The 513,982-nt window shown below is 41.9% G+C and overlaps 7 protein-coding genes and 4 long non-coding RNA genes across 19 annotated transcripts; 8 read left to right on the plus strand and 3 right to left on the minus strand.

The window, feature by feature from the left end:
- The first annotated feature begins 104,833 nt into the window (after nt 1–104,833).
- Nucleotides 104,834–163,854, plus strand: CCDC180 (coiled-coil domain containing 180). The gene is made up of 44 exons (XM_039730356.1): nt 104,834–105,025; nt 117,281–117,438; nt 121,143–121,231; nt 122,916–123,044; nt 126,232–126,389; nt 126,805–126,967; nt 127,871–128,915; nt 132,955–133,080; nt 133,577–133,806; nt 134,622–134,704; nt 135,915–136,024; nt 136,113–136,241; nt 136,393–136,503; nt 137,585–137,680; nt 137,927–138,090; nt 138,267–138,386; nt 139,067–139,146; nt 139,981–140,069; nt 140,540–140,659; nt 141,303–141,476; nt 141,965–142,080; nt 143,313–143,439; nt 143,871–143,934; nt 144,580–144,809; nt 145,634–145,851; nt 146,364–146,539; nt 147,631–147,811; nt 148,333–148,479; nt 148,736–148,880; nt 149,091–149,207; nt 149,620–149,742; nt 150,651–150,764; nt 151,439–151,677; nt 152,272–152,324; nt 153,107–153,188; nt 154,184–154,255; nt 155,232–155,298; nt 155,494–155,638; nt 156,157–156,317; nt 157,132–157,269; nt 158,267–158,378; nt 158,620–158,725; nt 159,240–159,378; nt 160,969–163,854. The coding sequence occupies exons 9-44, from the start codon at nt 133,712–133,714 to the stop codon at nt 161,098–161,100; spliced, it is 4,575 nt and encodes a 1,524-aa protein (XP_039586290.1). The 5' UTR covers nt 104,834–105,025; nt 117,281–117,438; nt 121,143–121,231; nt 122,916–123,044; nt 126,232–126,389; nt 126,805–126,967; nt 127,871–128,915; nt 132,955–133,080; nt 133,577–133,711; the 3' UTR covers nt 161,101–163,854.
- Nucleotides 163,855–165,871: 2,017 nt separating this feature from the next.
- RABGAP1L (RAB GTPase activating protein 1 like) lies at nt 165,872–390,323 on the plus strand. 7 transcript variants are annotated; one of them, XM_039730176.1, is made up of 26 exons: nt 165,872–165,974; nt 185,526–185,693; nt 186,851–187,040; nt 188,399–188,609; nt 190,501–190,675; nt 191,449–191,609; nt 192,084–192,194; nt 195,891–195,957; nt 197,210–197,312; nt 198,182–198,348; nt 202,105–202,249; nt 214,080–214,173; nt 218,636–218,786; nt 287,376–287,489; nt 297,982–298,056; nt 301,460–301,585; nt 302,929–303,072; nt 315,988–316,029; nt 334,354–334,482; nt 371,713–371,805; nt 379,196–379,306; nt 381,056–381,160; nt 382,323–382,406; nt 382,902–382,973; nt 384,071–384,268; nt 384,578–390,323. In XM_039730176.1, the coding sequence occupies exons 2-26, from the start codon at nt 185,559–185,561 to the stop codon at nt 384,725–384,727; spliced, it is 3,153 nt and encodes a 1,050-aa protein (XP_039586110.1). In that variant the 5' UTR covers nt 165,872–165,974; nt 185,526–185,558; the 3' UTR covers nt 384,728–390,323. The 7 variants fall into 7 exon arrangements, 6 of the variants coding, with proteins under 6 accessions (XP_039586110.1, XP_039586111.1, XP_039586112.1 ...); XM_039730177.1 differs by lacking the exon at nt 165,872–165,974 and adding an exon at nt 167,145–167,224 and having other exon boundaries at nt 384,578–384,727; XR_005629957.1 differs by lacking the exons at nt 379,196–379,306; nt 381,056–381,160; nt 382,323–382,406; ... (1 more) ...; nt 384,071–384,268; nt 384,578–390,323 and adding exons at nt 372,075–373,791; nt 373,889–374,940.
- On the plus strand, nt 238,690–245,367 carry GPR52 (G protein-coupled receptor 52). 2 transcript variants are annotated; one of them, XM_039730182.1, is made up of 2 exons: nt 238,690–239,605; nt 240,478–245,367. In XM_039730182.1, exon 2 carries the CDS (start codon nt 240,670–240,672, stop codon nt 241,753–241,755), a length of 1,086 nt encoding a protein of 361 aa, XP_039586116.1. In that variant the 5' UTR covers nt 238,690–239,605; nt 240,478–240,669; the 3' UTR covers nt 241,756–245,367. The 2 variants fall into 2 exon arrangements, with proteins under 2 accessions (XP_039586116.1, XP_039586117.1); XM_039730183.1 differs by having other exon boundaries at nt 238,709–238,801.
- A 3,025-nt stretch (nt 390,324–393,348) lies between the features above and the next one.
- Nucleotides 393,349–398,605, plus strand: LOC120512222 (calcyclin binding protein). The gene is made up of 6 exons (XM_039730276.1): nt 393,349–393,497; nt 394,029–394,221; nt 394,895–394,991; nt 395,491–395,590; nt 396,914–397,008; nt 398,286–398,605. The coding sequence occupies exons 1-6, from the start codon at nt 393,477–393,479 to the stop codon at nt 398,443–398,445; spliced, it is 666 nt and encodes a 221-aa protein (XP_039586210.1). The 5' UTR covers nt 393,349–393,476; the 3' UTR covers nt 398,446–398,605.
- A 1,202-nt stretch (nt 398,606–399,807) lies between these two features.
- Nucleotides 399,808–402,403, minus strand: MRPS14 (mitochondrial ribosomal protein S14). The gene is made up of 3 exons (XM_039730275.1): nt 402,273–402,403; nt 401,409–401,567; nt 399,808–400,306 (listed from the first exon to the last, which is right to left on the minus strand). The coding sequence occupies exons 1-3, from the start codon at nt 402,315–402,317 to the stop codon at nt 400,124–400,126; spliced, it is 387 nt and encodes a 128-aa protein (XP_039586209.1). The 5' UTR covers nt 402,318–402,403; the 3' UTR covers nt 399,808–400,123.
- A 6,794-nt stretch (nt 402,404–409,197) lies between these two features.
- On the plus strand, nt 409,198–419,360 carry LOC120512208. Its single transcript, XR_005629959.1, has 4 exons — nt 409,198–413,222; nt 415,168–415,328; nt 415,887–416,037; nt 417,033–419,360. It is a non-coding gene; the product is annotated as an uncharacterized LOC120512208 (long non-coding RNA).
- Nucleotides 419,361–419,979: 619 nt separating this feature from the next.
- On the minus strand, nt 419,980–429,055 carry KIAA0040 (KIAA0040 ortholog). Its single transcript, XM_039730252.1, has 2 exons — nt 428,963–429,055; nt 419,980–423,328 (listed from the first exon to the last, which is right to left on the minus strand). Exon 2 carries the CDS (start codon nt 423,214–423,216, stop codon nt 422,881–422,883), a length of 336 nt encoding a protein of 111 aa, XP_039586186.1. The 5' UTR covers nt 423,217–423,328; nt 428,963–429,055; the 3' UTR covers nt 419,980–422,880.
- LOC120512209 lies at nt 423,285–427,790 on the plus strand. Its single transcript, XR_005629960.1, has 2 exons — nt 423,285–423,418; nt 426,910–427,790. It is a non-coding gene; the product is annotated as an uncharacterized LOC120512209 (long non-coding RNA).
- An 8,858-nt stretch (nt 429,056–437,913) lies between the features above and the next one.
- On the minus strand, nt 437,914–471,394 carry TNR (tenascin R). Of its 2 annotated transcripts, XM_039730251.1 has the most exons (22): nt 470,933–471,394; nt 470,704–470,797; nt 467,491–467,967; nt 466,258–466,521; nt 465,352–465,467; nt 462,850–463,000; nt 460,047–460,316; nt 457,877–458,062; nt 455,040–455,129; nt 454,664–454,927; nt 453,750–454,019; nt 453,520–453,639; nt 452,865–453,008; nt 452,115–452,234; nt 451,729–451,872; nt 450,986–451,116; nt 449,879–450,011; nt 446,731–446,882; nt 445,723–445,819; nt 444,714–444,875; nt 443,103–443,266; nt 437,914–442,689 (listed from the first exon to the last, which is right to left on the minus strand). In XM_039730251.1, exons 1-22 carry the CDS (start codon nt 471,188–471,190, stop codon nt 442,570–442,572), a joined length of 3,927 nt encoding a protein of 1,308 aa, XP_039586185.1. In that variant the 5' UTR covers nt 471,191–471,394; the 3' UTR covers nt 437,914–442,569. The 2 variants fall into 2 exon arrangements, with proteins under 2 accessions (XP_039586185.1, XP_039586183.1); XM_039730249.1 differs by having other exon boundaries at nt 470,704–471,394.
- LOC120512210 lies at nt 444,757–451,435 on the plus strand. The gene is made up of 4 exons (XR_005629961.1): nt 444,757–445,011; nt 445,745–445,897; nt 448,775–448,983; nt 451,043–451,435. It is a non-coding gene; the product is annotated as an uncharacterized LOC120512210 (long non-coding RNA).
- On the plus strand, nt 461,789–464,796 carry LOC120512211. Its single transcript, XR_005629962.1, has 3 exons — nt 461,789–462,403; nt 462,712–462,834; nt 463,691–464,796. It is a non-coding gene; the product is annotated as an uncharacterized LOC120512211 (long non-coding RNA).
- Nucleotides 471,395–513,982: the final 42,588 nt, after the last annotated feature.

Here is a 513,982-nt window from a genome sequence, read left to right on the forward strand (position 1 = left end):
CAGTTTAAAATCAGGTTTTGGTATTCCCATTGTTTGTGTGTCTTTGTGAGACTGGGGCTTCTGATTTACTGGGGGAATTCAGCCTGAATTCCTGAATTACTCATATTTTCCATACTACAGGGCTATTGGTAGGTAAGAGGGATATCCTGCAGGGAATCCAAGCCCTAATGGACTTCTGTGCATGTGTAATGAATCTGAGAGCTTACAGGTACTTCCAGAGCAGTCAACAGGAGCCAGTGGCCTCATCCTTCATGGTTTCCATTCAATATTCCCTGTGGAACTGGGACATTTGAAGTTTTGAATCCCAGTTATTTTACTGTGAAAAGAGAGCATCTTTGCTCCTTGTTCTGGGGGAAACAGAGTACAAGAGCACTGAGAGGAAGCATAAATAAAATAGCGGAAAATCTAAGAGTGCAGTTTTCCTGTATTTCAGGTTATTCACTTGCAATTACATTGGCCCATGATCCATGGATATAATTCACAACTGAACATCTTTCACAGAATCTGTTTTAGCTTGTTTTTAAAAGACACGATATTTTAAAAATTAAATTAATAATAAAGAAAAATAAAAAAATAAATTAAAAAAACAAACAAACAACAAACAAACAAAAAAGAAAACAACAGAGCCATTCTTCCACTGGTTTCTTTGGTTGATTGGTTTATTAGTTTTTTTCAGCAACATCTTGCTTGTTTCATGCCTGTGCCCAAAAGAATACATAACAACCATGGAGTTTCTCCTGCATAGGAGTTAGTACAAATTCTAGGATTAAAATTATGACAAAGCAGGTGAACAGTGGAAGAACCCAATAAACATGTCATGGAAGATAGTGTAACTGTGAGGGAAGTTTATGGAACAAGTTATAGTACATAATAAAGAAAAATAAACCTGAATTCATGAAAAGTAGAACATGAGAAAAAAGACTGAATCCATTAAACTGTACAAGACAATAGGAAAATGTCACCTAGATCAATGATACTCTGTACGAAAAAACAACAGCAATTACACCAGAAAAGTTGGAAAGATTATCAGTTTGGGGACATTTCTGGGGACAAAATAAAAAAGACCTGACGTGAGACTGGTCACATTCTAAATGAGAGCACTGAATATGACAGGAGAGGTGAGTAACAAAAATAAACACAATCTTCTGTGAAAACTACAATAAAACATAATGATAAGGGTACTCTTGTTTCTACTGTTGTGAACTGTAAAGACTATTCTGCTGGAAAAAATGTTGAGATCATCACTCAAGGATCTACCAGAAAAATAGAACCACTACTGCTTTATCAGGTTTTAACAATGTATTATAATACTTTTTTCCTTGAGAATATCTTCAGACACAAATATTAAAAACTCATTACATTTCCAAATACACCTAACATTAAGGAAACAAAAAGAAATTTCAGCATTTACATGAAAAACTTAGTGTTTTGATAGAACAATTGGTGAGTTAATGACTAATGAATAATTAAACATCTCTGACAACGTATTAATGGTCCATGACTTTGCCGTAGGCCACACTTCAGTCCTGGATTGCAAATGATTTAGAGGTGCTGATCTAATATTATTAATTTCTTCAAACTTCTTAAGGCACAGATGTTCTTGGGAACTCTTGCTGTATAAAACATTCTACAGGAAAATTAACAGTTGTAATTCATGATGTGCTTGACATTCCTGAGTTTTGAGGAAAGTCTGACTTAGCAAAGGGTTGAACATAACTTTTCCTCTTTAATACAGTGAGGTCCTGGCACAGAGAAGCTGTGACTGCCCCTGGATCCCTGGAAGTGTCCAAGGCCAGGTTGGATGGGGCTTGGAGCAGCCTGGGATGGTGGAAGGTGTCCCTGCCATGGCAGGGTGTGGCACTGGGTGGACTTTGAGGTCCCTTCCAGTCCAGACCATTCTGGGATTCAATGACTCTAGTAATATGAATTAGATCACAGACTTTTTGAAACAGTTTGTTCAAATTACATCATTGTTTTTCTAATCTGGTTGCTGAAATTGTGGTTTAAATTCTAATGTCAGGACTTGCAAGACATCATCTGACAGTAAGCATGTCCACACCAATAAAATCCAAGCAAACAAAATCCCAAACCATTCCCCTAAAATAGTAATTTTCTAAATTAATAGATAAAGGTCACTGTCTTTTGAGGACATGCTTTTCATCTGTTCACTACTTTAAGTTTCTTATAGTGTAGCCCTGTGTTTCATCTAAAAGTCTGATTTTTAATTCTCCAGTTCTCTGTAGCTGCAGTATAGATTGTGTCTTCCACCATTAAGGATTAAATAAAATGTTGGTTATTAAATAGCTGCTTTATATTCTAATTTTGATCCAAATAATCCATACCAGTTTTCAAGGATGAACATGTGAGGGAATAAAGGACATACCTAAGAATGAATTTACAAATTCTTATTGTTTAAGAGTCTCCTAAAATGGTTGCCAAAATATTTGTTTAGGACTGTAGGTTTATACAGAAAAAGAATGTATGTAATTCTCTGTCAAAACTTGTTAGTCAGCCTGATCCTCTAATTGCATAAATAAGAAGAGGAACAAAACAGCAGAGTATTTACATTCCAATGTGTACATATCTGAAATGATTACTTGATTTTCTGTGAGCATCCTGTGAAAATTAAAGCACAGCTGTTGCATGATGAGAATTACAGACAAAAAAAATATTTCCTTCAGTGGGAGCTGAAATCAGTCATTATTTGACAGAAAGAATTCATTGCCTCACTGATTTGTTCCCCTACACTTAATAGCACCCTTCTAACTTAAATCACTTCCAAGCAATAAATTTATGGATTGAATCCCAGCTCTGTGCAAACTGAGTTGGTTCTTCTGAATTCAAAGATTTTTAAGTTTATGCAAATAGAAAATCAGATTGTGATTCATCAGTTTAGTTTACATATGCAGGATGTACCCTCTTTCATCCCTCATAACAAGTTCAAGCCTTTTACGTAATTTATAACTTTTCAAAGGTGGCTGATCTTTGAAATAATTTCTTAATCAGCATTCAGCTACGAGGAGGAGGCAGACTGCACGTTCTCCAAGTGGCAATTCCCAGCTGCAAAGTGGGAAAACTTTAAAGACCACAAAATCAGACAAAGTTTCATGAACATATCCTGCCTGTCGTGTCTCTTACAATTTACAGCAATCCATACAGTCAGTGCACACAGCTGAATAACAGATAAATGATACAGTTTACCCTGGGGAGGGAAATAGAATATAAAAGAGAGAGTAACCTGTAATTTTGGTATCATTGCATCTACAGTCAAATAGCCCTGTCTCACACTTCACTCAGTGAGGAAAACAGGCCAGCTGAAGTAAGAATAATCAGGCAGAAAATGCTAGAAGGAGGAAAAAATCCAATCCAAGCTTCTGTTGGCTCAAGTCTTTAGGAAGAAATTGCACAGCTCATAAAGTTTCACAGGGATTCAATTAACAAATCAAGAAGCGAAGGAAATAAAATCCCACTGAAGGGGAAAAAAAAAAAGGATCTTCTTGGCTTTTATTTCTTTTCAGGCTTTGTGTTATTCTTTAATAAAGACCTGAGATTCAGAATTTTATAGGGTTTCTGAGAGAGGAGAACTCAGCCTTGGGAACAAATCACTAAAGTTGTACAACTGTGATAATCTCCTCCTGCTCTCAGCAACCTCTGGGGAAAATCATAGAAGGACAGAAAAAATAACCATCTCTCTTCTATTCTTAGTTTCCATGCTTTTTGGTCTTGCTTTCCACCAGATCTCTTTTAACAAGCTCTACATTTTGGCTAAGCTTTTATTGGAATGCACTTTTGATATTATTGTAGACTTAATCGAATCTTTTTTCAATTATAATTTTCACAGTGAACTCGTCATTTGTTCAAACACCTGTTGCAACTAGATGCCTCTTTTGTTAATAACTTTGGTAGGTTTTGATTAAGGATTTTGGGGAATAGGGAGGACAATAAAATTAGGGATTTAGCCTGAGCTGCAGTTCTGTGAAATCAGGATGTCCTCTAAACATTCCAACAAGGAGAGAGGATTAAGCTCAATTTTAGTTGCAGAAGAGCATTGCATTTCTACTTTGGTAGGTTTTGCTTAGGCAAAACAGAAACTGGCTGAATGATCATTGACAGAAAATAGTTTTGATTTATATGAATAATAATGTCACACCTTAAAAATGTTAGAATAATTTATGCATGGAATAACATCAAATCCATGGAAAGCCATACACAGAATATTTGGAAAATGCAGTGTGTAGTTTCTTTAATTCAACATCTATAGAATGAAATTATTATTTCTCATTTAAAATCAGTTTTTTCACAAACTAGAGTGTAAATTCAGTATGAGTTCCTCCTGCAGGTTAAGTCAATTCTGATAGATTTGTGATGTTTACATTAAAATGATGGAGATCAAATCCATCCAGACAACAGTGAACTCATCTACTACCTCACAGAACATTCAAGTGAAATGTGAACCTTGGCTGAGTTATGTTCTCTCTCATTTTCTAGCAGTGTGGAATACATGGGAAATTGCAGAAATCCCCAGGACAGAGTAGAAAGGGGATCTTTCCTATCCCAAAAGTCAGATTTTTTCCATTCTGCAGAAAATGCAATGTACTAAACAAACAAAGCATATAAATACACATCTTTAATAAAATTTATAAAATCTTACATTTTATAAATACATAATGAAAATAAATGCCAATGTAACATATAATAATATAATTCCAATATGACATATAATAATAATGTAATAAAGTATAAATATACTATATAAAGAAAATAGCTGTATGCGTATATATAATATTTAGATATATAAAATATCTAAAGACCAATATAGCATATAATAATATCATTCCAGTACTATATATTATAATATAATAATATTATCTGTAATATAATAATATAAAATATAAATATACTATATAAAGAAAATAGCTATATGCATATATATATAAAATATCTAAAGAAAAATTCTAAATATACATAATACTAAAAAAAATCCTGAAAATCCTTGGAGATGTAAGGAACACATTCATGCATGATGGCTAGATACATACTGTGGGTGAAAGAGATATGGCAGAACAATAAAAAAAGAGCTAACAGACTTCTGTACTTGGTAAAATGAAAATTCCTACCTCCTCTCATAACCAGTTCTTGGGATACATTTTTGCAATTATATTTTTCCTTCAAAAGTCAAGCTTTTTATATCCTGAAGCTCTAAACCAGCACTGGGAATATAACTTGAAATAATAACAAGGGGTTAAAAATTCAGATTTTAATATAATTTGACATAATTATAACATTTATTATAATATCATGTAATGTGTAAAAAATTATAATTTATGATTTAATAATTTTTATTGAAGTAATGGATGGAATAATATCCTTCCCAGATATTGCTTTAGTGCAACAATTATATATTCCTTTTAATATGCTGTTCTGTACCTCTAAAATATTAGAAAGAATGGATCAGAGACCACAGAGAAAATTGATCATGCAAATAAGATAATGACTTGAGTGAGGCAGACAGAGGGAGGTGGAGACTTTAATTTGGCTTAAGTGGATATAAATGAATAAATGATCGGGACATGAGTGATTACTGTGCATAGAGTATATATATAAGAATATAAAAATATAAAAATATAAAAATACAAAAATATAAAAATACAAAAATACAAAAATAAATATAAAATATATATAAATATATACGCGTCTGTGTGTTGCTACCATTCAGTGTGAAGGTTTTGAGTTCAGGCTGCTGCCATCACTTCTGTTTCTGCTCTCTGTTTCAAAGCCCAGCCTTTGAAGTGAAGTCAGTTCCTTCTTTTGGTTCAGGACAGCTCCTGTGACTGACATCCCTGGCAGCATCTCTCTGATTTTCATGGCACTGGAACCCCTCCATCTCAGGAGACTTGGCTCCAGTACTTCCCACTGCTTGTTCATTCATTAAAAAGGATGTGTACAACTTCAAATTCAAGGAAGCTTGCATTAGCAATTAATGGAAAAAAATCAATGAGATTTTAGGTAAATTAAAAGTCTAAAAGCCCATGGAATGACGTGCTTGGATTAATCATTATTAATAAAAGAGCTGTGTTTGTGTTATCAGTTTGTGGTAATGTGATCTCGTTATGAAGTTAAAAACAAATTGTAACAATGGGCCCTGTTCCATCATTGGACAATAAATGTTTGGTTTTTTCACATGAATGCTGGAAAAATATTCAGAAAAAAACCTAATAAATTACATACTCATTTAAATTATGCATTTTTCCTTTTTAAAGTATGTATAAGGAGACTATAATTTGTCTGCTGTTGTGGAATGAAGCTGAAACCTTCTGAACCCTTTAGAAAGCAATTATCTACAGTTCTTGAAATTTTCAGTTTTAGGAAGAGCTACATAAATGGGGGATAAGGACTCACCTTCAAAATTCAAATGTCTGCATAATGCAGGATGGGATATTTGTATGGAAACTGAAACTCAAGCTTATCAGAGTCATATTTTCCTACTAAGCAATTCTATCCTCCTTGGTAGTATCGTGTTCTGTGTTCAAAGAAGGATGCTCAGCCTTCTTGATAGCCCTGTAATGATCACAATAGGATTGGTATTGATCACAATACCTGCAGGAATGACCAAAAGTTAGAGTAAATTATTGAGGAGACTGCCCAAATGTCTCTTAAAAACTGAGAGATTTGGAGTAACAGCAATATTATTTGGAGTATAATACAACAATAATTGGAGTGTCCTCTTTTGGAAGCCTGTTCCAGTGTTTGACCACAATCTTGGTGATCTCTCTCTAGTCCTTTTCAGCTGACACCATCCTGTGATTCCGTGGGGCAGATGTCCCTGTCCATGTGGGGAGAGGTGGACAAGTTGGAATCGGAGATCTTTGAAGGTTGCTGCCAACTGGAAGCACAGTGTGCATTTTGGCAGGTGTTTATGCTGACACCTAGAATCTTTGCATATATGCAATGAAGTTATTAAGAAATAATTGCGTTTGGGTTACTTTTCCTGCTGGCAAAAGGCAGCAGCATCTACCACCAGGTCAAGGATATATCAGTCTTTGGTTCCAGGTATCTTTATCTGAATGAACCCAGTGTAAGGGATTTTGAGTAGAGAGGATGTTGGACTTCTTATTTGCTTCCATGGTAATGAATTTAGTAAACACAACACTTTAAGAAAAATTACATGTTGTGATTTTGGAATAAACATTGACATCTACTTTATTTCAAAATTATACTCTATAAGCTCTAAGATTAAACTGTATTTGCAGTGAAACTGATTTGAACATATGTGGAAGAGTAAGCTTTCTTTTAAAAAAGGAAAAATGGACATTTTTGTATGTCCTAAAGGCACCTAAACAGTTCATGGAACAACACAAGACTGAGAGCAAGGCAATAAGTTTTCATGGGAACTGGTTCTTTGTCATGCTGTTTCTGAAAATACCTACACTGCAAGCACTGGAAGTTATATTTTGGTGGCTTCCCTCCCCACCATAACTGTGCTTATGTCTTAAAAAATGTGATTTACATCAGAAATGTCTAAACCATCTTCTTGAAACTGCTTGTCAAAGAAATCTGACAACACCTTATGGGCTTTTATTAAATCAAGAAATTTTGTGGGAAATAAAACTAGTGTTTCATTAAAATTTCTTTCTGACAGTGATTTGCAAGGTTTTGATATTTTTTAAGTAGTCTGTCTTCTTGTCATGGTTTAAACCCAAGTGGAAATTAAGCACCACTCAGCTCAACCCTCCTTCTCTCCCTCCCTGCCCCAGTGGAAGGGGGAGGAGAATCTCCCTCCCAGTTTTCTTTGTGAACCTCCTCAGTGGCAGAGCAGGAGACAAGAAAAAAAGTCTTTGGCTTAGGATAAACAGGACTTGGCAAAAACTGAGTTATCAGCACCACTCTCATTCTGAATCCAAACCACAGCACTGTAACAGCTACTGAGAAGAAATTAACTCTACCCCAGCTGCATCCAGGACACTCCTACAGAAACATGTACAAGTCAGTGATTGACTGATTCTGCCTGGAGTTCTCAGTAATCACATTAATTCCCAACAAGCTTTAGACCTTCTTCGAGACCACTTTTGAAGAGAAGCCCTTCAACTGGACTTTTATAGAATCATGCAATCGTTAAGGTTGGAAAAGGTCTTTAAGATTATCAATACCAACCACCAACCTAGCACCACCACCATGACCAGCACTAAACCATATCCTCAAGTGCCACATCCACACCTTTCTTGAATATTTCCAGGGATGGTGTCTCCACCACTGCCCTGGACCATGTGTTTCAAAGCTTTAAAACCCTTTCTGTGAAATATTTTTCCTAATATCCAAACTAAATCTCCCCTGGCCCAGCTTGAGGCCGTTCCCTCTGCTCCTGTCCCTGTTCCCTGGCAGCACAACCCGACCTCTCCGGCTGTCCCCTCCTGTCAGGAGTTGTGCAGAGCCACAAGGTCCCCCTGAGCCTCCTTTTCTCCAGGCTGAGCCCCTTCCCCAGCTCCATTCCCTTCCTTGGACACACTCCAGCCCCTCAAGGTCTTCCTTGTCATGAGGTCTCAAAACCGAACATGGAATTTGAGGTGCAAATCTCTGGGACCTGCACAAGCGTGGGACAGACAGACTGCTGTGAGTTGCTGCTTGAGCAATATTTTTTGAAGTTTGGAGTTTTTTTCTTAACATACTCTTCATCTCAAAATTTGAAACTAAATGAGTAATTAGTGGTGAGATATATATATATATATGACATATGTCTGTAGACATGTATGTATTAGGATTTGGTGTAAAATGACTGCATGCAGAGCTCTGAAATAAAACTGCCATCCTAAGAACAATGTCTGGATTCAATTTAATTCTAAATACAAAAATTTTTCCTGACTCCTCAAAGTTGGTGCCACTAAGTCTGTTTATTTCTTATGCAATTGTTAGCTTAGCTTTTTAAAGCCATAAATGAGAGGTCCAACTACCTAGCTGTCTAATTCACACTTACACACACAAAAAGAAAGAATAATTACACTCTTTCTTCCTGGTAGTAGAATTCAGAAACTATTTTCAAAGCCAGAAATATATCTTTTAACAATACCTATACTTATTTTTCTCTTTTGTGTCAAAAAAACATAGGTTGGAGGAGTGAATTAATCTAGGTATTTTTTTACATTTTATATTCAAGATAGTGTTCATCAAAAAGCTTGTAGGAGAAAAATCCACTCCTCACTTATCATTAGAAGATTTTATGCATGTCATATCTAACTTAAATCTTGCACCTTCTTCATTCTTTGTTACTATTCATCCCAGATACCTCAAATTTGATTTATTCCATCATTTTAAAGCACTGATATGTTGTATATCTATATCAAGATTGTTTGCCTTTGATCAATCCTTATCTGAAGCAACTACTTTCAATTTCTTCTAATAAGAGGGCACTCTTACAGCATTTTAAATTGTAGAAGGATAAATACAACAGCCAGAAAGCGCCCAGGGTTTACCTGTTTCAGTGTAGTGTGCCTAAAGCACATTGAGTTTGTTAAAAATTTAATGTGCAGGTGCTCTGCCTCCTTGGTGCCCTGTTGGTCAAATTACTGTGTCATGTTGGCCTTGCTTTGGCAAGATCACTCTGCATTTTCCTTGGGGCTACTTTGGAATAGCAGCAATGGAAATAAATGCATAAGTTAGGTTTGTTTCTTACTCAGATTTTAGCCAGATTCTGCAATATTTGGTTTTGGTTCCCCAGCTATTCTGTAGTTGCCTCAAATCCATGTAAAACCCTTAATACATGGCATTTTTTATGATGAAATGTTACTTTACTTATTTTTACATTAAGATATTGGTTATGAAACGCTACCTAAAAATCAGAGGCTCAAAGCCAAGGCATTGTTCCTGAAAGTGGGTTCAACTGTCCTGAAATTGCTATTCCTGTATTAGTGGGGTTATAAATAGTATAATTAATTATAAATGGCCAGAAATCTTCAGTGACCTTGCTCTATGCATTTGACAGAGAATGATAAAGAGATAAAAGGAAACTTCCTACAACAGCAATTAGCCCAAACTTGTCAATGCTGACTTGCAGGAAAACAGCTAAAGCTCATAAAAATCAGTTGATCAGCACAATTTCACCACCAGGCTATGGGTTTTCCTGGGATGCTGAAGATAGGGGAACAAACAAACACAAATCTTTCAATCCAAACTTATACTGAAAGGCAATTTGGTTTTCTTTTCAGAATATCTCAGGCTTCACCACATATGAGGTTACATATTCAGAATCACTTTGGCTGCTGTACCCAGCCATTCAGTGAGGCAGAAGCCCAGCTCTGACAAAAATCATGCTGGAAATAAGACATGGAGGATTTAGTTTGAAGTAAGAAGGGGTACAAGAAAGAATTAGAGTTGCAGGGCAGTATTGTAGATGTTCATTGTCTTTTTCAAAGACATGTGTAGTCTTTTTTATTATAATAATTTTTGAATTACTTCTCTGATCAAACTTACATGGAGCTCTAAAGAAATACAGTCCTTATTGGTCTTTAACTAAGTTTTACCTCTCCTTTTCTGCCACAAGCTCAACCTTACAGAAAGCAAAAGCTTCTATTATTCAGTCCTTACAGCCATTTATAGAGAGCTATTGCATAACTGGATTGTTCCTCCATAAATACATATATTTGTCTCGAAACTCATAAGGAGGATTTAACACCTTAGCAGTATTTTCAAGTAAATAGTCCTTTGAGAGCAATGGCAGGGAAAGGATTGTCAAATTTGACTAATAGGAAATATGAAAAGTGAGCCTGCATTTGATGGATTTCCAAGGGGTAAAAAGTACAGACCTTTTCTGTGTCACAGTGAAATGTTGCAGCAATAGAGCTGAATGAGCTGGTGATAAGGAGATAATGTAATAATCCTTGCAGGCTGTGCTCAGCTCTGTCCAGAAATGTAAGTAGCAAGGTGATAAGATCCCAGGCTGAAAGAACTGGCTTGTGAACAACAACCTGAGAGACTGCTGGAGATGGTAGATCCAAATAACCTGGCTCCCTAAAATCTTCATTGAGCTAGGACCCAGCTATATGTGAACACCTAAGTCTGACTTTCAAATGTGCAGATCCAAATAACCTGGCTCCCTAAAACTTCATTGAGCTAGGACCCAACGACATGTGAACACCTAAGTCTGACTTTCAAATGTGGATAATTAAAAAAAAATTAATTACCAGGCATAAACTTAAAATATATATGGCATTAATGATACAAGCAGAAGATCTGAAGTCCTTGCTGGACATTCAGGACTTTTCACGTGGCCTAAGGGTTCTGTCAGCTAAAGAAAACTCAACACTTATTTAGATCACTGTACAAAGAGATGAATGCATTTCAGAAAGATATTTTCTTTTAAAGCTCTGTCTTTTTTTGCTGACATTCTACTTCTGTTCTCACTTCATGTTTTAGCCAATATTTGACAACATCAAACAGAGCCTTTGGCTCCTATCTGTATCATGGCCATTGTTATGTAAAATTGTCTGTACAAAAGATGTTTTACTTTTTGCCCTCAAAAAAATGTACTTTAACATTTTTATTTTTCTTTTGAATTCTACCCTTAAAAAAAAAAATCAGAGAGCAGATAAAATACTTGAACAATTACCTTTCCTACTGTGTCTTTGAAGCCTTAGTTATAATTTGAATACATTTTCCTTGTAAATCTACCTTCTTCTTGCCAATGGATCTAATGAATAGAACATCAAAGTAAATTTTATCATTCCCAAGGTGGTTGGTGTTTGGATTCATATAGGTCTGCATGTGTAAATTTCTGTATGATGTTTTATGCCAGAACTAATATAAATACAGGCCTTTTTTCAGAAATAAAACTTTTTTTTCTGTGATGTTATGGCCTCTGAGCTGCTAGATATTTTGAAAGTGCTACACAAACTTGAAATTATCTTGAGGTACTAAAGAGAAATTCACCTTCCTGTTACTGTGCTGTATCTACTGTCTGCAGATCAATTTATGTCTAATAGATTTCATCGTTTTAATTGCCTTAACCCAGATTATCAGGTTTGACTGTGCCCTTATGCATCAGTAAAATGTTTTGGAGGTCACAAGGATATATTCAGTTCCTTTTTCATTTTTTAACAGGAAGTAATAAAAGTTTTGCAAGTCTAGTCCTCAAATCCACGACTTGTCGTGGCCTTGTGTCACCAAACACTCACTTGAGGGAATTTATTGACTGCAAATTGAGATTAAATTTAAAAGAAGCCTGCCACTCTTGTGCAGTGTCCCTTGATGGGAATTTTCCATAGCTGTGATTTCTTGGAGAGCCATATTGCACTAAATCTTGATTTGATATAAAAAGATATAAATATTTTTCTTCTTAAACATTAGTTGTGGGCTGTCCTTTATCTTCCTGGGGCGTCTTGTTCAAGTATGAGCTACAAAACATATAGAATTTTGTCTTTTCTGTCTGTTCAATGCTTTAGAACTAAATTATTATGCACAACAATAAAAATGCAATGGCAAGCTGTGTCATAGAAGGCACAACAATTCTCAGTGTTGCTTCAATTTGCACCTTATGGCTAGGTTAAAAATTAAAATAAAGCTAAACTAAGATTGTAATGCAAAAAAGTCAGTTGAATATTTACTTTTATTTAACACCAGGAAGACGCTCTCTTCTAAATTAAAATTTTGTTTCTAAACAGTAAACTTTGCAGACCAGTATGAAAGGGAGCTTATACAATCTGTGATTTGATTAATTACAAGATATCTAAGCAGTTTTAAGTGGCTTTCCACCTTTGTGGAGGGTATTGTATCTTAAAACTGATTTGTATTGACTCTAATAAAAGACCTACCAGAAGTCAATATAACATAATACAAAAAATACAGCCCAAAATCAAGGGATTTGGTTAATGACCCTTCCTAAACACAACCATTTTTTCCTGACAGAAATATTCAGAATATACACAGTGAAAAAGCAGAATTTATATTTATAGGCAGAAAAAAGTCAGAAGACATAAATTTAGCATTTAAACAGATATGCTTCCAAAAGTGCACAGTTCTGGAGAATCTAACAAAGAGTGATGCTGTGGAGAGATTTAAAGAACTGTTGGGCTTTATTTCTATGAATCTCCTGGGAAATTGTCAATTGTGGTTCCAAGTACCAATATAAGTAACTGTCTTGACATGTTTAAAATTTTTGGAGATACCTCATACTGATAAATTGCACATCCAAAGATTTAACTGTATGCTGTTCTCCAGATCTCCTTTCAGTTCTGGCTCACAGCACCTGCTTTAGATTTCTACCATCTGATATTTCTGATATTTCTGCATATCTGATGATGTGCAAGTCATTTAAGCTGAAATCTGACACTACCAGTTGAAGAAAATCTCAGCTAAATTTGACCCTATCAACTGATGATTCAATGTCCTCACACAGATTACAGCCACTAAAATGTTTGAGTAAATTGTTCACTAAATGAACCATTTTAAATGAAACATTTTACTTTTGCTATTACTTTAATGCATCTTTTTATACCTAGCCAGGGTTATATATTACTAATTGCTTGACCCAACACTGCCAACTATATTATTATATACTGGAAGCATATAGCTTTCCTTAATTCTTTCCAATTATTTATAATAAATGATCTGTGATAAAAATCCCTAAAAGGCAAATCTCAATGAAAATTTTAAGACAGTAATTTGGGCAATTCTGAAATTAATCTCTGGAGGTGTTTTTCTGCCTAAGATATCTCCTAAAACCACCATCAAGTCAGCCTGGACAGAAATTTTGCCTCAAGAAAACGTAGATGAATAGAGTTTGGAATATAAGATTAACATTCAGTATATATTCACATTAATGTAACACCTAATTAAAATTCCAGTAGGTCCAGCATGAGCCACAGTACCATAAAAGACAGGAAAGAAGAGAGCAGCAGTCTGAACTGAAAGGAAAGAAGGTCTCTGGGTAAAATAACTCTGCTGCTCAGTAACACACAGAACTCGATGTAAAATTCTCTTCATGCTGGGGAGCTGCACAGTTGGCACAGCTTTAGTCTCACTTTATAAAGCATGTTGGACACAATGAAGTAGCTCAGTGTGGACTGTCATTGCTTACCTAATTTCTAAAGAAAAGATCAGATGTCATAGTAGATAACGGGTAAATTATGCATGTATTTTTAATTTTCTCTGACTTCAGCTCTGTGACAGTGAATTTCACTGTGACCATGCCACACCTTTCCTCTCAGAGATTTTTCTTCTTGGGAGAAACTGCATTTTCATCACACATCTGGCATTATCTCTCAGATATGTCCATGTAGCATTTATGATTCTGCTTATTTATTAAAATAGTTCCAGAGTGCGTGTTAAACCAGTATTGTTACTACTTGTGTTTTACACCACAATACAAAAAAAAAAAATAAAATTGGCTGCACCCAGGATGAACCAAAACGGTCACAAAATGCACAACTGGTCATGGGGGCTCTCGCTTTTATAACTTCTGCTCCATTTGCATATTGGAGTTAATTGTCCAGTTACAGCTTTAGCCCATCAAGTCTCATCCATCTGTTTTTCTCTTATCAGCCCACGTAGTTTCTGCTCTTGGGCCTGAGATTTGGATCATTTGTCCTTGGTCCCCAGCTAGAGAAGGAATTGTTGTCTCCCTACTCTGTGCAGAGAGCTCACCGTCCCTTAATATGAAGCCCAGACCCACACACTAAAGCAGAACGTAATCGGAAAAATATAAAAGCTAAAACCTGAGGCATCATCACGAGATGAGCTTTAAAATCCCTTCCAACCCAAAGCATCCTGTGATGCTCTGGCTCTGCAAAGTGACAGGAGATATGTGTTTTCTACCCCAGGAGCAAGATGTCTGACACAAGTTAATTCCAGTTACATGTTTCCACTCAGGTCAGTCCTTTGTGAGCCAGGACAGCAGCACTGGTCTCCCCAGACTGGCTGTGCAGACACCACAGGACCCCATGAACACCTTGTGCAGGGACATCCCTGTGCATCTGAGCTGGGGCTGCCTCTGGGAAACAACATTGATGCAGAAACAAAAATGCTGTTCTGTTCAGCATCTGGATTTGTGCCCAGCCCAGGTAGCAGCCAAATAACTCTGGTCACGCAGGGTAGTGCTTAAGCTGTCAAGATAATTATGCACTGCAAAAAAAACCATCAAATCACAGAAAGGTTTGAGTTGGAAAGGAGCTTAAAGATCATCTCTTTCAACACACAATCAACAATTTAAATTGAAATCAAACCTTCTTGTAGTGCTCCAGCAGCAGGCATGGAATTTGATATAGATTTGAGGTTGCCATTTATCCCTGAGGGCTCAAGAAACCAGAATTTCATCCATCTTGGCCAGTTTTTCAACCCCTGGCCAAAGAAGGGACTCCAAAATGCCTTTCCTCTTTTCTCTCATGCATTAGCTTGCCCTAGTTCCCAGAGATTTTTACTGCAAGAACGTAATCTGTGAGGTCTTCTGCTCGTTAGAGCTGTGTCTCACATGGACCAGCAGTGCACTGTTCCTTTTTTCTCCTGCTTTAAAACCCCTGCAGCCTCAGAAGCTGGTGTTCATGGAATTGCTGCAGGGGCATCACACAGGAGCCTCACTGGGGGCTGGGCGAGACAAAAGTCTCTTGATTATTTTTTTCTGAGTGATGGAAGAGAGGAACACAGGCCCTTTTCTTAAAGCAGAGACCTGGGGTGAGAAGAAAAATTTCAGCAAAATAGAGAAAAGTTTCATCCCTGGATGAAAGACTGGAGATACACTAAGGAAAAGTTCCATCAGACAAACCAGGTTACCTTGTAGTTATTTCCTACCTTATTATTTTTTATTTTGACATGAAACTCTGCCTTGGAGTCCTGTTGCAATGTGTTCACACATAATGTGTGAAAGAAGAGCCCTTTTTGATAAGTTTCACAGCTCAGAACTTTCTCATCCAGAAGTTTAGGGTACTTTGTGTCCTGCAGGATGTTGGAGCAGATGTGTGTCAACACTTTGATGTGCCAAGCACCCACTTTCTAGATTTGTTTTGCATGTAAATAGAGAAGGGAAATTTTTTGAATGGAAAATTGAATAGATTTTTATCAGCAATGCTTCATAAATAGCTAATTAGGGATATTTTTTATAGTATGATTAATTAACAATGCAAATCAAGAAATTAACCCAGCTGAGGCATGGATGACTGAAGCAGTTGCAAAACCCTATATATTGAGTTTTCTTGACTAATTTTTCTTCCACTGGAGTTAAATTCAATTATGGAGCTAATGCAAAAGTAGTGCACCACTTAAATCCTGAAAATAAGACTTAAATGTGCAAAGGAGCCTTCTTGGTAATTTGATACAAGATTTCACACACCTTATGCAATATTGTGCAACATCAGGTTATTTGAAGGACATCTACTTATTAATTAAAAAAAAATAAAGGAAAAATATAAAAATAAAATTTAGCTGTTAAGAAAGTGAAAGTCTTTGTGGATATAAACCCCATTCACACAGTTTGAAAATAGATGTAACATATTTATGAGCACAAGCTACCAAAATCCAGAAACTGTGAAATTGGCTACTCTGTTTTGTGAGTTCATGTTGTGGTGAATTTCTGACTGTTCCATAAGTTCCTTCAGCCACAACAAGCCAGTACAGAAACACTGAGACCCCAACTGTAGAAACTTCAATACAAAGACAGTACCAGAAATTGATGATATTAAAGCTCATTTGATGAGAAGGATATTGAAAATAGCAAGTGTTTTGTAATAGTATGTTTTGTGTTATCATGCATGCTCTGCCTATTACTTCAGCAGGGCAATCTTCTTTTTCTTCTTCTGGAAGATGCTACAATTTTTTTTTCTAATAGTCCCTTCCTCAAGCTACAGAGATTAATTAGAGTATTTCATTTAGTATTTATCCAATTTATTTTACAACCATGATAATGGAGTCTAAGCAAGAAACCTCTTGTGGTCTGTCACCTCAAACAAACACCAAAAGACTTCAGGTTCCTGAAAGGAGTTTCTTATAGAATTAGAAATGCCAAAAAACAAATTAAAGGGTTTGTCCCCCTTTCAGTCCTTGAACCAGAGTCCCTGCTGTGCTTTTTGCTCTCTCCCATGAGATTCACAGCAGCTGGACAGGTAATTCATCCCATTACCATCCCCTTCTCCTGCCAGTAGAAGAAGTGCTCATTAACTGGAAGTGATAATAGCAGTCTGGGAGGACTCTCCACCATTAAAAAAAAAATTATTTTATTTATATTCTTTCAATCTTATTGCCAAGGAAAGAAGTATGCCCAAAATGTGGTAAGATGGAGCACTTAAGTGGCATTCAGAATTATTTAGAGGAAGATCTATGAAATAACTGCACAGTTCATCAAGAAGATGAATATAAATAGTAGTTCCAATGTTTTAAGTTGGCATAAAACTAACAAAAGGTGTCAAAAACAGCTGAGTTAAGAAAGAAATAATGCAAACATCATTCTAAGTTGGAATTACAGTGGCTGTGGAATTCTTAAATTGTTCCTCTGTGAGCAAAACATTGAAGATGCCAATTCATTAGAAAGTAACAGTTTCTAGAAACAACATCAAAGCTGAAACAAACAACAAAAAAAATTGCTGTTTGAAATGGATGGAGGTGGGAGATTTTCTTTTTTATAATTACAATATTTGCAGTGTGTAAATGTTAAACTCTTCTTGAAAAAAATTTAACTTTTTATTTTATTCTGCTCTGGGAAAAACTTGTTTTGAAAACATGCACCAGAAGCTGGAAGGAACCTCTTTATGCCTTTTTCATGGTTTTCAGTTCTTTAGAATAAATGGAACCATAAAATCATCATGGAATCATGGAAAGCCCTTTATTGGAGCAGACATTAAAGATCATCTAGTTCCACCTACCTGACACAGGCAGAGATTTTTTGTGAATAAAAAGGAATCAAAAAAATATGTGACAGCTTGAGGAAATGCTGATTTTTCACTGGTCTGAAGTCAGGTTTTGCAGAATGTGGATTTCCATTGCATAAGGTTTTTTTACTTCCACATGGTGCTTGTGGAATAAAGATTCTTTATCATTTTGGCTAAGTTTGGGAGGGTGAGTAATTATTCGCTTTTCTGTTTGGCTTTAATTCTTAGCAGGAAGTGCAGGTGCAGATGTGAATTAACACACAGAATGTATATTTGATGACTGTGTATATGAGGTTTCAAAAGACAAAGCCATTCTTAGACATGGTCAAAAAATAGGAAAGTTATTTTAAATATTGTTTTCATACTGCTTTATGAGTCATTTATGTCTTTATGTATCAATGGAGGATAAAAAATTCCAGACCTGTCCAACCCGGTCATGAAGAATTCCAGGGATTCTGACTCTATGAATTGGGTGTAAAATTACCTGTGCCTTCCTTATCTAAGAGCCATCAGTAAATTTTGGTGCTGTGCTGCTGAATTCATGAAATGGTTTCAGGAAAACATTTGTATTTTCCCTGCTTTAAAGTAGTGAGGTAGGAAATATGAGAAGCAAGACAAAATCTAACGTCAGCAAAAATAATAATATATTTTTATCTAGAAGGAACCTCCCTGCTGAAGCATTTAAAAATAGAACACAGGTGTATCTGTAGCATTAAAAAACAAGAGTTTTATCAGAATGGGGTGGTAGGGTGGTCTTAATTCCATGGCACTTGGATAAAAAAGCATCACTAGGAAGATGAGGCCTCCCACAACTACAGATGTAAAAGTTTGTACCCCTCAGACCTTACAGAATTAAATTACACAGACAATTTCAAGCCCAGTAAGATATGTATGTTGATGCATTCAGAATAAGCCAGGGAATTTAGATATTTCTCATTCATTTTGGCTGCTAAATACACATCTGCTACACAAATTTCTTTGAAAATCTCACAGTTCTTTTTCAAACATGTGATAATATCTATTTAATGCTGATGAAAAACTAAAACTGATTCAATAGCTTAAAGAGATGATAAAGAAGAAACATAAAAAAGAACAGTCTAAGACTGTGACTTTAAAAACTATTCTATTGTAGATGATAATTTGATCTTTTCATGCCAATATTTAAAGTACTTTATCTATATTTTTAAAGTTTTCCTTTAAATGACATATGGTTTTTTTGATAATTGCAACACTTTTTGCTTTTAATAAAAATAATTTTAAAAATTGAAGCATTTATCTGACTTGTAGTATATTGCTTTTTGAAATTTGAATATTTCTGTTAATTTTACTGTATTTCCTAGAATCGTAGCAATTTTTGGGTTGGAAGAAATTTTAAAGCCCATTCCATTCCAGTCTCTAGTTAGGAGTGTCTGATGGCAGCTCCAGCTCTCATATAAACAGAAAACATCTGCATGCTCATGGTAGTGGCAGTCTCTGTCTCCATACAAATTTTTTTGGTTTAATAACGTGCTTGTCACTAAATCTTAGATTGTCAAATTCTAAGCTAAAGGGCAAAATAAATTTAAATTGTACTTCTGCAAATAGAGGACATGGCAAGTGCAGCATTTTAGGGGGTAGTGGAAAGGAGACTCCACTGCTACCTGAAATGCTCCACATGCACTTTGCTCTTTTTGCCTTGCTAGGGCGAGAAATATGGAGAATGTGTGGTTTTGACACACATTCCCTATATTTCATTTGGCATTTCATCTCCATATTTCCATTTGACAGTGGTATTTACCCATTTCAGAACAGAAACAGGTACAGGCAAAACTCTCCTTTGGTGATTGAGTAATTTGAGACAATACTGAAATCCTTTTTCTTTTCCTGCTAGTAGGAGAATACTTCTGCTTTTGTCCTTCTGCTCATAAGTGTTCCTCAGAGGAAGGAGCTCCTCTCTCCTCAGATCTCCTCCTTGCAAGCAGCAGCGAAACCAGTGTTGTACACCTGTACACCTGCTCTCTCCTCCTCTGGCTCCAAGATCCTTGATTTTGCAAATTTCCATCCCTGGGGATTTAAAAGCCACGTAGATGTGGCACTTGGGGATGTGGGTTAGTGGTGGCCTTGGCAGGGCTGGGGGAATGGTTGGACTTGATGGTATTAGAGGTCTTTGCCAGCCTAAATGGTTCTGTGATTCCACTGAATATCTGGTTACATTGCACAAGTCTTTCTCTAATGTTTCCTTCATTTCTTTATTAAGGGCAAAATCATCCACTCTGAACTCCATTACAAATTTTTTTCCTATTCACCATGTCTTCACTTTATATTTTATATGTATTTCATGCAAGGAAATTCAAGTGAATTGATGAGGTGAGAGTGCACAAAAGTTTTTTTTTCACTCCTGACACCAAGTCTGAAATCAGTTCCGACTTTAACAGATTAATTAAAAGTAAGAAAAAGAAAAAGCAGTAAAACAAAATCCTTTGTCACCAGGACAAGGTCACCAAGCAATTAATTCTCTGCTGCATATTTGACCAACTTCAACTTTTGCTCATCTAAATTTCTCACACTTTCCGTTGTAAGGGCAGACTTTCAGATTAGCAGTAAGCAAGAAATCATTTCTGAAAAGTAAGCACTTGCAGTAACTTACCAGCCCTGATTAAGGACCTACGATTTTTCTAGCTGGAAAATACTTCATAGCCCCTTGATTACACCACAGGTTATGGGCTGAGCATGACCAGTCTCTAAATAAGAGAAAAAGAGTGGAGAGACCATAATTCTATAGATTTAAAGAGGGAGATAAAACCCCTGTATTTCCACAATCCATAATTTCCCTATTTGGGGCTTTTTAAAGACATATCTTGTAAACAATGCTGATCTGACAGTGCAGGGACTCAAGGCTTGTCAGCATCATTTAGCTTTCACTTTTGTCCAGTGGTCAATTAAGAATTGTCTGACTCACTTTAGCTGTCTCAACAGCAGATGGTGGTAAGAGTCTGACAAACCTGCTAAATCTGGTGGAACCAAGAACAGACTCTGGTGTCAAATGCTGCTGGGGGAGGCAGGCATGCATGAAATTTAAGTTTAAACAGGGGGAAAGACATGGATAAGGAATACCCAGCACACACCAGGGTGTGAGCAGCTTGCAAGCCAGCATGGCAGAGAAATCTCTGAGCTGGGCATCATAAGCTGCCAGTGTAACTGGGTGTCAAATAAGCCATCGTTGGTGTCCAGGGCCCGGTGGCCCGAAGTGGCCGGCTGCCTGCTGAAATTCCGAACGGATCAGGATGCCTCCCAGATGCAAGGTGCCGCCAGAGGGTTTGACAGTGCCAAGTGCCTCCTGCAAACTGACATCAGGAACCTGGCCTGGTGACTTTTGTTTCTCTGGGGAAAGGCCATCGTTGGTGTCCAGGGCCCGGTGGCCCGGAGTGGCCGGCTGCCTGCTGAAATTCCGAACGGATCAGGATGCCTCCCAGATGCAAGGTGCCCCCCAAGGCAACTGTGGCTGGTTTGACAGTGCCAAGTGCCTCCTGCAAACTGACATCAGGAACTATGTCCAAAATCCCAGGCTGCTCTAGGAAGAACATTTCTTCCTCTCAGGTTCCCACTGGAGGGCTGTGTCCAGGTCTGTGCTCCCCCACAGAGCTCCTGGAGAGAGGCTGGCACAGGGCCATAAAGGTGACTAGGGGACCGGAGGACATCCACAGAGGTGAGTTTTCCATCCTCACTTCCATGAGGAAATGGGATGGAAAACCCCCCTCTGTCTTGTCACTTTGGATACATGAGCTTGGAGGAAGAGCAAGCACCCCAGGACATTCTTCAGGGATAAATCTTCTCCAGTTTCCAGTGGGCACAGCCTCAGACAGAATCAGAGGCTGGTCTTACTTCCTATCCTCTCAAAGGGATGTGCCAGTTTAAAAACCCAGCTGGAAAATAAACTCCACTCAAGCTGCTCCCTCCCATCTCACCCTCCTCTGCTACTTTCAAATAACTGCAGGGATCTGAATGCCAACAGTCACAGCCAAGTTCAATAGGACACTTTAGACATTTATTTGTATTATTTTTTTTTCTTAATTTGTACCTTTTTTACACTTCCCTGTATACTTGAGAGTACTTGGGACGCCATTTGTTCAAGAGGTGCTTTAGCAGCTGACTTGGATGTAGGGACAGTAAAAGAGAAAAAGCCTTCCTTTTATTTTTTTCTTTCACAAAAGCAGATTCTGAGAAATCATTCAAACAGGAATATTTATTTTGCAAGCTCTATCATCTCAGTCTCAGACTGTATGGATTTGAGTGTCTTAAAATACTTTGTCAATGAAAAACTACTCACTTTTTTCAGGGAATATGTTTGATATTAAATCAAATGAATGCTTAAAGATAATTTCTGATTTACATTAATATTTAAGATCTACAAAAATCTTATGGTTACAGCTATGCACCAGGGGAATTTGAGGGATTCTGCTAAATGAATTCTATTAAAACAGATCTTCCTCACAAGAAAACCATGCTTGAGTGTATTCATCGATAATATTTTGCTCTTTAAGCATTTTCTTGTAAATATGATTTTTTTTTGTGCAAGAATGTTATGCTCTAGCTATATTACAGAAAAGTTCAACTGTGACAGAAGGGACTTTTCAAAGGCCAAAACATGAATACCTATAAAGTCATAGTGTTGATATTCCACACACCTCCCCTCTGGGCATGCTGCCCAGAAACTCTTGCCAGATGATGTCATTTTGACAGCCTGACAATTTTTCATTGGGAAATAAAATCCTGGGGCAGAGCGAAGAGAGGGAAAACCAATTTTTAGGTTTTTATGCATATACATGTTTATTAATTGAAGCAAAACTACTGTTTTTATGAGCTACAGAGGTGGGAATATTCAGAGCAACTGGGAAAAAATAGGTTGAGGTTGCTTCTTTGAGAGAAGTCTGAGACAGAGGAAGTGGGATACAAGAGCAGCAAAACAAAGGGACTTAAAAAACCAAACCAAATAAAAGCACTTCAGCAGAAGACAGAAAAAGGGATAATAAGGCATTCAGATGATGCACAGAGCTATTTGTGGTTACTTACAGGCAGCCTTGCCCTTGACCACTGCAGGTCAAAACAGGGCAATGAGCCATTGGTCACAAGATGGATTTACACAAATTAGAGGGAAAGAGCGACCAGAAAATGCCATGGTTTCTTTGAAATTGAGGATTCTTCAAAAACTGAAGGGAATGGGGTTGACTGAGAGTGCTGAGATTTTTTGTTTTTTCTTTAGACAGAAGAAATTTAAGATTTGGTTATTTTGAAGTTTATTCTGGAAGGAAGTAATGGCATGGTGGGACACTTTTCTTTGGGTTCAAAAAGTAAAGTTCAAAAATGTATAAGCAGAACTCTGCTGACGTCTCCAAACAATAGATAGGCACATATAGATCAAAAATCTGAAGTTAATATAGAATTTGCCTGGTTGTAGAAATGGCAGCAATCAGAAAATTAAAGGGATCTATATTGGCCAAAAGACAAGGAGACTTGGGATTTTAATTTGTTAAAATTTTTTCAAAGCCTACTGTTTTTTTCTTTATTGGTCTGTAAATATCCTGACAATCAGTAATGTTCCTGAATGCTGAAGACAGCTTCATGTGTTCTAACAAAAAAGTAGTCCTCACAGAGAATGGCTCCACTTGATTTAATTTCTGAAGAAATCATTGAAATTATACTAAGAATTGATGGGTAGTAAAAGTATTTTTCATTTATGATTGTAGTGTGAATTAAAGAACTAAGAATTAATTAATTAAAGAACCTGCCCTTCAAGTGTTTGTTTTTCAGATCCATGGACAGTAGGAAGATTCTCTCATGGTATGAATAGTCAGGCTCAGGATTCATATCAAGCTGTGTTTTTTCCATTTGTGTCTAAGTGGGTTTACAGAAATTGCTTAGGGACAAGCTTGCACACACAGATAGGCTTTGAAGGACATTGGGGGTGTAAAATGCCAGTGACATGGCTCAAGATGCTGGGCAACCACAGAAATTTGTGGTTTATCCCTGAGATTATGATGACAATTCCAAAACTCTGTCACCCAGTGCAAGAGATATTTTACATTTAATCAAATTACTTGGCCTCTGAACCATGGCTACTTTCAGTCTTTTACAGCATTTCTTGACTATGGTAAAATTAATGTCTTGCCTGCCTTTTCCAAGACATGAATGCTTCATTCATAGAAAATCCCTGCAGGATAATGTAATGACTCTTCCCATTGTGTGAGGATGAATGGAGACATCAACACTGGGAACCTGTTTGTAATGTTTATTCCTTACTCACTGCGTGCTCTAAAGGGCATTTGGCATCAATTGGCATCTACATTTCAAGCTGATGTCAGGTGCAGCTTTCAGCTATGCAGCATTTGGAAACCTGACAGGTTTGTTTCAAGGATTGATGAGCAATGTCTTCACAAGCTTTGCTGAACTTTCCTCTTAAGAATCTGTCTCTTCTGTGACCCAGAGACTTCATACCTGACAGAAGAACTAACTCCAGCAAAACTGGAACATTTCCATGTGCTTTTTTCCACACTTTAACTCCATCCAGGAGCACAGACATTTACACACATTGCTGAATCACAGGGTGTGACCAAGGAGATCCATTCAATCCCTCCATCAGAAATATGCAAACCCTGTAATTTGATGGTGTCACACCCAATATTTATAGGCACTGTGCTTGGAGTTGCTTAGAATTTCCTAACTTGCAAATGTAACAAATCTCAATCCTACTCTTTTGAGATTTGTACTCTTTTTACTGCGTTTCACTTATCACTTGTTTGGTTTGTCTGTGTTCTCCCAGGAGTGGAACTGGGTGCGGGTGGCATCATTTCAGCAGCTGGGGAGCTGCAGGGTGATTTCTGCATGTTGGGAAAATTAACCCACAAACACCAGAGGTTTATGTCCAAAAAGGAGACAGAGCAGTCTTTTTTGTCTTTATTTGAATAAAGGGAGAGGCTATGGGGCATTCCCCTGGGATATCTCAAATTTTTGGAGGACGCAGCCTCCTTTTTATCCCAATTTCCTCACCACATTTCCTTTCTCTGTTTCCCCATTGGCTGAGGTACTTGAGAGGTGGGTCTCCTCCCCTTCACTGTGGAGGAAAGGAAAGGAAAGGAAAGGAAAGGAAAGGAAAGGAAAGGAATCTCCTCCCCTTCATTGTGAAGGAAACAGATGAAAGGAAAGGGAAAGAACAAAACAAGGAACAAGGAGTGACAGAGAAAAACCATGGTGCACTGAGCCCAGCCATGGCCCCAGGAGGGATAGAGAGTGACCTGTGTCTGTACAGAGTGGAGGCAGGGAGGGGAAGGAGAGTCTGCTGCAATGTGGAGCCTGGGAAAAGGAGCAGAAAGGAAAGGAAAGGAAAGGAAAGGAAAGGAAAGGAAAGGAAAGGAAAGGAAAGGCCAGCTGAAGAACAAAACAAGGAACAAGGAGTGACAGAGAAAAACCATGGTGCACTGAGCCCAGCCATGGCCCCAGGAGGGATAGAGAGTGACCTGTGTCTGTACAGAGTGGAGGCAGGGAGGGGAAGGAGAGTCTGCTGCAATGTGGAGCCTGGGAAAAGGAGCACAAAGTCATTTCCCCTCTTGTGTTTAAATGTTTGACTTCTTTGCTTCACAACACCCAAATCAGTAATTGAATGGTTATGTTAATTGGCAATAAATTAAACTAAATTCCCCAGTCAAGTGTGTTTTGCCTGGAACAGTGCTACAGATAATTCACAGGAAATTGAAAAAAAACTCCACCATTTTTAGTTTAACTTATGGACAAGATGCCTGTGTTAAAGTGGCTTCTACATATTTCTGTCAGGTCTCACAACGAAAGGCAGGAAATCCAGGCTGGTAGTTTTACTTTGTGTTAATGTTGTTTTAGATGTACGCTATATATAAATCTAGAAGAACTGTAGAAAAACAGTGAAGATAAAGGAGGAAAAAGAAACTACAAGGGATTTTGCAATCACAGAAATAGACTAGACTGTGTTTTGCTGGAGATTAATCTGAAATAAATTACCTGATTTCCAGATTGGAGGTTAATTAAGTATTTTAGGAAGAAAAGAAACCAGCACAGAAGAGGTAAAATCAGAGATCTCACAGGCAGAAGTTGTGTGTAGCAGAAAAATTACATAGGCACTTGTCCCTTTCGTTCACACTGTGAATTACTTTTCTAGCAGTGAAAAGAAAAGTTATTTGTGTGTTAGCAACATTTATTTTTGTATTTTTCCACCCTTTTGCATGCATTCAGAGGCTGGACTTTTGGTTTGATAGTTAAAAGCCTTTATCCAAAACATAGTGATTTTTTGGAAAAGTACAGTTCTCAGCATTTGCTAGAAAACAGATACTGATCCTTTCATTTGTCTACAAATTGTCTACACTTTGCCAGCATTTTTTTTCCTATTAGTAAATGTCATGCTCTGATTTATCCCATCAGAGTAGGTTTTTCTGATTTGTTATTTTTACCTAAGGGGTGATTCAAATGCATTGGAATATATATATTTAGACCTGATAAAATACTTCTCAGGTTTGTGGAAGGGCTTTTAGTATTATTTTGGTTGATGTTTTAAACGTTACACATGTCCAGCAGTTCCACAGGCTTTAGATAGCTGGATATTTCTAAAAAGTTGTTCTGTATAGTCCTGCCAGATTTCTAGAACAGGAAATTAGTAATATCTGTATTGTGATAGGCTGTAATGGTTTCCATCTGTTTTTGACATCAGACAAAGTTTTGTCTTCTGCATGCTAAAAAGACACAGCTACTGAAACTTTAGCTTCCATCTGCTCTCACACCTAAACATAAGCTTGTCTTTACACAAACCCAAGAGTTTCAGAACAACCCAGGGTAAACAATGAGTGCAATGATTACAAACAGTGGCAGCACATCCCCTTCTGGTGCTTGGTGGGTATTTTCAGGTTATAGCCTGTGTCCTTGCTTCACGCACATCATTCCATACAATGCTGAGAAACGTCTCTGCAGTGATTGCTGCACATTAATCAAACTAAATGGCATCACTGGGACAGAAACTTTTATGACTACACCTCATAAAGGCCATCAGAGAGTTAAACAAGTGTCTGTCACTGGTTCAGTTGGAAAGGGCTAGGAACTGTTAATGGATTGCACAGAGGAAATTGCAGCTGTTGAGAACGCTGTTTAAAGAATGCAGTGCTGAAAAGCTTGGTTTTAAATCTCATTAAAATTGTAGCACAAACTGACAGAACCAGAAAACTCAAAGCTGAGGTCATCACCCTGTTGTTAATGAAAGCTACTTCTGTGAAACCAAATAGCAGGAGTGTCACGACCTTAATGTGATGAATTCTGATTTAAGTGCATTTGAAGAAATATATATTAATCAAAAGACTGCATATGAGCAATATAATTCAGTTTAACAAGTTATTGGAATGACAATACTTAGTTGAGTTGAGGGATTTCTATAATTGTTGAACCTGATGTGACCATTTTGATTAATTTTACATCATGATGTAAGGCACTGCACCAGAGTGGCACCAGCCATAAGAAAGAAGGAAAGAAGAAAATTTGACCATTTCCTACCCATTCATATACAGACATAAAATTATAAAAGCAGAAAAAGGATACAAGAGATAAACTTTTTATGCTTTCCATTTTTTTACAAAGCAGTTGTTATTTATTTGCAAAGTAACCTATAATATTAGCAGTTGACAGTATGGTTAATCTCACATTTCAGCTGACTGCCAGATGACAGAATTATTCATGACTGAAAACTCCATTTGGAAGACTAAATTTGAGCAAGGGTACCAATACACAGCATGGAAACTGAACATGTAATAGCTCTGTTGTAATTTAAAACAGACTTGGCAGAACACTTAAATCAATGTTTCTCTCAGGTTTTTGTCCCTATTGCCTTCTCCTTGTCTTCCTACACACAGACAAAATTAAAAATATCTTGTACATTTGCATAGGTTTTTGATACTAGTTTACAATTATCATAAAAGCTTTCTAGATCTGCAGAAGGCATTGCAAATTTGTCATCCAAAAATAACATCCTGTCTTGGAAACGCTCTCAGTTCTTTGTGTTCATGTTTATGATGGCTGCTGAGAATTCTGTGTGTAATATTGATGAAGATGTGCCAGGCAATTTATAAATGCTGAAGGAAATCAAGAACAGCTGTCTCTCACTTTGTGCTGTCTGTCTGGAAAGGCAGCTCTGCTCAAGTTCTCTTTTAATGTGAACTTAGAGAATCAGGGGACAAAGATCAGGTTTAAGTCATTAGAAAATGTTTTCACTCAGGTCTTGTGCTGAAGCTGGAATATGGAATGTGGTTGAGAAACACCACCTCTTCAGCAAAAACTTACTTATTTTTTCAAACAAGATATGGTCTCCCCACCCCAAATAAAAACAGAAAGGTAAATTATTCATGGTAACATGGCAGTCATATTACCCAGCCTTTACAGGCACAAATTGTACCTAATTTTCTGGGAACCAAGAGGTTTATACACACTTGCCTGTAGGATATGCTCCAGTGTATGCTGGGCACATTATGAGGTGGAAAGGTTCTTCTTCTGTGCAACTTTACTTTTATTTCTTTTTCATATTCCTAAAGCACTTCCAACCCATTCTCCTGCTGATATATCCCTTTTAATGATCTATTTTCTCTTTCCAAGTAACAGAAAGTGCTGACCTACAAAGCAGATAACTCCAAATTAATTTTTGTCCTTTGATTAGAACTTGTGTAAGTAGAATTGAAGAAACTTTGGTGACTGCAAAGGAAGTGGGTAACATCTTTGAATCTTGCATGCTTTTGTCACTCTAAAGGCTTCATCAGGTTCCTGTGTGTCTGCCTTTGTCTACCTCTTTTGCTTAATAATTTTCCCTAGGTTAATGTAGGAATTGTCAGAAATTTTAGGGGGCCAATCAAGGAAAAAATGTGATTCATGTATGTGAGTCATATTTTAAACTTAGAGGATAAATGGATGGAATAGGATGTATTTGATGCTGCACTTGAAAAAAATTTACAGCAGCCATGCTGTATAATTGGCTCCAATCTTATTTCTTTAAGAAATATCCTTTTGTGTTAGTAAGAATTCTTTCAAAGCTTTTCTTACTATTAGATACTCAATATGTTGTGTACATATAAAAGTGAAAAAGGCCAGTTTCAGCTTCATTACAATAAAATTCAAATGCAAAGAGTTCCTGACATGAAGAAAGCACAGACGGATTTGCATATAAAAATGTGAAAGAATTTGGCAATTCCTAAATGAAAATTTAATTCAGCACAGCTCTTCTAGGACTGGATTTTTTAATGCTTTAAAAAGGAATTACAATCAGTAACATTGACATCCAGCAGAAAATATCTGATACTCTCTACTGAAGTTTGGGCTTAGATAGAATTTTATGTTTTCTTTATATTTTTTCTTTTTTTCCAGAAGAAAAGCTGCATGCAACACATAAAAAGGTACCATGGTGTTTTTGTGGGATGACCACTGGCTCATATCTAGGAAAATTGTTATGGGTAAACTTTCAGTCTGCTTAAATACAGCTGCAGTGGTCTGTTAGTGCTAAACCTTTATTTTACTCTGTTAATGTATCTGAGTTTTACTCAGATAGCCTCAGATGGCACCTGAGATCTAAGAGAAAATAGATTATATTCTCTGAATTGTTCTGTTTTGGTTTCAGGGAGGTTTTTTAAGTTTGATTTTTCTAATGGTAAATAGCTGCAAGAATTTGTGTCTGCACTAGAAACTGCCCCAGGCATCTGTGCCATCTCATTTATGGTTTAACTATCAGAAACCCTCAGAATCTTTAAATCTCAGGGTTTTTCACATGGACTTTCACATCTCAGGGACTCAGATCTCAAATCTCAGGGACTTTCACAGTCTTTTACATTTTTCAGTGTTCATTGGTGTTCCTTTTGAAGCAAACAACAAATGAGTCAGAAGGTACCAACCACGTGCATCACATGTTGCACATACTCACATGGAGTGGGCTCTCCGTGGTCAGCAGCACCACTCCTGCCACTCCCACTGGGATGGAGGAGAGATTTGGAACAGCAAAGGTGAGAAAACCCGTGAGCTGAGATAAAGATAGTTTAATAAGCAAATAAAAGAGGGAAAGGGGAGGAGGGGAGAACCCACACACAAGTGATGACAGTGATGCAATCATTTGCACGTTCTGGAAGTCACTGAGCAATGTTTGCCTGCCCTAAATCTCCCTCTCTGTGGCAGTCTTCCACAGTTTCTTCCCTGCCACTTTCTTGCCCATCCCCAGCCTACTTGCTGCAGTGACAGAGTGGGAAAAAGAGACCCTCTTGATGTTTTAGAAGTTCTGCTCAGCAATGCCCAGACTGCTGTGTTAGCAGCACTGCTTTAGTCCCAAACCCAAAAGGGGCACTCTATGGACTGCTAGGATTAAAGGCATTTATACCTCAGACAGACCCATCCCATTAAAAGAAAGCAGACATCAGTGTTGACTGAGTACCTTGCAGATTTATGAAATACTAAGTAATTTTTCAAACTATTAGTCCAAGTCCTTCAGGTTTGACTTGGAGCAAGTCTTAGGATCAGAGCTTGACTAATGTTTCTGAGATACTGGAGAGAAAAGAAGACAAGGTGTCTAACTCTTATTACAAATCACAGAATCAGAGAATCACTGGTGGGAATCAAGGCTGGAAAAGACTTTCAAGATCATCAAGTCCCACCTCTGGTGTTTATAACTACATGCCAGTCTCAGGGATGATTGAAATCTCCTAGAACCCAACAATGATTCCAACTGAAAACACAGTTTGACTCTATCCAGGATTCAGTTCTGGGTGAAGATTTGAGTAATTTCACAAACTATTTGTATTTTCATGTAAAACAGTTTATCAGAAAGTACAAGACAAGCAAACCAAACACATCAGCTGTATAAGATTGTTTGTACTTGCTTTCAGCAGCAGCTGTTTCAGAAATGCAAGCTGATTAGCACTTGGAGACAGGAACCAAATAAATTGATTTCAGACTGCACTAGAAATCTGACAGGTGGAATACAGTTGTCAGAACTGACATTTAGCTCATGCCACTCATTTGACTGTTTCTTCTGAGCTGAAACAACATGATTCCATGAAAAAACAACCTGTACTTCAGGGGACAGTTTATTAAGAAATCACAGAGTCATTTCTCCACATGCTGGGATACCAGCTGACATTAGCAGGCCAGATGACCACCTCTTGTTGAGGGCTGTGAATGACCTTTGAATATGTGCCTGTCAATGTTTTACCCACAAAAACTTAAGAATTAATATTTTTCCTCCTAAATATTTCCATGGTACTCAAACCAAGAAACCAGTCCCACAACTTCTTTTTATTGGTTCTTATGCTTTTAGCATGGAATTTTTAAAAGCCTGGCCACTGTCCAGAGGTAAGGGGCTCAAAATGCATTTCCAACAGAGACTTGAATTATTAAGGAAGCATCTCTACAAACTCAGCTTCTTTTCATGACTCACAATGTTAGCACACCTTTTGTGGTTCAAGTCTGCCTACACAAAACAACCAAATGAAGCTTGTGAGGACATTGACTCTCCTCATTAATATGGCTACAACCTGTGGATAGATAGAAGGTAGGAGACTAGAGATAGAGGTGAAGGTAATCTCACCCCTACAGAGTTACAGCTGTGCCAATTATCAAGCATTAAGAACAAGCCTGCCCTTAATAGGCCACAGCTGGATCCAGTTAAGAGGGAAGTTATAAAAGAGCAGGTTGGCTGGTCAAGAGGAGAGTTGGAGTTTGTTGGCTGTGCTGAGAAGAAGGAGTCAGTGCTGTGAGGAGCTGCCCCTGAGAAACCACCGAGAAGGTATGAAACCTTTGCAGCAAGATGGCAACAACAACCATTAGACATTTTAACAATTAAAAAAATTATCTTGAGTACCTCTGTTAAATTGCTACATATTTTCTTTTGTCACAGACAAATATATTCTTATTCAAACAAAGCAAGGGTTTTACCTATTGCTTTGCAAAAACCATATGCACCAAACTCAAGAATATATCTGCAGAATAATGTAGGATTGGTCTAGAAACCCAAGCAGTTAAAAAATGGCTGTATTTTGAGTAGCAAAATAATAATTATTTTTCCATTATTTTTTAAGATGCAGCTGTGTATAAAGATTTAGCTCCTAAAATGTTTATCAGAAGAAATGTAGAGCATAAATCCAACCCACACAGAGCTTCGTGGTAATTGCAGGCTTGCTGACCTTTCATATGGAGATCTTTACATTGGTTTTGACTCACTACATCTGCTAGTATGGAAAATTTGGAGAAACTGCTTCAGAAAGTGCAAAGTTGTCTTGAGGGTTTGTTTTTGCCACAACCTGTCTGCAAAAAAATTGCTCTGAGATTTGAATGTTTTGAATGCTGGCCAGACTCGTTCTTGTTTTCTTTTCTTGGCAAAACTGCTGTTCTTTTCAAAAGACATAACACATTGTCACTTGTGAAACTCGCCTGAGGGGCATGACAGGGCTCTGGGTGTGAGCTGTGCTCTGTCTGACTGCTGCTACACAGCAAATTGCAAATACTAACTGGCATTAGTAACAACAGGATAAAAAATTTGTTGTAACACAAAGAGATTTCTAGGGTTTTTTTTTAAGACTACAATGCTAATATTCTGGCTGGCAATACACACAGAACTGAATCTGACATTTCTTCCCTGCCTTCATTATATCAGCTAGAAAGATTATGGCTCACTCTGGTGTATGCTGCAGTTGCAATGTGGGTAAAAAAACCCAAGGAATCAAAGGCAACAGTGGCACATACAGAAGGTCCGTAAAAGAAAAAGGCTCCCGAGCAAAAGAACATTTTTTGCTGTGAGGAATTGACCTTGACATGCTGCTGGTTCCCACCCAGCTGCTCTCCTCAGCAGGACAGGCAGACAATAGAAGCCAAAAAAAATGTTGTGGGTCAAAATAAAGACAGGGACATCATTTACAAATATGATCATGGTCTAAACAGACCTGATCTGGGAAAAACTAACCAATATCATTAAAACCCTGGCTCTGACACCTGGAGCACCTCCTGCATTCTTTTCTCACCTTGGCGTTGTCTTTTAAATTTTTTTTCCATTTTCTCTCCATTCCTGAGCACAGTTTTGCTTGTGGAGCCAGGAGGAAGCAGCTGGGAGTGGCTGCCACTGTCTATGTCCTTCCCAAGGGTGTCCCTGGCATTTCTGCACAAATCTCTCCCCTCACACACCTCCCCTGCTGCCATAACCTTGCCACCTACACCCAGTACATTTGCTTTCTTGATCTGTTGTAAATATTGCAAAAGATATAATTAACATTCTCAGTAAAGCAGTCTTCTCATTTGTTCCCACATTTTATTTGCTGATACACATTTTAACCTTTTAATAATTTTCTTGCAAAAAACCCACAAATTATGGAAATAGAAGCTCCTAGACCTTTTCAAAGAATTCTACAAAAAGGAGCATATCTGCCAAAATGACTTAAAAGAGTCAGATTCCCAGGTGTAGTGTAAACTTTTGAAAATGTTTACAGATACTGACAGTTTTCCAATCTTGGATAAGTGTCTAATCCTTCTGTGGAACAGCTTGTCCTAGTTTTCATTATTTCTGGCATAGTGGAGGGTAAATTGCATGCAAGATTCATCATTTCCTCCTGCTGTCTAAAATCACTTTCTTTGAAAAATAATCTATGGAAATTACTTTCCACTCACAGCCACCCTTAAACCTGTTCAGGTTGAAAGCAGTCCAGTAAAACAGCAGCTGGAAAAGGGATAAATGGGTTTTTTTTCTCTTTTACTGATGCTTTTTCCAGTGCAGTTACCTGTACCACCAAAAAGTGCCATTCCAGTGGCAATACCAGTCAGGAGTGATGCCAGAAGGTGGAAAAATGAGGGAGTTCAAGGGAAAGAAATTCTGTCTCTGTGATGCTGGAGGTTTATGAACTGAGTGCAGATTGAATTCCCTCTGCTTTCCTAGGGCTGGATGAATGAGTAATTTAAGGCCAGCAGGAGGAAAGGTCTGTTACATGTCAGCAGATGGAACAGGGTTAAGCCTGAAATACTGGAGACAAAGTTTTGATTTATGGTTTTGTGAAACACAAAGCTGTGTTTCATGTCAGGTACATACAGGCAACATGTGTATTTGTGATTGTGGTATGTGTGGAAACCAATCATGGGACAGTTATAAAGATGAATTCTAATAAATAACTGAGGAAGTAAAGCATGGTAGAAGGCCTTTGAACCTATCCTTTGTTCACAATTAACCTTTATAAGTCTTAAGTTAATTTAGGAGCATTCGAATTAAAGCTTTAAGGATGTTGCTGTTTGACAGGAACTTTCTGCTTGTAGCTAAGACTTAGAGTTTTGCAATAATAACCTTTTGAAGTATAATTTTAGAATATTGCTTGTAGTAAAGGTCTTTGAAACTATAGAATATATAAAAAGGAAACATGCTTATCTCAATGCCTTAAAAAACAGTGAAAAGCAGCTTGAGAAAGGAAGATGAACATCAACTCCAGGATTGATAGTTTTGACCAAGGGGAGCTGAACATCACTGTTATGAGATTTATAGTCCTTGCAATTAAAAAGTGGACCCACATCTGGAATCTGGACCTCACCAGCTGGGAGACTTTCTTCTTTCGGAAGCTGGACCCCACCATCTGGGGGATACTCTTTTCTGGGATACATCCTGAGAAAAACTAAATCACAATAGTGTATAGAATTCTGATGTAAAAATTGGGAATAGAAATTGATGAGAGAGCTTGAGTACCCCTTATAAATACCTGTGAGCCCCAACTATTGGTGTGCAGTTGGAGGGAAAACTTCCCCCACTGTACCCAGCGCTATATTGCTCATACTTTACCATATTAATTAATAAACTGATTGCTGCTTGAATATTGGCCTAGTCAAGCTTCTAATTTATAACAGTTTCAAATGTTTTCATGTCTACACCTTTCATATTTTTAAAAGGGCCCTCACCTGTTAGCCAACATCTGTTCTGGAAATTGGCTATTTCCAATTTGGAAGGGGTGATTTCCACGTCTTTCTTAGAAGTCCTTCAAGCTGTCCCTTTGTCCACTGTTTCCTTGCCTCTTGGAATAAAGGGACGTCTCTGACTTCATTCACCTGTATTTTACACAATGCTTACAGTGCACACAGTCTCCTGCATGCTCAGGGAGCATTCACACAGCCTTTCTGTCTTTGTGCACTTTACCTTCACACCCTTCATATGGGCAGCAGGAAAACAGAAAGAGAGAGAGAGAGAAAATGTCTTGCTCTTCCCTGGCCCACGCTTCTGAACTGAGCCAGGGTGTCAGCAGGGAAGCAGAGAAATGCCACTTCATTGTGCTTGGATTCCTCTAAAAAGCTCTGTTGCAAGGAATAGTAGCTGCTTAATTAAATTACTCAAAGATAATACTATGAAATGTGCTCCAAGGTCCCAAAGCCATCTGGGGTCTTCCCAGCTACTGAGGCTGTTATTGTACTGAAATAATTGCTGAATGCTGTTTAAATCCTTCAAAAATTAGGTTTTTCATTTGTGGATGCCTACATGTCTCTGTGACTTTTTGACAAGCTGTCCAATAAAAATATGTCAATTAGCATGAAACACAGACCTCAAATTTGTTGCTTTTGAGTGGTCATCCATGCATCTGACGGCTTGAGATTTTATCTGCCTTTCCATGTAAATCACTGTCCATTGCAGCCCACAGTTCAAGTAATTATTTTCCTGTTTATTAGGTTATTGTCTGAAATGTGATATGTTTTCAGTTTCAGAAACTACATGTTTTCTGCTTCTGTGCTGCAGCTTTTAAGCTGAATGCTCTCAATAATGCCAGTAAATAAACCTGATTTTCCCACAATTTATGCTATAAAAAGTTGGAAGAATAAAAGCTACAAAATGGCCAGTGTTCTTGCAAAAGAATTCATCTCCTTTTCCTTTACTTATGGCAAACAATCCATCTGGATACTTCTTGCCAACTGACGGTATTCAGCAGGTATAAAATAAATTTATTTTGATGGCATTTGGTTCTTAACTTGCAGAAATGCAGGTGGTGAGTGCTCACTATAACTAATATTAGTTACCAAACACACCTATTCACATTGGTAATAGAGATGCAGTACTTGTGTATGTTTAAACTGGCTGAAGTGCCTGTTTTACACCACTCCAAAGCCAGGAATCAGTATCTAAAAGATAGATGTGCCATAAACAGTGCTGGCTCAAAAAAGGAGTTTCAAACTCTTTGCTCACATGCTATTTACAGAAAAGAGTATGTGGACTGTTGAAAGGTTTTAGTATTCCTGCATTTTTCCATGTTATTTTTGGGAAATATAGGAATTTACCTTTTTTGCCAAAATTGTTTTGTTGATGATTTCCTGATTGAGTTTTAACACTGCATAATCATTTATTGTGTTCTGCTTTATTTTAAATTGATTTTTGAAAATATTAAGTGTAAATCATCATTAAGTTACCTTCTGTCTCCATCTGTGCAATTCTGTAGATAATCTCCAGGAACAGGATTAGTATGATTTAGTTTTGTTGAGGATTCCAAGGCTACTCAGCTGCTTTAAGCAAGATGCTCTTTTGTGTTTGTCTTGGTTTGAAAAGACAGGTGTCTGCTAAGGAAGGCAGGAGCCTCCCCTGAAATGGAAAATAAAAACCTCCTCCCTACAAATTGTTATAATTTTGAAATTAAGGGGCTCTCAGGCAAAGATGTGGGAGTAGGAATAACAGTTCTTTATTAGGAAAAAATAAAAATAAGATAAAAATGCAGTAATACAAAACAACCACTGCCAGAATCAGAACATTCCCTGGCCCCCTGTGGGTCAGGATAATTAATGGCCCATGAACAGCAGAGATCTCCTGGAGGGAGGATTGGTCATGAGAGAGGTAAAGAAACCTGCCCCATGAACAGAGGATAGCTGTCCCACCTCTGGCAGATGGGATAGGTTGCATTTGCAACCTGAGAGAGTGTTCTTGCTCGGAGAGACATCTTTTAACACAGACTGGTGACACTGAAGTATCACACTGCTCCATGATAAAGAGGGAATTTTTACATTGAATGCCCTTCAGTTTAGCCTGGTGCAGGTTAAGAGGTGTGGGCGGATTGCAGTGAGCCCTAGTGCCAAGTTATTGTGGCACTGACAGTGAATTTGGAGTTCACATTACATCAAGGAACTTTGGATGAGAAGATGGGGGTGAACTTGAATTTTGGGTTTGTTTCTTCCCTGTGGGTCAGGGTGGTGGCACAGTCCCATCCCAGGGTGGCTCAGTCCTCCTGCAGTGCCAGCTGTGCTTCTGCTGGAGCAGGGATCCTGCATAAGGGGGGAGTTTTCCTCTGCAGCTCCAGGGCTGCTGGAGATGGGCCTGCTCTTCCTCTGGGAATGCAGGGCAGGAGAAAGCTGCTCCTCTGGGAATGCAGGGGGCAAAGGCTGCTGGGGTGTTCCAGGCTCAGATTGTATCCAGGTAGGAATGCTTGGCTCCTCCCCTGGGTGGAGCATCTCCTCATGGGATGATGGAATTTTATCAGCCATGCAGGGACACTCACTGGCCATGAACAGAAGATAATTAATAATTAATGGCCCATGAACAGCAGAGATCTCCTGGAGGGAGGATTGGTTATGAGAGAGGTAAAGAAACCTGCCCCATGAACGGAGGATAGCTGTCCCACCTCTGGCAGGTGGGAATAGGTTGCGTTTGCAACCTGAGAGAGTGTTCTTGCTCGGAGAGACATCTTTTAACACAGACTGGTGACACTGAAGTATCACACTGCTCCATGATAAAGAGGGAATTTTTACATTGAATGCCCTTCAGTTTAGCCTGGTGCAGGTTAAGAGGTGTGGGCGGATTGCAGTGAGCCCTAGTGCCAAGTTATTGTGGCACTGACAGTGAATTTGGAGTTCACATTACATCAAGGAACTTTGGATGAGAAGATGGGGGTGAACTTGAATTTTGGGTTTGTTTCTTTTGCTTTGTTTTAGCTTTGCCTTTTTTTGCATTGGTTGGTTTTGGTGGGGTTTTTTTTAAAGTCTCTTATTTAAGGTGTACTATAATTATTTTGTATAAAATAATCTGATTATGTGGCACTAGATGGAGAAATATTCTCTCTGAATTGCAAAGTCAATATTTTTACAACATAAAGGTCTCAAATAGGTAGTGGATAAATATGTGATTGAGATAAAAAAATAGCTCAGTGATAAAAATTAAAATGTGTCTTAGCATGGCATGTAATAGAATTTTGTAGAAAGTGAAGCTTTCAACAATTTCTGTAACATATTGATTGTATTATCTATTTGTTTGGTTTTTTTTTGAAAACACACACCTGAAGAATTTCTCAGTTCTCAAAAATATACTTTTTAAGAGTGGCCAAAGTGGAAAAGGTTCTGACAACAAATATTATTTAAAAGCACATGTGAAATTATATAGTGTCATTTTCTAGTAATCCACACCTATATTGCTAAGTACTGTTTCTTGACAAGCTATAAATAAATATTGCAGATCTTCAAATGCACACATATAAAGACTAAAATTAATTTTTCATTCTTTTTCTATCAAATAAATTATAGGCAATGTTTCTATCAGTAACAGAATTAATATTGATTTTAGTGGATGTCAGAAGCAGCTAAAATTGAAGAAAATTGAAAATTCTTTTAAACCAGTTTCATGACCAGCAAATCTCAAGATCATGAGATTATTTGCAATCCAGGGTGAAAGTGTAATGCATAAACTGATGGTATTTTTGGCATATAGACTATAAGCAGCATGGTTATCCTTAGCCAGGATTTTGAGTCTTTGATCATGATTTTCACACAAATTTCTCCCAAATAGTCTGAATTATAAGTATTTGTAATATGTACCTAGAGAGAGAGTTCTTATAAATGCTCAAAAACAGCCTGAGGATGAGTTTTAAGAAAAAAGTATTATTTTAAGGCATGAAAAAAAAGGGAATCCAATCTTTCATAGAAATAAAATACATCATTCCGTTCAAGTATGTGATCCAGATAAATTTTTAAGATTAATGTGAAAAATCAGTCTAGATTTACATGCTATTGATAGATATTTAGGGCTGAAGGAGACTTAGGTCCTTTTTCTCCCTCTTAAGCAGGACTTAACCCTGTTGAAATTACATAATTTGTTATTGTAAGTTCCACTGGCTGTAACTCACTTTGTGTATCACTGGGGATTGATGATCACCATTGTTAGAACAGTTCTCTAACCTTTAATTTAATCTTTTCTGGTGGCAGCTCCCCCAGGGTGGAACGCAGGGCTTGGGGCACCAATCAGCCTCTCCGTGGAAATTTCATCTCCCAGGGAGGCTGGGAGGGAACCAGAGACTGCAGAGGCACAGCCAGGGTGGGGAATAAACATTTCACTTCCAAAACCATGAAGCTGTAACGTTTTTAACACCAGTCCATCAGCTGAATGAAGACACTTTGGTCACCCAGCAGAAATCTGGCTGGATTTAATGAGCAGGGTCCATTTCAAACACCTGTTAAGCATAAAATGTGGTCATTTGGAGACAACATCAAGTCCTCAATTTCCTCAATTTTTTTGTTGCTTAGCTACCATGGTTCTGTCTGCACTAAAAATATCATATTGGGTGATGGACTAATCTGAGGAATAGCTGTAACAAATTACAAAATTCACTGCAAATGATGGCAAAATTACAAAATGGTGCCACAGTAGGTACAGAATTGAAAGTAGTCATAAAAGATGGAAATTGTTTCTTCACAGTTATTCCTTTATGCAGGTTTATATTTCCATACCTGGAAGTCTGGTTAAAGAAACAGATCATGATTATCTATCTAATAGATAATATGACAGCAGCATTTCATCTGGGGTCCACCTGCACCTGCAATTAATATTGCAGTCAAGTTGCTGTGTTCATTCATCACTTAGTTTACAGTATCTTTCATCTGATATAGTCGAGGGAAAATGTTTACCTGGGAAATTCCATGCTATATTTTATACTGTCTATCATTGCAATCAATATAATTTATCTATTTAAATAGAATTTAAATGGAACACTTCCAGGGATGGGGCAGCCAAAACTTCTCTGGGCAAAGATCTTGATAGTTTCTTGAAATGTTGTGCTGTCTCTCAGGTTAGGAAGACAGACAAAATTCTAAACTTATGGGTATTTTGGCCAATTCTTGCTTGCAGCAATGGAATTTTTACTGTAATTAAAATTTCCCTGTAATTCATGGGAAAGTTCTACTCATGCTTTCATAATCTATTCTCATCCTTTTTTATGTCCCATATGGAAGTAGTACTTTTCAGAACATAATTAACATCCTCATTCTGAAGCCCTCAGTATTAACTGAACAGGTTTTGAAATTATTTTATGCCTTTTTTACCTTCTCATCCTTTTTTATGTCCTATATGGAAGTAGTAGTTTTCAGAACATAATTAACATCCTCATTCTGAAGCCCTCAGTATTAACTGAACAGGTTTTGAGATTATTTTATGCCTTTTTTATGGATGTTGTTACCCTGGACTTCCTTTTACCACGTGAGAGAGTGATCATTAATAAACAGACACAGGAATTAACATTTCCAGATTAGACAGTGCTCTCCAGCTGAGGGTGCCCAACAGCTGCATTTGCCAGACCTTGTCACTGCTTTGCACAGCACCCATTGGACATTTATAACTGTGTTATTTTAATGTGATATTTTTCCTCTGTCTTAAGCATCATCAGTTCCTTCAGGCTCCCATACTTCTTGCAAAGTCAACTTTCAGACTTAAAGGAAAAGTCAATAAACTAAGATCATATACTGGAAAGTTTTGCAGCACATAAAGGTTCATTGAAATATTGAATATTTAGAAAAATCTATCAGTGTGGGAAGTTGGGGCTCCTCTTATCATGGAAACACTGTAAACTTGTAAAACTATCTGTAAACCTGATTTGTACTGTAAAATCTGTGTTTGATGGCAAACAAAATACTAGCAGACATTTCTCCTTTGCTCAGTCTACAGCATTTGAACCTGCTATGTTCCAGCCACTAACTGACTTTGCTGCAAAATTGAATTATTAAAGACAGAAAATCTTGTGAGGCTTTTGATGTCTCCTTCTTGTCATTGCTGTCCATATTCATGAAGCAATCTGAATATTTATTCTCATTTGTGGGTACATCCTTTTTATTTTTATCCTGGTGACTGATCTCAAAAAGCCAAGCATGCGAGATGGTAACATGAAAACCAGAATTAAATATTTGTGTTTCACTCTGTGAAGATAAAGACCTTAATCCATTTCCTTGCCAGAATTGAAATGAGAGGATTTGCCCTTGTGTGACCAAGTAATATCCTCATTGACTCCAGGTAACAAATGTTTGGTGTAATCTTGTTTTTCTAGCAAGTCAGGAGTGTCACATTCATATTTTCTGAAAAATTTCTTCACTAGGATTTTTCTCCTGGGAAGACGAGAGGCCTCAGAGAAAAAGGAAAACAATATTATCTCATTTGCTTCTCCTGTGTTTTGCTCATGTGGAATGTGTTTGGGGATTGTTTACCCACAGGAGATTGTTTCATTGGTTTAATGTGAATTGTTTTGACTCTTTGGCCAATCAGGGTCAAGCTGTGGGGAGAATCACGAGTTTTCATTATTATCTTTTTAGCATTCTGTAAGGATCCTTTCTGTATTCTTTAGTATAGTTTAATTTAGTATTCTTTAATATAATATAGTATCATAAAATAATAAATGTGCCTTTTGAGAACATGGAGTCAGATTTATCACTCCTCCCTGCCACGAGGGTCCCTGCAAATACAATACAGAGGATGTAAAAAAATGTTAATTCCAGGCAAGATGAGGCCTAAACTTTCCAAATTCTGGGCATAAACAGCCCAGAATTGCTGGCTACATTCAGCATTTGGGATCAGAATTCCTCTAGAGAGGAGGGGGGGTATGCTGGCAACTCCCCGAGTGCTGCTTTGGAATTTGCTTTGGATGCCCTTAATTCCAGCTCATTTTTCCAGTTGCCCTTCTAGGGGGGGAAACAGGAGGGCACTGAGCTTGAGATTACATGAGAGAACAGGAGCTCTTCCAGAGGGCTACTGGGACTGGATCTGTACTTAGCTATTGGCTTATTAAAGTCTTGCAGAGTCATTAAAGCCATCCTGCACTCTTGGATTTTTTTTTTTTTAATGTATGGTTGTTATAGATGCATATTATAATATTGGATTTTTGTAAATATTAAAATACTATATGTATTGTGTTGGAAAGTTATGTTGTATTAATTTTTTTAAGTAGTTTTGTATTAATTTCTTTTAAGTAGTGTGGTAAATATAGTTTTTAAGTTATAACATAATATAAAATAGAAACTATGTAATGTATAACACACCTCCATCTCCTGTTTACACAAGTGTTGCAGATTCCCAGTGCCAAAGCAGGTGCAGTACCTGAGGTTTTTAATAGGATATTGCCAGGTTTGAACTGAATCCAGGGGGAAAAGCCACACTGTACCACAGAACTCCTCTTATTCCCACACAAGCAGCAGAGTTTTTCTTATCCAACATAAGGATAAGAAAAACTTCCAGGAATCTGCTATTTAACTCAGGTAAATTCTGTATAATATGACCTACACCACCTTAATCCTCATCTCAGGCAGTGCCAAGCATGTCCTTCAAAGGCTGTGGAGATCATAAAACTTCTTCTAACATATAGATTTTATGAAATACACATAAATACACATTTTATAAATTACAAATTTTAAAAAATATACAAAAAATCCCCTGCTTTCACTCATCTTTTTAAAAGCCCTGGTGTTCTTCAAACATTCAATTTTCTGACTGCTGAAATGTATTAAATGCATGAAAATAAATACAGTGAAGCAGAGAAAGAAGCAAAAATTAATAGTTTTCATTACCATTAAAATCAATTTAAAGAAATTTCCTAATAGGTCACCAGCCAAGTTGTCAAAAACCTGGTTGATCAGGAAGCAGTCAGTAAGAAGTAGCTAAGTGCTGCCCAGAGGGTATGTATTTTTCTAACATTTATTCTATTTATTCTAAAGGCTAAAATAGGTTTTAAATTGTACATAAGGTGTGTCTTTAATTTAAACATGAAACACTTGCAGTTAATGTAAACTTGAAATACTAACCTTGGCACTTACAATAGGAAAATCAAAGTAAAATATGTGCAATGAGTACATCCACAAAAAAGCTGCAAAAGGCATAATTAGCAATTGGAATAACTTTTTTTTTTAACCAAAATAAGAATTTAGTTAATGGAATCCATATCAAAAGAGTCATTACCATTTTCCAGCTGTGCTTCACAAGGGAAAAAGTGAGTAATTTACTCTAGTTCTTCAAAATGGCTGTGAAAGTCTCATTATAGGAGACCTGACTACATAAAAATCTTTGAACTTGGAACACAGTTTGTCAAGGTGACAGTCCTAAGTGGAGATTTTAAAAGCCTCCTTGAGCAAATGATGTCTGATTCTCATTCATTTCTCTGAAGTGCTATTGTCCTTTGCACATGTACCTTATACAGGGTCTTTTTTTTGCAAGGAAATGTTCATTTTTTCCTTGATTGCAATCTAAAGCAGAGTGATCAGAAAAGATGAGTATCAATGTGAGCCTGAAAAATCTTTTGAAGAATTTAAAAATGGAAACACAAAGCCGCCTGTGGAAATGTTTTAAAATTGGTGTCACAGGGAATAAGGATCAGGGTGAGACTCCTTGAAATAAGATTGCAACTGTTTTTTACAGTCATAAGTCAATTCCTGCACATATTCATGTCATCCTGTGTTTCTATGGGTAATTCTCCACCCATTTTTGCAAGCCAGATATAAACAAAGTTGACCTTGTGCCTCTCTAAATAAAAACACTGCACTAGATTGATTCAGACTGTTTAGCATTCTCAATAATTAATCCTGCACAAATTTCCTTGGGTTTTTTTCCCCTTTTTTCTTCTCTTACCCTCTAAATGAGATTTTTACCTTTTTAATTTGGTTTCATCTTTGGTATAACTTTTAGAAAATACAGAAATGGAAAGAAGTATATTAGATTTCCTAAATTAAATTTTTAAGTTGATCATTTCTACAGTGTGAACATTCTGGAACTTTCAAATTCAAGTTTGGACTCTTGAATAATCCATTTTTCATCTCTCTCACTCTGATTTTGTTATAGAATTTTTCATCAACAGGGTAATATGAACATGGGTTTGAAAAAAACATAATCGTTATTTTCATTATACTTTTTATGATCAAATATTTCAGATTTAAAAAAAAGAGTAAGCAGAGAATAAACACTTCAAAAGGTCAAAAGAATGTAAAAAGAAAAAAAGGTAACGAAAACACCTTTAAATATTACCACCAATGTCATATTGCCACTAGGGCTTTTTTTAATCATTAAAGAACCAGACAGATTAGATAAGGAAAAAAGAAACAGCATTGATATCAATAACTGGCTGCCATTTTCTTGGGTGCAGAATTTCATCCTTTTCCTTCAATGCAAGCGTGGTCTGGATGTCTTGGTTGGGTATTTGTCATCTCCAGTACTACACAAGCTTCAGATCTCACTTTCACCAATATTACATTGTGTGAAATAAAAATGTTACAGTTGGTCAAGTATGTCAGAATTTGGGCTTCCATGAGGATGTTGAAGTCCAGGTTCTGATATAACCCAGGTAACTGAATTTCTTTGCAAAAGTTAGTTTAGTTTGATAAGTAAGATGACATCTGAGACCTTGTTTTATGCTCATGCTGTCTTTGACACTGATTTGAAACAGATCTGTTATAAATCAGATCTGTTTTATAATGTGGATTTCATAAGAGGGAATTTAAATTTTATTTTTCTCTTTTTCTTGTGTCCTTCCTCCATTTAAAGAAATTGAGTGGGAAGACAAGCCAGATATGGATTTCATCAGATTCAAAATAATTGGTGACAGCAAAAATGGAAGTTTTCCCTTTTGCTACAATGTTCAGTCCACTGGCCATCAATGGCATGTGCAAATAAACAATCAAGTGAAATTAGATTTTGAACCCAAAATGCTGGGAGGGAAGAAATTATTGTGGTATGAATTTCCATGCTCATTCTTCAGTGTTTTTCACTTTCAGGCTTGACAAATACACTGGAAACTCAAGATGTTCAGAAGTTTAGGATGATCTTTTTCTCAAGCCCCTCTCGGAGCATGGATATCTTGTAGCAGGGTGAGAAGGAAGGAACAAGTTGCTGATAAAACCCTGCACCTTAAAAACCTAACAATTCCTAAATGAAGACAGGTGAATATGCATTGGAGCTGTATTCATTGCATGACATTGACTGTGGCACCTTCAGTCATAAATTTTGTGTCATGCCAAATTTAAGATGTTTGTAAATGCAATACGAAGGCCAGAATGCAAGTACTCCAAACACCATTTTGAGGTTTTACTGGAAATGAAGGCAAAGCTGTTAATATTTATGAAAATGTATAATTTTTTATTGTTTTTTGAGGTGGTGTACTTCATTAAAATAAAACAATGAAGTCATTACACCCTTGCCTCCACTCACTAAGCAGGAAGTGAGCTGGCTGGAAAGTCAGTCTTTACAAAATTAAATCTATTTGTGTGAGTTCACATTTGGATGTGGAAATGAAAAACCCTGTAAGACATTTTAGTAGTGTCTTGAAAGACTAACAAAAAAATACTATAGCAATGATGATCTTGATGCTTTTAATGTCTTCTAAATGAAAGTGGCCTTTTAGTGAACATATGAACATCTGGAATGGAGTAAAATTTCTGCATATTCAGGATACAAGAAATACCTGAGGTTTCCTTTAAATAGATATTAAATGTTGTTTTCTCAAATACTATGAGGGTAAAATAATAATTTAATTATACAAAACAGAGCTTCTCCTGCATATAAGGCACTTGGAAGTACTCTGTGCTGAGAAAAATAATTATTAAATTATGATCTCATTGATCATATTAAAAAACTATTTTTGAAAATCCAGTGTAGTTGGAATTTGCTCCTGGAAGTAACAGTTTTCAGAGGAATGTTTCAAGTCCCTGTGAAGAAGTTCCAAATTCTATATCAGCATTTTCTGCACTATGTACAGGTTTGCAAATGTCATTGAGGAAGGACAATTCACCTTCATGGAATTATTCCTAAAACAATACTGGCTACCAAATATAAGAAAGGTGTTTGTAACTTTTGTATTAGTTCTGTGTCTTTGCTGGGAGAAACAAGAAATCCTCTTATTATTCAAGAATCATCCTGAGATTTGTTACATAGGAAAATCCTGGCTTGAAGACAGAATTCAACAAATAGAGTACAAGTGAAAGACAAACTCTTGAAAACAAAATGCCTGTAGCAGGGATTTGTAAAACTCTAAAGACAATTTGCATTATAACACCTTTTTTTCCCCTCCTACTTCCTGCAGAGGGATCTCCCAGAACAATCCCACCTCTCTGAGCTCACCACTTCAGCTTTCAAAAGTCCTGTTCCAAGCTGCACTGATGAATCCCTCAGAAAAGGAATTTCACAGCAGCTGATGCCTGCTGCCTGCAACAAATGATACACTTCTCATCCCAGGATGTGAAGGAAGTTTTGGTGGAAGTTACTTGGCAAATACTGGCTCAGAGACTGTTCTGCACATTATTAACTTGTGCATAATTTATTCTAATGGGAGAAGTTTGATGTTGTTGGAGATGTATTGTTTCAATCAGTCCCCCTTGCCGTAACGTTCACATTTTATCAAAAAATTTCAGCTCGTTTAGGCTCAGGGAATGGCTGCTGGGGAATTGTTCTCAAAGCTTTACCTGAAGCCATGAGAACCTGAGTAATTAATGTTTTACTGTGAAAGTCACACCTAACATGTGGATTCTTGTCCTAAGATACATTGCTGAAGAATATTCTGCATTTAGTTACCTGCCTGACACGTCGTGTATTTAGCAGGAAAAAGTCACTCTGACTGTGATTGATGGTGCAGCTCTGCTTCTGCAGTGATAGGGAAAATAAGCTGAGTCAAAGCAGATCTGACTACAGCACAGCACTTCTCTCTTTGCTGTTGCTTCCTCATTTCTCTTCATTTGGATAAGAAGCCTTTGCTTTGAACACACTTATTCCCTATCTACCACCTTCTGTTCTCATTCCTTTCTTCTTTTTTACTTTGAAATTGCTTTAGATACATTACTCTGTACTGACCAACATTAAAGAAAAGCGGGGTTTAATAATTTATTTTTTTTTAAACTGTTATGTGCCCTTCAGTTCAAGCACAAAGCTTTAAAAATTAGAGCCCCTGGTGGGCACTGAGTAGTGTCATTCACCCTCCAGCTTCACTTTGTGTGTTGTGACATTTTGTTTCAAGCTCTGTTTTTCCTGTGCTGATTTCTCTGGCATTTGGGCACCTGTCAAAGCATCACAGAGAGACCACGGGCACATTGAGGAAGCACAACATTTGAGCTCTATAGTTTAAACATATTTGACAATGTGACTTTTGGACCAAAGGGGCACAGACACACACCTAGGAGCTCACTCCCTGCCTAGAAGGTTTATGGGGTACACCTGCATGGCCATCACTGCCTGATAAGGAATTCCACAGCTGATTTTCACCTGTCAGTCTGGCAGGGAAAAGGATGAGCTTACAAGGAATCCAGCAATGCAATCCATTCAGTCACAAGGGCTCTAAAGAAAAGATATTAAGGCACCTGCTGGTAGAAGAGGGAAAATTTGTATTTAAAATTAATATATTTCAGAACTTGGTCTGCAGTTTATCTGACATTTCCATGAAAGCATAATATACAGAAGACCCTGAGTTTATGTCAATATAATCACATGGCCATCTCATCTGTTCTTTCATTTTGGTGGAAGTTTGAGACAAGCCAAATACCAAATTTAGAGGCTTAAAAAGTATCACATCTATTTTCATACCATTCCTATAGATGCCAACATATCAGAGAACACACAACTTCATCCTGCCTTCTTACCCCAGGCACCCCTAAATGTCTGCATTTACTGGAAACTGGATCATTGCTCTAGATGAAGAGGTGCATTTGAGAAATAAGAAAGAGTTCCTAAAAAATGGGTGTTTATTGTCTGGGAACAGCTGCCACTTTGGTTTTGTCCCTGTGGGCCAGGTGACATCTTTTGGTGGTGAATAATCTTTCTATGGGCAAACCATTCTTTCTCTTATACAATTTTTCATTAATATCATCGTGTTTATTGCAATTTCTTCAGTAAATTGCAACTCCAACTCGTAATCTCTCCTGGTATTTTTCTTCCACTATCAAAATGGTGCAGTTTGAGCAGGCTTAATTTTCCTGATGAGTTTTAAAAAACCCAGCACACTTATAAATTATCTTGTTTGTGTTTCCCTCTGGGGCAAACATTGGCTGACAGTATTATCCTGAAGCTTTTGGCTTTAGGGAAAATTTTGCTTTGCAGACGAAAAGAATTGTGCATGAGCAAACTGCTATATTTTTATCTTCTTAAGCTGGAAAAGTTTAATAAAGAAAGCAAGTAGAAATTGCCTAAGCCTGCTTTCTTTTGCATTTTTATAATTGCAGCAGAGTCTTCAGAGCTTAATAATGTCATCCAACTATGAAAACTTTGGATAATGTGGGATCAAAAATAATAAAGCCACACATGAGTATTTGTGAGCCAGTTGCTGTGCTATTTAAATATTAATGAAGAACTTTGCATCCTTGAGAGTTTGTGGTCATCAAAACATTGTGCTGGACAGGTTGTCTCCCAGTGATTCAGAAGTACCACAGTTATATATATTTCACTGTTTTGCCAGGGCTTCTGGTATTTTAAAAAGACATCCCCACATTAATTTCCTCTGGTCTACAATGAACCTCCAAATACAAAGGACATTATGGGGGACTTGACTAAAATTTTTCTGTCTTTTAAAAATTGCAGTGCTACTTGGCAACCAGGTGAAGGAACAATATTACTAGGGAATATCTGTATTCATTACATGTAGAAATAATTAAATTGTATGTTTCCTTTCTGGTGAGAAATGATTGCTGTTATGTGATTTGGAAATGGGACAACCCTTGTTGAGAAATTCCCCTTTCTAAAGGGAAAGTGAAAGGGGCCTGTCCAGGCCCCTTTTCAGTTTGACAAAGAAACATAACACACAGCATTCCTACACATTTCCATTCCTAGATGTGAAAGGAATTACCAAAAAAATCTAAATAAACAGGTTTTCAGAAGCAAAATGTGAATTCCAGGAAATGACACTCAGGTGCTGAAAAGTGTGCTGGCAATGCAGTGAGGCTGCCCATCAATACCCATCACAAATCATGGTTAAAGGTTCACTTTTCCCTTGGTTCCTTTGGCACAGCATTCACTGGAGGGTTTCAGTTTATTCTCCCTGCTGACCTGTCCCTTCAGTGAGCAAGGTTTCAATACTGTCTTAGAAACAGACCCAAGGTACCATCTTTAAATTCCCTAATGCATCAAGGGCTTTTAAAAAAGTTGAGGTAGAGAGAAGCTGTAGATGAAGTCTCCCATTTTCCTCCTTTTTTGGAACACAATCTGGACTCTTCTCTCTTTTGGTGGCAAAACACATGGCAGATATACATCATGATCCTACAGTTCTACAAAATCATATGGAAAGGTTAGAAGGAACAGGAGTTGAGTAAGGAAAGATACAGGCAGATGGGCAATGAGAGAAGATGAAGAAATAGGAAATTTAAAAGGTTAAAAAAAAATTGAAACATTTTTTCATGCTAAAGTATTTAATCTGCTTAAGATAACATTACCTAATGCTGAAGAGTTAACAGTTATTTTAATTATATCTGTTTTCTCTTCAGGATTTCTCAGACACCTACAGATTTATTCTAATATTGTTCTGATACCATTATCCACTGTCTTCTATCTCACTGGGATACTTGGCTCTGTGTGTGAAGTTTTTCTAAGTAATTAAATATTACCATAATCAAACATTTCCATCAATTAGAGCATTCACATCATGAAGAAAATGAGAGAACTTAAGAAGGCTGACTTCTTTGTTTTTAAATGCCAGAACACTGTGATATTTTCCTGGTTTGTAATGATTTCACTTGCATTTTTTACATTACCAGTTAGTATTGTAAGACCAGATAAAAGAGGAATCATGAACAAAGAAAAATTATAATCACCCTGAAAATGTAAATGCTTACAGAGAGTGCTGGTATTTTCAACAATAGAAATGAAACTCAGGTCTCTCCATATATAAAGGATGTAAAGAACTATGAAGAATATAAAGAATTTTCACAAATTATCTTGGAAGATTACCAAAACTGCTTGAGCAACTTCCATGCAAAGAGAGAATAAATAAGCGAGATTTCTTTATTTTGGAATACATCTCTGGACAACCAGGACTCCCTTCCCTGGCAAAACATACTCTTGAAAATAATTCATAGTTATATAATAAACTAGTGAAAAAACAACTAATAGAAGTAACTATGCAGAAGAATTTTGTACAGGCAATAGTTATTATGTCCAAGAAAAGAAGCATAAATATACTTGTGCCTCATCTACTTTTAAAATACCCAAGCCTGCTGGCAATTTTTGAACTGGAACTTCTGTCACTTGCAACAGCTGTTAAGTAAAGACAGAAAGATGGTGAGTGGGGTGAAGAGGAGGTATTTTTGGATCTCCATACAAATAGCTTGAATCAACAGAGGAGATAGTTTGGAAGTACTTGACACGAATCATAATTGTATACTTCAGTCTGTCGATAACAAGGAATAAGTTAACAAGCTCAACTTGCTCATTTGAACTCGAGAACACTTCACTGAGCAGAACAGCAGTCACCCTTCCCCTGACAACTTCTCAAATGGGAAAATTATTTCCCCTTCCCAATGAAAGGAAGAAAGAGGAGAAAAAACTTTAGTTGGTACTTGCTGTAATGAAAATCAGTGTATATGGTGCATGATGTGCTTGATTCACAGCATTTCCAAAGCTTTTAAGAAGCTTACATTGTGGCCTTTGAAAGGGTCCCCAGGATGAGGGAAGAGATGAATCTAACTCCATGTTCTCAGGAGGCTGATTTATTATATTATGATATGATATGATATGATATTTATTATAATTATTAAAGAATACTATACTAAAACTATACTAAAAAATAGAGAAAGTATACATCAGAAGGCTTAACAAGAATGAATAACAAAAACTCGTGACTGACTCCTCAGAGTCTGACCCAGCTGATGGTGATTGGTCATTAAGTCAACACAATTCACATGGAACCAATCAAACATGCACCTGTTGGTGAACGATCTCCAGGCCCCATTCCAAAGCAGCAAAACACAGGAGCAGCAATCAGATAATTATTGTTTTCATTCCTCTCTGAGGCCTCTCAGCTTCCCAGGAGAAGAAATCCAGGCAAAGGGATTTTTCAGAAAATATCACGCTGACGTCACATGGTTTTGTGCTGCCTTTTGCAAGATGCAAAGGAAACAGGTAATTCCAACGTTATTTTCAAGTTCCTAAATTCAGATGTGTGATATTGCATTGTTCTGAACAGTATAGCATTTCAGGGCACTGCTAAGTTCTAGAAAATTAAGTAAATGGGTGTGTTACATTTGCTGCAGAGCATGTTATAGAATTAAGATCTTAGTCAAGTAAACTTTAGGTTTCTATCTGCATGTTTATGGAGTATATCTCCAAATCTAACAAATCCCTAGAATCATCATTATTGGAAGTATAAATATGGACCCACCTCCATCTTTATTTCTAAGCTGTTTGAAAAGTAATCAAAGAAATTAAACAAAATCTAGCTATAGTTTAAAAGTTATCCTTGTACTGACATCCTTGTCAAAATGTACATTTGGCTGTTAATCATGGCCTAGAATAAATATCTGACTAAAACCTGTCAATCAATGTCTCTCTTGTTTAATTTTGTCACATCAACACTGTTTGGGTAATTTATCATGTTCCCAGTAATTTTATTTTTACTCAATATTATTCTGTTTTCCATTAGTCTCTGCTCTTGTAGAACACGCAGCAGAGCTGTAAACTAATTTACACACAGGAATAGATATGCCTGTAATTATGCTTGAGAAGGCAAATCACTGCCATGTCTGATTCTGTTTCCATATTAGTTGTAAAGAGAGAAAACACAGTGGAGAATATAGAGGTCTATAGTAGCAATGAAATGTGATTTAAATGCTTGTTTCCTTTGGGAAAGAATAACTTGGAGTGTGGGCCCCACACTCCTGTTAGTGCTAGAGCAATCTCCCTTTTGTGGTCTTTTCTTGTTCTTCTGCTACATCAATTCACCTGAAACTTGCCAGATAGAGGGCCTAAAATATTTATATGAATCTCTCAAGCTGGGAAACACTCAGCTTGTCCTAATTAATTTTAAAATGTGCATTTGCTACTTTTGGAGAGAGATACTGAGAATTGTTTGTTTTCCTTTAAGCCCTGTACACAACAAGCTGCTTTATTAGGGATAGGGAGTAGCAGGATCCCTCATGAACATCAGCTGGGCCTGGGGTGCTCAGCCCTTCTGCTCAGCAGCTATAATTATCCCAAAGAATTAGGGATAATTCCCCGACACATATTCTTCATATATCACTATCTCTTGCTGCTTTGTTTATTCATATTCAGTGATTCTCCTCCATTTCTGTTTTCTACTGGAGTTGCTCTTTAGGAACTGTCATGCTGTTTTATGTTAGTCTTTCTTGACACAGATGAAAACATTGGTTAGTCTGTGTTTTGTCAAACTAAATGTTGTTTAGGAGCAATACCCATCCATAAAGCTTCTTTTTCCTAATGCCTGGGGACAAGTGAACCTCATGCTCTGATGCAAATGTTGGCTCCCAACACTGGATGTAGAGAGAGCCTGAAAGAGTTAAGCAAATGAGAGTTTCTCCCCCACCTTTTTATTTCATTTACTTGAACTATTAAATTTTTAACATTTTTTAAAACTCCCAGCTTGCACTGGGTACATCCGCTGCTACTGGAAAATTAGCATTTCATTAACCATTTTGAACAGTCTCTTCTGTGCCTTCATATAAAACAATCATCATATGCTTTTAGAAATTGCTGTGCACTTGCTCAAAGCTGTATTAGATGCCAGAAAACACATACAAAAATAAGACAACAAATTATTTGAATAACACTTTGGTCAATATAAAGAGTGTATCTGAGCTGAATAGCTTTGTCTTGCAGTGGTTGGTCAAATCTCATCCTCAGAGAAAGGCATTGCTATTTTGCCTTTTCAGAATATTGTAGAATAATCATTAAGAGTAGCAGTGATGCTCATACAATGCATTGTGTGTTTCTCTGTCTGATTGAAATTCATTACTTATTGTATATCAAATTAATACTTCCTATTTCTGTATGAAATTGTTTAGTGCAAGAAATGCGTAACAATAAAATATATGAGTTGCATACAGCTATCCAATATGTGGTTTGAACAAGGCTGTAAAGTCACTAAAATTGCAGACAATTTCCCTGAAGTGGTGTAGAATGAGTACTCCTTATGACAAAGGTGTATTAAAATAGGACCTTTGATTGTGGACTTCTGCAAAACCCTTCTGCAAGCTGGTGAGAGACATGGAAACCCAATGGATATTGGGGAAGTTGGTACTTCATGGCAGAAATACTGACTGTGATGGTGGGTTGGCTTTAAACGTTTGGGAATTTTGGAAGATTAAAGTAAGACACGGTGCTGAAAGCTTTCTGCTTTTGAAGAAGGAACATGAAGCTGAAATGAGCACCAACAGGGTTTAGAGTGGACAAAAGAAACCTTCTGGCAATCAATCAATGCAGAGATTGATGCATCTTTGAGACACAGTGAGTTAACAGAAAAAAAACTGGCAAAGGAAAGCCTTGATTTGTATGGACTAAGTTCACAGGGAAAAAAACAACTATTTATAAGCCCTTCTCATTGGTGTCCTTTCTTGCCTAATGCCTGTGAGTTTCTCCTGTAAGCTTCAAATTGTTCGACTTGGTTTCCATAAGTGAAAAAGAATTTTAGTCACCTTTGAGGAAGAAGTTATAGAAAATGTTCTGGGAAGATTCCCCACAGTAATATAGTTTAGGTCCCAATACAATAATGGTGAAAATTAACAGTCTCTGTACTGTTACTGTTGGATTTGCAGTCTGATTTTATCAGTGACTAATTCATCTGTTACGTGATGCTATTTTATTCAAATGCAGAGTTTTCTGGGTGACCATAAGCAGTATCAGTCACAGTCCAGTTTCAAATTTTAAAAATTGTCAATCTTGAACTACATACTTCACTATTTATATATGCAACCACCTTGGAGTTGGGGCAGAGTGTCCATCATGTCTGCAAATGGCTGGTGATCCCTGTCAAAATGCAGGGAAATCATGCCTTTGGAAATGGCAGTGGCAATGCAAATTATATGAGATTTCAGGCCCTTCCAAAAAGTTCTGTAGAAGTTGAGATTCTATACCTTGTTTTAGTTCCTGGTTGAAACTATTCTTTGGTCACCTGGAGAATTATTTCTGTATTCTTGGCCAGGAAGTCTGGAGATTATCCTTTGCAATCTGTCACCTCATTAAATTCCTTTTTGGCAGAAACATTATTCCCCAGAAACATGATCTTGCTGAGGCTTAGTCTTAGGATATTGTGGTGTTATCTGTATTGCCTCTTCCCTAACAACACAGTAAGAAGTAAATAATGCAGCAGCCCTCAGAGAGGCCATATAGCTCCTGACACTTATTGAGAGAGAATTCAAAATAAATATCTGTAAATTATGTTTTTCCCAGCTTAAAAACTTCAGATGTGAAGAGAGAGTTGCTTTCAGAGTTGTTACTTGGTGACCTTGGTGTCCTGTGTTTCAGTATTTTGTGTGAATTATGCCTGCATGTTTTCCAGCATCAATATGAAAACGATGTTTTGCACAGACTGATGTTTCATCCTGCTCCTTTCATTATTCAGCCAGTTACTTCACGTCCCTATTCACCTCTGAATGCTAGGCATGAGGGAAAGAGAATAATAGTAATTCCCCACAAGTATTTGGATCAATAGTTCATATTTTTCAGAATCATGGCAATTTGGCAATGTCTGCAATTTCCACATAATGTTCAACGTCCCTTACCAAATTACATTAATTTTTTCCCTTTTACAATTTTTTCCCCACAAGAGTAGGATGGTTTTTTTCATCATTTTCCCTGATTTTCTTATTCTTAACAGTGGAAGCAGACTGTACACTGTTCAATTCTGTTTTATTATAGTTAAGGTACAAATAGTGATCAAAGGGGTCTCATTTTCTGCCTTAGTAACCTAAGTGTTTCAAAGTGAATTCAGCTTTTCTGTTGCACTCCAAGAAGCCCTACTTAGTACTTCACTTTCCTGGAAACTAATTCTACCTGTTTCCTGATAATACGGTTCTTCACTTAACAAATACCTCAGGGGGAAAAAGATGATGACAGTGGTTGAATTCAACACGGTATTACTAACACAAAACACAAAAGCTGGTGTGTTCTTTCTTCCTCACATGCATCTGGTGATTTATTTGCAAGAAGGAAAAACTGTATGATCAGGTCAGCAATCCCTATGTCTCAGGTTGCTGTTGCACCTCCCAGATACTGTGCTATCATTTAGAAGGCTGGTTGTGGACTATTTCTGTGTTGAAGGAAGTAATTTTTGATAAAGCTGGTCAGTCTGGGGGTATAAGTCTCCCCTACATGCCTATTTTAAGTGCTCTTAAATAGAATTAACACCTGGTTGTATCTCTTTGACTGAATGGAAATTTATGCCTCCAACATCTTATCAACAGTGCCCAAGTTTTCTCACAGAGGTGGTGGCAGTGCCCTCTCTGTGCAAATAATGCATATTCTATCTGCTAAAATATCTTTCAACTTGCTGCAAGTTCCTGTCTGCCATCTACTCACTCTTGTTTGTGTTACAGTATTTTAAATCCACAGACATGAACATCTGTAATCTCTATTCAGTTCTTGACAGGAGCTGTATTTTTAAAAATCCATGCCTGGATTTTAGTCTTAATCTTATTTTGCAACCAAAACTAAGATTTCTCAAAGATTGTTAAAGCAACAAAATAAAAAAAAATTAAAAAAACCCAGAGAAATTGGAAAATGAATGTGTATACTCATCCATCCATACTGAAACACTGGCTACACCATCATCAAGTCTTAGCATCATTCAGAAACAGTTAAAGTTGGAAAAGGCCTCTAGGGCCATTGAGCCCAAGCAGAAAGTCTTTTATGCCACCAGCATACAAAATCCTTGCTCAGACTAATTCTGGGTAGGGAGTGAGGTGTCACCTGTCACAGCTCAGGCGAGTGCTGTTCACAGCACCATTGCTGACACAGGGCCATGCTTGGGTTTCTACTTCCAACAGGAAATTCCACCCTAGAAAGTAAATTCTCTTGCAGAAAATCTTGACTGCTTCAGGAGAAAATAGTGCCCAAAATCTCTTGAAGAAGTAATATATACCTTACTGTAAAATAGCAAACATTTTCTGAACTTTAACTTGACTTTCCTGTGTGAAGCATTTCTGGAACAAGCTCTCATTTTGTAGAGAGTAGGCAAATAAGTATTAGCTCATATGTTTTCACAGTGATAAACTGTGAAATGAGATTATTCTCCTGAGTGTTTAAACAACTTCCCAAAAAAAGTTGTGGTTCATTCTGGAAGTGTAAGTTTTGAGAGTTACAGGATATTCAGCTCTGCAGATGACATCTGGGAGAAGTGGCACATCCTGCCCACAACACCTTTATAAATAAATATCTACAAGTGAGGACACTTCAGAAACAAAAAAACCTGACAAAATGAAATTTGTGTGGAACCTCTTCTCTTCCATGCTGTACTTCTTAATTTGCCTAATGGCCTGATGTGCTAGCACAGAAACCTGTAAGAAACTGGAAGGAATGAAAAGCCCTTTAGAAACATTGGATTATTTATTCAGTGTAATTTTGGCTGGTGCTTCATATTTGAAGAACAGCTGGGAGGCAGAACACTCAAAATGCAGATAATTTCTGGAAATTTCTTATGCAGTGTGTCATCTAACATGTTGCTTTTTCCTTACTTCATCTATTGTCCTTTAAGAAATACAATCTGAGTGAACCTCTTGGCAAAATGTTTGAATTTAAATTTTCAATATATAGTCATATTATAGACATGCATGCATTAAATTAGAATGTCTGTTGGAGAACCAATCATTCATACATAATGGAAACTATTTCATTTTCTATGCTCTTCATTCAATTATTTACATCCCAAGATAGGAGCTTGCTCATAAAACTTGTCCATCTTTATTTTCCACTCCCCAAGAAGTGAAATTCATGAGTTTAGGAGGTAGTTCAAGAATTGTGATAACAAAACTTCCTTAAATTTCAATGCAATCATTTAAAATGTCTAATCCTTAAATGAACTGAGGACAAGACATAGCTCTTGCAGTTCAGTTTAAGAGCTGAATGTCAGATGCACTGCAGGAACTAGGAAATCCCTGGGAAATTTCAGAGAATGATAGTTTTAACTTACAGAGTTTATTTAGAGCAGAAATTTGGAAACATCAAGATGGGTCCAGGAAGGTATCAAAGAAAGAGGAATTTGGTGAAATTAGCCCATGCAGGAACGATACAGAATCAAAATGGCTCAGGACACCTAGAGCTGCACAGCACAATGTCCAGGTGGTTTTGGAATATCTCTGAGGAAAAAGGCCCCACAAGGTCTTGGGGGAACTGTGCCAGTGTTTACCTCCACAGTAAAAACAGGTTTCTGTGTTCCTGATGTTTGACAGAATAATCTCTGTTTGTGTGTGCCCATTGCCTTTATCCTTTCACTGAACACCACTGGAAAGAGCCTGGCTCCACCTTTGCACCTGTCTTTAAAAGTTCACGCACCTTAGCAGATAATCCCCAGGTTGCCCAGTCCCAGTTTGATTTTAGGAAGCATTTCTTTACAGCAAGAAGGGTTAAATACAGTAACAGACTTCCTAGGGAGGTGGGCAGTGCCCCAAGCCAGCAGGTCTGGATGTAAATCCAGGACTTCATCACCCCAGGTGCCAAATCTGCCATTTGTACTTGTTGGATTTCGTAGTCAGTGGTTGCCCAGTATTCTAATTTATGACAATCTCTCTGTAAGGCCTCTCTATCATTAAGGGAATCAATTGTTTCTCTTCATTTACTCAACAAAGTTAGTTTCACTCGATTCCCATTGCCCAGGTTTGGTAAGAACATTGAAGAGAAACTAAGGTACTATAATTTCAACCTCTACTGGTTTCTCCTATGACAAATAAAATATAAGAAGGAGTAGAGGAAGATGAAAATACTCAAAAAACCTCTGCCATTAATGTTCACTCTGGTGCATAAGAAACAAGGCTGAATTCCTGTCTCCAAATCCTTGCATAGTTACAGTCCTTGATCCCACAAAATTTTACTTTACCTTTTCCTCTCCATCTTTTAATTACTCTTTCACCCAACCTTACTGAAAGCTTTCAAGTACTGAAGATTACCTTCTGCAAAACTGATGTTCAGTTCAGTTTAGTTGATACTCAACTACATTTAGTGCATCACATCCCATATAATTCCTGTTCCAGAGTGATAACTTCCCCTTTCTTTTTACTACTTAGGAGGAGAAATACTTAAATATAGTACAATTTCTGAATACACAATAAAGCCCTAACTGAAGAATATTTCTTCAGTGAGAGTGTTCTTGATTCTTTTGTTTCCTGAGGCTGGGGAGTAGTACATAAAATGTATGAACTGCCAGGAAAACCCTGCAGATATGAGCTTATTTTTAATCTGGAGGATGGCCATTTCATTGTTTATGCATTTCAGACAAAGGCTTTAAACTACTGCTCAGGAAAGCTTTTCACATTTTCAAGGCTTCTCTTCCATTTGCAATTTTTTAGTCTTCATCTTCCCATAAAAAAAAAAAAAACATGCAGGACATAAAGTATGTTATATTCACAAGATTACAAGCAGTGTGCTTTGGTCCCTATTCCACCCTATGCCATAACCTTTTCTCAGGCACCAGCACTCAGTGCAAAGCAAAATCTTCACCCAAATCTTCACCCACAATGGGGGTGCAGAAAACCAAAGGGGAACCAAAATCACCTTCCAAGACTTGGCAAATTTGGCTTGTGAAATATGCACTCAATCACCATTTGGCTTCTTAGACCAAGGAAGAAAAACTGAAACAGTCTGAGATATTTCTCTCCTTGTCCCAGATATGGTGATCAGTAAAATACAAGAAAAGCTGTAAGAAGCCATCTCTAAAAACAGCAGAATGTGTTTAAAATACTGAGGGCCTTGTCATATGAAAGCACAAATTATAAAGAACCATCACACCTTGCAATTATCAGTATACGAAGATTAAACAGCTCAGTTCCTTTCTTTCCTTTCCACAACTGAGTTCATCTTCATTCTCACAGCAGACACAAAACAAGACTGGCAGGTTTCAAAGGCAAATGGAACAGTTTTAGGTTTCATCATTAATGTTATTTGATTGTTTTATCATTTTTGCTCCTTATCCCTCATTTGGCAAACAAAATTTTCACATATAATAAATAGAAATTAATAAGATCTCTCTTAGAGAAGTGAAATAAAGTGGAGGGGGGTTATTATCTAAGAAACTAGAAATTTTGCTCTTTAGATTTTCTAAACATTTAATACTGACAATGAAAATGATGAAAAAGTAGTAACAGATTAGCTGGTTTTGAACAGTTTCAGTAATAGTTTTTTTCCCTTTTTATAGCACATGCTTTCATACTTGTTGACCTTTAATTTGAGTAGTTGGGACTGAACATATTGTATTTAATGCTATAAAAGTAGTGGTGTCTCCTTTCAATTAGATTGCAGTTATAACAATAATCTCAGTTCTTCTAGAGATGAGCACAATTTATACCTTTCATTTATTTTCTAACAGATGGTTGCAATCTTTTTAATGACCTGCTGTTAAGCTGCAGGTAAGCTTCCTGTGTGCCCTGCTCATCTTTCATTCCAATATTATACTTAATTGAGTAGCTGTAAATATGATAGTGGCATTGTTGTGATAGTCAGTGAAAGCAAACACTCATACCTAAACAATAGTAGCAAAAAATCCTACAAATTTTTGCTGGAGCACATAAATTTACACCCAAAATGCCCATATTATAAATGATTGCCTGAACTTTTAGTTCTTCCCCAGGCAATTAATGTCTTTTGCACTCACAGGGAACTTTTTCTGGCTTTAGGTGCTGATTAACTGATGATGAGCTGATAGCCCAGTACAATTAAGGGTCCTGTTATTTTAGATCTTATTTCAACTTGCTGCTTTTAAAAGTTACAGTTTACCCAGAAACATCTATCCTGCCCTTTGGCCAAGGATAGATGTTTGTGGGTAAATTGTAACTTTTAAAAGCAGCAAGGTGAAATAAGATCTAAAACAGGATGGCCCTTCCCATTTCCATATGGGCAGGATGTCACTCCATCATCTGAGATGTCACGTAGGGCAGGCTCACTGCTGGCATATCCTCAGGTGCTGAGGAATCCTCACCCTGGCAGAGGATAGGAAATGTGTTAAGCAGCATGCTGCTGCCTCTGGTAGCTCCTGCTGAAAATGGTGTTTACCCCACGCCCAACACACTGCTGAATTCCCAAGGAATGATTGGCTCTGGCTTTGGGGCTGCTGAGCCCACAGCACCTTCAAGCTGCCTGGTGCTGATCCCTTTGGCCCCTCATTTCTCTCTCTCTGAGACAGTGCTACAAAACCAGTGGGCAGGTGTTGTTATTGTCATCACTTGTAATGAAGGGATGGGACTATTTTTGGGCTAAGAGCAGTTTATTGCTCAGATAAACATCAGTCTCAGAGGCTGTGAGATTTTAGAGGAGCAAGCCGTCAGCCATAGCTCAAGAGCAGTCACAAGTTTCTTTGTTACAAGGCAATATATAACTTTCTAACCCAATCAACAGGTTTATTTTCTTTTTCTAACCTATCACCTTTACTTACTTCTGCTGTGGATACTTTTGTCCAGTGGCTTCTGTCTCACATGCACACAGATGCTTCTATTATAACTTCTATATTCTCAGCTTATTCCATACAACCCCACCCCTTATAAACCCTTTACCATCGTATCAATGCAGTTTCTCACTCACTTATTCTTACTTACAACTATAGAAAGCTAAGTTCATCATTTTTCTGCTTAATGTCTGTGTATTGTATTTTTACATCAACCCAAGCTTCTCCCAAGGCTGCAAATGAAACCCTTCTGTGTCTGTGGGAGTTTGTATTTTTCTGATTCCCACAGCAGGCATCAGGAGCTGGATGGAGATCCACTCCTGCCCCTGAGCTGGGGGACACTGGGTAAGAGCAGATACCAATCCTGAATTGCAATCTCTTTCCCAGCTTTGCTGACAGTAATTGAGCAGATACCTTGGTCAATGTTGTCACCTTGGCACCATGTTCTACATTTGTTGTTGCTGCAGGTAACTGAATTGATAGTTTTATTTGGAGAAAGGAAAGAATTCAAGTAGTAGGACTCCTAGCTAATATAAAATTGCATTGATGCCACTGGGGATATGCTGATCTTCCTAGCTAAAAATTTATTTTTCAGTGTCATTGTGGGATCACCAGCTTTCCTGGTGTACATATAAAAGGAGGTTTTAACTAATAGACCATAACAAAATTGGAACTGACTTCTTATAAAGAACCAATTTATGCCTCCGTGTGAATACCTTTGTAAATTATCCACAAAAATCAAAGATTTATTCTGAATTCTTAACTCTTTCCCTAGCTGGTAAATGGTTCCTGTGACATTCTAGCCCAAGACTCAGATTCTTGTATACACTGCAGTGCATTTGATTTCTAAATTGTGACTTGGAATCTAATTTCTCACTGATCTCAGGCTCTGAAGTCCATACAAGTAAAAAAAAATTAAACTGAAAAATAAGTCAAAATATCTTTCAGCTCATCATCTTGACACCACCTTAGGCTCTCTTACATTTCTTCTCTCATTAGCTGGGATAGTATCTCTGATTTAGTTCTTCCAGAAGATAACTGGATATAGCTGCCCAGAAACAGCTGATATTTGTATCTTTAAGAGATGCATCTCCAGCCTCTCTGACACCATTTCTTGCCCTGACCTTCACAAACAGTGTATTTTTTATGTCCTTGTGTGCCTCTGGGGAAGGTCACAGTGCAAGATGGTTTGTAGCCAAGTGTTTACCTAACTTGTAACATGGGTTGAAGAGTCACAGCTAACAAACCTTGTTTTGTAGTAAAGCTCGCCTGTTTTGTTTTACATTTGTTCTGTTTTCTCAGGGTGTCCTCAGCTCCCATCTCCCCTCTAAGAATGAGTTGTGTTATTCAGGTGTGTGATTGAATTGGGGTCACCAGGTCTCATGTGAAAAGGATGGATTATGAACAGGAGGAACTGCAAGAACCACATTTGAGTTGGAAATGAGAAAAAAGTAAAGTCTATCTTTGCTTCTGATGAAGGATCCTCTTTGTGTTGAGCTGGAAATTCTAGACGCATAAGAAAAAAATTAATCCAGCGGAATAATCAATTCTTGGAAAAAAAAATTCTAAATCCTTTGGAGATGCCTAGGCAACCTGAGCACCTGATACATACAGAAAGATGCTGTGGTTTTCAAAAGTAAAGAGTCTCCTCTCTGAAATGTAATGTAGCATTTCCAGAAAAAAAAAAAATAGCTGCAGATTGATCCATGAAGCTCATCTGTAAAAAACAATAACTCAGAAATAATTTTTGTAGATTTTGCCTTGAAGCCCATTCCTATTCTATTCTGGTTGTAAAATCAGCAATTACTTTTTCAAACAATCTCTCCAATTAGCTAGAAAAGGGCAACTGAACTGTTAGCTGAACTTCAGTGAGCAGATTTTCCTGTAGTAACCTTCATTGAGCAGGTTTTCCTGTAGTAACCTTTACTTTCCATTTCGTGTGCCCTTACTACCTGATTATTCAGTATTTGAAGAAAAGAAGGGAAATGACATTTGCTATTAAGGAATTGCAAGTCCAGTGCCATGTATTCCAGTAGATAATTAGAATTACTCCTTGCACAGTAATAGTAGAACAGTTAGTTAATCTTCCAACAACACAAGTCCAATTTTGACCCACTCTAAAAGTCATAGTTTAATTTTTCTTGGAAACATTGTCAGAAGAAATAAGTACCAGCTACACCTAGAAAGAAAAATAATCTTTGTAGATTTTTATATCATTAGCCTTTATGAGCTTTTCAAAGACAAACATAGTTTCTCAACAGTGGGTTTGTACTTTCTTTGCTGGGATTAATAAAATCTATCACCTTTTATTTGGCTTTTATAGTTGCAATACTTAAAAATTCTCATGTCTCTACCAAAGATTACCTTAGGCTGTGAACACAACTGCTGTTTGTCTTCAAAACCTGACAAAAATTAATTTATTTCTTCTTTAACTCTTACAGATGTGGTTCCTCTATCACAATATTTAATCAATATGTTTACTAGACTGTGTATGCCCAAGAGACTGACACATGGAAAAGCTGCAATGTGGCTCCCTTGGAAAAGAATTAATACACTCCTGAGAATGACCAATGTGTCATCATCTCTTTAGGAGTCTTGGAGTGTGTTATTCAATGCAAATATTTTCCAAAACCCTAGGCTGTGTGGGTAAATATGTCCTAAAATCTAAGAGGATGTTATTTGTACATTTGAATAGGTAGAACTTCATTGATCCTGGCCATCAACTTTAAAAAACTTTACATCTTGAACAAAATGTATTTCCATCAGCTCTAATCCACCTGCAGTGTGTTAATTATTTTTGTCCTAGAATGTTTTTGTAATGTTGGAATAACAGATATCATCATTCATTTATTTCTTACAAACTATTCCATTAGAAGAGAGGCATAAAGATATATCATGCAACTCATTTGCAGGGGGATAAATATCAACACAACATGGATGACTGATTATGCTCCATGTTAAAATAGTTTAATGTGCATCATCAAATGTATTCCATAGCAGGAGTTATCCCTCTGCACCGAGTGAGATTCAAACTGGCCATGACACCAAATACAGAAGGCAATACTTCCCAGGTTTCTATTAGGAATTTTAGAAAATTATGAGGATGTAAAAGTAGGAGCAGGAAACATTGATTGTATATATATTGTTTGTATTTCACTATTCCACAGTCTGCAAATCAATTTGATAGTATCTATTGCTGAATTTCTGTTTCAAGACTTATGCTTTTGTTTTCCTCAGTTACTTTATTAATTCTTTACATTAGCTGGCCAATAACTTCAGTTTTAAAGCATCTTTTCCTTTTTTTTCTAAATTACTTTTTTCTCTTCTTCAAAACCCCTTAGTCTTCCTTAGGTAGGAAACGAAACTGAACTTTTAAAGAATTGTCATTTGCTTTTTCTTCACTGACAGATTTATCTCATTTCTATATACTATTTATTTTTTAAAAGTTAGGAATCTCAAAGCATGTCCCATGAAGCTGCATGTCACCTGTTCAAGGTACAGGTACACTGAGGTATAAATAAGAAAGCACTGCCAGAAGCAGGTACTTACTCCACATGACATTAAATATTCATTGGTGTCTTGCAAACTGTGAGGCTCCAGAATTTTACAGGTTTTACTGAGGTAAGTATACATCCAAAGCCTGTTTCTTTTGATATAGACAGAAATTCTGCCTGCAATCCATACTGATGAGCATTTTTTACATCTTCAAAAACATAATTTTGCATGTTTGCTCACTGGCTGTCCTGTTACAGAGACGTAATAAATGTATGTAGTAGTGGGAAGAAATTGTGTTTTGATAAAAGTTGAGTCAGATTTACATTAGGTAGCATACTGCGCCTTTCTCTTTTTCCAGGACTAAATCAATAAATGAGGACAATTGTGTGCAAATGGTGTTTAAATTGACTTGGTCTGAGTGGAAAGGAATGAATCAAAGCCTGTGTCTCTGTATGTGGGGGCAGAATGTGGGTGAGAGTTTATTAATGGGATTTGAGGCTGACAGTGGATGATGAAAAGGAAACTATTCTCCTGCTACAGTAAGTAACACTAAGAAATGAAGGGATGGGAAGTTCTGTTGCAAGCCTCAAAAGTTTTTCAGGACAAGGTAATTCAAAAGATTCCTAAAAACTGATTTAGATGAGTGGTGTGCCTTTGTGACCTTCAGTTTATCTTTCTTATTGACTAATTCCAACATATTAAGAAAATCTATTGGATATTTCTCAAGGAAAGAGGTCTCTAAGAAAGTATCCAAGGCTCTTTTAACTCGCTGAAGGAGTCAGGATAATGTAAAATGAGGATTATATGACAAAGCATTTTAATAGCTACCTTCTGTATAGCATGACAGTGTTTTCCTAGAAAAGCTTTGAAAAGGTGAGAGATACAGGATAGCTTTCAAATCCATGAAAGTAATTTCACCTTGCAATGTTTAACCTTTTTGGTTTTGCTTGTCACATGTTTGCCTCTTTTCCACTAGTGAGAAAGGTCTTCTCTTCCCCAGCCTGAAGGTGCCTGGTTCATAAATACTCACTCATGTCATCACACATATGATGCAATTAGCCATTCCTGACAATTGGCATCTTCAGGTTTGACTTCCAAAGAGAAAACGTATCTATTAAATACTTCTTTTAAAGTTAAGTATGCCTTAACTGTGATAGTTTTAGTATTTCCTTTGCATTTCATCAAGAGTTTAAAATGTTAATCTTGTAATTAATTGTGTTTTAGCCTTTTACATGTTATAAGCTCTCATTTTTAAGCATAGATAATAAATAGAAAAAATAGATTCCAGGGATCTAAGTGAAATGCCTTACATAGTGTATAACAACCTAATTTATATGGTCATTTGGGCAGATAATTTCATGTTCAATATTTGAGTAAAGGCTAAGAAAATACACAAATAGGAATCTCACACAAAACAAAGAATTATACATGCTTCTCAGGCATTGTCCCTTCCATCTCATGCTAGTTTTATTTACATCAATAGCTGTAAGGGTCACTGAGTAAAGGCTTTTCAGCAGGCTTAAGCATGGTGCCAAATCTGGTGTTCACAAAATATTGCCAAAAGCTTGATTTTGGCCAACTTTCTACTAATTTTAATAAGAATTGTGTGATACTTGGCTGTCTTATTTCCCTTTTTTCTTTGTCTAAACCACAACTGCCTACTTCTTCAGATTATAATTAATAATTTTTTCAACATTTCACAGATTTGGGTGCACACTAAGTGTGATTTTTAGGAAATTTCTGAAAATTTCTTTGGAAATTTCTTTTTTTAAGATTGTAAAAGGATATCCTCTCTGCAGTTTCCCCTATGGATTAATGGTGAACTGTGTAGCTTGTACAAAACAGGAAGATCAATCCCCTATTTTATAAACTGAATGGTTATAATGTGTTTTAAGAGCAATAAGAAATTCTCATAGCTCCATTTGTTAGTCTTCCTATTTCTTCTCAGTTGGGAGAAGACTTCAACAAAACACATTTGGAATGTTATGCACTCTTTTGCTTCATTTCTATTCCCATTTGCTAGTGTCTTTCATCACCTTTATAAAGACTGCATTTTATTTTTTGCCTTAGGCTGATGAGAAGTATGTAGCAGAGTCTGGAGAAATTAGGAAAATTTGAAAGTGGTCTATCATAATCAATCTTTCATTTTTGATGTCTTCTCCCTGTGCTCATAAATCACATTTTGCACTTCAGAAGGGTTAAAGAAGTTGTGAGCTGAATTCAAAGACTGCCCTTCTGTGTTGCAAGGAATGCCTTTTACATTCTACAAAGTGGAAAAGAGCACAAATATTTGGTGGTTCAGCACACATTCACTGTCTTGCCCTGCGCTGAAACAGTTCATGACTCTTGCTCCCTGCTAAGTGTAGTGTGAGGGTGCAATCACTTGAGATATCTGTGATTGAGCTCAGCATGGAGAGCTCCAAAGCACTGAAGAGGAAAGCATTTTTCTCCTTAAAATATATGTCACACAAATGCCACAGCACTTTCCATAGCAGGCAACCATAAAATGGCTCGCTCTTGACCCATGACTAAAATGTTAGGGTACTTTCTGAAATCCTGTCAAACAAGATGTAATGGATGGGCTCCCTTGGGTGACTGTGGGAAATATTGTGAGTATGTTGTGTCCTACCTCCCCAGTGACACTGAATCTAAGGGCAGGGGCTTGCAACAAGATGAGCTTCAAGATCCCTTCCAAACCAAACCATTCCTGATTCTCTAAGTTCTGTAGTGATGAGAAGTGCTAATTTATAAATATACTCTAAGTTTTATTTTTTATTCATGGTAGAGATAATTTTTTTCCCTTTCATAAGTGTAGAATTTGTTTTGTACATGTATGAATGATTTCAAAATGGAGTTGTTAACATATGCTTTAGCCTCACATATTGCTGAGGTTTTCTTCAGAGATTCTCTTTTGGAATTGTTATTCTGTACTATTAAGTTTGGGGAGCAATTCAAAGGCATATCCCACTATATGAATCAATCCCTGCTGGATCAAGTTAGTCCCTTATAAAATATTGCTAACCATCTGTTCTCTTAGTAGATGAGTTGTGTTGGTTTGTGTTTTATTAGAGCAGCAGTGGGAAATGAATTCTGTAATTGGAATGCCTCAGACAACAACTTTACACCCCAAAATATTCAATGGAAAGGACCATTCAACCATACCACTGTAAATTTCAATTCCTAGGTTTCTTCATGAGGACAGAGGACACTAAATTCTTGTTAGATATCATAACCTCTGAAAATACATAGCAGTTTGTGCATCTCATATGCACTGAATTCTGAAAATGTTGGCCATTTTGGCCAATTTGTGCCTTGGTGACTGCTGTGCCTTTCAGATCTCCTTCAGAGTGAAAACATTCACCTGTCTTCTGGTAAATGGGACAAATCAAGAAAACCCAGCTTCAGATAACTTGTCTTAGGCAAAGTCTTGCTGATAGCTGATTTGACATCTTCCCAGGAGTACTTCTAGGTGGCATGTAAACATGGGGATCATATATCAGGTTATTCTTAATTAATGTAGTCCTGATCCTGGTAAAATGAGTTTAATCTTCAGGCTACATATTTGCTTAAATTTACTCTTCCACTCTTGGTGGCATGTAACAACTTCTGCAGTGCTCCCCTGCCCTCATCTACTTGTTACTGGTGTCCACTGCCCCAAAAAAGATTGTTTTATTAATATATATATTTTTTCCCCCCTCTTAGATTTTTAACCCAGCTTCAGATAGCTTGTGTTAGGCAAAGTCTTACTGATTTGACATTTTACTTCCCAGGAGTACTTCTAGGTGGCATGTAAACATGGGGATCATATATCAGGTTATTCTTAATTAATGTAGTCCTGATCCTGGTAAAATGAGTTTAATCTTCAGGCTACATATTTGCTTAAATTTACTCTTCCTTGCTTAAATTTATTCTTCCACTCTTGGTGGCATGTAATAACTTCTGCAGTGTTCCCCTGCCCTCATCTACTTGTTACTGTCCTCAGGTGTCCACTGCCCCAAAAAAGATTGCATTATTGATTTTTTTTTTTTCCATTCTTAGATTTCACTCTTGGTGGCATGTAACAACTTCTGCAGTGCTCCCCTGCCCTCATCTACTTGTTACTGGTGTCCACTGCCCCAAAAAAGATTGTTTTATTAATATATATATTTTTTCCCCCCTCTTAGATTTCCTTACCTGGAACTGACCACTCTAAAACCAGCTGGGTTCTTTAGTCTGACAGTCTGGAGCTGCTTTCTCTGGTTCAGTAAGTGCTGTAAAGCTGCCCTGTTACAACAGAGGAGATATTTGTGGGTAAGAAGGGACTGGAGTGGAGCCACAGCATTTAGGATGGAAGGCTCCAAAGAAATGAAAGGGAGGTTGCAGCCAATAGCAAGAAAGTTTTAAAAACCAAGATGGAAAGGATGAACACTTTTTTTATTTCAACCAAGATGAAGTTCTTGATACATCTGACAGTAAGATTTCACGGGGATTGCAGAAACCAAATTTTCCCAAGTTCTCCATGATCAAAAGTAGATGTATTAATGAACTCCAGTTAATTGTTTTTCAAAAATACTTTAAAATTACCATCTTTCATAAACTTTTATGGTGGATTGGCTCACAAATGTGTTAAATCATTCACTATGTCATGTTTGGAGAAATGATCAGAAATAACTCGCCTGATAAAACTTCCTATGAAAATATGCTGCCTTTTCAGAGGGTGTTTTTTCTTTCGGCTGAAATGCTTTTATTAAGTAAATTCTTCTAAACAAAAAGAATCAGTTTTCCAATTAGGAATGCATGTAATGAGCTTGTAAAAATAACTACTCTGCTTTAAACTTCTGTGTCAGTGCAATTGAAGTCCTGTGTTGGCATCAGCAATTTCATACATGAGCATTGCGTGAATGCATTCTTATTTCTCATTTAACTCTTAACTTTTACTGCCAGTTTTGGCTGCAATACAACATTTTTTGAAAGACACTGACCTACAGAATCTTGCACTACAGTGCATAAGTGAATAAGTGAAGTTTGATGAAGGTTGGGTGGTGGATTGACCTTGATCTGGCCCTCACCCAGCCAGTCTCTCACTTCCCCTCCTCAACGGGAGAGAAGAGAAAATAAAATGAAAAATCTCGTGGGTCAAGACAAAAGACCATAAAATCATTTACTGATTATTCTCATGGGCAAAACTTGGCACTCGGGAAAATTAATTCAATTTATTCCCATTTGAAAGAGACTTGGAGGAACAAAAGACAAAAATGGAATCTCCCCATGCCATAAGTTTCTCTCTGCTCCTCCTCCCTTCTCCCTTCTATGCCCTGCTCCATGCCAGGTCATTTCATGTAGTCCTTCACATGAAGTCCTTCACAAGCCATTCCAGCAAGGAATCTTCCCCAGACTGCAGTTCTCCAAGATAAATCTGCTCTTGTGTGGGCTCCCTGTGGGTCACAGCTCCTACAGGAAACATTCCTCTTCTCCCACATTTTGTTTTTCAGCCTCTCAATATTTTAGCTTGGTTTTAGCAGATGATTATGATATCATCTGTTTATCATTTTGTATATTCCACAGCAAAAAAAGTAAAATATAACTATAAAGCTCATTGTCAGTATCAGAACACAATGCTCCTTTCAGAACATGTCTGGGAAGAGATTCTACTGCAACAGGTGAAATTCCGTCTTTAAACCAGAAGTACATTTGTCCAGTTGAATGTAACAAAAATTTGTTGCTGTGCGATGTCACATCTTTTTCTGAATAAAAGTGTTAATACAGATATTCTTGAAACTCCATTCTTAAAGTGAGTGTGCTGATTTCCGTACTGCCAACTGCTCAAGTTTAGGTACAAAGCAAATGCAAAACAATTTTTTGATCCAAGTTCTGTTCACTTGATGTTTGTTCTATTCTTATATTCATTCCCAGACATTACCTTTTGGACATCATGTGAAGAAATTGCTGGAGCTCACCCAGTTTGACCATTCTGAATATCATTATAAATATAAATATAGGAAACATAAATATTTCCTATTCCTTTTCAAACATAATAATCTTTATATTAATCTCTTAAGCATACTCTAAGTTTTTTATTTGTACTGAAAGTTAAGAAATTATTTCCTAGAAGATCATCAGAAGATTATTGAAAGTAGTCAAACCTTTCTAAAGTTTTCAGAAGCTGGTGATGAAAAGCATATCTAAAAAAGCTAATTGCACTATATTAAAAAAACATGCCTTTTGAATTCTTGCTGCTGTTCCTCTGAGTTCCTCTGGGGTTTTTTTATGTCAAGAAGTAGAAAGTACCATAGTTTTTTGTGGTTACTTCATATTTTTACAGAGATTTTCTTAGGAATAACAGATGATTCATATACCAGATTTTCCTGCTATAAAATTGAGCAATAGCTGTTCACTGTCAGATGTGAGGACACACTATGGAAGCTCAGCAGGCACAGCAGATTAATGAACTTCTTGTTAGTAGTCAAAATGCTGTCCTAACGATACCAACTGGATGTCTGCTGGAATCAATTCCAGTCCTGTTGCTGAGCTGAAGTTCAGTGACTGATTGGTGTCCTCTGCAGGAACCTTTAAAGAGGGTGATTAATCAGCTGCATCAGGTGATTGGTTAGTTTTTATTGCATAGTTTTGTTAGGTCAGAAACTTAGATAGTAAAGGCAGAAGACTTAGGTAATAAATGGTTTAAAACTTCATTGAAATGAAAATAGGTTTCTAGGCTTTTTATTTCACCTAATAAACAATGCCCCTGACAATCTTCTTCCTTGTTCTGCATAAATTGTAGTCCTATATAATTTCATCAAATCAAATCCACAGGCATAGGGTCATTTATGCAACAACTCATTCTTCTGTTTCCTAGGTAACAGACTCATCAAGAGATGAAATATGGCCACCCACTTTCTTATCCTCTGTTATTTTTTCTCATGTTAATCTGTATAATTCATTAGTTTCTATCTCCTCCTCATATTTCCCCATTTACACTTGGTTGCTTTGTTTGGTTGGATGTTGAACATTTTTTTACTCCATCATTTGTACACAAAATAGAACAAGTATTTAGATAATTTAAAACTCAACAAATTAACATACTAAAGAGTGCAGGTATCCTACAGGTGGACCTTTTTGCTCTGAGGGAAGGAAGAAACATCTTTGCAAACTTGTACAGCTCTGCAGGTAAATTGAGCAAAACAAGAAGGTTGAAAATGTGGTGGATTTTTTTTTTTAATTTCTTCATCTTTTACATCAATATGTAGAATTTAGAATTTTTTTTTTCTATAAGCAAATTTCAATTAATGTTTGCTTTTGAAAATAATAGTAAACTAAATTCGGCAGTCACATTCTGTGTCAAGTCCAAATATTTCTATTGCACGGAAAAATTATTCATCCCTCACATCTAGATAAAGACACATTTGCTATGGTCTAGCAAAAAAGTGTAACTGTCAAATCTACTGTATTCTGTCACTGGGTGTCGACATTTTTGAACAAGAAGATGCTATCTATATTTTAGAAATATCCTTAAAGGTTCTCATTTGTTTGTTCCTGACCAGCACCAAGCAGTGAACACCAACTCGTTGTCATTTCATGGCTCTTATTCTCAGTCTCTGATTCATTTCCTTTTGGCTGACTTCACCAGGCCATGGCAATTGCTCCATGACAAAATCTGCTAAAAGCTCTAAAGCTCTATGACAAAGCCTGGATCATGGTTGTTGTGCATCCTCTCCTCAGAATTCATAGTAACAATAGTTGCAATTGATCACAAAATTATACCAATTTCAGCTCTGTTCAGGGTTCCTTTGGGATATTTTCTTACCACTTCAGTGCTGGAGAATGAGGTGCAGCTACACCAGCAATGAGGCCATTTGGTTTCCTCTGCTTTCTCAAGTCTTTTCAGCTTGGGGTGTAATCCAATTATTTTAAATGTAAGCACATTGATTGCAAGTACAAAAAGCCCAAATGGTGTTCTCTAAACCTCTTTGAAGAGAGTGACTCACCCAAATTACATTCAGCTTTAGAAGAGCAAAGATGTTCAGAACATTTGCTCATACTGCTTTTGATAAATACAGTTAATTACACAATTCTGCTGGGCATTGAAACACCTTCATTGAAACCCAGGAAGCAGAAGAGAACAGTCAAAGAAACCATCCTCTCCCAAAGACTTATTTGTAATATAAATATTCTTTCAGAATGAATGAGGACTGAAACCAGAAGTTTCAAAGAGTACAAAAGGACTGCATCAAGACTTCCCCAAAAGAGAAACCAAAGTTTGATTATGAGATATGATTTTATCTCTAAGTGCCTATGAAAATAATTTCTACTTCATTGCATCATATTTACATGTAATCCAAACCACGCTTACAGACATTTAATTTATCACCCACATTTAGTATTTCTCCCCCTTGAAATAAAACAAGGGTTGTAAATTTTTCTCTATCTTCTCTGAAACATGAGAATTTGTCTTAGGAAGACACAAGTAGCAGTGTCAGGACAATACCTGGTTTAAATGACATCTTGAATATCCTTGGGAGCTGTTTAGTGTGACTGTCTTGCAGAGTCAGCGTTCAAAATCCACACGTTTTGATCAGTGTGTGACAGTTTGTCACACATTAGAGACTTTTATTTGTCCTAATTAAGAGTTTATAATGTATTCTCAAAACTGTTCTTCTCCTAGTTCTCCATCTTTGCAAGGTTTGTGTTTGCTCAAAAGTAAAAGACATAAACTTTATATGCAAGATGGAAAATGCAAATGTCAAGATTTTTCTCTCATCTTTTCTGGAATATGAATGCCAGCTGCTCCTTCGGAATTTTCTTAAGCCTCCCAAGCATCAGCAGTTTCTGCATCCTTCTTTTGAATAATTAAAGTTTTAGCTATTTGTAGTGTCAAAACTTTGTACTCTTTTGTCCTAGGTCTTAGGATTCCATCTGTGTGACTATCAACCCTTGCAGTTGTTAGAAGTTCTCTTTGTATCATTGATGAAACCTTCTGTAACCTAGATAGGAAAGCCTTTCCAAACTGTACATTGATCTTTAATACTAATATACCTGTATATATCACCTAATAAATTAACTAATTATCTAATATATTAATATTACAATAGCTAAGAATACTAAATGTTGAGTCAGAATTCAAAAAAAATTCTATATGGCCACCTTTTTTCTTGCCTTTTTTAACCATTTTGAGCCGGTCTCTCATTTCAGTCAGGAGAGAGCAAACTGGCTTTTGATGCCCTGAATGCAACACCCACATCTGGCCTGTTAAAAATAATTAGCAGCTTAAAAGTAAAATAGGATGAGTGAAACTATATGAATGTGCTGACACAGGAAGAACGTCACAATTCTCTTTCTTAAGAAGGTGAAGGGAAACCAAAAATGAAAATCCATAGGGACAGAGTAAAAATAGACTCCACTGCTTAAATGCTCTGAGGATCCTCACAGGTCTGCAGAGAAAGTGAGAGTTGAAGTGAAAAATATTTTGTTTAAAAATCTTCACTCATGAGTGACGCTTTCAGCATCACAGAGGATTTTTCTTCCCTGCTTTGCCTGGGGAGGCATTCTCTAAACCTGACAGGCTTTTTGGTGTTGCAGATATGTGCTTAGGAGTGTGGAGAAATTTTTTGACTTTTTGACTCATGATGTTTTCTGGGAGGTGACTTTCACCTGGGAACAGTCTTACCCCAGATGTGGCAGTGGAGGCATCCTTCAAAGAGCATTGAGGGGTTCTGCCTGTGTGCAAAGGGAAGTTGCCAGTAGAGCAGGGAGAAGGAGCTGACATCTTGAGAAAGGAAATGACAAGGAAATGAGGCTTTGGATGCATCCTTGGGAGCTTCCTTACACTGTGCTCTGCAAATTTAGCAGGGTGAGTGTGGTCCTGTACTGGTGCAAACCACAACAGGTATTAATGAAAAAAAAAATCATTTGGTTCAAAACCTCTCTTTTCAGTTTTTTTAATTATTGATGGTTGTTTGTTATTGTTGTTGGTTTTTTTTATTATTTTCCTGTAGGTCCTTCAAGGCTTCTCTAAAGGATTGCCTGCTACCTTGTACCATTTCCTCCCCATTTTTCCTTTTTTCCTTCTGTATTCATTGTGTCAGTTTTTTAACTACTCAGCTCTAGAAATGAGTTGTGAATTAGCAGTGTTGAGAGAGAATAGGGACTATTTAGTGAACAGTTAGGTAGAATTGGAGCTAGCAGTGTGATTGGCTATTTTTAAGGGCACAGACATTTGTTTGCCTGAAAAAAATATAACATATCCAGAAGTTAGTGAAATTATTTCCACTGTGTCTCTGCTGTTGCTCATGTTCTTTAAGCATGTACTCAGTATTGCTAAGCTTACATCAGTTATGTTTTTTCACTTGCCAGTTTTTGTGTGTGCAGCAACTTCCCTATTTGAGCCCCCCTCACTTCTGTCTCAGAGAGTGCAAGTGCCATGGGTTTTGTTACTGAAGTTGCTGAAACTCCGTGTAACAGTGAAAATATAGTCCAGCCTCCTGCCTCCTAAACTTCTATGATGTAATTATTACCAGAATAATAGTACTTAGAATACAGCCAATGAACTATCATCATGCTCTCTACTGCAGGTAACAGCTTAAATTCATTTCAGACTGACAGAATAACTAATAACAGCCATACCACTTTTTGTAATAAATATACTTACTTTCCCGGAGAAGATTGTACATTTGTTGTAGCTGCTATTTGCCTTAGCATAACAAAGCACAGTTGTATTTGTATCCCCTGATGTCTTTCATGTGCTTTTCCACTGTTCCTTTGACATGATGCAAACTTTTCTTTCATCAGGGAGGTCCATGGACTAACCACATACTGCACGAAGCATAAACTGTTATTTGTTAGAAAATTGACTTTTGCTCCAGAAGATACTTAACAGTTCAATGAAAGCCTCACAATGTAATTGCAAAGGTTGCAATTTTATGATTTTTACTCCAGGCACTATTTGAAACCCACATTTGATAATATTTCATGTGGGTTTAATACCATACAATCTTAGATGGTAATGGAAGCAATTGCACTGACATCACTGAAACTGAACACTACCCAAACTGCAATTACTTCTGACAAGTCCAAAATACATACAGCCAAAATTCTGTTTGTTTAACACTGCATAAATTCCTTGTCAGGGTTTGTGATTAGAGTAATCTGATGTCAGATGAAATGAAAAAGATCTCAAGGATTTCACAGTAACTATAAGTTGCTTTTGAAACTGTGACAATGGAGTGCTGGAGCAATGGAGCAGAGAGGAGTCCCTAGGAACAAAATAACAAAAATCCTTATTTTATTGACATTTAATTGTTCAAAGATATTCAAGAAGAAACTGTAAAAGAGTATAAGGTAAAATAATAATTTGATGGTTGCTGATAGGATGAAAATATTACCTTGTTTATTCTAATGCTAAAAAACACAAGCCCAGGGACATTTGCATATGTAAATGTTAGTATAATGAACTTGACCAAGACCTCAACATGTACATTAGTCTTGTTATATATGTGTCAGTGACCACTCACCTGTTTCTGCATCATTCTTTCATTCTTATCTTTTTATATAAAAGCCTGGACGTATTTCCCAAAAAGTATGCCAGTTTGGCACTATGATCTGCAGGATGGGAAGAAAATAAATATCTTGACTGAGTGTGTTGATTAGCTCTTGCATATTGGGTGAAAGAACTTTGTTTTAGGGATGAGTCCGTCCTCCGTTCATCAGTAATTAGAGTTGCAAGAAGGAGAGAAGTGGCCAGAGCAGAGGCAGTGGAGGAGGTTGGATGCAGGTACTGATAGACCAAGTTCTGATATTTTTGGTGTAGCTACAGAATTTTTGGTGTAGCCAGCCAGAATCTCACTTGGCAATGGCTACCAATGGAATAAACAGGTTCTCTGAAAAGGAGAACCTCGCTTTCAGGTGAGGGGCAGCCTCACCTCGAGCACTGGGGGCAGTTTTGGGTTCCATAATATAAGATCTAAAGCTGTTAGAGAGACTCCAGAGGAGGGATAAGAAGGTGGTGGAGACTTTGAGGGACCAGGGAATAGGCTCAGCCCCAAGGCTGCCAGAGCTCCAGGAGAGTTTGGACAACGCTCCCAGGTACAGGGGGGATGGTTGGGCTGTCTGTGCAGGGCCAGGGGTTGGACTGGATCATCCTGGTGGGTCCCTTCCCACTCAGGATATCCTATCCTATGATTTTTTTAAAGTGCAGATTTCTAATGTTACCCTCATTTATGTGTGATAAGGTACTTGTACATGGTACAATGATGAAACAGATTTCTTGCCTCATGATGATGATGCAAATTTCTTGCTTAACCAGATGGCAGTGTGGAATGCCCCTGGATCTGAGAAGTAATAACATTACTTCTGTTAATCTCACATGTTCAGCCTGCAAGCCCTCTTCTGTCTGCAGATCCACTCTGTAGTTCTTTGATGAGCTGTTTGTGACAGAATTCATTATGTGCCCTTATATCAATAAGTTATGTCCCAAGAATCAAAATTGCTCTCTTTGCAAAGACATTCACATGTACAGCAGGTAAAATTTCATAGATCTTTCTGCCCCTTCTGACAGGCTGAAACTGCCATTTAGAGGGATACAACCTCTTCACATCTGTCTTGGGAAAATATTCACTCTGAGCAACTTGAAATAATGTCCAAATTACATTTACCAAGACAGCTGATTCACTCTTGGTGTAGCAGGTGAAGAATTTCTCTTTTATAAGAATAGATAGTGCTGTTTTCATCTGATTCTGGGTGGAAAGCTGCACTTTTATGCTCACCTTTACTCTCCTAGTTTGTGTCAGGTGTAGCTGCCTCTCTGAACAAAATCTGCATAAATAAACCACAGCTTTTAGGGAGCACAAAAAGAGATGGCTCTGTGCTAATTATTGGTTCTAGCCATCACATGTTTGTTTAAGACCCAGAGACTCAGCTACCAAACCAAATCAGGGCCAGAAAAAAAGACTTAAAAAGTCAATTGCCTTGCCTTAGGAAGGCCTAGAATCACAGAGTGTTTCTCAATATTAGGTACTAAAACTTCAGCCTTAGTGGCTATTTTAAGGGAAGATCATTAATCTAGAGAAAGACAATTCTGCCATTTATCTTTGGTAAAGCTTAAGCAGTAATTTGAAAAATAAGTCTAAAAGAGAATTACGTCGTTTATGTAAGTAGCACTGCAAAAACAACTTAGAGACCTTTTTTCTTGGCCAGGGTCTTTTCCTGTACAACCACTGATAACATCAGAATGGCTAGAAGGATAACCAAGGAGAAAAGACAAATAAAATTAAGATAGCAATATTAAAACCAAACATTGTTTGTGAGAGTAAGAGGGCAAGGTTGTGGCCTTATTTTTTTGATCTTCTTCTGCCTTAAATTACCTATCCAAGACAATAGACATATTGATACATTAGATTTCTTTCTAATTGCAATGTTTCCTACCAGGGACTTATGAAGAAGCTGAATGGGAACGGTAGTCTGTATTTGTTTATCTGTAAGTTGGGTAAAAAATAGGAATAAATTAATTACTCTGGAGTTAATGATATAGATATTTCTGGTGTGTTTCAGAAAATGTGGAAATGTTCAATAAATGCCTGTATTACTATCACAGCAATATGCTTGGACTCCCTCTGTGAACACAGCATACAATTTAATTTTATATATATATATATATATATATATATATATATATGCTGTTAGAGCAAGAATGGAAACAGACCAACAGCTTTTTTTATACTGCAGTGAGAAGATTGAAATTAGAGATTCCAGCTGGCACTTCACTCATAGGAAAATACCCCAAGAAATCAATGTTCTTACACAAGACAGGAGTTCTGTAATGGATGAATAGAGAAGATATTTTCTATAAGATAGATGTTGTTTATCCTTTCTTCCCTGGTTTGTAATAAATTTGTGCCTTATCACTTTCAGTGTTAATTCTGATCCTTGAACTTGAACTGATAACATTACAAAGGGGAAAAAAAGAAGCCAGAGTAGAGGAGGTGAGGGATACAGTTTGTGTGTGCATGCCTTGGACATGGAAACACAAATGGAGAATATGACAGAGCTGTAGACTGATAGAGAGGAATTTCAAGTGTCCTGTATATGGAGGGGTCTTAAATATCCCAGCTGGGGTAGAGGACCTTTTCCAGACAGGTCACAAAGGTCTTCCCTGTACTACAAATATTTTTTTTTTTTTTCAATGAAAGCAGTGCAGCATCTTCCCTGTACTACAAATCTTTTTTATTTTCAATGAAAGCAGTGCAGCATTTTTGTTGGCTGCATTCAGTGTGCAACTATTCTGAGCAATTGACAGACCTAAATTAGGATGTTAGTTAGAGGTACCCTTGATCTTCAGAAAGATATAGTTTAATTAGGAAAGATTATTTTCATGCAGCTATAGAAAAATTTATAGATTTTTCTTTCTCATCAGCTGAAAACACACACTATAAATTGCACAATCATTAGTTTTTACTTATCTTTGAGGAATTCCTCAACTCTTTCCACAGCTGCAGGTGACATTGCAATTGAATTGTGTGCCTTTATTTGTATACAGATTATAAATGTGAAGGTCAAAGATCAAAATATCAGCTGTAAGGAAACATCAACTTTAACATTAATAAATCCATATGTTTGCTTCATTCAGCAGCTATTTCTTTAGGAATTTTTTCCCTACTACAACTTGATATATATGTCTCACCTTAAAATTATGAGGAAGTAGTTTCACGCTGCTTATTCCAGCTTTGAAAAATACTGAGGAATTCAATTCTACCCCCCCAAAAAAATAATAAAAGCAAGCAAACAATAAAAAAAATAAATTAAAAAAAAATAAAAAAAACCAAACCAGGGACATAAATATAGATAATGATTAGGTGAACATTTTCAAATACAAGGAAATAAAAAATTTTAAACTTTTCCAATATTGTCATGTTTTACAGGACATAATGATTGCAAAACTTGTCATGGCTTGCTCACAAACATACATTTCTAGTTGTTTTCTCATTCAAGTGCACTCCACAGGATTTCCCCACTCTGATAATTCATTCTGCGTGCAACACCAGCATTTGTGTGATTGGGATATTTGGTGACTGTGACACAATTTCCATGTGCTGCTACTCATGATGCCTGCACAAGCACATTGATATTCTGGAACATGTTCTATGTCTAGAAAATATTTATTCAGATTATGTAAAGTAGCCAAAGTTCATGCAGCACTTTTCTTTAACAATGATTGTATTTTGTAAAGGATACTTGAGAGACAGAGCTTATTTAAACCAAGCTTTTGTTGCTGTGGATTTGTACACAAAGAATCTCAGTGAAATAGCTTATCAGATAAACTTCTCTCTGATGTATATAATTGCCAACACAACATTTTTCTACAGCATCAAAAATTAAATAAGCATAAAGAAAAGATTATTAAAAAGTTCTATAAATAAAAGATAACATTATTAGTCATAACAAAAATAAAACTAAATGAAAAATAAAATTAATATTTATTGCTAATAACAGTCGTTTAAATTACATGGTGCTTTTCATTTTTAGTTCTAAGTTGACATTCTAAAAAACCTCATTTTTACTGTCCTTTGGAAAACAGAGTACAGCAAGATCAAATCCATTTAATTCAAGCAAACCAGAGAAGATCCAAAATAGAAATTTAGTTTACTCAGTCCTCTGTGGTGCCTTGTATCACTGAACAGAGTTCTGTCACCACTATTTACAAGGAAGGAAGGAAGGAAGGAAGGAAGGAAGGAAGGAAGGAAGGAAGGAAGGAAGGAAGGAAGGAAGGAAGGAAGGAAGGAAGGAAGCTGTATCTACAAACTGTGATAAAGACATGAGGAAAACATAAATATAAAAATGACAAAAGCTAATGTTTACTTCAGATGGAAGGAAAATAACAGAAATAAAGGAAAAGGTGGAAGAGAATTATTAGGGATCCAACCTAAACATGGAGTCAAGCAGTATTATGGAAAAGATGGGTGAAATTTTGACTTTTTAACGGGCTTGAATTTTTACCACTTCTATATGTCCTTAATGATTTGTGCACTGTATTAACTGCAGCCTAATAAGTACAGGGTTTTGTCATTCCTAGACTGCAGAAAAATGAGCAGAACAACAGAAGACAGGAATTGGCATCAGGGATTTTCTGGTTAACAGTTCTTGAGCTCTAGAACTGTGTCAGCTTTGTTGCTGGGACCACTTCCCTATCCCAAGGAAACAACTCAGTATCAAGAACAACATCTGGAATTGTAAACTGTTAAAACTGTTTAAAACATTTTAAACTGTTAAATCAGTTGAGTTTTCATAGGTTTTTTAGCTCTGTTGTAATCGATTTTCCCACATTTCCCCTTCATTCAACTTTTGAGCATAGAGTAATATAAAATTGTGCCAATAAAAAAAGAAGAGATCCTGTTTTAAATAATGCACCTACTTAACAACTGTAATGGCAAATTAATAATTTTTCTCTATTACAAGGTGACACTTCCAGTCTGTTTGGGCCTCGAGGTGTACCTACAGTGCTCAGCAACAGGTAATTGTTCAAAAACTCCTTTGTTCTGAGCAGGGTGAATCCAAGCTTCCCCCAGGCTGTAGGCTGAGCACAATTTAATTGAATGGTACATGCATAGACCAGAACTGAATATGAATTTCTATTTGAAAGAAAACATTTTAGTCTGGTATTTACCCATAGGTTAACAATTGGATTGTGTGCATGTATAGCCAGAGATATTTTATTTTCCCTCTTTGAGTGATTAATGAAGAGTATTCCAAAATTAACAAAAAGTGAAAGCAGAAGCAACATGCATTTATTACATGTTTGCATATTTAGAATCTGTATTTGGAATATGTTCACCCACTTTGCAAAACAAAAAATCCTTCTCTTCAAGGAACAACTTACAGATTTACATAAATGTGCTGGATTTATGAAAATCCATATTTTAAGCTATTTATTTTACCCTGCAAAGATAAATTTTAAATTTTAATGTATTTTTTCTTTAAATATGCATGGAAATCTATGTTAATTAGTTAATTTCAATGTCTGGAAAATTCAAATGTGCCAATACTTGCCATCATACAAAGACAATGGAAGTGGGTTGTTATGGAAATGTATTCTATTCTGTAATTAAAACAAGTTTCTATAGAAACACTGGTGTTGAATGCATGTCAGTGTTTTCAGTGGAGAGTTTTTTTCATTTTGTAAGCCAAATAACCTCCAGCTAGAACTTGGGTGACAGACTCTCAGCTGTCATGAAGTTTACGTAATATGAAGTCAAAATAGCAATTAAATTCATTTATATACGCAATTTGTAAGGAGTCTGTAGGGCCATGCTCACTTGTTTGTGAGACCTGAAGGCACCTGGGGAGGCAAATTGCTTTGAAAATTCTTCTAATTGAGAATTGTTTCTATAGATCTGTTTTTTTCTTGCCAGAAACTGACTTGCTGTAATAATACCTTGTAGCAGTTGCTTGGTAAATACATGTTTTGAAGTCCAGGTTTTGACAGTCCAGCGATATTACAGTAAGGAGAAATTGTACTACAGCTCTAGGGCACTATTTTAGAGCTGAAATCATGTTTCAGGTTCATAATGCAATCAATATTTGCTATAAATTAAAAAGACATCTTTAATTAAAGAGAAATCTTTACCCCGACACAGCCTTATTTGGAACACTGGAAAAGATGTGGAATGCTTCAAAGGGAAGGGCCTAGTCAATGATTTATCTTTTTTAATTCTGTCCATTCAAGGATTCTTTAATAAAAATCTTAAAATCAGATATTTGACTTAAAAATATTTTGGTCACAACATGCTGATCTAAACTTTTGCAATGTGACCTTTTCTATTTTTTTTTTTTAGACACAGGATAATGAACCTTAGACATGGTTGTGAGCTACTTTGAAGGAAAATACCTACATGAGCTGTAACTTTATAGTGTCAGTTAGAATTACTGGATTATACAGGATTCCCAAGGCCTTGAATTATATCAGTTAAGTTAAAAAAAACACCTTTGGACATGGTGTTTTGCTTAAATACAGTTTTTCAGAGAGATTATGTCTTTATAGTGATTATTAAATACTTTAAAGCAAATTTAGATACCTACATTCATTCAGGAAATTTTAAAATACTACTTTGGCTATGGATCTTTTCCTGCTATGTGTGATCAATGCAACTGAAAAATACACGATCCCTGCAGAACATCTCATACCCACATCTTAGGCTTCTTAAAAGTGTTCTGTTGTGAATGACAGCACTACATCTCATTTCTACCACTAGCTCCTGCCATGGGACAATGGAAAATGGAAATTATTTGGAGGCAACATAATGAGGCTGCTGTTCAGGTTATGTTGTTTCTCTTTTTCAGTTTAAGCTGAAAAGTGCATCCAAACCTTCTCTCAAGGATAAGGTGTTTGAGGCCAACAAGAACAGAACATCATTTATAACTACTATTTCTTTTATTTCTGTAGGCACCTAATTATGTATTCAAAACCTTCATTTTGCATCACCTGTTCAGAAATATTTGTCTGTGGGATTATAAATAACAGAACTGAGGAACAGAAATGCAAACTTGTAAATAAGTTTTTTAAAATCCTTCCACAACATTAAAAAATACTGTAAATTTGTATGGTGTAGAATTGGTTTGCACTGGCATCATTTGAAGCACATGAATATTTGGGGAAGTATTCCCAATGGTACCTGATTTGGCTGCATGTTAATTGGATGGAAACAGAAAAGGATATATTGCAGTATCAGTTGCAGAAAATAGGGAAACAGGTTATTATATTTAGACCATAACATTCAGAGTTTGACCATGCAGCCAGTTCCATATCCAGTGGGAGATCCATCTGTCAAATCCACGTGTCTCAAGTTCAGAGACAAGTTATGTCATGTGAAACTGTGCCAAATGCTTTGCAAAATCCAGTCAGTTGATGGTTCAAGCCCTGTACAAAACAAGGCACATTTGTGATGCCATGGCCTTTTGCTGAGTAGATTATTTATATCACTGTGTGATAAAAGAGATTGATGTCAGGGTGGTGGTGGGTAGTGGTTTCTCTTTCTCTAATGGATCACCCTCCTCCCCTGCTCTAAATAATGCAACTAGGACAAGCTATGGAATTTGCAAAGCTCAGCAGCAACCCTCACCCATTACATGAAAATCTGGTGTGCCCAGCTGTATAATTTTATGTTTTTTCAGACCAGTGCTTAGGGAGGGAGGATAAATTAACTATAGCCATAGGAAAAAGAGAAGGTGCAAATGAAATTTATTCCATTCACAAGAAACTAATGGCAATGTATCAAGAACATAACAGGCCTGGTGATTCATCCAGGATAACTGTTCTCTATTTTCTTGAACTTTAAGACTATTTTTTAAATCTCCTTTTCTTTTTCAGTTTTCAAAAATGGCCTTTAAATTATCTGAGAAAACTCAGAGATATACATGATGACACAAGTGGTAAAATTAAAACACTTTTTAGTCTTCTTCTGACTTAAATAGTTCCTCAGAGAGAAAGAAAAATATGGTTGTCCTTCATAGTTTTTAGCTTGTACAGTGGCATATAAACATATGTATTATGCTATTCTTTTTCTACTGTATTAAAAATGACTGCAGGGTGAACCTCAATGTTTCCTCCACAGAAGAAATCCCACCTGTTGGCCACAATCCTTCTGTTCCTTGCAGTTTCATCCTTGTTTCTCCACACACCATCCAAACTGGATATCAGTCCTTCAGACACACTAAATCCCAAGGACTGGTGGTGGTGGGAAAACACAAAATGGTTGCAGGCAGGCATGTCATTTCCTTTGCCACTCTCTTCTGTCTTTTACCAAAATCTGACAGCACAGTCTTGTTACCAGAAGCCAGTAAAAACACAAGCTCTTTAACTCCAAGGTAGCATTAAGAAGCAGGCATTCTTCATTTAGCCAGATTCAGGCTTGGAAAGCTTTTTTTCCCTTCAAGCCTTCTTAAGCCTAACTTAACTTCCTTGCTAACCTCGCATAAATTCCTCACCTATGCAGCTTAAAGCATAATAATGGCAGTTATTAGAATAGTTACAATCACACTTTGCAAAAACTCAACTAGTCAGAGAATATCTAAGTTCTTCCAGTGTTTTATTTAACCATCCATTTTCTAATCCTGTTCTTAATTCTCTACTAGATACAGCCACAGCTTTTAATCTCTCTTTCTGATTATCCAATTTAGCAGTTACATTTGAAACATGAACACAAGTGTTGTTTAAATTCAAATAACCACACACTCTATTTTTATATAACAACAATAAATCTAATGCAAATCTTTTTCCTAGGCTCATTTTAGTAGTCACTTGCAGTTGCTCATTTTTTTCAACAAATCCTAATTGAGTTCTGTTGGCTAAAGTTTCCATTTGTCCATGTATCCATCATAAGGAATAATTTCCTTGTACTCCTTTCAAATTTACATAGGTGTTATTTCCCTCCCATGTGTGTTCCTTTTTTTTTTGTCACATCACTGACTCAGACTCCCCATGGAACTGGATTTTCTACTGAGGTTGGTATTGGCAAGCAAGCTGTCTCAGAACTGTAATCAAAAATACCAGTAATACAAATGCTCCCCACAAGAAATAAAATAGAAAACAGACTTGTTTCCTTCATATTTTCATGCATAAAGGATTATCCTCTAGTTCACAGTGACAGGGGATTGCTGGTTTAACCCATGTGGGATGAAGCAAAGGCGGTGATGAACCTGTCCCCACAGGGAAGGATTTCTTCCTGATGTCTAATCTAAATCTCCTTCACCTTAAAGATAATGGAAAGGAAGATAAAGTCGAAATCTGAAAAACAGGGATTTAGAGGTAGTTCAGTAGCATGTAAAAGTACAGTTCAGGTGCTGCTTTGAAATATTTTATAAAATAACGGTGATAATCCCAGGCTCTGAACAACCTGCACCAGTGCTTAAACTCCAGCGTTCTCAAAGGAAATTGCAAAGTTTGAAGCACGTTAAACAGTGCTGGAATTAACATAAATTCCTGTCTCAGTAAATTTTTGCCCTAAGAATGCCTTCTAACCACCTGCTGAACAAAATTATATTGCAGTTCAAGGGATAGTTTATGATTGCTGCTAAATTACTGTGTTAAATTACTTAACATCTGTATCATCTATATTTGATCTGATATATAGATTTACAAATGTTAGGGTGAAGCATATAAGGGTTTAAAAATTAAGTACCCTATTGATGTTTATGGTCATAAAAGAAATGTTCAAATATTGTACTATACTAAGAATATGTTAAATGTTATGCTGTAATAATATATAATTCTCAGAAGGTTTCTTTTTTTTCCAGCAACTAAGACTAATCTAGATTGTTTTTTTTCCCTTGAAGGCTTACATTATTTTGATGAAGCCTGGCAGATATGTCCATGTATAAAATAGTTTTTCTGGACAAATGCTACTATTAGAGGACTTAGATGAAATACATAGCAATGTCCTTTTACACTGAAGCATGAACATGGAAATCAAATAAGTATATTTGCAAGTGTGTTTAGTAATATCAAACACATTCAATTTTCCTCCTTCATGTCCACGGTATAAAAAAACAACCAAATAAAAATGATAGACAACCTTGGCAATAAATGTCTAATTTGGAAAATATGTAATATATTTTTACTTGCAATTTTTACTTTTACTTTAAAACATTAAAAGGAATTATTTTGCCATTTTCTACCAGTATCTAAAAATAATGAGGTAAAATTTATACATAATATGGGTGTTAGAGACATCTTCCAAAATATGGGATTAAATTAATAAATAAAGAATTTGATATCCCATCTCTAGTAAGAAAAAGCATAAGGAAGTGTGAAATAGGCAACAGCTCTGTGCCTTTGGAGGGGAGAGTGAAAAAACTAAATTAAATTAAAAGTTTTAAATCAAATTGAATTAATTAAACATAAGAACTATTCTTATTTCAAATCACTTTAATGACTTTATTTTGGAACTTGCTGGTTTGGGGTTTCCTTTGCCTTTTTTTTCTTGGTGGTACCTCTGAAGTTCATAAACCTTTACACTTAAATGGAACATATTGTTGAAATTGAAGGGAAATCTCCTCTGGAGAAATAGAGGCGGAAATACCACTGTAATTAATTAATTAAATTTGAATTTCTCCAGTTATTTATGTGTGTCAAGAAAGCACAGTGACGACCTGATTTAGTTCTGTTTGTAATTCAAATGAGCAATGTGATAGTCTTAATTTGTTACTGACCAATACCAGGGAAAATACTCTTCCAATTGATCTCTTTCCTGGTTGTAACAAAAGCACTTCTTACCATGGATGAAATTTTCCCTCTAGAACAAATATAAGATAATTTCAGCAGCCAGAGTAGCAGAAAAAGAGAAAAGAAATTCTTTATTCCAGAGATTAATAAGTGAAATTTACTGTTATCACTCATAGGAAGCAGCTTCTTTATTTGCATAAAATTCTCACATCTAAAAAACTATCCAAATGTTCATGAGGCTGCAATTATTTGCCACTTTTCCCTTATATTCAAGCCAAGTTTCTGAAATGTTTGCCTTAGTGAACTCCATTCACCTAGGCATGCAGAACTAATTAATAGTATAGCTGAACTCCAGAGAGATTCCTGAATTGGAAATCTTACCTAGTAAGTAAGATTTCTTACTAAGAAAAGAAAGATTTCTTTCTAAGAAATCTTACTAAGTAACTCATCTTTCTTTGGATCCTTTTCCCAGAACAGGAAAAGCTTTCTAGTTACTAATATTTGGAAATAGATATATGTACCCTTTGGGAAATATTTAACATCAGTACTCTGCATTTATGCTTTATTTTACCAATTAAAAGGACAGGAATAATTCCTTCCTTCAGTAGCTTTTTGGGAAAATCTGTAGGAAAGATCATCTTAGAACATTTGGCCAGGTTTTTCATGCAGGAATCCATTCTTCTAGAAGTAAAGACACATTTAAAAAAGGGAAAAAATTGGAAGGACAGATAAGATGTGAATGTTATGGTTTTCTGCCTTTTCTCTGACATCACAGTGACTCCTGACAGGGCAACCTCAGCTCACTCATTCCCTAAGTCCACAGTCCTGCAGGTTGTGTTGATGCAAGCTTGTAATAAACACAGTGAAAGGATATCTACAAAATATAGGAATATCTCCAGAACAGAATATCTGTCAGAGCTGAATGAAGCCCACTCCTAAATACTGAATCATGTGCCTGCATGCAAGTAGCCAGACCTGTCACCCAGCTTGGGCATGTCAGCATTGGAAAGAGAATGATATCTCTATTAAAAATCTCTTTTAAGCCTGTTGGACATTTTGTTTGCTCAGGTAACACATCCATACCTGCTCTTAAACATGCCAGGTCCCCATGGCACTGCAGCTGAAATGGAGACATCCTCACAGTTTATTAATTTGTCCTAGTTTATTAAAGACTGATTATTAGCCATGCATTCCAAACTGTGAGCAGCAATTACCAAAAGTAATGATGTTGTATTACTCGTACAAGTACCAGCATGCCAATGTAAGTGGTCCAGTACATGCTCTTCATCAGACCAAATATTCAAACATGATTCATGGTGTTTGTAAGCTAGTCAATTTTACAGAGTCCTAGCCAAGCAGTGTTGCTAATTTAATACACCTATAATGAGCTGACCATCTTTCATTTTCTCTGAAGTTGTTTATTACTGTAATAGGGCCTCTTACTCATTAAATCTTGTCAACATGACTGATGCTTAACACAGTAGCTAAAATATTATTAAGAAAAATGGCTATCAAGAACATGATGGAATGAATAAACCCTTCTGTTGAAGGTGTCTTTTGGGGAAGAATCTCATTTCAATACCTTGTGAAAATTTGGTTAATTGTTGCCACCCGAGTACAAGATTCCCAGAAGACACCAACAAAAGGAAATCAAGAGATTGAATGAAATGTGAGCAGCATAAAAATAACACTATAAAGTTTGCAAAAAGCGTAAGGAGAGTGAAATTATTTCAGAAAGATAAATTGAAAGTACTGAGTAGGTACATCAAGTAGGTCTGCTCCAAAAAACGGGGTTTGTAGGCAGCAAGTGCCACAGGTCTCCTGAATGCCCCTCTGCTCACATCTTAACTCCACAAGGGCAGAAGACACTGGTTAAGTGAATCTCTGCATCCCTGTGGATCCCATGGGCTGGGGGTGGATCTCTGCATCCCTGTGGATCCCCAGGGGCTGGGGGTGGATCTCTGCATCCCTGTGGATCCCCATGGGCTGGGGGTGGATCTGTGCATCCCCCATGGATCCCCATGGGCTGGGGGTGGATCTCTGCATCCCTGTGGATCCCCATGGGATGGGGGTGGATCTCTGCATCCCTGTGGATCCCCATGGGATGGGGGTGGATCTCTGCATCCCTGTGGATCCCCATGGGATGGGGATGGATCTCTGCATCCCCGTGGATCCCCAGGGGCTGGGGGTGGATCTCTGCATCCCCGTGGATCCCCATGGGCTGGGGGTGGATCTCTGCATCCCCCGTGGATCCCCATGGGATGGGGGTGGATCTCTGCATCCCCGTGGATCCCCATGGGATGGGGGTGGATCTCTGCATTCCCCATGAAGGGGCTCAGGTGCTTCACCCTGGTCTCACCATGGCTGCAGAGGAATCTCAGCTCTGGCCCCTGGAGCACCTCCTGCCCCTCCTTCTCCACTGCTCTTGGTGTCTCCATGTTGTTTCCCTCACATGTTCTCACCTCCTCCTCTTCTCTAGCTGGAAAATTACAATTTTGTTCTTATTTTCTTCTGAAATCCGTCATCCCAGAGGCGTTACCAGCCTCTCTCACTGGCCCAGCCTGGGCCAGCAGCATGTCCCTCTCCAGAGCCATCAGGGATTGGCTCTGCTGGACATGGTGGAAGCTTCCAGCAGCTTCCCACAGGAGCCACCTCTGCAGTGCCCTGCTACCAAAACCCAGGCTGTGCAAAACCAACACAACAGTATACAGCAAAAGTAATTTAGGTTCCTTTCCTATCAGTCTTCCTAATTTTTGAATTCACCTAGCTGATTAATAGTCAAGGTATCATTATTAGCCCCACTACCATCATTCATGTTGTGTGAGGCTTACATTTCTGAGTGTTCAATATAAGGTGACTTCAACAAAGGCTCACAGTTATTTTAATGCTGACAGTATAATCAGTATAATTGTGATTTATTAGGATAGTTCACTGTTCACTGCATTTTAATAACCTTTTTTAATCAGAATCAGGAATTGGGCTAATATCCTATCTAAAGGATGTTACTTAAGGGTATGATCTGAGGAATGGTATAGGTTAGATTCTCATCTGCTTTAGTTTGGGTTACAGTCAGAGAGTAATGTCAAATTATTTGAACTGAGCAACTGGCACACAATTAGAAAATGTGCTCTGGATTTATGGATCTGGAAGCACAATAGGACCTAATTTCTCTCAGAAGTTTCAGAAGTGATTCATTTTGCTGGATTCATTAGCTACTATTGTGATCTCAATGATAGATTTTTTTCAGCACTCATGTTCTCTTTGAGGCATCCTGCTGCTGTTTATGAACAATATTAAATCTCCACAGAGATGGTGCTTAGTTCACCCTGTGCTATCTATTTTTCTGAGCACCTGTAAGTTAAAGCTCCTGTTATGGACCAATTAGCAACAGTGCTCAGCCATCAGAGGATTTGTTTGCTCTCCCAAGGTAAAGGAGATACCGAGAGCTGCCCTGAGTGGGTTTTGTGTCTGTATTGTCTGACAGACTGAACTGTGCTGTCCCAGAGCAGCCTGTGGCACTCCTGTAACACACCCAATCCTGACCTGTTTTCCATGCAGACACCTGGCACTGTCAGGACAATGTGCAGAAAGACCAAACATAGACTGGGGCAAAGGAGAGGAAAGAGGGAAGGAAGAGTTTCCTCAACACCCACTGCAATCTTCCTAAAGATTCTCTTCTTGAGTCTCCTGGTGCAGGAGCCAGAGGTGAAGATGGCACCTGCAGAGGTCTGGTTTTTATAATGTGAGTTCCCTGATGGTTCTGGGCTCCCCCATACACCTCTTTGCCACCAAAATATTGCTGGATGTTTATGGACAGGAGCTGCAGCAGCGTTTGGAGCACTGAGAGCTATTTTCTTGGCATGACAAGAGCTGAGCTGCCCTAAATTAATGATGTTCTTCTTTGTGTCTAGGTGCACTAAACACTACATTATTGCCCCAACCCTCCTGTCCAGGTCATCTATATCCAAGGCCAAATTATGCACATTTAGGTAGGAAGCTGCAGAGTGGATTATTTCCCTTTAGGCTGTGTTTCAAGAAGGGTTTGTCTGACATATTTCCTTGTAGAAATGCTGTCAAGATGTTTTGAACACTGACTCAGAATCTTCTGGCATACGAAACTGCAATAGCAGAAAACTTCTTAGCTCATTATCAGTAACAATTATACATTTAAGATTCTTATTGAAGATCTGTTTCTGATTAATTTGGTTATATTTTTAAATCTTGTGTCTGTACTGGTGATATTTATAAGGCAATCCTAAATATAGTCTGGCAATTTCTTTTGTCAGTCTCAGTCTTTTTTCTCATTCCTTTCCAGTGGCTGTTTGTGAAATGAGCTCTCATTGATGAAATCCTGGCAGACTGAAACACTCTATAGGCAGATCATCACTGTTTTATGGCTGAAGAGGGTCAGTAAAAAGCAGTATATGCTTGGGTGTAGAAGTTAGCAAGAACTACATTAAACAGACTTCCAATATGCTTCAAGTAGTGCTAGAAGCATTTAAAAAGTGATTTGTGGAAGATATAAAAATGCAAATAGGTGTATTCTAAACATAAACAAAAAAAAAATAAAACAAATAAATAAAATAAAATAAAATAAAATAAAATAAAATAAAATAAAATAAAATAAAATAAAATAAAATAAAATAAAATAAAATAAAAAGCTTCCAAAAGCCCTCTAGCACAGCTGTGCTAGGAGAGCAGATCGCTTGGTAGTGTTGTTGCCATTCAGTTTGGATTGTTGCTCACTTTCACAGGTTGTCCCAGAACATTAAGTTTCTAGACCAACATGTCAATCTGATGGCACTGTAGATAGCATTTGAATCATGCACTGGAAGCTGAGAAGCTGGCTTTGCCTCTTTCTTGTTTTGTGTCCCTTGCTGGAGCATCCTGCACACAGAAATAACCCCACAAGCCCCATCACTGCTGAACCTCTGAGGTGTCAGTGCCTAGTGTACAACAGCCATTTTAAAGTGAGGAGGGGATAAATAAAAGGCAGATATCCTGGGACAAGTGAAGTAAAGAAAACATAAGACTGGCCGGGAATTATCAAGCACATTTTCAGAAGCAAGGTGTCACTGTGCTGAAATCATACTCTGGTGAGCTCATAGAATCACAGAAACAGAGAATCACAGAACCCCAGAATGGTTTGTGTTGGGAGGGACCTCAAAGCCCATCCAGTGGCACCCCTGCCATGGGCAGGGACACCTTCCACTGTCCCAGGGTGCTCCAAGCCCTGTCCAGCCTGGCCTTGGGCACTTCCAGGGGCAGCCACAGCTTCTCTGGGCACCCTGTGCCAGGGTCTGCCCACCCTCACAGGGAACAATTCCCTGCCAGTATCTAACCTAAATCTATCCTCTGTCAGCTTAAAGACATTAGAAAGGAAGGTGGAGTTTGAAAGCCGAAAAATGGGGATTTAGAGTCATTTCCATTTCAGTAACATGCAGAAGTACAGTTCAGGTGCTGTTTAGAACTGTCCTATGAAATAATTTGTGATATAAAGAGGTCCAGTTTTATGTAATATTTTTATTTTTTTTAAATTAAATTCTCACCACCTCTCCAAGAGAAAATTTTTATGAGTATTTACAGTATGAGCATACTCTGAACTTGTAAGATAGAAAAATGATACTGGCTCACTATGACAAAAAAAAAGCAAACTGCTTTGAAAAGCTAAACTTGTGGGACACAGGCAAGAAAAAGATCATTTGCACATTCTTCACTCTCTCTTTTGATTTCCATTTCTTTTTACCTACTTTAGTCTATACATCATTATAAATCATTTATTGCTTTATGTTTTTCTAGTTAAAATTATATTAACCAAAATTGTATTTTCCTTACATTGGTTAATTTTCAAATTTCAAGTGGTTATTATTATTTAATTCAAATTTTCATATGTTGATTTGAAACATGGAGGAAAATTCATGTGGTTTTCTCCAGAAATAGCAAAGGTAACTATTGGCAGCTTGGTTTATGTGTCTCTCTACCTCGACAGTTACAATGACAAAGTTAATTCAAAAAGCATCAATTTATTGATATTGTCACAATTAATGTTCTCGTTATTTGAACTTTACATTTTTATTGCACTGGCACATTGATGCAATGAACTCATTTTAATTTGCAGGATCAAAGCCTTTAAGACACTCTAGGAAGAAAAGTGTTCAAGTACATTGAACCATAAATCTGCAATGTTTAAAGCAGCCCTATTAGTGCTAGTGACAAAAATGCCACCAATTTTTAAAAAGTTAGGGATGTCCTCTCTATAGCAAGCAGCAGGTCTGACATTCCAAGAGCAGGTATCAATAATTAGCTTTTGAATCCATGAGTGTCGTTGTGGTGGATTTAGGTGTCCAGGTTTTGGTAGTGGTTTCTCTGTTAGAAGAAATCAGGGGCTGCCCTGTTCTGCTCACAGACAGTTCCAGCTTATTTCAGACAGCTTCACATGCACAACAGAGCAACCCCTGGATAAAGCTTAGCCCCATTAGAAAACTGCAGGAATGTTTAAGAAAAGGCAAATGCTACACAGGAAATGACAAAAAGAGAATTGAGGAAAGGCAGACAATAACAGAAAAACAAACGAAAAAATAAGATTGAGGAAAAAACACCCCAAATAAACAGTTACTGAGGCATTTTAGAGAAACACCTTTCCCTCCCCTCCTGCAGACTTCAGAGACAGGAATCTTTCCTGTCCCCTTTGCAGCCTCAGTTTTCTGTGGTTTTGCTAAATATGCTGGTTTCTTTGGTGAGGCAAAAAGTGGTGCAGAAGGCTGGAATCAGCTTGCAAGAGAAACTTTTTTCCCTCCACTCCTGCAGACTTCAGAGACAGGAACCTTTCCTGCCCCCTTTGTAGTTTTGCTAAATGTCCTGGTTTCTTTGGTGAGGCAAAAAGTGGTGCAGAAGGCTGGAATCAGCTTGCAATGTTTCTTTACTGCCATATTTTGTTGACCTCATTTTCCTCCACTAACCCTTACTTCTCACTGGTTTCCTTTCGTTCAGCACGAGTCTCTGCCTGCAGCCTTTGAGACGTGCACTCCTGGCACTCAGGGGAATGCAGTTCTCCAGGAAGAGCTGGATGTGGGAACTCCACAGGTCCCAGACATTGTCCTGTGGCTGCCACATCCTGTGTGCCCTGCAGCAGGACGAGAGGCCGGAGGCAGAAACTGATGTCAAGGAAGTTCCACCTTAATATGAGGGAGAACTTTTTTCCTGTGCAGTGACTGAACACTGGAACTGGATTTACTAAGGGGATGTAGAGCCTCCTGTCATGGTCATATTTTCTGAAAAATCCCTTCACCCAGGATTTTTCTCCTGGGAAGCTGAGAGGCCTCAGAGAAAAAGAAGAACAATAATTATCTCATTTGCTTCTCCTGTGTTGTGCTCATGTGGAATGTGTTTGGAGATTGTTTACCCACAGGTGATTGTTTCATTGGATTCTGCTGTGACTTGTTTTGACTCGATGGACAATCAGGGCCAAGCTATATCCGGACTCTGGAGAGAGTCACAAGTTTTCATTCTTATCTTTTCAGCCTTCTGTCTGTATCCTTTCTGTATTCTTTAGTATAGTTTAGTTTAGTATTCTTTAATATAATATAGTATCACAAAATAATACATTAGCCTTCTGAGAACATGGAGTCAGATTCATCACTCCTGCCTTCCTCAAGGCACCCCACAAATGCAAGAGCCTTCCTCACTGGAGATATTCCAGAGCTGTCTGGACATCATCCTGGCCCTGTGCCCTGGGATGACCACTGTGGTCCCTTCCAGCACGAGGACAAGAGGACACAGTCTTAAGCTGTGCCATGGGAGGTTTAGGCTGGACATTAGGAAGAATTTCTTCACAGAAAGAGTGATTGGGCATTGGAATGGGCTGCCCAGGGAGCTGGTGGACTCACCATCTCTGGAGGTGTTTAAGACAAGACTGGATGTGGCATCAGTGCCACGGTCTGGGTGACAGGATGGTGTTAGGTCAGAGGTTGGGATCAATCATCTCAAAGCTCTTTCCCAACCTGATTGATTCTGTGATTCTGTGATCTTCTTACTTGATGGCTAAGATCTCCTTCTTGTAGATGCTCTTGCTGTTTATTTGCCCCATGCTCAGCATAATATGTTTAGAGACTGCAAGGAAATCTGTGCACTATAATTCTGCTGCCTGTTCTACAGCGATACAGTAAATTTAACTCACTGAGAACACAATTATCCATAATAACTCAATTTCCTGGCATAGAGCTGCATCTCCATCCCAGAGGCACTGCAAAATACACTCCTGCATTGGGCCTGGCAATTTCATTGGCTGCTGGTCAATATTTTCTTCTCAAAGAATTTGCCAACAAGACTTTCCACAGGTGGATGTAGTAAGTATATTCATTTCTCTTGTATGCAATAAATGAACATATTATATTATATTATATTATATTATATTATATTATATTATATTAATCATCCACATCTATTATACTGGGTAACTGAGGGATGACCAAGGTAATTTTGAAGTGAACATTAGTAAACTTAATGACAATAAATTAAACTTTTTTAAGGTTTTAAAACAACCATTCCCAAAATGTTGACCTAAGCATTTCACCCATAGTTGTGTTTGTTATTGAAAAGCATTGTCAAAATCAAGCCTTATCATGCTGAGAAAAAAAAAAGTGCCTGAGGAACATCAGCAAAGAGGATTAGTCACTCTTAAAAGGTAAAAAAAAAATAATTTATAGAACCTAAGGCAAACAGTGACCTTAAGAAGGCAGAAATGGCAAATCCTTGCATGAAAACTTTCATGCTCTTGTTGTTTTTGGTGACAACTTCTCAAAGAAAGTTGGTTAAAAGTGAATTTCTGAAGCAGAACTGTGAGTAACAGTGAATTTGTGTGTGTGAATGTGGAGATTTTAGCTATAGGAATAATCAGAATGTACAAGTGAGGATACAAATTATTCATTTTATAACAGGATGAAAAAAATTAATTAGAGGTGAACATGTGAAATATATGAGTGCTTGTTGCTGAATCAGCTGCTTTTTCAGGCTGAAAGTTTTAATCTGTTCTTACTGTTGTGCTTTGCAATGCATTCATTCACTGGATTTTCATCCTGAATTCCACATTCCTGAAGCTCTGTTTAAATGGCAGTGCTTGGGAAAACTGTAATTGAGAATTGGAGAAAACACTTTATCTGAAAATTAGGTTTTGTAATGCTGTGAAAGGGATCATAATGCAATTAAACAATCAGAAATTCTTTTGCTTGTTTTTAATTTTTCTGTGGGTCAAACAAAAGGCTCTCACAAAATATTGAAGTGATTGTCAGGGTTTATTTCCTAAACATCTTGTAACTGTGCACTTTGCCTTATTTACTACCATTTCAAGGATAAAACCTTATATAAAACATAAATATAAAAAATATATAAAAATTTGTGCAGAAAATACTCCTTGGAAACCCCTCTTGAGATAAAATAAACCTTAGTTTTGTGGTAAGTTCTGGAGACATGTTACAGGATTCAATAGTGAAGTATCCCTCTCCTAGAGAATCATTTGGAATTATGTAGCAAATGGCTTAACTGAAGTTGATGGCTTTCAGGAAGTCCTTGAACTAAAGAAAAGTTAAAAAATAACCTGCATCTGCATTAGAAAATTATTTATAAATGTTGATGACAATTTAATCCCTGTTAAATTTTACATATGGATTCTCTCTTTTTATAAATTTCCTTTTTTCCTGTTTATATTTGCATTAATGTCATTTTCCTTTCATTCTGAAGTAAATTCTAGGAAATCTTTTTGAATAGGCCAAAAAAATATATTTTATATATATATTTAATTATATATATCTAGTTATGTAGAGATACTTAGTTATATACATGTATGTGCATATATATACATAGTTTGATATATTTACGTGTATACAACTGAATTGGCCTGAATTGGTAAATTGGTTTTATCTAATTGTTGTGATTTCAAAAGATTTTGCCAGTCTTTTAAACACAAACTTCAATGAAATCACAAGGAATTCACATATCTTTTCAAATCTTTTTTTTCCTGATTAGTGACAGTAAAATAATATAATTATAAACATATAGTTCTCTTGTTTTGGGAAGATATTTATGGGATAATGATAGTGGTAGGTTTCTGAAGTCGCCCTTACTACCCAAAACACTAGAAAGATATAATTTACATTATATCTGCTTTATAAATGCCTTTACAGGCAATACATGCCTTGAATAAGGAAATTCTGATCATTATTATATCATCAGGCTAGATAAAATAAGTAAGGTTTTATATTTTAATCCTAGAATATAGCACAGAGAAAGAAATTACATAATTAGGTTTAAATGTATTTTGTAGTGCAAAGACTGGTGGTGGGGATCCAAATCCCCAATGATGCTTTCTCATTTGATCATCTACATTGGAAGGCAAAAATTGCGACAGTGACAAAGAGGAGCACCAGCTCTAGAGTACTAATTAAAATGTACCAGCTCAATAGATCTTAGTTCATCTTCACATGGAACCTCATTAAGGCAAAATGATCTGTACAAATTAGTCTTTCCAAATAGAACCACTGGCAATTTTTAATGAGGTTTCCATGTAAAGTATCATCTGTCAAATTGCAAAACTAAACCAATCAAAGACATACCATGCTAGATTATGTCTAATGTCTATTTGTTTAATTGGGAGATTGGTTCATCTTGTTAATGCAATCTTGTGTTAGACATGTGACTTCAGAATTTAGTGATCTGCTTGCATCAATGTCAATATTTGGATGTTTAAAGAACAGTATATTTAAATTACTGTTTACAACTGTTAGCAGAATAGACTTTATGTTCTGTTCACATTCTAGGCAACTAATGTCTTTTTAACTGTATTGTTAACAAAGCAAAATAATAAATCTAAAAAACTCTAAAAAATAAAAGTAAGAATAAATAAATCTAAAAATAATTGTAAGGTGCAAAGGCTGTCAGGTGCCAAGTTAAAAGAACAAGAGTTTAAGACATTCTGTTGTAGTCTGTAAGGTATAATGAGAAAATAATTTGAGCCTTACAACATTATTCTGGTTCTAAACAGTGGAATAAGAGATAGAGGGTCTTAATTCCACTTTACAGCTCCCCTCCTGCCCCACCTGTCCCATCCAGAGTGCAGCCTATCAGGGAAAATAAAGGATGCAATGAATTTTTCCTGTAGATACTCAAAGAAAAACCCTCATTTTTATTTTAACACAGGAACGTCCTTATGAGTCAAAAATAATAAAAATATGTGTTAGCAATCATATAAACCAGAAGAAAATATTACAATGACTGTTGGTATCTTGATAAAACAATCTGGAAAGGACCTTATGAGATTTTCTAACCCTTCTCTGTCTCAGCCTGTACCATCTAAACCTAAAGGACTCCTGATAGATATTTAAAAGATATTTAAAAGAGTTTTTTACTAGGATAGAAAGGATGTTTGCAACAGGTAAAGAAATATTAGAGGTCAATATTAGAAATATTATCTTGACTTTAGCTGTTTTGAAATTATGTGGAACTGGTGGACTTTATCTGAGATAATAAAAAAATTATGTTGAACAGCAATGCAATACTTTGAAGAGAGTCCTGAGGAGAGCAGTGAGAATAACTACAGCCAAAAGAAATGTGTTTTAAGAAGGAAGACTTAGGTCTGAATAGCCTTACAAAGATCATGTGAAGTAGGTAAAATGCTGATAAAATATCTGTTAGAAATAGGTAAAATACCCATCTCCACACTGGGTCATACCAGAATCAGAGCTCTTAAACTAGATCAAGAAATGAAGACATTTGGATTTTGGAGAAAGCATTCTGGTGGGAGGGATAGGTGGATTCTGGAGTAGATTGGAACACTTAGAGGAAACTGATGATGTCTTTAAGGTCCTCTCACAAGGCAGAATTTTTGCAGGAGCTCTTGACAGTCTTTCTGGGTGTGCCTGTTGGAGTTTCCAGGGAAATTCCAGACCAACGCCAGCCTTTGGCAGCTTTCTGACTGTGTATTCTGACATTCACACCTGGGGAGTTTGCACATCCAAACTGCACTCTGGGTTCTCAAATTCATCTGTGTTCCCAGGTTTATTCTGGGAGGAAAAATATATTCTGTGACAACTCGGGCACCACAGCCTTGGAAGAACGACACAGGCTCCATAAACACTTCTGGGTCATGATCCAGGGTAGGATGAAGATTAAAGTCTGCAATTTAATCTGTGGCCATGTTTACTCTGGCAATCAAACAGCTTGTTTGGGCCTGATGAGGATTTTGTTTTAGGACAATAAATTAATACTGGTTCTAGCCAAATTACTTGATTCATTGGAGTAAAAACAGTGCACTTTCTATAAATCATGGACAATTTTGTTTAGCATTTTTTAAGCTTTGTAAAAGTCACTTCTTACCTTTTTTATTTGGCCAAAAATATACTTTTGTTTTTTATTTCTACAACTAGCCCATCTGTTGTCATGCTTAATATTTCTTATATTAACTTTAATGTATCACCTCCCACACACTGATTTTGCAAGGTACAAATTGTCCTCCCTGATATTTTAAGGGGATTTTTTTGCCTTTTTTTTTTTTTTTGCTTAACTGGTTGACTTTCAATCTTTTTTAAAAGTCATCTCTCTCTCAGTTCTGATTCCTTCTCTAAATTTTAGATGAGAGCAACATTTTTCTTTCCTGTGTTTAATTGTAAGAGTGTTCTCAAAGTAGTCCCACAGATTTTAAAATGTTGAGCCAGGGTCCTCCAAAGCTCAGCTCAGTTTTTCTTATAAAAATGGAACTGAGTTTTCTTTATATATTAAGCTCACTATTGCTATTTTAGGCAATCTTATAACACACACACATCTCAATTTAGTTGCAGAGATATTTGATTTAAATGGCAGCCTTTCAATATTTTACAGTTTGAAGTAGGAACAGAAGATCAGTTTAAAATTTGACAAAAAGACAACATGAAGCAAGACCAGGAGCTACAGTTACAAGGGTAAATGACACAATTTGTTTTCAGTTAAAAATTTAGTAGTAGGAACTCTACTGAATAAAATACTCAGTAGAAAGTGATCCCTTCCCCCAATTCACTGACACATTATTGTATCCCATTACTGCTAAAGTATAATTCTAATATCAAATATATAGTTTTTAAATTTTTGATGTTTATAAAATATTTATTTATAGTTCTCCTTGCCCATTTATCTCAAAGCAATAGAATGGAGAAAAAGAAAAAAATGTTTTTCTATGCAAGAAAAGAGAAAAATTATTTGTATGTGACCAAATAATTTATTACAGAGCAGGACACAAATTCAGAGATTTTTACTTCCAGCCTGCTGGCTTTTATCTTTGGGTTAACTTCATTTAAGTATAATAAAATATTTCCCTGAAAAACAGAAAATTTAGCAGATTCCATAAAGTCTTCTGATTAATTTGAACTACATTCAAAATTTAATATGTAGCAAAAATATGAACTTAAAATTGCTCTCATAAAAGCCCTGAAAAAAAGAAGAGAATTGTCTACAATGAGTACATGAACAAGTGCAATAACTCATAATAGTTATTGTAAATACCTAAAAATCACACCCTGCAGAAGTACAGACACAAACTGAATAACTTCAAATAAATATTTAAGTGTTCAGAATTCTTTGGAAATTGTACTCTTTTTAATAACAGCTTTCATCAAAAGCAGAATTGATGTGATGTGTTCAGAGCTTCAGTTCCCTGCAGTCTTGAGACTGGGTTCAAACCCTGAGATTTCAACTTTTCCTTTGGCTTCTTTCCCCTTCCTTCATTCACACAGGGCACATTCCTTGCTGGTTTCCAGGTTATATTTTAATCTCTTTGCTACCAGTGAGAATAACTAGTTAGCCTGGTCAGTTTTTCTTTTCATCTTTTTTGGACTTCCCATTAGCATTAGCTATTCCACCCCTGAGCCCAGGTGAGCCCCACGTACAGAGCTGCCCCAGCACAGGGAGGAGCTGGAGCTGCTGGAGAGAGCCCAGGGGAGGCACCAGCATGGGCAGAGGGATGGAGCAGCTCTGCTGGGAGAGCTGGGATTGTTCACCTGGAGAAGCTTTGGGGTGACCTCACTGGGGCCTTGCAGTGCCTGAAGCTACAGGAACCATGGAGAGGGATTTGAGACAAGGGATGGAGCAACAGGACACAGGGAATGGCTCCCCACTGCCAAAGGGCAGGGATGGATGGGATATTGGGTGGCAAGACCTGGCACAGGGTGCCCAGAGAAGCTGTGGCTGCCACAATATTTTAATATTGTTATTATATCAGCATAACTCCCCAGTATTTCTTTATTCTTTAAACTCAATGAAATCTCTATTTCTAATGCTGATTAATTTTAGTTGTTTACTTTGGATTATTTATTTGTTTCTTTTCATTATTCTTCCTTAGATTTAGTTCCTGGAAAACAGCTGAAATCCATTGGTGGGGCAGTAAGAACTGTGAATAGTCCATACCATACCACTTTCTAGATAAATATGCATTTCCAGGGCTAGCAGAATAGCCTATTTTACATGCATGGTCACTTTCTTTAACACAGTAACAATCTGCACCTTAATTTGTATCATTTCAAGCAAGCAAAGAAAGTTAACAAAATACCAAGGTTAAAAAAAAATCCCAGTTACTCACACTGCTGACATTGCTAATAGAAAAAAAATAGTTTAATAATGTTTACATTGAAATCTTGATGAGTAAAAAGTTGAAAAATTAATTTAGCATTAAAAGCCTTATTAAAATTAAGACATTTTAAAATACATCTACAGCAGCAGCTATGATTCACAGGGTGGGAGAATGTGTGCTGAGGATTTCTGTGAACTCTGCAGCTGGCACAACCAACCACAAGTCTCAGGAGAACAGCAAATGGTGTGACAGATTAGTTATTTCAGCAGCCATGTAAGAAAAGTGGATTCATAGAAAAGTTCCCTTTGAGATGACCAATCCATGCTATTATGGAGAAAAATCAATGCATGTTGTGCCTTTCAGTTTATTTACATTTCTTTGCATTTTAAGACGACTTTCCCTTTACCTGTTTACTTATTATAAAACTAAACCAATGTTATTTGTGCATCCTTTGGTCAGTGAGGGTAAGAAGGCTAAACAATATTACATTGATAGGAAATGAGATTATTAGTGGAAGGCTTCTTTCTAATTGATGCAAAGTTCAGAAATAACAAATTCACACCAGCCAAGGTCAGCCCCTCCTTTCCAGTCCCAGGGGAACAGAAAAGTCACCCCAGCTACCCAGTGTGTCTGACCTGGCCTCCAGGCCAGCCCTGAGGCTGTGCTTCCCACCCGAGGTCAGCATTTCACATGGAGGGTATCAAGGTGTAAACATCAAACATCAATCTCTTCTTGTGTTTAAATATTTTTTCCAGGTTACAATATTTGTACATTTTCTGGGAATTTTTTTTTCCAAAAATTACTAAATTAATCCTGTAGAACTCCCTGTGATCCATTTAATCTGATTTTGTCAATTATAGATGTATCATTCTGATATTGACAATAGCAAGTATCAACATCAGAAATTTTTATTTAGCATCCACCAAAGTTTCAGAGATTAGTCTGTATCCCCACCTGTTTGTTTAGCCTGGCCCTTGCACTTCTGGCCATGAAAGACTCTCAGCAGTGAGCTTCCTTCCTTCCTTCCTTCCTTCCTTCCTTCCTTCCTTCCTCCTTCCTCTTTACCTTTTTTTTATTATTAAGTAAAATATATCAAGTTTTTTTTTACACCAACATATAACCTCATTTGGTTTCAATCATGTTTTTGGGTATATTTCAAACCATTCTGGGTTCAATTCATTTTATTCACTGAGGTTTCGTTTCCTTTGGTCTTCTGTGTTTAAACCAGTTTGTGAAAAGGAGGAACAGAACAGACTAGTCCAGCTGGAAGGCAACTCAAATAATCACCTAATCCAACTGCTGGCACTGAAGGGCTGGCCAAAATGTAAAGAACATTAATGATTTTTAATTTCCCATGTGATGGGCAGAGGATTCTGGGCTCCCCAAGTGAGCAGTGCCCTGTCCACAGTACAGCCTGATCAGTTTGATATTGGATTGAATTTCTTTGTGCATACACTCATGTGCAACTCTTCATACGCCAGTCTTTAGTGTAAAATATCAGTTTCAATAGCAAAATGGTCTATTTCAAATTTAAAACTGTTCAATTCCAACTTTAAACATTAGATGGAGCAAAGCCATTCACCAAGCAGATCCTTCTGTGTTCAGGCTTCCCTGAGGAAGTCAGTCCCCCAGATACTGTGGGAATGGCACTTTCTAATTGCAGAGATGTTGAGGTAAATGTTTAAAACACCAAGCAGAGTTCTTCTTTCTTCTCTACTCTCCACTGAGTGCAAGAATTACAGCCAGCAGTGTCAGGTCCTAAGCTGCATTAACCACCTCTGTAAAGGGAAATCATACACTACTCTTACTGTCTAAAGCAACTACTTCTAAAAAAGAAAGTCTTCCGATTATTATTGGGTTATTTTAAAACCCTGTTTTGCGCAGGAGAACACATATATTCATCATGACATCACTGAAGATTCAGAAGCACAAAGAGCATTTTTGTTAATCAAATGGCAGCAATTTAACAACTACAAGACTGCATGTGGGATGTTTGCTGGAATATGCATTTGTCAGTAAAATAAATAATATTCACATACCTGAATTTAATAGCACTTAAATCTGCCAAACAGGTATTAGAATGACTTAATTTAGCATTTTCTTAATGCATTCTTGCTAGCATTTCCAACATGTATCTTTACCAATGATTTAAGAAACAAACAAAAAAACCCCAGCATACTCCCAGTAATGAAAGCACACATGGTATTTTTATTTCTTTCACAATTTTGTTAAATAACAGTAAAAATATATTTTTAAAGGCCTGAAGAGGTATTTATGCTTCTGAAACTGCAGGAGAATATCTCATACACTTTTCTGAAGTGCTAGGATGCACGTTGAGAATTCCAGTAGAAACCTGACATATGTATGTTTTTTAGAAGTTTAAAATCCTTAGTGTGTCCAATATAAAACTGAAAATCCACCATTTTCCTAATTCACTTGAGCCTTTGGATAAGAGGTCTGTAGCCAACATAACAATTTGATACAGATAAATCTTCATATTCCAGAATGAAAAAATTCCAGACAATATTAGCAAATTAGAATGCCCTGCATGACCCTGTGGTAAAAGCCAGCATGGGTCCTGTTCTTATCTTTTTTCCTTTTTAGGGTATGGTTTTTTGGGGGCTTTTGTGGGGTTTTTTTTGTTGGTTTTTTTTTTGTTGTTTTTTTAGAAATTGTATTTAAATTCCTGGGAATTTATTAAAATTTGACAGTCATTACAGTTCTGTAGCTCTGCAGGTGCCTACTGCCATCTTGTGTATTTTTTTTGTCATGTGAATGGATCTGTCTAAGAACGAAAAACTTTACTAAGATGTATGAAGTATATTTAGGATTTAGTAGGTAAAGCCACTCTACTTATTAAGTCATGGGCAGTGAAACTGGCAGAATTGGAAAATACCTGTAACAGTTAATTTCTTAAAATGTAAATTACTTAAAACGTGAGTTCTACATTTGTACTGACAACAGACTTAGTCTTTCCAGCTTAAAATCTTTCAAAGTTTTTTTTTTTCTTTCTTTTTTCTGTTGTTTGGGAAATTCTGACTTGTAGAAATCTTATTGACAGTGGTTGTTCATGTTCCAGTTAAGCTATTTCTTAAATTTCTGGTCTCCCCAAGTAGAAGACAAAATAATTGTTGAAAGGAAATATTTTGGTCAGACATAAATCCATGCTGGCTTCTTCCAACTACCTTCTTGTGTACCTTATGCGTGGAAAATATTTACAGACTTATTTTCTCCATCTTCTAAGTCACTCAGCAGGCTGCTATCCTGCTATCTGGGGCTGTAATTTCACATTTTCTCACTTTTCTACTCTCAATATCCTGTCATGATCTCATGGCCAGCCCAGGCAAAACTGTCACTAAGCTTCACATTCCAAACATCCCTTTCTTATTTATGAGATCCACCAAAGCACTACCACTCATTGTCTCCTTGAACACTGGTGCCAGGAAGTTACACTCCATAAATGCACTCCATAAATATCCTGAATTTGTTGTGGCCACCACCAGAGGAGGTATCTTTGAAATTTAAGTCCTTAAGGACTTCCAGCCTCCTGAAAACCAGAGCTGTCAATACATGGCTTCTTCCAATTATGTAAAGGCAGCCTTACTTTTTTCTTCTTTTTCACTTTCCTGTTTCTTTATCATCACAACAGGCCAGGACTGGGTAATAATCAAGATATTTACAGAAGGCTGATCATATTTTATTAAGAAACCCATTCTTTTTAGACCCTAGTTCACTGCAGGTGGACTTGATTGGTCCTTTAATTAAAACACCATCACCATGGGCTAATTAAGAAACCACCCTTTGGTAAGCAAATTTCCCTAACACATTCCACATGTTCACAACACCAGCTGCAGCAAGTTAAGAATTGTTTCTCATTCCTTGATTTCCTCACAGCCTTTCCCAGAACGATGTCTGGGACAGTTGTGTTTCTCTCTGTAGCCAGAGAGCTGCTGCCACATTTCTTTTCTCTTTCTTTTATTTTCCTTTGCCTTTTTCTTTTTGATTTTTTTTTTGCAACATTTTCTCTATCTGGTTCAGTTGTGGAGGGGACTGATGGAGCAGCTTTGTTGGGCACCCGGCCTCCAGGCAGGGCCAGACCACCACAAAAGCACTTTGAGATCCCAAGGTAAAGAGTACTACAGAATATATTGTTTTACACAGGGGTTGCATTTCTTCAGGAGACATTAAGTCTGGTTTACAGATACGTGTGAGTATTATAAAACACTTCTTACCTGCCTCATTAGACTGTCTGCTAAGAAGGGATGAGCAAAACCAGCTAGGAAATATCTTAATTGCAAAGTAGAATCTGTAGGCATGTGTGGGATTTGTTACAATTTCAAATTCTATGGTCATGACGTTATTTTTGGATAACTTCACAAAAAGCTGTGTTTAAAATGTGAATGAAAACATAATCAAAATTAAGAAAATACTATATTTTTTTCTCAGACATTATATTGCAGACAAGAAAAACATTCAATAATTGGATGTATTGTCAGGGACCCCAACACAGGCTTCTCAGATTAGAAAGATCTTTGATTTATTTTAGACAGGAGGTTTGGAAACTGGTAATTCACAGTTTATCTTGTCAGGCTGAAAACAACATTGTTAAGATAGAAAAGTTTGCTTCCATCATGGAGTGAGACAGACAGGCAGTTATATCTTTAGTTATATCTTAAGTTTTTTACTTAAATCCATTGGAATCAATGTTTAAGAAGACAGTGTTATAGCTCTGGACCTCAGCTAGGATACAAATGAAAAGGCAAGCACCTCTGACTCAAAAATTAGCTACCTGATGTGTTAGAACTCATCCTGTTCAATCCTTCAAATGAGAGAGATTACAGCGAGGTTGAAAGGCAATAATGGGAAATCTGTGATCTCAGATTTCAAAGTCTGATTCTTTGTTAAGCCCAGTGAAGTTTGACATGTTTAGAAGGGAGAAAGCAGAATTTCAGAGCTTAAATTCATGCACAGGTGGTGTTTTGTTCAAGAAAGTTCCCTCAGAGAAGTCAGACATGGAATTCCCTTATAGAGTGAGCAGCACCTCACTTCCACTCCTCTTGGTCTTGATACTACAGGCAGCAGCACTGTAAAAGCTGAATTCTTCCAGAATTCAGATGTATGCATAATTACCAATTCTTTCCTAGATTATTTGACAAGTAGTCAATCTGCTTTAAAGCTTTAGCTATTATGTTTATGGACCTGATGGATGAGAGCCAGAAATGCTCAAACCCATTATCTGTCACTCTGTGTCCATGAGTATCCCCAGCCCTTCCACTCCTCCTGCATCACTCCTGGAGAATTCTTCTCCACTTTGTTCACTCCTGATGAGATCTTGAAATTCCTTCTTGAAAATAACTCTTCTAACTAGACTTTAGTGTCAGCTTTTCTCCTACATTATATATATTTTTTTCCCTTTGGAGCAGCTTTACTTAGCCCTGCTCCAGACCAAACCAAACCCCAAATACTCTATAAATCTGAAAATTAAAAAGAGCAGGAACTTGACCTGTCAGTACACCTCTGTGGAAAATCCACTTCTTAGACCCAATTATTGCTAACATGTTTTTAACAGTGGGCCTTCCCCCTCCTATACCTCTGATTTCTTTCTTAATGCTGCTTTTTACATTAGCCCTTTTTTTCAGATATTGTCTGGTATTCATATCTGTATAATTTATAACACAGCTATGTCCTAATCTCAGTTTAACCCTTTTAAGTGTGTATTTTGAATTAATTCAGCTAATTAGATTAATTTTTAATGTACTCTATGCAGACAGATTCCATAAAGTCCTTCAGGAGGATAAACTACCTTGTTTCTGTAAAACAATTGTCTTTGTTGAAGGCAGTATAAAAGAATAGATCCCCAGATTTAAGGTTAATTAATTTATTAACAAAAAAGAGTCAATTAGTTATGTATGATTGTCTTTAAAAAATGAGAAAATAGGTTAAATTACTTGGTTTTGTCTTTGCTTTAACTGAGGACTGGTTTGGTTTTTTTTTAATTGAAACAACTCCATTTATTCAGAATTCCACTTTAAATCTCCTATGCAATGTGTCCAAATAAATCAATTTCTTTGTCAATCTGATGTTTAATGGAGACTTCAAACCTTGGAACTATCACATCTTACTGATCTGATATTGCTATGATCAGCATGCGACTGCAAATATTCCAGTCACCTTCCCTGAAAGAGTTCAAAAAACGTGTTTGTGGCACTTGAGGATGTGATTTATTGGTGAGCATGGTGGTGGCGCTGGGCTGATGGTTGGACTTGATGATGATCTTAAAGGTTTTTTCCAAATTTAATAGTTCTGTGAATCTAAGTCAAGAAAAAACAAATTTTCCAGTACTATGAGTTGAAAACTTTTCTGGTCCATTAGAGATGTAAGGGGGTTTTGGGTTTTTTTTTTTTGTTTTCCTTTATTTTTTTCAAGAAGGATTGATACAATCAAAAATCTGAGTATTGTATTCTGGTCCATTAGAGATGTAAGGGGTTTTTGGGGTTTTTTTTTGTTTTCCTTTATTTTTTTCAAGAAGGATTGATACAATCAAAAATCTGAGTATTGTAGGGGAAAAAAAGTCTGAATTCCGAGGCCATGATGGTGCTCTGGAACTTGGACTGCTGTCCTGCTCACAGTGACAAATGTTCTGGTATTGGGAAACAGCTCTGAAACTATCTCACCTGGTGTGGAAAGCACTGGTGTTAATGCTTAAAGATATTTACCTTTTTCATATATTTGTAGCTTTATAGATTGTTAATATAGAGTTGTATAGTTTCTAGATTTTGTTTTCAGAATTAGCTTTAAAGGTATAAAACTTATTTTTGGGTTAAATAGATGAATGGGGATATCATTTAGTGTTATAAAGTTACTTTAGGACATTTTGTTTTTTGTTTTTATATTGTCAATTTATTATTAAAACTAATATATCTTTTATATACATTTTATACATTTTATATATTTTATCTCCTCAGAAAGGTAATTAAAAGTAAAAGCTGGTTGCGTCTACTAGAATTTATGGGTTATCTCAATTAAAAGAAAAATAAAATTGTTAAGTTTTACTTTAGGACAAAAACCCACTCCATTGGGTTTTATAGTTTATTACATTGGGTTCTATAGAACATCTGTCTGCTGAGGATAGAGCAAATTTTGCTTTCCAGTTGTGGCTGTGGCTCAGTCTACACTGGAAAGAGCAGTGACCACAGAGGATGGAGTGGTACCCACAGAGCCCTCCCTTCTGCACAGGCTGGAAATCAGGGCAGAAATTCAGAAATATTAACTGGCAGAAACCACGACATAGAGCTGTGGGCTGGAGAATGAGAAAGTAACAGAAAAAGCCAGAAATAAGGGTTTTTAATGCCAGCTGAGAACTTCCATTATCAGGTCTTGAACCTGACTCAACCAAAGCTGGCTTGGCATGACATTTCAATTAAAAGTTGAGACTTGTCACTAATAGAGATGAATAGTTTTTAATTAAATATCTCTTGAAAGATCCTGTGAAACAAACTAGGGCAAAGTTCTTCCAATAGGCTAAATACAGAATAATGAGGGCAAAATACAGCTTAGTGCAGCCTAATTATTCATTAGTTAATTTCCACAAGTACCTTTTTTCTTCCTCTTTTTAAGAATTCAGATGCATTATAAGGAGCAGTGCACTGAAAACACCAAGTCACCATTCATTATTGAAGATATGCTACCCAAACTAAAGGGAATGATTCCCCTCAGTTATGACAATAGGATTTAGGTGTACTTCTGCACATAATTCCATTCTATTTTGCCAGAGAAAACCAAGACTGTACTGCCAGAATAAGCAGTATTTTCACATAACTCTGAAAAATAAAAGTATTTCCCTATGAAGTACTTGTGTGGTTAGATCACCCTTAATAGAGTTCATGTTGAGGCTTCAGCTTCATTAATGATTTAATCTGACAGATTAAAAAATAAATGTGCAAATCAATATTCATGAAGTAGACACATACCAAGTTCATGTCATGGAATTTTATTTACTTTTATGTTTTATTCATTTACATTTCCTTTATGACATATGCTTACAACAAAATATCTTTCTACTCACACATAAAAAAGGAAGGAAAAAAACACTAAACACTGACATATCTAATATTATCTCAAATCTCAGAATTCCTGTGTCAAGTAGAAACACAAAATAGCATAAAACTTCTACTAGTGGCAGCTTCTTCTCCATAAAATTTGCTTTGCCAGCCACTTAATCTCCCCATAATTAGGCAGTCCACTGGTAACATGTGGTTAAACTAGAAATTGATGTTGTAGTTAATAGTTTGTATCGAATTATAGCTGCAGCAAAGCAATCAAGTCTTAAAAAGGCAAGTTTATTTTCTGGTGTTTTCTGGTGTTAAATGACAATGTGAAGTTATTCAATCCCTGTTTATAGAAAACTCCTTAATTCTCTACCTTCCTTATCTGTAACAGATAAAAGAGGAACTAGATTTGGGATAACTTTAGGGCCAAATGATGCCAAAAAGATACTTTATCTCTCTGTCATTAGGACTTGATAAGGTGTTGAGTGAACAGAGAAGTGAGCAGAGAATTCCATGAATTCGTTCTGGGAGAAACTCACGTGTCAGAAACTTTTCTGACAGAAAGCTCATCTCCTTGAGGGACAGGCAGTGGCTGGCAGCATCTCTGAGCAGCAAAGCTTTGGAAACACACCTTTAGCTCCTCTCCCCACCCAGTTACCTCTGGCTCTAGGGACAGCCAATATTTGAGTGTGATGATCACGTTCACTCAGGATCACAGCTCTGGGTTATGAGTTGCAAAAAGACACGAAAATGTTCCATTGGCTTTGTCTCTGTGTTGAAGCTGTTCATCAACAGACTACATAAAATGACTTAGCAGCTGGTATTTATGGTAGATAATAAAATCTGAAGGAAAACAATGATGAGGAGCTTGTAATATGCTGAATTATGTGCCACAAGTGCAGATAGCTTGGATCTCTGCAAATGTGACAGTGGAATAACAAACCAATATTCCCTGACTTTTAACAGATAAAATGAATTTTTGAACTTGCGAATTGCGTTATTACATTGGCCACCTCCTTCCAATGTGGAATAATTCTATGAAAAAAGTTTGAATATTATAGTCAGAAGGAAACTTTAAGGAGCTTTACATCTTTTCCAGTTCTCAATACCAGCCACAAGTTTTGGCATTGCATTTCAATATACTCCAGTTTTACATACACACTTTGTATATTAGTGTCATCAACACCTACATACACAAAATTTTAACAGTTCTTGTGCCCAGAATGACTTCTAGAATTCTATTTGAAATAGACAAAACTGCTGGATCAAGATACAAACTGTTTGGTAAGTTAAGGAGAAGTGGAAGAAGAGAGAAATAAAACAATGAAGTGATGCAAAGGCTGTCACACACAACCTTTCAGCAGCAGACCTGTGCCCTGACAGTTCCCAAGAAAGGGATGGCTAAACCTCCCTAAACCTCCTCTTTTCCCTCTTTATTGATGAGCATGGCATCAGATGAACAATATCCATTAGCTCAGGCCACATGCCTGGCTCCGTGCTCTCCCAAGCTCTCACATCTCCCAACACACTCACCAGGAGGCAGAGTGAGGAACAGAGTTTGATGCTGTGCAGGCACTAAAGAATTAAAACATGACTGTGTTACGGTTTGGGTCACAAATCTAAAACACAGCATAGGATAAGCTTCATCCTAGCCAGACTTTGAGAAATTTCACCTATAGACAAAAATTGTGGTAGAAACATGGATTTGGGCACTGTTTTTCTCAAAAGGGATTTATCTGCTGAAGGTAGGGGAAGGATCCTGTCATATTTTTGAAGTTGTGGCCATTGTCAGTAGTGTATTTAATATTGCCACGTCATAAGTCAGACTCCAAGCAGGCTGCATATCACAGAAAAAATCCAGTCCCTCTCATAGACATGAGGAAAAGTCAATCTCTCACCTTGAAACCTCTAATTTCCAGAACGGAATAACATCCTGAAGGCTGCATCAAAAAAAAGGGCATAAAACCTGCAACACTGCAACTATTATTAAAACAAAAGAAATATCTGATAGAACACTAGCAAAACTAGCTGAATGCTAATGAAAACTTTAAAAAGGCACCATGGATAGGTAATTTTGGATCAGCTGAGTAAATATGTAATGGAATTTATTGCCTTAGAAAATACAGGACTGGGAGTGTCACTTGCCAGGTTCTGCTGAGGTTGAGTGCAGAGGTTAACAAGTATTTAAAAATTCAGGAAAAAAAACCTGCCCTCCTTTCTGCTACACTGTGAAATGCACACTGCTCTACAGCAATTTTTTTCCTGTATGATAAAAATAGACCTTGGTGAACTGAGTTGTAGGATGAAAGACTGAAACTTTTCCATTTCTTAAAAAAACATGGCTTGTGCCATGATATCTCACAACTCAGTAAAATACTTGTATTGACAGTTCAAAAATACCCCATGAAATATTTCAGCAAGTTCTGAAAAAATGTTTTTGCTGCTCTGATATGGATGTGCTGAACTGTAGGACACTTTTATTTGAATATGAAAGATGTAACTTTTGTGTTTGCCTAGAGAGAGTGTTGGTGCTTCAGCAGCTCTTCATTCTGTTTGTGGCTGCAAACCAGCTCTTGGGGAAGAATCAAATGGCCTCTGTTAGCCATTAGCCATGACTGACTGATTGATTTTGATCATACTATAATCATTTCCTTGAGAAGTTAAACTTTTATCACCCTTTCAGACAAGTACTAATGCTTGACAATGTCTAATAATTAAAATATTTATCACTTGTAGATTTAAAATATGTCATTACAGTGTTTAATCTGTCTGATTATCACAGATGCTTAACTTTCATCCATTTATCTCCATACAGGGTCTAAAAATTTATATTTGAGGCAAGGTAGTGTGAGCTTGGCTAATAAATGTTTTTGGAAAGGCACCTTCTTACAAATTCTTCTTGGTATTTCAAGGGGGACTTGTAATATTTATTTATTTACTAGGTCAGCTATAGATTCATATAAAATTGAAACCCTTTAAAGCCTAATAATTTATGAGGGTATTTCAGTCTTCTGCAACTCTTGAATCAGTAGGCAGGTTTATATCTCTTTTATTTAATATCCCAGCAGTGACAGGTGAAGAACATTTCTGCAAGACAAGTTGTCCAAAAGCACAGTGGCTTAAGCATTAGGCCAAGACAAATGATTGGGTTGTGAGCTTCCTTTTAGTCCAGCTGAGATCAACAACAGCTCTCTGATCCAGTGGATGTGGTGCAGGTTACACACCTGTATAAATGGGCTGTCAAGAGTAAAAATAATGAGTAGCTCTTTATTCATATAAACATGGTAAACCACTCCATATGAGGACTAACAAATAAAGTAAATTATTTAGCATCTTTCTCAGGAGAATAAAATCTTGGGAGAGGTAAAATACATTACAAGGACAACATGTTTTGGTTCTCAAAAATAATTTTGGCAGCAAACACTCTGCATGGGAATGGCATCTACTGATCTGAAGTGAGCTTATGTTGACAGCAAGAAACCTGTAGGTTTATTCTCCAAAAATAAATAAATCTTTCAGCAAAATTCTATGTATGATAAATTTAATGTTCAAAAATGGGCGAGTGCTGCATATTGAAGGCTAACACAAATATTCCTTAAAAACCTTCTTCCATTCCTTCAAATAAACCTTCAAATATTCCTTGAAAACCTAAATATCCTGTGGCATTTCCAAAAGGAAGTATTAAAAAATAGAAGAATATCACTATAGAACTGTGTAAATGCTATAAGCTAACTGTAAAAATTCTATTACCAAGCAGACTGTTCTTTGCCCATTGCCTTTAATTTTACCAATTCTAATTACTAATTCTAATTTTAAACCCTGCAGAAGAGAACAAGGCACCAGGGACTCCTACAGCAGAGTGTTCTGAATTTGGAACCCCAGGTGTTTTGAACCAGGCAATGTGCTGGTTTGGTGTGGAAGCCCAGGGCACCAGGAATATTTCTCTGTTTGCTCTGGGGTGCCCTGACCCCCAGGGGAGCACTGACTTTGACCCTCATTCAGGGAGAACGTTTCCCAGACTTCAAGGTAGACTAGAATCCACGAAATTGTGCAATAGATTATAGAGAGTAGTGTAGGTGTATCACTTGGTGAGAAATTTCAGTTTTGGGATTTTTAGTATGTTGTGAATGGAAGCAAGATGGAGGGCACAGGGTGTCAGCCTGGGTTTCTTCTTCTTCCTTCTTCTTCATGGGTTTGGGTGGCATTTGGTAACTGGGCAGTAAAGTCCACATTGCAGGATCTTTAGGATCAGTTATTGGGTTAAAAGGGAAAATAATCTAGGTGTCAGTTCTTAATTGGATAGTTTAGTCTTAAAAGACCTTGTAACAAGGATTGTTAGCCATTTTGTGCCTTCTAATGAAAAGCTACCCCACTCACAGTAGTGGTGAGACTGTTTTACTGATAAGAAATAACAAACACTTGAGTCTGAACACTAATTACTGTCCCAAGTGTCTTCAATCCAGACCCAGAAAAACCAACAGCTGGGACCCCCCACAGTTTGGATTTGAATGGTTCCTTTTCAGTGGATGACTTCTTTTTTCCCTCCAGTCTAATGGGGCTGTGTTTGACTTTCATGATAATTTAAGAATATAGAATTTTCACAGCCCTGGGTAAGGTCTTATGGTGGCAAAATGTAGGCATTTATCATTAAAGACATAAAGTGGCAAATGATCCAGAGGTATTTTTCTATTAGAGAAAGGAATACAATCCAGTGGTTGCAACTGTTGGAAATCAAGTGCTCCTTTTCACTAATGATTCATTCTTGGTGAAGCAAGCCAAGACACGTGGGGGATTTCCATAATTGCAGGGGAATTCAAAACTGAATAGCTGGATTAAAGAGAAGCATTGTGTTTTATGGGAATTGAGATTAAATGTTTATAAAAAACAAATTGGTAACATAGTCTGTAAACTGTACACTGATAAAATGGCTTGGTCTAGTAATACAATAATTCAAAAAAAGAAGCCAAAATTAATGTTTTGCTGTTTTGCAATTGTGATACCTGTCTGTGTAAAGAATTTGATTTCATGGTTTTTTTAATCTTGATCTCAGTGGTTATTTAGAGCAGGATGATTTTTGCAGAACTGTTGAGGAATGTATGCGTTATTAGTAGCATCATGTTTTTGGGGATAGTGTTTTGATCACTACCACTTCTGTTTGTATTTTTTTAGGACCAAGAAGAAAAGGAAAATATTTCAAAAGAGATCAGCGCCTGTAACACCACTGGTATGTTCCTACAAAAACCTACCTTTACAATTAGATCATTTTTTAATTAACATCTTCTCCTTAATACCCCTACATATTTCTCTTATATAATTACTCTGGAAAACAATGATCATTCATGTTTTAAACTTATCAAAGAGTTTTTACAAAAATAAGTGAGTGCAGGACAGGATAATGGTTTATAATCTGCCCTGAAATGCTTCCTGTTTAAAATCCTCGTTATGAGAACCGGTTTTCACATATCAATTCTTTCAGAATTTGAGGATTGTGTTCCCTTAATTGAATGCACTGGAACCTTTGACTGTTATTCCCATTAGAGTCAGTTCCACAGTTTCATCCCCATTACCTCTTCCTTAGTGAAAATTAAAGCATGGTATTGATTTTGGAGCCTTCCCTTTTAAAGGGTAGCTTCATTGTCAAATGCCTCTATAGCAGATCATCTCCCCTTCTTACTTATTTGTTTTAATTTATATGACCACAAAATCTTTCCCCATCTGTTTTAACATCTTTTTTTCAAAGACTAGTTTATCTTTATTGAAGCAATGAACAAATTCTCTTTCTCTTCTTGATTTCAAGGCACATCTTCCTTCAGACATTTATTTTATCACTGCCTAGTGTTTACCCCTAACAAGATTACAGGAGGAGTTACTCATCTCCTCAGATTCAGAGTCCTCTCTTTTATTGTTTTTCCTCTTGTACATGATGTGAGATTAAAGAAGTAATATATATCTGGAAATGAAAAATCCTATATAACTTTAAGCTCCTTAGTTTCCTTCATCAACTCATTGCCTGAAACTCTCAAAGGCTGACTTTCTGAAATGAAAAATGTCATCTAAAATTAAAAAGAAAACACCAGCAATCCAAAGGAACAATTCTATGCAACTTATTTTATCTATTCTTAAAATAAATGAGCAGTTTTCCTACAAACTGTCCACTTGTTAAAATTAAATCTGTACTAACATTAGCCCTCTTTTATTTATTAGATTATTTGAGAATTGGAGCAGTTTCAGCAGTAATTCTTATCTAAGAAGATTATTATTCTGCATGTGAAACACCAGTTTTCTCCCCTAATTGTAATTTGGTTGGGTTCAGTTAATCAAACCCAGTGTTACTGAACCAGTGAATATCCTGCAACACATTTCTGAGACACAGGTTTCTGCTTACAGCAGCACTGAAATTCTGTCTTCATGGCTTCTTTCTTTCCTTACCTAACTTATGTGTTCCTGCCTAATAAAATCAGGAAAAATATTTATGTAACTCTCTTCTAGACATTTTTCCCACCATGACATTTTCTCTAAAGCTCTTTTCAGCAGTCATGGTATGTTCAGACTCTTAGCCAGCACATCAAATACTCAAATGCTACACATTCAGTCCGTTTTTCTGGGGTTTTAGAGATGTTTAATACCCAAATGGTCTGTAAACTTTTAGCCCTGATCCATGAGTGTTATTTGATCTGAATGTTTTCTGCTCTTTTATCCTTTGGGAGCTCACCCAAAATTCCTGAGGTTTATGGGCAATATTTGTGCTTCTGATTCCCTGATATCTAGCCTTGCTCCCTGATAGTTGATCTATTTCCCTGGATATTTGATAATTTAACCTATTCTGATGGGTAGTTTATTAATTTTTTATTTATTTTATGTCTGTTAGGATACAGCTGGGACTTTGGTGGAGGACCAGGCATGTTTGTATCTCAAACATTGTGTACAGAAAACTATTCACAACACCAGAGGTTTATGTCCAGAAAGGAGACAGAAGAGTGGGACAATTCACTTGTGGGGGATTTTGGAGAGAATTAGAGGCAGGACCTCTGAATTGTTTTTAATTATGTGGTTTATTTTTTATCTTCTGTGTAGGCTGAATTAGGCTCACACTGTTACAGCACAGTTCAGAAGGCCACAAGACCATTAGTTAAAATATCTTTTAAGAGTTATTGAACAATAAAACACTGCTAACAAGGACATGTATGTTTTTAACCCAATCCTTAAATATTTCATCTTGTGGACCCATGCTACAGAGTAAGCTTTCTTAGCCAATCTTGTTATGACACACAAACCTGCACTACTGCATCCAAAACTCCTTGTTTACCTGTGCAACTACTTTTATTTTTTTTCTGTATCTTAAACCATTAAACTCTAAACTTTCCTTTACTTAATGTGTCTCTGCTTTAAACTGTAAATCCACTTTCTTGCTTCAAGCACCTGAGTTTGGAAGCCTTTCCCAAAGTCTCACATCAAATCCTGTGTTTAATTCTAAGCTTTGGCTTAGAGGCCCAGAGTTCTGAGAGTTCCTTGCATTTCGGATTCCAGCAGAGGAGTCCTGCAAATTTATTTGAATGAAGGGAAAGAACCTACTGGGGCAAACAACTTCCTTTGTTCTTTCACAAGCTCAGCTCCAGAACCATCCACACAGCAGGATCGTGTGGGATCTAAGGACTGCTGATAAACTCTGTTCTCTCTCCCTTTTCTGACTATTTCTCTCTTCCTTGCTTTGTCTGGGCACAGCAGGGCTCCCATTCTGTCCATACTCCCTGCTGAACAGTGTTGGGTGCTCAGATTCAGCTTTGCTTTGTGAGCTTGTTAAAAAAATAATGTGAATTTGTGTTTATCAAGTGAAAAGATACTTGGAGTGATGTGCAGTCAAGGTCCAGGAAAAAATAGACTGCAGATCTTAGTACTTAAATGTTGTGTATATGGAAACGTGAATAATTTGGATGCTGTTAGGATCACTTTGGTAAATTGTTTCCTGCGTTATTGCCACAAAGTAAGAATGAATTTTAACAATTAGAATGATTGAAGTGTAATATAAGATGGTTGTTCACTTTTGTTTTGGACTAAATGGAGCTGGAGAGGTAAATATATTTGTGCACTGTCAGTGATTAGAGTTGTTAAGGAACAATAATAGTAGAAATCAAACAATAAAAGGCCTTCAGATATAATTGTTTCTTCATTAATGCTATTTTATGCTAATTTGTCAATGGTTCCTGATGGAAAAATCACAGCCCTTTCTATAATTGCTGTGTACAAAATATTATATGTATTTATTATGGATGGGAATTGAAGCAGACAGTGGCAAGGGGTTTGTACCCCATCACCTTTTCTTGTCTTCTAAATAGTTATCCACATTTAAAGCAGAAGTACAATAAAGAGGAAATAGAGGAAAAGGAAGAGAAAGAGAAAAGAGAAAGTGCAAGAGCTACTACTGCACAGGCCAGTGTGAGAAACAAAATAACATTTTGCTTCAGCCCAAAAAGACTGTGGAGTAAAAAACAAGGTAAATTGTTAATTCTGTTTCCTACTGGTTGTTATCTATGTGGTTTTGTTAATGGGTTCCTTTCACCTGTTAAGTATTTTTGGGAATCAGGAGAGAAGCAGGCTTGAAGATGTGACCAGAGGGGGAAGGGGGATGAGGGGGAAGGGGAAGAGAAGAGTAGGTGGTCAGAAGAGATTGCAATTCCTGAGCACCCATCCAGTGGGAAAGAGGAGAGTGGCCACAGGGTATAAAATGTTAACATTTTGATAAAGGGTGTGTGTATTGACCTCTCAGGGGACAGACAGACACCCAGCTCAGCTGACTCCTTGATAGAAATAAACAGTTTTTCCTTTGAGGACTTTCCCCCCCCGCCCCCTCAATTGTATAAAAAAGTGAGTTATTTCTAACACAAGAAATTCAAATTACTGTAAGCATAGCTGTTAAAAAGTACCATTGAAGTACCATCTACTTCTAAATGTGAGAGTTCATATAATCTAGAGATGGAGGGAATTTATTAGGTCATTCAATGCAGTCCTGATGAGCAGTACCATATGGTCATTGCAGTTTCACATTTGTCTTCCTTGTCTCATGATAATCTAAGCAAGATTATCACTGTAATTTTTTTTTTCATTTTTCTGGCTTCATAAGTACTTTAGATACATATGGTGGGTGCCATGTAAAGACCAAGACACAGTTATCAAAGCTTTTATTATGGATTGCTTATATTTCAGTGATAATCTATATTTAAGGTCACTTTTCATGACCTCTCTAAACCATAGTACAGCAATTAATGTCTGTCTTCTTACGCAGCAAGTGTTTTTGCATGAAGGATTAAGTTACTCCAGAGCCACTAACAGTTTGGAAGTGTCACTGCAAGTCATTACAACAAAGTTCCAGCACTGTCTGGAGGAATCTGCAGCAAGGCTCTATTCTGCTATGTTCTGACACTAATGGACAAATCCCTGTAGAAATATGAATTAGACCCCCCTTCTCTCTGAGCACTGACTTGCAGCGTGTCCCTGCCACTTCTGAGTTCATCATTTCGCAGTGAATCTTGCATTTCTTTATATCTGTTTGTGACTTGTCCAAAGGAATTGCTTGCACATCACAGATGGCCAGCATTCTGTCTGGATGCATAGGAACATTGACTTTTGAATGGTATAGAGACATTTATTCAGTCATAACATATCTTTCACAAAGTACAGCCTTCTGCTCCAATTACATTTTTTTTTAAATTCTTCTGATGCAGAACATTCTTTGGAAAAATATGAATTAAAGAGGAGATACACTAAGGCTTGTAGTCATGAGAATGTTCTTTAATTTTATGCTGTCACATAATGTGAAGGTCATCAGAAGAAGGCTGTCTTCTGCAATTGATCTGCTACTCTACCAGCTGATCAAAATCAGATGGTCACCAAATAACTTGGCTAAGATTTGTCTTTCAACTCTGCAATCCTATTTCTCGATTTAAAAAAAAAATAATCTTTATTTCATTAGACCCCCACAAGAAGAGGCAGGGTTTTGGACAGTGGTTCCATGGTGAGACACTAAAGGCAGCTGTAGAGTATCCCACACCTGAATTCAAACCAGCTGAGAGCTTTGAGGTGACTGCATCATGCTGGAATCCCGTGTTCAGCTGTTACACATCATCTAATACGAACCCTTCATAGAGATGCTGTTATCTGAATGTAAATCACATTCTGCAGCATCAATGACCCCAATCAAAAATCTCTCCAGCACCAGCATCAACAGCAGTTCCTTCAGCTCACCACTAAGTCATGAGCTTTGAAATAAGGGATTGGTTACAGTCTAAGTGGCAAATATGAAGTATTGAGGAGCAGGAGTACTTGGGAAAAAAAACCAATCAAACCCAAAGGAGTCTCTGCATGTGATATCAACTTTTCAAACTGAGGGTAGGTTTAGGTTGGCTAAAAGGAAAAACTTTTCTCCAACAAAGCTTGTGAGACACTCAAATGGGTGCTGCAGAGAAGTTGTGGATGCCCCATCATTGAAAGTGCTTATTATCAGTTTGGCCAGTGTTGAGCAATTTGATCTCTGCTGCCTTCCACTGTGGAAGTTATACCTGCTCATGGCAGGAGGCTTGGTCTAGAGGAGCTTTAGAGATCCAGCCAAACCATTTTATGATTATATTAACGTCTACTTATTAGAATGGAGAAATAACACTTTCCCATAATGTAAGCAAGCTCCCACTGCTTCCAGAAATTTTATAACTTTGATTAAAGTTCTTTGGTTCTAAATAACGTAACTGCCACAAGCAAATGCTAATACAGAAATTGAGGAAAATGGGAACTCCAATGCTAAATCGACTTCCTTTCTTGGTTACCATGGCAATATACTCTTCCTGTGGGGGAAATTGTCTCATATTCTATTTATATAATTGCAGGAGGCCTTTTCAATACCAAAGCACACACTGTCTCAGCTTTCTGTAACATAGAGGAAAGGTAAAGAATATTTTCTGAAGTGTATCTGATTGTCTGGTTGTTTGGAAAGGACTGTGTAAGGATTAGGGATTCAGTAGCTCTGGATAAGGCATGCACTCAGAGAGTTGATTTCAGCAGGATCCATTGTTTCCTAATTTTGTGAGCAATGCAAGCTCTGATTATTAGGAAAACAAATCAGCAGGCAGCCTGCTGAGCAGCAGAAGTGTCCTTATCCTGCATGTGCCTGGTGCACAGAGCTCAGATGCACAACACAAGCTGGTTTGTGGCTTGAAGCAAGAAGCAAAAATGTCTCTTGCATGTGGATGTTTCTGAAAGATACTGTTCAAAGACTCTGAGGAGGCATCAATATGCACTGGTGTAGCTTGAAGCACCTGAGTGTAAAGGAAGAACCCAGGATCACTTTTATCCTTGCTGGATTTGTTTGCTCAACAAATATATAGTCTCATCCCAAGGTATCTTGTACCTCCAGGCACAACTCATCTAGCAACAGATGTCAACTCGTATGTGAGAAACCCCTGACATTCATTTAGTCCAATTTTGGTCTCCCCTTTCCTGCTTCCTCTTGTATCTTTCCCTTCTCTTTAGGTGTATTATTCACCTATTCTTACTCATTGGCAATGTCTCTAGCACACCCTGAGGCATTCCATAAAGTCATCACAATTACATCATTATTGATATGATACATTTCCAGTCTAATTCCAGTCTCACTAGAGTGCAAATGATCATGTTTATGCATCTGTCCGTGACAGATGTCCTGGTTTTATTCAGTTTTATTTACTTCATTTTTTCCTAAAGGATGTTTTATTACTTCTAAGTATTAAATTATTGAGGAACAGATTTTTTCCCTATGTGAGCTATAGCAGCAATGAATTATTGCGCTTGACAACCAGAAATAAATTATCCTGGTTTTATCTTTTAACCTGCAAGATGTTGCAGAAATATGCCTAAATGTCAAGTCATTTTGCTTGAACGTGAATGGAGTCACCTAGAATAATTTCAGCACCTTAACATTCAGATAAAAAATTACTCAGAAGATATCTCTGGATTATATCTGATTTCTTCTATTTGACAGGCAGTAAGAAATTCTTCAGTGGCATAGCTGAAATTCTACAGGGGCATAGCTGGCATGCTCTGTTACTGTTTTAGACTTAAGCAAGAAATATTACATTTTTCTGGACTCATGATAATAAGTTGCTCTTGTTCCAGCCCAGAGCAGCAGGAGGGGGCATGCCCAGGACATTGTGTTATAATATTCCTCCTTAGGTCATTGCCAGGGCAGAGGAAAAGGGAGTGTGTCTCTTGGGAGAAGGGTGTTGGAGCTGTCCACCACTGCTTTCATTTGTCCCAGCCCGGTGAGCATTTTGCATGTAAATCACCCTCTCTTTGTACACCTTTGTAGTTAATACTGCTACTGCTTGCTTTCTTATCTCATTGCTATTTCCAGGAAATTGTTCTTAGCTGGTGATTTTCACCTTTTGTGCCTCCAGTTCTCAGCTCCATCCTCAGAAAGAGGGAGGGGAAGGTGGGAGCAAGGAAGCAGTATCTGGTTTGGGACAGTCTCAAAACTGGGAAGCAGCATTCTAAACCATAACAGAAATACAGGCAGGGACAATACTCTATTTATTTAATTATAAATTAATATTGGTTTTACAGCGTCTGCTTAACGTCATCAGATACAGGTAATGAAAAAAATATTCAGTCTGAACTAGTTCCAACAGAAGGCATCTACTTCATGCTTCTGGTTGTTTTTTTTTTTGAGGAAGAGCTAGACCTATCTCCATGTGGAGCTATGGACATCCAACAGATCTGAGGCCAAACAGTGCAGGACTCTGAACTGGTGGTGGCTTAGAGCATATGTGCCCACATAGCAATATTAGGGCTTCATAAATCCCTTGACCACATTTAAAAAAAAAAAAAGTGAAGTCCCCAAGGACTGATCTGATCTGTTAGGAATATTAAATCAGAGATTCATGCCCTCAGATTTTGACAGGGAATGTATTTGCTGAGGTTCTTACTGTGTAGGTAGGTTGTTAAGTATCTTACTTAATGTAATGACTGTAGAAACTTAAAATTCACAGATATCCTGAAATTAAAGGCTGTAGTTTCTTTTTGAGTGTAATGATTTATGGGAATAATGTTACCAAAGCATAGCTGATCCATTGCAGAAATTTCAGAAACTGAGGATGCTGATTTTAAAGCTATTTTCCCACCAGTTTTGATATGATTGTAAACTGCACAGCCATAGGGGATTTTTTTTATTCTTTTCTTTGCATAAGATCAGGATCAGAATAAATAAGAACTGGAAATCCCAGAAGAAACTATAATTCTTATGAGAATTGTATCCAACTTTTTGAGTCTCAGACTAGCACAAATACTTCAGATAAACACTCAGATATACTTTCTCCTGCTTTCCAGTGCATCTTTTCAGATTCTTTTATAAAGATATGCTGAAAAATGTTTTGCTATTTTAGACACTTGTTGTTTAATGTTGTGTTCTTAAAATATGTAAGATAAAATCTTGCTCCATGCTATCCTCTTTCTCACAGGTTGAGTTCCCAAATATCTGTACAAATGTGAGCTTCCACTCTGAATCATTTTCACACTCTGAGCATAGTGAGGGTAATCCTCCACAACAGTTTTGTGCCAATAAACACAGGTTATTTTTGCTTGCAACATGACTTTGCTTACAGTTGTCTGGATGTGAAGAAGAAAACATTAATATTGTGGATTTATTTGTGTTATGCTGTAAATTTCAACAAATTTTGCTTGCAAATATATTTTTATGACTACTTTTAGTCAGTGGACTTGAGGGAAATACTCAGATAAAAGAGAAGGACATGAGAACAAACACTTGTAATTCCTTTCACAAAAAAAAAAAAAAGCTATATTTTTCCATCAGTTTATTTGCTTTGTCCTGTCAGCATGTCCACGGGGAATGGATAATTACCAGTAAATCTACTACTAAAAGGGGTATCACAAACACTGAAAGGAAGTCTGAATGACTTTTCTCCTCCTCTTTTGTGGTTATCTCCACAGTTACATCCTATAGTATTCCTAATCTACAAAGGACTGGCTGTTCTGAATACCAAATATCACTCCTGGAAGAAACAAATCGGGTCCAAAGTGCACAGGTCTGGGAAGAGAAAGCATGGGAATGTAATGAAGGTATTCGTACTAAATATGTAACATGACCTCAAGAGAATTTATCACATAACTCAAGATGCAAGGTTTCAGTAAGAAGGTGTCTAAATTCCTACCTTTAAAGCCAGGGAAATTAGTTTATAAGAGAGGAGATATTATCACCTTTTCAGTTGGTCACATATCTATTCAAGAATTAAAGGGACTTGCCATGATTTTTAGTTTACAAAATTATATTTTGTAGCTTATTGATTTGTGATAGTTTGAGGAAAAGGCTCTATTTCTTTCTCCATCTGTGTCTACTACCATTAACATCACATATTAAATCTCACAGGTAAGTATTTAAAAGGGTATATTGAATTACAAAGCATGCTATAATTCCTTCTATAGCAAATGGGTAAATGAAGGTCAATACATTCAGTGGCTATAGAAAAAATCTTGTACTTAGTAAATATTGCTCCTGAATAATTCCCTTTAGAATGCCTTTTTGGGTTTTGTAAGTCTTTTCATTGGATGACAAAATTTCCTTTCAGAATCTAAAAGACATTGGCTGTGGTGATTCCTCTCTCCCTTCCAAAGTAGCAGTTGAGAAATTCTTTTTTTTAACCAACCAAGGTGTAGCAGAAGATAAACACAAAGCAAAGGGGAAGCAGGTCTTTTCCAGGAGGAAGAAGAATCTGAAGTGGAGAATAAAGCTTCGAGGAGTCTGTCACAAAGAACGATTCATTTCAATACCACTGTCCGGGATGCAACAGAGAAGAGAAACCAGGGAGCCCGATCATCATTCCTGGTCTCTAGCTCTCTGCTGACACTTGTGAGGCAGGACTCGGCAGCAGAGAGCGTCTGCACTCTCCCGTGCCTGCTCTGTCCTGTGTGAGCAGTGCACAGCAGCTCTGCCAGGGAACCTGCGCTGCTCAGGGCTTGTGCTCTTTGGCTTTTCACCTCTATGAAATGAGGCTCTGGGTCCTTAAACCGCAACCCCCAGGACACTCCTGTGCTGCGGGAGGAGCAGCTGCTGCCTCTCTCATTGTTCCCAGCAGACGAGGAATTGCCATGGAATAACTTCCAGCACAGACCTTTCAGCTGTCGCTCGCTGTTCCCTGCACACTTCTCCGTGCTGGCTCACCTGCCCTTCTGGCAGCCAATGACCCCTCAGGTGTGAATTGCCGGCCAAGTGACCTCTCGGGTGTGAATGGCAGCCGGCGCTCCCTCGGGACACTTCCAGCCGCCATCCATCCATCCCTCCATCCCTGTGCTCCCGGGAATCCATTCCCGCCGGGAGCAGCGGCGCTGGAGGCGCTCGGAGCGCTCTGCGCTGCGAGGGGGACCCCGGGCGGTCGCTGCCGGCGCACACCGGGCGCTGCCCGCTCCCGGGATTTCCTGCCCTGCGACGGAGGCACGGCAAAGTCACTGATCTTCCACTCACCGTGGAAAGCACCGCTCCTCTGGAGAAGCCATAGGACTTCACGAAGAAACATTATTATGTCTTCGAGCACTCTTGTTAGGAATTTTTAAATCCCACTTTACAGCCGCACAAACAGAGCAGGTATTAGAGGGCGTGGTCAAATCGCCCAAAATTTCTGTGCAAGAATTAGGAACAGATGCCAATTTTGGCTACAGGTGACTCACTCTTCCTGGAAGTTATACTCTGCTGAATTGTCGGGAATGGAATAATCTGCATCTCCCGATGGCAGCACATTTGCCGTGCAGAGCTGAGAATGCACAAGGGGAGAAGCAGAGGGCTCAGGGCTGGAATCCGTGGCTAGGGAAGGACAGCAGCAGTGAGCCAGCCCTCGCCTTTGCAGGGCACTGCAAGGGCTGCCATGGAACTTTCCTGTGCCTTGGGACTGAGTATTGCTGCAGCACTTGGGAGTGAGTGCCAGCTGGGAATTCTGAGTGTTGGGCTTTGATCCTTGGCATGAGAGCTGCTTTTACTTTTTTTTTTTTTCCCCCGTGTTCATTCAAACTGGCTTTTGTAAACATTTGTCTATATGTTGACTTTTATATGCAGGAGCACTTAAGAGTCTGGGTCTGATTAAGACATTTTAGGAGAGCAAACTTTCAGTTTTTTAAGGAAGTAGTGGATGGGATGCCCTGGAAACTGTCCCTAAGGACAATGTAGCTGAACAGAGCTGGCACCCATTTAAAACAATTTTAGTTTGAGAACAAGAACTCACAACTTCCGTTTGTAGGAAGTCAGACAAGGAATGCAGGAGGCTGGCTTGGCAGAGTAAGTATCTCCTTGTTCAAAGTGCAAAAAGGTAATATGCAGACAACATACATAATGCAAAAAGGTTTCTGAAAGAAAATTAAAGCAAGAAGGTTATTGAAAATTCATGTATGTGATGTAAGAAGGTAATGTGCAGACAGTACACAGCAACAGACATCATGGGAAAAATACAGAGATAACACATGGTGTGTGAGAATGGGATCAGTATACCTAAGGCTCAGTTGAAGCTGTATTTGGAAGAGAATGCAAAAAATAATAAGAGCACCTATTATTATCTTTCTTTTCCCACTGAAAGGTACTCCAGTGAGAAAAGAAAGATGAAAAGAGACTTACCACACCTCCCCTACTCCCCTCCACGCCCATAAGCCAGACAGGACTAGTGACAACAGACAAGGAGAAGGCCGAGGTACTCAACAACTGTTGGTCTCAATTTTTACTGCCAGTCCCTCTTCCCACATCTCTCAGGTTATTGGACCGGTGGACTGAATTCCAAGCCATGGTAGCAGAAGGTCAAGTTTAAGACCACCTGAGCATCCACAAGGCCATGGGACCCACCCAGATAGATGTCAGGGGCCTGAGAGAACTGGGAGCTGTAGCTGCTAAGGTGCTCCCTCCATCATATTTGAGAAATCTGCTGAGGTCTCCAGGGACTGTGTTGTACTAGCACAGAAGCCATTTGACTGCAGTACTCTTGGTCTTCTTTGTAAATCTCAATGGTCTGAGTAAAATTCTACAGAGGATGTCCAACGCAGTTTCAAAAATGGAATCTTGTAATTGGTTTTCATATTGATCTATGATATTTCCATTTTTTGCACTCCTATATTTTCTAAACATTTGTAGTGACTGAAAAGAAAACTGTAATGAGCCATTATGCTTTTTCCAGTGATATAAATGTATGGCCAAAATGAATTATTTTTTTAAGACAAAAATATTTTTGCTCTGTCTAAGCACATGTGCATAACTGTGTTTGGTTTATGTGTCCAGGTTTTGACAGTGGGGCAGCCACAGGGCTGGCCTGTGAGAATAGCCCAGGGGCTGTCCTGGCCCACCTGCTTCCAGCTGGCTCCACTTCAGGATGTCCTCCAGCAGAGAGAAGAGACTGGGACAGCAGCCTACAGAAATATGACTTTTTGGGGTTTTTGGTAAGTTAGTAAAAACCTTCAACCTAATGTTTGGGTTGTGGTGGGTTTTTTTGGTGGTTTTTTTGTTGTTGTTGTTTTTGGGGTTTGTTTGATTTTTGTTTTTTGTCTGTTTGGGGTTTTTTGTTTGGTTTCTTTTTTGTTTGTTTTGTTATGGTTATATAGAGTTCTTTAAACAAGACTGATTTGCAAACTGAACAGCCCTCCACTATATTCTCCTGAATTCACCTGAGAGGCTTCCTAGGCATCTCCCTGCTCCTTTTTGCAGTGAGTCCCACGTCCTTCTCCTGAAGGAGCTGTCTGCTCATGGTTTGGATGGGTGCCCTGTTTGCTGGGTGATAAACTGGGCGATGGCCAGGCCCACAGAGTGGTGGAAAATGGAGTTCATGCAGCTGGTCCTGTTTAATATCTTTATCAGTGTTGTGGACAAGGGGATGGAGTGCACCCTCAGTAAGCTCACAGATCATGCCAAGTTGGATGGGAGTGTTTTTCTCTTCTGGAGGACAGCAGGCTTGGGGGTTCCCTACAACTACAATTCTACACAGTCCCAGTATGTGCCCTGTGCTTACCCCTTCATCCAGGTAAATCAGTAATCTCTACACCAGCAGCCTTTATTCATCATTGTGACTGACAGCTCTGGACATGGAGACCAGTTTGTCACTCCATTAAATGTCAGTCTTGCTGTAAGGCACTGCTACTTATAAATGTGACCTTTTTTTAATGCTCCAAAGAGTGTTTTGCTGTGTGCTGTGCATCATGCAGGTTTGGAAATTAAAAATTCCCCAGGCCAGGAAATAGATATAAAATGACAGGAGATGTAACTATTTACTTTTGAGAGCAGTCTTTTAACTCTTTGTCCTTGTCCCAGCTTTGTAAACGTCCATTAAATACCTCATAAAATGTTATCATGATATAGCTACTTCTGTAAGGAATTAGATAATCCTGAGGGTTTACACTTGATTTGGCCCAGGTAAAATGACAATCATTTGTCAACTTAACTGTCACTACAAACAGCTTTTTTGCTGGTGGTCTTTGGGTGCTTGGGTTTTGATTTTTTGGAAAAGACTTTGCTAATTGCACAAAACAGATGTATTTCAATTTATTCTTCCTCTCTATGAGTTTGCTGATTTTAATTAAATTTTCTCAGTAAAAGGAAATAATAGAAAGTATTATAATATAACTTTGTAAGTTTTCTTATTCATGAAAATTTCAGTTACCAAATTTTTAAGAAAAGAGGTGTACATTATCTACTTTGTCATATTGCTAAACTCCATAAGCAAAACATAGTTTGTAATTGCAATTGCATCTTCTTATCTGGAATGACTAGTTAAAGTATTTAATTTGGTAATAATGTACCAAACTAATATCCTTCTGAAACAAGTATCAATGGAAGGAAACCATTCATTTTTAAAATTACCACAGTTTTACTGTTTTCTTAAGTGTTAGCAAAAAGTACCTTTTTGCATTTTCTTCTTTTCTTTTAGTTTGTGAACAAATTTGAAAAAGAAAACTGTGTCTCAGCAGTTTTTCAAAAGCTTGAAGGAGGAAGCTTCACAACCACCCTGGGCAACCCATGCCAGTGCCCAGTCATCCTCACAATAACAAAGTGTTTCCTGGAGATCAGAGGGAACCGCCTGTATTTCAGTTTGTCACCACTCTCTGGTTGTGTCACTGGGCCCACTGAAAAGAGCCTGGCTCCATCTGCTTTGATCCCTCCATTCAGGTATTTATAGACTTGGAAAAGATCTCCCTAGGCCTTCTCTTCTCCAGGCTTAATAGTTCCATCTTCCTCCACCTTCCCTCAGGGTGGAGCTGCTCCATCCCTCCATCATCATATTCACAGCTCTTCACTGCATTCTTCTGAGCTGAGGAGCCCCAACCTGGAGCCAGCCCTGGAGGTGCTCATCTGTGCTGAGCAGAGGAGAAGGATCCCCTCCCTTGGCCTGCTGGCTGCCCTCTCAGTGCAGCTCAGGATCCCAGAAGGGTGCATGTTTTGGCTTGTGCTGGCCTTGGTGCTCTCCAGGACTTCCAAAGCCTTTCCTGACAAAAGCTTTCCAGCCCAGCTAGGTGGCCCCCAGTATGCTCTGGTGCCTGTCTGGTAGAGTTCCTCTGCAGAAACAGGACTTTGGGCTTCCCATTCTTGAACTTGGTGATGTTCCTTGTGGTCAGCCCATTTCTCAGGCTTGTCAGTGGCTATATTATCCTTCATCGCTTCCCTCAAATTTTATCCAATATTCATTGCTGATGTTGAATTGTTCTCATTAAGAGAACCACATAGGACTGTAGGACAAGAATTTTTGTGGCAGTAACTGCTGTGTGCAATAGTTTCCATTTGTCTTTCTCAATAAATGTACAATGAAGTTGTAATACTCAGCTGGCCAAAGAAGATGCTACTTTTGAGGCCCAAGCCACCCAGAGTGGGTGTGTGGTGGAGAGCCTGGGCCACTCCTAGGGCTGGCTCAAGAGTCTGTAAGTGACATGAGAGCAGCACTGAGCATCAGGCTGGATCCCTTGGTTCATGGGCAGAAGGTAAAAACCCAATATGTACAATACTGGTTTGGTCAGAGGGAAGTTCAAAGAGCTGTAATACCTGTTGAAAAAAGCCTTTCATTATGAAAAAGGAAGATATTTCACTTTGTTTCTTGAATTTCCATCTTACTTAAAGAAAAAAAAAAAAGTACAAAGATAAGCCAGTGTGAATATGAATCTCATAGAATTGATTAGTATCTATGTTTCCTAATTCATTTTTTAAACTTGTGTGCTAAGCAACTGAATTAAAACATGTTGCTGTAATTGTGGGTTGAGGCATGTATTATCTCCATTAATAGTCTTTATTATTTATGAGATATAGGCAATATTCAAATCTTTGCATAAAACTTTTTGATTAATGCAATCTAAATACCTAAATATAATTAGTGGAACAGTTTGTTAGCATAATCATTGCTATGGGCTGTAATTAACATAAATTTTAATTTCATGACCTTGTAGAAGAGATTATAATTGCACAAACCATCATTGTGCTGAGAATGTTTTCCTCTTGAATGTTGTTTCTTGATGACAATCACCAAAATGTTTCAAAATTGTTATTATTATTGTAGTACTCATCTGCATTCAGAGAATCAGAGAGTGGTTTGGGTTAGAAGAGGACCTTGTAAATCATCTGGTTCCAACCTCCCTGCCATAGGCAGCAACACATTCCTCTAGACCAGTTTACAGAGAGAGGAATCACCACTTCAGCTGAACATGAGCCAGCACATGCCCAGATGTGCAAGAAACACACCTGGACATGTGCTGAAGGACTGTGGGCAGGAGTGGCAGGCTGCCTGCTGAGGTTCCACACGGCATAGGATGCCTCCCAGACCCAAGCTGCCACCCCGACAAACTCAGCCTGAATTAACAGTGGCAAGTCCATCCTGCAAACTGACACCAGGAACCTGGACTGGTGAGTTTGTTTCCCAGAGAAAATGGGCGTCATTTTTGTTCAGGTTCCTGCGGTGTTGAGAAGGGTTCTGTGGAGAGGGAGCCATGTTTTGGAAGTTTTGTATTCCCCTTGGCATGCCTTTTGCAACTAAATTGTGCCTGGTGCTCTGGGCTTTGTGGTTTTTGGAAGCCTAACCCTAGCTTAGGGACCGAGAGTTGCATGGTGGTAGGCTGATGCCAACCATTTCAGTGAAGAGGCTGAGACAGCAATAAATAGACCAGTTTGCTCCAAGCCCTGTCCAATCTGGCCTTGAACACTCCCAGGGACAGGGCAACCATCTCCAGGAAACCTGTGCCAGGGTGCCAGGGCCTCTTGACACCCCAGACCCTTGGAATTAGTAATTCCCCATCTTTCTCATATGCTCCCTTCAGAAACTGGAAGGCCACCATTAGGCCACCCCATACAAGCCATGGCTACTGGAAACAAATTAGGGACAATTTACCAGATCCTTGCTGGCTGGCATTCTAATTTAACTCGTACATCTTAGATGCTAGAGACTGTTCAAAGGGAACAAGATGGTTTGCCTAAAATTTCTTAATCAGACCCAGACTCTTAAGTGCTCCTGCATATAAAAGTCAACATATAGACAAATGTTTGTTTCCCAGAGAAAATGGGCGTCATTTTTGTTCAGGTTCCTGCGGTGTTGAGAAGGGTTCTGTGGAGAGGGAGCCATGTTTTGGAAGTTTTGTATTCCCCTTGGCATGCCTTTTGCAACTAAATTGTGCCTGGTGCTCTGGGCTTTGTGGTTTTTGGAAGCCTAACCCTAGCTTAGGGACCGAGAGTTGCATGGTGGTAGGCTGATGCCAACCATTTCAGTGAAGAGGCTGAGACAGCAATAAATCATAAACTTTCAGACCAAGTTTAAGCACTACAGAACAATCCTTCAGCAGGACACAATCTGTAAGCACCTGGTTTGAAACACTACTCTGAAATACTAGCATCCTACTTCCTCCACAATTCTCAGTCCCCTGAAACGAAAAGCTCCAGAGTTCCTTGAGTGACCTGCTCAAGATTTTGCCCATTCACAAGAGCACTTGCCTGTGACCCCTTATGTATGACCAGCAGATGTGACAAGCTGATTGCTCCAGCAACACCCTCCAGGAAAGCCTTTTTTCACCTCTAGATCACCCTCTTGTCACGCATCGGCTCCATCCAAGCAGAATCTACTCCTCTCCCTGCTCTGGTGACCTTGCCAGCTTTGAGCCTTCCCCACTGCTGCTCCCTCCCGCAGCCCTGCTCGCTCCTTCCCCTGTCCCAGCCGAGAGATGTCCTAGCAGTGCTCGGCACCGGTGATGGCCACAGGCTGGCAAGCAGGACGGGGTGGTAGCCCTGGGTGCCCACACCCTTCCAGGGTGCAGAGCGCCCAGAGCTGGTTTGGGGGAGACCACTCAGGAGACCCCCAATTATTTTGTCCCTGTGCTGGTGCTTGGGGAAGCCAGAGGGTGACCGGCTCCTGTCCGTGTGCCCCAGGATGTGTGCAGGCGCAAAGGTCTGGAATGGGGAATGGCCTCTGTGATGTCCATGAGGAAAGCTGTCCCGTGGGCAAGCCGGAGATCTCCTGGCCCTGCCTCCATGGGGGTGTCGGTGGAAGGCCCCCAGGATCTTTGACAGGGGACAGGACAGCATGTGTGATGTTCCTTATGAAGAGCTCCCTGGCTCAGCAGCACAGCGCTCGCACCGCGGGTCCCTGGGTGCATTCCCGGGGCCTGGAGCCTGGCTCAGCTGCAGGTGGGGAGCAGGAACGTGGCCTGGTGGGACAGACATACCACAGAGCACTGTTATCTTGGCTGTTGTGAGAGCAGTTTAAGAAAGAAACCGGCTGAAATCCAGAGAAAATATATTTTGTTCAATTTCTGCACTTTTACTTGCAGACCAGAACAGTGGTGTTTTTTAGCTGCAAGGCAAAAAAAAAAAGGTGTTAGTCTAGCTTCAGGAATGGCAACAGCTTAGGCATTGAGAGACCACGTATGGGGGAGACCTTCGAGGTTCCTTCCCCCAAGCGCAGGCGTGTTCTCATTCCCGTGCTGAGCTGAAAGGTGCGGACGTGGGAAGTCTGGCCTGCCTTGGGCAGAGACGAACTGGGGCTGTGGCCCGCGGTTCCGGAGCTCTGGTCCCTCCCGGGGGGGCGGGCCGGGATGAGGAGAGGCGGCCGGGATGAGGACAGACAGCAGGGATGAGGAGAAGCGGCCGGGATGAGGAGAAGCGGCCGGGATGAGGACAGACAGCAGGGATGAGGAGAAGCGGCCGGGATGAGGAGGAGGCGGCCGGGATGAGGAGGAGGCGGCCGGGATGAGGAGGAGGCGGCCGGGATGAGGACAGGCGGCCGGGATGAGGAGGAGGCGGCCGGGATGAGAAGGCGGCCGGGATGAGGACAGGCGGCCGGGATGAGAAGGCGGCCGGGATGTGCCAGCCGGGAGCTGCCGGCAGCGGCCACCCGGGGGCGCCGTGGGCGCGGCCGGGCCGCCCCGCTCGCCCCGGCCCGTTGGTGTGACAACGGCGCGCGCGGTTCCGCCTGAGGCCCCGCGGGGAGCGGGCGGGGAGCCGGGAGCGACACCGGGAGCGACACCCGCCGCGCCTGGAAGGTGGGCGATGGGCCTGGAGTTTCGCCGTTAGGAGTCTCCCCGAGCTGCTTTGGAGGCTGGAGCGCCTCTGCTCTAGGATAGGCTGGGACAGCTGGGGGTGTCCGGGCTGCACGAGAGAAGGGAGTGCTTAGAGACCCTTGCAGTGCCTACAGGGGCTCCAAAGAGGGACTTTGGAAAAGGGCCTGGAGTGGCCGGACAAGTGGAAATGGCTTCAAACTGCCCGAGGGCAGGGTTAGATGGGATATTGGGAAGGATTTCTTCCCTGTGTGGGTGCTGAGACCCTGGCACAGGTTGCTAAGAGAGGCTGTGGGTGCCTCATCCCTGGCAGTGTCCAAGGCCAGGCTGGACAGGGCTTGGGGCAACCTGGGATAGTGCAGGGTGTCCCTGCCCATGGCAGGAGGCTGGAAGATGATCTAAGGTCCCTTCCAGCCCAAACCATTCTGTGATTCAAGGAACAAGAAGGCCCTTTTCCAACTGAAGTGTTGTATCTCTTCTTGGCTCCCAGCTTGGAGTTGCCAGTTCTTCTGGAAGCAGGCCCGGCCAGTCAGCTGCGATGAACAACAAGTTCTCAATGGGACGGCAGTGACATGTTCACAGAGAGGAAGGCTGTAAACAGATCTTCAAGGCCAAGGTAAAAAAAGCAAAGGATTTGGCAAAAGCCAAAGGAATTTGTTGTGTTAGTCAGTTTCGTGGTTGTTGAAATGACCCCAGGTCATTTTCAACATTTCTGGTTTTGGTTTGTTTTAGTGAAAATGAATGTGTTATCTCCAGCATATGCTCTCCAATGCATCTACATGTGTTCCCATCTCTTTGTTATATATCAGGTTATATTAACTGAAGGCAGAATCACAACCCAGCAGTAAAACATTTAGAGGCATAGTTAGCCAGATTCAGGCATTTCTCACTCTGCTGTTGACTTTTCTGGTAACTACAAGCAAGGCAACACCCTGCAGTTACTCCACTTTTCCTCTCCGAGGAAGATTATCCTTTTTTTTCTCATTTTGAAAATAGCCTTCGATGAAAATGGTTATGCATGTGGCAGGTAGGGTTCATTGTTTTACCTTTCTCTTCTGTTGTTTTTCCCCTACTATTTTTTATTAATTATTTTGTCGCTGTTCTCCATTCAGTAGGTTTGAAGGAATTCTAATTGTTGAGATTATGGTTCTTTGAAGGCGTGCTTAGCCTACCTTTTGGATGAAGGAAAGAAGAAGACAAGGTCCTCTAAGAAGAGTAAAAAGTGCACTGTAAATAGACATTCAGAAATGTTTGCTGATGCCATGCCATCACCGAGTAATCAGCAGAAATGTGTTGGAAAATCACCCGTCAGTGACTTCACAAAAACACCACAGTCAGACAGGTAGGGAACAGAAGCCTAAAACCCCAATTATATGTTCATAACTGAAGGTATGAAATTGACAGATTTTCACAGGGAATTAGAAACCCCTGAATTCTTGGTCATAGCACTAACAACTTGTAATACACTGTCTCCTTGCCAAATGTAAATTTAATATAATGAACTGCTTACTTGAAGTGCAGGCTAACAGACTAATATTTGCAATGACAGGCATATGGTATGGCTTTCCTTTTAAAAAGAAATTGTCTTTGCTCATAGCAATCTAGATATACACCCAGTGTGACACATACTTTTTAGGCTCTATTTCCAGCTAAATGGCTTACATGATGGTGCAGTAAGATAATGTAATGAACAAGAATGAAGTTAATGCATCCATCCTTTTTTACCCTAAGCCAGCTGCTGAATAATGATACAGGGATTCTCACTGACCCCACCCCAAGGAGAAACACAGTGCCTAAGCTGTTGAGAAAAGCACTGGGCAGATAAAGGCTGTTTCCACATTTCTTCCTAGTGTCTCCTTAAGAGTTCATAGGATTTTTACATTTTAGAGCTATTCTCTAAGTCTCTGTAGTTTACATGTTCTAAATCTAGCATGTGTTGCTGTAATGCCATCCTAATGGATTTGAAGCTGGGACCTACCCAGACTTCAATTTGTCTCAGAAGAAGGAATTTTGATTCCTTGAATTATATTCTTTAAAGTTAGAATGATACTTATGTTCACTTTAATGTTACATTTTGCCAATTAAAGTGCATTATACTACACCCTCTTCTGGTGCATTTTTAGTACAAAATGAAGCTTTATTCTCTTAATATTTCAGACAATCTACAACTTTTCCAGAGACACGGGGAAATGTAGATGCAAGTTCAGCTGAGAAAGTCAGAGGCCTGCCTGATGTAGTTGGTAAAACTGGTTTCCCTTAATCCCATCTATTTTAATTTGCATTCATGTGGTACATGTAACAGGTTTAGCTGAACAAGGTATAAAGTTGTGCTGGTTTGAAAGTAAACCAGCAGGAGAAATTAACCCCACACAAATACCTTTTGAGAGATTTCAAATTTGAGTTACAATTTAATAGAAAGATTACAGCAAACGCAATGATACAGAAAAACTGGTTGAAAACCTCAAAGTCAGAGTACAAGCTGGCACCCTGTTGATCAGGTTTGCAGTCCTGTCAGAAGGGGTGGTTTTGTGGAAGTTTGGCTCCTCTTTTGGATGTCCAGTGGTGGTGGTGTCCCAAGTCCCCAGAGTGCCTAAATTATATACAGTGGGGTTCAGGTGGTACATGCCCCAGTGCAGGGAGGTTCCCAATGGAATGAAGTGATGCAATCGCATGAGTCCTGGAATATTTCTGGAGTCTGTGGTAGTCATTTCAGCTGCCCATTCTGCTAGTGCATAATCAGTTCATCGTGGCCCATTAGCACAGATGACCCTCACTGGATGGGTGATGCTGCTGTTTCCCCAGCTGAGTCATTCTAAAGATAAAGAAATGCCTCGCCTTGCAGGGTTTGCCTGTCTTATTTTAACACCCAGCTGGTATCCTGGGGGTCAGGTGTGCACTGAAAACCACCCATCATTAACAGGTCATCACAAAATGAGGTAGAGGGGAGTAGAATACACAGTTTGGTTACACTCACTGGGACTCTTTCTCCTGCAAGGCAACAAAAATCAAGCTCAGAAATGGCCTGACACTTTTTTGATGATTAGTTGGTAATTTTGAAGATTAAGAGTCTTCTAATAGAAAAAAACCCCCAAAAGTTGTGAAATTGTCAGTCAATCACAGGTTATGTTTAGATGATAAATTCCAGTTTTGATATAATCAGATCTCATTCCTGAAATGTTGCAATTTTTTTAAATCATACCTGAGCTTAGTTGATAGTTCCATGCTATTATCCTTCTGAAAAATCAGAAGTTAATAAAGGAAATTTTAAAATATGCCCTAGTATTTTTAACCTGCCTTTGCTGAGATTGCATTTCCCATGGAAAGATGTTACACACTGTGAAAGCTGCACAACCTACAGCAGTCATAGTGTAGATTTAGGGATTTATTTTTCATGATTCCCATGTTCTGCAGCAGCACCAGGCTACAGAATCCTCATTTCTTCCTTGGCAGTTCCTGAGGAAACAAGCAGCAGTACATGGAAGTACCTGGCAGAACGGCGGCAAAAGCGCCACGATGCAGCAGTGACCGAAATGCAGCAGGAGCTGGACTGCATTGGCAGGGTAGGGCAGGAGGTTTTAACCCAGTCTTGAGTGCTCTTCTAAGGTCAGGGCCCAATATTCAAATGATCACGCTGACCTGCCATTTTAGGAGATGGAAGCCTCTGTTTTGAATCTTCAAGAATCCCTTCAGCTTGAAGTGATGAAATCAGATGAAAAGAGTAAACTTCTGCTTGAAAAGATTGCATCTGACATGGCTTTGGAAGGTTTCTCATTTGAAGTAAGGCAACTCAGAGCAATGGCTCAACTTCAGTTACTTGTGTCTGCTCTTATGGCTCATTGGAGTCCTAAATTATTTGCTTTATACTTTTTAAATTTTATTTTACATATATTCACTTTTCAGTGAAATTGAGAGTAGATTTTTATTGCAGGGTTTGAAAGAACTCTGGAATATGATCCATGAGGAGTCCTCAAACAGAAGGAAGTGGATTAGGGCAGTGGACAGATCCCTGAAGGAGATTGAAAGGAGTCGAGCCATGAAAGTGAGCTGCAGTCTTAATAACTGTTACTTAAGCATAAGATTGTTATTTGCTAATATAATGCTGGGTGCAGAGCAAAGAGTAGCTTGTTTCCTCAGGAGTCAGAGATCTGCCAGTAGTTCTGTTGTGTGGTGATTGCTTTCTTTTCACCAATAAACTATTCACTCATTTTACACCCACATAATCAGAAGCTACTTTTTCCTAGTTTGAAGGTGTTTCTTTCTTTCACAGTTACCTATATTAAAGGTTCAAGGAATATGTGAGCTGCTTTTATTTCCCTGGAGGGTTGTGTAGGTCAGACTTTCATTTGGTCTGGTTTTTTGGGGGTACATAGCTGCTCTGCAGCTGAAAGGAGCACAGACATGACCTAGCTTGATTTTAGTTTGGGTTGGCTGGCATCAGTAGCAAACGTGTTGCAGTTATGTAGTCTTCAGCCTAACCTGTAAAAGTCGTTGGACATCATAGGAAATATTTGGATAAAAAAATGGATAGACTGTGGAAGAGCTTGCTGCACTGTCCTTGTAGGCAAAGAAAAGCTGTTTGTTCTACCAGTGCCAGTTTCTCCTCTCTTTGTAATTCAGGTATGATGAAAAGGTCCAGAGTATCACCAGTAACCTTTCTGTTGGATTAGTTACAACAAATGTCAGAGATGAACACATTTGCTTTAATTTTGTGTTCACTTAAAACAGGCACTGGTGGATTCCCTTCAGATATTTGAAAGGAAGTTGGTTTGATTTTTAAATTCATATTGCAGCCTGTCTGCAGAGCACTCAATTATCACAGATATTAAAGAGAAATCAGCTGAATAGTAGCAAAGTGGAATGTTTTAGTTACTATTTTTATGAATTACTGAAAAAATCAGTCTTCAAGGTAACTAAGATTAATATTTTAAAATTTACTGTGTGTCATCCAATTAATTGTCATTCACTTTAATAGATTTAACTAATGAATAATTAATGAATCTAATGGAATTCATTTTAATGGAAAAAAAAAAAATTACTTGTTCCTGTAGTTTTTTAACTTGGTAAACTGATATTTGAGTTAAATTTTTGTTGTTGCTTTTCCTTATTCTTCTGTTGCACAGATAGCAGATGTACTGACCAAGTATACTGTGAAACTGGAGGAAATTGCCTTCTTCTTGGCAGCTGATGTTCACAAGCTCATTAACAATAAGGCCATGGTAAATGTTTTACTTGGGGCAGGATAGCAGTCTGAATATTCCTAGAATGTCTTTTTTTCCCCAGATGAAATAAATTTTTTCTGCCTATCAATCACTGAACTATAGAGAGATTTCTACTTTGCAGGGTATTTGTTATAATTTGTATTCTTTCCCCCCCCCATATTTTGTGTAGAAGACACAATTCTCTTTTTTCGTTTTGCATGTTGTATGCTGCTTCTACACCTGGTTTTATTTTTTCATGCACAGAATATAAACAGAGCACTGCTGGGTAATGAGAGGGCAACTGCCAAGCTGCTCTTTAATTTAATGAAATCAGAGCTTGAGAAAGAAAAATTGCATCAACTGAAATGGCAAGAGAGAGTCAGGGACTGGAAGCTCATCCAAAAGAACTCTGTAGTTCAGAGTTTCAGGTCAGAAATTTTGCAATCTTATTTTAGACAATGAATAACACAAAGTGACTAGTGTCCATTTGTGGTTTCTATAAAACAACAAGTTAAAAAAAGTTACTTTTTTTTAATGCATATCATATATGATATAAGGTATGATACCATGTTTTCATTATACATATCTTTATTCCATCCTGCAGAGAATTTATGGTAAGTGAAGAAATACAGAATCCCCAAGCTGTGATAACGGAAATGGAAAATATGATAAAGGAGCAGATTGTACTCAGTGAACAGAGACTGAGGGTTTTGCAGCACATTAGGTATGGCAAAAGAGGATATAGCATAAAGGAAAACAGTTCTTTCTGGAGTTAATGAGGGGCTTGGCTACAAAATGCACTTTGCTTTCTGTCAGTGTGTGATTGTTAAATTCAGCAGTAAGACAGGGTCTAAACCTATTTTTCTACAGCTCTTTTTAATGGAAAAATGCATTTTTTATTTTCACTGCACCAGCTACCCTAAATAGGTAGTGATCAAGGGCTAAAAATGCAGTAATACAAAAGTAAATCTTACTGACATATGAAACGTGGTAGAAATTGGCAGACAAAGATGGGTGGAGAACTAGAAGTTGGTGGTTTTTTCTCCATGTGTAATAAATTAAGAGAGGAGTATGTGTACAAATTTAACACTGCTATGTTTGAATATCCATCCTGAACACGAGAAGCATTTTTGGGTGCAATGCATTACAATATTTACAGGGAGTTTATTTGCAGTGGATGTAGGAACAAGGTGGATTACAGTTAGTTCCTTGTTGGGTAGTAAACAGTTGGCCTTGAACAACAACAGTCTCTTTGGTTGATTTTCATTGCTAAGATGGCTGTAAATAAAATAAAGCACAGTAATATGGACACTCTGATTCATAATTTTGTATTTTATAACAGTTTATGTACAACTGACTGGTTTGTATTTTAAGGTACCTGACTCTTGTTTCCTCCTTTGATAGTGCCTTGTTGCCTCCAACACATAAAAAATCTGACATAAATGACTGGTACACAACTCTGGAGAATTTAAACAAAAGTATAGGTAAGTTGGGAAATCATAAAAACAGTCTGAAATTCAAGCAATACTTTCTTTTGTTCTTGGGCAGTGATGAGGCAGGCAGTTGCTTTGAAAGTGCATGTTTGCTCTAGTCTTTGTTGCATGTGTTCCCACATACCTTCTCAGTTGCTTTAAGCTGGCTGTAAGACCTTAAGAAGCTGCCTGTGACATCACTTTCCTTTGGCTGGTACAAGCACTTGTACCTGGTGACATCTAGCAGGAACTGGCTTGGTTAGAAATAATCTGGGGAAATAAAAGTTTAATTTTTACACGGATGAGTTCTCAATCATACAAAAATACTCCTTTTTAACTCTTGGAGAAGAGGGGAAGAATTACTGGAGGTATTTCCTTTCTCTGTCCTGTAGAGTGCCTTCCCTCTGTGTGCCTGCCTTCTCTTGCTCCAGAGCATGTCCTGTTGTGATGTTTCTAGCCTGTATGGTAGCAAAGAAGTTGGTAGCAATTGTAAATAACTTGCTACTTTTAAGCATAATTATAAACAGCAGTGTATGCAAACATCTGCTTCTCTCTGTGCCTGCCTTCTCTTGCTCCAGAGCACGTCCTGTTGTGATGTTTCTAGCCTGTATGGTAGCAAAGAAGTTGGTAGCAATTGTAAATAACTTGCTACTTTTAAGCATAATTATAAACAGCAGTGTATGAAAACATCTTATTTGATTGATTGTTAGTGTCACACAGATGTGCAGACACTGCTGGGATCTGTTCCCTGTGCTGGGATTCAGTGCAGGGCCTCTGTCATGTTTCCTTTTCACACTGCACTGTGAAATACAGAATTTTGACTGTGGTCTGTTCCACATCATTCAGACACCCATAATGCAGAGTGTGTGGAGAAAATACATGTCCAATACAAGCTGGTCCAGGGCAAATGTCAGGAAAAAGTGCAGACCTGCAAGGTGAGTGTCCCAGCTTTGGGTGTGGTAGCCATGGTACAGTATGTCATTACAGTAAAATGTGTTTGCGGATCCACCAGACATTGAGATAACAAGTGAAATTAGTTTTTAACCTCTGTCTTACTCAGTTCAAAAAGTAAGCATCCATTTGGTTTCACAGTAGTATTTGGTATTTGTACTTGAAATGTGTAAAAGTCATAACAGATGCCAGTAATGAAAGGGGTGCTGTCCTGTGTTTATGTGGGGGATGCAAGGACCCTCAGCCTTTGTGCTAAATCTGTCTTATGTTGGCAAAGAAGTTCCACCTCTCTACCTCAGTTTCTCCCTCTGTATCCAGTTGATTTGTAGTCTTCACTAACAGAATGGGGGATCTAGGAGGCTGAGTCTTGGTCCATCACAAGAAAAGAAGTACTGAGTTTAGCCGTGCTCTCTGAAAGACACACCTGTCAATAATTTGTGTTCTTTTCATTTAGATGACTCTGTTGGATAAGAACATTTGCACAGTAGAAGATGTTGAACTTGTGAATTCCAACATGCTTCAGATGACTGAGAAACTAAGAAATAGGTTTGAACAAGAACTGGAGCACATGGATGTACGTTGATTACATTTATTTTTATCACTCCTCGGGACTAGTCTGTTCTTTCTGTGCTCCCACTTGCAATGCCTTCTGCATCCTAGGCTGTTGATGTCACATTAGAAAGAGGTCCATAGTGTGACTAACCACTACAAAGAAACAAAGTTTGGTGTGGGAGAGTTTCACATGGAAGAGTTCATAATTACTGTGTTCATTATTTGTAATATGTTGTATTTTTATTATAATTTATATCTGAAATACATATGATAGAGATAAATGAGGTATTTTAGCCCAATCTGCTAAAAGGCAGAGGAATATATTTAAATTATCTCCCAAGTCTTCCAATCTGATTTGTTGTGATTCTATACATAAAAATCACTGGGCAGTTGTTCATAAAGAGATAAATTGTAGAATGTGATTTGGTGCTTTATGTTGCCAGAATAAACAGAAGTTTTGATACTCTCAGCTTGTAGAATAAAAATCCACATTCTTACCCAATTTACTTGGATTATTTTTTTAACTCTCCACATAGAAGACACAATGTTGAATACCAGTTGTGTAATTCCAGGCAGCCTTTTATCATGTTACATATCCTCTTACTCATTCATTTCGCCTTCCAGCAGTTTATAAACAACTTGTTCACTTGAATGTTTTTCTTTAGAGTGATTTTAAGGAGATGGCTAAATGGCATGAGCAGCATTGTCAAGGCTTGTACAGCTGTGTTCAGGAGGCCATGGATCTCTGGGATGTCCATCTGTCCAAACTGTCCCAGCAGGAAGATGTACTTCAGAAGAAAGTAGATGAATACAGATTGCAAAAGGATAAAATAATACAGGTATAAACATAAAAACAAGCATGTGGCATAATGTAAAGAAAGGATTTCTTAATACAAATAACCCTCTAGAATTCAAAATAGCCACTATAAAATAACTTGACTTTTATGTTAGAATTTCTACTTTTCAGTTTCATTCTGTCTAGTGTATTTTTGCTAACTGCTTGATTCACACTGAATGGACAGTCTTGTCTTGATATAACAAAAGTGATAAAGATCACTGCTGCTTTCTGTACAAAGTGGCTGCAAGTTGCTATTATGAGATCTTGTGCAGGTGTAGAGTCTGGTTGGATGCCAAATTCTCTGTTAAAACAGCCACTCTGACTGTGTCAGAGGTGTTCATTATCTAGGAAGATCTTCATAGGTGAAGAGTTTTGCTAAGGTCTTGGTGTAGAATATATGTACATAATCAAATTACTTGAATCCTAAGTAGTTATGGAGATTTTAGTATATACTAAATCACTTTTACTAGCTTTTTAATGTGGCCTTAGGTGATGAAAGATGATCTGGATACAATTTTGGAAAAAATGAAAATGGCCAGCTGTGAAGAAGAGCTAGAGGAATATTTGAAGAATGCCCTTTCTTCTTTAGATCAAATTAGAACTAGGTATGAATTTTGTATTGTAAATTTAAAAAGTAAAGCATATTTTAACATTGGTTGCACTACTTAGGCCTTGTTTATGCTGTTGTGTGAAGGTATAGAAAAAGACTGTTTTACTTCATGTAAGAATATAAAATAATGTACATATTGAACAAGGTTAAGGCAAATAATACCCACAGTTTAGGAATGGGACAAAGACAGACTGTTATCATTTAAAAACCACATCAGTATTACTGTGCATACCATCACATCCATGCCTTATTCAGAAAGTAAAAGTAGTAGCTCAGCTTTTTAAATCACCGGAATCAGAAGTTGGTCTGCACCATCATATCTGCACTCACAAACTCAATCTCATTCAAAGTTGCAAGGACTAAGATTTTTAAGGTAGCCAAAGTATTTATTTTGGCAAGTTCGTTGTTATCCTTCTTATGATTAAACATTTGCAGCCTTAAAAACCATATAAAATTGGTGCAATACTGCTCTCCTTGCTAAAGACCTTAGCAGCAGGTGTGAAACCTGAGAGGAAGCAGCTCTGTTCTCACACCCAGGAGGTCTTTTCTGCCTGTTAGATCAGAGGCACATTAGAAGAGCAATATGGACATGAGGGGCAGATTCACACCTTCACACACCTCACAGTGGGATTGTGGTTGGAGCTGGGGGTTTGACACTCTTAATAATCATTCAAACAGTTTTTAAAAAGCCAGAGGTAACAGACCAAGTGAAAATACAATGTAACCTATCTGAACACATACATAAATTCCCCATAATTATCTTTGTTTAGGAGACAAAGCAAATGTAAGTGAAAACAAGTGTGAATGCTGATTTTTCTTTAATCTACACTCAGCTTGAGCAATTAGTTTGTTTTTTTCAGGTAAAATGAAAATAAACCAGAAAGGCTCAGTCACAGCTGAGCACAGTGCAGAACTAACATGGAAGACAGTAATTTGACTTCTCTTATGTAAGCAGTGTTTGAATGGCTCCCCATCCAAAAGGAAGGATGTAAAAGGCTTTATTGTAAATATTTCTTAATTTATGTGCATTTATTTGTTTGTAATGAACTAATCTCTAACAAGCTAGGATGTGATTGTATTCAGTATAAACAGATCAATGGCAACGTTTAGCCTAAAGGTTTTATGACATTCATCAAAAAAGTTGAATTTAGATTTAAAGGCACTGTAGTCACAATTTTATTTCTATACATACTTGAGTCTCTTAAACAGTGACCTTAAATTTGACAGGAATGAGACATTGAAGGAGATTGTAATGAATGAAGTAATGGCTTATCCAAAAGCTATTTTGTGGGAGTTGATTTCTTACAGTATATCCATCAGCCAGCATTTTAGTGTGAAGGAAATCTTCAAACAGGTAAAAAAAAATTTCTTTTGGTTTAAAACCTTACTGGTATATTATTTTTTTACTTTAGAGAAAATTAATATTACCTTTAAAATTCTGATTATATAAAGTACTGTTTCATCAATTGAATAAAATGCTTTTGGTAGAGATAGCAGAGGGAAACCAAAACATTTTTCAGTCCCACACTTTTAACTCTGTCCTTATTACAAACAGAGTTTTAGCAAATTCACTTGGCTTTTGAACAGAAAACTACAAGGTAACAGACTTAAAGTAATTGACTTGAGTGTTAGAGGTTCTTTAGATAGTGAGTGATCTATTCAAGACTGTTGTGTCTCTTACTGAAATAGATACATTTTGAGAAGGGATATGGGTTTCTTAGAAGAAAGCAAATCCATATTTTAAAATGGTGTGGTGGGTGTTTTTTGTTGTTGTTTTGCTTTTAGAACTTGCAAGGCATGACAGACTCCACAGTTCAAGATCAAGATAATACCTCAACAGTCCAAACAGGTATTTCTGCTTGGTTGGTTTTCAATCTGTATTTCTTTGGATTGTAACCAGAAGAACTCTGCTTTAACTGTAAATAAGTAGTTGAGGCTTCAGAAGGTGAACATATGGTGGAGCAGCAAGGTGAGAGCATCGAGGAAGGAGAGGAAAATCACAGAGTATCCTGAGCTGGAAAGGACCAGCTCACAATCCATAGGGATTGTGAAAGTCCAGCTCCTGTCCCTGCCCAGACACCCCAACAATCCCACCCTGTGCATCCCTGGGAGCGTTGTCCAAACCCTCCTGGAGCTCTGGCAGCCTTGGGGCTGTGCCCATTCCCTGGGGAGCCTGGGCAGTGCCAGCACCCTCTGGGGAAGAACCTTTTTCTGATATCCAGTCTAATCCTCCCCTGGCACAGCTCCAGGCATTCCCTTGGGTCCTGTCCCTGGTCAGAGAGCAGAGATCAGAGCTCCACTGCCCTCGAGAGGAGCTGCAGCTGCCAGTGAGGTGTGACCTCAGTCTCCTCTTCTGCAGCTGAACCAAATGCCCTCAGCCACTCCTTGTATGGTTTCCCCTCCTGACCCTTCACTATCTCTGTGTCCCTCCTTTGGAGATTTCTCTAATAGCTTTAGGTCTTTCTGACATTGTGGCATCCAAAATTGCCCCCAGGGCTCGAGGGAAGGACATCCCAGCCCAGAGCAGAGCAGGATGATCACCTCTCTCAACTGGTGACAGAAGATAGGGACAGTTGTCAGAAATCTGCTAGAGAAACAAACCTAACACAGAAACAGGTGATCTTGGCACAGGAAATTGAAGAAACAGAGGAAGAAGAAAAGGAGAGTATTCCTCATAAAAGCGAAGAAAATGAGCATGCAGAACAGGGACTAAGCATTACACAGGTAAGTGAGCAAGAGAATAAGTTTGAAGGTGAAGGCAGTCTTGTCCAAAATAAGGAGGAAAAGGAAGTCTTTTTGCTGAGAATTAGTAGAAAGTCCTTTTTTGCTTAGTTTGCTTACAAAGCACACAGGGCTCTAGATCCTTTTATGGGGAAATGGAGTGTATAAAACAGTTGACAACCATTCTTTTGGATCTTTTACCCTTGTAGAAACCCTTTGCATCTTTTTTTTAAATCTTTTATCACACTGTTCTCAGCTTGTGGTGAATGTTTTAAGCCAAGTATTTGTACCTAAGTATTAATTTTTCTGTTTCCATAAATTTATTACCATAAGAAAAACTTTTTAAATCATTGTCAACTCTGCCTATGTCTTGCTGGCATATGCATGTAAAAATATATATATATGTGTGTGTGTATATATATGTAAATATAAATACATAAATATTGCCAGCACTGTGTAAATGTCCAAATTGAGAATGAGAACATTATTCTAAATATCCTTAGGATTCTTACACTAGCTGGTGCACTGTTGATTCTATGCTGATACCTTAAAAAGCAACGTATTACCATAACAAAAACCTTTTAAAACATTGTCAACTCTTCCTATGTCTTGCTGGCATATAAATATATAAATATATTTGTATATATATTTGTGTGTGTGTATATGTAAATATAAATATATAAATATTGCCAGCACTGTGTAAATGTCCAAATTGAGAATGAGAACATTATTCTAAATATCCTTAGGATTCTTACACTAGCTGGTGCACTGTTGATTCTATGCTGATACCTTAAAAAGCAACGTGATAATTTCCAACAATTTCCCAGTCAGTGTCTCAGAGCAGCGAGGGAGAAAGTGCTGAAATTGTCACGGAGGTTTTTTCCACTGCTAGTGGAAACACTTACACTGTTCTTGGAGTTGAAGAGACAGGAGAGACTGACATGATAGAGAGTGATTTTACAAAATATGAAAAAGAAGGATCACTTCCTATGTACCTGAAATATGTACTTCTCACAGAAGCCACATTTGTTGAACTGAAAAAAAGGTGAGCTGAGAACAATTTCTGTTCTTTCTTTCTTTTTATGTGATAGACAAATTTCAACTGTTTAGAAGAAACATTAGAGTAGAGAGGCAAAAGTTATCTAATTACTATTATATCATTAGATATTTATATAGTTAGATTTTTAATTATCAAATTATGATTGGACAATTACGTTATTCCACTTTTTAAATTGATACAAATATCAGAAAATATTTACATTGCTTTGTATTCACGGATGTCAAAGTACCACAAAAACATGTACCTTTACAGAAAATTCATATTTTATGGAAAATTATTTAGTGAGAAAACATATTACAGAAAGACAAGGAATTTGCCTAATTTTACTTCAGAGCCATGAAGGTAAAATGCCTGCTCCTCAGTACTAAGGAGCTAGCTCAAAAACTGTCAGTATTGTGCAAATGTACTGAAACTGTACCTTCCTATAGCCAGAAGTTGAATTTTTAGAAATAATATATTTACTATTCCTGGCTGTAATATTTCTTTTTTAATCACAGGATTCGCCTCTGCTTTTTTGAGCACTTGGAGGAATGGTTTGCAGAATCCTTGTCCAACTCCTATGTCTTTGTAGCTGCCAAGAAAGAGGAGCTGAATTTAATACTTCTGCTGCATCTTAAGTTGCATCAACAAAAGCAGGAGGAGATACAGACAAATATCTACAAAGTTCGAGCTGGTATTGACATTTTTTGTATTGTGAGGATCACATGTCTTCATTTAGAGATGGTCCTAAGTGGTCCAAAATCTGTTTCAGCAGTAGTTGACCCAGTAATAGAGGACAATAGAAAGCAGTTGAGTGTCTTTGAATTCCCAGGATATTATGCTACTGACATATTTTTTAATGACATTTCTTTTCTACAGCTCTTCTTGGTTTGTGCTGTGTTATTTTTGGAAAAATGGACAGCAGTGCCTTGATTAACAACTGGATTGTAGAAGATGTTGGACATTCTATTGTCAGTGTTAGTGAATTTTCATCCACCTTGAAATTATTTAACAAGAGTTTGTGGTGTACAAAAAATATTTTTAAAGTGTTGCAGGAAAAAAAAGGTAGCTAGTTGAGAGAGCCAAAATGTCAGGGCCAAGCTTCTGAAAATATGGGAGGAAGGATTTAACTCTGTGACATATCACTGAGCAGCTACAGAGCATCTTCTAAAGAAAACTCTTTCTGCATGGGAAGTGTCAGGTTTTTATGGTGAGAAAAAATATTTTAGACAGGTTTGTTGGTCTTTAACACATAAGCTAAAAAATTCTTCTTTTGGAAAAGAGGCAAATAATTTTTCAATTTCCCTTTTTCTGCAGAGAGGACAGGTGCTTCTTCTGGTACCTTTCTTGAGGTGATTGGCTGGCTCTTGATTTATGCAGCTGTCATTCCAGAAGCAAGACCAAAACTGATTTTTTTATTTCCCTCACAAAACCAGGAAAAGTGTATTTTCCATTAAAAAATATAACTTTTAGTTTTGTTACAAGACTGAGAACAGAGATAATGGAGATGTCAGCAATGACCAAAAATAAAAGGAAAAGAATGCTTAGAGCAAACAAGAGACATTTGTGGTTCGAATGGATTAGGAGCTGTTAAAGATAGATGTCTTGCACAGGAGAAAAATCAAAGAAACCAAAGTGAATGTATTTAATTTGTGTGTTTTAGCTACTGTGAGGTCTGGCTTTGTTTATTTTGCTGCTGCTGCTGATCACAGGTTAGCTGGGCATTGTGATATCTCACAGTAAAGAGGAAATAATGTCCCTATTGTACATTTCCTTTCTTCTCAGCGGAGCTGTCACTTCACAAAGAGCACCTTGAGTGCCACTGTGCAGTGCTGGCAGAAGGCCTGAAAAAGGAGAAAGATGAATTCCTCAGATTTTCAGAGCAGCTCAATAACCTCAACACAAACTTTCATTCCCGAGTCCATAACTTGGAGTATGACTTGCTCCACGCGCCTGTGACTGAGCAGTAAGTGTGCCACTGCTGTTGCTGTGAATCTCCCTAGTTAAATACTCCTGATTGCTATCTGAGATGTTCATGGTTTGCATTCTGAACCTATTTTATATGTCACTGCTCTTCAATGAAGACTACTTCATGAAACTGGAAAACATAAAGAATTTCATTCTCTTTTCCTGAAGAAATTAAAATCAGGACTGAACTCATGGAATTTCTCATCTCCTTTCAAAGTGCTGGCAGTCTTTAAGTAGAAAAGATGTTTCATCTGTTTAGATTCTATCCAGTTTACTGAACGTGCACAGTAAAATCAGTTGACTAATTGTTTTGGAAGAAAAGTGCCCAATAGTATCAGCTGTTGCTGATACCTTCCATGGGTTCATCCAAACCATCCCAGCTCAGGGAGTTGCTTTGAGAGTCATAAATAACTTTGGAGTCCTCAATTTTTTTCATGTATTTACAGCCAGCAGTTGCTGAATCATCATGTGTGTTCCTCTTCAGACATGTTTTCCCTGTCTTTTATTATTTGCTGTTAGGTTAACTTCTTCCAGCAATAATCTGGAATCAGAGCTCCACAACCATCTGGAATCAATCAGGGTTACTGTGAGAAGTTACCAGCAGCACTTGGAGGAAGCTTTAGGAAAACTAAGGGACGCAAATGTGGCGTTTCTCAAAAGTTGCAGGTACATAGATTTCATGGAATTGTTGTTTATAAATGGTGATTTAGTTCTGGGAATCAGTGTTTTTTGCATAGGCAGAACAGTAAAAGTAAAGTTTATTTTGTAATTTGTCTAGTTTCCTATTTAAAAAGAAATGTATCTTGTTAAACCACAATTATAATGCTGTTTTTATCACATTTGAGTTGTTTCAGGGCTGTTTAGCTATAATGGTCTTGGAGTAAAATGACTCACAACCACTTGTTTATATGTTTGCTTTCAGATTATTTTCAGAGGGTGGTGACTGTGCATCTGAGGAGGTAAAGTTTTTCAATGAGTGTCTTCAGAATGAAAGTAAGCAAATTGACTCCTTTGAAAGTTCAATCAAGGCAGATGTGGAGAAAATAAAATCGAGCTGCTTGGAGAAGGTATGCAGAATTACATTATTTCAAATGATGTTTTTTATTGACATATTTGATGTGATTTGCAGTCAGCCTGCTTTCAGATTAGAACTGTAAGTCTGTCCTGTTTGGCAGTTACATGATGGAAAAAATTAGTAGAATGGCAAGTTCTGTCATTTAAGTTTTAAAAAGTGAAAAATTATCTTGTCCTGTCTTTTGTTTCTAACATTCTTAAAGGCTACTGAACTTTTCAAGCAGTCTGGAAAAAAGTTTGCTTCTCTGTCTCTGGGTCGAGCCTTTATGGAGAAGGTCCATCAATATTTGAGAAAGCTACGACAGCAAATCAAATCAGAGGTACAAAGAGAAACATCAGAACTTTGCTTAAATTCAATATAAGAATTTTCTTTTATACCTTGGAGGAGATTTTAGCTGAATTCACAGTAGACAAATATTACATAATTTTTAATGTTAATTTAAAATCTGTTTTCTGTCACTATCCACTTAAAAGTTTATTTTTAATACTGCTGCAGCTGTGCTGGAACACTATGGCCTTGCAGCACATTGAGTGTGTACATCTGAATTCACCAATATTTTTGTGTGGTGCAGCTGCTTTTGTGAATTACTGTTTTCAGCTTCTCCTCTGAGTACCAGGGATTTTTAACCAGTTTTTATCAGTGGGTTCTGATGGTTTGAAAATGAAGCCTTGGAAATTCCTGTGAATGGGGATTTTACTTATCCAGTTTTCTAAAGTTTGCTTCTGCTTTAGGTAGCGAATTCCAATTTGCAGTCAGTCACATTAAAGTCTTACCTGGGAAAGCTCCAGCAGAAGAGAGATGCTTATGTTCATTCTACTGCAGATAAAGAAGTAACTTCTAATCAGCAGGAAATGGTATTTAATTTGACTTGTTATTAATTGTTATTGATTTGGCATAAATGAATATTTTTCAGGAAGACTTATGTTTCCTCATATTTGGGCTGGGCAGAAACACAGAATTTTTGCTCAGAAAGGTCCTTGTCCTGGATTCAGCTGGGGTGGAGTTAATTTCTTCTCAGTAGCTGTTACAGTGCTGTGGTTTGGATTCAGAATGAGAGTGGTGCTGATAACTCAGTTTTTGCCAAGTCCTGTTTATCCTAAGCCAAAGATTTTTTTCCTTGTCTCCTACTCTGCCACTGAGGAGGTTCACAAAGAAAACTGGGAGGGAGCACAGCTGAGACAGGTGACCTAAATTGGCCAAAAATTATATTTCAGCCTATGGAATGTCATGTCCAATCTATAAACTGGGGGAGTTATCTGGAGGGGCCAGTCTGGGTTCAGGAATGGGGGTCTGGCATTGGTCAGCAGGTGGTGAGCAATGGTATTGTGCATCACTTGTCTTTCACTTTTTATTATTATTATTATTATTATTATTATTATTATTATTATTATTATTATTTACCATTATCACTGTATTTCATTTTATTTTCAATGATTAAACTGTTCTTAACATACAAGTTTTCCTTTGATTCTCCTCCCCATTCTACTAGGGCAAGGGGTGAGAGAAGGATGGTTGAACTGTGTGATGCTTAATTTCCAGCTGGGTTTAAAACCCCAGCAGTCCTTTTTGGACAGTCAGGACCTGTTTTCCTGTTTGCCAAACCAAAACCTCAGCCTCTTATACAATCTCATTGCTTCCATGTATGTGTACATAAACTGGTGACAGAACAAAGGCAAATAATATTGTTTGCAAGAGTCAGCATGTGTGAAAAGGTTAGAACAGTCAGTTTGGTAAATACCATCTGTATTATCATATCTTTCAGGCTTTAACTTCTGAAGAGTTGTATGCTTTTGCCAGAGAGGTATTGGAAGAGCTGAAAAAGAGGAGCAAGTATCTTGACTGCTTTGTAGTAAAGGCAAAGATCCCACGTGCTGCTGTAAGATAACATTCACATTCTCTGTATTTTATTTAATATTGAGAGAATTTTCATACATACATGTTTTAATGGCCTTTCAGAATTTGTGCTTTGAATTCTCAAATGAAAAATTAATCTGCATTATGCCGAGGTGTCAAAGACTCTGTAACATTAGGATAGCCTTTTTAAGAGGCTGAGTAAATCAGCAAGTTTCCAAAATGCTGAAGAGATACATGGCATTGCAATAAGTTGCTCAGTTCTTCACAAGAGTTTGTTTTCAAAGTGTAGCACTGTTCAGAGGTATATACTTCACAGGTTTCTCTAAAATATTTTTTTAAAAAGCCCAAATGTGTCCTAAAAGAATTTTGTTTTTATCATACAGGTTGTGTTTTCTTTCCTCCCTTTTCTGGAAAGTCTGTCTTTATTTTGTAATCTCAGTGGATCATTGTTTTAAGAGTATACCCTTAAATACTGTTAATGATGATTATGAGAACCTATTTTTAACTGCTTTGATGTGTTTTAGAACTGAATAGCTGAAACAACATTGCTGTTAGAATAACAAAAAATCTATTTCAGCCTGTGAAGCAAGATACTGTCCGTTTAAAAAATCTGCTCTAGTAGTCAGCCATTACATGGAATGCTTTCACTAACTGCCTGCTATGGTCTAGAGGGCTTCATTTTTCTTCCCATTTCAGGAGACCTTCACCCCTCCTGACACAGATGGGACGTTGCAAGAGCACTTAGCCACTCCCTATGTGGATCAGAGGTCACAAGATGTCATTGCTCCTGCTGCTCCAAAAGAGAGTCTCAGAGAGGAGAGCAAAAGGATGGTGATGGGACTGGATCCTGACAAATTCCCTTTGTTAAATCCAAGTGGATTGGATGCATCAATTTTTGATGATTTGGCAATAAAAGTTATTGGAAATTTGGCTGGGTAAGTACTTGTTTGTTTAAAGGTATTTTTCTATCATGTCTTTATTTATATTTTCTTTGCCCAGAACTAGTGAATAGACTGGTCATAGGTAATACTACTAGATATTTTCTAATGAGTCTAAGATTAAAAATTAGTCTAGCTGAGACTTTCTTTTTAAACCAAAGATTTCTCATAGCTAAAAATACCCCTTTGTGAGTGACATCTAGTATACAATGATAAATTTCAGGTATTTAATTTTTGTCTTCTAGAGCCTTATTTTAGTTAAAGGTGATCACCTGCTACCTAGGTGACTGAATACACAAAGTGTAAAATGAAGAGTGTGAGAAATGTTTGATTTGCAAATAGTATTTTAATGCAGTTTTGCTTGTAGAAATTCCAAAATTCCAGTTAAACAATCAGTCCTATGAAATCACTTCTGTATACACTGTGAGTTCTAAAAGTAACCCTATCTGTTAAATATAATCTCAGAAATTTAACTCAATTAGCACATGATAGGGATAGAGAACTTGCCTAGTTTGCTATATAATATGGTATAGAACATAAAATGACAGGATATGCAGTAGTACTTAGCTCTTTATTTTTTTTTCTTTTCAGATTTGACCCATCAAAAAAATATCGAGACCTAAATCGGGGGAAAAAGAATCCAGGTGTGCCTGTATTTCTTTTAATATTTTCTTTTCATCTAAATTTTAGTTCTTGGCATTTTACTGCACAGATCTAACATGGTCCAAGCCAGTGACTTCTATGCTAGGAACTCTGAGATAGTTGTGCTTCTCAGCTCTTTCCCTGGACATCTTTACTTAGATAAAGATGATTTAGGGCTCCTAAAGCAATGAAAACTGCAGAATAAGATAATAATGTTATAAAGAGTACCTGTGTTTGTGATAGCAAAAGGGAAATGGGGTTGAGAAAAGAAGCAGAGCAGAAATCATGAAGTATACAGGGAATCAGGGATCCTTCTCACACTGTGACATCATCTACTCAAAGGTGAGCACAAAGGTAATCCCAGATGCTCCCTACCTAGTGTTCCCATTTCCTCATCTCTCTTCTGCAGCCATTTCCAAAGCTATCCTCAATCTCTTCCACATCTGCAAGTCTCCATGACCACCAATGCTATGAATGTAGCCCATTCATTCTCCTTCTTCACCTGCCTCCAATTTGCTTTAAATCTCCTCCATCTACCAAGTCTTTTCTGTGACATTCCTGGGACTCATGCCCCAGCACAAAACCTTTACCACTGTTGCTACTTCTGGGTTACTTCAGCCCTGTTTGACAGAAATGATTGCTGCTGTAGTTGTCCCATTGATGTTGTAAGGAAACGTAATAGAAATAAGAATACAAAATATATATACACATATAAAAAGCACTTCAGTTGGCATTTGTGCAATATTCTTCTTTCCTTGTTAACTATAAGCACTTCTTCCCCCAGTAAAGAAGAGGGTATCTGATACAAATTCTCAGAAGTCTACTAGCAAGAGGTCATCTCGGGATGAGACCAAACGAAAAAAAAGGTGAGACCCCTAAAAGGAGGAATTCCACTTCAAATATTCCTATGCAAGAATTTAGCTAAACTTTGTCTATTAATTGAAAGATTCTTACCTCTCATTTGTACAGCCTTCTTTCCATTTACTGCTTATCACTTGGAATATCTTACCTGTTTATGTCCACATGATCAGATTTGTGGCGTTTTTTTCCCCCAGATTTTGACTGGAAAAATATTATTATTTTTCTCCTTCATTTGCTGCTGTTTTGTATTTTGAAGTTGTTGAAATATAGACTAACCCTTAAATCAGTGTGGCTTAATTTTCAGGTGTGTCTACATAGTTTGTCTTCAGCTTAGTTCACAGACTGATGAAATGAGCTACTGTGATAGTGAAAACAACAAAAAAATTTTGATCAACTGAGAGTTTAGAAGAGAATTCTGAGAACCTTTTTCCATCAGAATACTATGTATTGTCATGGTTTGGGAATTGTATTCCCAATTTTGTGCTGCTAGCAAAACACTCCAAACCCTGTACTGCTTGCTCACTCCCCTTTCCCTGCAGCAGCTGCAGAGGAAAATTGGAGGCACAAAAGGTGAAGATATAGTTGAGATAAGAACACATTTATTAGAAATAGCAATGAGATAAAAAAACTAATAGTAACAGCAGCAATGTTAACAGCAAAGTGTACAAAAGAGGCAAGTGATTCACATGTGAATGCTCACCATGAGGAAACCCCTGAGACTGCCACCACATTCCCCTACAGCAGGGACCCTTCCAGCCACCCCCACAATGATGAGAGGTAGAGAATAACCTCCAGGTCCTGGCCATACCCCCTCCTGGCTGCTGCAGAAATTAACCCCGTCCTGGCCAGAACCAGGACACATAGAATACTAGTTCTAGAGTTAGGTTTTTTCTAATTTTTCTTCAGTTTAATGTCTGTCATATGACTGACTATCTCAAATCATCAGCCAGAGAAGGAAAGCACTTGTGGATAGTTTCAAATTAATGTTTTCCCTTTCCAGTGAAAAAGGCAGAAAATCTCTTACCAAGGATGACAGATCCCAGCTATTTGGAAAGAAGGCTACAAAGTCTGAGTAAGTAATATATTTCCAGAACAAGAAGTTAATTTATAAAATCCCTCTATGTATGTATGTATGTATGCATCTATCTTATCTATCTTATCTGTCTGTCTGTCTATCTGTCTGTCTATCTATCTATCTATCTATCTATCTATCTATCTATCTATCTATCTATCTATCATTGTGACCTATAGAGTTCACCATTGAATTTTGAGGTATTTAGCCTTGATATTTATAGGTCAAAGTACTTCCAGAACGGTTCCTTTTTGCAGTGTAATAATAGTGAAGATGTAAATCATCTGGTTCATTCTGTCTAATGTCTGAAGTGGGAGTCTTACTGGAGCCAGTTTTGTACTTTTATAAGTGGGTGGGGAATGTCAAATAGCCTCTCTTTCAATTATTTTCACACCTAAGAAGACAAATACATTTTATATCTTTTTTCTTGTACTCAGTATTCCATTAATGGGAATAAACAAGGTTCCATTCCCCTTCTCTAAGAAAATTATATATTGTTTCTTCATATGTGCAGCTGTAATCTGTAGAAATGAGATATTTTGTACATGCCATGCAAAACTATTCAAATTAATGCTTAAGATGTTTAAGTGTTTGGGAACTTTATTCCATAGTGTTTAAAAATAATTCCAGTAAACAGCTAGACCCCCCTTGAAATATTTTTGCTTTATCTGAAATGCATGGTAAACTCTTTGGGCACAGGAATTTGGCTAAGATTGCTTTTTTGTGACAGTGACATGGCAGTGCTCTCTAGTGAGCAATTACAATAGCCCCTTGTACTGGCTGCATCTGAAGAGAATCTGTGCTGATGTGGGGGAAGGTTCTTAAGCATTCTGAACATTGGTTTGTGTATGCTCTGAAAAATGTACTAAAATCAACCCGAACAAAATACTTGAAAAACAATGAATATTGCCAGTGTGATTATTTAACAGTGGGATCATATTTTTAATTTTTTAAATTTTTTTTTTTTGGTTTTTAGTACTTTTAAAGGGATTATTATGGATATTCTCTGGAATGGTAACAACACCTTGCTCTCCCTTGGTGAGGTAAGGAAATGTCATGTTCTTTAGTTGGTTCTGCTTTCATTGGTGTACTCCTGTGTCAGAGAAATTATTTGCTTCTTTCAATATTTGGTAGACTGCCCAGAAAGTTTCTTTTCTTCTCCTACTGTTATTTACCTAGATGTGATGTGTTTAAATGTGTTATCAACATTTTTTCTGGTTTATCTTTCCCTTCTGCAGGAGTTCTATGGAGAAAAGAAGAATCCTTACTTGGGAATGCTTGAAGATCTGCCAGACACATTTGAACATTGGGCAGAAATGCTCAAAGTGAAACTACTGTCATACCAAAGGCAGACAGATGATTACTACAATTTCTGTCTTAGAGGTAAATTCATTCAGTTAAGACTTGTATTTTCTTGAGTATGTGATTTTTCAGTATGTAAGCTGAAAATTGCAGTGACCAAGAATTATGTTGTTGTCATCATAATCCATCACACTCAGTGGAAAAACTCCAGTTGACTTTACTGGAAATTGAGCTAATATTCTTTTTGTATGTATTATCAGCTACAAAACATTTTCTTGAGTATGTGATTTTTCAGTATATAAGCTGAAAATTGCATTGACCAAGAATTATGTTGTTGTCATCGTAATCCATCACACAGTGGAAAAACTCCAGTTGACTTTACTGGAAATTGAGGTAATATTCTTTTTGTATGTATTATCAGCTACAAAAAGTGTAGCAGAAGGGCACTTGACTAAATTAAAAGACCTGTACAAAGTCACATCTTTGAGCAAGTGTATGTTTCTCAAGCACCTAGAAAAAGGAATGCCGGGGACACAATCTCTGTGTGAGAAAATTCCAGGCTGTTTGTGTCACATGCATACCCTGTCTTTTCCAAAAAGAATTTCGGGATCAGCTGAAGTGCTTTGAGGAGGAGCTCTCTTCTGTTTCCCAACTGGTCGTGGAAAGTCTTTTAAAAGAACATGAGCAGAAACTCAGCTCTTTTACTGGTCATATTCAGCATCTCTTCAACAGACAGCTGAAAGATTGGGAGGATGTGAAGGTATGTATCATGGACATTCTGGAATACTTTGTAGTGTAACCCATGGTAAGTGCATCAGATTGATAACATTTTATTTTTCTCATTCTCACTGTTTGCGTCATCACTTTCTGCTGAGCTGACCACAGGTAAAGTTTTCTGTGTTTGCAGTTTGTCTGCTTAGTTCTCCTGGAAGCTTTGGATTTTGTGGAACTCTGTCCCTTCTCTCCCAGCTTCCAGCACTGGGCTGCCCCTTTCTAATCTTCTCAGCCCTGCCTGTCATCTTACACTTGGATTGTCAGCTCTGTGAGGGCTGTGACCCTGGAGTATGGCCAGACAACTCCTACTGTATGGGTGCACTCCTTTGTAAGAACTGTGATGTAGGGATAATGAAATACTGTATTTACCATCATTTGTAAAAGAGGCATATTTTGTCAAGTAATATCAGAACTGAGAACAGTATCATAATGGAGATCACACAGAAAATGCTAAAGTGTCTAGAAATTGTGTCTGAGTATTAAAAATCAGGTAAAAATTACAAATATAGAGACGTAAAAATTACAAATACAGAGATATAAAAAATACCTTACTTACCTCGTGGTGGAAGAGATGATTTTTTGTTGAAAATAAATCCCAAAGTGAGACCAGAGACCAGCAGAGAGACAATTTGGTGCAGATTGCACTGCAAAGCTTATATCCAGACAGCCAAGAAGTAGCTCCATTTTTCTTGTCTTTCTGAATACCTTTATAGAAAATGTTTGTGGTTTACTTCTTCCTTTTTATGACTCACAGTATATTCTTTACTGAAGGCATTTCTTTCTTACATACTTGCTTAAAGACTACGCACTGGAGAAAATTACATTACTCCCTAGGACACCCAAATAACTCCCTTCAGCTGGAGGCTTTGTGCCAAGAGGAAATAAAAAGGCAAAAAGATCAAACTGATGGTGTTCACCTCAACACAAAGATGCTACAGGTAATTGTAAAACCCTTGCTTAATGTGAACTTAAATGTTGTATTTGGAAAGAAGAGTGTATTTTGGATACATTTTTTCCTCCCCATCCAAAAGAAACATGAAATTTTTTTCAGATTTAAGCAATCCTGTTCATATATTGCTATATTTAAAGTGATGTATTTTCAGCATTAGATTAATATAGACATAAACATATCTGTACACACACAGCTGCTTAGATACATTGTGGAACTTACTGATATTTTATATCATTCATAGAAGCCACTGGCTGTGAGCTTAATGGTGGGTAGGAGTATTGGCTGTGGTGGTGACATCCTCTGGTTAGTTCTCTTTCTTCCAGACAACAGATGCCTGGAAGGGTTTCTTCTTTGTGCATTTCATTAGTGCAAATAATGACACTTTTCTACATAAGATTAAGAACTGAAATAAGCTGAATTTACAGGAGAGATTCAGGAATCAAAATACTTTCCCCCCTTTGCCCCCTGGGTTAATTGAAGGTTGGTTCCCCAGCATTAAAGCCTGTTGTTTAGTTCTCTCAGGCCACTTACTCCAAATTCTACACTGTCTGCAGAGTACTGGTATTTTTAATTCCATGGTATCTCCTTCCACTCCTAGCTCTGCATGCAGACACAGAAACACAAATAGGTATTTGAGAGTAACACCTGGGCTAAGCACTTCCACCCAATGTACCTGAATTCCAGAATGATCTTCTCTTTGGCTGGAAGCTGTTCTTATCATGTTTAACCCAAATGTGTAACTACTAGATACCTATACTCAAAACTCTACAGTTTTTTGGTCTTTAGATAGTCAGGCAATGTTAAGAATACTGCGGAGACACTTCAAGACCCTTTTATGTGCAACTTTGAGCCTTATGTGTTATCTGCAGCTGTTGCAGAATGCCAGGGTTTGATATTTGTGTAGTCTTTCAGAGCCAGGTTAAAAGTAGAGGAGATCCAATTATCAAAGGAATTCCTCTCACTTGTCTCCAATGTTACAACAGGATTGTGCTGCTGAGTGTGCTCAGGGCTTTTTTTCTGCACTGGCTGCCCTCACTGAAAAGCTCCTGTTGGAACTAGATGAAACCATCACTGTTGATGATGTAAAAGTAGCAGGTAAGAAAAGAAGAGATTGCTTATTCAGGCCTCTGCTCCCTTGTCAAAGATTGCAGCAATCTGTCCCTAGGAGGAGGAGGCTTTGATATTAAGATTATTTGATTTAAATTAAAATATTTGCATAATAAAACATGCAAAGTTATTTTTTGAGTGTGAAGAGCATTGAGCACAATTATTCCAAAACAGTTGTATTCCTGACATTGTTTTGTTTCTGCTGAGCGTATCTTCTGTTACCTCCCAGGAACTGAAATACCTACAGAGAAGATGCCAACTTTAATGTCTTGTAAACAAACTGAACTTCCTCTGGGAGCCTCCAAAGTTCAACAGTTAGTCAAACGAGGAAGGAGGTAGTATTTGGAGATATTGAACATTGTTCTGTCTAATTCCTCTGCTCTGAATTGATAACAAGCCCTGTCCTGATAGTTTTTTCCTGCACTTGTTGAAACTGCAGCTCATCATTAGTAATGTCATTGAACTAGTAATGGGGTAGTTTGAGTGGGTAATGATTTTAAAGAAAGAATTGCAATGGATCCAAATAAAAGTGAATTACATACAGTATTGTAAAACAATACCATGTCATTGCTATTGCTATGCCACTTGTTTGCCACTAGTTATCAATTCATTACATTCAGATCTCTGAATAGTCTGTGTATTGTCATTCAGAAGAAATGAATTCTATACTGTGGAGAGATCCTGATGCTTTAAAAGAACAGGTAGTTGTACTAAACAAAGATGTTTTTAGGGTAAACCTTTTGTGGGAAAAAAGATAACATTGATCTTTGGAACCTTAGTCCAAGCAATGTGAATTAGTGTGATCTGTTCTCTTTTCTAACTTCTTTTCTCATGTGTTTGTGTTTATAGGTCTTGGCCAGGAATACCTGAGACTACTGTTCCTGACACTCCAGACTATATTCTTTGCAGAGGAACTGCATCAGTTTCAACAGCTACGACTACCCTGGCCCATCTGGCAGTGGTGGATGCAAGACAAGCTGCATATAAGGTGGGTTTGTGGGGAAAGACTCTTGAGTGGGCTGCTGCTGTTGTGGGTTTGGTTTTTTAAGAAGACAATTACAGAATCTTTGTTGTGTCTGTAAGTTTTTTAACATACACAGTGTTTGCAGATCTTAAGGCCATATTATTTGTGTGTAGGAATCCTTTCTCTTGTCCATTTCCTTGTGATGCTGTCAGAAGCAGACAGGGTTGGTTCCTCATGGAGTCTTCTCATTCAGAGACATGACAAAGGGGAATTGTTTAATTGTTTCAGCAGAGAAGCATGGATGGTGTCAGAAACAGGACACTGCATTTTGCACCATCATAGTTCCAAAAGCAGCTGTGTCCCAGTGCCATTCCAGTTCTGCCTGTTTTCACTCACCTTTCTTTCTGAAGCCTTTATCTCCAGCCTTAGATCACAAAAGCTGCAGGGTTGGTTCCTCGTGGAGTCTTCTCATTCATGAGAAAAGGGAATTGTTTCAGCAGAGAAGCATGGATGGTGTCAGAAACAGGACACTGCATTTTGCACCATCATAGTTCCAAAAGCAGCTGTGTCCCAGTGCCATTCCAGTTCTGCCTGTTTTCACTCACCTTTCTTTCTGAAGCCTTTATCTCCAGCCTTAGATCACAAAAGCTGATTTTCTCATAAAAGATGAAGAGCTGTAAAATATTTCATACCTATCTTATATCCACAGCTATCACAGATTACTGTTTCCACCATCCATATAATCACTCTTTCTTCACTGAGTCTGTTAAAAGAATGCAGACAATTCTGCCTCTGACTGGCACAGACAGTGGTTCTCAAAACAGCAGTACTCCGCAGTTAGGAGAATATTTTTATGTTAAATCACTTGGAGATGTCTTTAGCATCTAACCTGGAAGTAATTGTACTCCCACTGAACTAAATTAACTTTTTTTAAATATCTGCTTTTAATAGGGGAATGTAAAATATGCTGTCAATGATGGCAAATGCCATCAAAACAATCAATTTGCATGTGTATTTTATGTATCTAGCTCTGGTGCCCAGGAACCTGATTACAGCACAGATTTGAAGGGAATGTGGTTGTTTGGATAAAAGGACTGGATGTAGAATGCACACACACCACAGAAGTATTTTCCTGCACGTGTGTTGCATTAAAAATACAGTACTTTATGTTTTGGAGCATGGGCTCTTTAAGAATATTAAAGTGCCTTGAGGTTTTTGTGGTAGTCTACAAGTTTCTGTCTAGAGGAAATAACTTTTTTTGCAGTTTTGTAATAGCTCAGTTCATACCTTTGAGTTAAGAAGCTCCAGTAAGAGCCTGAGTGCATCCCGTGTTGTCTGGAGAGAAGGCAACTCTACTCTTAGGAACTAATGGAACTGAGATGAAGGTCTTGCATTTTAGCAAAATTTAAACATTATTGATAATTGAATTTCAAAAGTCTTTAAAAAGAACACAGAAGGAACACAGCTAATAGTTAATTATTCATATAGTTCTGCTATCAAAGGCAAAAAATAAGTGGCCTCTATGAAGTCTTCTGACACAATGGGTCAGGACCTGGATTTAGGCAAATAAAATTATATTTCATCACTACTAATTTTGTTGTTTTTTTAAAACAGAAATACAAAAGTAAGGTTGAACAGCTGTTTGCCCAGATCAAGGAAGAAAATGCAGCTCAGCTGCTGGCAATTCAGCGTTGGAATGATTGGTGGAAAGATTCTGTCTGGAAGATAAAGCGACTCTACGTCTGAGATCAGTCACATTTTCCTGAGTTTTGTTGGTGTAAATTGACACATTTATGTGAATGTCACTGATATTTTTTTCTTTTATCTTATTAATCCGTTGCATTGAAAGAAGCTACATTTTGCGATGTTTTTGTTTGTTTTGCCATGTTATCACTCGTTTCCTCATATGCAGTCTTACGACTACTAATATGCTCATCTTTTCATTACCACCTGGTTTGGCTTACAGTATCATCTGTTACCATTCACATGTGTTTGTGCACATGAACCCTCTGTGCAAGGGCACTTAATATATATTTATTAGCAGAGTTTACAGAATTGTGTTGCAATTCAGCCCCTGAGAGCTGGTTTGGTCTGAAAGCTCCCCAAGGCATGAATGAGAACCATCCCTAACTGAGCACCCTTGCCCAAGCATCTCTGCACAGAGACCTCTGATTGGAAATGGCCAGCCTGAAAAAGAAACACATTTTATGTTGTCTTGTTTCAACAAGCTTTGACTTGCCTACCTTTCCCATTCCTTGCCTCACCTCTCCTACCTTGTGTTGCCTACCCTTTCCTATCACTTTCTTTCATTGCCATGCTTTGCCTGCCCCTCCCTTGCCTTGCCTTATCTATCCCTCTCTTGCCTTTCCTTCCCTTCCTCTCCTTTGCCTTGACCTTCTTTTACCTCTTACTTTCCTTGCCATGCTTTGCTCCTCCCTTGCCCCATTCTTTCCCCTCCCTCTTCCCTTCTCCTGCCTTTATTGATTCACCCTTCCTATGCCACTCCCTTGCCTGGCCTTGCCTTTGTTTACCTTGCCCCTCTGACTTACCCCTCCTTGCCTTTCCATACGTCCATCTTGCCCTTCCTTTGCCTTGCCCCTCTTGTGTTTTCTCACCTTGCCTCTCCATTGTGTTGCCTTGCTTTTCCTTGCCCACCTGGGCACACCTGGGCTCCTGCCCAGCCATTGGCACCAGGACCCCCAGGGCCTTTCCCAGCGGGGACTTTGAGTCACTCTGCCCCAGCCTGGAGCTGCAGGGGTTATTGTGCACAATAGGGATCTGAGACTTGGCCTTGCTGACCCTCACACCACTGGTGTTGGCCCATCAATCCAGCCTGTTTGGGTCCCTCTGCAGGGCTGTGTTGGGGTGGTTTTCTATTCCCTGATTATCTGTTCTAGACCCAGAAATGGTTTCTGTAGCTTTAAGGTGGGTCCAGGGGAGGGGGGAGCCTTGGGGGTTTTTGAGGGCTTTATTCAAAGCCTTACTGCCCAGGCATCTGTCAGGCTGTACATTCTGGTTTCCTTTTTTTGCTTAGCTAGCTTGGGTCTTGTTATCTTAGGCAAAAAGTTGGTTTTCTTCCCTTTCCCTGGTCTTGGAAACAGCAGCAGCAATCCTTCAGTGGTTTATTTCTTTAATTGGATGGTTTAATTGGTTGAGTTCTGGTTTTAGATCAGAGAGGACAATCAATGGGAGATGAATTGGCCAGGAACCAGGGGGAAGGCAAGAGGCCACTCCATCCCAGCCCCAGACCTCAGAAAAGCTGAGGGAACAAGAGAAAGGACATGAAATCCACCAGCTTCATCTGCTGTGAAGAGGAGACCCATGCAAGATATTTACCAGATTCTCATCTGTTTTACCCAAGCTGCTGCATGAACCCTTTGGGATTTTTTCCATTCTCTGAGACAGGAGACACCACCATTTTTGTTCTCCCCACCACATTGCGGCCAACATTGTGGGTGTTTTCTTTCTTTCTTTCCCTGGCATTTGGTTTTTCTTTTGTCCCAGCGTGGGTGTGTGTATGAGGGGAGGGGAGGGGAGGATAAGCTCTGACAATTCAATATGTAGCATTTCTTCTGTTTTTGTCCCCCGTGCTGGGCTCTGTCAAGGCCCCTGGACATGAACGCTGGCCCTTTTGCCTGGAAAACAAAACTCACCCCACCACTGTTGATGCCAGTATGGAGGAGGTGTTTGGCACTGCAGGGCAGCCCAAGTTGTAGGTGGTGGCAGGTTGTCTGTGTGATACAGGCTAGGTCACAAATCACTGTTGCCTCATTTTCTCTTTGTGAACTACCACGAACCAGGATTTTCTAGAAAGGAGCTGCTTTGCTGTGTCGCAAACTCGCTTTTTTGCTGCCAATTATTATTCCCAGCTGTGTGTAGTATTTTATCACCTTATTGAATTACATCCTCTTTAGTTCAGATCTTTGTTCCCACTCATCATGATTTGTTCAATTCCAGTTAGATCTTTCAAAGTGCTTACAGCACTCACCTGGACAGGATATCCTCCACAAATACAAGAAAAATATTCCATACCTGTTCCCTCACAGAAGCAGTTCAGGACTCAAGATGTAAGCATCTGGAGGGCTAACTGCAAAATTAACTTGATACTACTTTGGAGTGCCATTTTCTAAGCATTTCAACCAAGTTTTGTATAGCCAGTGCTCATCCTGCTTAGGAGAGTATTAGCTGATATGTTGTCAGAAGCCTTGCTGCAGTCAAGATTCCATAATTTGGTTTTGAGATGTTATTGTTGATTGTTGTTAATCTTATCATCCAAGGCCTTACAAATAATTTGCTTAATAATTTCTTCCAGTAATTTGGAAGATACAAAATTTTGTGTGATAAAGGTGATTGGCCTCTGAATTCTCATCCTTTTTTGATTTAGGGTAGGCACTGTTTGCTTTTTGCTGGTCTCATGAAACCTCAGTATCTTTTTCTGAATTCTTGAAGGGAATTGCTAATAGCCTTCAAATTACTTAACCATTTTCCTAAATGTTTTGTCTAAAATTGCAGATGATTTTTGTAAGCATTTTAAATAAATTGTTTCTGTAGTTCAGCTTGATAATTCATTTGTATGTTGGTGGGTTTGGATGGTAGAATTAATTCTCTTCATAGTGGCTGGTGTGGGGGAGTGTTTTGGATTTGGACTATTCTCTTCCCCTGTAAATCATCTGGTTACAACAGTTCTTTTCCTTTTTGCCATGATCCAAATATTATCATTCATTCTGTACCTTATGTCTCCTTTTTCCTGCCTAGGCTTCCTGAACAAATTCTCATTTTCAATAACCAGTTATGACTATATATTCCTAATTCTGGTAATGAATATAATGATTTTTGGTTCCTCCTGTTTATTACCCACATTCGTGCACCAGTGTGCAGTGTCTGGGGACAGTGTCAGGGATACTCTCTTCTTATTATTTCTCTATTGCAATATTCAGTAAAATAATCTTCCTCCTCCTTGAATTCTTCTGCCTTCCTTATGCTTTTGTGGTTTACCTGAACCCATGCTGGGATAAAAGTAATCTGGATATAATTTAATTTACACCATTTATAGACAAATAGTAAGAATTCGTAAATGGGAAGCTGGTCAGAGAGTCTGGCTTTTTTTTTCTTCCTGTGAAATGCTCTCCTTTGCCTGCTTGCCTTGCCAGCTTTGAGACAGGTTTTTTTTTATGACAGTTCAGCTCAAAAAACAGCATGTAACAAACAAACCTCTTGACCCCAGTGACAAGAAACCAGCCTAAAATCAATGCCCACATGGGCAGTCTAGCTGTCCCAGAGGCAACAGGACACAGCCCACTGGCTTTTATGGTGAAGTTGTTTTATTGAAGGCTGTGACCTGACATTCCTTAAGATTTTGCTGAACTGCATCTGAAATGGAGAGAACACAGACAAGCTGTACAGATGCTGTGGGTAATTTAAATGTAATTTGTTTCACACACAACCCGACACAACAAGCTGTCGTAATTTAAACATATTTTATTTAAACATAAACAATGGTGATGTTTAATTAAACATAGATATTTACTTTTTAAATATTTGATTAACCACACCAAACCACTGTCTATAGGCAAACACAATCTACCTCACTTGGCAAGACCAGGTTATAAAATCTGAAGGCAAGCTTAATTAATTTTCTCCAAAGAGTGCCATGATTTATAGGTTGCTTCCATGGTCCTTCAGTTGTGGGCGAGGATTTTGACACGTTTCAGTGCCTGCTGGATGCTTTCTGACAGGTGGGAGAGAAGCATTTATCAAAACTAGTGTGGGGGAGCAGCAGAGGGGAGGATTCTGCCCCTCTGCTCAGGGGAAACCTCACCTGCCTCCAGCTCTGGGCTCCCAGCACAGGAAGGACAAGGACCTGTTGGAGTGAGCCCAGAGAAGGCACCAGGATGATCAGGGGGATGGAGAAGCTCTGCTGTGATAAAAGGCTCAGAGAGCTGGGATTGTTCAGCCTGGAAAAGAGAAGGCTTTGGGGTGACCTCATGGTGGCCTTTCAGTACCTGAAGGGAACTTACAGGGAGAATTTACTTACAACAGCATGTAGCTACAGGACCCAGAAGAATTGCTTACCACTAGAGAGCAGGGTTAGATTAGATATTAGGAACAAATGTCTCCCTGTGAGAGTGGTGAGGCCCTGCCAGAGGGTGCTCAGAGAAGCTGTGGCTGCCCCATCCCCGAAGTGTCCAAGGCCAAGCTGGACAGAGCTTGAAGGAACATGCTCTAGTGGAAGGTGCCCCTGCCCGTGGCACGATGGAGGAATGAGATGGTCTAAAGCCCCCTTCCAACCCAAACCATTCTATAATTCTGTGTCCCAGAGGGGCCGCACAAGAATTCCACAGCGACGGGAAGCCGGGCCGGGCCGGGCGCGGAGCCGCCCGCCCCGCGCACTCGGCCGGCAGCGCGGAGCGGCCCGGGGCTCCCGGCGGTGCCGCGGCTGCCGAGAGCGGCCGCCGTCCCTCCTTCCCTCCCGCCCTCACGCCGTGTCAGCCGTGCGCGCGCACCCGCCCGCCCTCTCGCCGCCGGAATGTGGGCGACGCTGTCCCGGCCCTGAGGCGGCTGCGCGGCCCCGCCGGGCTGGAGGCAGCGGCAGCGCGGGGAGGACGGCCCGGGCTGCACCGGTGAGCGATCGGGACGCTGTCCCGGGCCTGCCCCGCCGGGGCGAGCGGAGCGGAGCGGGTGTCATGAGGGGCGCGGGCGGGGAGGTCGGCGCTCCCGCAGGAGGACGGGAGGGGAGGGAGCCGCCGGGCCAGCCGTGTGACGGGCGATAGTGCCCGCTGACCTGAGGCGGCTCCTCCGCTGGCCGCGGGGCCCCGGGGCGGCGGGGCTGCGGGGCCATGGTTCCGCTGGTTCGTCTTATTCGGTGTTTGTCTGTGTGCGTGGAGTTCCCTGGGCAGCGGCGCTCCGGGAGGAGAGGAGCTCGAGCGCAGCGCAGGATTTAAAAAATAAAGTTGTTTTCGTGGTCAGGAATGCGAGAGCGCTGTGGAAGCGTTCATCTCCCTGCCTCCTCCGCGGGAAAAGTGAAGTCACTTCCCAAGAGCCCAGACTAGCAAGCTACTGTCCTAAATCTGCCGCCTGCGTGCGTCAGTTTCACACAGTTTCATTCAATTTCATCCAGTTTCATTCAGTTTCATCTACGTTATGTTTTGTTTTGGGCTGATTGTCATTTTCTTTTCTTTTTTTTTTTTGTTCTCTGGTTGTTTGTTTTATTTTTTTAAGCCCTCTTCCACTCTCTCCCGACCCGCAAGCTGGTACAACATTCTTGTCTGTAGATAAAAGTACTTGAAAACCTGCTGATACCATCTGAAGCAGGGACGGCAGTGAAGGAAATGGACTTGCTGGCTCTCCTCTGGATAAGTTCCTGCAGTGTCGTGTGTACTTTGCTCCTGCTGTCACTCTCTCGGAGCTGTGCTGTACCCGTGCTTGGTTTGATAGTGCTGTGAATACGGCATATCCTACCACATTTCACAGCTGTGTGCGTGTGTGTATCCATCCATCGTGTGCCTAAGAGGGGGAAAAAAGATTCAAATAACAGCTCTTCTTTAAAACAGAGAAAAAAAATCTAGTGACAATTAAGAAGTAATTTGCTTAGGTAAGCATTGCTTGTCTCTCACTGTCGAGCTCTAGTCTCACAACCACGTTGTTTTTCAGCTAAAACTTTCAGAAGGGCAGGTGTGCTTTCGGTTTCCAGAGAGATGTCTTGTCGATGGTACAGGCAACATTTTGTTACTCCTTTATTCCTACCACATTTCACAGCTGTGTGTGTATCCATCCATCGTGTGCCTAAGAGGGGGAAAAAAGATTCAAATAACAGCTCTTCTTTAAAACAGAGAAAAAAAATCTAGTGACAATTAAGAAGTAATTTGCTTAGGTAAGCATTGCTTGTCTCTCACTGTCGAGCTCTAGTCTCACAACCACGTTGTTTTTCAGCTAAAACTTTCAGAAGGGCAGGTGTGCTTTCGGTTTCCAGAGAGATGTCTTGTCGATGGTACAGGCAACATTTTGTTACTCCTTTAAATGCGGAAAAGGTACTGTGGCTTTATTTAACCAAATCTCTGTGGTATCGGCCAAATCCTGACTGCCTGTCGGACCAGCCTGGCTCCAGATTGTGTGAAGGTTTATGGGCCTATAAGGTTGGTTCTGCAAATGATGCCTCTGCCTAGGTTTTAAGTAGGATTACCCTGTTCATGTGGGTTAGATGGTAACAATTACATGATTAATAACTTTGTAGTTTAAACTTGAAAAGACTACAAATACAGTTACAGTAAGCACAAATTGACTCCAGTGTTGTAAGAATGCTGCCAGTGAGTGTCCTGAGGGGAGCCAGCCCCAGCTGATGAACCCCAGAACTCAGGGAGTGACAGAGTCTTCCACTACTTCCTTCTGTTTTAGGCAGAGGTGGAAAATCATGCTGGGTTAGTTTTGTTGTGCTTATTTGATTTTTTTAAATAACTGCTTTTTCCCAAAAGCACTCTGGGGCTGTGAACAGCATGGCCGTACATATGAGAACTGTAAAAATTACTCTGCAGTGTTTGCTTTGAAATGGTTACAGTGTAATGTATTGCTTTGTTAAAAATAGCATTCAGCTCTTTAAAAAGTGATTCACAGATTAAGTTGTGGTGGTGTTAGTAAGGGGATTGCAAAAAGATCAAGTTTACAATGTGGCTCTCTTGTGTTCCTGGTGTACTCCCTAGCATTTCAAGACAGTCTGCATTTTGGCTTCTCCTTCTCATCTCTCATCAAAGGGACTTCCACAGTCAGGAAGTGAGTAAAAAGAACTAATCTGGTTAAAAAGATGTACTTCTATTTCTTCTTTTTTTTGTTCCCTGAGGTACTCTGATTACAACAACTTCCTGACCCGGCTCGCTTGCCCGGCCGTGTGGGCATAGGCTTAGTCCAGAGGAGGAAGTTGAGTGCTGGTGGGGAGAGGGTGGAGCAGTCACAGGTGTTGTGATGCTCCTTAGCTGGGACCTGGCTTTGTGGTCAGTGCCTTAATGGCAGAAGCCAGTGCTGCTAGAAGAAGCTACATTGTGGGTTTGATTGAATTGTGGTGAAGGTAGCAATGATACTAAGGGTAGTGGCTCTTTTTTTTTCTGCCAGTACTGTCTTAGATTGATTATGAAGCCATGGTGTAATTTTTATTGGCTTTTGACAACATTAAATGGACTCAAGAGCCATCTCTGTGTCTGTGTTCTTCCATGGGCCCACAGAAGTTGCTGTGGTTTTCTTCTTCTGTCTCCTTTGTTAATCTGTTGTGCTCTCTGAACTTTTTGGTGAGCTCTTAATTTCAGGGAGTGATCTCGGCATTGTTAGGGGGTTTTGTAAATTTATTCAGCTCTAATTTAAAAATAATTAGTTGTATATTGCTATTACCTCTGCTGTAATAGGAAGGCTATTTCAAACCTGACTGACCTTAGTAATTACACACTTTCTGATTTCTAGTCTAGATTAATTTGTCATGGGATTTTACTTATTTAATGCACCCCATGGACTAATAGGTTTTATTGACACTCTTGATCTTGGTATAAAAAAAAAAAAAAGGCACTTTTAACAAAGAGGATGCAAAAATGTGTGGAAATGCACCATGAAGGTTTGTTTGCTCTTTGGGCCACCAGCTAGACTAATCATTCCTGTAATAATTCTCAGCTTCTCCCCATGAATTTTAATCTTGACCTATTAAGTGAGAATTAAAATGCACCTTTCAGGCATTAACACTGAGCTTCCTGAATGTGTCCTTTTAGTGAAGGTTAAGTTGTTTTCAAGTATATTTTGATAAGATGTGTTTTTTGAAATTCATATCTTTGGCAGTTTGTTCCAGTCTCAATCTTACTCTTTATACTGCTACAGCTGTTGAAAGAGCCATTATTGTAACCTGGATTGTTGAAGGCATTCTTTGTTCTTTGATGGAGTCCTAGTCCATAAAAAAGGCTGACATGTTTGAAAATTATTTATTTCACCTTTTTCCTGTATTCTTAACTTTTAAGAGAAACAAAACCAATGTTTAGATTATTAGAAAACCTCTGTGGCTGTTAAGGTGTTTATTTAAATTTGCTGTCAGGAGTGTTCCCAGAGGGGACTTTGTGATGCTGACAAACTAGTTTGTTGGGTGTGACTGTTTGTAAACAGAACATAAATACATAAATGGGGCACCAAAATCTGCTTAGTAAAATAGATTGCTCTGAAAGGTGAGTAAGGCCCTTGTGGAAAACATGTTAGATTGTGTCTTTCATGGAATATTTCTTACTCTTTGGAAAGAATAGCAGAAGTGTCTTTCTAATTTTTTGTAAGTGGTCAGAGGGAAAAAGGAGCTTTTGCCACAATGAGATGGGTCACAGCCGTCTGCTTTCCTACTCTGGAATCTTGTCATCCCTGTATCATGAGCCAGAATATTGAAGGTGTGAGGTTTTTTTGATCAATTAAGCTTGAAAGTGCAAAATTCTTCTGATGCTGAAAACATGTTCCCTGTTTGTAGTGGAAGCACAGTACAAAGGGAAGAAGTTCTAAGGGCAAGAAGATAAGAGATATGTACATTTCTGTGTACAACACTGCATGTAGGCTTACTGTATGTAGAGGAGAACTGGAATTTTGAAACACATGATTGAAAGTAATAAACCTGATGCAAAACCTGCTGAAGGAAAGTTTCTAATATAGAATAATTGGCAGGTCAAATAGTAAATTTTTAAGACAGAGTCATTTGGGTTGGAAGGGGCTTCTGGAGGTCTTCTAATCCAGCTCCCTGCATATATTAAAGTAGGAATAATTTAGATAAGATTGTTCCAGCCTTTTACACCTTTCTGGGCAATCTGTTTCCACATTTGACTGCACTCAGTGATTTTATCTTTCCTCCCTCCCTTTGAGGCAGTTGAAATTTACTTTCTAACTTGTGTCTGTTGCCTCTTAACATGTCAGTGTCCATCACCCAGAAGAGTCCAGTTCTCTCTTCTGCAGCCTTTCATTAGAGAGCTGACTGTAATAAGGATTCTTTAGATATCTTTTCTTGACCAGATTGTGCAAACCCAGTTCCATCAACCTCTCACTGTACACCATGTGCTCCTGCCATCTGGCCAGCTTGGCCACTGGCCGTGCTCCAGGGTGTCTGTGTGAGTCCTGCACCGGGGAGCCCAAACCTGGCTGCACTGCAGACACGGCCTCACAAGTGCTCAGCAGAGGGGACTTATCCTGCCCTGGACCTGCTGCCTTGGACTCCTGCATCCAGCCCATGCTGTGCTCAGCTGCCTTTGCTATGGGCGTGTACTGGTGACTTGTTTTCAAAATTGTGTCTGCCGGGATCTCCAAATACTTTCTGAAAAAGTGAGTCTTTATCTAGTTCATGTTCAGCCTGTCTTGTCACAGGAGGTTGTTCTGCCACTGATACAGGACCCAGCACTTGCCTTCACTGGACTTCACAAGGTCTTTCTGGTGCCTTTCTCCAGCCTGTCCAGGTCTGAGTGGAGCTGACCATTCCCACTTTGGTGTCATTGGAAACTTACTGAGGATGCAGCCTGTCCCACCATCTAGATGATTCCTAGAGACATTGGGTGGTACTGCTGGTTTCATCCAGCTGATCCCTAGGGGATGCCACTGCAGTTGCTTGGATGGAGCTTGGTACAGCTGTGGCTGGTATTTCAGCTCAGCAGTCCAGGCACTTCCCAAACACAGGCAATTCCCAAACACTTTATTGCTCACTTATCCCATTCCTGTTTCACCAGTGTGGCTGTAGGGATACTGTGGGAGACTTGTGAATGGCCTTCTGTGTTCTGTGCTCTTCCATCATCTGCTAAGCCAGTCACCTCCTTGCAGTAAGCTCTTGTGTTCTTCAGGCATCACTTGCCCTTGGTAAATCCATGCTAGCTATTCCCTGTCATCTTCCTGTGCTCCCTGAGCAGAGGGATGCCTTCCAGGAGGATTTGCTCTATAATCCTCTCATGGACTTAGGTTAGGCTGGCTGCTCTGTGGTTGCCTGGATCCTCCTCCTTGCTCTTGAAGTTGGTTGTGATATTTGTTTTTTTTCTGGTCAGAAGGAGCCTCTCACAGTTTCATAGCCTTTTAAAAAGTGGTAGAATGTGGTATCTCAGCTACACTGACCAGCTCCATCAGGATTATTAGATATAGCCCATCTGGTTACATAGATTGTATGTTTCCAGTTTCCTGAAGTGCTTCCAAACTTCTGTCTCTGTTGGAGGGGACTTCTCACTCCAGCAGACTGCTACTGGGCTCAGGGGTCTGGAAGGCCTCTGAGTGGACCTACCAGTGAAAACCGGGGCAAAAAAAGCTACATGTATGTTATCCTTTTCCATGCACTTTGTTAACAGGTGACTTGTTCCACTGAGCACCGAGAGCACTTCTTCCTTACCTTTCCTTCTGCTGCCAAAGTTGATTTTTCCTAATGCCATCCTACAGCCTCTGTCTTTGGTCTGCTCTTGGGTAGCTTCTCCAGCATCTGCCTGCTGGGTGCTTGTGAAGCAGAGATCAAAACTTTGTATCTGTAAATATGTAAAACTCTGGAATTAGTTGAAGTGTTGGTTAATGAATGATTCTAACTTCAGCTTGTTGTGGTTGAATGGGAGATTTCAGTTCCTCCTAAACAAGCAGCAAGCAGTATCAAACTCTTGTATGGGGTAAGCCCTGCTTGAGATGTAGAGAGCAATTTGTACCAAGGAGACAGACAAAGCAATGAGAAAAATGATCCACGTTTTTTTTTAAATTCATTTTCTTCCCCCATCACTAAAATAACTAACTCAACATAGAAATTTACAGTTTCAGTGTATGCCCTTCCCCTTTCATTGAAAAGAATGTTAATATTTAACAGCAAGATGAGTGGATAAATACTTGATGCCATCTGTACATAAATGCTTCCAGTTGGAATTAATTTAATTATTTTCTGTTGATACATGAATCCATTTGAGAAATCATTGGGATAAACTAAAATTTTGGAAATAGAAGCATTTTTTATTCAAGACAAATAAGGGAATGAGTTCTTGAGTTACAATCTGTGTAGACAGTCTGAAATGAAATTCTTGGCTAGTTTAAACCTCTGCAGGTGCTTGATGCGTCCTGCAGTTTCCTGATTGGTGTAAGTGTGATTTGTGCTGATGTTCTGGTGATTCAGTGGCATCAAGGTACAGCCTTGGATATGTCAGTTACTGGTCTGGCTGCTCTCTCCACGTAGGGCTTTGGCATCTGTTTGGACTAGAAATACCCTTTTTTGCATGGTTGGGAGTTCTGAGGTGTTTTCTGCTATAGTGGAAAGATTTTTAAGTGAAATCTTTGATGCAAAACAGTGCACATTAACTGTGGTAATTAATGGTAAAATTATAATCTGCACATTTGCCTTCATGTGTGATCTTTCATTTTATATTAGGCAACTGGCACACACTTAAATAGTAAACCTAATTATTAATAATGGTGGACAGCGTCCTGTCTTAATTACTCAAATTCCTGGTATCTCTCACGTGATTTCTAACGGAGAAGAAAAGGTAAAAGGGCAGAGAAAAGGAAAGGTGTTTTTAAGAAGCGGTAAACTGTCAGAAGAGGATTTCAGTCAGTGAGTGAATCTGAGAGTGGATCTTGAAGGCCACTTGCTAAATGGCTTAGTGAGATTTCCGTGTCACTCTTGAAATAAGTTGGTTGCTGTCATACCGTGTATCAGTGGCACAGGTGAGGAACGAAATCAGTGTGAATGTGGCTGACAACAAAGTCCCTTCCCGGCACGTGCTGTAAAACTTGCGTAGTGTTAATTCTTTTGATGAAAGGAATCAGTTTTGAGTAACCAGTCATGACCAATCCGTGGTCTTCTCTTGCAGGTCAATAAATAAACACGGCTCTCAGAACATCTCTTATATTTTGTGTGTGTATTTATTTATTTATTCTTTCATCTACAAAACCTCTGTATGTTGTATTGCAAGGTGTGATGGTACAAGTTTCCAGAAGACAATTGCTTAGTAATTATGAGATAGTCTTGAGCTTACACTTCTTGTCAGTGGTAAGGGATGCTTAAACCTCTGACTTTCAGGGTGTTGAGCTAAGTTAGGTAGCTGTGCTTTCAGTTCAAGTATTGCTTTCAGTTCAAGTATTCAAGTATAAGGTCGTGTCTGTTGTATGTACCTTAAGTCACACAGCCAAATTTTTTGGGGGTAGACAGCAGGTTGCAGATGCTGACCTGTTCCAGTTGTCCATGCATATGACTTAATTTTTTTTGTTTTGGAAGGAAAAAGAATGGGAGTTGAGGCTTTGTCCAAGAATCTTATTCAAAGGATTGACTTTTAGTATAAACTAATTGTATAATTAGTTTTGATAATCTTTGCTGCTGTTTAGGGAAATGGATCCTGTTCTGGTGAATTGGTTTTTGTTTTAACCAGAAATGAATTTCCTTCTCTGTTCCCTACAATGTTTATTTGAGAAGTAGTTACATTTGAATGCTTTGCTTTTCTGTTGAGTACAATTACTCAGGAGGTGCTAGACCTTCACAGTGGTGTAAGAGTGGCATGTTTCCAGGTGGGTTTGAATGTTTTGGTTATAAATTCTGTAGCAATCTGCCTTTTCTGAAGTTCCTTCAGTGGAAAACAGTTTAGAGAAGATCAATTTAAATATTTTGACTTGATTACTGCACTTTGCAGAGATCTGGTGTCTTGTAATCCTCTATTTCAGCATAGTAAGTAAGACATTTCTAATTTGTACTTCTGTTGTCTATGCAAAATATTACTGGTTTTTTTTCTGAAATTTGACGAAATTATTTTGCTGAGATCCACAGATCTGTTGCAGTACACAAATTTGTAAAAATACAAATACCTATTTGTATTTTTTAACAAATGCATTACAATCTTAAAAGTATGTATGTGTTATTTTTCTCTTTGTTTTCTAACTCTTTATTCTTGTCCCAAGATGTTAATTAAGGGCAAAGGCTGTGCTCTGCCTTTTCAGTGCTCAGGCCTCTGCAAGCAAATCAGTGTGAAAATAAAATGCAAATATTCTTAGTCTAATGCTTTGTCTCTCCCACTGTGTATTCAGATATAAAATACAAGGTCCAGAATTTTAATTTAGAAGTAGGTGGAGAAATTTAAAAGCTGGCTAAAATTTGAAAATAATTAATTTTTCTTTGTATTTATATAAGATATTGGTGTATTTCCATTTATTAAGAGTTCGAATGCTGCAAGCTGTTTTTTTTGTCTTTAGAAGCTTGGAGTTTTTTAAGTTAGTTGTTACTGAGAAACAAATACTAGATTATATGATTTAGACTGACTAACCTGAAATGCATGTGGCAGGAAATGGATTTTTTTTTTTTCATTCTGAAAACCCTTCATTTTATTTTGTTCCACTGGTGTATACTTTCATTATTTCCTGTTATTTTGAAGAGAACTCTCAAATAACTGCTTGGTGGCAGTGCTGCATGGCTGCTCCCAGTGCTGGCTGCTGAGTTTGGTCTGTGTTCTGTGCCTTGTTGTGCTCACTTGGGTGCTTGGTAGTGAAGTGTGATCTTAGCAGAGAAGGTAGGAATATTTGCAGCTTTTTTTAAGGCTATTTTCCACCTCCTGCATCTTCCAGATACTACTGAAATCTGGGTAGCTTTTCAGTACTTCTGCTTGAACTTAAGTGTTTGTGAGCACAGGAGTGCAAAACAGCAGTGGAGAACTTTTTGTGTGTGCCAGCAGTTGTTTTGGAGTAAAACTTCAGCTGGAACTTGGATCAGGCAGTCTGGTGACATTGGTCACTTGTGTTTATGTAGACAGTTTGTTTTTACTCATAGAGATACACTCAAACCATAAGAGGTGTTTTTAACCCTGCCATACTTGATCCTAATTGTTAAAAATGAGTGTTGGCAGTATAAACTCGCAAGAAGTCCGGAACTGATAACTAGAATTATTCTTGGACATAACTGTTAAACAATTCTGAGGAAACAAGTAAGGAATGAAAGTCAGCAACTGATTTTTACATTGTTTTGAAGGTTAAATATTACTGTTTATTCCTAAACTGTGAGGGGAGAAGGGAAATGAGTTGATCAAAATGTCCAAGAAAATATTTTGTCAAGTTTCAAAACAGTAATGTGAAGTTGCAAGTTGTCCACAGTTGTTTGGAGTGATAATTTGCTTTTGACCCTTATAACTTCCCCTTTCTGATTCTTCTTTTCTTTCATCATATAGAGACATCAGTACTGAACATAAAGGGGTCAGACTGAAGTGTGGTTTAGGATCAAGCTTTTGATAGTAGCCAGAGAAATCAAAGGGTGCAAAAAGGCCAATTCCTTGTTCCAGCAGTCTCTCCCAGTTTCTCTCTCTGGCCTTTGTGATTCTGTTTTTTGTTATTTCTGGCAGTAGTTGAGCTCCAGGGGTCTCACTGGGGAGTGTGGAAAGAGCAGGTGAGTTATTGTCTACATTGCCCAGGAAATTCATGTGAAGTGTCACAGCAATTCTACACTTGCACAGTGCAGTTTGTTATCATTGCTTTTGCTGGGGCTTCTGAGCACCTGACTGGTGACTGCACAGAGCTGGCTCTGACTTGGCTGAAGGGTGAGATGCTGGTGCTTTTGTAGGTCACACTTCACGTTTAGGTTTGTGTGGGCACACAGTTTGTGGTGATTGGGAGTGGGGCTGGCCCAGCCCCATCCCCAGTGGGTGCAGCTGTGAGCAGCAGGTGAGCAGCACTGACAGCAATCAGCCGTGGAGTGACCAGGGGCACTGGGCAACACCAAAGGGAGCAGAGGGCACACAGGGGCAGGGCATCAGCGTGAGGGGATAAAAGGCTGGGCTACAGAACAGGGGCAGATGCTTGCAGCCTCCTGAGGTGGTGTGTTGATGCTCTGTATGGGCTGAAACTCTCTGATACTGTATGATGGATGATGTACCGTGATACTGTATGATGTACTCTGTGTACCGTGGCCATCCTGACTGCAACATGTGCTGTGGCAGGTTTGGATTCCTTGCACTGAACGTGCTTTATTTATTCCTTGGGTTTGTTCCTGGCAGGGCAGCACTGCACCCTCTGGCTCTGAGGCTGATTGAGACGCTGCCTTTGGTAGTTGCAATTTCTTAACTGTGTGTTTGGCCTTTCAGTAGCTTGTCCTTAATTTAAGGAAGATGGGCAGGATGCTGAAAGCAAGGTTGTGGAAAAGATATGTTTATATAACCACTTCTTAGAGCATGGCCCTTTTTTTTTGACCACTTCACCTTTCTGTGATTTTTTTATTTTTAGATTAGCTGCCTGTAACTTTGTTGTTTCCTTAAGTAAAAGTATTTTGTGGAAGTATTCAGGACATAAACATGGATAGTAAGTTTTCATGTCTACATTTAACGAACACCATGCATCATTTATGTTGAAACTGATGGTACAGTGTGGTAATATGTGGGAAGCTCTCTGAAACTTTGAGAGAGAGACTCTGATTAAGAAAAAAAAAGGCATAGTAAACACACATTTTTGGCTTCTCATGTCTTCTTTTATACAATCAAGTGAATTTATCAAACTAGAAATTTGATGAAACACTTAAAATCTAAACTGCTCTGGATAGCCACCCTCATCAGATAGGTGCTAGGTTTTTTCATGATTATTGGCTAATGTGAGACAAGAAAATTGCAGCAAGAAGACTAATGACTTTTGCTGTATTTTTGCAAGATTTTTCACTGTTATTTTTTTCCCAGAATGCATGTTACAAATGTCGAGGTAATAACTGTCATAACTTCCAATTCTGTCTTGGAGGAACAAGGATTTTACTGGCCCTGGAGGCAGTTGGTGCAGGGCAGTGGATCAGGATTTCTGGTGGGTTTCAGTGACGTGGTGACACAGGACAAGGCACTTGTTTGGCACAGAATTGGACTGGCACCCGGGATCACTGCTGCCTTGTCTCATACTGCTCTTCCATATGGGCTCTTTTGCTCTACATCATGTAATTATTTCTGGACATAGCAGCATGTGAAGAAAATTCCTGGTTGAAATACTCAATTTATTTAATGGACAGAAGTTGTTCCAGTGACTGCATTAGACCCACACTGTTATTTTTACAGTCAGGGAATAAACCATTGAATAATCTCCTTAAAACAAGGATTGCATTATGCTTATGCTTTCATCTGGAATATAGGTCATTATATTTTTGAGTGGTGATAGAGTTTGGTAACTTGGCTTGTCGTTGGTTTCGATTTGAATGCTGCCTGCAAGCATCATGTTGCAGTGACAAAAAAAAAAGCAACTTGGGTTTGCCAAATGCCAGCTCTGAAAAATTGCATACTCGTACTTGCTACTTTATATTTTCCAAAGTTAAAAAATCAATTACTGGCTGCAGAAATTGAAGTGTTAGTTTTCAGTTGGTGTCAGGGAAGCAGTGTGAAAGTGTACTAGAGTTGCTTTATCCTTGAGGCAGAATGAGCTACTGCTTAAATGAGTAAAACCTATTTGCCAGAACTTGCTGTATAAAGTGTGGTTTGTTGATTTATTTTTGTTTTATACACATAAAGACTGGTAACATCCCTGTAGAGTGGTAGAAGAACACTTACCTGTTATACTCTTTGGAGAGGAATAAACACAGAGGAAAGTTTTTCTCCTAAGTGGCTGAAAATAAAATCTATTTCCTTAGCTTGGTTAAACACTAATTGGATGAGCTAATATCAACTGTACTTTGAAACATGAATCAGTCTGTGGCAGGAAGAGGCAAGTGTGCTTGTGTGCTCTGTTCTCCTATGATGTCTCTCTTCTGTGTGTGGACAAATCTTAGGCCTGAAAAATTTATTTAAATAATTGTTCAAAAGAATCCCACAGACCTTGTTTTTAAATTTGTTTTGTTTGAGGTGTAGCTTGTCATCCATGACTCCTGCTTGCCCAAATTGTACAAGTAAACAGAAGGAAGCCCTCAGTTTGCTGGGAGGCTGCCTTTGTAGCCAGCAGCTTTCCGGACATGCTTCCACTTACCTGGCATTTTATCTAATGTTCATGGTGCTTCTGCTACCCAATGTGTGCATTTTAGGGCTTGAGATCAGTGGTTTGCTTTTTCAGTTTGCCTTGCTTGAGTCATGCTCCAGCTCAGTACCAACCATGTGCCCCCCATTCCTCTGGGAATGGTTCTTCACCTCTGTGGTTTTAGCTTTAAGCTGAATAAAAGCAGTATTTTTTCCCTCAAGCAACTCCACGTTGTGACTGTGCAATATTTAAGTGGTTCAGTGCGTTGTGTATAACACAGATTCAAGTCAGGAAAGCTGGTTCTCTCCTTTCCACTAAATGTCTCAGTATTCACACTGAGGTGTGTTTGGCAAGTGCTGCTTATCTTTTATTTGAGGAGGTGCAGATGTAGTATGTTTTTGAAGGAGAACAGATAATTTCTTGTTTGTGTAGCTCTCTTTTGATTCTGTTTTCCTTAAATCGCTCTTCTTTGGCTATGACATTGATTTTGGCTATTGAAGTGTAAAAGGATCTGGAAAAACCTCTGTATCTAGGCACCCAGTACAACAATTCCAAACAGTTTGCCATCATGAACAGACTAATTATTTGCTGTTGGCTACATAGTGGGGGTTTGCTTTCTCAGAGGACACAGTATTGCCAAAATAAGCCTGTGGTTACTTTCCAGTTGTGGGATTTTTTTGCTATATTTTTTGTGGCTTTGTTTTTTGGTTATTTGGTTAAGTTTTTTTTTTTTTAATTTGAAAGGATTTGTGTTCTCAGCAGTGCTTTTCTGGAAATAAGGATTTTTAAATCTACATATATGTATGTGTTTAAAATACAGTGATAGAGCTCTGTTGCTTCTTACTTTGATTTTGTTCCTGGGAAATCGTAGCAGTAAGCCAAATAAATGGTTGTTTGTTTTTTCATTATGTTCTTTACATAGTGTTTCACTTCCAGAGATAAGACAGGGAAACAATTTGTGGATAATACACAGTTTTTAGTATAAGCACAGAGACACTTTCTCATAAAAAGATTACACAGAGAGAAGTTGGGATTAAATTTTTGTGCTGTTGTGGTCAGTGAGATTTAAACAAGCTGTTTTTATGACATCTAGAATTTTCTTCTGCAAATGTCAGTCAGTAGAGAAGAGGGTTTTGGAGCAGCTGGTGAGCTGCACTGCCTCAACATAGAGAAACATACGGAATTTTATCAGGTTGTTTAGTCTTCCAGGGAAGAAGCATTGAAAAGGTGAAGCTTTGTGTGTTTGCAGCACTTGTGGCTTTCTGGGGAAGGTGCCCCCCATTAAAGGTAGGGAGCTTGTGGGGTGGGAGCCAGGTTAATGCAGTTTTGATACATTTCTGTCATGTGTTTGTGTGAGTTAGGGAGTCACCACCCCACTTCAGTCATCTGGAAATCTGAGTCATGGAGGGATTGCAAGGCTTGTCAGTTTAATGCTCCTTTTGCTGTCATGCACTGTATCCTGTAGCTCAAAAAAGGGAATAAACCCATGTCTTCTGGTATCTATTTCTACTTCAGACTTCAGTTAGCAGAACACTAATTTCTGCATAGCTCTGTTGGGCCTTCCCCTTCACAAAGGTCCCAGAGATTCTCTTGAAGACCCATAGTTCTGAAAAGAAATATAACTTATTTCCCAGTTTTTGGGGTTTTTTTGCAGTTTGAGATAGTCAGGCAAACTGTATGGCCTTAAAGCCTGCCTTTAATACAAGCCTGTCTGTAGTGCAGGATGATTTTGTTTCTCTGTTAAAAAAAAAAAAAAAAAAAAGAATTAGCCTGTTCTTGATTGTCTTCTTTCAAGCAGGTAAGAAACTTCCTTTCAAAGCATGTTTCTTGTTGCTTGCTGAAAATAGGTCAACCTTTATCTTCCTTAATTGCTGTCTTTTCATAGCTCCACATTTTCTAATTTTTTAGGTGCTTGATAATACTGAAGCAAAAGGTTGTTTTTGTTTTTTTTTATTTTTACTTTCCACAAACCAACAGGGACCTAGGGTGGTAACTTTGAAATATTTATTGAACACAAACTGGAAGTAAATACAAAAAAGTCTGGTACCTGCTTAGAAGACTGATTCATGTGAAAATTTTATTTACTTTTGGAGACCAGTTTGCAGAGGAATTTTTTGAATCTGTCATGTCTGCAAAGCAGTTTCCTTCTGCAAAGTCAGTGGCTTTCCAGAGCCTTTGATTCTTTCTCCTGTGATGATGAGTGTGTGTTGCCAGCAGTGCCGTGGCCTGTGTTGCTCTGCAATCCCACGGATGTATATCGCTGCCTGGGTGTACATGAGGTGTGTTTTTACAAGTCTGGGCTCAGTGTGAGTACATGAAGAGTTATGGAGGACGGAATCAGGATTGTTTTTGTCCTGTGTCCCTTGCTCTGATTCAGTGTGAATCCCCCTGGCTGTTCTAGAATTGCTGTTCTTCACCTTCTCTTGCTCTTTAATCATTTAGGCTGCTTTACAAAGGCACCTGTAGTGAGTTTGGGATGCCTCTCCAGAATGAAATGGGGAAGCTGCTGGGTTTGAGCCTTCCACAGCTTAGTACTGAACATATGTGAAGGGAAGTTCTGATCACTGGACCCAAGACAGTCCAAGTAGTATGGCTTAGTTACCTTTTATCCAGGACTGTATAAGCAAAACACTGGGAGCTGATGCACATCAGTGAGGTTGGCTTGACCAAAACTACATCATAAAGCTCACAGAGAAGAGCAACAGTCTTTCTGCAGTCCTTGTGTTGTCCCTATGGCTTAAAATATATTTTGGAGCAAGAGCCACACACCATATCACACTTCTACACACACTCTCTCTTAAAACTGTCTGAATAATTAGTATCTCAAAAGTTCTTTGGTCTTAAAATCTGTTTCTCAGAAAAACTTTTCTGAAACTCTTATTTTTTTTAAAAAATTAATTCTTTTATTATAGTAGGCTTTTTGTTTTTCACTGAGTTTAGAAAAAATTCCTCCTGTGTATTTGTTCCTGATTTTTTAATGTATGTGTGATATTGTTTACCAGAGGATGGGGGGAAGATACCTTCTCTACAGGAAGAAGCATGACTGTTCAAGGTACCTCTTCTGTAGGAATGACTTCCTCACAGTAGCAACACACACTTCTCAGTGTTCCCTGCTGTGAAGAGAACTGTGACAGCAGAATTTGTTGTCAACTTTTGGAAGATGCTGTTGGAGAAGCTGGCTTTGAGGATTTGGGAAGGTACCATCTGACCTGAGGTTGCAATCCTTGGATCAGCATTGGCAGAACAGAGAGTGTGTTTTCCACCAGCAGCTCGAGCTAAGGAACAGGCCTTGGAGCTGAGGTAGCTGAAGTGCGTTGGATCTGCTCTTTCCTGTCCTGTCAGCTCCTCACTGCTGGTTGCTGCCCTCCCAGAAGCTTTAAACTGGTAAAGCAAATGCTAAACCTCATTCCTCAGGATTCTGAGCCAGCATTCAGCTGTTGAGGTCATTAGGGAGTAAACCTGATGTGATTTTAGACTGAACAACTGTCTATGTTCTGACTAATGCAGTCAGAAATAAATGCTCACATTCTTAACTTTAAACCTTTAAACTTTTTCTCAGAAAGGACAATTAAAAAAAGCAGGTGCTTGAGTTTAGTAGTAGGAGTCTGTTCTTAGATTTTGTTCGTGTGTAGTATGTCAGCTGTCATTTTTTCTTTACATGTGTAGGAAAAGGGAGGTTTGAAGTGAATAAGTTGGTGGTGAGTAAAAAAGAGGACTAGAGCTACTGACAAAAGGGAAATGAGAGTGACCATCCACTCAGTGCTGGTGACTGGAAAATCCAGAATGCATGTGTCTTTCTTTTTGTTACAAAAGAAAAAAAAGTCTTCAGATGTTTTTCTCTGCCTCAAAAAATCTTAATACATAATTCTTTTGGAGAGATTTTTATTCTTTTTACTGCTTTTCCTCGAAAGTGCTTAGCTGAAATATTAAGAATATGTGTCTTTACAAGGAAAAAATAGAAATTTTTTCTCTTTAGGTAGCTTACTACTTAAAATGGTGTGAATCTCAATAGTCTTCATAAGAATCACAGCTATATTCTTGAGTAAAATTTATATCAGAGTTGAAATTGTTTAGTTTGAAGAAATAACTTGGTCATGATAGTTTGTCTCTGGCATTAAAACATATTTTTCGTCAAAGACTGATCAAAAAATATGGTGCATAAAGCTTTTCCCAAATGCCTGATCTGCTTGTGTTTGTTTTACTGCCAAACTGAATCTAAGTGGTTTTGTTTGTACTGCAGTGGGATAGGGGAACACTGAGAGTAGGTTGGAATAGTCTGTAATGAAGGAGTGGAATGAGGGGTTCTGGGGTGCTGATTTGTCCAGTTAATGTAGTTGTGTGTAGAAAAAGGTGTGTGTCTGCACTGGCTGTGGTGGTTTAAGCTGCTCATAAAGGCAGACTTGGAGTACACTCTTAAACACATTAAAGGCCTTGTAACTCAATTTCACAGCATACCATACACTTTCTTGCAGTTGCTTTTATCTGACTTGAATAAGGAGCTCCTCCAGTCATCCCATGTTTATAATCATTACTTTCAGATTAATATTTAGGAAGTAGAAATTCTCTAAAACTCCTTTTACCCAAGCAGGGCAAGAATAAGTATTTAGTGTGTCAGTATGCTTCTGTATTTGCATGATGCTACTTTTCTTTGGCTTTACAAATGGTACATTTTTTCTCCTTTTATTATTGAAATATTGCTACAGAAAACATTCCATAGTTCACATGTGCCTGTTGGTTCTTACTTCATCACAGAAAGAAGAATTGGTGATAACCTGATGTTAGCAATCTGCATTTGACTTTACATTTTTCCTCCTTTTTTATTGAAATACTGCTACAGAAAACATTTCATAGTTCACATGGTGCCTGTTGGTTCTTACTTCATTGCAGAAAGAAGAATTGGTGATAACCTGATGTTAGCAATCTGCATTTGACTGATGATAAAGGAGAACCATTTTACATTGGAGTGTCTGTGTTACTCCCCCATAAGATCAAAAATTAAATTTAAATAGGCTAAAACACAAAAAACTGTCAAGGTGTGCAGTGGGAGAAAGAGGGGTCTCTGATAGCCTGGACCTTTGCTCCTGATGTGGCTGACAGTCACCTTTACTGTTCTCTCCAGTACTGATGTCACTGCAAGGATAAAGATTCTTCAGGATATACTGGTTTTGGGGACCATAACTGATGGCCTTTCATTGCCTTTAAGGAGTTGTGTAGTAGCTGACCTTCACTTTCATATAGAGGATTTACTTTGAAATTAGTATTTTGAGCTAGATTTGCTGTTTATTGCAAACAAGCTCTTCAGCAATGTTTTTACAACACTTGTTAAAAATACATGAAATTGATACATTTTTTGTAACATTCTTAAAATCTTGTGTAGTCAAGCCTTGTCTTTCTTTAAAGCAAAGATGCTTTAAAAAACTTGAAAAAAAACCTATTGCAGCAGTGAGTCCATTTTGTGGGCTGGGTAGAACTCAGCTTACATAATTAGTCAGGAAAATATTCCTGCTTGTGAGTTTGTGGTTGGTCTGGAGATGTGGAAGGTGTCAGAGTGTGTGAATCTGCTCATGCAAATTTGTATCCACTCTCTTGAGTATTCCAGCTGTTGTTTGGAGGCTTTTTTATAAGGAGACTTCTGATGAGTTTTTGTGCCGTACAAGTCACTTATCTAAAGAACTTGAATTCTTTTTTCTGGGTTTCCTACCTGTAATACTGGGTTGATAGATAAAACTGTGGCTTGGTTAGGGAGAGGAAAGAGCTTTTTGAGGAGTTGCATATAGGTTATGCTAAGCCAAATCTTTGAAAGGGCAAAAGCATGTTGATGTAGTTTCAAAAATGATAGAAAATACTACAGTATTGAAAGTTGTCGAGTTCCCATACTTGCTTTTTTTGGTTTGAAATTGCTAAACTTTCTGTTCCTGCTAACATCATAAGTAACACCTGTTCACAATGGTGGAGAACCTGCATGTCTTTGTTCTTTCATGTGCTGTTTTTCTGGTTCCCTTTAGCTAGACCTAAGTCAGCATTCTTCTCTTGATCACTGGGTGGTTGGAATTGGAAGAGAAATAAGTGGTGCAGTTCTGCTCCTTGGTGCTGCTGGGAAGAGCAGGGTGAAGCTTAACCTCTTCTTGTTCCTGCTCACAGCAGCTGTGGCTTGAGCTGTTCCTCCTTGGGCACTTTCTAGCCTCTCAGAGGTGACAGTCACAGATTTTTTCCCCCTGTGCTGTGTGTGACTCACCTGAACTCTGACTCCTAAGCACAATACATCCCTGCACTCAGCTAGAGAAGTATTTTTTCAGGAAACTGGAATGGAAGTAGATCATGTGTATGATCATGCTCTTTATATAAAGTCTGAAAATATATTTCCCCTTTTTTGGCACAGAAAATATAAAAATAGATGCATTTAAAATACAGAAAGTCTAAAATTCAGCTCTTTATTCTCTAAGGAGTGAGGGAATACATTCTGAGTTAATGTAGGGCATGCTGGCTTTATTTGGTGGATACCTACTGTAGGTGTCCTCATGCTGGCATGCTTGGAATGTTTCAGCTCTATTTTTATATGAACTTTTACAGACTGGACATTATTTTGCCCTTTCTTTGTTTCTAGATTTTTTTCCTTGTGCAGAGATGGGAAAACTTGTTCTTGGTTGCCGTAATATTTATAGTTTCATTGTTTATATTTTATATTTATGTTTATATTGCTTATGTTTATATTTTTTAATGGTGTGATTAATTTTAACTGTTGCAGGTGTTTTCAGGGAAATTAGGTGAGAAGGATCTCATTGTGGTTTACTATCACTTTTGACTTCACCACCTATAGATAGAAAGGATAACAAAAGCCCCTAACATAAGTGATTGCTAAATAATTTTTTTTTATGTGGAGAGCATACACTTAGTATGCAGTTTTTGGGAAATTAGCCATCAGATAATCTGAATCTTCACATGACCTTTGTGACACTCTGGGTAAGGCAGATACCTGTATGATGGAGAACTAAAGGCACAAATTAGGGAAGTGGAGGTAGCAGACTCTGGAAGATGAAAAACAGGGGAAGACAAAGCTCTGGGGTGAACCCTCTTCATGTGTTATCTATATGCATAAATAACAGCCACTGCTGTTAAATCATAGGACTTTTAAACACCAGCCTAAAAATCATAAGATTCCTTATACCAATGAAATCAGAGTTTGAGAAATACAGTAGTATAATTTTAAGTATTATATTAGTCCACCATAAATTTATATTATACTTATTAACATATTGTGTACAGCATAAAAACTAATTTTTTTTTGTCATTATTAGGTTCTGGTAGCAGGAGGAGAATACTGACCTGAGATGGAAGTCAAAACATCATTTAGCAAAGCCAGCAGGATTCCTGAGACCGTATCCACGTTAATTAATGAAGAATTTGTCTTGGTTCATCAGAAATCTGAGGACGCCTCTGAAAACGATGAGAAGCCACAGCTAAAGGTTTGCTATGACTTTACTTTTAAATGTGTAGCAAGGTTTGTATTGATGGCAAGAGTGCATAATTGGTGTGTGCTTAAGGGGAGTTTTAGAGTGTAATTTTTGTCCTTGCTGACTTCCAGTGAAAATAACAGCTTGGATTAAACAAATCTGTCCAAAAGTGGCAGTTCAAGTTTCCTTTTGGGAGTTAGCTTTGTTCTATTCTGTACATTAGTGAAGGACTTTAGAAATAATGAGATTCAGTTTAAAGCTTAATATTCTTTATTGAGGGGTCAGAGACTGTTATCTTAAAAGCATGTAATTAGTCTATATAGGACTAGATTACACCATCTCTTGCACTTTAGTTTCTAATTTAGTTTTCCTGCTTAGTGCTACTTTAGGCATGAGTAAGACCTTTTCTAAGAGATTTCTGCCTCTAAATAGCAGAATGTTTTAGCACTTGGGTGACAGCTGATTGGTTAAATACAGATTTAGCCATTTGAGCTGTAGTAGTCAATGTACTGGTTTTGCTCTGCTTGGAACAACAGGAATTTGTTGCCCCTGAAATGACAGTAAGTGCCTAGTCTGTCACTGCAGTACTCTGACAGTTACAGCTGATAATTTCTATCTATATTAGACATTATCTGCTTCTTTAGTCTGGGAAGAGGCTGGTGAATTGGAGGCAGAATCCATGATGCAGCATGGACTCTAGTTTACTTTTGTCTGAAAAGCTGGTACTTGTTTTTCTTTTAAGGAGTGTGTATCTCCATTTTTTTTCATTTCCTTAGGCTTGCACCACTTTTATGTGTGGGAAAATTGGTGAAGCAACATAAATGGACTAGGTTATGACTAAGAAAGTAAAATTTTCTTTAAGACTAATTATAGCAAAGTCTATTTATCTCTAGTCCGAATGGAGGCTCTAAATACACAAATCTGTTGTTCTAAGAGAACTCTAGTTTTTGGGTTAATAGTTTTTGGATTAGCAATGAGAACATCTGCATTTTATGTAAGGGGATGTGACACTGGATTATATTTGATTCCATTTTATTGATTCTTGGTTTGTTGTCTCATTCAGCAAATTTTCTTAACTTTTGCAATTAGTAAAACTATATATTTGAAAACTAATAATGAAAGTAAAGCTACAAATACCTTCAAGAAATGTCATTTCCTTCTGCTTATAGGCATTATCAGATGGAAATGAGGAGCTGGAGAAGGCAATGGAAGAGATACTGCGGGATTCTGAGAAAGACCAGTGTGTCCCTGCACTCCCAGAAGGATTCAGTGATGGCAGTGGCCAGGTCACTGCAGATGGGTCAGGAGGACAAACAACCCAGCCATCTTTGCAGCTTGTTTTAGACCCTTCTGCTACAGGTATTGCCTGAGTTCTTTCCCCCTTCATCACACATGGCAGGTTTTTTCTTTATGCAGTTTCAAGTTAACCATAAAATGAGTATAAAGCTTTCCAGAGCTTCATTCCAAAACTATGTTGGAGAGTACCTGGGGGCATCCTCTTATTTTTAGTTGAAGATTATAGATAAGAATAGATGATCATCAGACTGGTACCTTGAGCTGCTCTGCTTTGGTCAGGATAATGTTAATTTTTCCTTCAGCCAAGGATTAGCTGGGACTGAGGATTGTATGAGTTGCTGAGTGGGTGATAGTTGAGGTGGATCTGCTGGAGCTCGAGAAATTTCAGGGCAGCATTCATGGACAGTGCTGCCTGCAAATGAAATACACCCTGAGCAAACTGATTGAACTGTCCATCTCTGATGCTGTCACCAGGTAGCAGTAAGGCTAGCTTAGGATTTGATGTTTTCTAAGAACGATTGTGGTACTTGCCTGGTGTTTGAAGCTTTCATGAAAAGGGGAGGACTGAAATAACATTTACATTTTATGTAAATGATATTGTATATATTTTAAGTAAAATATATTATAGCCTTTTTAGATACATATAAAAAGCCTGCCATATAAAAATACATGTGTTCTGTTACATATATTAGGGATACAAGGCTGTGGTCATCTTTTTGTGCTTTAAAATATAATTGTTTTTACCTCAGTAGCATGCCGGGCACTTCTGTGGTATTGTGTCAGCTAATTCCCATAGCATCTGTTGGAAATAAAATAAATAGTTTCTATGAAATGGAAACACCCTTCGGTTAATTACATGTCTGCTGTATTTCTGAGAAACTTACTTTACTGTCTTCTTGTTTGACATTCTTCAAACAAAACCCAACCCTTAGCATGAATGAACAAAGAAATACTTGTAGATTTGTTTCTCTCACCCCACTCCAGTCCCAACAAGAATAATTCAGTTTTACAGCCTTCATGATTCTAAGTATTATGGCAGTATCTAGTAATAAGGAATATAAGTAACAGGGCACAAAGGGTCAGAACTAGGTGATTTTCAAGGTCCATTCCAGCCCCTTAATGTTCTATGATTCTGTGACTGCCTAGAAAGATTCAGAATGTCTGTGCTGTGTTCCTGTGGTGCTAAAGAGAATCAAAATGCAGTTTGTCCCCATGCCACCCTTGGAAACATGAATTAGATTAGAACAGACTTCACAGTAATATTAAGCTGCCAAATGGATTTCTTGCTATTGGAGCTGAACTGTCTACTCTCATGTCCTTTCCTGGAAAATGTAGGAGATTTTGCTGTTGAACTCACTGGAAAGAAAAAAATGTGTGGAAATAAAAGCAAATGGCTAAAGAAGCATTTTCTTCATTTTCAGAAGTCTCTGCACCAAGGCCATCTTCTCCCAGTGAACCCCTGGAAGAGGACAGTGTGTTGTTTAACAAACTGACTTATTTGGGTTGCACAAAGGTGTCAGCCCCACGGAATGAACCAGAAGCTCTACATGCCATGGCAAGCATGAAGTCCTCAAGTCAAGCCCCTTTACCTGTAACTCTCTATGTTCCAAACATTCCAGAAGGCTCTGTAAGGTAACACACGAGTTTCATTTGTTGGTTAAGCAGACACTTATGAAGAGGTTTCTCACTTCGTTACTTGCACAGGGAGGTAGAATTGCTGGATTTGTGCCTGAGGTTCTTGCTGAAGACAAATAATTTTCAGAAATTCCTCTGAAGCAACAAAATGTGTGCTCAGATTGACCACGCAGTGCATGGCTGGTGGTACCAGCTACCACACAGTGTCAGCAAAAGCATCTCTTTCTACCTCAATATCTGTTCAAATATGATAATAAAAGAGATAATGGAAAGAGAGAGCTGATAATACCTGTGCTCTCCTGACCTCCCTAGTCTGTCAGCTCTTCCAAGGTGCATGTGTTGCAGGAGTCCTTCTGGCCTTGGGCTTGCTGTAGAAGTGTCAGTTTAGACTCTCCCATCTATGTCCCAGAGTTGAGGTGCCAGTCTCTGCTTCCAGCCATTGCTGTGCAGAAGCCAGCTCTGACTCATGTCTGCCTCATGAGGCCAGTGCTGACAGTCTCCAGATACTGGAAAATATTTATTTTCCGCATGTGAGAAGGGTCTGTAATAGTGATGAGGGAATCAAAGGTTCTTAGTCAGCATGCACTGAACATGCACCTGTAGCAGTCTTGCATCCAGAGGTAGGGAAAATCTCAATATCCACGATGTTTATATTTAAGCTCTGATATCAAGGTATCTAAAGGATATGATTAGCTTTCCTTTCTTGCCTGAGCTGTGTTTATATATTGACTGTCATCTTGTGGAGGAAGAGAAAGACCTTCAAGAATCTATTATTTTCTTCCATTTTTTTCTTTGAACCCAATTTGAGTTTCATTTGACATCAGAAAATATTTCATTTGTGTGCTTCTACAATGGCAACAGTAACCCAGACACAAGATGTAAGGTGTTCTGTGCCTATTTTTTGTACTCAGTGTGGCCATTCAGGAGGGTTGTTTTGCAAGTACAACAGCAGGTTTCTTTGATCTTTAATTTCAGAGGAGATCAGTAAAGAACCTGCATAGATCTGGAAAGTTGAATCCACGTGTGACATAACACATTCCATCAAAGCTTAGGTGATACTAGTGTTGGCTTTGAGGAGTGTGTTCATACCTGGTGTCTGAATACTTGTCCTTTGAGGTTCCAGTTATGTCCCACCAAAATTACAGTGTGCTGAATCCTCCCAGGGCTCTTCTTGCCTTTAGACTAGGCCTATATTTTTATTATTACAGACTTGGGGTTTTAGGTGACTGATGTTTATTGCTCCTTGACATGAATGTACATATGGACAAGTAATGAAAGATAGAGGAGAACATTTGTTCTTTAAAAGTCACTATTCACCAATCTGTTCTGAAACACCACTTCTGCTCTTAAGTTTCTGAAATATTCTTTGGGTTTTGTGTTTGAGAGTGTTTTAAAATTTTGGGTGAAGTCTTAGATCTGTGCTAAATATTCACCTGAATATGGCAGCGTTTGCTAAGCTGTATAGTCCTGTTGATTTCAAAATACTTTTCATAACTGTTTCTTAAACAGATATTTAAATTTCTTTTCAGTGTTGCATTTTCTTTGATCTTTGTATACAAATCACGTTTTTATGGTTTTCTGCGATTTCTGCATTTCTTTTGTGTTTTCCACAAGCAATGGCCATTGTTTACTGTCTGATCTAGAGGTCCTGTATTTGTCTGTATTATGGCATATAAAAGAAATTAAGTCAATGTTACAACCAGGAACATTTACACCTTAAATTTTTAAAACATAACATTTCTGTTCCCGCTGCCCATCTCATCTACTTGACTTTGGCAATAATTAGAGTTTAGATCCTTGTTTATCTAATTGCAGAAAAGCCTTCTAGGTAGGCCTGACTGTTTTACTGACCTGTTCCTTTGATCTTCCCTGTTCCTTTTCTTGCCAGAATAATTAATCAATTGAACAATTTGGAGATAGCCTCGTTTCCCATCTATAAAGTGTTGTTTTGTGTGAGAGGGCAAAATGGGACTTCAGAGAGTGACTGCTTTGCATTTACTGAGAGCAGCTGTGGGACAGAAGAGTTCCAGATCCATGTTTTCTCCTGTGAGATTAAAGAAGCTGTAAGTATTCTATGGTGTGCAGTGACTGGGAAAAAGGATTCAAGCAGTGTTTGAAGAGGTCATTCCCAATATGGAAATGGTATATAATGCCTTTAAAAATGTGTTAGCACATATGAATGAGTTTTGCAGAACGTGCAGCTAGTCATACATGAATATTATTATGATTTTAAGTTTTTGCTTTTAGTATTTCAACAAAATTCCAAACTACACTGTAATGGGAAGATCTGTAAAGCCACATGTGGGGCTTTTGCAGGCCTCATTTGGGTATGTTTCATACTGAAGTTGCAATGTATACCTTTGGAATTAAAAAGAACCATGTTACAGTACTCTCCCCTAGATGTTTTAGGAAGAACTGTGTGACAGTCTGGGAGAAAAGGACTTTTTAGGGTGGAAAAAGAGGCTGAAAAAGGAGGAATCTCCTTGGGTTTTGACATCTGCCAGAGCAAGCCGTATGTTGTGTTGTTAAAAATACAACTTCAAAAGTACATTATGCAGGTCCTCTAATTAGCTGCATTCCTAATCTCTAATCTTAATTTATATTAACTCACTGAGCATGACATGAGCAGGGAATGTATCAGGAATAGAAATAGAAGGTGCTGTTACTGAAATGGCTTGGTTACTAAACACGTGATGTTTAGTGCTTTTGGTACATGAGGCATGATTTGTGTTCAGTATAAGAGGCAAGTGATTTTTGACCTTCAAAAACATTGCAATGCCTCATTAAAAACACCCTTATTTTTGATCAAAACATTAATGATTTTGCTTTTCTGCAGGTCAGCCGGATTTTGTATAGTTTCTCCACAGCGTTCAAACGTTCTTCCAAACAAGCATCTGATCACGTGAAGGACTTTGTTCTTCCCACACCAGACAGTGATGTGTACACTTTCAGTGTCTCCTTAGAAGTCAAAGAAGATGATGGAAAAGGAAATTTTAGGTAATCAGAATGGAAAGGGAAAAGCAGAAATCTCTTTGGAAAAAGCCCACAGCTACTTTCCACATGCACAGCTACTGTGGTGCAACAGAATTCATTTGACCTCTTTTCATGAGCAGACATGCTGTAAATAAGAAGCTGCTCTTTGGATGTTACAGTTTCCTTCTCTGTATTTTTTCCTGTAAAAAGATAAAAATTCAGGATACCTTCTTCAAGTGAATTTCTTTTCACTGCATCATTTCTTCTAGGGATGCTCAATGGATTCCTTTCCAAATGGAAAAGATAGTAAGAAATCTTCAAAAAACTTTAATCAAACTAAGTTTCTTGAGTAAATACAGTCTAGTGGTTTCTTTTGATTGTATTTTTTAAAAAATCTAATGAATTTTGTATTACTTTGTAATTTACAAAGCATAAACTCTTTTCTGTATTGAACAATTCATGTTTTATACCTGCTAAAGGATGTTTCTATTCTTTTAGCCCTGTGCCGAAGGATAGAGATAAATTGTACTTCAAGCTTAAACAGGGAATTGAGAAGAAGGTGGTGATTACAGTTCAGCAACTTTCAAACAAAGAACTGGCCATTGAAAGGTAAAAATATTACAAAAATGAAGGTTGGATTTTTGAAAGAATGGTATTTAATGTTATTTTCTCTGACTTGGCAAGTTATGTGATAGAAAAAAATGTACCAATAACACAAAGTATGATTGTACAACAGAATTAATGCCACCAGATGGCAATCTTAGCAAAAGAGTAACAATGGGAGAATTCGCTTCTAGGGAAAAGAAAATTCAGGATTACAGGAGAATCAAGAAAACCTGCCCCCCAACCCTCCCAAAACCTGACTGATCTCTTGACTTGGTTTCAAGCTTTTGCTTCAGAATGGAAACTAAAGTTTTAGACAAGGAGTATACAGTAGAATTTTTTATCATTGTGTTTGTGTTGTAAAATTAGGCTTTTGCTACTCATTGCCTTAAAAAAAAACCCAATTATTTTCAGTATAATTTTAATTTAAACAGTTTTGCCTTCAGGATTCAGTTAATGAGGCATTTATGAATAGCATTTGATTATTGCTTTTCTCCCCAATGTAAAACTACCTTTCTTAAAATTAGCTTTTATTTTGGTGATGTTTAGACTATTCAATTGGAGATGTTATTTTTATCACCACAAGCTTTGCTGTGTACAAGTTATTTAATTGGAATGACAGACACGGGCTTGTAAGTCATTTTATGTGCTTACCCCTGATAAGATTAAAATTCAAAACTGATGAAAGATGAGTGTGGGTTACATCAGACTGAACTTCTGAGCAATTTAATGTGCCTTCAAAAGTACTTTAAAGTGGAAATTACAATGCAGAAAAATATTTCTGAAAAAATTTGGTCCCTGGTCTAAAGACCTTAAAAATCTTTTGTCATGGTTTCAGGAGATCAGACTTGATTGCTGCTGAGAGAAAGTGCTCCCTCCTGATGTCCAGACAGAGCCTGGGGTTGAGTCAGGGTGGTCCAGAAAGTTGCTCTCATGCATTACTTTGGCCCTTCCTGCTCTTTTGCCCTGTTTGGCCTGGGTTTTGCCAGTTTTTATTTAGATCAAAGCAGCTGAAGAGATGGTGTTCGTTTCTGAGTCATGTGTGCCACTATATAGCTTCAGTCCCACTATGGGGGATGTCAGGTCTCAGTTGTTTGTAGGATTCAGGAAGAAAATTCTGGGTAATGGTCAGGACCTTTAAGGAAGCTGTTTTTAAGAGTGAAATAGCCTTTCATTCTCAGAGATGGAAGGATTGACACTCTTCTCAGTACCGTGATGTTTAGGTATAGTTTGCTACCAGTCATGCATGAGAGTGAATCCTGAGTTATGTAGGTGTACCTTCGGTTAAAGTCTAGGCTGTTGTCCTTAGAACTGAATTACAGAATATTGGTTGGTTTCTCACTAATACTGGCAACTCTTCAAGATCACAAAATACCAGAATAGTTTGGGTTGGAAGGGACCTGAAAGACCACCCTGCTCTGTCATGGGCAGGGATACCTTCCATTAGATTAAATTGCTTCAAGCCCTGTCCAGCCTGGCTCTGAGCACTTCCAGGGATGGAGTAAGCACAGCTTCTCTGGGCAGCCTGTGGCAGGGCCTCACCACCCTCCCAGGGAAGAATTTATTCCTAATGTCTCATGTAATCCTGCCCTCTGACAGTGTGAAGCTATTCCCCCTTGTCCCGTCACAGTGTTAACTTAATACTATCAGCCTTATCCATAGGTAGTATTTGTATTTTTATAAATGAAAATATACATCAGTGAATTAACAATTACAGTTCTTTTGGTTTTTTCCTGCTGGTCTAGAAATTAGTGGAATAGTGGAACCTGTGCAGTTGCACAGAGCTGCTCAGTAGCCACCTTTAAGTGCAGAAATCCAGCAAGTCTGAAGTGAGACTGAGGCCCACAGCCTGTGCAGGTCATTTTAAATCCTGGGTGTGTGGTTGAGCCCCTTCATGTCAGAGGCTGAATGTGTTGACAGCTGTTTCTGTAAAATCCATCTTCTGCAAGTGAGGGTCCTGACCTGGTTTGAACTGATTTTCCTCTTTGAAATAAGGGGGAAGAGAAGCCCTGACTCTTCCTGCAGCAGGATGCTGCTAGGCATCATAGGCATCATGTGCTTCTGTGAGAGGCAGGGGTTACTTGTTCCTGACTCCCATTCTTTTGGAAGCATACTTCCCAAAAATTTTGGCTGTCATGCATCAGAACTTGTGTACATCTAAGTGATGCACAGTAGGAGCAGCATCTGGGAGCTGGTGTCTTTGAAAGGCACAAATATTTGGCCTGCTTCTGCATCTTGGCCTTACATTTCTCTGTGGCAGCTGAGCTGGTGATCCCCCTACTACTATCAATTGTAGCTCTCTCTGAGCTGTTTCTGCCTCAGGAACAAGAAGTAGTAGGTATGCTGTTAGGTTCTGCCCAGCTGAATTGGTCTCCCAGAGAATCTGTTTTGTGTGGCTAAATCCAAATCCTGGATCTGAGCTGCCTGGGGTGCTTTACATGGCACTGCATTATGGCTAGGCATAAATCCAAATCTTTGTTTACTGCTTTATTTACCACTTAGATTTTTATGATTCTGGTAGTGAAAGGTTATGGAGAATGGAAAATACTATTGTGGATGTTAAGTGTAATGAGATGAAGAATAAAAGACATGTACTCCTAATGTAATAGGAGAAAGCTAGGTGGGGTAGTGGTTGCATATCTTGAGACTTTTACAGTTAATAGTGTTATTAAAATTTTAGTTGCTGGTGTTCATATGTCCAAGCAGTATTGTTTAGCATATTACTTACTTCTAAAAGTCAGTGAGAAAAAGCAGTTTGATAATCAGAGAACCAAACAGAAGAAAAATTCTTCCAACAAGACCATCTGAATTACAACCCTGATTTTCCATAGTATTTCAAATAACAATTACTTTCAATTTTTTTTCTGTTTTCATTTGACATCTAAGGTTTTTCAAGAACCTGTAGAAGACAGCTTGCTGATTGTTGCACATACATAATTCTGTTTGGTTTTTATTCATGATGGAGTGTGTTCAAAGGGGAGAAGGATACAGATGATTTGCAGAAACCTCAGACCTGGATTTGTGCCTTCAGTAGTCAGGAAGTTTGAGAATCTGAATGTCTGAGGAAGTTCTTGGGTTGGTTGTTTTGTTGGGTTTTTTTCTCTTAAAACTATCAAGAGCATTTTCTTGTAGATTGATTGGACAGGATTTCAAGGCCCTATATATCACACAAATTCAGATTTTTAAAAAATGAAGAATGAAGTCTTAAAATTCAGCAAATTATTACTTCTTGGTTTAAGGGTCCGTGATGCTATATGATTTTTTTGCAGCAGTGCTGTTATGCATGTTATAATGAATTTGTATTTTTTCCTATGATTGCATGAGAATAATTTTTAAAATGAACTGGGGAGAAAACTGATTTTTTTTTTTCCTGCCAGTGTCTATCACTAATGTATAGGAATTGTTCGTATCTTCAAACTCATTATTATAAATGGTCTTAAGGAATAGTTGAGTTTTTACAGGCCAGATGCTAGTTTTTGCCATCTTCATTCTGGAAAATAATTTCATTGTCTTTTCTGTAACATGTATTGTGTTGTTTCCTGAGCGTTGCCATAACAATAACAAACAATTCTCTGAAAGGTACTTTTAAAATTAGAAGCAGTAGGTGGCTGTCCATTATGTTCAAGCAAAGATTCTTGTATTGTGAAAAGCTAATATATGTCTTTCTTTTCGTTTTTGTTTTGTTTTAAATAAACTTCACAGGTGCTTTGGAATGTTGCTAAGCCCTGGACGAAATGTGAAGAACAGTGACATGCATTTACTAGATATGGTAATACTTAGTTCTAATAACCTGTTAAATAAGATAAGGTCATCTGAAAACAAGAAAAAAAACTCCAGCAAAATGAGCTTTTAATATCTTTTGCTTTGTTTCTTAAATCCTGGGATTTGATATCTACAATCATAAGATGGACAAATCATTTCAATTCATGTCAAAACCTGTGGCATCTGACTTTTGTTCAATTAATGAAGCAGAGATTAGGTTGTTACAATTAACTGAGCTTTATGTGTTATGTTAAGCATGTTTCCTAAAAATTTAGAGCCAATAATTGCTTTCATATTTGGGTGCCAGAGCAGTGCTCTTATTTTTACAAGGAGCTGAAAACTTTGTTTCCTTCATTTGATTTTAAATTCTTGCCCAGAGTTTGAAGTATTCACTTGTCTTTTACAATATTCTATTTCTTAGAGTTGTGTCTGAAAGAACTGCAAAACACTGTGATCCTTTCTGTGATAATACCAATTTACTTTCTCTCTGTGGATAATACAGCCATTTTCAAGTTATGAAGTGCTAGAGTGTCCTGGTTTAGGGCAAATTTGGGAGAGTTAAACCCATCAGACCTTTTGTGGTTTTGCAGTTGTCCCAGTTCTGCCTAGTTCATTTCTGTGCTCGTGTTGCTGGTTCTATTTATCAGTATTTAGTTCTCTGGTCAGACTCATTTATTGGCCTGATTGTATTTTTCAGCTCATTTTTTTCCTGATTTTATTTGCTGAAATCAGTTCAGATTTTCCCTTTTTGTTATTGATTATAAAACTGAGTAAATTATAATGAGTGTGAACGTTGTTGTTCCTATAAATCTATACAGCACCATTTTACTATATTTGAATTCCTGTCTTTACTCTACCTTGAATTCTATTTATGTTGACATTCCAGGTCCATTTAACTGCTGTAATGAACTGTTAGTTTGTTTCTTGACTGTAGCACAGAAACAGACATTTGTGATTTCCTTTCATCCTCCTTTCTCCATATTTAAATCTGGAGAACACAGTTACTCTTATTTCTGTAACTGAATTGCAAAGGGGCAACATCAGCCTCCCTTTATCTACAGAGGCTAATAACAGGCCTCTGTAATCCATAGGGACTGTTCCTGAGAATTTCAGGAAGCATGTACTTGCCTCATACTAGTAATTTTTTATTCCATTAATTCATTTTCTTTAAGGTTCCTAAAACTGTCTCTCATCCCCATGCTCCTCCCTTTGATCTCAAACCACAACTGTAATACAATCTTGTGTGATTTTATTTTTAGGAATCCATGGGAAAGAGTTCTGATGGGAAGGCTTATGTCATTACTGGAATGTGGAATCCTAATGCACCTATGTTTGTAGTACTTAATGAGGAAACTCCAAAAGGTAGTGAAACCTAATCTGTGTGTTTGTTGTACCCAGCAGGGGTTTGGTGTGTGCACTTTCTCTTGGCAATCACAGTGCATGTCTAAGTCCATGAAACATTATGTTCCAAGAGTCCATTGCTAGGATTTTTCTGTATAAACTTGCCCAACACAGAGTTGTGAATAACTGTTCATAGCACAGTGCTGATTTGGAGATGTTACGTTACTGTTTGGGGCTGATGTGCCTGTCCCTGGTTGTTGGAATTTTTTGTTCTAAGCATTGTTGTAGCCAGCAAAGCAGTATGAATAACAGGCATTGGGGTTCTCCTCTTTCTAGTTGTGAGTTGATTGCCAGTTTCATCCCCTGCAACTTGGGGCAGCTGGCAATGATGCTTTCAAGTGCTTGATTGTATAGCAGTTTCTTATTGCGGAAACTTACATTCTCTGATGGGATTAAAAAATATGGAATGTAAATCTGGAGTTTGTTTCCTGTCCTGAGGCAGAACCCAGCTCATTTGCTTGAAGGCATATCCAACTACCTACAGCCACTGTCACTGTTCCTGCTGATGGATTTTCACACTACATTATTTCTAGTAGCATGTAACAGAGCTCCTTACACTTCACAGTGTGCCCTTATCCTGTGCATGCTCCTTTTGTTTGATGGAGATTGTGTGATGTCTTGCCCCTGTCTTTAAAACAAGGACATGATATCTTTGTTTTTGAAGTTATCACATGGTTAATGCACACTTTCATTCTGTGCAACAGTTATGGAGGGCCTAGAACTCTGACAAATAAAAGGTGCAATAGAGTCATTAGTGAAACAGATTTTCAATTTGAACAGCAGTTTATAAATTTGAGCTGTGACTAGTTTTTCTTGTATTCATGTTCCAGATAAGCGTGTGTTCATGACTGTGGCTGTGGACATGGTTGTTACTGAAGTGGTGGAGCCAGTCAGGTTTCTGCTGGAGACTGTGGTGCGTGTGTATCCTGCCAATGAACGCTTCTGGTACTTCAGCAGGAAAACCTTCACAGAAACTTTCTATATGAAGCTAAAACAGGTAATACCTTTGTTTTTTTTTATTTAGAACATTTGTCTCATATGTCCTAATTTGGCCTTTATAAAAGTTAGGATGGCACTTGCTCCTCAGCAGCTTGTTTCTTTTAACTGTTTATTTCAGGGATGCTCTAATGCATAGGGATTAAGTAGCATGTGTATAGTTTGTGCCTTTGTGTCATGATTTAACCCCAGCCAGCAAATAAGGCCCACACAGCCACTCGCTCACTCCCCCATGGTGGGATGGAGGAGAGAATCAGCAGAGTAGAAGTGAGAAAACTCGTGGGTTGAGATGGAGACAGTTCAGTAGGGAAAGCAAAAGCCATGTGCTCAAGCAAAGCAAACAGGGAATTCATTCACCACTTGCCTTGGGCAGGCAGGTGCTCAGCCATCCCCTGGGAAATAGTGTAACACTGGCTTGGGAAGACAGATGCTGTCATTCCTTCTTCCTCCTTTCCCTCATTTTACATGCCAGGCGTGATGCCATATGGTCTGGAGCATCCCTTGGGTCAGTTGGGGTTAGCTGTCCTGGCTGTGTCCCCTCCCAGCTTTCTGTGCACCTCAAGCCCTTTTGCTGCTGGGTGGGATGAATAGCAGCAAAGGCGCTGACTGTGTCAGCAGCTGCTGGGCAGGAGCTGAAATTCCCCTTAATTACCAAGACTGTTTCCAGCAGAAGCCCCAAGCAGCCGCTCTGAAGGAAATAACTCTAACCCAGCACACTTTGTAAACTGAATTGTAATGAGTTGTAAGCCATTGGTTTTGTGGACTTAAACTATTCTGAACCTGCCTATTGAATTCTCTTTAAGTCTCTACCATCTCTAAAGCAAGACAGCTAAAGCAAGTCCACTTGACTGGTGGAATTGGGAAATGACTCTGTAACTGTTCATTGTAAAATCAAAGGGCTGCTGGCATTTACAATATTAGGACACATGGCTGTAAGAATTTGGCTTGTTAAAGACAAAGGAACCTGATGCTGAGGTGTAGGAGAGTGAGTCTGTTATGATTGGAGCTCAAGTCCCTTCTGGTTTTGGCATTGACTGAGGTGCATACAAGAGCTACATCTGCTCATTCACTGTAGAATGATGTGCAGCTGCATCTTCCTGCAGCCACTGCTCACCTGCTTTCTGCAAAGACAAATAATCCAAAGTCTTGGTATTGGCTCCAGAAGTGAAGAGCAGAGGCCACTTGTACTGTGGGCATTGGACCAGTAGTGCATGATCTTTGTCTAATGGAACCAAAGAGCAGTGATTTAGTTTTACTAAGCCTAATGGGACTATTTGAGTTACCATCTTTTTGTGGGGCACAGCAATAGGTCTGAAAAAATCAAGCTGTGTTGATGTTACATGGCAAAACTGCTGCTGTGTTTAACACTTAGGGAGTAAATAAATCTCAGGCAATGTTGTTTCTATATTTCTTCTAGAGATTAGCATAGCAACTTGTAATTTAAGGAAATCTGAGAAAGCTGGCTGTTACATGCAAATAAGAATATCTGCATTTTGACATTAAAGAAAATACATTTGAAAGTATTCTACTCTCAGCTGTTTGATACTTATCAGTTCAGCTTGCCTTTTAAATCACTTGCAACTGTACATTTTTTAATTGAGTAATATGGATGCTTTTTTTCTCACCCCTTACAATGTGACAAACATACACATGCCTCTCTTCCCTGAAGAAACACGTGCATTTCTTCCTGCTGCAAAATTCAGAGTCTGTTGTGCAGGTCTTTGGAAAAGGAATATTTTTAGTCCTAGTATTCCTTCTGCACGATGAGGTCCTGATTGTGGTTGCCAGGATCTCTTTGGGTGATTTGATACAAGTCTTTATTTCCCCAGTTCTCAGTTGGACAGTTTGCATTGCAGTAGCTGTTCCTGCCAATACCTTAGAGAGATCCTGTACCTCAGGGCACTGTTACTCCTTGGGAAATATCTCTGCAGATGGTGGTGGGATCAGCCATTTGGGAACTTCTTGAGAAGGCAGTTGAGCATTAAGTAGATTGTAGAAAAATCATAACCCTTCTGAAGAAGGATTCAGGCATTTAATAGTCTGAACTAAGATGGGTAAGGTGTGCTCAGGTATGAAAAATGCTGAAAGCTGTCAGAAATGTAGGTTAATGTGTAATTTAGGATTGTTCTTTCTAGCTGTCTTATTGTATTGCTTCTGCACATTTTCATTGTCAGAGCATGTTCCTTGTAATGGTGGGTTTGTGCTTCAGAGAAAACCAATAATCAAATTTTTAAAATTTTACACAGGTAGGTCTTGCAGTTAGCCAGAACATGTGCAAGGAGCTGAAGACTTGTAATAATTTTAACATCTAGCAAAACCCACAGTATCTCATGCCTTACTCTCTCAAAAATAAAAGCTATAGATACCCATGCTTAATAACATTAGTGCTATCAATACTTGATTGATTTCACCAAGTACCATGTAATTACTCAATAGCGGTGTTATGTGAGAATAAAACAGGGATAATGGCTCTAAAGTTATCCTGCTTAATTTTTACAAAATGCAGGCTATTCATGCCTACACCCCAAAATTCATTAAACTGACTTCATGAGAAAGTCAGTCAGCAAAACTGGCTGATAATTGGAGCATCTGCTTTAAGGAAAGTGGGTCACAATTATTTATCTAAAATAAATGAGGAAAGGTTTCTCACTATAAAATAACTTGTATCGTGTCAGTGTAAACAGTCCCTGTTTAAGCTGCTTATCTGCATGACTTCAGCTGGTTGAAATTGCAGGTGTTGGTCAGTAGTTTGTGTATATCTCCATTGCAGGTATTGTGGAGCCTTTCAAGTTTATCACATTTGTTTTCCAAACAAGTTGAGGGTACTCTAACTGAAACTGTGTATTTTTTCGTGGTTAATTTGATGATTTTAGTACGTTCTGAAAATTACCTTGTTTTAACTGATTAGACAAGATACACAACATAAAAAATAGCACAACATTTTGGGCTGCTTCATTTAATACCATCATTAGTTTGCAGTTATATACAATTCTCTAAAAATATAGTAATCACTGCATGTCACTGAAAAATAACTGTGTTCATAACTGTAACTCAAAGGAAAAACTAATACTCTTTGTATTTTAAAACTTGCAACTGCTTAAAAGTATAGTTAACTGAATTATTTTTCATAAGAAAGCCATAGAATCATGGGGTGGTGTGGGTTCACAGGGACCTTCAAGATCATCTCGTTCCTGACCCCCTGCCATGGGGTTCCATTACATTTCTCATTGGAAGGAGTGTATTTTAAATTGTATTCTGCTGAGGAAAGATACATTTTCCTGGTTTTTAGTGAGTAAAGGACTAAAAAGAGCTTTTCACAATTCAAGGCTTTTCAAAAGAGCAAGGTTTTGTTTCTTCTGTAGTCTTGTCTTTACCTACAAAAAAACTCCTACTATTATTTTTCCGCCCTCAGGCATTCAGTTCCTGTTTCACTTACTCCAATATTTTTCCTCTTTGTTCTCTCATCTTTTCTTTAGCTGAGATTTCTCTTTGACTTAATCTCATTATAGCTGTTTAAATTGGAAAGTTTTTTTGTCATTGTTCTGAGCAATACTGAAAATGGTTGTTAAGAGGCAGCTTTGGAAATAATGCAGTTTTACTTAAATTTCTACCTGTAAAACTGAGAGAAACAGAACTGTCAGATACTGCCATCTATTTTTGCCAAGGCAAAGAAATCTGAGGCAGTCCTGACCAAACTACTGTTTAGCTTTTGATAGCCTTATTTTTCAACTTAATACATACCCATATTTTCATTTAGTCTGAAGGAAAAAGCCATACAAGTGCTGGAGATGCAATTTATGAAGTTGTCAGCCTGCAAAGAGAATCTGCCAGAGAGGAAGAATTAGTCACCCCAACAAGTGGAGGAGGGCCTATGTCATCCCAGGAGGATGAGGCAGAGGAAGGTAAGGATAAATCAGTATTTAACAGTTTCCATGCATAGTATACTATTATATTTCTGCTGTTAATTTACTCAATTCTTAATACAACTGCTTTGGACAAAAAGATCACCAATATTTTTCTATTAGAAGGAATAGTATTTTTGCCAAGCCATTGTTTGGTTGCCTTCAATAGCAGCAGCAGCTGATGTGTGTCCATTTTTGTGTGCTTCCAAATGCATTGCTGAGGCACCTGTGCTCTGCCAGCAGGTTAGAAAATGCTTTTCAAAGGTATTTTCTTCTAGTCAGAAGTAATCTGCCTTGAATGTGCTGTGCTACTAAAGAGGACAGCATGAAATTAGGCTTTGAAATGGCAGGTTTTAAATGCCTGTTTTTAAAGAAAACAAAAAAAAATTCCAAACAGACTCACATGGGGGATTTCCTCATCCCCTAACTGCTTAACATGTGATGTAGTTTCTCTCACTTCTGTCTGGGGTTTATTAAAATATCTCCTGGTTCAGTTGGGAATTGCTGCAGTTCATGGACCTGGTGTATTTGCCTGCCCCTTCCAAAGCTTACAGTGTATTTCCCATTGGTGGTTTGGGTTTTTTTTCCTCCTGGTGGGTGGAATTTTCTGTTTTGTTTTTTTTTCTGTTTGAAGGCCCTTGGCCTACTGTTGTCTCTTTGTACTCTGAGGGTTAGCCCATAGCATTCAGAAAAGGCTTTCCTTGTTCCATTTTTTATCTGCATGTCTGACCTACCAGGAATTTTGATTATTTTACCAAGCTATTCTTCAGATCTCTGGCACTGTTCTGTCAATACTGTAAAAAGTCTCACTCACTACTGTGGAAAAATTCTTCCCAGATTCTTTGTTATTGGTAAGTGTTGGATTTTAGCTTGTGCAATATGAGTCAGAAGCCTGGGATTAACAGAGGCTGGAGCAGGCAGGCGTGGTTATTCTCACAAGCCAAATGTCCCACGTATCCCAGGTGGCACCAAGCTTGCAAAAAACCCCAGTCAGGTGCTTTTTGAGCTTTGATCTGATTCCTGAAAGGGAGGGGAAGAGGCACAGATCATCAGTGTCAGTTGATCATCAAGTACCTTTGCATCAAGGTACCACTTCTGAATAGTAAAAATGCTGTTTTCTCTGAAGCATTTCTTCTGTTTCATTGATGATTGGGATTGCTTTGCTGTTCATAGCAAGAATTAGTTCAGATTTGGCCTTTGGACCTTGTGGATCAGTGTAGCATAATTCAGCTGTTGGTGTTCTTTTCCTGCTGGATGTGTGAGTTGTAGAGCCAAATTGATTTCTGAGATGTGTTTGATAGGGTAGAGTTTAAATAATTGATTTTTTTTCCAATATGGCAGTTATTGGAAAGAATGCAACTGTTCCAGAATGTGGTGAATGCAGCACAATTAGGAATAACATGGATATTGTTGGTACTATTGCAGAATGGATTTATCTTATTACAGAGAACAAGTATTCCACTGGAGTATGAACCTAAGTTTAACTTTGGTTTAGTTCCCTAATGCTAGTTTCCATATTTTAAATGTAGATTACTTCCTCAGAGAAGACATTAAAAATATGATGTGCCTCTGTTCTCATGGAAACCACATTTAGAGTTCTGTGCCGAGAAGTTCTTTATCCTGGAGGATATGCAGGTTCAATGAGTCATTTGCAGTTTTTATAAATAAATCTCTTCATTCCTTTTTTTTTTCTTTTTCTTTTCAGGGTACTAATTATGATGATGGAAAAAAACCCCTTGAGTTTACAGTGTCTTGTCTTGGCCTTGGAAGAAGGCTTTTTCTTTTTTAATATTAAGAGTGATAGCTACCTGGTTCTTTTTACTTTTCTCCATTTTTAAATTTTTTTTTTGCTTTTTCCTTATATGCCCACAGAATATTCTTTAATTGATTTCAAAAGCATTTTTCATTTATAATATACATTGCATTTTTCTTGTATAAGAATGCACTTTATCTGATTCCTTTGTACTCTGCATGCACACAGCTCATTGGGATGTCTTGTGCCATGAGTATATGAATAAAGATGGTCATAAAAAAGAAGGCATTTTCCAATATTCTTTTCTTTTTGTTTTAATGAAAGGCCAAACATGGTACCTGCCAATTATGATTTTAAATCATCACTATACTAAAGTTAGGCCTAGTATCTTTTAACAATTGCTTGTAGAAAATGGAGATCATATACTCTCTAAATAGCATTCTTGTCTTTTAATATTGTTTCTCATTTTAGCTTGATTTTTCATATGACCAGCTATATAAAAAGATTAAGACCTTTGCTAAGATTGTGCAGTTGTTACTTAGAGATATTTCAGGTCGACCTCACTTTTGGTTTTTTAATTACTAATATTGTAATAGAATTTCTGGCAATCCAGTCACTTATGGTCCCTTACTTTGGAGGTGATAATTTAAAAATAATTTTAATAATCTCTTGTCAAAACCTAAAATGTAAAGTGCAATTCTTAATAAAAATCTTTCTATTAAACTCTAAATATATTTTTTTAAAATATTCAAATGTATAATGAGGAAATTCTTACCATTTCTGGAAAGGTTTCAAATAAAGGGGATTTAAGTATCAGCTTTTATTGATATGCAGAAAAGTTCACTGTTAACCTTAAGTAGCACCTTGTAAGCAGGTGCAGAGCTCATTTGGTTGAACTCCTTTTTCTCCTTTCTGGAGCATTAAGGAAGGTGAGAGCATGCCCAGAGTTGATGGTGTGGATACTGCAGTATTGGAAAAAGCAAAGCTCAGAGAGCATTTTATTGTAGTATTGTTCTGCAGAGGATGAAGTGGCTGGCTGCACTTGTGAGCTTAAGGATTGGGGGAAATAGCTTTCTAGCAGAAGCATTTAAAGGAGAATGTAGTCCCAGGAATAAATGACAAAGGGAGAAATGGATGAATAAGTTGGCTGCTTTTAGCAGCAATGCTTGCTCAGACTGTGTGTGGAATGATGACCTTCCTTTGGCTCTAATATTTGAATTATTAGATTTTCTTAATGATATGTAACATTTCAGAAGAACACTAGCTAACTCCATTTGAGTTTCTTCTGGAGTCAGGATAAATTTGGAAGGTTAAGGATGACTGTAAGCAGGAGCAGTTGTGTTCAAAACCAGAAAATATTCTTTAAGCTGATTGTTACTGATTTGAAGATCCTTTTGCTGAAGCTTTCTGTAGTCCCAGGTGTCTGGTCAGGAGCTCTTGTTCCCAACTGCGAATTGGCTGCAGAGTAAGTGCAGAATGTTTAACAGATGTCCTGAAACGGGTAAAAGGTAATTCAGGTAAAAGATGACTTGTCTACCAAAAAGAAGCTTCTGGAACACTCTCAAATGACTTCCAGGAACACAGAACTGTTTGCATTTGTGGCTTGTTTGCCAAGAGAAAAAATAAAAAACTGAAGGAAATAAAACTTTTATCTTCCTATTCCCGTTAGCCATCTGAACACTAAGAACAAAAAGAAATAAGCAATAGAAAAATGAACTTCAGGGATGTGGAAGTTCAGTGTGGTGATGGTAGAATTTGACATTGAAAATAGACATGAAAGATCAAGGGCCCCTGAAAGTTTCAGAAAACTCTGGGGGTGTTGTGCTGGTCACACAAAAAGGTGTGTACAGGAGGGGAGAGGTGGGAAATGCTAAACAATCAGAGATGATCAGCCAGAGGAAGTCAGAATGTGTGTGTCAGGTGTTGTAGGAGGGTAGAGGCTGTTTTGAGTACTCAGGAGGCAAGGGAGTAGAGGAGGTGATGTTTTAGGAGTGAATAGAACTACTGAGTATTTAGTGATAAAATAGGGGTTATGATGTGAACAAACGAGGGTGATTGTGTGAGAAAAATTACATGACTAGTGTTGAAATAGTCAACTCTGCATTTTAATCCAAATTAAAAATAGCTTTGTGTACTTCACAGGAACTGTTTGTTATATTAATCCAACACAGAGTAAAGTTGGTGGGTCCTAAAGAAGATCAATTAAATCTGTCTTGGAGTCTTTTTGCTGTCTCCATTAAAATGAACTAATATGTCACAAATCCTAAATTCATGAGGCCATTTGGCCAGTAGCTATCTCCAGACAAGAACCCTTTCTGCAGTTCCACAAGGGAAGAGTTTTAAAATAGAGACACTACTAAGGATAGCATCCAAATGAAAAGAAAATATTCCTGACAAGCCTGATGTCATTTTATGGACTCTACTGTCCATAAAATAATCCAAAATTTATTATTTTCACACCTTACAAGTTCATTTGTGTGATTATTAAAAATCATGAAATAAATGCACACAGTTGACTTATACACCTGTTATTGTGCTTCCAGGAGGAATGTGATACTTTCCTTAATAAATATAAAAATACAGAGTGCAGAGGACTTGTTATTTTTAATAGGGTGGTAGTTGATAGTGACAGCTGTATTTAGATTTGTTCATTCAAGTATGGCCCTTGTGTTACAAGGTGAGTATTTGAAATATTTTGAACTTGAAGCACTTCTGTGGGTTGCAGAAGTATTTAATGTAATTAAGGTTATCAATTAAAAGGAAAATTGGAGATTTTTAAGGGTTTTTTTCTGTTCTAGGAAGTGGAACACACCCAAGGAGTGTGACTTACCCTGAGCTGTTTTATCCCTCACTTCTTCCCCAGTGTCCACTCAACACTCATGCACAGTGTGTTTGGGAACACTCTCTGGGTAGGGATGTTTTCTTTGATAAAATCTGTTCCTCACACTTCCTTTGTGGGGTTCAAGGCAAAAGATAATTCCCTAATTCTGGCCTGGTGGTTCATGAATGCTCCAGGGAAATCTGTTGATGCCTTTGGTTTATTTTTGCAGAATGATAGAAAGAGGTATTTTCAAATAAAGGTAGGTTTCAATTCTGTGGGATCATAATGAATTCTGCTTCTTGGATTTCAGGCTTTTTGGTTTTTTACAACTTTCATAAAATCTCTTCAGATTGTGGTACAAAATAGACACAAAATGAGTATAAATTGAAGTTTTCATCTTGTCTGGAAGCAATTGCAGATTATTTTGAATAATTTGGATGCTTTATTCATTAGTGGTTGTCTTTCCTTGTCTGTCTGTAATCAATTTGAAAAAGAATTTGAAGTCCTGCTGGCTTATTAGGAATTCAAACTTCCTATTGCTAAAGGATCTTCTCAGGTTTTTCAGTCATCAGTTTTGGGTGGCCTCAAGCTGCCACGGCTTTGATAATTGCACATTTCAAATAATTTAAAAATTAACCACTTTTGTATAAAGATTATTAAAAAGACTGATTTCAACCAACAGTTCCCCTAACCTCAGTGTGAGGTTCTTCTCTTTTTTAGTATTGGTCATTAGCTTTCTGGTATTTTGTGACTGTAAGTGCTGTCTAAGTTCCTGGCATACTGCCTTAAATGCCAGGCAATACATAACTTCTGAGTGTTTCTAACACTGATACTTCTTTTTTGTCATTGATTATATCAAAGATGGGAGTAGATTCTAATCTACAAATTCATAAATTACTAATGCATTGCCCTAGAGTTGTGACAACACCTCCAATTTTATTTCCTTGCCTGTTCTCTGAGATGTCAGGGATCAGACAACACAGTACATGTGGAACATGTTTGTGTTTACAAGACTACCTCCACTGTGCAGCATTTAGTTGGCTTTGTCATCTGTGTGGGAGCAAAACTACTGAATTGAAGCAATAATTCTTCTGCACTTTGTTTTATTCAAGCATTTGTACATCAAATTCAGAGATGTCATGGTGCCTCAATTTTACGTGCAATACACGAGGGGAGGAACATCTCTTGGATGCCCAGTTAAGGTTTATTTTTAGGACATTTAAAATAATTCTCATTTCGTATGACAGTGATGCAGGATCTGTGTTGAAAATATATTGACATAGAACAAAGTGTTTTAAAGGTAGGGCATATCAAATGTATATATGAGGATGTCAGATAGGGTTTAAAATGCAGAATTTCTTGTATTAAAAAGAAAAAGGTCATTTTAGCTGTCCATTGCACACAACCAACAGGACAGGATGCTCTCAAGTACAAGTGTGGGCCCTTCAGGAGATTTTTGCACAGTCCTTTACATGTGAAAGCAATGCATTACGGTGTGCAGTGAGGGAAAGGCAGAGATCATCCAGCTGCATGCTGTGCCACCCTCTCTGTGTTTATCAGATACAGGGTTTGGGATTCAGATTTTGTGTTACATAAAGAAGCAATTAAATTTGCAGCCTTTTGCAAGGTAAGCAAAATTTTGTGATTTGTCAGCATTGGGTTTCGCTTGAATGATTCTAAGTGAAAAATGTGTATCATATAATTCATAAAAAGGAATGAGAAACAAAATACTGGGTTTTTTCTATTACTGGTTTAGTAAAAATTCTGTTACCTTCACTTTTTGTTTTTGCTCTCTTTACATGTACTTCAGTAGCTGCCAAAATAATTTTTCAAGTTATGTAACTAACGTAAGCAGAAAGTTCTTGTGAGCAGAATTCAGTGCAAATCGTTGTTGTTCAGATTCATTAATCTGTATTTTTTTGGTCTTGATTATTCTTCCCTCTAAATAAAAGAATATACTGAGGATTGTCATTTCATAAATCAGTTATTTGGAAGGCATTTGGAAATCCTTCTATGTTCAGAATATTTTATAATGCAGTAAAATTTGGGCATTTCTGAAAATCTGCCTTAAATTTAATATGAGAATGACTTTCATGATTTAAACTTTGTTTCACTCCCAACCTCCCAGGCAGAACTATAGTTCAGGCTCTATAATTCCCTGTTACCTTATAAATGGAAATTTGCTCTTTTTTGTGGCCTTTCTCACGATCCTCTTTTATCTTGTATGTACGGAAAGGTTCCATGTCAGTAACGCTCTGTCTTGTGCCCTGATAATATGCTGCCAACTTCAGCTCCTCCTTCAGTTTTGTTCTTCTCTTACATAAAAATCCAACTGTTCATATTTGAATTATTCCAATTCTATTCCCACCTATCTTAAAGACCTGATTTCCTTCTCCTTCAGACTGCTCCAGCTATATTATTTTTTAGTTCCACCTACTCTTTTTATTTCACATGTAACAGCCTCTCAATTAAAACACATTAAATATCCCTTTTTCTCCTCCACATCAATGCTCAAGTCTCACCTGTTCATTTTTTTATCTGCTTTATTCATGCTTTTCTATGCAGTTTAGGAGGTACTTTACTTATTTACTTCTATGCTCAGTGTCAGTGAAACAACTCTCTAGTTTTCCACCTTGTTTCTGTTTTTGTTAACTGAAAAAGGAGTTTGACTTCTGATGTATTGCCATATTTCAGGCGAACTGGTAGAATTTCGTGAAGAACTTGAACCACTCAGAAAAGCTGCTCTATAGCTATATAATTGGTGTAAAATATGGATGAGGGGAGTATTGTTTAAAGCCAGATTTTGAAGTGTGATGCAAAAAAAGGCCCACTGAAAAAAAACAAACAAGTGTCATAAACTAAGCAAACAAAAAAACCTCTTTTATTGTAAAACTGGGAAGATGAAAAATGAAATTCAAGCACATTAAATATCTCAATTTTTGTTGGTATGAGACCTTCACCAGAATTTATTTCCTCAAACTGGAAATGGGAAAGCCAATAAACAAAGTTGAATCTGTTAATAGCTGATGAGAGAGAGGAACCTCTGTGCTGACTTTGCTCTGAGTTGGTTTCCCATAGTATTTTTTACAGTCTTTACCTAACCTGTTAGAACTGCTCTAGGAACTGGGGTTACCCTCTGAGCATGACCTCTGATACCCTAGATTATCAAAATTAGAGATGGGAAGGAGGCCAAGATTTTGTGTTCCTCTATGTATGTTTTTTTCCTTTGGGGTATTTGCTTAAGCTGGTTAGTCTGTATGTAATTCTTCTGGTTGGAACACTGGATGCCTCAGTATTCTGTTTGAACATCTCTCATCAAGAAAAAATACAGACTGGAGGAGAAAATGGGAAACGAGCAGAAGTGTGGAGAATTTGTCCTGTGAGGAAATAAGCAGAGTGTCCTAGAGAAGAAACAATAAAGGCTCAGGTGGTTGTTTGTTGTGAGATGTGCTAAGATTGTTTAGGAGGAAAAAAAGTAATTGGCATAAATTGCAGGTTAGAAAAAATTAGGCTTGATAAAATTATGTATATCCATAGACTGGCAGTCTTCCTTTCTGTGAGGGTTCCATCATGTATAACAGTGGCTTGGGAAGATGAATGGCATCAAATCAATGTTCCCTTCCTGCTCTACATGCTGAGCATGGTGCCCTGTGGTCTGGAGCATCCCTTGGGTGAGTTGGGGTCATCTGTTCCAGCTGTGTCCCCTCCCAAATTCCTGTGCACCCCCGCCCTTTTGGTGCTCCCAGCCAAACCCAGCAGAGCTCTCACTCAGGTCCTGAGTGACCTGCTCTAACCAGAGCTTGGAGTGGATCAGACTTGGCTGATCTCCAGAAGCCTCTTCCAGCCCAAAGTATTATTCCATGCTGATACCATACAGCACAGTGCTTGCTGTGGAAGTGTGATCCTTCAGGCTTGCTTTAAAATGGCTCTAAATTCAGGAAGTTGATTCATGAGGCATGAGTTTTGTGAATCATGGTGCAATTCAGAACAAAACAGAAAACCTTTGAGGGTTACTGTTCCCTGGGGTTGGTCCTAAAGCCTGTTTGTGTGTACACACATTCATAACCCCAAGGTTTGCTCCCTTGATGTCTTCCATTGTCCACCTGCTCTGACAAAGTTTTATTGCCCACTTGGTGGCTCAGGGTAAATACAGGAGGAAGGAGAAATGCACAACGTTTAGAAAAAGGGATCTGTGGCTTTCTCAACAGAATAAGGGTGGATTAAATTATGCTTTGGCAAATTCTGCTGCCTTAGAGATGCTATGGAATGTGGAAAAAATAGTGTAGAAATAGACAGAGAAAAACATCTAAATATCCTTCTCATTGCATCTTTTATTTCTTAGCTTATACCTTAATGCTTTAAGAGGTTAGAATATTCTTTAGAATGGAAACAAAGTAGAGGTTTTTAAGACTGTTTATTCTCTTCCCTTTGCCCTGTTCTATTTTGAAGTTTGACATTAGCGTCTTTTGAAAGCGAGCATATGGTATTTCTAATTAAGGCCTGAGATTTTCTGACATATAACTGAATAATACATTTCAAGCACTGCCGTGCCTTCCAGATGAAAGACTTCTCTAGCTGAAGCACTGGAGTTATGTGCTGTGTAGCACTGGTCTCCTTCAGAAGGATTTTGCTGGGAATACCAGCTCAGTGAGAAATCCAGGGCTTTGTTTCTTTAAGCTGATGTCAGTGTTGCTTGGCAAGCTCAGGTTTGGATCCAATAAGAGCTACTGTCCTTTGTTGCTCAAAGGATTCAATGTAGCTGCATTTTGAAACATTTTGGTCTGCTGGGGGATTTTAGTCATCTTTATCCGATTTCATTCCAAGCTGCAGGGTTTGTTTGTGTGTATTTTCAGTGTTAACTCTTGTAGAAATGTGCTGGAGTTCTTCAGTCTCTCCAAAGAAAGTCTAATCTCTTCCTTTCAGCATTTGGTGCCAAATTTTCTTCCTCTAATTTGAATGCAGAAAACCTTTCTGAAATTGTGGTTTGTGATAAATTCCTGGTGTGAGCTGGATTTCTTGAGTTTCTTAATACATACCAGTCTCATTAACGTGTGCCTTGTGTCTCTGAATGGCAAATGGGCTCGTCTTAGAGGTTTCCTCAATTTTTTTCTTATTTACATGGGAAGTGGAAGGGACTGCATTTGTTGTTGGTCCCTCTGACACAGTTATGCAATTCAAGAGAGGAGAGAATTAAACAAATGTAATGCATTTAGTTCCTTTTTTTTTTTTTTTTTGGTTAGTTATTGCTATGTCTTTGTGGTAAGTGAGGCAATTGGCCTTTACACTATTTTTGGCAATTTGAAGGGGGAAGCTGAGTCTTCAAATACATTTTTTTCCCTCAGGACGCAATTGATTCCTTTTGTTACTGGGAAACCTGTCACTGTGATAGAAGATTTTAGTTAAAATTATAAACTTGGGGATTTTAGATCTTATTTCCATCTTTAGGTCTAGTGAATGTGTGCAAATGTTAAAATCAAGTTTTTTGTAGATTAGTGGTGCAGGTGGGTAGTTATTTTGCTTGAATTATTTTTAAGTGTAATGGGGAAGTCTTTGAATGGAGATTGGGCTGGTATTTGGGAGCTGTAAAACTGTGCAAACAGGTTCCAAGCTGAAGCCTTTCACCAATGTAGTGTTCATTTTGAAACAGAGATTTCTGTTATGCTTCTCTCAGGGCAGCACTTTTTGCTGTTAATTGTCCTTGAAATACAGTATATGCTGTCTTTGTCCTCAGAGCTCACTGTCAAATACAAGCAGTGATGATATTTTATTAATTACTTGTATCTGACAACTGCTAGGAATTTAAATTAGAAATCTGTAATTGAAGTGAGAATGATAAGGATGAAGTGTTAACAGGGTAATTGCACGAGTGCTGAGGATCCTCTTCTACCTGAGCTGTGTTGTCGACATAAAGCTGGAGTTGAAGTGTTTAATGCACCTGAGGGAATTCAGGGTATTAGATCAGCAACAAGATGTGACAGAGATGTGTGGAAGAGAGTATTGAAGGGATTTAGGGGGTAGATGGAGCTTTGGTTCTTCTTTTTTCGTTGCATTTTTACCTCTGGAGGCAGATCAGATCATAGGAAAGAGCAGCCTTGGAGCCCTCCAACATCAAACTGCCCGTGGCTTCAGCAGCCTCCCAGAGAAGCTGTGGCTGCCCAATCCCTGGAAATGTTCTAGGCTGGACAGGGGTTGGAGCAACCTGGGCTGGTGGAAGGTGTCCCTGCCCATGGCAGGGGATTGGAACTGGATGAGCTTTAAGTGTCCTTTCAGAGCAAACTGTTCTGGGATTCTGTGATGATAAAAGCTGTTGCTGTGTCCCTTTTTGTGTTTCCCTGCTAAAGACACTGAAAACTGGAGCCTCTCTGCATCTGGTGTTGTTGAAGTTGCACTTGTTTAATTCTTATAAGTATTTTATTCACATAAAACAAGAAAAAAACCCAAAAACCTGCATATTTGCAAAAGGACTTGCCATATGGAGGTAGACTGTCCAGCATACTGTGGGCAGCTGCTCAGGCCCGTGAGACACTTGGAATCCCAATGAGCACTTGGATTGGATGGTTTCCTGAGCATGTTATTACAGGCCCACATGATCCCTTCTAGGTTTGGGTGTTAGTCATATAGTGGCATATATCCCTCCCTAAGTGTTTCATTCTTAATAGCTGTGAGCTTTCATTTGAAGCAATCCTCTCTGTTCCATGTACTATAGCCTTTCATGTCACAGTCCTGTTTTTGTTTTTTTTCTGCTCACCCATGAGCTTACTTCAGTAAAAAAAAAGATTTTGTGGCTCAGAGAAGGTTTCCTGAGCTCGGGGTACCACAGGACAGCCAAAAGGGATGTGATGTAACAAAGTAGCATTATCTCCTGTGCTTTAACAGAGACTTCTCTTTTTGTGAAGTCTGGAGTGGATGTGACTTTTAGGTAACACTGTCAAATTTCATTAAATGAGAGTTGACAGCCTTGAAGCTTTTCTCACATAATGCTTTTCTAGGTCCCAGTCCTTTCTCTGGTAACACTGCTGTGAATTATTCCCTAGCCCTGTTCTTTCAAACTTTATGGTAACTTCATTAATGCACTTGTTTGGTGAAGTCTGCTAAAGACACTTTGATTCCCTTCAAATTTTCTATCTTTTTATGCTTTTAAAACTGATATATGAGAAAAAATTGTCTGAGACTTGTATGTATACATCTGTAGTGTCTGTGCTTTTGGGTAAACCTGTGCATGCTTTTGTTTTCTTGTTTTTTCTTTATTTTTACAGAGAGTGATAATGAACTCTCCAGTGGCACTGGTGATGTGTCAAAGGATTGTCCTGAGAAGATTTTGTATTCCTGGGGAGAGTTACTGGGGAGATGGTAATGCTTAATTTCTTATTTTAGATATTAACCTTTTATTTGGTTTATGATGTTATGCTCCTGAGCAGGAGGTTTGAAATTCTCCAGCTTACATGGTTTAAAAACTGAAATGCAAGACACATTGAAGTGTAGTCTTTAAACTTAATTTAAAGGGGACTATAAATAATTTGGAGTTTTTTTGACAAACCTTTCCTGTAACGTGCAAAAGTCAGGTTTTGTTTGGTGTTTGAGAGCGTATTTGTATGTGCTCACACAGCAGGTGTGAGTCTTCACAGGCAGAACTTTGTGGTCATTTGGCTGTTAAATCCTCAGGAAACTCAGTGCAGGGATAGGACAGACACAGCAACTCCATGTGTCCCATCTAAGCCATGCATGCCAGCTGGTGTACATTTAATTTGTTTAGAAGCACTTTTTTTTCTATTTTTGTAAATGTGCTATATGTAAGCACTTGAAAAGGAATCTAGAGCACTGTGAATTCTCAGTGAAACACTTTCTGTTGGTGAATAAAATGAAGAGTATTGGTAAGCCCAGACTATGTTCTCAATAGTGTTATTTCTGTTGTTTAATTAAGTGCTTCAGTAGCAGTGCATAGTGTGCCAAGAGAGGGAAAAGTCTGTCTGTTTGCTGCCTCAGAGAGACCTGAGCAAGTGCCAGAACCACTTACTTGCTTTTCCCTGTGTAAGCAATAGCTCCTGCTGCCGGAGACAAAAATAATCAGAGGCCCTTAATCTGGAATTGCCTGTTTCCTTTTCCTGACTCCAAAAAGAGAGATGGACAGCATTTTAAGGATTTATTTGGGTAATTCCTCCCTTTACTTGGCTACTGTGTAGCTTTGGAGAAGCAGCTTCTTACTGCTGACCTCATCTGTATGGAGATCTCGCACAAAGGTTTCTGCATGAGGCATCAGGAGGTTTTACTGAGCTTAACTGAACCTTCCCCCTGGAACCCTCTCCTTCTGTTGTTTCTACCTCTTCTGTCACCCAAATTTCTGACCTTAAATCCAAGACTGGAAGATGCTACTTTTCAATTTACCTTTTTTTTTATTTATTAAGTAATTTCTCAGTTGATTTTTCTGATTCTAACCTGTGTTTTTGATAAATACCTGGACTCTGTGGATGAGCATGATGAACTAAAAAGACACCCACAGTTCATGGTCTTAAGTTTTGTGTATCCAACTATTTCTTCTGATTACTCAAGTATACCAATCAACAAGACAAAACATTTAAGAGTTTTGGAATAAACTATTTTGGAATCCTAACATAGCTTACACGTAAATCAAGAGAGTTGTTTAGTAGTTGAAGCAGCTTAAATTTTGTTTAAAATGGGGTGAGAAATAGGACATCCCAGCCTGTTTGCAGACTAGCAAACATTTCTTCAGGAGTATCTCAAGCAATATTACCTGTGGAGGGAAATTCAAAACTGTAAACTGCTTGAGTTCTTGAATAGTGTTGTGTTACATTCTAAGAACAAAACTTAAAGTAGCAGGTGAGAATTGGTAAGGATTTGAAAACTAAAAATAAATCAAAATAAAATCTTGTAGTGTTGTTGAAAACTGCACCATATGTTAGTAGAAAATCTGTGCACTTGTAAAAAATGTAAATAAACAAAAATTAACATTTCCACTTGAGGACCTGGTGTGTTGATTTGCCTCTTAAATGAAAAATTTCTTGCATTTTAATTGCTTTTTGTCATTTCATTGAAAGGTCACTGTAACCTTTTGGACTCAGCAAAAACACTGCTCCAGGACTCTTCTTTAAGGATATAAACACAAATGAGAATAAAATAATTTACCCAGAAGACAGAACAAACAATTGAAAAGTGATGCTATATCTCTTTGTTTTACTATTTACTGCATCCTCAGCATTAAAGTTGTTCTTGCCAGCTAAACTGCTTTATCTGACTGCTCAACTATTTCTTTAAAAAAAGCAGTAACCATGATCAATATCAGTCTTTGATCAGAAATACGTTTGTCAAGTTGGAGCACAGTCTGTGCATTTCTGCTCTATGTCCTTGCTCTCTGTTATTTTAAAATTGTATTTATGAGTTTGTGCAGGAGAATTGCAACATTTTGTAATAAATTAAAGATATCAGCATCCATGAATGGTGAGTCCCCCACATGATGAAGGGTAAGGATAGAGTAAGAAAAGCTTTTATTTTATGCTCACTTCTGTTGCTCTGAGCAAGGATTATGGATGCACAAGCTGCTTCCCAAAGAGCCGTCCAGTACTTGGAAAGTTGGCTGTGGAAGTTGGCAATGCTGTCCAGCATGGACTCATTGCTAAAGTCTTACCTCTGCCATAAAATACAGATCTAGGACAGGGCCAGTGAAGTCTGGTTGTTTAATTCTCAGTTGGGATTATGTTCAGGATGATGTTACAGCATGGGTATTAGTAGTTTCCTTGTATTGTTTCTGTTATATTGCTGAAAATTTCCCTATTATGTTTCTATAGGAATGTCCCTGTTGAGCTGCTTATTTGATCACCTTGTCCAGTCCTCAGGGGAGCCCTTCTTTGTTTCTCACATATGATGAGATCCATGTAATAATCAAACTAATCCACAACTAGAGTTTCAACTTTGATGTATTTACTATATGTCTGTTCCTCAACATGCATGTCATAATTCTGTAACTGCTTAGAGTATCTGGTCATAAAATCACTGAATAGTTTGGGTTGGAAAGGACCTCAAAGCTCATCTCATTCCAATCCCATGCCATGAGCAGGGACACCTTCCACTCTCCCAGGTTGCTCCAAGTCCTGTCCAACCTGGCCTTGAACACTTCCAGGGATCCAGGGGCAGCCACAGCTTCTCTGGGTACCCTGTTCCAGGGCCTGCCCACCCTCACAGAGAAGAATTTCTCCCCAGTACCCATGTAACCTGACCTTTGTGTCAGTTTAACACCATTCCCCTTCTCCTGTTACTATCTGCCACTATAATGATTCTCTCCCTCCTTTTTATAAGCTCCTTTAAGGTTCTGAAAGGCCATAATGTCTCCCTGTAGCTCTTTTCTTCTCCTGAACACCCCCACTATCCCAACCTGTGTCCTTAGCAGAGAGGTTCCAGCCCTTGGAACATCTCTGTGGCCACCTCTGAACCTGTGCAAGTCCTTTAAGTGTTTAGTGCTTTTAATGTTTCTGTGAATGTTGGTGTTTTTTCTAGCTCTTTCCCATCACAAGACTGTTTAGGTAATGTGACTGACTGCAAAATGGACCAAAAAAGATAAAAGGAACTAGTTTTTATTTGGGTATCTGAGGGATAAAGATAAGGATGAAATTACTTGTACTGCACTGCACATTTAAAAATAAAAATGATTGTTTTTTAAAGGAATAAGGGTGTTATATAATCACACTCTTTTCAGTTCTCAGGTCATTTGGAAAAATGGGGATATCATCCCCAAACCATAGAAAAACTAAATAGGTTAGAGTATCTTTTAAATTTAAACAGCAGTGGTAACATGTTCATGTCCTAATGACCTGTTTCATAGATTGAGTACTCTAAACATTCAGTGCAAACCCAGGCTCAAATTGCAGGTTATTTAATTAATCACAGCTTGCTGGCATTTGGCTAAACAGCCACTCTCACTACTCTGCTACCAGGAGAGCTGGGAAACACAACAGTGGTCAAAGCACTTGGAGAGCACAGCACTTCCTACAGCAGAGAGCCCAAAACCAGTTTGGGCATTTTTTGCTGCATTGCTCTGAAAGTTGTCATGGATCTAAGAGGGTTTTTATCTAGATCAGAAAATACTGTTATCTCCAAAAGAGCCTTTAAACATCTGTGACTGAAAGCTCTGTAATATTGTCCACATGCAGCGATTTTTGTATTCCTGTATTTCTTCTTGTGTGTGTGTACAACCAGATAGTAAATCACCAGCTCAGACCAACAGGCAGATTTATTTGAAATAGCAGGATTGTACAAACGTGCAAGTGTTCCTGTTTTGTGGCACTTGGAACATACTCTTGGCATGAAGCATGGAACTAGAAATTCAGTCTTCATAATGCTACTCTTAAATTGTCTTTTGTTTTCCAAAATTTGTTTTTCTGTACAGCTTATGTAATTTTTAATTTATTTTTCTGAACCTGAGCTAAAATATATATGTTGAACAAATATTTAAGTTGAATTGTCTGCACAGATGGCAGATTTTTCTCTTTCAATTCAAATTGTTCTTCATTAGCCAGCTTAGTTCAATTTCTGCAACTGCTTATTGTTAATTTTCCTTAATGTCTCCTCACCTAGGGAATTTGGATATCACTACATTTTGCCACTGGTTCTTACTGTAAATCCTTACAGAGTTTTTGTTTTCCTTCTGACAAACACTAACTACCATAACAAGTGGAAGAAAAGTTTGTGTTGCCAATTGCTGACTCTGCTTTAGTGAATAATTTTAAAGATTTTTAGTGTTTTTAATCTTTATTTTGACTCCTGTAGTTGAAGTATAACAGGTAAATGATTATCTTTGTTTCAGGCACAATAACCTTGTTGTGAGACCAAATGGGTTGTCCACTCTGGTGAAGAGTGGTGTTCCAGAAGCACTGAGGGCAGAGATCTGGCAGCTGCTGGCAGGATGCCATGACAACCAGGCAATGCTGGATAAATACAGGTTACTCATCACAATGGTAAGGGATTTATTATTTGTTCCTACCTTCTTTTTATTATTTGTTCTTTCCTTCTTTTGTTCACTCATATTTTCTTTGGTTGAGATGAATTCTGCTGGGCAGCAGTTTTAGTCAGTGGCAGGGCAGCAGAAGAATGAAACAGTTTGACTTGTTTTAAGCAACTGAAATTGTGATTATGTGACTTCACCTCCTGCCATGGGTACCTGCTGCATGGCATTAGCCATAGAAATTGCTGACCTGTATCTGTAGTAATGCTTGACATTTAGCTTTCTATTCTCTTGCTGTGATGATGATAAGAACATCACCTTGTTCAGGTGTTTGCTCGTGGGTTTTTTTAATAAACTCACATCCATCACTGTTTTTTCAAAAGTTTGTTTTATATATGTCTTAATTTTTGGGGTTTCAATTCTTAAAAAAACCCAAACCTAAACAAAATGGCACCAAATTTATTTCTTCCTTCTGTTATTTATTTTAAAAAAGCATGTTAAAAACATTTGGACCTAGCAGGAAACCAGTCTCCTTGCTGTATGGGTGAGCTGAGAAGAGTCTCCTTTTGGGAGTCAATTCCCATTCTGTGTCCATCAGTGCAGTCAGTGAGCATTCTTAAGAGGTCTGTGATGGCACAAGGAAGGAGCTCTGTGCAGTGTCAGAGGTAATCTCAGTGTTTGGGGTTCTGAGACTCTGCCACTGCAGGGCTGTTACAGCTCTGAGAAGTGCAGCAGTCTCAAACACACTTTTAATGGTAGAAATGGATGGAGATCATTTCCTGTGCTGCTCACAGCAAGCACTGGATTTGTTACGTGGCTTATGAATTACCTGTCCACATAGAAATTCTGGGGTAGGTGTTGTTACTCAGGGCTTCCTTTCCTACTGTGTTCATATTATTTTGCTACTTGTCCTCTTAATTTGACATAATTATGTTTGTGAAGTTTAGAAGCATTCCCAGAGCAAGAGCTGTACTAGTGGCTACTTTTTACTTTGCCAAGAAGGAAGAATGTTTTGATAGTGTAAATTTTTCATTTTGATGTTGTAGCTGTGTTATATTTTCCTTAGAAACCATTCACAGGACATCTGTCAGCTGTATGGTGCATCAAAGCCACCTCCATTATTTGTTCCTGCTTTCCAAAAGTGGGAAAGACGTTTGTTTCAGGGCGGAGGAGGGAGTGGAAAACTTCTAAAATGCAAGGTTTATTTGATGCTGAGGCCTTGTGCCTTAAAAATACTTTGTAACACTTGGCCTTTTCACTACGGAGATATTGCAGTGATGTGTATTTTGGAAGATGATATTTCATACAGTATTTAATACAAAATATTACAGTGTTACTGATGAAAAATTTTAATCCTCTGCTGAACGGAAGCATTTATGCAAACAGGGTTTTTTCCTAAAGTTTCTCTCTAAAGTGAATAATTTTCCTTCTGAAATGACAAACTTCCTCTGTAGTTTGTCTGTCTAAACTGCTGGCAATCACATCATTTGGCAGCAAAAGACTCATGAAAGAAATGAACAGGAGAGAGCCTGTGCCGTACAAAGGCTAGGGCCCATCTTTGGGAAGAGTTAATATGGGATGCTCCAGAAAAAAATGTCAGCTGATTTTTTTTTAAATGAATTATTGTCTGATATTTGTGTATGAACAGAACTTTTCAGTTTCATTTTGGCATTTCAGTAATGTGAATTAAGCAGAGAGAGGTTAGTAGAATATATATTTTAGTAGCATACACAAATAAAATCTTGGTAGCATTACCTTATTTGTGTCAATAATAACCTAATAGTAACTTAATAATGTTAAGCTCCAGAGTTATTTGGATATTAATGACTGTTCATTTGTTTCTCCTGTATGAGAAAGCAAAACTGATTTCTTTACTCTGCATTATTTGTATGCTACCATCCTAATACACGGACAACACAAACTTTATTTTTTCCACAACTATTTAATCTTCCCATCAAACCCATCATTTTCATCTTGGTTCTTTCAGTTTACGTATATGTTTGGACAAATTCATTGTCTCCTTGTGTTTTGGTCATTCTGCTTGATGTTTCTCTTCTGGCAGCTGGATGTGTTTGTGGGTGCCTTGATTACTTCAGCAGTATATTCCTTGAACATTCCTTGTTGCTGAGCCATTCCATGTGGGGAGAGCTGGTGATGCTCTGCACTTGCAGTCCTGGGAGTGAAGTGGGCTCCATTCCAGAAGTAGGAGGTGTGCAAACATCTGTGAACTTGTGCCATTGCCTACTGACACCCCACCAGCCCCCAGAACCTCTCTCTCCCTCAAACAGCTCCCCACTGCTGCCCAGTCCCTGAGGTTCTGTCCCATGGTAACAGATCCTTCCCCTCAGCCTGCTCTCCCAGCACTCCAGCCTGACCTGCCTCCTGGGTTAAATTGGTAATTGCAGCACCTCTGTGAGAGAAAGGGCACTGGAGACCAGTAGAAAAATCTCTGCCATGAATCTGTCACAGCTTGAAAGATGAACTCGATGCCTGGAATTATTAGTACTGAAAACCTGATTTATGGTTGCCTCTTCTGGGGACAGCAAAATCTGGTAAAAACTCTGATTTTACTTCACTGTTACTGGTTAACTTCTGGTGCAACTGTGCTCACTAGAGGGAGAGTTGTGTTGTTGGCAGGCCAAAAATGTGAGCCTTGTGATACTTTGACAGCAGACTCTCAGCATTTAAAATTAGTTTCGAGACCATGGTATAGACACACTAGTTGTTCTGTTCCAGTCTTGTGCAGCAGTGCTGTGTTAGATTGGCCAGCTATCAGTCCATCACCTAAGAAATCTGGCTGTGCATTTATACTGTGTTTATCCATGTGTATGCAAAGCTCTGGAACCTGCTGCAGTGTTTCTCAGCTGCAGGAGTGCTTCGTTCAGTGTGTTCTCTAGGAGAGGGTAATTTGGGGCTTGTTTTACAGTCTCAATTCAGCGCTGAAAGCAAAATTAAATGTCTCATTTAGAAAAGTCAATGCTGCACTTATTTTCTCCAAAAGGCCTCCACATCCTCTAGTCCTGTGCAATGGAGATGAGAGTCTGTCAAGAATGATCTGGTGAGCCGTGTTCCCTTTTCCCTAGATGAGAGCATTCATTTCCCATCTCTAGGTGAATTTGGAGTTCCAGGAGGGAAGGGAGAAAGAAATCCTCGTGCTCTCACAAGTACTGACAATCACTGCCTTGCACTCTCCTAGGTCTCCTGCTGTGTTCCAGCTTGATGATTACCATGAGCTGCTCAGGAATTTTGACTGGAGCACAATAATAGGCCTTGCATACAATTTTAGAGAGTGGGAGTTGTGATTTGGCAGCTGTTTAGTTTCTGACATATATGTAAATGTGTTCTGTATGACAATCAAAATCTGCCTTACTTCCCTTGCCATGGGCTCTTCACAGTGCTGCACGTGGCACCTGACAGGAAGGGGGATGTCAAATATACATCAATAGGGATAAATGTGCATTTTTATTTATGTAATTGTTGCAAGGACAATAAAATCAGAGTGAGAAAAATCTGCTTATGATAATGAAGGGGTAATATTGGTACTTAAAGAGCTTTTGTAAAAGCATGTCTGATCTGTTTGTTAAAAGAATGTAAGTAGAAAAATGTGCACGAGCTGAGGTTAGTTCATTGGCAGAGTGTTTTCTCCTGCGTGCTTGGCATTATTTCATCTTCACTGGTTCCTCTCCAGAGACTGGAATGAATTTTTCCATGATGAGGTGTATTCAGAGCTCTGATAAACTGCTGGCTGCCAAACCACAGCGTAGCCTGTTTAGGACTGGAGTGAGTGGTAATTGTCTGCTGCAAGAATCAGGGATGGTGCTCCCCTTGCCCCAGTGTGTCCTTGTCAGAGCAGGTGTCAGGCACTGTCACTGTGTACATGAGTAGAAATTTGCTGTCACATGATGGCAGTGATGCAGCAACTTAGCCTAAAATACTTGTTACATCTGCATAGGGACAGATGTTTTATTTATTGTCTCTTACACTGCTTATTATCAGAGTTTTGCTTCTCTGTTTGAGATGGTTTTGTTCTTGTATGAATTCTCACTGCTGAATTTGTAGGGCGAGACTTGTTTCCTGTCAGGGCTGAGTGTGGTGTAGTGTAAGTAAAATGAGAACAGAAACAGGAGGCTGTCACTCATGTTCTGTAGTTTGAAAACTTTTGGGTAGACTGTTTTAAGGTAGCATTTCTGGTTCTAAACTGTATGAATTATTCATAAAAGACTTCCATTTTGCAATAGGAATTCCCTTAAGAAATGAACTGTATGTTCATCTAACAGCATATATAGACTTATTTTAAATACAGCTGCTGCTGTGGTTTAAGGAAGCAAAACTTGTTTTAAATTTATTATTACTAATTTTTAAGTAAGAGCAGAAAAATAAGCCTCAGATAAAGCAGATGTTGGTAGTATTGTATTATTCAAAACAAGGAAAGTTTGTGTAGGAATGAGAATGCCTGGTTTTGAACTGGATGGTGACATTGAGTTGAAGTTGTTAAAGATTGAATGGCTGTCCTTCCAAATGACTTGTAAGAGAACCAAAAATAGGATTATTTGTTTATTGTCATAATTTCCTTTGGCAATATGAGCATGTGCCCAGGACAGTTAGAGATAATAACTAATTAAAGGGTCAGGCTTCAGAAGACTTGGCCAAAACCCAGCTTTTTCTGCTGACTCTATTTTTTGGTGTTTTGTGACCAATAACATTTCCAGTCACTCCACATATGAGTGAAAAATCCTAAGAATTCTTGCAAGCTCCAACAGGCATTGATTTGGGGATTAAATATTGCCATATCATGAAAATAACAGATCTCAGTAATTTAATAATTTTTAAATGGTGCTAAACAGGGGTGTCACTACTCCAGCAGTATAATTCTCTTGCAATGGTGAGCAATTATAGGAAAGTATTTTCCATTGCTGCAGAAGGTGGAGCAAATGGATTGGATTTGGGCTGGATGAAATTAATCAATTTAGAGTGAATATATGTAGTTTAGCTGTTCAGTTTGGACCAGCATTATTATTTCTGATTCCTAGGAGATAAATCCTCTTTTTTTAAAGCAAAAAGAAAAAAAAACAACAAAAGTTAAGGTTGCAAGTTTCTGGAATTGTGTCTTGTCCAAAATTAAAAGTTAGAAATAGGATAGATGAAAATAGCAAATCCTGTTGTTGAAGTTTCAACATGTGCTTAAACACCATCTTCCATGGATTGAATTAACTCTAATTATCTGTTTCTTGGAGCATCTGTCTTCAGACTGAGCTCCAAGGACTGGAGATCAACTTTCATGTAAACCTAATGCAGAAATATATTTATGTTTAAAATTTTGAATTTATCCAAACTGTTCAAACAAGAAAAGGTATTTACTTCTTTGTTTCACACTTAATATTTACTTGGCTTTATAATTTTTATTGCCAGTTTGCTTGCATAGTTAGGAAAAGGAAAATTGAGGAGATCACAAGTGAGTCACTGTTTCTATCCAAAGATTAAATGCAGCTGACTTTGAAACTGGTGCCTTGATGCCAGGTTTGTGTGGTTTTGTTCATTTAGTTTTTTAATTTATTTTATTTGTGTGAGGCAAATACAATTTGTGTGAAACAGTTTAGCTGGGAATTGAGAGAATTTCTTACACTGGAAGGCTATTTTAGTGGGAGTGCAAAATGAATCAAGCTTGTTATTTGCAGCAATACCAAAGGATGTGAAGTTAGCACTAAGAAGGGGAAGAGGAATATTTTTTTGTCCCAGCGGCATCGTGCAGGGTTCCACTGCTCAGTGTTCTGAGACTAATTAATCAGTAAGGGTGTCTAATTAAAAAGATGACTGTTCACCAGCTGCCACAGCAGGCTGGTTAATGGACTGAAACATTAGAGTATTTCTGTAGGAAATATTTGTGTTCAGAATGCTGCATCTGTTTGTCCTGATTGAAAATGGAGAAGTTTAGGCCTCCATAGCAAAGAATAGTTGGGGTTTTTTTTGCATTTTCATTTTGTCTCCATTCTAATGAGGAGTTGTCTCCCTTGATTGATTGAAAATGGGGAAGTTTAGGCCTCCATAGCAAGGAATAGTTGGGGTTTTTTTGCATTTTCATTTTGTCTCCATTCTAATGAGGAGTTGTCTCCCTTGACTTTTAAAGGAAATAGATGCAAGGATGGCATAGCAGAATGCTAAGCAATTGTAAAAAGTCCTATTACATAAGGATCAATGATCATTATAATAAAAATGTGATTTTTTCTCAGTTGACTGAAAAGAGAAAAAGCTAATACCAGTTACTTTGATTTTTTAATGAGGCACTTGGGCACTAGGCAAAATTCTGGAGGAACTGAACATTTTTCCTGAGTTACCTGTTTCTTTGAAATTCTGCATGTATAGGCAGTTTCTTAGGTTTTACTCTTCCCCACCTTTTCTCAAAGGGTAAGGATAGGATGACTGTTACTCAACTCCTCTCTTAAACTGAGATAATTCATTGCATGGCAAGTAGAGTCTTGATATTTTTATAATGTCATGTGGTTTGTAGAGACAAATCAGCTCATGCTGGTTGGAGTGATAGGAAGCTTCATTTTTGGTGTGAGCTGATCTGTTGGTGCTGACAGTTACAGTCACCTACTTTGAATTATTTTAGTGGTGCTGCAACAATGTGGGACAATAAAGTATATATGAACTGAAAATACTTACTAGAAATCAGTGAAAAATTGTATCAACTTCTACTCTTCAGAGACAATAATTTTAATTCTTTAAATAGCTTCATTTAAATTCAGACTTCAGATAAAAGGTTTAGTTTATGATAAATGTACCAGGGTACCTGGTTCCACAGCAAATGTTAATATTTCTCTTACAAACTCAGGAATAAAATGTCCCTAAGGTGAATTTAATTTGCCAAGTTTTGATTCATTTAGCACTCATCTGGAGAAAGTCTTTCAATTTTGTGTGCACAAAAGGGAAAATCTTATGCTAAGTCTTCATCTTCAAAGGAATTCATCAGTTTAATGACAAGTCCCTTCAGGAAATAAAGGAGGAGCATCAATTAGTAATTTTATTTTTATGTAATCTAAATTTTAATGTTTATGTATTATACTTGAGGTGGAAAATATTGGCAGTAGTATTTTATTTTCAGGGTCTGCATAAAATGATAAAATATTCTTCTGCATTAAGAATTTTTCTGCAGTTTCTTTTCCATACATAACTACATATAAGAACACTAAAACAACACTCACAATACAATTCCTGGTTCTTGAGGTGATGTATGACCTCTCTGCCCTAAAAGTCACATCAATTGACACATTTATTCTGAAGGGTGGAGTAGAAATGTGATTTACATGTGCCCTCTTGGAGCCTCTTCTGTTTGTCTGTGTGAATTTATGATCCATTATCTGCAAACCAGGGGAGCAGAGTTGCCCATCATTTCAAACAGTGATAAAACCAAGGGAGTATCAGAATTATGGCCTGAATAGGTTTAAATGATGGTTACTGGAAGAATTGATATTGCACCAGATAGTGTCATAAGCTCAGGATATATGAATATTGATGCAGATAACAAGTGGTTTTTAAGTAGGATGGAATTAGGATGTGTCATTGCCTCGCTGTTCCCTCACAGTGTGGTAAGAGCTGCTAGGACTTGGCACCTCAGTGCTGGCTTGAAAATCCCTGCTATTCCTTCCTGGATAAAACATAAATAGATATCCCAGTTGAATCTGAACGTTGGTTTGTTAGTCAGTGTTGTTTTCCTGTAGCAGTAATGATGCTAATGCTGAAAGAGCAGCTGTAGTAGAGCCATTTCAAACCATGGTTTTCTCCATCCCTGAGTAAAACTGGATTGTTTTAGAAGTTCCCTGCAGGGTGTATTTTCTTTATGGAATTCTGTGGGCATGATCATCCCTGTTAGCACAGGGTGCTGCTTACCTGAAGGAAAAGGTAATGTCTGTGTCCACTGCCAGATCTGGGGTTGCTGAGGGATAATTGTGTTTGAGGCAATCAGCTTGCTCTTGGTATTCCTCTTTCCTCTCCAATCCACTTCTTCCTAACCAGCCTCCGTTTTCAAATAAAGATTGCATAACTGCCATTCAGGAGGCTGCAGCACTCCAGAGCTGGAGCTTTAGAAATCTTAAATACCTTTATTGGAGAGAGCAAACCACCTTTTCCTGACTATTAGTTGCTGGTTTCAGTATGTTAATATTTGATGCTATAAAAATTAAAGAGTGCTCTAAATGCTTAGAGAGGAGCACTAAAAATCCAAACATTTGTTGTTTAAAGTCTCTTGAAATGCCTTTGTTAGCACCAATACTGGTGGTCAACACTTCAATAAAGCTTGTTTTACCATAGCTGTGGACAGCAGTTCAGAACAATTGGAATAGTAACAAACCCAGCAGGGCTTGAGCTGCATGTGTAGAATATTGAAGTGTACAGAAGTGATGAACACATCACTGAAATCCAAACTGGAATTTGATATAGGAGTGAATTCTGAACCTTTACATATGCCTTCTTCATGCTGAAACCCCAAATGACAGGGTTATTTATGTGTTCTGTAGGATATTCTTCTAAGGGCCTGAGCTAGTATTAAGGTAGATTTTACAGTAATCACTTCAAGAGAGATTAGAAACCTGTAGATCTTCTTTATAGTCTGTATCCATTAAGGAATTTTTTCCCTTTGCAGTGATGAGTGTGGTCATACAAATTAAAAGTCATATCTCTTATCAGCAAGCAAATTTGCAGCTGCTGAGGTAAATTAACCAGAAGGAGATTGTTTGTAGTCTGCTATTGCATATACTCTTTCTAACAATCTTTTATGTACGTTTTTGTGGACACAGACAAATATTTTGGCAGCTCGGAATTTCTCTTCTTGATGAGGGTTTTCATCAGTTGCTTTTTAAACTGACAGCCAAATGCTGATGATATGGAGCGTCACATATTTTAATCATATCCTGCATATGACAAAGCTGTCTTCAGATGGGTGGTTTGTCTTCAAAGCAGTTTCAAAATACAACCTTTTTTTTGACTCTGTAGTACATGATACAGCCTGCATTAAAACTAAATAGTCATTAATGGGGATTGCAGTTTCAGATAGCGTGCTTGCTAAAAGAGGTTTCTTTTACTGCATGTTCCATCTCTTTTTTATACCCTTACCTAGCATTTGCAGGGCTAATCACAGTAATTGTGGAGTTTTATTTAGAAAATTTCCTTCCCCCCCATTTTTCTCAGAGTCACTGTTCAGGTGTGGTGTCAGGGTGGGATGGGAGCAAGCACGGCCTGGGCAGGATGGGTGGATGAGGCAGCCTTAGGCAGGTTAATGTGGTTAGAGAAAAGGGAGGAGAATAGAGACAGTGGTGAAGGTAATCTGGCCCCTAAGGAGTTACAGCTGTGCTAATTATCAAGCATTAAGAACAAGCCTGCCCTTAATAGGCCACAGCTGGATCCAATTAAGAGGGGTATTATAAAAGAGCAGGTTGGCTGGTCGAGAGGGGAGATGGAGTTTGTTGGCTGTGCTGAGAAGGTGGAGTCAGTGCTGTGAGGAGCTGCCCCTGAGAAACCACCAAGAAGGTACGAAACCTTTGCAATAGGATAGCAACAGGTTAATGTTACATTGCAGTCTAATTATACTTTTTGGTGCCTGTATGGTAGAGGAATTGGAGCTACCTTTTGGAACCATTCTTGAATTTGTAAATGTAATTCCAGAAAGTTCTTTTGGGCTTTGTTGTCACTTGTCTAGGATTTCCTTTTCCTTTCTGTAAAGACTTTCCAATTCTTCTTTAATGGATATTTGAAAGTATATAAACACACATTAGGGATGAAATACACCCAAAAATGCTAGAGTGAGTATTTTTTGGTGATGCTTTTATATATGAATGTGTGTTCAATGCAGAATGGCTGCCCCAATACAAGAATACTGATGCTGAATGCCAGCAGTGGATTTACGCAGCTGGCAGTCAAGGAGTGATATTTGGATGTCTGCTCATTTTTTTGAACTCAAAACCATGTATTTCAGGCAGCCATGCACTTGATTAAGTTTAGGCTATTACACAGTGAGGAAGTTAATTTCATAGAAAGCTCAGAGCAGCTGTAGCTGGTTGTCTTTTCAGGACTGTCTGCAGTGTCTGGTTGATTCAGCAACAAGCCTTGGAAACTGGCAGCCAGGCTTCTTTAGCCCAAGCAGAGACACACTTCTGAAACTTGGATTTAAAGTCTTGATATTCCCATGGCTAAGATTTATCCTGACTCCTGAAAATGTATGTAGGGTGAGTCTTGTACATGGAGTTTCCTTTGCAGAAGCTGTTGACTTGGTCATAGATTAGGTAAGATATTTATCTACATAATTTCCATTTCTAGAAATGTTAGTTTCATATGGTGCTTGAGAGGGGATGAGTTAACTGTGTGTCCAGCCTTGAGGATTAATACTGGGGCTGGGGGAGCAAAACTACAGAAATCCACTTGAATTTTCAGTGTTAGCCTTGTTGCACAACCCTGTTTATTATTTGAATTTCCAGTGTGCAACTGATTTTTTGCTGCAAAAAGGAATCAATCTGATTCTTCTGTGTTTAGTGCAAGCAAAGAGCCTGACTTTGAGCTGTATTTTTGGCCATGCTAGTTCTGCTCACTGGACTCTCTTGTGGATTGTGGTGAGAGACTTTTCATGTGGGTCAGAAAAGAGATATGAGTACTGCTAGTAGCAATCTTAATTTTGAGTGCAGTGAAGCCAAAATAAAAGGCACATGCGGTGTTAAAATACCAGCTTACACTGGGATCCTAGCACATGCGATGTACATGGTTTAAGTGCAAATATTTCCAGTACAAGTTAATGTTTCTAGTCATAATTTCCTGAAGTATCTGTTAAATACTTTGCTTATTATTAATTAAGGCTTATCTCAGTATGGCTTTTGGAATATTTCACAGTGCATACAGTACTGTTAATTTTAAATAGAAGTAGCAGTTTTGACAATCTGAGAAATAATGGGTAGAAAAGTTCTCAGAGATGGAAAGTGCTTGTATAATTAGGAGCCCTGAAATGGTCATCAAGGACATATCAGAAATTTAAAGATATGATCATCTTGTAGTCACAGGCACCTGTATAATTCCATACATAGAGAGACAGAACTCTGCTGCTTCAGACAAATCAACTTTGGTACTTCCTAGCTTTCCAGTACTTAATTTAAAATCATTAAGTAACCTTTATCATGAAATTCTAGAATGGCTTGGGTTGAAAGGGAACTTCAATCTCATCTTGAGTCCACTCCCTGCCGTGGTGGGCAGGGACAGCTTCCACCAGCCCAGGGTGCTCCAAGTCCCCTCCAGCCTGGTGGTGGACACTTCCAGGGATCAGCCACAGCTTCTCTGGGCAGCCTGATATATTTTATGGACCTAGGCAAGGTCACTGCTCATCAGATAAGTGGTGAAATGTGTTTGTTTTTTCCCCCTGACTGTGAGAACTTGCGATGTACAATTTTCTGCTCACCTTGAGGTGCTCCCTTGCATTCCTTAGAGTTCTACTCTAATTGTACTAATTGTTATCTCTAAAGCAGAATCTCCGCTAAAACCCCCAACATCTATTTGTCTCTGAAGCTCTTTCTGTAAATTGAGTCAGAGATGATACATTTTAAGCCAGCAGAATGTTTGATTATTCTACTTTTGACTGCCTTTAAATTTCTAGTTGCCATAACAACTTTATTTCTTTATTTTTAGCACATCAGTTGCCATAACAATAAAATATAGCTTTTTCAATGTAATCATTTTCCCTTACTTTTTTTTTTTTGCTTTGTTTTATAAAGAACCTTCTGGGGGGGAAAGGAAATGTGCTAAAGCTCATCCCCTGTGAGCACTTGGGTTAGAACATTACCAGAAAAATAAGGTTTTTTTAAATCCAGCCTTATTCCATTTCTCTGGCATTTTTCCTGACTACTGAGTATTTTCGTAACTTAGACAGAAAAATGAATGCAAATAATTTTCTTCAAATAATTTTTACTTGTGTAATACCTTTCCTTTGTAAAAAAAATTGGTGTTTCTCATTCTTATTTCTTTTAGTTAGTGTTATTGGAAAACCTTAATTGTTAAGAGGGTAATTTCTAATATCTTCTTTTCAATACACAGAATGTCTATAAAGTCACTGAGTTAAGAGTCAGTATTTTTGTCCAGCATGTGAATATTCTGTGTTTGGGGCAGTTTGATTTGATATATCTTTAAAACATATGAACAAAGAGACTGACTTCCAGTTTCGAGCCATAATTTTGAGCAGAGGTTCATGTGTGAATTTAATATTGGTGAAAGAAGTTGGCCTTGAATGTAATCTATAGATTTGACTTCTCCATTTCCTGATAGTGTCCTTTCCAAAAGGATTTGTAGATATAAATCATTTTTTTATATTTAACCTCTTCTAGTTCTGATGAAGTATGTATTTGATTTCAGTTTTTTTAAGAGATTGAAGATAATACCAGGTTTGGTATTTCTTCTAGAATAAATGATTTCATAGCTCACATAACATTTTACATGTGCCAATTTCTGGCTATAAATATAAATGTCCTCATTATCTAATAAGACAAAATTTGCTAGTTATTGGAAGTTGAATGTATTTAGATGTCATTAATCTTGAAAAATAGTTATCAGATATATGATGACTTTATCTAATTTAATTAGCTAATTTTTAACTCAGGGCTGTGGGGGGGAAAGTCAGTAATTCTTGCTTTCAGTGGCATTTTCCTAACACCTCTCATTTCTGGATTCCATGTCTGTGAGTTACCCAGGAATGTACTTCCACTCTTATTGGCAACATTTTCCCTGTAGATCATTCTCAGCAGGAAGCTATTCCTTGTCCTTTCTCATATATGGATATTGATGCAAGTGTGTTTAGATCCATGCTGGAGGAGAACAGAAGTGATACCTCTTCAGCACTTCCAGCTGGGAGGAAGATTTGGTCTAAATGAAGCTGAGCTTAAAATCCATAAAAAGAAATTGTGCCACCCTTCAGAATTTTAATTAGTTAATTTTTAACTCAGGGCTGGCGGGCGGGGGGAAGTCAGTAATTCTTGCTTTCAGTGGCATTTTCCTAACACCTCTCATTTCTGGATTCCATGTCTGTGAGTTACCCAGGAATGTACTTCCACTCTTATTGGCAACATTTTCCCTGTAGATCATTCTCAGCAGGAAGCTATTCCTTGTCCTTTCTCATATATGGATATTGATGCAAGTGTGTTTAGATCCACGCTGGAGGAGAACAGAAGTGATACCTCTTCAGCACTTCCAGCTGGGAGGAAGATTTGGTCTAAATGAAGCTGAGCTTAAAATCCATAAAAAGAAATTGTGCCACCCTTCAGGTTAAAAATAGTTATCGTGCCATATTCTTCTCATGTTCCTCTTTCCTATTTCTTCACAATGTGGTAGAATAGTAATCCTGAGTAACACTTAGTTTAAAATAGTCTTTAAAATCCACTATTTACTTTGACTATTTTTAGCATTTTTGTTCTCAAGAAGTAGTGGAATTGAATTTTCTGGGATTTGAGGTTGGTACCACCTGCTCCCCAGTAGACCCTGCTATAAAACAAATAGCAGCTCTTTAGTTCTGAACTGATTCTGCCTATACCAACAGTTGGAGCTGTGACTGACTTCATCCCCTAAATGATCCTGATTGTTCAGTGCTTTTCTGAATCACCTCTTGTGTCCTTGAGGAAGAACTATTTTTAAAGAAATCTATTAAAGGAACAGTTTAGGGTGGAATGTGTCAATTCTGTAATCAACTAAAGCATAAATTGTTGGTGTGACCAGGCACGTGTTTCCAGCCAGCCTGTCTGGGTTAGACTGGGTGTTCTGGGAGGATGTTTTGTGATGGTTTAACCCAAGCCACATCCATGGAGAGGGGATTTGAATCTCTTCTTGCTGTCTGAGTGAGTTTGTCACATAAGAGCTGGCTAGAACTACTAGAAGACTTCAGTACTTAAGAGTACTAAGAAGAGAGACTTAGACTGAAGTGGAGCTGTTCTGTGGTACATCCAGACTTTTGGTTTTGAAGGACAGGTATATGTGGGTTCAATCCTCGTGTTCTTAGTAGTTGCTTTTGCATGGGCCCTACAAGTTGGCTGCCTAATTAAGGCTTCAATAAATTATTCATCAGTTGAACTCATTAAATGAAAATTGCTTGCCTTTTAAAAGGTCATGCTGTAGTTTAAGAAAACTGTTTGGCTTGCAGTGTGTGAAAAATTGAAGCAGGCGATCACAATGTTTGGGATTTTTTTCTTTAAATAGTTTCAAAATTTCTTATTCTAGCTCTGCTGAAATGGAATTACTGCTAATACTGACTGAGCTTATGCTCCTGCCAGGCAAGCTGGAATCCTTTTCAACATATACTTTCTTGGTGCCCACTTGAAATATGTTTTTAGAATACCAATATCTATGGAATGTAATTCCTGGCTTGACACAGACAAAAGTATTAGTAAAAGTAGAACTATGTCAAAATATGTCTCTAAAAGGTTTGAATGAATGCAGTACTAAAATCAAAATCTCTTATGTGTTATTTTGAAATATGAAAAATGATTTCCACAGGAAGAGAAAGGGCAATGCTCCTTGCTCTGTGCAGACTACTCTCTGCATTTCAGCATTTCTTCATTTACGGTTCTCTTAATTGCTTTTGTCCTGTGATTTAATATTTTAATTGTCCCTTGAAAGATGGGAACAGCGGAGGATAGTAAGTTTTGCCAGCATACTTTTCTTTTTCTTTTTTAACTGCTGCTAGTGTAAGAGCAGGTGGTTTAGTGTTAAATGGCACATGCATAAAACTGTCAGAGGGCACATGTTTATTGTTTTGCTTTTCATACCATCCTGAGTTTACCTAGTGCTTCTTATCATATATGGTCAGTCAGGAAATAGCATCCTTCTGTTGATTATGTGCTGTTTAAAGCAAATGCTCTTTAGTTCCTGAAAAATGTTAATTATCACCATTGAGTTGGCTGCACAGCATTTCCCTGAAGTAAATTCACTTCTTGATTGATAGTTTATTGCACAGAGTTTTATTTCTATCGATTCAGGACACAGGAGTTTGGTGGTATTTGTCATCTGGATTGAGCTCGTAAAGTGGATTCAATTTGTTATAGGACCATATATATCATCTTGAGGGAAGCCAGAATTCAGAAATTCAGAAAAATATTTGCTTTGTATGCATCTTTGAATAGCACCCCAATGTGGTGGGGAGGGTTGGAACAAAATGATCATAAAATCCCTTCCAACCCAAACCATTCTGTGGTGCTATGAAATGTAATCCATGAGATCACAGGCAGTAATGTGTGAAAGGCAATTTTAGCAATTTACTCCAAAAACTTGCATAATATTTATTAAATACATGCATAATATTAGGAGTAATTTGAAAGTTTCAAACTTTAGAAGCATTTAATGTAATTGTTGCTTAACAGCATGAAAAGACTGCCCAATAAACTTGCAAATGTGAATGCCCATATCTCTCTACTGATCCACATGAAAAAATTATTTGCCCATTTATTCTTGTTCTGCATCAGAGCATCCTAATTACCTAACACTTGTGTGATACTGGCTAATATTTCCATCATTAGAAACAGTGCTGGAAAAGGACTGAGCTGTGAGTGCAGCAGAGGATCAGGCTGAGCCTGCTGGAGCAGCAGTAGTGAAAGGCAAAGGGAACATTAGCTCCCTTCACATCTGTTTTTTTAGAAGGCTCCTGTCCCCTTGCATTCTCCTGAACTGCCTCCACCCTTGACTCTAAATTATACCAGCCTCTTCCTTCTGCCCCACCTTACAGAACCTTCTCTGCTGCTGCCACCAAATCCAGTTTTATCCTAATGCAGAAAAGGCCTCTGCTGGCTTTTTCCCTGTACCCAAGAGGTAAGAGCTCCACAAGAGCATCTGCATTTCAGAGCTGCAGCTGTGTACCTGGTGTCTCTTGATCTTTGCTGCAGCACCAGGTACGTGAGCCATAACGCTGTAAAATGATTTATGGCATTCTTTAGGCTCATAGGGTAGGAGGGAGAAGGAAAGGAACTAGTCCCTGATAGCAAAACTGAAAAATGAGTCTCACAGGTAGAGAAATGGTTTAAAAGTTTCTATAATATACTGCTTCCTTCAGCATATTCTGAAGGAATATGTATATATAAAATATATAAAAATATATATAGAATAGATATATTCCTTCAGAATATTCTATATGTAGAATATATATATATTCATATATATATATTCTATGATATACTGTTTTCTTCAGAGCTGATGCTTGTACATTTTTGCCACTGGCCCAAGTGTATTTAGTCTTGATAAGGATGAGGACAAAACACAGCAAGAAGAATTCTGAGCTGATGGTGAGACTCACAGGAAGAGTGGTCAGACACTGGAACAGGGGCCCAGACAGGCTGTGAAAACTCCATCCTTGGAAATGTTCATAGCTCAGCTGAATGAAGAGCCCAGCACAACATGGCTTAAATTTGGTGTTGGCTCTGACGTAGAACTTTGGCCTCCCCTTTGGAGCAAGACATGGGGTCAGATGGTATCCACAAGGTACAAGGGGTTTGAGAAGCCTAAGCTTGTTTTGAGAAAAAAAAGAATGTTTTTTTTTAATGTATATATTTATAAATATATGTATTATATCTCATCATATGCCTGCACTGAGGTCACAATCCCCGTGTGTTCTGTGGAAGCGCGAGCTCTCCGGCAGGTTTTAAATAGACAGCTGTAGTGGGTGGATCTGGGGAGGAGGCTTTATATTCCAAATAACAAATAGAACAGATTTCTGCCTTAAATACACCACTAATATGACTTCATAGAGCAACTTCAAACACCAGTATGATGTAGAAAACCCTATCTATGCATTCACACACACACAATTTTTAAGGCAACAAATGATTTTTCCTTTGGTCTTTGCTACTCTTAAGCTGCACTACAAATACCAGCTTTACAGAATAGAATTATTCTGCAAGCATTAAAAACAAAACCAGGATGTCCATAAGATACATAAAAGTAAATGCCAGAGGTAGTTAAGATTAAAAATAAAGCAAACTGAAACACCTTTATTCTTTAGGCTTAGGAGAAAGTATATTAAAAATACTGTAAAATAACAAAAGAAAAAGCAGTTGGGCAGAAAAAAATAGAAGTTGATGAGCTGGTATGTACATCAGCACTGTCATTCAGGTCTGCATCTAAATGAATAACTACTGTGTTCCTCATCCCACACTCAGCTGGACCTCCTTGCTCTCATCAATGCCTTTCAGAAAGATTTTACAGAAATTATTGCTGCCCATTTAATCCAGCTGACCATCCAATAATTTAACAAGGGAAGACTTCAAACTAGAAATGAGTGGTGTGATTGAGATGCTGCTTTGTGCACTGCAGGGATTGCTTCTATCAGTCTTGTTTCCTTACAACAAAGGATTTAGGAAACAAATATTGCTATTCCTTTTCAAACAGAATGACTAATAGATTGTTTTCTTGCTTGGAGCGTCTAAATCTCCTTCCATATGGACTTTTTCAGTCTGAGAAGCTTTATCTGGTTTCCTTTCAGGGTCACACATCACCACTGCTTTCACAGCCTTGCTTTGCATATACAAAGCTCATGCTCCTGCCATATCCCCTCTGTTTTCAGCAGGATCAGATGGTGTGAGTCTTCTGGTTTGTATGGTGATTTGTATTCTTTCTAGCTGATGTAATTTATAAAGAAGGTGAGGGATTGCTCCTTCTGTTGGGCTCAGAGTGCTCAGTCCACCAGCTGGATGTAACCAGCTGTGGGAGCATGTGCACCATGTAGGTTGCTGCCTTGATGACAGTAAGAGAAAAGTTCTACTGGAAAAATTGCCTTTCTCACTTCCTTTTCTTAAAACACAAATTAGAAAAAATCCTGAAGCAGGTTTTGTTTAAAACTGTGCCAGAGGCCCAAATGTGCCCCTAATCTCAAAAATAAAAAAAACTTCCCATAGAGCTTTTAACGTGTTGTCTCTGATTTAACATTCTGGTATTGCTACATTTTGTAAAATTCCCTCTGTAACAGCATAGTTTCATCAGGACTAGCTGATTCCTGATAACTTTTCACTTGCCTTGAAATATACATAAAACAGTACAACTTAGTGCCATTAGCATGGTGCAGTTTACAACAAGTGGCTGAGGTGATAAAGCCATGGCAGCTTGCAGCATGACTGGTTTTTTGGTAGTGAAGGAAGGCTGCTCATATTCCCAAAGAAGCCAAACTTCCCTGCTTTTGAACCCCTTTGTCCCTTCAGTTAAAATTTCTTTAGAAGATGCATTTTTACCTGCATCTAGAACCAGCCAGCAGAGGTTGCCATTGATTTTCCTGTTATCTGCTCAGCAGAGCCTGGACTTCTCCTAGCAGACCTGAAATGTATGGCTGCCAGGAGAGCTTGTTCTCAGAGCTGAGCACTCTGGGCACAAACAGCAGGCACCAGCTGGGGCTGACCTGAGACCAAGGTGACTTACTTGATGGTTACTGTGACATTTGGAAGCTTCAGTAGTTACCAGTCCTTAAGTCTGAGTGGAGCAGGATGTACTGAGTTCCTGCGATCTGCTTTGTCAGGCTGTGCCTTTGCTTATCTCGTGCCCCTGTGTACCTTTGGGGCTCCCTGATGTGCGTTTTAAGGTGTTTTGGCTGTTCACATCCCTGGTGCCAACCACGATCTGCCCCAAGGAGAAGTGGGAGAAGTGCTGGTCACTGCCGTGCCTGTGCACGCTGTTTGTTCTCCTCCTCCTCCCCCACAGGAGGAGTGGGAAGAGGAGGAATAAAAATTGTTTCCTATTGTTCTGCTCTGGTATGGATAACTGGGGCTTAAAGCTGTGCTCAGGGTCTAAATTTAGTCATTAAGTCTGTTTTTACAGCCATTTACCATTCTGAGGTATCAGAGATAGTTTAATTTTTTCTTAAATGCTCTGATAGAAGACTTTGGAATGATCACATGCCCTTGCTGCAAACCACTCTTACACTGCTGCAGTTTGTGCTGCTTCACATTGCTACAGACTTGTCATTCAGACTTGGACACTCGCTCCAGGCAATACTCGAAATACAAGATGTTAACTCAGGAGCAGCTTATTAAAATTTTGCCTTTGGTTTGCCGTGGAGCTAGAAGGACTTAAATCACTTAAGTTTCTAATGGCTTGGTTGGTTAAAGCCTCCTAGACAAGTCTTCTGCTGGTCAGTAGCTCAAAATGCTGTTCTGCAGTTGGTGTTTTGGTATTTAAATTTGCTGTTTCAGTGTTTAAGGATGCATGGAGTGTCTGTAAGATAACTTTGATGCTTGTACTTCTGTGACCAAATTTATTTTTAGAAGCACAAAGTAACCAAAACTTAGGGAATAGCTGCATCTTTTTGCAGGAGTAGAGAGCCGAGTTAACTGGTTCAGTTTGGAAAATAATGTGTTACAAGTATTTGTATCTAAACTGATGTTGAAGCTATTAGGGTATTGGTAATACTGGTACAGTATCAAAATAGTACAGGTGAGTTTTGTAACATATCTGTGTTAAGTTTGGAAGTAATTAATTTGGGGATGTAATTACAAAGTGGGCTGTCATTTTTGTCTTTTAAGGAAGACTAGACAATTTGCGTGCCACTGTAGCAGATATTTCACCAAGCTAAACCTCAGCAGGTGATCCCTGAAAGGTGAGCGCCCAGTTAACAACACGGTATTGTTTATGCAAACAGTTTCGGTGGGGCGACGACGGCAGTTCATTAAGTTATGGATTATCCACGCGCATCTCTCTAGGAGGGATGCGCTGGCTTCTTCCTGAGGCACCGGGAGCGCAGCGGCTCGGGGGCCGCGGGTGCCCGGCTCGGTGGGGCCGGGTCCCGGTGCCGCTCCCGGTCCCGGTGCCGTTCCCGGTCCCGGTGCCAGCGGTGGCGCCATCGGATGGGCCGGCAGCAGAGGAGCGGCCGGCACCGCTCCAGCGCCCGGCGGGCTGCGGCGGGGAGGAGGAGGAGGAGGAGGAGCGGGCTCAGGTGCAGGCAATCATCGCACGGGGGGAGCAGGCAGGCAGCGGCAGCCGCACCGCGGTAGCAGGACTGACTCCCTGACAAGTATTGGACATAGCGGCTGGTGAGGATGCGTGTAGGTGAGAAAGCTTCTCTCTTGCTTTAGCAGGGAATTGGAGAAACGAGTGGTTGTATACGTGCTCTGGTGCTTATAGACAAAGGGAGCAAATAGGCGGAAATATTCGGGGATGTTATAAAATCTGAAAGGACTTTCTGTACAGCGTGGCGGTGCACGACAGGAAATTAACTCCAAAAAGAATGCTTTCTCTCAAAGTGCTGCGACAGAATTGAACATTTGGCTTTTCTAGTATCTGAAATTCCTCCCGAAGACACGGCAAGGACTATCAGAAACATCAGAGAGATCCTGGTACTTTTAAAGAGACTTAAAGCAAATGCCAGCTGAATGACCTTGGAGATGATTTTATGTGGATTCATTAATTTTCACTGCTGGTCTTCTAGTCTCAGGAACTCTAGGATTAATGATGGTTTTAACATTTTAGGGGCCTTTGAAAAAACAAGATTGTATACATTTAATTACCTGCCTAATGATTCCTGAACTAATCAAGCATTTACTTAAAACTGAACAGAGAAGATGCTTTTAATGTTTTCTCTCTCCATAGCTGAGAAAAAAATGAACAAGGTAATGTCCTGCAAATAGAAGAACAATTTTTTAAAGCAGCTATTTATTATGCAGATCATCTAATAAATATAGAAACCTTAAACCCCTGAGAAGAGGAAGCTGAGCAACAGAATAATGGAGTAGTAAACAATGGCAGCTTTTCTAGTCAAATCAGCATTTCATTAGCTTCCCAGCAGAATGCAGATGGAAGTTTTTGAGCTCATTGTGTGGGGTTTTGTGAAATGATTCAGTTGTTGCTACAGAGGTGAGCAATATCATGGATATACCTATGAACTCCTGGGTGCTGATCCACTGTAGTAGATGTGCAGAGTTTCTAAAGATGATTTTTTAAAAATTGCCATTGCTGAAATTAAATTCAAGAGGATTCATTTTGTCTGTGGGGACACTGAATTATGATTCTGGCATTCCTAATTGTAATGGACTATAACTGTTTAAAGGAACTGTAAATATCGACATGAATTTCCAAAATCTATTTTTAAATTATTTTCATTTTTAAATGAATAGACATGATCTTCCTAATTGTATGTGAGATGTATGTTTTCTTTCTTGGGAGCCAGAGGACAAATCTCCTTCATCCCCCACTGTCTCCCCCTAAATAAAATTCATTATTCATACCCAAATAGTGGTGAGTCTATTGGAATTAACCTTGACAAAGATGTTTTCCTTACCTTTCCAATGAATAGCATGGATAAGATGGAGTACCATCTTCTGAATCAAACAAGAAAAAGACAGCATTAGAGGATGAACTTTTTCCTTTAATCTCCAATCAGTCTGTGATTTAAACTAAGATGTAAAGATTATCTCCAGTAACTGCTGGTCCAGGAAACCTGAGCTGTACTGAGGTTCCTCCTTCCCTTCCTCTCCCTCTCCCCAGTATATTCCAAAGTAAACGACTTTCTCAGGAAAATAAGTCAGAGATTTCCCTCCCCTCCTTCCCTGGGAAATGAATGTGTCTCTTTTGTCAGTTTTTATTTCTGTTTGTTTTAGAAGTGCCTTGTGTTTGCTAAAGATGGGTCAAGAGCACTGGAGGAGCTGATCAGTGGCCTTTCTCTTTCTGGCTTTTGTTTTTCTTTTCTTTCTTTCTCTTTCTTTCTTTCTTTCGTTCTTTCCTTAAAGCCAAGGTGTGCCAGAGGTGATGCACTGATGCTGAGGAGGCATCAACAGCTATGGGACTCTAATCCTCTCCCATGTAAGCACTGGCAGTGTCTGCAAGGAGAGACCGTGAGACGCTGAAGCAGAGTTTAGCTGCTGTTCAGCAGGTCACCTGCTCACTAAGGCTCAGATTGCACTGTTCCCTAAGCACAAAACATGAACCAGTCCCGATGGATTGAATGGAGGACTCTGAATATGAGCAGTAGTGTTATGAACATATCTGAGCACCTCTCCTGCCCTCTTGGATTTGGTCACTACAATGCAGTTGACATCTGTATCCTTGAGACAGTCGTTATTGTCTTGCTAACATTTTTAATTATTGCGGGTAACTTAACTGTGATATTTGTTTTCCACTGCGCTCCACTCCTGCATCATTACACCACCAGCTATTTTATCCAGACCATGGCCTATGCTGATCTTTTTGTTGGAGTCAGCTGCTTGGTTCCCACTTTGTCACTGCTCCACTACTCAACAGGTGTCCACGAGTCCTTGACTTGTCAAGTTTTTGGATACATCATCTCTGTGCTCAAAAGCGTATCTATGGCATGTCTTGCTTGCATCAGTGTGGATCGTTATCTCGCTATTACCAAGCCTCTCTCCTATAACCAACTGGTCACTCCTTGTCGCTTGAGAATCTGCATCAGTCTCATCTGGATATACTCTTGCCTGATCTTCTTGCCTTCTTTTTTCGGTTGGGGAAAACCTGGTTACCATGGAGATATTTTTGAATGGTGTGCTACCTCCTGGCTAACTAATGCCTACTTTACTGGCTTTATCGTGTGCTTACTATACGCTCCTGCTGCCTTTGTCATATGTTTCACCTATTTCCACATCTTTAAAATTTGCCGGCAGCACACCAAAGAGATCAGTGACCGCAGAGCTCGATTTCCTAACCACGAAGGGGACGCTGCTGGGGAGGCCGGGCACAGCCCTGACCGCCGCTATGCCATGGTTTTGTTCCGGATAACCAGCGTGTTCTACGTGCTCTGGCTCCCTTATATCATATACTTTCTGCTGGAGAGCTCCAGGGTCTTGGAAAACCCAGCGCTCTCCTTCCTAACTACGTGGCTTGCTATAAGCAATAGTTTCTGCAACTGTGTGATATATAGCCTCTCCAACAGCGTTTTCAGGCTGGGACTACGGAGACTGTCAGAGACAATATGTTCATCTTGTGTGTGTTTAAAAGACAGGGATGTACGGGACCCTAAGCCAAGGAAACGGGCTAATTCGTGCTCCATTTAAAGAAAACTGGTGCATGTAATCAAATGCTGAGTTTTGGTAGTATTTGTGGTATCTGGAAACTTGCCAGAGAGAAATGTTTACTTGAACAGCTTGCCATGGTGTTAGAGTGAATTTAAAAGGGATCCTGGAAAAGGCAAAGGCAGCTGTAAGAAGGGTCACTGAACTCCTGTGAAATTGTCAGGAGAACAATTCAACAGAGATGATGAAGAAAGTCAGAAATAAAAATCTTCTAAAGGGCATGAAGTAACTAGCACATCAGAGGAGGTTCCTCGTAAAACAAATTAGTTAGTTACTACCTTATATTTTCCCCTCATAGACAAGTTGTCTTTGTGTCAGAGTATACTGTAGCCTTCAGAATTTTAAAGCATTTAAGAGGAAGCAATCAACACCACAGTATGCAGCTATCCATAAATTATATACCTGAGGACTGTAGTAGATACTGCAGGTAATAATCAGCTCTATCTTTGCTCACATATTGTACAATTTTCTGTTGTACAAAAGAATCTGCAGTGCATAAACCCTACCCTGAGCATGATGCTTTGGGATAAACTGGCACCTTGTGGTACAACTTAGACAGAAGCTCTCCCTCTCATTTCCCCTGTTTTCCCATGCTGTGCATCCCTCTGTTCCATTGTGTGCAGGTGGGTGAGTTTGAGGGCACCTGTGAGGTTACCTGAGTTCCAAACCATTCTTTCTGCAGGAAGCAATGGCCCTCCCTGGCTGGCTGCAGCTGCCCATGTACAGTGATTTCTCCAGTCGTTCACTCTCTTGACCCACTTAAGTCAGCACACAGTGTCGGTGTAGAGGCCTTTAGGGTGTACTGAAGTTTTTCCTTACTGGTTCCACAGGTGCTCCTAATGCAGATATGGTAATGGCACACAGCAGTGTGCAGCACTACTTAGAAAATTAAAAAATAATTGACCCTTTTCTGTGGGAAATCTAAAGAGCTTACTGTTGTAGCTGTCAGTCTGTTGTGTGAACCTCATTTGCACATACCGTATTTTTTTTAAGAGAAAACGTAAATTGTGGTCTGTGCCTAATGTTTTCATAGCACATGGAGTAGTCAATGCTACAGGATCAAAAAATTTACACTTGCTTTAAGAGAAATGCTTCTCTGCAGCTCTTTGTTAGACGAGTGTTCTCAGAGGAGGTAAACAAGACAGTTTGGTGTTAAATACAGGCTGAGAGCTTTGGTATGTCCTTTTGTACTGAACTGACTTTCAGGTCCACTGATGAAATCTTTTTGATTTTGCAAGGGCACACATAAGGTTTGTGTAATAAATTGCCAGGGGTTCAGATGCATGCCAGTCAATACAATATTTAAATTATAACTTTGAACCAAATGTAATTTTCTTAGATGGTTATTGGCTTTTAAAAAAAGGCCCAATTATTGATTATTGGTGCCTTTTAACACTGCACTATTATTCCTTCTTTCACCAAAATGCGTATGTAAAGATTGTGCCTATTACTTTTTGTAATGAAAGCTGACCACGTGTGCACACTTGTGGTTTGACTCTAGAGCTCCCTTAATACTGTACTCTTTGTTCTGTTGAGGTGGTTCTGAACCCCTATACATTTTTTTAAAACCTGTAAGAAAGTTGAAACAATGGAATAAAGCAGTATTATGTCAATCAAACTCAGCCTTGGCGTTAGTTCCCTGATGTTACGCTTTGTTCTCTGGGAGAGTCCTTTTGGGTTAGGACTTGAGTGAACAATTTCAAATTCAAATTTCAAAGCTGCTTACTTAATATCTTAAATGGTTGTATTCTGTTTTCAGGCATTGTACATCTTCAAAGTAGATTCAAACATGACTTGAAACATTCCTTGAGCTGAGCTGTTGGTGACACCCAGCTCTCACAGATATTAGGGAAAAATTAGTAGTGTCCTCTGCATGGATCTCATAATGCTCCATGTCTACAGGAATGTATTTGCTGACTTCTTCTGACAAGTTCATGTTTATTTCAGGAGGCTCTTTTGGCTCACTACTGCTCTGTATGGTTGTATAACTCCAACTCTTCCTACAAACATAACTTGGATTCATTTTATTTTGTCATTTTTGTCGGTTTTTTTCCAAGCAAGGCTTAGACAAGGAGCAATGAAATATCTTATTTCTCATATTTCCTAGGGCTGGTTTCTAACCAGTAAAGTAATTTTATATCTGTGGTCCAGTGCTGGCCACTCAGAGCTTCTGATTTTCATTGGCGTTTCTGGTGACAAGTTTCTGTGGGACCTCCTGGAATCCAAGAAAAGTTCTAGCAGGTGCTTAAAGTCAAACTGACATTGACTGAACCCAGGCTGTGGGCAGCAGACGTGTTGTGACTGTGGTGCTGTAACTCCAGATGTGTCAAACACCTGAGCAAACTCATTTGGCTCAGTTGTGCCTTAGTTGAACCCTGTTTGTGTTACCTCAGCAAGCGCAGTTGATGTGCAGCTACTTCAAGGTTTATTGCCTGAAAATGGTGGGTCAGGGGTAGGGCTTGGCCTCAGGGGCTGCACCACAAAGTTTGCTCACCCTGAGAGGCACAGTCAGCAATATGTTCCTCTTTGCCATCATGTTTAGTCTGTGGATTTGTCAGGTGGAACTAGAGATTGCCTTTTTCCTCAGGCTGTTCTTGGAGGGAGAGTATATGAAAGAAATCAAGTACTCTGGAACCAGCTTGTAAGTTCCAGGGTTCTTCACCCTCTTTTAAGAGTTTTTTGGTTTTTTGAACACTGGCTTCATGTTGTTGGTGCAGGAACACTGATTTGCTTCCCTAGACTCTGAATTTCAGCTCCTGTGAAGTCACATTTCACCCTATTCTTTATAAGTCTCCTGGAATCTGTCGAATGAAACATCCTCAGCAGATTTAAGTATTGCTTTTCTTCTTTCTGTTTCCCAGGTGACAGGATTTGACCTGGTCAGTCACATGAATCTTTAAATTTAGTATGTATGTTTCATTTTATGGAAGTGTTTTCTAAACTCATGATTTAAAATTTTTATTTGAGGGAGGTTTTGTTACTGTTTACTAATGCTGTCTGAGGATTCCAGCTGGTGCCAAATTCTCTTCCAGAATTAGAAGGCTGGGCATTTTAATGGATTTAAAAACTCACAGAAATTCCAGTCACCCAATCTGTCACTTTTGATTTTTGTTCTGTCATTATATGAAGCTGCATCTTCTTGTAGGAAAACGTGATTAAACAATGATAAATAATGATAAAAAATGATAAATAAAGCTGGCTCCCACTTGCATGTGCCTGGTGAATAGGAAACCAGACACTCAGTATAGAAGCCGATGTGAAAAAATTATTGTTGATAATACAGGTAATAAAAAGGAAACAGATGTAAAATACTAAACAAAAAACTGAAGCTATGTGCCTCATAGATAAACAAAACAAATATAAATACATATACAAAGAACTCCTTTAGGCAGGTAGATTATGTTGTGCTGTTACATTTCTCTGGCATACTTATGTTTGCAGCATACCAGGGGCAATGTCAAGGTCGATTACCTTACCATTTTTGGAACCTCATGTCTGCAGCCTAAGGAAAAGTCCAAAAAACTGTGTAATGGCAGCAAAAGATCTACCAGAGAAATATTTTTTTCTTCATTAAATTCTATGTGCTCCTTTATTTTCTGGCTAAGTAAATTTCTTTTTAAAATACTATTTTTTATAGGAAATGGAACTGTAGTGATGAAAAACACATTGCTATCTTTTAAGGTTTACCTATTGTCTTATAGTGAGATATTCTTTCCCTGTTTCTGCTTAAGAATCCATTTTGTAATCATACTTGGTAAAGCATGAATTACTATGCAAGTTTTATTTTTGTGCAATCTTTGTGCTTTCCCTGTTGAAAAGTTGGGAAAAGTTGCTTTGTTGAGCTGCCTTTCACAGGTAGTTTAGTAAGACCTTTAAAAAATAATGGTTTTATTGGTTTTGTGATTAATTTTCATTCATTAGTGTTTGACAATGAAATATCCTTGAGTACACTTAGTTTTTACACTCAGCAAAAGCAGTAAAATGTCCTTTTATGCGTAAATCAACTTAGCAGTCAATATTAGAAATCGAGATTTAATTATGAATTATTTGAACAGCTATTTCATTTCAACATGGAGCTGTTTTATATTTCCATATTACAGTTGTAGCTAAGCACATGAATATACAGATCCTTGCTTTTTGAAAGCTGTTGTTGGGATGCTGGGGGTCTGTATCTCTGAGCCCAAGCCCTGCTGTTCCCAGGGTGGGAATATCCCTTTAGCAGCTTTCCACTCAGCTGCAGCACGCTGGGCAGCACCAGTCCTGGAGCTGAGTGTGCCAGGGAGCAGTGCCAGGTGTTGCTGTGGGGGAGGAATGTCACTGAAGGTGGCAGTGGCCTCCCCATCTGATTTGCAGATCTTTCACTTTTATTGTCCCTGTCACCAAAAGGAGAAGTTCAAGGTTTGACTTCATGTCTGCCCCCTGTTCCCTCTGGCTCTTTTTCTTATGGATAGAATGGTGCATCTTTCTGCTGAAGAACTGAATTTGATTGATTCTGTTGAGTTTTTTCCCCTGAAAATTTTCATGTATGTCATTTGAGTGGCCAAACCAAACACTGCTTTGTTGACCAGGTGCCAATTAATTAGCAGACCTTTCCAGAAAGGGCAGCATCACTGAGGTGGTGTTTTCCTGTCATTTGCAGCATTGCCTGGAACACTGCTTAAAGGAAGCACTTTCCAAAGATTACATGTTTTTTGCTAAACCAAATACAGAGTTCAAGTAAACCTGATTTTCCTCCCCATGTTTTACACAGACATTTACAATTTTTTCTCTAAGAATGTTCTGAATTTATACATAGATCTCAGCATTTTTAACCAAAGCCTATGCCATTATTGTTGATGGCATGAAAGCAATGTAGAAGGGTATTTAAGAGGAGCTTCCTACATGGTTTTTTCCCTAGTCATTCGGTAAAGAAATTATTTCTTTCCCCATCTGATATTAGGACAATCCCCTGAGCTCCACGAGCTGTAAGTGCTAAAGGAGTGGGATGTGAATGGAGAAGAAGCTGTTAATGGCCCAAGGCCCCAGCACAGCCCTGGGAAAAGACTGCAAACCCCTCATTTTTACATCCATAATTTCTTTAGGCTCCTCCTTTGCGCAAGTACTGTGAAAGGTAGGATGAATATAAGGAAACCTTAGTGTTTTCAGCTGCACTGATGGGTGGCTAGGAGAAGTAATTTCAGGCAGTAAAATCTTTGGGAGTTTATCCCACTCTTCCACTGCCTGCTGCCAGCCTAAACCCTCTGGAGCAGACAGTGACAGCAGGGCTGCAGGGTTGCATTTTAACCACTGTGTGACTCCGTCTGGACAAGAAAAAGGTGACTGGGAGCAAAAGGAAACTTTTCTAAGTGCAGTGATTACCAGGGAAAAGAGTTTATTTTTTCCTGTGCGATCCCTGCCTCAAAGCTCACAATCTAAAATTGACAGCTGGCATTGTAAGAAAAAGAGACAAACACCAAACTTTGGAGGAGGGGAAGCTCAGAGGTGTCAGTGTCGTCATCTGAGGGCGCTTCTGCAACTTGACAGCATTGTTCTTTGTTTCCTTTAAATGAAATGTCTTTTTTTTTCTTCTTCTGTATATTATTTCAGTAAGCACAAATTCTTTGCATAATGGAAAAAGTCCATTTGATGAGATATTTAAATGAGGGGCAGGGAAGTGGTTTGGGCAAGTAAAACAGAGGGTACCAAGTTACTTGTGAAATCATGTTCTACTTCAAATTTCATACACTTTAAGCAGGAACATCTTCAAATACCTGTCTCAGGTGAGGGTTTCCAGTCATTATATCATCTCTCCAGTGTTGTTTATGCTTGTGCAGGTATTATGGAAAAGTCCTTCTTACAAAGCAAATAAATTTAGAATTGTAAATGGACAAATGATGTTTTCTGTGGATTTGTTCTGCTTTGGGAAGGACACTGGCTGAACCTCCTCATAGCTCAGCTGTTTGGGGTCACTGGCAGCTCTGCACAAACCCAATTTTGGGTACTGGTGTGTGGGGCTGAACTTATGCATGTGCCTGTCATTCTCTACAGGTGGGGTGAGAGACAGCTGGAGGCAATAATGCCTTAAACTGCCTCAGCAAGACTTTTTCAGAGCTGTGGTTATCAGGGCTCTTAATGGTAAGGAAATTCTTTGTAATTAAAAAAAGAGATATCTATATGCTGTGAGGAATGTGTTATTAGGTCAAAAACAGAGTAATCTGTTTTTTGTCTTGCCCTCAACATGCCAAAAGGATCTTCATATGAGAATTTTATTATAATCAGGTAGATTTTTCAGGCACTGCATTTTTATAGGGAGTTTTAATGCCACTGTATGTACATAAGGATTGTAAATAATCATATAATGGCAAAGTTTCAGTGGCAGCTTTTTCTTGCATTTCAGGGGCTTTGGGGACCACTTTATGGCTCGAGCTGGGTAAGCTCTAAGTGTGTGCTGAAATTACCAAAGCCAAGACAGCAAACATAGGCTGTAAATGCAAGGTGTTTGTCCAAAACTACTTTCCCTGTAATACTGGATATTTGATATTGTCCAGGCAATTATCTCATGTTGCCTTACAGAAAAGAAGGAAATTTAACACATGTAAGCAGAACTACATGCTGTCATAATGAAATTATGTTCAAGCTTTTTGATTTTTCAACTCAGGACTCACATATTTTCTGTGATCTCTTACTTTGGGAGCTTCTAACCAGTTCATTATTTCCATTTTCTGGCTGTGCTTTACTTGATCTCTTTGGATTTTTGAAATTCAATTTTAAATTTGAATTTTCAATCCAGTTTTGCTGTTTTGTAGCTGTGTTCTTCACTTGACTCATGTAAAAACTTTTATGGAGTATTGGAAAGGTCATGTCCTGCATCCAGTCTGAAATGTACTCAGGCTGTATTTCATTGTGTCTGAAAGAAGGATTGCTGTACCTTGTTCACCACATTTCAGGTGTCTTGGCAAGAGCATCAGTGACAGATAAGTTCTCTAACATCCTCTGTTGGGCTGAAACATCTGCCTCTGATTTTGTTTGTAAATGTTGCTAACTAAAGAAACTCTATTTTGGTGGTGAATCAGTATTTTGGATGGGGTTTTTGGAGATAATTGATCTGTCTCTTTTATTTCCTCTGGTTCTACTGGTGGAACTTAAATGCTGCTGGAAGTTCTGTCCACTTCCCCCATTTTTTGGAAAAAGTATGTTCGTGATGGTTGGTCACTGATACAAGTGGACTTCAGTGATCATCTTATTTTATTTATTGAATTGGTTGCAATAGTAATGGCTGTAATTTGAAAATAAAATTCATAACAAAGTTTCTTGTAATAATGGTATTGATTTTTGTTTAAAAATAAATTACACCAAGATGAAAATTCTTTACAATGGTGTAGAGACATTTGAAATGGTGTTGTATATGGGAATATCTGCTGATAATTTGTTTTGGGAAAGATTTGGATTCCCAGGGGCAGATGAAATTCAAGACATTAAATGTAAACATTAATTCTGAAGAAAAGCAGGTCTTGCTTTTCATACAATGATAAAATTAATTGAATCTGCTTTCTGTCTGGAAATTTTGGGTTTCTGTACATCACCTTATAGAGATGGTAGTTAAGGAGCCATGGCTTACCAAAAAGTGTTGAGTTATTAGTAATTATAAAAATAATAAGATTACTAGAAATAATCTCTACCATCACCATGATGTGCCTAGACCTTGAATCCCAGCTGTAACTAATCTTTGATAGCACAGCTGGAAGGAATTCTGAGGAATGGCAAAGGGAGAAGGGAGAGTTAGTCTCTAGGATTTTCCAACTTAGAAAAGAGGATTAAGGTACTGGGGAGTTTGAGAAAAATATGTGAGGTTGGGATTGTCCTGGGGGAGAACTGGGTATGATTATTTACTGTTGCAAAAAAAAACCCAAACCAAACAATAAAAAAAAGAGAAGGTAGCACTATGAAAACAAACTGTGTATAGTGACTCATGGGATACGTTGACCAAAAACTCTCTGTGTGGTAAAGGCTGAAGTAGGTTAAAAATTCCAGCGGGTTTAGGGAAGTGTCTTTGTATGTGTGTGTGTGTGTGTAAGGTGGCAGTGGGGGAAGTGTCACTATCATCAACTGTCTCCAACTTTTCCTGCTATAGAAGCAAAAAATGCCTCTTGGAAAAGCACCAACAAAGCAGTTATGAAGGGGATTGTATTGCTAGTTCAGAGATCAAGTATTTAGGGATATACTTTTACTTTAAAAAAAAATATAGTAGGTTAGAGCCAAGCTGTTTTACAGGCAGTCATAGCAGAAATTGCTTTTTAACCCTATGTGAATACCAGGGTTTTTTAGGAACCAAAGGGGTGCTGCACAAGCAGGATTGCTGACCCTCCATGGGGTAAATCGAGTGCCTCAACCAGTCTGCAGTTGGTTCAGAAATGCAACAAGTCCTCCCCTTCTGCATGCCACTGCCAAACTTGTATCAAACCTGCAGGATAGAAGAAAAGGCAGGGATTGCAGTGCTGCATTCAAGAAGGAATTTAAAAATCCTTGGTAAAATCTCTTTGCCCTGACAGGCTGTTGTGGCTGGCCACACATAGTTTATCGTTCCCAACAACTAATTGGTGTTTTCTCAAGTATTCCTGCGGTCCCCAAAGTTAATAATGAAGAACAGCTAAGTTGAGGCAAGTACCCTAATGAGCTGTGATGAGGATCCAGTCCAACAACATTGTTGCACTTCTAATCAGCAGAATGTTATCTGTTTTCTGAAATAATGTGTTATCTATCAAGAAATAAGACCAGAATCAAACTAGATCTGGAAAGAACTGTCACTGATGTATTTATAGAATTGGAAACAGCTCTGCCTGTCAGCAAATCTCCAAAACTATATATCCTTGTTAGTTTTTTAGAGAGGAAGGCTGTTCCATCTTACTCTTTAATTTTGAAATGGATCAGCTAATATAGGTTTGCCCCAATTATATTTTTTCATTTGCTTTTAAAGCTAGTATTGATAGTTATGTTCTGAGAATAAAATGTGATTTTATTTTAAGGTGCATTCTTGGTCCATCCTTTGGTAGACTTGAGTGCCTAAATCATGAAGTGGATTCTCTGTGTCCCAGTTTGTTTTCCTGTTTTGCAGCTCCATATACTCCTGCACCTTCAGGCTAGCTTGAATTGTCTTGCTCATCTTCGTGTTGTGGAAAAGATGGGAAAATGTCAGACAAAATTGCAGTTTTGGATGGCAGTGTTTAAGTTATTTTGATGACTGAGTTTGTCTTTTTCATTTTCATAGAGTACAATTTCTCCTCGTGCTTGCAGAAGCCAGCAAGACCATGAGTATTTTCATTTTTTTCTTATAGAATAATTACTGTTTGAAAAGAGCTTGTACAGAAAATCTTGATTCAGGTGGATATTTGGATTATACTGTAGGGTTTTTTTTCTGTTACTGTTCTGGAAATATTGTTGTCACTGCCAGTTTAAAGTACTGAAAGAGGAAGGTGTGGGCACTGGCAGGCATTTCTAATATGTCTCCTAACAATCTTTGCAGTCTAGAAATGATCAAAACTTGGCAATATGTTTACCCAAAAGCATTTCTGCAGCTTTTAAGTATAATCATGTGTTAGTGTTGTTAGTTATGTACATTTTTATAGAAATAAAACCTATCACAGGTGAATACAGCTCAGTTATATTCACTCTTCATTCCTGCTGCAAGAAAATTCCCATTCCCTGAGGAGAACCCTGGAATTTTAAGGAAGCTTGACTCCGTTTTGCATATTCAGCCTAACAGTGATATGGCAAGCCCTAAACTCCTGATTTTTTCTGCAGCTACACCCGTGACTCACTAGATCTCCTTCCCAGCAGCCTGGAGTGGAGCAGGAGCATTGCTAATGAAACCAATGTGCATCTGTGTTTGCGTGCTCAACTGGAGACAATATGTTAACATATGTACCAAAAATCCCATTTCTCATCTCTGTTAAAAAATGCTGCTAAAAAATCATAGACTGTGAAAGAGGAAAGGGAGAGAGCACTTAGTTCGGGTTTGCTACATTGCACTTTACATTTTCTGTCTATTTTTGCAATGAACAAATTGACAGGCAGGATTTGCAAACAGTTTTATTTTTTCATGCATGTAAAAACACTAGTTCTAGGAATATTATGCTGTAGTATTTCACATCAGTAAAAAACCCCCTTTAAATATAGGTTATTGTGGTAAACACAGAACAGCTCAAATAATATCCTTGAGTTATACCTTTAAAAACTGTGCAGCTCTACGTTGTATCTCGAAAGAGTTTAGCTAAATTTTATTTCAGTTTCTTTGTTGAGTCTTTCCTGTCCCCCCAGTTGCATTGCTTTGTTTTTTTTTTTAATTTAACAGGGCATTGCCATTTTTCCTTGAAGTTAAATATGACCATATGAAAGGCATTAAACAATTCCATGACTAGATGAAAGATTCAGTCTCACTTTTGTTGCTGTCAGCTGTAACTGTCCAGTTTGTCTGAGGGACCGTTTGAAAATTCAAAATTAGAGTTGGAATCTCAACTACAACAGGGAGTGCGGGGGAGACTTCTTATGAAAAACCTTCTTTTCTATGAGACTGTTATCTTAAAAACAAAAAACTGTTCTGTAACTGTTTTATGTTGTGTAGAACTTTCGTTAGGTATTTGTTTCCTTGGCTGTTGCTGCAAGAAGCCTTCTTCCATCCTGTGAGAACTTTGTGCATAACAGAAGGTTGTTAGCCACACTTCAGTTTATTATTCTTCTGCCTTCATTGTCCACAACAAAATAACCTCATGCATTTAAATCAAGTTCAGGTTGTGGCTTTACTGTTAGACCTCGACAGAATGATTTCTCTTGATTCAGTCTCTTCACTTACTTGGTTCTTTGCAGCAGCATCTCTGGCAGTGTTTGAGCTGACCTGCTTTCTTATTAATTGTTTTCTTTCAGAATTAGGGCAATATTAGCATACATTGTGTTATATTTAGGTTTCATCCTTCTAGGACTTCAATGAATTCACAGTTAGATTTAGAATGGCATTCAATACTTAGTGCCGTGGAATTGGATCCTGGTTTGGTAACTTCCAGTTTTTAGGCCTGGTTCAGAAGATTGGTAGTATAATCTTTGCTCTGAACCCTACTAAAAACACATGTTTGTAATATTTATATTATTTTAGTTGTAACATATAGAAAAATGTCACTAACATTGAACATAGACCCAATTGTTTACTTCTCCTAACAGATGAGTAGTGTTGATAAACCAGCGTGATTGAAAACTTGCTTTCAACACTGACAGAAAGGGCACTTTCCTTCTTTTTGGTTCCAGTTTGATCTCTTGTTTTTAGAACAAGAAATATTGCTCAAATATGTAATGAAAGGCTGTAAAAATGGGCAATATTCCATTCACACCCATTTCATTGTTAGTGAGGTAACTCACAGGAGGTAAGTATAGGATGTAGGTAAGGTATATATAAGAGTACTTACCTATACCTATATATATATAGGTATAGATATAGGTATAGGAGAAGGCACAAATCCATGCTGAGCTAGGATGAAGAAGAATGTCCTTCCTCCTCAGCCTGTCACATGCAGAGATCCCATCTGGGAGCATGGAATGAACTCCAGATTGGGATTGGAACTCATCCAGTCGCTGTTACCGACACCTTGAAGCAAACAGAACAAAGCTCAAGCAGAGCAATCCTTTCACCAGCACTGACCCCTCCAATGACAAAATGGATTTTAATCAGTGATACTGCGAAGCATTCATTCCCTTCACTCAGTGTGGGAAGCTGTGGAAAGGTGTAAGTTTGAACTGTGGTCAGAATATTTTGCCTAAAACCTTCGCCTTATTTGTGAGGGTGTTTCTTTGTATTGTTATCAAATATTGGCCTCTGAAGCAATTGTTTTTTACACTTTTGATAAGCTAATTTATTTCTCTCAGTAGGGCAGAGCATGAAAGAAAAGAGAAGCAGTTTAGTTATATTCACTTTTACTAGGTTTGATTTTTATAATTTTCTTTATTTTTCTATGAAAATAATTTATTTTGACCTGTGAAGGGGAAAATTACTTAGAAAAGCTTGTTGGTTTTTTAATTCCTAAATGTTATTGCTAAAAATTCCTTAGGAAAAAAAATATGTGGTTTTCTGTGGTTTCAAACAACCACTTTTTCTCCTGGTTGTGCATCATTACTTTTATCTTGAAGAAGATATCTGATGATCTAAATTCGATCTGTTCTGGCACCTTCTCAGTCTCTAAGCTTATATTCTCTTTATATTTTTTAAAACTTCAGCAAATATTTTTTCATATTTCAGGAATAAATTCTCTATCCTGCAATATACCTAAGATAAATCCACCTTCCCCCCTGCCCCTTCATTTGTTAAGATATGACCAAAAGCTCATCCAGATGGGTTCTAACCAGTTTTGCACTTCTTGATGGTCCTTGTTTGCCTCTCAGAGGATCCCTATTCCTGGCACATCAGTAACCTCACTGCTCCTCTTCCAAACCTCACTATTATAAGATAGATACCCACAGGAAAAGATCTTGAAATTTAAAGGTCACTCTCAAATGGCTGTGAGAATGGCAATAAATAATCAAGAATAGCTAGGGCTTTTGGAGACAAAAATGTATCTCATGGCTTTTAGAGCTTTGGATATTGTGAACTTTTTTGAGGTGTTGCAGAGATAGAACAGCACTTGGATACCTGGGGAATACTGGGAATTTTAAAGTAAAATTCCCCAACACTCACTTGAAGCTCCTAAATAGACCTGGCCTGATTTTTCAGGATTGCTGAGCAACCCAAAATTTCATACAGGTGACTCAGCAACTGTGGATTTTGTACTAAAACAAGTAAATAATCTTCACAGATAGTCTGTAAACTTACTGAGATCTGAAATTTCATTATTCTAACTCATATATCACATGAGGATTGTTTTTTTTAGCCAAGAGAGGGATTTTACCGTTATTTAACCTAAATTCTCTTTCTGATTGTTATGTTGTGTCCCTGGAACTGATGGTTACACTACTGACAGAAATACTGTTATCAGTCAAAAGTAATGGGTTGTTTTCATTCCTACTATTTTTCATTCATTTCTGTATGTATTTTTAATTCTGTTTATTTTGCCATTCTTCTTTTTTTCTGATTCTCCTTTTTCCATGTAGTTGCAGCCAGGTTTTTTCAGGCTTTTTAAGCAAGCAGTGCTCCACGTTGTCCTGAGAATATTGTGGGTGGAAGCAGAATAAGTGGAAGTGAGGAAGAGCTGTGGGAAGTGGGGAGTTAAACTAATGGAAGTTTGAATTCTTTTCAAAGGTGTGTTTAGGTGGTTCCTCCTAACAACAAGATGTCAAATAGCACATTTTATACTTTTTAGTATAAATTGGAAACTACAAATCTCCATGGCATGAACAATTAATATAAAGAAGTTACAAACCAAGAAGGATTTTGAGCAAGAAAAATTATTTCCAAGACTCAAGAGTTCTGCTCCAAAAGAGAGATTTTAACTGGATCAAAAACGTGGATGAAAGGTTGAACATTGTGGGGGTGAATGAAATCAAATGAAACAAATGCTGGAGCCTGTGTTTGCCATTGCTTGCACAGTGGTGGCACCCATTGCACCCTTATGGAGAGCTTGGTCTTGCTGGGCTGTGTTTCCATTACACTTATTTTTTAAGTTGCTCCTAATTATTTTTAAATTCATTTTTTAAGTTGGCTGTGCTCCTAATCTCAGTCTTGTCCAGTGTCCAGGATGGGTGATAGGGAGACTTACACTGCTCCTCATCTTTTAGATAGAAGACTGGTATCAGAAGTAAAATAGGAGGTAACAAGTGGGTGGGAGTGCATCACAATTCTGCTCTGTTGGAACAGACAGCAATTTTTCTCCTATCTCTTTCCACCATACAATAAAGATTTCTTTTTAACTTCTTGTTGATGTCAAGAAGCAGAAAACATCCATTCTTTCACTCTGTTTTTTTCTAATTCCACAGAACTGTTTATGGAACAAAACAGTTCTGATAGAAATAAGAGTTTTCTTAGAAGTCGGTACGGTTACATTTGTATGTGCTGTCTTGATTTGAGCAATAATAGCTGTAAAGCAGGGTTAGAAAAGCATCAGCTGAAAAACAGTGTTTGGGAACACCTTGTTTGCTGTCCCTGGGAGTTCTTGGTGTGAGGCAAGACTGCACTGGAGTGATCAGCAACAACCCTTGTCTAAGGAATGAACCAATGTCTTCAGGTATGTAAATTCCTTGAGATGAGTAATGCATTTTTTAAAAATTAAGTTTTCTATCTCCATTTCTTAGTGTTGTCCCCAACAATCACACAATTCCAAGCTTTTATGGGACTGTGTGAAGAAGGGCTTTGGTGGAATTGATACTGTTATTTTCCTAGCTTGTGGGAAGCAGGACAAGAGGACAGAGCCTCAAGCTGAGCCAGGAGAGGTTCACATTGGACATCAGAAGGAATTTCTTCCTGGGAACAGTGGCATTGGAAGGGGCTGCCCAGGGAGGTGCTGGCACTCAGTGCTCTGGTCTGGTTGACAAAGTGGGGATGGGTCATGGGTTGTAACTCGATGATCTTGGAAGTCTTTTCCAACCTAACTGATTCTGTAATTCAGTTAAACTGAATGCTTAGCTGAGGATTTCTCAGGAAAGCTGTCAGTGTGTTTCTCAGGATAACCAGACTGGCTGACTTTGAGAGTTTGGAAATTTTCTGCCTTAAAGTGTGAAGAAAACTTCTGCTTCTGATGAGGCTGCGTTTTCTACAGATCAACCCCAAAAATACCTTGCAACAAAAACCAGTAAGAAAAATCTTACACTGACATTAGTGGCAGGTTTATCCCCATAAAAATAATCTGAAGAATCAGAATAGTGGTGTGAAAACTCTTATCCTGGGGAGTCAGCAAGCTTCAGAATGGGCCTCTGTAAATTTTGTGTAAAGCAGGAAAGCATTCAGCAATTCCTTTTGTTACAGCCAGTGTTCTAAAATCTAAAGGATGCTGGCAGAGGTAACTGATGCTCTGTCTGAACTGAGTGTCATTCTGCTACCATTATAAAATAAATATTTTACAGTAGAAAATGAATTTTTGATACCAACTTAACCACACTTCCCAGGCTTTCAGGTACAGTTAGTTACTCATGTTTATGGCATTTCTAAGTGGATAAGATCTAAGCTATATGGACATGGCAATAAAATTCTAGTAAGAGTCTAGGTTGTTAGTGCAGGAAATATTGGTTCACCACTACATATAGCTTTCTAAAGCCTGAGTAAAATAGCAGGATAATTCTAATACTTACGTGAATGTGCTATGGAGGCTTAAATCAGTGGTTTATGGGATTGTTGTAGCATTGCTTATGGGAAGATTAAATGAGCAATAAATTGTATACTGGTAGTATATTTATGGAGAATGTGGATGGGATGAATTACTGACTGTAAATAAAAGTAAGGCTTTGAAACACTGTTTGCAGTGTAACTCTTCATGCTTTATTCAAAATAGGGAGCTGAGAAAAGATATTTCTGTGAATAGATACATCTGTGATTGCTGTAGTGCTGATCCCCAGGTGCCTCATGCTGCAGATGATGCCAATTATTCTTGATTAGCATGTGCATTTTACTGTCTTCTGTCCAGGTTTAGAAGCAGAGGTCTCAGTCCTCCCCAAAAGAACAACTAAATACTTGAAGTTATCAAGGAAAGAGCAGAATTTGTTTTAATAATGATTAAAACACAGCTGACCCCAAAAGTAACAAAAATGTAGGTACAAACCTATGGACAGGGGTGTAATTGTGGAAGGAATTGTGCTGTACATTACTACATGAGAGCTAATTTCAGTCTTGGAAAAGTAAGAAGAGTGAACAACATAAAAGAAGTTGATGAAAGAGCAACTTTCTCAGAGTTATCAATATCAAATATCAAACAGAAGTATGTACACAACAAAACAGAAGAGGGTTTGGGCCAAAATTTAAATCAAGACTGATTTTTGTCATGGATTTTAACCTCCCAGTCTACCTCTGCTTAAGTCCTCAGGACCAGACACCCAGAAATTAAAAAAAAAAAAAAATCCCACTGTAAATGTAGTGTTCAGCATTTTTGAAATACACAGGGGGGTTTTGGTAAGTAACTAGCTAGTTATTCTCAGGTACAGCAAGTATTGGCTTTGCAATCAGTGCTGGGCAGGACAGATTTGTAGAGACAAGGATTTAGTGAAAACACAAATTTTGACGTAATTTGGTTTTTTTTTCTGACCTATTGGTCATAAACAGTTTTTCTAACAATATTTAAATGGGCACCAATTAAAAATGCCAAGTGCCTTTCCCATACCTCAGTGAAAATCCCCTCCTGCTGCCCCTGGCCATGAGTATTGGAAGGAGATACAAACTGAGAGAAGACTGGAGTAGGTGGGAAAGATTCATTTCCATAAGAAATGAGGCTGAAAATACATTTTAATGCATCACTAATGGTGATGGATTGGTGAGAGCAAGTTTCATGAAATGCTGTCTTAAGCAGTTAGAGGATAACATGGTTCTGTAATTGGGTACTGAAAGCAACCTTGGGATTTTTTGCTACAAATACAGGGGAACTGAAAAGATAAAGGAGAGGTCGCAGAGTGGTGGTGAAGCTTTTACAAACAGGTTTGAAACAGAAACAACACCCATGAACGCTTTTAATTAGAAGATGGTGTGTGAGTGGTGTCAGTGCTAATATTTAATCACCACTATTAAAGCTACTGAAACAGAGCATGTTTCAGGAGGAAGGCAAAGTTTTGTAAAGCCTGCTCAACTGTTTCAATAGCAAAACACCTGGGAAAATAAAGAGAAGGGATAATAAATATGTTGAAAGTGGAACGTGGACTCCACTTTCATAATGGACTGCTTTTACCTGAAGCACTGTGTGAGGATTCCTCTGTACATGGCTGTTCTTAGCTTTTGATGCACCCATTTCCAGTCTGCAGAAGAGAACTTTAAATGACATGGGACTGAAAGCAGAAGAGAAGGCACAGGCTCAATTTGAGTAGTCTGGTAGTTCCCTGTGTTGCCACATCCTGCTCTTGTTTCACTAGGAGGGAATAACTGATGGGCCACAGGTCTGAAGGAGCTTTCCTCCTGCCTCCCAAGGCATGCTTGGCTTTGTCCATTTGCCCAGAGGGGAATGATGGAGCCCCTGAGCTGTGCTGGGCACCTCTGCAGGGAACATGGGTGCAGTGTGGATCAGGATGGCTGTAGACAGCTGTGAATTATCTGAGAGCATTGTTCAGTTTGGCCAGTGAAACAGAAGGAGAATATTGCCCAGTAGGTGTCAGCTGGGATGCTCTCAGGCTACTGCTGAGGAGCCAAAGGGAAATAGAGGCTGTTTGGTGCTCTTTTGCAGCAGAGAGTTAATTTTCTTAAGGAAAAATAGAGGCTGTTTGGTGCTGAAACCAAGGAAATTCTTTGCAGCAGAGAGTTAATTTTCTTAAGGACGGGCATCAACTTCAATTATCAACTTCAGTTTACCTTACTTAATTTTATGACTTTTTGTTAGTAATTATTTAAAGTAACTTCAATTTTTCTCAGAAACTGCTTTGTAATTTGCACTGTAGGAGTGTCAGCAGACTTTTCAAATGTCTCATCTTCATTTCTTGTACAAACCATCTACCCTGCATGGCAGCACTGCGTCTCTGCCTCTGACATCTCCAACAGAGTAGGTGCTTGTAGGCAGAAGCCAATTAGAGATAATTACTTCTTCTAAATGCTGCTGTCTAAAAGAAAATAACCTTTATTCCTGTTAGCATTGGTCATATTTAATGCAGATACTACTGCCAAGAGATTTAATCACCGTTAAGTGGAAATGACACCTGTCTGTTTTAAGAAAGATTTTAGCATAAAATGTTCCAAATCCAGTGACAATGTATAATGTTCTGTATGCTAAATGGAAATGTAGTATGCTCATTTGTCTTAATTATAGCCAGTCATTTTCTCCTTACTAGTCAAATGTTAATACAGTTTTCCTTTTAATTTTCCTTTTTAATATGTTCCTTTAGTATCTAACATATTAAATATGTATAAATACACAATTTAAATGAAATGTTACAACTGTTGCAGGCATATTAGTAGTTTTTATCATATTTCCCATCTACCTTAAGAACTTTTGTATTACTGTGTTCAGTTGGCTGCTGATCTTGTTCTTTAAAACATGCATCTCTCCATGTTCTGATTCCCCATTGGGAAACATTCCATGGTTATGTGGAAAACCAGTAATTTTTTATTAGCAAAGTAAGTGTAATTGAGTTAAAATCAAGAACTAAAAGTAAAAACCAAGAGTAATAATGATTTAGAGCTCTGCTCAGCCTGAGAGTTTGAAGAATAATGATGGTAAAATGAGCATGTCAGAGCTGAGGTAGAGTTGTGCTGCTCACATGAAGCTAAAATGAGGCAGCAAGCTCATTGCCATTAGTGTTAGCAGTGGAAATAATGTGGGTTCTGGGTAGCATTTACTGATGTGGGAGTTCTTCCATTAATGAGATGGAGGATTTGCACACAAAGGGGAGGAGTTTCCAGTGAGGCTGCTCAATAAGACGGGAAATATCCCACACAGCACAAGCAAGGTTTGGGGTAACGTGCTCACTCAGACTGAATGTTTTACAGTAGCTGCACAATACAGGCAGATGGTGTCATCACAGTACATACATATAAAAAATTTGCTTGTTTTGATACTGTTTGTTGTGAGGAAAATTTTGAATCACTGTGGAAGTATATGCAAAAAGAAGTCTCCAAATTATGCTGAATGCCATCGAGTTGAGTGGTTTTCTGCTCAGAAAAATTTCAGGTATTTTTTCAGTTTCCTAAGCAAGGCCCATATTTTGTAGGTCACTGAACTGCTCAGTTCCAGTACCCAATATGTGCTGCAGTGTAGCTGCTCAAACTTAGGTATTTATGTTCAATCATTTGTTTTGCTACATATGAAAGATAAATTAAGTTATATCTGTACAAGTCATTGCATGCTTAGACTCAGCTGGTCAGGTATATATGTTGTGGTTCCCAGAGTGTACAGCTACTAATAAAAGTAATTAATTTCCTTTGTGCAACTTCCTTACCAGCCCAGGCTCTTGCCTTGCTCTTATTTCTTTATTTGGGGTTTAGATTTTCTTGTATGTATATTTGCTAAGAGGAATTATTGATAGGAATCCTGGAAGGAGAAGGTCTCAGGTGAGAGTTTCTCTTAAAAACTAACCTTGGTTTTATTTCTCTTCTAAAAATACCTTTCTCCTTCATTTCACTGTTGTGAAAAAATAATTCAGTCCATTTGCCTGCTCTGTCTTTTGTGTTTTAAGAAGGTCTTAAAACTCAGTTTTAAGAGTTTCTCTTAAAAACTAACCTTGGTTTTATTTCTCTTCTAAAAATACCTTTCTCCTTCATTTCACTGTTGTGAAAAAATAATTCAGTCCATTTGCCTGCTCTGTCTTTTGTGTGAAAGTGAGAATAATCTGTCTTGGTAGGATTTACCAGTGCTAATTCCATGTCCACAATCCTTTGAACAGTGCTATTTTCTGTTTCTGCTACTAGGTATTTAGAAAGAAATATTTGGGGTTTTTTTTGTTTTTGTTTGCAGAACTTAAAAGCATTCTCCCTGCTTGAAAATACTGGAGGGCAAAAAAAGATAAATTTATTTATGTAGCCATTTCATTAGGTACAAACTGACTCTCTGAACATATTACTTTGCTACATTTACATGCCAAACCAATTCTGGATATGATCATATTATTAAAAACCAGAGGACTTGGAATCCACAAGGTCTGAGGATTTATTAAGGCCTTGATAAAATTTGCATTTGCAGAGTTAAAAATTAAGAGTCACTTGATTTTGGCGAACACATTTGTATAGGAGAATCAGGATTAAAACCTGAGTGATGGAGAACCTTCCTCATATCAACAGAGATTGCTGTTCTTTGGGGGAAATTATCAACCACTGGTTTTGTCTCTTTAATTGCAACAATTGCTAAATAATTGCTGAAAAATTACAGAACTTTGTCTGTAGCTTTCAGTAAATGCTTTCATTACACAAAATCTATTCTTAACTAGAAAGCAAAGTAGAAATATAAACAGATATCTACTGTCTGAACATTATTTGTGTTTGTTGGTCTCTGTTAATGTCAAAGAGATGTATGTTGATATTAGCAGTCTGACATGGATTACTTTCAAGTGCATTCCCTTCTTCCTAATTCCCATTTCCTGGGTCTGAGCACTGACAGAATTACTGCTCTTTCTCCTTGAAAAAAAAGAGCCTGCAAGCTCTGTCTTTCACAGCTTTGTGTTTTGTCCCCACTGTGTTATTTTCATGCACTTCAACTTGATTTAAATGGCAATTAAAAAAAATTCTGTTTCACTTCTTTCTTTTAAATATAAAATGCTACTTGTGTGTTTGATGCATATAATTTCTTTAAGACTTTCTGTATTCGACTTGGAGATAGTCATTTTTCTAAATTTAGGGTTGAAATACAGCATATTGTACATACTATTGTCTTTTAATTGTAGGGAGTGGTGAGCAATTTTTAGTCCTTACAAAATTTAGTTCTTATTCTTCAAATGTGACCAATTATCCAATACAGTTCGTTGTGGGTGTGGGTTGGTGTGGATGTGGCGCAGCGAGTGGTGACATGCAATATCCTTTTTGAGGAGTGTGTATTGTACTTCTAAAATACCTGCTGACAATAGCTGCCAAAATTAGGCAGAAAATTGAGAGGAAAGGAGATACTTGAAGCAGCAACTCAAAATCTTGCCACAGATTTGTATACGAGGATCAGTTAAAATCTGACCATGGAGGGCACCATCATGCCTATTCTCTTTCCCTATTTTTATGACTCTTTCTGCTCTCAGTTTTTATATCATGTGGGCACCCTGGCGATATTAAGAAGAAGACATGTCCTCAGAGATTTGAGGGACCCCCCCAAGGCAGCACAGATGGATGCAGCACTGTTGACATATCACTGTGGGGAAAATACAGCTTCCCCTGGCTTTTGGTTAAGAGATTCAGCATGGTTTGCTGTCATTTCTGTCTCCCATAAAATCAAGGTGTAGTTTTCCATGGAGATATGAGTAGGAATATCTCAAACCAGCATGGCTGGGGAATGGCACAGCCCTGACTCCCCTCTGGTGCCCCCCTGACAGTTTTTTCTTGCCCTTCACAACTGCAAGTCAGGTTCTGTTTTTCAGTATGGAATTAAAAGTATAGTGGTTTAAATGTTGTTTTAGATACTAAAATCAGCACCAAAAAATGAGGAAAAAAAGCCTTTAAAATGTAATTGTACCTAGCAGTGAACTCCTAAGAGCTGCTCAGCTCATGTTATGAGTCTTTAATTACAGAAGTTAAAAGACTGGTACTTGTGATTTTCCAGATGATTGAAGGCATTCAGAGCTTTTCAAGTCCATGCCACTTCTCAACTCCCCTCCCACCTCTATTTGTTCATTCTCCTTTGGTCGCCTCAGTGTGTGAGTCAGGGAGAGATGAAAAGAAATAATTATCAAAGCAGAAGAACATAGAATGAACAAATTAGGTATTTTAAAAAAAATATTGTCAGGATTTGAGCTATACTTAGCATTCCTTTAGTTTTCCAGAACAATGAAGGGTTGCATTATATTTTGAGTTTGCACATATGTGCAAGTTACACGATGCTAAGAATATTCCTAAAAAGCATTTATTGCTCCAGCTCAAAATGTGTAAAAGAGAAAAGCCTTTCAAATCAAACAGCATGAATTTTTTATGTTTTGGGATCTTTGCTGCTTCTTTCTGTTCTTCACCTTTTAAGCTTGTGTTAATAGACTGTCTACCAAGATTTGGATTTATTAAAAATAGTTTTTCATGGTAATAGACTGAGTTTTTTCTCCCTCCTTTGTCCATCCTTTGACCCCCCCTTGTGATGATAGTCTGCTTTCTTTGAATGTTTGAGAAAGAGCTGAATGTTTGAGAGAGAAGCCTTTGAACACTCACTGGGCTGGATACGGAAGACTTGGATTAAATTTTCTCCTGGGCTTAAGAAGGATTTAAATTGATGTTTCTCGTGTCTGAAGGTCCCAGCTTTGAGGCAGACAGCAGATGTGAGATGGGTGTGCTCAGCCATCAGGCATTAACAGTTGTAAGGGTTGTTTGGCCAGAAAAAACCCATCTCAACGTGAGTCCAAATCCTTGTTAGGACCTTTTCCAGAAAAGGAAATTTTTGGAAAACCTTTTGGCTCTAGTTCCAATTTGTAGTGCTGCTTGTGTGTGTTAGTCCATGGCAGTTCACTCAGTTTTGTCCCTGTGCCCCTGCTTTTGGAGTGTTAGATGTAAACCATGTGTTGGTTCTGGCTGGGCTGTGCCTCCTTGCTTTGTCAGTGGACAACTCCTCCTTCCTTTCCAGTGGGCTGCTCTCCTGCCTTCTCTCAGTATCCAGGTGTACAGTTTCTCTCTGTACAGAATAGAATCCCAGGATCATTTAGACTGGAAAAAAGGCCTCCAAGGTCAGCAGGTCCAGCCTGTGATCCCCACTTTGTCAACCAGACCAGGGCACTGAGTGCCGTGTCCAGCCATTCCTTGAGCAGCTCCAGGGCTGGAGACTCCAGCACCTCCCTGGGCAGCCCCTTGCAATGCCTGAGCATCCTTTCTGTGAAGAAATTCTTCCTGATCTCCAATCCAAATCTCCCCTGGCTGGGTTAAGGCCGTTTCCTCTTATCCTGTTAGTTGTTACCTAGAGCAGAGCCTGATCCCCACCTGGCCACAATCTCCTGTCAGGGAACTGTGGAGAGCACAGGTCCCCAGTGAGCCCCTTTTTTCTCCAGGTTAAACACTCCCTGCTCACTCAGCTGTTCTTCATAGGACTTTTTTGTAGGCATTTTTCTCATCAATTTCTCTCAACAGTTCAGTGTAAAGATGGCTTCAGTGCTGGACACCTTCTATCCAGGGCCTCCAGAAAGACTCATCTGTCTAACTCAGAATATAGATTTATCTAAGGTATTTTTCTTCTCAATTTCTCTCAACAGTGTTAAAGATGGCTTCAGTGCTGGACACCTTCTATCCAGGGCCTCCAGAAAGACTCATCTGTCTAACTCAGAATATAGATTTATCTAAGGTAAAGACGCTTGCTTACAAAACTGATGATAAGTAAAACTGAAAGTTTTTAATATCAATCGTTATGATCTAATAAAGGAATCTCACAGAATTCACAGAATGACTAGGTTGGAAGAGACCTTAAAGATGATCAAATCCAGCCCATGCCCTAACACCTCAGCTAAACCATAGCACCCAGTTTAATAACCTTCCATGGGTTTTTGGCAAATATTACTATTTTAGTGGCAGATGTTAACTCTGAAAGTGATGATAAGAAAAAGAAAAAGGTGTTTTCATTGTTTGTTTTCTCAAGGGATGTATAAAAATGATACCACATAACTAACACTAAAATGGCACCATGTCAATTTGTATTTGCACTAGTACAAATTGTATTTCCACCACTTAATAGCAAATCTTTTAATGACCACTCATCTCTGCTACTGAAGTGCTAAATCATTTCAGTGTATCCTTTGGTTTGCTTTTGTAATTTGTGGGTGTTCAACTGACAAGTTTAACCTCAAGTTGTGTCTGGAAGTTGCCGTTTTCAAATTGGTTGGTGTGTAAATATTCTATGGTACTTTCTGCACAAATATATTAAGGTTTATTTAGGGCAGACCTGTATAAGTAGAGAAGAATAAAATCTGTGTTAAGTTAATGTAATTACAGAATCAGTGGTAGGGTTTAAAAATAGCTTGTCTCAGTTGGCATTTGATAAAGGTAATTAAAGCGTGAAGAATAATGATAAAACCCTTTTGTTCTGCTACTCTCCTGTAGTGCTTCAGGCTTAATATTTTACAAGCAAAACACTGGCTTCTGATCTGAAAACCTCACTGTGATGGAAACTTCCTGTCTGATGCAAAAAAGAAAAAAAAATTGTTAATCTCCTTTAAATACAGACATTATCAAAGAAGTATGCTGTTTCCAAAGGTATTGGTTTATGAGCTTGGTGTGTTTTACCCACTCATAGCAGTGCTGCAGTTTTGGAAGGTGTAGTGTCCAGAGGGAGCTAATGTGCTCAGACAATGTGACCTCTTACTGGCTGCTCAGGTTTGAAATGTTAGTGCCAAACACATCAAGGGCAAGGGGAAGGTCTTACCCATGTGTACAAAAACCTGATGAGAGAGGCTGGTAAGGAGGTGAGGCAAACACAGTTATCCAGTGACAGGACAAAAGGCAGTGGTCAGAGGCTGAAATGCAGAATAGTCTGTTGAATGCTCAGAAAAGACTTGTTGCTGTGAGAATTGTGAACTAAGGGAACAAGCAGCTGAATCTCCATCCCTGGAGATACTCAAACCCTGACTGGATGTGATCCTGAGCAGCCCTGCTGTGAGCAGAGCTTGAACTGGTCAATTTTCAGAGGTCCCTCCCAGCCTCAACACCTCTGTGTTTCTGTTTTAATAAAAAAACTGTAAAATTATGGATTAATTTGGCTGTTTATTTCTACACCGATAAGAGGTTTTTTAAACTAGTTGATTCTACTTCCAGTTTTCCATGACTTACTATTTCTCTGTGCTTAGAAAAAAATCTCATCTGTGCTTGTTTTGCTTATTCAGGCAGGTGAGTACTTCCAGTTTTCCATGACTTACTATTCCTCTCTGCTTAGAAAAAAAATCTCATCTGTGCTTGTTTTGCTTATTCAGGCAGGTGAATTTATCTTTTCAGGGATGAGATGAAAGTTAAACAAAGGATTCATTTTATCCAATTTGGCAGTCTGAACATATAATTGAAACAAAATCGTTGATAGACTCACTTATGAGAAACTTCAATTCTGCTGGCTGCCTAGAGAACAGTCATGTTCCTATTTCACTGGCTGCACTGCTGGGGCGAATTCCCATGTGAAGCAAAAGTGGATATGTAAAGTGCCGAGAGTGCACAGGTTAACAGTACGTGGGTTAGAGTGCATTAGAGATTATCTTGTCAGAAAGATTGCCTTGGAAAAAATACATGAGAATATTTGTTATCTCCTCCTCATGGCTTGCTCTGTAGGTACTGAAGTGACTTCTTTAGGTACCTCACTACTGACACATCTCTGTGTGCAGGCAGGAGTGGTGTATGCTCACTCAAAGGAAGTGGGAAAGCTTTGGGAGATCCTGGCTGCTGTCAGGGGAAAAAATACTGATCCCCAACTGTCATCCTCCTGAACCAGTGCCTCTGGTGAGGCCCTGGCACAGGGAAGTTGTGGCTACTGCATCCCTGAAGTGTTCAAGGACAGGGTGGATGGGGTTTGGAACACCTTGGTGTGGTGGAAGGCATCCCTGCCCATGGCAGGGGTGAGGATAAAGATCTTCAAGGTCCTTTCCAACCCAAACCGTTCTGTGATTCTGCAGGCTACAGAGCTGAGCTGGAACATGTTCTCAGCCCACACAGCAGTGACTTTTGTCAGTTAGGCAAGTTAGTAGCATGATTCCCAAGTGGAATCTTTATTTACCATTTTCTTCTCTTCTCTACTCCAAGTGTGCTTGAAGAGCACCAGTCTTTAGAGCAGAGGCTCTACTCTGGAAGGGAAAAGATGCTTTCCTGTCATCTTTTGTCTTGCAGCAGCAGTAACAGGGTCTGCCCCAGTGCCTGTGCTGCTGTGGGGATGGTGGACAGAGCAAAAGGGCAGGAGAGGGCAAACCCCAGTCTCTCAACTCGCTCCAGTTTCTTGCTGCTGACTCACTCAGATCATTAGATTAGGCTCCCCAACTGGATTATTTTTGGCTACTGCAGTTGATATTTGAGGTTTATTTTTACCTATTACTTATTTCTATGAAACTGAAAGCAAGGATGGTGTCATTGTGAGGAACTGTGTCTGAACTCTACAGTGAGAGAAGCGCCTGCACATGCTGTACACAGTATTAATTGTACTTTTACAGATCCTCTTAGCAGTCACCCTACTAATGACTACCAAAGCAGCAGTTAATTACAGTGCTCCCATTTTTGCTGCTCACCTCATTATCTGTGCCTGGCAGTGTGGTCCTGCAGGCCTGGCAAAAGGTCTGGCCATGCACTGGCAGCACAGGGAGAGTGTGGGACAGAGTGGCAGATGGCAGCAGCACTATTTATAGCTCCAGCCGGGCTGCCCAAGGTGAGTGCTGCCCAAAGAGTCTGGCACGGTTGTTTTTAGCTATTAGGGCACCAGGAAGGCAATTTCAGCTGGGGGGAAAAAAGAACGAGAGCTCGGAATTTGCATTCCTCACAAGTCACCCTGGAAACGCCCAAGGCTCGCTTAATATCGATTCCTGCATTTTCTACCCAGTGGAAGCTATTTTTTCCTCATAATCTCTGCCCTGTCTCCACTCTTGCCCTGAAATGTTCCAAATCCAGCCTGCCTCCAGCTTTGTAGCCTTGGCCCTGGCTGAGCTGGAAGAATTTATTGTGCTGCGGAAGTTGTGCTGCCATGGCAACTCAGCACACAGAATTTTAATTGCAAGGCACAATATATATTTATGAAGATAATTAATAAAAATGCTAACAGGCTGTTTTTATTACATTCACAATGTCTTTTGTAATGTGCTTTTCACTCTTGTTTGCACAACAGTTAATTGAGGGAGGGTTAAAATAATTAATTTCACTGTTTCTGTCATAAAGTTTGGGGTTTTGCTTGTTTTATTTTTTATTTAAAATCAGATCAGATGAAACATGGGGTTTTTCAGTTTTTAACGTATTTGTGTATAGTTGATTTGTGGTTTGATGGCACATTTCTAAAAAGCCATAAGAAATATTTCACAGAATGATTTCATACCAAAGCAGCAGGACTTGTGCAGTTGGATGCCTGCAGTCCTGCAGCTCCAGGTGCCTGCCTGATAAAAACCTGAGAGGAGGCAGAATAAGGAGAGATGACCTGAAGTTCTGCATTATCCAAGGAAACTTCCCTTACCCTCCAGCCCCTCCTGCCTTTCCAGTGCTGTGCAGGTGTTTGCCAGGTGCCAAACTGGGTGCTGGTGGTGTTCCAGAGCCCCCCTCTGCTTCCCCCAGTGCCTGGGGCAGCACAGCCGTGTTTCCATGGAATACCATGGAACTGCAGCCACAGGCTTGTCAATAACTCAAAATGGAGGCATAATGCACTGTGCCTGATCTGTGCTGGAGGTGAATTTTCTTGCTTCGTCTTACTGATAATTAAAGCCCATTGTATTGTTTTGTTATTGATTTTTTTTTTTTTTTTACTGTAAGCCATGCACTAATTCTGTCTTCTTTTGGGTAATATTATTTGTTATGAAATACTCTAAATATTTTGAGAATAATTAAAGACAACCCAATAAAAATACAGATTTTTTCATTTTGAATTGTATGCAGCACTGACATAGCAAGCTAGATGGAGTTTATGTTATGTTTAGTTATTCCAGGTTTTCCTTGTTTCTCTGACCCTCAAGCATGAAGATTTTAATTCTGTAGCTGCCAGAAAAGTGAAATGTCATCTAAATCATTACCATAATTTTTCCCATGTATGTGCATTATATGAATTTAAATGCTAATGAGGGTACTTTTTTAAGGATGTTTCCTTGTAAAGTTTCTTTTAAAAATTTAAACACTGAACAGGACTTCTTCATTTAAAGATGAATGGTATGATACCAATTAATCTTTCTTTTGGGACAGGAAAGTTACCTACAGTTCAATTCAATTATATCTCTATATTTCATCATTTACTACAAACTTTCTCAGGTGTACACAAAATACTACCTCTGTTATAATACATGGTGCATTTATTGTGCTGTCTAAATTATTTTATTGCTGTGTGATAGCTTTAAAATGGATGGAAAAACAAAAATACATTCTGCTCATTAAAGAGTTGTGTATCAAGTTCAACTTCATTAGTTTTGATTAGGACTGAGTCGGTGCCATCTGTGCTGTCAGCGTTGTGCATCTTTCACAGAAAAGATGAGAGATTGGAAATCCAATTCTCTGCTTGGTGTGGTTTGCCCTCTTACTTGGTGTGGTTTTGTACAAAATTAACTTGGCTGGACTCCATTTCTTTGTAGCTGAGGTTTTTATTTTTGTCTTCAGTTACCTGGCAGAGGAGTCTTTGGCCAAGTTTTGATCTTCTGTGCCTGAATGGTTACCATGTAAATTACTTTTTTTTTTTTAAACCTTCAAGTGTGTTGGTTTCAATGCATTTTCAGGATTAAGAAATATCACAGCATGTTACTGCTACATTTAGAAATATTGTCTGTGATAATACTGAAATATATTGAAAAGTAGTTAAGGGAGGAAAATAAAAAATGATTGGCTGTTAGAGATGCAGATAACTTCCCTGAGTAGAACTAACTAGTATTACAGAGAGCACTGCATGAAGGTAGGAGGCACTGAAATCTCCAAGAGATGCTAATGAGGAATCAAGCAAAGCCAATATCTTTGTTGATAACAGATGTCCATTCCTACACTGCTTCAGCAGACAGAATTCTTCATATAGATACACACATATTTAATAATATAGATAATATTATACATATGTTTATGTTATCCTTATTATATTATGCATAATAATATACATAATATTTAATAAACATACACCTATTTAAATGTCAGAAGTGAGCACAGCAGGCACACAGGTGATCTGGGACATTCTGTGTCACAGCTGCTGATAAATCACGCCAGCTCCTGCCTGAGCTCCCGTTTAGGGCAGCAGCTCCTGTGTCTTGTTCTTTCCAGTACTTTCAGTTGCAAAGGACCTTTAAACCTTTTCCTCCATGAACTATGAAGTGGCACAGAGCTGCTGCTTTTGGTAAAGATGAGAGGCAGTTCCTTGAGAGCTCCAGCTGCTCTAAATTGGGCTGGCTGCAGTCCTGCCCCCTGGCCTGCCCTGCTGACCATTGCCACCTCCTCTGCTTTTCCACTCACACTGTGGCTCGTTTGAGCAGCCAGAAGAGACATCAGGGAGCTGACCTGGATGGAAATTAATGATGTATTTTCCTCTGGGGTAGCTGTGGCCTAGATTAGTTCAGTGTGTGATCAGATAAGTGCTGCTGCTGGCTTGGGGGAGTGTGTGGGATGTGCAGCCACGGGGAGGGGCAGCACAAGCCATGGTCACTGCAGCTGCCTGTGCTCCTTACAGAGCTGGGATACAGGATTGCAGAAGGGCATGGCTGATGGAGGCAGAGCTTAATTTGCCCTTTGACTCAAAGTGATGCTCAATATGTTTCATCCCCTTGCTTTCCAATAGAATCATCATTTCTTTGGAGGGTTAAATGGCCATCATTTGGTCTCACAAAATGAGTTCTGAAGTATAAAACACAATTCTACAAGCTGTTGAATTTAGTTTTTGTGAGTGGCTATGCAGGTTGGAGCTGCACACTTTTCCATAATGGCAGGTTTACCCTTAGAAATGAAAAGATTGATTTATGTTACAGACACTCCTTGAGGTCTTGAAAAATTCCAGTAGTTTTATTGACAAAAAGTAACAAGAGAATCCAGGCAGTATCTTTAGTGATTTCAGTCATCCCTCAGTGCTTTCTCTAAAAACCCCTAAAAATGTGGATTTTAGACAACTCCTGGATGCAATTTTATTTTGCTTAGCTGGAATAAATCCCTTTCTTGGCCTTTTCCTTTCTCTTTGAGGTGATGTGTGGGAACCTCTGAGCAGCTTCACGTGTTGCCAGCACTCAGGCTGTAATTGCAGCTTGCTGCTAAGAGCTGCTCCTTCTCCTCTCTCTGGGAGCCAGCTGGAAAATCAGCAGTAAGCTTAACAAAGCATGAAGAACTATTGGCCTACAAATTAACAGTTAAATACTTAAGGGTCTGGGCTGTTGGTTTGAGGGGTTTTTTTTGCAAACTTCCTGAAATACATGTTTGTTCTCTCAAAAAACAACTTTGCAACATCATTGGCTATTCCTTGGTTATCCACTAGAAAACAGGTGTGAAAAATACATTTGCTTTGCACCTGCAGTGATGGTAATGCACTTTGATCTGTGTTTAAGGTGTGTTCAGTGTACTTAAAATGTAATATTTTTGTGTCAGTCATCACTTTCATATTATTTCATGAAGAGAGAGACTTCTGCCAGCCCTAAAGACCTGGTTTGCTGCTTCACCCTATAGTCAGTGTCAGTGATGAGTAGTGATGTAGGCTGTACATGAGTGTAGTTCCTGAGTGTTTATTCTGTATTTTTCTTCCTTGTTCTTGCCCAGTGGCTTCCCAGCGCTGTTTGTTTCTGTCCTGCAAGGTTCCTCCTATCATCCTGTCAATTATTGATGAGGTCTGCTCTTGGAGCATTTGTTTGTTGTGAATAATTTCAAAGACAAATAAAAGACCCCTCTGCAAATTTAATGTATTGCCCTTTTGCAGTGTGTTCAGTTCTTTTCTTGGAAAAGTGCACAGGGAGAAACAATCCAAAGCAAAAGCTATTTTGTTTGAACTTTTATGCATGATGTATATTTTTTTTCTGTGAAGCTACAATATGTGACATATTTTGGATGACCAAGGATTATAGGAATTATATTATTTGCATATGGAATAACAAATGCTTTTAAGTTAGTAATTTAGATATTAATATTTTGTTTGTATGTGTTGAAGGACATACAAGCAAAAGATCTGAGGGATTGTTTATTTATAAGATGGGCCCAAAAATTAGAGACAGTCGGTGCTGTGAGTTTTAACTCTTCATAGCCCAAGCTAAAATGTGCTTCATGGAGGAAGGGATCATCCCTAGGTCAGCTGGGAAATTAGCCACGTCTCCTGGACACAGTGAAACTGCACATTCCGTGTGTGTTATCAGAGGAAAGGTGGAGGCTCCATCTGCTCTATACTGAGTTTTAAGTCATCTTTTAGGTGAAATTGGGAATTCTTATCTTTCTCCCCACCACTTTGATTTCTGATGAGCTCTTTAAGCACTAGAGTATATGAAGTAATATAAAGTATTGTAAACTTAAAAATTACAATCATTATATTTTAGATATGATAAATCCCTGGAGTTTAAAACATGGAACCTTACCTCCCCACTTTTTTTTCCCCCCAAGTTTCTTATCACTTTAATATCCCATTTTTCAATATGTAGCTGACACTGCTGTTCAGATTGGGCAGAACTTTTAAGTAATTTTTCTACTACTTGCTTTGAAACAGCAAATTTTGCTTCAAGAAAACTACAGAGACAATTTAAAAATCTGTTTTGAGGCTGAACTTCTATGTTTTGTATTTTTTCCTATCACACAAAGCAAGGCTAAACTGAAAATAACAGGCAGTGAACTTTAATATTGTTAACTGCAGATTGAGCCACTGTGGCACTGCATTGGGAGATTTAATGGGGTTAAAAAAACTCAGATAAAATCTTCTTCAATTATAAAACTAGAATTATCTGTTAAATTATTAGCTCCCTGCCTTACACTGAGACATACATAGTAATTTATTTATTTAAATTTTCATTATGAATTGAATATCCTAGTTTCATGTTAGATTTGTAAGAAATTGTGCATCAACTCAAATACTTTTGGAATCTTTGGTGATAAAATATTTTTTGATTAAAAGGAAACTTGGGTAAATGGACACTGTCATGTAGGAGAGCAGAAGGCTGAGATGTTCCAGGTGTTTCCTGGACACACATTTTTTGGTTTTCCTATGAATAGAAATCTGTGTTTATGCTCACTGAACCATTGCAGAAAAAGCTCCAGATACTTTATGGAAAATTTCATATCATTTTGTGTTTAGACTCGGATCTGGTTTTATCAGATCTGGTTTTATCTAGTTTTGATGTTTTCCATATTTTATATTCTATCTTAGTAAGACATTTATATAATGGGACGTTAATCTTTTCCCTCTGCTTAATCTCTCAGTGAAAAGCTGTAACCTACTTTCTGTAACAGCAAATTTATTTTTCTGTCTTGGTCTTGAGAAGGTGAAACTGTTGAGACTCAATACTGCTAATGCCCTGATCAACATTTGTTCTGTCTGTTCCTACAAAAACTAGGCTCATTATCTTAATAAAGTCATTTAGATGGATCCTTAGACAAGATACACCTGCCTTTTGGGTCATCGTTATAAAACAATTTGGGGAAGTTTACAATGCCAAAATGCACATTAAAAACATTCACCATAATGCTGCCCTGTAGTAATTAGCATATCCACAAAGGAATGTGCTCATTTTGTCTGATTTTTTTCCTGAGCAGGTGTCTGTTTGTGACCCACTGAGTTGGTAGAAACGTCCTTGTGACTGTGCTCGTATGGGCTGTGTGCCCTCAGAGAGTTTGCTGTGATTTGGGAGCTCTGTGCTCTGCTGAAGGGATCACACAGGAATTGTAAGATGAGAGGAGTGAGTGGAAGTGCATTGTGGCTTTGGAGGTTTAGAATCTAAATAAGTGGTTTGGTTGGAAGGGACCTACAACAATCATCCAGTCCAACTAAATACTTCAGGGCTGACTAAAGGTTACCCATGTTATTAGGGGTGGTGTTCAAATGCTGTTTATACCTGAAAATCATTGGATGCAACCTGTGTAAGGCAAATCCAATGGGCTCTGCAGCTTTATCATCCTTCTGCTCCAAAAATCACCTGTTATTACAGTGATGTAGTGGGATAGCTGTGTTGCAGGCCTTATGAAGACTTAATACAATTTTGGTGGGTTTTGAAATTTTTCTTTTCACTGTTTCTTACACATGAACTAAAGTTTCAGCAGTTTCCAGCAGCACATGCAGCCAGTATTAAATATGAGACCCCTTGAGTGAGGAGAGATTTCTCCCTCCACTGAACTGAGCTCCCTGGCAGATTTTCCTCCTGACCTGAAGTGAAGGCATTTCCAAGATGAGGTTTGGCCTCTCTGCCACAGTCTGTGACAGGAGAGTCCCAATTTCACAGATTTGGTACGTGGGGTTGTTTGTATCTTAATTTAGATGCACATCATATTTTAAGGAAAGGGTGCCAGCTCTCCTACTTGTTGGTACTTTATTATTACTTGCTTGCATATGCCAGCAGCAACAATAACTTTTGTGAAATAGTTTTTTCGTTCTTTTGCCATTAGGAGCAGAATGTATGTCAGTATCATGTGATGTTCTTTGGGACTTACTTAATCCTTTGGCCATGCTATGTGCTTCTTGCAAATGGTGATGCACACAGTCTCACAAGCGTATGCTACTTGCTTGCATATGCCAGCAGTAACAATAACTTTTGTGAAGTAGTTTTTTTCCTTCTTTTGCCATTAGGAGCAGAATGTATGTCAGTATCATGTGATGTTCTTTGGGACTTACTTAATCCTTTGGCCATGCTATGTGCTTCTTGCAAATGGTGATGCACACAGTCTCACAAACGTATGCTAGAATAACCTGATTTGGGAGGTGTGGATGGGTGGATCGTAGGAAAATAGAGATAGTGATGAAGGTAATCTGACCCCTGAGGAGTTTCAGCTGTGCTAATTATCAAGAATTAGAACAAGCCTGCCTTAATAGGCCACAGCTGGATCCAGTTAGGGTGGGCATTATAAAAGAGCAGGTTGGCTGGTCGAGAGGGGACGATGGAGTTTGTTGGCTGTGCTGAGAAGAAGGAGTCAGTGCTGTGAGGAGCTGCCCCTGAGAAACCACCGAGAAGGTACAAAACCTTTGCAATAAAATGGCAGCAGGAAGGGACCCACCAAAATCATCAACTCTTAGGTCCTAATCCCAGATTCTAGTTGGGACCTTGCACTACAAGGGGTGTCATGCCACTGACTGACCACAATGTATGGCATTCAGTTGTAAATCAGTACGAAATAATAGAAGAGAACACAATAAATTGATTTTTGTGTTCTCAGTTGAACTTTTCATATTTAATGTTCTGAACCTTGTGTAGATCTCATTTTTATAAGCCAAATTCATACAGTCTGTTAGTCTGTAAATGCATAGATACTGAAAGGCTTTTCCAGAAAGAGCAGCCTCTGAAAATACACAAAAAAATAAACTGCATGTGACTCATAAATACTGCTTACATGGAAATGGATGGACATGGATGTATAAATGACTGTGATATTACAGAAATGTGGATTCAGAGGTAGTAGAAAGCTGTCTTTATTTTAATTCTCCCTGGTACGCATTCATGAACTTTTAAATGGTTCTTCCAATTAATATTTCCTTCATTTTGTGAGGTAACAGTTGTCCATGGTGGTAAAAGTGGCAAATACCCCATTCCCTGTAAGGAACATTGTGGTTTGTTTTCATTTTGTCATTACAACTTTGCTTTACTCTTCTTTGCCTGGAAGAGTTTATACTGAAATGAGTTAATTGTTTCTTATGATGATGAAAGCAGTTGGTTTTATATGTTTCATGGTTATTCCTTGTTTCTTATGGGATGGGAAATCATTGATTTTCCTTTTGTGTTGCTAATTGGCAGAAATATCTGAGATGCCAAGGAGGCAGTGTTGGTTTACTTTGAATTAGCATATTTAAACAGATTCACTTTTGTCATGGAGAGAGTTTGCATAGACATCAACAGAAATTTTGTTCATGTCTTATTTTGGAAATCAAGGGAATCAGTAAGAGATTATTGTGAAGTAACAGCATTATGTATAAATCAAGATAACTTCCCCGTTATAGTCACAATAATTGGAATAACTGCTCATTGAAATTTAATTTTTATTTAATTTAATCATTAAATAAGAGATGCACATTGGGTACCTTGATTTCTGACAAGCAGACAGAACTGCTGCAGTATCCCTAAAATCTAGTTTTTCTTATACACTGCTTATATGAAGCTCTTGAGAAATGTTCAAATACACTAAAAAGCAGTATATAGAAGACCAGTGACATTTGAAATTTAAGTTTGGATTATTTCTGTGTACTGTGCTGTCCTTTCACTGTCTGGTCTTTATGGTTATGACCCATATGTGACCAGATAGATACTGTCTGATGTCAGTGCTGTATTGATCAGAATCTGAGGAGGCAATCGAAAATGAATTCTAGTTTTCCAACAATAGGAATAAACTGGATCAATATAAAAAAAGCAAAAATAGAGCTTCTTGTGGTGATTCACACATTGCCCCCACAGGTCCCAGTTACATGCAGGGGTCTCCAGCATGGCCCTTCCTTTGTCCTGTGTGGTGCTGTTCTCTCTGCTGGGAAGAGTGGGGTGTGGGATTCACATTCTCTGAACAGAGACAATTCTCTCTCTCAAGATTTTGCTGGAGAAGCAGAAAAAACAATGATCAAAACAATTCTTATCTCATTTGCTGCTGCTGTGCTTGTACACAAGTGGAATGCATTATGGAAGATTGTTTACCTGAAGGGATTTGGTAATTGGATTCTGGTGTGAGCGTTTTGTTTTGTTGACCAATCTCTGCAAGCTGTGTCCTGGTGGTCGGTCAGGAGACAGTCACGAGATTTTGTTCAGTTGACTTCTTGTTCAGTTTCAGTTTAGATGTAGTGTAATATAGTATAAAATAATATAGTATAATAAAGTAATTAATTAGCCTTCTGGTATGATGGAGCCAAATGCGCATCATTCTTCCCAGACATTGGGGTTGCCTTGCAAATCCGATAGTGGGGCTTTGGGAACTTGGGGAAGCTGGATCCAGAAATCTCGGTGGCCTGAATGGGCTGGTTTGCTGGGAGTTGGAGACACAGGATGAGCTGGTGGGCGTGGCAGTTTGCAGCACCCTGAGAAACTCGAGGAGTCTGGCATGGGCCAGTGAAGAGATGAAGGTTCTGGAACATCTCTGCTATGAGGAAAGCTGGGACTGTTCAGCCTGGAGCAGAAAAGGCTCAAGGGGATCATATTGATCTATCTAAATACCTGGAGGGGGGTTGTAAAGAAGCCAGAGCCAGGCTCTCCTCAGTGGGCACACAGGAGACCTCATCAGAGCATATGGAGAAACTCCTTTACTGTGGGGGTGAGCAAGGACAGGTTGCCCTGCTTGTGGAATCTTCACCTCCAAAGCTGCTTGGACATGGTCCAGGCAACAAGCCCTGCCCTGCCAGGCAGGTTGGACCAGATGACCTCCAGAGCTCCTTTCCCAGTCAAAGATTTGGGATGCTTGTCCTTCCAGTATTTTTCTTCATGAGTTCGTCTAAAGTTGTATTAAAGACCTCCAGCAATAAGGTCTGATACTGTCAGCTCACTGCAAGCCTAAACAGCATCTGCCTATACCTGCTTTTAGCTGTATGTACTGTCCCTGTGTGGTGCATTCCCTCTCCCTGAAACCAGGAGACGACTTGAGGGAAGGGTTGAGGGTGATCTGTAGTCTCCTTGTATCAGCATCTCTAAATTGCTTATGCCCATGCTTCATCCTGCAGCCAACTGCAGGGATGCACTCTCAGTACACACTGCCTGGTGGCTGCTCAGCAGACACCTGAAGGGATGCAGGTTCAGCAGCTGGCTTCAGTGTCTCAGACACTGTGAAGGATTCAGAAATTGTAGATTAATAGGACTGTGTAAAGTAAATTTGCATAAAAACCAGGAGTAAAATAGAATGAAGTGTTATGGGCACTGATAGCTGGCCTTACTTAACTTTCCCTTTTAGTACAGCATTAATGGCATCTTCATAATTGCTTCCACATTCTGACTGAGGCAGGCACAAAACCCATGTGCTTGTATTTTTCTCTTTTTCCCTGTCTGTCTGGCCTTCATCTTCTGCCATGCACTGTTTCCTCAGTCTGGAGTGAAGACTTAAAGATCTTCTTGAAAAGTGATTTTGATCTTTTGTGCTCCCAAAGAGCCAGAGTCTTTGGTCTGGTGAGCTGATGTCAGTGTTCAGTGGGGCAAAGGGCTCTCAAGTCAACAAATCCACCAGCTTCTGGATTTCTTATAAAGAGAATTGAGAGGATTGCTCTATAATGGAATCTTAATAGTCCTGGAAGATTAATGGTTGAAAAAACAATGTCCTTCCAAATAATGAAGTTCCTTTTGCAGCAAAGAAAAGGTGAAGGTGGTGTTGTGACAGCAAGTATTAAAGTGAGGTGTCCAGGATACTAAATGATTGCTGAATTACAGAGCTGTTGTCAGGGAGTGGGTCTGGGATGTAGCTGAGTTGGTATGTAAACGTTACAGCCTGACCTGGGTCTTGCTGAAGTGTTTCTGCCTGGATTGTTGGAAGAACTCCACTGTTTAAGAAAATGAGGGACAGGAGTTTCCTTTTTGGAGAAACAAGTCTGTGTACTTCAGTGACTACCAGTTTAAGGAGCTTTCAAAAGACAGTATATTGGCAATTCTTTATCTGCGTACTGCAAGGCATTTCCTCCTTGTTAAAATCAGTGTCACTGCATTGGATAAACTTGCAGCATTTTCTCCTTTTATTGACGTTTTGGTAGCAGTAAGCAATACCAGATGCCAAAGGTAGGGCTAGTAGGGTATAGCTGTGAATTTTATTGGAATTCTTCCTTAGACCCAGCTTGTGAAGGACAAATCTGGAAAATGAGACTTGAACTAGTTACATTGATCATCTTATCTTTTGATGGCAAAACTAGGCTTAATTTCAGAATTTGTAAAAATGTGTTGAAAGAAATCCTGACTAGATAGACATCTGCTTGGTCAGTAATGCTGTTGGAAACTTACCTTCTAAGACCCAAGGGTTTTCTTCTTAAAGATTTGGGTTTTTTTAAAGAATTACTGTATTTTTGGGGTTTTGTACTTCTTGTAGTGAAAATTTCTAGGTACTTGTGAAAAATTATAGTACGTTTTGGAGCACCATAAATTGGGGTAGATAGGTAGAAGCTGAGGATTCAAATACACAACTTTTTACATTTTCTGTGAAGTTTTACATGCATTTTCCACAACTGTCTGATACTGGGGTAGTTAAGTATTGCTTGTCAGAAATAGACCTTAACCTTGCCACTTGCTTCTGGAGTTTATTCTGAGTTGGTGGTAGAGTCAGAAATACTCAAATGTCAAATTGCAGATTGATTACAAGAACATTTTTTCTGATCTTTACAAATACATTTGTGGCTTTACCAGAGGAGACTTAATCAGAAACCTAATCTAAACATCAGCAAACCAGAAGGAACTTGAACAAAATTAATTGCTGCATGGATGAATCTGTTAGTTACCTTTTAATTGTTTGTCAGATTTACAAACTGTCTGTAAAGTAGTGCCTATACACATATAGGTAGAAAATGGTAAAATGATAATGAATAAACTGGGTAATGTGGCATTTACTTGTGCTAATCTATCCTCCAGAGATATCCAGAGAGCCAACCTTATGGAGTGCTAGCCATTAAAAAACAGATCAAATCTCAGACAAAATCCAGTGCTTAAGCAATTGTCTTCAGCAGTTAACAAAAGAATGCTTGATATCCTACCTGCTAAAGATCACATAACCCAAATAAAGCCCCAACATAGTCAAATAGAAATGGAAATACTTTGGGATCTACAAACAGATGTGCCAGCTGTGGCGGAAAAACGTACCCAAACACCATCAGGTGGTGTACAGAGTGCCCAGCTCTTGTGGGAGAGCAGGGAGCTTCCAAGCTGAGTCCTTAGGAGTAACTCTGAATTCATCTCATTCTGTGCCAGTAGTAAAACATCAAGCCTGGTACATTCAGAAGTTGACCTCTTGCCCAGTAGCATAAATAGTGTTTTTCTTTTGTCAACAATGTTCAGAGAGAATATGGCAGAGTAAGGAGAATAAATTATGTATCAGTAGCATAGGAAAGAGAGAGAGTATGTACAGAATGGCAGAGGGGGAAGGAAAACAAAACACAAAGATAGTAAAGGTCACGGATATCTTTTATTTTTCAGAACAACAGAGTTTATGGAGAATTGCTTTGTGTCTGATCTAATTTTGTTGGGATTTTTTAGAGAAAAATGTCATCTCCTCTGTTGCTGATGGATGACTCAATCTTGCTAAGAGCTGAGCTGTTTTTTGTCTCTGTGACTGCTACAGTGTAGAATCCCAGAATGGTTTAGGTTGGGAGAGACCTTAAAGACCTCATTCCACGCCCCTGCCATGGGCAGGGACACCTTCCACTAGACCAGGTTGCTCCAACCTGGCCTTGGACACTTCCAGGGATGGTCCAAACACAGCTTCTCTGTGCCAGGGCCTCCCACCCCTCACAGGGAGGAATTTCTTCCCAATATTCCACCTCACCCTGCCCTGTGTTAGTGTGAAGCCTTCCCCCTTGTCCTGCCACTTCAGTTCCTGATGCAGAGTCTCTCTCCAGTTTCCTTGTGGCCCCTTCAGGTACTGGAAGGTGCTGTGAGGTCTCCATACAACCTCTTCTCCAGGCTGAACAGCCACAACTTTCTCAGCCTTTCTCCATAGGGCAGAAACTCTAGTCCTCTTATCAACTCCGTGGCATTCTCTGGACTTGATCCAACATTCCTTCTTCTTAAGATAATCAACAACACATGACTTTCTTTTTTAGAGCTGCCTACAGAGTAGTATTGACATAAGTATTAGTATTATTCTCAGACTTTCTTTTCCTTCCACAGTTTTTAAGAACCATGGAATTGTCATTCTCTGTCACCCAGGTCTACCTTGTCCAGCATCTTGTAGCTAAAAACTATCATCAGCAGCTTCTCAGAGGGTTAAAAACCTTATGCTGGACAGGTGGTCAATATGTCCTCATAATCCTGCTCCCAATAGTTTTAAGATTAATTTAAGCATTGAGAGAAACTGTCTGCCAGGATGAGAGAAAATGGCATCAAGTTGGGCCAGGGCAGGTTTAATTTAGATATTAGGGAATTTATTTTTTTTCTCTGAAAAGGGGATTAGGCATTGGAGCAGACTGCTGTGAGCAGTGATGGAGTCACCATCCTTGAAAGCATTGAAGAAATGTGTGGATGTGGCACTTGAGGATGTAGTTTAGTGGTGAACACAGCAGTGCTGGGTTGTCAGTTGGGCTCAATGATCTTTCATAAAGGTCTCTTCCAACCTTAATGATCCTCTGGGATTCTGTGAAATACTTTGACAGCCTTCCAAAGTGAGCATCATTTCCCAATTCCTTGGCAGTCATGTGGGTGATAAAACAGTTCCTAACAAGCTCCTGGCTTGTGCAGTCCCACTGGTAATATGTGTAAAAGCAGCAGAGCCCCATCCCACCAGCTTTTTAACAACTAGAGAACAGTCTACTTAGAAATTATAGGTACATTTGCATACCTGGCCTAAAAAGAGACATGTTGTAGATTGTTTCTGAGGATCCTGTCTTGGGAATTCTCAAAATTTGGCTACTACCTGCTCAAACACAGCTTGAGAAGAATGGGGCATAATTTGATAAAACAAGTTTACTTCCTTTGGGCACAGCTATATTAGTAATCCAAAATTATGAGAGAAGAGAGACTTTGATACTAAATTGAGCTCTAGGTGCGACCTGCCAGGGCTGCTGAGATACAAACTATTGATCTGGCCCTGTGGCCAGGAAGCCTTCTGTTCCTTCTGCTTGTGGAAAGCAGTTTTGTCCAAACAGCAATAAATACAGCAGATAATGAGCCAGAAATTACAAAGTTCAGCTGACCAGGGTATTTAGTGAGTTAACCTAAATACTATGTTTACTTCTAGCATATTGATATGTAACTGTTTAAAAAAAAACCTAAGGAATAATCCTCTGGTTTTTTTTCTCAGTTTCTGTTTCTCTGTTAATTAATGTTGTATGCTCTCAGTTGAATAAAAGCTGACGCTGATTGAAAGAAAATCTGTTTATAGACAGGAGCTGAACAACAAGGTATATGTTACAAAAATACTACAGAAGAGCTGAGCATAAGCCAGACATCTTTTATTCAATGTCTTTAGAAGGAAGAGCTGTTGATTTTTTTCTTTCTTTCAAATACTGATTAGCGGAACCTGGGATTTTCTTGGATCACACATTCTACTTGGAGGGTTATAATATGTATGGAAAATGAGGAGAGGAAGAGGAGTGGTGATGTGTATAAGATGTGTTGGCACAATGTGCTGTCAGATTTCACTGAAAGCAGGAATTTGGTAGGACATCAGTAATAACAGAACAGAGCTGCGTGCTGGTTTTGCAGATCATTTCAAACCCAGGCTGACTGACCTCATCACTTTTGTGTATTCTGTATTTTTTGCCTGTTTGTGATTGTGATTTCCCACATGCATGTGTGGGGGACTGCACAGAACCATAGAGAACTTTAAGGAACAAAATAAAAAATACGCCAAAAATCTGTTCCTTTAGCAAACACTTGGCTACTGAAACAATGTCATAATGTCAGTGACATGCATCTGGTGAGTCAGTGTTTAAATGTATGGCTTTTCAGGATTTGGAGGCAGTTTGCTGAGGGTACCTCCAACTCCACATATCAGCAGACGTGTTTCACATCCTGGCTAAACAAGTGGTGAATGTCTGCGTTGGCCTAGGAATTTTTACTTTCTATACAACATGTAGAAAAGTTTCAGTATCTAATCCATAAAAGCATGACACACCAGATTTCCTGGGCGTGATGATTTTGAATGTTGAAAGCCCATTTTGATTTTTTTCCCTTTTTCTTACTCTCCTTGGTACTCTGGATCTAGCTTTTTTTAGCTACTGCTGCCAAATCAGCTCTTTCAGCCTGATGCAGACCTTTAAAATGGGCCAAGCAGGTGAACTTGAACTGAGTCTCCAGCACAGAGAATCCCAAACTGCTTTGTATTGGAAGGGACCTTAAATCTCATCTCCTTCCAACCCCCTGCCATGGGTAGTGATACCTTCTATAGAAAATGTAAATCATAATTCTATGTGAGAACATGAACATGTGATAAAACCCAACTTGAATGAGTTAAAGGTCAGAGATAAGCCTTTGGAAGTGAAATGCAGCATGAAAATTGCCTACTCATATACATAATGGTTATTCTTGACCCCACAGAGTTCTTTTGTTTTGGGTTGTTTTCTTCCTGGGATCTCTGCCTGGTTGTGCACACAAGGAATAGTGCATATCTAATGAGCTGCTTTCTTTTTCTTTCCCCTTGCTGTTTTTGCTTTGTGTAACCCTGTGCCTCACTAGACACCATTCAGATCAGGTTTTGAGCCTGGAGTTATTATTCTCCCATTTGGCATTTCTGCAGGACTCATCACTGCAGCATTTCAGTGCTTCACATGTTAATTGATTTTCATAACACCCCACTGAGATGGGGAATTATTATTAACCAGGGAAATGGAGCACAAGGAGATTGAGGTCAGAAGTGCTGCCCAGTTTGAATGCCAGCTTTGAGACACCTGTTTTCTGGTTTATTATTTATTCAGTAGTCACATTAAACTCTTGAATTCCTTTAATTGCAACTGCAATTCTGCATCTCTCATATGGAGTCAGAAGTTGGAATGCAGGCAGCACAGTAAGGAAAACTCAGCTGAACCCTTTTGACTTCTTTTTCATTAGGGATGTGCCTGTTTTCATGAAAGTAATTTTGGGCAAAAGTGGGGCAAGTATTAAGTCTCAAGAGATTTTTTTTTTCTTAATAATTTCTTCTGGCTGATGCAATGCTTATTCTTAAATTCTTGGAACAAAATAAACAAGGCTCTACCTCCAGGAGTCTCTTCTGCTCCCTAATTGTAATTCATCACCAGAGTGGCTGCACTTGTGACAACAAATGAGTAGAGGATCTTATTGGAGTGTGTGTGAGATGTTCTTAATTAAAAAATTCCTGAAATGAATGCATAAAGATTGCCCTGTATTCCTTTATTGTGATTGCTTATGTACTCCTAATTTTCTTTTAACATTTATTCTTCATAAACAGTTTTCTGTTATCTTCATTTTATTTCTGTGTTGATCTGCCTTCTGGCATCAACTGCCCAATATTCAGCAGCTTCCTGATAGCTGGAAATGGCAGGAGTGTCAAGGAGTCAGCATTGCTCCACTGCAGAAATTCAGCTGTTCTAGAAGAGAGACAACTCAAGGCAGAGCTTGTTCAGCAGCATGGCAGCTGTCATAGCACTGACATATGAAGATAATTCTTCTCCTCAGTAGAATATTTTCTCTGAGTTGACAGGAATTTTAGAAGTAAGATTTTAGAACCCTGAATGCCTTGATAGCCATCTCATGTTAGCTTTTTTTTCCTGATAAACTAACTAAGCATGACTTTCAGAAGAACAGAAATGGTCTGAAAATCTAAATGAAAGTGTCTGTAAACTCATGTTCTTTGTTACTTGAGAGCAATGCTATCTACAAACTCTGCCTGGAAAAAGATAGAAACTTAACTAAAGTATTTTTTATATATTTTAAGAAGTAGTTCTACACTGATCTTCTCTCTAGACTAGTTACTTGGTTTTCTTCTTTATGGGTTTATTCTATTTCAAAGAGAGGCTGTCTTTTGAGAAGGAGTTAATTCTCCAGTCTTTGCATGCAAATCTTATTTTGGGCCCATTTAATTATTTTTACTCTAGATTTTTTTAGACACAGCTTTCATTAACAGGGTTGAATTAAGATTGCTTTAGGCTCCTTTTAATTCAGTAAAAGTTCATGTGCATTTGGGCCTTTACACAAATATTTTTAGCTCTAACTTGGGCATTCTCCTTGTCAAATTCTGTGTGCTCAGTTACACTTTGGCTTTCCCAGTCAAGACAAGAGAAGTACTGGGCAGTCAAGCACAATGTCTCAGCTTGACTGGAAAACCTTGTGTGTGCTGGATGTGGTGATTTTCCTGAAACTTCCCCTGGATCTTCTCAAGTTCATGCTGAAAAATGTCTGTAACAGATTTCTATAATAGATTCTGTAACTTTGCTGGTGCAACTTAAATCCTGTTTCAGGCATTTTCTCACAATTTAACTGCATGGTCAGATGGATTTGGAAGACAGACTGCACTTACCCAGACTCTCTGGTATTTGGAAGCCATGTAAATGAAAATAATCATTAAAGAAGTCTGATTAGAGAACTGCTTGTTATAAATTTTTTTGTTATTAGTCTGTGTTTGTTTGCTTGTGATTTAGACAGTGCAGTTAATTTTGGTTGCTGATGGCTGCACGGTGCTTAGATGTCCTGAGAATAATTATGATAGCACAGTGAAAGCATAAAAATGTGTTTATTTTCTCCAATGGTACCAGTTGCCATAATGAAAACATCACCTTTCTTTTTAACCTTTCCTTTCATAGCATATAAAAATGTGCCTGGCATTTTAGAGGGCAGGAACACCTCTCCTATGAGGAAAGGATGGCTGAGAGAGCCAGGGATGTTCAGCCTGGAGAAGAGAAGGATCCAGGGATGCCTTAGAGCCCCTCCCAGTGCCTGAAGGGGCTCCAAAAGAGCTCAAGAGGTGCTTGGGAAAACGGCCTGGAGTAACAGGACACAGGGAATGGCTTCCCACTGCCAGAGGGCAGGGTTAAATGGGATATTGGGAAGGAATTCTTTTCCTGGCACAGGTTGCCCAGAGAAGCTGTGGCTGCTCCGTCCTTCCAACTCTGGAAGTGTCTAATGCCAGGCTGGACAGGGCTTGGAGCCAGCTGGGCTAGTGGAAGGTGTCCCTGCCCATGGCAGGAGGGTGGAATGGGATGAGCTTTAGGGTCCTTTCCAACCCAAACCATTCTGGGGTTCTGTGGCTCCACAAAATACAGATCATGTTGCTTTCTGGTACTAGAGGTATTAATGTCAAACAAAGGGAAAGCCACAGTTGAGATCACTGAACATAAGAATATTGTAATTGGATAAATTAATGATAGCCAAGATCAGCGAAGCCATTAGCTTTAGGGAGACAGCACGAAGTGATGTCTGAGCTTCTTGCAGCCATTTCTTTAGCTGCCATGGAGGGGATTGCAGAAATGCAGCAGTGGCTGTCATCTCTGGGGTAGGATCATCTCCCCTGGAGTGACTCCTTGGGGTGTTTTAGATCCAAAAGGGAACTGGAACTGAGAAATGCTGCAGACTTCTGGCTAAGCCTACTGGCAGCTGCATTACTGTGTGGCACAGGCTCACTGTGGAGACTTTATGGAATTAGAAAATCACTAAAATTTGGGAGATTACCTTGTTGCTGACTCCAGCAGCTGTAAAGAAGCTTTTTTTATGGAGAATCCTGGTTAACAAGACACAGTCTGAGAGCTTAAAAGCTTTTCTGTAACAGAAATACTCTGTTTTCAAGATAAAAGTTATTTGTAAGGGATTTATATTCCAAGTAACAGGAGAAGGTTTTGTTGGTTTTTCCTTTAGGATTACAAAAGTAATGGAGAAAAGCACCATTTGATATTTGCCAACCTAAAGGTACAGCTCACTGGAACCTGAAGATAATTAACTGTTGTAGTTCCAGCTCTGACATTTTGATACAACTTCCTCATCCACACAGTGGTGTTCTTTAGGTCTGTCTGCAGTGATTCCCACTGTTTTATAGAAATCCTTTATGAGTTTTTAGTTAACACTTTTTATGGTAGATTCATACATACTGCATTTCAAATTAGTAGCTTTAAGCTTGCAAGACAGAGCCTAATTTTATGGGGGTTTTTGGGGTTTTTCTTTTTCTTTTTTTTTTTTTTTTTTTTTTTTTTTTTTTTTTTTTTTGTTTTTGACTGCCGTAACAACACGGTAAGTATATGATCTCTGGTAAAAACTCACCAACAATTAAACCGGTAATTTCCTCAGAGTTCTAAAGCTGAACCTTAAGCCTGCAGGACAGAAAACATGCCATGTTGCTCTTGTTCAACTGTCAAGTTAGAACTGCATAAGAGACTACAAAGGATTTTCATTTTCTTCTCAAAGCATTTTTGGAGAAGTCAGCAAAGCAGTTATCTTATGTATCCATGTTGAGATGTTGAGTACATGTTGAATTTTCTATTATGTTACATTTAATTATACTGTTAATGGGTTAATGTGTCAGGATTTTTCTCCTTGTTTTTTTACAGGATTCTGCTCAGGAGAGTGTCATCAAACGAGATATCCATCGTACATATCCAGCACATGATTATTTTAAGGATACAGAGGGAGATGGGCAGGAATCTCTGTACAAGATCTGTAAGGTACAATCAGTACTCTGAATTTTAAAGCCTGTTCCATATTTTGTGTGACTTTCTTTTGCCCTGCTAACCGTTCTCTGGTCCAAGTTGTTAATCAGTAGGATTTTAAAGCTTTGTTTAGATTGCATGTGGAGAGTGTGGTGTTTCTGCATTGCCTTTTACCGCCTTGCATTTGGTACCTCCTAAGGTGCAGGTGAGAAGAGGCTCAAGCTGGCTTTGTTGAGGTGAGAGGGAGGAGCCTTTTCAGAGGGAGTGGTGTAGCATCTTCTCCTTTGCTCTGAGGTGGAGATTTGCAGAGGAGGAGAAACAGACCCAGAGAGCAAGCTCTGCTGTGAGGTTAAACCAGAATGTCTGTAGATAATTACCTGGAGAACAAGTTTTTGAGCATTCCGCTGCCAGATCACCTCCAATGAAAAACACTCTTAAGTTTTCCAATTTGCACGTGAGAAAGTTGAGGTTCTAAATCAGTAGATTTGTCCATCTGGTACAGACAGATTTCTTTTGTTTGATAGAGATCCAGAAGGTAAATTATTGCAGCCAAGCAGGGACTTTTCTTCCTGGCTGTTGTAGATTTTGCTGTGGTTTTGGCAGTCAGTTTTTGTTTCACTTTTTTTTTTTTCTAAAATGCATTAATTTCATGTAGAATATTCTGTAGAATATTATTTATGTATGTAGAATTCATTCTGTTCCTATAGAATGAATTATTGCCTTGGGCAGAGCATTTCCCTTTTCCCTTCCTCTTCCTTGTTGCTGTTTCTACCTCCTGCTGATTACTAGAAATGATGGAGTTGTCATAGGAAAGAGAAAAAAGTGTTCAGCCTTTGGGGGCATAATGACACATTTTCCAATTCCCCAGATAAATTCTGTGGTGATACAAACTCCTAATCAAATAATAATTTGGATGACTATTAAATATAGCTGCTTAGGTACTGGGATTCAGTATTGTGAGCAATTCACAGTTTCAAAGAAATACAAAATTAGGGAATAAAGAGGGCTTTCAAGCAATGGTAGTGATTTCTTCCTAATCTTGGAGGGCTCTAGAGGGCTACAGGAACTGTGCCAGTCCATGAGAAAAATAACAATACAGGTAATTGTGGGCTTGTCTTTGATACCAGTTAAGTGAACAATGATGAAATAATTAAGTTTTCTAAGAATTAAATGTGAGAAGTATGTTATAATGAAGGCCTGTGAGTTTACTGAAAATAGATCATGACAAGCTAACACAGGATGCCAGAAGTACAGGTTCCATTGGTGAAGGTGTTTTGATTGGAATTCTGTAGTTCCTATAGCCTGCCAAGCTCAGAAAGTATAAATGCTGGACAAGTTAGAGCATGAACAAGATACACATTAAGGAGTTAAAGCCTGGCCAGCAGGCTCCTAAACAAGCACTGGATAAATGGATTTCGGTCAAAGCATTAGGAATATCCCTTGTTCACTCCATGTACTCTGGTAAGTCACCTGGAAGAAACCAGAAGGTCCTTTCTCGTGAAGATATCTTGGTGACACAGAGAAAAGGGGATGGTAAATAATGAGGTGTAAAGGATGTGGAGATGCATGAACCTCCTGTAGGAGCAGTTTGACTTGAGCAACTCAGTGTTTTGCAGCTGCTTTTAGTTACAGTGTCCAGAATTAAAGACCTCTATTCTACCTTGGAAAGAATCCATAATGGTCTGTGAGAATGACGAAAGAATTTGGGAACATTCTTTGAAAAGAAAAAATCCTTTTTCATTAAGGTATCTCTCAGTCTATTTTGTTTAATAAAGAACAAATAAAGGAGTAAATCTGTCTGAACTGGAAGCAACTTAGAGGAATTATCTGTCAGCAGGCAGCTTCAGAGGGGCACAGACCTTTCTGGGTTGTTTCCTTTCTGTAGGAAATGTGAATAATTCTTCATGTTTTCTAAATCTGGGGGCTTTCCTTGCTCTCAAGGCTTCTCCTGCTCCTGCAGAGAAAGTTGCTGTAGCTGTTGCTGTATCAAGGCACCCCCAACCTTGAGAGTAATGTGCTCTGACTCCGTGATTCAGAAGGCTGAACAATTGCTTTATTAAAACTATACTTCATTACATTAATACCATATTATATCTATACTAAAGAGATACTGTACTATATGGTACAAAAGATACTAAAGAAAAAACCATGGCTGTCTGAGACAGTCAGGACACAGCTTTGACCCAATTGGCCAAGGAAACAAAACAATCCTCAGCAGAATCCAATTGACAAATCCCTTTGGGTAAACAGTCTCCTGTGCAAAACAACAGGAGCAGTGAATAGAGATAAGAATTGTTTTCTCTTCTTCTCACTGCCTTCCCCAGGAAAAATCCTTGGAGAGAGAATTATGTCTCTCTCTGTTCAGAGAATGTGAATGCCACAGTTAGTTCTCCTTTCTTGAAGGATCTTGAAACTCAGAAGTGCTGCATCCTTGACAAAGTCAGGCAAAAACTCCAGCAGGCCTGTTTGGATGAACAAGGTGCTCCTGGACAAACTCCAAGACAAAAGGAAGCCTACAGAGGGTGCAAACAAGGGCAGCTAGTCTGGTAGGAATGTAGAGAAATTGTCCAAGCAGACAGGGATCAGGTTTGGGAAACTAAAGCCCTGATAGAATTAAATCTGGCCATGGATGGGAAGGGTGACAAGAAAATATTCCTTGGGTACATCTGTGATAAAACTAAGATTAGAGACAATGTGGGAGAAAATGTTCCTTCCTGTCCAGAAGGAAAGGGCAAACCTGCTTTATTCAAGACATGGACAAGGCTGAGATACTTGATGACTTTATGGCCTCTTTTTTCACTGGCAAGTGCCCCAACATCACTGCTGAGGCCACAGAAGGCAAAGGCAGGGACAGAGAGAATGAAAAACTGCCCAGTGCAGGAGAAGATCAGGTTTAGACAATCCAAGGAGCCTGAAATACCACAGAACCTGGTGAGATGCATCTGTGGCTCTGAGACAACTGGCAGGTGAAGTTGCTAAGCCACTCTCCATCATATTTTAGTTATGGGCGTCCTGTGAAGTTCCCACTGAGTGAACATTGGGAAAATATAACCCCCATTTTTAAAATGCAAGAGAAGGATCCAGAGAGGCCTTAGAGCCCCTCCCAGTGCCTAGAGGGGCTCCAGAATGGCTTCCCACTGCCAGAGGGAAGGTTAGATGGGATATTGGGAAGGAATTCTTCTGGCAGAGGTTGCCCAGAGAAGCTGTGGCTGCTCCATCCCTGCATTCCTGGAAGTGTCTAATGCCAGGCTGGACAGGGCTTGGAGCAAGCTGAGCTAGTGGAAGGTGTCCCTGCCCATGGCAGGAGGGCGGAATGGGATGAGCTTTAGGGTCCTTTCCAACCCAAACCATTCTGAGATTCTGTGATCTTTGATCAGAGACCTCTCTGTGTGTCCATCAAGTTGAGAGCTGTTCTTCCTGTGAAGCATTTTGTGTTTACCTGGAGTTTAATGACCTCTGTCACCCAGCCACTTGTTCTCGATGTTCTGCATAGCAGCTTTGCAGTCACTTTCTAATTCCCTGCTCCAAACAGCTTTGTCTCCTCAGCAGCCTTTGTCACTGTGCTATTTTTATGTGTTCTTCAAGGTTTGTGAATATTTGCAGCACATCTTTCTGCAGGGTTCTGTGAGTGACCTCACCTTCACTCTCTGAGTTAAAACTGAGTTTATTCCTACCTTTGGCTTTCTCTCCTTTAAGCAATTATTTGAGTGAGTAAGGGGATGTTCTATAGCAGCTCAGTTCCCTGAAAAGCCTTTGGGTAGGGCTTGGTGAAGGGTTTATAAAAATCTTGGTAATCATAGTGACTCCCTCATGTGCTCGTTCGTTCAAAGAAGGGTTTGGGAAGCATTGCTTTCCAATCTTTAGCATGGAATTATTAATAAATTTACTGATTACACTGAAGGGTTTATACCTACTTGGCAGTATTGAGATCAGACACAGCTGCTGGGGAGACTTCCAGGCAGTAACTTCTCCTTCATCCTCTCATACTTTTCTTAAATGACTGTGGCTGTGACAGATGTCTCCTTGGGTCTGACTGAACCTTGTATTTATGTTTAATAAACTTTTCTCCAGTATGTGGGTTTTCAAGAAATATTGTTAAAGCCTAATTAATCTGTTTATAAACTTGCCATTCCATTGGGAATAAAAAGTAGTAATCTGTGCTGAAAGTAATAATGTGGCAGCTTTGTATTACTAGAGTAACTTTTACCAGAGGTGCTGGGTACTTATGCCTTTATTCTAGAAAGCAAGAAGTTTGAAGAACGGGATTTTTGAATACGGCTGGGAAGGGTCTGTCCTCAAGTAAGAGGGTAGAAAGCTGAAGAGCATTTTCTTCATTCTCTGCTGAAATGAGAGATGATCTGAGCTGTCAGATAAAAAGGAAAATCATTAAAAGCTCCCTGCCTCATTTTAACAGGTCTGCCAGTTTTTGTTCCAGCTCTTTATCTCCTCTTCAGAACAGTAGGAAACCAGGAAAGATGGGAACTTTTTCTGTTGCAGAACATTTATGTGACAAAGTACCTAAAAATAAACTACAGGACTGACAGTGGTGATAAGGAATGAAAAGAGTTTCAGCTTCTAGACTGGAGATTTCACTTGAGGACACCACTTAAGCTGGATTTTCACAGAGCAAATTTTGGGGAATCTTTGGGAAAACTGCTGCTTCTGCCTGCTTTCTGTTTAAATACTCTGCAAATTCTAGCTGTGTTTGGAGAGCTCACCTCAGTGTTACAATGCATAACTGAGTAGTGCTCAGTGCCTGCTTCCATGCTCTGTCCATACTCACAGCTTGAGGCTCCAGGGAATCAGAGCACCTGGCAGAATTAATCCTCTCAGCTCTCTGCAGCGTGTGCAGTGCAGAATTTAACATGAGATGTGTTTTCCCTAATTTTCTTATTAAAGTAACCCCTATTTAACAAACAGCCACTGTGATTCTAATGGGGAACAGGGAGCATGGTGCAGGAAAATCAATCAGGTGAGCTGGGACTGGGCAGACTGTTTTTGGGAAAATGTTTTTCAGAAAATGGTATAATTACTTCTCAGAGGTTCAGAGTTGGTGTTGGTGTTTGTCAGTAAGCTGAGGCCTTGCAGAAGGATATGAATCATTTGTATCAGGGTCTATTTTGTTACTAAATACTTATCCCTTTGTGGATGAGATTTGTGTTTTTTTCCCCCATCCTGGTCTCACTTGCCTGAAGGTTTTAGGTGCAGGATCAGAGTGGTAGCTGGTTTGCTGTGAGACCAAACACTGTGTTTTAGTTACAGTGTGTGTTTTTTGTACCCACATTAGCAGAGAGAATAACAAACTGCATACCACTGGAGTGGGCTCCATCATGGAGTGGTTTAGTTTTTGTTACTGTATACTGAAATATGGAAACACCTTTGAGCTGCTCTTCTGTAACCAGCAGCTTCTACGCCCATGATAAGCTGTGAATGATGGGTTATGCTTCAGCAGAGCTGCTGCTTAGTGCTGAAAGTCTGATTTTCATAGTTTGTTTTTTTTTTTTTACTTTTTCATTTCCATTTTATTTCATCATGCTTTTTCAGGTAGTCACCTCACTGTGCATACATTCTTCTACATTTTTCAATCCTTAGTATCTCCTTAGATTTACAAATGGGAAGTTTCAGTGTTTGTCTAGGTGTAATTATTTGTCAGAGAGCAGATCTCTTTTATTCCTGGAGAAATCTATTTGCCAATTAGAGGATAAACACAATCAGTGAAAATTATTTTTCACCTATTTTTAGCTTTTTTTTCTTTGCCTCTGGGTTGAAGGAGCAGTGCTAGTAATTATTGTCTTGTTTCATTCAAAGGATTTTTAGTGTTGTCTTCTTCTGATTACATTGTAATAAGGATCCTTCTCTGTGCATCTGTGCTCAGCAGCCCCATTCCTGCACATAGTGAAAGATGCAATGAAATTATGTAGAATTTTCTGCTGAGCCTGTACCAGTGGGAAGGTCAGGCCTGGAATCCTGAAAAATGCTGGGAATGCTCTGTTTGGGGCCTGCCTGGTTGAAGGTGAAGATTTCTTCATTCTCTCAGCTCTCCCGGCCCTGGCAGAGGCACATTGTGTAACAGCCTCTTGCTGTTGTACTCCAGAAGTGAGTAACTAATGTCTAAAAATACAGTTTTCAGTTATACAGAAATTCCTTGTGCAATGTGATACATACTCAGTGCTGCACCCATAGGAATATTATTACTTTCAGACTGTTAGTCTTATAATAAATTCAGGTATGGAGTTTTAAATTCTGCTGTTACTAAAATTATTTCGTGTCTGAAGATGTAATAAAATACCTTGTTGTGAAAACATTAAAATAAAAATATTAAATAATTAGAATATAAATATATGAATAATTTTAATTAATAAGCATATAATTTAATTAATGAGAAAAATAATAAAATACCTTGTTGGGTGAAAAATATGCATCAAAGTATGGGTGTTTTCCTGAGACACTGAGTTTCAGACACCATGGAAGTCCTTTATGTCTCCTAAAGCAGATTTCAGCACAGAGCTACCTCTGTGTTAAACGCTGAGTAGCTTCCCTTGGTCATTTCATAGAGAGGCATAACCTCTCCTCTTCCTTACTTAAATCTGCTGGCACTCACAGACAGAAGTTACAGAAATCCAAACTGAGGTTTGAAATTCAGCCATCTTTCCCTTCACCTTTTAAATGCTACATATGGATTTTTTTTCTATAGAAGATTCTAATCTTGGGATATTTTCCTTTGTTAATTATTTTGGAGAAGAGTTTCTGCCCAGCCCTGGGTTCTTGGTTCACTTTCCCATCATGCAGATGATTCTCAGTCATGGACTTTGAGGAGACTTTGCTTCCAAAGAATTCTCTTTCTAATGATGAGTACTAATAACTCCATAGTAGCTCTTTTCAGAATACAGATAATTATTAAAAAGATGTCTCAATTCTGTGAGATCTTCATTTAGTTAAAAATGAATGAAAATAGGCTTCAAGTCAGAACCTTTATTAAATCCCATTTATGAGACAGAGAATATTTAAAATCTCAGATAACTGGGGAATTGTAATTGGAAGTTCCTCAAGAGCTTAGGAGAACAATAAGTTAAAAACTGTGAGGTGTCACAGGTTGTCATGGGAAAAATCCCATCCTCTTGAAATGATAAAGTTACAATGACTGCAGTGGAAACAGAGGATTTGGTATTTTGCCTTGTTTTTGTATTTCATGTGGAAAATGAAAGTTCCTTAGAAGCATAAAGCTTAAATAGTTAATCTTAGACTGTTAGTTCATGATATGATATTATGGGGGTATCTGTAGGCAGCATCCTTATTTTTGAGGTTATTCTGGTTAATTACATCATATTTCAGCACTAGCAAATCCCATAGGTTGCTTAAAAATAAAACAGTATAATTGGAAATGTGATGTGCATTAAGATTCCAGAGTCTCTTTGCATTGGGTCGATGCAATGAAATCATGTATATTTTAGAGACTTCATTAAAAACTAAACCTTTAGTTGTCAGGATTATGATCTTCTGACTTAAGAACAAAATCTTTCTTTGTTTGATCTAATTCTGATGCAGAACTGAAGTTTGTGTCCAAGTATCTGCAGACAGCTGCTTGTCAAGATTGGATTTTGGGGAAGGACTTTGTGGAAATGAATTTCAAAAAAATTCTTTTTGAAAAACTTTTTAAAAAGTGGATCAAGCAGTTAATTTTTTTCATGGTTTTTGGTTGTTTCAAAGACATTTTAATAATTACATCTTTTTACTGGGGCCTTTTTACATTTTTCTCCTATGTAGGCAGTGTCCACTAAGTAATTTCATATTTTTATTTAAACCTATTATCCAGTACTTGCTGATTTGTAGATCTATGGATCAGCCTTTTCAGAAAAGTTTTAATTTTTTCATCTCTTCTGTTTTAATCAGGCAATTAATGGTTTACCAGTTTACTTTTCCCCTCAAGCTTTTTGGCTGAATACTCTCTGTTCTTAATAAATTTTCGCTAATTTTATTCCTTTTAATTTACGATTTCTTCTGCTGTTCAGTTGGACACAGATCCTTCAACACATCCCCTGTTAGGAATGGTTCCAGCAGGATAACAAACCCTGTCATTCTTCTGTAATAAAGCAAACACAAGGAAAGTTCAGGGGGATTTTCTGCTGGAGCTTAAACACAACTCCCTTACATTGACCATCTATTTTCCAAGCAGAGACTTTGCCTTCCTGCTCTGGACGTGTTTGAAATGGATTTATTATGAGTTCAAATATGTTTAGGAAGTTGATTATGAAAAACTTTGCTGTTCTTCCTTCATATTTTTGTATTTAACTGCAGAGCGAGGATTTTTTTATACCCTTCTTGTTTTCCCCCCTTTGCTGTAACTTCAACTTCTTTCAGAATCTCATAAGAAGTATGTTTTTATTTCTTATAACTTTCTGTACTTTTCAATCTATGTCAGTTTTGGAAGCAGTTTGTTTTCTCCTGTGTGTTGCTTTCTCAATGCTTGTTTTAAAATAACTTGTTTGGATTAATTTATTGCTATTTTCAGCAAATTATTCACTATAATGCTTCTCACAACAGAGAACCCCCAGGCACTGATAATTTGATGTTCATTTTTCAACCTAGATTTTTTGAAGCAAATTAGAAGTGGTTTTTTATAGTATGAGGAAATCATAAATCAAATTTCTCATTTGTGATTCTGCACGTCTGCTTCTAAGTGGAGCTGGCCTATCAAAACCAGGAATAATACATCATTTAGGAAAGCTACAGAGACAAGACATTAGGCATCTACAAACTGATAGATCTGGGCAACAAATAGCTAAAGACTCATGATGGTGATTAACCAGTGGATGATTCTAGTTAATGACATAAAATATTAATTTAAGCATCTAAAGTAATTTCTGTGAATTTAGTACTTAGTAGCTAATTAACTTCTTTATGGAGAGCATTCTTTTTTTTTCCAATTGAATTTTGTAGCTGCCATTGTACACTTCTCAGGTTTGATTTTATGTTTGACTTTTGTGACTGGAGCTGTTTTAAACTGGGAAGCTGGACTGTGATGGTTTATTAAACATTTTTCAATGATTTCTGTGACTTTCTGAATTTTCTTGTCTGCTGAAACTGAGCAATGGGCTGGGATTATTTTCACTCAGCTCTTAACTAATGCCATCTAACAGCTTTCAAAAGAATCGTGAGCAGTACAGACAAAGGGCAGAGGGCTGCAAGTCCCAGGTCAGCTTTTCCCAAAGGAAATGTAAGGCTGAATTGTTCAGAAACAGTGACCTTTAAAGGAGTACTCAGAATATTCTGCGCTTAGAGAAATCCTGTCTTCCAGAGTCATTGCAGAATTCCTCACAAATACTACATTCTCCCCATCAGACTGAAAAGTGGATTGTCTGATCCTTGTGGCTCCTTCCTCCCTTTGCTTTGGTGTTCCCTGGTTGCACCCTCAGTACTTTGCTTTTTCTCTCAGGTTGTCCCTCCCTCTGGTATCAGTCCTGCTGCTCCTACTTAGACTTTCACAAGTTTCCACAAATTCTTAACATCCTCCGACAGCTCTTTAAAAACAGTATCTGTCTTCTCATCTTGAAAAGTAAAGGGGAAGGAAAGGTTAGTTATTTTAGTTTGGGGATTTTTTTAAGAGTAAGAAAAAGCATGTCTGTCATACCGTAGGAAAATGAGTTGTGTTCATTCTTCAGCATAACAAGGGCATGGAAAAACTGTTTGATGAAATCTTCAGGTTAGAGTAGTTCTCAGCAGTTTTCTAACCTTTGGTCCTGTACTTGCATAATGTCAGAACTTGTTTTTCCAAAAACAAACACTGACTTTCCCCACAGCACAAACTACCCTCGTTTTCATGTTATATTTGTTGCATCTGGTAAATTTCTGTCATTAAAAGTTCTGTCATATAAAGGTCTATCATCACTCATCTGAGCTGAATTATCCTTGGTTTAGGTGAAGGGAAATTGCATCCATCTCTTTTTAGGCTGATTGAAAAACAAAAATAATAATTTACAGCTACAGCTTCTGTGGAAGGTTGAGAGTGACCAGTGGGTGATTTTAGAAGAGCCCTGAAAAGTGCTGTAACCACAAAAGTGGTTACAGTTTTACCCCCTAAGTGATTTTAGCCTGAGTAGTGTTTCACAGAGAATCTTGGAATAGCTTTGACTGGAAGAGACCCTAAAGTTCATCCCATTCCATACCTGCCATGGCAGGGACACCTCCCACTGTGCCAGGCTGCTCCAAGTCCCATCCAGCCTGGCCTTGGGCACTGCCAGGGATCCAGGGGCAGCCACAGCTCCTCTGGGCACCCAGTGCCAGGGCCTGCCCACCCTGACAGGGAGGAATTTTGTCCCAATATCCCATCCAACCCTGCCCTGTGTCCACGGGGAACATTCCCTGTGTCCTGTCACTCCAGCTCCTGGTGGAACACATTTCTTCAGCTTCCTTGAAAACCCTGGCAGTGTCCTGCACAGCTCCTTGATGGGAACACAGCTTGGTGATGCCTGTATGCATTTTAAATACAGTTTGATTTTCTTTTTTCTAGGCCTATTCTGTCTATGATGAAGACATTGGCTATTGCCAGGGACAGTCCTTCCTTGCAGCTGTGCTTCTGCTTCATGTGAGTTGATTGCAGAATGAAAGCTTTGGTATTTGAAACAAGGCAGCTGTAAAATGAGTTGTAATGCAGCCATGCTGTTTGATAGATATTTATTGTTATTTATTTGCCTGTATTAATTTTCCTCTTGTTTTTTGGCTGTAGAGATTAATGGCTGCTATCTTCATGAATATAGATTTCCTTTATCTGGGAGAAATAGGTTAAATTCTCAAGTACTTCTGTGTCAAAACCTGAAACCAATTTGTTACATACTAATTTTTTCTTTTAATTTAGTTGTCACCTAAGTGAGTTCCCTTTGTGTTTATGGGGAATTTAACTCCAGGAGGTGTTCTCAGAGCAGTTCATCAAAGCAACTAGTCTCACTCATTTTTGGAAGATTTTTTTTCTCTTAGGGACATTTTGTAATGTCTTCTGAGGAAAAGCTGATTTTTAATCTTGATATTTTAGCCTGTAATTAAAAACTGCACAAACTTTGATTAGTTGCTTCCTTTATAAATACATGGGCATATGTCCAGAGATATAGAAATGAATGCACAGGTTTTATAGGTGTAAGATGCTTTGCATCTGATGTCTCAGTGGCAAAGCAGCAGATTTAAATAGTGTATTTATTAAGGTAAAGCCTATCTGAATTAGCCACCCCAAAGCTCAACCACAATTCTTACTCAAGCTCTTTCCTGCTTTTTCTCTCAGGTTTTAATTAGCAAAATCAGTCAGGATTGAAATACCTTTTGAAGTGTGGTTTCAGACAGCTGCTGGTGTTATGTATGTTACACACACACTTCCCAGGGCATTTGGAACTCAAATTCAGATTAGTTTAAGTTGTAATTCCTAGGGAGAGCTGTGATTCCTTAAAGTCTTGAGAACCATGATACACAGCAGCAGTGTTGCAGAGAAGCTTTACATCTTTTAAGAATAAACCCAGAATAGTCCCATTATTGCAGTCTAACATATACTATACAGCTTATCTAACAGTTATTTTGCAATTAATTTTTTACCCAAAGCAGGACTTTGAGGCTGCTCTGGAAAAATGAGCTATTGTCAATACCAGAGTTGTTTGGAAATGTGTGGGTGTCACATTTTTAACATTTGACTAATACCTCAGCTCCTCTCCCTTAGTGCTGTGCTGTCATTACTACAGAGAATCAACTCTGTTCTTAGTGTGTCTGGAGCTGGAGAAAGTTGGGACTGTTAAAATGGAAATTACACTCATTTTAAAATGTCCTTTATAACTTTTGGTTTCATCAGAGGATATTAAAGTAAAATGCTTAGAGAAGGGAGAAGCAAAGAGTCTCAATGAGCCTATGTGACTGGGGAGCTTCCTAAGATGCTCTCAAATTCCTCTTTTTCTCAAATACTCCAAACAATCTGTATGCTGTGAGCACTTGTAAGACCCTCTCTAACTGTTCTACCTTCACATGGATTTCTAGACCCCTTCCTTTCCCTCTTTTCCCCTGGGACAGGTTATCCTTTCTCTTTAATATAAATGTGTTTCAGGCATGGTTGGGTAGCCTCCATCCTCTGCTTTTGTGATTTTGCTTCTCATCAAATTCTCATCAGGAGTATGCAGGTAACTTCTAATCACAGGCACACAGTGTTGCCAACTCTAATAATTGTACTGTGAGGCTCACAGTATTTGACTTTTTTTTTTCTTGTCTATTTTTCAGAGTCATTGTCTGTGGGGGAAAAAAAAAACCCTAAAATTTCACTTTAAAAAATTACAAATTTCTGGCTTTCGTGATTTCAGAGAAACAATTGCAAAGGGCAAATATCTAAATGCTAAAAATCAGAATGGCAATGCCCAAAATTTGTGTTCTGCTTAAATAAAAAAAAAAAAAGAAAATTTGATTTATGATTTTGATTTCTTGTGGTTGGTAATACTGGAGAGCCTCTGTTCACTGAGAGCAGGAACCTGGGGAGCTCTTTGGCCTAGTCCTGATCTCTGTTCCATCTCCCTGTCCTGGGGAAGAGATGGTTGGCAAAGCACAAGAGTCTGACTGAGCATGTAGGGTAGATGTGCCTGTGCATGAGCACCTGTCACTTCATTAGTAGTAATTGTATTTTATCAAAGCCCCTGAAATTTGCACTCATTGTCTTACAGAGCAGATTCAAGCCTTTTGGTCAGGATCAAATTATTTCCTCCCTTTACTTTGTCTGCAGCTTTTATATGCTGTCAGTGGGAATCATTCCATCCAGATAAAATTGTGATTAAGAGCTTTGAAATTCCTAAGAATTTGTCTTGGGTAAATCAAGGCCAGGCTGATAGGCATCAGCCAATCTGGAAATAGTTTGTGCTAACCACTTTCCTTTATGATGTCTGAAAATGAAAATGAAACTGTCTGCGCATGGCCCTGGAGACAGGCCCTAATCAAGGGCTGAGCATAAGATGAAACCCTGAAGGGAAATATCAAGAGCCTAAAATTCTCTTTGAAGAAAATGCTGAGCTTTTATCTGTAGCTGATATTTGATAAGAAGCTGGCAGTAGGCCAAGTGAGTGAATACACTGAAAGGTCAAGAGTTGTTCTTGATTCTCAGCAATTGTTTTCATTTGTTCCAGTATGGTGCTTCCAAAAGAAAGGACGTTTTGGATGTGATGGAAAGGTTGATTTGGGTTCTGTTTGTGCCTGTCATTACTGTGTTACCTGAAGGCACAGGGGAAGGTGATGTGGGGGTTTTGTGACACAGGGCTTCCCACCAGGTCAGCATTCAGTGGGCTCAAGCCAGCAAATGGAAATGTGGAGTGGCTCACACAATTGTGTTAGTGCCCCCTCCCAAAGCACACTTGGATGAGAAATTTTGGTCAGAATGAAACAGAGATAATGGATGTAGGGCTTCTAAAAAAGTCAGCATGGTAATAGATGGGATTGTGAGAAACCTGACTTCAGAGTTCAATGTCCTAGGGTTTCAGTGAAGGTGGATGAGCATTGTTCTCACTAGAGGTTGGTTGTGCCTTAGTTCTCCTGAATTTTTCCCATTTAACCACGTATCTCTCAGTAGACATCACTGTCATGAGTTGTTACCTTTTTATTTTCTTTTTTTTTTTCTTATTTTTTTATGTGCCTGAGAGGAATTGTGTACTGGTTGTTCTCATACCTGTTTGACAGAAAGAATGCTGCTGACTGTTGTGCTGCTGTAGGAATGTAGACACACATGAACCTGTGATATGATCCCACATTTTCTTCAAAGAAGATCTTACAGAGCCAAATCCAGATGCTCATCAAGGAGCATAGTCCCACTGACATTTCAGTTGGTTAATTCAGCATTCACAGTACTTGGCTGAAAATTCTAATACATCCCTGGTCCTGAATTCATTGTGCACAAGGTGTTGCTTGAAGTGTGTGTGTCTGTGTAAGGCATGTCCAGCCTTAGCTCTGTTATTAACCTTATTTTTGTGTCTTTTTCCAAACAGATGCCAGAGGAGCAGGCATTCTGTGTATTTGTGAAAATAATGTATGACTATGGCTTGAGGGACCTCTACAGAAATAACTTTGAAGATCTCCATTGCAAATTTTTCCAACTGGAGAAGTTAATGCAGGTGGGGCAGAGTAACAAATTATTCTTCAATTTGTTTAATAAATGGAAATACTGGCATGAAGAAGAGATGAATGCTTTGCTTCCAAAAGCCATTGGACAATCAAACCCCCTCTCCTTTTAGAGGTGGGGTAAAGCAAAGTTTAACAGCTGAATTCAAACATCTTGATTCAGATTTGTTTCTAGTTTCTTTTGTCTCTGGTACACCACTTCTGCAGCTAATCCTTGTATCCAAGCAGGTATTTGCCTTTGCTCCCCTCTCTGTTTCTCTTAGAGAGAATATCTCTGTGCTATTGAGGCCAGTGTATCCTTTGGACTGCTTCCATCATTGTCCTACTTTCCATGAATTATGTGGGTGTTAAGAGGTCAGGCAAATCAGGACATCCTGATGCTTATGAAATACCAATCAAGTGTGGACCACTGGGCAGGTTTTATTGTCTCTTCCAGGACTCTGCTCTTTTTTCAGCTGGAATTATTTCATCAAGCAGTTTAACACAACTGAAGGGCTGCAAATGTTATACATTGTTATTGTGACTAATAAGGAATTACTGACAGTTCCTTAAGCCCTGCCCTTCTGTTGGCACCATGAAAAGCTGCTTGCTGAAGTCAACTCTCACAGATAACCATACTGAAACCAAGCAAAACAGACTATTGCTAATTTAGTGGTATTTTTTCAGATGTCAAATTGTGCCTATTTCATACTTGATGGAGTGGAATTGCATACTAATTAATGTGACACTTCAGCATATGGTCTTCTCAATATTTATTTATGTCCACAAAGATTTTTGTTAACAAAACAGATTTTATTAACAAATATACTCTTAACAAAGATACTTTATTAAATGACTGTGTCATCACTGTTCAGCGGGATTTTCAGTGCTTATTTTGTGTTGCTTGTATGTGCTCCTAGTTAGGGAAATGGTCTGCTGGAGTTGTATGTGCTCTGTTGCTTTCAAGCTCTGCAAAGCAATCTGGTTCCTGTAGCCATTGTTTTGGGGTTTTTTTGTGGCAGAAGCATTTATTGCAAGACACAGCAAAGGAAAAACTAAAAAATGTACACCATGACAGAGATTTTACAACTGCTCTGCCTTTCAACTGTTGAAAATTCTGTAATTTCTCAGTATATTCTTTGATACTGTGATAGAATCCACTGTGGATCTCTTACTGAAAACTGTAACCATGGGCACTGAAATTTATCAAGAAACATCTTCATTGCTCAAAAGAAGCCAAGCTTTCACTTTGTTGTGTTTTTTGATATTTAGCAACCCTGGTCCTTACTGCAAGTATGGATGAAGAACTCAAATTAATGAGGAATACTGAAACATTTATTTTTTTTCTTTATTGCAGGAGCAGTTACCAGACTTGCACAGCCATTTCTCAGACCTCAATTTGGAAGCTCACATGTATGCATCCCAGTGGTTTCTCACTCTTTTTACTGCCAAGTTTCCACTCTGCATGGTCTTCCACATCATTGACTTACTACTTTGTGAGGTAAAAAAACATGGAATCAGAAAATCCTTCCTCCACTCCATCAATGTTTCTTCTTGTTTTGTTTCATTTTGTTGAAATCCTTTACTGATTAATTATAAAATCTGTGTAGTTATGTAGAAACCATGGTTATATGGAATAGAAGATGTTCAGTGAAACACTGGTTTGCTTTTAAAATTAGAACTGTTGCCTCATTTTTTGCTGAGAGGTTTAATTAAGAATATCTGATGCACACACCTGTTTTTCATTTTAATTTGTTAAATGATTATTCAGAGTTAGGAATTGTAATTTCTTGAAGACACCTAGTAAGGAAGGCTCTTCAAGTGGCCTGACTCAGAGTGCCCACAGACAGAAATGGTGGTTCATGGTGGCCTGGTATTAAACAGTGAGAAGAGCCAAACACAACTGAAGGAAGCTCCTTCCTTTTGGTTCTTTTCCCTGTTGCTCCAACTAGGAATGCACTACTCCAGATACAAAATGGTGTTTGTCTGTGCTGTAGATATATCTACACTTTCTTTTAAAAGTCAATCAGAATAGGTTGATAGTGTAGAATATTTATTTTGGTAAAATACCAGTCCTTCCTTCAGTAAATGGGAAGTCCATGGCATTACACCTGCTTTTAAACCTGTCACTGATTTCCTCTCCAATTTCAAGGGGTCACAAACATGAGAATAAATAAATAGATAAAATATTTGGTAATTTTAAGTGGTGAAGGCTTCATGAGTATGAAACACTGTTGATTCTAGTTCATTTTGTTAATTTTTATTGTGAAGTCTTTTCTCTGAGAATCTTCAGGCTTGCTGCACATGCCTTGGTAGGATTCAGTCCTTGAGACTATTTCTTATTCTGCATATTGGTGCTCAGTTATCAAAGCAAGGTAGGGTAATATTGGCAATGTTTATCTCAGTGTGTCTGAAGTAATTGGGGTGGGAAAAAAGGTAAAAATCCAAGGTGAAATCCAAGGGGAAAGTAAGAGAGTGCAACATTAGAACATGTTAGGGAAAGGGTAACTTGTCAGTGTTTGTGGAGGGTAATCACACACAGCTAAAGGAGCCTCTTTTACTACAGCTAAAAATGAACCAGAAAGAGTAAGAACATTTATTTCAAGTGAGAAGATGCCTGCAGACATCTTGAGAAAGAGTGGGGCAGTGAGAAGACAATGTCCTGAGGCACCAGTGTGGGCTATCAGAAAAGTGCTCCTCAGAGTCAGGACTCAAAACACTCTCAAGTAACAGGCAGGTCTGAGAATTTGTGGGATGGGCACAGATTAAAGTCATATTAAAATAAAAATCTAGCTGGCCCTTATTGTAGCCAGCAAGTCAGTTCTGTAGGTGTATGGCCACAGGCAGAGCAAGGAGAAGCTGTTCCTTGACAGAGGACTGAAGTTGTGTCTCCGGTCAGCCTCTGGAAGGAATTATGGGGGAAATCAAAATATATTTTTTTCTGCATTAAATTGTTCCTTACTTTATCTCTGAACAACCAGCATGCTGGTAATTCTGGCAACTGGAATGAGAAAAAACAGTGGCAGCTGTTAACACTGAAATATGTTCTGCAGAAAAAATCCCCAGAAAAGCAAGAAGCCTTTGAAGTGAATTGTCTGAAGTTTTTAAAAACAAGCTTCCAGCCTTCTCCTTACTTTGTCATTGATACAGATGAATTTTAAATACCCTTCAAGTTCCTGACTTGTGCTTTCTCCACATCCTTGTCCTGTCTGTGGTTACAAAATGTTCACCTTCTATGCAACTCTTACAGGAAAGAAAAAATTAGGGGAAAGAAATAATTTAAAACCATTGCTGCTAACTAATAATTTTAAGGGAGCCAATCTGGTTGCCTTGAAAATATTTGAATTATGGGTGAACAATTAGTGTGTTGGAATAGCTGATCTCTAGAGGTCCTTTCCAACCATTCAGTGATTCCGTGTCAAGCAAGAGTTTTAGTATTGGCTCGGGTTTTTGATTTTTAATTCTGGAAGAATAAAATCAATCCTTACAGATACTCAGCTTTCAATCCAGAGAGGAGAAATACCTGTTGGAAGTGCTGCATTTCCCAGCTAAACAGGGAGGCACATTTCCTTCCCCTGCCTGCACAGAGGCACAAGCTGAGGATGGAACTCCTGGGCAGAAGCATAACTATAAAAAGGAACTAAAGTTACAATGGGAATTAAGTTTTATGGAGGAATTTTTTTAATCCCATCAAAGTGAGCATCATTACAGTCAAGGTCTTCTCATCATTCTTACATGAAATACTGCTTCAGAGCAATTTTATGTAAATTTGCACAAATTTGAGATTGGCCATAGCTTCTGTGTGACTGAGTTATTTTATTCTGTTGTCTTCTTAGCACCTTTTTTTTTTTTATAATTATTTTTTAAGTTGTCACCAGGCTGTTGAAGATGTGAATAAACTCTTCAAATTACTTCAGTTACCAGTGTTCTTAGAATATTACCTGAGTAGTTCTGGGGCAGAATCTGTCACTCATCCCCATGCAGAAATGAAATATTTTGAATTATTTTTCTTCCCTGTGTCAGAAGCTTGAAGAGAACTTTGGGCTTCAGGCTGGTACACCACCACAGTGCCTGGTACATTTTACAAGGCTCAGCTGCTTGTAATAAAAACACGAAACTATTGATCCAGGTGAAAGTTTTAATGTGATTACAGCAAACTGTGTGGGTTGGAGCCTGGAGATCTTTCTGCAAGGTTCCTTTGAGCTGCCTGCTGCAGCTGTTTCATTTGTCTTTTCCCCTTTGCTATTTCTGTTTGCATTGAAGAACATTTTTGTTGATGAAAAGCAGAGTTGTATTTGGACTTGTCAGTCTTATCTGTCAATATGACATGATGTTATTGAACACTTCGCAAGCCTGCTCTGTTTTGCTGTCTCTTTTTGTTCTATTTTAAATTATTTATTTAAAGTCATGCTCAGAAATAGCAATTCGTCTAGGTAAAGTTCTTGTCACTCAGAGCTGATCTCAGTGCAACAGCTGCACCTCAGCTGTGCTACAGAATATCAAACAGCTGACATTTCACTGCATTTTGTGTTTTAAATTTCCAATTTAAAATGAAAATATTTGTTTTAAAAACACTAAATAGATGACCTTCAGCAGGCATTTAGAAGAGAAGAACAACCCAAATCAGTTGGCAGATAATCTGTAAGCGTTTTCAGAATTGTCATGATTTTTTTTTTCTGCCTAAAAAAGGAATTTAACCTTTTGTGATATATATTGTTCTGCCAAAACTAAAGGAGGTGCAGAGCTCAACCTGTCATTCCATTATTGTGAAACAGTATTTGTAACCTCCATTTTAGGTTGATCTGGCTATTTTTATGTGCAGTTTTGGGATATATAAAATACTTAAGGACTGTACTTCTCTCCTTTTAGGCAATATGCAAAAACCTCTCCTGCATGCTGATCTTCCTGGGCTGGCACTTGTTTATTTTAGTGTCATAATACATAATTTGACTATGTAATTTGACTACTAAGCTGCCATTCTGACTGGGTCATGACTGGGTACAAAGGGATGCAGCTAATTACCAGTTTGAGTTTGAAATTATTTAATGTTTACTAATATAGCTAATAACAAAGAAGGGAAAGTGCCTTTCACAGGGCCACAGAACACAGTGCAAGAAGGGGGAATTGAAAGCTAGGATGCCATCACTTCTTGGCCTTTATTTATCATCTGTTGCTTTCAGAATATCGTGTAAAATATTTTTTATAATCGATTTTGAGAAATTGTCTGTTATAATGAAGGCTGATAGGTGGCTTTGGAACTCATTGAAAATGTGAACACCTCGGTGCTGCTAAGTGAGCACTTAGTGAAAACATGGCACCACATTGTGGAGATATGGTTATTGGGAGCACTCCTTCCTAATGAAGCACTGAAAATCAGAGCAGAATCACAAGTATTGACGCTGAGGGTTTGATTTCTGTCTTGTGTGTGTCTTGCTGGGATGGATGTGCCAGGAAACGCCGTCTGGTAGCGCTCAGGGCTGGCCGGCACCGCGCTCGCGCTGCCTGAGGAGGAGGGACCATAGCAGCCTGCTATTTTTTATCTGTCACTGTCACAGTCTTCTGTGATGCCTTCAACAGAGCTGAGAAAGAACAGACGAGCATTTCAATTTATTAAACTTCCTCAGGAATTGAGTCAAGAACAAGCCCACTTCCTCTGTAAATCTGCACTGAGATGAAATGTGAATTAAATAGAAGACTGTGCACAGTTGTTTATCTTTTGTGGATCTATAAGGAAAGAAAAATTGAACTTTCTAACTTACTTGTATTGCCACGTTGTCTACATTTATTAACCCTTCCACGTAGGAATATTTTAAGAACTCTTACAAAACAGAAGAATGGACTTGCTAGAAATAAAATCTCTTATAGTAACAGCATATTAAAAGCTGGGCTTAAATTCTAAGTAGGCATAGGTCTGTGCTGGAGCTGTCTGTTATTTCAGTACTGTTTACCAGGGAGAAGTCAATGTCATACATGCTAGTTGAAAAAGGCCAGGAGCCCTCTGTTTGTGTTCCTTTTAGGAATACAGGCAAATAAATGTTGGCATTCAGACTGTGTCCTTCCTCCTGCCCAATCCCTTTGCATCAGGCCTGCTGGAGACCTGAGTCTTGCTGAAGTCCTTATCAGCCACTGCTGTTTCATGTTAGAGACTGGAAAGGATTTCTTTCCCAGACTGCTATAATTAGCTTTTAATTAATTTAGAAGAAGGAGAACAGGTTTTCTCAGACTCCAGATGGATGAGTAGAGTTTGAATGTGGATGTCCAGTGGTAATGCTGGTTTGCTGCACTCAACGATCTCTTGACATGTCAACCATCATGATCATTTTTGTTGCAGAAGTGGGAGGTCTGCAATGGAGATAAAATCAGGTTTCCTAGACCTGGATGTTTGGCTTTCATGTAGTTAGATCAGTTATTAAATCCAAAAGAAAAGTAATTTTAGCCTAATTCATGTGATGATATACAGCTGTAATCTACTGTGGGGGCTTTTCAGCACTAGAACAGAAATTAAGATAGGAAGGAAAGTAGGTGTAGGATTTGATTGTGTGTGTGCTGCATGAGGAACTTCTTAAAGCTTTTGGATGTGTGGGTTAAAAACATTCTGATTAGAATTATAAACAATTTTAAGTTATTTTCCAAGTGAAGGTTACAAGTAGTATAAGGTGTTTGCATGTAAAATTCAGTCAACAGCAGAAATGCTGGAGGTGTGCAGTAGCATGTTCTGTATTGCCATGGGGACTGGGGACACAAAATGTTCTAACAGAATCTCTAATAATTCAGGCTTGGACCAAGGAGAAGAGTGTTTTAATAGAGAATGGAATCTGAGAGGTTCTAGGAGAGGGTTTAGCATTACCCTTGACTCAAGGATGTCCAGCTGTTCCTGTGAGCATCCATAATTTATGTATCTTCCAGTCATGCCTGTGCTTGTTCATCCCCAAAATAACAAGGCTGATGATAAACGCTCAGCATGAGCAAAGGAAAAACAGTCTCCCAACAGTCTGCACTCCAAGATAACTTATGAGAACAGAAGGTACCTTTTGGGTGATATTGATAAATTTTGTGGTCCTAAATGCTAAGGCTGCTTCTTAGAAGTGTTCTAAGATCTGGGTGAAAAGGATGAGTGACTGGGTTTGAATGACCTCCTTGGGGCCTTAGAGGGGTGACACATCTAATGCCATGTTCACACTGTGTCTTTGGATTATTCTACCCATTGCTCATGAAATATTTTAGCCACCTGCTAGTTGATGTTCACTTGGTTGTTTTTTTTAGGAATACAGTAAATTTCCATAATGCTTACTTAACACTAGTGCCATCTGCTGTATTGGAATAGCAGCATATCCTAAACAGTCTTGGCAAGCTTCAAAAACACTTTAGAAATAACTGAAGGAAAGTATCATAAATGAGAGAGTGATATTCCATGAGCAAATCCAGGAAGCTGAGCTAATTTGGGAAATGTTTTTAAAGAAGAGGGTAGTGCAGTCTGCCTGTGCTGAAACACTCTCTGCTGCTTTGTGCTTGGAATCTGAGGCTGTTAGGAATTTTCTAAATATGTAAAATCCAAATGTGAACTTTGCATTTGACTCATCATTGGAAAGAGAAGACCAGTGTCAGGGTTCAGAGGGACAAGAGCCAGGGCTGTGTCATGGCAGGGAAAGGGAGAGTTGAGGAATAACACTGGGAAGATGATCAGAGGGAGTGCAGGGGGGCAGATGTTCATTTAGTGTGGGCACGGATTTTTCTCTGTGGTGTGTGAGCACAGCTAGAGGGGGGAACAAGGCACAGCTCTCTGTCAAGAGATGTTCTGAAGCTCTCACCTTGTCTGCTCTCATGAAAACTGGGATCTGGAAGATTCCTTCTCCTTGAGCACATCTAACAGCCATTCCCTGTTTCCATCCCAGAGCTGCAGGACCTGGGTTAAATAAAGAGATGAGACTGTGGATGGATGAAATATAGGAGAATAGAGATAGTGGTGAAGGTAATGTCACCCCTAAGGAGTTACAGCTGTGCTAATTATCAAGCATTAAGAGCAGGCCTGCCCTTAGTAGACCACAGTTAGGATGGGTATTGTAAAAGAGCAGGTTGGCTGGTCAAAAAGTTAAATGGAGTTTGTTGGCTGTGCTGAGAAGAAAAGGGAGTCAGTGCTGTGAGGAGCTGCCCATGAGAATTCACCAAGAAGTTACAAAACCTTTGCAATAAGATGGCAACATAAGACCTCTTTTTCTCTCCTTGTGTGTGACAACACCCTTGGTACCCACTGTGCATTGAGACCCCCTTCTTTGTCCCTGTATTAATCAGTTTTGGAAAAGGGACAGAAATGTCTAAAACCCCTGCAATTTAAAGCTTTACAAACCAGAAAAGTAGAATTAGTGTCTGGCTTGGTTGACAAATGCTGCTGGCCCATAAGCAGTCGCTGGTGAATTAGGAATGTATCACTGCAGCAGTACCTCATGCAAGGGAGCAGTTTGATATGTGGAAAAGACTTAAAATTCCCTGGCTGTAAATTTTTATTCTTTGCAAACAGTCACAGAAGGTGGAGAGGAAAAACATGTTAATCTCACAGCAGCCTCTACTTTCATTCAGCCATAGCAACATCTCAGCAGCAAATGACATGAAAACCACCCAAAACATGCAAATATTTACTTCTAAATCCCATTTATTTCTATAAAAGCATCCAAACAAACAAAATTCCGTGTGAAACCATACCAATACAGGTTCATGGTTGCTTGGTATTTATTGTGAGCTGTTTTATGCTACAAAATCCAGAAAAGTGACACAAATCAATACAGAATCCCCTGGTGCTGTTTATGCCATCTCCCTGGTACCCGCTTCTCTAATAGTTCAATCAACTGGTTTTAATTGGCTTTGTGTATTTTTCATGGAATCACAGATCAGGGGGAGATTTCTGGGTTTTCTCCTTCCCCGTGTGGTAGCATTTCAGGCTGTTTATGTACATGGAGTCACTGGGGAAGCCCAGTCTGAGAGCTCCACTGTGCTCACACGTTAGCAAGATCTCTTTGTAATTTGTTTTTCGTTTGATCTCTTCCTGTACTAAGAAAGCTGTATCTGTTGTTTACACAAAACCTGCTAATTCATGTTGTGCCTTATTTGAACAAGAGCTTTAACCTTTTTTTCCTTTAGTCATCTTGTCATTGAGCTAGAATAAATGTACAAGCTATACAAACTGCCTAAAATATGTTAATTAACGTGCACGCCCCTGCAGAGCATGTTCCAAGGCTGCCCTGCTTACAAAGGGAACTTGGAGCTTCAGACCATATATTCATCTTGTCAACAAAACAAAGATGTTTGTGACATTCCTAAAGTTTACTGTGTTCTCAACATATTAGAGTTGCCAAGTAATTGTTTTGCTGGAACCCATCCAAAACATAAATAGAATTTTAATTCTCCTTTAGAGTCTGTAACCCCAATTACCCTCTGCAGCTCCCTTGAAAGACTGTGCAACTGAACACATAATTATGAAACACTTTGGAATTATGAAGCAATGTCAAGTTAACTTCAGCTGAATAGCTGGTCTCCCTTTAAAGAAAGGAAAACTCAGTTATTAGAAAGCTGGAAGAGGTTCATGTCGTGTGGGGCTTGAGGCTTCTCAGCCCTTAAGGAGGTGCTTATTTCACTCTTACATCTGTCTTTTTTCCTGGTGCTGAACTTCAGAAATATTTTATCAGTACTTTTGCTGTTTGCTTTTACATGTCACACATATCTAGGGGAAAAACCACAGATAAGGACATTGATTAATTAAATTTCCCCTTTTTTTTTAAAGAGACTTCCTTTTCTTGGTGAAGATGGTGCCAAGGGTATTGCTGTGTAACCAGAGGAAGATCTGTCAGGGGGTCTGGGTTGGAAAGATGCAAATATTGAATATAGCCTGTCTTCTCTTGAGGCTTCTATCACTAAACAGAAGCTTTAAAACAGGAGAGAAATTCTAAAGTCGTCCCCAGTGCAAATGTTGCCCAGATAAACACAGCTAAATTGTTTATCCTCACTCAGCTCTCTGCTTGGCTGTTGAATTTTGGTCATAGCAAGTATTTGTTCACTGCCCCTTGACTTCCTTTTTCCTCCCTCTGGGCTGATTTGCTGGGTCAGATGAATAAATCTGTCCCTCCTCCCTTCAGCAGGAAGCCACAGGCAGCCTTTCTGTCACAGAGGTCTCACTGAATGCAAACTGGGTCCCATAAAATAGCATCTTTACCAGCCTCAGTTTGTTCTTTGTTCCCAGCCTAATTTTCAGGCCTTTTCAAAAGTCATCTTGTTTCAGAGTGCAGAGGGACTCAAAGGGAGGACTCCTCAAAGAGGCTTCTATCTGCAGGAGGAATCTTGGCTTTGGAGGGAGTTAAGAACTGGGAAAACCTCTCACTGAATTAGAGTAAACATCTTAGGAGTTCCATTTACTTTCAGCCAGCCTGAATTTTAGTGCACATGAGTAATTTCATTTTTACAGTCTCATGAGAGAGTTTCACTGGTTGCCCATGAGAACATTACCACCAGTGGTGGTTGGAAATTACAGGTGTTTTGACATACAGTTGAAAGAAGCAGATGTTTCTGTGAAGCACAGTCTTTATGAATTAGGGGGACTTCCAGGGGACATCCTGGATGTCCCAGTACCAGTAGGTATGAAGGGTTCTTCTGCTAAATGATGTTCTTTCTTCTGGAGTAAGTGCTCCTGTAAAGCAGAGGATGGCCACTGTGGCAGTCAGCAGGAGCTGTAAGGGGGCTGAAATATGGTACAAACTCCAACATTTCCCTTCCCTTCCCTTCCCTTCCCTTCCCTTCCCTTCCCTTCCCTTCCCTTCCCTTCCCTCTTTGATTTCTCTGACTTGGGCTTGTTCCTTCTCCAAAACTCCCGAGTTTCACAAGCTCTCCTAAAATTCTCTAGGCCTCTACACAAGCTTCAGAGGGTCCTTAAATAACACCTAATTCTGTGATTGGACATGATGACAAGCCCCTCACCATTCCTGTGCTCTTACAATTCTTGTTTATAAGTGTATAATTTTACTCTTGATGTCCTTTATTTTAAAAAGTGTTAAGGTAATTATGAACAACTTTCACACATAGAAACCTTTTAGATCTCAAGATGAGATCTGCATGGTATCATAGTGTGACTATTCCAGACACAAAACAAAAACACCAAACCAAACAAACAAAAAAAACCCAAAGAAACCCCCCAAAAAAAAACATTCCAGACACAAAACAAAACAATAAAACAACAATAAAAAAAACCCCAACCAAACAAAAACCAGAAAACCCCAAACCAAACAAAAAGAGAAAAAAAAAAAACAAAACAAAAAACCAACCAAAAAAGACCCCAAACAAACAAAAAACCCCACCCCCAATATGGGATAAAAGCCATCCCCAAGACATACAGCATTTATTTCAAAATGCCAAGTTAAGCATATGACCTTTGGTTTTAAAAAGTAATTCTCAAAAGCTCATTTCATATGGGCTCCCTTCTCTTTCCCCCTCATGGATGATTTGTATGTACTTCCATGTTTCCATTATCAAATTGCTGGAGGAATATTGCTGCCATTGATTTATATGTCTGGTGCACTTTGGTATTTTTGGTCTTTCTTCTAAAATAGCTGAAGAAGCTTAAGCTGAAGCTTATAAATCACTGTGTGGTAAATTAAGTAAGGTTTTAAATAAGAGATTGTGACAAAATGAGCTGAGCCTTCTTTTTCATAATCATCATCATTAAACTTGGCTGTGGAAGAAAAGCCTTGCATGAATTAGGACAAATAACTGCAGCAGGCACATCAGTGGTTATCCAGTGTGTTGTTCAAACATGGGCTGAGTTTTTTCAGGGCTTCGAAATCTGGAGCATCCACCTCCAGTCCAGCCAGCTGTTGGCTGTGTTGGCCCTGGGCAGCAGGAAACTGCAGCAATTGCTGCCTCAGCTCGAAAATGCTGCACTGATTCAGGACTTCCCTCTGCCTTGCAGGAAGGAGGAGGCTGCAGGTGTTTTTCTGGTGCTGAGAGTAGCAGAATGCTGCTCAGGATAGTTAGATAGGGATATTTTAAATCCTGGTTTTTAGGGTGCTTGAGCCTTGATAAGTAACCTCAAGTAACAGGAGCAGGTCTGTGAGCTTCCCCTTGCCTGGTGGGGCTTGAAAAAGAGATGGGGATTCTCAAGGCAGGTAGAAACCGATTTCTGCTGCAATTGCTGTCCATGTGAGGAGTGATGGTATGAGGAGTACCAGGAGGGAGTTTTATTCATTTGAATTCAGCAACAGCATTAGTTTCGGGCAGATGAGAAAAAATGTTTAGAAAATAAATGAGAACTGGTGTACATTTCTTTATGGTTGTGCAATAAAATACACAGAGCACTAATTCCTCAGTAGTCCTGATGCCCTGTGAAGGTCTGCCCTAGAGCAAGGCTGGGCAGAGTTAAAGAATAAAGTAGGGATTTATTAGAAGGCCTCCATGGATTCACCTTGGGCAGCACAAGAGCCCAGCCAGGGCTACACCCAAAATGGTCACAAAATGGACAACTGGTCACAGGGTCTCCCACTTCTGTAAGATCTGCTCCATTTCCATATTGGAGTTAATTGTCTAATTATAGCTTTAGCCCATGCAGTCCCATCCTTCTTGTGTTTATCTCTTCAGCCCACGTTGTTTATGCTCTTGGGCCTGAGATTTGGATCATTTGTCCTTGGTCCCCAGCTAGAGAAGGAATTGTTTTGTCTCCCTACTCTGTGTAGAGAGCTCACCATCCCCTAATATGAAGCTCAGAACGACACACTAAAGCATCACAGAATCTGAAAAATAGAAAAGCTGAAACCTGAGGCATCAGTCCAGCTATTAGATGTAGTAGTCTTACTCATACCATAACAAAATCTGATCCGTTTGTTAAGAATAAAATGCAGTGCTTGCGATAGCTTGTTGATATTCCTCTCATTTACAGAGAGTGTGTTTGTCAGTCCTCTCTGCTAGGAAGTAAAAGCTGTGAATGGCATAACTGTGTGAAATTAACTGTTGAGTTCAGATTAATATTTGAAATAAAGCTGAAAGTACTATGAACTTACTTTACTACTTCTGGTATTATCAATGTCATGACTGAAAGTCACAACTGGACTTCTGTTTTTCTACATTTCTCAATTAAAAAGAAGTACATAAAGCCAAACAACTTGAAATAATTATCACGTTTGGAAGAAGGGCTTCCTAGTGATGAAGCAAGATTCAGTCCTGCTGCAATTGTGACCTCTAGTGGAAAAAAAGTAGTTTGTTATCAATGATAATGCAGTGAATTGCAAAGTAATTCAGTGTTGCAATATTCATTATGTCTGATGTTGCAGCATTTCCAGGACTCATTAATGGTACAATCCCTTCAAGGCATCATACTATCTACATTAAAAATGCAATTTATTCCTGAGAAAGCTTCTGTAAAGTCCCAGCGTGTTTTTATAAAAGCTAATTTTTACAGAAACATGGTCTCAGGCTTTCAGGAAGAGGATTGGAAACACATTCAATTGCAGAAGCAGAAATTGCTTGGAGAACATTTCCTTGTCACAACTCTTGTTGTTATCCCACAACAATAAAATATAATTGCAGTATTACTTGTGTGCAAATGTGTTGAGGTGTTTCTAGATACCAGCTCTGGGAGCCATTGTTAGAAAAGATTTATCATGCCATTAAACAAGGCAAGAAGATTTGGAAAATATTACAGAGGAAAACAGTCTGAACATGAAGTACATGGTACAGCAAACGAGAACTGCATGTGGTATTTCTCATATTTGGATGAAGACAAAGTTGTTTATAATTGTAAATTATCAACACATGCAGACTGCAGACTTCCTTTAATCTTCAAATAAATGCCTATTGTCCCTGTATTTCTCACCAAATGCATTTCTCTACATTTGTATTTCCAGCTTTTGCAAACCAGCAAGCAACTACTGGATACAGACAGCACCTTGTTTAGCTTTGAAATAGTTTCAACTTTTGGCTAAACACATTTAAAAAAAGGTCTCTTGTGTACTTGTGGGGTTGTCTTTGTTCTATTTGGGTTTTTTTTACAGTTTGAGTATGAAAGATTGTACCTGATAAATCACAGCTAAACTCAGTTACTTGACAAAAATCTATCACCTGGAATATTTATTGCATTTTGCTGATGCCAATATCCTGCACTGTTCATGAAAGCCAGCATTGCAACAGAGGGAGGGACAGCCTGTCACATCCACAGCACCCGAGTTTCCCAAAGTGAAGTTTCCCAAAGCCCCAAAGAGCTGAGATCTTCCCCCAGAGTGGAGTTTGGAAACTGCCTTGGGGCTTCAATGAGGATCTTCCAAGTGTAGCAGGAAAAGGGAAGTGTTCCCTAGGGACTTACATTGAATTTTGATGCCACAAACATGCTAAGTGTGAGAAGAGGTTTCTGTGTTGGGACTGACTGAAGTCTCTTTCTTGTTATTTTCAGGGTATGAACATAATCTTCCATGTGGCTTTGGCTCTTTTAAAGGTAAGTAATTTTTTTAAACATTTATTTTGCTTTATTAAACTAAAAATACTGGTTATCTTAATATCATGTCTAAAAGAACAAGAACAGTGGGACCTCTGCAGACGGGAATGAAGAAGAAATATCCATTTGGATAGAGGTCTCTTCAAAATTGTACTTGTGATGGATATGTTTTTATTAAACTTAATCATATCATAAAGCTTGTGGAACAAGGGATGCAGTCTAAAGATTTAAATGTCTCATGTAATTACTGTTAAGAAAACAATTCAGATTAATTTCACAACATATCTGTTTTGTGTCTGGTTTTTTTTGTATAAAATGTGATTGACTGGTGTCCAATGTATTTGTGATACTGAGACAGGAATAGAAATTTTCTCTAATATGGGGAACTTCTGTCTTTGGCAACAAAGACATTTAAAAATATTACCTAACCTAGTAAACCTGTAGGTAAAGCGCTGGGTAGAGTGAGATGAGCTCTGAGTTATCTTACCCTGACTTCCACAAGGTTCAAATCCAGCCCACATGCAAGCACACAGTATGGAATTTGAAATTTTGAAATCTGACAGGGTAGAACAGCCTGTCACTCCTAACACACCCAGCCCATAATGGGGATGCAGACTGGAACCACTGCACTGTTGCTGCTTCTCCAGTAGGATTTCCTTGTCATTTTCCTAGAAAGAGCAAACAGCTGCTGATTGAGTTACTCAGCAATGATGAATTCTCAGAGATTCAGCTTCTGTTGCACAAAATCCTATGGCAGAAGTGCTACACCCCAGGAATATGCATCCATGTGCTGCTGTGAACAGAGCAATTTGAAATTTTCAAACATGTATATTTTCACAGAATCATAGCATCTCCTGAGGTGGGAGGGACCCAAAGGATCACTGAGTCCAACTTGAGGGCAGGTGACTTCAGTGAAATATTGCAGAGTAGGCAGGAGATAGTGCAAATCCTTATGGTGAGGAAATGTCCAAAATAACCTGTGCTTCACACAGCTGATGTGGGAAATGGGGTTGTGACTCTACTTGAGTGCATGTATTTAATGAAGACTCCTACAAACAGGAAATTGGTTTAATACATCTTTCCCAGGAAGTGCTCCTACACAAATTGAAATTTGTAAAAAGGAGGGAGGGAAATGTGTGCTGTTTTCTTCCTGTTTCATGTTTTATTTGCAGCTGTGGGGGCTTGTTAATATTCCATTTTTAAAGGCCAGTGTAAATAATGGGAAATCTGGAGGTTATGGCATACTAGTGAGAAAGGGAAAGGAAGAACCCAGCCCACACCCTGCAGGTTTGCTGGACATGGCAGGAACAGGTTCTGGGAAGAGGCAGAGGTACCAACTTAGGGATCTCAAAGCTAAAGAAGAAAAGGAAGAGTACTTGCACAGAGCTGCAGATGGCTGAGGATTTTCAGGGCAGGAGAACTGAGTTCAATTTCATTATGAAGGATGGCTTTGGGACCATCTGCTTTACATTTCTGCTGCTGCGAGAGGGAAGGGTTGAACCAAGGGTAGCAGCAGAACAAGTGCTTAGAAAATATAACTGGAAAGAATTCATGGGTGTCATGCAGCAAATAAGGAATTTTGTTTCCTGCTGAATAATTAGCCCAGTTTCTTTTAACCACAAGTGTTCAGTCTTCATTTTACATATACCCCATGACATGCTGCTTCTCCAGTAGAATATTTCTATTTGGATATTCCAGAGGAAAATTCAATAATTTAATTTGTCACTCTTATGTATAAGTATTTTCTGAGTTAAAGAGTTGGGTATAATTCTGTTTGTGGCAATTATAGTAGTTCTTCTTGCATGTGTATGCTGTAACTGCCTGCTCTAGCAGTAATAGACACTAAATAAATGGTAAAGGAGGTTTTATCCTGAGAAAGTATTTCTATAGCGCAGCCAAACAAAGAAAATTGAGGTAAGAAAGATAAGATTCTAACTCAGAAAAACTCACCTACGAGCACAGTTCCACAGTAGCATAGAGATGGAGCTGGTGCTTGCATAAAATTGAATTAGCATTCTAATTTGCTTTCAGCAAGAATTGCTCTTCTGTTAGGGAAGAAAATAGTTGAGAACTGAAGTAATTTTTTTCCTATTCAAATATGTTCATAATCTCTCCTAATCATTAGGAGCAAAGTGGTTCAGTGTGCTGCTTTTTCAAGTTATAGAACCTGAATATGCTGCAGAAAAACTGCTTTAAAAACTTTGTTTCAGAGCTCTTGTATGTCTGATTCTGGAGTGGATGAAAACAATTCCTAAGGATTTGCTCTTTGTTAAAACATAGCAATTATTCTCCCATCCACAACCTCTTGGATTATTTTAAATTTGGGTAAGGGAATCCTTCATCAGTGGAATACTGGAGCCTTTCTTGTGTAAATGCCATTTTTCTTCCTTCTAGTGAGGTGTGTGCATCCAAATCCTTCACTAAATAGCAGTGAAGAGAAGCTTTTATCTGGAGCTCTCCTGCACTCAGGGCTGTGTCTCACAGGGAATGCTGTTAGTTTGGAAATGACAGTGCTACTTCTGTGACCAATTGCCTGAGGCATCGTGGTGCAGTCATCCTGGGAAATAAACATTTGAGACACGCAGGAATCCTTCCCCTTCCCTTCTCCCACACCCTGATTGTGCTTGCAGCAATGAACAGCTAGAGGATTAAAGCTCTTAGCTGTGAAAGCCATAGCTCGGGCATTAATCTGATTTCTTATCAAAGGAAAACATGGAGTTGTGTTCTGTAGCATCCAAATGTTGTGCTCCACAGGCTGCTCAGGGTCCCCAGCTGGTGGCACTGTGTTACACTGGGAATCATTGACTTGCATCATGTAGGGACTGCACCTGAATTACCCTTCAGGATCCTGAGCTGCTGGAAATCCTAACTCCTCACCTCTCATTTTCTGAGCAGTGGAAAATGCAGTGAAGCACTGGCATGCAAAGAGTACCCCAATAGGGAAAAAGGTAGCATTAAAATCTGTTGTTTAAAACAACAAACAGCATTGATATTTTAATTTTTAAAAATCCCAATTAAGGTGATTAATGAGAATGACAGGGGAAAATATACCCTTCCAGTGCCAACACACTTCCTAATCCCATGTGTCATCAAATAGTTTGTTTCTTTGCTGGAAATAAAAAGCATTAAAATCCTCACATATGCTAATGAAAAGAAATAAACTGTAATATTTCCTTCCTGTTTTAGTATTTCATAGAATGTCCTGAGATGGAGGGGACCCCCAAGAGCCATCAAAGTCCAGCCTCTGTCCCTGCACAGACAGCCCAAAAATCCCACCCTGTGCATCCCTGGGAGCGTTGTCCAAACTCTCCTGGAGCTCTGGCAGCCTTGGGGCTGTGCCCATCCCCTGGGGAGCCTGGGCAGTGCCCAGCACCCTCTGGGGAAGAACCTTTCCCTGATCTCCAACCTAAACCTCCCCGGCACAGCTGCAGCCATTCCCCGTCACTGGTCACCAGAGGGATTTCACTGATTAATTCTTAAATCTTATTTATGATCTTAGAACTTGGCAAAACAAGCTAAAGGCAAACTTTATTGTGGAGTTAGCAAACTGAGGCAGGAATTAAAATACATGATTGTGTAGAATTCAGGCTCTATAGATTCACTACTTTTGTGGCTGCTAATTTCTGAAAAGGCAGGGAAGAGCACATGGTCACTGGAGATGTAAGAATGAACCAGAGGCTTTAAAAATAGGTGCATGTCCAAACCTTTCATTTTTAGAGTTTATCTTCTCACAGAGTTTGTGATCCACAACGCTTAAGCTCAACATTTGGCTTATTGAGTTTTAATCTGTGTGACTGTTAAAAAATGTGTTGCTTAATGCTAGAGGAAAGCCATAGTTCTGATCAGGAAAGTTTATAATACTGAAAAGAAAATGGGTAGAAAAGAGTGAGAAATGTTTTTGTTACTGCCTGTGTTTTCCAGCCAGAGCTTTGTTACCTTACAGAGATTTACTCTGCTCCCTATGATATCCTAAACCCAGTACTTTTCTAAATCATTCCTTGAATTCAGGTCAATGTGAGCAGCATTTCTATTGGGGTTGTGAGTTCTGACACTCCTCCTCTCTGCATGTGATCAGGAGATACCTGAGTGTTACACAAACAGGAGAGTTGTGTTTCTTGGCTGTTTCTGCTGGCACCCCTTTCAGTCTCAAAGCCCTTTGTGTCAGTCAGTGTCCCAGACATCAGGGAGCACTACCCCAGTTACAATGGCAGGGATGGCAGATGTGGATTCTAAAAGAAAATGTGTCAAAATTATCTTGGAAAGGAGGGCTATTTATTACCTTTATTTCATTCTGTATCTGGACTGAAAAGGACCTCCTGGGCTGAAGAACTGCTTCTCTGCTTTATTGTGCCATTATGTGACACAGCATCCATTTCAGAACCTGCACCAGCAGCTTTCAGAATTGCTGCTGGAAGGCCATTTCTCTTAGTCCTGATGAGATTTATTACTGGTGATTTTACCCTCAGCTACTCTTACATCAGCATTGTCCTTCAACTTAACCAGTTCCCTTCCAGCCCCACTCCCACTTGCTTTCCTCACCCTGAAGTGCTGGTAGATCCCATTCACATTGTTTATTAAATAACCCAGTACTCTCAGGGTTGTTGAACTCCTGTGCATCTCAGCCATTCCCTTCTGCATCACCTCCAGAGGTGACTGGAACTTTAACAGAGGTCACATCATGGTTTCTGTATTCATGTTGTATTTTCTTATTGCTAAAGAATCTATTTGTTCTGATAACTCTGAAGACTGTCTTGTGCTCTTATGTTTGTGTGAAATACTATTCCTGACTAACCAGATGGTTCTACAAACACTTTGTCCCCACCTTAGAAGGGAATTTGTGTAAGAGCAAAAATTCTGAATAAAATTGTGCTGTACATCTGTATACATTACATTTCAATTCTTAAGGAACACATAATCAATCGTAGCTTTTCTTTTTTTACTTTGTCTTCCTTGGGCACACATCTGACCTAACCCCTCTCAGATTTTACCCAGATCAGTTCCATCCTGAATTACCACTTGCACCAGAACTTTCAAATCAGATCTGAAATTTCTGTGTTAAAGGCACAGTTCAAAACTTTCTGCTTGTGAGAAGTGGAGGTGGTCAGAGCAGCCATCTGTCTTTGAGCACCTCAGGGCCTGCTGATCATGGGAAAGTTCTACCCATTCCCTCGGGGATGTGTGGCTGCCAGTGGAAACTGAAATGACCAGTGTGACATCCCTTGGGATTGTGCCTCCCTTCATCATCTGCTCCTGAAATTACCACTTGCCACAATCTAGCCTGGGGCATTAATGTTTCAAAAGTAGTGTTGTCTTTTAAGAAAATGAAAAAGAAAGAACCCAAGGGGTTCAAGCCATCACAGCAAGTAAGAAAATCAGTTTTATCCCTCATATGAAAGCAAACAATTCAAGAAAAAGTTTAAGTTGAGCGACCAACTTCTTCCATATCTTACAGAAATTCTGTGTAATCTTCTTGGCTAAACCTCTGAAGGCAGTGAAGACTGTACAGGTGCTTGTTTTAGGTAAAAGTTGCATATTGCCAATGCAGATAATTCAGAAATGTCAATTGCCTTTGAGTCAGAAATGAAATTATGGCAATTACTGTAATTTTTGGAGAGGTATCAGATGAAAAGTGCACTTAGACTGCAGGTAATGGGACTTAGGCCTTGTGTTGAAGAGTTGTGATTCTTGCTCTGTTCTTTCTTTGCATTTGCAATGGCTTGCTGAAAAATCAGCATTGCTTTAGGCCAGGAGTTGACAAAGTGACAGGCAGGACTTCTTTCCATCCAGAACTGGGTTTGATTCTAGGTGAGCTGGTTTAGTCCACTGTATAATTGCATTACATTTTCAAAAGGCTCTTCTCAAGAAAAAAATCAGGAATGTCCACATTAGAATCCAAGGCAAAATAGATGTCTTTTATTTTTATACCCCCTTTTTAAAATCTTCTTAATGTAACTGATCCCAAGGTAAGAGCTGACACCTTACGAAGTGAAGAAGATCCTAACTCTGGAGCTAGACATCAGAACTATCTGTTCTCCTTAAGACCTGCATTGAGCAGAGCACAAGAAATTCAGGCTTTAAGAGGCTCTCAGATTACTGTATTTCTAGTTTCTAAACTGAAGATTTCCTTACATTTTAAGGTTGCTGGGCTGAATAATTCTTCCCACAGACCTACTCCGTCTACCCCAAAAACCTGTCCTGGGTGACTTGTTGGAGATGATCTCTTTAGAAAGAGAAATCTGTGCCTGAAAATGTCCAGAATCATTCAATTTCCAGACCACTGATTTTCCAGCCTTAATATAACAAATTTTCTGTTTTCAGAAGTCCACATTTATTTGTGTGTTGAAAATCCATCCTGTGCTGATCAGTTACTCTCTCTGCCCATTTGATCTCCTCCTCACACCTAAAATCAGTTCTGTTCCTGTTAGGTCAATGTTCACACTAAGTTTTGAATTTTGAAGGTGGAGAGAAACTCCCTCTTCAAAAGGAAACCTGATAGCAGAGAAAATAACATTAAATTTGTTGGCCTGAATTTCTTTAGCAGCACTGAACTGTGATTTCGATATTAATGATTCCTGTTATACCATGTGTTGGTAATTTCTAGTTGTTGGAAAGTGAAGAGGGTCTTTTCAGGGTTACATACAGTTCTGAATGAAACCATTATTTTTATTATAATTATTAAAATAATTATTAAATATTTATATAAATAAATATAATTGCTTTATTATAATTATCTTTAATATAATTTAAATATAGTGTATCTATCTCATGTACCTAGCAAATCTTATCATTCTTTGGGAAAATATTTTTTTCAAGAATGTAACTGAAGTGAATGAAAACATGAAAATCATCATTCCACACCAGACTTGTACTGGCTTGTCTACCCCAGTGTCTCATTGCCAGCAGCAGATATGTGGGAAAGACTTCTAAGAGCAGGACAATAAAACTCTTTTCTTTTGCCTCTGGCAATTTATGTCTTGAAAACTCTGAGAAAGAAGTGCTGTCTCATGTTTAATAATTCTGCATGGTTTGTTATTTCATGGCTTTTTTTGTTGGCTTTTTGAACACATGTAAGTGGGTACCCCAGAGGTTTTCTCCGTTTATTGATTATTTTGGTTGCTTTGGACCCTGTGACTTTCAAGTGAGGCTCCCGTGTCAGACAGGCATTTTGGACCCTTGGTATCTCATCAGTTTCTCCACACTCAGGACTTTATAAAGTCTACATATCCATCATCAATTTCTGTTTTCTAGGCTTAATAATCACAGTCTCTTCTTGTCTCCTCCTTTGGAGCCTTCTGATTCTCTCTAAATACTTCTCCATCTCTGTTACCCCTTTTTTGAAAAGGGAGGCTCAGCATGGTGAATGGTACCAGAGAAGAATCCCACATGAAGTTACTGAAGAATAATGGTGTTCTCTGGTCAGATCTCTGCTCTTTCCCTGTTACCTCCCACCATTTGATGCATTTTGTTGACCTCCATCTGATATTTTCATAGGACTCTCCTCTGTGAGTCCCAAGATCCATTTCTGAGTAGCAATTCTCAGCTCACAGTCCATCATTTATGTGGAGAATTGATGCTGTTCTCCATATGCATCAATTTAGATTTATCTGCGTTGACTTTCCCTGGCTGTTCTACTGCCCAGTCACTCAATCTTTTATGGCCCTTCTGCAGTTCTTTATTGTAACCCCTGTCTTTAAATCCCTGAATAATTTAGGAGATCTGGAGACAGTCATGCCATCCTTCACCCTCTCCCCAAGCTGTTGAAGAGCAGCCCAGCCAGCATGAGCACTGCTGGAACCTGCTGTGGAAATCAGCTGCTTTCATGTGTTCTCTCTGTGTATAATGACCAAGGTGCAGCCTGTGCTAAATCCAGATTACACAGCTGTAATTAGCCCTGAAGAACAGAAAACAAAGTAATTTCTGGTAAGAGGTGATGTTCTTACTGTGGCCATGATGTCATTCATGTGGATTTTCAGAGCTGTTCTGGTGCTGAATGTCTTATCCTTTTACAGGAGTAGACTTCAAATACAACTTTTTCCTACCCATCTTAGTCTATTTAGCTTTTCAAAATCAGTCATTTTTGCCACTAAAATACAGAGATTTCATATTTTAAAACACAGAGATTTATAAAGGACTGCCTATCAAGATCCTTGCTATCTTGGTACAGAATATAGATAATTTCAAGTAATATTCTATATGATTTTGTTTACTATGAAACTATTTTGGCATTAATTTCTTCTGAGTTCAGTGGGCCTCAGCTGTGTGAGCCTGAGCAGCTCTGAACTGCATCAGAGCTGTGTGAGTGAGCAGGCATTTCATGGTTAGGAAGGCTAGAAACAGAATTTACCTGCACTTACAGACCAGATAGTCCATGACATGGAAGTCAAAGCACGAGCAATGTGTGTTTATTCTCAGACATCTTAGTTACTGCCTTATAGTTATTACCTTTTGGGCCATTTTTAGGTTTTAAATTCACTTCAGTCAGGCCCTTCTGAAGAATTTGGGTCAGTAATCCAATGGCATACATGAAGGAAAAATCACAATTCCTGGTCAGATGTGGATAAAATTAAGTTATAATAAGTTAAAATGTTCAGTGAGAATATGGAAATAAATAAGAATGGTAGGAAGTGTAAAAACCTGAATGATGGTTCACTGTTACACTGTGTGAAAGGAGTTCCTGAAAAGCATGGAACAATGATTTCAGCTGATAAAATTAAAGAAATTTGTGGTCAAGCCTTGAAAGTTTTTGTATCTGAAACCTCTTCTTAAAAAAAATTCAGGCCTGATGTAAAAAATATAATGATGGTAGTAGACTACATCTCTTGGGAAAGTAATCCTGCAGGTAATTCTGTCATTCCTAAAAATTTGCACCTCAAATTCATGTGGTTTTCACCTCTAACTATTGGATCCCATTACAAATTTTTAGACTTCCAGACTTTATTAATCATCAGTTAATTCCATTTTTCATAGGCCCAGACCTTAACCAAAATGAACCAAACCTGAATTTCTGTGAGGATCAGAGGTATTAGCTGATTAAAGTCTGACTTACACAATAAAGAATTAAAGGCTTTTTACACTGCTGGTGCTCTGAATTCCCCATCCTACTGCCCTGGGGTCACTGGTGGCTCTGTGCCTGGTCAGTTCTGTAACTTCTTTCCCAGCACCACACTTCCAGTGCTCTTACTTCTTCCTTTTTAATGTTTTAAGCAAGGCTTTCATTCACATAGAGCAGTAGAACCTGATGTTTCTAGATTATCACACTTACCAGAATGTGTTTAACATAGAATTCAGAAATAGGCAAAGCTGCCTCCTTTCCTTTAAACCCTTTCCCTACAAACATTTCTGCTGTGTAACCTGTGCTGGGTTGGGCACTTGTGTGCAGAGTCACAGGCTGAAAAATAAACCTGAATCTCTGGAACTGCATGTGAATGGAGCCTGGAAAAAATGGGAGCGTTCCCATCCTGCCTGCAGCCTTAAACTGGAATGAAATGCGTGTTGGCTGAAAAATAAACCTGAATCTCTGGAACTGCATGTGAATGGAGCCTGGAAAAAATGGGAGCGTTCCCATCCTGCCCGCAGCCTTAAACTGGAACAAAATGTGTGTTGGTCGTGGCTTCTGTGCACAAGGCCCTCAGTGAACACCTTCACCTCAGCCTGGCAGAATTGCAGCAGCCTTTGCAGATTTCACCTGCAGAACACCGGTTTGGAGCCTGGGGGATTTAAATCAGCTTGCAGAGCACCATCTGTGCTAAGAGCCTGTCCACACTGCACAGCTGCAGGGCCTTCAGCTGAGTCAATCCTGTACCACCATCCTTGAGGCCCCACTGGCATCTTCTGGTGCCTTTCACCTCTGACTTCTGCTTTAATGCTTTTCCCAACTCCTTCACGTGTCACCTCAAGCCAACAACTTCAAATATCACTCCCTATCCCCCTATATATAAAAATACAGATTCTTAGTATAATTATACCCAGTTCACTTTTCATGCAATGATTTCCGTATTTTAGCTACACATTAACATGTTTATTATTTTAATGCAGTAACCCCATCCTACAGATATTTACTTTCTATTAGTATTTGAAGTAAATATGTTTTTTCTTGATATGTTAGGAAAATGATTTTTAGAGTTTAAATATACAGTTACAGAAATGTTTGTTGTTGATGTGGTTTAGAGCTTCTCACAATATTTTAAGTTATGACCTTTATGTTAGAAATGGGGAGTATTTCTGTCTGTTGCAAGTGGAAAGCAATTGGAAATCAACTAGAAATGGGTGTTGTTCTGTTGCATACCCCATTTTATGGATGGGGCTATTCAAAAAGCAGCATTAAGGCGTGTTTTCTGGCAGGCAGCCCTGCGGGCTGGAGCAGCGGCTGCCTGTGGCAGGTGGCAGAGCAGCGGGCTGTGTTCTGCACAGGGAGGTGGCCGGGCCGTCCAGGTGCGGCATCACTGCATTCTCCTCACAAACGTGCAGCGCTTTTCCAGCATCCATTCAAACGCTGACATCCCTCCCTCTCTGCCCACCGGCTCCAGATGCAGAAACGCCTCCCGTGAGCACAGCGCTGGCAATGACGGTGTTTTAATGACTGAGTTTCCCCAGCAGACGGGCAGTGGCTCCCCAGGCCCTCCCCACAGCCGGGCCCCTGTGCGGTCGCCATTGGCGAGGGGCAGGGCGCCTGCCCCACCCGCACCGTGGCTGTGTTTCATCATTCCCGAGCAAAATGCGTGTACGAGTAATTACCCCGGCTGGGAGGCCGGTCCCGCCCCGCTCCGGAGCCTACAAGGATGCAGCTGATGTGCTGCAAGCCGGGATTGAGCAGCCAAAGCCCCGCTCGGAATTGATGGAGGGTGGGAGCCCGCCCGTCCCTCCGTGCTCACCATTGGTTTCTTATTACGGCATTCTCGCCCTGAGAGGCTCCCGGTGCCCGGGCACCCCCTCCTCCTCCTCTTTCCCCTCCTCCTCCTGCTCCCAGCCCCCCTTTCCCACCCCTTCGTGCCTGATGCTGAGCGAGCGGGGTTGCAATGAGCTCATCCTTTTCTGTGTGCAGCCTCCCGAGTGCCCGGGCTCCGCTGCCCTTCCCGGCTCCCGCACGCTGAGCCCCCGCTCTGCTCCCTGCCCGCCTGCCCCGTGCTCCTTCCCTGCCATTTTCCTCCTTTTTATGTGCATTTTTAGATCCATGGTTTCGCTGGTTCGTTTTTCAAATCTCCTTCGGACTCTGGCTGAGCCAGCGAGGTGGATCATATTTTATCTTGATTCTTAGCAAAGATGCTTTTCTCCTCCTGAGAGGCTAACGGGGCGTTGCTGGAGCAGCCATCCAAACCCATTCCAGAGACTGGAGGCTGGCTCTCCTAATCTTGCACTTTTGGAGATTGCCGTTCATAAAGCCTGTTCTTCTCACTCTGGATTCTCACTACTTGCTGCTCATGGAAGAAGGGGTACCTTGCAAAAGCCCGGCTGCCAAGCTCACCCCACCTGCCAAGAAGTCCCAGGACATGCACGACGAGAGGAGCAAGCTGGTGAATGAATACGCGTGTCGGGTGCTGGAACTTCTGGGCATGGGGCATCGCCTCTTTGTGCCTCGGCTGCTTGCGGTGAGATCACCTTTTCATGAAATGAATTCGTCGGGAATTTGCCATTCTCCCTCCCAGCCCTGCCTCTGCCCCCAGGAGGGATGAGAGGGCTCTTGTTTTTTCCTCTCCGCTCCTCATAATCCATCTCTCAAGCACTGAGTCCTTCTTTCTGATGTTAGCTCAGCAAGGCTGGACACTAGTCCTGCTAATGGGGACCAGTGCCACTCCTTAACTAGCTTGAAGGATCATCAGCCAGGGCTGAATCATAAAAAAACATCTTTCCTAAATACCTGAGTGTTTTTGTTCTCAGTCTGTGATGATTCCAGATAAGCAGTGTGCCCAGTCACCTTCTAGGTACTGATGCCAAGTGCATTAATGGTCAGCATTTCAGATTTTATACTTTTCACATCATAGGCTGGCTTTACAGACTCATCATTTAAAAATCAGGCTGTGTTGATGCATTTTGGCTTTTGGCTGTTTCTGTGTTTGGTTTTGGAAAGGCAATTGACAGAATGTTAAAAAGTTGAAAATGCTGTGTAGAATGATCTGGGAAATAAATTGTTAAGGGTGTTTCCATCCATCATGGCAAATGCTGTCTGTGTGGGGGGTGCCTGCAGTTGGTGTGCCATGCTATGACACAGAGAACACGCTTTTATCATTTTTGCTGCTGTACAAAGCAGCCCCAAACCCACAAAAGAGTGGCAAATCCGGGACTCAGTGCCTAGACCTGGCTGGGTCTGCCCAGGGTGTTGTAACCACACCTGGCTGCAGCTCTGTCCGTGGCCTGGCACACCAGAATGGCATCTCTGTGTGGTCCATGGGAAGACAGTCCTTTCCTGATCCCCCATTTCCTATGGTGCCTTTCCTTTATTCCCTTACCCATAATGTGGTTATAAAGAGTGACCTGTCCATTTTTTTCACCCAACTGAGCCCATCTTGTTGCTGCTCAGGATCCACAGGAATCCATGTGCTCTGCGTGTTACAACCTGTTCCATGGTACAGACAGCGTGGGTGGCTGGAACGCTGTGTCCCTGCTCTGGGAGATGCCACAAAAAATCAAAAATTCACATTGCTACAGTGCAGCTGGATTTGGGGATTTACAGTCACTTGTAGAATTGAGTCTGGTCACTGGTGATGCGTGGTTTGAGCTGTTGGGTGTGTTATCATTATTCCAGTTATCTCCCAGTGTACCAAAATACTCATGCTGCTGATGGTTTTTCTTGGGCAAGGGCTGCCAAATCACCCCGAACTGTGCTGTGAGGAGCTCTAAGGAAAGCACAGACAAAACCATCGAGGTCTTTTTCACTTGGTTTAACCAGGCTTTGTATCTGGCCCATGGAGACCACCAGGCAATTTCACATTCCTTATCTTCCAGGCAGTTTGGCTTTGCTGAGTGGCACAGGATTCTTTATTAAAAGGAAAGAAAGAGTGTGAAAAAGGTAAAATAATACAAATAGTGCTTTGTGTAATGAGAGAGACTTGACTTGCAGAGTCAATGTGATTCCCTGTCAGGTTTTATTAGTCAAATATTCCTCTCCTGACACACAGGCCTTTTGACACACACCCTTCTCAGAAAGGAGAGACTGTGTTCTGATGATATCTTAAAAATGAGACATCTCTGAAGGCTGAGAATTTGTACTTCAATCAGAACTGGAGATCCTTCAAAACATCAGTGTTTCATAAAATTAAGCTTTTTTTTTTTTTTAATGTGCGTAGCTTCTCTCTCTGCTGTGGTTTTGGGGATAAATGCCTGTGATGGGTAGAGCATGTGTCATTGCAGTGTTATGTGATAAATACAATCTATAACCTCTAGCCAGTATTAGAAAAATTCTGATCACCTCCCACCTGAGCACACTTCTGGGCAGGTGGAACAGCACCAGTTCTGGGGATTTTCTCCCTTTGGAATGACCCAGAGTGGGTGAAGCCAGGAGATTTTCTTACCCACCTGCATCAGTATTTATGTGGCAGAGTGAACTTTGCCATGTTAGTTTGGAGCTACATAGAAAGGCAGGGGTGAAGAGGGATGTCACTGAGTGTGCACAAGATCAGTGCTGTGATTGTGGATCCCAGCTCTCCACTCACAAACCTTGAGGTGTTTTGGGGTTTTTCCCACAGCACTTTTGTACCAGTGTGTTACAGAGAGCATGGAATTTATTCAGGAAAATCAGTGTTTGATAATACAGTACAAAAAAGCCAGCAAAGGAGTTTGGTGTATTGCCCTAGAAGTGTGTTCTGGTGTTGCTGCAGCACAGTTTTGTCCACCAGACTTGCCCAGGCCTGGAGCCCGAGTTTATCCAGCACAGAAGGTCAGGGGATTTACATTTCCTCTGTGAGCCACTGAGCAGCTCTCAGCTCTCAGGCAAAGGGCAGCAAAGACCTGCAGCGTGCAGCTCTGCACTCTTGGTCAGCAATAAATAGCTTGTGTACCTTGGTTTTACACCGTGTATCTTCTTTAAGAAGTTAAAACCAGAAAGTTTTTTTAAGGAGTTTAAATCTGTGTGTTATAGGCATTAAATAACAAAAGATACTTTCATTATATATATATATATATATATACACACACACACACACATATATACATATTATTATAATTATATATAATATATATTGGTATTATAATATCCTATTATATATTATCTATATGATACATATGTATATAAATATGTACCCATATGTATCATATGGATATATACATATATACAACGTATGTATATAAATGTATATACAAGAATTTAAGTATATACACTTATATACACAAATTTATAATTTTCATATTTATGTGTATATACATATATTTATGAATATATATTCATAAATTTCATATTTATGTATATAAATACTGAAAAATTGGAGGATACTTACAAACATTTTGAGTGTCCCAAAAGCAAATTTTATAGTGAAGCATGGCCAGGTTCTTTGCAGTCTTCAACTTCTTGGCCTCATTTCTGACACATGTTCAATAAAGTGTAAAACAGGTGGTTTATGCTCACTGACATTCTACAAAAGTCTAAATTTGTCTGAAATTCTATGGAAATAAGTAATTTTTATCTGTCTGTATGAAGGAGGAAGAACTAAATTTAGGATGTGCAGTGTGGTTCATCCAAAATTTCTTCTGCTATGTTAGTTCCCAGGTGGGAATAGGAGTTGTGATAGAATCAGTAATAAATGAAGCTGCAGGATTAATAATTGAAAACAGTGAAATTAAATTAAAGAAAAAAATCCAAGAATCTTCCCTTTGTCTTAATCACAGTTCCCTAAATATTTTGGGGGAAGTAGTAACAACACTATTTACTTTTAAAAAAGGAATTAACATAATTTAAGTGTCTCAAATTCTGTTCTTGCTTTTTGAGTATTTGCTATTTTTCTAAACTTTACCTTTAGTTTTAAAAGCTTTGCTAATACTTTTGGGAAAGGGCTTTTCCTAATTTTCAACTCATTCATTTAAGATAATTTTATAACTGTATTGAAATACTTAAGTGATCTGGGAAGAACATTTGAGAACACATTTAGTCAAAACCTAGAATGCAAACTGAGCTTTTGGATCATAGTTCTTACTGAGTCTCCTTGTTTGCCTGGGTTTGAAAATAGATTTTAATCAAAAATATGTTGATCTAAAAATAACATCTATAGTAATAAAAAACTTTCCTGAGGTTCCCAAATGCACAAAAATGCAATGCACCTGCCAAACTTTAATGATTAACTCATTAAACTTACAGATGGTTTAGTAATAGAAATCAGCTGTTTAGAAATCAGCTGTTGATGAGTTTCAGGAGCTGAGTGACTTCAACCAAGGATTTACAAATCTCTGCCTCTAAAACAGCTGGCAGAAGTTTCCAGAGAAACCTTTATTGGTTGAAGTCACAAAATGTCAAGAAATGTGAATCCTGGGGTGCCAAAATTTCTATTTTTCTTTTTTTTTTTTCTTGTGATTTTAATAGTGAAGCTAGTATTTTGATGAACAGATGATTTTAAGGAAATGAAAATATTTTCAGTGAAGTAGAAGGAGCTGACATGCCTGGACTCTTATCACTCATTTAACTAACCTGTACAATTTTGATGCAGTTTTCATAACTACAATCTTAGTTCAGTGAACTTTGTTAGAGAAGTTCTTATTTCCATGATCTTATGGGATTTTCTTTGACTACAGATTTTTCAGCGTTGAGAACTCAAAGTTATCAATAGTTACAGTTTAATAAATGTAGTTTGTTGGGGACTGTTAAAAATACTACTATAACAATGATTCAAGCAGAGGCCTAGGAAAATTAGATTTGATTTGAAATGTTTTACATAGAATTGCTTTAAAGGAAGGGAAGAGGAGGGGACTGGATGTGCAGGAGCATCCCAAGAAGGCAAATTGGCAATGTATTTGGGAAATCTCTTTGAATTGGGTAGTCATGGCAGATACCAACATAGCTGAGAACAAAGGAAGAGAGATGAGCTGGGTATTGAAATAGAAAAAATTTCTTCACTGGATGAGTGCTCAGGTATTGTCACAGGCTGCCCGGGGAAGTGATGGGGTCACCCTCCCTGAAAGGATTCATGAGATGTGCAGATGTGGCACTTAGGAACATGGTGTAGCAGTGGTCTCGGCATTTCTGGGTAAGTGCTTGGGTTTGCTGATCTTAGAGGGCTTTTCCAACTTTAACAATTCTGTGATTCCATGAAACCTTTAGTGCTTTTCCACCACTGTTATCCACTGAACTTCCCTGGAAGCCCTTGGGTACCAGCAGGGGTTTGGCAGAGGTGCTGGACATGACCAGCTGCTCCCACCACACTCAGCAGCTTCCAACAACCAGCCCAGTGTGGGTATGAAACAGTGATGTGGCTTTAAGTGTGGCAAGAGCGTTCACAGCCTCAGGAAAACTCATCCAAGAGGAGTGTGATGTTGGCCAGGGTGGATCTCATTCATCCCATACCAACTTTCCCGGCTCTCTGTCAACACTTCAGCCTTGTCAGATTGAGCCTCAGCCAAGTTGTGCAGCTGCCAGTGATTGTGGACAGGATCAGATGGGATAGGTTGCAAAGCTGAACCTTTCATGGTTGTGGACAGGATCAGATGGGATAGTTTGTAAAGCTGAACCTTTCATGGTTGTGGACAGGATCAGATGGGATAGGTTGCAAAGCCGAATGTTTAATGGTTGTGGATGGGATCAGATGGGATAGGTTGCAAGGCTGAGTGTTTCTCATCAGCACCCCCAAGGCAGCTTTTCCTGGGCTCCTGCAGTGATGACCCAGCAGCTTCTTTGGCAGTGAAAATCAGGATGATCCAATAGATCTTGGGTGAATTCAGTAAGGAAAGAAAAGAACAGAGCTGGGCCTGGACTTTGGAAAAGGGCCTGGAGTGACAGGAGAAGGGGGAATGGCTTCAAACCGCCAGAGGACTGGGCTAGATTGGATATTGGGAAGAAATTCTTCCCTATGAGGGTGGTGAGGCCCTGGCACAGGTTGCTCAGAGAAGCTGTGGCTGCCCCATCTGTGGAAGTGTCCAAGGCCAGGTGGGATGGGGCTTGCAGCAGCTTGGGATGGTGGAAGGTGTCCCTGTCCATGGTAGGGGGTTGGAAAGAGGTGGCCTTTAAGGTCCCTTCCAACCAAAGCCATTGTGGGATTCTCTGGATTCAAGTGGATAACAACATAGTTAAGAATCCAACTTGAACCAATGTGTGTGTAATGTACCCACTGTGTGTAATGAAGCAAAAAATAACACTGGGTGTTTGTTACTCATGAGAAGGCAGAGGATGCCCACATGGAAATGTTAGCACACGTGAAAATGGTGGTGGTGGTGGTACATGAGCAATTAATTCAGCAATTAACCCTGTGCTGCTGCTGAGGTATTTGCAGTTCTACACATTACACAGTGTAGATCTCCACCATATGAGTACCTATGTTGACAGAGTTTTGTTTACTCTTTTCTGGGCTAAAACCCTTCAAATTCACATTTTTGAGATGATGTTCGGAATGTCTTGTCAGGACCTTCAGTTTCTGTGAACCATTTAAAGGAACTATCCCAAGGCTTGGGATTTGGTACCTTCTGAACCTCTTGGTGCAGGTCTCAGTAACCTGGAGGATGGATGCTTTTGTCCCTGTGAATCACATTTCTCTGTCAGGGACAGGAGTGGATTCATGGTGAATGTGTAACCTCTTCTGGCCTTTTAGACTTGGTACCACTGAGAGGTGCGGGAGCATGGGAGATGTGGAAATAAGCATGTAGAACATTTTCTGGCACAGTGTTCTTTGAGAAATTCTGTCACAGACTTCAGCACATTGACTTGCTGATGCCTTGTATGAATCATGTTCTTCTACTCGTCATGTCTGTAACTATACATACATTAAATATATATACTTTGTCTTTTTAGGGCAGTGCCATGAGAATCAGTAATGGTCTAATGCACAAGCTTTCCAGGAAATATAGTAACTTCTCCTAGGTTTTTGTTGTTTGCTTTTTTTTTGTTTTCTTTTTTTTTTTTTCCTTTGCTGACATCTTGACAGGCTGAACCAGAATCTCTTTCTCACCTGGCAGGTATAGAAGGATAAAATCCATTCCCATATTGCAGTCCTCTGTGCTGCCCTGCCTAGGATTCCTTGGGTGGGCTTTGGCCTCTGTTTTATGAAGCAGAGTTAAAAGGGCTGATTTCAAGGAGGATGACTTAGAGCTAATGTGAATATTGGTGGTCTGGAATGCATCCAGTAAATGACAAATCAAGTAGAAGAGCATGACTGCATGTTCCCAGGGTTTACTGTAGTTCCCTGTGTTTAATTGCAGACCTCCAAAGAGGACCTTCTACAGGCTGATTTTGAAGGAGCTTTAAAATTCTTCAGGGTTCAGTTGCCCAAGAGGTACAGAGCTGAGGAGAACGCCCGGAGACTCATGGAACAAGCTTGCAATATTAAGGTAAGGGTGGACTTCATTGCTTCTCATTCAGCCAGGAATTTGTACAGGAAGAGTAAAATGCTGTGTTAAGAATGGCAGTAGCATGTAGAAAGTAAAGAAATTAAATCACTGGTTTATTGCTTTTTATGTATGTTTGTATGATTACACACACACCTTCCATCTTTAAAGAAGGTGAATCTGTGATCTTTTCTCTCTTTATGTGCTTGGGTACAAGCTAATAATTAAAACAGAAAAATGGTGCAGCATCAACAATTATCAGAACTCACTAATTCCTTATTTGTTTTATAAACAGTGACTGCAGTAAACCAATTAATCACTGTATGATAATCATGCAAACAAAGCTCAGAAATTATTTGTTTTGCTCAGAAGCTGTTTATCTGCTGAGTGCTGTGTATAATACATTTGAATTGAGGTAGAAATGAGTTTTGTTTGTATATCAAGCTTACCAAGACAGAATATGTTTTTATATTCTACCCTTCCCAAGATTCTGTTGTCAGAAGTCGGGCTACTGTGAACTTACTGACTACAAGTACTGGACTTGAACCAAATTACAGAAGCATGACTGTAAGCTGTTGAGGGTGGAAACCTGTTTAAAATGGCTGCAGAGGTTCATAAAGTGGTCATTTGGAAGGTCCTGGAATATTTTTTTTTTTTGGTTGAAATATGTATTGCTATGGAGGGGTTTAATGTTTGATCTTGGAGAAAAAGTGGTTTAGTCATTTCCTGGAATGTGAGCTCTGATGGGAAGTGCATGTTTGGTGTGGCCCAGTGATGCACAGAGAACATCCACTAGGAAGAATGTTCCTCCAACACTCTGCCTCTTTTTATATTTTTATTGCCTCTCTCAATATATTTGTTAATTTCCCTTGTGCTGCTTAATTTCATCTTTATTAAGCAGGGTTTTTTTCCATTCTGGTTAAACCACTTATCTTATGAAAAAAATAGGTCTTGCCATCTGAATGTTTATTCCAGCCAAAGAAAAGAAGTTCTGTGCAAAAGTTTTAGTAAAATTGTACTTGAATTTCAGTTCTGCTGCTGAAAGAGACTGTTTGTGAGTACAAAGCTATAGTTTGATGTTTAGTATTTAGTCCTCTACTTGGTTGTTGAAAATGAGTAATTTAAGGACTTAGCAAGTACAGGAGAATTATCTTTCTGCTACTTACTCAGTATTACTGTGTATTTTCTGATGGGAGGTTGATGTAGAAGTCTTTGTGGTACCTGTTGGAAGAGCTATTTGTCAGTTTTCTCATACCTTTCTCCTTTTCTTGTGCAATACAGTGTATGTCACATGATGTTATTTGTCATTAGTTTTTCATTTAGTACTGGATGTATGTGTAATTTTGTGCTTTGTTGGGGAAGTATTTTGAAATGCACCTGAGGCAGATGCTCAGGGCTCAGTGCCTGGGGCCATTTGTGGGAAGAGTGTGACATTCTGAACTGTTGGGTGACAGGAAGGGGTAGGGTTTGACAGTGAATGAATTCACTGCATACACAGCATTTCACACACTGTGGATTCTGATTAAGGGAAAAGCTCAGGTGAGTGTAGCAAACATGGAGTCAAGTCACCCCCTTGTGTGTTAGAGAAGTGTGTGAGGATTAGAAGGAATTACTGAAAAGGAGGGAGAATTCAGAGCTGAGACCTGGGGTTCTCAGGGGTGGGGAAAAGTGGAAGGTTGAAGTCACCTTCTGCTGTGTCAGTAAATGCTGCTCTGGTGTGATCAGGGATTCGGGCTCTGCTGACTCCCTGAGCCTACAACTCACCCTGTAAGAGACTTCAGGAACTTAATGTGAGGAAACTCAGCACAAGACCCCCTTGGAGGGAGGGTGAAACTTGGATTAAATGGGTGTGTGTCCCCAGACTTGCACCCTTGTCACAGGTGCCACTCGTCCCCATGGTCACTGGAGCATCTGTCTGGCCATGGTCTCTGGTGTGGCATGAGGATGAGGAGCAGTGGCTGTGGGGTCCTCAGTGTGTCCTGGGATCCTGTTAACTCATGACAAAAAATTGGCTTTTGGACAAGTTTTTTGAACTCTTTAGGAGGGCCAGGAATGTGTTGGCCTTGGTGGTTCTGGAGTCTCCATCTGGGGCGACACTCAACATACAGATTGCCCTGAGTGAGCTGCTGAAGGTCACCTGCCTTCAGAGGGTGGTTTAGATAAGATGTCCTCCAGAGATCACTTCCAACCTAAACGAGTCCATGATTCTATAATTAGATGTTAGAATCATTGAATTTATTTACCAACATGTGCTAATAATTGCAGGAGCTGACACCGAAACAGGAGATTTTAGTCTTGGTCATCACCAGTGGTAGAGTCCCAGGGAACACAGAGCTTGTATGAAGAGTAGTAGTCTCTCTTGTTGAATGCAACAAAACTTGTTCTGTTTAAAAAAAAGCCAAAACAGACCCTTAAAACTTCTTTTTTGTGCTGTGTGAAAGAGGCTCTGTGTGTCTTTCCACTGCTTGTGGGCTGCATCAGTACTTGTAGACTAAACAATAGATGGTTTTAGAGCAAGTATCACACAGTAAGTGAATGGAGGATTTTCTTCAGATTTCTCAGCTAATTACAGAGGCATAAAAACCTAAAAACAGAACTGTGTTGTGGGCAGGCTTCATAGTGAGCTGTATCTTTTCCAGTGTTTCTTTTAATTTTGTTCCCAGATTACTGCAGAACAAAACAAGAGTGTAACATGTAATAAAAATCCACCTCTCCTTGCTTTTTTCTTGAGCTTTAGCTGAGCTACTTCTAGTCCTGCAGAAGACAAATTTAAAACTATTTAGTTTTTTTTTCTCCTTAATTTCGCAACTTTTCAATGAATTCAGGATGTAACCCTTGGATTCTGAAAGTGCTGTGCTGGAAGTAGTTCTACTGCTTTTTAAAAAAAAAAAAAGGATTGGTATCTATCTTTTTCTCAAAAGCAGATCTGCAAATACAAAATAAAAAGCTGCTATCTTTCACCATCCTCAGCAGCAGGAAAGATCTCAAATACTGAACTTCTTCTAGAGAAGTTTCTTCCCAACCATGTAAATCTCCCTTTTGGACAATATTGGGCCCCTCCAGCAGCATTACAAGGTTGCTGTTCTCAGCACCTTCAATGAGACCAGCAAATGGCCCTGAATAAAAATGATACCTTTTCCAGTGCAAAGCAAACACACGTTTTTGTCACCTGTCACTGTACTGACAAGGCTGTCACCCACAGCTGGAGCTGGCACCAGGGCATGGATAATAGCAGAGTCAAGGAGAACAGGCTACAGTAGCAGGAGCTGTGCTAAGCTTGTTCTCATTTCAGAATAATTCCTTGGTGACATTTAAAGCAGGTTTACTTTATAATGTTGCCATTTAAATGTTTTCAGTTGAGAGTGGTGATTTGATGCTCACACCTTACTGATGGCGATGACTGACTTGCTTCACACCTCTGTTATCTTCTATCTGGATGTGATTTTTTTACAGGCATGGTTTAACTCACCTATTGATTTATGTGAGTTTAATGGGAAAGATTAAGAATAGCTGGTTTGCTCTCTCTCTCTTCTATCTAGGATGTCACTGTCATATTTTCTGGAAAAATCCCTTCACCAGGATTTGTCTCCTGGGAAGCTGAGAAGCCTCAGAGAAAAAGGAAAACAGTATTATCTCATTTGTTTCTCTTATGTTTTGCTGCTTTGGAATGTGGTTTGGAGATTGTTTATACAACAGGTGGGTATTATCTCATTTGTTTCTCTTGTGTTTTGCTGCTTTGGAATGCGGCTTGGAGATTGTTTATACAACAGGTGGTTTTATGTGAATTGTTTTTACTTATTGGCCAATCAGGGGCCAAGCTGTGTGGGACTCTGGAGGAGAAAGTCATGAGTTTTACATTAGTATCTTCTAGCCTTCTGTCTGTATCCTTTTTGTATTCTTTAGTATAGTTTAGTATAGTATTCTTTAATATCATAAAATAATAAATTAGCCTTCTAAGAACATGGAGTCAGATACCTTCATTTCCTCACCTTCACTGGGGTTCCACAAAATACAAGACTAGAGCATTCTCTCTCTCTGTGCTTATCTCTATGTGTGTGTACTTATCTAGATTCTTGGGGATCTTGCTGTCATAGTAAGACAACTCAATGCAACAGAAAAGCAAATGAGGTCACTGCAGAAAGGCCCTGAAAGTGCACAAGAGTAGGTTCTACCAGTGTTGTATCTATTTAACCTTCCAATACAAAGGACAGGTTAAAAATTGCACATTTATCAACTTCTTCAGAAAAGGCCAAACCAAATTGAAAAGGGTTTGGTTTAGATCTATAGAAAACCCTGCCATGCTTGTATGAAATTTCTTATTAAAAGCCAATGATCAATTGCCCTTATTATGTCTGTGCTGTTATCTCTGAAGTGCAGATCCACTTGTCCTGGTGACAAGGGTCATGTTTTTAATTCCTGTCCTGTTTGCAGCTCCAGCTTCTTCCTTTCTGCTGGGCTTTGTGGTGTGGGGCACTGCAATGAGCCAGCATCTGGAAATCAGATTAAAGTGCCTGCAATGGAGTTGGATGTTAAATGAGATTGTAATCTTGGTAATAAGTGTTAACACCGTAGAAAGGAATGTTGTTAATTTAAAACAGCAGTTTGGGCTTGAAATGTTTATTTATTTAACTTCTAATACTTATTTAATATTCCAGTGAGCAGGCATGTTGCCCAGTAGTGAGGCTATATTTTCATGGTGTTTAAGCATTAGTAAAACTGTTCAGTTATTTTATTTTGTTTTGTTGGCTTGGTTTTGTTTTTGTTTTTTTTTTCATTTGCACTGAGTTGGTATTGTAAGGGTCATCAGGCATGTCATTTATTCTTTATCAATAGGAAAGGAATAGAAGGTGGTTACTATTATTATTATTATTATTATTATTATTATTATTAAAGTATAATCACATTTAACAGTTTAAAGTAGTTCTGCAGCCTGACTGAGTACAAATATTTTGGTGTCTTTGTATTAGTCACTAGTTGACATTTGCTCTTGTGAGCAGTGGCATCAACCAGAGCAGTGTTGCAGGTAAGAGTCTTCCAAGAACTGTAAAAGTTTGAGGTGGAAAAGTTGATACAAACATTTACTGTGTCCATCCACAGCAGTTGCATCACTTTGCCCAAGTTCTTAGTGGTTTCATTCAACAAGGTAAGGTGGGCAGCTGAAAGCTGCTCCATGGTTCAGAAGGGCACCCAAATACTTTTGTTCAGCTTGGTGCCATCAGGGCTTTTCAGTATGACAGCAGATGTTCTGTTCCAAAGGGAGAAGGAGAGCATCCTCAGAAGGGCCTTCTGGCCTGAGCTGCTTGAATCTGGCACCTTCCCCTGAATGAATAACAGCTGCTTTCCATCCTTGGCTCTGAAAATAGCACAGAGAGCAGGAGGTGAAGATGGCAGGAGTCACACTGTTTGACAGCTCTGTCTTCTGGCATCTCTGCCAGAATGTGTCTAAAATAAGTCAGCTCTAGAAGGAAGAGGAAGTGAACCTTTTTCCCAAGCTGAACTCCAGTCCCAGATGCAGGCTGGCTGGAACACTGACTCACCCCCTGTGAGGTGACACATTAAAATACCTCATACAAAGTTCTCTCCTTGCAGTGGTCTGTACATTGAGCAGTAGCAGTGGCTGGAGTTCCTATTGACAACACAGTGCTCATAGTAGATTTTTAGAGGAGAAAGTCTCAACTCTCTCTTCCTTTGGAGGAAACAAACCCAGTAACTGATTTTCCCAAAGAATGCCTTGAGTTTGATTATGAAGAAAGCCTGTGGTGATGGTGTCTGGCAGGTTTGCAGTACCTCTTATTGTCCCAGTAAGATGGTGTCCTTTCTAAAGACACTTCTGTGATGCAGAAGAGGCTGTAGAGGAAGAAATGTATCCCAGCATCAGCACTTACAACCATAATTAAAAGGAACAAACCTACAGGATTTCACATTTTGTGGAGAAAGAAGTGTAGGTTAAAGTACAGATGCAGAAATGCCTGGAAACAAGCTCTGCACCCCATGTTTATGCTGGCAGAGAAATGTTCCTTGATACTGACTTAAGCATCAACAAAACTGTTGAGACTCAAGATGGCAAAATCTCCCTGGAGGTGGAAATTCCTCTGTGATTCTCTTGGGTGTCTTTCAGGCAGTCAGGTAGCAGCTTGGCAGTAACCAGGGTAGTAATTCTGAGGAAATGGTTTTTATATACAAAAGACACTGGGGCCAAGGCACGACCCTTGCCAGCCGAAGTTTTGTTGTTGTCTATGACCCTGAAAAATATTATATCTATGTTTTTAAAACTCAACTACTGTGACCTGAGAAACTCTGAATTATCTCCTCTGAACAGCAGAGGAAGAAATTCTGTTGTCTGCTGGGAGTTCAGGGCACCCCCAGAGAATTATCTTCTATTACTTAAGTCTCGAAGTCTTAGAATACATGCATTGGGAAGTGATTAAGGAAAAAAATTCAAGTTACCTTTTGTCTTTTTTGGTTAGCAATTATGGTATGTGCCCTTCTCAGAAAAGCTGTGGTTATTTTATTCCTGCAGATGTAACAGAATTTTAAAAATGAAACTTTTGGAAACAGCCATGGGTGGGATTTGGTGTGGGTGCCCAGGGAAGCTGTGGCTGCTCCATCCCTGGAGATGTTCGAGGCCAGGCTGGGCAGGGTTTGGAGCCACCTGGGCCAGGGGAAGGTGTCCCTGCCAGGGCAGAGGGATGGAACAAGAGGAGATTTAAGATCTCTCCCAACCCAAACCATTCTGTGATTCCATTCTGTGATTCTGTGTTGCAGACAGCTCCAGTAATCCAGAGCTAATGGCTAATGCACACCGTGACTGGGGGAGAGCAGAGATTCACTCTCAGTGTGGCACAGACAACAGCTGCAATGGGACATTGGGTTCTTTTTGGTTTTTTGACAAATTAAAGGAAGTGACAAATTCTGAAGCACTGTGCTGTGCTGAGACTTAGAGCTAAACTTGTAAAAATAATTGGGAGGAGAAGGAAAAGAAAAGGCAAAGCTTAACAACTTTCTCTTATTTCCCCCAGGGCTTTTGCAAATAAACACAAGAGGCACTGGGGGCACTGTCTTCTTGTATTTTTGCTGGTGTTTGATTTCTCAGGCACCTGCACTTGGATTTATTCTTCTGCTTTGAAAATGAGGGGACAAACAAAACTAAGTGTAGGAGACAGTGACTGCATTTCATAAACACAGAGCTCTGCAAGGACAGCAGCTTTTAGAGCTGAAAGTCTTATTAATGACTTGCCATTACAAACCCCAGGCATTGTTTTTGGCATTGTTGACACTGTTGGAAATTAAATTCAGTAAGTAGTTACTTGGCTGTTCTCTGAGCAGTGTGTAGCTACTGGAGCAGGACTGTAACTTAGTGCTTTATAAGGGCAATATTCACATTTTCAGGATCTCCTGATTGCTTTGCTTCAGGATTCTCTGGTTTCCTACAGTTAATTGTTTTTATTTTTAGCATATTGTAGCCTTGTTTCTCTTGTGGAGATTGAGTAGTATGGTAAACATGGTGTTACATTGTTTATATTGTTACATTTGTTTATGTTTGGGCATAAGTAGATTACATCTGGCTGGTACCTCACTGTCATGCAGCAGATGAAGATCAGACCTCCTCATTGTGTTGCCCTAGCTGTCTGTTATTCTTTCAACTTCCTTTGCTTAATTAATTAATGCCATTTCCTGGACAATAATTTTTAACCAAAATTTGATTCTGCACGTTAATCAAAAGTCATGAAAGAACTGAAAATCTCATCTCCAAGTTATTAATCAGCATAATAATTAGTATAGATGCAGAAATCTGGAGAGGAACTGTTTATGAGGGCATGGAGCGACAGGATGAGAGGCAGTGGCTTCAAACTGAGAGATGTAGATTGGATATTGGGAAGGAATTCTTCCCTGTGAGGGTGGTGAGTCCCTGAGAACAGGGTGCCCAGAGAAGCTGTGGCTGCCCCTGGATCCCTGGAAGTGTCCAAGGCCAGGCTGCATGGGGCTTGGAGCACCCTGGGATAGTGCAAGGTCCCTGTCCATGGCAGGGATTGAAACAAGATGGGTTTAAGGTCCCTTCCAACCCAAATCATTTGTGATTCAGTGTTAATAAATAATCTCTTAAATCTGGAAGTACAGGCACGAATTCAGTGTGCACACATGGCTCAGGGGCCAGTGTCAGCTTAAATCCCTCAGTTACTGTGACAACAGAGCTGCAAAATCTTCAGCTTCAACAGGACCCCAGCCCAGGTGCAGCTGCAGATGGCACCAGCCTGGAGGGTGCTCCTCACTCCTCACCTGCACAAGAAATACAGGTGTGTGCTCACTAACACACACACACTGGGGTGGCATAGCTTCAAGAGGCTCAGAGCTTAATGCATCAACCTCTGGAGAAAAAAAAACCTATAGCTGATGTTCTTCATTCAGTCAGGCAGCTGAGCAGCTCCTTTTCAATCTCAGCAATCCTTTGGTTAACCCATAGCTCAGAGCACAAGGTCAGTGCTCTTCCCATGCATCCTTGCAGGGAACAATTTGATGGCAGTCTGAGTAAGCCACCTGAGTGTGCCACCCTGGATGCTCCCTCTTTGCACAGCAAGGAATATTGATTCTATTTCAGCCAGTCAAGAGCAGTGGGAAGAGCTGGAGAAGGGATCAGGGCTTTGCTTCCCAGCTGCCTGATGAGGATGCCATGTTCCACTTGCTCCTGTGTGCCCCAAGGCAGCTGTAGCAAGCAGCTGGATTGAATAATGCTTCAGCAATTGAATAATGCTTTAGCATCTGAGCACCTGCTTGCCTTACCTCGGGCTCATTTCTTCTCCCACTGTCGATGACACACAAAAACTTTATTGTCAGGCTGCTCCTTTTGATGATTGTGCAATCTACCAGACCTGTCAGAAATGGGGAAAAAATTCAATCACCTTGTCACCACTGCCTTACTTTCAAACGTGAAACAGTCCTGGAAACAGTAAGTGTGATGTCTTTCCTCATGAGGCAGTGGTGAAAGAGATTTCTCTCACTGTGAAAGGAGCTGTATTTTGATGCCACAGAATACAGATCCCCGCACAGTTTTCTTCATTCCAGCTGCTTGTCCAGACCATCATACTCAGGTAAGCTTGTAAGGACACAAATCCTGTTCTTTTAAATACCAGCAGGAGCTCTGAGGCAAATTTGGCCCTTGTTTTTTCTTGTAATGCAAGATGAAATGTAGATTTGTGTTGTAATGAACCTCCTTCCAGAGAGCTTGCTTGGTTTTTCCCTTTTCTAAGCACAGTGTGAAGCAGGGCATGTTCCTTTTGCAGGAGGAAGGACATGTGGTGAGAAAGGAGCATTTTCCCTTGGCACAGTTTGTGTTTCCCAGAATTCTGGTGAGGGGTTCTGCAAAGGCAATGACTCTCCAGCTGAGGGGGATCTGGTTTAGCCATATATTTTTCCTTTTGTCCCAATATGCACCAGAGCCATCTTCTCCAGCCAACACAACAAATCCAAGTGCTTCAAGACTTCATAAAAACCACTTCTGGCCAGGGCTGGGGGTGTAAAGGGAAAGAAGGTGCTGCCTGCACTTGGTGACCCTGGCAAACCTCCACCCCTGCTCTCTGACAGCCTGGAGTGCAAATGCTCATCCCAGGGGCAGCAGTAATTGCTGAGGGGAATTGGGAGCAGGGCTGGTTGTGGGCTGGGCCAGAGCCCATCTCTTGTTTCACTGCTCTCATCCATCTCTCTCTCCATCCAGCAGCGTCTCCTCTGGTGGCTGAGTCTCTAATGGGAAGGAGCAGCACATTTATAGATCCAGCACTGGGCTGGGAGCTCACATAGGGGTTTGTCAGGAGCCCAGGCTCCCCTGGGAACAGCCAAGAGTCCCTCTCTATTTTCCTTTAGTCTTTATTGTGTCATCCACAGAATGTCAGTAATGATCCTGTGTGGCAGAAGGGCTTTGCCACGCAGTGTTTGCAGGGTCCCTGTTTAAACAACACAACTGTTGACCTGTATGACTTGTGGATTTTCAACCTTTGATCCATCATGCAGGAATATTATACAAGATTATATACTGCCATAGGAATTTGGGGGGAAACTGCTGGAAAGGTGAAAAAACCTGGGAAATGTTCAAGTCCCTGATGTAAGGGGTTTCACACACCTGTACTCACTGATGAGGGCTGGAGTGAAACAAGAACCTGTTGTGAGGTTACACAGGTCTGGGGTTTGTGTTTGTTCCCTTTTTGTTGCTGTTATGATATAAAGTGAACTGTAAGGATTAGGAAGAGAATATAAACATCTGTGCTCTGGGACACTTCTCAGAAACATCACTAATGATGGCTCTTAATTTTTTAATGTTCCTCACCTTGCACTAATGGACTTAAACCGGCATTTTATGCTGAAGGCAAGTTTGTTGCCATTAGAAAAGGAGGAGGCTTGTCTGCTCCAGGAGTGTAAGAACATACAGCACCTGTAATGGAGGAAAGTACTAAGCTTTTATTCTTGTGACCTTGTCCAAATAGGATGTAATTACAATATAATTCAATTCTACCAGTCTGGAAACCATGGCAGTTGACATAAAGTGACATTTCAAGAGAAATAGGCATGTGTTTTAGTACATCTCTTTCAGTCTCCTAAGCATTATTGATGCTATTTGCTCTTCCTGCTTCCCTTGCTCCACTCTTAATACACAATCAGAACACAAGATTCTGGAAAATGTGCAACAGTGGATCATAGTTAACCTTGTAAATAAAATCCATTGTGCTGGAGAGTGATGTGAGCTGGTTGCTGTATGTCTGCTGTATTTGTGTTAATATAGCAGTACTTTTTAATCTCCTTGGAGAGGTTAAATCCTGGCATGAACACCTTCAGGGACTAATTTAGGAAGGCAGAGAATAAAATTCCGTCTGAATTTTGATATGGTCTTTGGTTCTCGTGACCTAAACCAAGACTCTCCTCCTTCAGTCATGGATTTTGCTCAGGCTCAGGGAGCACAAAGTTCCTCCAGGTGCTTGACTCTGCAAATACCCCAGAGATGGATGTGTCACAGCAGGATTTTGTCGTCCCTCGATCAGAGGAGGAAAAGCTGGAGCTGTGAGCTCAGGCACAGACAACTGCAGCCAGCAAAAAGGAAAAGTGAGAAGGTATTTTCCATCCATGTACTTCTCTAGCACTGGAATCAGATTATTCCCTGTATTAACTCTGTAGCATATAGGTTGTTTTGTGTGCACTAGGAATATCTCAGTGCAGTCAGTTATCTCTGTGTGTCTCTCCCTTCTGAGACTGGTCCTTACACCTTTGATGAGTCACTTAATAGGCTCATTAAGGAAATGGAGGGTATCTCATCTAAGTGTTCACTCACTGAGCCACAGTCGCCTTCCTTTCAACCCCAGACAAAGAGGGAAACAAAACATTGCCAAATGCATCTCTGTGTTCAGCTCCCAAGGACACAGAATTCATTTTTCAAGTTGTAAGGATTCAAAGCAGCCATCCTGCCCGATGCTATGTCATTTCCTGCCTATGGAACTGGGCATGGCTTCTAAACCCTCCATCCCATCACAGGAAAGATTAAGTGCTGTGATGGGGCACTCAGGAGGATAAAATGCAGGTGAGAAATTTCCCTGCTCCAAGTAAATTTGCTTCACTGGTAGCCCCCAGATGGTTTTCACTGTTGCTGAAGTGCCACAAAAGTATTATCTGTAAATAAGGATTACAATGAGTTATCACTGTGCAGTGTGTGTATAAAGCAAGGAGCAAGGCCAGTGTGTTTTCCCTTTGCTCCTCCTGTGGGATTCCTGGACAAGCTGCCAAGCCCCTCTGCTGACCCAGCCACCAGGTCCCACCTCCCTCAGTGATCATGTGCCACACAGGTCCCTGCTTGTGCCTTGCTGCCAGGATCCAGCTGCATGTAGCAGTGGATGATACACTCCAGGCCCAGATTAGGTGACCCAGAGAAATCTTTTATTCAGAACTCTCATTTAAATCCTTCATGAGATGTCCACGTGTTGTTCTTGCTGCTCTCATAGCTCAGCTCCCTCTAGTAGCTGCTGTCTGTGTAATGTTCCTCACGAGGCTGTTCCAGAAGGCTGGAGAAGCCAGAGTTATTACCTGCCCAGAATAAATGGGTTTGTATTGCTGAGATCCAGTTACTTAAAGATTCACAGGGTGCACATTCCTTTAGTGAATGCAGAGACAGCATGGTGATAAAACCTGAACATGCAGTGCTGGGGAATGTTTTAGGTAAGTGCCACTGAAAACATGCTCTATGGTCAGCTGGCACTAACATAGCCAGGGGAGTCCAATAGAACTGGGTTTGAGCTATTTAAGATGGTTAATAAGTAATTAACCCAGGAGGTGACTGTAACAGACATCATTTTAATCAAGATTGAATTATTGGTTTCCCAGGCGTGCTCTGGAATTTATCAGTTTGCTGGCAGGACAAAGCCTCTCAGCCACGTTAATTAACAATCCCTGCATTCAGGAACCCCTCCAAAAGGATGCCTACAGGATCAGATTCACCAGCTACTTCTCCTTTCCTCACTGCTGCCAGGAAAAGGCCACCTCCCCACATTTCCATTCAATTTGTCTTTAGCTGAAAAGATGCTGATTTCATGCTCTTTTACCCTGCAGCAGCTAGCCTGTTGCTAAGCGACCTGCAAGATACTGAAAAGGCCAGGGTCTGGGTGCTTTTTTTCAGCCCACTCCAATTCTTATTTATTTATTTATGCATCTTATTTACATAGCTAAACAGATCTCTTCACTACCGCAGAGCCACGAGGCTGCAGTTGCACCAGGGTGCCGTGACTGCATAGCTGCTTGTCCAGCACCATCCTCTGCCTTGTTTTTCTTATTCATCAACTGAGCAAACTTGTCAGGATATTTGTTGAGCTGGGGTGGCATCCAGGAGTGTAATGGAAGTCTGTTTTAAAGGCATAGCTGGCCATGGATTGCCTACCCGGCGTTTGGTCACAACAGTCCTTGATGGAAATAAAAAGGGTCAGAACAAAGATGGCTTTAAGCCACTTTTCTGCTTACTTTATTTCTGGCTGCTTTAATTTCAGCAGTGTCCACATTCCAGGCTTCTTGTAGCCTAACCAGCTCCGCTGAGAGCGAGGAGATGGTTATCAGCAGTGCAGGGAAGAGCCCTGCTGTACGGGCAGTTCTGCAGGACCAGCTGCATTTTTGTAGGGCGGGGTTGGGATCCCAGCCAGGGCACAGCTTTGTCTGAAAGTGTATCCAGGGCAGGAGCAGGCTGCTGATGGAGTGTGCCTGCACAGATAAACTGGCAGAGCATTTGTAGTGGCTACTTGTGGATAGTGGAGGAGAGCAGAGGTGTAATGAAGATGTTGCTGTGCCATTTGTTCCAGATGTGCTCCCCAAACCAGAGGAGCTGGAAGTGGTTGGTGTGCTGTTCCATCCTGCATTGCCCAGAGAGAAGCGGAGAGAATCAGTAACACTGATGGGAGCTTCTCACAACCAGGAAAGCATTAGGCAGGAATGTTGCACCATAGCCTGGCTCTGTTTGTCCTGTTTGTCATTCTTTGGTGAAAGCACTGTCACACTCCTCAGTAAAAACTTCAGAGACAGTTCAGAGCCTCTCAGAAGATTCAGTATTTTGCACCTCCTCCACAATACTGTAGCTTGAAAAAGAAGGGAGTGAATCCTGTAGATTTATTTGGAGCAAACAGGGACCAAACTGGTTTTTCCCCCTATTTTCTTTTTGTTTCACAAAGCAGAGCCAACATTCATGAAGCTCAGTCTCTGGACTATACTTCTTCAACAGAAGTTGCCTTTTGGGCCTCTCCTTACAGCCTTTGGCTGCACTACCTGACAGCTTCTTTGTCTAACTGCCGTAGTTTTCATTGTGGGATTCTTTTAGATAATTTTCTTTTTTTCTGCTTTGATGATCCAGCTATTATCTGACTCTCTGGAGAAGAACAGAGAGAAGGACATGAACACTTGGGTTTGTACATACAGTCCTGCAAAACAGGGGCACAAGGCCAGGTGCAATTTTTTTTTACATTTAAGTGAGATGTGGAAGGTGATATTTTAAGTTCAGATTTAATTTTCTTCTTATTTACTTTAAGCATTCAATTACCCATTTGGAAAGCTAAATTATATCTGAGTGGCTTGGCATGCTCATGATGTACTCTCATTTTTTCAAAATAGACTCTTGGTCTTGTCATTTATGACACATCTGTCACTGGGGTGTCCACTTCTTTACACCCAGAGGGGTGCTGATGGTAAAACCTTTGCTGACCAGCAGCTCCATGTAGTTTTTTAACACATCTGAGATTTCACAAGCCAAGCTGTACTGTTTGTGTCAGGTGTGGGTTTTGGTGCCATTGTTCACCCAGAGCTCAGGTGCTCTGGCAGGTGGGGAAGTCACCTCGTGTATTCTCAGCTGAACAAAGCTCAGGAGACTTGGTACCAGCCTGAATGCCCAGGAATAACTTCTACTGCCCTGAGAGGATTTCTCATTGGAAAGATGAATCAACATATCTTAATTGCCTTTGTTGGAGATAGGAAGAATAGTATCTTTCCTATGGGGAGATGTCAGAAAATCAGGGAACATGAGAAGATGTTCAACATCTTGAATTACACCCAGAAGCAGACAAGTGGCTGGGATGGGTGAGGATCTCTGCGTTTCTCATTCTGGCTCTTCCCACCTGGCACACTCAGCTGTCACTCTTGAACTTTCAGAGCTCTGGCAAAATGTGGGGTGGTCTGCAGTGCTGAAAAAGGGCAGAGTATCCCTGAGCTGACAGGGGCATTGCAGGAGACAGCTGCCCCGTGGCTGTGCTGATCCCTGACTTTGTGCCGCAGACTCTTGTTCTCTCTTTGGTGGTAGTGGGCCCAGCCAGCTCTCTACACCCTGAGGTAACTCTGAAAGATTCAGGAAAGCACAGGAATGCAAACAGTACTGATAAACAGGGCACCAGTTGTGCATTCCTACTGGAAAAATGAAAAAAAATTTAAAAGTGAGAAAAATAATCTTAGTATTGCCCAACAGAATATCCTGGATGTTTTGCCATGCATTGCTGATAAGGGATGGCCAAAGGCACTTAGAGACCAAGTTAGGGCATTGCATCTCCAGCTCAGAGTGGGCTTTTTTTCTTGCTGCTGTTATGTTTAATTAGGAGAGATAAGAAAATGACTCAGACCTGTTTCTGGTCTTTCTCAATTTCACAGTTCTAACTAGCATCAAGGATATTACCCTTTGGGTTTTAGTTTTCCCCATGAGAGACCTTCACCCTCATGTCAGACCGAGCAGTGTCAGGCATGTGCTCTGTCACAAGTGTCACCAGTGGGACTCACTTGTTTCACTCTCCTTAAAGCTGGGAGTGTCCAGTTAATATCCTGATAAATCAGTTGCCAGTCCTCAGGTAACTCTTCCAGTGCCAGGAGTGTTACTAAGTCCATGTGTATTTCTCTGGGAAGGTTCTGCAGAGAGAAATACCTACAGAAGAAAGATATTGTGTGGCATTTCAAAAAACAACCCTAATATCCTTTTCAGCTATGATTCTATGTCTGAGAAAGGTGGTCAAATCCTTCACTGCTTTCAAAGAGAAATGATTTTTAAAGGTGTCCCTGCTCATTGCAGCAGGGTTAGACGAGGTGATCTTTAAACATCCTTTCCAAATCGTTCTGTGACAGAGTAATTGGAAACAGTTATTCTGTCACCAATGAGAGAAGGACATCTATAACCTTTCAAACCATTATGTAGGTACCTGGACGTACATGACATATGAAATTCACTGTAGACATCAGCATAGCTTTTCTTTTTCAAGTTTGTTATTACTTTCTTGTGAGCTGGTTAATTTTCTTTCATTCACTTTCCAAATAGTGAAACTAATTATGGTGATCATATAAAATATGTACTTTGGAAATACATTAAGGAATTTTATGGTGATAGAAGTCTCTTTTGAGAAACTTTTTTTGCAAACCATTCTAAATTTTATTGCCTCCTTTGTTTTTCTTTGTTTGATGGGGTTTTCTTCCTTTACATCAAGCAGAAACTTGCTCTCACTCATTACCAGCACTTCCCTTGCATTTTGTGAAAAACAGATTTTGCACAAACACTTCCTCTACATGAAAGACATACTAAAAAATTAAGTACAGATTAGAAATTATGGCTCAATTTTGTCTCTAAATATAAACTTCTAGCTGGATGTTGAGAGGAGTCAACAGGAGCACTGGGGGTGAGGGAGCTTCTGAGGGAGCTCAGCCCTTGCACTTGCCCTCAGCTTAAGCAGCACTTTGTGCCCAGCCTGAGCACGTGGGTACAAGGAGAAAATGTCCTCCTGCCCTGTGGACATCTGTGCTGAGCTGGAGCAATCCCTTGTGTTGGTATTCTTTTAGGGAGTGGCTCATTTCTTTTAGTTGAGGTGAGTATCTTAGTAGTAAGTAATACAAGACCTATAGTCGAGATTTTAAATAAAAGACAAGATTGGAATAAGCCACGTGGGGAGGGTAGAAAAATACATGGAAATAGCTCTGGTCTCTGAAGAAATATCTGATTATCACATAGAGCTCTTTGATAACTGGTGGCAGCATTTGCCTTCTCTGCCCCTCCATACATACCATTTGAGCTCTTAAAATAAGCTTATTAACAGTCAAATCAAGACAGAGTAATCTTTAAATCACATGTAAATACAGAAGCTTTTCTCATTGTGTAATACTGAAGCATTTAAATGTAGATGCAGATTTTCCCAGTGGGAGACGAGATCAGCACAGTTAAGTACTGGAATAGTTTGTCTCCCAAATCGTCTTGTGAGAACAGAATTTCCCTTTCACTGTACTGGAAGATGATGAATAGGGATTTAGGGGCAGAGGATTATGTGGGGTTTAGATTAGTGGATACTACTGGTAGTCTTATACAGCTGATCAGCTTGCATGGTCCTGATCTTCCTTTCTCCCCTGGAGCTGACCTGTGCAAATTGCCAGGGAATTTGTCCAGGGGAGTACAGAGGCGTAGCTGCTTTCTGCCTTTCCTAGCAAATGGGTCAAATACCTTCCCTGTATCAGCTGGCTGCTTGTTACCTTTGGTATCAACATCTGCCAGCAAGTGCTGCTCACTGGATGTTTTTGGGCTGCACTCAGTCCTGTGAGCTCCAAGTTACTGCCCTGATTTTTAACTCCAGCATTGAGGAACATGCCACTCTCCTGGAAGGTGTCAGTAGTTTGTACTTTTAATGCAAAATGCATGAAATGATCTCATTTCAGAGTCACCAGGCATGCCTGAGTCTAGACTGTGTCTCACAGTCACGCTGCCTGCTAAACCTCAGGGAAGGTGCCTGGACTGGTCTGCCTGGTTTAGCCCAGCTTGGCTGACACCATGTGCCATTTCCTGCTCACCCACATCGCTTCAGTCTTAATTACTCCTTATCTCATCTTTCAAGCAATCATAGGGCAGATTTATTTTTTGTTTTGGGAATATGCCATTACCATTGTGCTGTTTCCATATAGAAATGTCTCAGCTTTCCCTAAGGGCTCCTGTGGGATTGATGAGCAGAGGATGTGCTGGGGTCCTGCTTTTTTCTTCCTATTACTTAACTACAAGAATTTCTCATGGCATCTGGCTCTCCAGCCTTTCCTTCTTTCCCCCTTTTTTTTTTTTCTTTCCTTGTCTCAGACTGAAGGTCAGGTGCAAAGTGATAGTAAAGATACTACAATCTGACCTGAAGCAGGGCACTTCAGGTCATCTAGGTAAACATGTCACTGCATTCTCCCTGTGCAGCATGGCTGGTTCAGCACTGGAGCAAACTTGACAGACAACCTCAGTAATAGTACAGCTTAGAGTTTTGCATTTTCCATTGTTTTTACCTTTATTAGTCTTCCTTAGGGACATAGGTAAGGACTATTAACCCCTCTTTGGGAAGAGAATGAAAAACATGGAGAGATGTATCTGCTGGAATCCTGGGCCCTGTATTTGTCTCTGTGTGACAGATGTTGCTATTTAATGCTATTTAATGTGCTGATTAATGTTAATTAGTATCTTTTGTTTGCTGATCATCTGCTGTAAGTGAAAAGACAGCAGGCTATTTGGTTGAAATCCCTGAATCAACCTGTACTGAAACCAGGCCAGAAATCCATGTAAATCGTTGTAAGGGCAAAGCATCCCTATACAGCTCTTATGCTAATTTCCTTGGATAATATGCTTGACCCATTTTGTTTTCTTTTCAATACCAAGTGAAGTGATAAATGCAACAAGTTTAAAATACATTTCACAGGTAGTGTTGAGTTTGTTATGGAATTTAGCTCTAAGTGGCATTTCTGTGGTGTAAATGCCATGCAAGCGTTATTCGGTTCTTGGATGAGTAGCCCCAGGGAATATCAGAGACATTTGTAATGGCAAAGGTTGTTAATGTTTGCCCATTCAGCTGTTGAGGGGTGATGATTTGGCTCGGAGAGCACAGGTTTAGGAGGCACTGGCCACGGCTGTGGGACAGGTGGAGGAAGGTCCCTGGTACCTGGCCCTGCTCTGGAGCTGTCACTTCTCTGAGCTGAGGAGTTGAGTGGTTTGTGGATGTCTGCTGTCATGGAACTGGAAGGAGATTAAAAAAGAGAAGGGGTGACACAGGAGACAGGTGGCAGAAGCCTGCTGTTTTTCAGGAAATTATGCTCCAAGGCAGATGAGGAATTTTTGCCTGTTCCTTCTGCATGATTTCTGTGGTGTTCTCACTACTCCAGACTGTCCTGGCCCACTTAGAGGGCATAAGGCTGGAGGAGAGTTTGCCAGTTGGGGAGCTCACTGGTACCACCCCTTGCTTTCCCAAACAGGAAAAAAAAAAATACCCTATTTTGAAAAAAAAGAAAAAAAGCATGGGGAAAGAGGAAATATGCTCAGTTCAATTTGTAATATAAAGTAAATACAAAGTATTCCCTAAATGCCCTGTAAAATCTGTTTTTTCAACGGCCAACAGTTGGAATTTTCAAAAACTAACACTAAGAATCAGTATTCCTTTACTTGCTATCAATACTGGCTCAAGGATGTCTGGTTCTTTCCTTGTTCCTCTGTCACCTATCACACCATAGCTCCTTGTGGGGCTAAGCAATAAAATCCACTGATTGTTCAGTTGGAGTTCTGTGCTGCCTTTGCCACTGGAAAAACATGAACAAGCAAAAAGTCAGTGCTACTGTAACCCAGATTCTCAGCAGGCAAGGAAGTTTGTGAAGCAAAATATTTCTGGCAGACAATTCACATCTGAAGGAAGCCTAGCTGGAGAGAGGAAATTACTTCTATTGCCCTTAGAAAAAGTAATAGTGGCAGAATAGAAAAGATGGATGAAAACGTAAAGTAAAAATGTGAACTTAATAAATTAAAAATCAAAAGAGGTTCATGAATTCATTTTAAAAGGTTCAAAATAATCTGGAATGGACTGAGCTGAATAATGAGTATGCACCTGTAGGCTGGAGTCCCAGCTATGCTGCTGTTTAATCTTGTTCATGTTTGTGTGGTTTTAGAAATGAAAAGAGGCAGATTTATTTTCGGCACGCCTTATTTAGCTGTAGTTCTAAGTTACGTAAAACCTGAAATGAAGAGGAAATTTGACCCAAACCCTTAAGATTTCAAGTGCTAATAACCACCTCGGTGAGGAACAGAGCAAAGACACAGAACAGAACTAGCTGAGAATAAGCTTAGAGATGCCCAGGGAGTGAGCTCCAGCAGGCTGGGCAGGGATTGGCTGGACTGCCCTTTTCCCTTTGGAGTTTTGGGGTGAGGCTGATAAAGAGTTTTACTTTCCTTCTTTAGAGATCATCTATAGGAACAGTGCGGAAGAAAATCCTTACGCAGCAGTTGTTGGAAAGCACGAGTAGCTTTTTGTGTGGCATGCGGATTTGGGGAGGCTGGGAGAGGGAAATTTGGGTATTTGGCACCATAAAATGAAGATTCTCCAGCCATGAGTTCTTCCCTATGTCGGGCTACACAGTTCCATTGAGGGGGAGTGCATCACCTATGTGTCAGGAATGCCTCAGCAATTCCAGCCACGCTGACCTCTGCCACCACTGGGAGAGCACATTCCCTGTCTCCAGTGGGATGGCTTTGCTGGCTTCAATCTGCAGAAATGAGTTTACAGTTGTGCCTGCTTTCAAACCAGGAGCAAGCTAATTGGGAGGATTTGCCCCTGTAAGTGCATGTGCTAAAGCACATCAAGCCCAGATTTTTCCACACATTTGGAGAATTATTTTAGGAGAAACACAGGTGCATACACCCACTTCTTTTGGGGAAAAAAAATAGGCCATGCTAATTTGACATTTTAAATAATAAAAATAAATCTTGGAGAAGCAATCACGGATCAGTCAGAGCCTGGAAATTGCATTTCTGGAATGGTGCAGGTCATTCCTGAGAGCCATGGTGACTTTGCATTCCAGCATCACGTGGGATCCAGAAGCATGTCTAAAACTGGAACAGAGTTCCAGTTTCTGCTGCTTGGCAAGCCTTTGTGGGTGAGAAGAGAACAGAACTGTGTGTGTGATCCACAGAGTTTCACTTGTAACCAGGTGGTTTTCTCTTGCTGGATGTGTCTGAAAAAGCCCTTCCTGTGGGTTCAGAATTACAAGAAGAGCTGATACTATCATTATTCATTCCCATTGGGGGAAAAAGACATGTAAACTTATCTTGAAGACTGCCAAATGCCATTGCAAGTGCTCTGAAAGGGGTTTTATGTTTCCTTCTCTGAAGACGGCTGTGATCTTCCCGGATTCATTAATGCATGAGAGGCAAATCACAGAAAAGGCCTTTGTGTTCCTGGAGCTGGTGGCAGGAAGGGAGCGCTTCCCAAGGAGCTGCACATACCTCACTTCCCTGTCTGTCAGAAGATCCTATCCCTGTCAGATAGCAGCAAGACATTCCTGGGGGTGGAGTGAGAATGAATTTATCTTGGGAGTGAGCAGGATTTTGCTTTGCTAGGAGAGCTGGTTTGCTCAATTCAGGAATTTTCCGTTCACCTCTATTAACCATCGGCATAAAAATCCCAACAACTGCAATTAGAGCTCCTTACCTTAACAAGTTCACAGTTTTCTGCAGCTCACCTGTCCTTCTGCTGGCTCTCCTCTGTCTCCTGACTGCTTGGTTGCACCGCTTCTCCAAAAATTCCTGCTTTAGAGGTAGGCTTGCACAGCTGTGTTGTGGAGGGGGCTGCGTTCCTGGTCCTTGAGGAAGGATGCTGCAAGGTAGATGAGGTGTTAGGCAGAGACCCGCTCTTTGCTCTAAGGAAATACGAATCTTCTACGTGGGTTTTATTGTCTTTTGGTAGGTTATTCATCACTTCACCAGCCAAAAAGGCCAGAGAGGGGAAGGCTCTGTATGGAGGGGCTGGGAGGAGCGTGTGGTGTGGCCTGGGGAGGTGGTGGAGGGCACCTGTGCTTGCCCTCTCCCTTCCAGCTACTCTGCTGTGAGCAGGATGCAGTTGTGTCTGGCTGGATGTGTTTGCTTCGGTCAGTTTAATTCAAAATATTTCATTTACCTAGCTTGATAGTTATAATTTTGTGTGCTGATTCACTAGACAGCACAGGCTGTTATCAGGGAGGTAAAATGCAGGATCATAGGGATTTGCAGGCAGCTCATCTTCATTAGCTTGAAACAACTGAAAAACATTCTATTTAAAGAGATGCATCAGCTAACGTCACAAATCAGTTGTTAGTTCTTGCAATTGCTAGTTAGAACATGCCAAAATTATAAGCCCTTTGTTATGAATAGGTATGAGAATTACTGAACTAATTATACAACGATATGCAGATGTAGTTCTGTTAAATAATTGTAACCACTCTGTCTAAAGAGGAAAAGAAAAAGGCAGTTCTGGTCCATAATTCCTTATAAATGGAAATGCCTGTTGGCTAAACCAGAGGAGGGGTTCGACTAGCTGCAGCTGTGGAGTATGTTTGACAATTTGCATTCCCCACCTCCTGCCCTTATTGCAGAATTAAACTGGTCTTTCATTAAGGTGGCAGTGTTTGCTGTTACACCACCTGCGCCTACCTGAGCGTTCCAAGGTAATGCCAACCCCAGCCGGAGCCCCTGGCGCGGGTGCCAGCGGGTGGGAGGGATGTGGGCAGGGACCCGCACCGGGAGAGCCCGGCCAGCTCGGAACTCGCTCCTCGGGAAGATCCCAAACCCCCCAAGGCAATGGAGCTGGGGAGGAAGCGGCGTTTAAAGGCTTCAGAAAACCTGAGCTGGGTTTGGAACAGCAGGTAGGAATTTTCTGCAGGTGACACGGAGAGCCACCTTTTCGCTACCCGGGCTGGAATCTGAAGTCTTTCTACTGCAGGAATTAATTAATTCGTTGGAAAAAACTGCCTTTGAAGAAAAACAAGGAAAGAATGAACTGTAGGTGCGTTTCAAGGGCAAAATATCTTTCTTCATTCGGCAAGGGTTAAGCATGATCAGAATCTGCTTTAGTCTCAAGAGTTTAACCTCAAGTGCTGCATTTTTTGTTTGCCATAAGCCTATTAGAACTTTCTGTTTCCTAGCAATAACATGTAATTTCTCCCCACTATATAAGTGGAAGAGAAGTTAAGGTTTTAATCCTGCCCGCTAGAGCTGTTGCTCAAGTTTCCTATTCAAATGCAAATAGCACCTGGTGCTATTTAGATAGCTGCAATCTTTGATAACGATACTCCAGGAAGAGAGGAGAAAGAAAGCAAGGTGGGTCTGACTACTCATTCTGGAAAGCACGAGTTTAACCGTATGCCACACCAACCTGCACTGGACATTTCTATCAGATTTTTTGCATCCAGAACGGACTCTTTTTGGAGACAAATGGATGGCCGGAATGATTTCTGTTTCTTGAGCAGGTATGATTTTTCACCAGGAAGAAAAGGCTTCCAGAGAAGATAAAAATGTAGTGGATGGAATTTTACTTTGCCTGATTGTCCTGAAAGGAGTTTCTTCTGGGACATTTTGTTCGTTTCTTCAAATCCTGTTTGTTTTCTAGATTTTCATTTGTAGTTTTCAGAGCACTGGTTCATAATTATTTTTTACGTATCTTTTTCCTTGTGCTGTTTTTGCTCTGTGTCAGATAGATTAAAAGAAGTTTTGAGAAATGAACTGGGAAGTCAGGAGCAATCGGGAAGGCTGTTCCGCTATTTAGGATTCACAGACAAGAGATAACATATTACTTCTTACCTAAAACAAGACCAGTGCCAGATCTCAGTTAAAAACCTTCTTTTGTATAAAGTTTTAATTGCGTAAATTGTTTTCATTTCACTTGTGGAGATACCAGTTTATTCAAGAAAGAGCTTTACAGCCTTGTTGCATTTTTCAGGGCTGTTTTACCCGTTATTACGTGTGGAAACTGAAGGACACTTTTTTGAAGGGTTGTGACTTGATGCCATTTTGTTCCTGCTAAAATCAAAGTATCTCCAGAGTACAGAATGCAGTTAAGATCTGCAGAAAACCAAAAATGATATTTTAAAGGAGAGATTTAGCAACTGGCAGAAAATTTCAAGGAGTGCTTGAAAGAAATCAGCATTATACCAATCTCTGTGAATTTACAAATAATCCAGAAGCAGCAATTCGTTGGAGAGGAAGACTGCTGACAGAAATATCAGCTTTCACGGGAGAAAACTGGACATCAAGAATGAACAATTGCTACCCAACTGGAGAAGCACAGCAGTGATTTCAGTCAAGCTCTGACAGATCTTTCCTTGTTTCGTCTCCTGCTGTTTCATCTTCAGCCCAATACTGGAACTATAACAGGTTCCTGCCTTCCTCCAGACTTCAGCAAAAGCCTTTTGGCTTTGGGAGCGTGAGCAGGTGTGCCGTGTGTGCTTCCCATGATCCCGAAGGCGCCCGGGAGAGGCACACCCCGTTTGCTGGGTCATGTTTTCTCTCTCCTGACACTCCTTCCCCAAGAGCGTCTCCAGCCGGGCGTGAACAACTGACGGGAGCTGAGCCAGGGCTCCGCCTGGGACCTGCCGAGGGCAGCCAGGATGATGGAAGAGGTCTCCATAGTGGTGGCTTACGATGCCCATGTGTTTGGCCAGCTGCGCGATGAGGATTTGCTGGCCAAGCTGGTGGCAGGCAGCAAACCCAAAGCTGTGGTAGGTGTTCCCCCTTTGACAGTAACGCTCAAGGTTAAGTCCTTCCCTTGAAAACTTTAGTGCCCTTTTTTGTTCTTCAGTTTCTCTTTTTGTTACTTAGTTTCTATTTTATTATTTTCAGCAATTTGCTGTCATGCATTAACGAAATGAAATTAATCTATTTCAGAAGAGATTATTAAAATCTCTTTCTGGGCAGCTAAGTTTAGAAGAAGACAATTTGCTCAGTAGGATCATAGTTTAAATAATATTTTTTACGTAATTGTAATAATAATTAAGCTAATCCAGCTGCAGACTCTGAGAATGTAAGTCAAGAGGTCAGGGTAGGTGCTGTTTCTGGGGTGCAGGTACCCTCAGCATGAAATCTGAGAGAATCAGTCCCTTCCTTGGGAATGGTGATGTTTCACTTTTATACATTTTGAAATCAGCATGAATATCTGTAACAACCTTTTAGTTCAATGAAATGGGCTATTTCTTCATAAATAGCGTATCTCTTTCTGTAAGTGACATGTAGAGTGTGGTCATCTCCCTCTGTCATGGAGATCTCAATGCTTGGAGGGAGCTGCAGGCTCTGAAATTTGGTGCAAGAGTTAATCTTTGGCCTCAGATCCTACAGCTGAGCCCATGTGGGAGCCAGGATGCCTAGAAGCAGTAAGGAGGAGTGTTTTGAAATAAAATGTATGTATAGGTGTTAAGCTTAATGTGCAAGCAGGTGCAGTTAACATTTCAGGCTAAATACAAACTCAGTAGCCCAAAGGAGTGCTCATGTGTGCAGATTTGGGGCTGGGTGTGTGTTTGTACCCAGTCACCTCCTCTGCTGGGACAAAGGAAAGTGTTCTCAGAAGAGGAAAATCTGCTTTTTTGTATCTTGTGTAAAGCTGTGCTTGTTCCCTGCTCGGGTTTTTCTGCCTCTCCATGCTCAGGAGATCTGGGATGCATGAACTCATTTCCTGCATCTCACATAGGATTATTGAATCTCTGGATGTAAACCAGAATTCTGCCCAGTCCCTTTTATTATGATGCTTTTTCCTGTCTCTGGCCATCTTTAGGTCAGAATTTTCAAGGTCCATTACAAAAGTTAGATAATAAATCTAGAAATTCAGTATAGACAAAACCATGCTCTCAGATGACGTGGTCACCACTGGGGCTGGGCTCTGAGCAGGCTTTGGCTAACAAGTACATCAGGAGTCACCCACTTTTCCCTTGAATGTGTGCTATCCCTTAATTCTCTGTCCAGCCACAGCCTTTCCTCTTGCCCTGCCTTAGCTGCTGGCTGTGTTTTTTGCCTGGAAGGCCAGAGTAGGATCTCCTTCAGACAGGACCTGGTGTTGCAATAGGATTAAGCGGAGCCTGGTACTGGCAGCTCTGGGAGAGTCTTGGGATGAGTTTCTTTCAGAAGGGGATGATGAACAGAGGGTTTTCCTGGGAGCTTCCTGCCCTGAACTGCTGGGGTGCTCTAGAGCTAGCACTTGCAGTTGCTAAATGAAAATCCCTTTCAGAGAAGACCTTTCATGGTGGCTTACCTTGTAGTTTAACCCTTTGGGAAGTGCTGCCAGGATGGGCTCAGCCGTGGCTCTGCAGGTCTGGGCAGCGGCAGAGCACGAGTAACAGAACTGTGTTGTGGATCTCTGGATTGCTCTGGATCAGCTGTGAGTGACCAGGAGAGAGACCAACTGGTGTGAAAGCACCACATTACATCTCCAGATGATTTCTGCCACTCTGAAAATAAGATGAAAAACATTTCTCTATGAACTAACTACTTCTCTCCTAGTAAACAGAGAACACCTGTGGGAGGAAAAGTATCATTATTACTTTCATTTAGAAGATCTGACTAATTGACTTTACTGTAAGGGTTTGTTCTGATCAATTTATTTTTTTTCCTGGAATCAAAGTGTATTAACATATTTTTGCATTAATGTGGGACTTTGAGCAGCCTGGTCTAGTGGAAGGTGTCCCTGCCCACGGCAAAGGGCTGGAACAAGATGGTCTTTAAAGTTCTTCTGACCCAAACCATCCTAGGATTCCATGTTTCAGTGCATTTTATGTACTAGTAGAGAAATTAAAAAATATTCTTTTTGTTGGGTTTAGATAGGAAACACCTAACTGCTTTTTAACTGGTTTTTGAAGGATATTAACTAAGCAAATAATGGTGCAAACAATCTGCAGAGATTTAAAATGATGCTCTCCTCAGAATTATGATAGGACTAGACAATGCATGGGAGTCTGCACTATGAAAGGACAGGACCTGATGGCTCAGATGGTTTTTTTTTCAGTTCTCTGCTGCTACATGTAACTGTGGAACAAGCCGACAGTCAGGATAAGTTGGGCAAATGGTGTTGACTCTCTCAAGGTCACTTCACCACCTTGCACAAAGGTGTGGTCTATACACAAAGGGACGTTCTGCAGGAAGGATTTGTGGACGTTTTGTTTATTCTAAGAGGTCATATTAATAGCACAGGTGTGTTGCAACCTGGGATTCATCTGCTGGGTTTGAAAAATGCAGTTTCAGTTACTTTGAAAAGCTTTCTATTGCACACTCAGGTTGTGGAGAAAAGTTTAAGAAACAAAGTTCTGTAAAGACTTCCATTCTGTGGCTGGGTTGGTCTTGTTGGAAGGTTTCTGGCATTACAGGTAACTCACTGCAGCTCCTTTGGGTTGTGCAGTGGGCTGGGGTGCCCAGGAGTCTCTCCTGCACAGAGAGCCACATGTCATGATGTGAGGTGACAAAGAGTTGGTGCCAAAACCAAACCAGGCCAGGTGAGAGCTGTGCTGGTTCCTTGTGCTTTAGGCTGGCCCTGTGTGGCCTTCTGACACAGGCATGAACTTGGGCACAGTCAGAATCATTTGCTGTTATCCACCATCATCTGTTTCCATCTGAGTTATCTGTGTCCTTCCCTTCTAGCTGTATTTTTCACTGGAAAGCATACTAGTATTTTTATAATGTTCTGATACTCTTAATTAAACAGGATGTAGATGATCTGAGATAAGGTTTTATTAAATATGTTTCACTATGTAATAGCAATCCCCCAACATATATTATAATAAAATTAGTCATATTGCAGTGTCACCATGAAATGCAGTTGTTTTGCTGTGTGGTCTTGCTTTCAGAATTTCAAGTTGTTCTGAAACTACTTTGCATAGACAGGGAGAGCAGCATATATAAGTGGGCTGCTGTGTAGTTTGTGCAAGAATTGAGCAGCTTTACTGTGGGGAATTTCAATTCTCAGTTTATCTGCAGAAAACTTGGACTCAAGGGGTTATAAAAATGCTATTCTAAGTGGCATAATCCTCTTAATCCAGAGCTGAAGGACGTTCTTGTGGAAAGCTTCATTGTATTTCCATTTTCCTGCCTGCCTTGCTGTGTTTAGCTCTCTGTTCAGGGGAATTATCAGCCATTTCATAGAAAGAATTTGTGGTTGCCCACTGGCAGACCCTGCCATAAGGATTTCTAAGCTCTCAGCATCTCATCAGAGCTGAACTGAGGAGGTTTAGAGGGGGGTGGGTGAGCTGCAGAGCGGGTGGAAGACTTGGGAGGCCTGGGAGAAGTGCAGTACATAGTCATGCATGGGTTGAAGGCTAACTGGCAGGGAGCTAAACATTTTTGGGGGTTGACAGAGGGGCTGTGTTTGACGTCTTCAGGCCAAGACACCAGAAGAGAATGCCCTGTTTTACTGGGGGCAGAAACCAGAGGGTAAGTGCTGGGCTGAGAGGAGCTTGCTGAGGTTCAGCAAGTGCAAAGGCAAGGGCAGAATCCTGAGTAGGATCAACTCCATCATCTCTGCAGGATGGGGACTAAATCTCTGGACAGCATGAGTGCAAGCTGGGAGTTGTGGAGGATAACCTGTGCTCTGCAGTGCCCAAGGCTGGCTGTGCACAGACAGGTGCCAGTGAAATGTCTCTCTCTCCCTGAATCCTCCTGAGCCCACAGAGACCAGGGATATTCCCTAAAGCCTGTGGAGTGGAAGGCTTATGGGAAGGCAGGGTTCTGACTGCATGGTGAAGGATGGGAGAATTGGGGCATCTCAGCCTGAGGAGCAGAAAGCTCAGGAGGGATCTAATTGCAGTCTCCAGCCACCTAAAAGGAGTTCATAGAAAGCAGAGAGCCAGACTCTGAGGCACACAGTGACAGGACATTGCATTAGACAAATGGTCATAATTTGCAGCAGAGTCAGTTCTGGCTCAGCACAAAGGAAAGCAGTTCTGTCCAGGGAGACCCTGGCATCTCCCTCCTTGCAGGCCTTCAGGAGCAGCATGCAGCATGCTCTGGCTGTGAACCTGCCCTGCCTGAGCAGGAGCTTGGTCCATGTGAGGCCCCCTTGGAGCCCTTGTCATTTCAGTTTTTCCCTGAATCTCTAATTCTGCCTGGGTGGAGTCTTGCAGTGCAGAGTTCCTGGCAGCACTTGAGCTTTTGAAGCCCATCTTTCCCTGGAGCTGCTGCTAGAGGAGGAAGGGTGGTCACAGTTATGGCAATTGTCTCTTTCCACAGATCCAGTCCTCATCTGAACCCTTTCCTTTCCAGCACAAGGAGGGACAGGTCCTGCTTTCAGGCTGTCTCGAGTCCCCACCTCAGTCCCTCCCTCCCCTGTGGGCAGGAGCTGCCAGATTCTGTCCTGATCCTCTTGTCTTGTCTTGGGAGCAGCTCCCTTGCGCTGAGGATTTTGAGCTCTTCCATCTCTCAGTGTGAGGCAGTTACACTCTGCATGAACGTTTCAGGGGCTCTGCTCTACATCCTCTTCAGTTTTTTCCCCACCTGCCTCTCCCAGGATGAGATGCAGTATTAAAGTATTGCTCTCAGTGACAATCCAGGGTTGACCTTCCCTGCTCAGCTTCCTTTCCCCTATCCTTGTGCATCCCAGGGCTCACATCAGCCCTTCTGCTGCAGCCTGGCTCTGACAGGAAGTTACATTTTTGGCAGCAAGGTGGTCTGTTATTTCCTCCCTTCTCTCTGTACCAGTGTTTATTCCCAGTCCCATGCTGCTCTCTGTCCTCCTGAGCAGTGCCAGTGCAGCTGCTTGTAGGGCTGAACCGTCAGTGGTACTGATGCAATAAACATTTTCAAAACTAATTAAATTGAAATATTTTTGCAGGTTTATTCTGGTCAGCTTGCCACCAAACAGTGAGGTGAGAGGGCTGTGGAGGAAGAGCTGGGTCTTGCCCAGCTTATGGCAAGCTGCTTTCCCAGCATGTGCCTCCCATTACCCCATCCTCTGTCCTTCCCATCTCCTCATGGGATTCCACCCCAGCTCCAAGCAGCAGTGAAGTCCTGTGGGCATGTTCTCTGGAGTCAGCAGAGTGGTGTGTTTCAGTAGAGGAAGCTGCTCCCAGGAATTCAAATGTATGTGGACAGTTTCTGCTTGTTCTTCTTCTGCACTGTTCTTTTTTTCTGTGTGTCATTCACACATTCTATTAGTTGGATTGTATCTTTCATTTGCAGGCCACTGATGCAGTGTTTGATAGTGCTGGATCTTTGATGAGAATGTCATTGACCAAAAATGAAAGATGTCACTGGATAATGATTCCCTTTAACAATGTCTTTGTGACCCATTTCCTGAGCTTTTTAGTTCGTATTTTATGGTTGTTGGATACTTTTTGGAGGGTCTGGCTTTTAAGAAAATAAACCCCTCATGTGGTAGTGAAGCCAGTGCTAGAGAAGTCTCTTACAACTGTAAAGTTACTTTTATCAGACAGTGTTGGAGGTTAGGATTTTTCATTTTTGTTTTTTTTTTCTTTCTCTCAGGAAATTTTCTCCCATTTGTTGCCTAAGACATGGTAATGATGATACATAAGAGAGACAAAAGACGTAGCTGGGAGGAGGAAGAAAGGTGCAGAGATTTTTTTTTTTTAATACTGTGACTCAGAGTTGATCTAAAATAATACTAACACATAGAATGTGTGTTCAAAGAATACTGCAAGGTTCTTTGATTATCTGGGCATATGGTTCAGAGTTGTCATCTAGCACCCATCCTCCATCTCAGGAATTTTTCATCTTGTGCTGGACACAAGAGTGTGACAGGAGACAAGATGTGGCTCAGTCATTCAGCAGAATCAGGACCTTGTCTTGCAGACAACAGGTTTCACCAGTTTCATGGCAGGTTTCAGCAAATGTACTGAGCCAGGGGTTTATTAGCTGAAAGCTGTGCACTCTGTGAACTAAGTGTGTTGAAGGGAATAGGTTTTACAGTAAACCCTTGGTAAAACCACTGGTTTGAACCTTGGCACTGATAAGTTTCTGGCCTTGTGTTGGCAGTTGTGCTGTAGGTCTGTGTTAGTTCCAGAATAAACAAGATTGGAAGTGAACCCTAACACCACGTAGGTGGGAGAGGCTCTTTCCTGCTGTGTGATGCAAGAAAATCCCTTGGTTCTTTCTCCTGCATGTCTGATTCTGTTGTCACGGGGATGGTGCTGAGGGCTGTGTGTGTCTTCCTGCTTGCTGTTCTCTCTCTTGCTGTGATGTGCTGAGAAACGTGACCAGAGCTCTGGAATTGTTGTGGACACGAGTTAGATCTCAATCAGAATGAATTGTGTACCTCTGCTGGGGAGAGCTAAGAGTTGGATTTCACACAGTCACTGAGGAGACATAAAACCTTCAGCATCAAATGCTGTGTCTCAAAAGGGGGGTGTGTGTAAGGCACAGAATCACCTGGAGCTGTTATGTTTATGAGGTACAAACTGATGAATAAATCCTGTGCTGGAAAAGTGACTGCTGCTCATAGGAAGTGTGTTACCCATAGCAGAGCCTTGGATTAAATGGCTGGGCAGCATCACTGTCTACCCAGCCCTCACTGTGCCTGTGACATATGCAGCAGGTAGTTCCATTTAGCCTCAGTAGCAGAGGTCTCATCATTCAGGCTTTGTCTAAGCTAGGGCAGATAAATAAAAATGACCTGTAAGCAGGTGTTTTCCATCTAGACTGTTTCTGATTCACCACAGCATTGCTGGTGACCAGAGCCATTGAGATGCAGACGGGGTGCAGGCTGGCAGTGGCTCTGGCTGCTCCTCTCCTGGTGTGTGTCTCACTGCTGCAGCCCTTATCTTGTGTCTGGGGGAGCTGGGAGACACCAGCTGCAAGGGCAGAAAATCATCAGCCATTTCCAAGCACTGCTTTCCAGCCACTCAGGGTGTCTCTTCTTTACTAAAACAAAGAGAATTGATGTGGATATTAAACCTTCATGTGTCAAAGTGGAAATGAATCTTTGATGGCAGAAGGACATTTTGGGATTCTGAAAAGCATCTGCCACAGGCAGAACATCCTTTCCTTGGCCCTTTTTCATAGGTGCAGGTTCCCCTGCAGCCTCTCAAACACAAACACTGTGGTCAGTGTAAAAGTACACGCTGGTGTTTAGGGTTACAGTTCAGGGAATCCAAATTCCATTCTCTTTTCCTGTGGTGCTGCAGGACTGCTGTACAATGGGGCTTATTGAACATCTCTCTGTCTCAGCTTACTCTTAGTTCAGTGTTTTGCTAACTGAGCCTAACTAAGCAGATCTTTAAACAGCAGGGCTGCAGAAGAATAATGGCCCCTACCTGGTTCAGTGGATTTTCATGAATGGAAATACATTGTGGAGATTAAAATCTGACAAAAGGATCTGGTGTTGGAAATGATCCAGCGTCACTGACTCTGCTACTGCTGGCTTGAGTCACAGTAAATCGTGCAGGTGCTCTGTAAATTTTGCAACCTGCTTTTCTCTCGTCTCTGTAAATTCCTTCTAATGTGTCACTGCAATTGAGACATTTTGATAATGGACTAATGTAGAGAAATCAAACAAAATTCACAGCAATGCTGGTTTCCTTTGCCTTCAGTTGGCTTTCAGGTTGGCTTTCTGTAGTCCTGAAGACTCTTCAGGAATTCTTAAACGTACAGAGCTGGCAAGGAGTGACTTGCAGCAAGAAGAAACATCTCCTCCTGCATGGAAGGGATGCTCAGGTGTGCTGGGGTGGAGCTGTTTTGCTGATACAAAAAGAGCATTTCTCTCAGTTCTGTTTCCAAACACGAACTGGAGAGATGCTGCTGTGCAGCAGATGCTCAGGCATACATTCAGCAGGACATCTCTCCAAGGAATTTCAGGGAACAACTCCTTCCTTCTGGCTTAGATGGTAAAATAGCATCTGACAGCTGGGCCTTTTATTGTGCCCCAAAAACCAGGGATCAGATGGTGCTGAAGGAGCTTTACAGCGTGGGGTTGGATGCAGGGTGTGTGGGATGAATGGGACACTGTAGCATGGGGAAAGCACTGGAGGAGGGCTGTTCTGAGGCTTTCAAACTGGTGATAGAACAACCTGTTGCCAGTGAGCCCTTCCCTGCATGGTGTCAAAAGGAGAGTTGGGAATTCTTCAAGCTGTGCTCCAGCCTGGAATTTCTTTTTAGGCAGCTGATGTCAATCCTACATTAATTTTTACAAATGGATGTTGCAAGTTTTCTGTGCAGAATACCCATCCCAAATAGTTTTGTTTAGAGAGAAATTACAGTTTTTCCTTTCAGATTTCATGCTTGTGGCTAAGATCTCATTGGAGATAGAGTTGTTCAGATTATACTACATAATAGCTAAGTACAGTATCCCATTCACACTCTTCAAAGTCCAATCCAGGAGACAAGCCTGTTGTGTCAGCGTAGTACTGTGGGGTTTATTCTTTTTGTTGTTTTTTTTTTTTTCATTACTGCCTCCTCCCAGGAGAAAAACAAATAGCTTTATCTACTTTTTGCGCTTTATTGTTAGGCAGATATGGCAGGATACTCTGCATTGCTTTTGGCCAACCACATTTTAAAGAAAGGATGACACAGTTGCCCATAGTTATGACTGCACTGATGAGTAGCACTAAGTCAGTTTTTTTGGTCTGATTTTGTTACACTGAAACCTTTAATTGGCTTAATAAAGTGCTTAAATAGAGCTGTATTCCTTAAAATTGAGCTGCTTTCTTTCCTGGAACTTGCTGTAGTTGTATTTCAAATATAAAGTATTAACTGGAACAAAATGGCACAATTTTGTATTAATTAAGATCCTGCATGTGATTGGAAATTTTTTATTGCTAATCTGCTGAGCTTCTGTTTGAAGCTCAGAGTCTTCACCTGACACTCACAGAACTGAGCCTCCTTGTGAAATGTCTTCTGATACTGTTTTAAACCATAAGGTGAAGAAAATGAAGTACACACAAGTGTAACTCCCATCTCCTCAAGAGCGGCACTTGTGGTGTGGTTTTGTGGGAGCCTCTTGTGGCTGTGAGCAGGGCTGAGCTGACCCAGCATTCCTGGCAGCACCTCCTCTGGAAATGGTCCTGCTGTGCAGCACTGGGGAGAGCCTGGGCTGTGCTGGGATCTCGGCAGGGCAGGAGTGTGGGATGGGTAAAGGGAGGCTGGGCTGCCCCAGGGTCTGTGGTCACTGTCAGTGCTGCTCAAAGCAGGAGGGGTGCAAGCAAGCAGATCCATCACCAGTGAAACAGAAAATTATGTCACTTGCCTCAAAGAAATGAGAAAGGAAGGCACTGTACGCTTTCTTAATTGGCTTTTTTTTTTTCTTTTACACTGAGGCAAGAATTAGAGACACCAAAGTGTTAAGAGTGAGGAGATTAAGGAATATTGGCTATGTTGTTTGTGTGGTGGGACAATGTATTTTTTGGAGTGTCAATGCAGTGCTAGATAGAGAAAGGAAGTGGGGAGCTGGGGAAGAGATCCCTGCTCAGCTTGGCATTGTGATGGTGCTGGAAATCAGAAATCAAGCAATAGGATTTCACTATCTGGATCAGCCTCTGGCTGTCTGCAATACGTTCAGGAAATCATTTCCCATCTCTGCTTCCATTTCCTGGGCTGTCAAAGGAGCACAGCCATAACTGCCTCCTCTGAGTGCTCCTGCTACATCAGAGCAATAAAACACTGGGGAGGAAGGAGTCATAGGTGTGATTTATGATTCCAGCAAGGTCGGGCTGAGCTGCTTGTACACGGCTGAAGAAGTCACAGAGTGAGGGAAGGGTCTCCTGAAGCTGAGTGGGTGCTGATGGACACTGTCCATGGCCAGGACTGCCTGAGGAAGTGAAGCAAATCTCTGCAGCCCTGGCTGAGCAGGGGCAGCTAAAAACAAAGTGGTTTTGTTTCTCTTCCATGATGCAGTGAGTCCTTCAAGCATTTGGTGCCATGGGGTTTTTTCAGAAAGAGGTTTTGCTTGTTCAGTTCTTCTGTATGGATGTTTTGTTAACATGCTCTGCATGGGTGTTTCCCCACGTATAACTGCTTATAGCATGATTTTACACTTGAAGGCAATAAAATAAAACAACTCAATGAGATAAGATATTGAGATAAACAATTATGAGGAATGTTTATAGACTGTAAGAGTCTCCTAAATTTGATAAGCATCAGTTCAAGCCAATATACCCCATGGTGCTAAAGAAAGAAAAAAGGAATCAATATTGCAGAAGCTTTTACAGAGAATTTATGAGCACTTTGTTCAGGATCAGTTTGTGAAGACTGAAGCACAGCTAGCACTATGCACTTACTTATGGAAATGCTTACTGAGAAATCCCTTGTTGAATTCACAAACTGTTTCAGGGAATTAAATTGGGAAATATGAAAATGGGCTTTTAAATATTTTTTCCCATTTATTAGAGTATACTCAGAAGAAGAAAGTGCTGTAATAAATTATCAAACTCCTTTGAGAAATGTGGCTGAATAGACAGTAGCAGTGAAGTGTAGCCCTGCCAGAGTTCTTGGGCACAATTGCTCCAGTTTCTATTTGACAAGATACGTGGATTAGCATGGACTGGTTTCTGGTAGGAGTTCCCCTTAAGATAGATTTTCACTGTATTTAGGTACTTTCCAGTTAAGAATTGTAGCATAAATAGATAATAACATGCAGTAGTCACTATCATCTTTCCAGGAGCTGGAGGCTGTTTCCTGTGTCACGCCTGATGCTTGCATGATCTGATGCTTGTCTCGGGTATTATTCACTGTCAGTATTCCCAAGAAAGTGCTGCTGTGCTGATTCCTTGCTGGACAGGGTGCCAGGCACACAAACCATGGCTGTGGATGGCTCCTGTGGTGCTGAATGAGGGAGCTGATGCCTCCAAGGCCCCAGAGGACCCACACGTGGTCCTGCTCTCAGCTGGGAACTGAAATACAAGCAAGTAACAAGAGCATATAGATAAGAAGTGTTGATGGAATGAATCAGCAGGCATTAGGAAATGGTTGATAATTGTGGGTGGAGGAAGCCCCCAACACCCTAAGGTGAGCAGCAATGCTCACATAAGAATGGGGGCGTAAAGGGTTGTGCCTGTGCAATTTTTACCTTCACTTTCCACCCTTATCTCCCTATTTGCACGCACAAAATCAGTTTAGAGACACACAAACAACACAAACTTACAGACACAAAATCTATCTTGCATCTCTTGGCATCCTTCCCATGGCAGGATTCTTCCTGAAGCACTTACAGGGCTGTGTGAACAGGAGTCTTGTCTGTCTCCCTGTGTAATGAAACTTAGTTCTTATATGCACTTTAAAAGTTTCAATGAAAAACATCAAGAATCAGGAACATCTCTGGTTGAACAGATCATCATCTGAGTTACAGCTGTGTTGTGTCTTTTTGCCATGCTGCACCACAAAATCTCCCTTGTATTTATCTGTATTTCCTGGTGGTTGCACAGTGGAGCACAAAACTCCACAGCAGAACCTGAGAACTGTGTTTGGAGGGTGTCCTTATCACAGCCCAGCTGGGGAGCCTTCATCTGGTTCTCTAAATGAAAGCCCATTAATTCTGGTGAAAGGAGGGGATGGAGCAGGCTTTGGACATGTTTAAACAAGTCCATTTCATTTAAAACACTATACTGAAATTATTTCTGATTCTTGTGATTATTAAATAGCCTCAACAGTTTCAGGCTGCAGCCAAGCCAAAGCTGGCTGGGTTTGTGTTAGGAGGATTATTCAGTTGAAGTGTATAAAAGCATCTCTCAATCACTTTCTCTTCATGGTGTTTTGCCCTATTAAGTGTCATCACAGTGAAATTTTCTTGTGTGTTTGCCCAATGTACTTAATGTTTTTATCTTCACCATTTTCTCTCTGTTTGCTTTAAGGGGGTTGATTTCAGGTTCCATCAGTAATTGTGGGAATTGGTGCTGCTTTATTAATGCTTTGCAGATCATGAGTTCCATGTTTGCTACTTGCACCTCCCTCTGCAGCAACACTGAGCACTTGCTTGGTCCCTTTGGGTGCTGCAGAGCAAAGAGGCATTGGGCTGAAAACCAGCAAAGAGAAAACAACTCCAAAACTACACAGAAACTCCTATCTCTGCTCGCTGGCTGTAGTTTTTGCCCTAAGGCAAGGTGACAGTGGCATGTCCTCACAGCAGGAGGCAGCTAAACGTGATCAATACAGGCAGTAGGAATATCTGCATGTCACATCAAGGGAGGGCCTGTGTTTGTACCCCTGGTGGTACCAGGCTGGTGTTGGGGATCTCTCCAGCTGCCAGCAGGTGACCTGAGCAATGCTGTCAGAGCTCTCCAGGGACAGATGGGAGCACTGCATACCCAGCCAAAAGGTGAAGGGACAGCAGAGCCTCCCCATGCTTTGTTGAAAAGAACACAGGCTCCTTCTGGTCAGTGTTTGAAGTGGAAGTGTTCCCAGGATCCAGCAGCCTGGGCTTTGACCTTTCTGCATGGCTGTTTACCAAATTTGTTTGTGATTTCTCTGAGCCTCCTCTCCGCTCGCTTGCACTGCAGCATCTCCATCTGTGCCTAGGAGGGCTCTGATGCCAGACTTCATGAGGGCATTGGTCACAGGCTATAATTTAGACATTAATACTCTCTCAGCAATAAAACCATTACTTGGATCTCCCCCAGGGAGTTGTCTGGTCCTTTTGTATGAGCACTCCTTTGTTCTCATCTCACTTTCAGCAGTTGTCTTGCTAAAGCATTGTTTTGGTGAATCATATGTATCAAAATGTGTTTTCCTCTTCCCTGTTCTCCCACTTGTCTGTGCTTTTTTCCTTCTTGTTAGTGTTATTAAAATGTCTCTACTTTTGCTTCCCTTTAAATGTCTGAGTAATTAGCAGCAGTGGGAACAGAAAGATTTCTGTGATGTGAGCTGTATTGGTAAGTGTTTGACACGGCTTAATGGGTAGGGGAGGGGGGACAGTGGGGAGAGACTTTATTCAGCAGCAGCTTTCCAGCACTTCCTCAGTTTCCTGTTGGTAGGGAGAGCTTTCAGTCAGCTTTTCCAGCATTCCTCTAATTTTTAAATGCATGTTTCCCAAATCTGTTCCACAGGTGCCAACGAAAAAGCTGAAGAAATATGAGAGAGAGTACCAAACCATGCGAGAGAGCCAGCTGCAGCAGGAAGATCCTATGGACAGATACAAGGTAGGGAGATGCTCTTTGGGAATTTGGTGAATCCCACGAGGAGTGAGCTGTCTCCAGTAGTTAAGTAGAGGTGTGTGTACCATGCTCACCTCCCTGGGATGTGCCAAGGCAGACCTTAGGGAAGTGAAGGCGAACTCATCCCCTTTCTTGAATAAGAATTTTGAAACTTTGGACTTAATCTTTTTTTTGTCCAAGAATATTTCAATCACAATTTGTAACTCTTAAAAGACATCTGCAAGTAGCCACATATAATATTTTTCTTCTTTCAGTTTATATGTTTGTAGGTAACTCTCCTGCTGTTGCACTTTTACGGGAGATCTTCATGAGCCGCAGAAACAAAGGGTGATTCAGCTACAGACACTGAAAGGAGAAAATACACATTGTTCTAGTGCAAGCTGTGTGCAGTGGCATCCACAGAGACTTTGGAAGATGAACTCTTCCTTGGCTGATATGATCCTTATTATTCATTCCTGTTTATACCAAGCTCCAGTAATTTTTTGTTAAGATAATTCCTGTTATGGTGGGACCCAGAGCTCTTCTGGGGTCTGAGGTACTACTGCAATAGAGTTGGATGTTCCTCTTTAAAGGAGCAGAGGAATAAGGTTCAGTTGTTATTGTGATAGCTTGATAGTTCACTGAAAAAGAACAGTTCTGCAATTTCAGGTCAGCTTTGCTTACCTTTACAATGTATTTGCTTTCATTGTCACAGCTTCGTTCTGTTGCCATAGGTTTTGTGTGCTGGAGGCTCTGCCTCTGGACACAGACTTTACTGAGAGTTTGGGATCTGGTTGTTCCTCACTCTCTTTTGAACAATTCAGTTTGCTCTAGGTGAAGCTGCCAGAGGTGAAGCACTTTACTGCCTGCTGCCCAGGATAGCTGGGAACTGACATTTCTTACATATCCTTGTACTGTTTGCCTGCTGCTCTTCATTGTGCCTTAATATGTTAGTGCCATTGTGGCTGTTGTGGAGTCTTCAGGGGTGTGGAGGGGTGAATAATCACACAGAGTGCAGCAGGCTTGACATGGCCTGTAAACATAAGAGCACCATGCAGAGTATGGAAATCTGTGGTGAGAGAGTGTGCCTTAATTCATAAATGTGACAAAGAAGACTTACAGGTACGAAGTCAAACTGACTCCTTTTTTTTTTTTTTAAAGCATTTGTCTGTGAGAAAATTATATTTTAAGTGTAGGTTTTTTGCTGTCATATGGTGGAGATTTTATTGTTTATGAGACTTAAGAGTGCTGTAGCTGCTGAGAACCAATAGCAAGTATGACCTATTTGGAAAAAAACCACAACTGGCTACTGATTTAAGTATTTTCCTAGTGGTTCACTTATAGTACTGTGGAATTAAAATTATGCTTAGGAAACAAGGGTTCTTTAAAGCTTGGTGGAAGCATATTAACTAGTTAATCCTGGTCAATGCACTGTGAAGAACATTATCCCAAGCTGCAAATGAGGATATAGGAAGTGACTCTTGGGCCACTGTTGATGTGAGTCACTGTCACAGTCAAGATCACAGCCCAGGGTTTTGGCTTGTGCTTCTGAAACTCACTGTGGATTTTTTTATTAAGCTGTGTTGGGTCTGATCCTGTTAAGGATGCTGTGCTTAGAGAGTCCCTGCAATAGGTTAGGTGCACATTAACTTCAAAGTCTGGACACGTTTTTCAGTTGATGGGTGTCATGGAAAAATGCTTGTAAATGCTCTTTGTTCCTTGTCTTGCTTGTTAGATTTTATTGATATGTGAAGTTGAGGTTTGATAGGAACTGACATTTCAGGAATGTTTCCAAAGGGCAGCTAGAAAATGTCATTGTGTGGATCCTCCCAGGCAGCACGTGGAGAGCCAGCCTTGCTTTTTGCTTGTTCTTTAGGAGAGCACTCTGCAGCCTGCGTGGTCAGAGATGCTTTTCATTTGGGCAGCAGCTGTGCAGGGCTGGCAGCAGCCAGGCTTGGCTTGGGAAAGGACAAAAGTCAGCCTTGCCTAAAGGTTTGGGCAGCAGCTGTGCAGGGCTTCCAGCAGCTATGCAGGGCTTCCAGCAGCCAGGCTTGGCTTGGGAAAGGACAAAAACCAGCCTTGCCTAAAGCACAGCACTGCCGTCAGCTCCTGCTCTGAGGGCTGTGCCCCACTGCCCTACAACCTTCTAATTTTCACAGTTTTCCTTCCCAAAACAAAGTGAGGTTTTTGCTGCCTAGGAAGGGGATGTTTCTTGGATGGAATCACTGGAGTAGAGATCCCTGCAGAGTGTCCTCATATGGGTCAAGAAGGAAAAGAGCTTTCAATAGGTTAATAGTTTTTAGCTATAATTTTTAGAGTTGTGGTTGCCAGCAGGAATTTGTCAGGCCCGCAGAGCCAGGGGCTGTGGTGAGCTGCAGGGATGAAGGATGTCTGAGTGGGGCACCTCCCTGTGACACAGCCCTGAGAGGAAGCCCTTGATGGCCTCTGGAGAGAGAGGGAGATGGGCTGGATTTGCAGTGTCTGGCCCAGGAACCAGTTGTGTTTGCCTGACAGGTTGAATTCATGTGCTCCCATGAGCTGTGTTAAACATGCAGCTGTTCCTGCCCAGCACGTATTTTACATGGTGTGATTTGATTTACCAGAAGAACAGTATTAAAGACAGCCATTATTCTTGGAGTTTGTTTTGTTCTGTATTTACAGGTATTATTTAGGAAAAGTGCAAGTTTTTCTGGACGTGTTTTCATTTTATTTTCCATTGTTTATAACATTATCACATTTTTGTTAGTTTTTTTTAAGGTGCAAAAGTGAAGTATGTTCTAAATTGTTCTCACCAAATTTTGTAACTTTTAGTTAAATTACAAATTCCCTATAGAAGATAGGAGGAAAAGTGAGTCATATGTGTAGAAAGAATAGTAATAGATTTCAGGTTGACGTTTTTCTAAATATTATGGAGTTTTATTTCTGTGTTTGAGAATGCCTCATGTAAGAAGATTTGGGTTGACTTGGTAAGAAAATTCCAGAAGTGAGCCTGGGAACTGATGTAAAATAAAGAGGATATAGTTATACAAAGAAGGGCTGGAGTTTTGCAAGCAGATGCTGCTGTTCTGTTCCACTTTTTCCTGTGTTGCCCTCCTTGTGCAATGGAGAAGTTGTATGAATAAATGTGTAATTTGGACATAATAGCCTTCTCTGTAACAGCCTCCTCTGTGTTTTGAAGGGGAAGCAAAAATTAATATACTGTTCATTTTTATTCAGTCATGGCAACTGAATGTTAACCATCATGAGGAAAGCCATGATAACTTTTCCTGTGGGACATTGTTGTTTCTTTAAAACTTGTGCTGGGGCACTTTGGGGAATGCTTCTCCAGAGTCACCAAACAGAAAACACCCCTGCCTCCAGGAGCCTCGGTGTTGCTTACCTTGAGAGGCTTTCCTGGATCACTGCTGTGAAAGCTTTTTGGGTTTCTAGGTGGAGGTTCACAGGATTTTCCTTTGGAGCTCCTCCAACATCAAGAGCCCTTTCCATTGGGTTTATGAAGACCTCAGTTTGCTCACATCCAGAAAGTGAATTTTAATCAGTGTTTTCATTCCATCGTTGAGGGGCTGTTCACACCCAGAGGTCTGGGGTTTGGATGTCTTGATTTAACCCAGCCAGCAACTCAAGCAGCTGCTTGCTCACTCCACCACAAGCAGGATGGGGGAGAGAATCCCCAGAGTAATAGTGACAAAACTCATGGATTGAGATGAAGACAGTTCAGTAGATAAAGCAAAACAAGGAACTCAGCCACCCCTTCCCACGGGCAGGTGGTTGTTGAGCCATCTCCAGGAGGGCAGGGCTGCATCACACTTATCAGAGACTTGAGAAGCCAAATGCCACCACTCCAAAGGTCCCCCTGCTTTCTCCTCCCTGCTTTCCATGCTCAGCATGGTGCCATGTGGGCATGGCTGTCCCTTGGGGTCACTTGGGATCAGCTGGGTCCCCTCCCAGCTCGTTGTGGACCCCCAGTCCCCTCCCTGGTGAGGAGGTAGAAGAAGCAGAAAAGGCCTTGGCTCTGTGCAAGCCCTGCTCAGCAATAACCAAACCATCTCTATGCTGTCAACACCTTTTCCAGCACAAACCCAAAATGTACTAACCACCATGAAGAAAACTAACCCTCCCCGAGCGCAGGGTGTTGCTGAACAGAAACAGAATTGCCTAACGAGGTTGGTGACTCATTACACCCCAGTTGGGTACAGCACAGAGAGGATGGATGCATCATGGCCACTAATCTCCTCAGGAATTGCTCCTTGGTGCAGCCTGGAAGGGAGCAGAGGGTGGAGTTCAGCCTTTCAGTCATGCTGAACTGAGGCTTGCCTACTGCTTTCAAGTTTGTCATCTTCTTGCCACCCAGTGTGTGATGGAAGTGGGAGTATCTCTCTCTAAAACTCATAACAAAAACTCAGCGAAGAATAAGCAACTTTTTTTTTTTTTGTATTAGAAATTTCTTTATATCCTGTTTTCACTGTCTTTACACCAATGGTTGAAAGCAGTATTTGGTCTGTGACTTTACAGGAGGTAAGTTGATTTGTGTTTGTGTGTATCAGCTTTGTTTGTCCTCTTTGGAAATGCAGTATCCTCCTTTTAAAAGCTAACCTGAGTTCTCCAGCCACCTTGTGTAACCAGGAGGAGGAATTTGGGAAAGAGGGATGTGTTATTTTACTGACTGTAGAAACTGAGCAGTACTGAGGAGAAGGAAATGGTTGTCATAGTCAATTTAGTGCTGTGCAGAGGAGGCAGGAAGCTGTCTGTTTGCACCAGGGACAACTAGCAGGTCTGACTAGTTGGCTGATGCCAGCTATAAAATGCTGCCTCTGATGCGAGTCCTGCTGTGACAGACCAGCTCCATCTGCTGAACTTTGTCATTGTGAGCATATTTCATAAAACTATAAATATTTCACAGCCTGTGGAAATAGTTTGCTACACGTGAAGAGCGCTGTTTGCTCTTTCTGTCTTTACTGTGTTAGTTTTTATTTGGACTTAGGCAGACTTAAGAGTTTCCTCCTGAGAAGGGAGGCAGTTTTACACTGCTAGACCTGGGGGGAGGAGCTGAAAAAGACAAACCAGCTAATCGGGCATACTGCCCTGGGTGGAGGAAGAGTAAAGGTGGTCCTGTGAGAGCCTTTCAGCTGGACATCCAGAGTTTGGTGAATGAGCTAAAAACATCTTCTAGCTATTGACTGGATGCCCAAGGTAAGAGATCTTTAACTCGGTACCAAGATTCCATGTAAATCCTAGTTTAAGAGGAGGATAGTGCATTTCCAAGCACAGAGCTTGCTTACCCACTTGTCTGCGAATGCAAAGCAGGAACTCTCAGCCTCACTGCGTGCCTTGCTTGGCAGACACTGAAGCTTTTGGCAAAGACATAGCAAAAATGGTAGAACCAGCTCGGTTATTTTGTGAAAGTCATAGGAATTTGCTGCTTTCTTCCCTGTGAAAAGGTATTGGTGCTGCAGAACCTGGTCTGACTCAGGTCTCACGTTTTAGGAGAACTCAGGTCACTTTCTGACAACCGGCAGAGCCATGTCTATAAAAATCAGCATTTCTAACATGGTCTGAACAAAATACAGGAATAAAGATGTGCTAGAGATTGTTATTAGTGTTATCATTATTGACTGCAATTTAGTTTTACACTTTAAAGTTTATATTAGGTTTACAGGAAAATTTTACTTTAATTCTTTTAATTCCTTGTCCCAAACAGACTAAAGTGCATTTAAAATAAGAAAGATCCCCAAAGTTGTGTGTGGTTTAGCAGTGGTTATTTTAACTGTGTTAAGACAAAGGCATTTTATTTAGCTTCTGTACAAAACAGATTACTCAAAGTACGATCTTTTGGAAGGGAAACCAGCTTACTTCCCTGTACAGGGCAGTGCCTATTCTAGTTACACAATAGGGTCATATTAACAAGAGAAAATTTGTAGAGGTTCCACTTCCTGCCACAGAGGAAGTTCCCACACAGAAGAGACCTTTTTTTGCATCCTCTTAGAGCTCCTGTTTTTGTTTAAGACAAGCATGCAAAATCCGCTTGCAACAGAAATAAAAATTGCAATTTCATAGTTGAGAGCTTGGAAAGAAAAAATATCTGAGCATAGCTGGTGAGTAGGAAGAAGTGAAAACAGGTGAATGACATATTATGCAAGAAATCACATTTTGTAGGAATGCATTCACTGAACAACTCTTGATAAACATTACAAGTGCTAATATGGATATTATTATATATCATTGACTTTTACTGATATATTTGGACTTTCACTGTTTTGTTTTGGAGAACACAAGTTACCTTTCAGGTGAGAATAAGTCCTTTTTGAAATCTCAGCATATAGGCTATTGTTTTTCCACCTATGTGTTTCCATCTTAATGTGGTTCTTTTCCTTGAATTTCCATAGTGCAGAGATTCCCTTTGCAGCCTGTTTTGGTATAAAAGATGTACAGTGATGGAAAGCCAGCACAGTTTTTTCTCTTGAAATCCATTTTGAAGAAGGCACCTCTCTCTGTCCCACCTGGCTGTGTTGTTCTGAAAATGAGGAGTTGTATTTGATGTTGAACCCTAGAAGTCCAGTGACCCACAGGCATCTTTTGAATATGGTTCTGTTTCTCAACTCTGGAACAACAGATTTCTAAAAGACACGAGTTATTGTTCATTCTCCTGTTCCTTCGCCTCCTGTGGTTAATGCTCCAGATAATCATTTCTGCCTGTGTGGGGTGGGTAGGGAGGGCAGTGAAGCAAGAGCCTGCAGCCTCCACGTTGTGCATTTTGTGTCCCTGTCACTGCCCCCAGCAGGTGCTGGGCCTGTGCTCAGGGATGAGCTCCCTCTCCAGCTGGCACTGTAAGGTGTCCCTGGCGTGAGGTGCAGAGCAGTGCACAAATGTGATACAGGATGTTGGAGCTGTAGGGAGTTCCCTGCTAGATGCTGTTCTCTGCTGGACCCGCAGGAGATGGGAAGTTGGCACTGCATCACCTGCAAAGTGGACTATTTTTATTGATCCCTGCAGACAGGATTCTGTAAAGTGGAGCAGGGCAGCTCTCTACTTTGCTTGGAAGCATTATTATGAGTAACTCTTAATTGGTCCCTGTTCGCTGCTGCTGGGTGGGATTTATCTGCCTGATTTCTTTAGATGATGAGCAAGCAGAAGCCAAGTGCTTTTGTGGAGAGGTCAGTGTTTATTTTTGACAGGGAAACACTGCAATCAGTGTGTCCCTTTCACAACACAAAGCAGTGGGGTGGGAGTGGAATAGCTGCATTTGCACTGCTGGCTTAATTCACTGTTGTTTCCCAGAGCAGCAGTCCTGTCTTAATGTGCACTCTTGCCTTCTCAGTGTTTGGCACACACCAAGCCCTTGCTCATTGCTCTTCATGAGCATTAATTTCCTTTCCTGGTTGTTCCTTTCTTTCCGCAGAGGGAAAACCGCAGGCTCCAAGAGGCAAGCATGAGGCTGGAGCAGGAGAACGATGACCTTGCCCATGAGCTTGTAACCAGCAAAATTGCCTTACGGAATGACCTGGACCAGGTAATGGTAACAGAGTTGGGCCCCAGCTCAGGCTTGGCAGCAGCAGTTGGAGGAGCCCTGCTTTGTGCTCATGTGAAGCATTAATACATTAAAAATGTAATTACTTTTGCCTTTATTTTCCTGACAGCCTCACTCTCAGCTGTATTTCCTTGTGGCACTGTAGGCATTCAGTGGGGTCTGGCCAAGACTGATTGCATCTCCTCTGTTGGGGATTGTTTAGAAAATGTGGGCCACAACCTTTAGGCAGATAGCAAAGAATGAACGTTTCCTTGAAAAAGGTGTCATGTACTTCTTGGGAGAGTCGTTTCAAGGGAAGTTGCATTGCAAAATGTCTGTGTGGATCTGTTTTTCACAGCACTTCTAGTACAGCCAACAAAATTCAGAGATAATGAAGTGGCACAGCACCAAAAATTCAACGGGCTCCTGGGTGTTCACTGATAACTGCTCCTGTTCCCTGTGGAGACTGGAATGGGGAGGGCAGCAGCACTCAGAGCCCTTTGCCCCAGACACAAGGTTTTCAGAGAACCACACGTTCAAACCCTCTCTTTACACTGCAGGTGCTTGGAGAAACTGGAATGAACACTAAAAAGGAGGAAAGATTTGTAGTTCCTTCAAAGCATATCTTAAACAAGTCTTTCATCAAAAATATCCTTGTAATCCCCAAATACTTTTGTTCTAAGATGTTAATCTCATCAATTTTCCATTCTTGCACTGTTTGTTTTTCTTTCGCCTCCCATGCTGCCTTATACACACTAAGCAATGAAGAAATCCTTAATCCATCTCCTCAGTCATAGAGGAGATGGAGCTGGTTCTGCTGCCCTCAAGCACCACTAATATCCTCATTAATCATTATTACTGTGGCAGAAAGATAAGCTGATCCCACCACAGTGGTAGAAAATCAAACTTCAGCTCAGGGACAAGTTCTGTATGGTTACTTGTTTCCAATGTCCTTTTCCCTCCTGTAATTTCAGCAGAGTCAGTGTTAATTGGCCACAGCCATTTCCTGTCTGGACCTCATTACTGAACAGGAAGGGTGGTGACTGCTGTGTGTGTTTCTCAGCTGGGGAGGCCTACAGAGTAAATCCAAACATTGAGAAATGTTTTGATATATTGGAATTTCTCTCCTGATGATCAGTGAGGACAGTGCTCACAAAAACAAAGCATTCCCAGTATGTGTCACCACAAACTTGGTCCTTCCAGAGAAAATTAAATTCTCAGTTATCAGGTTTCTTCATGTAATAATTATTTGCACTGATAAACCATTTTTCTGGTGGTCCTGTTTGTCTCTTACACTTGCCTTTGCCTGAACACTTTGTAGGGTACAATGCAGACACCGAAGTATTTCACAGTTATGTTTTCCCTGCTCACAGATTCAAAAATTGGATGAGTAATTTGAAGTCACACAGGAGATAAATCATGCTGCCCTCACTTAGATTAATATTGCTCCCAACAAAAGTAATCTATAAATCACTGTTTGTGCTAGGACCTAGATCTGTGCTTATGTGCCATCTGGGCATGGGTAAACAATTGGCCAAAGGGTTCTTTTGCACAGGTGTTGAAATACAGTGAAATAATTCAGTAAATGGCTGACTGAAAAGGGAATTTCATACCAAAAAGTTGGGTGGGCCATTAGAGGGCAGGAAAAGGCAATGGTAAAACCTGAACCTAGTCTATTTCTGAGCTGCACATCCCAGTGTGTTTGTACTGGCACAGAGAGCATCTGACTTACACAAGTGTCTCTGACTCTAGGCTGAAGACAAAGCAGATGTTTTGAACAAGGAACTTCTCCTGACCAAACAGAAGCTAGTGGAGACTGAGGAAGAGAAAAGGAAGCAGGAAGAGGAAACTGCTCAGGTGAGGCATTCTCCAGCTTTTCCCATTTAGTTAGTAAATGCAAGAAAAATGATACACAGAAAAGTGTGGGTGTATGGTAATTGTGAAAAGGATTTTGTCCTCAAACTGCAGTTTCAATTAAAAGTTTATAGTGCCAGGGTAATTTTTTTCCCCCAAAGCATAGTTTTCAGCGTTTTTTTTTTTTTACTTGAGCACTGAATGTTTAGTTTTTCATAGCTTACCCTCTTCCAAGTACTGTAATGAATGTTGTCACTGGTGGTGAGCAATCTCAGCTAAGGAGATGTGATCAGACCTCTTAAATTATCTAAATGAAGGAGCTGGAGGAGTTGTTGCCTTGGAAGAGCCTATTCTGGATTCAGCTGCTGGATCACTTAAATCATGTTCCTGCCTGAAGCCAGACCCAGCAGCAGAACAGGGGTGGGGGTTGGGAGAATTTTGCTGACTAAACCTGGCTTCGTATTCAGCTGCAAAATACTCAGTCTTTGTTCTGTAATCCTATATATCTAAAATGCAGGTTTCAAAAGTCATACCCTGATTTTTATTTTTGCCATTTGGCAACAATTCATGTTAATTCATTGTGTCTCTCTAAAATGGAGCTCTCTGTTTGCCATAAGTAAGGCAGTGAGGCTTTCTGCCCACTGAAAGGGCTCTCCAAGTGGAGTGACTGAAGGAGGGATGAGTTAGCTGTGTTTTTACTCAGTGCCACAGACCCAAACAGATTTTTTTTCTCCTGTTATGGAGACAGCCGTGTTGAGAGATTCTTCTTGTTCCATCTCCAAACAAACAAACAATCTGGCCAAACCTGCTGTGACAGTGTGCAGGAAAACAAAAACTAAATCAGTAAGCCCCACTTAATACTAATGCTTTTCTTTGTGTTCTGTGGACCATGATGTACCACCATTTAACACAGAGAATGGGAATTAAATTACAGGAGAATTCTTTAACCAGAGATAAAAGGTCACAGTATAGACTTCTTGGTTATCACTGATATAATCAGTATTTGTAAACTGAGTAAATCAGACACTTGTCTGAGAATTGGAATTTCATAAGCAGCAGCTGTAGAGCTGTTGTGAACACAGCAAGACACAAAGAAAACAATCTGATGACACGTTTTGAGAAGTTCTGTCAGTGTACTGTGTAACTTCCCTCCTCCAATTCCTAGCTGAAGGAAGTCTTCAGGAAGCAGCTGGAGAAGGCAGAATCTGAGATCAAGAAAACCACAGCCATTATTGCAGAGTATAAACAGGTACCATTCTAGAGACCCTTTCTCATCTCTTCTTTCTCTTCTTTCAACCTGTTACAAGAGCTGAATTTTCAGCATTGCAGATCTCATCCTTCAAACAAGCTCCACCTTTCAGGCTTTCGGAGAGCAATGTTGTAATTTGTCATAAATCTTCTTGTGGCTTTCCTAATAGTCTCCTAATTAGGCAGTCAGGAATAACCTGTCTTTCAGCTAATTTTAGTACTGTAGGGTGAATGCTTCTGTACTTTGTGACATAATGCAGTATAAACATCATAAACCAACTCATCCATAAAATGTCCCTGTCTGTATTCTGGATCTGTATTGAATACTGCTGGGTTTTTATCAGTCACAGCAGCAGTGGAGTTGTTAAGGGGGAATGCATATACTGAGTGAGGCAGAATTTAAGAAATGTTGGTTCTAGCAAAAACCATGGTTTAAAAGCACAGATTCTACTTCACATAGTAAACTTGAGCTAAGAGACTGCTTTCTCTGCTCCAGATTTGCTCCCAGCTGAGCACCAGGCTGGAAAAACAACAGGCGGCCAGTAAGGATGAACTGGAAGTTGTGAAGGTGAGAACAATGTCTGCATAGGGGATGTTTCTAACACAGGTGTTGCTGGATGCCAGGGATACAGAACTGAAATGTGAGCAGAAGTTAAAGTACAGCAATACCCCACATGCATTTTGCAGCAGATGTAAACAAGGAAAGGGTTTAATTCCTTTCACAGTTCTTCGTTTTGAATCAGATAGTGTGGAACTCTCAAACTGAAGTGCATGTAGTACTTGGCTTTCCTTTTTGCTGTTAAAATATATACTTCTGGTAAAAAAATGTAGAGAAAACAGTATTTACTTGGATGTTTTCATTAACTGGAAAAAAAAAAAGAGAAAACATGTTGTTTCTCAAGTGTGCACAGCAGAGGGGTTGGAACTGGCCAGATTGAACAAGGTTTATATATCTGGGTTTCTTTAAGTAGAATTGGTTTAAGTAATTAAACCAATTGGCACAGCTAGGGCCATCCCCAGAATATCCACAGGGCTTCCTGTCCCTTCTCTAAACCCCTTACCAGGAACATAAGAGTTAAACATTTCCTGATAGGTGATAATAATAATAATAATAATAGTAATAGTAATAATAATAATTCTGAGTAGGCAGAGTTGTTTACCCTCTGCTGTAGCTTCTACATATTTCTTTAGTATTCAAGCTGAACTGGATTTGTTGCTTTTTAGTGACTTTATAATGCTATTGATAATAACATAAAATAATTCTAGGATTGATGTTCCTATATTCTGCTGAAATAGCTCAATATCCTGTTTTATTCTGTGCAAGCCAGGCCAGCTTTTTTATCTACTCAGATTTAATATACTCTTCTGAGTTGTGCTGACATAAATATTACAAAGCTTTAGAAGCAAGAAGATTCTAATATAGGAGCAAAGTCTCTGTGCTTAGATTTTAGGAGATTTTATAAAATAGGTTTTAGGAGTTTTTATACTGGTTAATGTACCCTGGAAATTGTTTGTGAACTATTAAGAAAATTTTTCATCCCAGTTATAAAAACTGCAGTACTAGATGGTTTGAGGTTGAGGCAGTCTGGCAAATAAAATGGCTCTTCCAGGAAGTACAGCAACTCCTGTAACACGGATTAAGAATGAGCTTTCTGGGTGTTTCAGGGTAAAGTGATGGCCTGCAAGCACTGCAGTGAGATTTTCAGCAAGGAGGGGGCACTGAAGGTGCCTGCTGTAAGCACGGACAACAAAGGCATCGAAACAGATGATGAGAAGGATGCACTGAAGAAGCAGCTGAGAGAGATGGAGCTGGAGCTTGCACAGACCAAACTGCAGCTTGTGGAAGCCAAGTGCAAAATCCAGGTACGTAGAATCCAAGTACAGCAGGGTGGTCACCTTAACCTCATGCTCAGTCCAGAATTATTCTGAATCACACAAAAAATTGTTCCAAAAGGGAGTGCATACCTGCATGCCTGTATATCTGAACTTTCAGGGAAAAAAATGTCTTAAAAAGAAGAGGATGATTTGTGCTGTTGCAGCAGTTTGAATGTCTTCTCTCCCCAGTGCCTGGGAGATTGCAAGGGAAGTGCCAGACTGCAGGGGCTGAGCGTGAAGATGCTTCTTTGTTAATTAATTAGGTTTTGATCAATTCTGACTATTCTGCTTTCTTAGGAGCTGGAGCACCAGAGAGGAGCCCTTATGAATGAAATCCAAGCTGCCAAAAACTCTTGGTTTAGCAAAACCCTGAACTCTATCAAAACGGCCACGGGCACGCAGGCACCGCCGCAGCCGCCCGTGCCTCCCAGAGAGGGCAGCACATAGCTCCAGCCGCTGCCCGCTCGGAGCACAGAGAACAACGCAGCCGGAGCCTTGGAGGATTCTTCCAGTGGGCTCTCCTCCTGGGCAAAGGACAATGAGGCAGGAGTGCAGGCTTGAAGTGAAATTCTTCAGTGTTTTTCATTCGTTTTCTGATGTGACCCTTTTCAAAGGGTTTAAAAAAAAAAGTCCTGGTTTATGTTGAATTCCTACTTCCCATACTGCCTTGCTGAAAGCCACGTTCTGATACCTTCATACTTTTACACTTTATTTTATATGACTAGATGTTAAATAAATATTTCAAAACTAGGTCTTTAATACACATCAATTTTGAAATTATTTTTGTCTTGCATAGAAGGTTTTTCTTCTTCTGGAGGAAGAGAGAGAATGAAAATGTACAGTACTGCAGCATCCTCTCTCCCTAGAAAGCACAGTGTAAGACATTGAGGATAGCTTAGGTCCTGGGACCATCTCAGAAGTTTATCACAGCAACTGCATCCTGCAGAGAAGCACTTTTTGTAAAGCTTAGGCCATAGCAAAGATAGGCTTGTGCTCTGCTGGCACAATTGCTATGAGCTTCCCTTACAACTTCTTCATTTGGATTGCTATTTCTTCAGAAATACAGGTAGTGCAGTTTTTGTAACACCGTTGTTTCAAGGCTATTTACAGCCCAACTGAAATGTAACATCAAGTTTCCTAGTTCCCTTTTTTAAATTCATGTTTATATTAAGAATTCCAAGGAATCATTCCTTCCACTGGGATAAAGGGAGAACCGTTTTGACACTTATTTGATGTTTTTGCTGAGAAGCAGATTGGAGACCTTGCATGGTTTTGCCCTTTTGTAAATCCTGTGCAATAAAGGGTAGGTTTTATGAATAAAAGTAATGAAAACCTTGCCCTGGGTCTATATTCAGATTCCAAATTTGACACAGAAATGAGGTATCAAATAAAACACCCAAGAGGCTTGTGCTGCGCTGATGAATAAAATACCACAGAAACAAGATCTGTTTGCTAGAAGTGTTTGGTTAGGAAACACTTTGTTGGTATTACTTATTTTTATAAAAACAAGCATTTTCAAGTGGAATACAAGCCCTAGACTTTCCTGTGGGGGTAGACTTCTCTGCTGATTCCCAAACCTGTCTGGTGGTTTTATACCTCTTAAGGTAAGAAAGTTCAAAAGCATTTGTTTTGACTAAACATAAAGTGTTCATAGAAATACTTATTTCATGGGAAATTAAACTATTGCTTGAACTGATGGAATATTTTTTTAATTATACGTGTCATGTCTGAAGATGGTCTTGCAGGTAAATGTCATTGCTGGACTAAATGTTGTGTATTAATTGTTTCATTTACACGATTTTTCCAGGGACACTAGTTCTGTTTTGATTTTTTTTTTTAATTCTAAGGAATGCCATACATTGTCAGTTTTGTACAATAAAATTTAATAATACCCATCTTGTGCTTTGTTGTCAAGCATAATTGTGAATTATTTTCAACAGGGTAGTACAAATTTAATGTTACCAGTGCCAAAGGAAAAATTCCAAAAGGCAGTCAGCTGATAGAAGTAGAGATCAAAATCTAATCACCATCCTGACACAATTCTCTCTTCTAACAATAAGGAGTTAAAAAACTTTAATGTTTTAAAATCTACCTTCAAGAACAGTGATTATCTGGAATTATTAACACAGTGAGGAACAAAAGGAGGAAAACCAGAAGGTATTTCTTTTGCAAATGTTATCAAAGGTCTTTTTCCCTTGTCACTGTCTTGTTCATAGTATTTGCATAAATGTTTCCATTCTCTCTTCTGACTAAGCCCAGTGTTAGTCATTCACCTACCAGTTCCACTTCACATTCAGAATGTGACTCTGAATTCATGATAAATCTGAAGTGACATTTAAGGATACCTGCTGAACATCTGATTGTTGCATTTGAGAGTACTGTGCCCATGAGGGAAACTGGTTATTTGACAAGTGTCTGAACTTCTCATTTCATTTCTCTCAAATCATTCTTACAAGCGGATTTAAAACCATGATTGGAAAATTTCAGTAAGAATGAGTAAAGAAATGTGTTAGGCTGTGATTCCCTGAGCCAGGTGAGTTAAGAGCTCACTCCTGCTCAGCCCTCCAGCCCCCCATTGTACAGTCCTGTCCCTTGTCCTTGTTGTAGTATGTACTGGAGATAATTAAAAACAACAACAAAAGAACACGTGGGTGGATTTATCCCCCTACAGTTCATCTTTTGTCAAGTGAATGAGTTAAATCACCTCAGAGCAGATCATGGGAGTGGGACTTCCCAAAGTCATCAAAAAGGAACTGGTAAATGAGATCACCTCGTTTCACAGAATGAGCTTTGACACAACATTCATTTTCTCAGTGTAGCTGCTTTCTGGCTTTGGAAGGTGAGTTTCAGGAGCAAAACCACATTTGCTACCTGCTAGCCATGATGATTTCAAGCCCTTGTACGGATGGGAGCTGGCTTACCTCACCCAGAGGGAGTTTCAGAAAGCAGTGACCCTAAAGACAGTAAACAATTTCCACCTTCCAGCTGTAGATCCAAGGTAGCATTTGTAGCAATGGCATTTGGAAGAGTAATGTTGAGGTGGAAACTGCATCTTTTCAGCATTACTGAAAGTAAGAAAATAGCTCTGTGGCATTATCTTGATGAATATTTAGAATGAAGGAAAGGAGCAGGACTCCATGATTAAACCAGGCAAGCTAAAATTCTATCTGCTGACTATAGATGCTACTGGGAAATTTAGTTTCCTGCAGGAAAAGAAATCTCTGTGTGACCAAACTACCTACACACATATCCTTGGTGGATTTGTCAGGGATAGCTGGCTCACTGCTCAGCTTTTCAGCAGGAAACATCATCAAGGTCTCACTGAAACTGTTGTTTCCATGTGGCACTGGAACAGCTAACATATCTCCTAACTCTGGAGTGATCATCCTTTTTTCCCTGAGTCTGTAGTAAACTATGTGTTCAGATCAAACTTTTATTAAAATTAATTTGAATTTTATAAATATATATGTGGGACTAAAACCTATTTTTAAATTTTATTAAGAATGCACCATTCAGAAATAAAGTCTTTACTTTGATTAGGAACAAACCTCCAAAGAATATTTTTACTACAACTTTTATCTTGTTGGACTATAATCTCTTCCTGAGATGTCCAGTATGGGGGGCAAAAAAAAAAAAAGTCCTTCTTTTGACTTTAAAATGTTGGTTTTCCTTTGACTGTAACACTTTACAGGCTAAATGAAGCAAGGCTGATTTAATTATGTGGTACATTTGTGAACTAGTCTTGTATTATCTTTGTGAACCAAACTTAATATTCTAAAGTAATAGGAGTTATTCCACTTAGTTTATGTTTCTAAATGTACCTGGGGAGGAATAAACAGAAAAAAAGAAAGTACCATGGGTAGAGAAGCCAAGAAACTGCGAAATCCCTGAGGTGCACCTGCATTAGGGTCTCAGGAAAGGTAGTCAGCCATGTAATCAGTACTGCCAGTGGACAAACCCACCCCTGTCCTGCCCGTTAATGAGGATTTCATTTGATCAAGCTGAGTTACATTGCTACAACTAAGTTAAAGTGCTTACACAGGTAAGCAGTATTTTTTCTCTATGTTAGATGTTTGAATTACTACTCTTAGTTGGCCCTTGAAATTTCTTTGAAGATAAATGATCATCTCTGCCAGTGTGTTAAGAACAACTTGAAATGAAGCCAGCAATTTACAAGGGGAGATGGAGATAAAAAGTCAAGAACTGCAAGAGTTCAGCCCCTTCACAAAGCATGAAGTATCCCATTGACTTCAGGGTCGTGATGCCACTGAATGTGGTAGTTTAGGAGTAAATAAAAATCTGCGTTTACTGGCACCAAAGTATCAACACTTGGAAGTCACATGCCATGCTTTCTCCACAGGATCAAGGTGGGGCTGTTCCCTTCCTTTTGTTAAGTAGCTGCAGTGAAATTCTTGTATGTGTGGGAGAACTATAATCAGGTGATTTTCATTTACTCAGAGGATTTTCATTTACTGTTAGACTCAGGGATAATTGGCAACTTCTGCACCATCTCCTAAGCCTAAACACCCTTGGCTTTGATACCAGAAGCACTCATACCTTACAGTGCTGGTGGTTTTCCAGCTGCTGGAGAGAAAACCGTAGTGTCGTGTCTGATTGATTGTGAAGAGAGGGCAGAGATGTTCCCCTCGGGTCTGAGGGATTCCTGTGGCTGACAAGCACTCCCTGTCCCTGCTGGACCCTGCTGAGGGGGCTGCACCACATGTGCAAACAAAGAGGTTAAAACTAATTTATTTGTTTGTCTGTCATGCTAATATCCTCCTGGGAACTGTCCCGTTAGCTCCTTCCAGGTAACAACACCAAGGGGAGGCATGATGAAACACTCCAGTTTGGATCTCTCAGGTGTTAGGGGAGGTGTACGTCACAGCAGCCTTTAGAACTGAGCTACACAGGTGGATTTTGGGAAATGCAAGGAATTTGCAACTGGATAAATAATGCTCAGCATTTATCAAGACTTTATCCTTCCTATTTCAGAAGTCTACACAATTTATTTCAGGATTGTGACTTAACACATACAGGTCAATTCTCCAGGAATACAGGGCTCTCCATTTCTCCTGGGTCCCAATGGCTTTGCTACTGAATGTATTTCATGCTATTTTTACCTGAAAAAAAAAAAGGGTACAGAATTAGGATATTACTTTTTATTATTTTCTTATTCAGTGTGACTTGCTTTTATTTAACCTGTAAAGGAATATATATGTATCTTTGGAGAACTATATCTTACATATAGAATAATATATAAGAAACAGAACGACAAGGGGATAAATACATCAAAAGGATTTGGTATCACAAATTTCATTTGATACCACCAGAATCCTGGGCTGTACTAATTTCCTTACAGTTTCTCTTATTTTTGTATTTTATATAATACATGGATGGTACTACCAATGCAAACCACAGCAGATGTTCCCAGATTTTTCTTCAGATCTCAATTTCTGTCTTTCAGTAATCCCTGGGTTTGCAATTCTGCTGTATCACCCTCGAAAGCTGTGCCAGGAGCTCTCTTGAGCTTTGGGAACTCTTGCTTTCCCATGGAAGAAGATGCTCTGGCTTCTTTGAACTGGGAAAAGATGACATCTGAATGCAGAAAATTTCTAATCAAGCATAATCCATCTCCCTCTGTGTCTGCCATTAAGGTGGATTTGCTCCAGCACACTGAAAACAGAGCAGCTCCAAAGCTCTGACTCCATGACAATGAAGTTTTCCAGATTTGGGGTTGCCTTTGTGATCTGGGTGGGTACCAAGTTCACAAATCCCAAAGAGTTAGGGAAAAAAAGAGCATCATAGAGATGTCACACTTCCAGCTGAGAACCATTCAGTACTACCACTACTTGGGTAACGCATCCATGTGTTATATAAAGTACAACATGAAAATATAAGTGTAATGCTTGTTATTAAAAGTGCAATTCAATGTACCTGGTCACAACAAATGTTTACTTTTTTAATTGTTACAGAGTTGTTCAGATCAGTACCTTGTTATCATTGTGTGAACGATGCCTTGTAAAATAAATGGAAATGGAAAACAGCTCGGGGATAAGATGCTTATTTTCCTAAGCCATTAAGAAGCAGCTTAAATCTGTTTGCAGGAAGAAGCAGCTGCTGTGTCAGGTTTTCTGACGCAGTTCTCTGCTGCACCAGGGCACAGTGACTTGGCAGGTTGGCTGTCCAAGGGGGTGCATGCTAATTCCAGCCCGTTCCTTAGGATAATGTCCCTGCTCACAGGGAGCTGTGCCTGAGAGCTGAGGGCTCACCCTGGTCTCTGCTCCACAGGCCAGCAGAGAGGTTTCCAGGACAGAGAATGTTTTCCCTAAAGGTTGATGATACACAGCAGTGGGATAATGGTGGCTGTTAAGGGACTGCATGCTTCCGTGGAGTACAGCAGCCTTGAGGCAGGTGCCTGCAGCAGGAGACAAGGGGGGCAAAGGAAACAGAGAAACTGGCAAGTGACTGCTAGGGGAAAGGCAGGGCTGAGCAAGGACGGGACAGAGCAGAATGTGCCGCAGTCAAAAGTATCCAAATGCTTTATAAAACCATTTTTCCACGTGAGCAACCGCTCCAGGATTTATTTCCCATTAACTGAGAAGAGCCGCCGTTGTTCCCAGATAAGAGCAAAAGCACACGGCACTTCAGGGGAAGATAAGGCAAAGAGGGACAAAAGCTGAAGATTTAAATTTACCAGCTGTAACATTTTGTATGGATTTACCTCCACATCACTATCCAAAGTGTTTGTCAGGAGAGGAGGCAGCATCCAGATGCTGTTGCAGCTTCCTGCAAAGGAGAGCTATGTGGAGCTTGTTTTTACATGACAGGAGTGACAACTCTTCCACATGGAGGCTGCCACTCAAAGTGCCATGTGTACAGAAATGCTCATCATTTAAGGAAACCAAGTAAACACTTTCAAAACTCCAAAAACTTAAGAAAAAAAGTAAATTACAGGCTCACTTCAAATGCATTTCTATGTTAACGAAAGCATTTCCTCCTCTAGGTAGAACTTAAATTAGAAAGCAATACCAATTTAAATTGTAAAAATAAGAGCACCTGCTAATACAAGACCACAACTGAGTGTGGGGAAACTCAAAGATTAGTAGCTAAATTAAAAAACAAAAATTATTTCCTTGTCTCAGTTGCTGCTACATAGAAAAAAAATATAAGGAAATAACTCCTGTATAAGCAACTGCCCTTAACCAATTAAAAAAAAAAAAACCAAAACTATGCCATAAAAGTAAATTCCAGCTGACCATATTGTATTTTCTGGATAACATCAACTATCCTGTCTCCAAATGATATTCCTGAAGATGGTCAGGCTTATGCTTAGTCCTATGAAAATTTAGAATAACCACAGTTAATTTTGCAGAGGTTTTCTCCACTGCAGATCCTGAAGCACTGCAGCAGAGGGTTATAATAAACACCTCAGTACAACATCTGTTAAAACCACTTTGGGGAATGCCAACTTGAACATAAATCTTTGGCTTCGGGACTTCTATGAATTCATTTTCAATTTCTTCTTCCCTCGCTACCTTTACAGATCTCTTTACAGATAAATTCCTGGATGTTCACTTTAGAAGTGACAAAAACCCAGACCCTAAGCCCATGTATCAGCAAAAGAGCTGACATTCTTCAGTTTGGTAAAACAGGTGTTTTAACTGGCACCTTGTTCTAGAGAAATGGGATTTTTCAGTGCTGAAGGGCTGTGATCTGCCTTGGGTCACACTGTCTATAAAGGACATCTGGGGCAAACACTGCCTCCTGTGCATTCCTGCTGAGAGAAGGAATGCCATTGCCTTATTGTTTTCTTCCAGGGCAATTTTAATGCCCAGTGGGGCTATAGAAATTTTATAGAAATTTTGTCGCTGGTGCTCACTGCGCTCATTTAGTAACAGTGTCAACAGTCATGTTTTTCTTTTGATAAGGAAAATGCTTAAAAGAGAACTTTGGTAGCATTACACCAGTATGTTTTTACATGCATACAGCCAAATGGTCTGTAAATAAAAGCTACATTTTCCTTGCAAATGGTTTGATAACCGAGTCTCTTACTCACAAAGTCACTCCCAGAGTACACATTGTCACATTACAGGTCAGGAACAATTTCCCAACAGTAACTTACTCCCTGGGTTGGTTGTAAAAAGATTTTTATGCATTTGTTGTGCAGATCTCCCTCTGTGGTGGTGTGTGTTGAGGGCACTGTACCATCCACCCAACTTCTACTGGATTTGGTGGTTTGTTTGTTTTTTTTAATAGATGCAATGCTAGAACTTGAAAGCTTAAACCTTGCTGGAGTTGATTGGGGAGGACTTTTCAACCTTAGTAACCATGAAAATGAGGAGCAGACACAGAACAGGACACTTTTTATAAGCCCAACTTCCTTTGAAGGCCACCAACAGAGCTTTCTTCCCCTTTGATCACTATTCACCTCCACAACATGAGCCTGATACTCTTTTCCCGAAGAAGGAAAACAACACTTTATTTTGCAAAATTAATCCAGGACCTTGACAGCCACGAGCGATGGGGCATCTGCTCCAAAATGAGGGGCAGATTTCTGATGGCCAAACTAAAACCCAGCCCGTGCCCGCCTCAGCCGCCCCTCACACCGAGCAGCCCGGGCGGCGGGAAAAGCCCCGGTCCCACCGACCCTCAGAGCCCAGGGGCAGGGCAGCTCCTGTCCCCGGCCGTCCCTCAGAGGCCGGAGCAGGGCAGCTCCTGTCCCCGGCCGTCCCTCAGAGCCCGGGGGCAGGAAGATTCTGCCCCGGCCCGTCCCTCAGAATCCTCGGGGGCAGGAAGATCCTGCCCCGGCCGTCCCTCAGAGTCCTCGGGGTGGGGAAGCTCTTGCTCCCGCCCGTCCCTCAGAATCCAGGAGAGAGGGCAGCTCCTGTCCCCGGCCGTCCCTCAGAGGCCGAGGGCAGGAAGATCCTGCTCCCACCCGCCCCTCAGAATCCTCGGGGCGGGAAAAGCCCCCGGTCCCGCCGTCCCTCAGCGCCCAGGGGGCGGGGAAGATCCTGGTCCCGCCCGTCCCTCAGAGCCCAGCGGAGGGAGAAGCTCCGGGTTCCGCCCGTCCCTCAGAGCCGAGGGTAGGGGGGAGAAGCTCCGGGTGCCGCCTCCTCAGGGCGGGAGCGGGCGGGGCCGGCGGCCGCGCGTCACTTCCCGCGGCCGGAAGGTTCCAGAGGTTCCGCGGGGAGCCGCCATGGCCGTGGCGCGGGAGGAGGTGAGGCGATTCCCGACTGCGTCCCCCGGGTGCAGGCGGGGTCCTGGGCCAGGGGCAGCGGTGGGGCCCCGGCTGGGAGCCGTCAGTCCCCGCGTTCGCTGAGGGCTGCCGAGGTTTCACCTTGCGGCGAGGCGTGTTGAGGGAGCTGTGCTGTCCGCCCAGCTTCTGATTCCTGCTGGTTTTTAATGTATGAAGAGTTAAGCACTGAGAGCTTAAAGCTTGTCTGAATTAATGGTCTTGGAGGTCTTTTCCAGTCTGAGATGGCCGTGGTTGAGCAGGGGAGCTGCACCCTTCCAGCCAGACCCATTCTGTGAATTAGGATTTTATGGTTATACATACCTACAGGGGTGGACAGAGGGTGAGGAAGGGATGAATCCGTGCTTAACTGGTTGTAGTGGGAAGCTAAACTACTGACCTGATAAAGCTGAAATTCCAGCATCTGGAATACGCGAAAATGTCATAAAAAGCTGTGAGCACTGAATACAAAAAACATATCTAATGTGTACTTGTGATCCTTTGTTTTTGAACCAGTTGCAGAAAGATTTGGAAGAGGTTAAAGAGCTGCTCACGAGTGCCACTAGGAAGCGGGTGCGTGATGTCCTTCTGGCAGAGAAACAAAAGCTGGAGCTGGAAATCAAGAATCAGCCTCCACCGAAGCCAAAAGATGTGGCAGATGAAGAAAAGTCATCGCTGGGAGGGTACACAGTGAAAATAAACAATTACGGTAGGATTCTTTTTCTGGAGCTCTAGCACCTCTCTGAAGAGATGGCAGGGTGGCATTACTGGGAATTAGAGTTGCTACTTAGCAACATAGTGAAGCCTTAAGCACATCTCCAGTATTTATTCCACGCTGGAGACCCCAGTTTAAAAGCTGCCACGTGCTTTCTTGCCATCTGAACCCCAGTGTGTATTCATCATGTTTGTGTGATAGTGTTTGGTGGGATGCATGAAGTATCCTTGCTGTACCAGCTGGTATTTTTCCATTGTTTAGCAGGAATGAAAGAGTAAGCTTTGGCTTCTCTGCTCCCCATGTAGGTGAGAGGAGAGGGAATTGCTCAAGATGCAGGGAGTAGGGGAAGAATTGGGTCAAGGAAACTGCAGTGGGAGCAAACAGCTGGCTCTGACTCCCCCTGCACAGCCCGGGTTGCTCTCTTTTGACCTGAGCTGATACGTGGGTTTTCTCAGAATTTGCAGGGATTAGTGAGCAGGGCTACATGGGGGGACCTCCCATTGCTCTCAAGTTATTTCTGAATAATTCATATTTTCCTTTTATTGCTCTGAAAATTGCTTCAGTAAGGAAAAGACCCTCATTGTTCTAGGGGGCTTTGTGGGGGAGGTTGGAGTGCATGAAGCATATGGAGGAAAGGTAGAACTTAATATCTTTTTTTCACTTCCAGGATGGGATCAGTCAGATAAGTTTGTTAAGATTTACATCTCTTTAAATGGTGTCCAGAAGCTTCCAGCTGAGAATGTGCAGGTGAATTTCACAGAGAGGTGAGTTCATCTTGTAGCACAACATGAATACTGAAATGCAGGAGTGTTGGATTAGCCTTTTTTTTTTTCTCCACTCCCTTTTTTCTTTTTTTTTTTTTAACTTCAGTTGTATTGGCTTTTAGTAGCACTTGAGGGTATCAGGGTGTTTTCATTTTACAAGTGCACCTCACCATGCTTGATCAGGCACCCAGTGTTAGCCCTGGATATTCGTGGTGATACAGCTGAGGTGTACATTGAGGAAATTTGGTTTTCCAAGTTTGTAGGTAGAAAGGATCCTAAAGATCTTGATTTGTTGTGAGTCTGGATTGCTCCTTTTAATTCCTTTGTTAAAATTGATCTGAAGATTTTGAGAGGCCTGGAAATAAAGTAATTCAAGCCTGTTGGCTTGCTTTCCTAAGAAGTACTCTGCTTTCCTAAGAAATACACCTGCTAAAGGCTTTTCAGACAGTGTAATGATTGGAATATTTGTGCCTTTCCTCCCTCCACTTCCTGGCTGCAGGTCATTTGATCTGCTGGTGAAGAATCTGAATGGGAAGAACTACACCATGACCTTCAACAACCTCCTGAAGCCCATCTCTGTGGAAGGCAGCTCTAGAAAGGTCAGTGCACCTTGTTAGAGGTGATTTAGGGCCCTCTCAGTATTGTGTTCATTGCCTGGTTAGTTCAGGAGACTCCATGCTAATGTTCAGTCTCTCCCTTCTGCTGCTGTGTCTCTGCACTATGAACATGAGTCTTACTAATCTGTGATTGTCATAACTGCAGAATTAGTCTCTGGAATCCTATTTCAGGAGATCATGTCTGGATATTTAATAGCTCACCAGTAGGATTTCAGAAATAATTAAGCAGAAAATTCCGCCAAGTGTTCATTGCAGCTTTGTGCTTTTAAATACCTCTGAGAAATTCTTTGCAATTTTAAGAGATTTAAGCTGATTTCCCAGACTGAAATCTTGGGAAGCTTAAATAGGCTTAATTCCCAAAGCCAAGTCTGGAACCTGCTCTGCCTTAGTAAGGGTGTTTTGCTCCAGAACTGAGCACTGGTGTGGTGGTTTAACCCCAGCAGGTTGTTAATTTTCTAAGGGAAAAATTAACTCTATCCCTGCCAAAACCAGGACAACTGGTAACATTGTGCTGCTGCTGGCTGGTGATATCCACACTGCGCTGCTTGTGGCACCTGTCCAGGCTGAGATGTGTCACACACCTCCTGTGAGTTCTCTGTGGTGCTTGGTGACATCAGATGTGAGAACTACTGCTTCAATTGGAAATTGGCCTAAAATGAGTACAGAGTGAAACTAAACCAGCTGGAATAAATGAGAGTGATGCTCTGGTGATTTTTAATACAGTACGAAAGCGAGCAGTGGTCATGTACTTGTTAAGCCAAGCTAAAGCTGCTGTGGACCCTTGTCTGCTGTGGCAGGCAGGAGTTCTTTGTGAAATTTAGGTCAGGGTTGCAAGTCAGCAAGCTTTGTATCTTGCAAACATGTTGCAAGATTAAGCAATACCCTAAAACTAGTTTCTTGTCCTTGGAGAAATAAATTGGAGGAGCCTCTACCTCAGCTTGGTATGCTTGGAGAAGTCCAGTAAATATAGTCACACTTTACCAGGCAGTCCTGGTGCTTGAGCATCCTTCAAATCACTGGATGGTGTTCCTGCAGCACTTAATGTTCTTCTGTATTGGTACTGTAAGCCTGTACCAGTATTGTATTAACCACATATATAAATTCTCCACAGTGGACTTAATACTTTGTACCCTGAGGCTGAGGACATGCTATAATTTTCCTATGCTACATAATAATGGATAGCTGAGAGAAATGTTTCAGGAATTTGTGAGTATGGAAGCCGCTTATGTTACAAGCTAACCTGACTCATTTTGATTGGCATCCCTTTCTGAAGCGTTCTGAATTCATGCCTTGTTCACCACACAGATAAAGACAGACATGATCCTTGTCATGTGTAAGAAGAAGCGGGAGGAAAAATGGGATTGTCTCACTCAAGTGGAAAAAGAAAGCAAAGAGAAAGAGTAAGTGTCTTTTCAACCCTCCATCTTGTTATCCATTTCCTGTTCTCTGTGTTGTTTTAGGGCTGTTTTTGGCAAAGCAGGTCTTTGTTTTCTTAGATGGTTTTCCAAAGTCTCAAGCCAGTTTGTAACACTTCAAGTGCTTGGGAGCAGCAGGCAGCTTAGACGTACACAGGTATGAGGCTGGTAAATGACAGCAGGAAACATCTGGGGACACCTTTTAAAATATATAATATATAATTTATATATATATATGTATAAAATACGTATATCATATAATGACTTAATGTTATTTTACATGTACAACCACCTTGGAGAATGAGAACACAACTGAGAATTTTATCCCTGCCAACAACAATTCATTTTGTGTACGTTTTTAGGGTGATTTGCTAAAACTGATCAGGTGTAAGTACCTGAATTTAGGGCAAAACAGCCTTGTCCATTCAAATGGCATCACAGGAGATTTAGAGGAAGTGACTTGATAATTAATGCAGTTTTCTGGAGGGATGGGGAATTGTTAGACCTGTATCTTGTGCAGAGAATTCCCGAAGATTTCCTGTTTGTCAGACGAGCAGCTCCAGAAATGCTGCTCCCAGCCAGGGTCTGGGCAGCCGATCATTATCCCTGAGCATGAGGAAATTGCTCCCTCTGCTGATCTGTTTCTGAGCTAGACTGCATTACTACCTACAGGATTTTGGAAAATGGGATAGAGAGGGCATTATTTATAGTCGGGTCATACAGGCCACGTCCTCCATGGGTGCTGACTGTGGGTGGCACTGTTCATCACCTGAGAAAATTGCTTTCAAATGAAATGTGCTAAGAAATCACTTGACCTCAGGAGATCATTTGAAAAATGGGAAGCATTAAAAAAGCCTTTTGGGTTGTGAATGTGGTCTGTCCAAAGAGCTTGATCTGGTAATTTCTCCATTTTTATTCACCCATCACGTAACACAAGGTGGGTATTGGCATTTTCTCTGTCTGCTGTATTTCGCTTCTGCTTCCTACAGCTGATTTTGGGAGTGCTTCCAGGGTCACGTTTACTGCAAAATGCTTCACATCAAAATACTCTCCCACTCCTTGGGACATCTCTAGGTGTGCCACTCAGCTTGCACTTGGTTTCAGGGTGTTTCTTAGGATTCTTCCTATTTGGAAGCTGACCGAGACTGCTGTGATCTAAAGACTTTGCCAAAGCAAAAGTCCCATTCCCAGGATATTTCAAACAAACCTCAGCACTTCCTTTTGTTGGGTATTCCTGACCTTCTCATGTATCTGTCTTGCAGGAAGGCTGCCTATGACACTGCAGATCCTAGTGAAGGGCTTATGAACATTTTGAAAAAGATGTATGCGGAAGGGGACGATGAGATGAAGCGCACCATCAATAAGGCCTGGGTTGAAAGCAGAGAAAAGCAGTACAAAGGGGACATACCCATGGATATCTGAAAGCACTCTAAGGGCCGCCTTAAAACTGATCTTCCGTGTGAGACACGCTGTGCTGCAAAGATCATCGTTTACATAACCTTCTTCCAAGCAAAGACAGTCATTTTCCATTTCAGGTTGGAGAAAATATTTAAATAAAATAGCTTCTAAAGCATTTCTGTCAGTCAAGTGGTTCAGCATTTCCTGAGGAGTGAAGCATAGGGGGTATATTGAGAAAACCTCTCAGATGAGTGGGGAGTGCTGCGAGACTGAAAACAGAATGTAAAAGTAAAGGAATCTTAAACCAGGATGGGTCAAGGCCTCTGTTGCCAGTGGCAGCTGGACCCGTGTGCTTGCTGGGGCTAGTGTCATGCTCACTTCACAGGGTGTAGCTTTCTGATTAAAAATGGGAAAGTGCTGAACTAAAGGCATGTCACAAAGGGAGAACTGCTGGACAAAGCAGAACATCTAAGCATTTGATAGTTAAGCAGAAAAAGTATGGTGTTAATCCTGTGGTATTCAAATTTAATGATTACTCTCAGAAACTATTCCTGTCTAATTACTATTACTATGAATTTTGGAAATCAAAGTGCTTGGGCTAGCTGGGAGCCCGTCTTTGAGACGGCATCAGTCAAGATGCAGTCTGCAGTCATCAGCAGGAGACCAGGGACAGGGAGCTTGCCCTGGCTCCAGCAGTGTAAATTTGGAAACAAGGGATAAGCTCCACTTTCTCCATCAGCTTTGAAAGGGTTTTAAGGTAATTGAGTAAGTATATTGAGATGGTTTATACACCAGACTATAACTCAGCTGGGTGTGATGGGTGGCTGTCAGTTTTCTGCTAGTGGTATTTGGCCTTTTTATTGCCACCTCTCAGCCCCTGCTGGAGCAGGGGCCATAGCAGCCAGTGCCCCCTTTACTGCAGTGCTTTGAAGAAGAGTACAGGGCAAACGTGACCTTAGCAGCAAGCCTGTTGTTAATTGTGTCCTTCCTGCCTCCTTCCCATGTGTCTCCCAAGGACAGATTTGTTGTTACCTGTGAATTAAGGAAGCCATTTCTCTCCTGTTAGGGTCTGGACTAGGGTTCCTTGCCACCTTGTTCTTGAAGCACGGGACTGAGCACTGCACTGCCAACAGGAGAAATACCAGCACAGTGTAGTTCCTAACAGGTCCTTTAGCCACTTTGTCTGCTCGTTAATACACGTGTATATTGAGTTAGCATAGCAAGAGCATCTCAACTCGAGGCCATGTTTTGTTCCCACTCTGTGCTTGCCCTTGTTCACAGCAGACTACCACTTTGTCCTGTTGTGCAGTTTTACTGATGCTTTTACCCAAATTACCATGATGAACTTACCCTATGATGGCAACAAAAAAAATGCTTAAACAAGCCTTGTGCTGTATGTCTTTATTTCTATATTGCCCATACCACAAACCTCAGCTTAGTTCTGCAACCATCACGTACTGATTTTTTTTCTCACAATCAAACTGCCTCTCACACACACCAGTTCAGTGCAGTTGTGCTGCTGCTTGTCAGCTGATACCAACTGTAATCCAGCGAGTTTAATGAATCAGCACAACTTCTCATCCTTCCCTTATTAGTTTGACATTGATGCTGGGCTCTGAGGCAGGACAGTCTTGCTTTAATTACCCACACAAACGAGCCTGGTTTGTTTCATCTGCCTGAAAGCACGTCCACGTGGGGATGATTACCACATGGCTCTCTGTACCCCGGACATCTGAGCGTGGTCAGCGAAGTGGCGGAAGACAATTCTGCTGAGCCTCCAGCGGCGCTTGACCCCCCGAGGGCGGGACGTCAGCACACAGCGGTTCCGGATCCTCACCGGGCAGCTGTCCCGCGGCAGCGCCGCGATCTCTTTGTCCGCCACTTCCTAGAACAGAACAGCACAAAAGCTTTATCTGTGTTCCCAGGATTTAGAGGGGCCTTGCTGCCACACCTCAAAATCCAGAGTGGAGTTTCTCTACCACCTCGTGAATAAGCTTTGCTGTTTAACTGGGAGCTTTCACCTCACTCAGCCCACCCTTTCTGGGCATTCCAACAGCAAATGTAAACTGATCCACATGGAGACCCCCAAATTAATCCTACCTACACAGACAGAACTATCTCAAGCCACCAGTCAAATCAGATTGTCTCTGTCCTTGTTCTAGGGTGGGCTAGCCCTCTAAGAGACACAAGATTTAATCTTATAACTGAATAACCTCAAACCAGGAATTATAGTTAGCCAAATACTTTTTTTACTTTCTCCTCGTTGCAGTCCTTTCAGATGAGCTGAATTTAAATATGTTGTTTATGTTGTTTATTAACTGCCTGCTGAGGTAGAACGCTTTGATGTCAGTAAAAGGGATTTCAATAGGGTTCTTTGGAAGGTGTTACAGAATCTTCTTTTGGGGCTTTTTTCTGTATTGGTTTTGCCTCATAAGGACATCCAACACCAGTCAGACTTGCCAAAGAATGGTAAAGTGAATATATAAAAGCAAATTCATATACTTTCTCCCAGGATGTGTAAGTATGGCCAGATCAAACATAGGAATAATCTGATATGGGCAAATTTTTTTTGGTGCTTAGTAAGGCAGGCTGAGAGCAGGGAAGTCAATTTGAACAGTTTTAACACCCAGCTGTGATGCAGGTTCATATTCTTGTAAATCAGGCAAGTAAAATTAAATACTTCTAATTGCACAGAGTGGTGGTTTGGGCTAGATATACATATGCTGCTTACACAAGTACTGGTTTCAAAAAACCCAACACACACAACCTCCAGTCAGGTGAGTGTGCTGTTGTTGTAAACACCCCCAAAAGGCTGAAGTCACTATGGAACATGACATGATTCTGTGCTTGTGAGCTGGGGAAACACATCTGGCACCTGGGACAGCCATTTGGATCGACAAAGTGACCGCCGTGGCCCTGAGCACGGCAGAGCAGCAAGAGCCACGTGTGGGTCTGTGCCCTGGCTGGGTACAGGCAGCTGGCAGTACCTGCAGCTCCTTGGGGAGGATGGAGTTCTTGCGGATGGCGTTGATCCGCAGCCTCTCATCTGCATACTCATAGGCCATCTTCCTTCTCTTCACATCCCGCAGCATCCTCCAGTCCACATAGTAGCTCCGCACCTGCCCTGGGCAGGACGAGGGAAGAACCTGATCAAAAAAATAAAATTTGTGATACCCGCCCGTTGCACAGTTTGCCCTAGTCAAGTATGAATTGTTATTTTCATACAGCATGGAACATCCGGAGGTGGAAGGCACTGACAAATACCGAGTTCAATCCCACCATCTGCCTGAGTGTTGCCCCAACAGCCTTAGCTCTGGCAGCCTCGGGGCCGCCACCACTCCCTGGGGAGCCTGTTCCAGTGCCGCATGGGGAAAACCCTTTGCTAATACCCAGCCGAACCCTGCCCTGACACGGCTCCAGCCGTGCCCTCGGGTCCCGTGTCTCCGGTATCGTTTAACTCCAGGGTCACACGTTACACCTCTCACACCTCATCGCTGCCCGCGTCTCCCTCACGAGGGGCAGCACCGATCTTTGCTCTCCCTGACGACCAACAGCGATGCCTTCACAGCTTTAGCTTTCGTATTTTCCAGATTCCATACTGCATTAGTATATATAACTCTGAACTTCATATAAAGTGTTAGCAAGTTAGAGACACACAGAGCCCCAAGCTGCACCGAACGCTACATAACACCGATGTTCCCGCGCCGCGGGGACAAGGCCAAGCCCGCAGCGGTCAAATACCACCCGCATTTCCCCTGCCCGCTCCCCGGTGCCTCGGCCGGGCGGGTAGGGCCCCGGAGAGACGCGGGGAAGCAGGGCGAGAGGAACGGAGGGGAGGGAGTCGCCCTGACCTGCCGAGCCGCCCTCAGCGCCCAGCACAGCGCGGCCGCCGCCATCTTGCCGCTGCGCCGCGCATGCGCGCAGCCAGGGCGGGTGCCCGCCCTCAGGCCGCCCCTCGGGCCGCTCCCGCCTCCTCCCAGCGCTGCACTCCCAATGTGCCCGGGTTTTTTAACCCTCTGCGGCTGGAATTGCGAGGAGAACCGCTGCCGCACTTGAGGGCTGTGCTGTGTGTATCTCAGAGCTGCTGTCAGGGCTCGCTGGCGCCTCCCGTCATTGGAGGCAGCTGGATCTGCCACAGGAACATCGCGGGCAGGCCTTGGGTGCAGCAGAGTTATCCCGGGCTGAAGGGGAACGGCTGTAAAAATGCCAGGAAAGTTGTCCCAGCGGGGAAATTGGCGCAGAGGCATCGCCCCGCCGGTGTGGGGTCCCTGTCCCGCAGGAACAGCGCGTCCTGTCCTGGTAAGGGACACGGGCTCTGCTAAAGCCTGGCCTCATTCTGTTCCTCAGGGGTGTATTTTGCTTGTTTATCACCTAGGGCTGCTCCTAAATTCCAGGTTTATACCTGTGGCTTGCAGGGGGTTTTTCTACTGTAGGATTTTGAATTGTAGAGTATTGTGAATTGGAAGGGACCCGTAAGGATGATCGGGTTCAGCTCCTGGCCCCGCACGGGACAAATCCGAGAATTCCACCGAGTGCCTGAGTGTTGTCCAGACTTTTGGTAATACCCAAACCTCTGGGTAAGTTCCAGCACTTTGCAGACAACACTGAATAATCATAACCCCAAACAGAGAAAAACAAATGGGAAATTCTGCTTCCATTGTTCTTTTTCAGTGAGAGAAACAGTCACTGACTGGGACCTCGCTTAGGCAGCATTTGAAATATGTCTATTTCCTGACTTCAGGGAAAACATGCATCACAGTTTTCATGTTGAATTCATATTTTTCTGTTTGTATCAACTCATTAGCTACATTCAAGAAGCTGGTTCTCTCAGTTTGTCAAGCTGCTTGCTCTGTGTATGCTAGTTATTTGCTATATTATACTGGTCCAGAAGTATGTGATAATCTGAAAGAAGTAGCTAGGTTGGCTGGCTATTCAAATTTCATTATTCATGCTACAGTCAGCTGCTTTCCTAGGTGCTTACTGTGGTAGCTTTCTGCTGTTTGCAAGGGGAGAATTTCAAGCTTTGTAATTCTCTATAACATGCTATTTTTCCAGATGGTGAAATTAATTGGTATATGTATCAGCAGAGCAGATAAGATAGATGTGATCAAAGGGGATTTGAATGTTACAGCATGCATTCTTTTCTCCAATATTTTGCATATTCTGTATATATTATATATAATATTTTGTATATATCTGTATATTTTGTACATTCCCCTTTTGTGTTTTTTAGATGGCCCAGATGCAGGAGAGCTATTTCTTCAGCCAGGGCTGACTCCCTCACTTGCTCAACAGCATCACCTGTGTGCCTGGCACTTCCCCAGCTGCGATTGACAAGGATTCATGATGGATGTTGATATTCCTCAGGCTGCTGCCATCTTCTGCTCCCTCAGCACAGCTTCTGGTTGCAGTAAATCAAAGGAGCTGTTCAGAATCTGAGGGTTTGTCGGCTAAAAACCGGGCTCAGTAATGCACCTGGTTAAATAAACACGTGGGTAGTTCTTGAGGGATTTTTGAAAGTATTGTGCTGAATAAATGGAGAGTTTAACTGCTGCTGAGTTTAATTTTTATTTTCTGATGTAGTCCACCTGCATTTCTCATCATCAATATTACAAATGTGCTTTTTGACACAGTGGCCTCAGTAACAATCCTGTGATTCTTGCAGACGTGTACAGAGCTGGAGAGGCTTTCTGGGTTTTTTCTACTAGCAGAGCATAAATCAAATGCAAAATGGTGCTTCCATGCTGATGGGCAAGAGGAATGCTGAGCAGGGCAGTCACTCCCAAAGCCAGCCTGCTCCTTAGGTGCTTTGTAGGAGGGAAACGCCCCGAGGCCTCTATTGGTTCCTTTCATCTGGTCTATGGGTTCTTAAACTCCCTGCAGGGACTGCTGCTGGTTTGCAGCTGGAGTGGGAAGAGGAGAGGGTTTGGTCACTTTTTGGTTTGCTCAAATTACCTTTGCAAATGGTGCCTGCATCAGAAGGGCTCTGAACCAGACAGCTGAAAGTACTTGATAGGTAAGAGAAAAGAATTTTTAATTTCTTTGAGATTCCTATTGTTCTTTTTGAGGGATAACTCAATTTGCCTCTGACTTCTCAGAGCAGATGCCCTCCAAGGATTTTGAAGCCTTACTCAAGCATCAATAATCCTGTATTTTGGGCATGTATTTTTATTACAGAAGGTACAGTAGTATTTAATAGGTTTCTTAAAGCCCATTTTGAAGGGCTTAAGCTTTCCTCGGTTGTCTCCTCCAGCCATATAAAACTACATATCTTCTAATATAAATGGGAGTTTTGCCTTTGGATCTAATGGAGCTAGGGTTTAACCTAGAAGGGTTTCTTTTTAGAATGCTTGTTCCTAGTACATGCTATTAGGCAGATACCCTAGATCTTCAAGCACTGGGCAGTAGGATGGAAAAAGACTTGCAGAGTTAGACTGTTGGAATCTTTCACACAAATATTCCCCAATCTCTCCAGCTTTCATCATCCTGTGCTTTCCTCTGCAATAATTGAAAAGATGTGAACAGGGTTTCTTTCATCCCTTCCCTTAGGAGACTGTTCTGTGCCTGGTAGATCTGACTGTCAGGCATTCTTCCCTAAACTAGTCCTTTCCCTAATATGGTGTTATAGCCAGTTATGTGTATGACACTATATTCTCCACAAAAAGTCAGTTAAACCCACTCTTTTTAACAGCAGGGGAAAAAATCTCTTTATTATATGATGAGGAAGCCAAAAAAGTTGTTCTCTTTCATTATGCTTGACAGAAATGCTTGTGTCCAGAGGTTTTTCCTCTGGAATGATCTCTAAGCCTAGGAAATTTTGAGCTCAATTCGTAATTGCTGTGAAGCCCTAATTAGTCACAAGGTCATGTTACAGCCCAGAATGCTATTAATCACTAGGTGCTGAGCAAAGGGATTTTGTGTATGTGTCTGTGTGTTTGGGAACCCCATCTGCAGGGGTTTGGAAGTAAACCACATAAAACAAAGTGCTGGGGTTTTCTGCAATGAACTGTGATAGACTGCAGAATTTAGGCATAAATTTGTTCAGAGATTTGAAGCAATCTCTTATATTTGATTTGTTTCAGAAGTCTGCACAGGAGAAAAAGAAAGGTGGAGCTAGTTTCTGTGTCTCTTGGAGGGAGAGGATGGCTTGAGGTGGGAAAGCATAGCTGGAAACAACTTCTCTCCCTGGGCAGCAGAAGAAACCTTTGGGTGACAAACTGACCAAAACCCCTCTGCTCTGTCTTCCTGCGCTGTTGGTGGGAAGGAAGGAGAGGCTGGGGGAAGAAAAGGTGTTTTAAAGGCTTATTTTACTTCTCATTAGCCTCCTCTGATTTTATTAGTAAAAAACTCACTCTATGCCTCTAAGTTGAGACTGTTTTGCCCTTGGAGTGTTTTCTTCTGGTCCTTCTTTCAACTAATGAACCCTTTGCCTAAATTTTTTCTCTCCTCTGCCCAGCTGTAGCAGGAGAAGGTGAGTGAGCGACTTTCTTGGGTGCCTGGTGTTTGGGTAGTGTCAAACCACAAAACTTGCTAATGAAATACAGCTGCTAGATTGTTTGATCAGCTTACTTGTAATTAAATTGCAAGTTAAGCTCATTGCACCCTCCAATTCTAATTATATACAACAATGAATGCAACCACCAATTCTTTATACAGAAGGAGAAGAACTGAATACATCTTCAAAGCCTGAAGAAGGAGCATCTTTGCAAGACACAAACCCACAAAATACAGACTAAGTATTAGTCCCCTTTCCTCATATTCCAGGAGCCATCTCAAATAATAACACAAAAGATTCATCTTCTTAATCAAAATAAGTTTGAAAAAATTTCGTGCTTGGCCATGCGGCAAGTCATGACCCTCATCAATGTTTTTCTTTGTTTCACTTTCAGTCCTTGCCCCCAGAACGCAGCTGCTGAACTCCATGGAGAACTCCCTGGCTCTCAGCTGGGATCCAGTGACTGATGTGGATAATTACCTGCCTGACCTATTATCCAGCTGGGTATGAAATGTTGGTGAAACAAATCCATGTGCCCAAAGAGCAGCTCAGCTATGAGATGGCACAAGGTGCTGGGGTGGAATCTCACAATGTCACACTTCCATCACGTGTGAAGGGGATTGCCACTGAGCCTAAGCATCTAGAAGCCAGTACAGGTAGGAGCAGGTAGTATTATTTGGAGAGTCAGATGTTGTAAATCTTTAAAGTTAGATTTCAACAAGTGAGGGGAGCTGAGTGCTGGAGAACACTTTTCTCTTCCCAGCCTAGAGTTATGTCATTGGTTTCTGGAGAATCTGTTCCCAGATTTGGATCATTAGATCCGAATGTATTGCATATCTCCTCTCTTTCTATTTTTCTTGTCCAAATCCTACTTGTGTTGACACCTGTGAATTCCAGGGAATTTGTAGTGTTGCCTGCTGCAAGAAGCAGGAATGGAAGCATGCAGGATAAAGGCAGCATGTTACTAAGAATAATGCACTGGATGCAGAAAGAACTTAAAAGTAGGCAGGATGTCATTCCTAGGTACTTACTGTCCCAACATGTAAGTCTGCATGTCTGCAGCAGTGAGTTCTCCTCATAGTCTCTTCCCAGGACTGAATGAGCGTGATCCTGCTGAGGTTAAGAGGTTGAGTGTGCAAAGGCTGTGCATTTGAAGCAGCCCCTTGAGAACTGAAATGTCCTTTGGTTAGCAGCTGATATTATGCTGTCTGCTTGTACTGGGCAAAGACAGTGAAAAGCTTGGTGATTTTGGCATTTTTCCTGCTTCCAGCACAATAGGTGGGAGCTGAGAGCCAGCAAACACCAGAGCTGGACTGTTACCATGGATAAAACTGAATTTGTTGAAAAAACAGTTGTTCTGTCCTTGCTTGACTCTTCAGGCTGAGGAAAATGTCTTGGGTCTCAGAGCAGGAATCTGGGCAGAGAAGGAGCATTGCTTAGTGACTTTTCTGTCTTGTATTTACCTTTTTGTGCTGATGCTGCTTCCCTACATCTCTCTGCTGTTTCCCAGTCTGGTCTGAAGCCAGTGCCATCTGAGTGACAGAGGAGGTGGAGTACTCCCTGGAAGTGGGGTGGGAGAGCCCTCCAACAGATGTGCATTATTACAGGCTGAGCTTCAGATCCCTAGTGGAGATGCATGAGAAGCACATCTAAGAGCAGATAAATCCTCACTGGTGAGTGTTCGTGGGTAAAGTGGCAGGAATTATTTACAGTCAGACTGTTAATTAGACTGAGACAATTCTTCTCTCATGTGTGAATGTCCAGTGAGATCTATTTGTGCTCCCCTGTCACATAAGGAGGGGTGTCTCCACAGGGAGAAAGCTATGCTCTGTAGATAGCAAGTTTCCAGGCATATTCATTCACTTAATTCTGTCCCTGTTAGGAAAAAAGTGCATTCTTCTGTTTCAGAGCTGATATTATGCAAATCCCCACCTGCAAGCTCCATCCAGCCTGGCCTTGAACACTTCAGGGGTGGGGCAGCCACAGCTTCTCTGGGCAGCCTGTGTCAGTGCTTCACCACACTCCCAGGGAAGAATTTCTTCCTAACCTGCCATGATAGGTGTTTTAGGGGTTTGATTCAACTGGAGATAGCTAATCCTGCATTTTGAAATGCTGTCTCAGGAGTCAGCAGCCCAACCAATGTGACAACCAACTGAGTGACAGAAGAAACCACCACTGTCTCATGGAATAAGGTGGAGGCTCCCTTAGACAGGTAGGGGAATAAACCACATGGACTCTACTTCCTTTATGGGGGAAAAAGCCATTCTTTATTCACATAACTCTTTTTATACAGTTTTACAGACTTTGTGTGTGACTCCAGTTGGTCAGTAGCTTTCTTGTCAATTACTGTATTGATTAGTAACAGGTTGTTATCCTGTATTGATTGGTAACTCAAACTCTTGGTGTTTATGTTCAGGGACAGTTGTTTGTTAAAGATAGTTTTCATTTTTCTATCTAACAATGTAAAACCAGTTTATGCAGGGGCTAGTTGTTTTTTTTTTTAACCCAGGAATAGTTTGTTCTGCTAACGAGCTGCTCACACCAGGAGTGCTTTCACATGGGAACTTGCAAAGTGCTAGCTTGACAAGGCCAGCCACTGATTTCAGGAGAGCAGGTTTGATTTTAAGAAGCCTTTTAAAATAATTTTTCCCCTTTACTGCAACAGACAGGTACATGGAGAGATACACCTTGGCTGGTGGAGACCCCAAGGACATGCAGCTGGGCAGTGAAAATTACATGATCACCTTACTGGATCTGAGGCCAGACATGGAATGTCACTGACATCTGGGCAGAGGAGCAAGAAGGCAAGCACGAGAGCTGTGACAGGTGAGCTGTAGCAGCACTGGAGGGAGCTGAGTTTAGAAATCAAACTCCTTCATCCATTTTACTTCTTTTGGTAAAGCCTCTTCTGCTTGGCATGCATTTTTGGTGCGGCAAGCATGTAATTCTTACTAGTGTGGCTGAACAGGCTTCCAGCACAGCTTAGGACTCTGAGGTCTGTTGTGGACAGGCTCTATGACAAGGGACCAGTTACTAGAACTGGAACTGAAGTTAAAACTCAAACCTCATAACCCGCAATGTGTAATTCATGCCTTGCCTTTAAAGTGTTACAAACCATATCCAAGCCAAAACTCAAACCTCATAACCACCTACAATGTGTAATTCATGCCTTGCCTTTAAAGTGTTACAAACCATATCCAAGCATTTCTTTGGGTGACTGTTGTAGCATTTCCCAACAGGATAGGGGACTCATACACACTTCAGACAGATAATCATGGCAGACTATTTGTTAAAAGGAAAAGCATGTTTATTTGGATAATAACATAAATTAAGAAACGTGTGGGAAGTCAGATCTCCCAAACAGTATATTTGCTTGCTGTCCTTTGGTAACAGGGAGTCTCCATTGGAAGGGTGTTTGCAGCTGAATCTGCAGCTAGATTGGGAAACTTCTTGAACAACTGTCCTAATTAAATTTTGCCTCTATTTGCACCAATCCATCTATGACTGAGTACAGAAGCAGTTTCTACTGACAAATAATCTTATATATGTGCATTTCTTCACAAAAATTACCTGGAGGGATATTTGGGGTGCTCAACACAGGATGTTAACCAACATATTTAATCATGTCAATTAGACTAGACATAAGAGGAGATGCCTCGGGGGAATTTGTAGGACTGTCTGAAGCTCTCACATGAGGGGTCAGTCAAGCAGTGATGGAGCTCAGGCAATCCTCTACTTTCAAGCTGGTTTATTGTCTCCAGCCAGCCCATGTGCTCACTGGTGCAGGTGTCTGGCAGCTCCTGGAGCACACAGGGAGCTCAGTAGTGAAGAGCAGAGCAGCACAACCTCTACTCAGCTCCAGTGCAATTAGACCTGAAGAACAAACTTGATTTTCATATTGCACAAGAAAATAATTTGCTTGGTTTTTCTTGCCACAGGTGAGCATCTCATACTGCTAACGATTTGAGCTGTGATTATTCAAATTCCCAATTCCCAGCGTGTGCTGCTCTAGGGTGGTACAAACAAGCCTCAGCATCTTTCATTAAAATGAAAAGTAATGTATTTTCGTCTCACAAAAGAGCTGAGATTAGTACATGCAGGTGGTACATCACATTAGTACATCACAACTTTTACCATAGCTAATGTGTGGTAAATCACAGTGCAGCTAAGCTGGTGTGTGGTAAATTACACTGTGGCTGATGTGCATCTGTGCCCTGGAATTTAGAGCCTCCAGCAGGATAAGAAATTCTGTTCCAATAATTTGAGAGGCAACTGCAAGACCTTCACTGCTAGGCTGCTGAGATGTATTTAAAAGTTCAGTGACTTAAAAAATCCTAGTTAAACTAAACAAAAAATTGTTCTGTAAAGGTCATGAGTTGTATGGCTGTCCTCAAAGGGCCACATCACTGCAGGCTGTTGTCTTATGATGTGAAATTAGGACTCCTGAAATTTAGTGTTGTGTTTCCATCTGAGAATTGGGCAGGGAAAGATTGCAACAGTGGGAGGAATTTGAAAGTGACAGAGAGCTGCATTTCACAGATTCTGAGCAGGTGATTTGGGGTTTTTTTCTTGGTTACTTCCCAAAATAACTCAGGCAAGGTGTTGTGACCTTCAGAAAGCAAAAGCCACTAACAGCATATTCTGCCTGAGCTCTGTCTCTGCCTGGGCAGTGGCTGTGCTTTTGTTGCTCCCAAAGAAAGAGTCCTGCTCCAGTAGCTGTGAGGAGACCTAAACCCCAGCTGAGATACCTCAGAATTGGGCACCCCCCACTTGGCAATTCAGGCCCATCCTTGGCAAGAAATAAAGGATGAGAGGTGGAAGAAATCAGCAGGGCCCCTGAGGGGAAGGGGTAAGAGCAGCCCTGTTTGGACACCCATGTTTTTCACTCAGCTGTTCCACAGAAACCAGCAGCCCATCTCACCCAGTGCAGGGCAGAGGATGTCTGACCCTGCCAAAGCTCAGCCACCTTGGCTCTGATATGCAGATATGGTTACCAAAGTACCAGGAATGGCAGGACATGGAAGCAGTTAGCACACCTGTTTTATCTTCCTTGCACTGTATCCAGCAGTACAAAACTATTTGACTCCACAAATATGCAATGGTGACTCTCTTAAGTAGCTGTTATTTACACTGCATGGTCAAAACCCAGTTTACAGCTAAAGAAAAAACTCCTGTTAGATTTACCAGTTTGGGCTGGAGAGAAAAAAACAAGGGGTTTTGTTTGCCCAGTTTTGGATACACAAAACCCCTTTTAGGTTTTTAGACATAGAATCGTTTCCCAAATTTCATTTGTTTTTCCAAATGTATTTGATAGTCTAATAAAACAGTGGTGGCCCCCTGCACCCATGGGAACTGCTAGCTGGCCTTTAAGGGCAATGCTGTGAGACTGCAGCCTCTGAGGCTGCCCTTCCCTTCCCTTGCGTCTTAGGATGGATTTGGTACCTTTTAGCTCCCTCTCCTGTCCAGCTGTAGATACATATGTAGTGAACTTGTCTGAGGAGGCTTCTGGGTTGTTTCAATTAAAGCAGTTGTTTAGAGCTCTCCCAAATGAAGCACAAGTTCATTAGATAATGGAATACTCTTAACTTATGAGCCTGGTGTAAGGTGGTCTTCAGTTTTAATGAACAGACAGCAATTTAAACAGCGTGGGCTGGGCACCGCAGGGCTACTGTCCCTGCTCTTACATTTGGGGTTTTGATTTCTTCCTCTCTGCCTTTTTATCTGCTTTTTATCTGCTTTAACACTGCATGAGGAGTGCAGCATTTCCTGGGAGGAGCCAGCCTGCTCGACTCTTCTCACTTATCTAAGACAGACAAAGCATGGCCTCGTGTTTTTCTGTGGCCTTTTCACAACTGCATTATTTCACTGATGCATTATAATTTTTGTTATGCTTATCCTCGTTCTTCAGGGCCAGGCTTTTGTAGCCTGGTTTGTCCAGAAAAGACAGAAAACAATGTGCCTATGGACTCATATGACTATGAGCCCTCCAGGGAGATTTGTGGAAGAGGTGGGAATTAAGATAAATTATTCATTTATAGTTTGATATAAACTCAGGTGTACTTCAGGGCTGGAGCACTCTTCCCTGGAGGCCAGCACTGCCCACCAAGGACCTCCTCTGTACAACTTGGAAACCCACTAAAACCTTACTCATCAAATTGTTTCCTTAAGATGTTCCTAAAATATGAAATATATAGCAAGCACAGGATGAAGATTAGGGAGGAGCTGCTTCCAGTGTTGCTACTTTCAACACATTTAAAAATTGGATTTATCTTGGGAAGCACTGCAGCCCCCTCGTTGGCACCTCATAAGACACTTTTTGATGACTGTTGTTGACTGGAAGACTCTTTGATTCCAGTGAATGAGCTGGTATTCCATTTCCAGCACAGACTGAACTATGAAGCTCTGGGTTTCTTTGTATCCCTGTATTTACTAAAGAAAACTGAACCATGACAACAACAAAGCCTGTGAAGTCATTCTTCATCTGCAATAGGGGAACAAAGGGTGGAGGTTCTCTGCAGGCCACATCAGAGCTGTGCTCCAGCACTGGGGCATAGAGCCTCAACCTGTCCTGTGTGTGAGTGCTCCTCAGAGATGAGCCTGTTGGACACGTGAGGAGCTCCTGGACACTGCAAGTTGAGCCAATTGCTGGGCTCACAGAGCATCCCAAACCACATCTGTAGAAGGCTTGCAGTGTTTGGTCTAGGCTTCTGCTGCTTGCCAGCTGTGAAGGCCACTGGTGGACTTCCAGCCCAAGAGCTGCACTGCAGTTTGTGTCTTTCATTTGGGCAGTGGTGTAGCAGGACTTCCCCTCTGCTGCAGAAGAGCTTATCTCTTCCATCAGCTGATGCAACAGCTCAGGGCACCTTCCCCCCCTTGCAGGAATCTGCCAATTGGTGAGATAACCCAAGATATCTGTCCTGTGGTGAGTTATCTCTGGTACCAGGGAGGTGGAATTCCCAGCTGGCCATAAACATCTTGCCTTGAGAGCAGATTGAAGGGAGATAAGCTTTGAATTTCTGACTGACAGGCATTTCACTTTACAAACGATAAAAGCTACACAAAACCTTCACAAAGGAGAAGTCTTTTGCACATTCCTTGGAAATATGTAGGGACCTCTCCTCAAGGTTTGGGATGCTGGCCCTGAGTTGAACTTCTGAAAGCTGAGTTCCATCTCATGCAGCCCTTGGGGACCATATCCTTGTGCCATCTCCCAGGCAGTGGGCAAGGCCAAAGCTGCTACCTGCAGCTAGGGGCTGTGCTTTCTGTGCTTCTCTCTCTGTGCCCTTGTCCATAGGAGCTTCCCAAGGTGAAGTGCCTCCTTCTGCTTTGCTGATGGACAGTTTTTCCTGCTCTGTTCACACAGTGAGCTTCTTCTGCCTGTATCCCACAGACTGCAGCCAGGTGCAGCAGGATAGGAATGCCTCCAGTGCCATGTGCACCGTTTACCTGAGCAGGGATGGCAGCAGGCTGCTGCAGGTGTACTGTGGCAGGAACACTGACAGAGGCAGGGGGATACTGAGTGGGGCTCTGCTCCTCTTCATGCTTTTTTGTGAATGTAATAACGTGGACATGATGCAAATGTTATGAGGCTCCTTTCTGTCTGCTGCATTCCTGTGTTTCAGCTCCTTCCTGAATGGAGTAGCATGTCCTAGGGAGGGTAGTGGCTGCTGATGTACCCATCAGGCTGGGGTTATGTGTGTGTACAGTGAATGCATTGCTAGTGCTGTGAGCACCTCAGCTCTGGCCACACAGGAGGTGCTGAGTGGCTTAAAGGAATCTGAAGGCAGAGGCATGGATGCCTTGCTCAGCTGATGCCTGTTAGTGTTCTCACTGCTAGTGCTGTGAGCACCTCAGCTCTAGCCACACAGGAGGTGCTGAGTGGCTTAAAGGAATGTGAAGGCAGAGGCATGGATGCCTTGAGGTGGGGAGTGTGTGTGAATGTGGAGCAGTGAGCTCTGAGGTTCATTGACAGCAATCTCCCTAAACAACCAGAGAAAAATATTAGCTTTTTCACCTTTCAATGATAAGCAATTTTCTCCACTGTAATAAATTGTTGTGTGTCAGTGCCAAGCCCCTCTGATCTTGGTGAAGTTTAGAAACCCAAAGGCCTTGTGGATCTTGTCTAAGCTTGTTTTGTCTTAAGTGTTCAGATCATGCTCAGATTTGTGGAAAGTACATTGTACAACTAAGTATTTGTCCCAGTGCTTATGTGCAGCCAGAAAATGCAGTGTGTGAATCAGAGAATCCAGCATTAAATAGGGCAAAGTTTTGGAGCAAGAGTCTTTAAATGTTCTGGGAAAAATAATGTTGCAGTACAGCCAGTCTTGTGCTGGCTAACGTTGTTTGTTTCTTCTGATATTTCTTGCCAGAAACTGAGATAAGACAGCATAAACTTGGCAAATTGTCATGAAGCCTCAAGCAGAGAAGGAGGAGGCAGGAAATAGCTGATTTAACCAAAATGGTCATGGGATGAGAGTCTAAGACTGCAAAGGTGAATAGGCTTCCTACTTTAAAGAGTAATTGTCTTCTATTTCTAGGTCTTGACAAGCTGCACAACCTCACAAGCAGCAGCTCCATCTGCTACGAGCTCTGTGTGGATTTGTGGGCAGCCAGAGAATCTGTCTGTGCTGTCTGTGAGTTCCTCCAGGTTGCCTCAAGCAGGGACAGATCCAGGCTGTCAGTGGGGAATTGCAGAGGCAGTGCTGGTGAGGAGGGCCTGGTACTGGTGCTGTCTCTGCACAGGGAAGCAAATGCTGGCACCTGGGTATTTGTCTTGCCCCATGGGCCTGTCTCATGCTGAAGATAGGAAAAAGAGTTGCTTGTTCATGGGGAAGAGAGGGCTCTGTGACCCAGGGAAATGCCTGAAAAGGCAAGCTGGGAAGTTTCTACAAGGTAACCTGTGCTGATGGGGCAGCAGCTTCTGGGGCTTGCCAGCTGAGAGGGAACAAAAGTGTCTTTTATTCAGAGGGGAGTTTTCTCAACAGCAGTGCTGGCTTCTGCCCCTGGTAAATCCCTACTATGTTGTGTCCATAGTCTTCCATTTATCCTTTAATACCCTTTGCCATGAGGTTTGTATCTTCATTTGGGAGGATGCACCCCTTGGACATGCCCCTCAGCAGCAGTGCCTTAGAGATTTGTGTGCACACCTATCCTGTGCTGTGGCTTTTCCCCTGCCAGGCCTGCTGTGTCCCACCTGAAGGGTGAGCAGCTGTAGTAACTTAATTATCTGTGTCTTTGATCCCTTCTTTTAGGGGTTGCAGAGACCTACCACAATGGCTGGAAGTACACAAGATGGCAAGGGGACAGTGATGTGGCTCTCAGCATCTGTGCCCTGACATGCCACAGTGCATGGTGGTACAAGAACCACACCTGGCCAAGCTCAGTGGGAAGCACGGGGAGAGCAGTCACTGAGGTGAGCAGCAGAGCTGGTGTGCTGATTATCCCTTCATAGCCTGGAGAAAAGACACAGAGCTGTGCTTCCTTCCTGTCTTTCCTTGGAGCAACAGGGATTGCCCTCCAACTTATTTCATTAGAACGTAAAATGATCCATAAGAAGACTTACAGCTCTCACTCTCTCCTCCTTGGATCCAGAGGACCTGAGCTCAGGGCTCCCTGCTTCTTGTGGGCAGAGATACTTGAGGTGGAGCTGTCTTGGTCACTGAGGGGAACACTCACTAGGAACTACACTGGGGTGCTTGCTCACTGTCTGATGTGACCTTTCCCTTGGTTTTTAGTGCATGCTTGGGGTACATCTCACTCTACAGGCTTACTTTGGGATTGAAGGTGGCTCAGTCCTGTTGTGTTCCAAGCTACACAGAGGTTTGATCTATATGAAGAGTGGCTGAAAGACTGATTATAATTAAAGCTTCTGTTTATTGCAGGGTTAAATGGTATTTGAGGTGGGCAGTGGTAGACTCCTAGCTTCTGGTCTGGGCACTTCAGTAAGAGAAATTCCTTGGTCTTTTCCCAGGGTGTGAACTGGGAGTCATGGAAAGGATATGACTTCTCCATCTCTTTTATGGAGATGAAGATCTGTCCTCAGTCTTCCAGTAATGAGCCAGTCCTGGGGAGGAAGAAGTCTTTATCAGAGAAGACAAAAAAGATCAGAACAATACCCAAAGGTAATGATTCAGTATTTCTTAACAAAGTTTGATTCAGACAGCTTTCTCCAATGCAATAGCTGACCAGTGTGCACCCAGGGACATCTGGATCTGCAGGCCAACCTGCTAGCAGCTTTGGAGCTCCTGGAGGGTGATGTTCCAGAGACTAGGAGGGGGCTTGTGGGGCATCCTGCTTGTAGATACTCTGGTTTGGCTAAGCATGACAAGGACCTGATTGATCCAATACATGCAATTTCTATGAACTTTATGTAAAACAAGCCTTAACACCTGTTGTTCTTTCTGTAGCCTGAGCTGCAGACTCCTCTTAATTCTCTTTTTCTGGTGCCATCACTTCAGATTTCCAAAAATAAATTTGAACCTACTAACAAATAATAGCCCCCTAACTTACATCAGAGTGAACTTTTCTGAGACTATCACCTCTCCCTATTTTGGTCTGCAGTTCTCCTCATTATTTGGGCACATTCCCTATTCTTCCTGCAGAACTGGGTTTTGGGAAACACTGCCAGTCTGCTGGCAAGGCTCACTAACCCACGTGTGTTCTGTAGACTGGGTTGCTCAGCCTCCAGTATCACATCTCTTCAGGTTAAAATCTTTCTATTTTGCTTGTGTCATTTTTCCAGCCCAGAGAAAATACGAAGGAGATGTATGTTCTTTCTGTAGCCTGGGCTGCATACTCCTCTTAATTCTCTTTTTCTGGTGCCATCACTTCAGATTTCCAAAAATAAATTTGAACCTACTAACAAATAATAGCCCCCTAACTTACATCAGAGTGAACTTTTCTGAGACTATCACCTCTCCCTATTTTGGTCTGCAGTTCTCCTCATTATTTGGGCACATTCCCTATTCTTCCTGCAGAACTGGGTTTTGGGAAACACTGCCAGTCTGCTGGCAAGGCTCACTAACCCACGTGTGTTCTGTAGACTGGGTTGCTCAGCCTCCAGTATCACATCTCTTCAGGTTAAAATCTTTCTATTTTGCTTGTGTCATTTTTCCAGCCCAGAGAAAATACGAAGGAGATGTGCAGTAGATTGATGTTCACTCTCCAGGGTGAGGCCCAGAACAGGGTGAATGTAAGGTCCATTCTCCTTCAGGCTCTGCTCACCATCCCAGACCTCTCTGTACTGCTTGCTTACAGACAATTAACCAAATTCCCTATGTGACTGTTCCATCTGCTGCCTTTTGCTTTTTCATCAGCAGTGTGGCAGGTAGTGATGCTGAAATGATAACACTTGTCATCCACCTCTAAAACGAGCATCCCATGGAGTTAAACTAATCCTGTGTGCCCCAGTACATGGTTTCACATTTGACTGGGTTTTTTTTTTTAATGTTTTTGAGGCTTTTATTTTTTTGTTTTGGTTTGGGTTTTTTCCCACTCACAGCCATAAAGGTGAGGTTTATTTTTATTTTTCCCTGGTAAGACATTAACATTTTGGACAGCCAGCTCCAGCCAGGGAAGAAGTATGAGCTAACCAAACGCTGCTTGTTCAAAAGCTTCCTTGTCTGAGCACACTGGGACATGGTTGTCCCATGTCTTAATGGCCTTCTCTATTGCAGTGCTAAGCTGAGTAATACATTTTAAAGAATCCTTCCCAGACTTTGGAGAAAGTAAAAAATTAACAAATAAAGGGGGTCTTAAATATTTCTGTCTTCTTTGTTTTGGGTGGTAGAATTGTTTTTCTTCCTATTTAAGCATTTTGCATGAAATGGAAGCATTACCCAGGTCTGGAGTGGGACTGTGCAGATTGGGTCTTTGGGGTCTGCTCCAAAACAGGGATGGGGATTGAGCTCTCTTTGTGACTTAACTCTGTGAAGTGCTTAACTGACCTGTGCTTGCTAGGACCTGGCTGAGGAGAGCCAGAGAGTTGTCTCTGGTGAGGTGAGGACTAAGTCCTTCATCCTACATTCAGGGCTGTGCCTCTCGGGTGGGCAGGTGAGCAGAGACTCATCTGAGCTGTGTCAGGCTATCCAAGCCCTGGCTTGGGGGAGGGAGGAGACTAATGGTGAGAGGTGTAGAAAGGAAAATTGTACTTGAAGTGTTTTGCAGGCTCTGTGCTAAGAGCATGAGAGAAGGACACGGGGAAGCGATGAGGGCTCTTTACTGTGAAGTGTTTTCTCCCTGTTGCCCACTTGTCTGTAGGCAAGGACAGATTTCAGTTTGTTATCCAGTTAAAGGGCTCAGTGAAGTCATTGGGAAGGTGGCTGAGATGGAGAGGGTGACCAGTCTCACAGACAGCCACTCTAAAAGTAAGTGTATGCTCTAAAAAACAGCAGGCGTGATTGTTACCTGTGACTTTTTCCTCTGCAGCAGCAAAACATAATCCCATCCTAAAGCTGAATCCCCCCGGAAGCAGGGAGTATTCCCTTAGGTAGTATAAGCTTTGTTTTTGTGCTAAGGGCAAATGAGGCGCCTTATTTGCAGCTTCTGAGGAGGGTCTGGCCTCCTAATGCTCTTCTTACCAGGAAGGGCAAAGTGAGAGCTGCTGGAAAACCGCAGCAGAAAGTCAGTATTCCCAACAGCCACAGGATGGCATTGTCCCTTCAGGCAGGAGAGACTCCCCGGTATCCAGCTGGCCTCTGCGAAAGAACCTTTGTGGGGTTAACTAGAGCCTGTGCTACAGCCCGGGACTGCTCAGATAGTGCAGTTTGTTTGCCTTGAGGGACTGGCTGTTCTGGTTTTGAGGCTCAGGATGGTTGGGTAGTGCCATAAAAAGGTCATATCCCTTTACTACCCTTGTTTTGCTGTAATATGTGGCCCTGTAACAGTGATGTAGGAGTGCTAATAAATACATTCTCAAAACCTCTGCCTTGCTCTGAGATCACTTAAAAGTTTATATACTGATTTGCAACACATCTGGGGCAGAATTTGAATCCCAGAAGGCTTTGGCATCACTGTGTTGATCCTGTAGCTGGGTCCTACCAGCCAGGACCCACCTATTGTGATGTTTCTGGGACCCCAGAGAAATGTTGCTGTATTCACCCAGGAACAGGAGGAAGAGGATGCCTCTTCCCAAAGATACTGTGTTTCTGTGGTGTTGTAATTTGGAGAGAAGCCTGAAGTGTCTTCCTGCACTGGACACTTGCTTGGAAAGCAGTATAGTTACTTTTGGTCACTGCTCTAGGCTTTGTTGGCTGAATAAATAGTGGAATGGTCAGTGAGGATCCAATTCTTCCACCATAGAGGGATTTAATGGGCATTTTTCCTTCCCTTCAACCTTTAGACTGCTCCAGGAGTCATCTCAGCCACTGCATATATCTAACCTAGGACCCTGGAACTATCCTTTTCCCCTTGCAGCCCAGGCTACCCAAGAGCACCTTGCCCTAAATCCAGTGTCTAACATCTGGAGAGAAGCAAGAAGCTCCTTTCTTCTCCAGGAAGTGGGCCTCTGCCATTTCTAGTGCTCATCTGTGCTCCTGCACTCCTCTTTCACCAGCCTCTTCCGGAGCCTCAGCTTTGTGGGCAAGGGGCAGCTTGGTGCCTCATCCGGATGAGAAGCAGGTTTTTATTCTTTGCCCTCACAAAGGCAGAGCTCCATGGTGTGGGATTTGCAAAGTCTCTGCCCAGCAAGCTGCAGACACCATGAAATACTTGTCTGATCAAAACCAACTGGGGTTAACTAGTCCGTGCTGCTGATCCTCCCTCCGTAAGAAAAAACAAACCTGCAGCCCACCTCCCACAGCACAAACCTTTTGTTCTTCCCACTACTTCTTGCCCTTGGGTAGAGCAGCTTGGCTGCGCTCATTAACAAAGCAAGGCCATTAACTTGATTAAGTTAAGCTGTTTCTTTAAAAAAGAAATCTCTAAGCTGCACAGCTGGCTGTAGGCAGATACTGCACAGCCTCTGCTGCTGAGCTCTCCCTGTGTCTTATCTACAGCCAGGACACAGGTACAAGAAAGATTTCCCCAGGAAAATAAACACATGACCAAGAGATCGAAATACAGTGTTTGTTTGCAGTTTAAGAGTCATTTATTTTTGGTTTAAAAAAAAATTGCACAAGATTTGTTTTGTTGTTGTTCCCTGTTGCATGGACTTGTTCAGGAAAATTGAAGGCTGATACTGAAATGCAGTTGTGGGAGGAAGGGCTGGGGTGTCTGGAGAGCAGGAGTTTCTGTACTGTGCATCTCTGCCCCCTTGGTAATGTGGGTGCTGCAGGGTTCCAGCTGCCCAGCTGGTGGATAACAGGTTCTAGTGAAGGCTTTTGCTGCTCTTTTGCTTTTTCCTCCAGAAGCAGCCGATTCAGTGCATGGTTTAGCTCAAACAGCAGACACCAAGGAAGCCAGCCCCGTGCTTTAGGCAGTGTGGAGGCTCAGACCATCCACTGGTTGGATGGATCAGGGCAGGGCTGTATCCTGGTCCCTCCCTGCCCAGCCCAGGGGTGGTTTGAATCATGGTTTTGGGGAACACTTGAAATTCAGACCTAGCTCTGAACTCCCCAAAGCCTGGATCCGGAGATGTGTGTGATCCAAAGCTCACATCTTCCTGGCAGTTCTCTGGTTCTTGCAGGAATTGCTTGCCCCCATTTGAAGAGTTACTTGCTATGCTTTCTGGAGAAAATCCTTCCTGCAGGAAGCCCAGCAAAGCCTGGCACCTCCACACCAGGTAGGCTGTACTCTGACAGTGCTTGCTGTCTCCATGCCTCTGCTTGTTTGGCTGAGCCTCTGGCCTCCCATCGTGTTTCCCTTTACTCTGATTATTTTTTTTGATTCCTCCAGGCAGCACCACCCTGCCTCAGGGCTGCTCCTGCCTCTGCATCACAGCACCTGCATGGGCTTCTTTGGCCACCGGGAGAGTGTGGAGGCAGGAGGGCTGAGAAAAGCACTTGGATGGGGAAAGGAGGGAAGGAAGAAGGCTCCAGGATCTTGGCTAGACTGGGAGCTTGGGACAGAGATCAGAGCTATTTCTGCCTTTCCTAGCATGACATGTGGCAAATCCTAATTTTTATACCATTATATGCTGCTTCCTGTTTTGGAGCAGAAAAGAGTCACTAATTTCAATGGTGACAAAGCAAACTGGAAAATAAGGCACATATGGGGTCAATTTAAAGGGCTGTGTGAGGAGGAGCCCAGCCTCATGGCTGTTCCCAGCACAAAACCCTGGGACACGCAGCCAAACCCTGTGACATGATGTGACCATCACAGCCCTGCCTGCATTGGACAAAACAGGCTGTGCTGGGACTGGGTGGCACAAACAGCTGCTCCCAGCTGGTGGCTTTGTCCTCCAAGTGAGGGGAAGGTGGCATCACCCTTGCCCGGGCTGGAAGCAGCTGTGCCCAGCAGCTCTGTCCAGGCTTGCCCACGTGGGTTTGGCTGCTTGTTCCCCAGATGCCTGGCTCTGGCTGGCAGCTCTGCTCTGCTCCAGCAGCTTAAGAACTGGAGGAAAATAGAAGGAAGACATCCAGTGTGCAGACAGGGCAAAACCCAGATGTGATGAGGCTTCTCATCACACACATGGAAAAAGAGATGAGGGAGACAGAGCCTGGTGGGGCAGAGAGTGGGGAGCACAGGGACTCCCAGCTCAAGGGACAGAGGATGGAAACACAAGCCAGGGTGGGGCAGGTGGGAAGCAGAGCAGGGATGAGAGCTGTGTGTGGTCCTACTAGCTGCTGTGCCCAGCTGAACTATCTTTCCAAGGAACAGGAGGATGGAGAGAGGTGCATATAATGTATCCCTGTGTAAGGGATGACTGTGCACATGGAATTTACTTTGCTTCTACAGCACATTCAAAATCCCAGAGCTGGTCAGCCTGACAGCCATACAGAATTGTTCAGTGCAGCACACAGAGCTGGCATCAGCTAGGGCAGCACCTGCTCATGGGTCTGTGTGTGTGTGTCTGACACATGGCACAAGGGCTGCAGGGAGAGGTGATGGCTGAGTGTGCCAGGAAACCATGTCTGCTGCTTCAATACTGCTTCCATGTCCCTGGTCCCACTCCAGAGGGGCCTTTGGTCCTGCTCTTCTTTAGTAGTCATTTAATAAATAACTCTAATGCCCATAGCAAAGCTTTTACACAGCCTCAGGTTGTGTTTCTGCTCTTGCAGAAGCATGGTGAGCTCTTTAATGGCAAGTTTGTATTAAACAGTCTTTTAAGGAAGGCGTTTTCTTAAGTGCTGGTGCAAAAGGGCTGGTGTGGCAGCCTTCTCTCTCCGTCCTGCCTCTAGCCTAGGTGGCAAGGCATCCTTCTGCTGTGCTGCCTTAAGGATGGTGTCTGAGGTCTCTAAGGTTGTGCTGAGGGCATCTAGCTTCAGGTGCTCACAAGAGACTTTGGTTTGGTGGCCTGGTAGGTGGCACATCTCTAAGCTGTGGGGTAACTCAGCTTTGTGTCTGTAAAGCGAGCTGGGTTTGGACGGAGCCTCGAGAGTGAAGCTGTGCCATCTCCATGGCAGGGTGAGCAAAGGAGGTGTCTGTGCCTGCTTCACTCACAGCAGTCTGTGCTGTGCAGGGGGAGCGTGCAGGTGGCTGGTCTGTGGGTGAACGCTGTCCTGTGCACCCTGTCTGTGTGCTGGCAGCAGAGGGAGAGCCTCACACACCCTTTGCTGTGTGCCAGCCCCACGGGTGTGCACTGTGCTCGTGGCAGCAGGGACGTAGGACCCGGTGGCAGTCACCCTTGTGTGCTCACCTGTCCTTTGCAGGGGTCTCTGCCCCGGGGCGTGCTGTCATGGTGGGGGAGAAGAGGCTTGCACAACCTGTGCCTTGTTTCCTGTTGGCCCTTCAGCGTGCTGGGGTCAGCCTCTGTCAAAAGTCACCACAAAGTGGCAGCAGCTTTGGTGTCTCCTCGCCCCTCCTGGTGCACAGGTGAAAGGAATGGTGGCATCTCAGAGGAGAGGACCTGAATACCCTCCTGTCTGCTAGATGGGCAAGGAGGGTCTCTTGTCCAGCAAGAGCAGCTTGGGCTGAGCTGAGATCCACAGGTCCTCTTCATCCTGCTTCTTCTTCTTCTTCTTTTTCTTCTTGTTCCTCTCGGCATGCAGCTGCCCATTGCTGCTGGGGCCACCTTTCCCTATGCTTTCTCCCCTCCTTCTGCAGAAGCAGCAGTGGCAGCAGATGAAAATGAAGGCAAGGAGGACAACGAAGGGTAGACCCAACAGCACGGCCAGGCAGACGGTGTTGAAGACGCCTTCCTCATGCTTGGTACGGATGAGCTCCAAGATGGAATTGAAGAAAGAGCTGATCTTCTGCTGCATGTCAGCTCCTCAGCAGGCTGCCTGTGCTGCTCCCTGTGCTTGAAAGGCACCTTGAGATATGCTCAGCTCCTGCAAGCAGCTAGTGGGCTCCACAAGAGTCCTTGGATGGTGCCTGCAGAGACAAGAAACAACATGGATCAGGTGCTTGCTCCCTCAGCAGTTTTCTCCATGGAGCTGCCAGAACAGCCTAAGCCTCAGCAGGGTAAGATGTCTCCCACCATGGAGGGGCCTGGAGCTGTGGGGGAAGGACTGTGCTACCTGCTATGTCCCTTTGGGTGTCTTCATCTGAGAAACACAGCCTCCTATCTCCTGGGGTTTGTTCTTGATTGTGGGGATGGGTGAGGGAGGGCTTTGGGCATCCTTACTTGCTTAGGAATTTAGCCAAGCACAAATGCTGCCCCTTTGGATTTACACATCAGCCCTGGCTGAGCACTCACAGCACGGAGCTCCTATTAGCCCTTTGCAGGACTTCTTTCATAGCAGATGGAATATTGTCTGCAGGAGAAGCCCTAGGAAGGGACTTGCCTGATGTAGGTCAGTGACCATTGTGGAAACACAGTACTGCCACAGGAGCCAGGACTCCATGTGTCACGGGTCCCCCCTTATACCAAATCCTGGGATTAAGGTATCTTTGGCCAGGCTCATGGTCTGGGATGGGCAGCACAGATGCGGGGTCTGTTCCTGCTACCCTGGGCTCTGCCAGCAGGTTTGGTGTGGGGGCTGTGGCTGAACCACCTGTATTTTGGATGAGGACTGTGCTCAGTGGGACTCACAGGTGATGCTCAGCTGGTAGAGCCCAGTGAGCAGCCCTGCACCCACTGCATGTACCAGGGCTGGCCACAAAGGCAGCAGCAGGGGAGGATAAGGGTTGGCTGGCAGGAGGAGTTGCTGCTGCTGTGCCTCACCTGGGAATTGCTCCAAGGGTTTGGGCAGGGCTGAGAAGCATTTCTGTGGCCTGACGTAAGGTTTTCCTCTTCCCTCAGGGAGGGAGAGGTGCTGCTGAGTGCCAGGGCTCTCAGGGAAGCCCTCCTGCAGGGGCAGGGAGCTGCTGCCTCTGCTCACATCCTTCTTTCCCTCCTGTGGCCAGGCAAAGCATCTGAGTAGAGCAGGGGCCTTTGTGCTGCAAGTTTGCAGTTCTGGTTCAATAGGGGTCACTAAATTAGAGGTGGTACAGATGGCAGGGGCAGTATCAGGCTCCCTATTTCACCCTTGCTCAGCGTTTTACAGCAGTGTCTTTGCCAGCCTTTGGGATTCAAGCCCTGCAGCCCTTTGAGGGAATGCGTAAAACTCCACATGTCCAGGACAGGAAACTGAGGCACAGTAAAATGAAAACCAAAAAACTTGAGAGGTACAGCCTGAACACCAAAGGTGTCCTAGAGGGGTTGCTCCACCTGTCCCCTGTAACTCCTTATCTTTTCTTCTGGCAGCTCTCACAGACCTCGAGGATCTTGAGGGAGGGACAAGAAAGGCATCCAGGCTGGTTTTGGCTGAATCCTCCATGTTTGCAGCACTGCCTTTCCTTGCTTTGCATCTCATTTATTCCTTGTTTGGCACCTGCTAAGGGATGCTCTCTTGTATGGAGAGTTTTAGGATTCTCCAGCTAGCACCACTGTGCTTCCTTGTGCCTCGCTGTGCCATTACACCCCACGCCTAAAGGAAGAGCAAGGCACCAGCCTTGCCCAAAAAGGCAGCCACAGGTCCCACCCAGCCCTAACCACAGCTCTTGTGATGCTGCTTGGGCAGGAGCTCCTGGGCAGCCCCCTAAAAAGCAGCTCCCAAGGGAAATCCTGCCTTCCAAAATGCTCTCCTGGGACCTACAAACTGTACAGGGTCTGGTATCACTGGTGTCCTCTGGCTGCTGGCTTTCAGACCTGATTGTCAGGACCTCAGGAGCTGAATCCCTCAGCAGAGATGCCAGGCTCTTCATTTGGGATTCCACAAGTGCTCAGATTCTGTTAAAAATAAGGGGGTTATCCATGTCCCTCAGAAACAGACTGTGGATTTATTGCTTTGATTTGCATGAGCTGAGCTGGCCCCAATTAGCTGCTGGTTTCTCTTTTGAACGTGAATTTCTCTGGGTGCCTTTCTAAAAAATTATCATTTGAGATTTACCAAATGAAATGCGGTGCTCTGGGAGGTGGTTTTGGCTTTGGCTGGAAGAAGTTTATTATTATTACTGTTATTACTAATTATTATTAATGGATTTTTGTCCAGTCTGCTGCATCAATACTGGCTGTTCCTCACATTCCCTCATTCCACTTACTCAACAGAGGACAGAAATATCATCAATATCCCCACCTGAGAAATCACAGGCTACCACTCAGAGTTATTACTGGATTTTTGTCCAGTCTGCTGCATCAAAACTGGTTGTTTTTCTCACATTCCCTCATTCCACTACTCAACAGAGGACAGAAATATGATCAATATCCCCACCTGAGAAATCACAGGCTACCACTCAGAGACTCAAATCTCACACAGCCTCTGCCCTACCCCCTGCCTGGAGCCAACTGGGAGCATCCCAGATCTGCTTTTGCTCACAGGGGAGATAAGTGAGAGCCACTTCTTAAAGCCTGCTCCCTGTCCTGACCTTCATCTTCACCTAGGTTGTTTTGGGGGGGCAGCTGTAGCAAAGGTTACACTGCAACATAAATAAACAGAGCAGCTTTTCTTTAGTGTTATCCACATGCTGCAGGTTTGCCACTTATCCATAAGCATCCTGACAGCTCATTATCCAGGCAGGAATACAGGATGCCTATGATACACTGGACTCCAAAAAAGAAGTAAAAAATCCAAACAATCCCCTAACAACAACCGCCTTAATTTCAGACAAAACAGGATGTACAGTTTTATTCCTGCACTGAACTGCTTTATATTTATTGCCTCTAAACTTCTGGGTAGGGAAGGAGGGCTGGAACTTCCTTTTAAACTTCTAATTAATTGTTTGCAGAGGAAAAAAGAACGGGGAGAAAAAACAAAAAAAGCAAAGCCCTTTGATATGTTTCCACTTTAAACTGAATGCACTGCCGTGTCCCTGGCTGATTGTCACTGGGAAGTGTCCAGCTGGGGACATGTGGCCACCTTGGGCAAGCCAAATGTGCATCCCTTGGAAGGGGAAGGTGGAGGTACCTGCCCCTGCCCTGACCAAGCAGCACCCAAATCCCAGGGCCATCTTCAGCAAGCCCATGCAGCTGCTTTTCAAATGCCTTTTCTTTCTGGTGTCTGCATTGCTTTTTGTTTTGTAGATGAAGGGGTGTCTGTGTGCTAAATAATGGGATTCTTCAGTTTCATATTAAAAAAAAATGGGGAGGGGAAAGTAGAAACACTGATGTGTTTGGAGGCAGCAACTCCAAGGGCAGAGGGGTTACCCAAGGCCACCCATTGCCAGCTGAAAACCTGAGTGCACCACGAGGAGCTGCATTTAGGAATATCCATGCTGCTGCTCAATTTGGTGTGACATCTCCCCTTAGAGAGGGGGGATGAGCGTGGAGAGCTGCTTTGCATGCTGTGGTCCAGGATGGGTGTGAACTGCTTGCTGCAAGCATGTGGAGCTGCCATTGGGAGGTCAGATGTTTTTTTGGGTCAAGATATGGGACCAAAAAACAGGGCCAGGGAGGTACTGGGAGACAGGGCTGTGTCTCAGAGAGGGCTGTGAAGCATCCTGCTAAATGAGCTCTTTGTTTTTGGTGCTGGCAGAGCCAGGGGAAAGCTGACATGGAAACTCGCCTGGGAACTCCTGTGGCCAGGGATGGATGGCTCCAGCTGAAGGCAGCTCTGCATGACAGGGCTTCGTGCCACTTGTGTAAGTTTTAATCAATATTGCACATCCACCATGAGGTTCTTTAATCCACGCTGCCTTCGAAAGAGCTGGTTTGCAAGGGTGGGGAGCATCTGCCACTCCTCTGCACTTATGGGAGGCCGTGGGTGGAAAACAAGGTCCTTTTGAGGGACAGCTTGTGATGGCACCACAAACTGTGGCGTGCAGGGCTTGCCTGGCTGAGCTGGAGGGGTAAAGGCTGCCAGCCTGGGCATGGGGAAACCAAAACAGAGGGTGTTGCCTTGGCAATGCTGGCTTGTCCACATCCTGTGCGCTGCAGAGCGACCGCAGCGACTGGGGATGGAGGTAGAGTTTGCAGAGAAGCTGCAGTTTACTGGAAACTGCTGTGCTGTGTCACTGTGGCAGAGGGGAGAGGTGGAGGTCATTTTGCTAGTTAAGTTCTTTAGGCCCAACCCTCAACAGGCTCTTATGTCTTCTTGAAGTTCCCTCCAACCTCACAAAGCTCAACCTGCTCCTCTCGGGTGAGATGCCGCCTGACTCAGGCAGGAGTGAGGCTGCTCTAAGTGAGAGCAGTGGCAGCTCTGGGGGCACCTCTGGGGCGTGCCCCAAGTGTTTCTGGATTATTTCAACACTCCTGTGCTCTGTGGCCAGCTGCACCTCAGGACTTGTGGAGGTGACATGAAATCAACTGACCTACGGCCACCCCCGTTTCCCTCATGCAGATGAGACCACACTTGGTGCAGTTGATGCTAAGGAGTGCAAAGCAGGAATCACATTATTAAACAACCATTTCCGTCTGTTACTGGCTTGATGTCAGCTTTATACCAACTTTCCATTGCAGTGACAGCTGTGGTTCAGGCAGGGAGAGGCTAAATTTTGTTACAGCCTGCGAGCTCCCTGATCCACCCAGCAGGGACACAGCTATGCTGTCACACACAGTGGCACCTATTTTCCCTGCCTGCACCTGCAGACTTAAAGGAAAACTGGATGAAACCTGACACCGAGGGTGAGCAGTTTCCTTAGCAGGGATTGCACGTTGCTGTTTCGGAAATGGTGACTAAGAAGGGTTTTGCCGCCGATCTCCCAGAACTCGCAGCAGGCTACAGAGACCTTCCTCAAACGTAAAAGACAAACACAAAAAGCCACCACCCAGCAAACACGACCAGCTGAAGCTTCACCTCGCTCCCACCACCATCAAACCTTCCTGCCAGAAGCCACGCGTAAATGCCTTCATTCCCTAAAGGGAGTGATTTGGAAAACTACCGATAAGGATGTTGGATAAGAGGGTTAAAGTGAAACTATTTTGCAAGCTGCTGCCTGGAGCCCACTCGTCACCACGGTCTGCACACGCGCGGCTGCCGCCGGCACCGCATCACCGAGACTGTGGCCAAAAGATCATTTTGAGTTTAGGTGAGGGCCACTGTCACCCCTGGGTGCGCTGGGAGCTCCTCAGAGCCATCCGGGCTCCTCCAAACTGCGGCGGGGCAGTGCTGCCCGTCCGGCGGGCAGCAGCCCCAGCCGCGGCTCTCCCTGGGGTCCATCACCTGCGGCTTTGGTTACAAAAGGCTCAGCCAGAGAAACAGCGGCTGCCCCATCCCTGGGAGCGTTCAGGGTCAGGTTGGACGGGGCTTGGAACAACCTGATCTAGGGGACGGTGTCCCTGCCCATTCAGGGGTTGGAACGAGGTGTCCTTAAAGTCTCTTGCAATCAACCCGCTCCGGGATCCTGTGGTGTTCAAAACCACAGTGGTTTTGGTGTCCCAAACCCCGGTGCCAGGCAGACTGCCCCGGACACCCGTCCCGTCAGAGCTGCTCGCTGCTCATCGCTCTGTCCCAGTCCCCATTCTCACCCCCTCCCCGCGGGCTGCGCGAAGCAGACGGTGTGACCTGAGAGGAGAAAAGCCCTGGATTTGAGTAACACAGCACCGAGGATAAAGCCCAGCCTCGGGTACTCCCCGGGCCCCCGACCTACCTCAGCCCCGTCCCGCGCGCTGTCCCGGCGAGCGGCGGCTCCCGGCAATGGGCCGGGCCCGGCCCCGCCGCCGCCTCCGGCCCCGCCGGCCCCACCTGGGGCTCCCCCGCCCCCGCCGGAACCCGAACTGCGGGGCGCGCACCGCCTGAGGGGCCCGCCCGGGCTGAGGGATTTGGGCTGGGGAGAGGCGGCAGCGGGGCACAAACCAGCCCCGAGCCTGCTGTGGGGAGAGGGAAGGAGCCTGGGCTGCACCAGTCCTTTGGTGCAGCCCGGGATTTCCCAGCAGCGATTTTGGGAGACAGCAGGGAGGGCATGAGGGCGGTGATGGCGCTGCTGTGGTGGGTAGAGCTCCATCAGTGCCCGGAGTACCGCCCTGGACCCCCTGAGCACCGCCAGGCTGCTCCTGTCACCTCCACCCTGCGTGCTGCCACCCCTGCCCTGCCCTCACACCCACCCTCTGTCCCTGCAGAGGGGGCACTGCAGCCAGGCAGGAGGCGATGGAGCATCCCGAGGTGATGCGGCATCCAGGAGCATCCTGGGTGCTGTACAACGATGGATGTTTCAGCCTGGGAAACATCCCTGGCTGCGAAGGGTTTAGTGGTGGCCTTGGCATTGCTGAGTTAAGGGTTGGGTTGATGACCTGAGAGGGTTTTTTTTGATTCCATTGATTCTGTGATTCAATATTTTCAAACTGTGATCCCAATTCCATTGGGATTGCCACCCCCACCCTTCACTTGCTACTTTCTCTCCCACTTATTTCTTTTTTAACACCATGGCAGTGATACCCAGAAATTGCTGAATCCCGGCTGCTTTTCAGTCCAGGGCCCTATGGCCTCCACAAAGTGTTGTGATTCTGACAGCTGGGCAAGCTGCAACTAGAAAAATGTTCTGCTGGAATTTTTCTGGTTGGACTGAATCCTTTTGGATTGCAAAATCTCCACATTTGCCCTCCTTCATGCTCCAGAGCCAGTGGCTTGGTTTTACCACTTCAGCCTTGGTGCTGACTTGTGGAGCTGGGCTAGCCAGGGCTATCTGACCCTTCAAGGCTCCTGGAAAACAGCCTCCCATTCCCAGTACTGTGACTTGGCAGCACCAGGAGCAATGCAGGGCTGGGAATAGGAGGGAAGAGGGCTACAGAGGAGACTGGAGGGATGGAAGTAAGCTGGCTGCCAGCCTCTGCTGCCTTCACCCTAGTGCTGGAGTTGGAGAGGTGAGAGATCCTCAGAAACACACATTGTAGGCTACAGCTTGTGCTGAGTGCCTCCTCATACCCTTAGGAAAGGTGTTTATGTCCTGTGAGAAACACCAAGCAAGTTTTCCCTAAAGATTTGCTGTTTAGTACCAGGAACTTTTCCCTTGGTTTTTTTTTTTTTTGCTGGAGGATGAAGATTCCTGGGCTTTGCATCATGTGGTTTACTGTATCTCAGTTTCTCATATCCCAGTTCACCCTATTCCATCCCCTTTCTCCATGTCCCAGCTCACCCCATCCTATTTCTCCCTTGTTCTATCCCACCCCCTGCATCCCAGCTCTCCCCCTTCACTGAGCTGCAGCCATTCCCTCTTTTGTGGTACCAAATCCCTCTATGAAAACACCCTTCCCAGGGCACACGGAAGCCACCTGGCTGCTGACAGTCACCTGAGGAGTACCTGACCACTCTACAGCACCAGACAGCACAATGCCACCTTTGAACCCCTTCTAATAGGATTGATTAAAAATATTTATTATCAGAACTCTCTGAGGTGAGCATATCTGAAAGCATTAATTTCAGGGTGCCTGTCCCTGAGCATGGGAAAGTGAAAGCCCAGCCTGTCCCTGGCACCCAGGATATTTGCTCCGTTCCCTGGGCAAACAGCCTCACTGGGGCTCCACACTTCCCTATCACTAATTTAATTTGGCAGAGGCCTTGACAAGGGAGGGGCTGCTGGCCTTGCACCTTCCCCGGATTTTCGGGGGCCCCCCTGAACACGGTGCCTTGGCAGCCTCTTGGCTTCAGGCAGGAGTGCTGTGGTGATGTGGCACTGCTAGGGCTGATGTCTTGGAATGCTGCTACCTGGGAAGGAGTCTTAATGCCATTAAACTGAGCTGGGAAGCATCAGATAGACTTTAGGAAACTGAGAATTAATGGAAGAATATACAAATATAATCAGTCCACTGCTCTAAGCCAGCATCTTCCTCCCCATATCTGACCTGTAAAGGTCCCTTCCAACTCCAGCTCAAATTCCATAGTGGTCTATAGGAGCTGTTTTGAATTTAAACAGCATGTGATGCTTGACCCTGTGGCTGTCTCCTGCAGCAAGGTGTGCCAAGGCTCCTTCCCAAGTGGCATGGAAAAAAGGGTACATTTGCAGGGATTTTGAACCTGCCACCTCCTCGTTTTGTTTGGCACGTAGCATATCTGGGATCCAAGGAATCGTGCTTTGTTTCTCAGAAACTTTAATGGGCGAGAGGAAGCCGTGACTCAGCTGCTGATGAATCACTGCAGCTCCAGATTGTCTCCCTGCTTGCTGGTGCCCTTCAAGCACAGGAACTGAGTGAGCCCATGCCAGGCAAGCTCCTGTCACCTCATGGGATGGCAGTTTGAGCCCAGGCCTCGGACCAGCTGGAAATCAAATCCCACCTCCAGCTCCTGTTTTCCATCCATCCTTCCCAAACCCCTTATTTCCATGTGATATCAAAGCCTTTTCCATGCCAAAAAGCACCCTGATAACTTCAATTTCCTCTTGAGGCCCCCCTCAACCCCTAATTTGATTTTGAAAACACTACTCATTTTACACTGAAGATAGACAGAAACACTCTCTTGCCTCCCCCTTATTTCATTGGATTAATCTAATTTTGTTACCAGTTTGCCCAGTTACACAGCTGTGAGATTTACTCCTTGATAGGACCCAGCTGGTACCCAGGGTCAGTTTATTTGGGGTTTTCTCAGTATGGTGGGAGTGGTGGAGTGCCTGTAGACATGATCACACCTTTCTTTCCCAGCTGTTTCCTCTGCTCTCTGGTGGTGATTTCTATTTGCAGACACTAGTCTGGCTTAAAGTAAGCAATGGAAAACTCTGCTCCCAGAGAAACATTCCTCTCATTTTTCCCCCATGCTTCTGCCTTTCCCCCTCCCTCTCCCCCTCCCACAAAAAAAAGCCTGCAGTTAAAACACCAAAAATAACGCACGCTCTGGTCGTGGTCTGGATAAAAATAGCAGCTCTTGGTATTTAGCAGCAGCAATGGATTTTCTGGCTTTGGAGGAAAATGAGGAGGAGGGGTGGGATGGGATGGTGACTCTTGACGCACGAGTGGAGGACAAACACAAAGCTGGTGTTTAAGGAGAAGCTGCTTCATCCCCTCCTCTCCCTCATTTGTACCAGCTGGGCTCTGTCCCCTCCAGGAAGGGGGAGCTCTGAGGGAAGGCTGGGCTCAGGTGTCCCAGTTCCACCTGGGGCTGTTGTGGTGCTGCCCTTAAGTGTTGGGGCTAAGTCCCAAGTAGGCAGGGATGGGGGCAAATGCCCCAAAGCTGGTGATTTTTTGGGGGTGCCTCATGCCCACCCATCACTTGGGAGGCTTTGGCAAGCTGGGCTTGCCAAGGTGAGCCAGGATTTTGCAGGATCATCCCTCCCTGGTGTTTAGACAAGAAGAATGCTGAGGTGGGGATTGAGGGGGGGTTCTCAGGTGCCTCCTCAAATGCTGCTGGATGCTTGTTGAGAAAGCTGTGGTATAAGGGACCTGTGTGAGGAGATGAGGAGGGTGGTGTGTGTCTGCTCAGGGCACAGCTCAGTGTTTGAGCTGTTTAGAGCTGATTGTTTTGTGTGTGTGAGCCTTCAGGAACTCCTTCCTGAGGAAATCCTACAAGGCAGCCCTGGTGGCAGGCAAGGGGGAGAGGAGATAGACTGGGAGGTGGGCGAGTCCCGGTGCTGCCTTCCCTTTGGAAGCACTCAAGGATCACTTATGGGAAAGCCAGGGAAGGAAAACCTGTTGGTGAAGGGCGGTGCTCCTTCCACAGCATGGAAATGGGGTCAGCAGCAGCGTCCAAGGGCTGGATTTGTGGAAGGCGTGAAGCAAAGGCAGAGAAGTGAGGGATACTTGGGCACGGTCTGGTGCCCCCAAGGACCAGCACATGCCCCCCGTTGTGGGAAGCAGTGGCTCGTGTCTCCTCCAGCCACCCCCAGGGGATTCCCATACCGGATGGGTGTTGGATCTGATCTGCCAAGGTGGATTTTTAGGTGAAAAACCGGTTGTGCCGGCCATCCCCTCTGTCACAGTCGTTCCTTTGGCTCAGACCCGTGCTGATGAGGAGCAATCCTTCAGTGCTGGCTTCCCCCAGAGCCTAGCTGAGGCAGGCAGGGAGAGCCAATCCTGCTTTTTAATGATATGCAGATGCCAAATTAGTAGTAGTATTTTGATTATTTTCATTATTTGTTCCCCTCCATAAGCCACTCCCATGGGGGAAGCTGTTCCTGGAGATTTGTGGTGAGCTGATGTCCCTTGGCTCAGGATCACATGAGGATTTTGGCTGGTGGTATTGGAGCCATTGGAATGTTCTGTGCTGCCCTCAGGGCTCAGCTCCTGCCTGGGGGTGGAACTATCTGACCTTTGTTCTTCACACTTCAAAGTCTTCCTGCTCCTCATCTTGTTTGCTACCAGGGGCTCCGTGGGGAGGATGCAGCTGGGTGTCAGGGCTGGGGCAGGGCACCCACCCACCGGAGGGAACCGAGAGAGAAATGCAAATTGGGCTGGGTGAAAGAGGGGAAAAAACAACCATGACCTTTCTCCTGGGGGTGCCTTGCCTCTTTCTGCCCCTCTGCGAGGGAGAACAGGTTCCTGTGTTTTGAGGGGCAAAGTCTCCCTCAGACAGGGGCAGAGGGGGCAGCTGTGACTGGAGAACCAATGCAAGGGGTGAACAGGGAGATGCCATCTGGTTTTGGCGTGACTCGGGTGCAGCCAGGGGACAATGGACCAGGAGCAGGGACAGACACTGTCCCCAGGGGTTGTCAGTCCTGCCCTGATGCTCCTCCAGCCCCATCCCCTCTGCTGCTCCTCTCCCAAGTGCCCGTTTCCAGCACCTTCTGAAATTCTTAGAGGGAGGATTTCCTACCTCATCCCACTCCTCTTGCTTTTAAGGAGGATTTTTCTCATGACCATTTGCAGAGTTACGTCCTTCAGCCCCCCCCTTTTGTTGTGACATGGACCAGTGCAGGGGACAGCACGGGGACAAAGGCCTGTTGTGGTGAACAGAGGAGGTTTGTGTCCCCACCACATCCTGGCGTGCTCTGCTCTGCTGGTCAACAGCCACGCCAGGCCCTGGTCCCTGTGGAGGAGCAATGCCAGGGACACAACCTGGGTGGGAGCAAGAGGATCAGCCATGCTGGGAGAAGCCTCCTGCAGGATTGCTGCGTCCTTTGATGTTCCTACTGACAGCAGAAAGCAGCCCAAAAAATACTGGGAAGGGAGAGAAGTGCTGCTCTAAGGACAAGGGCAGGATGGGTTCACACGGACAGAGGGCAGGGTTAGAAGGGATATTGGAAGAAATTCTTCCCTGTGAGCATGGCATGGCCCTGGCACAGGGTGCCCAGAGAAGCTGTGGCTGCCCCTGCATCCATGGCAGTGTCCAAGGCCAGGTTGGATGAGTCTTGGAGCAAACTGGGATAGTGAAAGCTGTTCCTGCCCATGGCAAAGGGGTTGGAACTAGATCATCTTTCAAGGTCCTTCCCAACCCGTTCCAGGATTGATTCTGTGTTTGTTCAAACAAGTTGCAAGCAGAAAAATTGCTGGCTATATCACAGGGAAAGGGGATAAACCTGGAGGCTGCTACCCACAGCATTCCTCATCCCAGGGAGAGGGGACACATCAATAAAATTTAAATAATAAAATTTAAAATCCTTACATTTTGATTTGATGAAAAGAGATAATTTATCATTTTTTTACACTCTGCATAACTAAACATTAGAGCCTGTAGCCCCAGGAATTAAAAATATAAAGATGGGAATGAGAGTTTTAAAAGGGATGATGAACACATGCCATCTTATGAGGGGAAATTAAAATCTGAGAACGTTGAAGATGGTGCTATAAAAATCACATCTCCTAGCCATAAAGCAGCTTTGAATCTATGTCACAAAGCTGCCAATTCATCAATCTGCTCCAGCCTTGCTCTGGAGCCATTGCAGCTCCTCCTGCCACACTGTGCTCCTGGGCCAGCATTTCCCTCGTGGCTTTTTTGGGCTGAGGCTGCAGGATGTGTTGTTGGAAATGTGTTGCTGAGCTCTGGGTTTGGGATGGGTGCCCAAGGTCCCTGCTGAGGACCTTTGTACACCCTCCTGATGTTTGCTGTTGGAACAAAGTTCCTGAGCATCACTCATGCAAAAAGGGGACTTTGGTAAGAGGGCTGTGATGAAATATCTCTGTGTAAAGTGCAGATGGGGGGGCTGTGGTGGCTGGAAGTGCCTGAAGAGGAGTGTGGTGTGCCTGGGAAGGCATGCTTCTTGGAGTGGCAGGAAATATGAGATCCCACCACGTGCAGGACCATGTCTAGGTTATGGTGATGGCTCTGAGCTGTGCAAGGGCAGAAGGGCCAGAGCGATGAGGGGGTGGGCACATGTAATGGGGCAGGAGCTCGCCAGGGTTTGGTGTGATGGGGCAAAACACTTCCCTGGCTTAAATCAAAACTTGTAGTGTTTAGAAAAGGGCTTTTGCCAGCCCTCGCTCCCTTCTCATCCCATCTGAAACATGGAGTTGGGCCTTGACTGTGATTTTGGGAGGATTTTGGGAGGATTTTGGGAGGACTGTGATTTTGGATTATGATCCAGAGGGATGCTGCAGCTCTCCATGTACTTGCTACCTGCCTTCTCTGGGTACCAACCTCTGAGTGATACACACCTGCCTCTTGTTATTGGTTTTTACAGTAGGAAGACCATGTTTCCTCCAGGTGAACTCTTTGGGAGGTTCTCTGCAGGAAATGGAGGCCCTGGGGGGGCCTCCCTTGGCCCCAGACATGCTGAGTGAGGGTGCACAGTGGAAGGTGTTGTCCTTCTCTTAGAGACCATAATGAAAACACCCTGGACAACTGTAGGCACACAGCTTATGGTCGTTGTGAGTGGGGCTGGCCCAGCCTCATCCCCAATGGGCACAGCTGTGAGCAGCACTGACAGCAATGAGCCATGGAGTGCCCAGGGGCACTGAGCAACCACCAAAAGGAGCAGGGGGCACTCAGGTAGAGACAGTGGTGAAGGTTGGGATAAAAAGCTGGGCTACAGAACCAGAAGGGCAGATGCTTGCAGCCTTCCAACATTCTATGGCGATACTTTGTATATTGTGGCCATCTCAGCTGCGATGTGACAGACAACGGCTTGGCCAAGCACAGTGACACTGGGATGACGAGTACCAGCACAGGTAACCCTTCCTCCCCATCCCAAACACATCTCCATCCCTCAGCATCTCCCTGCACAGGCCTTGCATGAAGGGTCTTCCATGGCACTAACTTGTGGTTAGATAAAAGGTAGGAGAATAGAGACAGTGGTGAAGGTAATCTGGCCCCTAAGGAGTTACAGCTGTGCTAATTATCAAGCATTAAGAACAAGCCTGCCCTTAACAGGCCACAGCTGGATCCAGTTAAGAGGGGTATTATAAAAGAGCAGGTTGGCTGGTGAGGAGAGATGGAGTTTGTTGGCTGTGCTGAGAAGGTGGAGTCAGTGCTGTGAGGAGCTGCCCCTGAGAAACCACCAAGAAGGTACAAAACCTTTGCAATAGGACAGCAACACTAACTACCTTCAGACACACAAAAAAAGGTTCATTTTTTCCAGATAGTCAAGTCCATCGGGCTTCATGCTTCACTAACTACCTTCAGACACACAAAAAAAAGGTTCATTTTTTCCAGATAGTCAAGTCCATCGGGCTTCATGCTTTGCTTTTGGTGTACTAAGGGTCATGACCAAGGTGGGACATCCCCTCTCTCACAAACTTCCTTTTTTGTCTTACAAATCCGAGCAAGAAAGAGAAGTTGCCACCAAGAAAACTCCCCTATTTTGTCTCTACAAAGTCAAATTTAGAAAATATTGAAGTGGTCTGGAGGAAGAGCTTCTTTCAAGCTTTCTCATCCTGTCTGGCTACGTGTCGAATGTGAAAACTTTAAACAAAGAGGTTTGGGTAAAGTCTTCATGTGAAATAAGAGAAGAATTTCAGAATTTTCTGGAGTTCGTCTTCATCCTAGAGATTTTTGCTAATCAGTGCTGGGGTTTTGTTTGGGTGGGAGTATATTCTGCTGGAATGAGCCTTCCAATCTGTTTTTGGTGGCGTTTCCATCATGTCGGGAACAGATTGCTGTTTAAATCAGGCAAATGGTTTTCACTGAAGATTTTGGGGTTGTTTCTCTTTGCTCCCAAGCATTCATACCACAGCTTTGCTTTCTCTGGCTGCAAATTGAAGAGCCTCTGTAGCTCATGAGAGCAGCTAAATTTATTGCCAAAATGCCTCGTGCTGGGCTGAGGCCAAATCCCAGCTCCCTGCCTTCCTGTGGTTAATGGACCGACTGTGCTGACCCGACTTCATGGCCACGTTATTGCTATTTATTTTCACAGCATGGCTGGGCAGGGGGGGACTTGGGAGTCTCTGGTCCCACCTTCTGCCCAAGGGAGCCATGAGGATGGATGAGTTTGCTCAGGGCTTTTTCCAACCTGGTCTTGAACACCTACAAGAATGGAGATGGGATCACCAGCCAAAGCTGGGCTGCCCCAAAACTTCCTCCCACTGTTTTTTGGTTACATTGCATGTGCTGGGTCTATCAGCTGCTCTTTTCCTCCAGGTTTGAATGTGAATCCCTGCTAAGCCCCCATGCTCCTCCCATGGGCTAACCAAAGATCAGGGATAGGGGATGTGTGTCCCCTCCTGGCATAAAGTTGGGGCTGAAATGTTGCTGGGCTTGGATGCATGAGGACCCCAGTCCCACCCCACTCCCAGACAGGCACACAGCTCACTCCTTCAGTATCTTTTATTAATGTATAGAAAATGCATTAAAAAAAGGAACTATACATAGCCTAAGAGCGGTCAGGACTAAAAATACTAGTTAACAATGGTTAACAAGCGTTGATCCCATTCTCCAAGCTACATTTTCATTACAGGGTGGGGAAGGTTGTTTAATATATTATTTATTTATATTATAGATTTTATTTATGCATTTATTTACTTTTCTTTTCCCCCTCATTTGGTTCCAGTGGTTTGTCTTTGAGTTAATCAGAATCTATTTGAGGCATTTCATTGCCTCTGCTCTCCCTTCTTGTTCATGTTTTTAAACTTTTTTTAACATATTAAGAACATTTTCAGGATATCACCTGTACACAGGGGGCTGTTTGTTTGTTTAGGTCTTTGTGTCACCATCCTTCTGAGAAGCCACTGACATCTGAAGAACTGCAGGCTGGGTATTGAGGTGGGTCTAGGCATCAGTATCTCCCAAAGGAAGGGCCTTTCCCTCCCACTTACCCCAAATTTCCCCTCTGGAAGGAAGGGGCAAGGAGCTGCCACCACCATCAGGATTTTAGGAAAGGGGAAGGTGACCCTGCAGGTGCTGGTGGTCCCCAGGGGACTCTTGGGTTTTATGGCCATCCCAGGGTGTTTGGCTGGCAGAAATAGGGATGGGCTTCTTGTTTGGCCCCAGAACAGAACCCTTTGTTAGTGGGTGTAAGCATGAATTAAAGGGTTTTTTGGGGATAAGGGTTCATTGCTGGCAGTGTTTGGTAAAGTCAAAACTTGTGGGCATGTCTGGGGGGCACAGGATAGGGGGTGCTTGGTCACCCCCAGGTGTGATGGTGGGGACACAGCAGGAGGGCAGCTCTGAGCTGGGATGGAGGTGAGGCACCAGGAGGGTACTTTGGCTCCTGCTGTGTTTTGTCAGGTTGCTCTGAGACTGTTGTGGGCATGGGGACACCACTGGCTGGCCCTCAGCAGTGCATCACTGGGAGTGAAGGTGGCATGAGCTGTGCCTTCCACGCCCGGGCACTTCAGCTGGGATAAGCACCCCGCTGGGAAGGAGGCAAGAGGTTGGGGCAAGAGTGCATTTAGGCTGGTACCAAGCTTTTTAATGCCCATGTGGGCTGGTTTAGGGCAAATTTGGAAGAGTAAAGTAATGCGAAGATAAGGAGTAAAAGCAGACTTCTCCCCAGCCTTTGTGTGGATACTGTCCCAATACCTTCCTACCAAAACCCAGCTACCCTTGGGGAGTGCCTGGCTTCTCTCCTTCTAGAAATTATTCATTTATAGATGCTATCCCTTTACTAAAAGCAACTTTTCCTTTCAGGACTCTTTTTCTCTTTGGTTATGTTTCAGTGCAGTTGCAAGGGGAAGGTGGGCTTGGAGAATGGAAACAGAGGGAAATGAATATTGGGCAAGAGATGAAAGTCCCTTTGTGTTTCCCTCTAGGATTTTGGGGTTAGAAATAAGAGATGGCTTTGAAAGGCTGCAAGGGTCATGGGCACAGACAGTGTTCTGCTGTGTGAAGGATTTCATGTGCTGCTTTCTGTTACACAAAATGGCATCTAGCAGTGGATAGTGTGGCTTGGGAACAGCCTCGTGCTCCTTTTTGGGCTCTGGAACAAGCCTGAGCCACCCAAACCCAGCATGGCAGTGGAGCCACCAGAACCCAGTGGTGGCTGGTGGCCAAGGTCCCTCAAGAGGAGCACTGCACCAGATCCAGGCTTGGTTTCTGGGCATTTCAGTGCCAAACCTGGTCTAGCTGGAGAATGAGCTAGTCCATTCAGTGATGCAGGGTGAGAAGAAACTACTTAATCATGGGGCCTTCTGTAGCATCAACATTAAGCACAAATTTGCTTGAAACCGATGGCAGGAGCTTTGTCAAAAAAAAAAAGAAAAAAAAAAGGGCAGTATAGAAAAATAACTTTCTGGGAAATATATCTTGTTTATAGTCAATGTGAACAGGGGCCAATGGCTCAAATGTCTGGGTCATCATTGCTGGTTCTGTGCCTGGGCTTAGGTTGGGTTATCACCAGAAGAAAAGCATGATGTGTAGAAATCTTTCCTTTCAAAGATTGTAGCAACTGCCTTTCACCAATGCCATGGAAAGGACATCCTGGTATCCCATCAAAGGTCAGGGGCCAGCACTGATGTATAATAGCACTGAAAGATTGGATATTGTCCAATTTCATACCTGACTCTGCAGTTGGATGAACTGGGCTGACTCATCCTTGTTACAGGACAACAGACACAAGGAGGGAGGGAGAGATATATGTCAGTAAACCTGTTTAGAAAATAATCAGCTTTTTTGGTGTCTTCTTTTGAAACTCCTAGAAAAGTCTGGCAAATTTTGATTTTTTTTTTTCAAACTTTCTGCTTGAGTTTACTTTTGAAAAGAGAGGTTTCTTGCCTTTCACTTGGCTGTGAATGATAAGTGTATGTTTCCACTGACATCTCTTCCTTTCACCTGGGTAGGTAAGAAAACAGCACCATCCCCTGCCAATCTCTGCTGGTTATACCCACTGCTCCATTACAGCTTTTGATGGGATATTTCTTCCTACAAATTCTTGATGGTTTGGACAAAAAATTTACTCTGCTGGCCTACTAAAAGCCTTCTTAGGCTTTAATCAGTTCAATTTGCTGCTTTTTGTTGGCTTTTGGGTGTTAAAGCAGGGTTGGGTGCTCAGGAGGTGTGACATGCCACCATCTGTGACAGGAGCCATGTCCTGCAAGAGGTCCCATCATCTGCAGCCTCTGACTCACCTGTTCCTCAACTGGTTGACTTGTTGCCTGATTTGATGCCAAGGGGAAGTAAGAAGGGACACTTCAGTTACATATGAGATGTTGTTGAGCATCCTTTCTCCAGGTCAGCTTGTAAGCTGAAGGACTGGGCCCTGTATCTAATCTTGACCTCAGTGTTGGCTGTGATTTCATGTGCCAGTATGTGGCATGGAAAAGGAGGTTATGTTTCCCAGTTAATGCTCTTCTTCAGCTCTGCAGCCATCATGAGTAACGTCACAACATTAAGGAGTGTGACCACAAAAGATAGACTGGCCTGAATTATAAGCTACTGCAAAGATGCCTTTATGTTGCCATCTGAAAGATGCAACATTTGTTTTTGAGACAAAGCAGCTTCAGTGTGATAAAACCAGATAGCCGTGTTTAGCATTCGTAATGCTCCTTTGGCAGCAAATCCAGCGATGAGCTGCATTGTCCTTGGATGCAGGGACGAGTCCCTTCTTGGAGACCAGGCCAGTGACAATGCCCAGCATTGATCGGAGTCCTTGGAGAGGAGTGACAAGCATGGTGGTCATTTGGGCTAGGTGGAGGTGGGGACAATGACAACAGGGCACAGACAGAGCTATCCAAAGGGTCCATCTTCCTTGAGACAGGAGAAGCTAAGGGTGGGAAGAGTGAACTCATTAATTCTTCCAAGGGCCTTGAAGTGCTCCAAAATCTGAATGGAATCCCTTCCAGGAGGGGAAACTTGATTTCCTTTAGAGAGCTGGCAATTTCAAGGCACTGAGATTTGTGTCCCTCTTGTGATGGCATTGAAGAGGGATGGTGTGGGAGAAGGAAGGACATGGGCGTTCCTCAGCTTGCACTTCTCTTGCCTTAGCTGCATTGCCACAATTCCCTGTGTGCGTGGAGGGCCATGAACAGGAGCACCTGAGCTGTGGCAGCTGCTGGCTTCAGGTTGGGCTGCAGTTGTGTGATATCTTTTTATTGCTGCTCCTCCTCTGAGACTCTTTTGTTTGGGACCAGTGACCTCAGTGAGAGAGAGAGCATGATGGAATGTAGAAATAACAGAGGAAATGGGTCCTAGATTTCAGGACCACAAGTAGGGATTTTTCTCCCAAGTCTTCAAAGTCCTTTCTTCTCCATCAGCATAACCCAGGCAGATGTCATGGACCTGGAGTGGGCTGAGTTCAGCCTGGAGGAGTGGATAATGAAGGTTGGGGCTGGTGGAGTAGTTCTTATTCCCATACACCTCATGCACACGAGGATGACTTTGTGGTGGGACCAGCACAGGAGCTGTGGACTCTCTGGAGTTTGCCTACGTCTGCAGATATTTGCCAAGCCCTCCTGTGAAAACTGGGGATGGGATGAGCCTTTGCTCATCCCCACTTAGTCCCCATGTGTCCAGAGCCTGCACACAGGGGAGAGATGGGCCTCTGCCTGCTGGAAGGGTTGGTGTCTACAGGATGGCATGAAGCTTGGGACCTCCCTGCCAGGAGGAGACAGGGAGGGGACTGGTGCCTGGCCATGACTGGGCTGGAAATGGCCACACCAAGGTACCTGTGGGGAAAGTTTCTGCCACAGGCCCCGTGACAAACATCTCTTAACAGGGTTTGCTGGGGATTTCTATGTCTTTTAAAAAAATATCAAAAAATCTGTCTCTTTCTCTTTCTTCTCATGTTAAGGGCCAGAGTATTGGGATAGGGAGACTGGAAATTTGGTATTTCTCTGGGACAGATGCAAAGCAATGAGGTCTTTCCTTTCCCATGGCCTTTCCTTGTGCCATGGTTCCCTCCAGCACTTGTGAGGGGCAGCTTGCTATCTCAGACGAGTAGTAATTTTTTTTTTTCCCTTTTCATATTATAAAATACAAACAAATGACAGAAAAGGTCAGGTGGTGGGAGGCAGGAGGGGTTCAGCTGGCTCAGAGCTGTAGGGACCGTCTCTTCCTCCCAGAGATGTTGCGGTGGTTGTAAGGTCGCATCTTCATTTCCACAAAGGGGATGGAGAACTCGTGGCCTTTCCAATGGTACCAGTTAATCCCCTGGCAGGAGGGAGAGAAAGGCAGAGAATAAGGAAAGACCCTAACAAGAAACTAGAGTGGGAGAGGAAGGAAACAAGGTTGATTGGTGTAGAGGAGCCAGAAGGAAAAACTTGCTATAGCAGGAGCAAGCAGCTCCCCTGCTTCTATAGCTTGATTGTTTTTTTCCCCACTGCTAAAAGGCTGATCAAATTTCATGTAGGTAATTTTTTTAATCTAACACACTACAGCAAATGACTATGGCAGCATGTGTGAGGCACAAAGCCTAGCTGGATTGAAGGTGGCTCCCTTTGCTCCAGCTGGTGTGGGGTGATGTCACCAGTTCTGACCCTGGTGCACCAACCAGACCGCCCCAAGGCTTGCTGACATGTTCCCCTGGAAGAAATTCCAGAGGTTTGGCCCAGCTGTGCCCTTACCTGGCTGTGCCGGGACTCTCCGTACTTGCCGTTGAGGTTGGTGCGGTGGCAGTTCTTGTACCACCAGGCCCCTTTGTAGGACATGGCACAGTTGGTCACAGCAACATCATTGTCCCTGTCCTTGGTGGAGAAGGGGCGCCCCTGGTGATAGGTGAGGGAGTCTCCTGTGAAAAGAGGTGCTGTTAAAGGTGATGGAGTCTGAGTTATCTGGCCTTTTCACAAGGAAATTGGGATATTCTGGGTTTGTGGTAACCATTCCAATCAAAGGCTCAGACAGCTGGCAGTCTGGGGATAACGTTAACTGGAATTGTTCACAACTGGCTCATCTGAGGTCCTCTGCTGTCTGTTTAGGATCAGTGCAGACCGTAGCAAATCTTAGAGGCTTCTTGGCTTTGTCAGATAAAGTGCTTGGATATGTGTTTGGATCTGAATTGCAGTGTTTCAGAAATTAATTCAATCCCAAATTTTGGCATCCCTGACTTCCCAAGGCTTGGCTCTGCTATATAACTTCAGGATGCTTTCACCCTCCTTCTTTCCTGTTAGCCAAAGGGAGCTTTTTCTCTCAAAGGAGACCAGACATTCATCTCTTGAACCAAGATGCTTGGCCACCTTTTCTCTCTTTGGATAAGGAAAAGAAGCTTTTTGGAAGGTGTGTGATGTCTTATTCCACCAAAGCCTCTAACTTGATACTGGATAACTAGACAGCTTTCTTGTGAAAGAAAAGCCAGAGTAAAATATGGTGAATTGAATGATGTATTTACAGGAGACATTATAAATATGCTCCTTGGTAATCCCTAAGGACATATGAAGTGGACCCATGCTGGCTGGGTGCAATCCAGCCATGGAGGGACTATTACTGCCATCCTTGGCAGTAGGTTGGGTGCCTTGTGTCCTGGGATTTGAGGTTAGAGCAAGTGCTTTGTTATGCACCATCAAGATTCTTGTCACCTCTCTTCCAGTGGCAACTAACTGCTATTGAATAGGGAAATTCCTGCATCTTGGGTATGTTGTGGGGTTCCGCCTAGTACCTGTGAAAGTTCCATCATGGAGGCTTGCAGTGGGCATTTCTATCCCAGATAAAGGGTCTACAGCTGTACCCCTTCTCCCTTCTTGAGGAAGAGACCCCCTGTGCCCTCCCTCTGGCACCCACTCTCTTCTGGTGGGCAATTCTAACTCCTCTGAATCAACCAGGTAAGCAGGTGTGTCAGTGTCCTTGCAAAACTGGGCAGTGTTTGGCCTTTATGTGAGGAAATGACTCAGAGGGTTTCAGATTTTTCCATAGCTGTGGAAAGGCAATAAATACAGCCTCCAGCATGACATAAATAGCCAGCTGTGGCTATTGCCAAGTGAGATGACACCTCTGATGGTTGACCTGGTTATTTGAACAGCAATGTCTCTGATATTAAATATCTAATCCCCAATGGAAAATCCTTTGTCCTTAGTGGGATTTATCAGCCTGGTTTAAATGATGGACTGCAGGAAGGCAGAAAGGACTCTGGGCTTTTGTCTCACTGCTCTGACAAGTGAGATTTCATGTTGGGATTTCCTTTAGTGTCTTGGACCAAGCAGTCACAGGATTTCCCAAGACCCTTGCTAGCACTGAGGCTGTACCTGAAGTGCCATTGTAGTCCCCAATCCGCAGTTTGTAGAGGCTCCGGGAGTCGCCAATGGAGAACTTGTCATAGTAGGCATATGCTGCCTCCTGACCATCCCTCATGTCTATTCGCAGCTCGTAGCGCCCTTGGGATGTGATCTTGTGGATGTTGTCCAAGCCTGTCGAGACAGTGAAACACCCAGTGAGGCCTGGGGCCGGATCCGCTCCGTGAACAAACAAGGAAAGCTCTAGGCAAATAAAACAGTAGTGGGAAATGAGAGCAAGGAGAGGAATCAAAGAGCAGCAGCACTTGTGGTGAGTTTGTGTATCTCCTGGCACTGCTGGGTCTGAGCTCTCTGTCCCCACTCAAGCTTCACTTCCCTGTGTCTATGAGTGGTGGGTTCAAGGCCCTGCTGAAGCTTGGAACATTCAGCTGTTGAGCCTTGGTGTTACTTATGTTGTTGTTCAGCTCCCATACAAGCCAGAGTGTGTTTATGCTGCAGGTCCCTTTGGCTCACATTCAGGTTTTGGAGGAGCACACCCCGTTTCAGAGCTGTGCTGTCTGCCACTCACTCCTTTCCTGCTTTCATTGGACAGCTGACTTTCTGGCCACCAGTGCAACCTGTATGTTCAGGTTTTGGAGGAGCACACTCAATTTCAGAGCTGTGCTGTCTGCCACTCCTCCTTTCCTGCTTTCATTGGACAGCTGACTTTCTGGCCACCAGTGCAACCTGTAGTATTCCAATGGACAGTGATGGGTTTTGGTCCATGAAAACTGACAGCATACATACCCCTCTTCCCTCCTAGAGAGAACAAACTAGGGAGCTGCTAACCTTCACAGTGTGCCTTTATGTGCTGTTCCTCTGCATAAGCTCCTAAAGTGAAGGTCAGGGAATGAACAGAAGGAAAACTGTCTGAGGGAGAACGTAGAGGAATGTGGTGAAGGGCAAGGAGCCAACAGCTGACACAGTGCTTATGGAGCTTAGGTTTGACACATCAATGAAAGGCAACCAGGGAAGGTCATACCCAGCCAAAACTCATCCTCCAGGTTTCCAAAGCCAACCCGGTAATCTGCCCATTTCCGGAAGAAATCGGTCAGCCCGTTCTGCCGCCGCTGGAAGACCTGATGTGGAGGAAGACCAGGAGGAAAATCACAGTGATGGAAATGAGAAACAGCTTTGCCAGGCTTTGGACACACAAGGTAAAGATAATAATTTTTCTTTCCGTTGTGCCTTTTTCAGGGGAGAAAATTGCAATGCCCATCCAGTTAGTGTTAATTGCAGGCATGCAATTAATTCATGTGCAGGTGTAGAAACAAAGAGATAGTAGATAATGTCCAAAGCAAATTAATGGTAGAATAGGAAGGATTTGGCCTTCGAGGTTTCTGCCTTAACTAGTACATGGTTCCTCTGGTTTTCTAGCACGTAATTCTGCTTTGAGCTGGCTGTTTCTGTGATAGCCAAAGAGATGCTCTGAAACAGAGTGAGAGGGAAATTTACTGGCTAGAAATCAGCATTTGAGGAAGCCCATTTTTTCTGGTTTTGACTATACATCTAGCAGGGTTTTGTGTAATGTGTGTAAGAATTTGACATGAATAAGATCAAAGCACCATGGCATTATTTACTTACACTGTCAGTCCATCTACGTCAAGACAAGCAGTGTTTGTGCAGCTCAAATGCCAAACAGACATTTGTTTCTAAAGTTCTCCTGTGCAGACTCAATTGGGGTGAGACCTGACACCCTCCTTCTGCAGGCAGTGTGAATCACTCCCCGTGAAAGCTACCAGCCATTAATTTCATTTCTAGAACAATAAATCAGCTTCACTCACAGATTTTGCTCTCCAGAAGCACTGCAAACATGCCAAATAAATCAAAGGGCATTTCTCCAAGTGTAACTATTATTACCGGAGCGTGGGCCATTCCCTGCGGCGTGCGAAATGAAGCGTGCGGTGCTGAGCCTGCTGTCATTCCCGTGCTTTGCTGGTAGGGGCTCAGTTACTTTGTGGTGGGGACAACGTGCCCCATGGATACTCACAATCCAGCCACCCCCATCAGTGGTCATGTCGCAGTACACGGGCACCCGCTGGCTGAGGTCCCCGTTGATGGAGATGGTGTAGACCCCGCTCAGCGTGTCTCCGTTCATCAGGTGCTGGGCACAGTCCTGAGGGTTAGCAAACACACGTCCTCCTGAAAAATAAAATTAAAAAAAGTAAAATTCAAGCAGAGACATCTTTTCCCATGCTTCAGGCTCTACTAGCTACAATACAGGAAAAGTCTGTCTTGGCTTCTGCATTCCAAGTAATTCCATGAGGTGGTGAGACTTTATATCTGCTGTCGACCTCAGAGGACTTACTGGAAAAAAAAAGTGTGCATATATTAATTATTCTTCCATATGTCTTGTACTGGAAGGGTGCACAGTAACGTCACAATGAATGATGAGGGATGTCACTTCTTGGACCGTCTTTCTGTTCTGTGTCTGAAACCCTGGGGTTTAAGCTGTCACCAGCATATTTAGACAGCTGTGAAAATACCAAAAACCTGTTCTCCTCTCAGGACTGCCAGCTCTAATCAAGTTTTATAACAGTACTCATTCCAGGGGGATTCTCCTGATTCTGCATGCCCTTGGAAATGTTGGTGGACTTGTGCTGAGCTAATTGTCACTTGCAAGCTGAGCAGGAATGAGGCTGTGTGAGATGCTAGAGGTAGTTAGCATGGGCTGTGTGACTGTTCTACAGATGTTCTCTAATGAGGAAACATCTTATTTTGTGGTCAGAGTTTAGGAGAGTCTTAATTATGACAATTATTCTGGCAGTATTGGAATATCAACTCTGGGAACAATTTTTTCTTGTATAAGACAAAAGAGAGAAATAAAATACAGTTTTTTCTTTGGTGTTGCTACGTATGGATGATGGAATAAATGAGTGCAGAGCTGGCAATGTGGATGTGATTTTCAAGGATGTCTCTGTAACAAACGGAGAAGGTGTGAGGGGCCTTCAGATCTGTGCTGTGCATCCATCACAGTTGTGTAGTGCCCCATAGGACCAAGGCACAACCCTTGTCTGTTGCTTCCCACTTGGGTGTATTCCCCCCACCTGTGACCTGAAGACTTGAAAGTCATTGCTGTGTCCAAATGTTGAAGTTCCTCTATTTTTTTCTCCCCATCTTCATGGTCTGTAGCACAGCCTGGTGAGACATTGTTTGTATTTTATAGTATCCAACAATGAAAACTTTTTCAACAACAACCACTTTGGGCTCCCCTGAGCTCTGTGGAGATTGCTTGTTTCTTAATTTATATTCATGTCTTTAAGAGCCAAGGAGACCTTGAAAGACATTTCAAACCACTATAAATTATAAATACTGTATCTGTTTCTTCCTTTTGTCTCATCTGTATACAATTCCCCAAGAACCTTATGCAAACATGAAACAAAAGAGGCTGAGCTATTAATAAGTTAGGGGGAATAGAAGAACCCCGGGATGTGTACTTTAAGCAGAAGGAAGCAAAACAGTTTAAATTAAGCCTGGGTGGCTTTTTTTTTTTTCCCTTAAAGACAAGTCCTTGTTCTCTGCAAAGTGCCTTGATGCATTGCCAGAGTAAACTGAATTGCAGATCTGGATGCTCTGATGAGAGATGCTGTCCATGGATTTCATTGCCTTGGTGATAGCTCCTGGTTGCTTCTGTCTCATCAATATTGGGGCAAGTGGGGAGAAACGGACTTGTTGCTAATGCCTATCTTCATCTTCAAAGCAAATTGTGTGTTTGATGCTCCATCACCTGAGAATGGGAACTCATGGTGCTGAGGTCTGACACTTCTGTTTGATGGAAAAGGTGCTCTCCTTGCCTGACCTAAGTGTGTTTCTGCTGCTTTATCCCACTTGAGAAGTCATTCCCATGCAGCTTCATCCCTGACTCCCAAGCAGCCTCAAAGATTACCTATCTTTTTCTACCACCTGCCTGAATTGTACTGGATTTATGCACATGTGTAAGAGGCAAAAACAACAGGAAAGCATGTTTTGTAGATGTATTAGAGAAGTAATTTCTTTTTTTGTTGATGTAAATAGTTTCTGTTATCTCTTAAAAGCAGGTGAAGAGACCTTTGAAGAGACCAATGTAATTGAGATGGAGAAGTGTATCCAGCGCTGATTCAAAGAAAATTCTCCTAATTTAAGAATTAAACTGGCAGCACAGATGGGAGGAATTTTGGTGGACATCATCTGGAGACTTCTCAGTACTGTTGATGCCCAGGAAAAATATGATTGGATTGAGCCCTGAACAAGATGCATTCTGTCTGTAAGTGCCCTGGCCTAGCCATGCTTTTCAAAGAGGATCAGGGACAATTTGCTTTGCATAACTTCTGTTAGGAATGGTTGCAGAGGATGGGAGCAATGGTGACATTCTCATGCAAGCTTCATTCTTGAAAGCGTAAGTGTTCTGTCTCTGAGGGTCGTGGTGACTGTGGATGCCCACCTTTTCATTTCAAAACAAAACCATTCCCATTACTTTAGTGCTTTAGTCGATTGTGAATCCTCTGGAATGAGAGTGGGGAGGAATAATGGAATTAAACAAAGTGCTGGCTCTGCTGTCTGTGACTCCACTGGTGGTGGTGGAGATGCACCTGCTTGATATTTCCAGGGATACCCCAACCCTGAAAACTTTCAAGGTCAAATTCAACAGAGCTCTGAGCAACCCGATCAAGTTGAAAATGACCCTGCTCACTGCAGGGGGATTGAACTAGATGACCTTTAAAGATTCTTTCCAACCCAAAGTATTTCTGATTCTTTGATATTTGTGAGCAATCAGATCATGTCCACAGCATGGAGACACTGGCTGGGTCCTCTCCCAGGGCCATACCTGTTGATATGTGTTGCTGATTTTAGTGGGTGTTTTTTCCTCTGTTTATGCACTTGAGGATGGACATGGGCAAAGCAAAGGGCCTGTCAGATGGTTCCTGGCCTGAAGCTCAAATCCCTTTGCCCTGGCCTGGGTCTTGTGTTTGAACCATAGATCCTTCAGCCATTAAATTTTTGTAGCAAAGCAGCACCGTGAGTCACAGCATTGTAAGTACCTCTTTGTGGATGAAGAAGGAATGCTGCCTGAGGAGGGAAAGTCCCTAAGAGCAGTCCATTCCTACCAGCATGAGATGTGGGCCAGGCTCCAGCTGTCATGGGTGCAGTGTGAGCCTCACCTGTGGTGAAGGTGGTTGAGATGAGGCCGCTCCGCATGGCGTTCTGGGCAGCCTGCAGGTGCACCGTGTACTCCGTGGTCTCAGAAAGCCCCTCCAGACGGATCCACGTGTCCTCAGCATCCACAATCAGCTCCTGTACATGGGTCCCAGAAGGAGGCAGACACCAAGAGCAACAGATGAGAAAAGCGATGGGGAGCCTAAAGAGCAAGTGAGGAGGGAAGGGAAGCCACAAACTACTGCAGCCCTTGGAGCCTGGCTGAGGAGCATTGCATGACTGCTGAGACCCCTGGACTGAGTGAACGTGAGATCAGCCAATATAAACAACATTTCAGAATGGTTTGGGTGGGGAAAGCAACCTGGTTTGGAGATGGATTTAAATATTTGCAGTCTGTGTCCTCTGTCAGCTGGGTCTGTTGGGACCTGTGTGCCTTCAGTACAAGACGTGACTGATTGCCCAAGCAGTGCAAGAAATTGAGCTGGCCAAACCTGGTTATCAGCCAGTTTTGACTCCCTTGATTCCTGTCATATTAATTTTTCTGGTTGTTGGCCAGTGCCACACAGCATTATCAGACCCCTTTTGCAAAGCTATTATCCTCTGGCTGCTCCAAGCCAATCACACCAGCAAAGGAAATCAGACTGTTTGCCATGACATATTTCTGATAGTGTTGGTGCAGCTCCTCCAGACAGGCAGATGTGGACACACTCATTATATAATCAAATGTATTGTATTGCAGAATTAATTAGCTGTCTGTGCCTATCTTCGTTTTTGCAAGAAGGGCAAATGGCCTTTTTAGCATCTCTGCAGAATAATATTCTCCTGCCTCAGCTTGCTTGTGTTTCACAAGCTGAGAATTGCCCCTGTTCCTCCAATCTTTCCAGGTAACCCCTCTATGCCCAGACCAGTAGGTGTGCATCAACATTTTCCCTTAGGCAATCTCTTGTTGCTTTTTCCTGTCATCCTGCTTAGCAGGAACTAGTGTCTGCCCTTCTGGCCTCCCTGAGCCACTGAGCCTTGTTCTTTTGCTCTGTTTGGCTTCTCCTGCTTATTTTAACACGGTCTTATTGTTCCCTGACTGAAGGAGCTCTTTGGTGCGAGGGCTCGCTCACCTTGCGGCTGCCGTCGGTGGACCTGTAGGTCATGACGTAGTTCTCGATCTCTCCCAGGGGAGGAACCCAGGACAGCAGGGCGCTCCGTCGCGTGACCTCGCTGGCTGTCAGATTTGTTGGAGGATCCAAAACTGCAAGAGTGGACAGGGACACAGGGAAGAGCAGTTTCTCACGCAACCACCTCAACCCTGCTTCCCGACACAGTACACCGGGATTCAACCTTGCAGCACTGAGCCACAGCCCAAAGACCATCTTCACCCTCAGTTTCAAGACCTCATCACCCATCCCCAGTCTTGAACAAAGTTCTGCAAACCCTCTAGAGGTCCTTTTCTACCTGTGTGCCACCTTAAGGGTCACAGCTGTGAAATTCATGTGCTATGGGACCTGTCAAGCAAAATGGGTTGTCGTGTTCTTCTGGACTATGGCCTTGGGCAAAAAAAAGACCTGGTCGGGGGTCTGCTCAGGAAGCCACAGCCAGGGGAAATCACCAAAAGGGAGGGAGGGAGGGATGGATGGATGTCAAAAGAGTGTAAATAATGGTTGATGCTTGTTGATCAAAATTGTGTTCTTGTGCTGTGCCCTGCACTGGTATTTGGGATTGCTGTTTGTGTCCTTTTGGCACGTGGCTACCTCCACACCCCAAGGGTTATGTAACAAGAGCTTTGGCTCAGCCTTGCTGGCTGCTTTTCCAGGGGCTGGGTGCATGGCTGGGGATGAGGAGTGAGGGCAGTGGTTGTACGTACGAGTGGTGAAGTTGGTGCTGATGGTCTGGCTGGTGAGAGGCCCGCTGGTGGCATACATAGACACTGTGTAGGTGGTACTGGGCAGCAGGTTGGTCAGCTGGTACTCCTGGTTGTCTCCATCCACGAGAATTGTTTCTCCTGCAACTGTAAGAAAAAAAAGGGATGAGTTATTGTAGATATTCAAGGCGATGCTCCAAAATGTGTCTCTGGATATGACCTGTGCAGCAGCTGAGCTGTAGTGGTGCTGTTCAGTCTGAAGGGTGGTCTGATTTTTCCCACAATCCCTATAAAAACCCAAGGCAAGGGCTCCTCCCCTTCTCCCTCTGTGAAGGGCACCCAGTGAGCCCTGGGCTTTGGGGGTGAGCTGAGTCAGAGCCCTGGTGTACCTGCACGGCGGGTAAGGATGAGGACATAGCTTTCCACCTCTGCCAGCGGCGGGTTCCACTGCAGCAGCGCCTCGGTGGGAGTGATGTTGGTGGCCGTGACCCCCAGGGGGACATCCATGGCTGTGTGGGACAGAGATCCAGAGAGTCAGAGGCATTAGGAGACTGGACTATGAACTGGAAGGGCTTCTTGTGGCATATTGCTCTATGTCCTACCCTGACACATGTGCCTGCACGGGAGTTAGTGCTGCCCAAGCTAGAATGCAGAGATGTTGTAGCTTGTGTTACTCTGCTTTTTGGCTGCTCTTCCACTCTTTTCTAATGCCCAGTCTGCCTTGTTAGGGCTTTTCTTTAGGCTTTGAGGAGTCTGGGGATAGCAGAAGGTTTTATTCTTGCAGCAGATGCTTTTTGTGACAGGGCTTCCCTAGGGATTATTTCTGGAAATCTGTACTCTGTTTGGAAAAGGTTGTCATGATTGCCCAGCATCATGTTTCTGGCTTCGCTCTGCCTGGTACACAGGTTTATCACTTTTACCCATGACTGCCCATGCATGTTTGGGATAAAGTTTGCTGAGACATACTTCAAAAGCCCACACTGAGCCCTTGTGAGCCCTGCTTATCATTTCCAGCTTGTATCCAGCTGGTGTGAGGTCCAGCTTGTTCTCAGTCACCTGAGACTGGGACTGCCAGCCCTGGGCAGGGCTGGACCTGACACTGTTTGATTGTTCCCTGCCCACCAAGAGCTCCTTCCCACCTGTGTAGGCAGTGATGGAGGCCAGCTCACTCTCCTCCCGGCCCCGCACGCTCTTCACCTCGATCTCATACTTGGTGGCAGGCTGCAGGTCCTGGAGGGCGTACTCGGTGGCATCCCTGGGGATGGTCATGCTGTCTGTCCTTCCTGCAGAGATGGAGCCAAGAGCTCTGACATCACGGCTGGCCCCATCCCTGGGGCTCAGGAGGGGCTTGGGAGGGGAGGGCAGTTCCACAAGACACTGGAGGTAACTGGGTTTTGTGCCTGCAGGTGCCCTGCTGTGTGCCCATCACTCTGCTGGCCGGGCCTTTCCAGCATCACTGACAAAACTAGGGCCAAGGGAGATGAGGTAGGTGAAGCAGATGAGGGAGCTGGGATTTCAGGATTGAGCCCTGAATTTAACCATCTCTGGGGAGGGCACGCTGCTGGGGGGCCACTCTGTGTGCCCCTCTGTGCCGAGCTGGCTGCGGTGGTCCCTTCCCATCCTCATCCCAGTCACCCCATCCTCTGCCCTGGAGCCAATCCCAGTTATTGGTCATTTTCCCCAAAGCACTGGGATGCTGCCTGGGTGAGGATGTGGCTTGCTTGGGCCAGCGGGTGGAGGGAAGGCTGGCAGCTGTGAGCTCAGGGCACGAACAGGAGTGCTCTGGCCCGTTACCTTCAGCAGCACGGTAGGATATCCTGTAGTGGTCAAAGGCAGCGATGGGAGCGCTCCAGTAGACCATCATGGACTCCTGGGTGACATTGCCCACCCTGAGGTCCTTTGGTGCATCGATCCCTGGTGAGACGGAGCACAAAGAAAAGCTGTGGGAGGCAGGTCCACTCCCCATGCCCCCGCCTGCCCTCCCCGGTGCTGCCCCGTGCCTGGGGGGGGGTGTCCCGTGGTACCTGTTGTGATGGAGCCCACGACGGGCTCAGAGCTGATGGAGCCGTGCACGGCCACCAGTGACACCAGGTACTCTGTGGAGGGCTGCAAGCCCGTCAGGCTGGTGTGCCTGCGGGTGCCGTCCAGTGTGACCTGCTGTGCCTCCTCCTCCTCATCCCGGGGGCTGTAGGTGAGGATGAGGCGGTCTGCTGGTGGGGATGGGTCACTCCATGTGACATTCACACTGGAGGATGTCAGCTGGGAGAAGTGCAGCTGTGAGATGGGCCGAACACCTGGAAGATGGAGAGGAGAGATGCAACCCCAACTGTCTGCAGATCCTTGCCTCTGCATTTTTCCCAGTGCTTGAATGGGAAGTACTTAAAAGAGTATTTCTTAAATACTTAAATCTTAAAAGATCTGGGCTCTCCATTGATCTGAAACTCTGCTGGGATCAACCAGCAGAACCAGGAGGGGGGAAATGGTGCTTCTCTCAGCTCCACCTGCAAACATCCTCCATCCCAGACCCACAGAGTGGGTGATGGAAGTGTCCCACTGCAGATGGTATATGTTGTCTGCACTTCATGACTGCAGACTTTTCAGCCAGAGGTCCTTGTGAGGTCCCCCAAGGCTTCATTTCTTCTTCTTATGGGCTCACAGGCCACCCTGACCACAGAGGACAGCAGAGGGCTGTCTGTTTTCCCCAATTCTGTGTTGTCCAGCAGAGCAAGTGTGTTCAGTGCTTCTGTCCACAGGGATTGTGCCACCACATTGGTAGGGCCATCCTCCTTTTGAGGTCAACTGCTCCTGTGTGGACACATTGACCACAGCCCTCCTCCCCATCACCACCTCAAGGGTTTTGTTGCCAGGGACGCCGTGGGCTGGCAGAGATGCCAACAAGGTCTGTACCTTGCCCCCACCCCAGCTTGTGTTTCTCTACCTGTGAAGGCATCCACGGTGGCCTCCAGGCTCTGCTGCCGGCCCCTCTCCGCGATGATGGAGATGGTGTACTCTGTCCCGGGCTCCAGCTCCGAGAGGGTGAGCTGTGACTCGTCCCTGGACACTGTCACTTCAGAGGCCATTCCTGAGGCGGGGGTGAAGGTGATGCGGTAGTGGTCGATGGGACCCGTGGCTTTGGTCCAAGCCAGTGAGATGGATGTCTCAGTGGAGGCTGTCACCAGGAGGTCCCGGGGGCTGTCAAGCTCTGTGGAAGAGGGTTGGTGCAGAGCTTTGTCCCCATGCACACACTGTCCTATGGGGGCATCTGAGCCATAGCAGCCAGCTGTGCTTGGAGCAGGCAGCGGGGCCAAACTCACCAGTCCTGGCATTCATGGTCGCTGGCACGCTCTGCTGGCTGTCCATCACGGCTGAAATCCCAATGCCATACTCCGTTCCTGGCACCAGATCTACCAGGGAGTGCAAAGAACACGACAGGGTTTGAGAGCAGCACCTGGCAGGGTGACCTCAGGCTGTGTGTGACCCCTTCTTCCACCTCCCACAGGTGGGGGCACAGGAGGGCCCTCCAGGGCATCCCTGGGGTTAGCAGCTCTCCCACAGGTCAGCAGTTCCTCTGCACATTGTAGAAGAGCTGAGTCTTTTCAAAAAGCCCTGTCAATGCCTTTGGACAGGGAATGTGGGTTATTTTAGCTCAGAAACAAGCCGTTTTTAAAAGTTGTTGCTGAGGTCTGCTGCAATTGCTGGCGGTGAGACAGAAGCTCTTGTGTGTGTGAGCTGAGATGGGAATGACAAAGTAGCTGTATTTTTTTCCAAAGTGATGCAACATCAAATATTGTCACAGGGCTGGTGTCTTGGAGAGAAATAAACTATGCAGAGTAAATGAAATGCACATTAATTGAGAAAGGTGCAGTCCTTCTGGGAGCTGAATCAAGCCCTGTTCTTTAGGGTGGACCTATCCTGAGGTGCCTCTCTCAAGGAACTTGGGAATTGAGCTCATCCAGCTCCTTTCCTCTTGCACTGCTTTATCTCCATGGAATATCTCTTGCCTCTGCCTGTCACTTCTGCTTGGCTGCTGGTGGCTTTATTCCCCTCTTCCCTGTGCTTCATGATCTTTCCCACAAAGCTAGAAAAAGCCATGAACTTTCCAGCTCAGCCTCACCGTGCCTTGCCCTGGGGCAGCATCCCCTGGAGCCACCAAAACCTTTCCCAAGAGGTCAGGAGAGAGGGGGAAACTCTCCTCCCCTGCTCTTCTCTTGCAGTTTTGGTGATGAGGAGAAGACAGACCCCCTTGGCCCTGCTCAATAAGTGTCAGAAGTATTCTGGAAAGAATAGCCTGGCAGAAGGGAAGGAGAAGGACAAAATGAGCAGGAGGATATAAAGCTTTTCTCTCCCAGCTCTTTTGGGATAAGCAAAATTATGGTTATTTCTGTGCAAATGCTGATTTTTAATAGAGACTATTAGGGTCAGGGCCAGGCTTGCTGCACTTTTTAAAGTGTAAATCTTTTATAAACTCTGCTCAGTGCCGTTCCACACTGCTTTGCAGTAGATGAGATTGGCTGAAAGAATTACTGGTTGCTTTCCTGCCATGGATCCCACAAGATCCTGGGTGACTGGAAAAAAACCCCAATGGGTTTTGCACAACGTCCCACAAGACTGGAGGACACGACTACTCTGTACATAACTGAGCTATGGGAGAGGCTCATGTGCCATGCACACTATGACTGTCATAGCTTTTTCTCTTTTTTCTCCCTTTTTTTTTTTTTTTTTGCTAGCAGAATGGCTTTTTCATTATTTTATGCTATGACTAGGTTGTTTGTTTTTGTTTTTTTTTAATTGGTTTGTTTATGGCATAGTACATTGGGGACTAGAAGCAATGCACTTGAGCAATGATGTAGGCACCATATAAAAATCACTCTCTACAACTGACTTAAGAATCTGCATCTCTGCAGCTTGCTCTGGTTGGGTTTCTTGCAGCCTTGCCTGAGTTTGGAAGAGGCTTGGCAACTTTTTTAGTTTTATTGAGGAAAAACAAGAGACTTCAGGCTGCCATATATTCCAAGGCAAGCTCAAGTCAAGCTATGGATATCATCTCAGTCTTTGTCACTGTTGTGCCTCTGCCCAGGGAGGGGGATTTGGCCCATTTTAATGCTTCTTCTCACCTAGAAAGCCAATAAATGTCCTAAAGGAAAGCTAGCAGGAGTCCAGCACTGAGTCTCTGAGCTCATCCTACTTCTCCCCACGCATCCTCATCAAGAACACAGAACAAACCAGCCCTGACGTTTTTCTTCTTTCTGCATTCCACATTTTTCAAGATAACTGCTCTAATTGCCTTGCTGCCCTCCAGCCTCTCTTGTGACTCTGCTGCTGTGCCTGTAACTTTACTTTTGGCTTTCCCACTGACCTTTCTCCTATAACTTCATATGGTAGATTCCTGAGCCATGGAAGGTCCTGGGAAGGCTGAGAGTCAACATGGAAGAACCTGGTGTCCTCCCATACTGATGAACTTCAAGAGGAATGAGAGAACATTTTTGCATATAATTATTTTCTTTGCTCAAAATATGCCAGCAGAGCAGCAAATCCATGAGGTAAGCAGTTCTAGTCAAGAAACAAGGAAATCACATCTCACATGGTGCTTTGCTGTGTTGCTGCATAAGGTGTTTGGGGCTTTCCTGGCAGTGGGAGATGGGTGGTGTTTGCAGCCCCTATGCTGGCCTGAATAATGTACCACTTAAAGGCGTTGCTCAAAACCAGCATCTCTAGATTTGGGTCTGCTTTGAGCCCAGTTTGGAAAAAGGCACAAAACTCGGGCAGCCTGGCTCCCCATCACTGCCCACGGGGCATCATCACCCATGGCGCTTTCCAAACAAGCAAAAAAGAGAAGGGTGAAATAATATTTCCCTGAAATAATGTTTTAGATCAGCCTAAACAGACTTATTCCCATTTCTCCCTTTGCTCCTTGCCAGCTCTATTTGCCACCTGGACAGATCCTTGCTGCAGGTGCATTACTTGGAGGCGCACCCAGACCCACAGGGGAAGACGAGCTCTATCCCAAGGAAAACCTTCTCTCCAGTAAATAGCAAACTCCAAAACAACCTCAAACTTGTGCCAGCACGAGTGCAACTGAGTCTTGGTGCTGATTTGGGATCTCCTTTGCCCTAGCTGCTGCAGAGGAGGGCGAGGAAGGGCGCACGCATACCTGCGAGGGTGGCGCGGGTGGTGGGACCGGCGTGGCGCGGCACCAGGAGCTCGTGGTAGTGCTCCCCGGCCAGGGTGCTGTAGACCACCCTGTAGCTCTGTGCCTCGGCCTCGCTGTTGTCCCAGGCGAGCTCGAGGCTGGCGGGGCTCCGCGAGCCCACCCGCAGGTTCTTGGGGGCGTCGATCTCTGCGCAACACAAGGGAGAGAGGCACGGTCTCAGCGCCTTGCCTCGGCAGCGAGGGGTGTCACTGTCATATTCTCTGGAAAAATCCCAGGATTTTCTCCTGGGAAGCTGAGAAACCTCAGTTTCTCCCTGTTTCGCCGCTTCGGAATGCGGTCTGGAGATGGTTTTCCAACATGTGAATTGTTTTTACTTAATGACCAATCACAGCCAGCTGTGTCGGACTCTGAGGAGTCAGTCACGAATTTTCATTATCATTCTTGTTAAGCCTTCTGATGTATCCTTTCTCTATAGTTTAGTAGTTTATCATATCATAATCAGCCTTCTGAGAACATGGAGTCAGATTCATCTCTTCTCTTGTCCTAAAGACCACAGAGGGGTACCTGGGTGGGATATCCAGGAGGTCCCCTCCTCCCCAGAGCATGTCCTGGCAGGAAGGGCCAGAACATTTGCTCTCACCTCCTGCTCAGCACAGGCTGTGAGATGCCACCCAGGAGGATGATGCAGATGCTGGGCACTCGCAGCATGCTCGGTAAACTGGTTTGGCAGCTAGCTCTATGTTATTTCAGAAAGAAAACTCTTTCCCCTCGTATTAGAGTAAAAGAAACTGAGACACTGTGAATAAGACAAAAAGGGCTCTGTAGTAGCCATGCATTGGCCTGAACTGCTCTTAGAAGAAAACCATGAGCATCTTTACAGGCTCATTCACACTCAGACACTGCCCAAAGGGTTTGTTTATTGGTGCTGCTTAGGCTGTGTACTGAATCTGCTCTGGTTTGCCCAATAAACTCCTCCAGTGAGCAACAGCTGGGGCTGGGCACCAGTGGACAGTGGGTAATGGTGATGGATCTGAGTTTGGTGGGGGGTGTTTTTATGTTGGCTTATAGAAATAAAGCAAGGAAGGCCAATGCAGCAAATCAGCTGGGGTAAGCATCTCATCTGAAATATTTATCTACAGAGATATGTACACACACAATTCACGTACCACAGTTATTACAGTAGGAGCCTCGTATCCAGCAGTAACGTACATGACAATTTATATACCGTAAACCAGCACGGAAATACACACTCTGACTCCTCCTTTATGGCATGGTAAATTAAATCCCTTAGCTATCTGCAGGCTTAACATTAATTCAAGTTTTACTGACCAATTAGGGTGTTCAGAGAAGACATAAATAACCATGTTCCTGGATGTGCTGGCTTCAGCTGCTTGACTGCTGCTTCCTTGGTCAAGGCACCTGCCTTGGCTGATGATGCTGAGTGGGAGCGAATGTCCCCTTGAACTCAGACCTGGGCTGAACATTTTGGTGCTTTTGAGAGTTCTGCATTGAGCTATGGGTGCTCCTAAGGATGTAAACTGCTGAGTTCTAGAGTTCTAAGCTGTGGGTCTGAAGGGGCACTGGAGCTGGTGGGGATGTGTGTCCCAGGCAGCTTCAGCCGTGATGCTGCAGCAAAACATGGACAAGATGGGGTTGGCTTGGGGTTTATCATCTGAATATGGGGGGATGGAGTCCATCCATGCCTCATCACTGGATATGGGATCACCTGGACTGCCCTGGGGATTATATGAGCATCTCTGTGGGGCACAGGGCATAAAGAGGACCTTTTGCACTGGACATTTAGTGGCTAAGCAGCCACTAGCAGTAGGGGTGGGGGCAGAGGGCCATTGTAGGGTGTGTATTTTAGGGTGAGCTGGACCATTTGCTCCGCCTTGGTCTCTGACGGGATGCAAGGCACCTGCATTCAGGTGTCAGCATTTACACCTGCATCTTAACCACTGTGTTTTTCATCCCACTTCTCCCAGCACACCACATTAAACCCCAGCTGACTCGCGCCAGGAGAAAAAGAGGTATCACTAACCCCAGCTGCAAAAACCCCTCCGTTTTTCCTCCTTGTTGCAGCACAGCCCATCTGCCGACAGCAGCAAGCCCGTGCTTGCCAGAGGCTCAAAAACTCCCACCACCTCTCCCAGCAAGGCCGGCTAGCTACCTGTGGCGAACTGGGCAAAGGCTGGCCGGCTCTCGTTGGCACCCCGGAGGGCGCTGACGGCGAGGTGGTAGCGGGCGCCGGGGCGCAGGGCCTGCAGGGAGTACTGGCTGAGGGGGGGCTGCAGGCGGAAGGTGGTCCTGCCGCCCTCCCCGTCCGCCAGCCCGTACTTCAGCAGGATGGCGTCCACCTTGGCGCGCGGCGGCGTCCACTCCACGAAGGCCACCGTGTCGGAGACGTCCCGCACCAGGATCTGCGTCGGGCCGTCGATGACTGCGGAGGAGCGGAGGGGGGAAAACGGGCACCCGTTATTTTGGGGGAGTTGGATGGGGACAGCAAGCTTCAGGGATGCTTCAGGCTGACCTTCAAAGCGGCTGGAATTGGTGTTTGGGGACACGGGCAAGAGGCGTGACCCTGACCCCAAAATACTTATAGCAGGTGTGGTCCTCATGGGTGCCCAGTCCCTTGTCCCAGTCTCCTGGCTCTTTCCTGAACCCTCTCCACTTTCTGCAGACACAGCAGCTCTCTCATTGGCACTCATTACAGCCATAATGCAACTCATGCCCTTCTCTTGATCTGGCTGTCAAAAATTATTCCTCTTTGACTTTTTAAGGATATAAAACTCCTATATCTAACTGCAACACTTTTTTTGCTCTTAGACAGTTGCTTGTACTTTTGCACTGAAAAAAACATCATTTTCCTTTGTGCCCAGCTCTTCAAACTATCAAAAAAACTTTTATTGGTGTTCCTCTATGCAATTTACTCTTTTCTGAGCTTTTCCATCATTGGCAAAATTTATCAGCAACAGTATTATGTCTTTTGAAAGGTGTTGACAACGTGTTAAATAACGTGGGGCCAAGGACAAGATCCAAGTGTTGAGAACTGAGGAATGTCTCTAGAAATGTTCCTGCTTTGGTGCCAGCTCCTGGTTTGTCCTTAAACTGAGGAATCAGCTCATAAAGCTGTTGGTGTCTTGGCAGTGGGAAGAGAGGAGAAAATGCAACTGCTCTGGTGAATCTTCATAACTAGCTGGGTGTGGGGCTATGGTTGGTGTCCAAAAAAACCTTTCAGATAAAAGGTTTTTAGAAAAAATTCATACCAGGGGTCTATTGGGAGACCTTTTTGGACATTTCTGCTATTTTTTTTTTTGGCAGAGATTTGGGCCCTTCCTTCCTCCACACCCCCAACACTCAACCTTTGGACATCCTGGGCTCAAGGCTGGCTGATGGATGCTTTGAGTCCAGCAGGACTTAATCACTACATGGATGGATGGATGGATGGATGGATGGATGGATGGAGCCAAGCCTTGCCATCACTCCTGTGCCATGACAGTGCTCATGCATGAAGCCTGCTGGGCAGCCTGTTTTACCACTTAGATGATCACAAGGTGGCTTGAAAAAGCCCACTTTGGTTCTGAAATTCAGACTATACCATATATACACATACCTGACATAATGACAGTATATAATAAGGGCCTGCTGAATGCTGCACCTCAGAGTTGGAAGTTCTGGGGCACCAGCACGTGGGCAGGGATGGGAAGGACCTGGCGGGGGGATGGTTAGAAAAGGACATGGGGGAATTTGGTGTAGTGAGGTGAGGTCTGTGGGCAAAACATCAGAGGTAGGAGCACAGCTGGCAGTCCCAGTGTTCAGGGAGGAGCTGGCTGTCCAGCTTGGCCAGGACCAGGTCATGCATACCCTCAATCTCCAATTGCTTCATGCTCTCCAGCCATCCAGGTGATCCACATCTACTTAGCTCTGTGGCATAAACATGCCTTTGCTGCCTGATCCTGGCACAAGATGTTGAGGAAGAGCAAGGGTGGTGGGGATAAAGCTCTGGGGGTGCTGTAGAGGAAGGCAGACACGCCAGCACAGGGATGCCTTCACAGAGCACAGATCCTGGAGCCCACCGCTCCACCTGCACTCCCTGCAAAGGTCAGCCCTTGAGTTTGAAGTACCAGCTTCTATTTTTGCTGACTTGCCAGGGAAAGGAAGTTTCTGGCTTGACCAGGAGATGTCTCTATTAAGCCACGTCGAGCTGAACGCTGAGGCAAAGCAGGAGGAGAGGGCTGTGCGGGGGAACTCAGACCTGCAAAAGGTGCTGCTGTGGAGGGACCCTCCCCTCGCTCCCACCGCTGCCTCAATTAGCAGCACCTTATTACAGCCCTCCGGCAGCTATTTAAGTGCTGTTTCCTCTCGGAACAGCTCAGGTGGAGCTAGTAGACCTCTGCCTGGCTTTCAAGGCAGACCGCAACAGATCTGGTGTGAAGAGCCTCTTCTCCCCCGTGAGCTCTGCCCATCACTGCATCTCCTTCAGCAAGAAGACCCAGCGGAATTTCCTCTGATCTAGAGGAAGGACCAGTGAGTGGGCAAACAAATTGGTTAGGAAGGGACATGCTGCTGCTCCTGGCTCCCTGCCCTGCTGCCTGATTTGCCTGAATAGGTGGGAATTGAGGGCATTTAGTGGCACAAAAGCGGGTGGGAATTTTAATCTGTTATATATGGGTCAGTAATACATTTGTAGATATATTTCTTGAGGGCATCCAGCCTCCAAAATGTGAGATTAGAAGAGAAGAATAATTTATCCAGATATACAATAAAAGCAGAACTGAGTCTTCACTCCCAACCCCATTAACCTCACCACGGTTTTTGCACTTGTGACAATTTAGGAGAGAGAGGCACAAAATACTGCACGAAGAAGCTGTGGCTGCAATGTTTGCTGCAAGGTCCATCCCTGCCCATGGGACTTTATTTTTGGGACCAAGCCCTGGGCACTGTTGTGCTGCCCCCAGGTGAGGCTCACTCACGGGTCGAGACGCTGTCGGAGGTGGGAGGGCTTCTGGCTTGTTCCTTCAGGGCCACGACGGTGACAGTGTACTCCTCCCCTGGCTTCAGCCCCGTCTGGTTGAAGGTGGTGACGGTGCTGGGGAGCTGGGCGATCACACCACCCTCGTTATTCTGTCAGGGAATGAAACAAGCATTAGCCCTCCCCCACCAAGTGGTGTTTTTTGGGGGGACTGATGCACACACAGGAGGTGCCCCCCACGTTGCATCCTTCCACAGCCCGCTCTGCATCCCCAGATCATCTTGGCACACCCCACCATGGAGGGAGAAACCTGGGATGAAGTCACCCACCAAGTACTCGTGTTGTTGGGCTGCAAAATCCTCCCCATCCCTCCTCCCTCCCCAGCTTCTGTATATTTGTGCCTCTGCTGTTCAGAAAGAGGAAGGATGATTAAACCAAAGCCTTGGCTAGACTTGTTTTCCCTGCTCTTCAGGTGCCAGGAGCCTTTTGTTGTTGATGTATAGGTATGAAGCTGTGAGGTCTTTATTTTGCTGTCACCTGCTTTTTAGCAATCTTTAGTACACTCATTTATGCCTTGTGGTTTTGCCCTGAAAAACTGCAAGGCTTTAAACAACTGCACATGTCACCTTTCCTGCCAGTGCTTGGACAAAGGATCTTTTCTTGCTGCTGTCTTCACTAATAACATGCTAAACAAATCTTTGCACATAACTCTCAATTCATATTCATCCCTTTTCTCATTAAACAGGAAACCTTCCATTTTAGCCATCAGTTACCATTTTACCTTTCCGAATTTTCTTTGCTAAATCTGTCTTCTCTTTGTCTTTTCCCCACCCCATCCCCAGTGCAGGCAGCAGATGGGCAATCCTGCCTGACCCAGCTTTTGTGGGGGTGAGAGCATCACAGAGACCATGGAAGGAGATGGGAAGAGCTCTGCAGGAAGCTGAGGACCAAATTAGCATTTCCTCACCCAGTTTTTGGGAAGAGAGGGGGGTCATTTTTTCTCACAGAGGTTGTGGTGGTGCAGTTATAACTCTCTCGTTTTTAGCCTTTGGGAATGGGTTTTGGGTTTGTTTGAGGTGTGGCAATGTTTTGGCATGCAAGCCTGCTTGCAGGGCAGTAAAGGACACAACACCCTCTGCCTAATTTTAGGGGAAAAGGTGATGATAGAGACTAAAGAGAGGCCAATTTTGGCAGCTGATGGGCAGGAACATGCCTGTGACTCTATGTCTTAACTCAGGGATTTGAGAACTTTAAAGCCCAGTGAGCTACATCCCTTCCCTACCCAAGACCCTGCATTCAGGAACAGCCATCATTTTGCATTTTGTCTGCCTTTAAATCCCAAAATGTTGCCATGTACTTTTAAGTTTAGGCTTAAAAACAGAAAAAAGAACCAATGGTTTGCATTTACTTGCTTCAGGGGGATGCTGTTCAGCTTAATTCCTAGTAATAGTGAAATGTTTGAAAGAGCTGTTTTTTCCTACCAAAAGCTTCTCTCTGATATTGCTACATTTTTCAGCCTTAATCCTGAATGATCACCTGATGGTGACTGCAAATTATCCCAGGGTCTGTACCTGCATTACATGAGCTTCAACTTCTGACACAATTTGCATGTGGATGTAGCCAACATCACATCAATAATCTCCCAGCAACTCTTTGGAAAGGAGAGAATTGAGTTATTTAAAGCAATTGAGCCCTTGCTTTGTGCTGTGCAATGATACTTCATAGTTAAGAGCATTTAAAACTTTGGGGCCAAATTCTGCAGTTCTCCACTGCCCAGAGCTGCCTTTGATTCCAGTGAAGGTTTTATACAAGTGAAAACATCATAATTGAGCCCTTAATCAGCATTTCTTTTACTGCTGGGGCTTGAATACTCTTGTAAAGAGGCTCCATGTACAATTGAAGCTATACTTATGGCTAAATGGTGTAGAAATTATGAATATAGATTAAATACTCGATGTACAATTTTTGTTGCTGCGCACAGAAAAATACGGGGTATTTAGGGCAACATTTTTATCCTTTCATCTTTTCTGGCACGATTTCTACCTGCTCGTCACTGCGATTAAAATTCCATGGCAGGAATTAACTGTGCGTGTGACTCGGGGGTGCTGAAGGTTGTTGTCTGAGAGCCAGCAGCTGCTCGCTTTGATCCAAGCTGCTTTGGGGAGCTTGATGTAGAGAGCAGGGCGAGGAGGAGGAGGAGGAGAAAGACTCATTGGGAAGGAAAAAGAGGGTGCAACAACAAGAGGCAGTGAGGCTGGAAGGTTTCTTTTCATATCATTGGATTTTTTTTTTTGGGATATTGCTTTGAGGACACGCATGTTTTGACACAAAAACTAACGGGGAAATGCAGGCTGGCAGTGTCTGGGGAGTCTGATGTGCAGCACAGAAATGGCAAACACGGGCTGGGTGTTTTGGGAAGGGGGTGATTGGAAACGGATTTCGGGTGCACTCACAGGGCGCTGCCAGGGTACACCCTGCAGTGCCGTGGGTGTGGCAGCAGTACCTTGGGGATGAAGCTGATCTCCCAGCCGTCGAAGGGGAAGGAGAAGGGCTCCCACTGCACCTCTGCCGTTGTCTCTGTGATGGTCTTGAACTTCAGCCCCTGCGGTGTGGCGAGGTCTGGAAGGGAGCAGGGGTGGTGAGCAGAGTGGGGCGGGTGTGCACCTCCTGCTGTCCCCACCCTGCTCCCTGAGGGTATTTTGTTATCTGGGCAATGAAAACAGGGAAACTTTTGGTATCTGTTAGCAAAATTCCTTTTTCCCTGCTCCATGTGGGTTGGAGGGAAAAGAGGGAAGTGCCTGGACCTGTGGACACTGAGGCATCATCCCACTGCACTGTTGTGTGAACAGAGTGAGTGCTGGGGTTGCAAAGGGGTGTCTGGATAGTTTCTGTTTTTCCCCTGCCCTCTCTATCCTTAGTCTCCAAGAAACCCCTTTGGAGGCTGGCATTACAGCCTGATACTCCTGTTTTCCTCTGTGCATCACAGTCCTGGTCAGGACTGTGTTTCTCCTGATGCACAGCAGCATTCCCTCTTGCTGCACTATCATGGGGAGTCATCACAGGGAATCATCCGTTCAGGCATGGGAGAACAACCTGAGACTTCTGTGTTATATTGTAGTATTTTCTCTGAGGAAAAAAATGTAATGCTTTGGGCCACATTCTGGGGGCTTCGATCCAACTCTGGAAGCTTTTTCTTCTTTTTAGAAGAAGTTTTCACCCAAACTGAATCCTTCTGAAGAGGGTGGACACATTTCTCCCTTTCCTATATCCCTATACAGATACATTATTTTTTTCTTTTTGGAGGCTCAAGTTTCTGCTGCTAGAAGTTTTTTTACGTAAAAAGTGAGCCAGCTTGAGCATCCCCTCAGGATATATGGGAAGCAAGCGACAAGTGCAGTAGGATACTTACTAGTCATCACCTTGGAGGTAACGGGGATGCTGAAGACGTCACTGATGACCGCATAGATGCTGACATTGTAGGCGACCCCCGGCTCCAGATCCGTGATGGTGACGCTGCTCCAGTCCCCAGGCAGCCTCTGCTGGAGCTGGGTGCCCCCTGGCACGGCGGGCTGGTAGGACACCACGTACTCGGTGGCTGCCCCGGGGCTGTCCCACGCCAGCTCGATGGAGCTGTCGCTGATCCCCGTCACCCGCAGGTTCTCGGGAGGAGACACTGGTGGGAAGGGCAGAGGTATGGAGAGTGTCAGGGTGTGCCTGGCACTCCTGTGCGAGGGTGTGTAGGTCTGCCATGGGCAGGGGCTGGGGGTTATGTGCTAGCTGTGGCTGTCTGAACAGGTAAAAGCACAGGAGAACCTGTGGCACTAAAGGTTTAGCCCCCATGCTGGGATGTGTGGGAATTCATACAATTAGAGGGTTTTGGGAAAATTCTAAAAGATAGGTTTTAGAGATAGTAGAATTGTGATTAGAGTTAAGTAGTAGCTATAAAATTGGTTAGTAGAAAAGTTATGTAAGAAGTAGAAAAGTAAGGATAAATAGAACAATGGTTTGGATATTAATGTTTGTTTAGAAAAAAAATTAAGTTGTAGAAAAGTATATTTAGTAAGATATTAGGAAGTTTTAAGCTTAATAATAAAGTTTTGTATATTGTATTTTAAGGTTACAAGTAGGTATTATATTCAAAATAAGCAAGCACTGTTTTAACTGAAGGTATGTGTTCTTATAGTGGTTGGATAGAACTAGAACTACTGTCAATACGCTTTTGCCTCGTGTGATTGGTCAAAAAACTTTTAAAGTAAGTTGTAACATTAAATTCTTGGTCTGCTGTCTGGCATGTGAGCTGCTAGGATGTGAATTATGACAATTCCCATTGTCATAACCATGTAATGAGGCTGATGCTGGAAAATCCAACAGCTCAAGGCACGTTCCTAGCAGTGTCACCTTGTTTGTGATTTGTACGTAGCGATAGGATGACCCTCACTAGCTTTTTCCTCGCCTCCCAAACTTTTATCACGGTGTCTTTGGGAACAGGGATAACAGGGAGGCAACCACCCTGTGCGAAAGCGATGCTCTCTGCATCACTCTCTTCCCAGGCACGCCTTTCTCCCCAGGCTCCTACGGTACTCCGCGCACCTCCAAACCCTCTCTTAGGCAAGCCCCCAGCCCGGCTCTGCCCACCCCCTACCTGCCGAGCAGTCCTGCCCTCCGTAGCCTCCCTGGCAGACGCAGAGCCCGTCGCGGCAGAGGCCGCGGCCGCTGCAGGCGCCGGGGCAGCGCGGCCGGGCGCAGTCGCGGCCGCCGAAGCCCTCGTGGCACACGCAGGTGCCGTTCTCGCAGCGGCCGCGGCCCGAGCAGTCCCCGGGGCAGCGCAGCTGCGAGCAGTCCTCCCCGGCGAAGCCCTCCTCGCACACGCACTCGCCGTCCACGCAGAGCCCGCGGGAGCCGCAGCCGGCGGGGCAGCGCAGCTGCGAGCAGTCCTCGCCGCCGTAGTCGCTGTCGCAGATGCACTGGCCCTCCAGGCACACGCCGCGGCTGGAGCAGCCCCCCGGGCAGCGCGGCTCCGAGCAGTTGCTGCCCGCCCAGCCCTCCATGCACACGCAGCTGCACGACTCCAGGCTGAAATTCCCGTGGCCGCTGCACTGCGGGATGTAATCCAGCTGCCCTGCAAGGATGCAGGACCGAGGGTCAGAGCCCACCGGGTGGGGAGGTGGGGAAAGGTCGGGTTTGGTGTCGGGTCAGCCCTCTGAAGGGCTGGAGAAAGGGGGAAGGTGTGGGACAAGGGGGGCATAGTTCTCCCTCTGGCAAACTGGTAGCTTTAGGGCTGAAAGGGGAAGAATTGGTGGGGTTGGGGTGCAGTACCCTCTGTAACTATGGGCGCCATCAGCCTTGTGGTGCTGCAAGTGTTCCCTTTGGTTTCTCTCCAGCTCAGCACTCAGTTGACAGGAACTTCCCCAAACCTCTTACTGGAAAAAACCTTCCCTGGCCAAACCCTCTGCACCGGCCTGATCTCACATCTGCCCACTTCTCCTTTTTAGATGAGATCCCCAGCTGCTTTCTCTCTCTCCTATACGAAGTAGGTATGTATCCAAAGACATCATCCCCATCCTGGTGAGCCTGACTAGGACAGAACAGCTGGCTTTGGGCACATTGAGGTTGTGGAAAAGCAGGGACAGCACAAGGGCTCTGTGGCCAGCACCTCTAATGCCCCCTCTTTACCTGGCAGCCTTGCAGAGGATGCTCTGGGGTGAGGAGGGATGGTGGGGATGAAGGCACCCGTCACTGACACTGCTAATGATCCCCTGTTTTGCCCTAAAACAGAGCTCCAGCAAAGGGTTTGTCCCAGGCAGGCTAACTTTTCCTTGCTGATTTGTACTGCTTTTCCTCATGTGAACCAAGGAAAGACAGAAACCCTTTTTGTGCCTCTTCCAAACCGTGGGAAACCTTTGCACCCTGAAGACCCCCCCAAGCCCCAGGACTCTGTCCCCAGCTAAATTTTCCATCCCAGCTAACCATTCCATGCAGCTTTTCCAGCGGGGGGATGTAGCAGATGCACATGCAAAAGCAGCTCAGTTACATGCTGTGCCAGACAGACACATTTGGGTTACTTTGCAGGACAATTCCCATCCAAACTGCAAGGACTGGGAATGCCAGTCAGGATTTCTTCAGATCTCTAGTTGAGTTATCAAAAGATAAGAGAGGATGCTCGTTAGGCGTGCTGGAGAAAAGAGGCTTTCCTCAGGGAAATTGCCTTGGGTGGTGGGGTAGGGATCCTGATTCCTTTGCAGTGCAGTGAATTGAAAGCAACTCTGGTAAAAATAAATGAAATTACTCCAGTTTTAGCTCGGCGCATCTGTGATGGGAGTGGGGACTCCACCAAGCAATGAATATTTAATGGGACTGTCTATGCACGTTGCAAGTAACCCAAATAGGCCCATCAGAGTTTCAAATTAATTCCTTTAAAACAGGTTTTTCCCATAGCATTTCCTACGTGATTTTAACCCTCACTTTGCACAGACTGGTGTTTGCTGTTTTGTCTTTGTCATTAATGCAGCTGATGGATGTGGCATTGGGAGGAATGTGGGCTGAAGCCATGGCTGGGAACACAGGGACTTCCACTGGCCATATGATAGATGCCAGCCCAAGCCACCCTGCTGTGTGTCCATCCTTGTTTCTCCCTCCCTGACAAACACACCTTTGGTGGGACTCTTGACCTGAGGATTGATTGCACCCATTTCATTTTAATGTGTCCTACACACAGAGGTGTTGGGGTACCACTGGAAACATCACACTAACAGCTGCAAAACTTTAAAACAAAAAAATGCAGTGAGTATTGGGGGTAAAAGGGTTGGTTTTAATTTCTCTTCCTTTCTGTTGCTGTTCTTGGTGTGAAAAGCAGGTTTCCCCTGGAAAGATGCCCTGTGTGTTTCTCCTTGCTCAGTGTTTTCTTCCCTGCAAGGAGCCCTGGTGTGCTGCAGCCACGAGCAGGGCTGGGCTGCATTTGGGATGGATGCCCTTTGGGACAGCCCCTCTTCCTTGAGACAAGGAAAACTATCACTATGGTGGCTCCTGGACCATGGAAATGCAGCTGCCAGCCCAAACCTCCCTCACCCATCTCATTTCAGCTGAGGTGAAACAAGGGGCTGCCTTTAATGGGGTAACCCTAATGGGACCTCTTGAAGGTCTCCACAAAAGCACATCTTTTTATTCAGATGGACTATCACGTTGATAGTTTTGTGCCTTTATATATATATGTATATATATATATAATGTTTTGTTTGCTTATTTCATGTATTTTTATTCAGATGGAGTATCACGTTGATAGTTTTGTGCCTTTATAAATATATATATATATATATAATGTTTTGTTTGCTTATTTCATGTATTTTTTTGTATTTCTTAATCCTTTTTATTTAACTCAGCTCTTCAGACGTGTTCACTCCCCCTACAGAGAAGATGAAGGGGCTTATTGCCAGCTCCCATGGGGCTGCCTTCAGCCCAGGGACAGCTTAGGAGAGCAGCAGCTGCATCTCTGCTCCCTGTCCCACAGGCAGTGGCACAAGTCTAGGAGTGCTGGGAGGACTGCAGAGTTGGGAGATCCCCCTGCTCACCCCTAACCAGCTGTAATTTCATCTGTAAAGGGGGTTCAGCTCTCCCTCCACTACGGAGTTTTCACAGCGAGTGTGGCACGGGCACTCAGGTGACCAAAGCACTCCCAGGGTTTTTCCTGGCTTAGAGGACTCAAGCTGAGTTTTTCACTAAAGCCGCAGCCCCATGGTGGGTAAAAATTGGTTTTCCTCTGTCAGCACTCTGAGTGGCATCATCAGGTTTAGCATTATTTCTCCTGCCTTTCTCTCAAGCCCTCAGTCCCCAGCAAGAGCTAACAGGATGGCATTACTACCTGTGGCTGCATTGTCTTGGCAGCAATTGGAGGTGCATTGGTCCCGGGGGATGGAGACCTCCCTCTCCAGCATCTCAATCCTGCTCAGCAGCTCCTGCAGGGATGGGAGGGAGGTGGAGCACTTGCAGGCCTGCTTGGGCATGTTTATCCTGTGGGTGAAGGTGACCTGGCTCTCGCTGTCGGAGGTCTGCTCCGTGTACTCTGCCAGCCGCTCGTCTTCTGAACTCACCTCCTCGGCCGAAGACTTGAACACGGATGAGCAGCAGCTGTCCAGCGGGATGTTGATGTTGTAGATGTGGTGGAAGACCATGGGCTGCTCTTTGACAGGGGGGCTGCAGTTGGCGAGGCCCCCTGCCTCATCCACTGCTGTCCTCTCAGTCGTCATCTCCAGACGGCACTCAAAAGGCTTGAGGACGGCGCCCAGCAGGAGCAAGTTGAAGCTGATGACCACACTCCTCAGGATTGGGTTTTCACCATCAGTCCCCATTTTCCTGGGAGAAGGAAGAGCCTTCCAAGCTAGTCTTGGTCAGCCAAGAGTGGGGAGGACCTGGGAACAAAGCAAAAGAGCATGGTTGGTGTTAGCCATGAAACTGTGCTCAGCACAGAGAGGCAAATCCTCCCTGCAGTTATCTAGACATGTGTGGGGCCAACTTCACCCACGTGCAGTCTTTGGTGTGTAGGGACACAGTTTGGTGTGTAGGCACACAGTGTGTGGTGATTGGGAGTGGGGCTGGCCCAGCCCCATCCCCAGTGAGCACAGCTGTGGCAGCAGGTGAGCAGCACTGACAGCAATGAGCCATGGAGTGCCCAGGGGCACTGAGCAACACCAAAGGGAGCAGGGGGCACACAGGGGCAGGGCATCAACATCAGGGGATGAAAGGCTGGGCTACAGAACAAGAGGAGCAGACCCTTGCAGCCTTCTGAAGTGGTCTGGTGTTACTCTGTATGGGTTGAAGCTTTCTGAAATGGTATGATGTTACTCTGTGCATTGTGGCCATCCCAGTTGTGACATTGGTGGAGCCTAAATCCACCCTGAATGGAATCCATGGCTGGTGGGAAGACCTTGTCATAGCCCTTGGGCTGTGACGAAGACAGATTCTTGTTCTTACTGGGTTTTTTTATTTATTATTTTTTTATTTAGGAAACAATCTGGTGCTATCAAAGCACCAAATACTCATCTCTGGGCCACTCATCTTACTCTGCCACCCTCTGCCAATGCCATAACTTTGAGCAATTGCTATCTCTTGCTTCTAATGGCCCTCCTACTCTGGAGCTCCTCTCCAGCTCCCTGGAGAGAACGTCCCTGCCTCCCCCATTACTCTCCAACAACATCTGGGACTCCTTTGGTAGCTCTCTTTTTTTTCCCTGGTTTTAGGAAAAGCAAGAAAAACAGGAACAACTCTGCAGCAGGATGGCTCTGACCATGCTCACAGAAGACAGGCTCTGTAAGTGGCAATTTGGGGCTGCATTCTCAGACCCTGACTCCCTCAAGCCATCCTCTGCCTTCTGTGCTCTCTGCTGGCTCCTGGGTGGCCCTGGCTGACCCAGGGAGAGACTCCTTGTCCCTGCATAATGGGGCAGCCGTGACAGGGCAAGGCACAGGGACTAATGACCATGGACTGCCTTTGATTGACTCGTTGGTGCTCAAATCTCAGCACCCCCTCCTTGGCCTCTCACTTGGCTTTTTGTGTGTGCTCACACTGGAAGTAATTGTGGCCATGGGCCAGTGCTTCAAAGGAAAACTCCTAGCAGGATTACAGGAGCAGGGAAATGAAATCCTTCCTCTCCCCCTCTGCAGATCCAGCTTGCCTCAAGGGAGACCTCAGGGCCTGTTTGTGGGCACAGCTGGATGGGGGGAGAAGGGTTCTGTGTGGATGCAGGAATGAGGGAGTGGGAGATGGATGGTGGATGAAGGAGGGTGAGCAGACACACGAGGCATTGCCTGCTAATGACAGCAGGGTGGTTGGGCACTTAACAACTCTGTAACCCACAGCCCGAAAGCCATTCATCTGCTGGTAGGAGCTGCCAGGCTTATTGATCTCAATCTCTTTAGCAGTGCATTCATTACAGCTGCCCAGCTCTCAGTTCTGAGTGGCAAGTCATGGCATTCGCTCCTGCCCCTTGGGCAGGGCATGGTGCTGTGGGAATGCTGGCATCCCTGGGGAATGACGCCAGGGAGATTTCTTAGTTGTGAAATGGTGAAAAGTCACCATGGCTCGGGCTGACTCCAGCTCAAACCAGGCTGAACCCACAGGGCAGGTGGGTGCTCCTTTGTGTCCTCCAACCCAGAGCCAGGCAGATATCCCTATTAATCCTCAACTTCTTCCCAGAGGCTTGGGCTGGCAGCTCTGAAGCCCTGCCAAGTTTGTGAATGCATTCCTGAGCTCTGTCATCTCCATTCCCTGTCTGGCCCTGCTCTGTCTCCTGCTCCTCGTGTCAACAGTTTGCTTTTCCCTCGAGGACCCATCTCAGTGAGCTCAGCCAGGGTGGGCTGGGAGGGCTCTGAGCACTCTGACAGCTTGTGAGCCATGTCTGCCTGGGAAGAGAAGGTGCATGAACATTCCTCCTTTGGGTTCCTCACTTCCCTGTGCTCCTGATGCTTCCCAGTCCAGCTCACATTGCAATGACAGAACCACTAAAAACCATTAGTGGGGGGAACAGATCCAGGACTGGATGTTTTTCATCCCTCCTTCACAAGGAAAAGAAGCCAATTTCTGTGTCACTTAATGTGTAGAATTGGTTGCATTAGAGCAAATTCACCTGGGTTGCTTTTAATTTGTTTAATTACAGCTCTGTTGTCCCCAAGTTCAGATAAAACTCCCAGCTGATGGCCTTCTGGATGGCTTTGATCCCTTCATCCCTAGAGGTGGCCTTGGAAAACCTCCCATGCAGGGCAGTGAAGGCAGCTTTGAGCCTGTCACTTTCCTGGAGTCTGATGTCACTGTCCTCCTCCTTCACCTTCTGCTGGGCTGGGACAATGCCTCTCCATCCCAGAATGGCCTCTTGTGTGACCAGGGTAGGACAGCTGATCTCCAGTTGCCTCTGGCACAGCACAAGCTTGGGGCTGCTTCTGTATTTTACCAGAATTGGTTACCTTTGGTTTGTTTTGCTCCTTTTTTTTGTATTTTTTTATCCCCTAAAATATGGGTGTTTGAATTAAAGTTCAAATTAAAGAGTTATTACAGTTAATTATGAAGTTTGGCAGGCACTGAGCTTTTGGCTCCAAAGCATTTCAACTTTGGGGAGCTGTGAAAGAATCAATCTGCTGCAATTTCTCTGTGGTGCTCAATAAAAAATACAGGCAACAGAAAACTGAGAAAAATATTTGAGGGTTTTGCCAAACATGTACCACAGCAAAGCTCTCTCTTTCCCTCCCCATCAGCCTCTCTCCATCCAGGATTTGTGCCTTATGGGCCAGCAAAGGAAGAAATATAAAAACCCTATTAAATCTGCAGCGCATCCACCCTAATTATATCTTTTCAGTTATTTTTACATTTTGCTGATGGGCTGTATCTGTGTGAGCAGCTTTATGAGGATGAATGCAAAAGGAAATCTGCGTGTGGGGATGCTTGGAGCAGCTGTGCTGAGAAAGTCATTAATGGTGTGGCAGTGGTTTGGGGGGTGGGGGAACAGCATCCCCCAAAATGCAGCATCTGCAGCCCTTTTTTTATAACTTAGCAATGAGAATGTAGCAAATGCAAACTGGGCTTTTTCAGGATGGGTGCAGAGACATCAGATCTGCACAGTGAGTATGATGCCAGCAGCTTTGTCTGTGGCATTTTGTGGGGACAGTTCAATATTTGGATGGTCCAACAATATTTCTATTTTCATGGCAGTTTTGATTTAAAAAAAAAGGTCAGATGTTGCCTGGGAAGATGTGAAAGGAAAATATTTGTTTCTTCAGCCATATATTGTGTATTAAAATGGTTTTGAAGTCACTAAAGATGTGAAAATGAAGTGAATGTTTTTGTTTTGTTTTTTTTTTTCTGGTTTTGAAGTCACTAAAGATGTGAAAATTAAGTGAATGGGGGTTTTTTTCAGTGAGAAACCTTTTAATCCACCCAGAGCATATAGAGATGGATGCGTGTGTATATATATATTTATGTACAGTCATTGCATTCCATTTTTGTCTACACCAGGTAAGCCCCAAGCCCTGCTGTTTGGTGCAGATGACCAACTGGAAAATCAGATCTATTTGGAGTTCAGGCCCGTGCTCATCCTCGACGCTGACCAACAAACCATCAGGAGACAGAGTGTGCTGCCTTGGCATGGCAGGAGCAAGCAGGTACTTGCTAGCATCCAGCAGTCCCTGAACCGGGTGGTTAGAGCTGGGATGTGTTCCCTGCTGGAGCACAACTGGCAGGAGCCAGGCCTCCGAGGTGGATTTGCTCCCACTGCTGCCAGTGGTGGGGGTGGTGATGTGGGAGTCCTCTGGGTGTATTGTTTGGATTCTATGTTGAAAAGTCTCCTGCAGGCTTTCCATAAGCCAAAACCACCTGCTGGTGGATGGTTTCCAAGGCTGCCAAAGCCAAGTGCAGATGGTGCCTGTTCCATGCAGCTTTCCTCTTGGGCTCACTGGGAAGGAAATTCAGCTCCACGGTATCCCTGGTTGGCTTCCCAGCCTCAGACTTTTCACTCCAAGGCGATCACACAGCTGGAAAACTGACCTGGATTGCATTGCAAGCTGAGAATCCCAGCTCTGGAGTTTTTTGGATCTCCAAAGTGAGGCTGCAGTACTCATTGCCCCCATCCCACAGCATCATTATTGCCTCGGCACTGAAATCTCTCCTGGGTGCCATGTCCCTCAGCCATGGCAGGTGAGGGTGTGTACATGGCAAGGCACACACCAAGCACTGGCACCCAGGGAAGGGCTGAATCACCATCCCTGGAGGGATTTTAAAAAACTTGTATATCTGGCACCTAGGGACATCGTTTAGAGGTGGGCTTGGCAGTGCCAAATTAATGGCTGGACCCTGATCTTAGAGGTCTTTTCCAACCCAAATGATTCTAGGATTCTCAGACCCTGTGGTGTGTGCCTTGCTTTTGCTTTGCTTTGTGATTCAGCAAGAAAACTCTTGTGATTTTCCTGTCCCACTGGAAAGAACTTGCACTTCCCACTGGAAAGAAGAGCTGCTTCATTGCAGCAGCTGCTAACGGAGAAATAGTGTAAATAATTCTCCTCAGCAGCTGAAACTGCTGCAAATTTGTGTCATCAGACTGGTCTGCAGCAGTAGGATCCTCCTGAGCAGATGCAGAGATGCAGCATGCCCTGCAGACCAATTCCCCCCTGCAGCTTTGTGAGGGGAAGCAGCACTGGTGCCCAGTTATTACTGACCTACTGATGTCATTTTGTCTGTTTGAAAAGGTTTTCATTGTGTTAATTCCAGGGGGAGGGTGAAGGCCCTTGCTGCGTGAAAGCAAATAAAGCCTTCTCCCTTATCAACTCCTTCTGCACCCTCTGCTTAACTGCAATCCTTATCAGCCCTCTAAACACAGCCTGTTGCAGGATTTTGGGGAAACTAAAGGAGGTGGAAAGCTTAGAGAAGCAAACCATCCACTGTAACAGTGGCTGTCTGCTTGCCAGATCCTGTGGACTCTCGGGGCCGAAGCTGAGGACCAAAGGAAACCTGCACGACACCAGAAAAACACAACTGAGTATTTCCATTTCCATTCCATGCTGTCACCATCAGCCCTCAGAGGGAAATGACTTTCACCCTGCTGATCAGTGCCATACTTAGATGCTTTTACCAGTTTTCCCTAACTATATGCAGATGAAAAATCTATGGATCTCCCAACTGACTGCAAATTCTGCAGTCAGAAATTAAAAATTCACACACACCTCTGTCATTGCCACCCACGTTATGTCTTGCTTTCATTACATATTCTTTTATTGAATTGCCATGGAATGTATCAATAGCCTCTATAAACTCCCACAGGAAAGTAAGCAACTGCTTAGTGCAGAGGTTTTTGGGGGAATCTCCTTTTATTTTCACATTTAGTCTGCATCCAGCATGTCTGGTTTCACATCCCCTCAACAAATGCCTCCTGCCTGCTCCTCTGCAAAGTCTGTGAATCACCAGGTTGAGGCTTATTTTAGTGAGGGTGCCAGCTCTAATCTGAGCCTATCCCAGCATTTTAAAGATCCAATTTTGGTGCTGTCTTCATTTTTTTATATATATATATATATTTACATGTATGTTATCAGCTCCCCATTCAAACCCTGTTTAAACACATGCCAGGAATTCTTGCTCAGTGCAAAACTTGTTTCTGCGACTGGCTAGCCAAGGTGGGCACCTAATTTTATCCTGAAGAGCAAGGTGTGTGCCCAATTTCATAGTGAAAGCTGTCAGCAGTGAGCTTGGTCTGGCCACTGCCTGTCCCTCTTCACTGATGCCAGCCCCGTGGGCAAGGCTGGGATGCAGCACAGGCTGTGAACACCTGGTGTGGCACAGGGTGGCTCATGGTTAAAGGCTTTCCTCTCTTCTCCAACACAAATATGAAGAGCTAGAAACGCCCATAGTGCCCAGTGTCCTGCAGGAAGGTGCCCCATTCCCCTCTGGGTCTGTGTGGACCACCCTGGTCCAGTGGTGCCTGAAATCCCAGCTCCCAATGGGAGTTGCTGCCTGCTAACACTGAGCTCTGCCACAGCACCTTGTGAGGCTGGGCATGTGTTTTGAGTATTTGGAAGCCTGGCCTTTGGGCACTGAGATTTGCTGTCTGTTGGAGATGGCCTCAGGCTGCCAGGACAGCCCTGTCCTTGGGAATTCCTGCCTGGGCAAAGTCCTCCCATCCTGCACTTCACACCATGCATTTATTCCCATGGAGCTGTGAAATGAGCCCCCCTCAGCAGCCCTGCATGCTGCAGAAGGGTTTATTCCATCCTTACATGGTGTCTCTGGGAGTTTCAGGAGTTTTACCAGGGAGAACTGGGGACACAGGCTGGGACAGCTCCTGCTGCTGTTCTCACCAGCACCTCCATTTGCACGTTGAAGTGCTTCTGGGTCATCACTCCTGCCCTCTGCCTGGGCAGAGTTTAACTTTCTGAAGAAAGATTTTGGGATGGGGACAGACCTTTCAAGGTGCTAGCCTTCAGTGCTGAAGCTCTGCACTGTGTTCCCAAGGCCCGTGGTGGCCACTGTCCCTGCCCCAGCAGCTCCTGGAGTTCCACTGGAGATGCTTAGAAGCTGTAAATGAGAAATTAGCTGCAATTATGGAGCATCACAGGGCGTAAATACCCTCTAAATCCTCTTTAATTACATGGTAGCACTTAATTACATGGCAACAAGAATGTAAGCACAAAAATAAATATGATTTCAGTTTTATCTTCAGCAGAGGCACTGGTAATTAATTTTGGAGGGTGATGTAGGACCTGTGTGGTGTGGACTCCACTAACACAGTACTGCAAAGCTGCTGCTGCCCAGGATGGACAAACCTCCCTTCTTCTCTCTCTCCAACAGCCATGACTTTGTCACCTCTTCCCATTCCCCACTCAGTGTCATTCCTCTGTCTGTCTGTCTGTCTGTCTGTATGTTGATGCCAGGCAGAGGCTTGCAGATGTCAGGATAAGGCAGGACTGTCAGTGTAGTGTCCACTCATGCTCCTTGTCTTAGGCTGGAAGATGTGGCTGGGGATGTGTGTTGTGTTCCCATCTGTCAGATGTGGGGCAGCTATCCTCTGCTCATGGGGCAGTTTTCTTTACCTCTCCCACAGCCAATCCTCCGGGCAGTGGTTTGTTTTTGGTTCGTTTGTACTATTGCATTTGTATTTTTAATTTTCCTAGTACAGGACTGTTATTATTATTATTCCTATATCTTTGCTTGAGAGCTCCTTTATTTCAAAATTATAACAATTTGGAGGCAGGGGGTTTACATTTTGCATTTCAAGGGAGGCTCCAGCCTTCCTTAGCAGACACCTGTCTTCTCCAACCAAGACACTCCTGCCTGGAGAAAACCAGGCACGAGAGCCTCCATGGCTCCTTCATCCCATCATCCCAGATTTCATCTGTGAAATCACATCCCATAACCAGCCATGGGATTTGGATCACTCTCAGCCATGGGCACGGGGCTTTTCCCCCATTTGCTCCCAGCATTCCTGCAGTGATTCCCTGTGCTCGTCTGGCTGCTGCTTGGCTGTCACGTTGCATTAGAGCCTGCAGATCACCCCAGCCCTCCTCGGGGCTGAGCTGCAGCGGATGCAAACCTGGCTCGGGATGCTGCTCTGCCAAAATGCTGCCACCCATTACCCCCAGCACACTGAGCAGATGCCTCGATGGAGATGAAGGGGAGTGCAATGGAGCACACAGAAGAGCCTGGGTGCACCTTAACCTCTGTCACCCCATGTAACCACCCTGACCACATTTAAATGGAGAACAGTGCTGTTACCAGCAGAGGAAGAGCCCTCCTATTTCCCTACTTTTTTTAACCATAATTAGTGCATGGCAGCATCTTCCCCTGGGAACTCTGAGCTGGAGGACCAGCAGAGGAAGAGCCCTACTATTTCCCTACTTTTTTAACCATAATTGGTGCATGGCAGCATCTTCCCCTGGGAACTCTGAGCAGGAGCACACAGGAACTCTGTTTGCTTTCACTAAAGCAGACCCACCTGCTGAAGTTAAACAAGCACAGTTTTTTTCACTTGCTCTTCAGTTTGCCAAGTCATTTATACCCTCACCCAAAGTCAGGGGGATGGAAAAGGAATGCTCATCTGGTGCATTTTTGATTAATTTTCCCTTCACATGTAATTTTACACCACAGAGATGAAGCAGAGCTGATGTGATCACAGTTGAATATGCTGTGACTTTTCCCCACCTGCTTGATAAGCCCCATACTGGAAAAAATTCAGATTTTCCTTTCTTTTTAATGTCTTACTCAAACTAAACAGCACGTTACAGTCGATTTACATGCACATGTAACCTAGCAGGTAGCAGCAGGGATTGTACTGTTTGAACCTTCCAATAATTGATATTTTCTACTTGCCTTCCCATTGTAATTTCCCTGGAATGTAGAGAGCAGCAGCAGATACTTGTGGAAGAGATTTGAGGCTGGCACAAAGCTGCCATGGTAGAGCTGGCTGGAGGGTGATTTTCCTTGGGCAAGGCTTGCTCTAGATTCCCCCTTGGGGACCTGCAGGATCTCCTCAGGAGGGGAACGACCTTTGGTCAGTGACCACAAGGAGCCTGCAAAGATTTTTTCTATCACATGCCATTGAAAAGACAGAGAGAGCACGAGCAAGCTGGAGCAGAGACACGAATCACAGTCCTGCTGCAGAGACTTCATTTGATAAATAATGTATATGGAGTTTACAGGATAACTGCTTTCTTCACACCCAGGGCTGGGCTGGGTTGGGGTCTATTCCTCCTCCCAGGCAGTGTGACAGGCTCTGTTTTGTCACACAGGTTAATCTGGGGCTCCTCTCACCACTGGCCAGCCACACTTGTGGGCGTGGAGAGGAGGTGGCATGCCCAGACATGGCAGGGGGACAGAAATTTGCTGGGGGTGCACATTTGGGAGATCTCCTGATGTAAATGCGTGCCATGGATGTATGGCTGAGGGGAGATGTGTGGCCCTGGGACTGCACAGGGGCACCAGCTGCCCAAGATGCTGCACCCTGCAGAGGTGGCTTCCCCATCCTGATAGTAAAAGATTTTAAAATCATAGAAAATTCAGGAAGTTAGAAAGAAAGCTAAGCGTAGTAGGCCATGGGAAAATGTTAAAATAGGCCCTGGGAAACATTAGGCCTTGTGTTTGCCAGATCATGTGAAATTTCACCTGTGTAACCACTATATGATAAATGATACAGTTGTTAGATGTGATGATTGTTTAGATATAATTATTGTTTAATCATAAGAAGAATCATGAGAAATTATGTTCAAGGGTTTGGGGGGGATCATGAGAAGCCCATGCTTGGATGAAATCAACGTATACAATAGAACAATGTAAGTTTAATAATTAATAATTAATATGTAAGTTATATAATGATATAATATAAAAATTTTTTTGTCCTCAGGCATGCTTTCCAAAGAGTCCCTGGCACCTGCCACAGCTGGGTCCCCTCAGGAAAGATGGGGCCTAGGAGGCGACAGCTGAATCACCTCTGGTTATCCCTGAGGAGCGCTGGAGCAAGGATTATCCTTTGTGATCCCACACTGCTGGTACAACAGCGTGAACTGAGGAGCTCCCATCGCCTTCCCTGCCCAGTTTTCCTCCCCTTAGACCATAGCAGCCATCACAACGGGACAGTCCAAACTGGAGGCTGGCCCTTGTCCTGCCTCGTGTGACATCCCAAGGCATGGGGATGGGAAAATGGGGGCTGAAAGTCAGTCTCTGTAGGAAGCAAAAAAAGGGAGGAGTTTCCTCTTGCCTCTCTTGTTCTTGGGCTTCTGATGAATAGCAAGAGGGGACAGGGGAGGAGAGAGGAGGACTGTGACCACTCCTGAGCCTCAGAGATCCTGGTGACTCAAGGATTTCCTGCCCTACAAGAGCCTGTCTGGCTTGAGGGAATGAAAGAGGCTCACAGGGGTAGCACAGAGCTGGTCTGGGCTTTTGGGATGTACAATGAGGGTGTGGTGTGCACCTCAAATCCCAGACTTCCTTAGGTTTTTTGTCTTCCTGCCAGCTGGGATAGCCTCCATGGACATGTCTGGATCTGAAGAGCTGGCTGGGCACCTGCATGGAGCCACTAGAAGAATATAAAATGGCTTTCATCAAGGCACACCACAGAAAATACTCCTTAGTCATTTTTATAGCAGGCCTTGAAGGCTTTGACGGGAGTGATTTGGTTAAAAATAGATTTGTTTCTGTTGGAATTTGGTGGAAAAGCTGGGCTACCATATTAATGAAGGTAAGTGAGAAAACCCATCTCTCTTCCCATTTTACATCCCTGTGGAAGAACTGGAAATAGCCTCAGCACTTTTACTGCAGAGATAAAAAAGATCCTTGTGAGGGGAAAATAGCTGCAGTCAGTGTGGGCTTGCACCAACTAAAGACTGGAGTTAGGTTAGGGTTTTATTGCCCTATAATAGGTAAGTGCCTCATCAAGGCATGGATATAAATGCAAAACATAATTTCATGGAGCCAGTGCACAGCACGAGAGCTTGGAAGCCAACCCACTGCATTGCCAGGTATTTTATGTGAGAGCTTGGTTTTGCTCACTCTGCTTCTCCAACTAGTATTGGATTAGCTCACAAGCAAACACTTAAAATCAATTTTAAGGCTGTTTTAATGCTGAAGGACTCTGGATGAAGGAGACCTCTCACATTCTGTGACAGACAGTGATGTAAGTCCCTTCATGAATGGGTCACAATTCATCTTTGGATTGACTCCTGTGGTCCCCAGTGTCCCTGAATTCAGGCTCAGTACTTTGCATTTACAAGACTTTCATGATTTCTAAACCAAAATTAACCAGAGTCAGTTGAAACACACTTTCTTTGCTGTCCTCCTTACTTCTTGTAAAAAGATAAATAATGACACATAACACACTGGCCATTTGAGTAGGGCTTGCTGAACTGAGAAATGAAATATCTTGGGCAGCAATTGCAGCAGAGGAAACAGCCAGAAATATTTATGTATCAGTGTTGGAGTGCAGCAATTTAAAACTGAGGAATTACTGGCTGCATCCTATTCCTACAGAAAGTGAGGAACAAATGCCCCTTGATGCCTGCTGGGAGTGGGACAGCCTTGTCAAATCAGGCAAACTCAACCTGCTAATTGAGTGGATTTGGAGTGCTTGTCACACACCTGGAACAGAGCAAACAGGAGAGGGTTCAAAGGGATTTAATCCAAGGAGTGAGGCCATGGGAACCTCATGAGGTCCAACAAGGTCAAGAGCAAAGCCTTGCACCTGGGTTGGGACAACCCCTGCTATCAACACAAGCTGAGGAAAGAAGGGATGAGAGCAACCCTGGGAAGTTCCTGGAAGTGATGGCAGAGGAAAGGCTGGGCATGAGCTGACAGAGTGTGTTCACAGCCCAGAAAGCCACTCTCATCCTGGGTGGGCAGCGGCTCCAGGGGGTGATGCCCCCTCTGCTCGAGACCTGGAGTGCTGCCTGTGGCTGGGGTGTCCTCAGCACAGGAAAGACAACCTGTGGAGAAGGTCCAGAGGAGGCCTTGAAGGAGCTCTGAGGGCTGGAGCACCTCTGCTAGGCTGGGAGAGCTGGGGATGTTCAGGCTCCAGGGAGAGCTTGGAGCCCCTTCCAGTGCCTAAAGGGGCTCCAGGAGAGCTGGAGAGGGACTGGGGACAAGAGCCTGGAGTGGCAGGACACAGGAAATGGCTTCAAAACTGCAAGAGCAGTTTGCTATGGAATGCTGAAGTACCAGCCTGCAGAACAGCACCCTGAGCTGGTGGAAGTTTACTTCTGTGCTGCTGTCAGAGACTGAAGTGGTTCATGCCTTGAACATTGTTGTGAAGGAGTTGTGCCCACTACAGCAAGAACTGTGTAAGGAAATGACATCCACAGGAGTCCACCCCTCCTTGGAGATGCCTGGCTGGAGCCTTGGGTGTGGGTTAAACTGCCTGGATAAGACAAAGGGAACACTCTGCTTCCATCATCCCAGCTCTGGGGAGAGCTAAACAAGGCTGAGGGGACAGAAAGCATCCACAGGAGAGCCAGGCACAGCAGAAAACCATCCCTGGCTGGGCTTGGGCTGGGGGACACCACAGACCCCCAGATGAGGGGAAGGAGGAGGTTTTGGGTGTGGGGTGGAACCTCTGGTCAGAGGCACTGAGCACCCACCCCCTGACACAAACCAGCCCAGCTGGGAGCCCCCAGCCCCAGCAAGGGCAATCCCCACACCCAGGGGCAGCTGAGGGGGTTCAGAACCCATCCAAGAGCCCCAAAGTGCTCCCCAGAGGCTCCCCAGGACTGCACGGGGTGCAAAGTGACAGCACAGACCCAGAGTGTGCTGCAGAGACCCTGCAGGGGAGGCACCAGGGCATTCCCACCTGCCTGAGGTGGGAATATGCATTAACCCTTTGCATTCTGTGCCTTCTGGGCACCCTCACCGCCAGAAAACCACCTGGAGGATCATCCAGACACCAGTGGGATCCACGGAGGGGTGATATGTTCTTTATTCTGTCTCTGCTGCTCTTTCTCTCCCCCCACCTCTTTCCCATTTTTTTCTTCCATTCTCTCTCATATTTACTATCAAACAAAATCCATACTATTGACTTTGGCATATGGTCTTGTTTGCACCTGAATTCAGGCAGAGGCATTTCTAAGAACTTTATAAATTGGACCATAACAGCTGCCAATCTAATTTTCCATTCTAGACAGATATTTTAGAAATCAAAGTCCTCTTACTTCGGTGGAACTTTCTATGCAGCACTTTTCTTTCTCAAAGGCCAAAACACTGTACTAAAATGCAATGAGAAAGGTAAACAGACACTTCAGACACGTGTTTGGCTGGGAGGGTGACAGGGATGACTCCACTGCCCAAATTGTGAAAACAAATTAATTTTACAGTCTGGTCTGAAATTTGGGTGGGTTCTCTTCCTATCTTGGCTGGCCTTGCCATGTCTAATGTGGTATTTAGCTGGTCTCTAGGAGATACAACTGAGCTGTGATGTCTCTGATTCCTTGTCTCCTTTTATAAGTGGAGTACACAGAAAAAATCTTCTTTCAATGCAAGCCTTGGCTGGAAGATCAATAGCAGTCTGACATGTTGGTTTGGGGTTTTTTAATCCTCCTAATATTCACTTCTGTAGGGCTTGGGGAGTATGTGGAGAAAACTTTATTTTCATGCAGCACATGGAGTTTTGCTCTCAGGTTTTTATCACAGATTTCCTCCCCAGCCACTGGCCAGGGGCAGGCAGCAAGGAGGGCTCCCTGTACTCATCTCAGACCCTTCTGCCCAAAGAGATGGACACCCTGGAGCTAGAGCAGGGCTGTGTTCAGCTCCAGTGTCCTGTCCCAGAGGGTCTTGCACTCATGGGTGCTCGTGCAGTGCTGCAGGATGCTCTGACAGAAGGTTTTCTGCTTGTAAGTCATTTTCATAATTTTCATAAATTATTTTATTTCCCAGCAGAGAACTGAGCCTGCTAGACACAAGCCTGCCTTGGCTGCTCTGGAGAAACTAAAGAAACACCAAGCATTGCTAACAGTTATTTTGAAATTCCACCTTCTCCCTGTGCTTCTCCTTCTCAATCTGCTGCAGGTCTGGCAGGTGAGATGGGTGATTAGAGGGGCGGTGCCAGCCACAGCTAATTAGGCTGTGGATCAAATCCTTTAAGCCTGTGGTGCCTCCACTAATTTCTGTGCTCACTTATGCCAGCTGGGATGGGTCAGGAGCAGAGGATTGTGCAGGAGGGGTTGGGAAAGCAGGAGAGGAAAGGGGGCTGTTTGTTGGGGTTTGTGCCTTTTGGTGCTTCAAGGGGAACACCTCAAGCTTGGTGTGGTGCCCTTGGGAAGTTGTCTTTCACAGTGGGCAGAGAAAATGCCAGAGGACTCACTAGGAATGCTTGTGTCTCATCCCAGTGTGTGCTTCAGCATGCCACTGGTGTGCTGCCTGAGAGGCACAGGGGAGGAAATGCAGCACCTTCTGTGGCCTGGCTCTTGTGCTCTGCACTTCAGGTGTGCTCCTTGTGCTGATCTTCTGCTGTCTCACATGCCACTGGTGTGCTGCCTCCCTGAGAGGCACAGGGGAGGAAATGCAGCACCTTCTGTCTGGCCTGGCTCATGCTCTGCACTTCAGGTGTGCTCCTTGTGCTGATCTTCTGCTGTCTCATTCTCTACCACGCTGGGCTGTCTCCTGTGTTTCACATTTATATAAACTATCAATGTATATATTCTCTGGTTTTTAGATGTGTGGCTAACCCCGGATCTGTGCCAAGCCAGGGTCATGGAAGGACACAGCACTTAATCACAGAGACAGCCACGTGTCTGGAGAAGATTCAAGCATTGTCTTTAAATCTTCACACCCTGAGGGAAAAAAGAGACATTTAAAAACCAGCATCCAGCCTGAAGCTTCTCACAGCTGGGATGGGAGAAGGCAGGGAGGGAAGGTCTTATCACATCATTTGTCTCCCATCAGTGGTTTTGAGGGGCTTGGTTCATGCCAGGTTCCATGGTGTGCCAGATGCTGGCCCTGGGCAGCTTGGACACCTCCTGTGAGCTGCTTGTGCAGCTCTGAGTGTGCCACTGCCTGTCCCTGGCTTTTCTGTCCCTCCAGGGTGACCTGGGAGCCTTCCCATTTCCCCTAAATGGGTGCTTTGGAGCATGCAGACTTTGACATGGCCTAAACCAGATGTAGAGGAACAGCTGGAGGCAGTAAAATGCTTTGTGCTTGCCAAAGTCAAGAGGCAACAGTGCTGTCCCATCTAGGGGTGCTGGGCACATGGAAACTCCTGCACATAAGGCAAGCATGATCTGGATGTCCCAGAGCTTTTTCTGGGTGCATTTCCTGGATTGTTGCCCTGGGAAGTGATGAGTGTGGCTGTAAAAGATGGAATTAGGGTCTTGCTCTGTCTGGAAGCAGTGAAGAGAAGGTTCTGGACACAGAGACGTGGAGCTGCCACGGTCACTCTCCCTCAACTGATGGAAAACTCAGTAAGAGGCTCAACAAAGCTCTGTTTATCCTTGCTGGATAGAATGTTTGCATTTTTGCATACTTAAACCACAGGATCATGCTCCTGTGCATGATCAAAATCAGACAGAGCACCTGCCTTTCCCAGGAGTTTAAGTAGTATTTTCTGGCAAGCACTCCAGTGGCCATTGAATTCCCATGAGTAGGTGTGACCTGAGGCTTTGGTGGTGTGAGCCCAGTTCTGGAAAAGCCTGGAAAGTGATTTATGGCTGAGGTGCACAAAGGCTTTGCAGACACAGGAGAGATGATGGTTTGTTATCTAGAAGTGCTTTGTTGTTGGCCACAGCCCCAGGTGCAGCCATGGTGGGTCCCTCCATCCTGCAGCAGATGTGTTCCTGCCCTGGGCAGGCCCTTCCCAACACGGAAATGCAAGTTTATGTTGAGTTTTAACATAATGGGATTTGCTGGTTTGGGGAGCCCAAAGTTTTGAAGTGCAAAGTGTTGGTGCTGATGGGATCCATTCACCCAAGAGCTGTGGTGGCTCTGCTGGGTCTGTGGCTGTGTTCTTGCCCACACAGGATCCTCATGGAATTATGGAATAGTCTGGGCCGAAAGAGACCTTCCAGCTTATCCAGTCTGACCCTCCTGCCATGGGCAGGGACACCTTCCCCAGACCACACTGCTCAGAGCCCTGTCCAACCTGCCCTTGGATATTTCCAGGGATAGCCCATCCACAGCTCCTCTGGGTGGCCTGTGCCAGTGCCCCTCCACTCTAATTATGGAAAAATGTCTTTATTCCTAGTCTAGGTTGGGGTTTTTTGGAGGGGCTGGGGGATAGATGATGGAAACTTGTCTGTATTTTTCCTGGAAACATGAAAAATTACTTTTTTTAAATTGCTGTGACAGCAGGAACTTAAATCAAATCTTAAATAGCCATAAAACTGTACTAGCTGTGAAAACCCCTGCTTCCTGGGGCTGGGAGAAAACACCATGGCAGCTGGAAGGGACCATCAGGTATTGCCAAATGCATGGAGAAACAGGGAGCCAATCTGCTCCTGAGAGCTCTGAGAGCCCTGCCGAGGGCAGTGGAGCATCCTGTGAGCTCCAGCTCCTGCCTGCAGGCTGCCTCTGCCTGCTGGAGAGCAGTGTTAGCTGGAAAAGGCAGATGGGGGCATTCAAATCAGCTCACAAACCCGTATGGAGCTCAGCTTTGTCCGGTTTTGGTTGAGAAATGGCCCCGAAGCTTGAGTTTATTTTAAAGGAAATCTCCCAAGCCATGTTTCAGTGAAGCTTGTTTTCTGAGTAATCTTAAACTAAGGGGAAGGAGGAGAAATTACTGCAAAGCCAATTTTTGGTGGGTCTTGGCTTCCTGTTGCCAAACCTGGCTGAAGTGCTGATGCTAACAGAGCAGAGTGACCTTTGTGGAGAGCCAGCTGCTGCCTGTGAGCTGAGCCTGCCCGGGGAGGATAAATCTCCCCCCACACTGCTCCAGAGAGCGAGACAAAGCCTGCCAGAGGCTGCACCAGCCCCGAGTCTGAGGGATGCAGGTGAGGATTTACAGCATGGGGATCACAGCCCTGTGCACTGGGGCTTGGCGTGGCCTTTTGGATGCTTCCTTTGCTTGGTTTTATCTTTCCTCCTGAAAACAGGGAGGAGAGGGCATCCCCTGTGCTGTGGGAGGCAGAACCCCCAGCACACTCAGCCCAGTGTGTGTGTGGACTCCTGGGCCTTGCCATCTCCTCTCCCCTCAATCCCAGGGTCTCCTGGGGGCTCTGGAGCAGAGCTGAAGCTAAGAATACTTTTCTCCCTTTCTGATTTTATTTTTAGACCAGCCCTGAGGGTGCTGTGTCAGAGCTGCTGGTGTTTGCCTGAAGGATGACTCAGACTGAGCTGATGGCCATGAAAGAGCTCAGGTATCCACCCCAGGTGCTCATCTGCCATGGGGAATGATGTCCTGGTGCCGGGCTCTCAGCAGTGTTTGGAGCTCATGCAGGTGGTGGCACGTGCTCTGCAGCCCCTGTGTGCCTCTGCTCCTGCACCACGCCAGGAAAACCAGGTTCCCTGAAGACAGAACAGCATGGACTGGCACCCAAAGCAGCTCCTGTGGTGTCCCCAGCCAGGACCTGCAGCCCTGGCAGCAGTGCTTGGGGCTGCTGGGAGGATGTGGAGATCCCTCTGCAGCAGCTGTGCTGTGTTTTAATAGTGCCAAGGTCTTGTCTTGGTGAATGCCTCAAGTGTGGGGACACGAGGCTTGACTGCATTTTGCTCAGAAGGCTGATTTATTATGTTATATATTATATTAAAATACTACATTAAAACTATACTAAAAGAACAGAGAGAGGGGAAGGATCAGAAGACTACAAAGAACAAGAATAGAATAGAATAGATAACAAAATCCTGTGCCTGCTCACAGCCTTGGCACAGGTGGCTGTGGTTGGTCACTAATAGAAAACAATCCACATGGACCAATGGAAGATGCACCTGTGGCATTCCACAGCAGCACACAGTTATTGTTTACATTTCTTTCCTGAGGCTCTCAGCTCTCAGGAGGGGAAAAATCCTAGGAAAGGATTTTCCATAAAATGTCATAGCTACACCAAGGAGCATCCCTAGAAGGGGTGTGACTGACTGACTGACTGACTGACTGGCTGACTGACTGACTGACTGACTGGGGTGGCTGCTCTGCCCTACTCACACCGAGCAGCTCCAAGCCAGAGGTGACAAACCCCAGAGCCATTTGTCCCCCAGGGTGTGCCACCACGCTGCTCTTTATCAGGGAACCTGTGATGCTGCAGGAGCTTTGAGGGCAGCCCCATCTCTGCAGGATGCCTCCTTTGCACCAGAGAACCCCCTTCCTCCTCCTCCTCCTCCTCCTCCTAGGATTAAGTTAAGGATGAAGAGGATGAGATGTTTTTAGCCCCATTTTTGAAATGTATGGCAGTAAAGTTTTGCCCAGTCCTTTCCTACTGGCTATTTTATCAAGTGAGTTTTATCTCTCACTGCTTGGACACCAAAGCAATGGCAATGGAAACCCCCTCTGCCTGTCTGTCTGTCTGGAAATCCCTGTACCTTTGGGTTCAGTCCAAAGCTGGGTCCCAGTAAGCTCTGGACTGTGACATACCTGATTTTTATTCCAAACTAAATGACCATGGGTGCCAACTCTCAAATCCTAACTAAGAAGTAAGAAGCAGCCATAACTTTAGGGAAATATATCTTGAGTGATCTTTCCTGGCCTTTTTTACCTCCTTGACAGCAATAGATCTTAACAGAAAATGGCTTTCTTGCTGGTTCTTGTGGATCACACCCTATGAAGGGACAAGAATAATTCTCCCTGCCCTAAGAAAACCTGCACTGGGTGGTTAAAACCACTCCTAGAAGGAGCTGTGCAGTCCTGCAGCTTTCAGGGTAATTCCATTAGCTGCACTGCCACTCATCCTGTAGGATTTTCCCACAGGGTATGGCTTCCCAGGGAGCTTTGGCTGTGTGCACCAACACCCAGGCATCCACAAAAGCCAAAATAACATCATTTCTTCTCCTGAAGAATGGGGCTTCCACCTCCCTTTCTATTTTCTGCTCCATTTCAGAAGCACCCCGAGGTTATGCCCAGATGTCAATGCCTTCACACATTTGGGTTTCCTACTCTCCTGCCACACTGCGAGGCTGTCTAATCCCTGGATGGCAGCAGATGTGTCCCTGTGGCAAAGGGGAGGATGTGGATGATGCCACCAGCAGCAGGAGCTTCTGCCTTGGCTGCAGACACCCCAGTGCCTCTGGTCCCAGCACAGCACCTCCCACACGAGCCCTGCACCCAGATTTGCACTCCTGGCTCATCACAGAGCCTGGCAGGGCTTTGGCAGGTGCCTGGGGATCCTGAAGGCACAAGAACTTAATGAGAAGCAGGGGGCTGTGGCAGAGTTCAGCCCTTTGGGGCTTCCCTTAGCTAGGAAGGAAAGTCCTGCTCGGAGTCTCCCTCTGGCAGCCAGCACCAGGTCAGATTAATAATTTTTTACACTTTTGTTTGTCTCTATCTTTCCATCCCTGAAGGGAAATCCCTTGGAGGGACTGTGCCACTCATGCACAGGCTGGTGTGCCTGGGGATCCTGAAGACACAAGAACTTAATGAGAAGCAGGGGGCTGTGGCAGAGTTCAGCCCTTTGGGGCTTCCCTTAGCTAGGAAGGAAAGTCCTGCTCGGAGTCTCCCTCTGGCAGCCAGCACCAGGTCAGATTAATAATTTTTTACACTTTTGTTTGTCTCTATCTTTCCATCCCTGAAGGGAAATCCCTTGGAGGGACTGTGCCACTCATGCACAGGCTGGTGGGAGCCCCCAAGCCCGGGCATTTCTCAGTGTGGATGATATTGCTGCAGCACTCACAGGCAGAGAGCTCTGTGAGAAAGCACTCTCCAAACAGCTTAAATGCTTTATTCTAGGGCTGCTGGACAAGCCATTGATCCTTTCCAGCTCTGTGTCCTGGTGCCTTCCCATGCACTACCATGGATTTTTCACATCATTTTTTCTCTGCTCTAGGTTTTTTTCAGGTTTTTCTCCTACATCATGCAGCGTAAGCAGCTCTTTTCCAAAATAACCAGCAAATATCCTGATCTATTGAAATCCTTGTACAAACTCCTGCTGATCTCCCTGGCCTCCCCTGTGCTGGTGATAAGGGACATTTTCCTGGTACAGCCCTCCCAAGTAACAGCAAGTGAAAGCTGACTATTACAGCTTCCCTTCCAAACTCCATTGCCTCCCGTGATTTCTATTACATGACACTGCTCACCAAGTTTCCAACTTGTTATTTATCAGGGCTGGAGCCTCTGGTGATGACAAAAATGGGAGTTTTTTCTACAAACTTCCTCAGGCAGCCACAGCAGGTTAGTCATTAAGGGCTCTGTGCACAAGTTCATCCTGAAGCCGAGCAGAGCTTCACTCCCAATTTCCCCTCCTATCCTTCACCCTTGTTCTGCTTTCCCTTTGGGAGACCTGTTGCAGTGAATTTTTTTATTCCCCCCTGTATCTAGCAGAGTTTGATTTGGCAACTGCCCAGCAGAGAAAGGACTTGCAATTGCTTTGTCCTTTGGTGATTTAGGTTATTGCAGCTTCATGGTTTGCTGTTGGGAAAGCGATTAAGAGAAAAAAGTCCCATCTGTGACTGAAAATGGACTTTTAGTGATAAAAAATGTCCCTGGGTTATCTCTGAGGCTGCTGCAATCTCCAGCATTCTTCTTTTTCCATTTTTTCCTCACCCTTAATATTTTTTTTTTCTGTTAGGGCTTCTATTTATTTTCCAGGTTCTTTGCATTTGAAGGATAATTCTTGTCCCTTTCTGCTTGGATGTGTGCAGGTGGTGCTTCAGGCCAGTTCAATCCCGTGTGCTGAACATGGGCAGGACCCAAAGGTTTTGAGGAGCTCTGGGTCAAAGGTGCTGAGAGGTGGCTGATGGGGACAGGCTGGACTGGAGACCAACAGGACCAGGGACAGTGGATATTTCATTTGGGGACCAACAGGACCAGGGACAGTGGATATTTACAGGGTGTGCTGTTGGTGAGGGAGGCTGGGATCACCTTGGCAGGAAAAAGCACCTGGTTCTGCTGACAGGCTGCCAAAGCAAGGAGGTGCCATTTATCCTCAGCTTGGTGAGGGAAGCTGGGATCACCTTGTCAGGAAAAGGCTGCTGACAGGCTGCCAAAGCAAGGAGGTGCCATTTATCCTCAGGAGAACGGGAAAATGCCAACAAATGGCAGGAAAGAATGTGGTGCTGAGGTCAGAAAAGGGAGGAGAAAGCAAAACAGCAGGGTGATGTCTGTACACATGTGGCAAAATAAAAAGGCTGATGTAGACAGTACCTTGCTCAGACCAGGGTTTAAATTACAGGGATTTGGGAGGATGAACAGAAGTTTCTGAGGAAGAGAAGTGAGGAATGAGGGAAATTAGTGTACCAAGAATGGGGTGTGTTTGTCCTGTAGTTAGCAAGGGGCTGGGAACAGGCAAATGAAAGGGGGTGAGACTGGGGCACGGGAAGAGAAGTAAGGAATGAGGGAAAGCAGGGTACCAAGAACGGGGTGTGTTTGTCCTGCAAGGGGCTGGGAACAGGCAAATGAAAGGGGGTGAGACTGGGGCACAGAGCTCATGTGGGTTAAAAGGAGGAGGTGGGTGGATGTGAGTGGCTCTTAAAAGCCAGAGTGCCTCCAGCTTGGTGGTAAATGGCATCTAAACCCCCTTGTGAGTGATACAGCAGGACAGAGCCACTCAGCTCCCTGGGTGTGTTAGGGCAACATCTCCTCTCTAAGGAGGACGGCTGGAAAAGCTGCTATTTTGAGCTTGATTTGGAATAATAGAGCAGAACTGGCTGAAAGAAGTGGAAGGTGATTTTGGGAAATAAGTCACGAAATAGTGGAGCCAAGAATGCCATGAGAAAAGGAGTGAAAACAGCAGAGTAAGGATAATGGGCTGCAAAAATCTCTGAGAATCAGGCAGCAACCCTTGGGAAAGTAATCCAAGGGCTTAAGGAGCACAGGGAAGTTGGCAATTACTTGAAGTGACTGCATTAGGGCAGTCCACCACAACAACCCATCCCAAGGAACAGGGGGAAGATGCTGCAGGGACTTGATGGAACTGAGACACAGAGAAGAGCTGCAGAAAAGGGGACCTGATGCCAGAGACCTGGCAATGGGACCAGGGAGCAGCAGCTGAGCAGCTACAAATGGAAGATGGGAAGGTGCAGGTCAAGCTCCAGTAGTTGTCTGTTTTAGGCTGAGCAAAAACCCTTTTGGAAATGCACAGGAAGGAGGAGAGCTGAGGAAAGCCCCAGAGTGTTGCTCAAATGAAGGGATTCACTGTGGACTTTGCTTCAGCCTTCCCTTGCACCCAGCTAATTAGGAAAGGATGATTCAATGAGGCAGGAGTCCAGCTTGAACAGAGAGCAGAAAACCTGCCAGGGTATTTAGAGCAGTCAGGTGTGCTGGTGTTAGCAGGGCCTGCTGAATTCCCCCCTGGGTGTACTTCCAGAGCTAATCCAACCTCAGAAGTGTTCAGGGTTTTTCCAGTACTGCAAGCTGCAGTGGGGCAGCTTCAGGAGTTCAAGCTCCAAAACTGAGCAGTGCAAGATGTTATTAAGCAATGAACGTGTAAGAACCTGGAGGATAATGAGGTTAGAAAGTGACACCTGGCATGGGTTTGTCAAGGGCAAGTGAAGTGACATTAATTTGTCATTTTCTCCTCTGACAGGAGAACCAGGCTGATGGAAGGGGAATGGTGCTGGATGGGACGGGGCTTGGCTGGTGGAGGGGGGCAAGCAGCCTTGGGAGGGTGACCTGCTCTGCAGGGGTGGCTGGGGACCTTGGGCTGAGCTTCAGGGGGAGCTGAAGAGCTGTCTCATCACGGAGGATTTAGAAAAACCACCTCAATGCATGGTGTCATCAACTGCTTTCTGAACTGTCCCCCTGCGGCAGGCGGTGCCCGTGCTGCTGCACGATGATGTGCTCGCTTTTGTGTCCAGCTCTGCCCGTCCTGTGCCCATCAGGCGGTCCCCATCACCACCAGCTCTGCTGCAGTGGCTCTTCATGCCCCTCTGTGTGGTGGGCTGCCCTTCCTGGGGCCATGAGGCCACCAGCAGCTGCTTCCCCCCACCCCATCCATCCCTGTCTCCTCGGTTCAAGACTCTGAAGGGCAACCCGGCCCTTGAGCAAACATCGCAGGGCTTGCCCAGGTCATTTGTCACAGTGCTTTTCATGTCTCCTCTGCTCTGTAGCTCATCTGCAGCACAGCCTCTCTCCTCGCCAGGATGTGCAGCTCCACCGTGCATCTCCAGGGACAGTGGTCCTGCCGCGCTCATGGCACGCCTGCATTTGTCTCAAGGATTGACCCTTCGGTTATTATTAGCCTCGTGGTCACCTCCAGCACAGCCTGTCACGATGAATCAGAAATAGAATCTTCTCTGCACCACAGTCCTGGTTAAACCGACCATCCCCTTCTACCTGCTGCAGTCACCGCCTCATTATAACTCCATTACCTTTAACAACAACCCCATTACCATCCATTATCTTTCTTATCATCGCCTTTACAAGGCTGCTATTTGCACCTCCTCCTTTACAGCCATCCCCTCTTCAATTACGATTCCATTATCTTTATTACCACCCCATTACAGTCATAATTATTCCCATTACAATTTTGAGAGCTGCATCTCCATCCAGGCTGGTCGGTGTCTCCATCAGCCCTACCTCCAGCTTCTCCTGCTCCGAGTTCCTCATTGCTTTCCTCCACCTTCCCTGCATTCCTAACTATCCCCATACCAATGGTTATATTCTAATTATTTTTCATTATGGTTTTATAGTCTTTTGCTGTTATTGCTTCCTTTATCAGCCATTCTCATCTCCCTGAAGTACCATAGCTGCAGTGGGTACTGGGGTGGGAGCTGAGACTCAGGTCAGCGGTGTTACACTGATCTGCACCAGCCCTGAGCAGGTAATTACAGCCCATCACTGCCTCTGCACTTCCAGCAGCTCATCTCCACTGCAGCCCTAATTACTGATGTTATCTCTCTGTTATCCTTCAGCCCATCTCTGTTGCAGGAGATGAGGAAAGGGGCACGACCACCTCCTCTGCCACCTCCTGCCTGGGCAGAGGAGCATCCCTGACCCTGCCTGATTTTCCATCCCTGGCACTGCACAATGGCTCTAGGCACCTTCTGCCCTTTAAAATTAAAAGAATATCTGTGTGACATCAGCAACAGTGGTTTCGTCCCAAGGGTTCATAAACTCTCAAGGTGCAGCACGAAGCATCAGGTGCCAGAGAGGCTGGGGAGTCTCCTTCCCTGGAGGAACTCAAAAGCCATCGGGACACGCCTGAGTGAGGTGCTCCAGGAGGGAGCAGGGGGCTGGGTGGGATGACCCCAGGGCTCCTCTGTAACCTGACCTGTCCTGTGATCCCACTGGGGTTGCTGTCACCGTAGTTCCAGCTGTGTGCCCACCCCAAGAGCTGCCAGACCTGCCTCTGCTCCGTTCCTGCCTCCTTCATCTTCCAGAAGCCACACTGGGCACGCAGGAGCAGCCCTCGGGAGCTTTTTCATCAGCACTAAGAGGGGGGGAAAGGCTTCTCGAGTGGCATGGAGCGGGTTTCACCTTTGGGGTGCCACAGAGGAGTCGGGTACCGTGCCGCATCCTGACCCCGCCGAGGACAAGAGCCCTGACAGCAGATCCAGTGCCCCGCTCCTTGAGAGGACACTGAGAGATTGGAGTGGTTACAGAGAGAGTCAGGAAACTGCTCAAGGATGGGGAAACCGCCGGCTTTGGAGAGCTCAGCCTGCTTAGTCCATCACCAAGATTGAGAGCTGACTTCATGGCTTCCTATAAGAACTGTCAAGGCAGGGAAAAACTAAAGACGGTGCTAAAGAGCCCTTTACAGCAGCGAGAGGCAGCACAGGAGCGATGGCAGGCAAATATCAGGGTGACTGATGAGGCTGTGGGGTGCGAGTGGGAGCGATGGGCATCTCCAGGGCTCCGGGAGCCGGCGGGGTGGGCGCGATGTTCCTCGCATCCCTCGCTCACCCCCGGGAGCAGCCTGCAGGTAATTAACAGCTCGGCTCCAAGAGGGGATGTAGCTCATGTCGGAACGCCCCTGGGTTATTTCCCACGATCGATAAGCGTCATAAATAATGCATCCCTCGGGGGGGAAAGCTACCTCGCGCTTATCAGATTTTGTACTCGCTCGGCTTAGCAGCGCTAAGCGGGAACAGGGCTCGGAGGGAGAAGCAGAAGCTGTAGATAAATAAGAGCAGGGCAGTGTGGGTGCAGGCAGAGGCAGGAGCCCAGGCTGGGGACCCCCGTGCTGTGCAGCTGCCCCATGGACAGCACTGGGGAGCACTGGAAGGGGAGAGCAGGGGCAGCTAACAGCTCCCAGCACCACACTGTGCCCTCCCCCTGCAAAATCTGGGGCAATTTTCCCTAATTCTGGCTTGGTTAAAGGCACCCAAAGAAAGGCAGCACTCAGCATCGCTTCCCTATTATTTCCTGGCTTCACTGCCTGCAAGGATGCCTAAAGGAGCAGAGCCTGCTGCAAAGCACGGGGCAGCGCCTCCAGGAGGGATGCAGGGCACCATTCCCAAAGGGATTCGGGAAGAGCATTTAGACACCCAGCCACGACCCCTCCACACCTCAGGGACAGCCTGGGAAAGGCTGAGCATAACCAGGACAGCAGGAAATGTAAGCTCCTCTGGGATCAAGGGAAAACATCTGACTGAGAAATTGGGAAGCAGCATGAGGATGGAGAATGGTTCTTCTGGCTTTTGGGTTTAATCCACACCCACGGTTTTCCTCTTGAAAAGCACAGACTGGGATTGCCTGAGAGAGCAGATGGAGGAGCTGCTTCTCTACGGTGACCTGACACACCTGCACTTTGGGTTTTATACTAAATAAAAGGCACCTGCACTTTGGGTTTTGTACTAAATAAAAGGAGCAAGGAGCTGGCAGGGAGCAGAGAGCGTGGAGGAGAACAACTCTGGGATTAAAATGACACCCCCAGTGAGCCCTGGCCAGCAGGTTTGTGCTGCCCAGGCTGCTCACTGCACAGCTGGAGCCAGAACATCTGGGAGGTTTTACAAATTAAAAGAAAACACGAGTTTCCTTGTTGTAAAACACAGTTATGACGGGCAGTAGAGCAGAGAGGTTCTTACAAGCTTCAACGAGACGGAAATTTTTGGCGAGCTCAGTAAATAATCCTGGGGTTGAAGTGTGGCAGCACCATCCTCCACAGAGCCCCTTGTGAGGGGCTGATCCTGCTGCCTGTTAGCCCACATTCCCTGAGAGCAGGCTGCATCCATCAGCTCCTGGCCGGGGCCTGGAGCAGAGCATTCCCACCCACGCACTGCAGCCGCAGAGAGCAGCCAGGGGATGCGGGCAGGGGCAGGAGCACCACAAACTGCTGGGCTGAGCAGGGAGAGCCCCGGGGAGCCTTCACTGCAGCTCAGTTACAGCAGAGCTACAGCAGCCGAGGGAGAATTCACCTCTCCACGCTGAGCTTTACTCCTGGCAACAGGACAAAAACAAGCACTGCCCCACGCGGGTGCCGCCCGTGCTGGGGACAGCTCTGAGGTGGAAGAGCTGCTGCTCCTTCCTTGCCAAGCTCAGCCCCAGGGCCTTTGCTGACAAGTGGTTTTGCCCTGAGAATGCCCGTGTACAGCTCTGCCTGGGAGAGTAAATTAATATTTGCTCAGCAGCTGTGCAAGGGGCTGGGTTTGCTCCCTGCTGCCCCTGGGAGTGTTTTTGGAGGTGGGATGGACACTCACTGCTCCCCACTGCCTGGGAAGCTTTGCTCTGGAGCCTGCTGGACCATTCAGCTGCTTCACGGTTTAAATGTCACCTTTTTGGGGGCTGGCACCATCTTCTGATCTAATTTTTGCTCTAACCTCCAACCTCAGTGTGCCCCGTCAGGGACTGAGCCTTGCTCACCCCAAGGCTGCTGCACTGGGAGCAGGATTGCCTGGCAGGGACTGACAGCAGCCAGCACACCCCCATCAGGGCATCTCTCCATCACCATCCCTCAAAAAAATCCCATGCTGCTGTGGCTGAGGCTTGTTAAAGCTTTCCAGCCCCCATCAAGGCTGCTCTGGGAGCTGGAGCCCAGATGGTCTGAACAGATTACTGCAGCCTCCTGGGCTATCCATCCCAGGCACTTTGGCAGGCCCGAATTTCCTCCAAATGACAAAATGACAAAAATAAATAAAATCTCTCAGCATTAAATACTGGGAAGCCCGTGGAAAAAGCTGTGTACACAATGAAAACAAATACATGGTTAAATAACCTCTCTAACAGTATTTCTATAAAATGCCTCTCTAAATAATGGCAAGTGAAAGGCTCGCTCCGTCCTGATTAACCTCAGCTGGGGAGGATTGTCTGTATCAAATCACTGCCCTCAGCCCATTAAAAATGAATTAAACTGAATGGAAAACAAGTCCCAAAACGTCCCCTCTCCTCTCCAATTCAGGGGCAAAACAAAAACAGCAACAACCCCCAAACACTCCAGAGCAAGCACGGCCGTAAGTGTCACCCCAGCCTGAGGAGGAAGCAGGTGACAGGGACCTGGGATGGGATGGGATGGGATGGGATGGGATGGGATGAGACTGAAAGCCTGGCTATGGTCACTCCATGGAGAGATTGCAGGCGCAGGGGTAAAAGTCATAAGGAATAAAGGGGATGATGATAAAGATTAATTACAACAACCCAAGTGAGCCATCCAGTCATTTAACAGTGCCCTTTTTAATTTTAATACAAAAATAAAAGATAAATTAAAAAAATAAAATATCGGAGTCAGCTAAAGTGACTTTTTGACATTTCTCTCTTATTTTTAGCAAGCCCAGCAGACCCTTGGCGTCGGCAGATCCGAGGGAAAACCCAAAGTCCCAAACCTCAAGAGTCAGCCAGATAAAATCATCCCAACAAGAGCTTGCTCCAGGACTGAAAGCCAACAGGAGATGATTTCTCATGCAGCAAAAGCCCATGCCAGTGTGTTTCCAAAGAAAACATCCCCAGCAGTATCACTGCTGAGCACTGAGAGGGAAGCAGTGAGCAAACCCTGTGTTTGGTACCCTGCACCAGCCCCTTCTGCCCCTATTTTCCCCAGGAAAAGACTCAGAATAACAGAAAATCTTCAAATGTTTCTTCCCCTACTTATTTTTTGGCTGTTCCCATTTTCTCAATCATTTTCCTAATAACTGCACAGGAATTGCTGGGTCCTACCAACACCCAGCTGGGGCTCCAAGGTTCTCCCTGTCCTGGGACTGGACAGGAGGCATGCCAGGCCGGAGCAATGAAGGAGAAAGGCCCGAAAATTTTGGGGGCAGGAGGGTGCATCCTTCCCTGAGGCTGTGCTAGTGACACTGCTGCAATGTCCCCGTGGTCCCCAACATGAGCTGGACACAGAGGTTCAGGTCTCAGGACTGCTGGCAGCACTCACAGCACCAACACCTCTTGGACAAACCCGGCACGTTGTGAAGGACAGTCCAGTTCCCACCTCTGGGAGGAGTGTATCACACAGATTATTTTATTCTTTGCCTTTCACCATGTGTAATAAAGAAGAATAATTGACAAGCAGTGGGACCTGCCATGCTGACACTTTAATGACAGCCTATTTTGAGACACCAGAACTGCAGCTCAGTGCTTCTAGAAGTTGTAAAAACTGTAGTAAAAACTACTCTTTTGTCCAAGTGGCTGTAAAAACTTGTCTCCAGTGATAAGAGCAGCATGGCTGCTGCCAGGTGCCTTGGTGTCCCTGCAGGGTCCTGGCCCCAGAACCAGGTGATTGTCCCTGATCCCCACCAGCATCTGACCCTGGGGGACGTGTGGAGACCTGATGGCTGTGGGGGAGGGCAAAGAATCATCAAGGTGAGGTTTTTCCCACCCCAGACCTGCTGTAAAAAGTGCATTTAATCCCCTAGCCAGTGGCAGGGAGAGAGGGGAGTAAGCCAAGAGCAAAGCTGGGCATGGAGAAGCTGTGGCAGGGGAGATCTGCTCCTCCAGGAGATGTCAGAAATGCCTCTATGCCTCTCTCTAGCTTTCCAGCACCAGGATATCCCTGCACTTTCTCTGCCCTAAAACCAGCAGAAACCCCCATCATGGGTGTTACTGGGAGCATTATGCATGCATACAGGTTTTGGAGGATCTTTTCAGGGTGCCAGGTGATGCAGTCAGCAGTGCAGCCTGCCAGGGGCACATTAAGGTGCCTCTCACTTAAGCTCTTGCCACTCGGGCCATGAAATGAATGTCTGAGCAGACAGCTGGGAAAACAGGGAGCTGTATAAAGCAGCTCAGAGCTCGGTGGGGAGCTGAGCTGCATTTGGGACATGCTGGGCTGTGACTGCATTTCCTCACCCTCCAGAGATGCCAGTCGTGGGGCACCACGGGTAACACCCCAGCACTCCCTGACCTTCAGCTCCTGCCAGTGCTCTCATTCTGCTTCTCATTTACCCACCTGGCTCTTCTTTTGAGCCCTCCACCCCTTGCACATTGTTCCAGCCCTCCAGCCACCCACTGCTTTATTCCCTGTCTCTCCCGCCCAGCCTCTACCTTGTGCTCCTGGTTGGAGCCTCCCCTATTTATATCCCCAACTTCTGCCTCCCTTTCCTGTCTCCTTGCCCACACACCAATCCTGTTTGTGGCCTCCATCACGCATTGCCTGGAGCTTCTGCTGCCTCTCCTCTCTGCCCTCTCTCCTGAGCCACCCTCAGCTCCATCTCCCCCACACACCAAGGTGAGGTGGAGCTTTTGGCACAGGAGCATCGGGTGCAGGAGCTGTGGGTGCCTCCCCTCCCTGATGCACTTTTGGCCTGATTTTTGGGTTAGGCTTTGCCCTGTGCATAGCTACCAAGAAACCTGCAGCTGACAAATCCCAGCTCCTGCATCCTTTCCCCTGGGGATGCTGCGCCCTGCAGAGGACAGTGGGCTGGGGACAAAGCTCACATTTCAGAGATGTCCTGAGGCTGGCACCTAGGGCAGCTCTCCCAAGCTTCCAGGCAGCTGCAATTCCAGCCTGTTGGACCATCAGCTGACCATCCCCACTGTCCCACTGCCTTGGCACCACAGCTCCCTGCCTTTCCTTGCCCTCCCTGTTCCCACTGCCCCAGGCATCCCACAAAGCTGCCTCACAGAGTCCAGCCTGTGATTTTTGTGCCTCCTCTCCTTCCCCAAACGTGGGAATTTTCCTCTTGCTGATTCACGCCTCTGTCACGTCACATTTATTTTTTTTTTTAGCGCTGACGCTGGCTGTGCTCACCCCAGGGAAAGGCTAAAACCCCAAGCTGCTGCTCTGGGGACTGGCCCTCTGCCAGCCACGTGCTGCCAACTCAGCCAAAAAACCTGCATCTGTGCTGAGCCAACCCAAAGCTCTCCCACTGCTGGGGTCAAATAAGGGAAATTTGAGGGGTTCATTTTCCCCCTGCCTCCCTGATCCCAACCCTGGGCTCCCAACCGAGTGCTCAGGCTGGCTACAGCACACCTCCAGCCTCAAAAACCAGTTTTTTAGTATAAAAATGCTCTGGCTCTTCCCTCTGGACAGCAGAGTGGCATACAAGGTGGAGGGCCCCAGGAACATCACCTGCATCCCTGGGGGGATGGAGCCCTTTGCAGCCCTGGAAGGGGTCTGGGAAAGGGGAGCATCCTGAACCTCCCACAGGCACCTTCTGGGGGGTTCAGCGGTGGGATTGGGCTTGCACCTCTGCTAATTCCTGCTGGAAATCGTAATTGTGGGAATTTCACCCTTCCTGTGTTTCCTCTCTCCCCCCTCCACATTCCATCTCCTACAGAGGGCTCAGCACCTCCTGCCATGACAAGCACTTCCAGTGGACTTCTCCATTCATTTTCTGTTCTGAGAGCTGTCTTTTACTCCTTGCTGCTGAAAGGGCTCAGGAATCCTCCTCCAGCCCAGGCCTTCCCCATCCCCACGGATTTCAGCATCCCTGCCCTGCTCCCTTTGCCCGCCCTGGGAAAACCCCAGGGAGCCTTCGCGGGGCCACCACGGCTCTGTGCCCCCCGTGGCCATCCCAGGGGACATCTCCTCTCACCCCAGCGTCCCGAGGAGCCCCGGGAACAATTCTGGAGGCACCAGCCCGCGGGCACTCGGCATGGGGGGCTTCAGCTGCCGCTGCTGTGCCGGTGCCAATCTCAGGGAAATGGGGATGTTGGCATTCAGAGCAGCGCCTCATTACGAGAAAGATGCCCCCAACGGGGATGATGAGGCTGTGGGGAGCAGGGAGGAAGGCCCGGGAATGAAAATATAGCAATTAACAGGTGATTGCCCAGCAACCAGGGGCGGTGAACGCTGCTGCCCCTGATGGGGAGGCACCTGGGACACCGTGGGACGCTTTTCATATCAAATACACCACAAACACATCATAAATGAATGATTCTGGGTTGGTTTCCCCTCCCCATCTTTGCATGAAATTATTTATTTCCAAGTGACCACGAGGAAAAAGGGAAAGGAGAAGGAAGGATGTTGTGGGTGATGGGCAGGGAAGGCTGGTACCCACCAGAGCCACTGAACCCGGGCTGGGGCAGCCACAGCTCCAAGGGGAGCAAGGGGGAGCCTCCCCCTCTGCAAATCCCTGCAGGAGATGCAGCAGGGCAAGAAGCTGCCTTTCCCTGGCTGGATTATGGGGGTGTCACCCCCTGAGCCCTCAGTGTGCAGCCCAAGCCAGCACTGCACTGCTGCCTCTCTCACCTGCAGTACTTTTATCAGGCTCAAGGGAATGTATTTCTGCAGCTGTCTGCAGGATTCAGGAGGAAATACCCCCAAAAACCTGGTTTTTTTCACCTCAGTTTAATTTTTAGGCTGGCTGGTGGTCCCTCCTGAGTTACAGGCTGCAGCCTAGAGCATCCCAAACCATCCCAGCCTGGGATGCAGGGCTCAGCCCTGGATGGCTGTCGGGGCACAGCCTCGTCAGCAGCTTAGTGGGATTTGAGGGAGGATTAGACACCGAAGGGGATAACAAGAGAGGATAAAAGATTAGCGGGAATAAAGGACCCTGGCACATCGGGATGAGAGGCAAATACTAATTGCCTGGGGTTGGGAAAGGCAGATTCCCTCCAGGAGGGTGATTTATGGCTGTGGGCAGGATGCTGCTGGGCCCAGGCACACAGACCAACTGATGTGGCTGCAGACAGTGCCTTTCCCTAAAAAAAACCAAAAACCTGAGATTTTTTTTTTCCCCCCAGTTTGGTTAGAGAGGTGTACACATTCATGGGCAAAAAGGACTTGAAATAACTTTGAAGAAAGCCTCCCCAGCTTGGGGTCAATTTGTACTCCAGAGATTTAAGTCTGCTGGAGCCCTGTTTAATATGCCCTCAGTGTTGGCACTGAACAGGTGAATGGTGAAGCCTGCTGTTCTCTGTGGTGTGGCATCCCCAAATACACTTGTTTTAGGAGCAAGGGAGCCCATGCTGGGCTGAGCTCAGCAGCTCCTGTGGGCCAGCTCTGCAGGAGCCCAGTGCCCCCTCCCTGGCAGAGGCAGGAGCAGGGCAGGCTCCAGCAGGGGGATGTGCTCCCTGCCAGCTCCATCCGCCCCCAGGAGCCAGCCTGGGGTCCCTGCTGCCCTTCCAGCTGAGGCAGGACTGTCCCACGGCTGGCTGTGGCAGGCCACCTGCCAAAACAGCCACAGGCCTGCCTGCCCCTGGGGCTGTGGGACCCAGACTCCTGCAGGCTGGGAAACAAAAGCTGCCAGGGCCACCCCTCCGTGCCTGGGGGCTTTATCAAGGAGCCTTTATCAGGGCCAGGCTGGCTGTGCCACAGCAGAGCAGTGATGGCTGTGTGTGCTTTGGGGGTCCCTTCTCTCCTGCTGGGCTGTGCCTGGCATCCTCCCCAGCGTGGGGATGCCTGGGGGTCCACTCGGGGCTGGATGGCTTCAAACAGCACTGTGGGGTGAGGAGCAGCCGGGGGAGAAGGGCAGGGCTGCTCTGCAGCGTGGCCCCTGCCTGCACTCACCACCACCCTGCCTCAAACCTGCTGCCTGTGGGAGAACAGCACATCCCAGGGCTTGCAGACACGAGGATCCCCATCCATGGGCTCCTGAAATCCCCCAGGCAGGCAGGCAGGCAGGCAGGCAGGAGCTGCCAGCACACGCAGATGTGCGGGATGCAGGCCGGCACACACATCCCTCCTGCAGCTGGCTGCAAGGCCAGCACAATGCTTGATTCTTCCCGAAGCACTGCCAGCTCCATCCCTGCTCTGCCCGGCCCTGGGCAGGAGGAGTGCCTCTGTCCCAGCTGAACGGAGGCAAGCTCCTTCCCCAGCTGCCTCCTGGGGCTCAGCGGGATGCTCAGGGTGCTGCTGGGGCAGTGTCCCCTTCACTGGGGCTGGAAACCTGCTTTTCCCAGCTGCATCTTGCTCTGCCCTGGTGGGGTCCCTCAGGAGGGTCTACACTGGGATGTGAACGGGACATGCAAGGGCTGGACTGAAAGGATACAAGGACTGAGGCTGGGATGTGATGAGGGAGAGGTTGCCTGGGATTTAACAGGCTTTTTAAAGACCAGACGTAAAAAAGACGTTTAAACCCCAGCCCTTGCTCTTTGGAGTCATTAAATGTCCCCTGGTTCATTCTGCAAAGGGCAGGCACATTAACCTGCCGGCCTGGCTGCCCTCTGCTAACCACATCCTCATCACACCAACTCCCCTGACATTTGAAACTGCCCTTCTTTCCAAACCCACTGCCTGCTTTCACTCCCAACCCAACATTTTGAGGCTGGGCATTTGCTTCTTGTCATTCCTGAGGATCTTACAGCATAAATGATAGTATGGAGGAAGAAGAGAAAATCCTTTACCACAGCATCAGGAATAAGAACACCCCCATCACAAAGAGATTAATTTTTGCTTGAATTAATACACTGAAACTGCAGGGAGTGAGGGGCAGGGCAGAGCATCCCCCCTGCCAGGGCTCACGCTGCCTGCTCTGCCTTCGCCACCTCTCCTGCCAGCTCCCATTTCTATGGAAACCTGCCCCCCTCACTCCTTCCCCTGCCTGCACTCTTGCTCATTTAAGGAAATCAACTTTCTGCTCTCTGAGGAGCTGCCTGCATGGAGACAGGGCACTGGGCAGGCAGTGATGTCCCCCTGCCCAGCAGCACCTGGCAGCCCCTAACAGGGGGCTGTGCAAAGCCCAGGGTGGGTGCTGCCCCATCCCTGCTCTCCTGAGCAGGGAAAGGCAGGACACCTCCTTATCTCAACACTTTTCATCCGCTCCAGCCCCTTCCCATGACTGCCTCTCCTCTCCCAACCCTCCTTATCTGTTCTGCCCCCATCCCTCTCCCAGCTTTGTTCACATCAGTAAAACACTTGTCCAGGTCAAACAGGGTTTCCTGATAAACACATTTCCATTGATTGCTGGAAAGAAAAAGTCTTCCCGAGCAGGACGTTCTCTGCTCTGGGAATCAATAACCTGCAAACCCCTCCTGTGCCCACCCCAGCCCTCCATCCTGTGCCTCAGAGGGGAGCAGGGCCGCATGGAAGATGTGACACCTGAAGGAGCTGTGTGAGATGAGGAACCTGTAAATCCCCCATGCCTCTTCCACGGAACACAAACCCCTTCCAGCTGCTTCCCAGGGCGAGTGCCCCAGCCCATCAGCTCCTGCATCCCGCTTCTCCTGCCTGGGCCTGTGCAGACATTCCCATTTCAGGCTGGAAATGGAGGATGCAGGGGCCCTGCTGGGAGGGACAGCAGTGGGGTGCAGCCTGCTGTGCTGCTGGAGCCCCCCAGGCTGCTATGCACTGGCCATGGGGAAGCTCCTGTGTCCCTGCAGAGAGTGATTTAGCTGCCAAGCCACAATCGATGAAGAGGAACTGAAAGGGATTAGACATTTTGCCACTGCTGCAAATGCGGTGCTCCCCGTGGTGGTCTCCCCGCCTGGAATGCATCAGCACTTCTTGAATGAGGTGTGTGACCCATGCTGAGACCCCCTGGGCACCAAAGAATTCACTCAAGAGGCTTTTTCCAGGCCCAAAATGCTGAACAACACAGAATTTACTGTGCAGAATGATGCTCTGCCACCTGTCCAGTCAGGGGTTCATCTCCTCTATGACAAAACACATTCAGGGTGTTGGGAAGCATCCCAGCCCAGTAAGCCTCACCATCTAGTGCAGGGAGAAAACAAATTCAATTATAATAATAAATAGTTAATGAGACATAATTAACAGAGACATAAAAATGATAAATAATAATCTGGGCTGGGAAGAAACAAGCCCAAGTGCTCCGTAGGGCCCATATAAAGTACCAGAGCCCTGACCCCAGGGAACCAGCAAAGCATGTGTGGTGAGCATAAGGAGCTGTAATGAATTCAGAGTTTCCACCAGGCTTTAATAAAGCCTTTCTGCAGAGGCTATTAAGGGAACTAAGACGAGAGGTGAAAGTTTGTTATGGATTAGGAACTGTCTAAGAGACAGAGGAAAAGATAAAAGAGCTGGGAAGTGATGAAGACACACGATGAGCTGGGGAGCCCGGGACACCTCCCGTGGGACAGGTGGCCTGGGCCATGCTGGGCTGCAGGAGGATCTGTGCCCATCCTCAGGAGCTGGGCTGCCTCTAGAGCAGAAGCCACAGCTCATTCACTGCCAGTGTGGGCGTTCATTCAAAAGGAGCCTTCGCTGCTGAGGATGCTGATGCCATCTCCCCCCAGAGCATCCCGCCTGCAGGGCTCACCAAGGCAGCCCTCATCCCCCCAAGGGCTGGCCTGACCCAGCTCAGCCCCCCTGAGTGCCCGCCAGAGCCCACGGACCCCAGCTCCAGCAGGGATTCACTCCCAGCTCCATCCTCATCTTCAACCAGCATTGCCTCGGGGGGTTGGGGCTGCCGTGGGGACACTGCTGCCTCTCCTTGGGGGCCAGCTTTGTGTCTATCCCTTGCTGGGAGGGCTGGGATGACCTCTCCCAAAGGCAAACCAGCCTCTGGGGTACCCAGAAGCCGAGGGTGGGGTGGAGTTGCACCCCCAGGCCCCCATCCCTCTCAGCTCCACGGCTCCGAGCCCCGGAGCGAGAGCTGCAGCCGCCCAGCACCTCCCAAAGCCGGCCCTGCCGCATGGATTCTTTAAATTGGATTGTGACAAACATTTAATACCTAATAGAGCTCACACCAGCACAGTTAATTAAGAAGGTGACTAATCCAATTCACTCGTGGGAGAGCAGAGAGTGAGGAGAAGGAGAGAGGGAGGGAGGCAGGGAGGCAGGGAGCCTGCGTTAGCGTCAGGAGGGAGCAGGAGAAAATCACTTCAGCTTCTATCACCTGTCGTTTCATTTTGTGCGAGCACACACACGATGAAGAAGGGCTTTCCTTCCCTGCTGCAAACTCTGGAGCTGCTGGGTGGGAGCTGGGCTGGCCCAGGCTCTGTGTGAGCACCCTGGGGTGCCAGGCCAGGGGAGGGTCGGGGTGCTGGCAGCTCCTTGGGGCCCGGCCACAGACATGCCCACAGCCCTCGGTTCTATTTTAAACCCCCCTCCAGGAGCTTTTCGAGCTGTGGAGGAGATGCCGAGGCGCAGCCACCGCAGAGCATCCCCTGCTCCACACGGGGCCGGTCCCGGGCACGCCGGGCTGGCAGAGCCAGCTGTGCCAACATCTGCATGCCGCTCACACGCCGCGGCCCCGGAGTTGATAAATGAAACAAGTGGAGTTATTTTGGCCGCGGGGACAGGGCTGTCTCCCGGAGCACAGAGCGGCTCTTTCTCCGTCTCCCCGCGGAGCCCCAGTTCATTGTCATCGCCCGGCCGAGAACAGGACGCGGATTGAGCCGAGCTGCCCATCTGCGGAGGGCACCCGGAGAGAGACTCTCTTCATATTAGCGCCCAGGGCCATCAATAGCGCCTTTAAACGAGGCCCCGGGGGAAACAAAAGGTCTGAGCGAGGGGGCGAAGCCGGGGAGGGCTGGGGGAGCGGGACGGAGCCCGGGGCACGGGGAGAAAACACCAATGGAGCAGCTCCATCTCCATGAACCGTGTTTCCTACAAAAGCGAGGCAGCTGGAGGAGCTCAGGAGCGGGCAGCAGTGCCACCAGCGCAGCTCCCAGGGGTGCTGAGCCCCGGCTCGGCCTCTGCCCACGGCCAGCACCTCAGTATCAGTGCCCCGCTGCAATTAGTCCTCATTAAGCAAGGCTGGCAATAGGGGATGCTGCCTTGATGACGTGACGAGCAGACGGGTTAAAATTGGAGAGGAGAAGAATAAAAAAAATCGAAGCAACCCGAAGGAAAGCCAGCCAACCTCTGCGTGCCCAGGAGCGCTGCCAGCGGCACTGGGCGCACCCCGTGTTTGTCCTGGGGTGCCCGGGGTGATGGGTGCCTGTCAGGCAGGGGTGGGCAGGAGGGAACCACAGCCCCGAGTCATTAATGGGGAATTACACCGGCAGCTCATCCCTCCTGCGGCCAGAAGAGCCCCCAGGGTGCTCCCAGCATCCTCCCCCTTGCAGGAAATAATTGCTTAGGTTAAAATTATTTACCAAATGAGGCAATTCTCGGCGTGCTATCTCGCAGCCTGGTTTACATTGTTACTAGTGCTACGCAATAAATTAACTGTGTAATTAAAGACGGGTTTAGTGCTGATGCTTTGCAGAGGGATTTTCTTTTAAGTCTCTTTGCAAGAAGAAGCAGCAGGCATCAGGTGAGGGGCAGGGGCTGGCAGAGCCAGTCCAGGGCAGGACACTGATTCCCCCACGACAAATGTGTCCCCGGCTTCCCCAGGGGACAACGAGCAGATCGAATCAAATCAATCTGCATTTTAATTACCAGCCACGCTCTCTCGGCAGGGACGCTGAGCTGTCTGCGGTGGGAGCAGCCAAAATCGCCTCGGGCGAAGCTGCCTGCTTGTCCCGTGTTATTTAGCAGGGACACGGATGTGCTCCATCGACAGGACCTGCTCCTGACTGTGGTGATCAACCAAGCGAGGCTACAAAACCCCACGGGGATTAGAGGACTCATCCACCAAGAAAAAAAAAAAAAGAAAAAAAAAAGAAAAACCCCCAAAAATGAGGAAAATAAACAACGCGCTTTAGGAATCCACATTTTTGGTGATTTCTGCTAACATGATTTCAGCCAAAACCAAGGAAGCCATCAGGGAAACGGCTCAAGGGCTTCCCTAGGAAACATCTCCTAGCTGGAGATGCAGCTCTAGGTGGGCATGGAGCTCCAGTGGAGGGGCTGTGTGTCCCAGGGCATGCTTTGCTCCTCCTGCAGCTCATCCGTCCTGCTCCAGCATGGGCAGGGCTCAGGGGTCACCTCCCCTGCTAGCCATGAATGGAGAGCCCAGCCCAGCCTCTCCCATGCTGGCTTGGTGGGGACAGCCACCCCCAGGGCCTGCCTCCCTCTGCCAGCAGCCCAAATGCATCAGTATTGACTCGGCAATCAATTCACAAATCCCAGGCAGGCAGGCAGGCCAAGGAAGAGCAATTACAGCAGCCATCCATGTGCTCCAGCTAATGCAAACAGAGCAGCTTTCCCCGGGGACACTGCCACACGTCCCGTGACGCCAGGCGGGCAGGGCAAGGCTGTTTCCTCCCACCTGGGAGGGTATCTGCACTCCAGGAGGAGAGCCAGCACTTGTGCTGCCAGGCTCCCCTCCAGCTGCACCCAGCCCTGCGTGACCCCATGTGGGACATCCTTCCCAAACGAGTGGGGGAAAGAGGAGGGAGCAGCCCTGCAGATAAGGACGGAGCTGAATTAATTTCTCCCTCCTGTGATGCCTCTCGTGAGTGGAGGGGAAGGAAAGAGCAAATCCCTCACCTCTGCCAAACTGTTCTTCGGGGCAGCAGCCATTACCAAAGGACATTCCTGCACTTGTAGCAGCTACAAACACTTCACTTCCCCAAAGTGTGCGGGATTTGTGATCTCCAGCAGGACTGAGAGTTCTGGCTGGCCCAAGGGAACATCCCACACCCACCCAGGTGCCAGTTAAACACCCCTGGATAATCTCTCTAGCAGTGATCCCACCACCACACGCTGCCAACAGGCTCCAGATCTCATCCTCCCCACGGTGACTTGCTGGAGCTCCATCCACCTTGAGGAAAGAGATGGGGAGCAGAAATGCAGAAATCCCTCCCCAAAAGTGTTCTTTTAGCCACAAAGCTGAAAGAGAAAGAGAGAGAGAGGCAGGGAGGTGTGGGAGGCTGGAGCTGAGATGGTTTCTAGCCTGTCCTGGGTCAAGCTGCCCACAAAACCAAACAGCTTAGAAGGAAAATGTTTGGATGAAGATCTCTGCTCACCAGACCTCCTAGGAAAAGGACCTCAGCCCTTTCCACCTCTACTGTCCTTTTTTCTGATGCTTTTGGAGCAATACAGACCCCTTCCTAAGCGCCAGCCACCCCAGGGAGCACGAGGGGAGAATTTAACATCCCTGGGATTGTCATCCCACCAGTAAATCAAACCCCACACAGGTGGGAAGGAGGAGATGGGACATCCCACAGCTCTGATACCCCCCCTGCTCATCTTTTCCCAGCCTTTGCCATCCCAGATGCTCCTGTGCCAGCAGGACAAGCTCACCATTTAAAGCTGGTTTAAAGCACTGTGTTCTACTGAAGGCAGCTGCTGGAGGCCAGGACATGGCTTTGCTGCCTGCACCTTGCCAAGGTTCCTGCCCTGGGGATGGGAATTATGGAAATACCAGGCTCTGACATTTAAAAGTATCAAGGAAAATAAAGGCAGGTGGGGGGAGGGAAAGAACCAAACAATTACCTGGAGCTCATCAAGGAGCTGCTGGGAGAAACTGTGATGGCTAATTATAAAGGGAAAATTAAATCAAGCTCTGGGATGAAGACAACAGGCTGGGGGAAACAGGCACAGGAGGAGAGAGGAGTCTCAGCCTGTGGATGGGATGTTTGGTGCTGAGATTTTGCCAAGGAAGGCTGCTCCTTTGAACATTTCCCAGTGGGAAGGGGTTTGCTCACTGACATTCCTCTGGCTAGGTGACGCAGGGATGATGGAGGGGAGATGCCCTTTCAATGCCCACGGAAGCAGCTGAAGCACCTCCCCTTGGGGCTGTGGAAGTGGAGGCAGCCAGCAGGGAAAATCCTTAACTGGAAGTCAGCTGAATCCTGGGCATCCTAAGATTCATTTCAGGTGCACTGGTAAGGGAGACTGGACCTGCCTTGTGAGTTATGAGAGTGATGAGGGGAAAATCCCTTCCAGAACGAGAGACAGACAAATGGCACCTGCTGAACCTCTGAACCTGCCCTCTGCTTTCTTTTTTTTTTTTTTTTTAAATTTCCTATCCCCATCCCTTCTGATTTCCTGGTTTTACTCCTGGTGCAGCGGGTGGGTGAGGCAGAGCAGGAGCCAGTGGTGCTGTCAGGCTGTGCAGAGAGCGTGAGCCCCCAGCCCTTACTGCCATTACAGCCAGCAGCCACCCCCCACAACTCCAGCCAGCACACTGGGCTCACAGACCACTCCAGGCAGGCCCAGGTTTGACCCTCACTGGGAATTTTACCCTGGCTGGGAATGGAAGGGATGGAAGCAGCCTCTAACGCCATTGACGTTTCGTTTCTCATTAGAGGCTCAATTAACAGGCGAGAGGATTGCAGGCTGGCTGCATCGTGTCCCCGTCCCTCAGCTGCCTCCTGCTGCCTTTATCTCTTCTGCCTGGGCAGTTCCATCAATGAATTGACTTCTTCCCCTGCCTAATTTATGTCTCCTTTATGTTTGTTTATATAATAAGGTTAAACATCTGCTTTACACCCTGCATGCTTGTACTTGTTAATTAGCGTTTTTCTTGGGTTTTATTGCATTTGCTGGGCTCTGACAAGATGAACAGTGGCAAGGAGAGGGCTGGGAACCCACAGACACCCTGTGCCAGGGCAGGAGCTGCAGCCCAGTGGGTTTGGGTGCCTGTTACCCCCCAGGGGCTGTGGGTGAAGCTGTGCCAGGGAAGGGCTCCCATAGGACAGGTTTCCACTTCTCAGTACAGTTCCTGAGCTCTTTTAGGGGGATTGGGGAGCTTGGAGCACCACCATCAGGAGAACACCGTGGCTGCTGCCCACGGTGACAAACTGTCCCTGCAGCTTCACCTTGCTGAGGCTCAAATCCACCTGCTCAAATCCCTGTGAGCAGCTCTGGGGTGCAGGGCAGGGAGTTCACCAGGGCAGTGGCTCTGCACCCCACAAACTTGGGAGCCCAGCCTTTCCCTCACTCCCCGAGCCCAGGGGAAACCTCAAGCTCACCCAGAAAACAAATTGTCTCTCCATCCCTGCTTTGCCAGGCCTTACAGCCAAAGCCCTGCCCAGCACCAGCACCGTGAGCCCCAGCCTGTACAAACCCGGGCGTTTGCAGCTCATTGCCGTGAGCACCTGGGATTCGAACAAACAGCCAGGCTCAAGCAGCCAGCAGGGCTTCTCCAGTCCTGGCCCCATGGTCCTGCCATGGATCCATCCCACCCCAGGGCCCAGCTGTGCCCTGGGGCTGCAGGAGAAGCCCCAGCTCCCTCTCAGACACCCTGGGGGGAGCAGGACCCGGCAGTGCTCGGGACCCCTGTCCCCCCCCAGCCTCCCTGCACAAACCCAGGCATTTGCAGCTCATTGCCGTGAGCACCTGGGATTCAAACAAACAGCCAGGCTCATGCTCCACCGAAGGTGCAGGAGAAGCCCCTGTGACCCTCCTGCCTGCCTGCCAAGCCTTCTCCTCTTGCCGTTCCCCGGCCTCAGTTTCCCTGCCTGCAGACACGCGTCCCACGGGGGTGCCACAGGGATGCAGCCGGCAGAAACCAAACCCAAATGTGACAACGTGACCCTTCCTTGGCACCTCGGTGCCGCCGCGGGAGATGTCTGGTCTCAGCTGGCCAGCCCATACACAGGCAGGAGCTAAAAGAGGCGAGGAGCTCCCCATTTCCAGCCAGGACGGCAGAGTACAGGGATGCTCCCTCCCGCAGCACCTCCGCGAGCCCCCTGCTCCAGAAGCATCCCCCGCACCGGGCTTAGCCCTCTCCTCCTCTCCGGGAGCACGGAGTCTGGCAGAAGCCGCAGCAGGTGACTGCTAATGAAGCACGCCTAATTAACGCGCTCCTCAGACACACCCTCGGCTTCCCTTCCTCGGGCGCTCCGGCAGCGCTGACCTCGCCGAGCTCCGCTCCCTGTGCACCGGAGCATCCTTCACCCAGAGCTCTGCGACGGCCCCTTCCAGGGCTCAGCTCTCCTGCGGAAAGGCAGCCTTGCTGCTTCAGCAGGCGGGAGAGGAGGCAAAGACCGTGCTCAAACTTTGGTGGATTGAAGCAGAAAGCCGGGGCTAAGGCTCAGCAGAGCCTGGGCGGGCTTGGCGTTCGCCGGCAGCATCCAGGCGCAGGCGGGAGGGAGGGAGAGGCTGCTCAGGCTCGTTCCCAGCCCCCGGAGTTGGGGATGCTGCTGCTCCCGCGGTGGGAGTCGTGGGCAGGAGGGAGGGAGCGGGCTGGGAAGGAGAGATGGAGCCTGGGTTTGGCGGGGAGAGGGTGTGAATGAGCCCCCCGGCGCTGCCTGCAAGGATGCAGCAAGGAGCCGCCTCCCCCCACGAACTGTCTCCGTATGACGCAGGTGCCAAGAGCCAAATTTCTTCAATCTCATTCCCAGCCACAAAAGGAACTTGCAGAAAGTGCAGGCAGCCTTTACCACCCCCCAAAAATGACCAGGGTACCCCCTCTCCCCTCGCATAGCCGCCCGCGGCCGGGCCGGGGAGACCCGCGGGGGAACCGCGCAGCGCCGCTTCCCTCCGCGCCCAACTCCGCGCTGGAGAGGGGCAACACACACAGCAAAGAGCACAGAGCACAGGCAGCCGGGGCGCGGCTGGGGTGCGCGGGGCAGCGGAGCGCCGAGAGACGAGCCCGCCGAGCGCGGAGCTCCGAGCGTGACACGGAGCGCGGAGCTCGGAGCTCCGAGCGCGACACGGAGCGCGGAGCCGCGACACGGAGCTCGGAGCCGTACCACGGAGCGCGGAGCCGTGACGCGGAGCCGTGACACGGAGCTGTGACACGGAGCTCGGACACGGAGCTCAGCCTGCGGAGCGCGGTGCGGTGGAGCCGAGCGCGGGGCCGGAGCTCGAAGCGCGGAGCTCCGAGCGCGGAACGCGAGGGCGGCGCGCAGAGCGCGGAGCTGTCCGCGGTGCTGAGCACACTCACCGGGCCGGGCCGGGCCGGGCCGGCTCCTCCTGCTGCCGCCGCTCCGCGGGTGCCCGGGCTCGGCCTGGCGCCCTTCCTGGCACCGGCAGCCCCTCCGGCTGCTGCGGCCGAGAGCAGCGACCCCGGCACTGCCTCGCTGCCGCTCCGTCCCCTCCTTAAATTTCAGCAGCTTCGTTCCCCCC

Source organism: Passer montanus, unplaced genomic scaffold (assembly GCF_014805655.1).
Source record: "Passer montanus isolate IOZ18808 unplaced genomic scaffold, ASM1480565v1 scaffold71, whole genome shotgun sequence".
NCBI classification, from domain to species: Eukaryota; Metazoa; Chordata; class Aves; order Passeriformes; family Passeridae; genus Passer; species Passer montanus.

Coding starts and splice junctions, on each gene's coding strand:
- KIAA0040 (XM_039730252.1), bottom strand. CDS start 423,216: ATGCAGCAGAAGATCAGCTCTTTCTTCAATTCCATCTTGGAGCTCATC.
- RABGAP1L (XM_039730176.1), top strand. CDS start 185,559: ATGGAAGTCAAAACATCATTTAGCAAAGCCAGCAGGATTCCTGAGACC. Junction 195,958..197,209: donor ACATGCATTTACTAGATATG/GTAATACTTAGT, acceptor TTTTATTTTTAG/GAATCCATGGGAAAGAGTTC. Junction 298,057..301,459: donor CAGCTGTGCTTCTGCTTCAT/GTGAGTTGATTG, acceptor TTTTCCAAACAG/ATGCCAGAGGAGCAGGCATT.
- CCDC180 (XM_039730356.1), top strand. CDS start 133,712: ATGTTTGCTGATGCCATGCCATCACCGAGTAATCAGCAGAAATGTGTT. Junction 151,678..152,271: donor GTTATTGGAAATTTGGCTGG/GTAAGTACTTGT, acceptor TTTTCTTTTCAG/ATTTGACCCATCAAAAAAAT. Junction 152,325..153,106: donor TCGGGGGAAAAAGAATCCAG/GTGTGCCTGTAT, acceptor TTCTTCCCCCAG/TAAAGAAGAGGGTATCTGAT.
- LOC120512222 (XM_039730276.1), top strand. CDS start 393,477: ATGGCCGTGGCGCGGGAGGAG. Junction 393,498..394,028: donor TGGCCGTGGCGCGGGAGGAG/GTGAGGCGATTC, acceptor TTTTTGAACCAG/TTGCAGAAAGATTTGGAAGA. Junction 397,009..398,285: donor AAAGAAAGCAAAGAGAAAGA/GTAAGTGTCTTT, acceptor TCTGTCTTGCAG/GAAGGCTGCCTATGACACTG.
- TNR (XM_039730249.1), bottom strand. CDS start 471,190: ATGGGGACTGATGGTGAAAACCCAATCCTGAGGAGTGTGGTCATCAGC. Junction 452,235..452,864: donor CTCCATCACTGCCTACACAG/GTGGGAAGGAGC, acceptor TGTCCCACACAG/CCATGGATGTCCCCCTGGGG. Junction 451,873..452,114: donor CATCCTTACCCGCCGTGCAG/GTACACCAGGGC, acceptor TTTTTCTTACAG/TTGCAGGAGAAACAATTCTC.
- GPR52 (XM_039730182.1), top strand. CDS start 240,670: ATGAACCAGTCCCGATGGATTGAATGGAGGACTCTGAATATGAGCAGT.
- MRPS14 (XM_039730275.1), bottom strand. CDS start 402,317: ATGGCGGCGGCCGCGCTGTGCTGGGCGCTGAGGGCGGCTCGGCAG. Junction 401,568..402,272: donor CGCTGAGGGCGGCTCGGCAG/GTCAGGGCGACT, acceptor TTTTTTGATCAG/GTTCTTCCCTCGTCCTGCCC. Junction 400,307..401,408: donor TCCTCCCCAAGGAGCTGCAG/GTACTGCCAGCT, acceptor GTTCTGTTCTAG/GAAGTGGCGGACAAAGAGAT.